At 45.2% G+C, this 550,941-nt stretch overlaps 6 protein-coding genes across 14 annotated transcripts; 4 read left to right on the plus strand and 2 right to left on the minus strand.

The window, feature by feature from the left end:
* The first annotated feature begins 6,064 nt into the window (after positions 1 to 6,064).
* F5 (coagulation factor V) lies at positions 6,065 to 60,896 on the plus strand. Its single transcript, XM_006112215.3, has 25 exons — positions 6,065 to 6,321; positions 11,894 to 11,985; positions 15,606 to 15,728; positions 18,545 to 18,757; positions 21,696 to 21,839; positions 23,434 to 23,655; positions 25,295 to 25,460; positions 26,934 to 27,111; positions 28,432 to 28,534; positions 31,997 to 32,208; positions 33,232 to 33,382; positions 35,300 to 35,512; positions 38,367 to 40,404; positions 42,357 to 42,531; positions 44,327 to 44,563; positions 46,110 to 46,308; positions 49,302 to 49,481; positions 50,432 to 50,548; positions 51,040 to 51,111; positions 52,100 to 52,194; positions 55,116 to 55,271; positions 56,511 to 56,655; positions 57,462 to 57,610; positions 58,505 to 58,687; positions 59,557 to 60,896. Exons 1-25 carry the CDS (start codon positions 6,161 to 6,163, stop codon positions 59,701 to 59,703), a joined length of 5,871 nt encoding a protein of 1,956 aa, XP_006112277.2. The 5' UTR covers positions 6,065 to 6,160; the 3' UTR covers positions 59,704 to 60,896.
* Positions 60,897 to 79,607: 18,711 nt separating this feature from the next.
* Positions 79,608 to 116,300, plus strand: SLC19A2 (solute carrier family 19 member 2). Of its 2 annotated transcripts, XM_075906960.1 has the most exons (7): positions 79,608 to 79,930; positions 85,216 to 85,824; positions 90,516 to 90,566; positions 93,629 to 93,851; positions 110,062 to 110,254; positions 111,908 to 112,049; positions 113,941 to 116,300. In XM_075906960.1, the coding sequence occupies exons 1-7, from the start codon at positions 79,745 to 79,747 to the stop codon at positions 114,064 to 114,066; spliced, it is 1,530 nt and encodes a 509-aa protein (XP_075763075.1). In that variant the 5' UTR covers positions 79,608 to 79,744; the 3' UTR covers positions 114,067 to 116,300. The 2 variants fall into 2 exon arrangements, with proteins under 2 accessions (XP_075763075.1, XP_075763086.1); XM_075906971.1 differs by lacking the exon at positions 90,516 to 90,566.
* An 8,200-nt stretch (positions 116,301 to 124,500) lies between these two features.
* CCDC181 (coiled-coil domain containing 181) lies at positions 124,501 to 148,722 on the plus strand. 3 transcript variants are annotated; one of them, XM_075906982.1, is made up of 7 exons: positions 124,501 to 125,604; positions 126,319 to 126,428; positions 131,018 to 131,176; positions 133,316 to 134,251; positions 136,440 to 136,586; positions 143,420 to 143,574; positions 148,282 to 148,722. In XM_075906982.1, the coding sequence occupies exons 3-7, from the start codon at positions 131,039 to 131,041 to the stop codon at positions 148,442 to 148,444; spliced, it is 1,539 nt and encodes a 512-aa protein (XP_075763097.1). In that variant the 5' UTR covers positions 124,501 to 125,604; positions 126,319 to 126,428; positions 131,018 to 131,038; the 3' UTR covers positions 148,445 to 148,722. The 3 variants fall into 3 exon arrangements, with proteins under 3 accessions (XP_075763097.1, XP_006112275.1, XP_075763110.1); XM_006112213.4 differs by lacking the exon at positions 124,501 to 125,604 and adding an exon at positions 125,620 to 126,161; XM_075906995.1 differs by lacking the exons at positions 124,501 to 125,604; positions 126,319 to 126,428 and adding an exon at positions 125,620 to 126,161.
* BLZF1 (basic leucine zipper nuclear factor 1) lies at positions 136,782 to 162,663 on the minus strand. 2 transcript variants are annotated; one of them, XM_075907024.1, is made up of 9 exons: positions 162,545 to 162,663; positions 161,963 to 162,030; positions 159,187 to 159,629; positions 157,848 to 158,047; positions 155,578 to 155,706; positions 154,808 to 155,027; positions 149,122 to 153,107; positions 141,197 to 141,329; positions 136,782 to 137,101 (listed from the first exon to the last, which is right to left on the minus strand). In XM_075907024.1, exons 2-7 carry the CDS (start codon positions 161,982 to 161,984, stop codon positions 152,922 to 152,924), a joined length of 1,200 nt encoding a protein of 399 aa, XP_075763139.1. In that variant the 5' UTR covers positions 161,985 to 162,030; positions 162,545 to 162,663; the 3' UTR covers positions 136,782 to 137,101; positions 141,197 to 141,329; positions 149,122 to 152,921. The 2 variants fall into 2 exon arrangements, with proteins under 2 accessions (XP_075763139.1, XP_075763146.1); XM_075907031.1 differs by lacking the exon at positions 162,545 to 162,663 and adding an exon at positions 162,215 to 162,461.
* NME7 (NME/NM23 family member 7) lies at positions 162,648 to 338,383 on the plus strand. 3 transcript variants are annotated; one of them, XM_075907002.1, is made up of 13 exons: positions 162,648 to 162,804; positions 202,135 to 202,242; positions 212,025 to 212,191; positions 224,039 to 224,149; positions 231,111 to 231,161; positions 235,796 to 236,003; positions 243,963 to 244,068; positions 268,118 to 268,182; positions 271,914 to 271,982; positions 273,689 to 273,790; positions 306,979 to 307,086; positions 311,903 to 311,975; positions 337,827 to 338,383. In XM_075907002.1, exons 1-13 carry the CDS (start codon positions 162,802 to 162,804, stop codon positions 337,943 to 337,945), a joined length of 1,290 nt encoding a protein of 429 aa, XP_075763117.1. In that variant the 5' UTR covers positions 162,648 to 162,801; the 3' UTR covers positions 337,946 to 338,383. The 3 variants fall into 3 exon arrangements, with proteins under 3 accessions (XP_075763117.1, XP_075763122.1, XP_075763131.1); XM_075907007.1 differs by lacking the exon at positions 311,903 to 311,975; XM_075907016.1 differs by lacking the exons at positions 311,903 to 311,975; positions 337,827 to 338,383 and adding an exon at positions 310,308 to 311,876.
* ATP1B1 (ATPase Na+/K+ transporting subunit beta 1) lies at positions 337,909 to 445,465 on the minus strand. 3 transcript variants are annotated; one of them, XM_075907047.1, is made up of 7 exons: positions 445,423 to 445,465; positions 421,739 to 421,830; positions 358,707 to 358,835; positions 345,366 to 345,521; positions 343,354 to 343,538; positions 341,353 to 341,433; positions 337,909 to 339,237 (listed from the first exon to the last, which is right to left on the minus strand). In XM_075907047.1, exons 3-7 carry the CDS (start codon positions 358,762 to 358,764, stop codon positions 338,971 to 338,973), a joined length of 747 nt encoding a protein of 248 aa, XP_075763162.1. In that variant the 5' UTR covers positions 358,765 to 358,835; positions 421,739 to 421,830; positions 445,423 to 445,465; the 3' UTR covers positions 337,909 to 338,970. The 3 variants fall into 3 exon arrangements, with proteins under 3 accessions (XP_075763162.1, XP_075763155.1, XP_025044815.2); XM_075907040.1 differs by lacking the exons at positions 421,739 to 421,830; positions 445,423 to 445,465 and adding an exon at positions 362,951 to 363,360; XM_025189030.2 differs by lacking the exons at positions 421,739 to 421,830; positions 445,423 to 445,465 and adding an exon at positions 360,068 to 360,155.
* Positions 445,466 to 550,941: the final 105,476 nt, after the last annotated feature.

Here is a 550,941-nt window from a genome sequence, read left to right on the forward strand (position 1 = left end):
TGAGCTCTTCAAAGACATGCATATGTTTATCTTCACAGTGTCCCTATTGAAGATGTCATTGTCATGATAATCTGGCTAGCAGCACCACTGTCCTGTCTCTGGGTTTGAGTCCTTTCCCTGCAGTTGCCTTTCCTGGGGTGAAACCCTTCAGTTGGCTCACTCTCCGATCCCAGGGACTAGGTTATAACCCTGTAGGCAACAGCCAGGATTAATTCAGCAAGTCCAACTGTGCTTGGCACTTGCAGATTGTTTTTGTCTGGGAGCAAGTGATAGCGTAAATTTGCAGTGAGACAGAAATTATTTCTTTAAAACAAAGCATAATTTATTCTTTCACTCAAAGGTACAAAGCATGCAGATCCAGGATATAAAGCAAACAATCTTGCATGCATGTTTCCTTACCTAAGCTTCACCCCTCTAGCTATAGCTCAGATAGGTCTGGCTTATTCTCCATCTTGGAATCGGACGAACAGCGTACACTGTTTGTAGCATGCTCTCTCTATGACACTGAAAGTCTTCCAGCCAGTCTGCTTTTTCATTGACATGCTGAGTCGCCCCTCCTAGCTCAACCAACCCCACTCGCTTTTTTATAGTCTCTTCAGGTTTTATGCCTTTGAGCTCAGTCTTCACTTTGAGAAGTGTAAAGCATGGAGCTATAGAGGTGGAATCTCCCCTCATTGATAGCCCAGCCATTGTTACCTTAGCTGCTTTGAAGGTGGCTGACTCATCTTTGTCCTTTTCGACCCCCTGCCCTGAGCCCCATCATGCCATTCTGTAGCGGTCAGAGTTCACTGGCATGGTGTCCTGACAGGTCTCCTGCTCCATCAGTGGTGATACCCAGTTGCCTATGTTGTGCATTCATACGTTTGCTCCCCTGTGTACTGTGTTGATCATGCAATTAGTCAACACAGCAGGCTCCAAGAGAACCCCCCAAAGACCACAAAATCAGAAGGCACCCGGCCGGGTGTATTGTTAAATGAAGTATAATAATAGTTGACAGTACACTTTACTGAACCACTACACCTGTGTATCCCATAACACCGGAGAAGCTCAGTCACTGGGAGATCCCACTGCCCCCCAGGCTAGACAAAGATTGCTCTTTGGGGTACACTTTTATACACAGGTGCAAACAAGTTATGCATTGCTCCCAGCATATCAGGTTGCCACCCTCTGATATTACCCAGATCCACCCATTACCTTATACATGGTGGTTCGATCACTATTGGTCATGCTGTCAGTTTAGACCCAGCTCTGAACCTAGGTCAGTATGTCTGTTATTTGTGGAGACTCTACCAAGATGTTTCTTAACAAGGTGTTCTGTTAGGAACCCTCTGGAATGTGCTTGCCTCTTGCATCTGATTGTTTTTGTAATATAAGCCCAGTTCTTCTGTGAGCGGGGCCTTCCTCTTGCTCACAGCTTAACACTGTTTTATATTAGCAAAGTCTTCATCATTGCTGTCTGTTACTCAGGCCTGTGATACATGGGCTTATGTTTCAGGGCCTCATCTTACTACATTCCTAAAAGCACAATACATGGACTGAAGGTGACCCAGTAGGCTAAACGATGCTATGTGGACACCTTACGTTACAGTTCACACATTAATGCCCCATCTGTCCCTTAGTCTGCACATCGTACAACTGATGGACAGATTTATTTGTCAACGGTCTTTAGTCCCAGGGGCAGATGACCGTCTTGTGGGGCCCAGGGCAGCATAATCTTGCGGGGTCCCCCTTTGCCACGGCGCATGCGCGGGGCTTTTTGAAGCGCGGGGCCCGGGGCGGCCGCCCCACTCGCCCTGCTGTATATCCGCCCCTGTTTAGTCCCATATGGTTGACCTGGAAATGTGAGGCCCATGACTGAGGAATGTATTTCACGATTAGCCTTAGAAGCATTCCCAAATTAATTAATATCTATAAATAATGAATATGGTGTATATATTTGTAGTGTATATGGGAATATATGTATAGTGTGTATGTGTACATATGACATAACCTTATAATAATTTGGTATTATGATTTGGTGTTGTGATTAGGGATGTTAAGGACTAGTCGATTTTCCCCCCCACCCTCCCGCTCCCCTTGATGCCTTTATCAGACAGAGGCAGCAAAAAGGGGGGAAGAGGGTACTTCAAGGGGCAGCACTGCACAGCTGAGCCGGGGATCAGATGTGCGGCACTGTCCCTTTGAAATGCTGCCTTGGCATTTCAAAGCGGCAGCGCCACACAGCTGATCCCAGGATTAGCTGTGCAGCGCTGCCATGCATTCTGGGGAAATGCTGAGCCCGGGATTAGCTGTGCAGCACTGACCCTGAGTTCTGGGGAAATGCCTGGCTCCATATGGTATTTCAAATTGGCAGCGCAGCATGGAGCCCGGGTTCAGCAGGGGATTCTGAGTTTCCTGCTGACCCCCCCAGGCTCCATGCTGCGCTGCCACATTGGACTCTTGTGCATTTCAAAGCTGGCATGCTGCATGCAGCCTGCTGTCAGCGGGACTTCCCACTGGCCCCAGGCTGCACGTAGAGTTGTGCATTCCTCCTTTGAAATGTACAAGAGCCCCAGTGGAATGCAAAAGTGCCTATCAACTGGTTGAGTAATCAATGGAAATTCCAGCGACTACTTGACTAGTAAAATAACCGATAGTTAACATCCCTAGTTGTGATACAGTAGATAGTAACACGCTCTTATTAAGCCAATTATAATTATCTGTACTATTATTATTAATAGTAGGCTGATTGTTTTGAAATATTGGGTTAGGCCTTGTTATAGGGTGTCTAACAGAATGATGTGTAACAGAAATTTGGAGTAGTGACATTACAAATAAGGCCTTTCTATATAAATGTCTTGTAACTAGTTACTAGGTAACACTGTCCATTCATGTTACAGGTTACCCTTACTGCTGGTTTTTACCCACTGGGATAAGGTTTGCTGTCCAGGAAGCAAGAATGGCAAGCTTCTCTGTTCCATGGGTTGCAGTGCTCTGTGGTACACCAGTAGCTGACATGGATCCAGTAATTTCCTATGAATGCTACTTGCCAGATAACCTACAGAATGAACAGTGACCAAGGTATTAATTATTGCGGTGTCAGGATTTAGTGTTGGTACCCAGGCACTGAACAAAATTGTTTTTAATAACATGTGCCTCATTTAGGGTGGAACATCACTGATCCAAATTATGAGTAGTATTGACAGGGAATTTGTTTACACGCACAGACATACACACACGTTGATTTTTACCAGTGTGTTGGTTAAACAGTTTAGCAATGTTATACAGATTGTAAATGGTGTACAGCAGTAATACAGCAATATTACACTTATGCTGCAATCAACGGTTGGTTTTACACAGTCACAAAGTTTAAACTAATAGTGATTTCTAGCTAATTGCCAACTTAATTGTCCACATATGGGAGACTGAAGTGAACAGTGCCTTATTTGTAAAGCACGTCTTTTTTTCTGTTCTTGATGCTTAGGCATATTATCTTCTGGTGTATTTGTGATGTGTTATCTTCTTTGGTCTATAGGATGAAACCTTAAACTGCTTAAATTAGTTAACACAATAAAGGGTTTACATTTATCTTGCTTGTTTACATTTATCTTGTTTTTAGTAATCTAAATTTTAATAAAAACAAATAGTCTTGCAGCACTTTAAAGACTAACAAAATATGTAGATGGTATCATGAGCTTTCGTTTGTTTTTTTCTAGTTACAGACTAACTCAGCTCCCCCTTTGAACCAAATTTAATAAACAAATTAATTTAATTTAGTTTGTTTATAATGTAATAGGGACTAAGTATTTTAAAATACAAGCTAAACTTTTGCAATTGCTGCATAGACATTCATTTTTACTTGAGGTGCTTTATTTATATGTTATACTAAATATAATGCTTAACTGTTGAAATAGATACTTACAGTCTTCCCTGAAGATGTATTTCTTTTCCCTGCCTTACACTTTGTTTGAGCAAAAGAGTTAGTAACACAATTTTTACCAAGCTTTTTAGAGTTACTTTGCTTGTGATACTAACTCTACTTTTGTTAACTCTTTAGAAGCACAAATGTTAACAGGTACTACTTTCCTTTAACATAATATAAAATTTAAATCCAAATGAATTTTAAAAACAGGTGTATGTAAATATTTTGAAGGTATTAAGCTTTCATGATTCTTTATTGTGTTTGGAAGTCCTAGGTGCAAATCTGTTGAAAAAGTTTGGTTAGCTTTATTCATAAATTGTTATTTTTAAAACATTATTGCTATGCCATTCTTATAACTATATTTAAAAGTGAAAAACAGTTTATAAAAAACCCAAAGAATAAATTGACATTTTGTTAATATTATTTAACAAAATAATTATGTTGTGGTTTCCCCTTACATTTTTTCTTTGAATTAAAAAAGAAAATAAAAATTGTGATTAATAAAAGAAAATTCTTTTTGTTTGCAGTTGCAGAGTCTGCATGTTTGTTGCTTAGCAACCATAACTTCAAGAAAATTAGGAGTAATTCCAGCTGTAGATTCCCAAAGTCTTAAAATAATTAATTTACTGCATTTATTTAAAGTACATTTTTACCTTATTTTTTCTTTATTTCTTGTTTTTTTTATTTACTTAATCTTTAGGAGGTTTCTATACAAATTATAAATGTTAACACAGAGAAGAAGAGTCAAAGTGAGGAGAGGTGGGAAGGGGGCAGAGAGGGATGTACAGCAAGTTAGGGAGGTAGCGAGACTTGAGCCAAGAGAAATTAATTCTTAAAGGGACAGGCAGCAGCAGCAAGTTTAGCAAAGTGAGAGAGGCTATAAAGGAAAACATACTGGTATGTAAGAATATTTAAGAAAGAAGGATATATTTTTAGCTGAGTGTGGAGTATGCTTAGTTGGTCAGGACAGTTGAGAACCCGAACCCCAGGTTTTATTTGTGGTGATTTTTATTGTTGATATTTTTAGCAAAGGTACAATCAGAAAGATTACTGACACTTTGCAGATACCAAAAACCTAAATCAAATATTTTTTCTTTACCACAAGAAAAACAAGAGGCATTGGGAGAAAACAAGTCAATAACCATTTGGATAACATTTGATTTGATTTAATGTAAATAAAACAAAAGCATCCAAAAAGCATGAAAATGCTGATGACAAACTTCAGAATGTTGACAGATTTTCTCACAAGAAAAAATGTTTTAGAAAAATAGTTTTAAAGGAAAACGTTAAAAAAAATCAACCACTCTATTCAAAGCTGAGTTCATTCTGGACAAAACTGAGTCAATCCTTCTTTCTCTTTCAGGTTTGGCATATTACCTATTAATAAGGGGGTAGTTTAACATCAATTATTTGATTATGTGGACACTTTCTATCAGGAGCTAGATTTGTACAGGCCACCACAGACCTGCTCCTACTGACTTGAACTGGATTTGAACTAGTACAAGTCTCTGGAGTAGGGATGTTATTTACCATTTTAAAAGTTAACTGGTTAAATGCTACCTTAACTTGTTAACCCTGGAGCAGCCCCACGCCCACACTGCGCTGCGAGTGGGGGCTGCTCCAACTAGGCCAGACCACCGGTTACCTGGTAAGGCTCATGCTTTCCAAGTAACTGATTAATCCTTTATAGCCCTGCTCTGGAGACAGTTGTCAGTCCCCAGTCCCTGAACTATTTCCTTGCTGTAACACCCAGCATGCTGGGTTTGCAGGATCTTTCTCAAAATTGAAATCCTAGGAAATGTGGTGCCCTTAACTAGCTTCCTGCTCCCCAGTGCCAGCACTGCTTCTGGGGAGAACATGTCCCTATGCTTCATCATTCTGCAAGTCAGCCACATGAACAGTTTCTATTTGGGTTGCTGCCCCTTATACTCTGCTGCCCTCGTAGGCAACAACCTAGCCAGCCACCTTTGCCTTGAGGCTGCTGTTTCACTGTTCTTGGCACTCTGCAGGGAAGGTGGGGAGGGGGGGGGGAGAAGGCAGAGGGCCAGGCAGCCTGAGCAGCTGTTTATCTCCCCTATGATCCCTGTCAGCAGCAGGAGGTGAAGAGCAATGACCTGGACGTCACTAACACCACCATCACCTCTTGCATCACTAACCACAATGAAAACATTTCACTGGGGAAGTTCCCAGCAGCAGGAGCAAAAGCGGCAGCCGCTGCCTCATGTGTCTCCCAGTGCAGCATCAGCAGGGGCTTGCACCATGGCGCTCTCCTTGCTGCGCCTCCTTCTCTTGATGCTGTTTGGCGTGTGGTGGCCAGGCCTGGAGCGACATCGGGTGGGAGCAGCTCAGGTGCGGGAGCACTACATAGCTGCAGAGAGCACCAACTGGAGATACAGACCCTTGTCCAAAGGACAATCCGGGTAAGTGTAGCAGGATGTGGAGGCAACCAGTCCACTTTGGGAATGAGTCTCCTTAAAAGCTTCAGGGGGTAGCCGAGTTAGTCTGTAAAGGATAAACTTAAAAAACAACCAAGGGTCTGGTAGCACTTTATAGACTAACAAAATATGTAGATGGTATCATGAGCTTTCATGGGCACAGCCTGCTTCTTCAGATGACCAGAGCTATGAGTTTAGGCTGTGCAGACCTCACCCCCTTTCATTTTTTCCCCTTCCCTCCTCTTCCTTCTCCCCTATTTATTTTGGGTCTGCCCAGCCTAAACTCAAAACCAGGGTCATCTGAAGAAGTGGGTTTTGCCCATGAAGCTCATGATACCATCTATATGTTCTGTTAGTCTATAAAATGCTACCAGACCATTTGTTGTTTTTTAAGTTTCTTCTTAAAAGGTTGAGCATAGTGCATGGATTCAGCCCCCGGAAATCAATCAGAGCCTTTACATTGATTCCACTTGGATTAAGCCATTAATTTAGTTCAGTGTGATTTAGCTAAATTGAGTTTTGACAAAAGCAAGCTTGGACTTGCTCCCGCATCCTCTGTGTCCTCCAAACTCCCACTGGGGTCAACCCTGCATAGTGCTCTGAGCTCTGAGGATTTTTGCATGAGATTTGGTGTTTTTCTCACAGCCTCAGCTCGTACTGTGAGGTGAAAACATCAGACCCTCCACTTTCATTTCAACAATTAAAAAAAAAAAGGCTTCTGGTCCTCAGAGTTTTGGAGAAAAGCTCAAAAGCCCATGAGGTAAATAAAAAGAAGCTCAACATTACTGTCTGTTTAAAATCTCAGCAGTTCGAGTAGGGGAACTCGCATGATTTATTACATACTCTGGTTTGGCAATACCAGTTGCACCTCTGTGGCCTGGAAGGACTATGGATGTTGCTGGATTTAATAGCCCCAGCACTGAGGTTGCCGGTGTCTGGGAACAGAGCTCACGGGGCAGCAGAACCTGAAGCTGGGAGGGAAAGAGGAGTGCTGGAACCTGCAGGGCAAAGGGCAGCAGAGCTCACAGCCAGCAAGGCCAGGAAAGGTGAGGGGAGCTGCAGAGGTAACAGCTGACGGGGCCCAAGCACCAGTAGAGCTGCCATCTGAGCTCACGGTGCCTGCAGGGCTGCTGCAACTAGGGTGCTGAGGACAGTGGTGCCAGGTAGCTGGGGAGAGGAGCCCAGCAGAGAGACTAGTGCTCACTTGCTCCTCCCTCAACACCCCTCCCCTGACCACTCACCCGGAAAACAACCTTGTCCGGGACCGGTCAGTTCCATAGGGAGCTGGACCAGGGAGGTCCAACCTGTACTGCCTGCTAAGGGTGTAAGGGTGTAGCCATTTAAATGGGTAACTGATAAGCTCGTTACCCAAACGATTACACGTAGCTCGCAGTCTAGCTCCCCGGGAGCAGGCAAGAGCTGGTACTCTCTGGAAGCCAGCTTAAAAGTTGGCTTCTGGTACACGTCGGCTCCCAGAGAGCCAACTGCCAGCCAGTGCTGCTGCCTCTGTATCATGCACTATCTGCCAGGGAGCTGGCTGCTGCCTTGCACTACTGCCTCTGATAAGCTGTCTCCCAGCACACACCAGCTTCCAGGGAGCTGGCTGCTACCCCACGCTGCACGTGCATGTAACCACTGAAATTTTTCAACCGTTAGCCAATTTCCTGCATTTTAACATCCCTGCTGCCTGCATCCGATCATTCCTATGAATAAAGCTGGGTAAATTGAAAGGATTGTGAAATCACTCTGGGCCTGGGAATTACTGATTGTACACAGAGCCCTTCACTTTTGTATTGCCACTTCATAGCCAGCCTACTTTAAGACATGATCCCAAAACCATTTAAGTGCATGAAAAAATTACCATGGGCTTCACTGGGCTTTGGATCAAGCCCTTAGTGAATGAAAGCAGTTGTTGGTTCTAGATGGCTGTTTGTTGGCCTTTGTGAAGTGTTTTTCCAGTGAATTTGGTTGTGCAAAGATTGCTTGCTACACTGGGGGCCTGAATTTGCTGCTTTTTGAGTATATGTAATTTGTGTGATTTTTATTCCTTCTAGATTGAATTACAAAATGACTCTCACACGTGTAAATAAATTGTGAAAACCAGAACAGATAGTGTCCTGTATTAGTAGGATGTAGATTATTATAGCTTCTCTGGGGCCCAGTGTTACAGTCATTGCTTGGGCAAAACTCCCCTGGATTTCAGCTGAGTTTGCCTGGGGAGTTAGGTTTGCAGGGTTGTTCTGTTCTCTATTCACTGCAGTGTTCTGCAGAATCTGAACTCTTTCCATTAGTGCATCAAGTGATGTAACTCACACCTGTTATGTTTTGCTTCTTTTCTGATATGCTCCCTATCGGGAAATGTGTATTGTTTGAATAGCATGTTAAATATAGGCTGCGCCCTGTAATTCCAGAAAGCATTAACAGACACTAAGGTTTTATATGTTTTTGCAAGACCAGTAGAAATATTTCCATATTTTGTAAAATTCCACTTAGAGATTTTAGTACAAATAATGTCTGCAAATGTAGAATTATGGTAGGAGGGAGAGAGTTATGATTAAACTGTAGTGAGCAGAACTACGTTTGAAAAGCTCTGGACCCTGGGTCTGCCATTCACTTACAGTGAAACTTTGTGAAAGTCATTTCACCTCTGTTTCAAATCTCTCCAGTCATATAAAGGCCTCAGTAGTTACCATATACAGGTGTTGTACAGATGTTTGTAAAGCACTTTGGGCTTATTAGATGCAAGGTGCAAAAGAAATGCAAACTTTTACTATTTTGGCATGCCCCAAAAGGTTCAAAAATTGAAGTCGGATCCTCTAAAATCGTTGAGACTGGCTTTAAATTACTGAGATTAAAAAAATGCAGAGTTATTGGACCTATGGGGTTGGAGCCTTTAATAATATTTTCAAGCTTTTATTTGCATCTATGGTGGCTAGAAACTTAACTTTCATTTTTCTTTTAAAAGTGAGATTCTGGGATAGTCACATGTTCAGGAGCTGGGGATTTAAGAAAACCACCCCAAACATCATAGATCTCAGGATAAATGGCCTGAAAATTGTCAATGCAGCAATAGCAATCTGAAAGTGAAACAGAGCGGAAAGCTTGAACACAGTGAAACTAACTACCATGTATTGGATAAACTTAAAATGGGCCGGGGGGGACAAAAGGAGGCAGTGGGTATATAAATATAAAAAGGAAAACTGAGCTGGTATGTGTATTGGTTACCCCAGCTCAAGAAATGCACTTAGTACACAACCATAAAGAAAGTAAACTATATTGTTTATTTTTGTTTTTAAAATCTTTTTTTATAAGGACTTTTTTATTTTGTGTGTGTGTTCTGCCACATTTGACATTTCTCTTAAACTCACAGCCACTTGAATCATGAGATTGCATGAGAACTTCAGTTTTATTAAACAAAACACAGTAATTTTCTAGTAGTTTCAGAAAACTTGAAAATGTGAAATTAGAGCTCCAAAAAAAAACCCGCAAAAGAATTCCTAATTTTTTGTAATTAGTTTTTTTTTTTATTTAAAAGAAAATGTACTAAAAGATAAATGACCTATAGCTCATATATGCCACAGAATACTGCAGGCTTCGTGTCCTATGCAATATAACTATGCAATTTTACAACTCTTAAAGCTGTAAGACCAGCCAATATAAAACCAGACAGTACTACATGGGCATAGCGTATAAGAGTTGAATTTACAATAATAAAATTAGACCTACATGAATAAAGAGAGAAGGGAAGGACCCAGGAGGAGTGAAAAGGTGGAGGAATTATGTGAATGGAGGTCTGACATTCTTGGAGCAGTTTCAACTTTTTTTTATTCAAATGTATCTAGAAACAGGGTCCAAAGTTTCTTCTGAATGCTTTTAATCGATCACTGAGGTGATAAGCTTTTCTTTCTGTAGCTGCTAACTCAGAAAGAAGTTGGTCCAGTAAAAAAAACCCTGACAGATCTGAATACCACTTCTCTTCCTGGGCATAAGCTTACTCTTCCATTTTGTTTAACCAAAAAAAAAAAATCTCATGTTTTTGGGCCCATGAGACTGGCAATACTTCATATGAAATAACCAGGTGTCATTTTTCTAGCTTCCCCTGCCCTGTGAACATATGCTGTTTGGATTTGCTTGCCACATGTCTATTACCTTTCCAAAATGCTCTTTGGTTTCTGTTGTGCTACATCACATGTATGTGTCTCACTCATCTCTGTGTGTGGAAACCAAGCTAGCTAAAGGCTTATCTCTGTTTAAACACGCTGGCCAGAGGTTTTCTGGCAGTACATGATTATTAATCCTGTTAGAAATGTTTCAGAATTTTTGAAACTTCAATTAATATTTTCGTGAAAAATGTCAGTATTTTTCTAATGATTCTATTCCTTTTGTAATAACTTCTTTGTTTTCCTGTGCCCCAGAGTGGGTCAGGCATGTTCCATCTGACATCATAACATTAGGTCACATGTCACCTTTGTGAGAACTACTGCAGGGAAAAACATGGCGGGGAGCACCATAGATCAGAGCCTTCTCTTGCTGAAGTCAATGACAAAAATTCCTGTTAACTCCCAGGACCCTGTTTCTGCTCGCCATGGATCAGAAACTTGAGGCATTTCTGCCTGATTATTTTTTCCTTGTGGGAGCATAGTTTAGGGTAATCCGCAACCTTGCAGGCTAACAGATCTGCTCTCAACTCAGAGGCTGGACCCTAAGCCATCGTCATGGGCTGACCTCTCCTTAATCCTGCTGCCCCATTTCCCTGTTTGCATGCTGTCCTCAGCTTTCCCCCACCAAGTCTGTGCCTTACCTTCCAGAAAGGAGGATGGAAGATCTGAAGGGGAATTGTTGGTGAACCCACCTGCAGTAGCTAGTGATGCATAACACAAAATGTAGCTGCTCCTGCAACCTTTGGTTGAGCTCAACACACATCATCCAAAAGCCATGAGTTCTCTTTCTTCTGCTTGCTTGGGTTTTTTCTACATCACATAGCATGTGAACTATTGTGCATATACTTTTATATATTGAAAGGTAGACAGTTGCCAATTTCCTTGAATTGCTTTGACCCTGTGGTTACTTATAAGAGGCAAGTTTGCTCTTTCAAATGGGAATGAATCACATTTTCTGTTGTACCTGTCACAGTTGTTACAGGTAATTGCCACTCTGAATGATCACTCTGCTCCTGCACCGTACCTCACACCAAGACCCTGCACCCCCACCACACTTCCTGGCAGCCCCTTTCTGCATACTGAGCCCTTGAGGCTGGCAATACTTTCTGACCCCATCCCAGAGCCTAGGGGGTCCCACAAAACTACTAGCCCTGGCCTTCCAGAAAAGTTAATCCAACCCTGGGTAAGCCCGGAGCCTCAGCACAGCCTCCTGCCCCCTGGGGCAAGGGAAATGAGATGTCTTGTCTCCTTTTTTGCTTCTCACTTGTGTGTGGCCCCCACCCAAAAAAGTTTCCCTAGCCCAGGTCTAAACAAACACGAGGGTGGAAGGGTCCCCAGGGTCCCACTGGCCCACACTGTATAGCTTTACATTTATTTTTTGAAATTCTCTATTTCAGATCAGAAGATTCAGTGCCTGTATTTAAGAAAATTGCCTATCGAGAGTATGAAGCAGATTTTCAGAAAGCAAAACCAACAGATACTTTCTCAGGTAAGCAGAAAAAAACTTTTATTTCTGAAGCCAGTGTCTTATATGTGCAGGAAAATGTGCCTGTATGTGTATGCCTGTCATTAGCCACTCTCAGTATATACTACAAGCCAGCAAATATATAGGGAATTTGGGTAGCTCTTCTCTATAGCACAGTAGCCAAAAGCCCAATAGCTTGAAAATATTGGCCTCAATTATCAGTACTGATGAAATCGGAGAGGATTTGGAGAAATGCCCCATGAATGACTGTAGAGGATTAGAAAATGTGCTATCTAGTGGTAGACTAAATTCTGAGTATTTACCTTAATAAAGAAAAAGCTAAGGAGTGACCTGGTTAAATATCTACAAGCGGTACAAATATTTTAATAGTGGGCTCTTCAATCTAGCAGAGAAACGTATTAGACCTCCAATGCTAGAAGACAAATTCTGACTGGAAATAAGGTGTACATTTTTGACAGTGAGGGTAAATAACCATTGGAACAATTTACCAAGGGTCATGGTGGAGTCTCTGTCGCTGACAATTTTTGAATCCGTATTGGATGTTTTTTCTAAAATCTGCTCTGGGAATTATTGTGGGGAAAATCTATGCGCTGTGTTAGGAGATCAGTCTAGATGACAGTGGTTCCTCCTGGCCTTGGAATTTATGGATCAAAAGTGACTAGTAATTGGGATGTTCCCACTTTAGAGTCACTGATTTCAGATGGCTTAAGAGGGACTGATTTACTGAGTGTGGGGGCTCAGCACTTCCTGCAAATCAGGTCCCTTCACAGTATCAAACTGGGCACCTAAAATCACTAGCCATCTTTTGAAGATGTAAGTCATTGACTGTTTGCAGCTTCATGGACTAGGACAGTGGTTCCCAAACTTTTCAGCATCACGCCCCCCCCCTTTCTGATTTTTGAAAAACCCTCATGCCCCTCCCCCCCCAAAAAAAAACTTGTTGAGCAAAAAAAGGAACTGAGTGGGGCAGCACAAGTTGTTAAGGGAGGGGAAAAAGGAACTGAACAGAGCAGCAAAACTTGATAGGGGGGTCTGGGTCGCCTCATGCCCCCCCCCTGGAATTTCTTCACGCTCCCCCAGGAGGGCACGCCCTCCAGTTTGGGAACCCATGGACTAGGAGATCCACTGACTTCCCTATTCAGTGTTTCAAATACATGGTTGTTATGATCATACTGTTGCACAAGCATGAATGATCCCACAGAAGGGGTGACTCTGCAAGGCCATCTGTGTGATGAGTCTCAGTGGTGCCATTGCTGGCCAGAATACAGATCTACACCCGTTGCAACATTTGCAAAACATATGGGCACCCATATTTGGATGCAGTTTTATGTGTTTCCAGAATTTGAAAAATTGGGAGTTGGTCCTTTCACTTCCACTGTTGTTGGTCTCCCTGGAGAAGTAGAGCTGTGAAAAACAGGCACACTGATCTCACTTCATCCTCAGACTCAGGCTCTGTTGGATGCTGTTTGCCAACCTCTTCCTGGGCTGATGATGGATCAGTGGAAATGGGTGGAGGCTCTTTGCCCAACTGCAGAGGCTTCCTGTTAGTCAAACCCAACATGATGCCATGACCCCTCCTGCGAGGTATCTAGGTTCTGGTGCCGATTAGCAGGCAGGGTGGGTTGTTGTAGGGGTTAGAAGTGGTGTAGCGGGTTGGTGGTATTGTTCCCTTTAACATGGATTTTCAAGCGAACCAGCAGGGGGTCACTGGGATCCGGTTGTCATGACCCAGCCTGCAGGGGCTGGTTTGCAATTAGATCCCTACTGGGTTGATGCAGCAGTCATCTCTGGGAACTCCTCTCCCCTTCTCCTTCGGAGTCACTGACTCATTTCCTATTTCTGTCACGCCGCACAAAAGGAAGTGAGTAACTGGCTGGTTGCTCAGGGACCTATCTGGCCACCTGTGATCAAGAGGGGAGGGATACCCACTCTGGAAAGCAATCTGTAACACGGTAAGAAGAACGTAGCAGATCTGGTGGGGCACCCCGTGCTGGCCACCTACTAGACGGCTGAGAGGGGAATTCAAGCTGTGGGTCCCTGAGTGTGTTAAGCCTCTGGGGCTTGAAGACAGTTTAGCCACTGCTCCGATCTGGAAGTCCCTAGAGACACATTCAGGACACAGGCTTTCTATCTGGCACCTCTTTGAGAGCTGGAACCCACTCTTGAGCTGCCAAGCCCCTGGTCAAAATGGTGACCCTTCACACTCTGCTGTACTTTAACATCCCCGCTGCCTGCACGCCACTCCAAGGTGAAAAGCTTCTGGTTTATGGGTTAACAGGAGCAGGGCCGGCCCGAGCCATTCGTGCACCCCGGGCCCCGGGAGTGCAGCACATGCACGGCCCCAGGCCTGGGCGCCCAGCTCATGCGCGGCAGCTCTGCGCCTATAATGGAGCACCCCGGGCGGTAGCCCAGTCAGCCCGTAACTTGGGCCGGCTCTGAACAGGAGGCACATGATAATTGTGATACAGATCACTTTGCACAGCGCCTAACGTAATTACTCTTTCCTTTAATCACATAAAGCACAAGACAATACAGATCACCCCTAGAACAAAACAAAAACAATCCCAAACATAGTGCCCCTCACAAGCTCACTCTTCCCTTGGGTCTGTTTCCTGGAAGGTAGGCAGTCAGGGTTTCCCCTGCTTCATGCAGGCTGGCTTATCTCACATGAAGTTCACTGTCCCCAACCCCCATGACCATGATGGGTATAACTGGCTTTCCCCTAGGACGCAGTCATTCTCTAGCATAACTTTTGTGTGTTCAAAGCATTGTCATTAGCATGACAGTAATTTCGTGATCTAATTTCAGAATATTGTCCAAAATTCATAAATTGTGCAGACAGAACCCCCAGTTCATCACGCAAGGAAACATAAACAGAACTGCATTTCCCTTTAGCCCAATCGCTGCTGGCAGCTGATGCTGATTTTGTGGAGGTGATCTTGGGCATATATCTAGGTACAAGGCTGCCTGATCTTCCTAGGTATTTACTTATCCTGTTACCCTGCACCAAGGTCTGTGCCACTGCATCTTTGTTATTTTTAGCTGCTCTATCCTAGATTTAAGCTAGGATGGGAATGCATTGCCGAGCTGCAATTTCATGTCCCATTGCAGTGGAGACATATCTTGTGTTGTGGAGGCTGTTGCGCTGAGAGGGGAATACAGAGGTCTTATTAAACACTCCCAAAGATTTCTGCCTGCTTTCCTAAAACTATGCTAGTACTGATGAGTCATTTGTAAGGGGTAAAATCCCCTTCCCAGCCTTCAAACTCTCAGTTGACTAAACTTTCCGTAGCCAAGAAATAGCTTTTTCTCTTCATGTGCAGAGTTTTCTTATAATTTTCAGTGTCATTTGCTGAATATATAATTCACGGCTCCATTTAAATGGGGCCACAGCTGTTAAATTCTTGTGTGCCTTTCCACCACCTAGGTATTTCACAGTTAAATCCCAGGTATAGGCTAATCCTCATTGCACTGGCATTGAATTGCCTGTGTCTTTAGTTTGTGCAGCTTGTCCTTCAACAGGAGTTAACATTCTCACTCAGGAGAAGTGACTCTCTCCCTTTACATAAAATGCATAATCTGATACTTATCACCTCTTTTTTTTTAACACTGAATTTCTGCAGGGCTTCTGGGACCAACTCTGCGTGCTGAAGTGGGAGACACTTTAATAGTTCACTTCAAGAACATGGCCAACAAACCGCTGAGCATTCATCCACAAGGCATAGCTTACAGCAAACTGTCAGAAGGTATGTGCTATAAACCACCATCTGTTCTTTTTCTACTCTAGACTATATAATCCTAAAGCCAGTCACCTGAAGAATTGGGCTGTGCCCACGAAAGCTCATGATACCATCTACATGTTTTGTTAGTCTATAAGGTGCTGCAAGACTATTCATTGTGTTTTAAGTTACAATCCAAGGCAGAGAACTCAAAACCAAGTTGAGGGTGTGAGGGAAGAATTCATCCATTGACCTAATTACTACCTCTCAAAGGGGAGTGGGCTAACTATATCCATGGAAATCCCCTAATGGCAATTACAAAGCATTTATGCTTCAGCAGAACAGCTGCTGCACCATAGCTGTGCTGCTGCAGTGCAGAGGTACCCAGAAGAGATCTGGGACAGCAAACAGGCTGTAATGTGGTCCCCAAGAAAATGTGGGCATCGAGACTAAGTGATGCCTATCTAGGGGAATGCCAAGTATAAGACAGACCAGAGGTGTATAGTTCTTATTTTCAATCAGTTTCTCTATGTGGTGTGCACCTGTTGGCAAACAAGTCGTGTTTTGTTTTGAAGAAGCTGCTTCTGTGGCACTGTGGATGGCTGTTGTCCATTGGCTCCCGGTGAGAAACTCTTGCAAGGGCCAGGCCCTTTGGGCCTGCTAAGTATCATAGTTGGCAACCAAGGAGGTGTGAACCAGAGATCAAGCCAGGAAGTGGTTGGATCAGGAGATCTCACCCCAAATCGAAGTGGGGGCACAGCCCAGCTGCTTGAAAGGAATGCACTCGGAAGACTCAAACAGGGTCTGAGAAGGGATGGCCTACCCAGGGACTATGACAAAGGGTACTTAGCATCTCCTAGTAGGGGCTCAGCTGTTTCTTTGAGTGATTGCTCATGTCTGTTCCACATTAGGTGTGCGAGCTTGCCTCATGCACCAGTGCTGGAAGTTTTCCCTCAGCAGTACCCATAGAAGAGTGGCAGTACCCATAGGAGAGGGATGCCCACATGGCGTGGTATGAGGGGCACTGTCTGCTTTTCCCACCCTCAGTTCCTTCTTTTCGCCAGTGATAGTACACTGAATGTTCACTGCCCTAATTAGCATTGCTTAGCCTTTGTTCATAGAATCTTTAGTTCTTGTAAAGGTTCTGAAGATAGTTAATAGAGAGACTTTTTGTTAGTCCTGTCTGGGACCCAGCTGGTGGATGGGGCATGTCCCAAAGATTTATGTACAAAACAGATTTAGTTTGTGCACTAAATGAACTGCACTGCATTGCCCTGCCTCCTCTCACACTGTTTACACCATTATCAGTTTAGACTTGAATAAGGATCTCAGCTGGTTAACAGGGCATCTTCCCCTCTCTGGTTATTCACATACCCACATCAAATGCTGTGAATGAGCCACTTCCATCCTGACTTGATTAGCTTCATTAATACAAGCAACTTCTTTATATATATCCCTGTCTCTGTTACTTCCACTCAAATTCATCAGATGAAGTGGCTTTTTATGTCCCAATAAATCTGTTAACCTGTAAGGTACCACCACTAGACTCCTCATTGTTTTTACAGTGTTTTCAGAAAGGTTGCAAACTCCTTCCCATACAGCAAATGTTTTAAATGTGTGTGTTAAAGAAAAGGTGTTTATATTCTTTCAGTTCCCATACAGCAGTGTGGACAAGTGTTCAAGGCATTTGCCTCCATTGATAATGAGTTATTTTACTGAATATGTATCTAATTTTCACTTTGTGTCATCATTTTCACCAGTGCAAAGTGAATGTAAAACACTTTCACATCAGAATGGTAGCATTTTACACTCCCTGTTCACTGATGCCAACAGCTGCATATGGGGCAGAGCTGTCAGCTTTTGCAAATATTTTATTGCATTAGAGTTGCTGATGTCATAGGTATTTGAAATGTTTTGAATGTCGAAATAGTACTTGGAAAAAATGTTCTCTTTCAGCTTAACTATACAGCGGGTTGGGATTGTTTTCAGATTTTGAAATTTTATTGAAAATTCAATTTGTGTGAATAAATATTTACAAAAATGTCCTTGATGTTCCTTCCCTCCAGCTCTAGTTGATCTTGTTCCTTCCTATTAATCAGCTGGTCAGGAGAGTTTTGAGGTTTACTTTAATGCCTTGTTCAAACTGTGAAACCAATAGTTTTGCTTCCAGCTGAGTGAAAGCAGTGTCAAGCTCTGTGAGAAACTATGACATGTCCCTGAAAATCTCTGATTCTGTTGGATGGTGCAGGTTGTTGTTTCACTAATTTCTCCTCCTGTTTGTAGCTAGAGTTTTAATAACCTCCGCCAAGTATTTGTTAAGTTGAAACTTTTTATTAGGTATAGACAATGCAAACAAATTAAATGCAGTGTTTCCAGATTAATAATGCACAAAAGTTGGAAGGCTACAGTAACTCCTACAGAGCCAGTGTTACAGAAAGAGATGAGACCAGGATCAGCTGGTGAACTGGGCAAGTACCTTCTAGACTTCTGCTGGATTCAGACAAGGAGAGGCTGAGAAGTTCTACCAGGCTCCCCCAGTCTGATACCTGAGTATGACGCTCCTTCCCTTGGGAGTGAGAACAGCCCAGACAACTTGATCCTAATACCTGAAATAAAAGTACTGCTCTTGATTCTGCTCTCAGAGCACCTATGAGGATCAGAAGTAACTCTGTTGACATTCATGGAGTTACACCATTGAAAAGCTAAGCTGCTGTAGGTGAGAGGAGACTCAAGTGCTCTGTGTAGATGGCAATGGTAAAAACAAACAAACAAAACCTGTGCATTCATTCATTAATCCCTCAATGCCACCTCTTTCTCTCCTCTCTCGACTTCTAACTATGCAGGTTATCTGTATGCTGACAGAACATCCTCCTTCGAAAAACTGGATGATGCTGTGCCTCCAGGCCAGGTGTATAAATATACATGGGAAATCACTTCTGAAATTGGGCCAAAAGAAGCTGACCCTTCCTGTCTCACCCGTGTCTATTATTCACATGAAAACATGGTGACGGACTTTAACTCTGGTCTGATTGGAGCATTGCTTGTGTGTAAAAAAGGTAACCAAACTGCTTGGGATAGACCAACTGCTATAAAATGTCAGCTGGGCTACTGTTTTCAGTGGTCTAGCACATTCTGATACAATATGGCTTTCTGGTAATAATAAAAACTAAAAAACCCATAAAGCACTCTGGAGATTCTCATAATGCAAGAAGGCATTTCATTTTCCTCTTCCCTTCTTGTGCGTTTATGCGGGCAGTTTAGAGGAAACTGAGTTTTGTTTCTTCTGCCTTTATAGGACTTCAGCGTTGCTGTGTTTCTGGATTTTCTGTACTAGTTTCTCAGATAATTCTAATTATTGTCAGGGCTAATAAGACATTGTTCAACTTGACTGACATTTCCCATTATGAGACCCTGTCTTCAATTGTTTATAACTTTAACAAGTTTGAATTGTTTGGGAGGGGAGGAGGGTGAAATTTACCATTCCTGCTGTCTGCCTCTGATTTGAATTCTTTTGAAAACTTACAGCCAAAACTGTTCAACTGCTTCCAAGAATGAGACAAGGGCTGTGTCTAGATTACATCCCTCTTTCGACAGAGGGATGTAAATTAGGCACTTTGAAATTGCAAATGAAGCCGGGATTTGAATTTTTCACGCTTCATTTGCATAATCACGTAATGGCTCTCTTTCGAAAAAGCACTGTTTCGTAAGTAAAACCACGGTCTAGACGTGGTTCTTTCGAAAAGGGAAGGCTTTTTCGAAAGATCCTGTAAACCTCCTGAGAGGCTTCTAGACACAGCTTAGGAAAAAAGGCCTTGTTTTGCTCATATTAAAAAAACAACAGTAAGACTGGTTGAGAAGCTCCAGCTTCTTCATGTTTGGAGCAGGACGATGAAATTTGAGGAAGCGGGGGGAGGTGGCCTTTGTGTCAAGGGTGTGCTTTTTGCTGTTCATGTGGAAAGTCTGGACATTTTATAAGACTTAGAAAAATTTCAGTTTGTACTTGCTCAATAGTGTCATAGAGTTTAGTGGCTAATAGCGCCAAAGATTCTGTCATTACTGAGCATGTTCTGTCTCTTCATTGATACCAATTGCTATTATATAAACCCCCAAACATACATGAGCTACTCGCTGCAAATCTGAGATAAATATGAATCGGTGAGCTAGAGGACAATTTCCTTAGCACACTGCCAGTCCCCCAGCTATCCAATCCACAGGATTATATATTCTTTCTTTGCTAACGGCTGGTAAATCAGTTACTTAGTTTAGTTCTCTCCTTCCCAGAGAAAAGTTTGTGGCATGGAACAACTTGTGTAGAGCACACTGATTAAATGGCTTTGTATATTTAGTCCTTCCCATAAATAAACAAACTCCGAGCCTGCAATGCAATGCACTCAACTATGCTTCCTTACACATTGAATTCAACAGGCTTTGTGGGGGGCTGTACACACTCTGCATAGCAGGATTGGCACCATAGTCAATAATGGTATTTTGGAATATTAGTGCTCTTGTATTATAAATTATCTGTTATAGTCTCTTCCTCCCCTCAGAGCTCTTTCCTTTTTTGTTTCATTGTGATCCTTGCTGGAACGTTCTGAGGATGTAGCTAATTGTGCGCATGAATATTTTGGAGATGGTTATTTTCCTTCCTCATGTCAAGCTTCTCCTAATTTCTGAATATCAATTTTAGTTCTGGGTACGGTGCTTAATTTGGGAGTTCATAGTCCAGGCAGCTCTGGGTTTACTGCACTTAGTTACAAAAGTTTAAAAAAAATGCTTGAGCCCTGCCACTTCTTTCATTACACATTTGTTACTGCCTGGGTGACATGAATTAATTAAATTAGCATTATACTAAAGTTTGCATTTCTGACGTTTATAATCTGTCAGAAGAAATAAGGAGATGACCCGTGTTCCATGTAAGCTGAGCACTTGGGCGGCCGTCCAGGAGAGATTCAGGTGCCATCCAGTTGATTGGCAGAGTGCCCGCAGCTGGCTGCCTGTGTTTCTACTGGTGGTGCACATGCACACATGCCTCAGTGCACATAATAAAATTTATTCTGCACATGGATAGAAATATTAGAGGGAACATTGGAGATGACACCAGGTTTTTGGGTGGGATGACAATACATATTTGTGTACAAAATAAATACATGCCAATTTCTAGGTCATCAATCCTATTCTCTCCCATGTTCAGTAGTATAGAATCTTCCCAGGGCTGTTATGACTAAAAATCCTTACAGGCTGCTCTGTATGAAATGATTTGGGGACCTCAGTCCAGAATCAAGCAGGCAGCTGTCTACTTTGCAAGAAACTCTGCCATAGCTAGCTTGAATCTGGTGGTCCCAGAAGAAAAGCAGAGACTGACTAGGACCTCAAGACCTATTTCCTCTCCTGCTCTCAGAGATGGTCCTTGTGGCACATTGCCAGAGTAGTTTGGAGGGAGCATGTGCACCTTGATGCTTCCTGTGCTGGACCTGGTCTGTGGATGCTCGATGCCTTCAGTCTCCACAATTGCCAATCCAGAACCTTATCCAGAACTAAGTTCACCTCAGACACCTTTTGAAAAGATGCCCTTGTGGCCAGATGCAGCAGGCATGGGCAGCAAGCTCATGAAGTATATCTGGATGCCTTTTACTTGATGGCTGTGTCTAGACTGGCAAGTTTTTCCGCAAAATCAGCTGCTTTTCCGGAAAAACTTGCCAGCTGTCTACACTGGCCGCTTGAATTTCCGCAAAAGCACTGACGATCTCATGTAGGATTGTCAGTGCTTTTGCGGAAATACTATGCTGCTCCCATTCGGGCAAAAGTCTTTTTCCGGAAAAAAAAATGCTTTTGCAGAAAAGTGTCCTTCCAACCTAGACGCGCTTTTCCGAAAATGCTTTTAACGGAAAACTTTTCCGTTAAAAGCATTTCCGGAAAATCATGCCAGTGTAGACGTAGCCGATGTGAGCTGCATTTTTTTTTCCTTCAGATGATACCCCTTGTTTCCTTCCACAGGAAGCCTGAACGAAGATGGGACGCAGAAACTGTTTGACAGAGAATACGTGTTGATGTTTGCTGTCTTTGATGAAAGCAAAAGCTGGCAAAAATCAGCCTCTCTCCTATACACCATTAATGGTTATGCTAATGGGACATTGCCAGGTACTGTACTGTACTCGCGGTATCTAGCCAGAGTCCCCAAGCTGTGTGTGGCTGCTCACTGCAGCGTACACGAGTGAGCTGTACGAAGTGAATGGAAGTAGAGCGACACAGCCCATATATAACCTTGCAATGAGTATCTCGTTCCACCAGGGGGCGTGTGTGTGTGTGTGCTCCCAACCACCCCAACTTTCTCGTGCAATCTGACCTTGGTACTGAGAGCATGTGGCTACCAACCATGTGGCTGTTTGTTCAGAGAGAATAAAATCTCTTCCTGTCACCTGCTGGATAGGGAGTGAGATTTTCAAAAGCATCTAAGTCAGTGGTCACCAACCAGTATATCAGGATTTACCGGTTGATCTTGGAGCCTCTGACGGGATCCTGACTGGTTTGGCCAGGAAGCTATCAAATGCTGGCACTTCAGTTGCCCTTCCACCCACTGTCCAGCTGCTCCTGCCCTCTGCCTTGGAGCTGCCCCCCTGGCAGCCTCCTGCTTGTTGTGCAAGGTATGGGAGGGAGAAGTGAGGGAATGCTGATGTCAGGGTGTCCCTCCTCCCCCCACTCCTGTATCATATCTCCACACAGAGAGCCTGCCTTAACCCACTGCTCCACCACCCGGAAGCCATCTCAGTTAAACAGTGCCCAGCCAGAGTCTGCTTCCTGAATCTCTGTCTCAGCCCTGAACCTCCTCCTGCACCCAACCCTCTGCCTTAGACATGAGTCCCCCTGCACCCAAACTCCTTCCTAGAGCTTGCACCCTGAACCCCCTCCTGGGACCCCAATCCCCTGCCCTGGGCTAAGCCCGGAGCCCTTCCCACACTCTAAACCCCTTGGCCCAAGACCAGAGCCTGCACCCCAACCCCCTACCCCAGCCTGGTGAAAGTGAGTGAGGATGGGGAAGGGAGATGGAGTGAGCAGGGGAGGCCTCGGAGGAGGGGTAGAGCAGGGGCAGGGCCTCAAAGAAGGGGCAGGAAGGAAGTGGGGCAAGGGTATTTGGGTTTGAGGTAGATCTTACATTGCACTTAAATTGAAAAAGTGGTTAAAAAGGTTGGAGACCACGGATCTAAGTATGAGTTAGGCACTCTTAATTCTACTGAAAATCAACTGGAGTTGAGTCCTAACTCACTTAGGCTGTGTCTAAACTACAGATCTTTTCTCGAAAAAGGGATGTAAATTAGACACTTCGAAATTGCAAATGAAGCTGGGATTTAAATTTCTCGAGCTTCATTTGCATAATAGTGACCGCAGGTTTTTTGAAAAGGGGCTTTTCGAAAGAAGAATGGCTGCTTAGACGAGGATCGTTCGAAAATAAAGCCCTTTTTCAAAAGATCCTGTACTCCTCATTTTTTCGAAGTGTCTAATTTACATCCCTTTTTCAAGAAAAGGGATGTAGTTTAGACACAGCCTTAGATACTCTTGAAAATCCCATCTATGACCTATACACTACCCATCCTAGACATGGCCATCATAGTATCCGAGAGGCTTTATTAAAATGTGTTGGGTGGCTATTACTTTTGGACTAACAGTGGGATTTAATAAACCATTCTCCGATTCTGGGAGGATTCACCTGTGTTCTGACCCCGTTGTCCTATTTCAGACCTAGAAGCCTGCACATATGATAACATTAGCTGGCATTTGATCGGAATGAGCTCCAAACCAGAGATTTTCTCCATCCATTTCAACGGGCAAGTCCTGGAGCAAAATCATCACAAAGTCTCGACTGTCAGCCTTGTGGGAGGTGCCTCAACCACAGCAAACATGACCGTGAGCCAGAATGGAAGGTGGCTGATATCGTCTCTTGTCCAGAAGCATCTGCAAGGCAAGGGGGCATCTGTTCAGAAGGCAGTAGTTCAGTTACAGAGTGTCATTCTGGGCTCTTCCTCCTTATCTCCTATCTAGGCTTTTTTCCCACTCTGGCACGATGAATGCAGAAGTGGGATCCTGCAAAAGTACCCCAAAACCTTATCTTTCCAGGCTTTGGTATAAAACTTCTCCCCAAAATCTTAAAAGCCTAGATTTTGGGGATAAATATCAGCTGCTACCACCCAAGTAATGATAAGAACCCAGGGAAGAGATCACTTGGGAAATCTCAGCCCTAAAGTAAAACCAGGACACAAAAATTAACCAATACCAGGTTAATAAAAAGAAAAGAGAAAGAACTTTTATTATCACCACAATACTCTTGTTGCAAGCATAATGACTAGATGAAAAAGTCATAAATTAATATACTCATGGGGGAAACCCCACCGGGGGCCCAGAGCTTAGTTGCAAAAGAGAGAAAAACCCATTTCTAAATGCACAGACATCAGATTCCCATTCCCAAATGGTAAAACAGTAAAACCTAGCGGACTTATCTAAACTTTACCCTACTTACAGATAGTGAGGTCTTCTTGGAGGGAGACATAGTGTCTGTCCCCCTCAGTAGCTGGAGAGTAACTGCCCAGGGACAAAGGAGGGAAAAAACCAAAAATTCCTTTGTCCCAATTTGAAATTCCTACCTGCATTCCTATTGGCCGACTCGACCTGGCTTAAGTATAGTTAACCCCTTAGTCCCCAGGCTGCTGGCCATCTCTCATGATCATGACATCTCCTAAAGCAGGGGAGGGGAACTTTGGGGGGAGAGTTGGAGGCTGCTGACCCACAGAAAAATCAGTTGGGGGCCACACACAAGTGAGAATCTGTGGGGAACTGGAGCACCAGCATGGGCTCCCCAATGCTGGGGGGGAGGGGAGCCCTGAGCCTCAGGGGCCTGATCCAGGCAAGCCAGGGGCTGCATATGGCCCTCGGGCCTTAGGTTCCCCACCCCTGTCCTAAAGTGCTGCTAACTTTGTTGAATGTGGTAGCAAATGCACTTGGGATCATGCCAGGAAATCAGTGGATGCAGGGTATTTTCTTTGAATTAGTGTTGTGGGGTGGGGCTTATTAGGACTACTGCTGCAAAGGGGCTTCAGAACAACAATGAATCTGACTCTAGTTTATAACTGTTTGGGAGGTGCTCAGATGAGCCTCACTAGAAAAAACTGGAGCCCTAAGAGATGCTGACCAACTATTTCAGAAGAAGAGGAATGTTTGCAGTTCTGTGGGCAAACGAATCTTTTCTGCTGCTCTTTTAACAGAGAATGTTAGTTTTCCCCTAGACTAAACAGATCTCTCTTGGAACAGAGCAGTGGATTCTCTCTTGTGAAGGGTTGGAAGGCTAGTTTAACAGAAAAGGGGAAGTTCTTGCTGACAGTTTAGGCTGGTATTTTCAAAGGAGGCTATTGAAGTTAGTTGCTGAGTTCTCATTGACTTCCACTGGCTCCTTTGAAAATACCATTCTTAATATCAGCACCCTTTTTTTTTTAACCTGAATAGACTTTGACCAGTGAATTGTTTGCATGTGTCCTCAGCTGATGGGCTGTAGGAACGCAGTGTTCCTAGGTCTAGCAGTAGCCATTGTATTGTGTCTTTCCAAACAGCTGGAATGCATGGGTACCTCAATATAGAAGAATGTGAGGAGAAAGATGTGTTCAAGAAGAAAATATCCTTTAAGGAACTGCGCATGATTAAGGACTGGGAATATTTCATTGCTGCAGAAGAAATCACCTGGGATTATGCTCCAAATGTTCCAGAGACCATTGATAGGTAAAATGGTGTCATGTACCGTATTGATTAAATGTTAATTTGAGGCAGCCTATGTGCTACTACAGTGTACAGTCCTAGCTCTTAAGAACTTCTGCACTGCACCAAGAATTCCATTGAAACAATTGAACATACAACTCAATCTTGTAGGACAGGAAACATATTAAAGGGGGCAGGGTGGCATGGTATTTATGGACTGCGCTATAAAGAGGTCTTAGTCAATGGCTCCTGCAGGGCTGAATAAGTGAGTGTGTCAGGCTCTAGGTTCCAGGTGGTCTAGTCTGGTGATTGGTGCAGTGGTCAAAGCTGGACTGAGGGCAGTGCTGAAACTAGGGATGTTAAGAAGAGGGTATTTAACTAATCGTGTAGTCGATTTCTATCAACTACATGAGTAGTCAATAGGGGAAGGCACTCAGTCCCAGCTCACACTGGGTCCGCAAGCTACCCCTGCTGCAGCTCTGCATTTTAAATGTAGTGAGAGCTTGGCTTTTAAGTCAGCTCTCCCAAGCAAGGGGAGGGAGGGAGGAAAGAAATGCGACTAGTCGACTTGACTACCTGATAAGCCTAAGTTTATCCGGTAATCGACTAGTTGACTACATGCTTACATCCCTAGCTAAAACTGGGATCTGGGGGCAGGTTGTGGGTCAGAACCAAGTTCAGAGTCCATAGATGAGCCCAATCAGGATCACAGTATGAGAGAGCTTCTGGCTTCTTTTTTCTATTTGTAAAACGAGAGATGTAATGCTTCCTCCCTCCCATCCTTTGTTTGTCTTGCATATTTTAGATTGGGAGCTCTCTGAGGCAGAGGCTCTCTCATACTAAGTGGCTGTGTCTACACTGGGCCACTTATTCCGGAAAATCAGCCACTTTTCCGGAATAAGCTGCAAGCTGTCTACACTGGCCCTTGAATTTCCGGAAAAGCAACGACGCTCTACTGTACAAAATCAGCCTCTATTCCGGAAAAACTATTCTGCTCCCGCTCAGGCATAAGTCCTTATTCCGGAACACTGTTCCGGAAAAGGGCCAGTGTAGACAGCCCAGTAGTCTTTTCCGGAAAAAAGCCCTGATCTCGAAAATGGCGACCGGGGCTCTTTTCCAGAAAAGCGCGTCTACATTGGCCACAGACGCTTTTCCGGAAAAAGGGCTTTTCCGGAAAAGCAGCCTGCCAATGTAGACGCTCCTTTTCCGGAAATGAAAATGGAATAGTATTCCGTTTTAAGCAGTTCCGGAAATTCATGCCAGTGTAGACACAGCCAGTGTGTGGATGGTGTCTAGCAATGAGAACCCTGACCCTGACCTCACTGCTGCTGTAGCACAAATAATAATCTGTTTTATAGAGACTGTGTCTCATCTAAGTCTGTTTTTCTCATGGCCTCTGCCATTTCCCGTGGGAGAGTATTCTGCAATCTATTGGATCTCACCATTAAGAAGATTTTACTGATACTTTTTCTTTTCTCTTTTCTCTTCTTTTTAAAGGCACTATAAAACTCAGTATTTGGACAACTTCTCAAATCTCATTGGGAAGAAGTATAAAAAGGCTGTTTTCAGGCAATATACAGATGCCAACTTTAACAAGCGTCTAGAGAATCCCCGGCCCCAGGAAACAGGAATTTTGGGTCCTATTATCAGAGCTCAAGTCCGAGACAGAATCAAGGCAAGTGGTGAGAGCCCAATGCAAAGGCTGTATGTACTGTGAATGATGTAATTTACTATAAGTGAGGCTTATTTACAACTTATTTTGCATTCTTTGTCAATTATGTAATATCGAGGGCAGCAGTATCTGAAGGTGTGAGCACCAGGGGGCATACTTAAGTTTGTTTGTGATCTCTACCATTCTTGGGTTGGAGTGATTGGTTTATCAATTCTTAACTTCACGTGGACACTTGCTTTTTGTAAAGAATATTTAGAATGGTTGGTCCATAACACCTACTCCAAATACACCTGAACTTTTGGGAAGTTCAGATCTGTGTTGTAACTTTGTGAACCCATAATCTCTAGTTCTCTTAGGGTATGTCTACACTGCAACACTGTTTTGAAATAACTAGCGCTATACCAAAGTTATTTCAAAATACTGTCCAGCTGGAGGCCTTTTTACTCGGACTCCTGTAACCCTCATTGTACAAGGAGTAACAGAAGTCGGAGGAAGAGTGATCTATTTTGAAATAAGTGCTATGTAGATGCTCCCAATTTCGAAATAAGCTGTTTTAAAATAACATATGCAATTGATGTAGCTCAATTTGCGTAGCTTATTTCGAGTTAAATCCTGCTGTGTAGACGCGCCCTAAGATGGGTGCTCACCCTTGAAAGCTGAAGAGCGACATCTGAGGGGAGTCCTCAGATGAAGCTAGAAATCCATATCGTACAGCCCCACATGATGTTGAGATGTTCTGTGGTATCATAGTGGCGTGTCTCCTGGACTTGCCGCCATCCCAGATAGATACATCCCAAAGCCACACAATCCTTAAAGGATGGTTTTGTAGCTCTGCAGTTGTGTTCAGTGAAAAGCTCCCTTTCTCTCCACCCGGCTCCATGCGACTCTCTCTCCCCTCACCCCCGTCCCCGGCCCGGTTCCTGGAAGCTGGTAAAGGGAGTGGGTGGGGGTGGGGGTGGTTATCTTGCCTGTCCAGTTTTCACTGCTGGGATCACTCAAGGCTCCTAGTGATTCCAGTCCATCACTCAGCACTCCCTATGGCTCCCTGTGCCTGGTAACGTGGGACTTCACTTGAGGATGGCATTCTCATCAGCCTCCAGAGACCAGGCAGCGCATGAGGAACCCCAATCAGCGGGCTCCCGTTGCAATAGAGTTTCTGGATGGATATCCCCAGATTTTCTTTTCAAAACTGTCTCTTTCACTCAGCTCTTCCAGTGCTGAAACCCTGCAAGTTCCACACTCACTAGGACTTGTAGCAATGTTCCCAGACCAGGAGTCACTGAAAGCTGAACTTATATTTTCTGCATCTCCATATCTCTCTAGATCGTGTTCAAAAATATGGCCAGTCGACCCTACAGCATTTACCTCCATGGAGTGACGCTTTCAAAGGCTGCAGAAGGAGCCACTGATCCCCTGAATTCCACAGGTCAAAAACTGGTCACATTTGCACAATATCAAAAGTGTTAATTTGTGCAGGGTCTCTGCGCTTTTAGGAGACCATGTAATTAAGGGCACAAGAATGGGATACCTGGGTTCCATTCCCAGCCCTGTCACTGACTGGCTGTGTGCTTTTGGTCAAGTTGCGTCGCTTCTCTGTGCCTCAGTTCCCCATCTGTAGTATGGGGATTATAAGTGCCCGCTTTTGTAAAGTGCTTTGAGATCTATAGAGGGCAAGTGTAAATATGCTAAGTGGCACTTCTGTTTTAAAAATAGTGTGTGAGCTTGGTCCTCAAGTTTAACGAGTTTAATGTCCATTTTCACCAGCCAACAACTCACTCAGCATAATGTAAGAACAGTCATGATAGGTCAAACAAATGATTCATTTACTCAGTATCCTGTCTGACAGTGGCTGGTACCAGATGATTCAGGGGGAATGAACAGAATAGACCTACTGTCTCTGATCTGTTCCCTGTCCTATAGTTCCAACTTTTGTTAGTTGGAGCCCAGTTACACTTTTGGCTTTCTCAGTTTCCCCAGGTTGGTGCATTGGGCAAAGGAGTACTTTGCTCTTTTTGTTTTTAAAACTGCTGCCTATTAATCTGATGAGGTGACCATTAGTTCTTGTGTTACGTGAAGTGGTATTTAACACTTCCCTATTCGCTTCCTTCACACTATTTTCTAGACTTCAGTCATATTCCTTCCCTTAGCTATCCCTTTTATAAGCTGGGCAGTTGCAGTCTTCTTAATTTCTGCTAATCCAGAAGTTGTTCCATGCTCCTGATCATTTTTGTTGCTATTCTCTACACCTTTTCCACCTCTAATATATCTTTTTGGAGACCAAAATTCCACAGTTCAATGTATGGGTGCATCATGAATTTATATAGTGGCCATATGATATTCTGTTTTTAATATCTATCCCTTTTTTTAATGGTTCCTAACATTGTTAGATTTTTTTTTATTCCTGCTGCACATTGAGCAGATGTTTTCAGATAATAAGAACATAAGAATGGCCGTACTGGGTCAGACCAAAGGTCCATCTAGCCCAGTAGCCTGTCTGCCGACAGTGGCCAGCACCAGGTGCCCCAGAGAGGGTGGACCGAAGACAATGATCAAGCAATTTGTCTCCTGCCATCCTTCTCCAGCCTCTGACAAACAGATGCCAGGGACACCATTTCTATCCCCTGGCTAATAGTCTTTTATGGACCTAACCTCCATGAAATTATTTAGCTTCTCTTTAAACTCTATTATAGTCCTAGCCTTCACAGCCTCCTTTGGCAAGGAGTTCCACAGGTTGACTACACGCCGTGTGAAGAAGAACTTTCTTTTATTAGTTTTAAACCTGCTACCCATTAATTTCATTTGGTGTCCTCTAGTTCTTCTATTATGGGAACTAGTAAATAACTTTTCTTTATCCGCCCTCTCCACACCACTCATGATTTTATAGACCTCTATCATATCCTCCCTCAGTCTCCTCTTTTCTAAACTGAAAAGTCCCAGTTGCTTTAACCTCTCCTCATATGGGACCCATTCCAAACCCCTAATCATTTTAGTTGCTCTTTTCTGAACCCTTTCCAAGGCCAAAATATCTTTTTTGAGGTGAGGAGACCACATCTGTACACAGTATTCAAGATGTGGGCGTACCATAGTTTTATACAGGGGCAGTAAGATATTCTGTGTCTTATTTTCTATCCCTTTCTTAATAATTTCTAATATCCTATTTGCCTTTTTGACCGCCGCTGCACACTGTGGAAGTTTTCAGAGAACTATCCACGATATCTCCAAGATCTCTTTTCTGATTTGTCATAGCCAAATTAGCCCCCATCATACTGTATCTATAGTTGGGGTTATTTTTCCCAATGTGCATTACTTTACACTTATCCACATTAAATTTCATTTGCCATTTTGTTGCCCAATCACTCAGTTTGGTGAGATCTTTTTGGAGTCCCTCATAGTCTGCTTCTGTCTCGACTATCCTAAACAGTTTGGTATCATCCGCAAACTTTACCACCTCACTGCTTACCCCTTTCTGCAGATCATTTATGAATAAGTTGAAAAGGATTGGTCCCAGGACTGACCCTTGGGGGACACCACTAGTTATCCCTCTCCATTCTGAAAATTTACCATTTATTCCTACCCTTTGTTTCCTATCTTTTAACCAGTTCTCAATCTAAGAAAGGACCTTCCCTCTTATCCCATGGCCATGTAATTTACACAAGAGCCTTTGGTGAGGGACCTTGTCAAAGTCTTTCTGAAAATCTAAGTATACTATATCTACTGGATCCCCCTTGACTCCATATTGACTCTTAAGATCTTTCTTGAGCCATAACAGCTAATATAGACCCGCATCATTTTATATGAATAGTTGGTGTGATGGGTTTGGTCACCGAGATCCCCTTGTGACTGTCACTCGAGGTGCTGAAATATGACTGAGCCTGTCTGCCTGTCCTTTTGGGCTCCCTCCTGCCCTGTCCTGCTGGGCCTTCCTCCAGCACTGACACAGAGGTAGCATTTAAGTGATCATAATGTATAGCAGACAGAACAATGTAGGTTACTAAGCAAAATAAAACAAAGCATGCCAGCTAAGCTCAATACGCTAAGAAGCTTGTAACATGTGATATCTTACCCTAGAGCTACATCTACGCTGCAGGCTTTTTGCGCAAGAACTGTGCTTTTGCGCAAGAGCGTCCATGGCAGTGTGGACATGCTCTTGTGCCTGAAAGCTCTGACAGCCATTTTAGCCAGAGGGGTTTCTTGTGCAAGAAACCCCTGTTGCCCATCCACCCTGCCTTCTTGCGCAAGAGGGATTATTCCCCGTGGGGGAGAGGAATAACTCTTGCACAAGAAGCCCTCTGTTCGGACACTTTACTATAAATTTACTTGCACAAGAACGCGCATGCAGTGTAGACGCTCTGCAAATTTTTGCACAAGAAGAAGGCTGCAGTGTAGATGTAGCCTAACAGTAGTTCTAATCATCTTTTCTCACTGGCTGGAGAGTTTCCCTGCCTAGGCCTGATCCTTCTCTCCGTTCAGTGTTAAATGATTCTTGTAGTTTCCATGACGGCAGAAAGAGAAGCACCCTGGGGTCAGGGCACATTGCTTCCTGCTGCAGGTGAGAAGCCAAGCACGGTGAGCTAGATGGGCGGTGAGGCAGAGCAGGCCAAGGTGCCATCGCTGCCAAGGTGGCTGCAAGGTGTGGGGGGGATGACCCCTTCTGCCCTACACCAGGCTCCCTGGATCCTGTCCATAGGATGGTTGGCAGTGGCCACCGTAGGGTCCCCCAAAAGTGCAGGGCCTGGGATAGCCACCCCGAACTGTCCTATGGACGGGATGACTGATCCACTGCTGTCAGCTGGTGAACGTGCACTGACTTCATTGGCATGATGCCCATTTACACTGGCCACAGATGGAATGCCTGTTCATGCTTCGCTCTCATTTGTTTCTCCTTCAGACAACAGCACCCAGAGTAAAGCAGTTCAACCAGGAGACACCTACACGTACAACTGGAGCGTCATGGAAACCGATCAGCCCACCGCACAGGATGCCCAGTGTATAACACGATTATATCACAGTGCCGTAGATGTAACCAGGGATATAGCCTCTGGGCTGATTGGCCCACTTCTCATTTGTAAAAGCGAAGCGCTGAACAAGAGGGGTGTGCAGGTATGATCATGTTCTACAAATTCTAAGAGACAGGCTCCCTGCCCAGGGGTTGTGTTTGAACTACAGGGGAATTTGGTTTCATTGATTGTTCCCCTAGTGAAAAGGCCTCTAGAGCTGAAGTGGAATTGGATCAGTAGGCCCCTGTAGAAGTCACTCCCTCTAAAAACCTATAGAATGTAATAAGGCATGGGATGCTTGGCATCAGTTCTTTGAATTACCCTACAAAACTCACTTGTCGGGACATCATTCTCCATCACATTCTGTAGGAGGAGTCAAAAACACGTAAATTAAGGAAGGGGCTTGATTTCTTTTGAATTCCACGGGGCGTTTCTAGAAGGGCTGCTTGCAGTGATAGTTTTTAGCTCTGTGCTGTCCATTTATGACTCCAGATTTAGATTGCTCACTGGGGCTTTCAGTTAGAAAGATCAAGCTGCAAGAGATTTCTGTGACTGTGCTTTGTTTGCCAAGACAGGCAAGAATTGCAATATCCTGATTCTGGACTCCACCCAAAGCTTCCTCTCTGTGTACCTTCAAACTCTGGGGAGGTTCTGATTCAGGCTAAGATAGGTTCTGACCTGGCTTCTTGATAGGTTTAACCTAGGTCTGACAACCACGAACTTTGGGGATCCAGAAGCATTGGAAGGGAAAATTCTTCTTGTGCTTCCTCTCTGTGGGGTGAAAGAATTTACTTTGACAGTGGCTCAGGCACCATCCAGGAGCAAGTGGAAACAGTGACTCAGGTGCCTGTGTAGACAGCAACAAGTGGGTCACGAGGGGGAGTCTATCTCATAGCAGCAGTGCTAGTAGCTGGTCAGGTGTGTCACACAGTGTGAGAGATGCAGTGGTAGGAATGGAATCCAGGAGTCTGGAACCCTGGTCGTTACTCTTACCACCGGACTGTGCTGCTGTTCACTTGAATGGAACTGTGGTCTCTGGAGGGATGGTGACGTCACACCCTTAATATGCCCCCCTATGTATCTGTTAGCTGCTCACAAAGTTCACTCTGCCATGTCTGTCTTTCAGAACAAAGCGGATGTGGAGCAGCAGGCTGTGTTCGCCGTGTTTGATGAAAACAAGAGTTGGTACCTGGAGGATAACATCAAGCAGTACTGCAGCAACCCCTCCAGCGTTAAAAGGGATGATCCCAAGTTCTACAAGTCTAACGTAATGCACAGTGAGTGGCAAACTGGCCCCAGCTTGGCAAAAGCTCACGTGAGCACAAGTTCTCTAATGGGTGCTTACTTTGAGGTGCAAGGCAGTGCGAGTGGCAGAAAATGGCCCATGGTAGATAGGAAAGCATACATGAGCAGGGTTCTGGTCCTGGTTTGGCATGATTAGGGCAACTTAGGCACAAACATGATCATCATGAGCCGAGAAAAAGTCAGCTGAGCAAGGGAAGTGACAATGATCTCAGAAGCTCTGACTGGGCTTCTGGGCCACCAACTGCAATCCATTGAGGCAGCACCTAGAGGTGGGGGGCAGAGGTACCAGTGACGGTGGGAGACAGAGAGGTAGACTATGGGATGTGGGGAGTAGGAGGGTCTGGCAACTGTTTGGGTCGAGACTGGCAGAAGGGAGGATTTCTGGGGGTGAGGGGTTTATAGTGGGCAGCACTACAGGTTCCTGGGTTGGTGGCTAGGAACGGTCTGTGATGTTGCACCTGTTTGCCCTGGAGTCAGTGGATAGGGGAAGGAAGTAGGAGGGACGTTGGGAAGAATCCAGAACAGGAGCGGTCCGAGGCCAGCTGCGGCAGCTGGTGCCCCAGGCGAAAGACGCGATAGGCGCCCCCGCCTGCACGGCCATCAATGGCTGTGACGTCATCATCAGGTACCCGGGCACCCCATGACATCATCAGCTGGGACCTGGGCTGGTGGCACCCTAAGCGACTGCCTAGTCTGCCTAGGCTCACCGGGCCATCCCTGATCCAGAAGCTACCCAAGCAGCTGCATGCCTCTTACTGCGTGCTTTTGGGTTTGGTGCAAGCTGCAACCATTAGCTTGGCACTAAGCAACATGTAAGGCAGGAGTGAGGAATCTTTTTTGGGTCAGGGGCCATTGACCCACAATAAAATGAGACATGGGCTGCACACAAGTGAGAAGCAAAAAACAAAACCCCTCACTGGCGTAGAACTGAGGGGAAAGACACTTTCCACATTCCTCTTGTACACCAGAGCCTAGGGGGACCAAGCCTCACAGTTGGGCAGCAGGGGGATGAAGTGCCAGCATGGAATCCCCAACACTGGGGAAGGCCCTGAGACTCAGAGACCACATCCAGGCAAGCAGGGGGCCTCATTCAGCCCCTGGGCCTGAGGTTCCCCACTCCTGTTGTAAGGGTTAATGAATCTTAACAGATGGGGGTGGGGGGCATGGCTGCACAGAGAACATGTGTAGGGCCTTTGTGCAAATTAGTGGTGAAAAGCTGCCTCCTCATGGCCATAGCACAAGGGAATCAGGAGGGAGCATGTGGACCAGTAATGCACAGTATAGCAGAGCAGCCAGAGAAACTGCTGATGCAAGGCTAGTCTCTGAGGTTTTGTCCAGGGCTCGACTCTAGCCTGTGAATCTGAGCACATGTCCTGAAGACACGTCTTCCCACAGTAGAGGGTAACTCTTACTGCAGAAGCACTGGTAGCCCATTTCTCGTCCTTCCCAGCATGCATGGCTCATGGTCCCCACAGGCCTGTATTCTATAGTGAGGAATGCAGAACCTAAAAGTGAAAAGTAAACACAAGTGAAATTGACTAGTAGTTGGTTTTCACTGCTAGCTAGCTGAGAGACATGCACAAAACAAGTAATTAAAAAATGTGTTAGAATTCTTTCACTGTGAATCCAATATAGGGTGACTGGGAAAAGAGTAAAGATGTTTTTATTTTAATATATAATTTTGGAGGGCTTTATGGTGTCCCTTCAGATGAAGCTGGCTAGATCGCACCCTGTTTCATTAGGGTGTCAGTCTTTCTCTCTCTGGAGATAAAGATGTCCGTTCCATCCCTGATCTCATTCCAATGAAGGCATGAATTTGCCTCACCATCTTGCATGTTGATAAAGGCTTTAAGGTGCAGTAATAGCATATTCTATGCTTTTTTTTTAAGCAATCAATGGATATATGTCTGACAGCACTGAAATCCTGGGATTCTGTCAAGATGCAATTGTACAGTGGCATGTCTCCAGTATTGGCTCCCAGGATGAGATTGTGTCCATACGCCTTTCTGGTCACTCTTTTTTGACTCAAGGGAAGTATGAAGATGTACTGAATCTTTTCCCCATGAACGGAGAATCCGTCACTGTAGAAATGGACAACATTGGTAAGTAGCAGGGCTGGTGTGTTTGCTTAATGATCTGCTAATACATTTTGTATCTAGAGTACATAAGGGCTCTTAAAAATAGAAAACCTTTCTGTAAAGTGAACACATAATTTCAGCCTATCTAAATTTTCCTTAATTTATAGCAAGCGTGATTGATACACATATGATGCTGGTTCCACATGATATAGCAATGCTGTTATATATACTATTCTTATTGATAATTCTGTTTTGCTTTTGAGCAATCCCAAAAATCCTTTCTGTGGCATTAGTTGTATAACTGTTATTTGAAGCACAGTATTAAAGTTCTCTGTAATAATCTACAGAAAAGAAAAAGTCCACTTGTAAATCAGCAGGCCAAACCCTAAAAGCTATATATTGGGACTCTGTTTATCCTTCTGCATTTAGAAAGAAATATCTTCACATTCTTTTCTCTGTAGTAAGCTGCTTTTCCCTCTGACTCTGGCAACAGAAAAAGTATGTGGTACAGGGACCCTCTGGTCTGCTCTATTCTGTTGTGAAATATGTAGTTAACCACCATAGGCTGTTTAAAATGGGCTTCTGGCCAAATTTTACTGGTGTCACTGAACGAAATGGCTTCATGACACATCATGATCTGACATTCTTTCACTCCTAAATGACTAGTGGTCCAGAACTATCAAACTGGATCAAACCAGTGGTCCATCTAGTTCTAGTATCCTGTCTCTAGAGTAACTGGTACCAGATGCTTCAAAGGAAGGTGGAAGGAATCCCATAATGTGCACAATTCTGAAATAACATGCCTGAGAAGGAAGATTCTTCCTAATTCCAGACTGTGATTGATTGGTTTATGCCTTAAAGTAGAAGGGTTTAGATTCCTTATTTTTTAAAAATTCTGTTTAAAGTACTTGTGAATGTTTTCTTTATCCCTATAAATGACTATTTCTCTTGATCCTACTAATTTCTTGGTTCTAGTGATACCTTCTGGCAGTGAGTTTCACAGGGTAACTATGCATTTTAAAAAAAATTTAAAAAAGAAGAAATGTTTAATTGAAGCTGGAAACCTCCATCAAACTTGACAGAAATGTCCAAAGTCAACCTTTTGTACTTTTCCACCATTATTGTTTTGTTTTAATATGTGATCACCTCCTCTCCTCTCTCCACTGTCCTTTCCACTTCTTGTAAAACATGTTCATTATTGTTGCCTTTGGAAATACTTTAAAGAACACAATGCAATTCTATGCCACTTCAAAAATAGAGAAGGTCGAAAATTATATCTGGCACCTTTTTCAGGTAAAAGACATTTTTTCTCTATCAGTGCCATGTTTTATTCTAGGACATGCTGTAAAAAGTGTAGAACCTGAGACAGTAGCATTTCAGTGAATAGTATTCTAGAATTAAAATTCTATTCCTGTATCAGTATTCCCAGTTTCATAGGGAGACAGCTTTTCAAACCAGGGAGCCATCACAGATCATCCAAAATCTAGTCTTCAGATGCTCAGTTTGGCATTTTTGGTGCACTGTGCCCATTTATTCTCATATAGGCCAATCTGGAGGTCCAAATGTGGAATTCCTCTGTCCTATTAAAGACCTTCACTCATTCAGAGGGTTTTTAAAGTATTGTAACATACCTGGTTTTGAAATGGTTAAAAATTCCTGTGAGGATTTTATTCATGGTCAGTATTCTCTCATGCATAGGTTTATACACATAATATAAGAGATAGACCCAAACCCAAATTCCCTGTTCAAATTTTGAAAAGTTTGGGTGCCTATCTAAACTTCACAGTTGACCTCTTTTTTTTTTCCATCTACTTTTGGTCTTATCTCTTCTTGGATTGTACAAAAAATCAGAATCCCTTAATTTTAGGGAAGTTGAGATCTAGATCTCTCAATTTTATGTGTCAGTTGTATTCTCAATTTTTTACTACGTAGTGTCTAGAAACCGCAGTCAAGGACAAGAGTAATATTGTGGTAGGTGCTGTAGTGACTAATACGGGGTGGGCAAGAAATGGCCAGTGGGCCGGATTTGGCCCACCAATCTGCTGGATTCGGCCTGCGGCCGCCTTTCCACAATCCTTAGGCACAGGGCAGCTGCAGCCGATTTAAAGGTTGGCTGCTCTTTGCTCTGGACCCTGGGGAGGGAGGCTTCACATGCTGCCCCAGCTCCCAGCAAAATTTCTCAGCTCCTATTAGCTGTTTCTAGCCAATAGGAGCTGAGAAATTTTGCTGGGGGCAGGGGCAATGGGTGAAGCCGCTCTCCCCGATCTCCATTCCTGGAGCAGAGCCACAAGGAGCAGCCAACCAACCAGCCTGGGACTGCTGCAGACAGGCTGCCTCAGGTTCCTGCAGGGCTGCTGGCTGGGAGCCGCCTAGGTAAGCACCTCCCAGCCAGAGCCTGCCTCTGTCCCCGAACTACCTGCCTTAAGCCACCACCCAAACCCTCTGTACCCCCTTCTCTGAGGTCACAACTCCCTTCCAGACCCTACATCCCCTCCTAAAGCCCCTTCCTCAGGCCAGAATTCTCTCCTGCACCCATATCCCCACCTGGACCCTGCACCCCAAATCCCTACCCCAGATCATAACCCCCTCCTTCACCCAAACTTCCTCTCAGATCCCACACCCCCTCCTGCATCCCAGTCCCCTAGCCCAAGCTCCCTTCTGCACCCAACCTCCAACCCAGACTCTGTACCACCTCCACAGAAATGCAGCCCTTGATGATTTGCCAAAATCTTTAATGGCCTCCCCATTAAAAATTATTGCTCGCCGTTGGCCTAATACATAAAAGATGGCCCCTGATCTAGAGAGTATACAGTCTAAGGTCATAACAGATGGGGTCAAACTCTACAAATATGTACCATACTTTTTTTTTGAACTGCAGGTACCTGGCTCTTTGCATCCTGGGGCTCTCCTGAGATGAACCATGGCATGAGGCTGAGGTTTAGGGATGCCAAATGTCAAAAAGATGTAGATGATTATGAGGATGTCCCAGATTTATTCTTAGATTTCTCCTCTGAGAAGATTCTTAAAAGTGTGCCTGAAACTTCTCCCCAAACTGAAGAGGAAATGGAAGAAACATTAGATGGAAACCAGGAACCTTCTGATGATTCTGATTACCAAGATAATCTGGCCTCATTTTTGGGACTTCGGACATTTAGGAATACATCAATGGTCCAGGAAGAAATACAGAATCTTACTGCTTTGGCCATAGATGAAAACTTTGGCACCAGCACTAGGAGTGATGATGGGGCTTCTGGGTCAGCGCTCCCATTCATGGAGAATAGCAATACCAGGGACACAGGTGAGTTCTTGGAAACTCAAAGCACTCTTCTTCTCCCAACTGAGACTGAGTCCCTCTACACTAATTACACAGTGGCAACAAGAGAACATGAATTTCCGGTTACCACAACAGCAGTAAGTCCTGACTTGGCATTTGAAGCTGGAAATCAAAGTGACTATGAAGCAAATCGCAATCAGATGTCAGGAAATCATGATGAAACACTTATGGGACAACTAGTGAGAGCCAGGGAAGAAGCCCAAACCAAAGATGCAGCAGATCTGTTATCTGACAGAGGCACCAGCATAACGCCATCATTTGCAATACTCTCTTCAGGGGAACTGCAAGAAGAGGACAGCTCAAGAGGAGAATATAATGTTAGTAGAAAGCGGGAAAGGCGAGATGTGTTTCAGACTAAGCTGTATGCTGTTAAAAAGATGCAAGCCCTCTTAAGTCATGTACAGCAAAATGAAAGCCTTTCCTTTTTTGGCAACACCAGTTCAGAACAACTACCTCTTTCTGCTCATGCAGAGAATACCTCCAGTTCAGATATGTTAGGAACTGATCAACTTCCAAATAAATATGTTGAGGACCAGGATGTGAAGGAGGAAGAGTGGGAGGAAGAAACCAGTACAGAAAAAACTGAATTTCCCAAACATGCAGATAACGTCACTTTTGCTGAGGGACACAGAGCAGAAAACAATGAATTAAATTTGTTCGGTCTTTCTGAATTAGAATTACCCAAAGACAAGCGAGATAGAAATTTTACTCTAGATAATGCATCGGATATTTTAACTCCTGGTCACAGCTCAGTAGCAGCAAAGGACAAGTTGGGAAAGCTAATACCAAGGGGCGTGAAGTATCCATCTAAAATTATGGATGAAAAGTGGAATATGGCCTCTGTGAAGGAGAATTCTAGGATGGAGACAAATTCAGGTCAGGCTACTGATAAGTTACAGAATCCTTCCAGAAATGCTACAATGCCTACAGGAGACATCATATCCCTGAATAAGAAGCAAGGAAAATTCAAAGGCAATGCACACTTTACCAAGGGCAAATTGAATGTAAGCCACAAGCATCCGAATTTGAAAGGAGAAGAGAGAAATGTAAATGGCACCTTGAGTAAATCTGTGGCTCTTATCAAGACCCGTAGGAGGAAAAAGAATGATCAAAAGTACAGTAGTCTCTCAATGACACCTAGAGGTTTGAGACCCCCAAAGGTGCAGAGAGAGCTCAATTGCACGCTGTTGTCCAGTGAGGCCAACCACACCCTACCCCTTTGTCAGGGCAACAATACAGCATTGTCTAATGAGGCCAATCACACAGTTTTGCTGAGCAGGACTAACGACACACTAACCCCAAGGCAATTTAAGCCAATTGTCATAGGGCTTCCCAATGGAAATGGGGACTACAAGGAGTATGTTCCAGGAGGCTCTGACAGCGAGGAAATTGAAGATAACCTATATGAATATGAATATGTAGAATTTGATGACCTGTACATGAAGGACCCCAGATTCAACATAAAAAATATTCGTAATCCTGATGACATTGCTGTGCACTATCTACGCAGCAGGGGGCACATGAGGAGGTACTACATCGCAGCAGAAGAGGTCATCTGGGACTACGCAGGATTAAAGAAAAGGTTGGGCTAAATTTTTACTCTTTGTTCCCTCACATCCTGTTGTTGAATATGAAGCCATTGATTCAGAGAGCTGCCCCTCAGCAAAGCTACTGAGTTAGGGGATTTCTTAATCGCACAAGTGCTGTTTAGTTTCAGTCCATAATGCAGAAGAGGAAGTAAGGAGCAGTGCTTTAGAGCAGTGTTTCTCAACCAGTGGTACAAGTTCCCTTGGGGTTAATCGAGGTACGTCTGGGGGAGGGGTACATCAACATAACTGAAATTTGGAGAAAACTGAATCTTTGTTCTAAGTTTTACAACGCTTTATTATTTTTGTACTTTTTACACCCAAAATTTCATCACCCGCCCAGCTACGATTAAGTTGTTTATACAAATGTGTTGCCGTGGTAGAAAAAAATTGTGTGTGTCTGAAAACTGTAGGTACTGAGGGTACTTATAATTTTTTTTAAAAGGGGTACTTTATAAAAAATAAATTTAAAAAAAAGTTGAGAAACACTGCTTTAGACACTAGCCTGAAATTCAGGAGACTTGGGTTTTATTCCCTGCTCTACCACAGACGTTCAAGCCATTTATTCTCTGTGCCTCAGCTCACCTTCTCTGAGGTAGGGAACTGCTTTATCTTAATTTTAGAGACGTTTTGTGGGGATAAAGGCATTAAAGATTGGGAGGCACTTAGACACTACGTTAATGAAGCCCACCTCAGAACCTCAGCTAGGTATCTAAATATATGTGGATGGGATGTTTGGGGCTCAGTCAAGAGAGAACTCTTAGGTAGCCCGTTTTAATCCAGTTTGGGTGGGTAGGGATTTAGGAGGAGATTTTTCAAAGTGACTAAGGGCGTTTCAACAGAGCTGGGTGCCCTTAGACCCCACTGCGAATTCCAGCTTTATCGTTCCTACCATCTGAAGTTTTATTCAATTGTCAATACAGAATGAAGGGTTTGGTTCTCAGTCCAATTCCCAGCAGGCGAGTGTCCACATCATGCAAACTGCCACCAACAGATGATTCAAATTAACCCCCTTGTTGCTAGTCTTAGTCGAGATCAAGAACTGATGGGACTATTGTGCATGAACCCCAAATCTGAGATGTTTACATTTTGCTTTGATTTTGAAAAAGTGGCTTTATTTCCCACCAATGGAAATTTGTAATCCATCTTTTCTGAGAGAAATTCAACCTCTTAGAAATTTGAAATGTTGGCACAAAAAGCAGTTCTCACATCAAACCATGCAAAATGACCAGTGATTGCATATGTCTGTGCAAAATCTACCTTTTTTTTCTCTCTCTCTAAAATTGTTACTCTCAAAAATAATTGCATGGCCTAAATCTTCATTGTCAAGGAGAAGGGCAGAAACAGTTTCATTACAGCAAACTCAGTCTCTGAATTGTGTATTTTTAAATTGACTCTTTGGGCCACTTGACAAACATGTCTAATTCCCCCTTCCCACCTTTTCCTATGTAGACCCCTGCTTTAGCTCCACCTTCATTATTTGTATTTGCAAGTGTCAGAGAGCTCTGTAGTTTCTCCACATGTAAAAATCCTGAAGCTCAAATACTGAAATGATTTGCAATGTGTGAGGCAGATACTCAGCTAATATAAATGATCATAGCACCACTCAAGTCCGTGGGACTGAGACAACTTTTTCGAGATGTGTTGTTCACGTCCATTCAACCTTTCATCCTCCTCCCCTCTGTTGGTGTTCCAGCAAGAAGGAACTGGGATAGGATGCCCCTAGGCACCTCCCTATATAGTGCAGCATGCGTGCACCACTCCAGGGGGCACTGGAAATCCCAGCCTCTACAGGTACTACTTGGGGGAAAACTTCTGACACTGGTGCATGTGGCAGGCACGCATTGAATGGATATGAGCAACATATCTCAAAGAACACCAATTACAGAACAGGTAACTGTCTTTTTTCTAATTCCATTATGTTCTTTCATGGGTCATTTCACCTCAGCACAACGAGGAATAGCCGAACCAGACGTGATGGGGGCAACACCATATATAAAAAAGTGATTTTCCGAAGCTACGTGGATAGTACCTTTACAGTTCGGGAGGCTGAAGGGGAGTATGAAGAACACTTGGGTATCCTGGGTCCCGTTATCAGGGCTGAGGTGGATGATGTCATTCAAGTAAGTCACAGGATCAGGTATTTGGTGTATTTTATGAGGAGCTGAAGGGCCTGAGCTAAAAGTGGTTGAAAAATGCCAGTCTTTTTTAGTAGGACATTTTGTAAAAAATATTTTTTCTAAACTTCCTGCCGAAAAGTGGAAAGAGGCAAGATTTTTCAGACTATATTTAGTTCTCAAAATATTTTGGTTTTTGAACATCAATTTTTTATTAAAAAAAAAAACTCAGGTAAAACATGATTTTTTTTCTGAATTTGTTTTCAATAAAAACCTGAGATTTCAGACAAAACTAGAAATGCTTGCATTTGTCTGAAAATACTTTGTAAAAATGTTGGCCAGTTCTAGTTTAAACGTGACTTATTGGTCAATTTGTGTTACAGGTCCTCAGTGCTACAGGCCTCCCTCTGAGGACCTGTAACACACAAATTCTTTGCTGTGTTGTTTTAGCGCCCCACCCCCTTCTCCCACCCATGCCCACACCCTGCTATAAAACTTTAGCTCAAGCTGTAGCCATTCATGCTTTTAGCTCTGGAGATTCTGACTTCAGTCCCTGCATGGTAGCCAAGGTACTTACTGGCCATCACATAAATGCTAAGGAAGAAGTGGAAGCAATACAAATAATAAATACAAGCAATTATAGCTAGATGTACCAGGGGAATGTTACAAATGGAAACAGTTCCTATACATGAGATCTTTGAGGCAGTGGAGAAGCTGTCTCGGTCTCTTGGGACTGAAACCTAGGCAGCTTATTAGAATATTTACCATAAGGAATGTGTTGACCTTCCAGCGGAATGGACTGAATGGAACATGGTAGATCTCACTGCACTCCCACTTCTTTGACAAGGCTTTCTAGTCCATAAAGATGAGTTGTATAAAAATCACAAATAAAACAGGAGACAGAAGTCAATCCCAGGCTTGGAACTCCCTCCTCTTGACTGGAGGGGAGAAAAGACAAACTCCCTGCCCTGACAGCCTGGGCAGATTCCACTGACTTCAGTGGGAATAACGTACACGGGGATCTAGTAGTATTGTAGAATTAGCTTGCGCCCCCGTCTAACACAGCCACCAATGGGGTAGGAAGGAATAAAGATTCCCTGTCCCCTTTAGCGCTCTATGTGAGGCCTGCCTAGAATTGGGGTACTCACAGGAATCAAGGGATTGGCACCAAGTTGCTTCCTCTTGGGAACTATTCTGGAAAGGGGGGAAGGAGCAGGCAGAACCAATACCCTGCTTCCCATATACTACTAGCTGAGTACAGGAGAAACTACTGAACCCCACAAAGAGGTATCTGGAGCAATGCTCCCCATCTCCAGCCAGGCACAGTTTATCCCATAATCCCGTGGTCACCAACCAGTAGATCGCGATCTACCGGTAGATCTCGGAGGCTCTAAGAGTAGCTCTTGAGCCCTCTCTGAACTGCACACCTGCGCAGTACATTTACATTAGATTTCCTCATTTGAGGAGCAGCTACTCACCGAGCAACAGCACAGGTGAGTAGCTGCGAGGAATGGTGGGAATTTTTTTTTTAAAGTAGCAGTATAAGGACTGGGGATAGCAAGAGATGGAGAGGAGAAGAATAGAGAGGGCGGGGCTTCAAGGAAGAGGTGGGGCGGTAGATCTTGGCTTGGTCTGTCATTTAAAAAGTGATTTTGGGTGTAAAAAGGTTGGAGACCACTGCCATAATCAGTAGAGAAATCTGAATCCTAAATTTGTGCCTTACACAGTTCGTGCGTGTGTTATGCCTGAGGTTTGCTATAGGCCCAAAGCTGCTAATCAGGAGTCTGCCTCTATTTTCTAGGTTCATTTTAAAAATATGGCATCTAGGCCATATTCCCTCCATTCCCATGGGCTTTTCTATGAGAAATCCTCTGAGGGAAGCAGTTATGAAGATGAGTCTCCAGACTGGTTCAAAAAGGATGATGCAGTTCAGCCAAATGACACCTATACCTATGTATGGTTTGCAACCAAGCGGTCTGGACCCATACAACCTGGACCAGCCTGTAGGTCCTGGACCTATTATTCTGATGTAAACCCGGTAAGGAAATCTAAGCAAAAGGGTACTAGAATCTGTTAAATAATAGGTACTATGTCTTGTTGAAATACTGGCTTCACACTATTCTTTTATTGCTTCCTGTTCTTTTTTAATCTGATTCATCACTCTCTTGTTCCTCATGTAATCATTTATGTCAGTGTAATGTGAATAGATTGGCATGAGGAGGTGGAGAATTCTGATTTAGTAGCATTTCCGAATCACTTTGCATGAAATTTAGTAAATGCACAAGCCAATGGGGCAATCAGGCGCTCTATTCCAAGTGTAGCTCTTGATCCAAAGTCATTCTGCTGAGTTTCAATAGACTTTTTGTTCAGTCCCAAAGTTAGATTCTCTCAGCCCTCAATGTGATGTGCAAATACATCTTGGGTCTGGGTTCGTTGGTAAAATGGGACCTTTGCCCAGCCTTTATTAATTAATAAAGCCTTACTTCTGTACCTGGTAAGTTGCTTGCAATAATCATTAAAAATAGAAGAATAAAAGATTTGTAAGATGATTGTATGATAGGGTCTATCCAGCATGGCTTCTGTAAAAGAAAGTTGTATCACTGATCTGTTAGCATCTTTTGACTATGTCAGTAAAATAGTGGATAAAGCAAAATCAAATGGCATGTTTTATTTAGACTTCCAAAAGGTTCTTGACACAGTCTCGCACAAGAGGCTATCGAAGAAAGAAACTAATCATACAATGCAAGGCCCAGTATTGTCAATTACTGGTTACAAGAGTTAACAAACACTAGAATTAAATGGTCAATTTTCATGATGGCAAAAGGCTAACAGCAAGGGGTACTTGGTCAAGTGGTGTTCAATACATTTTTAATGACGTGGAAAGGGGATGAATAGTGAGGTAGCAATATCCACTGGTGATCTTTATTTTAGGATAGTTAAAACCAGAGAAGACTGTGAGGAATTTCAGAGGGACTTAACCAAGCTAGTTAAATGGGCAACATGATGATGGTAGATTAAATCAGTGTTGAGAAATACAAAATAATGCCTATTGGACAGAAAATGCTTACACTTTATATGGTTCTAAATTAACCATATCAATTCAGGAAAAGTATCTGCGCATCACTGGAGATAGGTCAATAAAAACCTCTGCTCAATGTGCAGCTGTGATCGAAAAAAAGCACACAACATGTTATGCATATGGAATAGGATGGGGAACAACACAAAGTGATTATAACACTGTTATGTAAATCAGTGGTACAGTCTCCTCTGGAATACTGTATATGCAGAACTAACCACTCATCTCAAAAAAGATATTGCAGAACTAGAAGGGGATCAGAGACTGACAGCATAAAGTTTTCCCCACATTTTAAAAATGTGGGGGGAAAAAATCTGGCATTGGCCACTGTTGGAGACAGAACTGCATGGGCTTTGGGTCTGATCCAATCTGGCAATTCCTATGTGCTACTGTTAACATTTGTAAGGGAAAATCATGAAATGAAAGCCCCTGTGAACATGCAAATTGTTAATTATATGTTTTGGAAAACACTAATTCTTACTTGTAATTTGTATTTATTGCCTTCCAGGAGAAAGATATTCACTCAGGCTTGATTGGACCAATCTTGATCTGTCAAAAGGGAACCCTCAGTGCAATTAACAGGCCAGTAGATACCCGAGAGTTTGTCCTGCTTTTTATGGTCTTTGATGAAGAGAAAAGCTGGTATTTTGATAAGTCTTCCAAAAGGACTGGCACCGAGAAGACCTCAGAAGTGCATAAATTCCCTGGTACTGATGTTTCCTTTTGTTAGTTATTGTTATCCATGTTGGGAGAGAGGTGTTCAAAAGACCTCACCCTGGCTTCTGTTGGTGCACTTGCAATTTTGTGTGCACCAATCATCTGCCTGCACTTTCTTTTTACTGTTGATTATGCATATAAAAATAGAGTTTGCATATACAGACGAGAGCTGTTGGAAAATTTTGACAAAAGCAGAAATAATGTTTTTGTTAAAAATGTCCAGAGAAAATGAAATTTTCAAGTTTTTAGATGGGAAGTTTTCAGTTGTAGGGTAAAAACTCCCTGGTTCTTCAGTTTTTCAACAACAAAAAAAGTTGAAGTTTTCTGTTTTCTGTGAGAATATTTCATTTTAAAAAGTAAATTTTCCATCAAAAAGCAGTTTCAAAGGAAAATTTTTAGCCAGGCCTAGCATAGTCCTCATCAGCTCTCCTTTGGTAATAGAGCTGCTAGGAAAATTCCAATGAAACAGTTTCCTGTTAGAAAACACCGTTCCTATTACAATAAATGTTCAAAAATTGCATCAGTTTTAATTAAATTTTCCCTTAAAATACAGTTTTGTGTGTTCCGACATACTCTGAAATTCCCCATGAAACTGCTCAGTCAGCTCTAATTGACACAGATCGGAACTTCTGCATACGGGGTGGATTTTCAGACATTTTAGCACCCACAGCTGAAACTGGCTTTTCAAAGGACTTTAGTTCCCATTTAGATATCAAAAGAAGTGGCCAATTATTCCAAAATGCTCAGGACCCAGCGGCTCCCATTCCCAACAATGAGAGCATTTGGGTGCTGCATACGTTTAAAAACTTGATCACTTCATTTGGGTGAGCTCTTTTGGAAGCTTGGCCCATAAGTGCTATAATTCATATGAACAAGTGATCATATCCAAAAAAATCTCATCAGCAAAAATGGAAACCAGGTTTTAAAAGTTTGGTCCTCAAGGTTAGGTATAGGTCAGATCTGTCTTATTATATAACACCAACACCTGTATTGTACAGCAAGCTGTGCTTAAATCCTGTGGCCTGGTCTCTGAATTTTCTAGTATTCTGGTGCTGCAGGTTATGAATTCTGTGGCACTTCCATGTAAATGTGAAAAACGGAGTTTTTCTGAATTTAATATGATGGATATTACCATCAATACAATAACCTTTGTTAGTTTATTTTAATATTAAATCCCCTAAGTGAGGAGAGGCAGTTTGGGATTGAGATGAGTACATTTGCTGGATATTTCCACTAAAATGATCAGTAATGAAATAATTAACAAAGGTGACATTTTAAATCATCACCTTTACATTTCAGAATCAATATACTATTGATGTGAAGTAGATAGTTCACACGTCTCAGAGCTATTGCTTTAGGCTGTCTGCAATCTCATGCAGACATTTGGGTATTGCTTAACCCTTGATTCATATCTCCCTCCCCCCCCCCTCTCTCTCTCTCTATGTGTATGTATATATATATATATATATACATATATATATATATATATACACACACACACACACACACACACACACACACACACACACACAATTTTTCCTGCAGGATGACAGTGATGTCATCATGTCACTCTATCTTGCCCCGCCCCCTCCCTCCACAGACTCAGAAGGGGAAGCGGTGGCCATGGCTTGGTGTCATCTTGCCCCCCCCCCCCCCCGGGCTCTCCTTGGAGGGCACCCTGGGTTCCCCGCTAGCCCCTGCCTCCCCTGCAGGAGGACTAGGTGGCAACAGTGGCAGCCGCCTCCAGCCCCACTTCTACTTCCGGGTCCGGAGCCCCAACACTAACTGCCACCTGCCTCGGGCAAGCCCCTCGGGCCACCACTTACCTGAAGCTTCAGCCTCACAGCTCCCCCACCTCTGCAAGATTAGAGCACCAGCACGGGCTGTCTGAGGGTGGGGGAGTGGAAGGAGGCTCCGTGCTGGATCTGGCTTGTGGGGAAGCGTGCACACTGTTGCGGGGAGGGGAGCAGTGTGTGCACGTGCTTCCCCACAAGCCGAATCCAGTGCAGAGTCTTGGGGCTTTCTCCTTCCCCCGCCCAGGAAGCTGGTGCTCTAATCCTGCAGGGGGGGAGGGACCATGAGGCTGGAGTGCCAGGCAGGTGATGGCCCGAGTTCCTGGCTCCAAGGCTGGCAGCAGCTTCCCCATTGGAGCAGCAGGGAAAGCCTCTGGTGCCTGGGAGCAACATGCTGTACAAAAAGAACTAAGTTCCCCCCAGACCCTGGCACACCCAACGCCTCACACATTCCCTCCCCTGCTGCACCCCTAGCCCACTCCTGCCCCTTCCCTCCTGGACTGACACCCTGCCCCCAGCCCACTCCTGCACCCTCCCCTTAGGCCAGACACCCTGTCCAAACGGGGCCCAGCCCCCATCTGGCCACAGGAAAGGCTGGAGGCAGCCCTCTTCCTGCTGTGGCATTTGTAGGAAGGGAGGCCATGATCTGGCTGTGGTGGACAGATGAGGAGTTGGCAAGCATAGTAAGCAGGAGGTGCAGCCTCCTAGTGTGTTCTACATTTTCTAATACCCTACTTAGGGTTTTTCCTTGAAATTTTCAAAGCCACATTATCAACTTGCTAATGACTCTTTAAGAGGAATCAACTTAATTTAGGCCCTCTCATATAGGCTTTATGGGGGGCTAGTGTAACTCACAAACCTAATATTGAATCAAGCTGACTTCGTGTTGGACTCAATCAACCAGATATGGCTAAATAGTGCTGGAATTCAACTGCTGAATGGGCTTTTGTTAATTCTATTTCTACCAGAAAAGTAGAGAGTATTTTCACTTATTTAAATGACCATCAACCACACTTGTAATGGCGCTTAATTCATTAACTGAGAAGGTCATTATTATATGTTGACACTAGGGATTGGCATGGACAAGAATTTAGATCCAACTGTATCCTCTGGTCCAACTCACATTGACATCTTTTAGTGTCTTTCAACTGGAGTATGTTTGTAATTGCCTTTGTCTTTTTTCTTTTCAGCCATTAATGGGATCATATACCACTTGCAAGGACTGAGAATGTATAAAGATGAATTTGTTCGATGGTATTTGTTGAATATGGGCGGATCAAAAGATATTCATGTGGTTCATTTTCATGGTCAGACCTTCACAGAACTTGGAGTCCCTGGGCATCGGCTGAGTGTCTACCCTCTCCTTCCAGGTACATAGCAGATCAGTGTCTTGTCAATTATACTCCATGGCTATGTCTACACTGGCATGAATTTCCGAAAATGCTTTTAACGGAAAACTTTTCCGAAAAGCATCCGTGGCCAATCTTGACGCGGTTTTTCGCAAAAAAGCCCCGATCGCCATTTTCGCGATCGGGGCTTTTTTGCAGAAAACACTACCGGGCTGTCTACACTGGCCCTTTCGGGCAAAAGTCTTTCGGAAAAGTGTGGACCAATCCCTATTGCGAGACTCGTGATAAAACCCAAGACTTGGCAGCACTGTAGCACTGAAAGCCACCAACAAAACAAAAAAGCCTGTGGAAAAGCCTTGTTCAGGCTGAGATTTGCAGTGTGTAAGTCAGGACATCGGGGCAGATTCTGAGCTGTGCCTTCTGATTTTGACCATGAGCATGCCCACTATGCTGGGGCTTTTAAGGATGGTGGGAGCAGCATGAGGCTGGACTCTCAGAGAATTCCCCTAGTGCATAGTCTGTTGCAGCTTCTTTCCAGTGTTTACACACTGTCTAAGACATGGCTGGAACAGGGCCCAGCATCAGCCCTTCAGTTACTGTTGCCACAGCATGAATCCGTATAAAAGGTTAGGTCAGTCACTGCATGATCACACAGCACATACTGTGTATGTCCTATTGTACAATACGTGCATGTGTTCAAGGTTATGTGAAAGAGCAAATTTTAAAGCAGAGAAGCTCAGATTCAGATCTGAACTTTTGACTCCAGCATATTTCTTATTAGACCCTGTTTATTAAAAAGGAGAAAGATGTTAATGGTATTAACTACTCTTTCCAATGGGTGCAAAATATCTGACTCTCACCTTGTCAAGCCACCAGAGACTGGTCTGTTCAACCTCACTGTTCTGTGCCAGCCAATCTCCTGCAAATGTTTCAAAAGATTACCTGTGGTTATTTTTCTTTCTCTTTTAAAGGCTCATTTCGAACTATTGAAATGATACCATCAAGAGCTGGTGTATGGTTTTTAGACACCGAAGTGGGGGAATACCAACAAGCTGGAATGCAGGCATTCTTTATCGTTGTAGAAAAAGGTACTGAATCTAAACATCATCATTCTAACCTACAGGATTTTAGTTATAACATTCTCTCCTCCTTTCAGGGAGAATTTAAAGTTATTGGGCATGGGACAATAATGACAGAATAGAATCTGAACCAAGGAAATGGCTATTTTATAAAGGGGGAGCTCATGGAATGCTTATCATATATTGAGTGTAAAAGAAGAGCTGCACAGAATTCAGAGAGCTACCTGTACATTAGTTGTTTCCTTAAAAATGACCTATGATTCCTTAACTGATGGTATTGGCTGCGGAAATGAATTTGGTCCTGTGGGCATACAGCTCTTTCTCCCCTCTTGGCCCCTGGGATGAAGTCCCAAACATGTTCTTTTGGGAGCTGGGGCAAAGGGTGACCTCACCAGAAGGGCCCAGACAGCCCTCAAACATGACTCTAAATGCCCCTTTTTTTCCTGATAAGGTATGAAATGCAGCTCATCAGTAATCAAACATTTTTATGCTCTCTCTAGAGTGCAAGTTACCAATGGGCCTAATGAATGGATTAATACTTGATTCACAGATCAACGCGTCTCATCACATAAGTGAGTTTAAACACGTGGTTGAAGAACACTTCATTATTTGAGAAGGTCAGACGTGGTCTTTAGTAATATGACTTCCGAGCAGTGTTGGGCGTCTTCAATTCCTCACGCTTATTCCCATCGTAAAGAGGAGCTTTTGATGGGGAGCTTAGTAACATTCCAGATACCTATGAATGGATAATTTTTTTCCAAATAGTGTTTCCTCCCTGAAGTGATACACAAATGGCTTAGTTTGGAGACTTCAAACTTCCTGTGGGTTTAGCCCTCAATAAAATGCCTCTCGAGGCATTTGCTTTAAATGTAGTCAAGTCACACACATTTGAAAATTATATGTCAGACAAGGGTAACAATTGATTTTTAACACAGTACCCTTCACAAGGGGTTACTTTCTACAGTGGATGTAAAACATGCTTTAACTCTGCCTCCACTGCTTGTAACCAATGTAGCCTAGCTATGGCAGATGCGTATTGTAATGTGACTCTAAGTCCTAATGCTGTCAGAGCCATAGGAGTTAAGAAAGAGGATGCTCTGGGAAGTGGGGTTGCTGAGTGGTTAGAATACAGGACTGGGACCCAGGAGATCTGGGTTTTATTCCTGGCTCTTCCACTGGTGTACTGGGTGACAGTGGGGAAATTACTTCACAGCTCTGTGCCTGTTTCCCCATCTGTAAAATAAGGAGACTGATACTGACTCCCTTTTGTAAAGTGCTTTGAGATCTGCTGCTGAAAAGTGCTCGCTAAGCACTAGGTGTTGTGTTGTTTTCAAAGCCACTTCTCTGACTATAACCACATTTTCAAAGATGCAATCAATTTTTAATTGCTGGTAACATCAAATGTCTCTGAAACTTTTGTCTGCACTACAGCTTTTCAGGTGTTTGTACTGGAGTCTCTCTCCAAGACACAGCAATAAAAGAGCTGACGTATGCATGCTGAGAAGTGTTCTAGTTGTCCTTGATTTGTACCATACCTCTTTGTTCTTTTTTCTCACGTAGGCTATTGGGAACCTAAATTAGCCAGATTAAACAACGCTGGAACATATAATGCTTGGAGCACTGACTTGGAGCCAAGTGAATTTCCATGGATCCAGGTATGGTGGTTGGTGCAATACTGCTAGGTCCACACAGGAGAGCTGAGGCCTGCAGCTACATAACTGCACACATGCTGGGATCATCTTGGGTCTCAGGCATTAAACAGGGTAAAGCAATACCTAGACCTTCCCAAAGAGACTGCCAAGGAAAGCTCAGGTGTTGCAGGAAGTGGCACTGGTGAGTCAGTAGGTCTCATGCTCCACTTCAAATGGGCACTGAGCGAGTGCCCTAGTGTTATCTGGATTGCAGCCTGTTGTAGGGTGGAATTAGGAGGCAGTTTGCCCTGTTGCTGCCCAGAGTATAACCATATTGATAAGCAGCCTTTTGCTGTCCCCTTCCTCTTCATATGTATAGGCATTCACCCCTTGCTGTGTGACCAGCTAACTCTCCAGTCTAGTCATGGATTGGACATTTGCTTTCTACTTCTCTACTCAAACTGTTACATGGGGGCAAGGGGGGGTTAATTCATTAAGTTTTGTACTTTTAAACACTTCCTGTTCAGCTTCTCGTGGCTTTACAGGTACCCCAGAACAAGTGGCCATGTTCTCAGAGGAGCTCAGCGAGCTGTTAGGCCTCTGAAGATGTTCAAGAGTGGAGACTCTTGGGTGCGGAGTACTTCTGAGTATCCGTCCGCTTCATTTTGGTGCCTTAACAGGTAGCTGAGCTGCTTTGAAAATCAGCCCCCACTGACTATTCCCTTAGAACTGGCTGCAGCACTATAAGATTTTGCAAGACTTGCCTGTTGTGTCTCTGCTCTCTAGATTGACCGACAGTACATCCTGCATGTCACTGCAGCTCGTGCTCTTAATTAGGACACAGTAATCTCTAGGCAGCTGCGTTACTGGTGAGGTAGATGGGAGACTGCCAGACTCCTTGTTCAGCAGTCAGTGCTGTGCTAAGCCAATCTCCTTTAAAAATTGCCTCTTCGCTCATCCTACTGGATCAAAGAGAATCATTCTATAAGCAACTGCAGGTTAATATTGATGTTCAATTAAAACTGCTGCTCAGGAGGAACCCGGCCAGTTCAGGGGCTAGATAACAGGACGTGCAGCCTTTCTCTGAATCCAGCCTGGTTTTGCTGGAGCCAGAAAATCACAGCAGTATGATCCTCTGTCAGAGACCAGTGTAATGAGCTGCTATTCTCACACCACATCACAAACCTACCCCCTTTGCTGCTGCAACTGGTATGAACTAACCCTTGCGGGAGTGGAGGGGGACAGGTGGCAGGTCTCAGAAGAATGGCCAAGGACTGGATGAGCCAGGGAGACGGAACACCCCTCTGACCAGTGGGGATGGGACCTGCAGCTCAGGGAGGGGGCCTGGTGGTGGCAGCGGTGGGGAAAGCTTGCAGTGTCACTGCCCATTCTGTGTGGATAAATAGAATGCTTCACTTTCTCCTGAGCTATCAGCCAAGGATGCCATTTTGGGAGAGCTAGAGGGGCAGAGTACTGGGCATAATGGGATGCTGCTTGCTTTTCTTCCTGTTCCCTTGATTATCAGGGAGCCAAGGGGAAAGTACACAGATTTCGTGAATTACTCCTCTGCCCCCAACTTCACCAGTCAGGAATGAGAGGCATGCACATAAGCCATGTTCTCTCCCCTCACTCCCTAATAATCAGGGGAATGGGAAGAAAAGCAAGCAGCATCTCAGTACACACAGCTGCTGCCCCCTGGCCTGCCAAAATGGCACCCTTGTTATCAGCCCAACACTTTTCTCTCCTCTGTCTTCCTCCAAACACATTTGAGGGTGATTATAGTCAACATAATTGTTCATTAAAAATACACACAAGCAGTCTAGCAGTTGGGAAGGCATTAATGGCTCTCTTGACGGTTCTCATGTGACTTGCTCTCTAGAAACCAGGGTCTGTAGTTACAGGTGCCTTCCAAAACCCCCTGCAATCCATGAACAGAATTGTTTTTCTTTTGGAAGGGCAGAAACCTTGGAGAGAGAAATAATCCTTTTGTGCTTGATGAAGAAGGGCTGAAAATTCCCTTAAAATAATTGTAGGGATTTTTCCTTCTCATTTGCGGCATAAAGAGCATCATTCTCTTCCTGCACGGCTTTGCTGGTAAACAACATAACTGACCTTTTCACTGTCTGCATGAAAAGGCCTCTGGCGGTGGGGGGACTGAGGCACTCACTCCCATGGATCAGGAGACCTTGGCTCTATTCCCTGCACTGCATGATCTTGTGCAAAATCTTTCAAATGTTGCCTCTGGTTTGGGTTTTTTTTAGGGTGCTTCTGTGCCCAGATTCAGCACTCATGGCCCCTAGTGGCGTCATTTGGCCTTGAGGGTGCTCAACATCTCCAGAAAACAAGCCCTGTGTATCTCTGGCTGGTTGCTCAAAACCAGAGGCTGCTTTCGAAACATAGGCCTTCTCCATTCTGTGCCGCGCTCCCCTCATCTGTACAGTGGAGATCAGATAGTGACCCTCTGCTGCTTCTCCCAAGGAGCTATGTGGATGGATTTGTTAGTGATTGTCCAGGTAGAGTTACCAGGTGTCCGGTTTTGAACCGGACAGTCCAGTATTTGAGCTTTCTGTTCGGGAAACAAATTGAGAAAATATAAATGTCGGGTATTTTCTAAATAAGATATAATGTAGATTGTGATGTCATGTCAAGTGTGTCCAGTATTTTTGTTGAAACCATCTGGCAACCTATGTCCAGTGCCCAGACTGTGGTGACGGGCACCACAAAAATTGCCTGTATGTAAATCCACGCGTACATACAGTAGGTTAGGACACAACTCGTCTGGACTCTTGCATCAGTGCTCAGGCACCTCATTACCCATCTCAAGCATGAAAGTGTCATTCTGAGTGCCTAAAAGCAGGCCTGGCACCACACCTGTGGTGCCAGAGGATGAAAATGGGCTCACGGTGCAGCTTTTCTTAGTTTGTGTATCTTGCTATTGTATACAGGTGGACCTGCAAAGGCAAGTTCTGATCACGGGGATACAGACGCAAGGAGCCAAGCAGTTCCCGAAGTCCTTGTACGTGAAAGAGTTCTTTCTGACTTACAGCAAGGACAAACGGAAGTGGATCACCTTCAAAGGAAACAGCACTAGGGAACAGAAGGTCTGCCTGCTCATTAATCCCCACAGCCTTCCCTGGCTTTATGTAGTTGTTAAGAGGGTGGAATGGCCCAGCAGAAAGTAACACACAGGCAGCTTCCAGGGGCTTTTCTCAAGGAATAAAGGGTGGGTTTTTAAAGGTATTCATTTGCATGAAGATGCAGATTGGAAAATCTGAGAAATTCCAAGGATTAAAGTGTCTCACGGTGATTTTGAAACTCCGCTAGATGCCTCTCTGCATCGTGAGGCACCTAAATCACTTCACACATCTGGCCAGATGTGGTAGCAAAGAAGAATGCAGGATGGTAATAAGACATGAGGAATCTGCCCAGCTGGGCTACAACCTAGCTCTGTACCCTTGGTTGTGTCGCCCCGCTTTCCCACAGGCCTCCGTCCTCACCTCTGTCACATGGCTCTTACCATGAGCACAAGTGCAAGGGGAGTGAGAAACAGGGCTGACATCATGCCCCTGTTCAGTGGAACCAGCCTTTGCACCCTATCACAATAGTTTGCTAAGCAATATTAGCAGCAGCTACCTATGGCATATGTAACCCAGGTGTTCGTGTGTGTGAAACCCCTGGAAGGGCAGGTGCTATCTATCCAAACCCCTTCCCCTGCCAGCTGAAGCTCAACTCTGAGGCCCAGTCTCCACTTAAAAATGAAATTGACCTACCTAGATTGCTCAGGTCTGTGGAAAATACTACACCCTGTGCAATGTAGTTAGGTTGGCCTAACTGCCCCTCCCCCCCGCCCACACACACACACACACCATTCCCCCCCTCCCCCTCCCCAGTGTAGATGCAGCTAGGTTAATGGAAAAATTCTTCCGTGGAGCTCTTGGACAGGAGATTGAATTACACTGATGGAAAAAAACAATTCCATCAACAAAGGAAGCTGCTATGCTATGACACAGCTCCAGCACACTGTACCTGCAATACTGTAGACATACCCACAATGTCATGATGTTTATCTGCTAGGTTTCTTTCTTTCTAGTTGTCTGTCTACTAATAGCCTCATAAGGATCTGTACTGCGCCTAATACAATGGGCTCTGATTTGGCCTCTGAATGTGTAGTAATGCAAAGATATGGATGATATGTGTTAGCTTTTGCTAAAATGTGAGTACCCCCATTGAAATGGCATAAGAAAAGACTTAATTGCATGACATAGGGTATGACGGACCAAGCTTGCAGTTGCTTTTAATTAATAATATCTCTTGTGAATTCTTAATTTTGTTTTTACCAGTTGTTCGAAGGTAATTCAGATGCCAGTGGGATAAAAGACAATCACATTGATCCGCCTATCATTGCAAGATATATTAGGGTCTATCCAACTGTCTCCTACAACAGGCCTACTCTTCGCATGGAGCTCCTGGGCTGTGAAATCGAAGGTAAGCAATAGCACTCATTGGTACTTGTTTCCCCTCTACCTCTTGACAAATAAGCTCAGGAGTTTGGTTTTTTTTTACGTGGAACAAGATTTTCAAAAACAGTTGTGTGATTTTCAGTGCTAAACGTGACACCCCTCAAAAGGGCCCAATTTTCAGACAGAGCTCTGCCAACACCCCCTGAAACCTGGCTTTCTCAAGTTGGGTATCCAAAAATCATAAGACACTTCTCAAATCCTTGTCCTTAATGAATGTAGGGAGAGCTGCAGCTTCCTCTGGGAGTGAGAGAAGAGTTGACTCTTCCTGTCTCAATCAGTTGTTAGCCTCTCTGTGGAAGGGAACAGCGAAGAGGCCAGTTAGTGCGATGACAGTTAGCTCATGTGAGCTCCTGGCCAGCAGGAATGGTTCCTTAAAACTCATTTCACACAGGCCATTGCCTGGGCATCTTTCAGTTGTGACTGCCCTCCCTAGGCTGGATCAAACCTACAACTTGGAAACGAGAAGCTGTGGATCTCTTTCCACATCTCTGGACATCCAAACCTTTGTTTATTTGAGTGGCAATATAGGAATATAGAGTAGGACGTTCAAAAGTACTCAGATTGGTCTAACACTTGGTGCTTATGACAGTTTCACCCCTTTTAAACATGCAGAAACTGAGGCACAAAAGAGGTTACACTGACTTAAGCAATGCCACACGGCAAGTTGGTGGCAGAATGGGACTACTACTCAGGTGTTCCTACCCTGTTCATTCCTCTAGTCTGCTGCTACTCAAGAGACAAAATGGCAACCTACTGCTATTCTCTTAACAGGTTGCTCTATGCCACTGGGAATGGAAAATGGGGAGATCAAGAATACTCAGATTACAGCTTCTTCCTATAAGCAATCCTGGTATAACTCATGGGTACCTTCCCTTGCACGTCTCAATCAGCAAGGGAGAGTGAATGCCTGGCAAGCAAAGGTAACAAACAAAAAAGAAAAAAATGCAAAGTCAAAGTTGCTGTTGTTAGCAAATATGCCGCTGGTCTGGTGTGTGTCTGTGCTCGCTCTGTATTCCCCACCCATGCTGTGCACACTAGTTTATTTTCATTTTTCCTGTGAGAAGCCTGTGGGAGGTCTGTGACAAGTGCATCTCCTTGAAGGAAAAGAGATTTTTTTATTTACAAAAAATAATGCTTTCTAATTTTATAACGTGAAGTGGGAAGCAACAAAACCACATATGGAGAGTGGAGGCAGTGGCGTGCTTAGCTTGATGGGCCTGATCCTGTAGCCCCTACTCATGGGAGCAGTCTCTTTGGGCTCAGTGGATGAGTACACACTGAATGTTGGTGTTGAGAGCCAAATTCACTGGCTGTAATTCTGCTGGCTTTATCGTTGATCAGCAGCACTGCCTAGTGCCAGGAGCATTGGAGTGAGATTCAGGAGGCTTGGGATCTATGGCCAGCTGTGTCACTGGCTTGCTGGGTGACCCTGAGCAAGTCAGGTCCATCTGTGCCTCAGTTTCCCTACCAGTAAAATGGAGGTGATGACACTTTATAAAGCGCTTTGAGGTCTACTGATGAGAAGTGCTTTGTGAAGAGCTACGCTCATTTGCCAGGGGTGTATTTGTATTGCTTTTCATTCTGTGTTGGTGATGGAAATGAATGCTGGACCGAGGGGTCAGTGTGTTATATCCGCTTAATCACTGCAGATGAGTGGTCAGCAGAAAATGCTGATAGTGCTGCCGTATGTTTAAGGTTCTGGGTGGGCAGATGCCTTCACACAACTTTAACTGTCATTAAGCAAAGTTTCTGGTTGTGCTAACGTAGGCACAAATACACATTTGCTTACACATGACTCTTTGTATTGATTGTAGTCAAACAACAACCAGCAGTGGCTGCAGATTGATCTCCTCAAAGCTAAGAAGATAACTGCTGTCGCAACCCAGGGTTGCAAGTCCATGACTACTGAACAGTTTGTGAAAACCTATGCCATCCTTTACAGTGATGAAGGCACAGAATGGGGCACTTATATGGATGACTCCACTTGTGTGGGAAAGGTACCTTTTTAAACCTAAGAAAATTTTGTCCCAATCTCAATCTCAGAGCACTTTGTGTCCCTCCTTTGGGCCTTGGGAGGGATAACAATGTGAGAGGCAGCCCGGGAATGAGGGGCACAAAAAATTGTCCCTGCAGTTGACTTTAAAATGCTGGGGGAGTGATGGTTCTATTACAGATGACGAGAACTTCCCTTTCATGGCTGTTTATTTCTGATGTAACTAATTTTCAATGCTAAAAGGGAGGGAATGCTAAATTTTTGTGCAGTGCCATTGAACCTGGTATGAAATCAGTTGGCGTGCCTTTTAAAGAGGAACATTTCAAAGGAATGCATAGAATATGTATGCTGAAGCTTCCACCAAAGGTCACTGCACACTATTTTTCGCTTTAATTTTTTAAGTGAATTTAGTGCTGGTGGCAGGTTCCAGATTGACAGAGCTGAGACCTCCCTACAACACAGCTGGTACAGCACTTAATTCTACAAGATGCCCCAAGTTGTCCTGACAGACGTGCTTCAATCCCAACTTGCAGAGACCACATCTAGTGACTAGAGGGGAGATTTGTTAGTCCCCAGCCAACATAGGGAGCAGTTAGCACCAACTGTAGTGATAGTTTTTGTGAGAGAGAGACAGAAATGGAGACCATGAAATCATTTCACACAGACCACAAAACAGACAAATTTTAGCTGTTCTCAATATGGACAGGATATGTACCAGTGTCCTAGATGAGGAAGACTGTATATACATTGCTTGCGTGAGCCAGTCCATCTCTCCCTCAACATAGCAACTCTGAAGCCTTTAGATATCCCCAAAATGCTGCTGCTTTTAATTTTTTTCCCCCCACTAATTCATTGTTTTCTATTTACTTTCAGGTGTTTGTGGGGAATGAGAACAGCAGTGGACAGGTCAAGCATTTCTTAAATCCACCCATATTTTCCAGGTTCATTCGCATAATTCCTAAAACCTGGAATCAAAACATTGCTCTTCGTGTTGAACTGTTTGGCTGTGATCTTTCCTAGGGGCTGGACACTTGAGTATACATGAACAAAGGATTGCCAGATCTGGGAGCCATGTGTTTTTCAGCAGTGCAGAACTGTATTTAAAAAAAAATCTTAGCTTTGGTTATATTTAGTCCTTCTGAAGTGCCTTTCTTCCAAGGATCTTAGTGGTTTGCCAACATCAACTAAGAGATTTCATTGGCAGATATTTCATTCATTCACAACAGCTGGGAGGGCACTTCCCAGAGTGGGTAGGTAGGCAAGTGTTTGCTTTGCTCAAGCATGGGTGCTAAAAATAGCAGTCTGACTGCAGCTACACGGGTGGCAGCTTAGGCACATGGGTGAAGAGATCAGGTGGGATTGTTCTCAGATGCCTAGCCTGTGCTGCTATGGTCACAATGCTATTTTTAGCACACAAGCTCGAGCAGAGCTAGCACATGTCTGGCTACCTGCTCTGGGAAGCGCCAGCCCAGATGTAGACCCACCCTTAAAAAGAAAACAACAAATAAAAAACCACAAAGAATGCAGCTGTGACATGCCTCTTTCCATGGCAATCTGTGCACCAAATGCATTCCCTCCATTTCTCTACCACTGTCTTCTCCTTCCCCAATTCACTCACAATGGTCTGTTCTCCTTTTGTCCTGGTCCTCACCTAATTTTAGATTCTCTCTCCTGAGGGCAGGGACCTTAGGCATAATCCTGAGCTCAGATTTGCTCCCTTTGTAGCTCACTCACTGTGGAAAGCTATGAGATGTCCCTTCCTAGGCATTCCCCTTGGCTGTTGAAGAGAGAGAACCTGCTGGCAATAATACAGGGTTAGATAACAGGATGGTGAAGACACCTATATCTTGTCTATACTATACCATTTGCCAACATAATCACTGGGGAGGTTGCTATGATGCAAAAAACATATAGAATTTCCCAGGATGGATGCATTCAGAGACTATATTCACGGACCCTGAATATACTTTTTCAGCAGAGTTTTAGCTTAAGCTTTCAGTACTGTAGTAGCCTCCAGTCTTATCAGCAGAGGACCCCCTCTGTTCACATGGTTCCTCATAGCCTGGGCCAGAATATCATCAAGAACCCTGGACCTTGTTTTGGTCCATAACCTTCTAACGTATTGTCTGATGCTGCTTCCAGAGAATTAGAATTCTTATATAAAAACATGTACACGTTTACAAATAAAAATGTATAAAACCAGTTAAATGAAACTTTAAAACTTCTTTTCACATTTGATTCTGCTTTTTTAAAAATACATTTCATATGGTCACTGTTTTCCATTTGAAAGTACAGGAAGTCCCCGGGTTACGTACAAGATAGGGACTGTAGGTTTGTTCTTAAGTTGAATTTGTATGTAAGTCGGAACTAGTACATATTGTAGGGGAAACTCTAGCCTAACATTTCTCCAGAGCTCAGTTTTATTCTCCCACACCTCACTTCCCTCAGTCCTGCAGACCAGGGAGACGCGGAGCGGCTTTTCTTGCCGCGGAGGACGCAGGCAGCGGGACCACGGCGCGTCTCGATGGTCTGCTGGGGGGAAGCAGCTAGTGCGGGGTAGCCTCACCCCATTTGTAAGTAGGGATCCGATGTAAGTCGGATCCATGTAACCCGGGGACTGCCTGTACAGCGAAATTTCTGGCGCGAACAGCAAAATGTTAACACTTCTGATTTTCCATATTTTCAAAGGCAACTTTGACAATTTGGCAAAAACCATAATCAAATATGAATTTTTTGCATCACCAAAGGGCAGGAACAAAATTACCAAACTGTTAATATGAAAATTTTCAGGTGGAGTGCAGCGAAAATTTCCTAATTCAAGACCCTTTCATTTTGTGAGTTTTAATAATTGCATGATTGTTAAATGATCAGTTGTTAAAACATTTTATAATGGTCATGGTCAAGGGGCGGACTTCCCCCTCGATGATACACGTGTCTCTAATGACTCAGGCTGGCCCAGTCTGTAAACTGGCGTAACATCAGTGCCCCTCTACTGGGTTATTTTCAGCCCTGAGGCCTGGTCAAATGTTCCTGCTCTCCTACTGGGGTGATTACAGCCCTGAGGCCTGCTCAGAAGTCTCTTCCCCTCTACTGAGGTATTTACGGCTCTGCAGCTTAGTCACAAGTATGCTGCCCTCTCTCAGGGTGCAGACAGCAGCCTTCCGGCCCCATGCGCAGCTAAGCCACTCCCCAAAGTCTGGGGAGATTAGGGTTGCCAGGTGTCCAGTATTGGCCCAGACAGTCCGGTATTTTCGCCTCCTGTCCGGTAAAAAAAATCAGAAAATACCAGACACCTAAAATGTCCAGTGATTTTTTGTTTTTGTTTTCCCCTGCCAGGAGGCGAAAATATCGGACAACTGCCAACCCTACAACACACTAGGCAACTAGGCCTGGCTCCCGACACCCCCCGCCCTCGGACCTCCTCCTTACCTGGTTCCGCAGGGAAGCTGTGTTCTGGCTTGATCAAGAAAACAAAATCGCCACCTGCAAAAAGCCTAAAGACCAAGGGAAAGCAATGCCTACCCTGGGTCTTAGTGCTCAACTGCTCCCCTGTTCCTATCCCTATTCTGACTGTACACACTGAGGCTGTGTCTACACTGGCAAGGTGTTTCCGGAAAATCATCTGATTTTCCGGGAAAACTTGCCAGCTGTCTACACTGGCCACTTGAATTTCCGGAAAAGCACTGACGATCTAATATAAAATCATCAGTGCTTTTCCGGAAAAACTATGCTGCTCCCGTTCGGGCAAAAGTCTTTTTCCGAAAGACTTTTGCCCGAAAGGGCCAGTGTAGACAGCCAGGTAGTGTTTTCTGCAAAAAAGCCCCGATGGCGAAAATGGCGATCGGGGCTTTTTTGCGAAAAACCGTGTCTAGATTGGCCACGGACGCTTTTCTGCAAAAAGTGCTTTTGCGGAAAAGCATCCTGCCAATCTAGACACGCTTTTCCGAAAATGCTTTTAACGGAAAACTTTTCCGTTAAAAGCAGTTTCGGAAATTCATGCCAGTGTAGACATAGCCTGAAAGTGCCATGATGTTTTAATGCTAACAACTTTGGTCTCCCCCTTTTTTTCCCTCCCTCAACAGATTTTTTTCCCCGGTGTTTTGTTTTGTTTTGTTTTGGGGGGTGGTGTCGGTATTTTTGGGTAAACTATCTGGCAACCCCAAGGGAGATGGATTGTGGAGGGTTGAGGAGGGAGGGAGACACAGGCCCTCCCACTCCACCGGGTCCCATCCCAGGGCCCTGGAGGCAGTGGCTTGGCGGGGTTTCCTATCGCTATGCGCTGGGCCCCCGGAGGACAATCCCCGCCCTGGGCCACTTCCTACCCCTCTGAGGTTGCTGCCCCGTTCTCGGGGTGTTACAATATATGATGGTTCCCTCTGGACTGTCTCCCTAGCTGGAGCGGCCACAGCTGCTGAGGTGGCACCTGCATCAGGGGGTGTGCGGTTGCTGAGGCAGCGTCTGGAGTGGCTGCGGCTGCTGGAGGGGCGGGTTGTTAGGAGCTCTTGCCCGGGCTCCTTCCCCTCTTGTGGCCAGCCCAGACAGCCTCTCTCCGAGCTTTTATAGCTAGGGTTGCCAGGTGTCCAGTTTTGAACTGGACAGTCTGGTATTTGAGCTTTCTGTCCAAGAAATAAATTGAGAAAATATAAATGTCCGGTATTTGCTAATTAAGTGTTATTATTATCATGAGTATCAGTACATAGTTGTGTACTGCCTGGCTGGTAGACGCGCTCACACTGTGTGAGTGTGTCTACCAGCCAGGCAGTACACAACTACCCAGTAGAGTGGAGGAAGGCGGGGGTGGGGTGGGGGGCAATGGAATCCCCGGGGCCGGACTTTCCCATGTGCTCTGCTGGGACCGTGCGCAGGACTGGCAGCACCCCGGGATCTGCTTGCGCCCAGGCCAGCCCCGCTTCTTGCTGGCCGGTTCCCCCCTGCTCTTCGCCCCCCAGCCAGTCCCGCTGCCCCCAACCTCCTCTTGGCCGATCCCCCCCACCATCCCATCCCTTCCCATCCCATTCTGAGATCTCATGTGTCCGGTATTTTTCTGAAACCCATCTGGTAACCCTATTTATAGCTGGGCAGCAATCTGAGCATAGCTGTCAGGGCTGCCAGGGCAGGACTGGTACGCTCCGCCACAGTCCTTAATAAAGTTGTATATTTAACCCAGCCCTGACTTCCCAGATAAAACCACTTTTGTTTAAATGAACAAAAGTCCTGGGGTATAGTTGTGGTTCCTCTGCCATCAATGGCAAAAATTCTGACTTCGGTGGGGCCAGGATGTCACAGTGTGTCTCAAACCATTCCCAAATGTAGGTAGATTTTGCTGGCATGTCCTGAAGAAGAATCGATCTAAATTCATGTGGGAAATAGGAATAGTCAGTTCCAGAACTAAGGGGTCTTTCTCTTGCTGTCAGTAGCCTCTTTCCCTAGAAATCTGAAGGATGCACCCCTTCTGTTGTCTGTTGATACATCAGAGCCCCAATGTTACACTTTACAGAGCCCCAGGTGACCATGGCATGGATCATTGTGTAGCAAGGGCCACACTTTTCTTGCCAGGCACTGGTGTCATGGAGAAACACTTTTGGTCACATAGCTGTTACCTGAGTATCCTACCTGAGCAGCCTTAGATTTAAAAACTTTGCTATATAAGGAACCTGTCTCCTGAACACAAGAACGGCCATACTTGGTCAGACCAAACATTCGTTCAGTATCCTGTCTTTCAACAGTGCAGAGGCAATGAACTGAACAGGTAATCAATAAATGATCTATCCCCTTTGCCCATTCCTAGCTTCTGGCAAACAGAGGCGAGGGGCACCATCCCTGCCCATCCTGGCTAATGATGGACCGATCCTCCAAGAAAATCTCTCTATTTTTTTGAACCCTTGTGTAATCTTGGCCTTCATAACATCCTCTAGTAAGGAGTTCCACAGGTTGAGTGTGTTGTGTGAAGAAATACTCCCTTTTGTTTTTCAAACCTGCTGCTATTAATCCCATGTAATACACCTCATACAATGCAACAAATGCCTCAGTAATAGCCATGTGGGTAGAACTAGACAATCACTTTGTCCTCAGATGAACTCACCCAGAACTATAATAAAAGACCCATACACCACATATCACCTGTGGCCGAACGCTTTTCAGGAAGTGATCATTCAGAGCTGATCTTTCAATATGTGTCCTCAAAGGAAAGTTGCACAACACCTTCAGATTTGGAACTTTGCTAGAGCCTAGGCTTAACAGAGATGCTAGTGTTCTGGCTCACTGCAACAACTTGGGACACTCCCCATAGCCTACTATCCTTAATTCCCAACTTCAAACCCTTTATACATAACCAGGGCTCGCCGAGCTGCGGCAAGCCCCGCTCGCCAGCTGCGTTGTCCGGATCTTCCGGGTTGTAATCTACTTGCCACGGGCGAGTAGATTACAAAGATTGTCGAGCCTTGTGCATCACAATCTAGCCCCCAAATGCTCACTTCTTTTTTCAAGTGACCATCTTGAAGTTTCTCTTTCTGGACACTTGACTGTAAAAATGACTGATGGTTGCTTAAATACCACTTTATACTGAAAACCTATTGACTTGCTATACTTACATGCCTTCAGCTTTCATCCAAAACACATCATATGATCCACTGTGTACAGCCAAGCCCTAAGATTTGTTCCGATCTCTGACAGAGACAAACACCTACAGGATCTCTGTTAAGCATTCTTAAAACTACAATATTCACCTAGAGAAGTGAAGAAACAGACTAACAAAACCAGGTGGATATCCAGAAGTCACCTACTACAGGACTGACCCAACAAAGAAAGCAACAGAAGGCCACTAGCTATTACTTACAGCCCCCAGCTAAACCTCTCCTACATATCATCAAGGATCTATAACTTATCTTGGATGATGATCCCTCACTTGCAGACCTTGGGAGGCTGGCCAGTCCTTGTTTACGGACAGTCCACAACCTGAGGCAAATACCACCAACTTTACAACAGAAACACTAATCCAGAACCTATCCCTGCAGCAAACCCCGTGGCCAAATCTGTCTGCACATCTACACTACTGACACCATCACAGGATCTAAACACATCAGCTATGTCATCAAAGGCTCATTCATGTGTACATCTACTAATGTGATCTATACCACCATGTGCCAACAATGCCCCTCTGCCATGTACTCAAATAATCTGGTCTGTTTCTACACAAAAGAATAAATGGACACAAATCAGACATTAAGAATGGCTACATCCAAAAGCCAGTGGGGGAGCACTTTAACTTCCTTAGATAGGAAGTAGACACACAGTTCTGGACTTGCAAATTGCCGTTCTCAGACTGAAAACCTTCAACAACAGACTGCATAGAGAAACTGCTGAGCTGGAATTCATATGCAAATTTGACACCCTGAACCAAAATTCAAATAAACACATGGAGTGGTTCCCTCCTTACAATAGGTAATTTCCCATTCAGGTATGCTCACCTTCTCATCACTGTTGGAGATGAGCCACATCCACTCTGATTTAATTAGCATTGTTGTCACAATCCCATCTCTGTATCTTTTTTTTCTATCTTTCTTTTTCTCTTCAGCATCTGAGGAAGTGAGTCATAGCTCATGAAAGCTTCTGCTCTAATACCCTAATAAATGTATTGGTCTTTAAAATGCCACCAGACTCCTTGTTGTTTTTCCTCCAATATGTTGTCCTTTCTGCTTAACAATCTGTTCCAACTTGTATTTAGCTCAGACCCTCTGCTCCTTGCCTCAACCTGACAAGGAGCTTATTTCCACCCTGGGCCATCCTTATCGTTCCCAATGCCCTATGCAGTCCAAATACGGTCCAAAAACCAGCAGAAGTTGGTTTGGTAAGAGCTAGAACCTCACCCACATTGTTTTTCTGTTTATACTGTAGTATGTTTCACTTTTCAGCTGAGTTTTGTTGTATACTGGTTTAAAGGATTATTTAAACACAGAAATGCTCTTTCCATTGACAGTGTATATAGGGATAGTTCAAGAGAACTTTTTTGCACCTGTGCAATTTTTGTAAACCCTTGTTCTAAACAACAGACCTAAACTCCTTAACAGGATGCCCTTTTAGTGTGCGTCTAAGTGAACCCAGAAGCAGTTCATGAACCAGGCAAGATGTAAGCTACAAAGATGTTCTTGTTGTCCCTCTGGCAAAGTTGTGGTTTCATGTGTGTTACTCAAGTCTGATGCTAACAACATCCATTAGTTGTCAGGCAAGAAATACTGCTTAACCCTAGACCAGACTCATGCTGGATGAGCTGATGTGATTTTTGCCTTCCAATATGCCTGCAGCAATTTCTGACACTGTGTTTTTAAAACCATGTGAGTTCTGAAAAAGCTCAGCCAAGCTCTGGGCTGACTTAGTTCAACAACTCACGCGGCAAACACTTGAGATGAAATTCACCCTTCTGTGCAGGGTCAGAAGAAGGCCCTCTGGAACATTGAAGCCCTGTGTCAAGGTGCTGGTGAAGTAACATTGGAAAGTTTTGGCAGCCCCTGAACTGGAGAGGGGTGTGTTTTTCTCTGTGCAGATACATACCCCAACACAGAGATGAACTGCAGAGGAAGCCATGGGCTCCACATCTATGTGGATCCACTTGTGAGGGCCTGGGATAATAGCAAGTGGAGGAGGGCAATGCTGTATTCAGCAGGCTTCAGGTTGATTTTTGCCTCTTAAGTCTTCACTTCACCCAATTATTTGCACTATATGTCAAAGGGAATTTCACATTTAACAAGACAATGTAGTCAATGCTTGGTCCTGTCAGGAGGGTAGGTGTCTAGACTTGATGACCTCTCGTGGTCTCTTCCAGTTCTAGTATTCTATAATTCTAAGAAAATTCAAGGATCTGACTATGCTTTCAAATATATGCACTGAACTCCTCATGGTGTGAACTACATAGGTGCAACTTGAGATTAGAACTGAGCCCTATACTCTTAGGCTGTGTCTAGAGGGATAAGGGATCTTTTGGAAAAGGCTTTATTTTTTCCGAGCTCCGAGCCGGAAAAAAGCGGCAGCCATTTTTATGCTAATGAAGCGGGGGAGATTTAAATCCCCACTTCATTTGCAATTGCGATATGTCTAATTTGCATCCTTTTTATGAAAAAGGGATGCAGTCTAGACACAGCCTTAAAGGTTATTGCCAGGATCTTTATACTTGGAAACTGAATATCCTTGGATTTCCACCTGTACTTAAGATCTTGTCTTGAAAAATCGTATTCATTTACACATGGAAATTTTCCTCCCATTTTCATGTTGAACTAGGTGAGGTACCCTGTCATCTTTTTTTTAGGTTTTATGATGTATCTATGTATATAAAACATTACTCGCAAAGAGATGATCTGGAGATTACATGCATAAATTTTAAGTGGATCCCAACAGACAACATCACACATTCCATACACTGGCTCGGTGCCACAGCTAGGATTCGTATCTTATCGTTTAGAAACAGCCTCCCTCGTAAACTTCATGCTGCGTGGTACTACCTTTTGTAAGGATTCGTTTTTACAGAGCTAATACCTCCATAGAAAGGATGGTTAGTTACCTTTGTAACTGTTGTTCTTTGAGATGTGTTTCTCATCTCCATTCCAATATGTGTGTGCATGATTGTTGGAAGACTTTTCCCTAGTGGTACTCGTCAGGTCAGCTATAGCGTCCCCTGAGGTAATGCCTCACAATGTCATAAATATACCCCTGCCAACCGGACTCCGGCTTCTCTTCCTTTTTTCTGCTTCAGAGGGGTAGCCAAGTTAGTCTGTAACTAGAAAAACTTAAGTCTAGCAGCACCTTAAAGACTAACAAAACATGTAGATGGTATCATGAACTTTCCTGGGCACAACCCAGTTCTTCAGTTTCATCTGAAGAAGTGGGTTGTGCCCAGGAAAGCTCATGATACCATCTACATGTTTTGTTAGTCTTTAAGGTGCTTCTAGACTATTCATTGTTTAAGTTTTTCCTTTTTTCTGCCAGTGATGGTTGTTGATGATTTAGACTTTTTGACAGCACACAGTTCTTCCCTAGTGTGTAGTTAGAATTCTTTGCTGTGTACACAGAGTTAGTTAGATTGTTAGTGTTTGGAGGGGGCTTTCTGCAAATCCTGTGGGACATGCAGTGGCCGTGAGGGTTTAAACAATGTGTTAAGTGTGGGAAGCGGAAGCGTATGCCTATGGGCGACCCACGTGCTGAATATTTGCAGTGTCTTTTAGAAGGCCATCTTCAAGACAAGTGTAACAGTAGGGGTTTCAAGTCTTGTACTAAAGGTGAGAGAGACCAGAGACTTAAGTTGCTCCTAACAGAGCTAGCAATCTGCCCCCATGACACAGCTTCAAATCCCTCGGGATGTAGCACGCTGTCATTGGTACGGGACACTTTGGCACTGAGACAGGAGGAGCAATGATTTGAAGTAGTAACAGGATTCAGTGCTTGTAATCTGATTAACTAATAGAGCAAATTTGACTGGAAAATTAAACAAAATCTTGTGGAAATGGAGGAAAATCCCACTTCTCACAGTTTACTATTTTCCAACTGGAAAAAATATAAATATTGTGTTTCTCTACTTTCAGACACTTTTTAATCTTTACCCTCTTTTTCCAGTGGAAGGAAGAAGGGGGGGAGAATGTGGTGGAAACTAAATTCCAAAAAATTGATGTCAGCTACGTGGTGGATAAACCTGTAACCAAACTAGAGTGGTTTGATAGGTGGAGTTTCAGTACACACAGCCAAAATGGGGATTCATAGTCTCACCTGCCTGCTCATGTGGTTTCAGCTACCCTTCTGGATTCATCACCTTACTTCTAATAAAACCAGTTGTAATTTTTCTTTGAACTTTTTAATACAGTATATTGTTACTCCACACATAATAGACTTAAAAGCATTGAAATGTGGGGGCATTTGAGAATGGGCAGCAAAACTGATGTAAAGCAATGTGGGGCTAGAAGGGATCATCAGAAGTAACCATGTATAGTCCTCTGCAGTGTGGCAGAACGAAGTAAACCGAGACCATCCCTGAGAGGTGTTCCTCCTAGACCACCCTATTTTTTAAAACCTCCCATGGTAAGGGAATCCCACAACCTTCTTGAAGGCCTATATTTCAGGTGTCAACTATCTTTACGGTTGGAATGCTTCTCCTAATATCTAACAAATCATTGTTGCAGATCAGGTTCATTGTTTGTCCTACCTTCAGTGAACATGGAGAACAATTGATCCTTGACCTCTTTATAACAACCCTTAACATAACCTTCAGCTATCAGGTTCCCCTCAGTTTTCTTTTCTCAAGATTACACATGCCCAGGATGTTTAATCTTTTCTCAGAGGTCAGATTTTCTAAAACTTTTACCTTTTGGACCCTTTCCAATGTGCCCACATCTTTCCTAATGCGTGGGACCCAGAAATGGACACAGTATTCTCCAGCTGAGGCTTCACCAGTATATAACAGGACAATTAACTTACGGTGGCTGGTTTGAGTGTTAGGGTCACAGAGGATCTTCCTTGTAATTCACTTCCTATGAGCATAGAAGGTCTCAGCTGTGTCTACTGCACTATTCCCTACCATCTTGGAACTCCCAGAGGCCCCTTCAGAGGGAAAGGGAACCCCAGCTATGGAGGGGCAGGAAAAGGGGAAGACACATGTAGTTCCCTTTAAAAACCTGCAGAAAGCTAGCAACATGGGGCTTAATGAACTCTTCAACAGGCCCCTTTGCTCTGGTCAAACCCTTTTAGGGGATAGGGCTAGGAACAGTAACTGAGGGGACCCCTAGCAGCAGGGCTCCAATTAAGTGACTGGGGGTATGTCTACACTACCCCGCTAGTTCGAACTAGCGGGGTAATGTATGCATACCGCACTTGCTAATGAAGCCCGGGATTTGAATTTCCCGGGCTTCATTAGCATAAGCGGGGAGCCGCCATTTTTAAATCCCCGCTGCTTCGAACCCCGTGTAGCGCGGCTACACGGGGCTCGAACTAGGTAGTTCGGACTAGGGTCCTATTCCGAACTACCGGTACTCCTCGTGAAACGAGGAGTACCGGTAGTTCGGAATAGGCACCCTAGTCCGAACTACCTAGTTCGAGCCCCGTGTAGCCGCGCTACACGGGGTTCGAAGCAGCGGGGATTTAAAAATGGCGGCTCCCCGCTTATGCTAATGAAGCCCGGGAAATTCAAATCCCGGGCTTCATTAGCAAGTGCGGTATGCATACATTACCCTCCTAGTTCGAACTAGGAGGGTAGTGTAGACATACCCTTGGTGAGGGAGCAGTGGAGAGCAGCAGGACTCCTAGGGTACGTCTATACTACATGGCTCCGTCGACGGAGCCATGTAGATTTGTTTTTTTTGGCAAAGGGAAATGAAGCTGCAATTTAAATAGTCGCGGCTTCATTTAAATTTACATGGCTGCCGCACTGAGCCGACAAACAGCTGATCAGCTGTTTGTCGGCTCAGCGCGCTAGTCTGGATGTTCCCCTGCCGACATGAAAGCCTTTTATTGACATCCCCTGTAAACCTCATCCTACGAGGCATAAGGAGGATGTCGATAAAGGGCTTTCAGGTTGGCGCGGAGCGTCCAGACTAGCGCGCTGAGCCGACAAACAGCTGATCAGCTGTTTGTCGGCTCAGCGTGGCAGCCATGGAAATTTAAATGAAGCCGCGATTATTTAAATCGTGGCTTCATTTCCCTTTGCCGATCAGCCTAATCTACATGCCTCCATCAACGGAGGCATGTAGTCTAGACACACCCCTATTGTGGCACAAGTGCTGGAGGGATCCGTGTGCCATTTGTGGTAGAATTGCTACTCACTTGCTGGCTAGAGGGGTGGCGGTTCACAAAATACAAACTCCTACCTCTGCTGAGTTCTGTAGGAGGAGGTGAGCCACCCTCCAGGACAAGATGTAGATCCTCAACCCTTCTTCATTCCAGCAGGCTGTGCCTCTATATATGTTTAAGGGGCAGCAGAGGGGATGTTTATGGGTTTGTGGCAGTCGGGACACATTTCTGTTCATTTCTCATATTACAGCTCATGCTTCAGTCACAATTTCAGTTTGCTTCCCACTGATGAGGCTTCTTAAGAGATCAAAGATTTCTCGAAAGTTCCAATTTTAACAGGCCAGGGAGCTCATTTAATCTGTTTGGGGCTTCTGTATGTAGCCCTTCTGCCGGATAGGCCTGGCAGGAACCAGGGCTGGGTTCAATATCTTGGGGTCAATCTCACAAAGAACCGGCTCGAGCCCCCACCCAGTGATCTGGGAAATTCACGCACCCCTGGACGCCTCTGAGAGGCAATGCTTCCCCACTCGCAAGCACTGAGTCTGAGTGTAGGAAAAGAACATTTAATGAAACAGAGGAAGAATTGATACGGCATTAGCTTGGGGGAAAACACCACAAACAGAGTTCATAACCCAAACATGAGCCCCCACCCCGGCCAAGATTCGCTCGAAGTCCACCGACTCCCCAAAAGTCTCTGTCCCCACAAGTCTCTGTGCCACCCAGAGTCCCAAAGTTCACCCACAGGGTTTCACCTCCCAACCTGGGTAGAAATGGGGGTGGGGAGATAGGTAGGGGGCACCTTATACGAAACTCCGCTACGCTTCACCAGCTGTCTCGTCCCACACCTCTGGACGCTCCGCTGGGCACCTGTCGCCGCTTCTCGCCTGCTGCCGCTCCACGCCACGCCACTGGTCGCCGCTCCTCACCTGCCACCGCTCCATGCCACGCCGCTAATGGCCGCTCCTCGCCTGCCGCCGCTCCACGCCACGCTGCTAATGGCCGCTCCTCGCCTGCCGCCGCTCCACGCCACGCCGCTGATGGCCGCTCCTCACCTGCCGCCGCTCCACGCCATGCCGCTAGTCGCCGCTCCTTGCCTGCTGCCACTCTACTGGCTGCAGTAGGTCTGGCTGTCAGCCAAACCAGTGATTTCAGCTTAGTGATTTCAACTCTCAGCCAAACTAGTGATTTCAGCTCTCAAATGAATCCAGCTTTCACTGGACTAGCAAACAAAAAGGCTCCTCAGGGAGTCTGCTTTAGGTCTGTCCTTAAAACAAAGGGGGAAAGGTGCAGGCTGGGCCAGTCTTATAGCTCACACCTGGTAGGTGTGAAGCAGGCTGACTCAAGTTCTTTAACCCTTTCCCCCAGCTCTGTTCACTCAACTCTGGAAGGGGGGAGGCTTGTTCTTCCGAGACCTCTTACCATGATGGTGGTGTCTCTCCTGCAAGCACTGGTGGCATGTTTGACAGTTCCCACATTTAGGGGTAGCATGATTAGTGACCCCCACAACAGTCCCAAATTATATACAATTCTCCACATTCCATTCCAACACTGACCCTCCATCAGCCCTGGCTGAATGGGATTTACATAGCCACACCTTGGATTCTCTCCTGAGCAGTATTTACATGTCAACAGTTAACAGTTAACAACCTTGTAGAGCTAAACAACTGTAGTGGGCACACCCACCCCTCCTTTCAGTTGGCTGACAGCAAGCAGCAGTTCAGCCCCTGCTTACATGTACAGTAACTGCCTAACATGTTCTTTGTGTAATTAGTGCACAACATGGCTGTTGTAGAATGGTGTTATGCTGACAACTCGCCAATGTACCTCTTTGCCCCTTCCTTACGTGTCATCTTCTATCCCACAGCGTTTGTGTCTCTGACATCTCGTGGATGTCCAAACAGAACTCTTAATTATTCTGCACCCCTACACACACACCTCCACTGCCCCCACCACTCCCTCTGCCCTCCTTTCTTGATCATTGTGGACAACACCACTGGCCTCTGTCACTCAGGCCCATAAGCTGGGTGTTATTTTTGACTCAGCCCTTTCTCTAGATCAGTGGTTTTCCACCTACTTATCATTGTGGGTTGTACATGCAGGCCACAAAGTGTTTCCTGAGCTGCAGGTTGAGATCCACAGTGCTCCCCACCAAACCTCCTCCAAACTCCCAGGCCCAGTGCTCCCTGCCCAGAGACCCCTCCACAGAGTGGAGCCAGGAGCAGAGTGCTGAGTACCGGGTAGATGACAGGGATCTTGACTCTGGACCCCACAGCACAGGGAACCCCATTCTTGTACCCCACCATGACCCTATACCTATTGTGTGGGTTCAAGCAGCAGCTGAGACCCTGACTCTGATGTGCAGAGGTGGGTGGCAGCTGGCAGCTCAGAGACCAGCCTTGCCATGCAGAGCTGGTTGGCAGCCAGCAGCCTGTTCTGTGAGACTGGGTAGCAGCTGGCAGCTCAGCCCTCGGAGCCTGCTGTGCAGCTGAACATGTGGAGCTAGGTGACAGCCAACAGTTTGGACTGGGAGCCTACTGCGCAGGGCCAGGAAGCAGCTGGAAGCCGGACCCAGAGCTTGAGGTGGGGGGATGGACACAGCCTTGTGTGCAAATTGAGATGCATGAGGCTTGTGGCTGAGGATCGCATCGCTGCTCCAGATTGTTACATCCAGACTGTTTCAAAATGTGCTGATCAAACTAGCCTCTCCTATTTGTCCACACAATTAAAACTCTCATCGCCGTTCTAGGCTCTCATCATCTCTCTCTTCGATTACATCTTTTTTGACCTTGACAAATATAGCCTTGCCCTGCTTATATCCATTCAAAAATGCTGCGGCAGCAAAGAGGGCGGTGACCCTCCCTCAGGCTACATCTACACTGCGGGTGTTTTGCAGAAGAGGAAATGCAAATGGGTGCTCATTTGCATATCTCCTTCCAATCCTTTTTGTGGAAGAGGTTTTTGCAATAAAAAGCCCTGCACAGACGGGGTCATTTGTCAGAAAAAAAACCCTTTTGTGCAAGAGCCTGTAAACCTCATTTTTTGAGGAATAAGGGCTCTTGAGCAAAAGTTTTTTTTCCCAACAAATGGCCCCATCTACACAGGGCTTTTTATTGCAAAAACCTCTTACACAAAAAGGATTGGAAGAAGATATGCAAATGAGCGCTCATTTGGGCTGGGTTAAGTCTACACCTGGGCTATGTCTACACTGGTGCGATCTTGCACCAGAGATATGCAAATGAGGCTAAGTGTGAAATATCGCTGAGCCTCATTTGCATCTCTAACGAGCAGCCATTTTGCGGAATTGGCTCTTGTGCCAGAAGGAGCGTCTACACTGCCCCTTCTTGCGCAAGAAAAGCCTTCTTGCGCAATGCCATAATGCTGATTATTTTCAGGAATAACGGCATTGTGCAAGAGGGTTTTTCTTGTGCAAGAAGGGGCAGTGTAGACAGCTTCTTCTGGCGCAAGGGCCTCTTCTACAAAAATAGCGGCTCATTAGATATGCAAATGAGGCTCTGCAATATTCCATGCTTAGCCTCATTTGCATACTTCTGGTGCAAGATTGCGCCAGTGTAGACATAGTTCTGCAGTGTAGATGTAGCCTCAGTCTCATCTCTTTCTTTGCAGCCCGCCACTGCCTCCTCCTTTTCTATTGAACTGTAAGTTGCTTGTCTTCACTTTCAAGGACTTTCATGCTCTACCCTCACCTATCATGCCTCTGTGACAAGAGCACTGGGGTGCAGCCTGGGGCTGTAGCACCACTGTGTCCCCTTAACCCACCCAGCCTGCTTTAACGGTGCTTTACTAGTTGCAAGCAGCAAACCCCTCCAACACAACAGCATGTTGAGCCCTACACCCAGCTGCCAGAGCCACTCATGAATCACTCAGAGAGAAGCACCTGCCAAATCCCTCCAGTTCCCAGCCTTGTAAGTAAAGAATATGATGTCTTGCACTGCTCAAGACATGCAGTGCTACTTTGTTGATGGGTTCACCAATCATAGAATCATAGAATCACAACCTCTTCAGCAATGGAAAGTGGATATTCACCAGCTTTTGTAATATTTGAGCAAACTTACCAAAGCCTTCGGGCAAACTCACTGGTAAAGATTAAACAGTAAAACAAGTACAGTATATTGCTTACAAAAGATAGATATTAAGTGACTAGAAATTATAGGCAAAAGCCAGAGTTAGTTGCCAAATGAAATAAAATATAAGCAGTCTAAAATCTCAACCTTGTGGGACTGGGCAGCAACTAATCAGTTTTTTTTCCTCACCCCAGTGGGTATTGGAGTGCATAGTACAGAAATTTCACCCTTGAAACCTGGGCCAGTCTCCCTTATTGGAGTCCACAGTCTTCTGAGTGTCCTGTTTCCTTGTAGCACAGGTGTGAGCAGAAGAAAGGGCAAACATGTAGCTACTTGTTCAGTTTTATACTTTGGGTCCATGCACTTGGAGAACACAAATCCAGACATGTCTGGTGCACACTGCTTTGTCCCCAGGCAAGGCTGAGCAATTCCCCTGATGTGGTTTACGCAGGTGAGTCATTGAATTGTAGCTCCCTTGATGGACAATAGCTGTTGATGGTGGTTTAACCTGAAGGAGAGGGTATGCAAACAGTTTATCTCATTGTTCCCTTGTGTTCTATTGTCACTTGTCTTATACAGTACTGAATTTGTAGTTTCTTAGGATTATTTTTTTGTTTTCTGTTTATAGTGCCCCTTGCACAATAGGGTCATGGCCCAGCCCTGGGTCTTGTAGGTACTACCACAATATAAAGAATAAACAATAATGTAAGTATATTTTGCCAGGCACAGTACTGGTGGTACTGTATATACTGTATGCTGCGAGTGAATGAGGCATATGGCATGTAATTGCACAGCTCATTGTTAGCAAATGGTGATAATGCAGTGAGTGCTGCTAGGATCTAGGCACTTCACTGCCGGTTGCTACTGGTGCAGCTAGTAATCCTGGTTTATAATGAGCAGCCGCCCCCTTTTTGTCTGGGTTTGTGCCCTGTTGGCTACGAAGACAAAACTAGGTGTGTCTTTGTCTGGTATTGGACCGGGATGTCATCTTGAACAGTGCTCTGCTCAGGTCCTGCTGCCATGATCTTGCAATCATACACATGAGGTCACGCTGACAGGGACATGGAGAAATGCTCTTGAAAATGGCATCCTCTATGGGCTGCATAACCAAACTACTCAGTTGACCCCACTCCACTCCCCAGTCAGTGCAGCTCCCTCAGCCTCCTGGGGCTGCCTGGCTTCAGCTCTGCCAAGGCTGGAGTCATGCCTTCAGCCCTCCCTATGCTCCTGGAGCGGGGCTGTTGGCCACTCATGTTCGGGGGGAAGGTGGCAGGGCCGGCTTTAGGCCAATTTGACCCATTCCCCGGAATCGGGCCCTCCGCCTAAGAGGCCTCTGTGCTGGCTGCTCCTCTCCCACAGCTCTTTGGTGTGCTGGGCGTGCTGCGGGAGGGGGTATTGGCCCTGGAGGAGCACGGCAGCTTCCCTGGATTTAAAGGGGCTGTGACTTTAAAGGGGCTGTGACTCTTTTTGTGTGTGTGTTTTTTTTTTTTCTCAACAAAAAATCCTGGCTGCCGGGGCCCTGTCGAAACTGTTCGAATTGGGCCCCACATTTCCTAAAGCCGGCCCTGGAAGGCGGAGAGGCTCAGGAAGGCTGCAGACTGGGTTCAAAGGTGTGGGGTGCTGGCTGCCAGTACTCTGGGTATTGGGGAGGACTGTGGGCTGCCCATGCTTGGAGGACAGGGGGCCACAGGACACCTATGCTTGGCAGCAAGAGGGGTGTGTGTGGGCCACTCATGGTCTGGGGACTGGAGAAGGCTACATGCCACCCATGCTCGGGAGGCCTGCCCATAAAGTGGGGGGCTTGGCTCCCACAGGGGTCATGGATGGCAGGGGCAGGTTTCGATGGGATGGGGCTGTGGGCTTGTGCCTTGCCTGTGACAGCCCTAGTTCACCCACTACCTAGGCCTGGAGGATTGCCATTACAAGGTCATGCTGGCAGAGGAAGGGGAGCATCATGTAGGTTGAGGTGGGCCCATGCTGTTACCAGCAGTGCTGGAATGTCTGGTGTTACGGGAACAAATGAATGGCCATTCTATGGTAATTACAAGATGTACTGCAGGCTATGTGACACGCTAGTGATCCCAGTGGGTATGTGATATCGTGCAGGCTGGTGGTGATGTGCAGGAAATAGGTCGCAGAATGTCTCCTGTGTCAGATGGAGGGTATACAACATTGCCAACTCTTGTGATTTTATTGTGAACTTATGATGATCTGCTCAAAGCTCCAGCCTTGAAATCATCTGACTGTGAAAGAAGTTAAGCTTGTGCTATTTAAGAACATCAAGTTTCTAGCACTTGAGGCTACAGAGGACAATAAACTCGGAAAATATGACCTCTTCGAGGCTTAAACTAGAGAGATATTTTTTAAACTGACCTAGTATTTATGTTTACTATCATGGGACTGTTAGGTCAAATTTCCTCATAGCCTGATTCCTGAACATCTATCTATTTATGGCTATTTTAAAGTCTGTTCAAGAATTCCTTATAAATGGTAAGAGCTAGGATCACCACACTTGGAATGCAGCTTCCTCTTTCCTCACTTAAAGCAAGGTCAGGATTTGATTGTGCGAGGAAAACGGGAAGTGTGGGGAATGGGACTGTCTTCCAGAACATGGAAAGAGAGGGGGTAGAAAGAGAAGAGACAGCTATACTGCGGTTACCGCTGGGGCAGCTGTACCACAAAGGGCTGGAGCTTGCCATACTGCCTGCCACCCAACCGGCTAAGTGAGGGTCCCCCCTTCCTGGGAGATGCTCCTGGTGGCCTGGAAGGGGGGAGGGGGAAAGCCCCCACTGGTCCCCTCTTGCCCTGGAAAGGGATGGAGGGAAGCAAAAGCCTCCATTGATCCCACACTAAGGGTACATCTAGACTACAGGCTTTTGTCGACAGAAGTTTTGTCGACAGATTCTGTCGACAAAGCTTCTGTCGTCAAAGAGCGTCTAGACTACATTCAGTTCTGTCGACAAAGCAAGCTGCTTTGTTGACAAAACCCTGTAGTTTAGACACAACCTTTGGGTATGTCTAGACTACATGCCTCTGTCGCCAGAGGCATGTAGATTAGGCTACCCGACATAGGAAAATGAAGCGGCGATTTAAATAATCGCAGCTTCATTTAAATTTACATGGCTGCCGCGCTGAGCCGACAAACAGCTGATCAGCTGTTTGTCGGCTCAGCGCGATAGTCTGGACGCGCGGGTGTCGACATCAAAGGTATTGGCTTACCTGAGTGGTCGACAAATACCTTTGATGTCGACACCCGCGCGTCCAGACTATCGCGCTGAGCCGACAAACAGCTCATCAGCTATTTGTCGGCTCAGCGCGGCAGCCATGTAAATTTAAATGAAGCGGCGATTATTTAAATCGCCGCTTCATTTTCCTATGTCGGGTAGCCTAATCTACATGCCTCTAGCGACAGAGGCATGTAGTCTAGACATACCCCTAGATGCAATAACACCTTCTGTCGACAGAACTGTCGACAAAAGGCGTTATTCCTTGTAAAATGAGGTTTACCAGCATCGACAAAACTGCTGAGTTCTGTCGACGTTATGTCGACAGAACTCAGCGGTAGTGTAGACGCAGGTTTAGTTTTGTCGACAAAAGTCCACTTTTGTTCACAAAACTCTGTAGTCTAGACACACCCTAAGAGTCCCCTGTCCTGAGCGCCCCGAGCCCTCCACGCACAGTGAAATTTCGTATAGGTGCTGTCCTATCCCACCCCCCAGGGAAGCTGACAGGGCAGGGCCTGTAAGAAATGTAAGTTACTTCCCCTGTCACCTGACCTCTGCAGACAGCAACACGGAGTAGGTCAATGACGTCGCGGGGGGGGGGGCGCTACTGGAGCCTGGGGCTGTGCAGCCAAGGGCGGACGCGAGCGCAGTGTCCGTCCCATGTTGCCCTTGGGAGAGACTAGACACGTGCTGCTCTCTCCCCGCCCCCGCCCTCTTCGTACCCTGGGGCGAACGTTTAGCGTGACGGCATTCTAGCCACCGCCATTGGCCGGTCTCTAGGGGCGCGGGGACGCGCTGTCCAATCCGGAGGCGCGTTAGCGGCCCGCCCTGCCCCCGCTCCCCGCCGAGGGTAAGTTCGATCGGCGGCGGGGCCGGCTGGAGGAGCCGGTGGTGGCGCGTGCGGGAGGATGGCGGTTACCCTGCGCGCGGGCCGTTTGGGCGCATTGCGCTGAGTCACGAGCCTCTCCCCCCCCCCCCGCAAGTCCCCGCTGGATGGAAGCTCCGGGCGGGCTCCGGGTCCGGGCGCTGCGTCGCTCCGCGCGGGCTCCGCGGGGCCGCTACTGGGCGCTGCCCACCGCGCTGCTCTGCCTGTACGGCTTCTTCGCCAGCCTGCGGCCCTCCGAGCCCTTCCTCACCCGCTTCCTGCTCGGGCCCGACAAGAACCTCACCGAGAGCCAGGTACCGCGCGGCCGGGGAGGCTGAAGCGGGGATCGGGCGGGGCCGGCTCGCTGCGCACCCCCCAGGGGTTCCCCAGGCTGCAGTCACCCAGCGCCGCACTGCGCCCCCCCTTCCTGCAGTGCTGCTCCCCCTCCAGAGGGTGGGGGGTGTTAGGGCTTCCGTGCCCGGCCGGTGGCCCAGGGCCGGGGACTGCCTGCCTGGTGCAGAGGGAGCTGGGGGTCGGGAGACAAAATGGGCTCGCCCTTGGCCGTGTCCCCTGCTGAAATGTGACGTTGTGTTAGGTCTGTTGGTTTTTGTTGTTCGGCTGCTGAGCGTGGCTTAAGGCAGGCGGGGGCGCCTGCGTGTTAGTGCAGGGTAGCAATGAGTCAGGGCAGCCGCGCTGCCACTGATTCTGTCTGTGAACCTGGGGAAAGTCACTGAAACTCATGCTTCATCTTCCCTTTCTGTGTATTGGGGTGATAGGTTTTGTAAAGAGCTGGAGATCATCCAGTTATGAGTTCATCAGTGCACTGCAGGACAGGGGGTTAGTACTGTAAGCTTGTCCTGTGTTGCCATACTAAGGTGCTTCAGTGCAAAACAGGAGGGAGTATGGCTAGATCAGGGGTGGACAATAATTTGTGATGGTGGTGGGCACTGTAAGAATTTGGTAAGTAATTGAGGGCCACACTCGCCCATGATCTTAATGGAGGTCTGGGCTGGAGGCTGAGTGTAGAAGGGAGCTAAGGGGTTGGGGCTGTAGGGCTTGGGAGGGGATATGAGTACAGGAGAGGATTATGACCTGGAAGAGAGAGGAGCAAGGGGGTGCTGGGTCTGGCAGGGGGTTGTGACCTGGGGCAAAGGATTGGGGTGCAGAGTGTGGGAGGGAGTATGAGTGCAGAAGTGGGGATACAGAGGATTTGGGTTGTAACCTGGGGAAGTGGTGCAGGAGGGGAAGCAGAAGATTGAGACACAGACGGTCTGGGATGGCAGGTGCAGGCTCTGGTTAGGAAGTCTTTACCTAGGCTTCTCCTGGCCAGCATCCCAGCTGGATTTTCAGGCAAGCTTCCTGCCTTTCACATACACTGCCGTCCCACATGCCTGCTCAGAGGGGCTAGTTGTGGGGGCCATGTGTTCTCTGCATGCTGCGAGTCCCAGGATTGGGTTCTTCAGCCCAGGCAGCTCCTTTTGGATGATTTCTAGCATGCAGCGTGTAGAGACCACATGGCTCCCACATCTGGGCCTCTTTTCTGCATGGGGAGTGCAGAAAGCCTGTCCGAAGTAGTTACCAGTCCCTAGGCTAGATCTTTGCCCCCTCCTAAAAAAAGCGTGGGGAGTGGACAGGAGGAGGAATTTGTAACTGATGAGAGCATGAAGTCATGTTAGCTATCTTACTATAAATTAGGGGCAGTGAGCCTTTTTGGGTGGGGGGAGCACTGACTAGGGATGTTAAATTGCGGTTAATTGAGTAGTGGATTGAATTTCCATTGACTAGTCAATAGGCACTTCTGCATTTCTCCTTTTAAAATATACAAGTAAAATGTACATTTCAAAGGAGGAATGCAGAACTTTGCTTGCAGCCTGGGCCAGCAGGAAATCCCGCTGACTCCAGGCTGCACATGGGTACCAGCTTTGAAATGTACAAGAGTCCCCAGCGGGGGCTCTTGTGCTTTTCAAAGCCATGGAGCCCGGGATCAGTAGGGGACTCAGAGTCCCCTGCTGACCATAGGCTCCATGCTGCACTGCATGCTGTGCGGAGCCCGGGATCAGCTGGGCAGTCCCCAACTGACCCCGGGCTCCACAGCGCTGCCATGGAGCTCGGGGTCAGCTGGGGACTCCCCACCTGATTCTGGGCTTTGCGCCACAGTGGAACCTGGGGTCAGCTAGGGATTCCCCAGCTGACCCCGCGTTCCATGCCACCTTGAAGTACCCTTTCTCTCTTCCCCTCCCCCCCACTCTTTGCTGCCTCTGATAGAGGCAGCAAGGGGGGTGGGGGGGAATCGACTAGTCACCTGACTATCTAATAAGCATTTGCTTATTGGATAGTCAACTAGTCTTTAACATCCCTATAACTGACCCACAGAAAAATCAGCCGGAGGCTGCACAAAAGTGAGAAGCACTGACTGAGAAGGAGAAAGGCACTCCCCACATTCTCCTCACGCACCAGAGCCTATGGGGGCCCAGGGTAGTAGATTTTGTGTGCTCTAGCCCTGCGAGTAGATGCCTGGGTGGCTGGAGCACCAACGGAGGCTCCCCAATGCTGAACCTCACGGGCTGGATCCAGTCAAATCAGGGGCTGCATCCAGCCCTTGGGCCTGAGACATCCCACCCCTGATATGAATCCTAGTGGAGAGAAGGCATGGACATTTTTTACCCTCTGTACCTAGGTAAGGTGCGAGGAAATGTGCCTAGCCACATTTTGTTAAAAAGGACTTGTGCCTCATCTCCAGTAGAATTTTTATAGCCAGATCACTAAAATATGCCTTAGTGACTTTTCTGTTAATTTTTTTTTTTTTTTAATTTTTTTTTTGAGGGAAGGGGGTAATCTAGTGAAGACATTACCTTCTTGCTATTAGAGGCTCAAATCTCTGGCCTGTTTTTGGCCTAGCTGACCTAGGTGTATGGAGGGGTTTAAAAATTAAAAAATGTGAGGTCTCTGAGGGTCTTCATATCAGTAAATTTCAGTATAATGACTCTCAGTCATGGGTGACTGAATTCAGATTGGTGGTATGGAGCAAAAATATTTTTTTTTGTTTGCGCACTGCGCTGCCTCTCTCTCTCCCCGTCTCCTTCTCCCCCCCCCCCCCCCGCATGTTAACTACTTTCGTGATATTCCATACCTGTAAATGTCTCAGAAATATGTACCAGGAATTTAAAAATAACTGTTGTGTTGAGACAGCAGTTTTCAGTGTGTATAAAACAGCACCCTCTCCTGATAAATACTTTCAAATAGCACACAGTGCTTGTGGGACCACTCTTATTTAGCTCTGCAAAAGCAAGCTTGAATCCAAAAGCCTTCTAGTCCACAGATTTATTTTTTTTACTTTAAAAAAACAAAGCAACAGGAACATCAGATTTCTGTTTGAAATGCATTTGTACACGATTTAGTGGCAGCAGGAGTTGGTTGGTGTGGCATTGGACATTCCTGCCTGTGTTTCTTACAAGATGATGGAAGTGTTAGTCAATAATTGGCCCTGTCATGCAGACAGCATGTAAATTAAGAGCATCTTTGGGGCTTGAGCTCTGCAGTTCAGAGTGGAGTGAGTATGAGGGATGTAAAATGTTAACTGATTAACTAATATAAATCAGACTTACTGCTAATGTATTCAGTTAATGCTTACATATCTCTGGGGGAAGGCAGATCTGTACGGAGGTAAAAGGACTGGGACTAGCAATGTAAAATCCTGGTTAATCAGTTAAACATTAGAGAGACCTAACATTTAGCCAGTTAACTGATTAAGCAGGATCTGGGCAGGATCCTGCTGCTCCTTGCTCGCAGCAGGTGGGAAGCTACTCCAGCCCTTACCAGTTAACCTTTCACAAACCTATGTGGGACCTCAAGTAAAATGTGGTGCTGCAGCACCTGCCGCAGGCTTGCTTCTCGCACCCATGTTGTGAACTGGTTAATGGTTAAGTGTTTGATCAGTATAGTTTTAATTGTTTAGGTTTTTATTTTTTTAAATGCTATTTACATGTCTAGTGTATGCAGCAGTGAATTAGATATAGAACAATGAAGGTGCTTCACTTTTGAGAGCACATGTGATCAGGGCTATTTGCTTAGGGTGGGAAGAACAGTGTGGAAATCTGACTGGAAGAGAGAACTCTGGAGTTAATTGGAAGCTTTGGAGGAGGATCAAGGCAAAGTCTATCTGAGGTTATTGAAGACATTTCTCACCCTTCTTCCCACCGCCCCACCCCAAAAATTCTACACTGCTGATTTGTAGGGAGTGACTGTTCCTTTGGTGGGCTTCAGTTTTTATCTAATCTTGGTCTGTGGGATGTGGAGCAGCCTTTGTCCATGGGGAGGATGGTAGCGGGTGTGGCAGGGCAAGTGGCACTGAGGAGCTAGTGCTGGGGGGAACCAGCTGTAAGCTAGCTCTCTCCAGCACAGGCTCCTGCCATTCCCCTCCCCCCCCCCGCTGCCTCTATAGAAACAGCAAAGCGGGAGGAGAGACAGGCAGGTCCACGGGAGCCGATACGTGCAGGGAGCTGGCTTGAAAGCTGGCTCCCACTTGTATCTGCTCCAGTCTGTCACCCTCACCTTCCATGATGCTGCCTCTCTATCAGAGGCAGCAGTGTGGGGATGGGGAGGAGGAAGGCAGATCTGGTGCTTGTGGGGAGCCTGCTTAAAGCCAGCTCATTGTGGGCACCGGCTCTTCCCCCCCCCCCCCCCCCTCGCTGTCTCTAATACAGAGTCAGTTTGGGAGGGGGGGAGGAGGGGTTTGTAGTTGATAGGATTAACCAATAAGTACAGGCTTATTGCTTAATCATTGACTGTACCCAATGTCCCTAATTCTTAGACCATCCCTCTTGAATTTGCTCCTAAAAAATTCCAATGACAGGGATTCCACAAAAAATTAGAGGGAAAACTGGTTATGTCCACGTGTAGAATGACCTTTTATGTGCAACAATATGGAGGTGATGTATGACATGACATAAGTAATTCCACACAGACCGTGTGTGTGGCCGTGGTGCTGACAGGTTGGAGTGCGGGAGAGGGCAGACGGTTAGGGGTGCAGGGTGAGAGCAGTGGCTCCCAGTATGGACTCTGGGCTGGGGCTGGGAATGCGGGATTGGAGGTGTAGGCAGCTCTACGGAGACAGGACTGCCTTCAGACCTCTCACCCCAGCAGCTTGGGGCCAGGTGACAGGTGCCTCTCCACAGCAGCTACAGCTCCACTGGGCACAGCAGAGAGAGAGGTGCCTGTTCTCTCTTCTGTCCCCCACCCCTCCCAGCTGGGTCAGGTCTATGCTAGGCTGGGTGGGGACTACGGATGTTAGCAGCCACCTGGCTAACTGTTTAACAGGTAAGTGATTGCTTATTGGTTAATGGTCCCAGTTCTTTTTTCTAAGTATCAAATCTTAAGGCTACTGTTACCTTTAGTTCTCTATACAGCACTAATTAGAGTTATGGGGGAGGAATGTTGTATTCAGTATATTGTTGTAGAGATCACTTGTTGGCATTACTGGGAAATGGTTTTGCTAGCTGCTCCTTCAATGTCTGTGTAGAGGAATTTTTTTTTCCAACCTTGAAATAAACAGAGTTTACTTGCCCAGGTGTTTGTTAATGCTTTGCTTTTCTTCTCATAGGTTTTCAATGAAATTTATCCAGTATGGACTTACTCTTATTTGGTGTTGCTGTTTCCTGTGTTCCTTGCAACAGACTATCTCAGGTACAAACCTGTAATCCTTCTCCAGGGACTGAGCCTTATAGTGACATGGTTCATGCTGCTCTACGCCCAAGGATTGCTAGCTATTCAGTTCCTCGAGTTCTTCTATGGATTAGTGACTGCTACGGAGATTGCCTATTATTCCTACATCTATAGCATTGTGGACTTGAACATGTACCAGAAAGTCACCAGCTACTGCCGAAGTGCCACCCTGGTGGGTTTTACTGTGGGTTCTATCTGTGGACAGGTTCTGGTGTCAGTTGCCAGTTGGTCACTGTTCAGCTTGAACGTCATCTCTTTGACCTGCGTGTCTGTGGCTTTTGCTACAGCCTGGTTTCTGCCAATGCCACAGAAAAGTCTTTTCTTTCATCACACCTTGAGCAGCCAGGTCATTAGGGAAATGAAAATTATAGACTGTAAAAATGGAGCTGTTGTCCAAGATGATTCTGCCTTAAAGAGGGTCCCTGGGTGGGAAGACATTGAATCAAAAGTTCTCTTAAACAAAGAGGAGCATTCTGCAGAGACACAGGTAAGCTGTGCCGTTGTCTTCCATTTCCTTGGAACATGCTTATTATGGCCATCTTGTATATGTAGAGAACTGTGTGTTTCAATTACCTGATAGTAAAAGGAATCTCTCTTCATCTCCTCACCTATTTGTGGCATGGGAGAGTGCTTTCCTGACTTCCTTTTCATCACTCAGTATTGTCATGTAGTATTCTTGCAGGTATCTGCTCGCTTTAAAATTATCTATAGTACCAAACTTTTTTATAGAGGAAATTCATACATTCTCATTAGGTTATTTCAGAAATGAGGGTATGTCTACACTAGAAAGTTAGTTCGAACTAACAGACGTTAGTTCGAACTAACTTTCCTATGCGCTACACTAGCGCTCCGCTAGTTCGAATTTGAATCGAACTAGCGGAGCGCTTAGTTCGAACTAGGTAAACCTCATTTTACGAGGACTAACGCCTAGTTCGAACTAGCTAGTTCGAACTAAGGGCTGTGTAGCCCTTTAGTTCGAACTAGTGGGAGGCTAGCCCTCCCCAGGTTTCCCTGGTGGCCACTCTGGCCAACACCAGGGAAACTCTATGCCCCCCTCCCGGCCCCGGACCCCTTAAAGGGCACGGGCTGGCTACGGTGCCCGTGCCAGGTGCAAGCCTGCCAGCACCCAGCTAGCAGACCCTGCACCTGGCACGGCACAGAGCCACCCACCCGATGCCCCCCAGCCCACCCCCTCTTGCCGGGACCAGGCTGGCGGCTCCCGGGAGCTTGCCCTGGACCGCAAGAGGCGGGCACCTTCCTGGGCTAGTGCGGACATCGTGGACCTTGTCCACGATCTCCGCACTAGGCACAGGAAAGTGGCCGTCTAGGGCAGGAGAGCTGCCAGCCTGGCCACCCAGGACCAGGTGTGCATGAAAATCAAGGGGGTCCACTGAGACCCCCGACACTGAGCCCTGAGCTTACAATGGCCGTCCTGGGTCAGACCAAAGGTCCATCTAGCCCAGTAGCCTGTCTGCCCACAGCGGCCAACCCTAGGGACCCTGGAGGGGATGGACCGAAGACAATGACCAAGCCATTTGTCTCGTGCCATCCCTCTCCAGCCTTCCACAAACTTTGGGCAGGGACACCACTCCTACCCTCTGGCTAATAGGACTCCATGGACCCAACCTCCATGACTTGATCTCACTTCCCTTTCAACTCTGTTCTAGTTGTAGCCTTCACAGCCTCCTGCAGCAAGGAGTTCCACAGGTTAACTATTTGCTTTGTCAAGAACAACAACTTTCTCTTACTAGTTTCAAGCCTGCTACCCATTCCTTTCCTTTGGTGTCCTCTAGTCCTTCTTTAGGGGATCTCAGGAAGAACTTTTCTGAATGCACCCTCTCCACCCAACCCCTGCTTTTACAGACTTCTATCCTGTCCCCCCTCCGTCTCCTCTTGTCTAAGCTGAACAGTCCCAGTCTCTGTAGCCTCTCTTCATCTGGGACCTGTTCCCAACCCCTGATCATGTTAGTTGCCCTCCCCTCTCCCAGCCTTTCTCTTCCCCTCTCCCACCTCCTTTTCCCAGTCTCCCCCAGTTTTTTTCAATAAAGACAGAGTCAATGTTGGAAGAAACGTTATCTTTATTTTGTACATCAATAAGAAGGGGGGCTAGGGAAGGGCAAGTGGAAGGAGGTGAGGGAGGAATGGGGTACGAGCCCCCGATGGGGAGGACTGGGCTGGCTCTGCGGGCTTCTGGGGGTGGAAGCTCTCCTGCAGCCCCCCAATTACTCCCTCTCCCCAGATGGCAGCCTGCGGCAAGTGCAGCCGGGCTGATGGCCGAGTGGTGTGATGTGCCCAGTGTGGGCACTCAGGGCACTCCAAGCCAGAACTTCTTTGCAAGCGGGGCACCCCTTAGAACTGTGTGTCCGGGGTGGGGGTCGGGACCCTTTAAGCGCAGCCCTCGGCTAGCCTGAGACAGTATCTCCATGCTCTAAGTCCTCCTTTTATGCCCTGCCGGCACTGCTTCCGGCCATCCTTAAGCCCTGTTCAGAGTCCACTCAATGTGGACTTACTAGTTCGAACTAGCAAAACGCTAGTTCGAACTAGTTTTTAGTTCTAGATGCGTTAGTTCGAACTAGCTTAGTTCGAATTAACTAATTCGAACTAAGTTAGTTCGAACTAGCGCTGTAGTGTAGACGTACCCTGGAATACTCTGCAGGAGGAGGAGGCAGTGAAAACCTAATGGGTGTCCATAGTACAGTGAATGCACCCAATGATATCACACTATAAAGCTTTTAATCACCAGCTCAATAACTGGGTGAAAACAAAACTGAAGATCTAAGAATTGTATTGCAACATGAACTTCCTAAACATTTCATCTGGCCAGGAAGAGATTGTAACAGTGCAAGAAGTTAGTGGTGTGCCCTAAGTTCTGATGCAAATTTGTAGGAATATTTTAAATACAGTTTGAACCTCCTAAATCTGGGACTCTCTTGTCCAGCAACTGCTAGGTTCCAGTAGGATCATGGATATTGCTGGACCAGAGAGCCCCGGTGTCCGGGTGTGTGAGCTGATCAGGAGTCCAGCTGTAGGAGCTCCATCCTGGGGAGCCCCAGTTGGTCATGGCCCAGCGGGGCAGTTGCAGGGCAGGCAGCTATGGAGTCCCGTCCATAGGAAGCCCTGGCTGGGTGTGGCAGTGGCTGGGCAGGCATGGAGCTCCAACTAAGTGGGGCAGCCATAGAGCCCCATCCCTGGGAAGCCCCAACCAGGTGGGACAGAAGCAGGGCTGTGGCACCTAGGGAACTCCATCCCTGGAGAGCCCAAGCGAGCTGGTAGAAGTAGGCCAGAGCCAAGCCCCAATCCCAGTAGCAGCAAGGATGGTGCAGAGCCAGCTGAAATTCTTTATAATGAGTAACTATCGATTACAGCAGACACTTGTGTGGGGCAGATATAAGATCAGTAAATGGGAGAGGACTCCTACATAAAGAAGTCTTCAGGAGGAGCTTGAAATGTGATGGAGAGTCAGCACAAGGAAAAGATGTTGGGAGCTACAGAAGAGAGAGCTTTTGCACTGTTACTGGTGATCTTTGTACCACATTCCAGATCCATATCCAGATGAATGAGAGGCTGTGACACTGCTCGCCTTTCAACCTTGGGTGCCTCACAGTGCTTTGCTGTTATAGTACCCAACTTGGGTCACTCACAATCCGTCTGACACCATGCTGGTCATGCCCTGAGTGTCTGTGTACAGCCACAGCCCAGATCCAGCAGATGCCAGTTTGCATAGGGATCTGGCCTTTTAATTGGCTCCCCTTGTAGACGAGTTCCTGCATGCCACCCTGTGCTACTGCCTAGCAGCATGAGGTGGAAAGGGGCTCCCCGGGAATGGGGCCAGACCACACTGGCTGCTGATCCCACCCACGGGGGCTATCGATCAGTCATGTAACCACTGAAATGTGATGTGGTTAAATGGCATGACTATTCAGTTGCACGATATCTTAACATCCTTAGCAGGAAGCAGAGCACCGTGGCCCTGGTTTGCTCCACTCCCTCGAGTGATGCCAATTTTGGGGGAGCTGAGCGCAGCAAGCTGGAGCTGACCTGTTCTGCCACCCTGCGCTAGACCCCTGGTAATCCTCTGGGTCACATAGCTCAGGGGAAAGGGCAGAGATGGGGTGGGGGTGGAGCAGAGGCAGGGCTTAGAGAAGGAGTGGATTGGAGTGTAAGGGGCTGAGCTGGGTCCAGGGGATGTTGACCTGGTCCCATGTTCCTTTAGGGATAGTCCTGTCCCCTAGCAATGACTGGAGAGAGGGCAACAATGTTGGGCTACATTTTTGCTAGAAAGATTTATCCTTTCATAGGCTAATACTGTGAATGAAACCTATTAACATTCCAGGGAATTAATCTTACCCAGTCTGATAGTTTTGCAAGGCCTCTTTACTGAGAGAGCTGGAGAACCCACTGAGCATAGATGCATGGAAGTCTTTTGTTCCTTTTGCTGATTTTTAGTGAGATGGCGTGGGGGAATTCTCAAATGACTCAGATATATAATGGATTGTTAAACAAGTGATTTTTGATTAAGTGTTCCCTGCCTTCTCACTCTCTGGTCTTCAGCCCAAAAATGTGTTAGCATAGTTCTACCTGTATCTGGAGTATTTTTTGACAGTGGCATCAACAATAGGATAGCACTTTCCTTGTCAGCTTCACTGACCATTTCATCTAGCACAGCGGTCCCCAACGTGGTGCCTGCGGGTGCTATGGCGCCCGCCGGGGCATTTATGTTCGCCTGCTAAATGATCTGGGCCGGCCCCTACCCCAGGCGCGTGGGCGGCTGCAGCCCCACCCCCGGGCGCCTGACAACCCCGAAAAGTTGGGGACCACTGATTTAGCAATAGCTGTAAGCAGGGCTCGCTGAACTGCGGCGAGCCCCACTCGCCAGCCATGGTGTCTGGCGATCTGCGCATGTACGGCTCTTCCGGGTTGCAATCTACTTGCTACAGGCAAGTAGATTGTATAATTTGTCGAGCCCTGGCTGTAAGCACCTTCGAATTCTTGTACTTGGGAGGAAAGAATATATTGAAGCAGTCAAGTGTGAGTGACCTGAGGCAAGGATCCTTTCTTTCACTGCAGTACACTTAACATGCTGAAAATACCCAGTAATAAAAATGTCATTCCATGCCATTCGATTGAAGAGTTTACTGAAAAAACCAGGTTTTTTGTTTTGTTTTTGTTTTTAACAAGTGCCCTGTAATACAAGAACAAGGAGGCCTTGTTGGAGAATCTGAAATAAAGGTAATTTTCTATTAGATCAATCTCCATCATTTATGGAGTTGAATTACACCAAATATTCTGTGGCTCCATTATTAAAAAAATAAAGCTGAATAACATTGCTCTATTTGCAGTGTTAGGATAATGATTTTGCATGTTAGGATAATGGTAATTGAATCTTAGGCACATAACTTGTTGGCTACAAGGTTCAAGGAAGAATTTTATCTCTCCGTATGTAGCATTACACACTATATGTATGTGGTGGCTTTTTTTTTTAACTTCAAGGTTTCTAGCTTCTGAATGAAAGATGTTAAGAGGAGGGTAATACAATTTGTATCGACTACACAATTAGTCAAAAAGGGGAGGTGCTTAGTAGGAGAGACCCTTGCTGCAGCTTAAATGTAGTAGGAGTTGGGCATGCAGGCAGCCTGGCTCCTCCTACATTTAAACCACAGAGGTGCAGTGGAGGTATGTTCTGGACTGGTGCCAACCAGGACTGAGCCAGGATCTCTGTGGCTTTGTGTTTAAAATGCAGAGCTGCAGTGGTCCCAGACTGGTGTGAGCTGGGCTTTCTCAGTACTGGTGTGATGGCGTGTTGGGGGTTCCCCGTCTCCTGCACCCCGAAATGGCACAAACAGACTGCACCAGCTAGTGGAATTGAGGGTGGTTTATTGCTCCTCCAGCACAGCGCAGCACAGGTGTAATCTGGTTACAGGAACTGGGCTAGGATGCCTCAGGCCCCCTTGAGATGGGGGAGACTGGGCCCCTAAACTCCAGCCCCTTCCCCTAGGCTCTCCTCCATGCCCTCCGACAGCCAGCAACCAACTCCCTCACTTCCAGCCCTGCCCCCCAGCCAGGGCAGCATCCACCTTCCTTTGTTCCTCTCCATGGGGGGTGTCTGGCCACTGGTTCAACAAGTTTGGCATTACCTCTGCCTAGTGAGGTTTTCCCTGCTGGGTCTTGCTCCAGACAGCAGGGGTCACCACAGCCCAGCAAGTACCCCCACTACGTCACAACTGGCTTGCTCTGGGTTCAGCAGCCCCTGTCTGTTGCCAGCCTTGGCTGCTGCAGGCAGAAGCTGCTTCTCTGCAGACAGAGGCTGCTGCTAATGAGTCTTTTAAGCCAACTCCCCCCACCACTGGCTCTTGTTCTCCTCACCCCTTGTTGCCTCTGATAGAGGCAGCAAAGGTGTGGGGGACGCGAGTAGCCATCTTGACTACCCGACAAGCTTTAGGCTTATCAGGTACTTGACTACTCGCTTACATCCCTATTCTGATGCATCTAGTGTCTACCACTATGGACTTGAAGAATCAATGACTGCTTCCTATATATCCAATCGGTTCCCTAGCCATTCTGTACCTAAATCTATGCTATATCTGTAATTCTCTGTTCAGAGAAAGTATAGAAAAAGCTTCTCCTTCTCCTTGTGTTAGAAAATTGTTTGTTTGCACCCATGCAGAGAACAAAGATCTAGGCAATTACTGAACTCACTGCAACCGGCAGAGCACCGTGAAATCATTGCAGAGAGAGTATCTAGTTACTGGAGCTGAGCAGAAACTAGATTGCCCAAGTAGTCTGAAATCTTGCATCTGTATTAGGGATGTTAAGGACTAGTGGACTATCCTGTAAGCAAATGCTTATCGGATAGTCTGTCGACTAGTCGATTTCCTCCCTCCCTCCCCTTACTGCCTCTGATATAGAGGCAGAAAAGGGGAGGAGGAAAGGGTACTTTAAAGTGGCAGCACCATGCAGCTGAGCCAGCGATCAGATGTGCGGTACTGCTGCTTTGAAACCCCAAGGTGGCGTTTCAGAGGGGTAGCTATTGCACAGCTCTACATGGCTCAGCTGTGTGGCCGCTGCCCCTTTAAAATGCTGAAGCACCATGGAGCTTGAGGTCAGCTGGGGACTAATTTTTATGCTGCTATTCACATAAAGCAGTAGGAAGTATAATTCCACTTTAGATACTAATCAGCCTTTGTGATGGATAGTTATAATTTAATCTTTTCCCTCCCTCCCTCAGACAAACACTTACAAAAAATCTCTTTGAAACTTCTCCACCCAACCTGCTTGGGAAAACTTCTGTGGTTGCTCCACAGATTTTAAACTCTTACTTGGTCTCTGGCACAAATCTAGGTAAAATGATTTGAAGCTGTTTTGTTCTCTGGCCTATGTGAAATAATTTGGCCTCTACTAAGTTCTTAGAGAATAGGCTGGAGAAATCCATCTCTTTGCCACCACAGGAAGCAGTAAATTAGCCCTTTTGAATAGCAGTTCCTAACTGCCAGTCTGCAGCCCAGTGCCAGGCTACAAACCCGCTGGGCTATGGTGGCTCTGGGGTTGGGGCTGGGTACACTACCCAGTGCCTCCCCTCCTGCCGCAGCTGTTGGGAGAGGTGTGTCCTGTCCTGCCTCTCAGCCAACCAGCACTGGGCAGAGGCAGGTGTCCTGGATGCAGAAGAGCGGTTCGCTGCACAGCAGGAGGGCCGCGCAGACCCTGGCATGGTAGTCTTACTGTGACCCAGGCAGCAGCGCTCAGCTGGCGGCTGGGAAGCAGGATAGGGATTGGTGAGGGAGGCAAGGTGGGCACAGGAGGCTCCAGAGTTGGGAGTAGTGCTAGGGGGTTCTGAGGGTGGGGGACTTTTAAGAGGCAGAGGGCTGACACTGGAGGGGGCTCTGGGGCCCCGGGCTTTTGGCAGACTGGTAACGTTATATTTGCATATTCATTATTTACTTAGTGAATATGCAAATATACAAAAAATCTTACCACTCTGCCAAAAGCTTGTGAATTGGTTTGCTGGTCTGATATAAAAAAGATTGGGGACCACTGCTTTAGAGCACAGAGGCAGAGATTTGCATACATCACAGCAAAATAACTGTTTCTTCCCCTGGGCATAGTTAGGGTGAGAAGGCATGTTGCTTGGGCAGCCTGGAGGGGGTGCCTTGTTTCCTACTCTGACAGAGTTGTGATGTGTTCATGGCTATTGCTCTGGCACTTCTTGCCAGTGGTAAGTGCATTTATGGAGCAAGGTGAATCATGTAGATGTGGGATTTTGACTTTTTTTGTTGTTCATTTTTACATTGGTTTAGGAGCAGAAAGTGGGTATCTCAAAGGTGCTTAAGGAACTGTGGCGGGACTTCCTGCAGTGCTATTCCTCCCGTCCTATGATCTGCTGGTCTGTGTGGTGGGCATTCTCAACTTGTGGCTACTTCCAAGTAATAAACTACATACAAGGCTTGTGGGAAATGGTGCTGCCTTCTCAGAGCTTTGAGATCTATAATGGTGGTGTGGAGGCAGTTTCTACACTACTAGGTAAGTTACCTACTTCAATTTCAGAGGGTATGTGTTACAAGGCATCTAAACATAATCCAGAACACTTGCTTGATATGTCCTTTACGCTCTGTATTGCCAAAACAGAGGTCTGATGTTGCTGTGCTTCCTATCATGTACAGGATAGTGGCACTGAATCAAATTTTCATTGGCTAAGTTTCATGCAAAATGTCTAAGGGTGACTCAGCTGCACTGATTTTTGTAATCCGAGGTAGGTATAGAAATGTTTATATACCTCGTCTTTCTACCTGCAGTGTGCATTGTTACAAGGACCCTCCCCAAGCAGTCACAGCTCAGGAATGTTTAACAAAACTCTCCAGATACATGAGACTCCTGTGTACTGATAGGTGTTAACTTGAAATGCAGTTGAGGTTGTGTGGCTTTTTCTCAACAGACTGAGCAACTCTGATTTTCAGCTGGAGGTATTGGAAGACACTTGTGAGCCTCAAAGTAATCTGCACTGTAACCATAGTTGCCTTGCTTGACTGAAGGGGTCAAGGCATAAATTAAAAGCTTTTTGTGTAATAGACTGTCCAGTTGACATCTCCATTGTCACTGCCATAAGGATTAGGACTGTCAATTGACCTGCGTTAACTCAGGACAAGATTAACACTTTAAAAAGATGTGTTAATTGCAGGCATTAATGCTGCATTGCCTCTGGCACTTCAAAGGGGCAGCACATTAGGAGCTGGGGACTCCAGCGGATCACTGATTCTGGTTGCGCTGCCCCTTTGAAGTGCCATTTTGGTGCTTTAAAGGGGCAGCACTGCATGGAGCTCGGGGTCAGCTGGGGAGTCCAGCTAACTCCGGGCTCTGTCTTGTGCTGCCCCTTGGAAATGCTGCCACAGTTAATAGTGATTAAAATTTTTAATTGCTTGACAGCCCTAGTGAGGGTATCTTTAATACTGCTCTAACATGTTCATTCAGAGGAGCACTAAATGATACTGCATTAGGCTCCATAGCTTGCATTAGTAATTGGGGAATCCGAGGCAATATATATTAATGGTCTTTCCTTTCCTTTCCTTTCTCCTTCTCTTCCCCCCCCCCCGAGGTACTGACCACTTGTGTTGAGTTCAGTAGGAACAGGTTGTGCTGTACCTCTGAGGACTAGATCATAGTAGAGTTGTCCTTGACCAGTTCTAGAGACACAACCCAGCAGGTTTAATTCTCACCTCTCTGCCTTAACCATTAAACCATCTGCCTCCATAGTACTTGGCCAAGCTTAAATAAGTAACAGAACAAACCTGACTACTACAGAACAGTGCCTTCTGATGATAAAGGGGTCAGAATAGCTTCCACCTGTCAGAGCCAGAAAATTGTATGAGTTAAGGGCCTACACTGGGGTTAATTTTGGGAGTCACTGTGTTTCTTTGTTAGTGAAAATATTTTAATATCATAATTCATCTTGATACAAAAGGAAAAAGTCATGCCAGAATTTTGGTAACAAACTATGACTGGAAAGAAAATAAGGAGGGGAGAATAGATGATATGCCTATGGGACAAAATTTTACGTTGGCAATTTGAAAGCACAGTTTCTTTAGATATTTGGCTTCAATATGGGAAACTTCTCCTTGATCAGCCCTTAAAAAAAAAAAAAAAAAGCGTGTATTGGTGGTACATAAAAAGAGATTTCCTTATTCCTTGGATGATACAAGTCAGTTTATATACAAACTTTCAGGCCGTTTTCTAGGCCCTTGCTTTCTGGTAAAAAGTCCAGTCCAGGTGATCTGCTGGCAGTGTAGGTTGATTGAAATAACAACTTTATTGTGTGTTGCATTTGTACTTGAATTATTTTCGTAAAGAGTGGTTCTTCAGTGTTGATAAACTATTAAACAACAAATGGTCTGGTAGCACTTTGTAGACTAACAAAACATGTAGATGGTATCATGAGCTTTCGTGGGCACAGCCCATTTCTTCATATGAAAAACTCCAGTCATCTGAAGAAGTGGGCTGTGTGTACAAAAGCTCATGATACCATCTACATGTTTTATTAGTTTGTACTGGATAAACTTAAACAACAAATGGTCTGGTAGCATTTTGTAAACTAACTCGGCTACCCCCTGAAGCTATTAAAATATTGATTTACAACTAAATATCATCTTTAAGCTACAGGTGGTGCTACTTACCACTAACAAAGAGGTTACACTATCTGTACACATTTAATTACACAATTATATGGGTTAATTTGTTCAGAATCATAATTAGTTATAAAATGGTGAATGATAAATTTTTTATGATTTTTTGTTTGTGATTTGCATCAAGCTCTGTTTGGATGGAAAAAACAATTTAAATTGTGCAAGTTAGCTACATAAGAAATAATCAAAAATTGTTTTGCATTTAAAACTAATTGGCTTATTAAATAAGTATTATCTGTAGTCAGTAGCTTGAGCTCATTGTTTCTGCTTACCGTGTCCTTCTAGGTTTTTAGAAGTAGTAGAACTCATTATTTGTTTCATTGTGTTAGAGAAAAACCTAATTTTTCTCTCTTACTCTTGTTAATAAAAACGAGCATTCCTGACTTTCACATCCCATTGGTTTCTTAACTTTGAATGATCTAGTCATTGAATTTGAACAAGTTGAATAAGGCGAAATCAAGAGAATATTTTTTTGCACTGGTAGAATAGGCTGCTGTTATTAAAAGGTGATTTAGCACTGCAACAAACTCTGGCTCCAGGTGCTTAGTCAGTGACCTTCTTGTTGGGTGGTGTGACTTGTTTTTGAAAACTCTCAGCATGCATCCACACCTTTTTGTTTTTTGTTTTTTGTTTAATTGAAATAGGTTATAGTAAGCTTTGATTTGAACATAGGGGTTCAATTTCAAATTTAATTTTACAAACCCTGTATCTTATTTAATTTTTTTAATTAAAAATATCTGATTTTTTTTTTTAAATTGGATTTTTATTCACCTTGCCAATTAGCATAAAGCTCCTCCATCTCTGATTTAAAAAAAAAAAAAAAAAAAAAGTACTCATGGAGAAATCACATTCTAAGTGTCTCAAATTAGGAGTACCAGTTCCAGCTATTTGCACTGTTCCTGTGGGCTTGTGGGGCCTAGGACATCTGCCTCAGGCCCCATGTCTTCCCACTCCTATTGCACCCCAAACAGCCTTCCCTGAGAAAAGCGGCATAGGGGACACCTGGTGGGGCTTGGCATTGGCAACAAGAGTTGGTCTGTCCCTGCACTCACCACAGTGGTGGGAAGCAGAGTGACTCAGCCCCAGCCCAGGATGCTCCCATGAGCCTGACTCCTAATTGTGTCACTTAAGAGAGTGAATCGGGCTGGGGCCAGGATGTTGTGCTTTCCACCACCCCGATGAACTGGCTAGGAGATGGTAGGGCAGAGCAGGCTGCTGGCTTTCTGTGTTTCCCACAGCTCCCACCACCATTGGTGAGTGTGTGGGTGTGGGCAACCCCTGCTGCCAATGCCAGGCTACCCTGGGCCCTACTGGGCCCAACAAAGCATGGGGCCTGGAGCAGCTGCCCTGAAACATCCGTCCTGTTGATGGGATGGCTCTGCTACCTATAATTATGGCATCATTATACACAGGGCTTTTTACTTTAGATTTTAACTAATAAATACTGATAACACCTATAAACACTTTGGTGCATACCTAACAAAAATCAGAAAAATCCCAGAAATGGTTACTTGTATCTAAGGGCTATTCTACAGTAGTTTGAACTATGGGAGCATAAGATCTAAAGCAGGCAAACATTGCGCGTTATTTGGTCTATTTAAACCCTGCTGGTGCATATTAAATGTTCCCTAGAGCACTTTAATATAATTCTGTTTAGAACTGTATATTATAGGACGCTAGGGAATGTGAGAGGTAATTGTTACAGTATATACTACTACTGTTACTATAAGTAATAATCAGTGAGCCCCAAATCCCCCTGATTCTTGGACAGCTAAATAAAACACAAATTGCTAAGTGACATTATTGAAAAGTGACTAACTGCTGCCCTTCACTGCCCCCAACCCTTCCCCCCCATAAATCTTAATTATAAACTACATAGGGGGTCTGTGTAAAACAAATGCTACCTTTGGTTTGAATAAGCTCACCATGTGACTAACAGCAAGCAACTAAATGGAGCTAGCTGCCTGATTGAAACGGGGCAGCTCCAAGAGCAGAGAGTAAGTGGGTTGGGGGGAGGGAAGAGAAGGATTAAGTAAGTAATTGGCTGAGGAGGAGTTAGAGGGGAGTGGAGTTTGGAGAGTCCCCTTTGTGAGGAGAGAGAGAGGCAGAAACTCAAGCCTTCTGGGGAAGGGGAGGTAAGGGGTAGGTGGGGTGAGGGGAAAGAGGGGAGTGGATGGGTGTTGTCATCTGCGCAGTGCGGTCAGGGCCGGCTCTAAGTTTTTTGCTGCCCCAAGCAAAAAAAATTGACACCCCGCCCCCCTTGGCCTTCTGCTGCAGGGCAGGCACTGAGAAGGAAAGTGCCCACCCTTTCACCTTGCTGCTCTTTGACTCCCATGCCCTCCAGCCAAACCCAGCCTACATCCTGTCTCCTCTCCACACACATCCCAACCACCCACTGAACCTAGTTTCCACCTTCTCTCCCCTCCCAGGCAAACCTGACCCCTCAGTGACTGGACCCAGTCCACCCCTCCTTCCCTCCCCCACCTAATCCACCCTGTACCCTCTTCCCTCCCAGCCAAACCCAATCCCATCCCCCACCCCTACCAAACCCAGTCCGCTCTCCTCTCCCACCTCCCCCCCACTGACTGAACTCCGTCTCCTTTCCCTCTCCCCGCCAAACCCTCGTGTCCCCTCCCCACAGCACGTGCAGAAACATAGTCACCCTGGCCCCCACAGAAGAACAGGAAGGTGGCATGTAAGCAGAAGAGGATGGCCAGGAAGGCCAGCACTTTGTAACTGAGCAGCCCGTGGGGCCAAGCGCCCGCCCTCCTGTGCACTGACAGCATGATGAAGGGGAAGCAGGCCAGCAAATACAGCGTGTCAGCCAGACACCGGTCTGACAGCAGGCAGTAGGGGGCGCGGTGCAAGTGCCAGTCCTTCAGGATGAGCCAGGCAAAGAGCACTTTGATGGCCAGGCTGACGCACAGGATGAAGCCCAGTGTGGCCAGCTTGAGACTGGAGGCGCTGAGCAAGCCGCCGGGGCTGGGCAGGTGCGGGCTGCTGCTGCTGCTGAGCTCGCTGGCGTTCACCATCGGGGGGGTGGGGGGGGGGCGGCGGAGAGGTAGGTGCGGGGCATGCCTGCTTCTCCCGCGGGCTCGACTCACAAGCGGTGGGGCTCAGCATTCGCCTGCCTCCCGGTTGGGGTACTCACAACAACACCCCCTGGTGGTGCCCCCATGCCGGCTTGCAGCCCCCTGCCTGTGCCGCCTCTCCCACCTGCTGCCAGGATCCTGTTGCCCAGGGCGGCGGCAGCTGCATCGGGCACCCCGCAAACTGCATCTGGTGGGGGGAGGCTGCAGGGGGTGGGGCTAGCTGGGTTCCAGCATCCTGCCACAAGGCCCCGCTCCCTCCCCGCCTTAGTCTCCCCACTGCCTGCGCCTTCCCTGCTGCGCTCCCCTCTGCTGCCCCGCCCATTACCTTCTGCGGCCACAGGCAGGCCTGTGTCGGGTGGTAAGGCTGGCTGGAATGCTGCCCCTGGCAATGTGCCTCCCCAAGCATCTACTTGTTTTGCTGGTGTGTAGAGCTAGCCCTGAGTGGGGTAGAGGCAGAGGGGAGTTTATTTGGGGTATCTGATTCACTGCAGTCCTCTGTCTGGCTGAGGTGGGTGGGGAGAAGCAGGCTGCTGGAGGGGGAGGGGTTGGGGGTGGGTGGGTGGGGGTGTGTGTGGGGGGGGAGGACATTTGCATGATGACATTTCAAACAAAGTTTACATAGGTTTTAATGGCTTTTGGATTGTTGCAGATACCTAAAACTATGCTGCTCCTGATTTTTTTTTTTTTTTTTTTAAATCTTGTTTTACTAATTAGTACATGGTAAATTGTATTGCATTAAGGCCAGATCTTTGATATGTGGTAGAGTTCTGGCTCTTATGAGTCAGAAGTGGGAAGAACTAGCTCAGGTGTTGGTAACCTTTTCAAACAAAAGAGCCAAAGTACATCAAAAGTCAAATTTGTTGACCAAATTTGTGGTCCACAAAGAGCCAGTATAAGAGAGTCCATTTGCATGACTGAAAATATATAACTTAATATTGATAATTGACATGATGATTAATAGTATGAATGAAACCTTGTACTCACAGACTTGACTTAATGTGACTTCTGCTGCTGCATCTTTTCACACATTTCTTTGATGTTTACCTCAACTGGTCAAATTCAGGTTCATGCGTGCACTTAAGCTACATGAGTAATTACGTGTTTTTTAAATTTTGAATGATTTTTCATTTTAATTTAATAATTTATGTGTATTTTGGGTATGACAAGAGCCATATTTGGTTCCATACTGAGCCATAGGTTGCAGACCCCTGCACTAGCTTGAGCTGTTAGAAAAGTTGATGATACTTGTACTCCAAGGGTAGTGTTAATTTTTTTGATTTAATTTCATATTAAATATTATAAGCATTGCTCCTTTTAAAATATCCCTTGTTTTAATATATTTTCTTCCACACACATGAACTGCTTAAAAAGATATATAAAATATTGTGTGTATATTTGGTTTTGTTTGTGTTGGTGGTGCACATAAGAAATTTCAACCTGCCCAAGGATAGAAAATGTTAGAGGGGACACTGCTGGTAAAAGCTCCTTAATATGGGTGATCTGCAGGGGATTATAAAAAAAGACTCAACATTGACTGTAAAATTCCACAAGTGTGAACATGAGCTCATTTTTCAGAATGTTAATAAATATTCCTTTATCAGCATGCCAGTTACCTATGTAGAACAACATAGTTAGTGATTCAGAAGGAGAACCGTGTTAGTCTGTTTCAGCAAAAACAACAGGGAGTCTGGTGGCACTTGGCAGACTAACACATTTTGTGAGATAAAGCTCACTTCCTCAGATGAAGAGGGGAAAAAAAAAACAGGAAGGAATACAGAGATGGGAATGTGACCTCAGTGCTAATTAGATCAGAGTGAATGTGGCTTATCTCCAATAGTGGTGAGAGTACCTGAACAGGAAATTACCTATTGTAATGTGAAAACTACTTCATGTTTAAATAGATACTTTGACATTGGAAGTAGTTCAGAGAAGGGCAACAAAAATGATTAGAAGTAAGAGACCGCTTTCATCTGAGGAGCGGTTAATAAGACAGACTTCTCAGCTTGGAAAAGAGACTACGAAGTTGGATATGGTAGAGGTCTAAAAATCATGACTAGTGTGGAAAAAGGAAATAAAGAAGAGTTATTTAATCCTTCCCATAACAATTTCGCTTAGGGACCCCTAGTTCTTGTATTAGATAGCAGGTTTTAAACAAAAGGAAATACTACTACTTCTTCGAGTGGTTGCTCATGTCCATTCGAAGTAGGTGTGCGTGCCGCGTGCACCACGTCTTCCGGAGCGTTTTCCCTAGCGGTACCCGTAGCGCCAGCGGGGCGCCCCCTAGAGTGGCGCCGCCATAGCGGGGCATAAGTACCCCCGCCGGCGCTGCCCCACCTCAGTTCCTTTTTACCGCCATGTCGGTCGTTGGAGCGTCTCTCTATCTGTTAGGCTTGGATAGTTAATGGTTCCCGTTTCTCACATTGTAAATAATTTGTGTAGTTAGATAGTTAGGTTTTTTGTTTTTTGTTCCTTCCCTCCTTGGGGGTAAGGAATGCTAGGGCCGCAAGGCTTCAAGGCGTGCGCTGACTGCGGGAAGTTTATGCCCAGGGGCGACCCACATGACAGCTGCCTTAAGTTTCTGGGTGAGGCTCATTTGGCAATTGCCTGCAAAATCTGCAAGTCTTTCAAGCCCCGTACGAGGAAAAAAAGAGTTTCCCGCTTGAAGCTTCTCCTCATGGAGACGGCGCTTCAACCGGTACCGCCGGACCAGCCTGCGGTGCACAGCGCACCGGCCTCCACGCACGAGGCCTCACACCGGCACCGGGCACTGACGTCAAGATCCCGGCACCGGTCTCACTCTCCACCATCTAAGAGGGTGAAGAAGTCCCGGGGCAGGTCTCCGTCTAAGAAGCCAACGTCGGCTGGACACCGCACTGGCAGTACCAGTGCGTGTTTCCCCTCCGGTGCACTGTCGGCACCGAGGGGGTCTAGTGAGCCCTGGTCGCCTGCCCTCTCATCATCCGTCTATGCCGGACACCTTTGAAGCGGTGCAGGACCTAATAAGTCTTACAACCTCCCCGCCGTCGTCGGTCGACTCAGACGGGTCAAGGCCGCCCCCGTTGGAAGTTCGGAGGGCACCGCCGTCGCCCATGCATGGCCCGGGTAGGCATGCTATGGTGGTTTATGCGTCAGGACCAACCCCGGTGGGGTCGGCTCCCACTACTACTATGGCACCCTTCACGACGCCGAACCGTCATTCTCAGGGTGCTTCGAGCCATGGCAAGTCGTTGCTCTCCACATTGCCAGAGCCCCGCTTGGCCGTACCAGTGCCATACCCCCATGGCCATGTGGCCTCCGTGCCATCATCGGCACCGGCATTGACCCAGTGGTCTACCCCGGCACCGGGCCTGGGCACCCCGGTACCGTTTCAGTTGGGCACGACTCAGTCGGCAACGAGCCTGAGCACCTCGGTGCCGCAGCTGCTGGCCACACAATCGGCACCGGGCCTGAGCACCCCAGTGCCGCAACTGCTGACCACACTATTGGCACTGGGCCTGAGCTTCCTGTGCCGCAGCTCCAGTCGATGTAATCGGCACCGGGCATGGGCACCCCGGTACCTCAGCTTATCACGTCGCACTTGGCACCGGGCCTAGACACCCCGGTGCCGCAACTCCAGGCATCGCAACCGACACCGAGCCTGAGCACCTCAGTGCCGCAGTTACTGGCGATGCAGCCAGCACCGGGCCTAGGCACCCCGGTGCCGCAACTCCAGGCATCGCAGCCAGCACCGACCCTGAACACCTCGGTGCCGCAGATGGTGGTGTCGCAAATGGCACCGGGCTTGGGTACCCCAGTGCCGCAGTTACTGACGGTGCAACTGGCACTGGGCCTGGGTACCCCGGTGCCACAGTTGACTGCTTCACACTCGGCGGAGTTCGCCGCACCGGGTCTGGGTCCCCCGGTGCTGCAGCTATCAGCGGCCCTTACGGCACCGGGCATGGGTCCCCCGGTACCGCAGACGGCACGTCCTCGCTGCGCCCATGCGGGCAAACCAGAGTCGATGGCCAAGTTTGCACCGCGCTCCTCGTTGGCTCCCCCTTGGCTGGAATCCGATTACTCTTCGGACTCGGACGTGGTGTCGGTGCGGTCGGGGTCTTCAGGAGCATCCTCGACTCACAGGTCCAGGTCCAGATCCAGGCACTGGAGGGACCACAATCAGCAGATGTGGCCCCCTCATCCGCAGTGGCCCTTTTGGACTCTCTGGGCCTATCATCAGTGGCAGGGCCAACTACCACCATCTATAGGGTCGGAGGCGTCAGGGCACCGTTCCCGCCCCTCTGCGTCCCTGTCTAGGGCGCCCCCCTCCCTCCTTTGAGTGCCGCAACAAGTTTCTGCGGCACCGCAACCACCGGTACTGGAGACAGGCCCTCCGGAAGCTCAGACCGTCCAACCGGCCCCTCAGTTGGTCACGACCGCTCCCCTGTCGGTTCAGGAGTCGTCGTCGTCGTCCTCCCTCGATGAGGCACTGGTAGACCCAGTGCCTGGGCTACCGTCAATGGATGCCAGAGCACATCAGGACCTCCTGCGGCGCATGGCTTCCAACCTGGCTGTTCCGGTTGAGCCCATAATTGAGGATACCGATCCAATGGTAGACATCCTCACTGAGGACACACCTGCGCATTTCGCTCTACCGCTCAATAAAACTGTTTCAAAGATTACTAATGCCCTGTGGCAAACGCCAGCAACTCTGACTCCTACCCAAAAAGGGGTAGAAAGGCGTTATTTCATCCCGCAGTCGGGTCACGAATTTCTTTACTCCGAGCCCATCCCGGGATCATTGGTCGTACAGGCTGAGGCCCAAAAAGAAAGGCTTCCCCAGCCTGGGCCTTCTCCAAAGGCAAGGGACCCTAAGAAGCTGGACTTGTTGGGCCGCAAGGTCTACGCTACGGGTGCTCTGCAGCTTCGTATCGCTAACCAACAGGCAATGCTGAGCAGGTATGCTTTCAACACCTGGCAGGCGGTCAAAAAATTTAGAGATGGACTCCCGATGGAGGACCGCCAGGAGTTTGCAGCTATGGTTTCCGAGGGTAAAGTCATTACACGAACTGCACTCCAAGCGGCATTGGACACCGTGGACTCGGCAGCCCGCACCATGGCGACTTATGTGCCGTGGGGCGTGGCTCCACATCTTGGGGATTCCCTTGGACGTGCAGCATACCATCCAGGACTTGCCCTCTGAAGGGAAGGCCTTGTTCTCGGAGCACACCGATCCCAGGCTCCATACCCTAAAGGACACTAGGTCAACTTTGAAGTCCTTAGGCATACATACGCCAGCCATGCAGCGGCGACAACTGCTGTATAGGCAGCAGGGTAGAGCGCAGCCCCAGATCCCCCGTGGGGATTTCTGAAGGCGCTGCTCCCAGGCCTCCGGTGGAGGTTCCAGGGCGGCTGCGCACCCTCAAGAGCCTAGGGGTTGACGTCGTCGCCCCAGGTCAGATTCCAAGCGGGCAGGTCCCCACGGCCCTTCCAATCAGGGCAAGCCTCAGTTTTGACATGATAATTGAGAGTCCCGTACCAGTCTGCCACCCTGGCCCCCCGTTTGGGGCCTGACTTTCCCGTTTTGCCCAGGCATGGGCCCAGATAACATCAGATGCCTGGGTCCTGAACATTGTACATACAGGCTATTCTATCCCGTTCCTGGGCCCATAGCCTTCAAAACCCTCTACCCTGTCCCTAATAAGGGACACCCCTCATGAACACATCCTGTTTTAGGAAGTGGGGGCGCTCCTCGAAAAAGGAGCAATAGAAAGGGTACCCCCGCATCTGCAGGGCAAGGGGTTCTACTCCCATTATTTTGTCATCCCAAAACCAAAAGGGGGAGTTCGTCCTATCCTGGACCTTCGATACTTAAACAAGGCGGTTGTAAAACACAAGTTCAGAATGGTGACTTTAGCCTCGGTCATCCCAGTGCTACAACTGGGCGACTGATACACGACTCTCGATCTAAAGGACGCCTACTTCCATGTGGCTATCAGGCCCGGTCACAGGAGGTTCCTCCGGTTTATGATGGGTCGTTACCATTTTCAGTTTACGGTACTCCCCTTTGGGTTATGTACTGCACCAAGGGTATTCACAAAATGTATGGCTGTGGTTGTCGCCTTTCTGCGCAATCGAGGGGTACACATGTTCCTGTACCTCGATGATTGGTTAATGAGAGGTCGTTCGTATGAGCAGGTAGAAGCTCACGTATCACTCATAAGAGCTCTCTTCCTAAGGTTAGGGCTCATGATAAATGTCAAAAAGTCATCCCTGACCCCCTCCCAGAGCATAGAGTTCGTGGGAGCCCTCCTCGATGCGAAGGTGGCAAGAGCGTTCCTGCCCCACAGCAGGTTCCTCTCCATAGTGGAGCTGATCTCAGAGCTAACTCGGTCCCCCATCACGACACCTCGGGTCTGCTCCAGGCTCCTGGGCCATATGGCAGCATGCACTTACACGGTGCGACATGCCAGGATGAGGATGAGACCTCTGCAGGCGTGGTTGGCGAAGGCCTTCTGCCAGTCCAAGGGTCTATGGGACTCCATAGTATCAGTGCCCCTGGACATTCTGGACTCCCTACTCTGGTGGACCCAGGAATCCATGGTGCGCAGCGGGGTTCCCTTCAACGCCCCTCCCCCCTCGCTGACGCTGGTCACCGATGCGTCCGACCTGGGATGGGGTGCACACCTCGGGTGCCACAGAACTCAGGGCCTCTGGTCCCTTTCCGAACGGTCCCTGCACATCAACGTCCGGGAACTGCGGGCGGTGAGGAGGGCCTGCGAAGCATTCCTGCCAAGGCTCTCCCACCGCTCCATCCTGGTACGTATGGACAACACTGCAGCGGTTTTCTACCTCAACAAGCAGGGTGGGGCGCATTCACCACCCCTATGCAAGGAGTCCCTGCGTCTATGGCATCTGTGTGTCACACACAATATCACGCCTCAAGCGGAGTACCTCCCTGGGTGCAAAAACCTACTTGCAGACACACTGAGCAGATCCTTTGGAGCCCACGAGTGGTCGCTCAAGGACTCTGTCCTCAGCCAGGTTTTCCGCAGGTGGGGCTATCCCCACCTAGACCTGTTTGCCTCGGCACGCAATGCCAAGTGCAGGAACTACTGTTCCCTGCTGGGGCTGGGGAAATATTCCCTGGGGGATGCCCTGACGACCGTGTGGCCAAAGGGCTTTCTCTATGCTTTTCCCCCATTTCCACTAATTTCCAGGGTTTTGACCAGAGCGAGAACTTTCAGGTCCTCGATCATCCTCATAGCCCCCAGGTGGCCCAGGCAGTTCTGGTTCCCCATTCTGGTGGACATGCTGACCCAAGACCCTATAGCACTCCCTCCAGTTCGGGATCTGCTAACCCAACCTTGGGACGGGGGGTAATGGTTCACTCGGATCTCCGGTCTCTTCACCTAACGGCCTGGTTTATCCGTGGTTGAACCAACCAGAAAGGGAATGTTCCCGACAAGTACAGATGGTGCTCCTTAGCAGCAGGAAGCCCTCTACTAGATGGTCGTACGCTGCCAAGTGACGGCGCTTCTCGTCTTGGGCGTCCTGGAGAGGAGTACAACCGTCTTCGGCTCCTATTCCAACTATTCTCGACTATCTCTTTCAACTCCGTTCTACTGGCCTGTCCTTTTCTTCTATTAAAGTCCATGTGGCATCTCTCTCCGCCTTCCATGTTAGTACGGCAGGAATCTCTCTTTTTTTTCTAACCAGGTGGTTAAGAGGTTTCTTACTGGTTTGGAGAAATTGTACCCCTCGGTGAGGGCTCCATACCCTGAATGGAACCTCAACCTGGTCCTTCACAGGCTTATGTCCCCTCCTTTCGAGCCTTTGGCTACATGCTCACTGAAGCACCTTTCATTGAAGGTTGCTTTCATAGTAGCCATTACGTCTGCTAGAAGGGTATCAGAGCTAAGGGCACTGACTATAGATCCACCCTACCTTGTTTTTTCACATAACGTGAGGCTACGGCCTCATCCGACCTTCCTTCCGAAGGTGGTTACTCCTTTTCACCTGTCTCAGGAGATTTATCTACCAGTGTTCTTCCCTAAACCACACGCCTCCCCTAAGGAGCGTGTTCGACACTCCCTGGATGCCAAGCGAGCGCTGGTTTTTTATATTGACCGAACCAAGCCCTTCCGTAAATCCCAACAATTGTTCTTTGCATTTGGGGATAAGGAGAAAGGTTCACCTATTTCTATGCAAAGGTTATCAAGATGGGTGGCGCAATGTATAGCGGAGTGTTATCAAATGGCTGGTAAAACCCCACCCAGGGTGAAGGCACACTCTACCAGGGCGCAGACGTCCTCGGTAGCCTTTGGTGCCCAGGTACCTATCACAGAAATTTGCAGGGCAGCCACCTGGTCTTCCCTTCACACATTTGCAACACATTATGCGCTACCTCAACAGGCCAGGGAGGATGCAAGGGTGGGCTCTGCAATACTCGAATCTGTGATGTAAATATATAGATCTGGTTGTCTTTGTTCTGGGTTGGTGACTTGTCACTGTTTAATTGTTCAAATAAATCTGTTTATTGTTCACCTTCCTTTATGACTCTGGTGCTATGACTGTTCCAACCCCTCCTCCATGGGGTTAGTGTGGTAGTCACCTACTTCGAATGGACATGAGCAACCACTTGAAGAAGAAAAGAACGGTTACTTACCTGTAACTGTTGTTCTTCGAGATGTGTTGCTCATGTCCATTTGACTCCCACCCTACCTCCCCTTCGTCGGAGTATCCGGCAAGAAGGAACTGAGGTGGGGCAGCGCCAGCGGGGGTACTTATGCCCCGCCATGGTGGCGCCACTCCAGGGGGCACCTCGCCGGCGCTACAGGTACCGCTAGGGAAAACGCTCCGGAAGACATGGTGCACACAGCGCGCACACCTACTTCGAATGGACATGAGCAACACATCTTGAACAACAGTTACAGGTAAGTAACCGTTCTTTTCCACAGGTTTACTGTGCATTATATGAACTCCTTGCCAGAAGATGTTGGTAAGTCCAAGACTACAGCAAGGTTCAAAAAGGGCCTAGATAAATTCATTGAGAATAGATCCACCAAGATGGGTTGCCGGTTTCCAATTCTGTTTTACAAGGCCTAAGATTGGTTCCAGCGTCACACGTCTTTGTAACACTCCAGAGTCCATGAGTCAGTAGAAAGACGGTTCTTTTCCCACATAGTTGTCTGTAGTTAATGGGCTCTGTGTCTGGCTTCTTCATTTTGTTGTTCCTTATGATCTGCTAATAGGCTTTTCCCAGAATGAACACATTTATAATAAATCTACGGTCAATATTCCTAACTTCAGATAGAGAAATGTCATATTCATAAAAATAGTGTGTACACATTCAGCAGATTACAACATTTCAAATGATACCTCACATGGAGTATTTTGCATAAAGCATTTTCCAGTTATGCATATTCTTCAGCATATTTCCATAAAATATGAAATGCACTATCATAGTGGGTGTACATCTGTTTCAAAGACCATACTCAAAATAATTATCATTGGTTCATTGTCAAACTGAGTGTGTTGCATGGGGGCCAATTGTGAGTTTGGTGCCACTTTAATTAATGACGGCTCATGGAGTGGGGAGAGTCTTATAAAATTAGCAGATAAAGACCTAACTGGGGGAGTGCCAAGAACTTCACTTAAAAAGGGTCAAAACTCAAATGCACAGCTACAAAATAAGGACTTACTGGGTAGGATGGTAGTACAGCTGAAAAGGACCTGGAGTTAATAGCGAACCTCAAATGGAATATGCATCGAAGTGATTCATTTGTCCAAAAAAAAAAAAAAAAATCTAAAACTGGCGTGTATTAATAGGAGTGTCATGTAAAACCTGGGAGGTAATTGTCCCACTCTAATTGACAAAGATGGGGCCTCTGCTAGAATACTGCATCCAGTTCTAGGCACTGTACTTCAGGAAAGATGTGGACAAACTGAAAGAGTGAAGAGGAGAGCAAAAAAATGATAGTTTATAAAAACCTGACCTCTGAGGAAAGGTTAAACAAACTGGACATGCTGCTTCTTGAGAGAAGCTGTAGGGGGAGCCTGATCAAACGTTAAATATATTAAGAGCTGTTATAAAGAGAACAGTGGCCAGTTGTTTTCCATGTCCATTGAAGATGAGGCAAGAAATTGGCATAGTCCGCAGTAAGGGGGATTTAAGTTAAATTTTTAGGAAACATTTTCTTACTCGGTAGTTAAACTCTGGGGGTATGGCTACACTACCCCGCTAGTTCGAACTAGGAGGGTAATGTAGGCATACCGCACTTGCAAATGAAGCCCGGGATTTGAATTTCCCGGGCTTCATTTGCATAAGCGGGGAGCCGCCATTTTTAAAACCCCGCTGGTTCGAACCCCGTGCAGCGCGGCTACACGGGGCACGAGCTAGGTAGTTCGAACTAGGCTTCCTAGTTCGAACTACCGTTATTCCTCATTTCACGAGGAGTAACGGTAGTTCGAACTAGGAAGCCTAGTTCGAACTACCTAGCTCGTGCCCCGTGTAGCCGCGCTGCACGGGGTTCGAACCAGCGGGGTTTTAAAAATGGCGGCTCCCCGCTTATGCAAATGAAGCCCGGGAAATTCAAATCCCGGGCTTCATTTGCAAGTGCGGTATGCCTACATTACCCTCCTAGTTCGAACTAGGAGGGTAGTGTAGACATACCCTGGGATAGGCTTTCAGTGAAGCCTGTGGAATACTCATCATTGGGGGTTTTTTAGGAACTGATTAGACAAACATCTGTCAGGGATGCTTCAAGCAGGGAGTTGGATTTGATGGCATCTGGAGGTCTTTTGCAGCTTTACATTTCTGTGACTTCTATGCACCCCCCCCCCCCTCAAAAAAAAACAGTGGAGCTCCCCTCCTTCATCTCTCCTGTTTTGACATTGATTACTCTTAATTTAATGCACAGAAGGCTACAGATGAGTGTCTGAGAACCTATCAAGTTTTTCCCCCCCCTTCCCTCTTTCTGCTTATAGGAGCGGTTGCTGTATTTGCTGTGGGTTACATAAAAGTATCCTGGGCTACCTGGGGTGAGCTGACTCTAGCCCTGTTCTCCCTCCTTATTGCTGCTGCTGTGTATGTCATGGACACCATTCGTAACATCTGGGTGTGCTACGCCTCCTATGTAATTTTCAGGATTGTCTACATGCTGCTCATCACAATAGCAACGTAGGTATTTTAATTAAAAAAAAATCATAAGATTATTTACATGTTTTGTTAGTCTTTAAGGTACTGCTAGACTATTTGTTGTTGTTTAAATTTTTCTGGTTACAGACTAACATGGCTAGACCTCTGAAGTTTATAGCTGTCTGTCTCAAAACTGACTTAATGTTTTGCATGTAGGCAGTGCCTTTCACATAAGAGTCTTGAAATGAAGGGGCCTAGGGTGAGGTATCCTTTATAATGCAGACGGGAACACTGAGGCACAAAGACACTTGAGCTTTGACAAATTGCTTGCAATTCAGTGTCAGACCTGTGAAGAGAACAGAGGCCTTCAGATACTCAAGTAATTGTTTGTAAATACTGGATCCTGTCCATGAAATATCTTTCAATAAATATTGAGTGAAGCCACAGAGAGGGGAAGAGGGGCAAGTGCTATGTCAGTAATATATGACCAAAGTCTAGATGTACAAGAAGAAAAATGAAGTTGTATTGGGTCACTTGCAGAGTGAAATGCAGCAATTGTTTCATCAAACACTACAGCACCACAGAACAGGTTAACTAGGAAGTGAAGGTAATACTATAATACACTGCACAGAGAGGGTATGTCTAAACTACACTCCTGTCGGCAGAGGGATATAAATTAGACGTATCAAAAGCGCTTCATTTGCATAATGGCGGCCGCCGCTTTTTTCTGAAATGGGGCTTTTCGGGAGGGGAGGGGAAGGGCAGTTTAGATGGGGCATTTTTGACAGAAATGCCCCATTTTGAAAGATCCTGTACTCCTCAAAAAATGAGGCATTTCAAAAAAGTGGCGGCTGCAATTATGCAAATGAAGTGCGGGATATTTAAATTCCCACTTCATTTGCACTTTCGATACGTCTAATTTACATCCCTCTGCCGACAGAGGGGTGTAGTTTAAACTTACCCAGAGAGTTTTAGTCAGTAGGATAAACTGGAATCTGGCCAAGACAACAGGTAGTAAGTCTCCTCCTTAAATTGCCAAAAGAATTGCTAATGATCACAGGAGGGTCAATACAAGGGTTCTCCTTTCTTGCCAAGCAGGGTGCTGTCTCAGCTTAGCAAGACTGTTAGTCTGTTTGTGGTGCCCAGGAATCTTGAAAACTTTCTTTGATCTCAGGTCCCTTGGGGGGTGGTTCCTTTATCACTTGCTTGGGTATGGCTAGCTCTTTAGCTGTTTGCTAACAGGAGCTCCTTTCTCCAGCTTGTGGAAAGCTATTGTTCCTATTGCTTCCCAGCCCTTGTAATTCTCAGTGGCTGGCAGTACCTGTATTAATCCTTGAGTTAATAAGCAAGTATGGAGTACATACTCCCCTTGACAGTGAGCCTTTTGTATCTCTTCCGAAAGATGGTGTTTTCCTACAGCACAGTGTTGCACAAGTTTGAGGAGAGAGTATTTCAATACTGACTCAGAGAACAACTTGGTGAACTTCTGAAACTGGTTTCTGCAGCACTTTAGATTTCCCTGAGATCTTCCCCAGTGCCAGCCAGCTTGTGACCTTGCTTAGCTTGTGATATATATAAGATCACAGCTCTAGAATATATGACTCCAGAAACATATAGCCAGTTAATTCATTAACTTTTCAATTTACATAGCTTGCTTATCTAAACATTATTCTCTCTCCCTCTTTTTCTGCTCAGGTTCCAGATTGCTACAAATCTAAGCATGGAGCGATACGCCCTGGTGTTTGGTGTCAATACTTTCATTGCCTTGGCTCTGCAGACTTTGCTCACTTTGATTGTTGTTGACTCCAGTGGCCTTGGGCTAAACATATTCACACAGGTACAATCCTTGCTTTATCTTTACTAATTGGGGGAGAAGGAAGGGATGTGAAGTCTCTTTCTTGCCTCTTATTTGTGTGTGATTTCTGGTCCAGGTTGTTAGGAGAGCGTTCTGTCTAGGGATGTGACCGAGTAGTCGACTAATTGATTAACCAATAAGTCTAGCCTAGTTGCCCCTCAGCACTGGCTCCATGGTGCTGCCTTTTCTCACTCCCCGGGCTGCTGGCTCTGAGAGATGGCAGGGGAAGCTGCTGCGAAGCAGCCCTTGCCCATGGTGAGCCCTGGTTCACCGTGGGCAGCCCCTGCCTGCATCAGGCTGAGACTGCTGCAGGAGCAGCCTCAGTCCATGGCCAGCAGCAGCCCCTGTTCATGGCTTGGGGGGGTGGGGGGTGGTTCTCAGTCTTATGTTTATAAGAAGCACACAGGATCTTTTCCAGGGGAAAAGGCAATACACCATGTCTAATGAGAAGACAGTAGAAAAGCAGTTGGCATATGCTTCATAAAGACAAGCCTACGCACACAGGTCCTGCAGATGATGTAGTTACCAGTTTGTTGTGGCTAACGTCTGTCTTGTAGGCCAGGCAAGGCTGGCTGAGTGAGGAGTGGGGGTTCCTGTGAGGCTTGGCTTGCAGGGCTGAGCCCAGAGTCTTATTGGCCAGAGCTCCCCTTCTTATACATATGTAAGTTCCTATTGAAGTCTATGGATATTGCAGTGCCATGCTGCAATCATTCATCCTTAAAAGGTGTTAATTTCAGAGTTTTTTTCCAAAGTTATCCTTTGGTGTCTGTCATCAGGGTTCCTTATATTTTGTTTGTCTCTCACTCGTGGGGGTGTCTGCCTGTCTCCATGGCTCAGTTATTCTGCTAATTTCTTCAGCCTTCATCTAGCCTCTCATCATCTCCAAGTGTCTCAAGTCTTTTTGACCATCTGGACCTTCCCGATGACTTTCGCACACATTCTTCACTCACATCAAACAATTTACAGAGCATTCCAGATAAAGATTACATAGTTACTAGAAAACACAACTTAGTTTATGATGCAGACATTGTCTAAGCATGAGAAACAAGATGAAATAGAATGTCATAAGGAAATTATTATACATCACACGTGTTTATATACTGATTTAAAATATAACAATTTTGCTATACTAGCCCCCTCACAAACAGGGGCTGCTGCCACCTCATGCTGTTGCCTCTGGTTTTTAAACTGGCTCATCTCGTGGACCGGCTCCCACCTGGCTGCAGCATTGGGTGGCAGAGGGCACTGGCTGCCAGCTGTGCCCTCAGGGACTATCGAATAGTTGAGTAACTGCTAACAATTCATGTGGTTAGTTGACTATTCAATTAACTGATAGCTAACATCCCTAGTTTGTCACCTTGTGTGTCGAGGGGGAAGAAATAATGTCTGTCCTGTTGCAAACCGAGATTTATGTCCATGTTACAGAACCACAGCCACACTTAATACCAGTTGACTGCCTTCTTAATTTTATGTAAGAAATCAAGGCTGGAGGCCGAGCTCCCATCTCTCCCCATTGGGGGACAGAGTTTGAGGCCCAAGTATATGGGAGGGTTAGGCTGCCACTGTTCATTTTGGACATGTCCCTGAAGCCCTGTGCAAGTGAAGCTACTGTTTAGTTCAGTGGAAGGATTCCCTGTGTGTGCGCTGTGGCATTGGTCTCTCTTGTGTAAGCAGCCTTGGAGCCTAAACTCTTATCTGGAATCTTTCATCAGTTCCAATAAAAGTAGTGATAAATCCAGATAATGGACTAGGTGCAGCACACTTCATTCACCAATCCTATTAGAAAAACCTGAATGTTTTCCTTTCATATAAGGGGGAAGAGGGAGTCGATTTGCTAATCTTTAACTTATGAGCGTTCTCTCCCTCTCTACAGTTCATGATCTACGCCAGTTACTTTGCAGCCATATCAGTGGTGTTCTTGATCAGTGGCACATACAGTGTTATGAAGAAGTACAGAAGACGGAAAGAGATGCTAAGTAGATCTACAGCAAGTCCTTAGTGCCGCGAATGAGGATCTGTTGCATTGTGATGTATGAAGATGAACTTTTAGTGTCTTTGCCACTTATTTTCCAAGGCAATTGTCTGAAGTGTAATTTATACTATATTAGTAGCACACACCAGAAGGAAAATTTTATGTAATTAGATCTTATATAAGTAAGAATAGACCTTCCTTCTCAAATGCCTTTTTTATTGTTTAATTGCATGTGTGGGAAAGGGCACTAGCGTACCACAGGATGGCTCAAAAGTGGTAAGTCTTGAAACCTGGGGCTTTCAAGATCATTTCTGCAAATAAGGTTTTATGGGTATAAGACACCCTCCATCTGTCGGTCTTTGAGCACAAAAAACTTGGGAGTTGCTGGAAGTCACTTTTGAGATGCACTGACAGCTGTGTGAGGATGCTAGGACTGGAATAGCAGTGGATATGCTGTAGGTCAGAGCTGAGGTACATTGGCAGAGCAGTATTATAATCTGCATTGTGCCTTACCCATGCTGATAGACGCACACTTCTGAGTACTGAATATGCTTTAAATTAGAAGTTTGTATGTTTACATATTTTTTCATGTCACTTGAACTGGTTCTACCTAGTCTGCCAGAGTATCAGACATAGCTCTTCTTGGCTCTCTCCCCGAGAGCTTAAATGTGTTTTGGATTAGCCCTCTGACACCAGTGAGTTGGCTGTTGGAAAATGCATGTTGTTCTGGGAAAGTCGTGCCACTGCTTGCTTCAAAAGGACTATAATGATATAGAGAACTGAGGATGCTATCTAATGGTACCGAATACTGGTCTGAGAGCATGGATGTCCATTAGGATTCTTGACTCCTGTGATGCAAAAGTCGCTGACCCTGAATGCTCCACTGTAGCTTTCTATAGACAGCTATACTAGTATTGGGAATGAAGTTGACTTACTGCACTACTTTCCTCTAAACTTCATGTCTTTGGCATTTTTTAAAACACTTGATAACATCCTATTTTGATCAAATCTGTCCATTCCCAAAGCCCTTCCCCCTTTTCTAACTGAATGGAAAAACTCAAATCATCTTGAAACCTGCCTTTATTTTGCAGTCTGGACAGTTTGGGACTCATGTAAATAATTTGGAAAAGGAAAAACACACAGCGGTGCAATATTTGTATCTGAATGGGTTCTTTAGAAAGAGTTGCTGGACAGTGAGGCTGTATCATCCCCGCCACTGTGCAATGCAGAGTGGCATTAAAGAACAGGAGAAATTGATGGCAAGGGACAGTTGCTATGCTGTATGCTTGCCCAGAACTGAGGGGGTTGGGGGTGTTGAGAAGGGAGGTAAATCCATGAGAGAATCCTTTTCTTACAAAGTGATCCACAGAACTGTGTGTAAAAGCTAATTCTCCTGCTGATTTGACCCATTTCAGGTTTGAGTTACTTTAAAGAGCCCAACAAATATAAATGGGCTTGAGGGAAAATCCAGGATCTGGACTTCTGCACTTCCAAATGCTTGAAATCTGGTTTCTCATGTTTCCTGGGATAACTTTTGCTGACATCCATTTGTCTGTAATTTAGCTGCCTTATCCTGAAAAAGAAATTTGAAAGGAATACTTACAAGTGTTACCTTTTTTAAAATAAGAAACTTCGCACACAGTGTTAAAGGATAGGTTTTAGGCAAGGTGAAATGGTGATGAAATAAAATTTTGTAATTGTTGTTGGAAAACACATGGCTATTTCTCATGCTGCTCCTTGTGCTATAATTTCAGCCTGGTTGCAGATGATATAGAAGTATGGGGATGAATAAGTAGAGGAAGCTCAACCTCTAATCAAATTTTGAGAGAGAAAAAAACCTTCTTATTCCTTTGGGAAACTATTCACTGAAGTCAAACATTTTATGCATCTAGACTGATGTTACTAATGGATTGTGGCAAGATCAAAATGTCTATGGTACCGTATTTAATGCTTTGTGGTTGTTTTAAAAAGATGGTAATTTTACACTGTATTTATTTAAGTCAATTAATGTAGATATCTTAAGCCTGGAAGTCCTGTTCAGGTTCTAAAGCTATGCCTCACCGTGGTGTCTGAATGCTGCAGTGATCGGAGTAGTCTAAGAACCTAGATGGTGTAGAATATTTGTGGCATGAATCATATTTGTTATCTATTCACCTGTGCTTCTACAAACAAGTCATAATCACATATGGGATCTTTTTATTCAGTTTTGTTCAGATGGTACAGCAATTTTTATCAAATAAAATATTTTACGAATTCCTAAATGATCTTAATTATCTGTATCTCAACACCTTTATCTTGATCATTGCCATTGCAGTTGACATGGGTCTGTCTTATTCAACAAGAAATTGGAGGTAGGGAGAGAGAGCACCATAAATTAAAAAGGAATCGCAGCTAAAACTTATCTTCATGGATGATTATTAACTACTTCACTACTTTCGTTAGCTTTGTAGATGTCAGTCCAGGAAAAATCTTGTGGCCTGAGAAGAGGTCTCTACTCTGACTTCTTTGGACTGCTTAGTAATCTTGTTTTTAATGAACATTTATTAGGCAAGGATGAAATTCATGTATAGGTGGAGGAACTACAAAAAAGGAGGCTCCAGGAAGGAATACTGGTAAAGATGCCACAGATATCTGCTGCATGGGAGGGGAGAGACCACTGGAAAGCAGTATGGGAGACCACTGGAGAGGCAGGCTGAAGGAAGAGTCACTTAATGGATGCTTGTGACCAGGAACCTTCACGTGAGGAGTGCTGCCATTGCCCAATAAACTCTATGAAATAACCTTCCTTAGAGGGGTTGTGCTTCAGTCCCAGGATGGGGATGGCTTGGCTTTTTGCTAAACATGATCCAGCCGTGTGAGGTTTGAGGGAGGATGTGGGAACTTGAAGATTAGCTGTTGCTCTTTGTGACCATTGCTGTATAGTTGCCATATAAAATACACTTGCATAGACATGACAGTGAGTACTGAAGACGTGAACCACCAGCCTTCTGAGTGCCAAGAAGCAAGTATTCCAGGTAAGAAGTAGCATCAGCCATGAAGGGAAAATACTTAAAATAGGTTTGTTGGGCTCCCAGCTGAAAATTGTTAAAGGGTGGGGGAGAGAATGCTGCTGCTATGGCTGCCACTACATCCACCAGCAAGAAAAAAGCAGTAGTACAATCATGGTGTCTTTGTATCTGACTCTTAAATGTAATTGCCTTGGAATCTAGACAGGTTTTTAATTACTTTTATGTACTACACTTCCCCCTGCCAAGTCTTCTGGCTTTATAGATACTATCTTATTTCAAAAAGTCTCCTTTCTCATATTTACTGGGAGAGCTGCACAAATAAGGCAAATCTTCATTATAGAAGCAAAATGATGAAACTGACAGAGCACACAGTGCCATTGCAAGCAAAAACTTGAAATAATGTAGAGTTGTATTTTTTTTTTAAGAGGGTAGATGTTTTGCCCCAAACTGGTAATGTCCCTCTATTTTGGGAAAGAGTTGCTTTGGTCTGGGACTACATTGATTTGTTGTATCCTAGTGTCACCTAGGGTCCAGCTAAAGTATTGAGATATATAGAACACTTTGCAACTGTCCACAAAGTGCAAAAAAAGTGATCCTGGAACACTTGATTGCTATAGGAATGCCCATGGAAGGGGGCAATATGCATGATAGCAAGTAAATGCAGATTTGGGACAATAATAAGGGAAAAGTTGAAATACATTTTCTAGTACTTAGCTTTTCCAAAGCACTTCCTTTCTTACCACTAAAGCGTGATGTACTTTACAAAGGAGGTCAGTATCATTACTCCCCTTTTACAAAGGGGGAAACGGAGACCCGGATGAAGTGAGGTGCTCAGGATCACCCAGCAGGCTCGTGACAGAACTTGATTCCTTTAATTTGTAAATGATCGATTTACCCTCCTGCTTGGATGACTCGATGAACTGACTGTCATGGGTTTTCAGGTAATCTAGAAGATTAAAACCTGATGCTTAAGTTAGTGATTATATTAGTTCAGAAGTAGCTTTTCTTCCCACAGAAGGATTTGATCTCTTTTTTTCTGTTGGAATGTGATGTACGAAGAACCCTGGCACTGAAAGAATCTCACAGCTCATCTCCTGCCTCTTTCCTGTGCATGCTTTGACACTAACTGGCAGGAGCCAATCTAAGGGCAGAAAAGAGCTTGATTGCCATAGCAGCTTCTCCTTCGAATGCTGTGGTGTCCAGTAACAATACAGTAAATAATGTGTCATAATAGCCACTATCACAAAGCAAAATCAGGATGTTGCCTAGTGATTGGCTGTGTGTGTATACATTTCCAAATACCATTTAATGTCAGAGCTCTTCAAAATCTGATTTGGATGTGGACTCATAGGCATGAAGGAGCCAGCACAGAGGATGGACACGACCCAGAGTTTTCCCCAAGCGCCAGGACCACAATGGCAGATGCTACCATGAGTGCGGGGGACAATGGTCTTCCTGGACTCCATGGGCAAATCACCAGTCTCAGGGATCTATCTTCATATGATCTTTCTCTGTTGCATCTGAGGATCTAGCTATGTCCTGGAGCTGGGTCCCTTCCCATACCTCAGCCACCAATGTAAGCACTGATGCTGCATCCCAACACTGTTCACATTGCTACAGTCAACACTGTGCCTGGAACTGCTGCTGACACTAATTCAACTCAATGAGTCAAGGAACTGGACAGATAAGAGGGACAACACTGGCCAAGGCATCCTTGCCATTCTCACCTGATGAAGTAGTTGTGGCAGAGATCCTGAAGAGGTCCCATAAGACAGCAGAGCCCACCTTAAGTGTCCAAAATCACTGAGCTGGTTCCTGCAGCGTCTCAGGCTGAGTTACGCAATGCTGTTACACCAATTATTTTCAGGAATAATGGCATTGCACAAGAGGGGTTTTCTTGCGTAAAAAGGGGCAGTGTAGACAGCTTCCCCTGGTGCAAGAGCCTCTTCTGCAAAAATGGTGGTTCATTAGGTATGCAAATGAGGCTCGGTGATATTCCATGCTTAGCCTCATTTGCATACTTCTGCCGCAAGTGTAGACATAGCCCAGGAGGCCCCACAGCCAACCTAAGGGTGCACTGTTAGGGGAAAATCCTTCTGGTGAGTAGTCACATACCTAATGGAAATGGATATGAGAAACATTTCTTGAAGAAAAACAGTTAGGGTATGTCTACACTACAGCGCTAATTCGAACTAAGCTAATTCAAACTAACGGATCCAGACTAAAAAACTAGTTGGAATTAGCGTTTTGCTAATTCGAACTAGCATGTCCACATTAAGTGGACCCTGAACCAGGCTTAAGGATGGCCGGAAGCAGTGCCGGCAGGGCATCAGAGGAGGACTTAGAGGGTGGAGATGCTGTCTCAGGCTAGCCGAGGGCTGTGCTTAAAGGGTCCCGACCCCCACCCCGGACAGACAGTTCTCAGGGGTGCTCCGCTTGCAAAGCAGTCCTGGCTTGGAGTGCCCGGACTACCCACACTGGGCACATCGCACCACTCAGCCATCAGCCTGGCTGCACTTGCCGCAGGCTGCCATCTGGGGAGAGGGGGTAATTGGGGAGCCGCAGGAGAGCTTTCACCCCCAGAAGCCCGCAGAGCCAGCCCAGTCCTCCCCATCGGGGGCTCGTACCCCATTCCTCCCTCACCACCTTCTACTTACCCTTCCCTAGCCCCCCTTCCTGATGTACAAAATAAAGATAACATGTCTTCCAAAATGGAATCTGTCTTTATTGAACAAAACTGGGGGAGACTGGGAAAAGGAGGCGGGAGAGGGGAAGAGAGAGGCTGGGAGAGGGGAAGGCAACTAAAATGATCAGGGGTTGGGAACAGGTCCCATATGAAGAGAGGCTAAAGAGACTGGGACTTTTCAGCTTAGAAAAGAGGAGACGGAGGGGGGACAAGATAGAGGTCTCTAAAAGCAGGAGTTGGGTGGAGAGAGTGCATACAGAAAAGTTCTTCATTAGTTCCCATAAAGTACTAGAGGACACCAAAGGAAAGGAATGGGTAGCAGGCTTCAAACTAGTAACAGAAAGTTCTTCTTCACAAAGCAAAGAGTCAACCTGTGGAACTCCTTGCTGCAGGAGGCTGTGAAGAATAGAACTAGAACAGAGTTTAAAGGGAAGTGAGATCAAGTCATGGAGGTTGGGTCCATGGAGTGGTGTCCCTGCCCAAGGTTTGTGGAAGACTGGAGAGGGATGGCATGAGACAAATGGCTTGGTCACTGTCTTCGGTCCATCCCCTCCGCGGTCCCTAGGGTTGGCCGCTATCGGCAGACAGGCTACTGGGCTAGAGGGACCTTTGGTCTGACCCAGTATGGCCATTGTAAGCTCAGGGCTCAGGGTTGGGGGTCTCAGTGGACCCCCTTGATTCTCTTGCACACCTGCTCCTGGGTGGGCAGGCTGGCAGCTCTCCTGCCCTAGACGGCCACTTTCCTGTGCCTAGTGCGGAGATCATGGACGAGGTCCACGATGTCTGCACTAGCCCAGGGGGGTGCCCGCCTCTTGTGGTCCCAGGCAAGCTCCTGGGAGCTGCCAGGCTGGTCCCGGGAAGAGGGGGTGGGCTGGGGGGCATCGGGTGGGTGGCTCGATCCATGCCAGGTGCAGGGTCTGCTGGCTGGGTGCTGGCAGGCTTGCACCTGGCACGGGCACCGTAGCCAGCCCGTGCCCCTTTAAGGGGTCCGGGGCCAGGAGGGGGGCAGAAGAGTTTCCCTGGTGTTGGCCAGAGTGGCCACCAGGGAAACCTGGGGAGGGCTAGCCTCCCACTAGTTCGAATTAAGGGGCTACACCCCCCTTAATTCGAACTAGCTAGTTCGAACTAGGCTTAATCCTCGTAAAATGAGGTTTTCCTAGTTCGAACTAAGTGCTCCGCTAGTTTGAATTAAGTTCGAACTAGCGGAGCGCTAGTGTAGTGCCTATTAAAGTTAATTCGAACTAACGTCTGTTAGTTTGAATTAACTTTGTAGTGTAGACATACCCTTACAGAGAAGGTAGGTAACAGTTTTTTGTGAATGAGGGTGGCAGAATCAATGAGCCAGCAGCCAGTGAGGGCATTTGCTAGAAGCCCCCAACAAAAGGCAGAGATCTTCCCCCTTGGAACAACCCTGTTGGGCCAAGGTGTGGAGTGTAAACACCTTCCATGAGATAAACCAGTACAACATGAACTTCCCTGCACCAGCCATACCATCTATTATTTGTTATGGATTCTTTGCTAAAGCCTTATGGTCAAAGCATTGCCTTGCTTAATTGGTAGATCTGATACTGCCTGTGGAAATTTGAGCAGGCTTCATGCAGAGTCTGTAATGTGAGTTATTTGAAAACAGTCAATAAGTATCTATTGCAGCATAGCTAAAGGTGACACCTATCCAATGATTGAGTTGTCATCACTTGCCTATTGATAGAACCTTAGAGCTGGAAGAGACCTCAGAAGGTCATCAAGTCCAGCCACCTGCTCTAGGCAGGACCAATTCCAACTAAATCAACCCGGCCAGGGCTTTGTCAAGACGAGACTTAAACACCTCTAGGGATGGAGACTCCACTACTTCCCTAGATAACCCATTCCAGTGCTTCACCACCCTCCTAGGGAAATAGTTTTTCCTAATATCCAACCTGGACCTCTCCCACCACAACTTGATACCATTGCTCCTTGTTCTGCCATCTGGCACTAGTGAGAACAGCCTCTCTTCATTCTCTTTGGAACCTCCCTTCAGGAAGTTGAAGGCTGCTATCAAATCCCCCCTCACTCTTTGCTGCTGCAGACTAAACAGACCCAAGTCCCTCAGCCTCTCATAAGTCATATGTTCCAGCCCCCTAATCATTTTGGTTGCCCTCCGCTGGACCCTCTCCAATGCGTCCACATCCTTTTTGTAGTGGGGGGGCCCAGAACTGGACACACTACTCTAAGTGTGGCCTGACCAAAGCTGAATAAAGGCTATTAAAACTGTGGTGTTGGTTGTTGTCTTTTTAAATCAGTGTTGTGTTTACCGTAAGTGGTAGAAGACTTTCAAAAAAGGTGATGCAGCAAGTTAAATCAGCTATTTAATGTTACTACAATACTTAAAAGTAAGCAGTGCAGCTGCCCTACATTATTTGTGAGGTGGTGACAGGTGCTTAGTGACACTGATGCTGGCCCTTAGTCACCTAAGAATGCTGCTGATAGCTACTACTTTAAACAGAAGGATTTCTAGTTAATCTGTTTCTATTTGTACATTTTTATAGCTGCAGTTACAAGACCCTACTGCTCACCAAGATACATTGTGCTACAATCTACAGCAGGGGTAGGGGCTGCCATTTATTTTCAGTATGCTTTTGTGCCCTGTTTTAGTACCTTCCATCTCATGATCTCAAAAACCTTTGCAAATATTGAGATGCTCTGCCCCTGCACAGACTTTCTGAAACAAATGAGCTGCAAAGTTCCCCTACTTTGAAGCTGGGGGGAAAAGCAGAGGGGAAGGAACTTGCTTGAGATAACATGGTGAGTTGGTGTTGTCTAACCAAACACCCTTGTTGTGCTCCTTTCCCAGAGGCCATGCCCTGCTCGTTCAGTCTGTTTTCCCCCACCCCCTCCTCACTTTCATGGGTTTGTAGCAAGGATTTAGGGTGAAATAGGTGTGAGATGCCAGCTCTAGGTGAGTGTTTGGGTGTTGGAGGGGACTCAGGACTGGGGTAGATTTGATGGTGTAGGAGGGCGCAATCTCCAAGCTTTAGGGCTGGGCGAGGGGAAGGGGTTGAGGTGTATGAGGGGGTATGTACTACAGACTCTGAGGCGGCAGTGCTTATCTTAAGTGCTTCCAGGTCTGCCTCTGCCCCATTCCTGAAAGTGACTAGCACATCCCTGCAGCTCAGGGGGGAGTGAGGCTCCATGTCCTTCCCCATGCAGTTCCCATTGGCTGCAGTTGCTAGCCTGGTGTCAGGGCAGGCAGGAGCCTGCTCTAGCCCTGCTGTGCTGCCAGACTTTTATCAGTCTAAAATCTCCCAGTTTGGCTCTAATAGCCTCTGGGAAAAGAGAGAGCCTGGTTCCAGATGCCTAGTGAAAGTGGGAGGGCTGGCAATCCTAGATCCCAGGGTTAGAACTCAGGAGCTCCAGGCTCCCAAAGGCACATGCAGTTTTATAGATAAGTACTACTCAAGTTAGATTGTGACCTAGAAGAAAATTGGAAGAGGGTGGTTGCTAGAACACACACATTGCAGTGGACAAGAAAGCAGCAAAATCTTCTAGTGCCTAGAGAGAACCTGCATAAGGGAGGGAAGGTATAGCTCTTCATCCTTCTGTTCCTGTAGTTTCTACAGACTTTCTCTTATGCAGATTTTTGCACCTCTCTCTTCACACCTGTAACATATCTTGTCCAGAGCAATGGAAATAGCACACCAGTGCTTATAGAAATAATCCTACCACCTTCTGGAGTGATCCTATCCAGAGTGGAGGGCTGTGTAAGCATAGGAGGAGGGGGTGGGGAGAGGAGAGGCACTTCTCTCAAAACCCTAGCCACCTGCAGCACCCAGTTGCTCCTTCATATGAATCCCAAATGGTTGTAGGGTGAGAGTTGTGGGATGCTTTCTGGGCCATTGTCTGAGTGATTGAATGATATACACTGCAACAGGATCCCTGATCTGTGAAGCAGGCTGCTAAAATGTATTTTGAAAATATTCTGTGGTAACTTTTCATGTAGATAGATGTAAAGTGATCTGATTCATATATAAGGAAGCAAGTATGTAGGTGGTAGAAATATTTCATGAAACTTCTCCATGGTTGTCCTTTAAGCTCCATCCAATATTTGCTTGTATGTTAAATTAAACTGCTGTTTGAGGCATTGTTGCCAAATAGGTTCAAGAATCTGAGAGCAACAAGGTAGATGAGAATCTTTTATTTGACCAACTTCTGCAAGCTTTTGCATCCCCTAGAACAATGTTTCTCAACCTTTTTTTTTTTAAATGGTACTTTTTAAACAAGTACCCCCAGTTTTCAGACTTTTTCTACCATTGTAACACTTATTAAAACAGCTTCATCAGACCCAGCTGGACAATGACATTTGGGGTGTAAAAAGTACAAAAATAATAGTGCTGTAAAAGTTAAAACAAATTCAATTTTCTCCAAATTCCAGTGGTTGATGTACCCTAACGGTACTCGTACCGCTGATTGAGGAACACTGCCCTAAGAACTCTTCTTCAGGATAATTAAAACTCTGCAGTGTGGGGGTCTGAAAAAAGGGGTCCAGCAGCAGAGAGAAGGCTGCTTGGCTAGCTATCAACTTGCAGGATTTTATTGCCAGTCATGTGACATTTTAAATTTCCTTGAAGCCCAAGTTAGGGTTGCTAAAATTGCACAAAAGTGAACTCTTACTTATCTGAACCCCTCCCCCAGCCTCTCTCCATCCTCAGTCAGTGGCTGTGGCTTGCAGCCTAGGGTTGGTGTGCAAGAGGGTGAAGAAGGGGCTCGGGGTTGGTGTGTAGGTTGGGACTAAGGGAATTGGAGTGCAGAACTGGGCTCAGGGCTTCAGGGTCCAGAAGGGGCTGTGAGGTCGGGATGAGGGCTTGGTGTGCAGTAGGAGGCTTTGGCTTGGGATGGAGGGGTGTGGGAGTGGGCTCAGCAATGGTGCAAGGTGTAGGCTCTAGGCTATGCCAGAGGTTGGGATTTGGGCTCTGCAAAGGAATTAGGGTAGGAGAGTAGGTTCCAACTAGGGGCTTGGGCTGCAGCGAGTTGGCACTTACCTCAGGTGGGTCCCAGTTGGCAGCATAGGGAGGCTCCCTGTTTGCTCTGGCTCTTAATAGCTGGAACCGGCTAGCGTGTCTGGTTCCCAGGCAGAAGGGTAACCAAGAGCCTCTGTGCAGTGCACGCTGCCTGTGCACCCTCCCTTACCGCTCCTATCAGCTTGTGGGAGGTGTAGGGCAAGTGCTATGGGCAGTGTGCAGCGCTGTCCCGATCACAGAGGCGGCAGGGCCCTATGCTGGGAGCTTGCCTAAGTTCCACTGTGCTGCCGACTGGTGTAATGGAGAAGCCTGCTCAGCCGCGCTGACTAGAGCACCCAGGAGCTCTTATTCACTGGGCGTTCCTCCTGGAAACCAGAAACCTGCAGCCCTAACCCAGCTCCGGCACGCGCGCTGCTAGGGGAGACGCAACTTGCTGTGCAGCGACCGACACACTATACACCGGCGCGGGCCAGGCAGGACGCTGGCCACAAGCGAGCAATGGGGATGCAGCAGCTCGTGCCCGCAGGAGGGACTCGCGCGCCACGCGGCGTGAGACCTTGGGGAGGCGGGGCCGGGGTAGAGGGCGCAGGCGCAGCCTGAGGGAGGTCGCCGACTCTCCGCGCGAGCGCTCAGCCACTTGCTTTGGCGGGCCTTGGCCAGCTTCCAAGATGGCGGCGGTCCAGCCTCTGCCCGGGTCAATAGCTAGCTTGGTCCCCATGGAAACCGGGGCGCGCGGAACTCTCGTGCTACCAGACCATTTGCTTGCTCTTATTTTTCTCACGAGACTTCACACCCCCCCCCCGTTGCTTAGGCAACGGAACACACAGCGAGAAGTTTGTCCCTTTTGAACCGCCGTCAGCCAGGCTGGACTCTACAGGTGAGTGAGGGGAGCTGCTGGGGCTGGCCGCTGCTACCATGGCAACCACGCCAGCCCGGAGGGCTCCCGCCTGTGGGGCGGGGAAGCAGGGACCGGAACCCGAGCACGGGGATGGGGCAGCCGGCGGGTGCTTGAAGCCGGGCGCGGAACCCAGGAGTCCTGGCTCTCCCCGCCCCCTCCCTCGGTCCCTTGTGCGCGTAGCAGCCCCCCCCCCCAGCTGACACGAGGAACCGCCTCGCTGCGCCCCCTCCTTACCCGCAGCCACGGGTCTGCCCCGGGGGGGATGATCGGGGGCCGCGCCAGGCCCGCGGGCGTGACCGGGCTGCGCTGTGCGGCCCCTGGCGCCAGCCGCTAAGGCGCTTAGCCGCGGGGCGGAACCAGGCGGCTTGTCGCCGGCGGGGCGCTGGGGCGAGAGCGACCAGACGGCGGAGGATCAGCAATCGGAGATCCCCGCCGCTCCCTGCGGGGTGGGACGCCTGGGGTCTCTGCTTGGCTTTGCATTGCACCTCACGGGCTGGGCAAGCCACTCTCAGCGCTCCGTGCCTGCTTCCCCAGAGGTAACATGGAGTTGGTAGTACTCGTCTGCTTCAGCCTAGGGGGATAATTGGTCTTAAGTTAATACATCTCTCCTACAGTGCAACAGCTTGAGAGGAAGGTGTTACAAACATAGGGTGGCTTGTGATTTTGTGTAACCGGTGTGATTTTTCTTACTAGGAGCAAGGGAAAAAATGATTGAAGCAGATTGGGAACGTTCTTAAAACTAGCTGAAGCATTCCAGACTTTATTGCTGCTGTCTATTAGTGAGGCAAATAACTTACCGAAAGGTTAGTCTCATGAACTGAATGCAACATTATGCTAATGATTGCTCTCTCCTCTGTTCCATTGTGCCTGAATATCAGTAGCGTTGTTTGTTTTGTGTACTTCGTGTGCAATGTGACAGTTTAGGTTGTGCTTAGAACTTTGTAATGTTATGAATTTCTTACTGTTTTGTGCATTTCAAAATATTGATTTTTATTTTTATTTCTTGTTTGTGTTATGCTGTTAAGTGCTGTACAAACATATAACAAAGACAGCCAGTGCTTTGAAAACCTTGCCATTAAGCCCTGTATATACACGAAGCCTTGCCAATATGTCTATATTGGCAAGAAGAATACTCTATACTGGCCAAAGGATACTTTTGCTAGCATAGCTGTCATTTAAAAAATCACACTGTAACAAGCAAAACTAAGCTGGAAAAACTTTTCAGTATAAGGCCCGGCCTAAGTAAAGGGTTTTTATAACTTAATGAGGTTGTTTGTGTGTGGATTTTTTGTGTTTTTAAATGAATATTATCTATCTAAATAAAAACAGTTCTAGGTACTCTGGTTTTTTTTTTTTTTTTTAAAAAGGTTGAGAAACACTGCAATAAAGCACCCTTTTTTTAAATATACACATACCCCCCATTACCTACTACAGTTTTTAAACTCACATAATTTTTTTTCTACCATTGCAACACATTTATTTAAACAACTTAATCATATCCAGGTGGATGATGAAACTTTTGGGTGTAAAAAGTGTAAAAATAATAAAACGCTGTAAAACTTAAAACAGAAATTCAGTTTTCTCCATATTTCAGTTGTACCTAAGGGTACTCGTACGACTGGTTGAGAAACACTGTTCTTTTGCGCCGATTGAGGATTCCAATATAATGGAGATGGGAAAGCCTCACTAGGCAATCCAGTTCACCTCACTGCAAGGGCCAGGGGCTAGCTAACCACTCTTGACAATATGTTTCAGGGGGTAGCTGAGTGAGTCTGTACGGGGTAAAGTTAAAAAATGACAAATAGTCTGGTAGCACTTTAAAGACTAACAAAACATGTAGATGGTGAGCTTTAATGGGCACAGCCCACTTCTTAAATCCGCCTAGAGTAGGCATGGACAAATATGCGTCCATGGGCTGGTTCCAGTCTGCCAGAGAGAGCTCCTGGTGCACCCCCACTGCTATATCTACCTACATGGTGGTGATATTCCTATATTTAAAGTGGGGATACAGGCCTGTAAGCAGGGGTGTGCGTGAATGCACCCTCCCCATGGTCCTCCAAGTAAGCATTAGGCTGAGGTGTCATGTTGCCCCAGCCTCCATGCTCAGGCCAGCGGAGGGAAGACTGGGGCTGATTTCCTCCCTTCCCCCAGGAGTGGAGTGGAGCTGGGCTGTAGGGGCAGAGCAGCCACCAGCCTCTCCCATGGCTCGCACTCCACATCCACAGAAATTCCTGTGCATGGGCCTGAAATAGATAAATACTTTTTAAACGTTATTCACTCAAAAATGAAGAATGAATATTGAACTCCAGACTTACAACTTTAAGAAAGCTGCGCCAATATACCACGATAGCATGTGAAAGGACTATTATAGCTATGTAGAATTTTATGAGAAGAATAAACATCAGCAAAATAAATAACTTTAAATGTATTCTGTTGACGAGTCAGTAACTTAAGAAATGATTGAAAGACTTTTGCCGGACAGCAGCAAGGGATGTAAAATCTCATTTAACTAGTTAATTTTTATGTTTGACTTGTTAATCACTTAAATGGGGGCAGAAGGAGGGGTTGTTCCAACCTAGATCCCCCACTTACCTTGGCCAAGCTGGAGAGCTCTCCCAATCCTGCCATGTGCAGAAACTGCTCAGGCCCCTCTGAGCTGGGGCAGCACCTTCCCTAGGGTGGGTGAGAGGCTGTACAGTCCTTCCGGTACCCAGTTATCTATTCACATTCCTACCACAGTGCCCTCTCCTGGGCACATATAAACAGAGCAGCTTTTCCTGATGTGTCATTGACAGGACAGATTTCCAACAATGTGATCAGCAGGTTACTACCCCCCTATTCCTCCTAACTTGCAACTGTTCAGTGACAGTGAAATATCAGATCTTACTGTTTTGTTGGATAGGAACCACCTCCATTTATATATTTCAATGGGAAACAATACCTGTAAAATAATTGCATGTATGCCAGCCAAAGGGTAGCTATAACTGTAGCAGCAAGGGTACCATCTGCCTACCAATTATCAATGCTACTACTATGAAGAAGCTATATTGAGCCCTGATCACATGAACTATTGTCACTTCTAGCTGAAATGGGTCACCGTAGTGTACATCTAATATTTTGTCTCCCGACAATTGAGTTCTTCATAGATAATGTCTTTGGGAAATATTTGGTCCCAGGCCTAAATTCCTATCAGAAGCAAGCATTAGAAAGGAGAAACAAGCATTAGGAAGGAGGTTGCATTCCTAATGAAATAGAGACATCATGAAAATCCATCAAGAGCCATCAGTCTCCAAATCGAATTGTGCTGCTTCAGTATAAAGATTAGGATAGTCGCTGTTTTTCCCTTAGCAAACTCATAGTCAAACTTTGTGTTCTGAAGAAAGATCAGAAGTTCTTTCAGCATGGGAGGGGGAAATAACTATATTGCTTTCCCATATAAATTATTTGGACCACATTCCTGTGTTGTATAATTTCAGGCTTAAAACTTCTATCGGAATATTGCCAAAATATTCTGTTCCAAATAAATGAAAGACAGATAGTGAATAAGGCCAAAGAAGAAGCAGCTTATTTCAGTCAGCATGATAGAAACCTAAATTCCTTTTCATGATAACAGACAAAAATTATGTTATTAGAATTGTGAGAAATAAGTTTTGCTCTAGCACCTAAAGCACTGTTCTAACTAGCACTGTATTTCAGCACAGATACTGTTGTATTTTTATGCTTTAAGGCTGATTTAATCATTACCCAGACTTCTTGAAAGATATGTTGGCTACTCTTTAAAGATGTTAACCAAATGCCTATAATTTCACCTTATGTGCTATATGGTTTAAACTGAGACTTCACTAGTTTGTTACTAGCCTGCAGCTTGTTATTACAGTTTAAGCTGCTTTAAAGGCTTAATTTCTTAAACCTCTACTCTGCCTGCTTTTCTTTCTATTTCCCTTTCATGCCTATGTCTGTGAGAGCGAGAAAATGACAGGTAACTTCTGTTTCACCCTCCTACGTCAAAACCTACCGTTCATGATATTTTGTGTGCAGAGAAAATAATTTTCTATATTCTGCATTTCATTTCAGCTATAGTGTACTCTGAAACTGTTTGGTCTGCCCTACACATATCTTGCTTGAAAATGTTCCTAACTCTCAGGATTAGTTCTAAAGTGTATGGAAAACCTACCAATTACTGACTTTCCTTCATTTTGAGAGAAACCTCCGACTGTGAATGAAATTGCTTTTTCTAACTTAATCTCTGTGAGCAAATTTAATTTTAGTAATTCTTTTGCATCTTAAATATCCACCACTCACGTTAGACTGTTTCTTCTATTTTGTATTGAAATATCTTGTGAAACATATAGTAGTAATTATGCATATAGTTATACAGTACTAAACATTAGTATTGAGCTTACAGTCGTTACATCATTTGAAGTTACAGGCTGAGCCTCTCTAGTACAGCACTTTCTGGTCCAGCAACATTCATGATCCAGCATGATTTTAGTTAGCTGGATGTCCACTTATCATGGGTGTGGCCAAGTTTCCTGCAGTCCCATAGGCTGTGTCTACATTGGCATGATTTTGCACAAAAGTGGCTGCTTTTGCGCAAAATCTTGCCACCTGTCTACACTGGCTGCGAGTACTTGTGCAAGAACACTGACGTTCTAATGTATAAAATCAGTGCTTCTTGCGCAAATACTCTGACGCTCCCGCTCAGGGATAAGCCCTCTTGCGCAACTATTCTTGCACAAGAGGCCAGTGTAGACAGGCAACATCAATTTCTTGCACAAGAAAGCCCAATGTTTAAAATGGCCATCAGAGCTTTCTTGTGCAAGAGAGCGTCTACACTGGCACGGATGCTCTTGCGCAAAGGCACATCTTTTGCGCAAAGGCATATGCCAGTGTAGACGCTCTCTTACTCAAATACTCTAACTCAAAAACTCTTGCATTAAAGAGTATTTGCACAAAATCTTGCCAATGTAGACGTAGCCATAAAGTTTGTTTATACCTCAATATTCTCTGCTGCCATTTAGTTCTAATTTACCCCTAAATGTCTTCTAAGAGCCCAGTGTGGCTAAAGAATAGGGACTAGTTGTCCTGGGTTCTCTTCCTACCTCTGCCAATAACTTTCTTTAGGAAAGATCATAGATGAATCAACTTGCTTCTCAGTGCCTCAGATCTGCTTTTTATAGGCTGGAATGAAACTATCTTTCTTACCTAGGGTTTGAAAGGCTAAATCCATTCATGATTCTCAATCTCATTTAGATCCTTTCTTGTAAGGTATTATAGAAATATGTAGGTGGTTGTATTGTCCATCATTTTACCTATGTACCACAGGTATCAACAGTGTATTTTTTTTTGTGTCAGTAAAAGTATTATTGAAAACATTTTTTTCCTCTTGTAGCATTGCTGTAACAGAGCCAAAATGGATGACAAGAAAGACACTAATGACTTAAAAGAGGCTGGTGACTCAACAGAAAGTGCAGAATATGAGGATGATTTTGAAAAGGATCTTGAGTGGCTAATTAATGAAGAAAAAGAAGACAATTTTGGGGAAACAGAGGTATTTGATTAGGTCAATGCTAATGATTATACTGTACATTTGAGATCTTACCAACTTGAACTACACATCAATTGAGTTTGAATTCAAATATGTATCTAATTGTAAACGTGTTGCTATTTAATTAGGAAAAGGATATTTGTGATTCTAATAAAAAGCGATGCAGTGTCCAGTGGCTTTTCAGTATTCCCTATAGGCACAAAGAGAATGTGCTTGGATCAAATGTACTTTCATTTCCAAGGTGGTATCTTGAAGCATTTGTGCAAGTCTCGTGATTTTTTTTTTTATGTTGCGTCTGTCACTTTGCTACTCAAGCTTTGGTTCATTCCAAATTACGTGAAGATGGAAATATAGAGAGATGCAGTAAGAGAGGAGCTAGTGCCAAAATAGAAGCTGGTTATGAAATTCAGTATTTCATAGCCTGGATATGTTTGATACTGTTCGCCTACCACTCCGGCTATTCTGTTCGTCCTTTTGCCATGTTTCTGGCCTCTGTTGGGAGGAGGGACTGAAAGAGCCTCCCTAATGCGATTGTGACAACAGAAACAAGAGCCACATATTCCTATTTAAGTGTAAGACCATATGGGATAGAACACCAAGTTCTACTACGGCTGGGCTTTTGGGAGACCACGACTCTTTCACATCATCACCTCTGGAGGCATGGCCATCAGTTCTACTGGAAAGCTGCACTCATAAGAGGAAGGCCTGTTCCTGTAGCTTGCATTTTAGCAGTGTGATTATTTTCTATATATTGCACCTTTCTATCTGTAATGATGGCTATTTTGTATTTAGTTCAATGCAGACTCTATAATAAATGGGGGAGACAACTCACTGTGTTCTCTCATATAGTGATTTTACTTTTGTTCTTGTTTTAACCAAACAGATCAGACTGAGAGTAAATGATTGCTCTTTGTGTATGAAAAACATGTTTGTGTTGCCCTCCTCTTGGCCCTTTGTAAGATAGCTATGTTTACAATCATCCCCTGTAAACGGTGTGACCACGAAACCCTGCATCCACTGCCCATATCAAATGGCTGGGAGCACAACTAGCAGCTGTGGATGTGGCTGGTGTAATGGCACAAATTGTCTTCTGGCCCAATTTGCTACTTTTGTTTAATGGAACAAAAAGGAAGCAGTATTTATGACTGCTTTCTATAAATACATTGGATGGATAAATACCAGAGAAGAAGAGTTATTTAAGTTAAGCACCAGTGATAGCACAAGAACAAATGGCTATGAACTGGCCATTAAGAAGTTTAGGCATAACATTAGACAGTTTTCTAACCATGAGAGGAGTGGAACTGCCTTCCAAGGATAATAGTGAGGGCAAAAAACCTAACTTTTATCTAGACTGAACTTGATACGTTTATGGAGGGGCTGATATGACAAAACTGCCTACAATGGTATGTAACCAATCTGTGACTGCCAGCAGCCAATATCTCCAAAGACTGGTGATGGAAAACTATTGGGTAGAGGGCTCATAATTACAACAGAGCAGGGGTGGAGAACCTTTTTGGAGCAGGGGCCACTGACTCACAGAAAAATCAATCGGGGCCACACACAAGTGGCCCCTAGCTGAGAAGGAGAAAGACACTCTCCACGTTCCTTTTACACACCAGAGCCTAGTAGATTTTGTGTGCTACAAACCTGTGGTGGTGTGGGCAGAGGGCTATATTTGGGGTGGGAAAACTTATCCCTCAAGTCAGCTGGGCAGAGATCCTCAGAGTTTTTCACCTTTCACTGCATGATGGGGCTTGGGTCACTTGCAGACTTCAGCTAGTGTAAATGGTGGATTCTCTTAAGTTGAAACCTTAATCATGTTTTGAGGACTTTAGAAACTCTTGAGTTTATTGGTCGTTTACAGGACTAGGTGTGGTCTGCAATATTCAGGATTCCAAACTAGCTGATCATGATGGTCCCTTGTGGTCTTAAAGCCTAAGTAATATGCTCTACAGGGCATATTCAGTTGTTTGCTGTGGGAGCCTAAACAGTACATTTCCTGAGTTCTGTGGTTTTAAAATCCCAATCTTAATGATGCGCTATGTATGTATAAACTACTCTAAGTTAACTTCTCTAACAAGTTAAAAAACTATTTCTTATACAACTTTAAAGGAAGAACTTTGTTTTTATAATCCTTATCAGAATGAAGACGATATTGAAACAAAAACTGATAGCAACTTGGAAGACAATGAGGAAAAAAAAGAATGTGTAGATGCTGATCTAGAGGAGAGTCTATCAAATGGAGAAAAACTTGTATCCATACCCAACTTAAAACCATTGGATCATACATCTGATACGGACAGTGAAAGCTCTGTCCAGGAATCCAAGCTGGAAAACCGTCAGGACCTGGATGACGAAGATGATGAAGAAATAAAGCGCTATATTTTGGAAAAGATTGAAGAAGCTAACAAGCTGCTGCAGAACCAGGAGCCTCTTAATGAGAACAGAGAAAGGAAACTAAAATTCAAAGATAAATTGGTAGATTTGGAAGTTCCTCCACTAGAAGATACAGAAACTTATAAAAATGATCCTGAAAGTGAAGAGGATGTTTCAAGTAGGCTGTCTCAACTGCATATTTCTAATGAGCCAGGCCTGCAAAGTATGACTTTTTCACTTAATGGTGGCAAAGATGAGGAACAAAAGGATGGCAAGATCCTAGTAGAGAAAGATGGGAAATTTGAACTCTTGAGTTTACGTGATATTGAAAGCCATGGCTTTTTTCCTCCAATAAGTGTTTCTTTCACTGACATTGAAACTCAGTCTATTTCTCCTAAATTTTCCCATTCCATAATTTTTGGCACTCCCAGTCTAACAAAGGAAGAGCCTCTAGTGCAGCCAGGGGTAAATTCTTGCTTTCCCATTGGAGAAGAGTTTATCTGTTTCCCTAAGCCTCCCTCTAACCCTAAGTATCGCCCAACCTCAGCCATCAACACTGCAAGAAGTATGGGAATGGGAAGAACTCCCCGCCGAGTGCAGTCTGCAATTGCGCCTTGGAGAAACTCCACCTACAGTCTTTCACCCAGACAAAAAGAGTTGCAAAAACAGATGCAAAAAAGGAAAGAGAAACTAAGGAAAGAGGTGAGAGTACAAAGGAAATAACCAGAACATAGTGATTACCAGACCCTCTGTTTCTCAAACTTAATGGGAAATAGTGCTTCTCAAAGCCATTCATTTGATCATTTATTCCATTTCCTCAGTTGGAATAATAATAATAATTTGAACTTATAAACCAAATCCACAAAAACATTCTCTTTCATTAAAAACTGTTAAGGAAATGCTCATGGATGGAAAGCAAGGAAATGTCTGTTTAATGTGGTAAAACCTTATAAAATGTGGTAGTAGTGTTCCTGGAAAACCATGTGCTATATAAAAACCTGGCAGAGGTGCAGCTAAATGGCTCCATGTACTGCCCTGTCCCTCCCTGAGTGCTGACTTAGGGAGTGGTGCCCGTGGGTGGAGGCAGTGTGCAGAGCCGCCTGAGCATGCCTCTGCCAACAACAGCAAGCACAGGATACTGCTTGCCGGGAGCTGCCTGATGTGTCCATCCCCTCCCTTTCCCCAGCTGTATGCAGCACCCTGAGTCCCTTCCCATGTTCCGATCCCTTGCCCTGAGCACCCTCTCACACCCAAACTCCCTTCTGTGAGCACACTATAGAAAAATAGTGTGCAACCTAAAAATGGCCCCTAAAGGAAAGCCATACTATGTCAAAAACACACTGTATAAATCTGCATTACATAAGGGTTTACTGTATATTCATAAATATGGCTCCCCCATCACATTCACCTCTTTCACTGATGGATTCTTCCTATTTGTGAGTCCCATACTCCTCCAACATAGACAGTAACTTTGTGTGGGTGAGTGTTGCCCTCCAGCAACTTCAAAGCTTTTCCTTGTAGGAATTATCTTGTTTTTGTATGGAAGTGTTAAAGGGAAAAAAACCTCAAGAACCCAACTGTCCAGGCTATTACGTAGAACAGCAATTTAAAACAAGACTTGGGGCTTGTCTGCACTTGAAACACTGAAGTGACACTGCTGCAGGAGTGCTTTTTTGAAGATACTACCTACACTGATAGGAGAGCTTCTCCTATTGTTCTTGTTAATGCATCTCACTGAGAAGTGGTAGCTAATTCTCTGGTAGACCTAGTGCTAGCTTAGCTGGTGGTTAGATCAGTTTAACTGCATCTTTTGGGGGTGTGGATTTTTCACATCCCTGAGTAACGTAATTCTGTTGATCTAATTTCATCATGTAGACCAGGCCTATTTTAGAAGGCTAGACCAGTGAGTTTCTGAAATATTAAATGTATAGCAACGACTTTAAAAATGTGCAACAATTGTCAGTTTTTCAAGACAAGTGCTAAAAGATTCAGGGAAAAATATATTTGGACTTCAAAGGAGGTGCATATTGATCTGCGTGAATTTTAAATTTTATGGGTGCATAGCTTTAGTGCCGAAGAAGAACAGAATTTCATGAGACAGCATTTCTGAATAGTGTGACTTATTGGAAGGCTTGGCATTGATCAAAGTATCTTCAAATATTCACAAACCTGACACACACTATTTCCCACTTTTTTACAAAAAGCATTTCACCATGTTTGCTTCAGAGATGTTATGCTATCAGTGCCTGCATAACTAAATGACATTCTCCTCACCTCCAGTGCATGGTCATGCTCTAGAACTCTTTGATAGGCCAGTGCCTGCAGTCACTAATCATTTTGATTTTGTTAGGGCCTGTTTAGTCAGGAGAAGTCTTGTAAACAGTTTTTAAACCAGGTCAGTTAAACTTATTTTAAACTACTTGGAGCTGTGAGGTAGGTCTGGTTTAAGGTGCAGTGATTTGAGAAAAAACAGAAAGGTAGCCATGTTAGTCTGATCTTGGTAAAACAAAAAAAAAAAGCAGTCATATAGGTCTTTAAAGACTAACAAGATGGTTTATTAGGTGATGAGCTTTCGTGGGGCAGACCCACTTCAGATCATCATGTGCTACATGACTGCTTTTTTTTTTATTTGAGAAAGGCATAAAAAACTTTTGGATTAAAATTAAAGCCTCCAAATATAATCTTAATCACAAAGGTGCTCAATGGCAGTTTCCTCCTCAATATAGTATTGACTTGATGTGTCTATTGATTATTCCCATTTCCCTCAATATGTTTGAGGTCAAGGCAGATAAATAATTCAGGTAACGTGTATTGGTTTGTTTGCTCCTTTGCATGTCTCAGACTAACACCTTTCTTGTGAGATATTATTCAGTCCTTAATTTCACACAAGGAAGAAGCACAGAAAAGACAACAGGAAGAGGAAAAGAAGAGAGAGAATGACATGGTCTTTAGAGCTTGGTTGCAGAAGAAGAAAGAACAAGTACAAGAAGAGAAGCGAATTCAGCGTGCAAAGGAACTAGAAGGCTCAAATAGTAGAGTAAGTTAAGACTTCTCCATCCCATACATGTTAAGGATGCCCTGGGTACTCAGAAAATTGAAATTTACACCCATTTTGTCAGTTCATCATAAAAAATGAACATAGCAAGGAATAGTCCATTTTTACTATACAAGAACTGCACATATATTGGGAATTTTCCAATTTTAACAGGATGAACTTGCATCACACAAGAAGCTGTGTTCATGTGACCTTTATGATCCTAGGATAACTTGAGAGAGGTTACTATTTGGCATCTTAGTAGGATGATGATTTGGCTGTGCCCTACTGTGAATCACAATCAGGAATTAATGTTCTTTTTCAAGTGATGTCCCCAGGAATGCTCCATTGTAGGTGTCAGATCCGTCCTGGTGCCACAGATCAGAAACTTTTAACAGCCGTAGTCAGCCGGACTGAGCATACATGGTCAGCATCTCGCAATGTTCGTGCCCTTTGCCAGTTCCTGTCAACTGCCCTCGGTTGCAGACGGAGCTCTCTCTCTTTCTCTCCAACTTCATCTAGTCAGAGAAATAAATATAGTAATTAGTTAGTTGTTGTTAGTATTACTCAGTTTATAGTTAATAGTTACAGTTTATAGTTAATAGTTCAAAAAAAACCAAAAAAAAATTCTTTGTTCCACTGGCCTTTAGGCCACTGACAAAAAACCAACAACTTTCCCTCCCCCCAAACCAAAAAAAACCCCACCTTTGAACAGATGATGCTGGGTTCTCCGGGCTTTAAAAATTGTGACGTTTGTTGCGAGCCCGGAGACAGATGGGCCATTGCTGGCATCAGATGGCCATTCATCATGAGCCTTGCCCAAACAGCAGATGCATGTGCCTCAGAAATGCGCCTATTGCTCAAAGTTAACAGTGAGAGCCCGGCAAGATAGGGAAATGCGCTTTCAGATTATCTTGTTTGATAAGGCGCTTTAGCCATTGGACTCGTCATCCGTGGCTATACCAGACTGTGCTGCTACACAGAAACGGAGAGTGTCCTCTCCAGGGGTGGCTCCAGCAAAAAAGATGCTGGCTTCCCGGTACATTCTCTGCCACTAGTCCTGCTGAGCAGAGTGAGCACGGGTAGCCTGGAATGTCCGGTACCGCTTCTTTGCATGCAAGGGTGGTTCCAGGCACAAGACCTAAAAAGACGGCAGCTTCGGTGCCAACTGAGCAAGCACCGACGGAACCAAGATCAACATTGGCACCACTGGCCTCATTGTCTAAGGCAGAGGTGCTCAACCTTTTTTCATTCGCAACCCCCAGAGCTAGGAAAAGTTTTGTTGAGCAAAGCAAAAAAACACACACACAAAAAAAAAAGCCCCGCCAGGAACATTTTATTACGGCCCCTTTATTTTAAAGCACTGGTCTGCTTCTCTGCCACGTCCCTCCGCCGCGTGTCTGTTGGGCACTGAGCCGGCAAAACAAAATGCCAGCTGGCTTGGATTACAGCACGGAGACCCCCCAGGAAGACGGCAGTGACCCTCTTGGGGGTCACGACCCACGGGTTGCGTACCGCTGGTCTAAAGCACTGACACCAGTATCGACGCTGACTTCAGCGGCACCATCATCACCGGCTGTTATGGAACCTGTGCTGCAATCCAATCCGGCACCTGAAAGGCCTGATGCTTTCTTGGAACAAACGTCAGAGTCAGACCCCCATTTCTGTCTTCCTGACATTCTTTCCGGCACCTTCTCCACCGGCACCATCCCCATACCTTGTGGCACCGCGGAGAGATTCTTGATACCACGTCAGGCACCTTTCTCTCTCTACACCCCCCTCATTGAGAGGCTCTGGAATCTTTCTTCACTCACCTGCACTGTCACCACATGCAGCATACTAGGAGAGCATACGAGTGCTTTTTCTTCTAGGCATTACTTACCTGGACAATCGCATCATTAGCACTAGCACAACTACCATCATGACCACACACCTTACTACTACTCCTATCATCATCACCATCAGTCACATTCCAGGAGATGGTCCCTGTGTTGTCATAGGTCGCCCAAATACCCACCTGCCTCCATAAGTCTACGGGAGTGACATCCCCCGCTGCCACCACCACAGAGCCCAACACTGCAAGCACATCGTTCCGAATCCAAGGAGGGGTGATTATTCAAGGCTGAAGAGCAACAACCTGACACTTCCCCTTCTGACCAGTCATCATCCTTTCCTGATGAGGTCATAATCCCAGGTGATATATTGCCTCCTAGCAATCTTAAGCAGTTCCCAAGACTTGTTTAAGAGAGTCGTGTCAAGCCAGGAGGTCCAGTTGGCGGAGGTGCAGGATAACCAGTACCACCTCCTTAAAAATCTCCAGCCCCCGTACCGGGCCAAAATAGCACTCCTGCTAGACGAGGCAATCATGGAGGCTGTGGAGGAGATTTGGCAGACCCCTCTCTCTGTCCCACTGACAAACAAAAGGGCAGATAAGAAATACTTTGTGCCATCGAAGGGGATGGAATTTTTATTCACCCATCCCCAACCAAATTCGCTCATTGTAGACGCCGCGCAGCACAGGTCTAAGGCCCCTCAGTATTAGAATGTTGCAACAGAGAAGTACAGCAAAAGAATAGACCTATTTGTCAGGAAGGTGTACTCCTCGGTGACACTACTACTTCGCATTGCCAACTATTCCACGCTCTTGTCAAATCAAATTTAGACAATTATACGAAACTTACAATGTTGATGGAGCATCTCCCTGATTCCAAGAAACCTATTCTAAAATCCATTGTCTAGGAAGGCTATGCTGTCACTAAGACAGGTGTCCAGATCGTGCTGGATGTCGCGGACACAGCTGCGCATTCCAAGGCTACTGCAATTGTGATGAGGAGGTCTTCATGGTTGCAAACCGCGGGAGTTCCGAGAGACTTCAAGAGCAAGGTAGAGGACCTCCCCTTTGACAAACAAAAACTCTTTGCCGAGAAAACAGATGAGGTTCTCCATTCTGGCAAAGATTCACCTACCACCTTCCAGACTCTTGGTATATACACGCCTCCATACTGGTGCAAACGTTATTTACTTTAGCAGAGGCACCACAATTACCCGTATAATAGGCAACAGCAACGTGATTTCAACCAGCCATGATCAAGGCAGTGACCTCAAACAAGGTGCAGTCAGACCAACCACACCCCTAACTAATCAGCCAACAAGCAGCAGATTTGACTCCTCGATCAGGGGCTTCCAAACACTTCCCATTGTCAAACTGAAATCACGCCTCACCCCTATTTCAGCACTGTCTGAGGCCATTTTATCACCAACAGGCCACCATTATGTTTGTTGGGTTTTGGAGATCGTGTCATCTGGTTTCACCATCCCCTTCCTTTCACTGCCCCCAACTACCCCACCCACCCCATCCCTCTTCAGGGATCCTTATCACGAGAACTTGTTGAAACAAGAGGTCCATCATCTCCCCTCCCTTGGAGCTGTAGAGAAGGTACCAGACGAGTTCAGGGGAAAAGGGTTCTATTCTCACTATTTCCTCATTCAGAAGAAAACTGGAAGCTGGAGACCCATACTTGATCTTTGAAAACTCAATCATCATCTCCAAAAACTACGGTTCAAAATGGTAACCCTTGTGTCCATAATACCAGCCTTAGTCAATGGGGATTGGTTTGCAGCTTTTGACCTTCAAGATGCCTACTTCCACATCACCATCCATCCAACACACAGGTGATTTCTTTGTTTTACAGTAGGTGGGGAACATTTCCAGTATCAGGTGCTTCCCTTCAGCCTTTCCTCTGCTCCGAGGGTATTCTCAAAAACCCTTGTGATAGTGGCAGCTCATCTACATCGAAGGGATGTTATAATTTTCCCCTACCTTGACGACTGCCTTCTAAAAGGCCGCTCCTCGGTGGAGACATAGCATATGGTAGCTATCGCCAGACAGACTTTTGATTCTCTTGGCCTAATTATCAACTAACAGAAGTCCATGATTGAACCCTCTCAAACTTTGGATTTCATGGGCGCTCGACTTGACTCTACCACAGCACGAGCCTACTTACCCATCCAAAGGTTCTAGTCCATCCAAGGGCTGCTTTCAGTCACCAGCCCTACTCTCTCAATATTCACTTGCCTACAGTAAATGGGCCATATGGCTGGAACAACTCATGTAGACAATCACACAAGGCTACACATCCACTGCCTTCACCACTGGAGGGCGTCCATTTATACCCCTACAAAACACCCCATCCACAGAACAGTGGCTCCTCCGCCCAGTATTCGCACGGCCCTCAAATGGTGGACCTACCCGCGCAACCTCTTGTTAGGCGTTCCATTCCACCAGCCTCAGCCTTCGGCCCAGATTACCACAGACGCCTCCCTCATCGACTGGGGTGCCCATATGAACGACATGCCTATGCAGGGCTGGTGGTCATCAGGAGAGACAGCTCTCCACATAAACTTTCTCGAGCTCAGGGCAGTCTTCAACACTTGCAGACACTTCTAGGACTACATGTATGGTTCAACTACCAGAATACTCAGTGACAGTATCGCCACAATCTATTACATAAATCACCAGAGTGAGGCATGGTCTTGATCCCTCTGTGCAGAGGCAGTCTGCCTCTGGTATTGGTGTATTCACAACAAGTTCATTTTAATAGCAGCCTACTTACCTGGTGCCAATAATGCTGTTGCAGACTCTCTGAGCAGTCATTTTGCACCCGACCACGAGTGGGAAATCTGGACCAATATACTTGAACGTATCTTTTGTCGTTGGGGTTTCCCTCTAATAGACCTCTTTGCCACCTACAAGAATGTGAAATGCCAATATTACTGCTCCAGGGCAGACATCGGGTGGGGATCTCTACGGGACACCTTTCTCCTCAATTGGGGGGGGGGGATCTCTCCTGTATGCATTTCCCCCCCGTTGTGCTTATACCCAGGATCCTCGGGGAAAATCAACATGGATGGAGCCAGGTTGATTCTCATAGCCCCCACTTGGGCAAGCTAGCCTTGGTTCCCCTTTCCCCACCGAATGTCTCTTTTGCCACCATACACCCTACCTGACTTGCTGACCTAGGACTGCGGCTCCCTCTTGCACCCACAGCCCCAGACCCTGCACCTAACTACCTGGTTCCTAGCTGGTTCTGTGCATCTGAGGATCTTTGCTCGGAGGAGGTCAAAGATGTTTTGATGCACAGCAGGAGGGACACTTCTCAAGCTACTTACCTCTCTAAATGGCTGAAATTCAATTCTTGGTGTTCTGCTAACCGGATCGACCCACATTAATCACCTCTGCACCAGAACCTTGAGTACATTCTTTCCTGAAGCAAACAGGCCTAGCCGTTGCTTCCTTGAAAGTACATCTCGCAGCAATTACCGCCTTCCAACACTCGATAGATGGCACTTTGGTGTTTGCCCACCCAACTAAGAAGAGATTTCTAAAGGGGTTGACAAACTTTAACCCACCTCACAGACCCTCACTTCCACCCTGGAACCTGGACCTAGTGTTGGACACTCCTACTCGACCACCCTTTGAACCCTTGGCCACTACGTCACTCCAGATGTTGACGCTGAAGGTGGTGGACTTGCTTGCTATAACATCTGTTTGCAGAGTCAGTGAGTTTGTGGCCCTGATGTCAGTACTGCTGTACACCACCTTCAACAAGGATAGTGTGGTATTACGACCTCACCCAGCCTTTATTCCCAAAGTCTGCTCCGAATTCCATATTAATGAGCCAATCATATGCCCTTTCTTTTATCCTAAGCCACACACCTCACCAAAGGAGGCGATCCTCCACAGTCTTGATGTGTGCAAGGTGCTCGCCTTCTATATTGATAGGACCCAATATTTGCATAAAACAGACTGTTTGATAGTCTCTCTCTCGCTGATTGATCCAAGGGCGAGCCCAGCATATCGCCAAGCTCATAGTTTCTTGCTTCACCACTTTATACTCCATCCACAATAGACCGCTCCCATCCCAACCAAAGGCTCATTCTACAAGTGCTGTGGCCATATCCACGGCCTTTCTACGGGGAGTTCCCCTTCATGACATTTGTTGGGCAGCCACATAGTCATCCAATGCTACGTTCATAAAGCACTATGCAATCGTGCAATGTTTGGTTGCACACTCCTCGTTGACCTCGGCAGTACTTTGAACTTCAAACAAACCTTGATTCCGGAGCCCACCATCCGGACATTTCTGAGTACTGCTACACAGTTACGTACAGTGGAGCACCCACGGGGACATCACTCGAAGAAGTTACTCACCTTGGTGCAATAACAATGGTTCTTCGAGAGGTGTGTCCCCGTGGTTGCTCCACTACCCGCCCTCCTCCCCGCTCCAGAGTCTTGGTTAGTAAATTTCTCGTTTCAGATACTTGAGTGGGTGAGAGGAACTGGCGGGAGCTGGACTGCATGCATGAGGCAAAGGGTGTGAATGCTGTGAGATGCTGACCGCGTATGCCCGGTCCGGCTGTTAAAATTTTCTGATCTGCGGTGCCAGGATGGGCCCGACACCTACAGTAGAGCACTCACAGGAGTGCACACACATCTTGAAGAACCGTCGTTACTGCACCCAGGTGTATAACTTCCTCTTTCTGAAGTGTATCCATTCATATTTATTTACACGTGATAGCAAGCAATTTCCATGTGTTACAATGAAGCCTAAAACTCAAGACTTTGAACCTAGGCTTTGTGTCTCAAGTTCTCTAATAGGAGCAATAATACTATTAATAAAATATCATGCGATTCTGAGGCTAGATTCAGCATTGTTTATAAAGCGTGTTTTATAATCTGGGGTGGAAGGTGCCAGTGAAGTTCAAAGTAGTATTGATATATGAATTTTAAAGACAAACAGAATATTTATAATTATGTATGTGTACACTTTAAATAGCAGGAGAACAGAGATCCAGAGGAAGCTTTCAGGTTATGGCTTAAAAAAAAGCACCAAGAACAAATGAAAGAAAAACAAATGGAAATCCTTAGACGCCAGGAAGAGTGCCTGTACTTTCTTCCAAGAACAGAGGAACGTGACAGAGCCTTTAAACAGTAAGCCTATGGCTGTTATTTTCTAGGGAATTAAGAGTATCTGAACGTTGTCTCGTTCAGCAACTTAATACAATTGATTTTATAATGTAGCTTTATTTGTAAAGCATCTATTATAAAAGTTATATTGCAAAATGGAGGAAACATAAAGCAACGTATAGTGGGTAAGGAAAGAATAGAAGAGGAGGTTTTCAGCAGAAATTTGAAAACCAGCCTCCATTAATGCACTCACACATATGAGTGTATGTTGTTTCTAATATACGGTACAGCCTTACTCTTTCTGCCTCTGCACAATCTTCTTCCAAATTTCTGCTTTAAAACCTCTCAGTTTCTCTTACATTATTTAATGCACATTTTTGGGATAAGAACATAAGAATGGCCATACTGGGTCAGACCAAAGGTCCATCCAGCCCAGCACCCTGTCTGCTGACAGTGGCCAATGCCAGGTGTCCCAGAGAAAGTGAAGCGAACAGGTAATGATCAAGCGATCTCTCTCCTGCCATCCATCGCCATCCTTTGACAAACAGAAGCTAGGGACACCATTCCTTACGCATACTGGCTAATAGCCATTTATGGACTTAACATCCATGAATGTATCTAGTTCTCTTTTAAACCCTGTTATAGTCCTAGCCTTCACAACCTCCTCAGGCAAGGAGTTCCACAGATTGACTATGCGCTGTGTGAAGAACTTCTTTTTATTTGCTTTAAACCTGCTGCCCATTAGTTTCATTTGGTGGCCCCTAGTTCTTAAATTATGGGAACAAGTAAAAAACTATTCCTTATTCACTTTCTCCCCATCACTCATGATTTTTATATACCTCTATCATATCCCCCCTTAGTCTCCTCTTTTCCAAGCTGAAAAGTCCCAGTCTCTTTAATCTCTCCTCATATGGGACCCATTCCAAACCCCTAATCATTTTAGTTGCCCTTCTCTGAACCTTTTCTAATGCTAGTATATCTTTTTTGAGATGAGGAGACCACATCTGTATGCAGTATTCCAGATTTGGACGTACCATAGATTTATATAAGGGCAATAAGATATTCTCCGTCTTATTCTCTATCCCTTTTTTAATGATTCCTAACATCCTGTTTGATTTTTTGACTGCCCACAATGACTCCAAGATCTCTTTCCTGATTAGTTGTAGCTAAATTAGCCCCCATAATCATATATATAGTAGCCCAATGTCTGAGAGTCTGTAACGCTGAAATGCTGGCTGTTCCCTCTGGGCGGCGCTGTTGCCTGAAATGCTGGCTGTTCCCTCTGGGTGGCCTGTGCTGCATGGGGAGTGCGGAGCCCGAACAGCCGCTTGCGCCGAGGTGGCCCGGCTGAGCGGCACAGAAGTCAGCCGAGTGCCTGACGGGAGAGGAAGAGGGGCAGGGTGGTGACGTACATGGCCGGGGGCGGGGCCTGGCTGTGAACGTCACCACCCCGCCCCCCTTCGCCTCCTGCCGTGGTACTCGGCTGACTTCTGCGCCGCTCAGCCATGCTGCTGCGGGGGAGCAAGTGTCCATTTGGGCTCCCCCGCGACGGCCCAGCTGAGCGGCGCAGAAGTCAGCCGAGCACCACAGCGGGAGGCGAAGGGGGGGCGGGGTGGTGACCATTTTGGCTCTGTGTTCCCCTGAGTGAGAGGCAGAAGGGGGAGGAGAAGAGAGAGAGGGAGAGAGGCAGGAGGCTGAGGAGAGCTGAAAGAGAGACACGGGAGGCAGGAGGAGGAGGAGGGAAAGGGAAGGAGAGAGAGAGACTGGAGGCTCAGGAGAGAAGACCAACGTGGAGGAGAGACCTGAAAATCTTGTCTTATGACGGGCTAATTGGCTAGTCCTATTATATGTATGCTTGGGATTATTTTTTTCAATGTGCATTACTTTACATGTATCCACATTAAATTACATTTGCCATTTTGTTGCCCAGTCATTTACTTTGGTGAGATCTTTTTGAAGTTCTTCACAGTATGCTTTGGTCTTATCTACCTTGAGCAGTTTAGTATTGTTTGCAGACTTTGCCACCTCGCTGTTTACCCCTTCCTCCAGATCATTTATGAATATGATTAATAGGATTGGTCCTAGGACTGACCCTTGGGGAACACCATTAGTTACCCCTCTCCATTCTGAAAATTTACCATTTATTCCTACCCTTTGTTTCCTGTCTTTTAACTAGTTCTCAGTCCATGAAAGGATCTTCCTTCTTATCCCATGACAACTTAATTTATGTAAGAACCTTTGGTGAGAGACCTTGTCAAAGGCTTTCTGGAAATCTAAGTACACTATATCTACTGGATCCCCCTTGTTCATGTTTGTTGACCCCTTCAAAGAACTTTAATAGATTAGTAAGACATGATTTCCCTTTACAAAAACCATGTTGACTTTTGCCCAACAAATTATGTTCTTCTATGCGTCTGACAATTTTATTCTTTACTATTGTTTCAACTAATCTGCCCGGTACTGATGTTAGATGTACCGGTCTGTAATTTCTGGGATCGCCTCTAGAGCCCTTTTTAAATATTGGTGTTACATTAGCTATCTTCCAGTCATTGGGTACAGAAGCTGATTTAAAGGATAGGTTACAAACCATAGTTAATAGTTCTGCAATTTCACATTTGAGTTCTTTCAGAACTCTTGGGTGAATGCCATATGGTCCCAGTGATTTGTTACTGTTAAGTTTATCAGTTAATTCCAAAACCTCCTCTAATGACACTTTCAGATTTGTCACCTACAAAGGACAGGTCAGGTTTGGAAATCTCCCTATCATCTTCATCCATGAAGACTGAAGCAAATAATTCATTTAGTTTCTCCTCTATGACTTTATCGTCTTTAAGTGCTCCTTTTGTATCTCGATCCTCCGGGGTCCCACTAGTTGTTTAGCAGGCTTCCTGCTTCTGTTGTACTTAAAAAAACATTTTATTACCACCCTTTGGCTACGTCTAGACTGGCATGATTTTCCGCAAATGCTTTTAATGGAAAAGTTTTTCCGTTAAAAGCATTTGTGGAAAAGAGCGTCTAGATTGGCACGGACGCTTTTCTGCAAAGCACTTTTAGCAGAAAAGCGTCCGTGCCAATCTAGACGCGGTTTTGCGCAAGAAAGCCCCGATCGCCATTTTCGCCATCGGGGCTTTTTTGCGCTTCACGGTTCTCAGCTGTCTACACTGGCCCTCTTGTGCAAAAGCATTTGCGCAAGAGGGCTTTTTCCTGAACGGCAGAGTCATTGTATTTGCGGAAGAACACTGACAATCTTACATTAGATCGTCAGTGTTCTTGCGCAAATTCAAAGCGGCCAGTGTAGACAGCTGGCAAGTTTTTCCACAAAAGCGTCTGCTTTTGCGGAAAAACTTGCCAGTCTAGATGCAGCCTTTGAGTTTTTGGCTAGCTGTTCATCAAACTCCTCTTAGGCTTTTCTTATTACATTTTTACACTTAATTTGACAGAGTTTATGCTCCTTTCTATTTACCTCACTAGGATTTGACTTCCACTTTTTAAAAGATGTCTTTTTATCTCTCACTGCTTCTTTTATATGGTTAAGCCATGCTGGCTCTTTTTTAGTTCTTCTATGTTTTTTAATTTGGGGTATACATTTAAGTTGGGCCTCTGTTATGGATGCTGTTTGTATGAAAAATAACAGTATAAAATAAGGTTGTTATATACTACATGCGTCCAGCTAAGGTGCACAATCCAGTGTTGAGTGATTTTCACTGACAAAAGAAAGTCCAATTAATGATTAAAACCTTAGCTCTGATGCTGGCTGAAAATTCCTTTACTATTTGTTTTTCTAAACCAGAAGGGAAATGGCATGAAATAACTTACTAATTTTACCTTTATAAAACCTGTGCAAAACAATTCGTTAGCACTCAAGGTGGAACTGGCTTGATGTCAGATGTGCTATCATTTGAACACAGAAATGGGGTCCTTCACATTTTTTACAGATGGTGAAAACTGAATCCTTTTTAAGCCTTGATTTTTTGGGGGGAGGGGCCTGGCAGTCTGAAGATCCATAGGTGTCTAGGGCTAACTGTGACTAGAGTCTGGTGAACTCACTTTCAGTTCCTCTGATCCTCGTCCCAACTAGGGATGTTAAAATCCTGTTAAATTGGCTAACTGATTAAAAGGCGATGAGCTGGGCTGGAACGTCCCCATTCCAGCGCAGCCAGATCAACCCCTGCCTGTGGCAGGCCAGGGCATCTCGGTCAGAGTAGCCCATGCTTCTAGGGCACCCTGTCCATTAAGGGTAAGGCTTACTGGTTAAACCTTCACATCCCTACTCCCAACCTCCTTGCATTCATCCAACTGAAGCTTTCAGCCAGTGCCCTCCCTAGCTCCCTTCCAACATCACCAACTCTTGCTAGTTTCCAGACTGTTGATTATGGAGCTGCACCTTGATAGGAAGTTGTATTGGGAACATAGGCTGTAGATCAGTTAAGGTTTCTGGAAAAGAGACTATATTTGCTTCAGGGAAATGTCCTACTCTTCCTTCTCACTGCTGACCCTCTTGTAGATCTATCCCACTAGTTTCACTCCATGTATTTGTACCCTAGAAAACAATTAATTCCTGGATGTAGCCTGCTTGCTAAGTGATGGAGGGGCTTTAATTAACTAATTAGATTGTCAGGTAAGAGAACAGTTGTTTGCTTTGAGTACAACCAAAAGTGATGACTGGTGATTAAAGAAAGTGTTTTTCACCTCTCACCATCAGTGCTTCTAAAGTTGGTTGTTTCTCCACAGATGGCTAAAAAGAAAGAGAGAGGAAAAGCGAGCAGAGGAACTGGCTGCCAAAGAGAGATCGAGGCAACTTAGGCTAGAAGCCAGAAGAGCAAAACAAATCCAGAATATCCTCTGCACCATTTCTGAACCTAAATCCTTCCGCTTCACCGACCATTACAGCTGAAGGTTTGATGCATCTCAAATAATAGTGTCAGCTGCCATACTTTATATGGCTTGAGCTGCAGCTCTTTACAGTTGCTGCCTTTTTGTGGTATTTTAAAATCTTTAAATAATGGTTTAAATTTTTCTCATAACTGACAGTATGTTTAATATTTACCTTTTATTTATGTATTTATTTATTTATAATTTGAAATGACAAAACCTGATTCTGTTGTGTGTATGACTTAGTGCTGCTCAGTCCCACTGAGCCAAAGTGAAAATAAATGTCCATATAACTGGCAAGTTTAAATCCCTTTTTTGAGGGGGGGAAAGAAAACCCTAATGTTGACCAAAGTCTAAAGTAGATTTTCCAGAGTGCACATTTACTTTTCCTCATTTCCTTTAACTGTTTGCAGATGCTTTGATTTAGTTGTGTTTAGCATATGCATTCAGGGGCCTGTGTAATGTATATTTATCTTTGAAGATGCTGTAGTGGACAAAGTGACATCTCACAGAAGGCTCACTATTTCATTCTTTCATTTCTGGGCTGACTACTTTCTGAGCTGAGTATAGGGTTGCCAGATGGTTTAACCGAAAATACCGAACCTCTCCTCCCCTCCAAAATAAAACCCAGGGAAAACATTTTGTTGGAAAAAAAAAGGGTGGGGGGAGGAGACTAAAGTTGTTGAGCAAAGTCCCTACCTGCTCCAGGCCAGACAGCTCCCTTGCAGAACCAGGTAAGCGGCGTGTGTGGGGGAAGGGACTGGGCCTGTTTGCTCTCTCTCTCTCTCTCTCTCTCTCTCTCTCTCTCTGTGGAATAGTGATAGAAATGTAGCCGTGTTAGTTTGTTCTCTCTCTCTCTGTGTGTGTGTTCGGTCGGACGGACGGACAGTCTGGTATTTTTGCCCCCTGGCCGGGGAAAAAAAAATCAGAAAATACCAGACATTAAGTGTCCGGTATTTTTTAATTTTATTTTATTTTTTTTACCAGACCGGAGCTGAAAATACCGGACTCTCCAGGTCAATAGTGGACACCTGGCAACCCTAGCTCAGTGAGGTGTTCAAAGTGCAAAATGTTTAAAGTGCAAAATGGTTCATATTTACACTAACAGTTGCAGCTGGTTCCCTGCCCACACCTGCAGGGAGCACATAAGCATTCATGCTCACATGTGATACTGGCATTGTACTACTTCAGTCTAGTCTACACTATACTATTAACTGGCTGACTCTAAACATGGTGGCTATGTCTAGACTGGCATGATTTTCTGCAAATGCTTTTAATGGAAAAGTTTTTCCGTTAAAAGCATTTGTGGAAAAGAGTGTCTAGATTGGCACGGACGCTTTTCTGCAAAGCACTTTTAGTGGAAAGCGTCCGTGCCAATCTAGATGCGGTTTTGCGCAAGAAAGCCCCGATCACCATTTTCGCGATTGGAGCTTTTTTGCGCAAAACAATACTGCGTTGTCTACACTGGCCCTCTTGTGCAAAAGCATTTGCGCAAGAGGGCTTTTGCCCAAACAGGAGCAGCATAGTATTTCTGCAAGAACACTGACAATCTTACATGAGATCGTTAGTGTTCTTGCAGAAATTCAAGCGGCCAGTGTAGACAGCTGGCAAGTTTTTCCGCAAAAGCAGGTGCTTTTGCGGAAAAACTTGCCAGTCTAGACGCAGCCGGTGTGTATTGGTACCCAATATAACTAAATCTTACTAACAGCGTATGCCTTTGTAACTTGTTTCACTGATCTTTCAGCCACCAAGAGTGCAGCTGAGTGCTCTTACTGAGGCATTATGGGATAATAATCTAGATTTCCAAAAATGCACTGCAAGTATAGCAAGGAAGTGTGGTAGGTTTCAGACAGTTGTGTTGGAAAAGACCTGCTTAGTAGATGTAGCTGAACTGTATGTTAAAGTCCCATCAGTTTCAAGTTAGTTTTAAAAACAATCCAAACCACAACCCCATTATTGTTAAAACCTTTAGGTATCTGTTGTAGTACAGAAAAAATCCTGAAGTGCAATTTAGCTAGTGTAGCAAACTAAGGATACATCTAGCTTGCAGAGTATGATTTGCGTAGCTTTTTCCCCAAAAAAAGCTATAGTGTAGACCTAGCCTATGACTTAGTGGGAGTTCTTATTCCATTGAAAAATAATATTAGGCTTATCATATTCCTGCTTAAAATGTGAGGCTTCAAAGTATAAATGACATGCAGCTTTATAATTGTTTAAGTGGTAGGGGAAGAGTTATTCTAACATCTTGTTTAATAATGGTAAAAAAATGCCATCATTGACTGTTTTACTTTCACAAAAATAACTGAGATGGCTGCAGCCCATTCATTCTTCTGTCTACTTTACTGTCTCTGACAATGACAAATTTGGACTTGAGGAGATGGTGGAAAGAATTGAGGCAGTCTGCATGCTAGGCTTCTTCTTGGGTGCAAGAGGAGAACAGGGCACAAGAACATTCCAATGGGCACTTCTGTTAGATGGTTCTGCTTTCCGAACTGCACCACTGGCACATCATAAAAGCATGACTGTGCGGAAGTGATCTTGAACTCTGCTTACAGGTAATCAGCTTACTTATTTCCCAGTGTAATATGCTGACAAATCTGTGGATTTAACATGTTTGTTTTCTTAGACTGCAAAGCCTGATGAGGAATCTGTTCCTATGAGGTACACCATAGCACAAAAACTAATACCCATCAGCTTCAGGGAATAGCAGAGTTAGTCTATAAAGTGCTACCAGACCATTTATTGTTTAAGTTTATCCTGTACAAACTAACAAACTCTGGTCATCTGAAGAATTGGGCTGTGCTCACGAAAACTCATGATACCATCTACATGTTTTGTTAAAACCATTTAATATATGAAGATATACCTATCTCATAGAACTGGAAGGGACCTTGAGAGGTCATTGAGTCCAGTCCACTGCCCTCATGGCAGGACCAAGTACCATTTGTTGTTTTTTTAAGTTTAATATCCATCAGTTAGCTTTCTTGTAACTCGGATGGAGTTCAATCTTGTATTTCTTGGATTCTGCAAAGAACGCATGGAATTCAAGATTGTCAAGTGTACAAATGCCCAATCTTCATTTGTGATAAAAGTAGAGAATGTTTATTGTAACATTAATTGTACAGGCCAAAACATGACCAAGTGTAGCAGTCAAAAACTTATACCTTTTATACCCTGTATACAGTACTAGATTTACCAAACAAAAGTGTTACAGCAACTGGTTTAGAGACCTTTTCCTTAATTACATGCCAAGGCTATGTATACTGTGCTTGTTGGGGGATGGAGGATAATGAAGTGCTGCAAGGCATCAGCATGATTGTTATGAATAGGACTTTTGTTCAAAAAGATTTTATAAGCTCCCTAATAACAGATGGAAGACTCATATCCTGTCTACGTGCAAATAAGCAAGAAGAGAACTCTGCAACCTGTCTTCTCAGACTGTTTGGCAGACTAGTTACAAGTACATTCTTTGAACTTTGTCTCATTAACCTAATAAAGCAAATGAGTAAAAATATAGTATTTTGTGTCTGCCTATACATACCAAGTATTTGATGATGCTGGCCCCTCCTGTGAGCATAATACCAGTTAAAGTTTCATTTGTAATAACCTGCTGCTAAGTCTAGGGTAAGCTTCCGTTTTTTAAACTAACCACTAGCGGAGGTATATCTATCTTTGCTGAGTATCAGCTATGCAGCAACTTGGTTCCACAAGTTAAAATGCTTCCATTCACTTGTTTCAACAACATGTACACACAAAAATAACTTCAGTGTGTGCACACAGCTTCCAGAATCCATTCTGCACCAACTCATACTTAATGCCTTTCAGTTTCATTAAAGTTTCTTCTTGAGGCTTCTCTGCTAGAGAAGGGTAAAGGAAGAATTCTGAACAGGGCCTTGCCATCCCCTTCTGCACTTGTAAGGACCCATACTGTTAATTGCACCAGATCTTGTAACGTACTAGGATTATAAAAATCTGATCATAGCACCACAGCAAATTGAGTAACACTATAAATGAATAGCATGGAACTGACTGTGTATTCCAATGCCCCTTTAAATGAAAATACTTATCTCAATGTTTCTCCCAGTATCATTTATCTCAGCTCCTTTTAAAGTAAGCACTATTCAGAGATTAAGCACTTGTCTATATTCTTAAATAGTTTCATGCTTTTGTCTTCCCCTGAGCAGAAATCCATTAAAGATTTCATAATATAATTACAAATCCTGCATATATAAGGGGCTATTTACACTATAAATTGTACTATCATTAACATCCTGGACTTGCATTTGTAGATTTAAGCGTTAACCATGGTCCCACAACAAGGTCACTAAGTATGGAAGTTATAGGAAGTAAAAAGTACATTGGTGCCAGCATAGCCCCCTTATCCCTGGAAGATAAAAGCAAAGAGGGAAATCAGAATGGATAAATGACTAGTGTCTCTTAAGGAAAAGTTGTTATATCCACAGACAGCCTGAATTTATTTTGTTTTTAGCACAGTGATTTTAAAGAGCTATCAGTTCTCCCTGGCAATGATTGCAGCAATTGAAAGTTATATTTTCATATCTGGTATATGGGTGAAACCGACCGATGTTCTTCTTTGTGGAAAGAAAAGAAGGTGAGGAAGGCTCAGAAAAGGAAACTTCTGGTGACGCTTCATTACTGGCAGTTGGATCCAACACTCGCAAGACCTAAAACAAAATTTTAAAACCACGCATGAATTGGATGGTTAATCTAAGATACTTTATCCCTGACTAACTTACATAAAGCAGCTGATGGCTGCTGTTCAGGTGAATGGTACAATTTATCAGTCTTCATATCTTGGTCAGTATTTATCTTGAATTGTAATTCTTAACATTTAATGATTTCACATTGCAGAGAAGAGAGTCACAAATTTGGAATTGCTTAAATCAGAACTAAGGCAATTTTTCAAGAATACAATCACATTCATTGCAAAAAGGGAAGACTAGAGTTGAGTGAACTTTGGTCTAATTAAAGGTATTTTCAAAAATGCTTGAGTCCAACAATGTGCCACAACTACATACAATGCTTTGTGTCTTCAGTTGCTTGATAAGTATACTGATAGCCAACCAGTACACACCCAGAGATGGCTCACGTCTATTAGGAAAGCATGTTTTAAAATACTTTTTTTGGGAAGTGTTATGCATAGGATCCTCCTCCTATGGAAAAAGATCATACTCCAACGATAACAAAACACAAAGGGAAATGTTACTTTCTCCCCTACTTTTATTTTTAATCTTCCCCAATATTTTTCCATCTGTATTAAACTTTATATTTTAGGTGTGGGTTCTTACTTTGAACATAGTACCGATTTTGACTCCTGCCCCACCTCCCTCCTTTTCCTCTTCCTTACCCCTCTCAGTTCTCAAGGTAAGACCAGGTTAGTTCCCTAGCCTACAATTAAACACTGCGCCAATCATTTCAGCAATTTGACAGCTACACGTGAAGGGGAAACAATACTTTCCATTTTAAGTCTTCCTGTTTGTTATTCCAGCCCAACTACACATAGTCTCTAGATAACTTGCTCATTTACATAGTCACTACAACTGAGCATTTAAATCCTTGTTTCAGACTTACTGTTCTAATCTCCTTGCACCAAATATAAAACCATTTATTTTGAAATTGAATTCCCAGTCCTCAGGTATGCGCCAGTATCAAAGCTGGCAAGGACAGTCTTAAACCCAGTTTATACATTAGATTTCTCTTAGACTTTGGCTAACCTGAAGAAGGCAAAGAACAGAATTTTCTATAGGTGATCACCATGCACATCTAAATTAGTGGTACAGAGATTAGATGCTACAGTAAAGGGTGCTACTGAAAAACGATACAAGTTGGACCTCCCTGGTCTGCCAGCCTCGGGACTGGACCACTCCTGAATGAGGGAATTTGCCTGACCAAGGGATACCAATTCCATCCCTCTGCTGACAAATTCTGGGGTCTAGCAGAAGAAGGCTCCACAGGCCCTTGGGCTGCCAAAGCCACTAGGGGCAGCAGCCGCCAGGGTGGAGGGGCTTTGCTGCCCAGGGGAGTTACCCAGGCTGCTGTGCTCCTAGTGCTCTTTGGGCCAACAACACCTGTGGCCTTGCCAGATCACGGATGTTGCTGGACCAGAGAGTCCTAGATGAGAGGTTCAACCTCTATAATGGTGTTATACTTGCTGGTGCTCTGGGGAAAGTGTAGAGAAGGGACAATTTTTCCAGCTTAAGTATTTGCTTAAAAAAACCCAATGTATTGCTTCTGCACTCTGCTCTCAGTAGATTGTAATCAATTTTCATTCACCAGAAAATTTCTGGAAGTGAACTGGAAGCTTCACCCACACCCATGCAGTGCTGAAAGGGGCACAAATTGAGTGCTACAGTAAGGGTTTTACCATTTCAGCCATTTTCTCAGCAGGAGTGTTGCAGAACTCTGTTGATGGGGGAGTCTTTTTTGGAGTGTTAGTGCCAACATTTCCAAGAAGGTGGGATTTCACTGCTTTAGCCAGCTTATGGTTCACTGCTGCTAGCTCTGCTGTACTGTGAGGTTGAGCACTAGGATAATAAGTCTGCTGCCTCCCCCACTGTAGTGAAACCAGCAGCTCTTCTAACAATCTGTTCAAGAAAAAATTGAATTGTTGTATTAATGATGAGTAAATCATGACACAAATATAATAGGCATGGTGCTGTACAAAAAGGCCATCTTGTCCTAAGGAACTTACAATCTAACTAACAAAAAATAAACAGAAGGAAACAAACAAATAAGTAAATATTTAAACAAGATTAGGACATATGGCCATTCACCAAACACTAGCATGGTAATAAACTGCAAATCCTGAGGAGCCCATCATAATGAGGGTTTGGTGGCAAGCGGTGGACTAAGTCAGGAAGACTGAGGTCCCCATACATTATCTTTTGCTGAATGATTGATCTCAGTCTTCACACAGGGCTAACAATTCTTAATGGGTATTACTCCCTCAATCTTTCTGCTGAAAGACTGCCAACAAGAGGGTTCCATGCATAGCAATCACATGTTTATTCCTAGTAGACAAGTATTTATAGTGTTGAGAATTGATTCTAGGCCAGAAGACTACCAGAATGGAGGGCCCTGTAATAGATGCACAGAGTAACAGGGGAAAAAAACGTGTGTAAAGAGTAATCATACTTCTGTGTATCGATCATTTCTTGACGGAACTGGTCACGTTCACTTAACATATCCTGAATTGCACTTTGTGCATCCCTGGTTTGGCGCTGAAGAGTTGCTCTGGCATTGGTTAGTTCATCAGCCATGACTCTGCAAAGGAGGAAATCTCTAATAAATCAGCTACTTTTAAACAAGCAATTTAGAATTCTGTTTGTTCTGTTGTGGACATGGTTTTAACATATCAAGCATTTCAAGGATTAACAGAAGTCAAAACCGGTGTTTGCCTGTTTTTTTAAATTGAGGAATAGTAAATGTCTTGTAATCAGGCTGCCTTTTCAGGTTTGTAGGGGAAGCCACATGACCCAACAGACGATATGAGCAAAGTTATAAAGACCAAACCAACGCAAGTATCAGGAGTTTTTTGGAGGAAGTGGGTTTTACCTATGAAAGCTTATGCCTCAATAAATGTTAGTTGTTAAGATGCCATAGGACTCCTTATTTTTATAAATTCACTTATTTTTGGTTGACTATGCATTTGATTGTTGCATGAAGACGGTATTTCAAGGAGCTGAAACTTCATTTTATCAGAGTTTGCTACAGATTGAATAAATATAATCCAGTAATAGGGATCCTTGTGTGCAGACTGTTTTCCAATTTCGATTTGTTTGGCACAAACCTTGGGTCTCTTACCCGTGTCTACTACAATTTATCCAGATTCACAGTAACACTGTTTAAACTCAAAACCGCAAGCCACCCAATATCAAGTTGATTAAAAAAAAAACCCCACAGGAGTCTCTATTAAAATTATAAAAAGTGCTAGGGGACAAGTTAATGCAGTCAAATGTCATAAGTAACAGCACTGGAGAATAAAGTTTTTTAGAAAGAAGGTAAACAAGGAGTAGGGACTATATAACAGGAATGTAAAATCCCATTTCAAATGTTAACCGGTTAAACTATATTTAACTATGCAGTAAGGGTGTTAAGAGGCAGGTAATTTGGTACAATTTATAATGACTACACTATTAGTCGATAAGGGAAGGTACTCAGAAGGAGCTAACCCTGCTGTGGCTCTGCACTTTAAATGCTGTAAGAGCTAGGTGTATAGGCAGCCCAGCTCCTATTTACATTTAAACTGCAGAGCCACACCAAGGGTAGCTCTTGGACCTGGCACAGGCCAGGACTGAGCTCCTGCGGGGAGCTGGGTCACCTGTGGACAGGGGCTCTTGCCAGAGCAGCCTCTGTTTGTGGCAAGCCCAGGAAGGAGAGCAAGTGGCACTGTGGAGATGGTGCTGAAGGAACTGGCTTTTAAGCTGGCTCCTCCTGGCACCTGCTCCAGCTTCTCCTTCCCTTGTTGCTTCTGATAAGAGGTAGCTAGGGTGAGTGTGTGAGAAATGCAAGCAGTCAGCTCAACTGACTGGTAAGTCTAGGCTTTTAAACAACTACTCTTTTACATCTCTACTGTGCAGCAGGCCCAGCTGGAATGGAACACCCCACCAGTCAAGCAGTTACCTCATTAAGCATGTCGATAAAGCAATGCCTACCAGTTACCCATTTACATCTCTACTAGATAGGCTGCTCCACCAGTGTGCCTCAAGCATGGCCTATGGAAGTAAGTCAAAGGGGGCTAACAAGTGAATTCAGTCTCATGCTTATGTACTTGCCTCTCTCCTGAGACTAAAAGCTGTGGTTAGATGATCTAGACATGAATCTTTTAGAAACAAATTAATAGCCAGCAGATATCTGCAAATGTGCAGAGTTCTAGATACAAAATTTGTATCAGCAGCAACATGTGTAAAAAATGAACCACAGCTATCTGCATCCACATCTGCAGATGCAGGAATAGCCATGGATTTGAAGGGCTAATAGTTACTAATACTGCCAACTACCATTTTAGAGGAAAAAGGCTGGCCTCTCTAATCCCTCACACAGCTGATTCCATTGGAAATTTTCCTTCAAAGTAGGAGATACAACATGCACATATACACATCTCAAAATATCACCCACAAAAGCTCATGATGCTATATATATTTTTGTTAGTCTCTAAGGTGACACAGGACTACTCATTTTTCAGTAATTATTCAAAACTGTATGAATAGTGACTGGAAACTGAAAGCAGAGCTATGGTAGTTCAAGTTTTCTTAGCTCTCAAGGTAGATTTATAGTTCAGAGAAGGGATTCCTATGGCTGTTGTAACAGTTCCCTTGCATATATTTATTTCAAAAGGGTATTTTGTTATAATTTACCAGGGGAGTCCTCAGACAATAGTGATACAGACTACTGTAAAACCATACCTGCTTGCCAGAAATTTGCTGCGCCACACATCACACTGTATAGACATGCGCTCTAACTGTTCAGACAGCTGACACACATTCCGGCCTAAGGCCTCATTTTCTAGGATCAACTGATTTTTCTCACGAGCCATGCGTTCAAAGTGATATTGCAGATCATCCCCAACAGAAGCAATAAGTAACTTCTTCAGCTCTCGATTCACCTAGAATAGGCCAAGAATAGAACAGCTAGTGTAACAGTAATGTTACTAATGACAGCGTCTTTCTAAAAGGCACGCAATTAGCTAACAAAGATTCAGACTGATTTCCCAGTACATCAGGCCTTTTTATAGAAATAGAAAACAGTTCAAGAACTACAACCAGGGCAGATGTGTCCTTTTGGGAATTTGAAAGGTAAAATGTTTTAAGCCTCATGATTACTAAGGTGTTCAAGACATGCAACTATATCCTGTAACTGTAGTTGCTTAAATAAGCCTGTATAACGGATGTCTGAAAGAATAAGCATATTTATCTACTGAAAAGTGAACATAAGCAAGCATGCAAGATTAATTTACAGAGGGAGTAATCATTTAGATAGGACATACTCTTCTGTGTCATGGCATAACCCAACTATTAACTAAAAGGGATTATGAAGAAACTTGTCTTATGGGTAATTTATCTGATAGTTGTCCAATATGGGGTTTCTTTAGTCTTCTGAAGCATTTGGTAGATGCATCAGGCCATTGTCTTAGAAAAGATACTAGACTAGATACACCACTGGTATTCTATGTATAGCAATTTGTGTTCAGTAGGAAAAAAGAATTGGAACTTGCTTTTATAGTGTTGCCCTCTAAGAATACATTATACAGTGCACCAGGTCAATTTCCCCCTCCCCCCATTTGCATGTTCCCACTGTTTTTGTTTGTGATGTCAAAAAGACTCCCTTTGTGATTATATTTTTAAAATGTTTAAAATAGTTTATAATGTTTCTGCTGTCATAACAGAGCAGAAATAAAACGTAGTTGGTTTTAGTAAGAACAATAATTGGAAGCTAAAACTAGACAGATTCAGAAAAAAGGTAAATATTTTAAGTGAGTGTAACTAACCAGTGGAACAGTTTACATAGGGAAGTGATGGATTCTTCATCATCTGAAGTCTTTAAAGCAAGACTAGAGATCTTTCTTTGATCAAGATATATTATATAGCTCAAACAGAAGTTATGGATTTGACACAGAGATTATTTGGCAAACTTCTTTGGCCTGTTTTATGCAGAAGGCCAGACTATCCCATCATCCCCTCAACCTTCCCAAACAAAATAAAACTATGAATCTATTGTCACAAAAAACATTCCTCAATGTCTTACCTCTGTCTGTACATGCAGCTGGTTGGAAAGACCTTCTTTGTCCTGTAACAATCTCCTTTCTGAATTCTTGAGCTTTTCTACTGCATTTTTTAGCTCAAAAAATTCTTTATTGGATTCTGTAACTCCACCTGACTTGCTGAAGTCCTCTCCTTTATGGTGTCCCAGAGATTTAGCCACTTTAGCATTTTTGGTAGGAACAACATGAGTTATAGCAGCTTTGGGAACTAGTATTCGCACAGCTTCAATCTCAACTGACTTATTATTGTGTATTTTCCCTAGTTGGAGAACTCCAGGACTCAGGGAAGAGATAGCTTTCTTGTGTGGACTGTGACGGGCGTGACGGTTTGTAGTGTGGACTTCAGCAATTACTTCCACAGTTTTAGCTGGCTGCTCAGTTTCCATGCCATCTCCAGGTCCACGGATTGGTGATGAGGCATAGTTGGCTAATTTGGAGACATGGGGAAGATAATATATTATCTTAATTTTTTTATGCCATTGGAAATTGCATACATGTAAAGAGCATGGCAACAACCCTGGAAGGACTTTGGATTTACAGTGAATCTGCAAAGCAGTGCATTAGGACTCAAAAGGGAAAGAGCGCACCAACTCAAATAAGCATGTTTGTGAATCAGTAAAGTCAGCAATACAAAACCTAATAACTTGTCTGATCAGGAGGGCCCCCCCCTTTTTAAAGTTTTACTTATATTTACATGCTCATTGCACACACAAGACTATAAAAATGTCAACAGCAGCCCTTTTGCAGGACATCTATATGAACTGTGAATCTTGACTTCAAAGCCAAGAGAATGTCACTTTTTCACTGCTGAAAAGTATTAGGCCAGGTCTACATTTAAGGCATGTCTACACTGGGGAGTTATTTTGAAATATCCCTCTTTATTTTGAAACAAGGTGAGAGTTCATTCTACCAAGCCTGTTATTTTGAAATAATGGGCTTGTTATTTTGAAATAACTCCTCCTTGTGAAGAGGAATAAGATTATTTTGAAATAGTTATTTTGAAGTAACTTTTTTTTTAAATAACCTGGTAGTATAGACATAGCCACAAGGAGAAATTCAACCTAAGATACACAACTCCACCTATGTGAATAATGTAGCTGGAGTTAAAATACAATAGATCGAATTTCTGTGGGAAACATTTTAAAATAATAAAATCCTTAAGGATCTAGAGTATTCCCAGTAAACCATGTCCATTAAGGAGCAAAAGAGATTGATTTCTTAGCATTGTTGCCCCATAAGTAATTCCAAAGATCATATGCATTTTGCTTTGCCTCACTACTCCCGTGTGACGTAAGGACAGAGTGAGAATCCTTCATTTTCAATTTCCTAGTTTTTGCAGTTAGGTACATGGCCTGCAAAATGCGAGCACAAAAATGTACTTTTGCAGGTCTGTTTGCAGAAGGGGAGAGGGAGGGGGAGTGTCTTAATGCAGGTTGTACTCAGGTTGTTAAATTTAGATTAATTAATCGAATAGTTGATGGGATTTTCATCAACTATTTGATTAGTCTATAAGGGTGCCTCTACCTTTGAACTGTACCAAGAGCCTTGTTGGGTTCTTGCTATAATTCAAAAGCAGAAGTCAGCAGGGAGCGTGGGGCCAGCGGGGGAAGTCCTCCCCCCTCCAGCAGGGCTCTCATACATTTCAAAATCAGAATCGCAGCAGAAGCAGCATGAGCGGAGACTGCTTTAGCCCTCACTTGCGCTGTTTCCCGTTGTGCCTCTACCTCCCCGCCCCCCAGCACTGGCTCCTACTCCAGTCCCAACCCTCCCGCCTTGCTGCCTCTCTCTGATAGAGCTTATGCTTATCAGATAGTTGACTAGTCAATTACAGCCCTAGGCTGTATCTCCCTAAATGGGGACTCTCTGGTCCAACAGGACCATGGATGTACCTGGACCACAGAGCACAGGAACAGGGCGGTCTGGCAGCAAGCAAGGAACATAGTGCAAGGGGTGCAGCGACTCAACTGCAAGCCCTGTGTTAGGGGTGGGGACAAGGTGAGCAGTGCAGCACAGAGCTCCAGATTGGCAGCAGCACTAGATTTTTGGCCCCACCAGCAGCAAGGGAGCTCTGGCTTTGATCCCCCAGCCCTGGTTTGGAGTTCCAGCTCCTATTGAAGAGCCAGGTGGCTGTGCCAGCTCTGGTGGCAGCTAGGGAGCTCTGGCCCTGGCCCCAGCTGCGGTGCTCCGGTGATTGTGCTCCAGTCCTGGCAGCAGGGAGGTGGGCAGCAGCTAGAGAGCCCCAAGGGGCGGGAGCACAGCAGGGGCCAGGCTGGAGTCTTGGCCTGTGCTGCCCCTGGGCTATGAAGAGAGGAACCTCCCCTCATTTGTACAGGTCAGGTCCCAAAGTTACTGGACCAAGGAGGTCCAACCTGTACTTAATTCATTATTCTATGTAATAAAAACAAGGGAGCCAAGTAAATGCTAGACATCTATCTGGTAGGAACTAGATGAAGACCATCATCTCAAGCCATGAAAGAGTAGTAACTTTTAATCAGCTACACCAGACTAACACGGCTACATCTCTATAACTTTTAATTGTTACTGTTCTAGTTTGATCTGAACTAGATTCAAAGGCAAAAGAAAACTTATTGGGTGGAAGTTGTATCTCTGCAACAATAAACCCCCCCACAATTCTCCCCTCCCCCCCGGAACTATTCCATTACATCTAGCATACACTGCTGCTCTGCACCTTAACACCTCCAAAGTGAATACAGAATTGCCAGCATGCACATCGTTTTGAGTAAAGGAAAAACAACTCACCTCTCTTCTCGAGAGATGTCATGTTTCCTTTGACTGATGGAGCTCTAAGGGAGAGTCAATGACCACGTCTAAAAAAGGGAAAACGTTCAGGGAGAAGCAATGAGGAGTTCTCCGCCTGCTAACTTTGCCAATATTTTTTCTGAACTCTCTGTTCTGTCCCCACGGCGCAGTGCGCGCAGGGGCAGGGCCGGAGGCGCGTGGGGGTGCCCGGGAAGGGCCTGGCACATTTCGGGAGCTGTCACTCTGACTCACCCCCGCAGCCGCAGGCGGAGGCTTCGCTCTGTCAAGGGGAGTTTGTTTCTTTGGAAGAACCCAGCGCGCGCCTGCGCCGAGCACGAGCGGGGGGCCCGGCCAAGGCTCCCTCCTCCGGGAGGTGGCCGGTAACTGCGCCCGCCCTACCCCGGAGCGGAGCCCGCGGCGCTGCGGGGGGGGGGGGCGGCAAGTCCCGAGCCCCCCGCGCTGGGGGCGGAAGGGGAGAGACCGGCCGCACACGCAGAGCCCCGGCGTTGCCCAGCAACCGCTGGGACGATGCGAACCCGCAGAGCGACCGGCCCTGCCCGCGAGGGGGCGCGACACACTCACCGAGCTGCCACGCGCCGGGTTTACCCGCTCGTCGCCCCCCGACCTACGCTCGCTCGCTGGCTCCCTTCCTTTCCCTCCCCCCCTCCCCACCCTCGCTTGCACACTTCCGCCGCCGCCGCCTCTACCGCTTCCGGGTTACGCGCGCGCGCACGCGAAGGGGTGGGGCTTCGGTTGCCTGGAAGCGGCTTGTGTGGAGGCGGCGTCTGGCGAAGCGGACGCTGCGGCTGCTCCGGAGGTTGGGGGCGCAGGACGGTACCATGGTGAGTGTGGGGAGGAGCAGGGCCCGCGGGCGGGCGGGTCGATTCGGCCCGGGCGCCCTATCCCCGTGGGGCGGGGAGCTCCCTGGCACGGCGGGGCGGGGCCTCTGCCCTGGGGAGCCGCCGGGCTCCAGGGAACGGTTGGCCGAGGGGGGAGGCGCTGCGGCTGCCGCTGCGGTCCTGACGCGAGGCGCTGCACGAGCCCAGGGCACGCGCCGGTGGGAGACCGCTCGTGCGTCGGGTTGCCTCTTGGACGCTTCTCCAGCGCCCTCCTGCAAGGCAGAAGAGTGTGCGCGTGCGCGCGGGGAAAGTTAGTACTTGTCCTGCACCAATTGCCAGCCCCCGGGGCAGCTGCCCCAGAGCCAGCCTGCTGCCTGCACGGCAAGGGAGTCACCTGCTCCAGCCCTTTCGACAGCAGAGCTGAGGCTGTTGTGACCGCTATGGCGCTTGCTCTTTGGGTGACACTGGTGTTCCCCGTGTTGACAAAGCTTTTGAGCCTGTGGAATGCATCATGTGGGGTGTACGACAACATGAAGAAAAGGAAAGCAAGCAGTAATGTGGCTTTCATGGGCCACTTTAATCCTGGTGCATCTCCACTGAGATCTGCTATTTCTGTTGCTAATCATGGATTGGATCGGTTACAAGGCCAGGAGGGAGCATTGTCATAATCTAGTCAGACCTTCTGTGTATCTTGCTCCTTGACCTTAGACAAACTGCTTTCGTTTCTCTGTGACTTAGTTTCTCCATTGGTCTTGCTTATCTCCCACATTTGTTGTGAGGTTTACTCTATTAATGGGTATAAATTATGTTCAAACTGTCCAATAAATGGTTCTAGGAAATTGCAAAGTATTATTGGGTGTCTAACTGGATAAGTTTATTGGCATTGTGAGCAGACCTTTTATTAATGCTTAATAGGAGGTGTTAATGCAGGGCTGACTTTAAGCACAAGTAATTGGAGTTCTGTATAGATTAGAAACTCAAGAGACAGTGCAAACTTCTGCACCACCACCCTCCTCTTCTCCCCAGCCAGTGGAGACAATTAGTGGATTAAAAAAAAATCTATTCCACTTTGATTCCATTAATGTCTGGTTCATGTTTAATAATGCAAAACGCTAGAGTATGTTTTTTGAAGGATTTCATGAACAAGTATTTGAGGATTATAAAATGCTGAATTTCATTGTCTAAAATGGAACACAGGACTGGTACTGTTAAGAAACTTTAAGACCCAATTTTGTTCTCACTATATGTAAAAATCCTATTTATGTCAGTGAGAACCCTGCTTATATATCCCAAGGCATAATTTGGTATTTAACACCTACTTAAACAATTCCAATTTCTCCTGTGATCCCTCCATCCTAGTCAGAAGCTTTGTTTAGAAACTAATACCTGGTCTGCAGGTCAGTTAATTATTCCTGCTTTTCATGAGGAGTAACGCTAAAATCGACCTTGCATAGTCTACTTTAAAGTAGCACAGATGCAACTCTGTGAAGTTGACATTCTTTGCCTCTGGGAGGTGTCCCACAGTGTCCCATTGTGACCACTCTGGGACTTTCAACTCTACTGCTCTCCAGGTGAATAGGGAAAGACCCAGGAACATTTGAATTTCATTTCCTGTGTGGCCAGTGAGGTGAGCAGACCTCAAAGCAGGTAGCACAAATGACCATGAATGTCCCAGTCACAAATGAGCATAGCATGAAATGTGCAGGAGATTCTGGACCTCATTGCTGTGTGGGGAGAGTAATCTGCTCTTGCAGAACTATGAACCAGAAAAATAAGCGCAGATATCTATGTCAAGATTGCAAAGGGCATGGAGGAGAAAAGGATACATTGGAGAGACCTAGCAGTGCTTCATGAAAATAAGAGCTGAGACAATTGTACCAGAAAACAAAGGAGTCAAAAGAACAGTCTGGATCATTGCTGCAAACATGCTACTTCTATGAGCAGCTGCATGTGATCCAAAGGGAGGACCTGATTAGTTTCTCTAGCCAGTCCATGGATTCTTCCTAAGACATTCCTCTGGCAACCTCTGGTAGCAATTTGGAGGACAGTGTGGAGAAGGAGTTGGAGAATGGTCAGCAGGTGAGCGGGGCAACCGATCTCACCAACAGCCAGGACCTTTTTATAACTTTGGAGATAATCCCCTCCCCCCAGGATGTCTCCCAGCCAGATCCTGATGTCAAGGAGGGCACTTCTGGTGAGTTCACATTTTTTATCATGCTACAAGTGGGTTAAGGCAATTGGGTGTGATCTCTGGTGGCCACTCTGTCTACACAGTGGGGGGCTTCCCGGAATAGCTTGTTAATGTGTCTGGAGACAGAGCAGGAGTCCCCTGCACATCTCCATAAAGCTCTCAAAGAGGAATTCTAATCCTTTTCAGAAGGTTTCTGGGGAAGCCTGACTTATTTCATCCTCCAGAGTAGGACACCTTTCCATGCCAAGCCAGCAGTAAGTGGTCTGGCATCCTAACAGCATTAAACATTGCAGCATAAGGTGCAGGTTTCTGGCCACATTGTCAGCATCTGTGTGATTCAGGGGAGACTGGTATCTTTCATGGCAACGTGGATGAAACGGGACGCTATTAGCTGATGCCTCTGCAGTAAACCTCCATTTACTCATCCCCAGTGAAGCATGGCTTGAACCTCCGCTCTCCTGCCATGCCTGGGCTCCCTCCCTTCCTCCCTCCCTCCTGCCTGTATGCTCTTGCAGGAAAGGCAAGTTGCACCTCTGGTAAATGTGAGGGGGAGAGGGAGAGGTACCAAACACATGGTCACTGTGTGAGTTCCTGCCCTGCCCTGCCTGCCTTGCTGCCACATCTGGACCTCCTCTCTCCCTCAGGCTCAAGACCTGTCCTGTCCCTTACCATACCTGAATCCAGCTGTTCCCCATAGATCTCTATGGTATATCTGCTGCATAATAGGAACTTAAAAGCATACCTGTGACATTGTATACACTACATCCCTATTATCATTAGACAGATCTTCCTTCTATGCAAAAAGATTAGATTATATTCTTGACAGTAAAACTCCTGTAAAGTCTGCCTTTCACTTTTTGTTACAGTAGGTACAGCAATGAACATGTTACACACTCCCCTGGCTACCTCAGCTGTCCAGATAGCACCAATTTGCAGGGATGTACTAGGGATGTCGTGTTCAAGGAGCAAATGCAATCCACCCACTTGGACAGAGAGTGATTGAGTGGAGGAATATGCTGCTATGGGAGATGCGAGTGGAAGTGAGAGGACGGAAGAATGTGCAGGGAGCTGGAAGTGAAGAACCAGATGAAGGTCTTGATGGCCATGGTGGATGTGATGAACTGCATGGCGATTTTCCAGGACAAATACATGCACAGGCACCCACTCCAGCCCTTGTGGATTCTCATTCCCTCTTCATTGAGTTCCATAGCCTCTGCTCCCGGGGCCCTACAACACAGGGGAAAGAGGAGAGGAAGTCTGGTTCAGCCTCACATTCAACCCCGAGGGATGCACTCTGAAGCAAAAGACTGTTTTTCTCTCACCTGTGATCACCACCCTCCCCCCCTGTGCTTCCACCAGAACTCCTTTTCTGTCCTTGCTGTGTTCCCTAAATAAAAACTCATGATTTCTGAGCAACAGTGTTTTGATTGCTTGTGTTGAAAGGGTGGGACTGGGGGAGGGGAGAGGGAAGAGTTACAGGCAAGCTGACTTAATGCAGGGGCACCTTATTAAGAGCAACATGCATGACTCTCAGATTGCTGTCTGGCCATTCATAAAGCTGTTTTTCAAAAATTTAATTAATGGAGATTGTCTATCTCCTAGAACTGGAAAGGACCTTAAAAGGTCATCAAGTCTAGTCCCCTACCTTCATAGCAGGACCAAGTACCATCCCTGACAAATTTTTGCCCCAAATCCCTAAACAGACTCCGCAAGGATTGAATTCACAACCCTGGGTTTAGCAGGCCAATGCTCAAACCACTGAGCTATCCCTCCCCCTGTATAATGCCTCTCTTAATTGCATTGCCCTTTGCTATGCTATCCTTAGTCCCCTAGTGTCTGGCTACTCATAGTTGCTGGCTAAGTGCTTTGCCTTGACCCCTTGCCCTGCCATATAACTTTCCCCTTACTCTGTTAGCTATCATGGAGCGCATAGCAGGCTACCACAACAATGGGAATGTTGCTTTCATTGAGGTCTAACCTAGTCAGTAGACTGTGAAACCCCCTTTAAACATTCAAAAGCACATTCTACCACCATTCTGCACTTGCTCAGCCTGTAGTTGAACTGCTCCTTACTAGGAATATAAGCGACTAATCGACTAAGCTGGTTCCCCCCAGCTGGTTAAAAGCCGGTTCCCATCAGCTCCGTGGGAGGGGACAAGGGTGCAGCGGTGGCCAACTTTGAAATGTACAAAAGACCCCACCTCTTGTACATTTCAAAGCAGAGGGGTCAACGGGACTCCGCACTGGCCCCCTGCTTCACGCAGCATGCCAACTTTGAAATATTCAAGAGTCCCCAGTGGGGGTTCTTGTACATTTCAAAGGCGGAACATGGTGGATCTTATCGACTAATCAAATAGTCAATGGAAATCCCATTGACTATTCAATTAGTTAATAGAAATTTAACATCCCTAATCCTCACTGTGGTCCAGGTTGCCTGTGTATGGCTTCATGAGCCACGGAACCAAGGGGTAAGCTAGGTCGTAAAGGAGCACTGTTGGCTTTTCTATACCTCCAATGTTAATTTTCTGCTCTGGGAAGGAAGTTCCAGCTTGCAGTGAATGGCCCTTGTGATCCTCCATCAGCGCCTGCATCAACATTGACAAGTACCCCTTGTGATTGATGTCAAGGTGGTTGGGGGCCAAGATGGAGATGTGCATTTCATATATAGCCCCACCACAGTTAGGGAAGCCCGTTGCGGCAAAGCCATCCACAAGAGTGTCCACATTTCCCAGAGTCAAAGCCCTCCATAGCAAAATATTGGTCGCCTTGGCTTCTTGTATAACAGCAGCCCCCACTATAGATTTCCGAATTGATTCGCCACTGACTGGTAGCTCTCTGGCATTGCAAGCTTCCACAAAGCTATTGCCACTCACTTCTCCACTATCAGATGGGGGTCTCATTCTGGTATTCTTGTGCTTCAAGGTGGGGAAAAGCTATTTACAAACTTCCATGAAAGTGGCTTTACGCATGCAAAAGTTTTGCAGCCACTGCTTATTGTCCAATAGCTGCATTTCTATGCTGTCCCAGCAGTCCGTGCTTGTCCGACAGCACCAGAACCAGTGTTCCACTGAGTCCAGATGATCGAATGCTGGCAGCACTTGCCAGTCACTCAAATCAAGTGCTTCGCTGAATAGTATGTTCATGGCCTCCCAAGATTCTTCCTCGTTCCAGTGGACCCTGGATTAGGTTTGTAAACGGTAAACTGGTTATCTAGTAAACATCACCCTTAACTGGCTGTTTCAGTCCCATGGGGCTGCTGGCTCCCAGTCCATGTGGACTGGGAGTCAGCAGCCCTTTCCCCTATGCCCCCACAATCTCTTGCTGCTGCTTTCAGCCCCACACAAAGCTGCCGACTCCCAGCCTAAATGGACTGGGAGCTGGCAGCCAAGAATGTGGTCAGAAGCAGCCAGACTGGAGCAGCCCCTGCCCGCCCCTGTTTCATCAGTTAAATGGCTAAACTTAATGTTTAACTGGTTAAATAATTACATGGGATTTTACAGTCCTACCCTGGATATGCTCTGGATATACTCTAGCATTAAGAGCACCATAGTTAATATAATTGTCATGATGCTTTGCTGCTGAAGAGGTTCCATGATGGCTCTGTTACAGTGTCTGCATGGATAACCAGAGGAAAAATGGGCATGAAAAGTGTGTACCATTGCTTTCAAGCAAGGAGGTGGGAGAAAAATGAATCCAATATGAGGCTGCAATGTTAATGGCTTCTCCTGCAGAGGTCTTGAAATAATTGAGGACTAGTTAGGAAATTAGATGAGAATAGCCATTTTAGGAACGTTTCTGCACGATCTGAAATTCATGCGGCATTTTGGCAGGTAAATTGTGGGTGTTGCTAACTCATGTCTGGTCCCCTTTAAAAAGTGAGTGTTTCTGTTTGAACATCAAAAGGATGTTAATAACTGCAACTTTGAATTCAAAACCAGCTTGTCTCAAGAATGTTGAATTAAAAATAAAATCCTCCTTCCTGTAGATTCATACATTATACTCTAAATTCATCTGAAGGCAATTGTATCCTGAAAATCTGATCATGGATCTGTTGACTTTATACTACAGCATTGCTCCTGTGTATGGATTTTTCCATCCATGAGCGGAATAATATTTTACGGGCACTGAGACGTGTGAATGTGCACCATCAATAGAAACACAAAACCTAGCTGGGCTTCCTGTTAATCAGCTGGGCAGCATTTGATTTTCTCCTGAGCTGTTGCTCAAGTGCGTAGCTTACAGGGACACTGTGTGTAACCTGTACCATCTAGGGCTGAATCCCTTGGGCTTCTGCTGTCACCCTGGGCTGGGGCTCAGGCTTTGGCCCCAGACAGTTGAGCTTCAGCTTTGGGCCTGGGCCTGAGCAAGTCTAATACCTGCCCTGGCAACCCCATTAATACGGGGCCACAACCAGTGTTCCCTCTAATATTTTCTATCCATATGCAGATTTTTTCCATCCATGTGTGGAATATTTTTTAACATGCATCAAGACCTGTCCAAATGTGCACCACCAGCAGAAACAAAAAACAAACAAACTAGGTGTGGGTGCTCTGTTAATTAGCTGGGTGCCTTTGAGTCTCTTTTGAGTGGCCACAGAAGCACACAGCTTACCATGAACACTGGTCATTACTTATGTTGCTTGTAAGCGGCGTACTTGTGTTGCCACGCAGGAGAGATTCACATAACATCCAACTGATTAACAGAGTGGGCACAGCTGGTAGCATGTGTTCAGGTGTCTCTCCTCCCAGGTTGCTTTGTTGTGCAGCTGCTCCTGGGAGGGAGGGAAACTCCTGCTAGCTGTGCAGAGGGGCTGGGGGGAGTGGAGTATTGTCAGGGTGTCTTCTTGTCCTGTACCCCATCTCTGCAGAGTTGGGAGTGGAGACAGCCTGGCTCAAGAGAACTCTAAGCTGCTGCGGTCTGAATGGTGAGTGACTGCCTGGTTTCTTAAAGAGGCAGTGAAGTGTTAACTTGAGATTTCCCCACTAGCTATCTCTCACAGTCTCTCTTATACTCACAAGTGCACATACACACACACAGACTCTCTCCCCCCCCCCCCCCCCCCCCCCCCCCCGAACTCAATCTCTGCAGAGTCAGGTTGTGGAGGCAGCAGGGCTCAAGAACAGAGCAGGAGAGCTTTCAGTGTCTTAAAGGAACAGCTCGTGGGGGTTTCTCAGAAACTTACACAGCAGTAGTCAGCACACACCCTGTCTTTGTAGCACACACCCTGTCTCTGTGTTACACATACTGTGTCATCTACCCACCCACACATCATCTGTGTGTGTCTCTCTCTTTCTCATATGGTTGTGACTATTTCCTTCCACTATTTGATCTGAGGAAGTGGGTCTGGCCCACGAAAGCTCATCATCTAATAAACCATCTTGTTAGTCTTTAAAGTGCTACATAGTCCTGTATTTTGTTTCTTTCTCACACACACTCTTATATGAGTCTCTAGGTCACACTCACAGTCTCTTTCACATTCACCTTCCAAATCATGCATGTGTTGTTGTTACTACTTGGTATATTCCTGTAAATATATTCTCTCTAATTTTATTTTTTCAGAGTGTGTTATTTTAGTGTTTTGACTGGTTTATGCATTTCATATTATTTATTTCCCCTGCACATACATTTAAAATTCTTTGAGAAGCAAGTTCTAAAATATCTAACTGGAGTAACTATCCATATGGTAACTTTAATTGTGTGTGTGTGTGTGTGTGTGTGTATAAAAATGCATATAACATTTGTTTTTTTGTTGTTGGTCATGTACAACAGCACTATGCCAGTGCACATACCATGTATTCTGAACATAGTCCTGGATGGAAAAAAATATTTGGCAACACCCCTGACCCAAGTTTGAGAACTACTAGTTTAAAGATCATCTAATACCATGGTCACCAACCCATCGATCATGAGGGCTTGACCAGTCGATGCGAGGCATTTGGGACCCCCTTTCCTCCCACCAGCAAGAAACCCCACTACCTACCTCCAGCAACAATGGAGGTAGTGCCGGCTTCCTGTGGGGTGGACGGAAGTCCTGCAGCTGCGCGCCAGTTCCAGGGGTTCCGGAAGTGCGCTGGCTGCTCCCCTCCCCCAGGTCTGTGGTGTGCTAGGAACTTGCAGGGGCAAGGGAGAGTCCCTAGAGGAGGTGTGTGCCAGGGCTTCCCTGCTCTGCAGGAGTGGGGAGTCGCCCCAACGCACGCCTCCTCTGGGGACTTCCCTGCTCTGCAGGGGGGAAGCAGGGGAGAATCGGTCCCAGCCGGGGCTTCCCTGCTCTGTGGGAGGGGGGAGTCGTCACCAGAGGAGGTGCGTGCCAGGGTTTCCCTCCGCTGTGGGGGGGAGGGAGGAGGAGGCAGGTGCGGGGGACTCCTTGTCTCCTCTGGCCCCCACTGGCACCCTGCCCTCTGCACCCACTGGCACTCTGTCCTCACCCCAGCACCCTGTCCTCAGAACCCACTGGCACCTTTCCCCAGTACCATGTCCCCTGCTCCCACCAGTACAGTTGGGATCACATTAGTGAGGCTTGGGGTTTTTTTGGAGGAGTTATTTTTTGCATCTCACTTGTGTGGCCCCCAAATGACTCTTCTGTGGGTCAGTGACCCCTGACTCAAAACAGGTTGCCTGCCCTTCTCAGAAATAAAGACAACGCAGAAACTTTTTGTGTTTGACATAGTATTTTATTTAAAAATGAACCTGGCCAACAAACCCCCAATTGGGGCCAAGCCCCCATCTGGCCGCAGCATTATAACACTCTGGCACCCCCCCCTCCCGGGCCCTAGATATGAGCCTATCATACACTGGGTCCCCTTCCCTGAGCCCCTCACATACCCCAACCCAAATTCCTGCACCCTCACATCCACAAGCCTGTGGCTTGCTTAGTATCCCAACACTCCCCAGCCTGGAGCCCCCTCCCCTAACCAGCGTCCCCTTCTCCACCTCCTCCTGCATTCAAATTCTCTCTCAGAGCTTGCACCTCTCACCCCTTCCCACACTCATTCCCACCCCTGAGCCCACACATCCTGTGAGGGTACGACTAGACTGCAGGAGTTTTTCCAGGATTCCAAAGATATCCTGGAAAAACTCTTCCGCGTCCAGGGACACGTTTGTTCTTCCACTTTTTTTAGTGGAAGAGCAAACATGCTCTTTCGGTAACACCTGTATTCCTTGTTCCATGAGGAATAAGGGAAAGGGGCTTCCGAAAGAAGGGGTTTTTCTGACATTTTGTCCAGTCTAGACAGGCCAAATGTTGGCAGAACCTCTACCTTCAGAAGAATGGGGGGGGAAAAGCGGCAGTGTAGAGTGTATAAGGGCTGGGGATAGCAAGTGATGGAGAAGAGGAGAATAGAGAGGGCGGGACTTCAAGGAAGGGATGCGGTCTTGGGGGAAGAATGGGGCAGTAGATCTTGGCTTGTTCTGACATTTAAAAAGTGATCTTGGGTATAAAAAGGTTGAAGACCACTGATCTAATTTATAAACAGTTTGAAACCTAGCCATCAAGTGGTAAAGAGAAGTAACTCAATTACATTTAGGGTTTTCATTGTCTAAACGTGTTATGTGCACCTGTTGTAGATTGTTCAGTGGTGAACACTAAAATAATCTTGTGTGTCAGCAGGTGTTGCGTGCTGTATTTACTTGACTGTTTTAAATGTTTTTCATAAAGTATATGTTTTGATATAATCTCATACAAGGATGGGTAGAAATGTTAAATGCCTCTTAAAATATAAACTCATTTTTAGCAATCTTTCTCTCTCTGTCTGTGAGGCTTTAGAAAACAAATCCACATGCAATAGCATTCCATTCAATAGGAGCAATTGGTTTACTTCCGGATCTTTTATGTGACTGAATACAAAAGCTCTGGTGTATACAACAAAGTCCTCTGGGGTGAAATCGTGTGCTTACATGCACTCACTTGTAGGATTGGGGCCTTCATTTTACTTTATCCTTAAAATAATCGTTATTAATGCTTGTCAGTTTCAAAGTTCATTGCAAACTATCTTTGCTATATTCAGGTAGGCAGATATATTGCCCATTTGATAAGGGAGGAAACTGAGGCAGAGTGACTTATCTGATATTGCACAGCAAACCCTCCATCCTACAAATGCTTAGTCACATTCTTAATAGTGTAATTAACCTCAGTTAAAGTTGGGTACCTATTTCCTTAGGTTCCTTTAAATATCATAACCTAGTTTTATGTGACAGTGTAGAGATATCACAGATTATGGTCTTGTTATTATGATTACTATCTTGCTTTTCACCATTGCAATTCTGACGGATTTTAACTGCAGTGATCTTGAAAAATGAATAATTGATATTGTTTAAAATCCCAAAGTTGGTTGGTGAATATTAGTAATAAAATTCCTAGTGTTTGGCTCATACAATGAAATTGAAGGTGAGATACATTAAAACAAGCTTGATTTGCTCATGACAAAATCCGTCAGATATAGGATCTTGGGAAAAGGAATGCAAAACATTTTGGACAGCATCTCCAAATAGTGTGAATTTGCATCGTTTTACTGAGGATCTGGCCATTTGTTTGCATCTTAAAAAGTGGTAAATGTTATTTTCATTGTACAGAACATGTGAAAACTCTGTGTGGCAAGAGGTAATTTTTCTATTACATCAACTGTGTGCGCTTTTATTGTGGAGCAGCCAGCTGTAATTTAAAAGGATGGCATTCATTTTTCAAAGAGGCTTCTTCAAAAAGGTATACAAAGGAAAGGTTTGCATTCATGGGCTCAGCAGGACTGATGTACCAGAGAGGATCCCAATGCTAAAAGTAATATAGATACGTGAGTCATGTCACCTCTGACTCCCCCAGTTCTCAGTTGGAAACTCCTGTGAATAAATGAGCCAAAAAGGAGTTTCCTAGATCAATGGCTTTGCGACTACTCCTATCTGCAGCTTTTCCGTGCAATTGAAAATAAAGTGATACGTGCAATATGCCAAAAAAGCCATTACAGACAAAAAAGTGGTGTAATTGTGGGTCTTAATTAGCTCATTGGCTAGTAAATCTTTAGGTGAACAATTAGGATAGTTTATTTGGGTACTCACTGAACTATTATTGCACCCCAATATTGCTACTTTACCCATTGGGTAGATGGGCCTTGTACTCTCTAGAAAGACATGGCTGATAATATTCTGGAATTTTTGGGCAGGGTAATTAGAAAATCTATATATAGATTTTAAAGATTTGAGCATCTGTCTGCGAGTCCATTTGTTCAGGTATTCCACTTAAACGGTAAGAGCTAGGACCACCAAATTTGCTATGCAGGTTCCTCTTCTCCTGACTTAAAGCAAGGTCAGGGTTTGGTTGTGCCAGGAAAATGGGATGTGCCTGGAATTTGATTGTTTTCCATAATATGGAAAGGGAAGGGGTTGAGAGGAGAGACACTATATTGAGGGTAGTAAACTAGGGGACAGCTTCACTGTAGAGTGACCACTGGGAGCAGCCACATCACCACAGGAGTGGCCAGCTGGAGACAGGGTTCACCATCTTGACTACCAGCAGCAGCCCAGGTAAGTGGCCACTCTGCCCCAAGCTTCTTCTCCCTGGCCTTCAGTCCCAGTGTTGGACCGAGGTGAGGAGTGAGCCCCACTGCCATGTTCCCCTTCCCCCAGGAGCACAGCCCCTTTGCTCCCAGGCTAGAGCTGGGCAATACTGGGTAAGTCTTCTAGTACATTTATACCAAGATACAGACTTCTGCCCTTGGCATCCATTTTTGTAAAAATACAGGTACAGGAATGCAAATAACCCCACCACTTTCCGACTGTTTGTCTTATTGATTTACAGAGAACATGTTTCAATTAAAATGCAGGACAATGTAGCACTTTAAAGACTAACAAGATGGTTTATTAGATGATGAGCTTTCGTGGGCCAGACCCACTTCCTCAGATCAAATAGTGGAAGACACTATTTGATCTGAGGAAGTGGGTCTGGCCCACGAAAGCTCATCATCTAATAAACCATCTTGTTAGTCTTTAAAGTGCTACATTGTCCTGCATTTTGCTTCAACTACCCAAGACTAACACGGCTACATTTCTATCACTATGTTTCAATTACACATTTTTAGTCAATACTGCCACCTTATGGTAGTATAGTGTTTGTCAAGTAAAGTACTACAGGCAGTCCCTGGGTTACGTACAAGATAGGGACTGTAGGTTTGTTCTTAAGTTGAATTTGTACGTAAGTCGGAACTGGCGTCCAGATTCAGCCGCTGCTGAAACTGACCAGCGGCTGACTACAGGAAGCCCAAGGCAGAATTTCTCTGCCCCGGGCTTCCTGGAATCAGCCGCTGATCAGTTTCAACAGCGGCTGAATCTGGACGCCTGGGACAGAGCAGCTGGGGCGCTGCCTGGTAGGTCCCCGCAGCGCCACACCTCAGCGCTGCGGGGACTAACCCAGCAGCACCCCAGCTGCTCTACCCCAGTGTCCCCAAGTCAGCTGCTGCTGAAACTGATCAGCGGCTGATTCCAGGAAGCCTGGGGCAGAGCAACTCTGCGTCAGGCTTCCTGTAGTCAGCCGCTGGTCAGTTTCAGCAGCGGCTGACTTGGGGACGCCTGGGGCAGAGCAGCTGGGGTGCTGCTGGGTTGGTCCAGTAGCACTGCTCCTCGGCGCTACTGGACCAACCCAGCAGCACCTCAGCTGCTCTGCCCCAGGCGTCCTGATTCAGCCACTGCTGAAACTGACCAGCAGCGGCTGAATCAGGACACCTGGGGCAGAGCAGCTGGGATACTTCCGGGTTGGTCCAGTAGCGCCGAGGAGCGCCCCAGCTGCTCTACCACAGGTGTCCGCGAGAAAAGCCTGGTCTGCTGAGGAGGTGGGGGGGCCCACTAGCTGCACCCCCCACCCCAGCAGACCAGGGGGACGCGGGCAACGGGACCGCCCAGACGCGCCGCAGTCCCGCCGCCCGCATCCTCCATGGCTTTGCTCCCCGTCTCCCTGTTCTGCTGGCCCGCGGTGCATCTGGGCGGTCTCGCCGCCCGCGTCCTCCGCGGCTTTGCTCCGCGTCTCCCTGGCCTGCTGGGGGGGGGCCCCCCAGCAGACCAGGGAGACATGGAGCCGCTTTTCTAGCCCCGGAGGACGCGGTCGTCCTCCGGGGCGAGGAAAGCCCCGTTCGTAAGTACGGATCCGACATAAATCAGATCCGTGTAACTCAGGGACTGCCTATACTGTAAAGTTGGCAAAATCAGGACCCTATGTGATATGCAAATAGAATATGGCTCAAACAGTAAGCTATCTCAGCTTTGCAGACATTATTGCCCTCAAAAATAATACATCTAAATATATCATGTGAGTGATGTGGGTAATTGCCAGCAGGGGCGGATATACGGCAGGGCGAACGGGGCGGCCGCCCCGGGCCCCGCGCATGCGCCGTGGCAAAGGGGGGCCCCGCGGAATTATGCTGCCCAGGGCCCCGCAAAACGGTCATCTGCCCCTGATTGCCAGCACAGGAGACACCTTATATCATTAAATCTATATTAATAAATTCCCTGTGCATCACCTATAAGCTGTCTTTTGGGAGTGTTCAATCTGTGATGGAATTCTTTATTGCTAACAACTTGGAGAGATCATTTTTATTACTTCAGATCCATTTCAAGTGTTGTGATAAAATGAAAGAAATCCAGGATTTATTGGGTGAGCCATGGCTGAAAGTAAAAGAAGTGTATGGAGTTTGTTAATTGGTAGTGCAAACTATAGGCTGAGTACTTATTTTAACCTAAGATCTGATGCCAAAGCCAGTACTTTTACAGAGGAATTGTCCCAGCAGACTGTGTGGGTAATGTTTGTACTTAAAGATGTCTTATCACAGAACTATTTTTTGTTTGGCAAAAGCAGGATCTGGATATTGCAGTTGTATAGGTTTCAATAAATCTGCAGTCAGCTTTGAAGAAAGGAAGACAATCAATTACCTTTGGGCGAAGGGCAGTCTACTGGTAAAGACTGGTGAAATAATAGTTGGAAGGCATCCAATTTTATGCAGGGAAGAAATATATTGATTCCATAAAAAGTTGTTAGTTGCCAAAGAATAACAGTACAGGTTGGACCTCCCTGGTCCAGCATCCTTGGGACCTAAGCCGTCTCGGACCAGGGGAGGTCAAGGCTCCCCTCTCAGTTGTCTGCTTTGCTCCCAGGTGCCAGCGCCGACCCGACCACTGGGCTCTGCTGCTGCATTCCCTGCCATTGGCCCTGGCTGGTGCTCTGCTTCCCACGCTGGCCCTGCTGACCCTGGTCAGCTGGGGCTCGCTGGTCCAGCAATATCCATTGTCCTGCTGGACTATAGATATTGCTGGATCACAGAGTGCCGGATTTTAGAGGTTTAACCTGTTCTGTACTGTATGCAGGTGGTGTATTTGAAAGGAGTTCGCTATCCTGTTAACCCCTAAGTCAGTGGTCCCCAACGCGGTGCCCGCGGGCGCCATGGCAGCCGCTGGGGCATTTGTAGGCGCCCGCCGACAACCCGGGCTGGCCCCGCCCCCCGGCGCGCGGCGCTCTGGAAGTGTAGGCCCCAGGCGTGCGACACTCACCGGCGCCTGGTGCGCGGCGCTCGGGCGGCCCCAGCCCCGGGGCACATGCGGGTGCGCGGCGCCAGTGCCGGCCCCAGGCACGCAGCTCGGGCGGCGGCGCCAGCCCCGGGCACAAGGAGCTCGGGCGGCCCCGGCCCTGGCATGCCCCAGGACGCGCGGCCCCGCCCCCGGGCGCCCGGCGCGTGAGTGGCCCCGCCCCCGGGCGCCTGGGAGCCCGTAGAGGTTGGGGACCACTGCCCTAAGTGATATTACACAGTGGGGTAAAAGGCAGCTAACAATACTAGTTAGCCGCTATAGGAATGAAGAGAGAGCACAAACATGGTTTGAGGCCTGATACTGAGGTACTCAGGAGCCTTGTGCAATGTGCCATGGACATAAATTGAGGATATAAAGAGCCTCACAAGAACAGACCATTGAGACAAAATGTTTATTACTAGCAGTGATATTGGGTGCCTTAATTTTTGTGTTTCTAAGATATCTCAGGTTGGGTATATGAAAACTGGGGACCTCAATCACTAGTCTTTTGAAAGTGTGGATCATGTCTGTCACGAACTTAGTTCATAGCTCCAGCCACTATAGTGATTGACTTTTCCTTTCTTTTCATTTTTATTTGTGGTAAAATGTGGTGTGTGTTTTTGCAAGGTGCTAGGTTGATAGCCTAAGCCTCTATTCACAGAACAGGTGTTGTGTGGGCTGTCTGAGTGCACTCTTCCAGCTGCAATGAACAATCCCTGCCCTTGCTTCTTCAAGGTTGACCTAGGTAAGAGAAGAAGAGAGAGTTCAGTCTCCATAGTCTATTCAGTTCTTAGACTTTCTGCTGAGCATGCTAAGGAGAGGGCCAATTTTTATCAGTTGTCATGGTGAAACTTGTCCATGAGGGATTGGAGTGAGACCATTAATTTATTTTATGATGTATGCTCCAAATGACAGTCCGGTGGTAATAACTTTTAAATTACTGCTCTGTACTCTGAAATTATCAAACCCCTGAGTAATCCACTCTCTTGGATACTTTCCTGCTTAAGATCTGGTTATCTGTACACAAAAATCAACTTTCCCAAAGCAATCTGGTCACATGCTGCCTCCCTAAAAGCCTTGCACACAATTTTTATTGTGCTGAAAGTGACTTATCTCTCCATCCATTTCTGAAGGATTATACAAACCCTGAGCCTCCTTAGGAGGTGCTTACTTAAATTTGTTTAATGTGGCTACTTTTGTACAAATGTACATACTCATAGAAATAAGCACCATGCCTGATGATATATTCAGGAGCTGCTTCTGTGATTGTCTGTGCTTTTGTTTTAGTGACCACAGTCTGTGGGATCCAAACACTGCAGTACTTAGGGATGCAATTTGTGATATACTAATTTGAGTTTTGAGACTTGAGTCCACTTCTACATTTTACACAACTGCTTTCCCCATCTGCCCCCCATCTCCAAAATGTCTCAATTGCTCTAGCCATCCCTTCTTATCTCCGTCTTAATGTATGATGTATAAAATAATGGTGGGTTGCATTCTTTCTCGGATGACAGATCTTCAGAAATAGCAATCACACGGCTACATCTCTATCACTATTCCAGTTGCATGTATGGTATGAAGATTTAAAAAACCATAGTGGGATGCCACAAATCAAAGGGAAAGAGCAATTTTATCCTAATGTAATGCCGTCTGTTATGCACTTTGCCTGTCAATTCTGAAGATGCTTACAACCTTTAAAATCATATGCACATAATTGGACGTGTAGCTAAAATGGAATTTGGAAATAAAACAACCATCAGCTACATAAAGTGTAATCCCTTATGGTTCCCAGGTAAACTAACTAAAGTCCTTTGAATGGCAGCACTAGAAAAGCCCTGCTGAAAGTGATCCTTTTGTTCACTGACTGGTCCCGGATGAAGGGATTTTCTGGGTTAGGGGAGTCACTTTAGACCCTCTGTTGCCCCCCCCCCCCCTCCTGGGTTTCCTGGTTTCCCCTGCAGTCCAGCTTAACTGCCTGCCAGCTCCCAGGCCCCCATCCCTCTGCAGTTCGCTTGGACTCTCTGATCCTGGAATATCCGTGGTCATGCCAGACCACAGATGTTGCCTGACCAGAGAATCACAGATTTTAGAAGTGCAACCTGTAATTTTAAAAGGAAGTATAATTGACCCACAGCCTAGGGTTGCCAGGTGTCCGGTATTCACCCGGGCAATCCAGTATTTTCGGCTCCTGTCCGGTAAAAAAAAATTCAGTGAATACCGGACACCTAAAATGTCTGGTATTCCTGAATTTTTCCCTGGCCGGGAGGCGAAAATACCAGGCAGCTGGCAACCCTACAGACGTTCAGCAACCGCCCCCCCCTCCCCTCCCCAATACCCCCAGCTCCCTGACCCCAGCCCTCATGCTTACCTGGTTCCCCAAGGCTGCCGGCACAAAATGGCTGCCGGCCAAAAGACCTAGGGGAAGCAATGCTCAACAACTTTGGTACTCCCCCTCCTTTTTTCCCCTTCAACAGAATTTTTTCCCGGTGTTTTTTGGGGGGAAGGGGGGAGGGAGTTCACTATTTTTGTTTCAACCACCTGGCAACCCTACCCACAGGACTCAGGGTGACATGACATAATTAAGGATGGGAGCTTAGTAGATAACATTATAGCTAATAACATCCATAGTTTCATTACACAGGACAAATGTATACAAAAAGGTCAAAATCCCTGTATTCCAGAACTCATGACAGTTACGTGCCTGGAATAAGAAAGAAATTTCCCTTTATTGGTTGATAAATCATAGGGATTCTTGCAATTTCTTCTGAAACCTGTGGTACTGGCACTTTAGGTGACTGGATATAAGGACTCAAACCTATCTCTGTGTTTCAAATACTTGCTGAGTAAAAAGGATTTAACTGCCAGTTCACGTAACTTAAAATTTCTAGAATATTTGTGTATATTGAATGTCTAAATGTTGACTTTCAAAAGCCTTCATCTTTGGCTTTCTCCTAGTAATGCATTATTTTTCTTAGTAGCAAATGTATTTGTAAACTATACTACCCACATGCTAAATATAATATCTTAAATAAATTAAAGAGAAATTGGATAGATAACAAATTTAATCTGACAGTATTTAAATGAAGCACTCAGCCCCACTATGAACACTAGATGGCACTCCTTTATTTGCAGAGATCTGCTTTGATAAGCTTTGTTCAAGATTCAGTTCTGTTGCTCAGTTGTGTATTATGAGTTCTGTGTACAGTGTCTTTATTAATTTGTACCACTCATTTTGCAAGAATCCATTTTCCACTATGACATTGAGTAAAAATATACTAGGTGCAACCTTATTAACAGGGCAAATTAGTTGCTGTTAATCAAAAGTGAGGGAGAAATCTTTTTCTAAAGAGATTGGAAACAAAAAATGGTGGCCGAAAGCTGAAAAACTTGGTTGCAGAGCCCTAGAGTTTGGGGGTGGTTATATATGGGGTTTTATTTTAAAGCAATACAGGAGTTCAAATCTGTGTCCCACTGCCCTCTCCTTCTGTGATTTTGAGAAGTGGGACTGAGATCAGATTTGGGTGAGAGAGCTTTTATTATTATGTTTTGGGTTTTTTTGAATCTGACAAATTCAGGGGAAATTAAATTAATCATGATTTCACTGATTTCATGATTTCACCCCCCCCCACCCCCCCGTCCAGCTGTATAAGCGGTTAAGTGGCCTGGGCTTTAACCGACGAGACGGGACCAGACACAATTGTTAGCCATTGGGACGAGAGGGGCGCGCCCAGAGGAGGCGGGGGTCGGGGAGGGCCCCCCCCCGCTACCGACTGGGGCGTCTTACACTCTTCATTCTGATTAATAGACTGAACCAATTCTCCCAGTTGGAACATCCTGAAACTATGTGGAAGTTTGGTTGTGTAGTTGATCTTTGCTGCTTGAATACATTTTGATTCTCAAATCAGTCTTTCCTCAACTAAGTCCTAGAACTGTAGTCTTCAAGTTCTGGTCCATCGAGTGCATGCTGATCATATAGTTCTGTTTTTTCCTCTGTTTGTAGCTGCTTTTACAGATATCTAGTTCTGTCACTAGAAAGAAGAACATAGGGACTTGTAAACAACACCTGAAAATGAGCCAGTCTAGCAGCTTCTATTATTATTATTAATAATAATAATTATTATTTTAGTATTTGTATTACTGTAGTACCTAGGAACCCCAGGCATGGACCAGGCACAGTATATGTTGTGCTAGGCACTGTACAAAACACAGATCAAAAAAGATGGTCCCTTGCCCCAAAGAGAATACTGTCTAAATACAAGAGACGAGACTTCAGAGGAATACAGGTGGGAGTACAAAGGAACAGAGCCATCTTGTCCATGGCCCCACATTTTGTAGGTCCCCATGGCAGCCACCTCAACTGCTCTGCCCTGCCGCCCTCTCCCAGCCTCCACTATGCTCTTCTTCTCTGTGGCAGCAGAAAGCAGAGCACCAGAGCCCCAGCCCTAAAGCACTTTGCTTTCTCCCACCATGGTGAAGCAGAGTGCAGTGGGCTGGGAGAGGGTGGCAAGTCAGTGCGGAGAAGGTTTCCAGTTGCTTTGGCTCCCGTCTCTGCTGTGAGCATGTGGGGGGGGATCTTTGTGGCTGTCCCACACCAAGTCCCCCAGTAATCCCCTGGCTTGCATTTCTTGGGGGAGCGGGCTTCAGGCAAGGGAACAGGAGCAGGTTTTGGGGAAGTGGTGGAGTGGGGCTGCTGGTGGGGGTGGGACCTTCAGCCCTGCACCTGGAGCTTTGGCAGGGGGGTTTGCCCCAAGCCCTGTTCCCTAGGAATTGCCCTGCAAAAGAGTTAGTACCAGTCAGCGTGATGGGCAGTAGTCTATCATGGTAAAAGAGAGTCTTAAGCAGATAATTGAAGGAGAACCATGTAGAGGGGGGTTCTTCCCAAATATGAGGCAGCATAGGAGAAAACTGTTAGAATAAACCTAACAAGTAGATCATGGTGGCTAGTGTCATGCACTGGTTTGAGACAGAAATCAGGAAGTCAGCAGCTAATGAAAGATAATAGTAGAGTGGGGATAGACTCTGAAGGACCTTAAAAAAAGAAGACAGTTTGTTTTAGATGTGAACACATTGGGGGGGGGGTGACACAGTTCTGGGGAATGGGCTAGGACAGTGTTTCTCAACCAGTGATACGAGTACCTTTAGGGCAGTGGTCTCCAACCTGTTTACACCCAAGATCACTTTTTAAATGACAGAACAAGCCAAGATCTATCACCCCGCCCCTTCCTTGAAGCTCCACCCTCTCTATTCTCCTCCTCTCCATCACTTATACTGCTGCTTTTCCCCCCAATTCTTCTGTAGGAGAAGTTTTTCCAACATTTGGCCTGTCTAGACTGGACCAAATGTCAGAAAAAACCCTTCTTTTGGAAGCCCCCTTATTCCTTGTGGAAAGAGGAATATAGGGGTTACTGAAAGATCATGTTTGCTCTTCCACTAAAAGAAGTGGAAGAACAAACACATCCCTGGATGCAGAAGAGTTTTTCTGGGATATCTCCAGAATCCTGAAAAACTCCTGCAGTCTAGCTGTACCCTCGCTGGATTGAAACAGGATGTGTAGGCTCCGGGGTGGGAATGAGGAATTTGGATGTGGGAAGTGGTGAGAGGTGCAAGCTCTGGGAGGAAATCTGGATGCAGGAGGAGGTGGATAAGGGAATGCTGGCTCAGGGAAGGGCCTCCAGGCTAGGCAGTGTTGGGGTCAGATGTAGGGTTAGCCACAGTAAGTAAGCCACAGACTTCTAGATGTGAGGGTTCAGGAATTTGGGTTGGGGTATGTGAGGGGCTCAGGGCAGGGGGTTCCAGTGTATGATAGGCTCAGATGTAGGGTCTGGGGGAAAGGGGAGTGCCGGAGTGCTATGATGCTGTGGCCAGATGGGGGCTTGGCCCCAACTGGGGGTTTGTTGGCCAGGCTTCATTTTTAAATAAAAATACTATGTCAAACACAAAAAGTTTCTGCATTGTCTTTATTTCTGAGAAGGGCAGGCAACCTGTTTTGAGTCAGGGGTCACTGACCCACAGAAAGTCAGTTGGGGCCACACAAGTGAGATGCAAAAAAACCCTCCTCCAATCCCCCCCCCAAAAGCTTCACTAATGTCGCCCCAACTGGGTTGGTGGGAGATGGGGACATAGTACTGGGGAACGGTGCTAGTGGTGCTTTGACAGGGGACAGAGTTCTGTGGCTGGGGACAGGAGAGGGGACAGGGTGCTGGGAGGGCAGGGGACAGGGTGCCAGTGGGGACAGGTTTCTGAGGCTGGGGAGTGGGGAGAGGAAACAGGGGGCTGGGGAGAGGGAACAGGGGGGCAGTGGGGGCAGAGAGTCCCCTGCACCTGCCTCCTCCCAGGATTCCCCCCCGAGGGAAGCCAGCACGTGCCTCCTCTGGGGCTGGTGCATGCCTCCTGCGGTGCAGCCAAACCCCCATGGGCGCCTGCCCCGGGGCCAAACCTCCCCTCCTGCAGCGCAGCCAAACCCCCGCACATGCCTCCCCCGGGGCCGACCCCCGCTCCCATGGCACAGGGAAGCCCTGCTCTCAACTCACCCCTCGTGTGGTGCAGGGAAGCCACTGCACTCCTTCTCTGGGGCCGACGCCCCCTCCCACAGTATGGCACAGAGCTGTGGGAGGGGAGCAGCCAGCTCACTTCTGGAACCCCCAAAAGTGGCACGAAGCTGCAGGTAGGACTTCCATCCACCCCGCGGGAAGCCGGCACTACACTGGAGGTAGGTAGTGGGGCTTCTCGGGAGTGGGAGGGTGGGGGGCCTAAATGCCTCGTGATCGACTGGTCGATCGCGATTGACCGGTTGGTGACCACGGCTTTAGGAACACTTGAAAGAAGTCTGGGGGTACGTCAACACAACTGAAATTTGCAGAAAACTGAATTTTTGTTTTAAGTTTTACAGCGCTTTATTATTTTTTATTTTTTACACCCAAAAATTTCACCATCTGCCCAGCTATGATTAAGTTATTTAAATAAATGTGTTGCAATGGTAGAAAAAAATTGTGTCTGAAAACTGTAGGTACTGGTGGTATTTATAATTTTTGTTAAAAAAGGTACATTATAAAAAAAGTTGAGAAAAACTGGGCTAAGAGAATGATCTTTGGAGCAACGTTGTGAGCAGATATGAATAAGGCATGATGGCATTTGTCAAGGCCAGAGAGAAAGATGTTCAGTAATTGAGAAATGAGATAGTGAGGGGCAGGATGAAGGTTTTAACTGTGGATGAATAGGAAACACTGTATCTTAGAAATGTTATGCAGAAGGAATTGGCAACATTTAAACATTGACTCAGTGTGAGACTCTTGAGAGGTCTGAGTCAAATATGAAGCTCAGATGATGGGCCTGAGTGACTGACAGAATGGTGATCTCTGCCTGAGTGACTGAAGCCAGGCCTACAGTAGGGAGCAAAGTTGAAGTAAGATATGCAACTCTCACTGTGTGACTAGCATAGCTGGAGTCAGCATACCTTAGTTTGACTTATTTTGACACGTCTACTGTGGGGGTTGATGGGAGAAACTCCTGTCAACTCACCGTACTCCTAATGACCTGGTAGAGTACTGGAGTCAAGGGCAGGGCGGTCAATTTAGCGAGAGATCTCTGTGCTGATCTCCTGGAAAGTGTAGACAAGGTGTGAGCAAGGAGGTTGTAGGGAGGGTTTGGAGAGAATTTGTGTATGGCCACAGCAGGATCTAGAATCTCTAAGTATTTAATAAATATTCACTAATTAAGCCTTACAAGCCCACTGAAGTAGGTCAATATTAGTAGTCCTATTTTACACATTGAGACACTGAGGTACATAGCCATACTTTTTTCAGTAGCACTGAACATTGAATCTCTGTTTGAATTTGTGGGGAGCAGTGGCTGCTCAGTTGTTGGGAAAATAACCTTTGGCTACTTGCTCAAGGTCACCCAGGAAGTTAATGGCAGAGGTTCTGTTGCCTGCTCCCTTCTGGTAATCATGAGAAAATACCCCTCCTTAATTGAGAGAGAAAACAGTCTAGTACTGTATAAACTATCTTGTGTTCTTGGACGCAAGTGAATTTATTAAATCATTTAAAAATAAATCTTAATAAAATTAGACTTTGAGCTGATTAGGATTAGCAAGGTTTAATAGTGTTTTTCTAATTCCATTTTGCTTCTTTTTTCCCCTGAAGTAATTTACTTATCTAACTACTTGATAATGAGAAAATGCTGAACAGGTTTCATCATAAGAAATGCAATTCAAATTTAGCTTGTCTGTCTGTCTCTGTCTGTCTTTATAATAGAACAATGTTTCTCAAGATGAGGATTGTGACCTTCGGGGAACCATGTGATCGGGCAAGTGGGGTTGCTAGTGCAAGGGTGTCACTGGGGATGACAAACAGAGCAGTTTCCCAGAGCACCACACTAGAGAGGGCTCTTGAAGCTAAATTACATGCTTGAGCTCCAGGTGGTGGGACTCAGGCTTGAGCTTGGGTGGCATGGCTTGAGGCTGAAGCATGCAAGTTAGCTTTGTGGGACCCTTGTGGTGTGGGACCTGGGCAGTTGCCCTGCTTGCCATTCCTGGGTATTATTCATAATTTACTGAAAGATATTTTAGGTAGGGGTCCCAATTTTCTCAGTTCTTAGTAGGGGTGAGTTCCAATTACTTATATCCAGCACAAAAAGGTTGAGAAATACTGTAATAGAATTTATGGCTGCAGAGTAGTCTACATAATATGGTCTTTGCTAGCTAAAATCTGGATTTAGTTAAACTACACTTGAGTTAATGTTTGACACTACTCGAGGTAAAAGGCATATTTTTAACTTTAACACAAGTTTCAGGAGGAGCCCATTTGGTTAAGCAGTAGTGCAGAGTAAGTGCTTGCTCAAAATGCCCATAGCGGTGAATAAGAGAAGTGTTGGCAGCGTTGTCTGGGCAATAAATAGGGTAATAAATCTTTAATAGGCCATTATATACTCAGAATGTTCAAGGTAAATACAGGATGTGTGCTCTTTGGAACCTTCATGCAAACTACTTGGTGGTAGCACTCTCTGGAATCAGCTGGCTGAAGGTCACTTGATTGTGTTTCCAAGCAGGGTTATTCTTGCTAAAATATCTCTTGGAAGATTATTAAGAGTTGAGATAAGTTGAAGAAACTTTAAATATCATATTAGACTTTAACTAATATGGAGCACCATTGACAGCTATAGTTCAGGTTTCTTGAATGTTTTCTTTCAAAAACTCTGTTTTCAGTTGGTGAGATTCTGAAATTTTCCACACTTTCGCTCTACTGGAAAAGGGAGTATTTAGTGGAACATCTGAGTAAAAATAATGCTGTTACTCTTGAAAGTAAGAACAGTAGGGAAAAATACACATTTCCCTGCAGTAAAAAGATTTTTTCCTTTTTCAATGTTGTTTTGAACAGCATTAGTTCTGACATGGCTGGAGGCTGAAAGTGGAATTTTCACAGAGAATGTATAGGAGTCCCTTTGATGGTTACTCTGAACACTGGTTTTGATTTGACCAACTTTTGAATTTTGGAAATAGTTACATGCATAGTAAGCTCCCTATGTGAAATGCAGGCAGCAACATCCTGTGCGCCATTCGCTGAATACCATAGAGGCTCTTGGGTGTGCCTGCAAGCACCATATTTCAGGGTCGGGCCTAAATATTTAATAGCAAATAACCCTGCCCCCTTGGCTGTGGGTTTACAAAGTGTGTAAGCCTCGTGCTCAACTTTTATTCACATGAGTAGCCCAAGTCATGGGATCACTCATGTTAAAACACATGCTTACATTTAAAGTGCTTTACTGGATCAGAGCTTAGCTCTGCTTCTGCTGAAATTAATGGCAAAATTCTGCTTGACTTCAGTGGGAGTAGAGTTAAGCCAATACTGAGGACTTTTGAAAATTTCCTTGTAGTCTTTAATTATGTCATCAAATTTAATTTTTCAAATGTTACAATATAATGTAACTTTTTCTACAGCCTTGTAAGATGCATCTTGTAATGTGTGCAGCAAATTGGGGTAGGGTTCCTATGAAGACCTTTCGTCAGTCATTGGTGTACACAGGACAGTGCACTATAGTATAAGATCAATCATAGAATTGTAGGACTAGAAGGGACCTGTAAAGGTCATCTAGTCCAGTGCCTTGCCTTCAAGGCAGGATTAAATAGTATCTAGATCATCCCTGACAGGTGATTGTCTAACCTGCTCTTAAAAATCTCTGATGTTGGAGATTCCATAACCTCCCTAAGTAATATTTTCCAGTGCTTCTCCGTCCTGACAGGAAGCTTTTTGTAATGTCCAACTGAAATCTTTCTTGCTGCAATTTAAGCCCATTGCTCCTCCAATGGTTAAGGAGAACAATTTTTTTTCACTCCTCCTTGTAATAACCTTTTAGGTATTTGAAAACTGTTATGTCCTCTTTTTGTCTTTTCTTTTCCATATTAAACAAACCCAATTCTTTCAATCTTCCCTCATAAGTCATGTTTTCTATACCTTTAATCTTTTTTTGTTGCTTTTCTCTGAACTGTCTCCAGTTTGTCCCCATCTTTTCTGAAATGTGACACCCGGAACTGGACACAATACTCCTGCTGAGGCCTAATCAGCATGGAGTAGAATGGAAGAATTATTTCTCATATCTGCTTTATAACACTCCCGTTAAAATACACCCCAGAATAATTTTTTTTGCAACAGCGTTACACTATTGACTCTTACTTAGCTTGACAAACAGATTCTTTTCTGCAGTACTCCTTCCTAGGCAGTCACTTCCCATTTTGTATGTGTGCAACTGATAGTTCCTTCATAGAAGGAGTACTTTGCCTTTGGCCTCATTGAAGTCTTGGGAAAATATTACATGATATTGTTTGTGAACTAGTTTGTGATCTTGTAACTAGATTTCATTGTAATGCATGTGTACAAAGGGGAAAAGAGAAGGTATGCATATAACTTTTAGGTTTCCTCACCTCTGTTTGTCTATCTACACAAACTGAATGTGCTCTTAAAATTAGATTTTTTAAAAAAAAGAAAATAATGTATTGTGTAAAGACTGTTTATAAATACTTCATGGGGAGTTCTGTTAGACTTTACCTCACCTTTAACTTTCTATTAGCAGTGCATTAACTTAGGACAATTATAATCATACAAATAGACTTTGATTAATGAGAATGAAAGGTAAGTGGCACCTAGAAACTGCAGTGACTGGTGTATTGTAAAATAAGGTGGCAGTCATTTTATTCTATGACAACATGATGCCATCTGTTTCCTAACCTTTCTAAATAATGGCCTCCATTGTCCAATGTGCATCTCTGAGGAAGGCCAGATATACTTAATACAAAGAAATATAAACACTATTTTTTATAGATTAAAGTTGTATGAGAACTGCAATAATGTCATTGCCCTTCTTATTTAGTAATACAGAAAGTTCAGTAGGTACCATGCAAACACAGAAAGACGCAGTCCTTATTCAGAAGAGCCCTTTTCTTTCTTTTTTATGCAACAAGCAGCTGAGTGTTTTATTATGAGAAACTTACTGGCCTTGAAGGCAGGAATGTTTTTGACCATTGGCAATTTCACAATATATAAATGTTTTTTATTTTCTCTGAGACTTTACTTTCTCCTTTCTCCCTCAGGCAAAGAGAGCACAAATATGGTTTTAAAAATGCTTGAACAGTGAACGGATGTAATACATTTTGGGCTTTACACATCTGCAGTGCCTTTTATCTCAGGGTTCCATTGAGCTAGCATAAGTATTGGTACCTGTTCTGCTGGGATATTGTACAATCTCTAATTTTAGATGGGGAAATTGTGGCACAGGGATGTTAAATGACCATAAAATAGTGAATCAGTGAAATAGCTGAAAACTGACCTTAGGAGTCCTGGCCCCTGTCTTTGACTAATCATTTTATTTAGCAAACAAACCAGGATGTTTAACAGAAGATTAATATAATTTTCTTTTCTGTCTTTGCTGAAAATTTATTACAGGAGTAGAAAAGGAACACTTATTCCCATGTGGTGCTTTGACATTTTCTAATGTAGCTTAACTTGACATGTTCTGTTTCCATTCTTTGCTTTATTATTTTTCATACCATTTTGTAAAGATTCCAAGTGCTACTATTTTATATAATTTTGCTGTCTCTTCTGCTTTGTAGCATATCTACCTGGGATTCTTAATGCCTCTTTTATTACAACTTTTTATTATAATTTGCATTACTGCAGTTCCTAGGATCCCTAGTCAAAGACCAAGATTTCATTGTGCTAGATAATGTACAAACACAGGCCAGAAAGACTGTCCCTGTTCCAAAGAGCTTGCAATTTAAGGACATGTTTGTATGGAGACTTAATGCATGGCAAGCTTACCTATAAACTTTAGCTCTCTAGCCTGCCATGACTAAGTTTCCATGTGCTATAATATTTGAAACAGCAGTAGATCAAATCATGCTATGGAACTTACAATGTATGTTAGTAGGGCCAGTTGCTGTACAGGAAGCTAGTGTGCTATGTATTTCCACCCCAGCTTGTACTAAGTCTGTATAGACAAGTGCTTAGCATAAGATGAGACAACAGATATATACAAACAGACAGGGGGAGTACAAGGAAACAATGGAACAATCTAACAAGTCGGTGATGGAGGCTGGCATCCAAGTCTGACTGGAGGCAAAAGTCAACAGTTCAGTAGCAAATAAAAGATGCTAGGTTGAGTGGGGATAGACTGTGAAAGTGAACATATGCAGCTTGTTTTTGATACAAAAGGAAAGGAGCTGCCAGGGATCAGATTTAAATAGGGGGTGACATGCTCAAAGCACTGAGTTAGGAGAACATTCTTTGCAGCAACACTGTGAATGGGTGTGAGCAGAGCAAGATTGTGTGTGTCAAGACCAGAGAGAAGGATGTTGCAGTAGTTGAGTTGTGAGATGATGAGCTGTGTAGATGGATAAGGCAGGTAGCATCTTAGAAATGTTATGCAGAAATAATTGACAATACACCTTGAACACAAAGCTCTAGAGCCAGGTTGGGGAATCTTTTCTGGGTTGGGGGTCACTGACCCACAGAAAAATCAATTGGGGGCCACACACAAGTGAGAAGCAAAAAAAAAAAAACCCCTCACTGACATGGCCCCCAATGCTCCCCGCATTCCCGCTGCACACGACACACTGGGGGGCCCAGCCTAGTAGATTCTGTGTGCTTAGCCCCATGATGGGATGGTGGGGGAGCTGGAGCCCCAGCACGGGTTCTCCAATGCTGTGGGGAGCCTTGAGCATTGCGGGCTGGATTCAGGTAAGCCAGGGGCCACATCCAGCCCCCAGGCCTTAGGTTTCCCATCCCTACTCTGGAAAAAGGTATGAATCAAAGCTGATACCCAGGTTGTAGGCCTGTCTTCTTCTTAACATATGCACAGCATGCCTCAGGTGACGTGTGACCAGGATTCATCACCTAATTTGGTCCACTGATTGGATCATTAGCTTCCCCATCTTGGCTGGGTGAGATAGATGAAAAGGTGATATCCACAGTGATTAAGAAAAAAGACAGTGAGTTGGTTTACGGGAATGAATTAGCTCTGTTTATAGACATGTTGAGCATGCAGTAATGGATAGATATCATGAGATACGGAGACTGATTGTGACTTTGGTTTGGACCCAGAAAGACAGGTCTTGAAAAGGCCTTGGTAGATCTGTAAATCTTTAGCATAAAGATGGGGGTCGACTTTGTGTTTCTGTATGAGATTACCCAGAAACAAAGTGTAAAGTGAGTAAAGAAGGGGATCAAGGGTGGAGTCCTGAGGAACTCCAGAGAAAGTTGGAGGATGGCTGAGGACAATCTGTCAAAGCACAGGCTGAAGGGACTATTAGAGAAGTAGGAGAATCCGGAAAGTACAGAGTCACAAAAACCAATGGAAGAGGGCATTTCAAGAAGAGTATGTTCAGTGGTGTCAAAAGCAGACGACAAGTTAAGGAAGTTGAAAATAGAATACTGGGTGTGAGCTTTAGCTATGTAAAAGACATAAAAGACTTTGGCAAGTGTGGTTTCAGTGGAGTGCAATGTGTGAGAAGCTTGATTGGAAAAGATCTAGGATGGAATTGGAGGAGAGGAGCTCCCTCCCAGTATGTTTAATGAACTTAGAGATAAAAAGGAGGTGGGATCTGGGGTGATAATCTGAGAAGAAATTGGGGTGGATATTTTTTAGATGAGAGAGATTAAAGCAGGGCTACTCAACTTTGGAAGCCCCAGGGAGTCACAATGATACTCACAGCACATGCCGAGGGCCGCAACTTAAGTATGGTTGCATATATATGCAAATAGCTTATTTCACGCTGATGAGCATGAATACAAAACTAAGGCAAGACTACACAATATATAGGCTCCATTTAAGTCAGTTCTGCTGATATTAATAAAATGCAGTATTTACCTAATTTCCACCTATATGACAGTACTTTTAATGAGCAGTGATAGTCCAGGAATTTAACTGCTAACATGCATATCAATAGAAGATCATTATATTGACTACTTTTTTGTTTTAGCTCCCACTCGTGGGCTGCAAACAAACAGGCCATGAGCTGCATGTTGAGTAGCTCTGGATTAAAGCATGGTTCTGTTATGAAGGGAAGGAGTTAGAAGAGCTAGGGAAGGAATGAATGTGGGTGCCAGAGATCTCAGGAGATGGGATGTAATCATTGGCACATGTGGGAGATTAGAGGAGGAGAACAAATGAGAAGCTTTTGCATCTGTGATGGGAGGAGGCAATGAGAATTGTAAGAAGTGAAGGGAGAAGATAAGCTGAGCAGAGGAAGATGTTCATGTCCTGTTGTCAATTGCCATTAAACAGAGGGGCAGTGCTCTTGTACCTATGTTTAAATGTGACCACCTCTAATAACCAATTAAAGTCCTATATTTTAATCCAGTGTTCTAAATCCTCTCATGCACAACAAAATCCTGAAAGCAACATGGGGCCTGCAATATCCCCCAGCAGAGAAATGGTGTTTATGATGGCCTAATGGGCTGCTCTGAAAGTTACCAGAATGTCAGAGATCTGAGTTTAGGCTTTGCAGCGAGAACTAGAGATGTGACTATTTTATTCATATTTCTTTTGTATGTACATAGAGTCAGTGCAGTCTAGCAGTGAGGGCAGGGGAATAGAGAACTAGAACTCATGGATTATATTCCTTTGATTTCCCACTGACTTGCTGCACATCTCCTTTGAATTCACTTCACTTGTCAGCAGGAGGGGAGAAGAGTTGTGCTTACTGTTGCTGGGACTGTGGGACTTACTGCTCAACAGGCAGAGGCATTACTAAAAGGCATGGCAGATGGCACTCTGCTGGAGAAGAGCCTCGGAGAAAGGTTAATACATCTGCTTCCAGGAGTTCAAGAAAGCTATTACTTGTGGACCTTACTAGAAGGATAGTCATGGACCATGTGGGGAAAAGATGAGCTTTATTTCTGGGGTGAGCTTAGGAAGAGTATGCATGAATGCTTTTGCGTATGGAGTAAGGTTTTAGCTTTCTTTGGAGTCATCATGAGCATCTTTCAGGAGGCTGTCAGCAGTCTGTCAGCCATCTTCTCTTTTCAGGTGCACCTTGGTAGCAGAGGCCTTATCTGAATTGGTTGTTGACTCATGGAGGTTTCCTTAAGTGATGTCATTTCAGTTGATTAATATTGATTTCAGTTGGTTGTTGGGAAGGCCAAGACTATAACAGGGTTAAAAAAAGAACTAGTTAAATTCATGGCACATAGGTCTATCAGTGGCTATTGGTCAAGATGGGCCTCTGTTTGCCAGAAATTAGCAGTGGCCAACATGGGATAGAACACTTGATGAATATCTGTTCTGTTCATTCCCCTGGGGCACCTGACACTGGCCGCTGTAAGAAGACAGGATACTGGGCTAAATGCAAGGATGCCGTTTATGGGGGGCTAAGGGGACAGTAGCCCCCCCTCCCTGGATTTCATACTTGAGGTCATCTTAAAACCCAGAGGCAGTTTTTAAACATAACAAAGTTTGAGCACCTTGCAGCTTTGTGTTGGGGGTAGGGAATTTGTTATAAAAAGAGGGAGGCAGGTGATTAAGAGTAACAAATAGTATGCTCAGTCTAAAGCATCTGTTTAAAACATCAACATACTCTTTCTATTGTTTTATTTTGAAGTGGTTATGTTCTCTGTTTTGATCTGTTGTAAGCAGGCTTGGCAGCATTTGATTTTTAATTTTAATTTTGATGTAGAATACCAATTTTTTACTTTACACATTTTCTATTTTTTTTCTATAAATTTTCTGTTGCTGGGAATGATGGGGGCGGGTTAGAAAATTATTAAAGGACAGTAGACACTAAGACTTAAAACACTAATGCTACATAACCCATTCAAATAGAAATTATTAACATCACGTGTCAAACTATACAAAATAGATAATCTTAAAAAAATCATACCTTGTTTCACTGTTCATTTGCTAGTCCATTTGTAACCAGCCTAATTCAAAAGTATAAATTATTGGATTTTCTTTAGTCTTAGTTCTCCAGCAGCTTGATTTTTTTTTAACTGTGCCTATCTGTAAATTTAACTTCTTATTGATGGGAATAGTTTTTTGCTGATTTGTCTATGTGCAGTGAAATCAATGTTTACTGACATCAATGCAATACTTCCAAGCCTGATATAGGATCTAATCTTGTAGAGAGAAGTAATGAAGACCTAAGGAATCTATTAATTTATTATCCTATGTAGACAAATACCCTTTAGCCAATGAAGGAGACACATGGTACATTTATTTATATATAAATACATTTATTTATATTTATTTTTATTTATTTGTTCCTGAAATATACACCAAGTATATATTGGTAGTGTATGATTCTTACTTTGTGTGAGTTGAGGAGGAAGTGAGTGGAGATCTTTTAGGGGAACCTAGGAGTATTTTCTCCTGAGAAATTAAAGGGAGAAGAAAAGTATCTTTGCCTTTTGATACAATCTCATCAATTTCAAAGGCAACAGTATTGCTTTTCTGAAGTATTTTTTATTGTGCCTCAAGAATAATTTCTCTGGTAAAGCTTGGGGACTTGAGTAGGAATTCTGTTAGAGGTGGGGAAACCTTCCCTTCAATTTGTTGAAAGAATTTTAACAAGGGAATTCAAAGAGGTCCTCATAAGCAGTTTTTTTCCTCTATATATTTGCCATGTTCCAAGATCTGTCAAGATTGAATATTAACAATAACAGCAACTGTGAATGAGCAACTTGAGATTGCATGTGTCAGTGCCAGATACTACTTTGTTTTAAAAAATTTATATATATATATTGCTTGGGTTTGCTACAGGCAAAATTATATATATACAGGCAGTCCCCGGGTTACGTACAAGATAGGGACTGTAGGTTTGTTCTTAAGTTGAATTTGTATGTAAGTCGGAACTGGTACATATTGTAGGGGAAACTCTAGTCAAACATTTCTCCAGAGCTCAGTTTTATTCTCCCACACCTCACTTCCCTCAATCCTTTATTCTCAAGCTGAGGTGTCTGCTGAGAAAAGCCGCTCTGCGTCTCCCTGGTCTGCTGGGAGGGGGGGCGCTAGCTTCGTGTCTCCCTGGTCTGCTGGGGGGAAACAGCTAGTGCGGGGTTGCCTCACCCCGTTTGTAAATAGGGATCCGATGTAAGTCGAATCCATTTAACCCGGGGACTGCCTGTATATATATATATATATTGCTTGGGTTTGCTACAGGCAAAATTCTACATCCTGGCTGCTTCTCATCTCATCACATATTTTCAGTCTACATTATGAAAAGATCAGGCTCCACTGACATATTATTCAAGTTGCGTTTGAAATATTGTATTGATGATTTTATTCACTATAAGGTAATTCCAGAATGGAGCATAATTTTCATTGATAATAGTTTATATTACTTAGAAAGCTAAAAACTTTGCATTTGGAAATTGGATTTCTCTTCATTAAAAAATAAAACATCTCTACAGCGGGAGACTTGCTGCTGCACATAGCAATTTCCAGTAAGCATCTGATATCTGGCTGAGTTTTTATGAACAGGGCTTTCCCACAGCAGAGAGTTTAAAAAACAAAACAAAAACCCAACCCCACAGAAATCAAAACTTTAAAATAGAGATTTTTGGACCTGATTAGGGATGTAAAACTCCTTTAAAAAAGTTAACTCTGCCCGCTTGTTAGGCTCCATTTAACTGATTAAGCACAGGGCTGTGAACTGTTGGCTGCCAGGCCGCAGTGGCTTTGGGGGCCAGAGCCTGGGGTACGCTGCTCAGCTGCCCAGGCTGCAGTGGCTTTGGGGGCCAGAGCCTGGGGTACGCTGCCCAGCACCTCTCCTCCCACTGCAGCTGTTGGGAGAGGCGTGTCCTGCCCTGCCTCTCAGCCAGCTAGCATCAGGTAGGGTCAGGGTCTCCTTCTGGCTGCAGAAGAGCAGTTCACTGCATGGAGGGAGCCCAGCATGACAGCCTTAGAGCAGCCGTAACCTGGGCAGCAGTGCTCAGCTGGTGGCTTGGAGGCAGTGCAGGGCTAGGTGAGGAGGGCAGGGCTAGTGCTGGGGGGCTCTGAAGGTGTGGGGCCCTAAGAGGCAGGGGGCTTGTACTGAGGGGTTTTGGGGTGAAACTAATACTGGGGAGCTCTGGGAGCGGGGCTAGCACTGGGGGGCTCTAAAGGATGGGGTGCTGACACTGGGGGATTGTTGGGGCGGGGCTAGTAGTGAGGAAACCATGGGGGGCAGGACTGGCACTTGGGGGGCTCTCAGGATTGGGCTAATTGGGAACTGGGGGCTGTCACGGGGGTCTGGTGGTGGAGGAGTTCTAAGGGGTGGGGGGCTGGCACTGGGGCATTTGGGAGGGGGGCTCTGAGTGTGGGAGGATGGCACTGAGGGGGTTGGGTGCAGGGGACCCTAGGGTTAGTGGCTGGTGCTGGGGGATAGTGGAAGGGAATGGGGGGGGGGTCTAGGTGTTAGGGCTGGCACTGGAGAGCTGCTCCCAGAGCTGCCGCAAACAGCTGGCTTCAGTTGCAGCCATCGCCTGCCATGTGGCAACTGTCATAGCTGAAGCTGGCTGTTTGTGGCAGCTCTGAGGGCTGGGCTTTTGGAGGATTGGCACTATTTTATTGGCACATTCGCATATTCATTATTTACTATGCAAATAAAATGTTGTCGGTTCGCTGACAGTTTGTGAATGGGTTTGCCAGTCTGCAGTATAAAATGGTTTGGAACCACTGAACTAATTAAATGGGATTTTACATCCCTACTGCATGCTTTTCCAGTGTTGAGAAACCTTCTGATAGTGCCCCACATGAGATTGTCTAAGCTAGAATTGAAGGGATCATAGTACATGGAGACTGATAAGAAGTGAAAGTAGAGATAATTGTTCCTTTTAATGCAGTTGTACATCACAAAGGTTACTGCACAAAGCATTAAATTTTGTGAGATCTATAAATGTTGAGGACAGGAAACAGTAACCTTATATTTGCGGATGGGGTAGAGTTGTCTATTTAATGGACAAAGAGCAAGGGACATAAAAGATAAGGACTTAGAAGCAGTGATGTTGTCAATATTATGAAAGGGGATTGTGGACATTTTTCTTCTGTTAGCTTGTGATAAGGCCAGGAATACATATGCCTTCAGGAAACAAGGATCAGGGACTTAGGGCATTGTGGTGCATTCCAAAGGCAAAAAAATGTTCTTCATCAGTGGGTTTGTGATCTCCAGGGAGGAGAAATTCCTCCCAGAGATGATTTAACACTAGTCTGAGAGCAATCCATTCCATCACACATTGAAGAATCTCACCTTCTCCCCTTTATTCAGTTTGGAGGTGGAATTTTAATAAGAAGCTCCAAGGAATGCAAATTATGAATCAGGAGATCTGATTTCTATTCCCAGCTCTACCACTGACTTGCTACTGTGGACGGGTCACTTAAATCCTGATACTATTCCCAGTGGACCAAACACTTAACCTCGTCATGCCTCAGTTTCTCTATCTATAAACTGGGTAGAATACATCCCAGATGTGTTGCATGGGATAATTTGTTAATGCCATAAATCTTGAGAGCCTCGTTTTTCAAATTTTATAGATGGAGGAAGTATAATAAAAATGACATTCAATGGTAATGAATTTGGTAACACTGTTGCAAAGGCAAAGTAATACCTGTTGGGCTAATGGAGTTATTCTATTTTTGCATGTATCTTAGACCAAAATCTTTCCTATGCAATGATAGGGTACAAGATAAATGTTAATATGGTATAATACAGAGGGTCCTTTGGGACACTCCTGAGAGTGTCAATTCAGGGCAAATTTCTTAGAGACCGGGTTACTTACAGCATAAGGCTGGGGGGTTCTCCACTATCAGGCACCCAATCCAGTGACAAAGATCACAGCTATTCACCACAACTGGCTAGCAAGAAACCATACAAACAATTCTCTAAGACAACTCAGTTCAGTCACCACCATAGTACTCCTTATACAAATGAGAGGTTATGAAAACCAGTCTCACCAAATGAAAAGGTTCCTCTGATTCCAAAGGAAGAGCTACGTTCCCAGGTTTAATTTATAATTCAAATCTTACACCAAAAGCATACTGTTAGCCAATCCTTTAGAATCTAAAATCTAGAGATTTATTTATAAGAGAAAAGAAAGAATGACAGAGAAATAATTAAATAAATTAAATACACCAACTGCATAGTTCTTAGTACAGGCTTGTAGCAGAGGTGGAATAATCTGCCATCTTAAATCGAGTCTCTGGAATACGTCTGCTGTTAGGATGGGTCATCAGTCCTTTGTTTCAAGCTTCGTATCATAGCAAAGATCCTCCAGAGGTGAGAATCCAGACTGAAGACAAAATGGAGGAATCTCCAATGCCCTTTTTATATTCTCGACCATGTGGAGGGACTCCTATTGTTCTTCCTGTGTAAAAGTACATCCCAAGATGGAGTTTGTTACATGAGCAAATCACTTGTCCATGCATGACTCAGTTCTTTACAGATGGACTCCATTGCTTCTATTCCAGTCTGAACGTTTACAAAAAAGTTCATCAGATGTCAGTCAAGTATTTCTGTTCATGTGACTGTTAGTTCTTTCATAATAGGCTGGCCAAACTTCCTGCTGATGTTTCCCAGAAGCAAACGTTTGAAATATAAATACATAGCCACTACTCATAACTTAAAAAAAAAAAAAAAAGATACATGTATACGGATAGTATAAACAGAACCAGCGAATAATAAGCTTTTTATAGACCTCTTAGTTGGCCCACTTTGTACAAGATTTTGTGCAAACATATAACAGTGGTTGCAGCAATGAACTTGTATTGTTGTAGTTTAATCTGATGTCATATAGGGTCTGCAAAATAGCATTACTCCTAAAGATGAACCCAAGTAATACTGAGTTGATGCTCGTGTGAAGAATAAAGTGCTTTGTGCGCTCCTGGAGTAAAACAACAATCCACAGCTGTGGCATCACTTTGGACACACCAATGCTGCTGGACACCCAAATGACGACAAGGAGCATGTCTTTCCCTCTGGCTACTGTTTACTCATATTTAGTTTGTGATTCATTATGACTCCCATATTCCTTTTTGCAGTACTTCTTTCTAGGCAGTCATTTCCCATTTTGTGTGTGTGCATCAGACTGTTCCTTCCTAAGTGGGGTACTTTGTCTTTATCCTTATTCAATTTCATTCTGTTTACCTGAGGCCATTTCTCTAGTTTGTCCAAATAATTTTGAATTTTACAGACTTGCAGCAATAAAACAAAACAGTTGTGTAGGAAAGATACAAGGAAGGTCCACGTGACTTCACTATTCTTATTCATAGATCGTTATTCCATTCTTAAAACTGCCACTGTCTAAGAATTAAAAAAACATGGTAAAGCAGGGGTGGCCAACCAGTTAGACACGAAGAGCCAAAAGAGGTGTGGATAGTAGAGCAAAGAGCCACACATCCGTCCTCCAGAGCCAGGCACTCCCAGGTCCCTCCCATTCTAACCCAATGCCTGGGTCTCACCGGAGCTGCCACCGCCACAGCCACGCATTTCTCCCTCCAGGCACTGGGGCGCGTGCTCAAAGAGGGCATGTGGCTCCAAACAAGCCATAACCCTGAGAGCTGCATTTTTGTGAGCAAAGAGCCTAATGTGGCTCAAAAGCCACAGGTTGGCCACCCCTGTGGTGGTAAAGGATATTCAAAGAAGGCCACAGGGAAATTCACTGCAACCTAAACAACAACATGACTTGTCGTGCTCTGCAATATTAGTCACTACTAAGCAAATAACTCAAGCAAATTCCTCAAGCAGTTTCATTCTTTTTCATTTCAGCATCACTAGAATATTAAAGTGTTAATAAATAATACATAGCTCTTACATAGCACTTTTCATCAGTTAGAGCACAGAGTAAAGTAGAGCAATACAACAAAGGAGGTCAATATCATTAACCCCATTTTCCAGATGAAGAAACTAAGCCATAGAGGGTGAGATGAGTGCCATGGTCAAAGCTGGGGACAGAATTCAGGTCTCCTGAGTCTGAATCAAGGGCTCTGTCTGTTAGACAAGACTAAAATTTTACACTCCTTGCATGGTTTTGGAAGCAAAGCTGCAAAGCTTAATAATGTACAGTGAAACCTTTGTTATCTGGCACTCTGTTAACCAGAAAACTTTAATTGGCATTGTCCCCAGCCACAATACTGTCACATCTTCAGATGCACAGGCCTGGCTTGGTTTACCATGATTGGCTTAACAATTTTTTATTTAAGAAGTACTAATCATCTTTAACTCAAAATAGAAATGTGAGACCAACTGCCTCAAACTACAAAACTACCAATATTAAAAACTTGAGTTTTACTATTATTGTCCTTGGTTTTTCCTAGGTTGATGGGACCCTCAGATAACCGGAATTTTTAGATAATCGGAACACCCTAATCCCCTAGTGTGCCGGATAACACAGGTTTTATTGTATTTAAATTGAGAATTTATTCTTTATTATCTCACTGTTTCCAATTTGCTACTCATATTAGGACCTGATTCAGTAAAGAGCTTAGATTTGTCCTTGAAACCCATTGAATTCCATGGGATTTAAGACTGCTTAAATGGCTTGCTGAATTGGAGCCTTTAATTCTAATAATATTTTTTGTGTCTAGCTCTAAATGTGCTGCCAGCTTTTAAAGTGATAGCTTTGACTAAATAGTATTTTCCGTATCTAACGTTTAGTAACATAAGTTGTTATGCTGTTTTGTGAGTAGGAAGGGAAAAGGATAATGCAGCAAATTGCCTTCAGTAGCCGTCTTATTACATGCTAATAGTTTCTGCCCATGTGCACCGGTCTAATGACCTTCCTCTTTCTGCCACTAATGTGAACGATAATTTATCCTTGACTTACATAGGAGCAGGACCAGACCCTTCATATTTCTGCACTGCTCTAGAAGTCGATGTGCACTTGTTCTGTTCCACTGCTTAGCGGGCAATGTTTGACATGGCTGATGTGCCCGTTTTCCAAAATTTGAATGTCAATAAGTCCTACTTAGTGCCAACTTGAAAATCTTCAACTTTTATATAATCTATATGTATATTAGAACAGCTCTTGTGCAAAAGGAGGTTTTTGTGCAAAAAGGTGCCATCTACACAGCACTTTTTTCACAAAAACTTCTTGCTTAAAAGGGAAATGAAGAGGAAATGCAAATGAGAGCATGACATATGCAAATGAGCGCTCCATTTGCATTTGCTCTTCAGGAAGAGGCTCGTAGTATAGACGTAGCCTAAGAGTTACAGAGAAGTAGGATTATTGTCTTTTCTACTGAAAATGCAAATGATGGAGACAGTTAGTGTATGTGTGTCAACATGAAACCAGAAAGACTGCCAATTTATTTCACAGGGCCTACTGATACACCTCAAATGATGATGAGATCCTCTTATGTTGACAACCTAGCACACTTGTTTTTGTTAAACCAGTTAACTATAAGCAGTATGTCATCTGAGACAAAATGACACCATGCATAATATATTCCGCAGTACTGGGAAATGATTTGCACCACGCTACTTTCATACCCCACCATCTCATAGGAAATTATTTGTAGATGAGGCTGAGATGCACAGATTTCTTAGTAAGATTTTAAGTTATAGATCTCACTAATATTGCCACAGCCTGAGTGAATTTATCTCTATAGTAAAATAAATTGTTCTCTGTCACCATCAACAAGAGAGGGATGTATTTTCCTTTGGGCTGTGTTGTAAATATTGGGAAGGTTCTATGGTTAGCTGTGAGCAGATAAACATTTTATAGCAATTGAAAGTGGGCAAGGTAGCAGGTCCATATGAGTTCAACCTTAGAAAGTTGACAGGCTGAAGCTGCTTCCATATTGGTTCCATTATGCATAGTAGGTGGGGTTGACCTGAATTTAAACAGTAGCTGCATTGTAAATGGACCCCTCAATGCGATTGACTTTTTTTCTAGTATAGTCAAAATTAGAACAATGTGTTTTGATCATACTTCTTTAAATGGTCAACTCCACATTTCTAAGAGGCTTTCTTTGCGATCAGAATTGATTCAGAAGTTAAACGATATTGTCATTCTTAATGAGCGGATAGAAGTTATCTTCTTAGAAATGCTGAAGCGTGTTTGCTAATGTTTTCAGTTGGGAAATAACAAATTGAATGCAGTGTTTCTGTGTGCTATTGCTATCATAGTCCTCTACCCTTTCTTTTTCAGAGCCAAGACGACAGATTTGCTTTCATTGCAGAATGGTATGATCCGAATGCTTCACTCTTTCGACGTTATGAACTCTTGTATTATCCGAAAGATGGGTCAGTTGAAATGGTAAAAACTTTTTGTATTTTCCTAAGCATACTTTTCAGCTACACATGTTGGAAGTTGGTAGGCCACACAATGATTATAATTTATCTTTGTTTATATGTATATGTAAAAGTAAAACATGGTGTCTAATATTGTAGTTGCCCTTGCTATACATTTAAAAAAAAAAGAAGAAAAGACATTAACAGAACACACACCCCTCCTTTCCTATTCTGTCCCTCACAAAACCCCTTTCTTGGGAGCAGCCCATGCAAGTAGATGAGCCTTGCAGCGTGCCCTATAAGTTAATGATGAATAATTTTAAAGGAACTCTGCTTACAACAGTATTTGTTTAAAGCTATATTGTCATAGGCTGTCTGTATGCTGCACTGCTGCCAACATTTGAAAACGTTTCCAGGGAGATTTCTAATAAGCCAGTGGTGGCAGCTTTTTCTGCACAGCTGTGAATGCTGGTAACAGGTTAATTGTATAGAAATATTTAGTCTCTAAAATGCTTATTTCCAATGTGTTCTTGAACCATCTTAGAACACCCAGCAGCCACTCAGTTCTGTACTCTGCTCTGCTCAGCTCCATTGTGCTACATTTTGCCAGAGTATCACTATGTGGTGATAACTTAACACAGACACAAATGTCAGAGTGGGTGTCCACCTTGCTCTCCATATTGGAGCTGGGGAAGCAAAAATGCCCATAAATAACGTATGGTGGGAGAAGCCCTACAGTTGAGATTTTGGGATCTGTTTGGACAGGTATTAGGATAGGATGTATGGACCTTACACTGGGGAGGAAAGTGCCAGAGAGGCCCTGGGGGCAGGACTGTCCCCTCTGGCTTTGTCAATTATGTATGATAAGCAGGAGGCCTGAAAAAAAGGGATGAAACTACAGTCAGGTGAGGGGAAAGGACTTGTGGGGTTGTCAAGCAGGAGACTGCTGGTGTGACTCCTGGAGCCTCAGGAGGAACTCTTGTCCTAAAGATCTTCACTGCTCCCTAAAGGGAATGCTGCGAACTGCCAGGGAGAGACTCATAGGCGTGCGCACGGGGTGTGCCCAGGCACACCCTAATGTTTCAATGAGCCTCCCTGGTGCGCTGGGGAAGGAGGGTGTGGTCAGGGGCAGCGCGGCTGGTCTGGGGGGCGGGGCGGGGGCAGTGCAGCTGGCCCCTGCACCCCCAGAGCTGCTTCCCAGTCTCCCTCTTCCTCCCTGCCAACCCCGTGTTCCTCAAACCCCCCCCCCCCCCGGATCTGCTTCCTGCACCTCCTTCCTCCTGGACAGCCCTGTAGCCCCTGCCCCCCCCCCCCCCCCGCCAACTCTGCTTCCCACCCTCCCTTCCTCCTGGCCAGTCCCCTCCCCCCCACCAGAGGCTCCCAGTGCCGATTGCGCCCCACCTTCCAGTCATTCCCACTGCCAGGCTTCAGTCTGGCACCCAGCTGGAAAACCAGGAAGTATCAGACATTGCATATGTCCGGTATTTTCTGGATTTTTCTTTTTTTTACCAGACAGAGTGCCCAAAAACCGGACATCTGGCAACCCTATGAGTCAGACCCGGTGCAGGTACCAAGTGATGGGGAGACTGCCTGAACTTTGGGAACCAGAGACTGCGGGGTAAGGGTTTGTGGCCCAAAGGGGGGCTGAGAAACCTAAGAGACAGAGTAGGGGGAGCACCAGAAGGGTGACAGTCAGGGCAACCCTAGAACTCTGTTACAGACCAGCTGGTGGCTGCTGGAGAAGGAGGGAAAAATAGGGGGAAAGGGTCAGAGAGGAAGGGGCTTGTGCTGAGGGAAGAGGGGCAGGTCAGGAGAAGAAAGGAGAAGGCACCAAGGGACAGAGTGGAGGAGAGACACAAATGCCAGGGGGCCAAGTGGAGACAATGAGGAAAAGGGCAGGTGGGGAAGTGTCAGTGAGAGGGGGACAAGATGGTGCTAGGAGAGGAGAGGGGAAGGGCTTTGGAGGACTAGAGGGGAGAAGGGGAGATGCTGGGAGAAGGCTTGAAAGAAGGGGTGGGCATGAGGAAGGCAGGGATGGAGAAAGGCATGTGTTAGGGCACAGAGGAATGAGGGGAATGGAGGCAGAGGGTGGTGAGGGGGTGGGCATCAGGGAAAAAGAGGGCAAAGGGGGCAGGGGCAGTGAGGGAAGGGGGAGGCACCAGGAAGGTGCAGGGGTAAGGGAAGGTGCAGGTGCCAGGAGATTCTGGGGTGAAGCACAAGGACAGACACCTGCAGGGGAGGGACCAGCACCAGTGGAGAGAGGCAGGGCAGGTGTGTAGTGGGAGGTGTTAGGAGAGGGGATGAGGAGGAGTAGCTCATATGATCAGAGTGGGGCTAATGGAGGAGTGGGCACAGGGGGGAGAGAAGGGCTGGTGGAGGGGGGCAGGTCTCAGGATGGCTGAAGGCAGTGAGAAGGGCAGGAGTCAGGACAGCAGCGGTGGGTGAGGGTGGGGGGGGGGGGACAGCAGGCACCAGGGGAGCTGATGGAGCAAGGGGAGAAGATATGGCAGCAGACAGAAAGGGTAGAGGTTTATAAGATACTTGGGTGCCACAGTGGCACATCCAAACAAGCCACAAACTCAGTACTGGTGCACAACACAAAATGTATTGTTCTCATGGGAGGAAACTCTTAGAGGGAACACTACCCCCAGCCTCTCCACCCCCTGAGATAATGTCACAGACATTGGGTTAAAGGAATTGCAGGATAGTTGCCTGGGAGTGTGGGGGAAGGTTGGTGAGGGCCAAACTAATCCCTGTTGGTAAGAGGATGGTGGGAAAAGTCCTTGGGGGGAGGGGTGTGAAATGATACCTTTTATTTCTGGTCATGTGTCCATATCGCCCCAAAAGTATTACCCCCCAGAGGCTTGGCTAATGGAGGTCGGGGGGTGTGGTTAATGGGGGTCAAAGAGTACATTTTAAAAAAATTCTTTGGGTGCACACCCTAATGAAATGTGCTGCGCACGCCTACAGAGAGACTTAAGAAGGCTGCAGGGGGCGAGAGGCCCCTTTTAAGAGGCAAGGAGCTAAGGTCTGTGCTGGAGCCACCCAGTATAAGTAACTTGGTATGACAGGTTCTCCTATCATTAAGGAAACTAACCTCAAAAGACTCCTTTACAAGTGTCTTAAAATTCGTCTTCTCTTCTGAATTTATATATGCCCACTAACCATTACCACGGAATCAAGCAGTGGACGTGGTATACTTAGACTTTAGTAAGGCGTTTGATACAGTCTCGCATGATATTCTTATCAATAAACTAGGCAAATACAACTTAGATGGGGCTGCTCCCTGTGACCGGCTGGAGTTCTTTTACCTGGTGCTTGGTTTTGTTACAGCAATTGAAGGAGTCAGGTTAAAGCTTAAACAGTGACAGGTTTATTAAAGAAGCTTAAAATCATATGGTTACAATGGCTATTGCTCTATTTCTTAACTGATAGCAAATATAGATCTTAAAAAAAAAATAGTTACAAAGGAAAAAAAAGATAGAAAATAGAAATAATGGTACCAAGTGACAGCTTAATCTTTAAAGAGATCTAAGTCTATGTGTACACTTAAGACAAAGGACACATCCAGGTACAATTTTTACCCTCTTCTGTGCCTCTCGACTCCAGCGTATCAGGCCGGGGCCAGTCCCTTAATTCCTAGGAAAGGCGAATACGAGGTGGGCATCCCCATGGAACCTCGGGAGGCCAATCACCTAACCCGACCAGCAGATAATGATAGATTGACGCTTAGAGTAAGTGTGCTGCTGGGCCCATATTTTATGCCCATAGGGGCCCGTATTCTCTTTCTTATCTAAGATGCCAAATTGTGTAGGTCCGTCTTTGTGATGCCAGTTCTTACAAGGGAGTTTCAACTTAATTTACACTTGTAAGAGAGATAACTAAATTGTGAGTACTGGACATTCTTTACTGGGCGGGAGATTCCTCCCCCTGGACGAGTGTGTGTTTGTATCAATATAGGTGCCAGCCAAGGCAGTTCTCACAACCTCAAGGTCAACAATTGGCGTATCTCTGTTTACAGCCATCCAGGATCACTGCGAGCTAGCATATCCGGGCCTCCTGTCAAGGCTTCAAAGACTATGCTGATTTTACTGCTCTGTGTGTGCTCTGTATGCTCTAGGCAAGCAAGATGGATGTTACAGGTGGGGGTTCCTGTCTGGCTACTTGGTCTGAGGTAAACAGGATGAAGTTTAATAAAGACAAATGCAAAGTGCTCCACTTAGGAAGGAACAATCAGTTTCACACATACAGAATGGGAAGCGACTGTCAAAGGAGGAGTACAGCAGAAACGGATCTAGGGGTTATAGTGGACCACGAGCTGAATATGAGTCAGCAGTGTGATGCTGTTGCAAAAAATGCAAACATGATTCTGGAATGCATTAACAGGTGTGTTGTGAGCAAGACACGAGAAGTCATTCTTCCGCTCTGCTCTGCACTAGTTAGGCCTCAGTTGGAGTATTGTGTCCAATTCTGTGCACCACATTTCAAGAAAGATGTGGAGAAATTGGAGCGGGTCCAGAGAAGAGCAACAAGAATGAATAAAGGTCTAGAGAACATGACCTATGAAGGAAGGCTGAAAGAACTGGGTTTGTTTAGTTTAGAAAAGAGAAGATTGAGGGGGGACATGATAGTTTTCAGGTATCTAAAAGGGTGTCATGAGGAGGGAGAAATCTTGTTCATCTTGGCCTCTGAGGATAGAACAAGAAGCAATGGGCTTAAACTGCAGCAAGGGAGGTTTAGGTTGGACATTAGGAAAAAGTTCCTAACTGTCATGGTAATCAACCTCCCTGGGAAATTTATTCCAGTGTTTATGGAATCCCCATCTCTGGAGATATTTAAGAGTAGGTCTATCAGGAATGGTCTAGACTGTATTTGGTCCTGCCATGAGGGCAGGGGACTTGACTCGAAGATCTCTTGAGTTCCCTTCTAAGTGTTCTATGATTCTATTCTATGATTCTATCAAATGACCAAAGATGGGGACCAGGACAGCTATAACTCTATTGGGCCAGCAGTGGACAGGAATGGAATAAGGAACAGCAGTCTACTATATGTTTTAGAGCAGTGGTCCCCAACCTTTTGGGGCTGCCGGGCGCCCAGGGGCGGGGCCACTCACACGCTGGGCACCCGGGGGCAGGGCCACACATGCGCCCGGGGCGGGGCTGCGCACGTGCCTGGAGGCGGAGCTACCCATACGCTGTGTGCCCGGAGCTGGTGCCACCCATGCGCTGCACTCCCGGGGCTGGTGCCACAACTGTGCTGCATACCCAGGGGTGGGGCTGCCCATACGCCACATGCCCGGGGCCAGAACAGCCCATGTCCTGTGCTCCTGGGGACGGGGCCGCCACCGCCCAAGTGCTGCGTGTCCGGAGCCGGAGCCAGTGCCTGTGCCACGTGCCCAGGAGCTGGCAGCACCCATGCACCGCGTGCCCAGTGACAGGGCCGCCAATGTGCTGTGCGCCCGTGGCCGGCACCGCCGCTATGCCGCGCGCCCGGGGCGGTGACGCCCATTCGCTGCAAGTCCGGGGCTAGCACAGCCCTCGCACCGCTCACCCGGGGGCGGGGCCGCCCATGTGCTGCACACCCTGGGCCAGCGCAGACCTCGCGCCGCGCACCCTTGAGTTGGACTGCCTAACCGCCGTGCGCCCGGGGCTGGCCCCAATCACTCAGCGGGCACACAGAAATAGCCTGGCAGGCTCCATGGTGCCCACGGGCACCACGTTGGGGACCACTGTTTTAGAGCATTTGTCTGTTTTTGTGTCCATGTGTCTTTCTGACCCTCAGCTGGGAGATATCCACCACTCCCCCAGCTGCAGCATGCATGGATGGGCACTTCTCACCTGGCCCCAAGCTGCTGCAGTTACAGAGGGCTGGGTTTATCCTCTCTCCCTGGGGCAGTCTGCATACTGAACCTCTCTGCCACACCCCAGGGCAATGATTTAAATTAAGAAAAACAAAACTTATTTGAGTTAAGGACCCAAGCAACTCTGGGTACATTCCCTAATTTCAGATACAGAAATAGTACATGCACACAAATGGGAAAATCATATTCAGTAGATTACAACTTTTCCAATGATACCTTACAAGTAGTTTTTTGCATAAAGCATATGTGCATAAAGCATATGTTCATAAAGCATATGGATAGCCCCACGACACTGTGTAAGTGAGGCTTTCTAATTCTCAGCTTTCCTTTCCTCCTTTTCCTTGCTATACTATGCTTCCTGGCAGTTCCTGGTGGAAAAAAAGGGGAAGCAGAGAAATCAGTGAAAATATTGGAGAGGCAGATTTAGTTATATATAGAGAGGAATGGCCTCTGTTGGCTGTGAGAGAGTTTGACAGTGTTTTTTGTTTCTTATCCCAATAGCTCACAACAGAATAGGGTACCAGGAAGTGCTATGAGCAAATCAGATCTGTTAGCAAATATTCTTTCTTGATTCTCAGAATTTGACATAATTCGAAATTTTACAGGTTAATCCTTAATAATGTATTGCTTGGCATAGAAGTTATGTAGATGATTTATTTAATAAGAGAAGGCTTATAAAAAAATTTTTAAACACACAAAACCAAGATTGTTAGCAGACATTACATCACTTTCACTAAACTTGCTTCTTCAAGCAAAATGTGAGAGACAGAGGGAGAAAGAAAACTGCAAGCTGTATTTACCAAATCTATGTAACATTGATCTATTGTTTACCCACTTTGAGGCTAATTATGTTTTAAATATATCCAGGCATCCATGCCAAAAAATAAACCTCAAACAGGTGGATGAGGAAATATCATCTTTAGGCTTTTTTTATCCATGTCACTTCTACTACTTGGTTATGAGTGCAAAATAACCAGGACTCGTTTTTTCTCACTAGGGTTGAACTGGGCTAGGAAACATGCCCAGTGTTAGGGGGTTTGAAGATTATTGACTTAGTTACATCTGAAAATACGACTCATGAATAAGTCCAGGCAATAATATACAGCCGAATTCAAGGTACTATTTTATCATTTTACCATCTCATCAACTATCAGAATATAGGATGTCAGTTAGTGCAAGACAAAGAGGGGTTTCATTCTGAATAGTCATGAGGAACCTCAAAAGGTTCAGAGTGAAGTAGCCCATCCAATCCTCCCCAAAATGTGTGCTTATCAAAACTATTCTGAGCTTTTCATTATGCAGAATTGGACTGTGAATTTCAGGAGAGCAAAGCTCTGTGAGACTCCTATTGGTTCCTATCAGAATCTGGAAATGGGAGAGAAAAATATCCAAACAATCCAGAATATCAAAAAGATTCACTTTGTTTCTAAAAATGGGCAAAATTTTTGTATTTTCACAAAATCTGATGGTTGGCTTAGCTTTGTAGTGGAAGGTGACACATGGTATATAAGGGCGGGAAGGGGAAGTTTTGGGTGAGAATGGCAGGCCAGACCCCTTTTTGTTACAGAAGTGCCTTGGGATATTTAACATGTATATGCAGCTGAAAGGAAGCTAATTGTTTTCAAGATCTCTGATACTTTGACAGCCCACCTGCAAACTGCATGGAACTTCCTGTGTTTTTCTCAGCAGTCACAATGTTTCAAATCCAGTTCGTAGGCCCTTCGTCCCTCCTCTCCTGCATTTGAGTCATCTTATGCTAATGGTTTGTAGTATACCTCACTGAGATGAAGCTCTGAAGATACCTGTTACAGCATGTGACAATGAGCTGTTCTGGTTTGGGTTATAGAACTGTGGCACAGTGTAGTTCTGCTAGGCAAACTGTCAGTGAGGCTCCCTATAATTCAGACTGGACAGATTACACACAGGGTACCAGAGCCCTTACCACAACACAAACTAACACAAAAGTTACAAATTGGAAAATTCTAAGATATGTCTTTCCTGTGTACTGAGTGATATCTTGCTTGGGGAACCCAGAACTGTGAGCTACTGTCCTACCCCTCTCAAACTCAGCAAAGGTGTGTCTAGATTACAGGTTTTTTTTGTTTTTTTTTTAAGTGGCCTTTTTTCGAAAAAGCCTCTTTTGAAAGAGTCTCGTAGTCTAGATGTAGCCCAAGTGAGAGTTTTGCTTCTGCTTAACTGTGTGGTCAGTTCCTTGATATACAGGCATGTCTGCTTTGCTAGCAAACTTTTCAGGATTCTGCCATTCTAAACCTTACCTTACAGAGATGTTCCTCTCACTGGATGCTCATGGATGTTCAGTTCACTACCTCCACAGAAACAGAATGCACACCAACCTGTCAGTTTAGCTGAAGATTCACACATAGCATTCGTAGATTTTTTTTGTAATAAAACAAGAATAATTTTATTAATAAAGAACAAAAATCTACATGATCATGAGAGAATAAATAATCATGGTTATAAGTAAAAACAAAATATGTTTTCTATTGACTAAAACCAAATTTATCTTTGTCTAAGTTGGTTTCTCGCCTATAGTCAATTTCCAAGTACTCTTGCCTTCTGGGCCAAGAGGATGCAGCTTGCATAGGCTACTGAATCCCCTTGATGGATAACAAAAATGGCTTTTTGCTTGTCTTTATATTCATCAACGTTTCTATACACTGTTTCGAGGACCTGGAAGACTTCATATCATGTCTGTTGTGATTATAAGTGGTCTGCTCCCCTACTAATTAGCTTGATTGAAGGTCTCAGAGGGGTAGCTGTGTTAGTCCATAACTTACAAAAACTTAAAAGAAGACGAGTGATCCCGTAGCACCTTAGAGACTAACATAAAAATATATATGGTGGTATGAACTTTTATGGGTACAACCCACTTCTTCTGATGGTGTTCATTCATCTGAAGAAGTGGGTTGTACCCATGAAAGTACATGATTCCATGTATAATTTTGTTAGTCTCTAAAGTGCTACAGGATCATTCGCCTTTTTAGTTTTGTTAGCTTGAGGTCTTTATTTACTTTATATGTAAATGTGCAATACCCTCTCCCTATTATCAAGCTGATTAGACAAATAAATTCCCATTCCTTTATCTAGGATAGGCTGGGCTTATATGCTGCCTACCAAACACATTTTAAGAATGTTTCTAGGACACATTTACAACTTTTTGTAAACACCCTATACACACACCACATGATGATTTTGGGGACCAGTACTTGTTTGTACGTGACAGCAGCATGTTGGGGCAGTGACTCTCTCAAGCCTGATGTGAGTTGCAGAATGTTGCACTAACTGGTATTGAGGGGCTCCTGGTATCACTGGCTGACAGTTAAAATGGAACAAATTTCTAATACATAGGTGGACCGCCCTAGTCTGGAACCCTTGGGGCCTGAGGGGTCCCTGTATGAAGGAGTTTGCCAGACCAGTGGTAGTCAATGCCAGCCTCTCTTCAGCCAGCCTCTGAACTTGTTTGGAGGGCACCAGGCTTCCTTCCTGGCCACCAGCCCTGGCTTCCAAGTTCCTCTCCTGGTTGCTGACCCCATTTTTGGCCTGTGCCACTGGCCCTGCTTGTGCCCCTGCCCCAGGCCCCAGCCAGGCTCCTGGCTGCCAGCCCTCCTGCCATTGTCCCAACTGCACTCCCAGTATTGCTGCACTCCCTGCTCCACTCCGGATGCCAACTGCTGATCTGGCTGTGCCCCCGGCCCCGGCCAACCCTTCTGCCACTGGCCCCTCTGCCATGAGACTACCAGCCGGCCCCTACTCTTAACTGCTAGGGCGCTTAGGTCCAGCAACATCCATGGTCCTGCCAGAGAGGTTCAACTGTAGTTGGCTTTATACTTTTGAGGCTGTTCTAAAATGGAATAGAATTTATTTTGAATTTGCTCCTAGTTTAATCACCTTCTTTAACTGCTTGGTGATCTTCTTTCTGTCTGCAGTATGATGTGAAGAACCATCGAACCTTTCTCAAACGCACAAAATATGATGACTTACACCTGGAAGATTTGTTTGTAGGCAACAAAATTACTGTCTTTTCACGTCATCTTTCCTTAGTAGACTATGGGGATCAATACACAGCCCGCAAGTTGGGTAGCCACAAAGAAAGGTAAGAGGATGTGATCTCTGAAATTCCTTTGGTATTTCCTATTCACATATCTGTTTGTGCAAGTGAGTTTGTTAAGCTAAGTTTCTTTCTCAGGAGAGACCAGAGAGGGTTTCTGCAGATGAGGAGAGGATATATCTGCTCATTTACATCTTAGGTGAGGGGATTTGATGGTGTGATCTCTGGAAGCAAGATAGAGTAGTTTATACCCCGTCATCAAATCTATGATCTTTTTTGTTTGTTGTTGCACCCTCCACATTACACCTCCCCCAAGATGTAAACTGCTTCTCACTCCAATTCTGGAGCCTAATTCAGTTTTGTTAGAGCTGTGTAACCCTACCATTGTTCACTAATGTTAATTTTATTGGGGTTGAATGGGTGTAGCTTAGGGCAGAATTTCAACTTTGATATGTGCTAGGCTTAAAGGGAATGAATCTTGCAAAAATTGACTGTGTCTTGCAGGGACAAAACATAGGCCTTATGATCCAATGGCATTTCTTTACCAGGTGATATGTTTTATACATCAGCTTGTAGTAGCAGTTAACAACAATAAAAAGAGGGAGATACTTGTGTCCTTCCTCCACTGCTCTTCCCGCAGTAAAGGAAATCCTAAAACATTTCAAAGAAAAATTCCCCAGCTGGGTTGTAGTGTGGCCAAGAAAACTTCTAGGGACAGGCACTCAGCTGATGAAAATTGGAGCTATGCTAATTACACTAGATCAGGCTCATAAGCTCATTCCAACTGAGGCTGCATGATATGTTTGCTTTGGAGAATATGCCTGGAAAAAGTTAATGGATCAAATTCTGCTCTTTGTTGTGCTGTGCTGGATTGACTTCAGTGGAGTTACTCTCTGAATGTGCATCAGTATCAGAGATCAGATTTTAGCTCAATATCTTTAAGAAAAACACTCAGTGTCCTTTCTAGATTGCTGTTCTTAACACCAGTAAGCTCGCTTCTCCTGACTCCTTAGCTCCAAAGCAGCCTGGTTTTTGTGTGTCGTTATTTTAAAACTTAAATTTTAATCAAAACAACACTGATAAGGTTTCAAAGTTGAACATTTACAATTCCCTCACCCCCTAAAAATATTGCCCCTGAGATGACTATAGGAGCAGCCTTCCAAAATAATGTCTCCAGTCATATTGCCTACTGGTTGGAACTGGAGTAGAGGGAGAGAAGGTATGAAAGAGGGAGACTGTGTTTCAGGGCTCTTGGATTACATTTAGAGTCCTGTCAACTTCCTTTTTTGTTTTATTTTTCAGGAAGTTTGTTATTTTGTTTTATCAATTTTATCCGCTCGGGGGGTGGGAAGATCCTTCCCCGGTGCAGGGAGAAAGCTCTGGTCGGGGAGGTCCTCCCATTGGTGTGGGAATCCCCCCCCCCCCCCCCCCACATTCACTCTGTAGAGACAGCTGTTTTCCTATAGGGCTGGATGCCCAGGTGCAGGTGTGCGACCTGGCACATGGGGTCATAGCTTTATTCAGGCATATCCAGTTATCTCTCTATCATCATGATGGAGGGGTGGCTGGGCCAGAGCTAAGTGAGTGGCACTTCATTTAATTTCATATTGCTTTTGGTTTTATTTTTTGTTTGTTTTGCATTTGCAAAAAAATTAGCTCTAGTTATGTTCTTGATTCTGTCAGCCAACTCTGTGTGCTCTTGAGCAAGTCACTTAGGCCTGGCCTACATATAGTTTTCATGCCAGTATAACCTTTTTGGTTAGAGGTGTAAATATTTACTGATGTACTTTACCTGAATAAGCCTTAGTGTGAACGCAATAGCAGCAAAGTAAAGGTGCCTTACATGGGATTTGTTTATTCCCTTTCTCATTTGGGAATAGCTACACTGGCATACAATACCTTTAGACCGGTGTGCATGCATTTTATATTGAGAGGAATGCGTGGCTTTATATTCTCATTTTAAAACAGTACAAATTGTGTGTCTGGATAAGCCCTTGATCTCTCATTTTCTCCATCTGTATTATGGTGTTAATAATACTCACCATGCCCATCTTTAGCCACAGAAGAGACAGTGCTTAATTTATTCAGAATGATTAAATGATGGCCATTGATATATATCTTATTCAATATCAAAGGGATCAGGAAAATCCTGTTTCCTAGAAGAAATTGGCTTTCAATAGTTAAAGAAGATTATGTTGCTTGGGGGGGAAGTAACTGCTTATGGGGAATTGCCTATTAGGGACTATCCTTAATGCAGTGACTGAAGGGGAAAGAGGAGTTTTGCAAGAGAGGATGAAATGAGCATCACCAAAGATAAAGAACGTGCAGCTGGGCAATTTTGCTGTAGCTGCACATGGCAGAATAATCTCCTCCTTGTTCTGTAATAGTTCTACATGATCCATACAGCTAGTAGATGGAAATAATTAGTCTCAGGTTTGGAAAACTTTACATGCTCTTTATTTTCTAGAGAAGCATGTGCAAAATGCTCAATGAGTACTCCAGGCTAGACAGTATCTGCACATCAAGCATCTTATACTTTCTGAAATTGGGCCCTTTGTTTTTGTCAGACCAATTTTTATGTGGTCCCTTTTCTGATTTATAATTGCACTTTGTCCATACAAGGAAAGTTATAACTCTCAACTTAAAATCTATTTAGTTTCAAGTAATGACTTTAAAGTAATTTCAAGTTCTACACTTACCTCTGAGTCTCCCTGGTACTTTGTTTATAGGCTTTAAAATCATGCTTGTCTGTTTAAATGCTCCACTCCACACACTCTTGCTATCCTAAAGACCCACAGAAACAAGAAGACTAAGGAACTTAAGTTAACACACAATGCTGTCCAATGAATAAAGTAAATACAATAGATCAAACAGAGAATTTCCCTCTTTAATCTTTCACTTATAGAGATGTAAGGATTGCACTTATAACACTAATTTACATTTTTCAGATCTGTATTTTTAAGAGGACTATGTGCCTTTAATGTATTCAGTTACTATAACCGTATTGAAAAATTATTAGAATGCTCATGGCGAACCAAAAATAGCAGAATATTTTATTGATTTGTCAAGTCACTAACATGCTTCTAGTCATTTATCATATTTCCTCCCCTCCCCAACGTAAGAGTTATTTCTTGTAATAGTCCTTCTACTAAAATTAAATAAACCACATAGCCATAGACATATTTTATGCAGCAGATACCCTTCTTATGATCACCAGCTATACCTCTCTGGTCTGGGACTCTCTGATCCAGCAACAACCATGGATGTTGCTGGACCAGAGAGCCCCAGCCACAGAGGTTGCCAGCAGTTGGGAACTCTACTGATGTGGCAGAAGGGAGCCCACAGGGCCAGTGGCCTGGAGGCAGGGAGCCTGGTCAATGGGCCAAGGTTGTGTGTCAGCCGATGGTCAGGGCAGTGCTTGGTGTGTGTTATACACCCGAGTCTTCAACTGCTAGAACTCAAGGTTCCTTTGCTGACGGGCAACCCAAAAGTTTTACGTCTGTGTCTTTGGCTGCTAGGACCGGGGTCCCCTTGCAGCGGGCAGCCAACAGGCTGACAGATGCCCCAAAAGTTTGCAGGAGAGCTTATTACACTTGAGACTTTAACTGCTAGGGCACACAGTCCCTTTCGCAGCGGGCAGCCAAGGGAAGGCTGACAGGCGCCCCATGGATCTGTCCCCTGGAGGCGACACGATCCAAATGCCCAGCTTTGCCTGTGTCTGCTCCCTATGACTGGCTGGAGTTCTTTTAAATTGTGCTTGGTTTTGTTACAGCAACTGAAGGAGTCAGGCTAAAGCTTAAACAGTGACAGGTTTATTAAAGAAGCTTATAAATCATATGGTTACAATGGCTATTGCTTTATTTCTTAACTGCTAGCAAATATAGATCTTAAAAATGGTAGGTCCCAGACCCGTTTCATGCCAGGACTGAGCTGGGCTACTGGCCAGCCTGCTAAAGAATTTACTGTCAAGGCTGGGGGAGGGAAATGCATGTAGTCTATAGCATTAACCTACAAGCTTTTGGTTAATCGATTACACTATTATATCCTTAGTTCTACTCCCTAATGCACTAGTGTGGACTGACATGTCAGAACCCTAAAATACATTTGTGATGGGTTGGATCACAGATCTCCCCTTGTGACTGTCACCCAAAGTACTGCTCATACCACTGAGCACATCTGCCTGTTTTCTGGGGTGCCCCACCATCCTGTCCTGCTGGGTCAGAAGCTCTGGTCTCTCCCAGTGAAGGCACAAAGTTGGGGTAACAGCCCCATAGCAGAGTTACACAAACACTGAATCAGCTCAGGGAGAGCTCAGTTACAGTGACTTGACGGCATCCAGGAATACAACCTCCAGAAGACTCCATCTCACTTTGTATAAAAGTTTTACACAGCAAGTTCATAAAGTGCACTCTCTTTATCAGAAATAAGCACAGCTATGTCACAGCTTCAAGACACGATAAGTCATTTTTCCGTTCTACTCTGTGCTGATTAGGCCTCAATTGGAGTATTGTGTCCAGTTCTGGGCACCACATTTCAAGAAAGATGTGGAAAAATTGGATAATGTCCAGAGAAGAGCAACAAAAATTATTAAAGGTCTAGAGAACTTGATCTATAAAGGAAGACTGAAATAATTGGGCTTGTTTAGTTTGGAAAGGAGAAGACTGAGAGCGGACATGATAATGGCCTTCAGGTATCTAAAAGGGTGTCGTGAGGAGGAGGAAGAAAAATTGTTTTCCTTGGCCTCTGAGGATAGGACAAGAAAGAATGGGCTTAAACTGCAGCATGGGAGGTTTAGGTTGGACATTAGGAAAAATTTCCTAACTGCCAGAGTGGGTAAACACTGGCCTAATTGGCCTTGGGAGGTTGTGCAATCTCCATCTCAAGAGATATTTAAGAGCAGTTTCTTAGATAGACCATCCCTGATAGATGTCTAGATGGTATTGGGTCGGACTTGACTTGATGACCTCTCGAGGTCCTTTCCAGTTCTAGTGTTCTATGATTCTATTGTCCCGTCCAGGTAATAATTATTTACATTCTACTTGATACCAAACAAAAGTGATTTTATTAAGTATAGTATAAAAAGTAGGATTTAAGTTATTGCAATTGACGACCGGCAGATCAAAGCAAATTAGTAAGCTAAAATAAACAAAACGCATCAGTTAAGACTAATACACTAAGGGCATGTCTACACAGAAAGGTTAAACTTGAAATAAGCTATGCAAATTGAGCTATGCTAATTGCATAGTTTAAGTCGAAATATCTTTTTTAAACTTTGGTGCTGTCTGTTGTGACAGCAGGTTAATGGGCTTGATGGAAGGGGAGAGAGGCAGCTCTTACAGAGGGAACAGCAGCAATCCTGGCTAATTAGGGGCAGCTGAGACAGGGCAGCTGCAAATCAATTAAGGGTCAGGTGAAGCTGATTCAGGCTGCCAGGAGGTCTCTTAAAAAACCCTCCCTGTGTGTGTGGAGAGTTGAGAGAGAGTTTGGAGAGTGAAGGAGGAGTTTGGAGATAAAGACAACTGATAAGGAGACCGGAGGAGCCAAGCAGAACAGCATCAGCCCTGCTAAAGGCTGCAGGGAGACGACAGAGGGACAAACACCAAAACAAGGTGAGTGAGTCTGATACTGTGACTCCTAAACTGTGGGACAGTGGGCTGAATGGGGTCAGGGGCCCAGGAGTGGGACTGATCCTGCGCCCCTATATAGCAGTTATTTTGAGAGAATACTCTTCTCCTGATTTCCCTTACTCTTCATACAATGAGGATTACAGGAGTCAGAATAAGTAGTCCTACAGCTCAATATTATTTTGACATTATGTCGAAATAACTGCTTGTGTGTAGACACGGACTGTGTTATTTTGGAATAATGTCGGTTATTCCAAAATAACGCTGCTCTGTAGACATAGTCCAAGAGAAGCTGTTACAGACCATAACTTCTCACTTTAGTCCTTATTTCAGGAGAAGTCCTTCAGGCAAGAGGTGATCTTTTTTCCAACCTGGGTCCAGCTGCATCTCTTCTCTTCCTCTTGTTAGAGCTTTGTTTCCAGGTCTCTTCATGTGCCCTCTTGTGATAGGATGTAGTCCTGTGAAGCCAGCTGAAGACAATCTATTGCTTCCCATCCCTTAAACAGAATTTCCTCAGGATGAGAATTCTGTTCCATTCTACCCCTCTCCCTCAGTTGAAGAATTCAGAATTAAAGATGATTTCTAGCACCAGATGGTATGGTCACCTGTCTTTATAGGGCCAACCACAGTCCAGGCTTACCAGAAAAATAAGGCCATTCACAGTTCATTGCCTTGAACACTGGGCCATTAAGTTCCTTAAGTAGCACTAATTGCTTTCATTAGAAGACCCAGATTAATATATGGGCTTGCACTTCATATTTCTAACTTGACATGCAAGAAAGATACATGGACTCAAATAGAATATACACATTCAGGTGATTACAAGCTCCTGAATGATAGGTTAGTTGCCCTGTTTTACAGTATATACTGTTTTGTAGTATATTTGAGTTATGCATATTCACATTCAAAATATATTTCCATTAAAATATGGGAAATGTCATAATTTTACTACTTAAAACTACAAATGTATCACATGAACTAAAATCCAATCTCAGGAGTAGTACTCATCTTGCTGGGGATCATAACACTTTTTACCCTGCATTTCTCCATGAAACACATACTTACCGTTATCAGGTAATGTTCTATCTATCAGGGATGTTCTAGACCAGTGGTCTCCAACCTTTCTGGGTGGTGGGTGCTGCGCGGGGCTGCTGGGCCAACCAGGGATTCGGTCTGGGCCGCCTGGGGACAGGGCCACCCGGGGCAGAGGCTGCACATGTGCCGCGTGCCTGGGGGTGGGGCCAGAGGCAGCTCTGGGTTTTTTGCTGCACAAGCAAAACATTTTTTGGCCGTCCCCCCAGGACAGGCACTGAGGAGGACAGCGCCCCTTTCTCTTTGACTCCCACCACACACTCTGGCCAAACCCAGCCTACATCCTGTCTCCCCTCCATACACATCCCTGTCCACACACATCCCGACTCCCCCCCCCTCCCTCCCCCCCCCCATGCACTCACGGAACCCAGTTTCCACCTTCTCTCCCCTCCCAGGCAAACCCGACCCCTCAGTGACTGGACCCAGTCCACCCCTCTTCTCTCCCCCACCTGATGCACCCTGTACCCTCTTCCCTCCCAGCCTAACCCGACTCCTCTCCCACCTCCCCACACTGACCGAATTCCGTCTCCTTTCTCTCTCCCCACCAAATCCTTGTGTCCCCTCCCCACAGCATGCGCGGAAATGTCGGAGCGCCCTGGGGGAGGGGTGAAAGTATCACGGGTCCCCCTACTTCCCTTTCTCTGCAGCTGTACACACCTATCCCTGATGTGAAGCGGGGCTGTGACGGACCGGGCCGTGTCTGGGCACAGCTGAGGGCGTCCGCTCAGGGCGAATTGCTCGAATCCGGGGCTCCTTACAGCCCCCGACTGGTGACCTCTCCACACAGGCCACAAACCAGTCCCACAGAGCGCTTCAGCAACCTGCCTGAAGCCTCCCGAGCAAAACCCCTCCGACACCCCAGCAATATCCGTGCCCCAGATGGCCCCGGGCCTATACACAGGTGGGGGGTCCTATCACCCAATCCCACCTACCCCGAACAAGTTCTGTCCGGTTCCAAGAAACCAGCCACAGATCCCTGGTCAATTTACCCTCTGGACCTTACCCACAAATCACGCTGGGCCAATCCTTTAGAATATATATCTAAAGGTTTATTATCACAATAAAGAAAAGTATGAGAGTAAGGTTATTAAAGTACAGTACGTTACATGCACCGAATCTCCCAGTTCTCGATGCAGGCTCTAGCAGAGATGTTGCAGCTGCTGGTTTAAAAGTTCTTATTGCACATCCTAAGATCAGGATGGGTTCACAGGTCTTCCGGGCTCTTCAATCCCTGCAGTGCTGCCTCTGGGATGAAGTGCTGAGCTGAGAACAAAATGGCATCGACCACATGGCCTCTTTATACCCCCTTCCTGGCCTCTTCTGGTCTCAGCCGGTCACCTGGTCCTCAGCCTCTCTCTGCTGGCCGCTCTTAGGTGTCCGCCCTCATGCTTTAGGTGTGTCTTTGGGCCATCAAGTGCCATTGTTCCACAGGGCTTCACTACTCAGCCTGTCCATAGCAATGCTTAACCACATTCAGAGAAATATTCATCTTCCACACAGATTACAGATCTACACACACAGACATTATATACTCACATAAATAGTGTACACAGGATGAGAAAACAACAAGCTCCCATTCAATACCCCATATGGCTCCCTTTTGTACCAATTTCTGGGGCCAACACCCCCACCTAGGGGTGCAGCAGTGATCTGGCTGCTTCCCTCCAATTCAGTAATGTGACAGGGGCGCCGCAGGCATCCCTCCCCTGCAAGAGGAGAGAGAGGAGCCGCCAGGCCAGGGCTCACCTGCAGCCACTGCAAGGGACTCTGCGGCCGGCAGCTCCCGGGGGTGCTGTGGAAGTGCGGAGGGGCCGGCGTGGTAGTGCAGCTGGCTGGCAGCCCCGGACAAACACCTGGGAGCAGGAGTGAGGCAGAGCACTAGGTGGGGCGCTGCCTGCGCCAGGGTCCAAGCTCCTCGTGGAGCAGGCGGAGGGTCTCCTGAGCTCTCCTGGCGCTGATTAGACAAGAGGCCGGAGGGAAGCGGATAGATGGGGGGAGGGGCTGAAATCAACAACAACGATCAGCGCAGCAGCAGTGCGAGCGGGGACGGTGGCAGATGACTCAGACCATGGGGCACAGCTGCCCCCCCCTGCCTGCTGCTGAGCTCACTGGAGTTCGCCATCGAGGTGGGTAGGTGCGGGGCGCACCCGCTCCTCCCAAGGACTCAGCTCAACATGGTGGGGCTCAGCGCTCGCCCGCCTCCTGGCCGGGCTGCCCACCATGGCGCCCCCCTAGGACACTGACAGTGGCTAGCAGAGCGTGCTGTACCTGCCTTCATGCCAGCCCCAGCCCGGTCGCCTCTCCCCGTCGGCTGCCGCTCCACAGATGCTCGGCTGCTTCATGCCCAGCCCTGCCTGGGCATGTGCGGAGCGTGGCGGCGGTGCCCCCATGCCGGCTTGTGGCCTGCTGCTGGGACCCCGCTGCTCAGGGGGACAGTAGCAGCATTGGGCACCCTGCAAACTTCAATTGTTGCCTAGCGCAGCCGCCGGGGAGTGGGGGGAGGCAGCGGGAGGCAGGGGTGGCTGGGCTCTGGAATCCTGCTGCATGGCCCTGCTCCCCTCTCCCTTCCCTCCTTTGTCTCCCTGCTGCCCGGTGCCTTCCCTGCCACTCTCCCCTCCGCCGCCCCGCCCATTGTCTTGGGCAGGCACAGGCAGGCCTGCATCTGGCGGTAAGGCTGGCTGGAATGCCGCCCCTGAAAATGTGTCGCCCCAAGCACATGATTGGTTTGCTGGTGCCTAGAGCCGGCCTTGGGCAGCATCGTGCATGCACCGAGCTCCCGGGGGCAGCGCTACGCGGGTGCACAAATGCCCTGGCGGGCACCATGACCCCCACGGGCATCGTGTTGGGGACCACTGCTCTAGACAGTACTGGGTTCTGACATGAGTGCTGGGAACTGGACTTGACCTCTCGAGGTCCCTTCCGATTCTAGTGTTCTATGATTCTATGAAAAATACTATTATAAACAAGTGCTGGAAAAAAATCTTTCTGACAGATGTTTATTTCAGAAAGTGCTGCAGTTAATTGCTTCACCCTAAAGTATTTCACTGCATGTTTCTAGTAATTAAGGATCTGCTATCGGAGTCTGAAATCAGCAAAGTAAACAACAGATTATTCTAGGATTAAACACCTTTTCTCTAATAGTTTATATAACTATAATAAAACAAAAAAAACCAACCCCTAAACAAGCATTTTGAAGGAAAACACTAGCTTCAAATTGAGTTGAAATTCCCAGTCAAACAACTTGACCCTTTCCAGTCTTCAGTCAATCTTGCTTGCATCATTGCACTGTTTCCATAGACATGTACTTAATCATATCCACAGATCTGAGCATCCTGATGTTTGGAGAAGTTCACATTTGGCTCTGAATTTTGCAGTTTAGATCTTTCCCTTCCTCTGCCCCATCAGGAGTATCAGATTAAATTCTGCCTCCTTTCTAACATTTCCTGTGTCCATTCACTGTAAAAGCCTTGGGTGTGGCTAGTGTTGTTTATTCCCACAACATCTTTGATATCTATTAGTGATCAGAGCTAATGCAATGGCACTTTGTCAATTTCCCCTCATTTTATCATGTTATTTCCAGTTAGAACAAATTGTAGTGAGAAATAAAGTGAGCAAACTGGCAGCATCTACCTTCTCTAGATAAATGCATTGAAAGAAAAGAAACATTCAGTCTTGAATATTCTCCAGTGCTGAAGATGGTATAAAAGATAGAAAGAAACTCATTGGATTTTCAGATTCCAGGCAGAGTTTGTGATACACGCAGTTAGATAAATCATCTGTTGATTTGTAAGATAAGCATATTGGATGCTGACTCATTGGGAGAATAAATAATGGGAGCACACGGTGTTATTTTACATAATTCATGTTATGCCACTTATTATTTATGATTAATAGGGAATTTTGTATTGACAGTGCTTTGAGTATAAAAGATAATTGCAGAGGAGATGGGATGAACTGGATAGCTTAGAGATTTTTGTTTTGCTCTCATAATATAGATTTTATCCATAAAATAGGATAATAGTTCCAAAGAGCTATTGGTCTAAATAGTCAGGATAAAGGAAGCGATTATAATTCATGTTTGTACAGCACCTCGCATGATGAGACCATTCCGCATTGCTCTAGTACAGATAATAAATATGGACTCGCTTTCTTTTACAAGCACTGTGGAAGAAGCACAATTTTTATGGAAGGATTTGAATAGGAAGAGAGTAGAGGCTTGTTGATCAGGAGGTCATTCTGTGCATAAAGAGCTGTGTGAATAAACAGGCATAAATGGAAGAGAGAAAAAGAATAAATAGGATGTTAAAGCTTGCATGTGCGGGTGGGAGGACCTGATGGAAAAATCTCTCAATCTCCAGCATGAAACAGCTTCGCTTTATAAATCAAATATATATAGTCTTTGTATTTCTATAGCCCCTTCTATCTGTGCATCTCAAAATGCTGTGCATTCACCAGCAAATTCGGCTTTTACATCTCATTAGTAACCCCATTCATTACAGCCTCCCAAAGATACCTGGAATTTTTGTTATAAAATGATTGTCCTGTTGTAAGACTTAGCATAGGTACACGCTACCATATCTGGAGTTACAGACATCTTAGATGGCACAAAGGTCTCCTACTTACTGCTGACTGTGCCACAGGCAAATATTATTTTAAGGTTTTAGTGCCTCCATCATACATGAAAGATATACATGTGCGTGACGGAAGGTCAATAAAGGTCTGAGGCAAAATTGTTGCATGACTGTAATTCTGCATTTCTGTATTTCCTTATGTGAAGCTTCCCCCCCCCCCTTAGGCTGTGTCCAGACTCAGGGTTTTTTCCGAAAAAAGTAGCCTTTTTTCGAAAAAACTTCACCTGTGTCTAGACTGCAGCCGCGTTCTTTTGAAATTAAATCGAAAGAACGCGGCTTTTCTTTCGATGGCGGTAAACCTAATTTCACGAGGAAGAAAGCCTTTTTTCTGCCTGGGTGCTCTCTTTCGAAAAAGCAGCTTGCTTTTTTGAAAGTTCCACTTGCAGTCTAGACGCTCTTTTTCGAAAGAGGCTTTTTCGAAAGTATCTTTCGAAAAAGCCTCTTTCGAAAGAGGCTTGCAGTCTAGACATAGCCTTAGAGTTTTATTTACACTTTTGTCTTTTCCTCAAATAATGAAAATTCCAAATTCTTTTCTGCTTTTTCAGAACACTGGCTTTGGTTAAACCTGATGCAATACCCAAGGTTGGAGAACTAATTGATATCATCATTAATGCTGGGTTTACAATAACTAAAGCCAAAATGATGTCACTTTCACGGTAAGGCTTTGTTAACGTTCCCTATAGGATGTAATTATATTGTTCTATAGTGTATCCTCTCATCTACTCCATGTTATTCAGAACATTAGATCTGTTCCACTAAGTAGCAAAGAAGGGGATCTGTTTCATAATTCAGGATGTTTGCGAGGGGCCTTTCCTGCAGCAGAGTCAGGCTTCTGGCACTCAAGTGAGTGTAGCCGGCTCTGATAGAAGCTGTCTGTCTGACTGAAGGAGTGAGCAGTCTGATACTTATGCTCAGTAGTAGTTCACTTGCTGTGCAACGTATTCTTAGCCCATAGCTGTTTCTGATCCTGTCTTCGCCTCCACTTTCTCTAGCCTTGCTCCTGCTCCAGCCCCAGGCTGCTTTGGTTCCATGGCTCACTCCTTCTTGTCTTCTGACTCACAGCTCAGGTCCTCAACTCTACCTTTTGTCTGTGACTGGTTGACTGTTGGGCTTAGGTTTTGATCTCTGATGCGTAGCTGTGATTCTTGGCTTCACTCCTGGAACTGCCCTCTCTAGATTCAGCTCTAACTGGTATGCCAGACTCAACCTTAAACCACTAGGACTGATGATCATTCACAAAACTCTGGTCATCTGAAGAAGTGGGCTGTGCCCACAAAAGCTCATGATACCATCTACATGTTTTGTTAGTCTATAAAGTGCTACCAGACCATTTTTTAAAGTTTATTCTGCACAGACTAATTCAGCTATCCCCTGAAGCAAACTCAATCACTGACAGTTTGAGGAACCCAAAAGATTGAAGAAGGGCAGATAAGTAGCTGGGCTGCCCCCCTCAGATTCATCAGAGGCAGCTGTGCAGGACATTTGGGGAATCTTGCAGATGCTATGGTTGCAGGTTCTGGTTTTGCAGTGAAAACTGCCATGTTACACGCTCAAGTTCTCACCCGTATCTGCTATTCTAGCTTCTAGGGAGTTGGAGATTTTATGGCAGGTTAAATGTGACAGAGCCCACAACAGGTTCTATGCTTTCATAAACCAGTGCTGGCTCCTGTTCATGCTTTGGCTCCAGTTATTCTCCATTGGCCAGACCTGATTAGGACTGGAGGATTACAGAATCTTTCAAAAAAGAGGTTTTTTTTTGTTTTGTTTTGTTTTTTTTAAGAATCATCTAGACAGCAGTTTCGCTTTCGAAAAGTCCTTTTTCGAAAGAACGCGTGGCCTCCATTATGGAAATGAAGCACAGGAAATTCAAAACCCAGCTTCATTTGCAATTTTGATCTTTCTAATTTACATCCCTCTTTTGAAAGAGGGATGTAGTCTAGACATATCCCTAGTCCAGAATTTTGCACTTATGACAGGACTAAGTATTATTCAGACCATCTCTGACAGCTGTTTTGAGGTTTTTAAGAGCGGGTTAGACAATGATGGAGCGTCCACAACTTCACTAGGCAGTTTATTCCAGAGGTTAACCACCCTGACAGTTCAGAAATGTTTTCTCATGTCCAGCTAAACCTCCCTGCCTGCCATTTAAGACAATTGCTTCTTGTCTTGTCTTCAGATGTTAAGGAGAATAATTTTTCTCCCTTCTCCTTACAGCAACCTTTTATGTATTTGAAAACTATTATCATGTCCCCTCTGTCTTCCTTTCTCTACACTGAACAAACCCACTTTTTTCAATCTTTCCTTACCGGTAATGTTTTCTAGACCTTTAATCATTTTTGTTGCTATTCTTTGGGCAGTCTCCATTTTGTCTACATCTTTCCTAAAATTTAGTGGAGTTGAGGCACAGAACCATAGTGACGGGCTAATCAACTTGGGGTGTATCTAGACTACTGAGTTTTGTCGACAAAAGTGAACTTTTGTCGACAAAACTATACCTGCGTCTACACTACCGCTGAGTTCTTTCGACATAACGTCGACAGAACTCAGCAGTTTTGTCGACGCTGGTAAACCTCGTTTTACGAGGCATAACACCTTCTGTTGACAGAGTTCTGTCGACAGAAGGTGTTATTGCCTGTAGGGTTGCATCTAGACTACAGGGTTTTGTCGACAAAGCAGCTTGCTTTGTCGACAGAACTGAATGTGTCTAGACGCTCTATGTTGACAGAAGTTTTGTCGACAGTATCTGTCGACACAACTTCCGTCGACAAAACCCTGTAGTCTAGACGTACCCCTGGAGTCGAGTGGAAGAAGTACTTTTCATATCTTGATTACAACCCTCCTGCTAATCTCAGAATTAGGTTTCCTTTTTTTTCAGCAGTATTAGACTATTCATTTATATTTAGTTTGTGATCTACTATGACCTCAGATGCCTTTCTATAGCACTCTTTCCTAAGCAGTCACTTCCCAGTCTGTATATGTACAACTAAGTAGAATACTTTGCATTTATTCTTACTGCATTTCATCCTGTTTACTTCAGACCATTTCTCCGGTTTGTCTAGATCACTTTGAATATTAATCATATGCCCTAAATGACTTGCAGCCATTACTAGCTTGGTATTTGTCCACAAACTTTAGATAATGGCATAGAGAAATAATTTCTAAATTACTGAAGAAGAAATTGAACAGAACCAGACCCAGAACTAATCCCCGTGACACCCCACTTGCTATGCTTTTCCAGCTTGACTGTAAACCACTCTCTGGGAATGGTTTTCCAACCAGTTAGGCACCCACTTTGTTCCATCTAGGTTGTATTTTCCTAGTGTGTTTGAGATGGTCATGCAAGACAGTATCAAAAGCCTTACTAAAATCAAGATTCATCTTCAGGAAGACAGAACCTTTCGCCTACCAGGAGAGCCAACAGCAACACCAAGTCCCTGGGAAAGGCAGGGAGGCCTCTTGGCTCTGTGATTCTGGAAGGGGTGGAGCATTGGGTAGAAGGAGCAGGGCTGGGGGCAGCCAGCTCTCAGTCCTTAGAGCCGTCTGGAGCACGTGGCATGGCATTCCAGCAGCGATTTAAAGGGCTTGGGGCTCTGGGCATTGCCATTGCCACTGCCGCAGCAGCGGCGGCTGGGTGCCCATGGCCTTTTAGAATTGCCAAATCCCAAGGCAATTGCTCCCTTTGTCCCTCCCCATTGGCAGGCCTGTGTGTGCCTTGGCTATGGGGCACAAGTCAGGACAAGGCTAGCCTGTTCCTGGATTCTGAAATTCTTTCTGGTGTCCTCTCTGTTCTTGAGCAGCAAAATTTGGAGAGAGAGTATATTGGGGAAAGAATAAAGTTAGATTTGGGGAATCTACAATGAAGGAATTTTACAAAGTCCATATACTATTTCTCGGCTGTGACTGTGTCGTACCTCCCTACTCAATATCTTTGAGGAGAAAAATCAATCTCATGGGATTTTTACTCTTGAATGTTGAGCTCCATTACAAGATGAGGAGGAATTTCCTTGTATTTTCTGCCCTCTGAAGTAGTGGTACGACAGTACTGGACCACCCCTCCAATAGTCACATATTGCTATGTGAAACTATTCCGGTCCCTAGAACCTGCACCACAATTCCAGTTCTTGAGTGCAGACCTCTCAATCCTCCATTCGTCTCTTAATAAATATAAACCATTTTGCAGCCCAACTTTCCTTCTGCTGTCTGGGAATCTTGTTTCCTGGAGTGCTAGGCACTTCTTTGTTTTTATATGTCTGTTTCTTTAGTGGTAACTGAATCTCCATTGAACCACTTTATATATTTTGGATTTTGCTTATCTTGAAGGAAAGAAATCCAAGCAGTTTAGATTACATTTACATTTTTATTACGGATCATGATGAATGATCTAAAATGGTGACTTGGTATTTGCAGCTTTCATAAGACCCTGAACTTCTGTCTATTGGGCTTGCACCATATTCCTAGTGATGGCATGTAGTAATGTCAAAATTCTAATCCCAGATATCCCTTTCGGTTGATTTGTCCAGATCAGCTTCAGCTTCTGCTATTTTTAGTTTTGAGGGTTTTTTTGATGGGATGCCATTGCAGACATGTGCCTGGCTGACCCCCATTATCTTGATTGACACCTTTTGTAAAACTCATGGCTTAGATATGAAAGGAAGGGCAAATGCCTGTTTTGATAGGTCAATTCTCCATTCTCTTCAGCTAATCACTTCTCTCATCTGCTCACTGTCCAAAATGAATTCAACTTTCTATGCTCTACAAGTGGGGATCTGCTGAGAGAGAATGGGAAATAATGATACAGCTAGCAGCTTTGGTTTGGAATTTAATGCCACAGGAGGGTTTTGTTTTTTGTTTGAATAAGCAATAGAGCTGAGCAAATGCTTTGAAAAAAATCCACAGATACTTGTTCAAATTTTTATATGATTTAGCTTAGATTGGATTAATGCCAACTTTCTATATACTTTCCATGAAAATTCTAGTGAATTAGCTTACTGGTAGTAATTATTGCCAAAATAGTGAATTTTAGGAAAATATTTAGAATATTTGTAGAAAATAGTTTTTGATTTGGCATAATGAGAAACTTCCTTCTAAAAGCATTACACCTCCAATAAATAAACAAGAAACATACTGAGAGACATATCCAATAAAATGCCTCAAATTTTGAATGTCAGGTACTTGCAGTGATTTATAAACTACAGATCTGGAATTTGAGTAATGAATAAATTTGAGAAGATCATGTTCTATGAAGCATAGCAAATCAAATTCTTTAGCTAAATTATTCATTAGAAGTTATTCACCCACTTGGAGTAAGGACTTCAGAATTGGTCCCAGTGACTTTTACTAGATTTCTTCACACTCACATTTCTCATTATTCCTTCCTTGTCTTCATAGAAGTTAGTTGATACACTGATGGACTGAAGACTGAGTGAACATGGCCAAGTTATTTTATAGATATGACCATACTATGCATTTTGGCATGCTTGGAATCTGCCTTTTAAAAATTGTGCTGATGACTGCGTCCAGTTCTGAGCAATGAGTGGAATCAGAGACCAAAAGTTTCACAGAACTGTACTTGTAACCAAAAATAACTTTCTAAGATGGGAAGTTAATAGGAAAGTATACAAATTCCCTCTAATGGTACTTTAGACTCCTGTCTCCCACTCCTCATGAGCTCCTGACTTACCCTGTGGTCTGAGCACTGTTGCTTTGCCATTGCCTGTCTTCAGCTAACTCTAATTCCTAAAAGAATTTGGATTTCACCATGTCCCCAGACTGTGGGTTGCATTCTCCTAGAGGGTGTGGACAAATGTCTAAAAGGATGTGGTGGGGCCGGGGCCTGGGCTTTGCCCCACAGGGGGAGGACTCAGGGAGAGAGCACCTCCCGCATTCTGCTGTGCCCCCAGCTCTGCTCCGGTACCACCCTCAACCGTGTCTCCATTCCCAGCATTGGCACAGCTCTGTGTCTGGCCCCACAGCCCTCCGCTTCAGCTCTGCTCCTGGCCTCAGTCTTGGCCCATGGCCCACCATCAACTGCAAGCCCTGCCTTAACTCCTCTCCGTGGGTCACCCTGACTCCAGGGCGAGTGTGTGTGAGGATGTTTACAGGAGTAAGGCTGTAGGCTAACCCACAAAAGTTTGGGGAGTGCTTTCATAGCATTGGTGCTCTCCAGAATTCGGAGCAAACAAAGATCCGTTGTGAGATAGAGCCGGGGTGAGGAACCTTTTTGGGGTGAGGGGCCACTGACCCACAGAAAAATCAGTCGGGAGCCACACACAAGTGAGAAGCGGAAAAAATTTCACTGTGACCCCCATTTGAGAAGGAGAAAGAAATTCCCCATATTCCCTTTGCACACCAAAGCTTGGGGGGCCCAGCCTAGTAGATTTGTGCACTCCAGACCCTGGGGGCAGCAGAGAGATTGGAGCACCAGCACAGTCTCCCCAATGCTGGAGGGCACCCTGAGCCTTGGGGGTTGGATTCAGGCAAGTCAAAGGCCACATCTCCCCATCTCCCCCGTGTTAGAGAATACACTTTTGAATTGGAGCTGAGAAGCCACCCAGTGTCCAAACTGAACTTAGAGACCCTGCATGAATTCTCTAGGCACTCCACTTGCAGATATCCCAGTGGAGCCAACAGGAGTTACACACATGGAACTGCTATGGACTAAAGCCCTAAAGTAGTGAGGAAAAGAGGTTGATAACCACAGGTTAAGGTGTGATGAGAAAATCACTAGTTGATTTAACTGAGATCTTAGTAAACTGGTTCAATTGCATGACAGTGTTGGAAATAATTGTATTACAGCACCTCAGGCCAGTGGTGTGGAAGCAATGTGTGGCAATTGGCATGTACCTACAGGAAAGCACAAGGCTGAAATGTGTTTCCAAAAGTGGTGAAGTACTGGGGGGGAAAACACTTTCTCTGATTTAAAACAAAAAAGCGAAACAGATGACAACCCTCTTCCTGAAATCTACAGAACACTATGATATTTTTGTGCCTTGGAAAATCTGCAAACCTTAGGTAGAAACCAGGCTGTGAAAAATCCTATTGTCTGGCATCCCAGGACAAACAAAAATATAGTTTAGGCAAGTAAACCAATTACAGCAAAGCAGATGAGCTGCTGCTCTGCAATTAAAAAATGTGGCTTCATTGATTTGACAGGCTTGTTCAATCTGAGGATGAATATGAAAACTGTGAAATAGCAAATGGTACATGGAAGGTGTCTATAGTGCTCCCATTTGCTCTTAGTCATAACACAAAAATATAGGAAAGGTTTGTGAGTTTGAAAAGCAATGCACTTAGAACTAGTGAAAGGAAGTACTCTTATACAACATGTAATTTATCTGTGGAACTAAATTCTACAAGATACCATATAAGCCAAGAGCTGAGTAGAATCCAAAGGAGGATGCAGAGGATTATCAGTTTTTCTGTGTAAAAGGAATATAAAGAGTTACACTTGTTATGATAAAAACATATGAGGTATATTAACCCTCATGATTTACAGCATAGGCCACCCACAAACTATCTGGTATCGGGAAGAGACTTCCCACGTTACAGGCATGTTAATGGATAATTGTTCATTAATGGTTCATGCGGGGTTTGTTTTCTTTTTTACATCTTTTCTAGGAAAGAAGCAATGGATCTCTATTTAGATCATCAATCAAGGCCTTTTTACAAGTAAGTGCATACTTTGGAGGTATTATTCATTTACTGTACAGGAAAAGATTGACCAAGAGAACTTTCATTTCATGTGCTTGTAATACTAAAAGAATCTGGCAAAATCAAAACTGTGCTCAAGTTACAAGGGCCCGTAGGTAAAACTTTGTGTGAATCCCTTCCAGCCTCCTAAGATGGACCTAGTTCCACAATCCCATGTCACATCAAGTGCCAATGAATGCATCCACCCTTTGAGAAGTGAAAATGACCCTCGTGAAAAAAGAAATGGGAAAAGGGAAATTTACAGTTATAGAATATGACTTGCAATCAGTGAAAATTGCAGAGTACATCCAGGGTACCTGATACTCTTCAGCCAGCAAATATGCAAAAGCACAAGTATCTCAAAATGTGGCATCTATATGGTCCTGAACAAAATACTCTGTGTGGCTCTTGCTGTTTCACATTACATGTAACTATGAAATATTTAATCTCTCCACAAACATGGGATAAAAATATTTATATATTTGTGCGCATGTAGCTTTCTAAAATATTTTCAGTTTTGTGATATTCTATCAAGTTTAATTAGAGTGCATAATGAATAAATGCTATTTGTTATTTACACCTGGGCTTTATCTGATTAGCAAAGAAGGCATGGGTAGCTAATGTATTCCTGAGTCTGGGCCCAGGTTAACCACTCGGGTATGTCTACACAGCAAAGTTATTTTGAAATAACTTTACTAGTGTCTACATAGCCAAACTGCTATTTCAAAATTAAATTGAAATAGCAGAGGGCTTATTTCAAAATTGGTAAACCTCATTCCATGAGGAATAACACCAATTTCTAAATTGCTATTTCGAAATAAGGGCTGTGTAGACACTTATTTCGACATAGGGGTCCTCCAGCCCTTCCCAGGGTGCCCTGGTGGCCACTCTGGCCTCAACCAAGAACACTCCTCTCCCGCTCCCTGGAGCCCTTAAAGGGGTAGACTCTGGCTACAGTGCCTGTGCCAGCTCCAAATCTGCCAGCCCAGAGCCAGCAGTCATTGCCTCTGACCCAGTGGCCCCAAAACATGAGCCAGCAAGCCACTGGCAGCCAGCCCTCCACCACTCCCCAGGAGCAGTCTGCCAGCTCCCTGGAGCCTGACAGGGCCCGGAGAAGGCGGGCGCCTTCCTGGTCCAGAGTGGAGATGGTGGACCTTACTCAGGTTTGGGGGGGATGCCCCCCAACGTCCATGATCTCCGCACTTGACAGAGAAACGCAGCCGTCTATGGCAGGAGAGCTGCCAACCTGGCCACCAAAGGCCACATGAGAACCCAGGAGCAGGTTTGCATGACAATCAAGTTGGTCTGGCGAGACCCCCAACCCTGAGCCCTGAACTTCCCTTCCCCCTTCTTCCCCTTGCTTCCTCCTTCCAGCTCCCTCCTCTCAGGTTTCCTCCTCCCCTCTCCCACCTCCTTTCCCCAGTCTCACCAGAGTTTCATTCCCTCACCCCAGTTTTGTTAAATGAAGAGAGTTTGTATTCATGAAAATACATGTATTTTATTTTGCATCAGGAAGGTGGGTTAGAGAGGGGTAAGTGGAAGGATGTGAGGGAGGAATGAGGCATAAGCCCCCAGTGGGGCAGACCAGGGAGGCTCTTAATGCTCCTCAAGGTCGAAGCTCTCCCACAGGACCTCCTGGATACTGACAGCCCCCCAATGAACCTCCCAGATGGCAGCCTGCAGAAAGCGCAGCCAGGCTCACAGCAATGCGTCCATGAGAAGCACCAGAGTGCTCAGGGGCAGCTCTGGCTCCATGTTGCAGAGTGCTGTGATGTCCCGAGTGAGGGCAACCAGAACACGCAGAGACAAAATGCTTTGCTGTCCCTCATGGAGTTTCTTAAATATTTCTATTCATTTCTATTCATAGGTGAGCAAGCAGGGAAACCTGAGAACTTTCCGTCTAGGGGAGGTCTCTTTAAGCATAGGCCTCAGCCTCAGGCAGCAGCCACACAAAGTAACTCCTGACCTGATGCCCTGCTGGACCTGGTTCCGGCTGGCCTTAAATGCGATTCAGCATCCTCTCAGCGTGAACGCACTATTTCAAAATAGCAAAAAGCTATTTCGAAATGCATTTTGTGTGTTGATGCGTTATTTCGAAATAACGCTGTAGTGTAGACATACCCTCACAGTGTAGTTGGTCAAGGTCAGCCCTGTTTGGGAAACTTATATTTCTGGTCATGCAGAACAAAAAATTGCAACTGACAGATAACCAAGTGCAGCACTGTCAAGATTTTCCTGAGCAGTGGGAATATCATAATTGCCACCTAATTCCAGAAGCAGCATTTGGTTTGCGTAGGAGCAGATTTATTTCTGTGCATTGTAGAGAAATGGCCCTAGGAAATGCCAGACTATAATAAAGCTCTTAGGAAAACAGAGCTATCATTTTTACTTTGCTGAGTATGTCTGCTTGAATAAGTTTGTAAATGAATGAGAATGTCTGTAGTGTTGTTTCATGGATTTCTAAACTAACTGCAAGCTGAGAAACTGTAAACCCTCAATTCACTATAATGTACTCTGTCGGCCATCCAGCAATACTTGATATCTGTTCTATGAGATTTTGCTACAGTTGGGGAACTGAAGAAGTGTCCTCACACTTACAAAATTTAAATTCTCACATCCATTTACATAGAGCATTTTATTAGAGATTTATTAGTATTTCATAAACAGGACTTCCTAATTTAATTAGCAAAATTGGTAGCTAATGAAAGTTTGCTGAATAGTGGGGGAAAAATAGCAATTAACTTCTTGGTGATTAAATGTTAATGTTAAATTGTGTTTTGCAACATGCATTAACATAAATAAGTGAACAAGATTTGTTTTTTTAAAAGAAATAATGAGCTGTTCAGAAATTTTCTCTTGTGCATCTGTGTCGATAAGCCATAAAATGTAACTTTAAGAATAATTGAATAAAAAACCTTCATGTAACTTTTTCATTCATTGTGCAATGTCCAGCTTTCAAACTGAATGAGATGGATTGCTGCAGAGATGGTAGTATGTGACTGTGTAACTGACAGTTATCTAATGATGCGTATGCTCAAGGGAGCAGAATTAAGGTTACATATATTCAAACTTAACTTTTGGATTTTTGGGTTTTTGAGTCTTTACCCATGTATTGTTTGTTTTCCTTACCTCGCCACCTCTTTAGTCATATCTTCCCCTCAATATCTTATGATTTCCACGATTCCAAGAAATTATGAGTTTGTAACACAAAAAGCAACAACTTTCATTTTCCTCCGTATGTTGATTTCTCAGTCTGATTCAGTGCAGAGAAACTTCAAGGAAAAATTTATCTGTATCTCTGTGGCTTGTACAGCACTGAGCACATTGCCTGTGCTAAGCAAATTAGAAATAAAAATTATAAAAATATGCTGTAATTTTCTAACCTTACTTTTTCCCTTAATCAAACTTTATTTTAGATTATTATGTTCAAATCAGAGGAAGGCTAATAGGGACCATTTTCACTAGAATTCAGTTTTCCATTTTAGTGTGATGCAGAGATTACAATCTACTCCATATCTCATAGGGGGAGAAGCACATGGTGGAGTGGGTAATTGAAGTAAAACATTTTTAGTGCAGGGCCTCCCTAGTTGTGAGAGCATGCTTGTTACCACAATGAGAAAAAATGTACAGGCTGAATAGTCTCTCTAGATGGACACCACGAGTCTACAAGGTGGAAGGAGCACTACTAGAAGGAAAGAATGGCTCACCAGTGGTCTTTTGTCTCCGCTGTCCTTGCCTTATCCCATCCAGTATTCCTCCATTCCTTGCAGTGGTTCTCAAACTGCAGTCCGAGATCCACAGCTGCCTTTTGGGTGGTTGGTCTGTGGCTTGAGTTCAGTTCCCTTCCTTTCCCTTGCAGCAGGGAGCCCACGCTGGCACTCCAGTCTTGCCCTCCCTCACCCCCGCTTGTGCCTTTCCTCCCGCCCAGACCTTGCACCTTCACCCCCTCCTGCATTCCACCTCTTGCCCAGTTCCTGCACCCCTGTTCCTCTTGCTGGCAGCCCTGTCCCACACACTAAATCCCTCCATTTTTGTCCCAACCCCAGAGCCTAGTATATTATTTTTGGTGGGTTTTTTTGCTTCTCACTTGTGTGGTCTTCAACTTATTTTTCTGTGGGTCAGTGTCTCTGGACCCAAAAAAGGTTCCCCACCCCGCCACAAATAAAGAAAACATGGGAACCTTTTGTGTTGTACATAAATTAATATTTTACTTAATCAAAATTCATTTTAAATAAACATGAGAAAGTTAAAGTACGTAGTCTGTTTAATAATTTAAATTAATATTTCAATTAATATTTCCTTTCTCATTGGTTAAATTAAACTGCTCTCCCTAACTATAGCGCTAGCAAAATGGCTTGGGTGCAGTTATGTAATTAATGGTGAGTTTCCATTAGCGACTGGTCTATAAAAAGTTTGCATTGAGCCATGTTGGCCATGGGGCAAAATGTTTGAGAACCGCTGCTCCAGAGCCTTGTGCTACATACCACTGTGTGATTACTTGTGCCATGCATGGACTGTTATCCTTTCCTGTAATACTAGTGAGAGTTGAGAACCAGTGCATAGATTTTGTTTTCTGTACAGTGAATTCTGTGCCTGCTATGTCTCTTTTGCAGTGAGCTGCTCCAGTTTATTACAAGTGGCCCCACTGTTGTCATGGAGATTTTAGGAGATGATGCTGTGTCGGAGTGGCAAAAGTTACTGGGACCTGCGAACTCTGGTGTGGCTCGTTCTGAGGCTCCGGGCAGCATTAGAGCAATGTTTGGAACAGACGGCATAAGAAATGCAGCTCATGGACCTGACTCTTTTGCTTCTGCTGCTCGAGTAAGTTTTCTAAATATATTTATTCATTATGTTCATTTATAAAGCTGTATTTTTACTTAATCTTATGATGAGGCTGCAGTAAGTATGGAAATCCAATTTTTTTTTCATTTGCACGTAGTGCTGATTTAAATGTTCCACAGTGACACAGTTGTAGACAATCTGATCCACTGTGCAGATAGCATCTATGCAAAGTATGCTGCCTACATATTCCCACCCTGGCACAGAGGGACTAACCTTAGAAAATTTGTCCTAGGACACTGATGCCAACTCATCTATCACATTCTAGGAGGAATTCAATTATTTCTTTGTATGAGTTCAGCAGATATTGATGTCTGTACATACTTGGTTTTAGATTTGTATTGATTTAGTAGAATCATAGAATTATAGACTCATAGAGTTGGAAGAGACCTCAGGAGGTCATCAAGTCTAGTCCCCTTGCCAAAGCAGAATCAACCCCAACTAACTTATCCCAGCCAGGGCTTTGTCAAGTCAGGACATAAAAACCTCTAGGGATGGCAATTCCGCAACCTCCCTAGGTAACCCATTCCAGTGCTTCACCACCCTTCTAGGGAAATAGTTTTTCCTAATATCCAACCTAGACCTTCTCCACCCACTGCAACTTGATTTAAGTGTTCACAGTTGAGGGAATTTATGGGGAGGCAGTCAGGAAATTCTTTAATGACAGTAGACATTGAGTTTGAAAAGGCTAAAGCTTTATAAACTGTAAAAACTGAAATGATCCACATCACACCTCAAAATAGAATAAAATATCCTTAAATGAATGAAGTGCAGGATCATAAGCTTTTGTGGGCAAAGACCCACTTCGTCAGATGAATGACATGACATGCATCTGATGAAGTGGGTCTTTGCCCACAAAAGCTTATGCTCCTACACTTCAGTTAGTCTATAAGGTGCCACAGGACTCCTCACCGCTTTTGCAGATTCAGACTAACACAGCTACCCCTCTGATACTTAAATGAATGAATACCCACTCTTATTGTTGTTTGTTAGTCCATTTGTAACAATTACAATTATTTAGATTTTTGATTTGATCCAGGAACTCTTATTTTGCGTATGTGTACATTTTGATTGTTATAAAAGAAGAAAATGTTGGTTTGTGTGTGTATGCTAAAATCAACATTTTCCTATTTGAAATCTAATCCTTCCAAGGGTATATATGTGTATATATACAGAATACACAGGAGAAGCTTCAACTTTGTGTTAATTATGCAGACTATATGGCTTAGCAATGTAAATTCTAAAAAGCAAGGAAATAAGTAGCGAAATCATTCAACATCCCATTTATGTTCCACTCATACTTTCCCAATCATAGTTACTTCCCTTCTGCCACTCACAGCCCACATATCTCAACTGTCATCTTCAGCACTGTCCCTAGAGAGGTGCAGGGCCTGGGACACCGCCCTCTCCATTCCAGAGCTCTGATAATTGACATGTTGGGAGCCCTGGGTCCTTTGATGGGAGCGTGTGGGGGGGGGGGGGGGGAGGAGGATCTGGATTAGAATTTGGGGGTGGGTGCATGGAGAAAATCTGTGGGATAATGGCACTGTAAGGAGTCATGGTATGTCAGCAAGACTTGAGGACACAGAGGAACCTGGGTTGCATGTAATGGGTACGGATGAGAAGTGGAATTTGGGCTTGGAGGAGCCTAGGAAATGGAGTAGTGAAGGTGCTGGTTACATTCTGGGATATAATCCAGACCAATCAGGAGTTATGGCACCCCCTGCCTTCTAAACCAGGGGCCTTAATTGCTGTGCTGCTATGGCTCCCAGCCTGAACACCAGCAGACAGCCATGCACCTTGTTTCTCTTTGGTAAGGTAGCTCTTATTCATCAATTTGATTTCAGCAGCCTGCTTTTTACTCTCCAGTCATGCTCTGTTATACACCATCCATGATAACTACTAGCCAAGTAATCCCCAGCACACTCCCAGTCCCGAATTTTCCCAAAATTTTGTGCTCTGTAGCATCCCACTCTTTCCTGGAACCTTCAGAGGAATACAGGCAGTCCCCGGGTTACGTACAAGATAGGGACTGTAGGTTTGTTCTTAAGTTGAATTTGTATGTAAGTCGGAACTGGTACATATTGTAGGGGAAACTCTAGCCAAACATTTTTTTTAGTTTTGGATAGCATAGGGAAAGGTTAACTCCCCTCTAATGTTTGTTTTGCTGTCTGTTCCCCAGTTCAGAAGATTTCACATCTATTTCTGTCCCTGTGACAAACTCAGGACTAAAGGAGTAACTCATCAAATACCAAACAGCTCTGCACCATGCTTTGAGCTAATAGCTTTATTTCCACACACCACCCAGGGTCCTAGGAGGAGGGTCCTTTTTTTGCTAACACAATGAGGCCAGCACTTTGTTTGTTTTGGTGGAGTCTTTGTTTGCCCAGGGAGCCCAGCATGTATAGGGGGAGGAGGGGCGGAGAGGCTGCTTTTGTCTGCTGTTCGGCAGCCTGTTGCTCAGGGGAGGGGGCAGCCTGTTGCTGGCAGGGGAGGCGGGGAGGCTGCGAGGCCGCGGGGGGGGGGGGCACTTTTCCTCTGCCCGGCAGCTCTGCGGGATCCCTGTCCCTGTGGCCAGCTGCTGCAGGCAGAGGCCAGTTGGAGCCGGCCGAAGAGGAGGAGGAGGTGGATTCTAGGACCCAGGTGAGCGAGCCCCGGGGACGCTGCTGCGCTCCGGGAGCCTGGCATGTATAGAGGGGAGGAGGGGCAGAGAGGCTGCTTTTGTCTGTTCGGCAGCCTGTTGCTCAGGGGAGGGGGCAGCCTGTTGCTGGCAGGGGGGTGGGGGGGGGCAGCGGGCGTGGGGAGGCACTTTTCCTCTGCCCGGCAGCTCTGCGGGACCCCAGTCGGAGCCGGCCCGAGGAGGAGGAGGATCCTAGGACCCAGGTGAGCGAGCCCCGGGAATGCTGCTGCGCATGTGCGGGAGTTGCCTCACCCCGTTCGTATCTAGGGATCCGACGTAAGTCGGATCCACGTAAGTCGGGGACTGCCTGTAATAAGATTTAGAGTTCAAAGTTTATTACTTTAACTGGGGTTAACAATCACTTCCATTCACACACAGCACTGGGATGCTTTAAATTAAAAATAAAACAAGTTGATTAACAAAATGAGATAGGGTTTTAAGTGAGTTCAGGTCTGAAGGAGAGAATTTGAAATGGTTATAAGCAAATCAAAGTGAAAAACACTTTCTAGAGGCCAAGGGCTTGTCTGCACTGGCAAGTTACTGTGCTGTAACTTTCTCACTCAGGGGTGTGAAAAAATATCCCCTGAGCATAGCAAGTTACAGGGCTAGAAAGTGCCAGTGTAAACAGACTCCCAGTGCTGTACGTTACTCCCCTCGTGGAAGTGGTTTACCTAGAGCTCTGGCAGATCTCTCTCCCAGTGCTCTTGCCATTACCACATTGCTGAGTTAAAGAGCTACCAAGGCAACACTTTAAACTTGGATGTGTAGTTAAAGTCTATGACTTAAAAAACCTGTGGTCTTGGTTCAAGGTCAGATTCTTATCACACTTCCTTCTGACAAGATGGCTGATCACCTTGATAATCAGGATCTCCCACAAAGACAAAAGTGCTCAGTTTCTTTGTCAGCTTAGGTGGAAGATCTCTTGTGGATCTCAGCCCCTCTCTTTTATTGAAGTTTTGAAAATGAATCTTTCTTAAAGTTAATAGCCCCAGCTGTGAGAGAAAGTGTCATGGAGTCTGATGAAGGTCTTGAGTGGTTGTTTCTATAATGGAAACTGATTGGTTTCCTGCAGTTTCTTTTCTGTGCTGTGATGCTGAATGGTTATCTTCTCCCCTTGTGGCATTGATGCTTTTGTTCACCTCTTATGTAAATATGTTCCCATTGATTCTTATTGTAACCTGGAAGTACTTCTAAAGGAGCAGAACCACATTTCTTTGTCTAGGGTGGAGGTAGCTTCAACCCTGCCTAGCAGACACATTTTAAGAACGTAACTTCCAATATGTTTGTAATTTTGCATTAGTCCACCATACATACACCACACAATAATATTAATTATCATTGTGTTGTTAGTGTTCTTTTGATATCTTACATGACATCTTTTAAGTACAGCTTTATATTAGTGAGATGTGTACATTGAATTGGTCAAGCCAGGTGAAACTCACTACCATTGGAATGCTATTAAGATCACAGTGGTTATTCATGCTTGTGATCTGAGTCTGTAAGACTGAAAGATCCGGGTAACTTCACTTGGAAAGATAGGAGTCAAAGTGTGGTCTGGTCTCCACCTAAAATGTTGATTAACATAGCTGTCTCACTTGGTGGTGTGAAAAATTCACACTCCTAAAAGATGTAATTAAGTCAGCCAAAGCCATCGGTATAGACACTGCTAGGTCCATGGAAGAATTTATCGCTGTGACAGGAAAAACCCTATGTAGCAAGTGTCTATTGTAATGGCAAAGCTGCAGTGCTGCTTCTGTAACCTTTGTAGTGTAGCTATATCTTGTATTTCAGCTCTGGCATACTGCTAGTTGAATAGCAGCCTCTGAAGAAAGAGGCTGTAGGAAAGATTATATTTTAACACAAGATTTTAGTTAGAGAAATAAGTGTTATGTTTTCTGTTGATAAGATTGTTGCTTTACTTTTCTTGCATTTAATTATGTTAGAAATGCTGCTTTTTGTCATATTATAGTAACTATTTTTAAAAGGCTAGCTAATTTTTACTCTTCCTGTGACTAAATGCTTAGCTTGCTATTTTGGTAGACTTGCATATATCTTTATATATGTCGTCGTGGGTTTTTTCCTCTTTACCTTGTGAATACTGGAGTTTATCTCTGAAGCAATTGGGATTATGAATTTAATGGGCAGGTGCCATACAGTGTTAGGTAACTGCATACCAGATGTCCAAAAAATTAGTAGGGTTCAGATTTTAGACACTTGCCTGGGAAGAAAGAGAGTCAATTAAAGCATACTGGAAAAAAAATCTTTTGAAAGGAAAACAAACCTAAGCTCATTTGAGGATGGTTCAATTGTTTTGATTCACAGACTGAATTGCATATCAAGTTGAAGGTTTGTCAGCTAGGCTATCCAGGGATAACATCTCCATTTCTACAGGCCGTATTTGGGGTAACGTCCTATGACCAGCTCCATCCTTTGGCTCCCCTCCACCTCCTGCAGGCTGTACCCAGTCACCAGGAGACAGTGAGCACAGGTTGGAGGATTCGGGGGAGGGGGGAAGCTGTGGACTAGAAGTTGGAGAGAAGTAGCAATTTCCCTTTCAGAGCACTGCTTCTCTCTAGCCACTGGCTGTGGGGCTGCCCTTTGCTCCTCCAGAGTCCCCCGTCAGCATTTGCACTGATCACCATTACCCCAAGGTTGCAGGTGAGCATTTATATGTATGTGCAGATGTTTGTAGCTCAGGGATGCTTGTATAGCAGTTAAAAGTGTTACACTTGTAATTATTTTATCTTATTTTGTTTTTTCCTGATGTTGTGGCCTATGGGGATTGCTTTATTTATTTAAAGTTAATAATAGTCAGTGGCGACAGACCAGAATAGAGTCTTTGAGACATGCTCTTCATTATTTATAAAAGGATCCAGGAAGTTGACTCTTTGCCTCAGATAGGTGTAAATATTAAAAACAAAGGTACATTTGGTAGTAGCAAAAAACAGAAGTTATTTCTTCTTTTCTTTTAAAGAATTGGAAAATTGCATTGTTTGGCTCTTTATTTAGATAAGGATCACAACCATTACAGGAACAAGAGGGTATGGAATGGGAAAATCCTAAATTCAGCTTAATTCCTTCTGAAACATAGTCAGAGGGAACTCAAGGACATAAGCTTTAGCCATGAGACTGTTATACAAGAAAGAATCAGATGAATTTAGTGGTAACATCTCTAGATTTGTTGTTGTTTCCTTTAAAAGGAAATTAATCAAATTCCCTTTGATAAGTTGACTAACCCATCTTTTTGGAGGCTACATTCAGACCAGTTGGATAATGTTAATTGAAAGGTTGTTCTGAGCACAGTGGATGAATTACATGGAAGGAAGACATGGAGTTGGCAGCGAGCAAAGGAAACAAAAGGAGCAGTTGGAAAAGAGGCATGATCAGAACATGTGCAATAGGATGTCATGTTATAGGGTACTGCATCCTCTGCAGAGCTATTTTGCTCTGGCAGCCAGAGCATATGGGTCTCATTAGCCCACATTCAGGAACATAAAAAGTAGATAGTCCTGAAGGCAAGAAAAGGTGTTAGAGAAGGCAGATAAAAAATTCAGGCTAAAGTTTCTTCTTTGTCTCAAGGATGATATGAAGATGAGGGGGAAGGAGGTTAGTATCGACTCTAGTCTGTGTGTGCCATATTGAGAATTGAGTGGGGGATTCCCACCATTCCTACAGGCAAAGGGTGTGGCAGGAGGGATGAGATCAGAAATGTAGATGTGGGGAGGATTTGTGGAGCAATGTTAAAGTGAGAATCAATAAGCTTGAGTTGAATGCAGAAAACTGGAAACAGCTAATGTTGGGAAAGGAAATTATGGCAGCAACTTTTTGCACAGATTGAAGTGGGAAAGTGAAGAAGAAATGCTCACAGCAGCCAGGGCATGGCTAATCATATCAATGGAACTAGAGAGAAAAGTATAAATGAAGCTGTTATGGGATAAGAGGGAAGGTCCTCTCATGGACTGGGAATTGGTTTAAAGATGGGAAACAAAGGGTAGGTATAAGTGAACAGTTATCAGAATGGAGAAATAAAGGTAACTAGTGGTGTCTCCCAAGGGTCTATACAGGATCAGTTCTATTCAAATCTGCAAAAAGAGCGAGTGAAGCGCTAAAATTTGCAGATGATACAGAACTTTTTAAGATACTAAGTCCCAAGCAGACTGCAAAGAGCTATAAAAAGATCTCTCAAAACTGCTTGACTGAGCAACAAAATGGCGCATGAAATTTCATATCAATAAGTGCAAAGCAACGTACATTGGAAAACATCATTCCAACTATATATATATATATATATATACACACATACACATATATGGTGATGGCGTCTAAATTAGCTGTTACTGCTTAAGAGAGAGATCTTGGAGTCACTGTGGATAGCTCTCTCAACATCCACTCAGTGTGCAACAGCACTCAAAAAAAGCAAACAAAATTGGGAATCATTAAGAAAGAATAGAGAATAAAACAAAGTATCATATTGCCTTTATACAAATTTGTGGTTCGTCCATATTTTGAATACTGCATGTAAATGTGGTCGCCGCATGTCAAAAAAGATAGGTTGGAACTGGAAAAGGTTCAGACAGTGGCAACAAAAATGATTAGGGTTATGGAACAGATTCTGTATGAGGAGAGGTTAGTAAGAGTGGATCTTTTCAGCTTAGAAAAGAGAGAACTAGGGGGGGCGGAAATGGTTGAGGGCCATAAAATCCTATCTGGTGTGGAAAATATAGATAAGGGAAGGAGTAAATATCACTCTTAACACAAGAAGTGGGAGGGAGTTTTACCAAATGATATTAATAGGCAGCGGGTCTAAAACAAAAGGAAATATTTCTTCACACACCACACAGTCAACCTATGGAACTCCTTGCTAGAGGATGTTGTGAAGGCCAAGATTAACAGGGTTAAAAAAAAAAAAAGCTAGATAAATTAATGGAGGCTAGATCCATCAATGGCTATTAGATAGGATGGGCAGGGATGGTGTTTCTAGCTTCTGTTTGCCAGAAGGTGGGAGTGAGTGACTGGATCACTTTATGATTACCTGTTCTGGTCACTCCCTCTGGGCCACTGTCAGAAGACAGAATACTGGGCAAGATGGACATTTGGTCTGATCCAGTATGGTCATTATTATGTACTTAAATATAGTGCTATAAGAACAACGATATAAACCAATGAGGCTGCGGATATCACAAAACTATATTGTGTGTTCTGAAGATCTGAGTCATGCAATTGTGTAATACTAAAATATTTTCAATTTCAATTACACCCAGGAGCTGGAGTTGTTCTTTCCCTCAAGTGGCGGTCGTGGTCCAGCCAATAGTGCGAAATTTACAAACTGTACTTGCTGCATTATTAAGCCTCATGCAATTAATGAAGGTAAGTAACATGGACCTGATCACACTGACAGTACTAATTTTGAGGGAGTAAAAGTTTTCAGGGTCAGGAGCACTTCACTACTGACTCAGAAGTGCTGTGTATCACAATCACTGCCTTTTACATGGTTTATTGTGCTGATTTTCATCTTCAAAGAGCAATTTGTGTGCTTTGGATAAGTTGCATTTTAGAATAAAGAAAACAAAAAGCAAATGCAAATTTCCATGAAAGGATGTCACTTAGTCTGTAAAAGCTTTCTCAAATTGCCATCTTCACTAGAGGAGAAGGGTGCATTACACAGGAAACAGACTTACAACATTTCTCCTATATCTGCTTAGCTGCATACAACATAGTTATGTCTTCAGTTCTTCCACATTTTGTTTTTATACTTAATGGCAGTAGTTAGGAAATTTGAATCCTATAGCAGAAGACGTAGCTCCTGTTGAACTAAAATTACTTAAAGCTATCGTTCTTTGTAGCTCACTGAAAGCACATTGTCATCTGTATTGGGGAATGCTATGTCCTTTTGTCATATGCTTATTAGAAAAGCTTGATGTCCATGCATAACCACGGATAAACAATTACATTTCTTTCCCTAGCCTTCAGATGCAGGAGTACAAATATTATACTACAAACATTGTTTCTATTAGTGTTTTGGCTCTTTAGAGCTAAAGATATTTGTATGAAGACATAATATGTTGGATATAGCAGAGATTTTTCCTAAGCAGCTTGTAGGGCACTGCAGCATTTTCGTGCCTCCTTTGTGGAAGTGGAAGTGGAAGTGGAAGTGGAAGTGGAAGCAGAAGCAGAGGAGGGGGTAGTAGTGGTCTCCAGATTTCTCACTTTCAGATGGGATAGCTGGAGAGCTTGCTGCAAACAATGGTTTTCCCAACAAAGGATCTTGAACTTGCTGCTGACTTGCCCTTTCTGTCAGTGAGGGCTTTCATAGTATCTGCTACTGAAAACTATGCTGTGCAGCCAGAGCTGGAACGATTTAGCACCAGCAGCAGCCCTGGGCTTTGATCGTAGACAGATTGGCATATTTATCTGTTTGATTAAAGTGGAAAAAGCAGATGGCAAAATTGTCAGGCACCTGAAAGTGAGTTGTAAATTACAAAATGAAGGGCCTGAGCTGGGCTTTTTTAACTTTCATGCATAATTATTATTACCCGATGAAACATCAGGAATCTCTTCCCTTTTTAGTCCTCATCCTACCCTCTGTATGTTGCCTATGGCTGAGCAATTGCTGGGGAGCAGATTTAATTCCTGAAGGCCTGTCCTCTTATAGGCCTTCTTCCTCCCTCTTCATCCAACCTTTCTTAGATACTTTCTAGTCTTGGGTCTCTTACAAATTATACCAATACTACCGTGGCATCTTATATGCACATATGTAGTGTTTTATGTTACCTGGTATCCTGTGATGAAAGAGCCTATTGTAAATGTACCTGTTGCAATGTACCAGCATTAAAGTTGCTGTTGAGAGCCTTGTCTCTGACTTCCTTTTGCAATTAAACTCTCAGCTTTAAAGTCACATAAACTTAGCCTTTGACTCCTATTAATTTTGTTGCTGTTAGAGTTTAGCACATTATAGTGCTTTGTGATACCCCACTATCCCTTCAGTGTCTAAACCAAGGGTGGGCAAAAGGACCTCTGCGGGCCAGATCTGGCCCTCCAAGCAGGTGGATCCAGCCTGCAGAGGTCCTGCTGTTCCCCCACCTCCAAGTCAATTAGGGCCTGGGCACGGGGGAGTGTGCAAAGTCTCCTTCTGCGCTGCCAGGAGCATGTGATGATTTGAAGCACCATGCGCTGCTCACAGGAATGGGGAGAGTGGAGGAGGTTTTGTACGTTCCCCTGCTCCCAGGCCATATTTGGCTGAGGGGTAGGGTAGCGTGGGAAGTCTCTTCCCATGCCAGGAGCATGAGTACCTAGGAAAACGTTGGGGGGTGGTGGCAAAGGCACTCTGTCAGCCCCAGACCAATCATTGTCTGGGGGAGGGGGGCCTGGAAGTATCTTGGTCCCGCCCCTTCCACTTGATGCCCCGCCCCTTCAAAACTTTCCGAAGTGATCTCCGGCAAAAAATTATTGCCCACCCCTGGTCTAAACACTTCTCCTCATGCACAACCACAGCCATAGGCTGACGCAGAAGGAGATAAGCAAACCACTGAAAGGGTTACCAGCAGTAGTTATGTTAGAGTAGATGACCCACTTAGACCTGGTCTACACTTAGACCAGGCAGGTCAGCTTAAGGTTACACCATCCAGCTATGCAAAATTTGTTGTTGGAATTGACTTACCTTAAGCTGAGCCGCTGTGGTCTATGCTGCAGGAGGCGGATGGGAGCACGTACTCCCATCAGCTTCCCTTACTCCTCGCTAAATGAGGAGCACCACACTAGCAGGAGCTATCCTCAGTGTTTGATTTGGGGGGAGGGGTTCTACACTAGACCCGCTAAATTCAACACTAAAAAGGAACCTCCAGAGGTTCGATCTTTTCTGTAGTGTAGACATTACTTTAGAGAGCCCCAGTTCCAGTGGGATGAACAGAGGTTGGGGAACAAGCAGGTGAACCCTGGCTCTGGCCTGAGTAGTAGGTGCAGTAGTTGCAGGGGGTAGAGAGCAGGAGGATTGTAGAGGAGCAGACAGGCCTAATCAGGAATTGTATTTGCAGGCAGGGAGAGTTGGAGAGAAATGGATGAGTTATTTAGTTTCAAGGAGACACCAGGAAGAGAAAGTGTCAGGAGATATACCCCTTCCTCATTTACCCACTGAGACATTGAGTTGGCCAATAGCATCTCTCATCGTATTATAGTGGAAGCAAATAACATGGGAACTAAATAGAATGTGGTCTGATTGGTGAAGTTGCATGTGTGAGAGGGTGAGACACTTTGCAAGTGAACGGTTCACTTTCTTGTATGAAATATCAATGCTTCTAAGTTATACCTGTCAAACCCCCAACATTTCTAATGGGTCAGGGAGAGCGAGAGGAGAAATGTGTGCCATTAGAAAAAAATGAAATATTGTAGAGCCTTCAATCAGTGTGAGAGGTGGCATGGACAAAGGAGCAGGAAGAGGTATTGATGCGGTATCTGAGAAGCAGAAGCTTTCAGAAGAAGTGAAAGATTGGATTTTGAGTTGTACAAGTTTTTAATCTAGAGCAACTAAAAATAAACCTTTCCAATTTCCAGGATTTGAACATGATTATCTAATTTACATGAACATAATCAGCTCATTACATGTGTACAATTATGTGCAGTTGTACTAAAACACTTAAGTGCTTGAGCTTACAGCTTTCCGTCTTCCCTTCCTCTTCAGTCTTTGATTGAGTTTATGATTTAAGATCTGCTTTCTGATCCTATTTCTAATTGATTTTTCCCCTGCAGACTCTATATCATAACATATTGCAGAAAGGTGGCACATTTAGCCCTGTGTTGGAAGACACAGTCCAGTTTAACTATAACTGATCCAAGGAGCTTTTCTGTGAGCTGACTGGCTATCAGAGTCCAGAATCTAATCTCTAGTTTGCACCCAGTTAATTTTAGGACAGAGTCCTTTTTTAGAAGCTGACTTTGATTACAGCAGATGATTTATAGGGCTCCTATTCAATGACAAAGCAGTGGAAAATCACTGTTGCTTTTATCTCTGGACTCTCTGATCCACTCCTGACTGGAATAAAGAAACATCTGTTGCTAGGCAGCCAAAACACCAGAACTTAGCAACCATAGTACCTGCAGCAGGAACGTGAAGCAGTGATCAAAGGCATGTGATACTTGGTGTGAGTGAGAGCTCTGTAAATGTCTGCCAGGATGCAGAGAAATCCCAAGGCCAGATAAAGGGATGACTGGGAACTAGAAGAAGTTTAACTTCAGCTGCTGAGAGTGATAGTGACATGTAATACTTGGAATGGGGGTGGAGATGTGGGTGCTGGGGATAATATCACGATCCACAGAAAAATGAGTGAATCGTGTGATGTCTTTTAAAAAAGCAAAGTACTCACTAGTTTGTCAGTCTGCTGTCAGTGTGATACTCTGCCTGATAGGGGAACAGAGCTCGGGTCCGTGGCTCCCTGTTTGGGAGTGCCATGCAGGCAATGTATTCTGGCCTGGGAGGAGGAGAGGAGAGTTGATCATTCTAGCAACTCCTCTACCCCTGGATGAAGCAAAGAACTGCTTTGGCTAATGGGGTGAACTGGAGGGTTGGAAAGAATGTGGCTGCGAGTCAGTGTTCTGAGAGAGGTGGTGAAGTGTTTGTGCTTTTGGATTCTGCCAAGGACTTATAGAAGCATCCCATTTCCTCTTCGTGGAAGTTTGGCTGGAGGCAGGACAGAGTGCATGGTATGTTTATAGGAAGCTGTATTGTTTATGTAACTGTACCAACATAGCAAATAACCTTTTCAGTGGGGAAATAGGGAGTCGGAGAGATTCACCTTTCTATAAGAGTCCCAAAAATGTCTCCATTCTTTTTCAGGCTGTTAAAAGGCAGGTAATTGACTAATTATGTAGTTGATAAAAATTGTATTTGGCTGCAGAGCTTGGTCCTGCCATGGGGGCAGGTAGACTGGACTTGATAACCTTTCAAGGTCCCTTCCAGTTCTATGATTCTATGACTAATCACTAAGTGAAGGTGCTCTGTCCCGGCTTGCACCAGTCCAAGAACTATCCCCCCTGTGTGTCTGCAGTTTAAATGTAGTAGGTGCCAGGCGCAAAGGCATTTAAACTGGAGAGGTGCAGCAGGAGTAGGACCCGGACTGTTGCAAGCTAGGACAGAGCTGGGACCACCTGGCTCTTACTACATTTAAAATGCAGAGCCACAGCAGTCCAAGATAGGTGTGAGCTGCGACTGAGCCAAGCTTGTTCAGTCCCAGTTCACGCCAGGTCCAGCAGCCCCGGCCACCACAAGCAGAAGCTGTTTCATGGCAACAGCCTCTGTCTGCAGTGAGCCTGCCCACTGTGGGCAGAGGCTGCTTCACGGCAGCCTCCCCTAACCCCCAACCTCCCTCTGCTGCCTCTGGTAGAGGCAGCGGGGAGCGGAGGGAAGGCAGCACTGCAGAGACGGTGCTGGGGGGAACTGGCTTTTAAGTAGTAGTTCTGCAGAAAAGGACCTGGAGGTTACAGTGGATGAGAAGCTAGATATGAGTCAACAGTGTGCCCTTGTAGCCAAGAAGGCTAATGGCATATTAGGTTGCATTAAGAGGAGCATTGCCAGCAGATCCAGAGATGTCATCATTCCCCTTTATTCGGCTTTGGTGAGGCCACATCTGGAGTATTGTGTTCAGTTCTGGGTCCCCCACTTCAAAAAGGATGTGGACGCATTGGAGAGGATCCAGCGGAGGGCAACAAAAATGATTAGGGGGCTGGAGCATATGACTTATGCGGAGAGGCTGAGGACTTGGGTCTGTTTAGTCTGCACAAGCAAAGAGTGAGGGGGGATTTGATAGCAGCCTTCAACTTCCTGAAGGGAGGTTCCAAAGAGGATGGAGAGAGGCTGTTCTCAGTAGTGACAGATGGCAGAACAAGGAGCAATGGTCTCAAGTTGTGGTGGGAGAGGTCCAGGTTGGATATTAGGAAAAACTATTTCACTAGGAGGGTGGTGAAGCACTGGAATGGGTTACCTAGGGAAGTAGTGGAGTCTCCATCCCTAGAGGTGTTTAAGTCTCGGCTTGACAAAGCCCTGGCCGGGTTGATTTAGTTGGAATTGGTCCTGCCTAGAGCAGGGGGCTGGACTTGATGACCTTCTGAGGTCTCTTCCAGTTCTATGATTCTATGATTCACTGGCTCCTGCCTCCCCCTCCTCCCCGCTGCCTCTGATACTCCACTACTTGCTTACATCCCTAGTTCTTTTCATTATTTTAAATTTGTCCCTCCTTCTCCCCAGGGCTTCTTTCATCCAGTAGGATGGTAATTAGTTCTTCGGTCTCCTGGTTAGGATCAGGGAGCACTGTTTAATTATAAGATATCTAGTCCACATGTCTTTCTCCTGTTCCCACTGTGTGTAGTTCCTGCCAGTTCGGGCATGAGAGAACAAGTGACAAACACTACTCCAAGTTTCTCCTTTCCAGAAACTTCCCAGTGTCATGTGCTGATAATATGGTCCTGACAAAGTTGATGAAAGTTCTTTTTGAGCCACTGGATGTCCTGAGTGAGCTCAGATTTCTTATATGAAATATCATTGCCTGGTGGTTGATTTTTCTTTCACAATTTCAGATTCTAGCAATTGGTCCACCATCTACCAGCTTTTCTTATATGATTTATTATATCACAGGCTTGGCTAAGTTTCTTTCCAAAGATAATGGCAGTTTTCCACCTTAACAAGATACACGTCCCGCCAACACTTTTTTCTCATGCCTCCTGGCCATTCCTTTTCTTCACATTAGAGATGTGAAGGACTAGTCAACAGGTTAGTTAACTAGTCACTTCCTCCTCTCTCCCTCTCCCCTCCACTTGTTGCCTCTATCAAAAAGTGGCAGCAAGGAGGGAGCAAGGGGGTATTTCAAAGCGGCAGCGCTGTGTGGAACCTGGGGCCAGACTGCAGGCTCCACGTGGCATTTCAAAGCGGCAATGCAGCCTGGGGCCAGCTGGAGTGGCAGCTCCATGTGGAGCCTGGCATCAGCTGGAGACTCCCCACACTGATCCCGGGCTCCGTGCAGTGCTACCGCTTTGAAACTCTGCACAGAGCCTGGGGTCAGCAGGGGAATCCCCAGCTGACTCCTGGCTCCACGCTGTGCTGCTGCTTTTAAACGCCGCGTGCAGCCTGATGCCAGGCTCCCCACAGTGTTTCAAAGTTGCAGTGCCACATGAATTCTGGAGTCAGTGGGGGAATCCCCAGCTTATCCCAGGCTCCACGCAGCCCTATTCATTAATCGAATAGTTGATGCAAAATGCATTGACTATTTGATTAGTCAATTATTTAATATTTAATATCCCTACTTCACACTTCATATGGAAAGGGTTTCATGTGGAAGGTACTAATGCTCCTTAGAGGCTATCTACTCTCTGAGGGTATGTCTACACTACCCTCCTAATGAGGAGTAACGGTAGTTCGGACTAGGAAGCCTACCTACCTAGTCCGTGCTGCGTGTAGCCGCGCGGCACGGGGTTCGAATGAGCCGGGATTTAAAAATGGCGGCGCCCGGCTTATGCAAATGAAGCCCGGGAAATTCAATTCCCGGGCTTCATTTGCAAGTGCGGTATGCCTACATTACCCTCCTAGTTCGAATTAGGAGGGTAGTGTAGACATACCCTGATAGATTCTAGTTCTGGCTTCAGACACAGTGGCAGGAGATAGTGTATGGGAAGATACACTATTACTGGCCATGCTGTACTTCAACAATGGTGAAAGAGACCTTCTATTTCCATGGCTGTTGATGCATCAGCTTCTATCCTCACACTGGAAAATTAAAAATGAAAAGCTCATAAAGGTAAGCGACCAAATTTGTACAATGTCTTCTACAGTTAAAGAAAAAGTTACTAAGAAATACAAAATTTTATCAACAGTCATTCATGGAAGCATGGGAAAAATATTGTGTTGAAAATAATTTCTCTGTTCTGCAGCATAGTGCACAAATAACAATCTATAATATAGGGATCCACCAGAGAGTTTATTAGACAGGAACTGTGGTAGTATCATTAATCACCATTTAATTAGAAGCCAAGACAATTGGGATCAAAGTCTGGGCATGTTGCATAAATGATAGCTATTTCATGAAGTTCAAGGAGCAGAACTGGATGAAAATGCATGGCCAAGTTGTTTAAAGAATTTTTAAATTTGATTATGATTGCAGTAAGGTTGTTTTATTAATACTTAATGGATGGTATGATAAGTAAATACAACATCCTAAGCACTTTCCAAATATCCAAGAAGGATGGTCCTTCTTTCAACAAGCTCTCAAACTAAGCACTGATCAAATAGAAAAAGGGGGAGAGCAAAGAAACACCCATAGAAAAGTCAATTAATACCCCCAACTAACAGCTTTGGCCTTTGTAATGCAATCTTTTAGACTTTCAGGGAAGTATATAGTTCTGAACCTTTGCCAGAAAGTTGTAACAGCAGCACCTAAGCCAGTTCAATCAGTAAAAAGCAGGATCCTCAGTGTTGCTGTTCTGAATGGGGTGGAGGGAGGAGTGAATTGAAAGATCATGGTTTTATAGCTTCAGGAGATCCTTGTGATTTGTGGAAACACAATTCATGATTTCATGTATCCGTGGGTCTCTCCCATCCCCCGGCCTGGGGGGTGAATGCTGTCTGAAGGGGGCTGTGCTGAATGATAGCAGCAGTCAGAGTCCTTCTGCACTCACTGTGGTGGCCAGGAGCCTCAGGGAGCTCACCACTGGGGCCAGGAGCCATATGGAGCGCTCATGGCCCCTGTGTAGAGCTCTCTGCAACTCATGGCCTGAGGTGAGTTCTGGAGCTGCGGGGTGCTCATCGCAGGGCTGGGCGTCACGAGGAGCTCAACCTGAAGCCCCCAGTATTCACAGATTTTGTCATTCATGATGTTGCCAGGAATGTATCCACCATGAATGGCGTGGGTCTACTGTACTGTAATTTGTCCATATTTCTCATAGGAAAAGTGTCTTCTTGTTGATCACTGTATTATAATAAGGCTGACTTGAATTTCTTCATGAACTTGTGCAATGTGTCCTAATTATATTTTTCTGTAAGAACCAGAATTTGGAATTTTTTGAATGTCCTTCTTAATGAAATAGCAAGCATAAGATTTTAACACATGATTTTTCATCTGATTTCTTTGCAAGAGGACAAGAATACTTTTTTAAAAAGAGAGAGAAAATCAAGACTTCAATTTGGTGGTTAAAAAGTATTTTATTTGACTATGTAAGTCAGTTCAAGTTTTGCATACTAAAGGCTGGCCTATACCAATGCTGTAAGTGAGACTAAGTTACGTGACTTTGGTTATGTAAATTATGTAACTGAAGTCGACGTAACTTAGGTCAATTTTTAAGTGTGTACACAATACTCTCCCATCAACACAGCTTCCCCCTCTCAGGGAGGTGGAGTACAGACGTTGAAGGGAAAGTGCTTGCCCATTGACTTAGTGTGTCTTCAACAGACCTGCTAAATTGACACCACTGCATTGATCACAGCAGTACCAGTTTAGCCACTAGTATAGACATGACCTTAGATTCCAAGACCAGCAGGAACCACTTGGGTGATGCTTCAGATTGCAGTGTGTAACAGGCACCAGAGAGAAATTCTCATCCACTAAAGTCAAACCATGGTTCCATTGAAGTCAATGATTGTTTTGTCTTTTACTTCTTTGGGGTTAGAATTTCAGCCCAGGCTGTCTAGAGCTTTCTCAGGAAGCCTCACCTGATAGGGGAATAATCTTTTAAGGTACATTGTTTTTTCTAATGGCCCACTACCTTCAATAGGCCCTTCACAACCTGCTATCTAGACTGGAAGCATTTTGTCTAGCGGAAATCATCCTGGTGTGACTACATGTTAAATACAGATATAGTCAATATTCATAAATTCAGATACAAAAATGATACATGACCCACTGTCAGCAGGCTAGATACTGAATAGTGCTAGACTCGCAGGCTAAATACTGAATAGTGCTAGACTCGAAGAGCTCTATCTATTTAATTTAACAAAAAGACTGTTAATAGGTGACTTGATCAATCTAAAAGTGTCTAAATATAGAACAAAAAATGCATAATAAAGGACTGTTTAGACAAAGGTCTAAAGATCCAATGGTTAGAAGTTGAACCTAAACTTATTCAGACTAGAAACAAAGTGCAAATTTTTAACAGTGAGGATAAAAAAATCATGGGAACAATTTATAAGAAGTGGTGGATTCTCCATCAGTGGCACTTTTTAAAATCAAGATTGGCTGTTTTTCAAACAGATACACTTTAGTTCAACAACAGCTATTAGGGTTGAAGCAATAATTAATTTAGGGATGTCTATGTCCTGTGTAGTAGAGGAGATCAGACTAGATTATCACAATGATTCCTGCTGACCTTATAATTTATGAGGTAGTCTTCATCTGAGAATGCAATTAAATAGAAAACAAAGGGAGCAGAATCGCTCTCACATACACATCACAAAGCATCTTCTGCAACAAGGTGACATCAGTTCACCTTGGCCTGTTTTGAATAGATGATAAATCATAACAGGGACATCAGCAAAGCCTTCTTTCCTATTTTTTTATTAAATAATTTAAAGCTTTACACATTTATAACACTGTACATTAAGTAATCTTCCTGACACAGTGAAGCAGATAAGCATCAGTATTATTTTACTTAGTAGATGGAGAAACTTTAAAATAAAATACCCTTTCTGCTTATTTTGTTTTGAGTAGTTCCCTGCTACAAAGACAAATCTAACTTAGGGTGTGTCTAGACTACCTAGTTTTGTCGACAAAAGTGGACTTTTGTCGACAAAACAATACCAGCGTCTACACTACCGCGGAGTTCTGTCGACATAACGTCGACAGAACTCCGCAGTTTTGTCGACGCTGGTATACCTCATTTTACGAGGCAAAACACCTTCTGTCGACAGAGTTCTGTCGACAGAAGGTGTTATTGCCTGTAACGTTGCGTCCAGACTACGGAGTTCTGTCGACAAAGCGGCTTGCTTTGTCGACAGAACTCCATGTGTCTGGACGCAAATTGTCGACGGAAGTTTTGTCGACAGTATCTGTCGACAAAACTTCCATCGACAAAACGCGGTAGTCTAGACGTACCCCCAGACACAAACAATGCAGAGAACAACAATTGACTCTCAAGAATGTGCAGAAATATGATCTGGGGAGGAATTATAGAGAGGGGTTTGCAAATGAAGTCGGCGTTTAAAGAGGACTTTGGAGGATGAGAGGGGGGGTACTTAATCTGTTGCAGTGCTATATCAGAATGAGAGCAAGATTGTACACTTGACTGCAAGCAAATATTTAGTAATCCTTGGCATATCATATAGGAAGTCATACTGAAAAAGAGAGAAGCCACTACTGAGAAAATATGCTATTTTCATTGCTTTATGACAGTTCTTCTATTAACTTAATTAAAATAAAATGGCTTACATAACTGGGCAAAAGAAAATGGAAATGCAATTAGGATGGGCATTTCTATGACTGTACAGAGACCCAAACCTCTGTCTGTTTTTGCTGAAGGAAGAAACTCTGCAATAATGTGACAATACTGTATGCCATTTCAAAACTGTTTTTCCTCTAAGAAAGAAAACCATGCAGTCCTCATGAAGGACTGGGTACATACCAAATTTAAAAAAGCTTCTTGAGTTCTCAGAAAATGTATAGAAAATATTTTCAGATAGGTGCTTTAAAAAAAAATAGATAACTCAAAACTGGCTGAATGGATCGTTCTGAATTTTTTCCTCCCAAGTGTGATACTGCAGGGCCAGATGGCAACAGGAGAGTGATAGATGAGAGATACATCGACTGCGGGAAGATCAGAGCCTTATTCTTTGTGTACTGAGGAGATGTTACAAGAGGTTAATTAGAGCATCTGGAGCAAGTTAAAGCCCTGCCAGGCACCTAATAAAAAACCCTTCTTCAGTCAGACAGAGGAGGAAAGGATTGCTGACCATAGTTTGGAGGAGTGCTATTGTTAACCACATGATCAGACTACCAAGGAAAGAAAAACCCTACTCAAGCAAAACCTACCCTTCTCTATCCCACCAGGACACTAGCGAAGTCCTCCATGCCCAAGAATGGGGCAAGAGGTGGCACTATGACCTATAACAAGGGGAAACTGCAAGACCCATCATAATTGTTCTGGCAGTTTGCCACACAAGAAAAAAAAATCATTTCTGGATGGGGAAGTGCGAGAGAGAGATTTTACACAAATGTTAAGTGTACATTATAAATAGGTCAGTAGCAACTCCATTGTGAACTGATCTGATCCTAGAAACCTAGGTGTTACAATAATATAATAATAATAGATTCTTCTTCGAGTGGTGTCCCCGTGGGTGCTCCACAGTTGGTGTCAGATTTGTCCTGGCACCATAGATCGGAGACTTTGAGAGCAGTGATCGGAAGGGCTGCGCATGCACGAACGGAGAGCAGCGCTCCCACCTTTGAAGTAGCGCATGCAGCCCGCTTCTCCTCTGTTCCTTCTTCGCCACCCTCGGCCACAAACAGAGCTCAGTTCTCTCCTCCTCAGCGTGCTCTACAGGACAAAGCAGAACTACCTTATCAGTTTAGACTACCTTCTTTTTATACGGAAAACAAACAAATATACGAAAAAACCCACCAGCGCCAGTTTTTACCGCCGCACAGCGGCAAGCCTCAGCAAACAAAACAAAAAAAACAGAAACCAGTGACCCACAAACAGTCTCAGCTGCTTGTACAGCTCATATAGCTTCTGGGAGACACACCAGACTTCCCTAAGGAGAAAAGATGCAGCAAATGCCGACAAATTGTTAGCCCCTGATGCCCACAGCGAATGTATACACTGTTTGGGGAGGACACATATACCTCAGAAATGTGTCCATTGCTGTAGCCTCACAACGAGAGCTCGCAAAGAAAGGGAGCCCACAGTGTGCATGCAGTCCATGGATAGAGCCCTGGACCCCCATAATTATCAAGGAGGCAATGGGGGCTCGAATGCAACTTCTCAGGGAAAACATCTAAGCCCTTCTCCTCAGAGAACACGCTCAGAACCTACTTCAGGTACAGCAAAGTCTAGAGCCTCCTCAATAATGGGCTCAAAGCTGCACTTGAAACAGCCATCAAAATGAGCTACCACAAAAAGGGCACTTAGCAAAGGCCCTGTGGTGACAGAAGCACCACTGGCATTAAGGGCACCTGGCTTGCCGTGGGCACGTTCACGATCCCCGGCACGTTGCCAACCTCTGGTACAACTTTCGCCTATGGCACAGAAAACCGATAGGGCTAGCTTTAGCCGCCCCCTAGTACCGCCCATGAACTCTAGATCTTCTGGGGTCACGGCTACACCCATGCCACCATCACAGGGGCCAACTTGTGTGGCAATGGGTTACAAGCCTGCATTCCATCGCCAATCCTCAGGTTGCAAAACACAATTGCCACCAGGACATGACAGGGGGTCTAGGACCCTGTCCGCCCCTGAGCCTTCACCACGACACCGTTCATGATCCCCACTATGAACAAGGGGCTCACCACATTCACCGTCCTTATCACAATTCAGTGCCTACCACTGGGATACAGGGAGCATGTTCTCCTCACAGCACTCCTCCCCAGATAAGGCACACGCACATGATGAGGCATACAGATCACTGCATTACCAACATCCCCTGTGGCACACTGATTGTCATTACTATGACACTCATTGTAGCCAGTGGTCCCCCTACAATTATTGGGCACCACGACACACCTCCACTGCACCACCTACATGTACACCAAGGTCACTGCCCTTCATGCACAAAGATGCATCACAATCCCCATCTAAGGGCTCAGATCTAAAGGAAGGACAGATTGAGGATGACCCAACCATCCACCAATCTGATATAGCATCAAATGATAATTCATCCTCTGTTCCTGATGAAGCAGTTATTCCAAATGACCCTACACCCACTGATGATATCAAACAATTTAACTGCTTTGCTGAAAAAAAATGGACTTAAATGTGTGTTTAACACTAAGCATCTGCTTTAAATGACATTTCCTAATCTGGGCCAAAACGACAGGGTGAAAGGTAAAGTATTGGATCAGAAATTGATTGAGACAGAAAGCAAAGCCTGTGAATAAATTGTCAGTTTTTACTGTAGCAAAAGATGAACAGGGGCTGTCACAGAATCTCTACTAAGATCAATGTTTATAATGCATTTATTAATATCCAGAAAAGTTCATGAACAAGGAGATGGCAAAATTTGCAGAGGATATCAAAGTATGTAGGGCAGCAAAGGCTAGAGAAAACAGTGAGGAACTTCAGTGAGCTCTAGTAAAGCTAGGTCAGTTGACAGCTCAGAGGCTGATGAGATTCGTTATTAACAATTGCAAGGTAATACATTTAATAAAGTAAGGTGAATGAATAATTGTGTACTCATTCCAATGTGTAACGACTGTGGGAAGATATGTGGGTATCATTTTGTGCATAGCTCAGTGAAGTTCTCTGTTCAGTGTTCAGTAGCATTCAAATGAGAAAATAACATGTTAGGAAGCTTAAAGAATCGGATGAAACTCTGTGTGTGTAAATGGGCTCCCTGGCCAGAGTGAGGAATGCAGCAAACTGCACTTTCCCCTCCCTCACTAACAAAGGAGAACAGCCAGCAATGTACCTATATGAATTGTGGGGAGAAAGCTTCAATACCTCTGCCTTCGCTAAAAGGTGTCTGGGGAGTGGGAGACTCAGTGCTGGAGCAGTCCCGAATGATTTGGGTGGCACCACTAGCCAGCCCCTTTCACCTTCTGTCTCTCTTCTGTATGGTTTTATGAGAAGTAATCGCTGACCTTTCTTTAAGTTATGATAAGAGGAAGCTGCACACCAAATTTGATGGTCTTAGCTCTTACTGTTTAAGAGAAGTTCTTAAACAAGTAAACAGACAAACTCTCAAACATATAGTAGATTAGAAGACTTAACTGACATTCCCCAGATTCGGCCTGGGGTAAGGGTGGGGCTGGGCACCCTGACTGCTGATTTTTCCCTGGGTTGGCCCGGAGTTTGGGCAGGGGGGAGGGCGAGAGGTGCATGCCAGATTCTGGATTCATCCCGGTACTGACCAGAGGGGGTGAACACCCTGGCCACTGGCTTCGCTCAGAGGCCAGCCCAGGGACAGGGGAGGCCACCTGCCAGCATTCTCCAGGGGCCACACAAGCCTCCCATCAGTGTTCCCTGGGGCTGTCTCAAGGGTGGTGAGGCTGCACAGCAGGTGGCAGCTGTTCCTTGGGGAAGGCCAAGGTGTTGGCTGCTGCCAGCCAGTGGGAAGCCACTGGGGTACTTGCTGCCCCTCTGTTGTCATTTCACAGTATAATTCCCTCTTACCGTACCACTCCATTTCCATTTTATGAGAAACATTCGAAATCCAGGCACATCCCATTGTTCTGGCACAACCAAAGCCTGACCTGCATACCAAATTTGATTATCCTAGTTCTTATTGTTTAGGAGTTCATAGAAAGACAAACAGTCTGAATATATTAGAATACCATTTTATATATACTAATTTTGTACCCTCACCTTGAATACTTGTTCAGTTCTGTTTACTCTATCTCAAAAAAGTTATCACAAAAGAGATTTAAAAGATTGGGACTATTCACTTCAGAGAGGAGTAAGAAGGAATGCGATAAAATCACACATAATAATGAATAGCACAAAGAAGGTAAGCCAGGGTTTTCTGTTCCACTTTTTCCTAACACAAGAACCCAGGACTTGTTTGATGAAAATGAAATAGAATTGTCAGCTCATCTCTCTGACATTTTCTTTCGGGTTTCTATAGTTGTCAGCTCAAGTTCAATGTGGTTAAAACACAGCTTGTTTTCCCACTTAAGTGCTCCTTCCCAAATCCTCTCAGTATGGACAACATCACAGTCCTGTCATGCAGGTCCATTACCTAGTCGTTATCCTTGACTTAACCTTTTACACATGCATCTGTAAAGCTTCCTCATTATCTTCCTTCAGATCTCACCTCAAAACTTTTATTTTCCAAAAAAACTTGACAGTGTGTAGACCACTGATGTTTTGAGATGACTGGCACGCATCCTGACCAGTATTGTCACTGTTTCCTAGTACTCCACCATCAGTAAGTCTGTATCCATCTGTTGTCTGTCGTCTTGTAGACTGCAAGCTCTTTGGTCAGAGACAATCCTTGTTTTGTGTTTGCACGCTGCTTAGTATAGTGGAATCCTCACCCGTAGGTGGGGCTTCTAGGTGCTACAGCAATATAAATAAAGGAAATACTTTCTTACAATATACAATTAGCCTGTGGAATTCTTAGCCTCAGGTAAGCATTGAGGCCAAATTCTTAACAAGAATAAGAAAAGAGTATCTATTTCTATAAATAGAAAAGGCAGTTATATTAGGAGACCGAAAACCAGACTTCTCTGTGTGACTCTGCCCTCTTGTCAGGTCACTCAGCATTCCTCCCTTCTGGGGTATAGTCCATCAGAGTTTCTGTTACACACACACACACAGTTGGTGTCACTTCCTCAGTGGTAAGTAGGGAAACCTGGGTGTGACATGGATAGGGAGAAGACACCAGCAAGTGCGGGGTGAGGATGCCTGTCTCACTTCTGGCACTCTTTAATTCTCTGCCTTTGCTCCTCTATAACTCCACCCACAATTCTACGCCTGATTGGCCTTTGCCCCCCAAAGTCAGTAAATCTCCCCCCCCCCCCAGTTCACGGGGCAGGGTGACCCAGTGGTCAGAGTCTGTAACTTGCCACTGCTTTTGGGGTAGTGTGACCCAGTGGCTACAGTCAGTGACTCACTCCTATTCACAGAGCAGTGCAGTTCAATAGTCCCAAGTCAGTAACTTGCCCCCACTTGTGGTGTAATGTGGTCCCCTCTCAAGGGACAGGAGATAGGGGATGGATTTATATTCCCCAACACAGGGGTCCAGGGCCCTGTTAGTGGCTTTTTTTAGCCATTGAGTCAGCAGGGAAAAGCTCTAACTGAAGCACCCTGACTCCCTGTTATTGGCACACTCATCATGTAGCTGGCACTTTCCCTGGACTGCTCTCTGCTACTATTGCCTCAGGTCCGTTATGAATCTCTGTCTCCCCTCCTTTATCTGGGCTCTGTCTTCTCCTCCTTGCTTCTGGAACCTGTGAAATCCCTGAGGGTATGACTGTACAGCGAAGTTATTTCAAAATAATTTTACCAGCATCTACACAGCCAAACCGCTATTTTGACATTAAATCGAAATAGTGGAGGGCTTATTTTGAAATTGGTAAACCTCATTCCGTGAGGAATAGCACCTATTTTGAAATAAGCACTGTGTAGACGCTTATTTCGAAATAGGGGGCCTCCAGCCCTTCCCAGGGGCCCTGGTGGCTACTCTGGGCACAACCAAGAACACTCCTCTTCCTCCCTCTTCCCCCCCCCCCCCGCCGGAGCTCTTAAAGGGGTAGACTCTTGCCACAGTGCCTGTGCCAACTCCAAGCCTGCCAGCCCAGAGCCAGCAGTTGCTGCACTTGACCCAGTGGCCCCAGCATGAGCCAGGCAGCCAGTGCCAGCCAGCCCTCCACCACTCTCCAGGACCAGTCTGCCAGCTCCTAGGAGCCTGCCAGGGGCCAGAAAAGGCGGGTGCCTGCTTGGTCCAGTGCAGAGATCAGGGACCTAATTCAGGTTTGGGGGAATGCCTGCAATGCCCATGATCTCTGCAGTAAATGGAGGAATGCAACCGTCTACAGGCGAATGGCTGCCAGCCTGTCCACCAAAGGCCACATGCGAACCTAGGAGCAGGTTTGCATCGAAATCAAGGAGCTGCGGCAGGCATATGCCAGGGCCATAGGGGGCAGCTCCCAACCAGGGGCAGACCGAGACCCCTACCCCTATTTTGATGCAATGGACCGCATCCTGGGGGACAGACTGGTCCATGCCCCCCAGGTGGTCATCGACCCTGCGACAGAGCTTGCTGCCTCCCCAGCTACCACTCCTCCTCCCACTCCTTCTCCCTCTCCTGTTTCTTCTTCCCCACACTCCCAGGGATGCCGATGCCCCTACAACCATGCTGCTGGGAGACAGTTGGACTGGCAAGACCCCCAACCCTGAGCTTCTCCTTCCCCTTCCCCTTGCCTCCCCCAGCCAGCTCCCTCCTCCCAGGTTACCCCCTCCCCTCTTTCACCCTTCCTCCTCCCTTCTCCCACCTTCTTTCCCCAGTCTCACCTCAGTTTCATTCCCCCTCCCCCCCCCCCCCCCGGTTTTGTTCAATAAAGAGGCTTTGTTGTAATGAACACGTGTCTTTTATTGTGCATCAGGAAGGGAGGTTAGGGAGGGGTAAGTGGAAGGACGTGAGGGAGGAATGAGGCACAAGTCCCCAGTGGGGCATACCAGGGAGACTGTTACTGCCTGCAGAACGTTCTGCCAGGCTTGCAGCAGTGCGTCCAGGAGAAGCACCAGAGTGCCTAGGGGCAGCTCCGGTTCCATGCTGCAGAGTGCTGTGGTGTCATGAGTGAGGGCAACCAGAGCACGCAGAGAAAAAAATGCTTTGTTGTCCCTCAGTGAGGTAGGCAAGCAAGCAGGGAAGCCTTAGAACCAGCTGTCGGGGGGGGGGGGGGGGGGACGGTCCCTTTAAGCACAGGTCTCAGATACCTTGTGTGGCTGCTGCCTAAGGCTAACTCCTGACCTGATGCCCTGCCAGAATCGGTTCCGGCTGGCCTTAAATGCGATTCAGAGTCTTGTCAGTGTGGATGCGCTATTTCAAAAGAGCAAAACGCTATTTCGAAATGCATTTTGTGTCTAGATGCATTACTTCAAAATAACTATTTTGAAATAATGCTGTAGCGTAGACATAACCTGAGAGCGTTGGGACTCCGGCCTGTGTGGTAGCACCTCAGCGTTTGGGTAGTCACTGCAATTTGCCTGGAGCTGGCAATGCGTGTCCTCTTCTTCCAGCCTTCAGCCCCATCTGAGCTGAGCTGCTCCTTTTTATAGGTGTGCGACTTGAGCATGCCCAATTAGGCAAAGAAAGGGGGGGTAGCTTTCTCAGCCCCTAGGGCTGGATTAACCCCCTCCTGCTCAGTATGGGGAGAGTGTAGCCCGTCACACTGGGCCTGACCTTTACTCCAGGTTTCAGCACAAGGACTGTACAACACTGTCCGCGTCTGTGGGGGTCCCAACCTTGGTGTTTATTCTCTGGTTTGCTTCCTATCCCATGTGCCATAGGCTTTCTTCTCCACCCTGCTCTCTTCAGGGTATACCCTTTCCTTTGGTCAGGCCCCAGAGTTCTATGCTTTTCCCAGGTTTATTTCCCACTCTACTAAACAGAGGGTGAACACAAACTTCTTTCTGGCCACTCATGCGATGCCTGCTTCCTGGGTTTATACTAGCCCAGACCACCTTAGCTCAGGTGAGCTTTCTTCTAATGAGGGAGCTGGGATGAAAAGTGCTGTGCTGAATCACGTAACAGCAGGCGCTTGAACCTGGGTGTCTCAGCCCAGGTGAGCACCTAAACTGCAGACAAAAGAAGACAGATGCATACCCCAACACAATTCCATTTTTGCAAAAACATTCAAAAGGGATTGATTTCATTCCACTGGTGAATGAGAACAAAACATGCGAAACCTCAAAAGTTGCAGTGGAATGGAATTGTCATCCTCCAGTCCTTTCTGTTGAGACCTCTGGCTCTGAAGATTGGACTAGATGAAAATTGCCAATTGGCTGATACTGTGATCCATGTTCCTTTGCAGAAACTATTTTTCCCTTTAAAAGAGACACCGCACAAGTGAAATGTGTTACACTGAGAGCATAGCATTAGACAAGTGAACGAAGGGAGGAGGGAGAAGAGAAGACTATTCTGATTTATCTAGATGACACTCTCCCTAACAAATGACTGGTATTCTGTGAGAAGCTGAAGTTGGATGGCAAATCTAAGACGAAGTGAAGGGCACACAGCATCACTACCTGTGACTGCCCAGAGTTGGGCTACTGGCTAGTAGACCAGAGAATTGACAATTCAATTATTAGATTAATATGTGGTGCCTGTAAGCCAGACAAGTTGTTCCAATTGTTTTGCAAGCATTTATATCACCTTATGAAATCTGATGTTCTCCGCTTCTCCTGTATTATATATGATTGAAAAATGATCCTTGTATATTACAGGGTAGCAATTGTTGAAAACCACCGCAACCAATGAGATCTAAGGCCTCATCTGTTCATCTGATTAAAATGTGCTGCAAGATTATCTGTCCACTGTTAGTGCCTAGTAACCTAATGCTGTCTAGGAGACAAAGCTTTCCCTCAGTTTTTATGCTGAAGGTTATTTGTTATGCATATTTGCTAGGATTAGTGTTAAATTCCTCCCGTTGTATTTAGTAATGCCCATGATTTCTTTTGTACGTTGTCACTGAAAATTAATCCTGACTAGCCCCTAATCTGCAGGTTTGATGTGATTTGGCTGCTTACTGCACTTAAATATGTACTGTCCCTATTTGGAGAGTCTTTAAGAAGTAGCTCATTTCACTATTCACCTGGATTTTAAAGTGTTATTCTTTTTTTTTTAAAAAGTCTTAAAAGTAAGCTGCAGAAATGACTTAATTCTTCCTTCCCACCTGCATACACTCAGAAATGTGAGCACATAACCCCTTCCTCTGTGCTTGTTGGCTGAAACCCTGGACCTGAACTGTAAGGCTACGTCTACACTGGCCCCTTTTCCGAAAGGGGCACGCTAATTTCACAGGTCATAATAGGGAAATCCACGGGGGATTTAAATATCCCCCGCGGCATTTAAATAAAAATGTCCGCCGCTTTTTTCTGGCTTTTAGAAAAGCCGGAAAAGAGCGTCTACACTGGCCCCGATCCTCCGGAAAAAAGCTACTTCAAAGTAGGAATAAGAGATCCTCCGGAAAAGGGCTTTTTTCCGGAGGATCGGGGCCAGTGTAGACGCTCTTTTCCGGCTTTTCTAAAAGCTGGAAAAAAGCGGCGGACATTTTTATTTAAATGCCGCGGGGGATATTTAAATCCCCCGCGGATTTCCCTATTACGACCTGTGAAATTAGCATGCCCCTTTCGGAAAAGGGGCCAGTGTAGACGTAGCCTAAGAGTTTGCCACTCTATTGCTCTAGGGTTGCTATCTATTTGAGTTTTTTTTCCTTGAATTTATATTCTGTAAGTGTACTGTTATAAGGAAAAGGGCATAGTTAAAGCAGGGAAGTAGGAGCTGGGTTCTAGTCCCTACTCTGCCACTAATCTGCTGTCAGGCTTTCAGGAAATCACTATCCTCTTTGAGCCTCAGTTTCCACTACGTGGAGATGTCTCCCTTCAGAGAAGTGATCAGCTTGATATCTGTGAAGTGCTCTGAAGACATAAGATGCTATATAAGCATAGTGGTGGTGTGAACCCGCTGGCCATGTTCATGGTGTATGTGAGATCATGGAAGCAGGGATGGAGCAGCGAAACTTTCAAAACAGCATCCTCTGTTCTGTACACCAAATCATCAGACAAAACCATGGCCAGTTTTATATCTGTGCTGGACAGGAAAAACCTTGAAAAAAACAGGAATATCCAGTTTAAAACTGGTTAAATGATCTGCCTTGTCAGATTTATAAGTTTGCCCTGTGGCTGGCAATCCTAACCCTCTTACTCTGAGTGAATAGTTGAAGGATTATCATGAACAGATTTTTCGGGGGAAATTCTTCCTGACGGTATACTATAGGAGAGGATGCCATGGCCCAGTAAAACTAATTCTATCAGTTCAACATTTGAAATGCTGTAGTAATGAGTGATCCTTCTGTAAGCACAAGAAATTCTGCAGCTAGGATGAAATCAGGAAGTGCCATGGGGGGGAAGTACACATTAGTAACTCCTTCACATTTCGTTATTTAAAGAACTTTGTGCCAAATTAACTGTGTTCAAGTGTTCCGAACACATCTGATCCCCTCTCACTAAGTAGATGGTCTTCTCTTCCCCAGATGAGCAAAATGTTGATAACCTTAGTAAAGAAACAACACAAAGTTGAATGGTAGGACATGGATTTTACTAACTGCATTTAAAACCAGTAAGGATACAAGTCTATGTAACTGACGGGCCCAGATATGTGATAAATATTTTAATCAAACAGTGTGAGAGTCAACCAGATAGTCTAGTGAATAGCTAACCATTATTTATTGGTAAAATGTAAAAGATCTTCAGCCAATGTATAGCAGCTATATCATAACAAGTAGCTCCACCTTTGCTGTTTCTCTCCTCCTTGCCTTTCTTTCCTGGCTGCCTCCCAAAAATGTGACTGTTGGTTGCAGGAATTTAGGGGATGGAGGATTCCTTGCTCTTTTCCCTCTGTAGATGTCCTGTAATCCCTTAATTGCTGGATGTGAAATGATGACAATTCCCTACACTGTCTCAGATTTTCTGAGTGACATTGGGCGAGTAATTTAGCCTGAATTTTCACTGCAAAGTAGTAAGGTTCATTCCCTGGGTCTGGTCTTGACTTGGTCTTGTAGCTTCCACCTCCACGGTATTCTGGGATCCTAGGTCTGAGACCAAGTCTGAGAGATGCGTTTGTGGATGGATATGGAGTTTGAGATCAAGCCTGAATCTGAGCCCTGGGTTTACATTGCAGTGTAGACATACCAATTACATGTCTGTGCCTCAGTTCTCCATCTGTATAATGTGGATAAAATGCACCTACTTACAGTGGTGTTGTGAGATTAAATACATTAAAAATTAGGAGGTGCTTAGATACTATGGTAAAGGAGGGGCCATAATCAGAAATCTAGGTTCTTTTTCTGATTCTGCCACCAGTTTCCTGTGTGACATTGGGCACATTCATCCTTGTGTATCTCAGTTTCCATAGGGTAGATGTTATCCCAATTTTACAAATCTCACAGGAGTGTTGTTGTGATACATTTATTAATGTTTGTGAGGCACCGTATTAAAATATACCGTAATGCCCAAAACTTGGTCTCCACTAATTTCTAAATGCCGAAATTCCAATCCGCTGCCCCGTAGCCAGAAGCCAAAACCTCCAGTTTTCCTTCAAAAATAAAAATAGGTTGCATTTTGAAAATGGGAAATTTGGGGGGAAAACATAAATTGAACAACTTCCCCCAAATTGTCCATGGCAGGCCCGATTGCCCTGCAGGCAGGGGCTGCTGCAGTGTCTGGAAACTCTTAGAACTATGTGAAGTGCTCCAGAGATATAGGAGGTTCTAGAGCACCATTTGAGTTCATTCTGTGGGCACAGTGTTTCTACTGAGTTCTGCCTTCTGTTGCATTGCGTGTTAGACTGACGTAATTTATCAGAGGGTATGATCTTGTGAGCACAGGTCCCATCTCATCCCTTTTCAGTGGGTTTATTCATGGTAGGTATCCTCAGTAGTCAGTGTATGCAAGAATGAGCTCCAAAATGTGTTGGACTTTATTTTTCTCTGTTGTAATTCTGTGATAGTACCCTTGTGAACTTGGGATGTGACCAGGTAACCAATTACCCGGTCCCCTATGAGCAGCCCCCACCTGCAGCTTGCCAAGGCCAGAGGGCTGCTCCAGCCAAGCTGGGAGCCAGCCCCAGCAGACAGTCCTGTGAAGAGCTGAGAGTGGGAACCTGAGATCCCATTTTTGTCTGTTAACCAGTTAAACATTCGGTTAACCTCACATTTAACTGGTTAACTAAGTGATTGGAATTTTACATCCCTAAAAGGTGCATCAGGATACACATTAACTAATCATGTTTATTACAGTAGAGTCTACAGACTAACAAAGAAAGGGCCCCATCGTGCTGTACTCACACACCCTAGTAGATAGTCCCTATCCTGAAGAGCTTGCAATCTGAATAATATTGTAAATGGATGTTTATATAAATGAAGTTTTCTGTGCAAATAAAGGGTGAAGCCAACAGGAGTTTTACCATTAACTTCAGTTTGGCCAGGAGTTCACCAATCACATTATTCACACATTTCTGCAAAAGGTTATGTCCACGACTGAGGCTACGTCTAGACTGCAGCACTTTTCCGGGATACCAGAGATATCCCGGAAGAGCAATGCCGCATCCAAGGAACACAGCTGCTTTTCTGAGGAAAAAAAAATCGGAAAAGCGGATGCATTCTTTCACCATTCCTGTAAACCTTGTTGTACAAGTAAGAAGGGATGGCACGAAAGAGCAGGTTTTTCCAAAATTTGGCACCATGTAGATGCGCCAAATTTCAGAAAAGCCCCTTTCGGAAGAAAAGCGGAAAAAGATACGCTAATTGTGATTTGCAATTTGTATATCTTTTTCCAACTTTTCTTTGTAGTCTAGACATAGCCTGAATGAATAGTCACTTGGAGAATCCCCTCCAAAGGATGGTTTCACAAAGGTTAGGAAGTCTGAATTCTGCTCTGCTGCATACTTCAGTTTTACAGAGATGAAAATATGCCATATTTTGACAAGAAAACAGATAGTATGTGCAGTAACAGCTAGATCTATATACTGTGAATTTCATTATTTGATTGAATGTGTGTGTTTGTATCTCCATAGGGCTAACTGGAAAGATCATAAAAACCATCTTTGATGCGGGATTTGAAATCTCGGCTTTGCAGTTGGTAAGTATCCTCGTACATTTCATATGTTTCTATTTCCTATTTTAACTGGATCTAGAACAGTGTCGCATGATTACCATTTTATTTAATTAAAAAAGAAATCTCAATTTAGGAACATGGACTGTCAAATTAAAGACTGTATTGGGAAGAATGTTGGAAGCCTGACAGGTTGGACCTCCCTGGTCTGGCATCCTCGGGACCTGACCGATCCTGAGCAAGAGAGTTTGCCAGAGCAAGGGAAGTCAATTCCAGTCCCTCTGCTGCTAGCCTCCCGGCTCTCCCGGGGGCTGCCAGCCTTTAGGCTGGGCTCCTCTCCGGCCACCAAGCTCTACTGCTGGTCCTGACTGCTGGCCTGGCTCCACTTCCAGCCCTGATCGCTGGGCTCCTTCCTCCTGGGCTGCTGGTCCAGTGCTGCTGCCAGTCTCAATCACCAGGCTCTCGGCTGCCATGCTGCCAGTTTGGTTCCTCTCCTGACCGCTGGCCCAGCTCCTCTGATGGACCCAGCCATCGGACTCCCAGACATCCCCCACTCCTAGCCACTGTCACTCTCTGGCCCAGCAACATCCGTGGTCCTGCCGGACCATGAATGTTGCTGGACCAGAGAGATTCAACCTGTACATCTTGTGATGCAAATGAGTTTCTGTCTTAAGGTTTTATACTGCAGCTTTTTACCATAAAATGTGAGTCCCTTCCACATAAAATCAACAGAAATAACAGAGAACCTAGTGAACTTCATGGAGTCTCTGGTCCCTCTACCTGTTTTAGGATGAGAACTGCTTGGGGATATTGGGTTTTTTATTTGCTTGAGTGATATGGTTGTTGCAAGGTTTTTGGGAAAGGTTGTTTTCATTTTGTGTTTAGTTGGGGGGGGCAGGTGTTTTTGTAGATAGGATATTAGTGTTATCCACATTAAGATATTTTTTCTTTTAAATTTATGGCTGGTGTATCCTTGATGGACAAACTTGGACATGTTCAAGTCACTTTATGGCTCAGTGCCCCTATCTGTAAAAAAGCAATAATGATATTAACCTCTTTTAAAAAGCACTTCGATAGCTGCTAATGAAAAGTGCTAGGTTTTAATAATAATATTCTGCTTAGAATTTTTTAAATAAAACATGTAGTATGAATATAAGGGTTGGATTTTCAAAACTGCCTCTTAATATTTGTGAGCTGCTGTTTCAGCTGGGAAAGAAGCAAAGCAAATGTTTCCCCCACATAACTTCCATTAATATACCTGAATACCGAACTTGAAGAGTAGACTCTAGAATTCAGACAGTAGTTTAACTTCCAGGGCCTGCTTACTTGTTCATTAACTCCCAAACCCTATCAGAAGGGTGGCCAGGAGGGCCATTTGGTCTGGGCCTCAGGAAACAAAGGGGCCTCAAATTTTGACATTTTTCTACCAAGTCATTTCCATTTATTATACATCTTGCAGTTATAACAGAGACAACAAAAGAAGCTAAATATACCTGTAGAAAATTGATTTATAACATTGTGGGACCTCAGGCCATCGCCAATTTTTCGGTCAAATCCGAGTTTTCATATGCATAATTGGTGTAGCTTCTGTGACTAGTAATCCTATGTTATGAAACACTATTTACAGTCTTTGCATAGTTTAGAGGTTTTGAAAGTTGTAATTCTATTTTTGAAAAGTGATTTTGCTTGGTCTGAGGGTGAGTTTAACCTTTAAATTAGATGTTTATCTCTGCATAGGAGATTTTTGTATTTCTGTGTGTGTGTGTGTGTGTGTGTGTGTCCGTCCGTCCGTCCGTCCGTCCTCGTATACAATAACCATATCAGGCTTAGCTGTAAGCTACCTCTTTGTCTAGTTTTAGATTCACCTTTAAAGACTTTTTTGTGATAATAAAGGAAATTGCCACTCATGTATTAGAAATTCTGGAATATTTCAAATTAAATTTTCAAGTCTGCATTAGCCAAGCCTATGACAGTGGATCCAATATGTACAGTGGAGTACAAGCAGTCCTTGAGCAAAATCCAAACTGTATTTTCTCCAGTTGTAGCAACCATACATTAAATCTTATCGGCATTGATTGCACTGAATCACGCAAGTAAGCAATCACATACTTTGGAACAATCCAGCAACTGTACAACCTCTTCAGTAGCAGTCCTCAAAAGTGGGAAATTCTGAAGCAGTATCTGCCTGTTTCCCTTTACGGCATGTCAACAATGAGCTGGTCAGCATGAATTGATGGCATTAAACCAGTTGCACAGTATTTGGACTCTGAGATGCTTTGTGAGCTTGAATCTCTTACTCTCACAGCACAGGCTCACACTGAACTCAAGTCAATTCAGAATTTTACATCCAAATTTGAATGCATTTTAATGTCATCCATGTGGATGAAACTGCTAAAAATAATCCATGAAACTAATCTTGTAATTGAAGCACATAATGCTACTTTAGATGTTGAGAGGGATAACATTGAACAACGACTTAAAGATAGTCAAAAGACTGATGATCAATGAGATGCAATCCTTTCTGAGTCCAAATCAGTAGCATAGGGTATTGATATTTCAACTGGGTTTTCCATCAATCGCAGCCTAACATCTCAATCTGATGCAGTAAGGCACTATCAAGTCTTTTGTTGTTGTTGTTGTTGTTTGTTGTTATTGACTCCATCAAATCGGGTCTTACACGTCGATTTGAGTCACTATGACAAATTTGTACCCTTTTTGGATTCTTTTGGGAGTTCAGTGAACTAAGTGATGAAGATCTATATTCAGAGGCTGAACAGTTTCAACAAAGGTACAACGAAATTTCAAGAGCTCTCTGTGACGGCATCATCTTCCTGAAACGTATACATTCCACCAATGTTAAATCAGACTACAAGACAAAAGAACTGCTTCAAGAAATATTTGATCTCGGCCTATCAATTGCACAATTGCATTATGTATTTTTGTCAGTCTCCCTGCATGGGTGGCTTCAGGTGAATGCACATTCAGACTGTTAAAACAAGTAAAGAACTATCATCGTTCTGCAATGGGACAAGAGCATTTGAATGGGCTCGCAATGCCTAACATTAACAGTGATGTTGCATATAAATTAAATTTTTGTTCAATTATAAATGAGTTACACACAGCAAAGCCAGAAAAGCATTCCTAAAATGAAGAGTTTTGCTTGCAGTGGAAACTCACAATTAAAGTTACATTTTTAATATACATGCGATTGGTATAATGACTTAATTGTTAATAAATAAATGTCTCATGTTCATTTTCATATATTCTTTTGGTTTTGTATGGCCCTGTGGATGAGAAGTTAGATATGTTGGAGGCCTAAGGCTGGACTGGGGCCTCTAAACTCAAAGTGGCCCGGGCCTTTGTTATTCTCTGCGAAGGCCTGTTAACTCCACTAACAGAATCAATTAGTGCAAGCTGAACTGTTGGGCTTTCTCATTGAATTTGGTACTTAGAGTACAGTTTTGCGCAGAAAAGCAACTGTGTAAAAATGGTCTTATTGAACACATCCTGCATTTGCCAACTTTATGGAGAAAATGCATTTACTGTTTAGCTGTATGGACTTGTTGAGCTATTGAAGAATAATCCGAAATCTATCTGCACTGTGCAGCAAAAGAGGTCTTCAAAGCCTTCCTTCCTTCCTATTACAGGGGAAAAAACATACTGTATAGGGTAAATAAAGAGTATGCTAAATGTCTGCTGGATTGTTTTAGTCTCTTGAGGCTGTTTGACAAACATTTTCACCCTTTTCTTTTGCATAGTTCAACATGGAACGTGCGAATGTGGAAGAGTTCTATGAGATTTACAGAGGTGTTGTTGCTGAATACCCTGTAAGTATCAACTAGAAAATAATCTGCTAAAAAAAAAAAGACAAATTAAGGACAGCAGGTCATCTCTCTTAAGGATTGTGACTAACATTGTATTGGGAGTCTGAATTTGAACACTCCCTGAGTTGGTCCAGAATGAACCAATTCACCCAAAATTCCACATGTATACACTGGGACAGGATAATTTTTTGTGGAGAAAGTAGGATCATTGGACCAAAATATTTATGTAATAGAGCAGTTTGAAAAAAACAGAATTGAGCTATTTCACTTTGGTAGAAATGATGTAATGTCCAGTTTTATGTTATTGTTGAATGTCCTACTTCAGAACTGAGTTGGCCTAGAAACTGTATGTATTTATACTTTTGTCCTTAATGAGTGCTGGGGCATCAGAGTATTTTATGATTGTTTGGTGGTTAATGTCATATATAAGTTGATTTGTGAATTGCTGTGCAATTGGTGAGGTCCAGTAGACCTCAATATACATTCGAATGCCTTTGAGCAGTGGCACTGAAGGCTCTCCGAGTACTGGTGGACCAATGGGAATATATTTAAGTGACTTTGTATTTCTGCAACTGACTCCATTTGAGGATTTCAGTGCACTGTGCAAATAATGATAAGAGACTTACAATGTCCCTGTGAAGTATGAGAATTATCCCTATTTTAATGATGGATTAAGGTACTGTACCAGTATTCTATGCCTCTGGGAGTGCAACAAGTATGTAAGGTTACCTCAGGTTGATCCCTTTGGAAGATCTGGATTGTAGTGACAGAGGAGGTCATTGGAAAAATGGAGAATGTGTACCAGGTTTCATCTTCCAGCTTTGAGCCTTTGGCACTAGGTCAAAGGGAGGATCTGACAAGTTAGGAGAACTGAGTGTAGCATTGCTTAAATGTGAGCATATCTGTATCGTCTGATGCAGGTATCATATGCCTTGCCATCGTTTTGATCTCCATAGACATTCCTGTGGTGAATCAAATGGCAATTGTTATTCCATCTCCTGTACCTCTTTCATACCAACTGTAATAGGGATGTAAAATCCTGTTTAATTATTTAACCAGTTAACCGATTAAAGGGGGTGGGGGTCCATGGTGTGTGGGGAGCTGCACCAGTCCTCACCAGTTAAGCAGAAGCAGTAAGCATCACCTGTTAAGGGTGATGCTTACCAATAAACCAGTTAATATTTCACATCCCTAAACTGTACCCCCAAATATTTTGCATTGTTAAATAATTCAATTTGAGAGTTGACCAAGAGAGAGAGGGAAATTTGAGTGAGCAGAACAAGAAAGAAGAGGGGGGTTATTTAGAGAATAAACCTAAATGCTCTTCAGGTTTAAACCCAAGTACAGCATGTTACAGGAGCTTAAGGTGACAAACGTATAGTTCTCTGTAGCAAGATCCATCTGAGTAATGAAGAGGTTTCAACCTCAAATGCAGAGGATATAAGTACTTTGGCAACTGCTAGGAGTTGAGAATCCTGAAGAAGCTGGAGATCCATCTTATCCCCCATATTCTGAACCTGAATAACAAACTTTGGGTAAATTCTCTCAATAAGCATACTGATTGTGCCCTCTAACATTTCTTTTTGCTGTTTCCCCCAACAGTTCCTAATAATTTCTTCTTGTTTATGTTTGGATCCAACTCTGATGTGAAGTACAACTTTAATAACACACTTGAAACTTAAATTTGTTTTCCTCTTTTCCTCTTCCAGGAGATGGTTACAGAACTGTGCTCGGGTCCTTGTATAGCACTAGAGATTAGGCAGTTTGATCCTCAAAAATTATTCAGAGACTTCTGTGGGCCTTCTGATCCTGTAAGTTACTCGTTTAAAGAGAAATATTTGAAAGATGATACGGTATGTGTCATACTTAAACATTACAGCATTGTTTGGTTACTGTATGCGTTTTTCACTTTCCTTGAAATGGTTAGCCATTGACCATTCCATGAGGCCAGATACTAAACTAGGTTGATCAGTGGTCTGAACCTGTAGGTAATGCCACCAATCCTAGGTACATAAAGTATTATCAGAAGAATACAGCATCAAGACAAAAGGCGTCTTGGTAATTGTTTTAATCAATTGTCACTGGACTGCAAAGCACTAGAAGAGTTAAGGACAACAAAAGGGCTGATTTTCCTTTCAGGCCAGAGATCAGTGTGACGATCTGATATCCAACGAGTGAAAGAAGACTGTTAGGGTATGGTGTACCATAAGCCCATGCTTGATCTTGGGCTGATGCCTAATTCCCCTTGGGTCTACACTGCAATTGTGCTAATCTAGGACTTGGGCCCAGAGTCCCAGGACTCTGCTGGGCTGGAGGACCCAAGATCGAGTTAAGTCAGGACCCGAGTCTGAGCCCTTTTGTTTTGCATTGTCGATGCATCCCTGCTTGTTTTGGGTCCCAGGTGTCAGCCAGTAGGATCCCACAGTTCCATGGAAAACGTCTTTGGTCCTCTATCCCAACAATCTGCAATCCTCTCTATTTGAAATCACTGCTCTGCAAGCACACTACCAGAGAGTCTCCTAGTTTTGCAGTGCTAAGCAAACCAATCAAGCCTTTTGCAAAGAGAACTGCTTCCTGGTAATGTGTAAGGCAGACAGTAAAGACAGTGCACCATGATCGTAGGGCTACAGCAGCCACATTTTGGATGGAGGGAGACTCTGGGATGTGGTTACTTTGACTTGGATCTGTGCACAAGGTTATAGTACGTTATTAGAAAAGTCTTAATACAGGGTTAAATACAATGTAATCAGTCAAGGTCCAGAGTTCTGTATTATAGGCCAGCTTATATTGAGTCCCATTAACCCTGGGCTTACATTGCAATATAGTCCTCAGTGTTCATTGTAGGAAACAAAAAGCTTGCATTCTGTAGCTTGCTTTGTTTGTTTGTTTGTTTGAGTGCCATCATCAAAAATCATGGAAGACTGGAGAGATTCCAGAAGACTGGAAAAGTGCAAATATAGTGCCCATCTGTAAAAAGGGAAATAAGAACAACCCAGGAAACTGCAGACCAGTCAGTTTAACTTCTATGCCAGAGAAGATAATGAATTAAGTAATTAAGGAATTCATCTGCAAACACCTGGAAGATAATAAGGTGACGGATAACAGCCAGCATGGATTTATAAAGAACAAATCATGTCAAACCAATCTGATATCCTTTTTGATAAAATAACGAGTGTTGTGGATAAGGAAGAAGCGGTGGATGTGCTATACCTATACTTGAGTAAGATATTTCACACAGTTTCACATTATCAATAAACTAAGCAAATGCAACCTAGATGGAGCTACTGTAAGGTGGATGCATAACTGTCTGTATATCCGTTCTTAGAGAGTAGTTACTAGCAATTCACAATCATACTGGAAGGGCATAACAAGTGGAGTTCCTCAGGGTCTGTTTTGGGACCAGCTGTGTTCAATATCTTCATCAACTATTTAGATATTGGCATAGAGAGTACACTGCTTATTTTGCAGATGATACCAAGCTGGGAGGGGTTGCAAATGGAGGATACGGTCATAGTTCAAAATGATTTGGACAAACTGGAGAAATGGTCTGAGGTAAATAGGATAAAGTTTAATAAGGACAAATGCAAAGTACTCCACTTAGGAAGGAACAATCAGTTTCACACATACAAAATGGGAAGTGATTGCCTAGGAAGGAGTACTGCAGAAAAGGATTTAGGGGTCATAGTAGACTAGAAGCTAAATATGAGTCAACAGTGTGATACTGTTGCCAAAAAAAAAAAAAAAAAGGCAAACATGATTCTGGGATGCATTTATTTAATTTATTTATTTATTTATTTAAATATTTTTACCCCACCTCTCTATTTAAAATATTCAAGGTGGCTTACAAGAACAAACAAATAAAATATTTTAAAAATTTAAAATATGAGTCCTCAGAAGGACGTAACCAACTAAAAACATATAGGCTGTGTCCAGACTCAGGGGTTTTTTCGAAAAAAGTAGCCTTTTTTCGAAAAAACTTCACCTGTGTCTAGACTGCAGCCGCGTTCTTTCGAAATTAAATCGAAAGAACGTGGCTTTTCTTTCGACGGCGGTAAACCTAATTCCACGAGGAAGAACGCCTTTTTTCGAAAGTGCTCTTTCGAAAAAAGGCGTTCTTGAAAGCAAATAGGGCTTTTTAGAAAGAGAGCATCCAGACTCACTTGCTGCTTTCTTTCGAAAAAGCGGCTTGCTTTTTCAAAAGTTCCGCGTGCAGTCTAGATGCTCTCTTTTGAAAGAGGCTTTTTCGAAAGTATCTTTCGAAAAAGCCTCTTTCGAAAGAGGTTTGCAGTCTAGACATAGCCATAGAGAGGAGGAACAAACACATACAGACTCAAACATTAATAAAAGCACGAGTAAAAAGGGTGGCTTTAGCCTGACGCCAGAACAACGCTAGCATTGACGCCATGTGAATATCCCGAGGAAGAGAATTCCACAGCTTGGGAGCAAAAGCTGAGAATGCCCTGTTCCGCCTAGATGTTAATCTTATCTCCGCAAGTGGGGGAACACGAAGCAAAACCTCCCCAGCTGACCTCAATCCCCGGGCAGGTTCGTATGGGAGAAGACGGTCCTTCAGATACCCTGGACCCAACTCATTTAAGGCTTTATAGGTCATAACTAAAACCTTAAATTGTGCCTGGAAACATACCGGAAGCCAGTGCAGCTGCCGAAGCATTGGCATAATGTGCTCCGTATAACTAGTGTTGGTTAAAACTCAAGCAGCCACATTCTGGACCAGTTGAAGTTTCCGAAGGCTCTTTAGAGGCAGCCCTACATAAAGTGCATTACAGTAATCCAGTCGGGATGTAACAAGAGCATGGATCACTGTGGCCAAGTCATGTTTGTTCAGTAAGGGTCGCAGCTGGCAGATTAAACGAAGTTGTCCAAAGGCACTCCTGGCTACCGAAGAAATCTGATTTTCAAATGTTAAAAAAGGGTCCAGGAGGACTCCCAAGCTGTGTACCTGTTCTTTCAGGGGGAGAGTAACCCCGTCTAGAACAGGTGCCATGCCACATTCACCACAGATGGCCTCCTGAGCCACAGGACCTCAGTCTTATCTGGGTTCAACTTCAGCTTATTTGACTTCATCCAAACAATCACTGCCTCCAGACGCCGATTTAGATCAGACATTGCCACACCTGGTTCTAATGTCACAGGGAAATAGAGTTGGTTGTCATCTGCATATTGGTGGCACCATCCTCCAAAACTCCTTTCCTCTCCCAGCGGCTTCATGTAGATATTAAACAGCATAGGGGACAAGATGGAACCTTGCGGGACCTCATAGCACAATCGCCATGGGGTCGAATAGCAGCCCCTAGCTCCACCTTCTGAAAGCTTCCTGACAGGTAGGACCAGAACCATTGCAAAACAGTGCCTCCAATACCCAACTCCACCCGGCATCCCAGAAAGATATCATGGTCAATGGTATCAAAAGCCGCTGAGAGGTCTAGGAGAATCAACAGGGATGCACTTCCCTTGTCTATCTCCTGGCGTAAATTGTCTACCAGGGCGACCAAGGCTGTTTCAGTTCCAAAACCAGGCCTAACACCAGACTGAAATGGATCTAAGTAGTCTGTTTCATCCAAGAAAGTTTGGAGTTGCAATGCCACGCCCTTTCGAGTACCTTGCCCAGGAAGGGAATATAGCAATTGGGCGATAGTTATTTAAGTCATGTGGGTCCAAGGAAGTGGTCTTGAGTAACGATTTTATCACTGCATTAACAGGAATGTTGTGAGCAAGATACCAGAAGTCATTCTTCTGCTCTACTGTGCGCTGATTAGACCTCAATTGGAGTATTGTGTCCAGTTCTAGGCACCACATTTCAAGAAAGATTTAAAGAAATTGGAGAGGGTCCAGAGAAGAGCGACAAGAATGATTAAAGGTTTAGAGAAAATGACCCGTGAAAGAAGACTGATAGAATTGGTCTTGTTTAGTTTGGAAAGGAGAAGACTGAAAGGGGACTTGATAGCAGTTTTCAAGTATCTGAAAGGGTGTCATGAGGAGGGAGAAAAATTGTTCTCTTTGGCCTCTGAGGATAGGACAAGAAGCAATGGGCTTAAACTGCAGTAAGGGACATTTAGGTCGGGCATTAGGAAAAACTTCCGAACTGTCAGGGTAGTTAAACACTGGAATAAGTTGCCTAGGGAGGTTGTGGAATCTCCATCTCTGGAGATATTTAAGAGCAGTTTAGTTAGACATCTAGAAGGGATGGTCTAGATCAGTGGTCCCCAACCTTTTGGGGCTGCCGGGCGCTTGGGGGAGGGGCTGCTCACGCGCTGTGCATAAGGGGGCGGGGCCGCTCACCGGCCACGTGACTGGGGCGGGGCGAAGCATGTGCTGCAATCCCTGGCAGGGGCCTCCCAGGTTCCGCGTGGCCGGGGCCTCCCAGCTTCCGCGTGGCCGGGGCCTCCCAGGTTCCGCGTGGCCGGGGCCTCCCAGGTTCCGCGTGGCCAGGGCCGGTGCGGGCATGCGCGGCGCCCCCAGGGCCGGGGGCCGGCAAGGGCACCCGCGGCCGGGGGCCGGCAAGGGCGCGCGCGGCCGGGGCCGGGGCCGGGCCCAGGACACGCGCAGAGTACCTGGGGGCAGGACCAGGGCCGGCAAGGGCACGCGTGGCGCACCCGGGGCCGGGGCCGGCCATGTGCCTGAGGCTGGCACCTGCCGCACGCCCGGGGGCGGGGCCAGCCCAGATTGCTCCGCGGGCGCACGTAAAGGGCCCGGCGGGCGCCATGGCGCCCGCGGGCACCGGGTTGGGGACCACGGGTCTAGATGGTACTGGGTCTTGCTGTGATGATAGGAACTGGACTCAAGGACCTCTTGAGGTCCCTTCCCATTCTAGTGTTCTCTGATTTAAGATCTTGCCATTTTTGATTTGGACAAACTGGAGAAATATGGTGCCAACAAAATGCACCAGATAGCATCTAGAAGACAGAATAATAGTTCCAAGGCAATGCAGTCAAGGATTTGTATTTTAATATTATGATAAAATGTTTTAGTTTTGATTTGGCAATTTCCAGTGCCCAGTAATTTATAGAGTTACACTTGAAGGAGAGAACAAGTTCTTTACAGTGTAATGCTTTTTAGATTCACATTTCAGTATTAGAAAAGGCAAATATTTGGTGAATTAGTCAAATATTTGGTGAATTAGTCAAATATTTGGAGAATTAGTCAAATATTTTTGCCAATTTCTAATTACTTTTCCATTTGGCCATGTTCTATATAACTCTACTGTGAGCAAATTGTAAACCCAATTATCTGACCTATGTTTAAATGAAGGGCAGTAATCTCTTTCAATAGCCAGAGCCGTCCCATTCATAAGACAGTCCGGACAGATGCCCCAGACTGTTCACTTTTGGGAGTCGCGCAGCAGCCACCCCAGCTGTCCTGTGGACAGGAACCAGGGGATTACCTGGGGCTAAAGTCCAAGTGCAGGCCTGCAACAAAGATTGCTCCCCTGCACTGACCACAGCAATGGAAGCTGGAGCAGCCCCACAGCCTACTTTACTCCACTGCATAGCACTCTGTCAGACCGCTGCACTTCTTTGCAGCAGCAGGAAGCAGAGTGCCCCAGGACCAGGGCACACTTCTTCCTGTCACTACGGTGAAATGGAGAGCAACGGACCGGGAGACAACAGCAGGACAGCAATGAAGTAGGTGAGTGTGGGAGGACCCCTGCTACTACTGCACCAGAGCCCCCCAGTAATGTCCTAGGCTGCGCTGCTCAGGGAAGGGGACAGAACAGGGGCAGGGCTTAGGGAAGGGAAGGGATGGTGCGGGCCAGGGCCTGTGTTGGGGGGACAGTGCCCCAGGCCCACGTGCCTTTGGGATGGGCCCGTCAATAGCAATATGAGTATTGCTCCTGTGGTTTTCCCAAATTTCTTTAATGAAGGGTTTGTAACTGCCACAGGATTGCTTGCTGTTTTTAAAGTTACCGACTAACACAACTTTTCCACATTTAATTATTATGTTTCTGATCAATAAGGTTTTTTATGTTTAAGCTTACTGTGACAACTTTCAATCAGCATTGCTCTCCAGGAAATAAAATCCTGGAGCAATTCTAAAATCCTGGGACAGACTCTGGGCTGGGAGGACCTAAACTGACTGATTTATGAAGTCTAGTATGTGAAGCCTTACTGAGTGTGAAGAAGTTTGGTGTATAAATATCAAAGCCATTTGAGAACAGCCAATCAAGCATTTTATGCAGCATGTTTTTAACTACTAATGTTAACAGTGCATTGTGACATATTGTGCATGCATGTTCATATCTGATGCCTTCCCTCCTGATATAAAAGTACAACCTGCTATAAACCAAGACAAGGGCAAAGTCTGGAATTATGGCACAAAACCAAAAGGGTCAGATTGTGCCACGCTTGCTCATGTTAAATAATCACTTACTCCACTAGTAGTCTCATTTGACGTCATTGGGACTGCTCTTGAAGTAAGGTGCTTCTCAAGGTGAGCAAAGGAACTGGAGTCTGGCCCATACAGATGTTATATTACTTTACAGGTGGCAAATAGTCTCTTTGATATGTAACAAATGGAATAATTATTAGAAATGTGGCAATTCACATTTTTAAAGTGGGTCTTATAGACCCTAATGATAACATTTCCCTGAGTTTAGCATAGGCATCCAGTCACACACATTCTTTGCCTATTTCATATAATAATCCCGTCTTCGGAGGACTGTAATATTTAGATCTCGTTTCAGTTGCTGGGTTTAGCATGCAGGTGCTGGCCGGAGTTGGTGGCCTGTGATATCAGGAGGTTAGACTACTGGCTTTGAGTTCTGTCATGTCAGTATTGATGGATAAAAATAGAGGTAACCTGAGTTTCACAAAATCAAGATGGGATTGTTGGTTGGACCTCACTCTTATTTTGTCAGACTCTTGGGATGTGGAAGAGTAAATACAAGTGGCTAACTTTCTTTGGTCTGCAAAATGGAAAAGGTAGAATAGCTCTAAATGCACAAAATCAGTATTTAGTGCACAGAGCTACAACTGGAATGTACTGTGTACCATTTATTGTGACTGGGTTATCTTTGGTAGTACAAGTGAGTGAACTGCTCTGCAAAGGAAAAACTCTTTCATTTTAAAGGAACTTGTTGCCATAGGGGAAGATTTCAGGCAGAAAGCTTGCTCTTTTACGCAGTTTTGTGGTTGTATAGTCTCTATGCTGGGATAGCATTGCCAAAGATTTTAGTGGATTTTGTGATATAGGTATTTGCCCACAAGGAACTGGGCTAAAACCAACCCAAAGTTAAAAATATTGTAACTTATCTGACTGTAGGGCTCACTGGGAGTGCTGCAGTACAACAGTTCTCTGTAAATATTTGGTAGTGTGGAGGGAAGTGCAGTTAGCATTTCATGCACTAGGTTCTGCAGATTTTTGCCCTGCGTTGGATTTTTATTAAAGACCCACACATATCTAGTCAGTAACCACTGAGCTGTCATTAGAGATGGCAGAGGGGAAAAGGTTCAGCTAGCCTTGTTACAATGTCTTAGCCAAATAATTAAAAATTATCACATTAGTTTGTAAATCCATCTGTAGGAGGCAATCAAGTAGAAGGGCACACAGATATCCTCTCCCACCTCCTATTTTGATGCTCCTGCTAGCCTATTCTTCTATTAAAGGGCAATTAATTGGCTTGTGGTACCCACTGGCCAGGGTTCAGTTCCCTCATCAGTGGTCTCCTTAGAGGTCTTTCCTTGTTTTGCTGTCATCCAGCTAACACGGTTGCCTCTCTTACACTGCTCTGCTTTGGATTTTTCCTTTGCAGCCAATTTCTGAGCTATTACCTGCAACCAGCTGCTGACTCAGTCCAATCCTCTGTCTCCTTGAGCCTGATCTTCTCTCACTTCTTGGTCACACTAGGTAACAGGTTGCCCTCTATGATCACTGCAATTTGTTTCTACACCTCCTATAATGATGGATAGCCCAATTTTTTCCCTTCTGCTCCACTGATACCAATAGAATACATTAATTATATGGGCATGGCATGTGTCTGCATCTTGTTTCTATTATATCAGGAGTGGACAATAAGCAGCCCATAGGCCAGATGCAGTTCACCAGGGTTAACCTCTGATGGCTGCCAGTTGCTTTATTTACCTGCCTGTCTGCAGGTATAGTTGCTCGCAGCTCCCATTGTCTATGATTTACCATTCTACTAGGAGCTGCAGGAAGTGATGTGGGCCGGGCTCCTGTTTCCAACAGCTCCCATTGGCTGAGAAAAGCAAACTATGACCAGTGGGAGCTGTGAATGGACGTACCTGCAATATACAGGTAAATAAAGCATCTGGCGGTCTGCCATGGGCTCACCCTGACGAACTGTGTCTGGCTCATGGGCTATTTATTGCCCACCCTGCATTTGATAATAGTATACAGTATCTCTGATATGCTGTATAAAGTGAATTAACTAATCAGGTCTCAGACTGTAATTACTGGTTTGCAAAAGGAAAACAGAATTGAACAGTTGGTTTACAGAACATTTTCTCTTTGCAAGTCACTGTCAAACACTACTATAATTTTGCAGTTTATATTGAACTGGTCAGCCACTGTAAAAAAAATTTTGCCCCCAAGTCTATTTGCATCCCTCATTTTCTCCTCCCTGATTACTCTGTCTTACAACCACACTATACAGTGACTTCAAAGGCCCTACATAGATTCCCCAAGTCAGCTGGGAGACCTATGGAGGCAGCATGCAGGATTCTTCTGTAAAAACCCTTTGGCTTCTATAGATCTAGAAAGCTCTAACACAAAACAGGGGTGACTGATGCCTGTGGGGGAGTGGGTGTAGAGAGGGCAACCCAGGTGACTGGGAGGGGGCATGAGGGAGCACCCCATTTAGCAATTAACGTTTTGGCAGGGGCATAGGGGGGGCGGTGCATCTCCTGAGTGCTAACATGCGTGACCTATGTTATAAAAAAAGAAAAAAAACTTAAACATAGACTAGTCCTGCAGCACCTTAGAGACTAACAAAAAATGTATGTGGTATCATGAGCTTTCATGGGAACAACTCACTTCTTCAGATGAATGGAGCAAGGGGTCTAGAGGTAACAAATAAATAGCAGAAAAAGAAGGGATGTCGAGGGAAAGAGAAAGGGGGAGAAAACTTGTTAGAGTGTCTGTGCTAAATGAGGCTAGTAGAGTAAGCTGTAAGTGCCTAATACTTAGCTTTCGATGTAATTATGGTGTTGAATGTAGCAGCCCATCCAGTTCATGTCTTTGTTCAAACCTTGATTAAAAGGTTCAAACCTTGATTAAAAAACCAGCTGGAGAGAGAAACTGTGAAACTTGCCTTCATTTGCAAATTTGACACTTTTAATCAAGGTTTGAACAAAGACGTGAACTAGATGGGCTGCTGTATTCAACACCTTAATGACTTTGACTGAGGGAGGCTGCTCCAGCCCCAGAATGTACACAATAGCTGAGGATCTCTGTAATCCTGAGTCTGGGAGTGGAATGCAACCAGGTGACACCTTTTGCCCAGGAGACTGGACAAAGGAGGAGGCGGGACTGCTTGCAAGTCAAGGGGCCAGTTGCTGAATGTGTGCTAGTCTTGGCTGGCTTAGGATACAGGGTTTTGGATCCCACTCTCCCCAAGATTGATTGTACTGACTGCTTCTGGTTATTGTGCTAACAATTTTGTTCTACGCTATATCCCTGTGGACTAATAAACCTTCTGTGCTATCTGCTGGCTGAGAGTTCCATTTGGCTGCAGATGGGGGTGCAGGACCCGGTGACTCCCCCACACCTTGGTCACAGGGCTTTGGAGACCAGAGTGTCTGAACTGGAGGAGCTAAAGAAGAGAGAGAGAAGTACATAGATGAGACTTTCCAGGACACTATAGAATAGTCCTACCTCTGGTCTTACAGCCTTTGTGCTGTTGAGGAGAGTTGACAATCTCAGGGAAGTAGAACATTCAACTGGAACAAAGGGAAATGATCCCATAATTGGGACCCTCCAAGATGTTGTGGCATCTTCTCGCACTGAGGATACGTCTGCAGGTGAGGGAACTCCAGTTATTAGGAAGAGACAGGTAATAGTGGGGTTTTTGATGACTGCGAGAACCACATTGTGACTTATCTGCTTGATATGAAGGTTGATCATCTCTCAAAATGGATGAACTAAATGCTCTAATAAAAAGAATATAGCAGCAGGGATATATTAACGACAACTCAGCTAGGATGGTTACAGTGACTGAAATGCTCAGGGAGATAAGAGAGGCTATTTTTCAAAAACCCTCAGTAATAATGGGAGATTTCAGCTATCCCCATATTGACTGGATATATGTCATCTCAGGATGGAATGAAGAAAGAAAGTTTTTTGACCCCTTACATAACTGCTTCTTGGAGTAACTAGTCTTGGAACCCACAAGAGGAGAGGCAATTCTTGATTTAGTCCTAAGCAGCACCTAGAATGTGGTCCAAGAGGTGAATATAGTTGGACCACTTTGTAATAGTGACAAAAATATAATTACATTTAAAAACACCACAGCAGCCCAACACTGTAATGTTTAATTTCAAAAAGGGGAACTACACAAAAATGAGGTTAATTAACAAAAATGGAACAGTACAGTGCCAAAAGTATAATCCCTGCAAGCTGTGTGGAAACTTTTTAAAGACGCGATAATAGTCTCAACTTAAATGTAAATCCCAAATTAAAAAACATTAAAAGAAAACCAAAAAAGTGTCACTGTTGCTAAACAATAAAGTAAAAGATGCAGTCAGAGATGTTGTCAGACATATAGATGAACATAATTTGTTGAGGAAGTCAACATGGTTTTTGTAAAGGGAAATAATGCCTCACAAATCTACTTAGAATTCTTTGAGGATTAATAAGCATGTGGACAAGGAGGATTCAGTGGATATGGTGAACTTGGCCTTTGATAAGTTCCCTCACAAAAGGCTCTTTTGTCAAAATGAGTTGCCATGAGATAGGAGGGACTGGTAACTGGTTAAAATATAGGAAACAAAGGATAGGCATAAACAGTCAGCTTTCAGAATGCAGAGGGGCAAATAGTGTGTTTCCCCAGGGTCTGTTCTGGGACCAGTCCTATTCAACATATTCATAAATTACCTGGAAAAAGGGGTAAACAGTGAGGTGCCAAAGTTTGCAGATGATACAAAACTACCTAAAATAGTTAAGTCCCAGGCAGACTGAAGAGTTACAAAAGGGTGACTGGGCATCAAAATTGTATTTAACATGGATAAATGGAAAGTAATGCATGTTGAAAAACATAATCCCAACTATGCATATAAAATGATGGGGTCTAAATTAGCTGTTACCAGTCAAGACAGAGATCTTGGAGTTATAATGGATAGTTCTCTGAAAACATCCACTCAATGTGCAGTGGCAGTGATTGAGAAAGGGATAGATTATAAAGCATAAAATATATTGGCTCTACATAAATCCATGGTATGTTCACATCTTGAATACTGCATGCAGATGTGGTCACCCCATATAAAAAATATATTAGAATTGGAAAAGTTTCAGAAAAGGGTAACAAAAATGATTAGGGTATGGAACAGCTTCTGTATGAGGAGAGATTAAGAAGTGTGGGACTTTTCATCTTGGAAAAGATATGACTGTGGTGGGATATGATTGAGGTCCATTAAAAACATGACAGGTCTGGAGGAAGTAGATAAGGAATTGCTGTTTACTCCTCATAACACAAGAACTAGGGGTCATCAAATGAAATTAATAGGCAGGAGGTTTAAAACAAAGGAAAGGAAGTATTTTTTTCATACAATGCACTGTCAACTTGAGGAACTTTTTGCCAAAAGATGTTGAAAAGGCCAAGACTATAATAGGGTTCCTAAAAAAAACTAGATAAATTAATGGAGCATTTATTAGCCAGGATGGGCAGGGATAGTGTCTCTAGCCTCTGTTTGCCAGAGGCTGGGAATTAGCAACAGGAAATGGATCAGTTGATGATTGCCTGTCCTATTCATTCGCTCTGGGGCACCTGGCATTGGTCACAATCAAAAGACAGGATACTGGGCAAGGTAGACCTTTGGTCTGAACCAACATGACTGTTCTTATACTATAGAATCAGAGAAGTGTAGAGGTGCAAGGGATCTCAAGAGATCACTTAGTCCAGTCTCCTGTACTGAAACAGGACAAAATATGCCTAGACGATCCTTGACAGGTGTTTGTCCAACTTGTTCTTAAAACACTCCTATGTTGTGGATTCTACAACCTCTCTTGCAGTCTATTTCAGTGCTTATCTACCCATATAGTTAGGTTAGATACTAGAAAAAATCTTGCTGCATATTAAACCCATTACTTCTTGTCCTGCCTTTAGTGGACATGGAGAACATTTGATCACAGTCCTGTTTATAACAGTTTTTAACATATCTGAAGTTTATTGGGGTCCCTCCTTATTTATCCTTTCTCTAGTTAAACATGCCCAGATTTTTAACTTTTCCACATTAGTAAGAACATTCATAATTATTGTCGATCTCTTCTGGACTTTTTTCAATTTGTCCACGTTTCCTTAAGCATGGCACCCAGAACTGAATGCTCCAGCTAAGGCCTTACCAGTCCTGAGTAGAGAGGGTCAGGTACCTCACATACCTTACATGCGATATTCTTTTATTGATGCATCCAAGAATGATATTACCCTTTTTTGCAACCACATCACATTGGTGACTCATAATTACTTTGTGATCCACTGTAGCCCACAGATCCTTTTTAGTAGTACTACCAACTAGCCAGTTGTGCCCCTATTTAGTCTGTGTATTTGATTTTTCCTTCCTAAATGAAGCACTCTGCACTTGTCTTTATTGAATTCCATTTTGTTGATTTCAGACCAATTCTCCAATTTGTCAGGGTCATTTTAAATTCAAATACAAATCACAATGCCCCCCACTTGCTGAAATTTGGCCTGGCTGTTCCCCTGGCATGCCAAGAGGCAAACCATCCCCCTTTAAAAAGTAGAAAGGAAATGATCTTTTGGCCCACCCCCTGTCTCCAGAATCTATAGCAGTAGATGCTCAAAGTACTCTACAAATAAGAGCAGGTTTTGTGATTGTGGTGCATATAACTGTGTAACTTGTGATTTGGTTTCCCGTGTACTGCAGCATGAAATATTTGTCATTTATCTCCCTGCAAGGCATCTGCCATTTTAGGAAACTGAATTTTTGCAACATGTTATACCAAAAATACAAACCAGACTTTCATGGAGGCTTTTATTTTTCCCTTCCCCCCACTGTTTTTCTTAAGCTAATATAAGGCATTTGTAATGCAGGTACCATATATATAGCTGTCCTGTATGTATGGAAAAATATAAATATCCGCGCTTCAAGAAGAAAGACAGTAAAACACAGAGGAGTTAAGTGACAGCAAGTCCACAACAGATCTGGGAGTATAACCTCAGATGACCTAACTCATTTCCTTGCTTTAATAGCATGAAAATTCCTCCAAACTGAGAATAAATAACCTCGGAACCTAATGGTGGAACTTTAACAGGAAACAGTTACGAGACAGTGCCAACAACAGGAATTTGAAATACTTAGTTCTTGATTTCTGTTGGTCGTGAAGTCCCAGGGATTGGTCTGTCCCCCAGTCTATAACCAATCTCCTGGGAATGACCCAGGCCCCATGGACCAGTGTTTCTTAAACTTTTTAAGACCAAGAAGCACCAAACAATATTTTTTTTATGAGGAACACCAAGGATTTTTTTGTTGAGCAAAATCCTTGGGGGGGTGGGAGTGGGGGAGGAAGGAGGGGAAGGGTTGGGGGGAAGTTATTGAGGGGGGAAAAAGTTGCCTGCCCTTTTAAGAGTTGCCATTTTGAATTCTGTTGTTCTCCATGGCACACCTCCGACTGCTTCGCGGCACACCGGTGTGCCATAGAACACAGTTTAAGAAACACTGCCATGGACTTACTTACTGGAGCAGGCCTATGGCCTCCAAGACTCTGGCCCCAGCAATCCCTGTTTCTCACTATGGCTCCCTGCAGTGAATCCAGCTGAATCAGCCTGCAGGAGGCTAGAACTGTACCCTTTCAGTGCGCAATGTTCTCATCGAGTGTTTGCAATGACACGGGTAGTCTTTTCAGAGCAAGGTAATAATATATTAGTCACCTGGGTACAGAATCTGAAAGCCCTTAGGTTAGGTACAGAGAGGCAGAAATTAAACCATAGGGCATCCTGGTCAGGTTTTGATGGGCTCCAACTTCAGCTGTCTCCTGCTGTCCCCTTTTGGCTCCTCTGGTCCCTCCAAAAAATACCACTTCTTTCAGTCACTCTCCACCTTGTTCTCCAGCTGAGTTCACAAATCCCAGCTTCCTGCTGTTAGGTGTTGATTGTTCAGTAGTTGGGGCATCTCTTTGTCTTGCTGGGCCCTGTTTTTAGCCAGCTTTTAAATGACTCTACTCATTCCCCTACACACAGCCCTGTGGCAGTTACCAAAGCTCTGGTCTCCTTCCCTGTTCCTTGAAAACCACATGGAAGCTTCAGCTTGTGCAGGATGCTGCTGCCCATTTAAGCATGCTAGGTCACCGGACATGTGGTTTCTCTGTGCAATTCAAGATATTAGTCATGTTCTGTAAAGCCCTAAATGGTCTGAGAGACAGCATCTCCTATTACTTCCCATCATTAATGATTAAGAATGGCTAGGACACTCTTGCTTTTGGCCCCTGGGTATAAACTCTAAAGGATAGCTGCAATGCTTAGTTGAATGCCCACATCTGTGAAACTTGCTGCCCTTTTTCAGTGCCTGAGGTTGGAAGACATCAGGGCACACTACAAAGATGCAAAAGCACTCATGTACCCAATCCTATTGTGCCTAAAGAAGTCAGTGTGGAGGATTTGATTTGATGCTGGGTGGCCAATGGACCTATGGTCCAGTGTAGGGTTTTTTATTATTATTATTATTTTGGTCTGCTTTGTTCAACTGAGTCATAATGGAAGAGAATCAGAATGTATAATCATGGTACAGCAATGCCTTTCTAAAAGGATATTTGTGAAATGATTAGGTCTCATTGTCTACAAGAAGAAAACATGCAGCAGACTGGCTATACCAGAAAGGAGGAAAAAAGACAATTAAATGTATTCAAACACTTTCCAAAAGCAGGAAGTGCAGTTACTTCTCAAAAAAGCTCAACAATATAATGTTAGTTGCTTGTTACCATTTCCAAAGCAAAAGATATTTTTTAAAAATAAGTTCCATATAAAAATATTTATAATATCATTTCAGAAAACCCTATGTGTTAGGAAAATATTCATAAATTGAGTGAAGTTTTAAAAAGAAATTGAGCACTCATATTCAGAAAGGTAGGAAGAGGCCCATGACTGTTGAACAAGGCATGATATCGGTTTTCAGATAGCAAAAAGGGTGTCACAAGGAGGAAGGGTGAAATTGTTCTCCTTGGTCTCTGATGATAGGACAAGAAGCTTAAACTGCCAAAAGGGAGTTTTAGGTTGGACATTAAGAAAAACTTCCTAACTGTCAGGTAGTTAAACACTGGAATAAATTGCCTAGGGAGGTTGTGGAATCTCCATCACTAGCGGTATTGAAGAGCAGGTTAAACAGACATCTATCAGGGATGATCTAGATAGTGCATGGTCCTTATGTGAGGGCAGGGGACTAGACTTGATGATCTCTCGAGCTCCCTTCCAGTTCTAGTATTCTATGATGAAAAGATTAGAAAGCATGCCTTATACTGATAGACTCAAAGAGCTCAGTCTATTTAGTTTAACAAAGAGGGTCACTTGATTACATTTTATAAGTCTCTACAGAGTGAACAGAAATTTAATACCGAGGTCTTCAATCTAACAGAGAAAGGTATAACATGATTTAATGACTAGAAATTGAAGCTAGACAAATTCAGAATGGGAAAAAAATGCATAAATGTTTAATATTGAGAGTATTAACTGTTCTTCATAACTGACACATTTTTTAATCAAGATAGAGTGCTTTTCTACAGGATAGGGTCTGAGAATTATTTGGGGAAAGTTCTATGAGCTATGTTTCACAAAGATGGCAGAGAAAAGAACAACAATGCCTATTATTTCTGTAGCATTTTACATCTTTAAAATGTTGTAAAACTATTGGTCACCACAATGCCTCTGTGTGAGCAGTAACTCTTTTACAGATGGGAAAACTCAGGCATAGAGGTAAAAATGAAGCAATAGCCTTAGGTCCAGCTAGCAACAAAAGGCCTTACTTTTATAGAGGCCATATACACACAGTCAAACATCCAGCAGCTAAATCTAACTCCACTCTTCTAGTCCCAGCTTCTGCAGAGTTCAGATTCCCTAAGTGCCATCCAGAAGCTCCAAAACTGAGGTTTTAGTCTAGCCCCTTGCTTTCATGCTCACTCTACGAGACGGCAAATTACACAGCACCATTAAAAACAATGAGCAGTCCTGTGGTGCCAAAGGCATGGTCTACACTGGGACCTTAGTCCAAAATAACCACTTAAGATTGATTTTGTTAGTGGTGCATCCACACTACTAAGCCCATTATTCCAAAATAAGAAACCACAGAATTCGAACTCTGTACTCCTGCTTTTCTTGAAGAATAACACTAATTCCAAACTTGCAAGTCTGAAATAACAGTATGGACTCTCCGGTGCCACTAATTCTAACTAACTGACCTCTGGGAGGCCTCCTGCAACTCCCCAAGTGCTTCCTGGGGCTCTGAGTCAGAGGTAGCGCATCCACATTAATGGAGCCTGCCTCAGACTAATTTTGATGCTTCCCCATAGTGAGGACACAGAAGTTTGAATATGTTAAATTGGGAGTCCATAAGTCAAATTTAGTAAATTTGAAATAATTTTCTAGTGTAGATATTGCCTAGTGTAGACTAACAAATGTATTAGGTCATGGGCTTTTGTGGGTAAAACCCATTTCATCTGATGAGTTGGAGTGGAAATTACAGAATTCAGGGCATATATATAACCCCAATCTTTTGCAGTTATATATACCACAGATTCTGAAATTTCCACTCCAGCTCATCTGAGGAAGTGGATTTTACTCATGTAAGCTCATTACCTAATACATTTGTTAGTCTTTAAGGTGCCACAGGACTACTCATTGTTTTAAAAATTACATACTAACATGGCTACCCTTCTGAGACAGCATAGTTGAAAACTTCCTTTTTGCCCTCACCCTAGCTCCTTTCTCCTCCCCAGACTCTTGTGAAAAGGTTTTGTGGATTTATCCGATTGTACTTAAAGGCTTTGTCTACACTGTGAGTTTTTGTGGCAGAAAATATGCTAATGAGGGACTCGTGATATCATAGCATATTTTCTGCCGTTTCTTTTTGCGCAAGGGATTTTTGGGGTCAGAATATTATACAGGAAAATCTGGATGACCTCAAAGACCTGAGTGACAAATCAAGTGAAATTTAACATTACTAAGTGTGTAAGGTTATGTACTTAATATGACAATAAGAATTTCTGCCACAAGCTGAGAACTCATCAGTTGGAAGTGACAGAGGAGAGAGAGAGACCTGGATGTGTGGGTTAATCACAGGATGACTATGAACCATCAATGTGACGTAGCTGCAAAAAGGACGAATGTGATCCTAGAATGGGTAAGGTGAGGCAATACCAATAGAGACAACCTTGTACATTGCCCTTGTACAAGGCAGTGTTAATATCTTATTTGGAATACTGTGTGCCAGTGGATCTCAACCAGGGATATGTGTGTCCCTGGGGTTTCACAGAGGTGTTCCATGGCTGCATCAGTTGATCTAGATGTTTGCCTAGTTTTACAGCAGGCTACATAAAATGCACTAGTGAAGTCAGTACAAGCTAAAATGCCATTCAATGACTTGTTTATACTGCTCTATAAACTATACACAAAAATGTGAGTACAATATTTATATTCCAATAAACTTATTTTATGACTATGTAGTAAAAATGAGAAAGTGACCCATTTTTCAGTAACAGCATGCTGAGACACATTTGTATTTTTATGTCTGATTTTGTAAGCAAGCGAGGTGAAACTTGTGCACACAAGACAAATCAGACTTTTGAAAAGGGTACAGAACTCTGGAAAGGTTGAGAACCACTGCTAGATGCAATTTCTATATTCAAAAAAGATTAACTGTAACCAACAGAGCCAACAGCTTCTGCATGCCTCTGGGCAAGGTGTAGGGAGCGGGCTGGATTCGAGCTTCCAGAAGGGGTGGTGCCAAAGGCTGCTGGGCCTCAGGGCTGCCTGGAGTGTGTCATGTCCTCCATTCTCTCTTAGTGTTGCCCAGAGTGGTTTGAATCACAAAGCCTTGAGACAGTTGCTCCCTTTGCCTCCCTTCTCCTGCAAATGGGCCTGACTGAAACTGAATTAGGAGCACCACAGCCATGGGCAGCAGGTATAATAGGCAGGAGAAGGCAATGCCTTCCCAAATGGCCAGGTATGGCCCTGCCCATACCACGCACTAAGAATGCCTACTGCTTCAGCAGGGCTTCTGCTGGGAGCCCTGCTGAAGCAATAGTCATTCTGGCGGTGGAGAGTTGCTGCCCCCAGTCTTCAACCACACCGAGGCCGCAGACGCTGGAGATTTGCGCCGCCCACCCTCCCTCCCTGGGCACTGGACCTCAGCCCTCCCCAGGGGCCTCCCTGGCCCCAGAGCACCACCATGGAGGCTTGAACCACATGTCACCCTCCCTCCCCGTGGTGCTCCAGGGCGAAGGAGGCCCCTGGGGAGGGCTGAAGGCGTTCCCCTGTGGTGATGTGGGAATTTTGCTTCTGTGGGGGGAGGCTTGGGCACAAGGGGTGGGGTTAGAGTCTTGCCTTGCTCAGGCCTATGTTCATCCACCACCCATGACCACAGCACCACTACCTACTAGAATGATCAGGGAAATAGAGGGCCTATTTTATGAGCAGAGATTGGAAGAGTTTGACTTTAGTCTTGCAAAAAGAAGACTGACCAGTATGTGATTGCTTTCTGTAAATAAATTAGGGAGGTTCATACTAGGGAGGGTGAAAAGTATTTAAGTTAATGGATACTGTTTTCTCAAGAACAAATGGATGCAAACTGTCTATGAATAAATTCAGTCTGGAAATTAGAATGTTTCTAACCATCAGATGGGTGAGATTCTGCAACAGACACCCTGTCAGAGTTGTGGGGGAAAATAACATCCATTAGTGCATGCTAGTGGAAATGAGGTGGATTTAGAAGTTAAAATTAAAAAAGAAAAAGTTAAAAATTGCTTAGAAAAGTTAGATGTCTTCAAGTGACCAGGACCTGATGAAATGCATCCTAGAATACCCAAGGAGCTAATAGAGGAGGTATCTGAGCCTTTAGCTATCATCTTTGAAAAATCATGGAAGTAAGGAGAGATTCCAGAAGACTGGAGAAGAGCAAATATAGTGCCCATCTATAAAAAGGGAAAAAACAACCACCCAGGAAAGTATAGACTTGTTAGTTTAACTTTCATGCCAGGGAAGCTAATGGAGCAAGTAATTAAGAAACTTATATGCAAACATCTGGAAGATGATAAGGTGATAGGTAACAGCCAGCATGGATTTGTAAAGAACAAATCATGTAAAGCCAATCTGAAAGCTTTCTTTGATAGGATAACAAGTTTTGTGGATAAGGGAGAAGCAGTGGACGTGGGATACCTAGACTTTAGTAAGGCATTTGACACGGTCTCGCATTATCAATAAACTAGGGAAATGCAACCTAGATGGGGCTACTATAAGGTGGGGGCGTAACTGGCTATATAACCGTTCTCAGAGATTAGTTACTAGCAATTCACAATCATGCTGGAAGGGCATAACAAGTGGGGTTCCACAGGGGTCTGTTTTGGGACCAGTTCTGTTCAATATCTTCATCAACAATTTAGATGATATGATAGAGAGTCCGATTATTAAGTTTGCAGATGATTCCAAATTGGGATGAGTTGCAAGTGCTTTTGAGGATAGAGTCTTAATTCAAAATGATCTGGATAAACTAGAGAAATGGTCTGAGGTAAATAGGATGAAGTTTAAGAAGGACAAATGCAAAGTACTCCACTTAGGAAGGAACAATCCGTTTCACACATACAGAATGGGAAGTGATTGTCTGGGAAGGAATACTGCAGAAAAGGATATAGGGATCTGTGAAAGGACTCACTAGTCTGGTCCTTGAGTTACAGGCCTTGCAGGGCCGCCCTCTCGGCCACTGCCAAAAACACTGCTCCAGTTGACTGGGGTGGTAGATGGTAGTGAAGGGGAAGGGGGACTCGGGCCCGCCCTCTCTCTGAGTCCTGACCCAGGGCCCTAAGGTCGAGGGGCAACCTTTCCTCCCCCTCCGACCTGACTGATGGGGCATCACCCTTAACTCATCAGTCCGCAGGCTTAACTCCCTAGCCCTGCCCTGGGTTGCTTTCTCCCCCTCCTGTCTTGGCCGGCTCCCCATCCTCCTATCGTTCTCTCCCGGCATCCTTGCCACGCAACGTCTTTTCCTCCGTAGCCTCCCGTGACGCTGATCTTTCTTTCCAGCACCCCCCTTCGGCTCCTTCATCCCTTACTTGTCTACTCCTCACCTCCCCTTCTGTACCTTCGTTTCTTCCTGGTATCTCCTCTGACCTCCTCCTGTCTCCTCTGACCTTCCTCCCTTTATATCCTGGGCTTCTGCCTTGGTCCAATCCCCTACACCCCCGCTCACGTTGCCCCAACCACCTGTGGGGACACGTCACGCTGCCTGGCCATGCCTCCCCAGCCGACCCTGTGTGTGCCGGTGTTTCCATCTGGGGCAGCGTCCAGTTCTCCGTTCAGGCCAGCCTCTCATGTGTCACCGCTGCTGCATGCGCCAGAACCCGCTGTCCTGCGCTCCCCGAGCACCCACAGCTGTGCTGGCTTTGAGGCAATCTGCTGCCTCATCTCGGCTGTGCAGGGTGGCGGCTTCTGCCCCGTACCGTCCCGCCACCTATTCCCCCTGGCAGGAGAGGGGCTGCAAGTGGGGGGCTCTGCTGCCTTGTCACAGGTCATAGTGGACCACATATTAAACATGAGTCAACAGTGTGACACTGTTACAAAAAAAGCAAACATGATTCTGGGATGCATTAACTGGAGCGTTGTGAGCAAGACACGAGAAGTCATTCTTCTGTTCTACTCTGTGCTGATTAGGCCTCAGTTGGAGTATTGTGTCCAGTTCTGGGCACCACATTTCAAGAAAGATGTGCAGAAATTGGAGAAGGTCCAGAGAAGAGCAGCAAAAATGATTAACGGTCTAGAAAACATGAGCTATGAGGCAAGGCTGAAATAATTGGGCTTGTTTAGTTTAAAAGGAGAAGACTGAGAGGGGACAAAATAGTGATTTTTAAGTACCTAGAAGGGTGCTACAATGATGAGGGAGAAAAATTGTTTTCCTTGGCCTCTGATGATAGGACAAGAAGCAATGGGCTTAAATTGCACCAAGGGAGGTTTATGTTGGACTTTAGGAAAAACTTCCTGTGTCAGGGAGGTTAAACACTGGAATAAATTGCCTTAAGGAGGTTGTAGAATCTCCATCACTAGAGATATTTAAGAGCAGGTTGAATAGACCTCTATCAGGGATGGTGCTTGGTCCTGCCGTGAGGGTAGGGGACTGGATTCGATGACCTCTCAAGATCCCTTCCAGTTCTAGGATTCTGTGATTCTAACTTAATCAGTTTTAAGAGAGAGCTGGACAAATATGAGTGCAGTTGTATGATGGAATTGCTTGTGCTGGGCTGGGGAGGGACCAGGGCTCACTTCTAGATTGTTTCTGAAGCTCATGCTTCAGGGTTTCAGCCATCCTGTGGCAGAGGTCAAGAAGGGAATTCTCCCCCCCCCCCCCCCCCCCCACACACACACTATGTATTGGGGGAAAGCCTTTTTTCCCCCTCTTCTTTCAAGCATCAGGAATGGCCACAACTAGAATTGGGACGATGGGCAGTGTGGCACCCAGCGTTCTCTCTCTCGAGTATTTGACTGGCTAGTTCTTGCTCACATGCTCAGAGTTTGATTGCTATGTGGGTTTGGGAAGGAAATCTCCCTCAAATCAGAGAGGGACAGGGGTTCTTTGCCTTCCCCTGAAGTATGTGGGTGCCAATCACTTGGCAGAGTTATCTGGGTGTATCCCAATCATTTCCCTGCTATTGCAGGAGTCTCTGGCACTAGGGCACCTTGATCCTTCTTCTCTACCTGTGACACATGTTCTTGTTTCCTGGGGTCTCATTTTGGTCATTGGATTTAGTGTGTGGGTGTTGGATGGTGTTGGTAGCCTGGGATATACAGGAAAGCAGGGTAGATGATATACTGGTCTCTTCTGCCCTTAAACTCTGTAACTCTAACAACGGAAAGGAAGGATAGTCCTTATGCTTGACAAAACACAGGGTTGGGAGATCTGAGTTCTGTTTTCAGTTCTGTCACTGTGACATGGGGCAAATTGCTCTGGGCCTCAGTTTCCACATCTATTATATGGGCATAAAGACATGACCCCTCTCCTTCCTGGGTTGGGAGATTCTCTGTGGCAGATATTATGAAAGCAAAAAGAGTTAGTCAATATATTTGAAGGCTGAATACTTACGTATATTACTACTGTTTTATAACTGCATCGGCTATGTGACATTTTTATTTGATATGAAAGATGACCATATACAAATTTGTGTGTGTGTGTGTGAGTAAAATCATAAGATATGACTGTTTCAAGCAACCAAGCTTGTTGTCTCCCTTGTCTGGTATTGATTTTATGTGAATGTGGATTTCTCCAGTAGATTGATAGCTGCTTACACCTCTGCAGAAAGACACATTAACATGTATGAAAAGGAATTATAATTTTTATTTACCTAACTCTTTGATTAAGTAGAAATTTATATAATCAGTTACCCCTTCAAATAGCACAAGTTACATTTAAAAAAATTCATTCAGCCACAGACCATTGTCAGCTAGAGTAGCAAACAGATCAATAACAGGCAGCAGTTACTATGTCATGCTGTCTGTGGAGGCTTGTAATGGAAAGGACATGATTGAATTGCTTAAATGTTATTTAGGGTCAAACATCTGACTCTGTCCTTTTGGTTTTAATTGTGCATATCAGCTATTAGAGATCTAATGAAAAAGCTAATACAGATTGTGCCAAGGCCTGCTAGCTAGGAGGTTTAATGACTTCCTTATAAAGATAAGCTTCCAGTGTCAGATTCTTCTTTACGATATGGCTTCTTTGTGGTGATCTGGTAATACAACAGACCAACAAAGCCAAGAGATCTAGTAGGTTCAGGATTCCATTCTTTAACACAATCTTATGGCCCCTACCGTGTGACCCTGAGAGAGCAAGCATTTTACCAGAACAAAGTTTCTTGTGCCCTCAGTCCCACCTCAGAGAAAGGGAGCAGTGTTTCTCAGAAGATAAGGGAAATACTGAGGTCACAGTGTCTGGAAGGTGAAAAGATATTGCAATAGCAATGTCTGCTGTCTCCTATCTTCAGTTCCTCAGGATAGATGGCTAGTCACAGTGGCCTTGCATTTACATAGCAACTTTCATCTTAATAGGTTACAAAACATCTCTCAATCTTCTGATTCTGTAATTTGTTTACAAACAGAAATGGCTTTATCCATCAACAAAATGCTCCATGCTCTGGGCTGAACAAAACAGTTGTGCAATGTTGTTGTGTTGTTTGGGCAGGAAATGGAGAGATATATCAAGGTGAAACTGCAAGGAGAAAGTAAAGAAGCAGAATGTAATTAACTCAACTGGCGCTTTGTCAGGACACATGGGCTTAACTCCCTTACTCTTTCTAGAGGAGCCACAAGAAATCAGTAGTAAGGGTCAGAAATTCTGGGGGTAAGAGTCAATTATTATTGCTCCAAAAAGTTTCATGCAGGAAGCTTGCAGTGATTTATCTCCAAGAGTCACTAATAATAATTTGTTCTTATAGAGCTTATTCCTGTAATGTATTGAGCATTTTCCAGCATCCTTGAAATCAGTGGAAGTAGAAGGTAGCATGAACAGGTGTATATAGCACCTTTCATGTTTGTCATTTGTGTTGCTCAGAATCTGTTGGGGCGTTTTCCTGTACAGGGCTTGGTACTGTAAGATGCTGAGTTGTCTTTAATACTGAAAATGTTGGTTGCCATGTCAGTTAGGAAGACTTTGCTTAGTGACAACTGATGTTATTTATTATGTGTATTACTGAAGTGCAGTGAAGGAGCCCCAACCAATGACTAGGATCCCATTGTACTAGATGTTGTACAAACACAGAACAAAAAGGTGGTCTCTGCCCCCAAAGAGCTTAACCAAACAATTAACGTCTAAGCAAGAGACAGCAGATGGATACAGACAACAAGCAAGAGTACAAGTAAACAATGAGACTGTATTGGTCAGCGTGATAGGCAGTCATCTCTAGAACCAGCAACCTAACTGTTGTCAATTTTTGGCAAGCATCGTGGAAAAGAAGAGTTGTACATAGGAATTTGAAGGTAGGATAATGAGGTAGTTTTGCAGAGTTTCTGTAGAGCACCACACAACTATGAGGGGCTATATGGGAAAAAGAAAATGTAATGAATGGGGGTATGTCTACACTACCCCGCTAGTTCAAACTAGCGGGGTAATGTAGGCATACCGCACTTGCAAATGAAGCCCGGGATTTGAATTTCCCGGGCTTCATTTGCATAAGCGGGGAGCCGCCATTTTTAAAACCCCGCTGGTTCGAACCCCGTGCAGCACGGCTACATGGGGCTCGAACTAGGTAGTTCGAACTAGGCTTCCTATTCCAAACTACTGGTACACCTCGTACCTCGTTCCTGTAGTCAGCGCTGGTCAGTTTTCAACACCGAGGTGTACCAGTAGTTCGGAATAGGAAGCCTAGTCCGAACTACCTAGTTCGAGCCCCGTGTAGCCGCACTGCACGGGGTTCGAACCAGCGGGGTTTTAAAAATGGCAGCTCCCCGCTTATGCAAATGAAGCCCGGGAAATTCAAATCCCGGGCTTCATTTGCAAGTGCGGTATGCCTACATTACCCTGCTAGTTCGAACTAGCGGGGTAGTGTAGACATACCCAGGGTGATAGAACAGAAGAGGGGGTTGCAGATCACAGCCTTCTTCATATATCCTTTATTAGTATGGAGTTGAAGTATCTTGGGGTATGTCTACACTACAGCACTAATTCGAACTAGTTAATTCAAACTAAGCTAATTTGAACTACAGGCAGTCCTCGAGTTACACGGATCTGACTTATGTCGGATCCGCAGTTACGAACAGGGTTTGCTCCGCGTCTCCCTGGTCAGCTGGAGACCAGCAGACCAGGGAGACGGGGAGCAAAGCCTCTGAGGACGCCGGCAGCGGGACAGCCACGGCGCGTCTGGGCTGTCCCGCTGCCCACGTGCTCCTCGGCTTTTCTCTGCGTCTCCCTGGTCTGCTGGTCTTCAGCAGACCAAGGAGACGCGGAGCAAAGCTGTGGAGGACCTGGGCGGCAGGACCGTGGTGTGTCTCGGTCCGCCGCCCGCATCTCCCTGGTCTGCTGGGGGGGAGTGCAGCTAGTATGCCTTCCTCCCCCCCCCCCCCCCCAGCAGACCAGGCTTTTCTCCAGACGCCTGTGGTGGAGCAGCTGGGGCGCTGCCAGTTGGTGCCGCAGCGCCGCTCTGGGCGCTACTGGACCAACCCGGCAGCACCCCAGCTGCTCTGCCCCAGGCGTCCTGATTCAGCTGCTGCTGGTCAGTTTCAGCAGGAGCGGCGCTACTGGAGCAACACAGCAGCACCCCAGCTGCTCTGCTCCAGGCGTCCCCAAGTCAGCCGGTGCTGAAACTGACCAGCGCTGACTACAGGAAGCCCGAGGCAGAGTTGCTCTGCCCCCGGCTTCCTGGAATCAGCCGCTGATCAGTTTCAGCAGCAGCTGTCTTGGGGACGCCTGGGGTTCTTAAGTTGAATCTGTATGCAAGTCGGAACTGGCGTCCAGATTCAGCCTGTTGAAACTGATCAGCGGCTGATTCCAGGAAGCCCAGGGCAGAGCAACTCTGCCTCGGGCTTCCTGTAGTCAGCTGCTGGTCAGTTTCAGCAGCGGCTGAATCTGGATGCCAGTTCCGACTTACATACAGATTCAACTTAAGAACAAACCTACAGTCCCTATCTTGTACGTAACCCAGGGACTGCTTGTAGTGCATCTAGACCTAAAAACTAGTTCAAATTAGCGTTTTGCTAATTCGAACTAGCATGTCCACACTGAGTGGACCCTGAACCGAGGTTAAGGCTGGCCGGAAGCAGTGCCGGCAGGGCATCAGGTTAGGACTTAGAGCATGGAGCTGCTGTCTCAGGCTAGCTGAGGGCTGTGCTTAAAGGGACCCGACCCCCATCCCGGACAGACAGTTCTCAGGGTTCCCCGCTTGCTAGTCTACCTCGATGAGGGACAGCAAAGCAGTCCTGTCTTGGAGTGCCCTGAGTGCCCGCACTCGGCACATCACAGCACTCGGCCATCAGGCCGGCTGCACTTGCCGCAGGCTGCCATCCGGGGGGGGGGGTCAATCGGGGGACTGCAGGAGAGCTTCCACCCCGAGGAGCCCGCAGAGCCAGCCCAGTCCTCCCCATTGGGGGCTCGTACCCCATTCCTCCCTCACCTCCTTCCACTTACCCCTCCCTAGCCCCCCTTCCTGATGTACAAAATAAAGGAAACGTGTGTTCAAAAATAGAAACTCTCTTTATTTAACAAAACCGGGGGGGGGGGGATGAACCTCTGGGGAGACTGGGAAAAGGAGGTAGGAGAGGGGAAGAGACCTGGGAAACCTGGGAGGAGGGAGCAAGAAGTGGGAAGCCAGGGGAAGAAGGAGGAGAGGAAGTATCAAACTATAGTACGCCATATCTTCAGTACTGTGTACTGATGTGGTCTCCTCACCTCAAAAGAGATGTTTTGGCCTTGGAAAGGGTTCAGAAAAGGGCAACTAAAATGATTAGGGGTTTGGAACAGGTCCCATACGAAGAGAGGCTAAAAAGACTGGGACTTTTCAGCTTAGAAAAGAGGAGACAGAGGAGGGATATGATAGAGGTCTATAAAATCATGAGTGGTGTGGAGAGGGTGCATAAAGAAAAGTTCTTCATTAGTTCCCATAATAGAAGGACTAGAAGACACCAAATGAAATGAATGGGTAGCAGGCTTCAAACTAATAATAGAAAGTTCTTCTTCACAAAGCAAATAGTCAACCTGTGGAACTCCTTGCCACAGGATGCTGTGAAGGCTAGAACTATAACCGAGTTTAAAGAGAAATTAGATAAATTCATGGAGGTTGGGTCCATGGAGTGCTATTAGCCAGGGGGTAGAAACGGTGTCCCTGGCTTCTGTTTGTGGAAGTCTGGAGATGGATGGCACAAGACAAATGGCTTGGTCATTGTCTTCGGTCCATCCCCTCCAGGGTCCCTAGTGTTGGCCGCTGTCGGCAGACAGGCTACTGGGCTAGATGGACCTTTGGTCTGCCCCAGTACGGCCGTTCTTATGTTCTAAGCTCAGGGCTCAGGGTCGGGGGTCTCACTGGACCACCTTGATTTTCATGCAAACCTGCTCCTGGGTTTGCATGTGGCCTTTGGTGGCCAGGCTGGCAGCTATCCTGCCTTAGACAGCCACTTTCCTGTGCCTAGTGCGGAGGTCGTGGATGAGGTCCACGATTTCCGCACTAGACCAGGCGGGCACCTGCCTCTTGCGGCCCCAGACAGGCTCCTGGGAGCCGCCAGCCTGGTCCCGGGAAGAGGGGGAGGGCTGGGTGGCAGTGGGTGGCTGGCTTGTGCCGTGCCAGGTGCAGGGTCTGCTGGCTGGGTGCTGGCAGGCTTGCACCTGGTACGGGCACCGTAGCCAGACCGTGCCCCTTTAAGGTCTCCGGGGACGGAAGGGGAGCAGATGAGTTTCCCTGGTTGTGCCCAGAGTGGCCACCAGGGCAAGCTGGGAAGGGCTAGCCTCCCACTAGTTTGAATTAAGTGGCTACACAGCCCTTAATTCAAACTACTTAATTCGAACTAGGCGTTAGTCCTTGTAGAATCAGGTTTACCTAGTTCAAATTAAGCGCTCCGCTAGTTTGAATTAAGTTCGAACTAGCAGTTTGCCTGTGTAGCGCCTATGAAAGTTAATTCGAACTAACGGCTGTTAGTTCAAATTAACTTTGTAGTGTAGACATACCCTTGAAGAGTTGAAGTATCTTGAAGAAGAATATCTGTGAGGATTTGTCACTTGTACGGTAGACTGCTTTCGAGGGAACTTTGCCCATTCTATATAGGACTCCCAGCAGCACAAGAATTGGCTAGGATATGGACTGCAATTTAAAACCAGTTTACACAGGTTCCTTGGAAGCTGCAGCTGGCTTCTTAGGCAACTGCTTGTGACCTGACTCTATGCTTGCACCATTGAAAGGCACGATTGGGATTGTCTCCAGGGAGAAATGGGCACAGTAAACATATGATATGGGCTCAGAGTTTCCCTAGCAGAGCTTGCATATGATGTCACACATTGCTCCATTGTAATTGAAACACAAGAAATACATACTACTGCAGTCAGAGAATCTTTCAAGGGTTTTCTGCTCAGAGTACGTTGTCAGTATGTTCCAACCTGAGCCAGTTATCCTTCTGTATCAGAAAGAAGGAGGTAATCTCTGTTTTTCCATCCTTCACCTCTGCTGCATCTGAGAGCAGCAAACGTGCGCAGCTGCAGTATGAGGTTTTTTTCACTCTATGGCATCAGTCTCATTAGCTCTGAAACCATCAATTAAACAAAGACATTTAAAAAACTGGACAGAAAACAATTAACTCAATAAACATGCTATGGATGAATAATTTAGGGTGTTTCTCACTGTTCTGCTCAGTATATGTTGGCTTTCTCCTTTCTGCTGCAAGGTAACCTGAGCAGAATTTTTAGCAGTTTCTTTTTCTTGTAGTCTGAGAAAATGCACAGTAATCAAACACTGGACAGTTTTTGAAAACTGATATAATTGAATGCAAGGGAACAGTGTTGCAAGCAAGGGAAAGAAAGCCCATACAAATCTACTTTCTGCAGACTCTGGATGGAATGGTTTGGGCTCTTTGTAGGGGATGTGAAGGAGAAACTGGGCAGATACCTAACTTGAATTCTGTTTAGGAATTAAAGCAACATTAATGCAAACAGCAAGGATGGTTGAGAAACTGGGTGAGGATTTAGGAGCTCTGTGGTCATTTTCCAGCTTTGTCACAAGTTCCTGTGTAACCTTGGGCAAGTTAAATCTCCTGATGCTTCAGTTCTTGCTCTGAAAATGGAGATACTTTTTTCTCCCATCCTTTGTCTATTGTGTCTACTTGGGATTGTAAACTCTTAGGCCAAGGAATGTCTCTTAATATTCATGTACATTACCTTATATAAGGGGTATTAGAGAGATAAGGTGGGTGAGGTAATATATTTTATGTTGGTGAGAGAGAAGCTTTCGAGCCAACAGAGCTTTCTTCAGATCTCAGGATCCAGACCTGAAGAAGAGCTCTGTGTAAGTTTATCTCTGTCACCTACAGAATAAAATATATTACCTCACCTACTTTGTCTTCCTTGAAGTCATTCATTAAACCAAGACAGATTTGAAATGGAACTCAGAGCAACTAATAGTCTATTTTAAAGACTGTGAGCATCTTCTTTTTCTTATACCGTCTTATTTATTTCTCTTTGCTGCTCATTCCCCTTCCACTTGCCAGTGTGTAATTTACCCACATTTTGCAGACCTACTGAATTTCAAATTGAGTTATTTTACCATTTATATCCATTTTTCTGACCAACTTATACCTCTTCTGTAACTTACCATTTACTCCATCACTGAATCTAACCCAGAAACTTGGACAAGTATTACTCCTGTTTCCTCCATATCTGAATTTGGCCCATTGTTTGTTAGAGCACGCTTAAATAATACAGTGAATTAACTTTCTTTTAAAAGTCACTTAGGCACCAGCATTGGAATCAGAAAAGAACAGGACAAGTAGAAATGCTATCTGGGCTAGTAAGTGTGTCAATTTTTTTGCCCACAGAATAGGAAGTCTGTGGGTAGATTGAGTGATAGCAGACCTGCAGCACCATTAGACTGCCAGTCAGAGGGAAGGATGGCTGGAAGGAATGAGTGGGAGTAAAGCAAAGAGAATTTAATTGCCTCACGAAAGAGGAAAGAGAAAAAATCTGAGCTGAACAGAATAGCCTGTGTAGCAATTTTTTTGTAGACCTGCCTGCCATCTAAAACAGGTGCTGCTGCAGGTACAATACAGAGTGTGGTTTGATTTTAAGCAGGATAAAACAGCTTGCAAAAGGGACAGGCTTCAGTCAGAATTCAAAGGCAATTTTACCAGAAAGGCAAGAAATAGTTGAATTTGTCAACCAAACCAGGGCAGGCTTTGTAGTATTGATTACTTAGTGCTGCTGATGACAAATACAATCTGATACATTTTTTTACAGCCCTGCAGTTGCATTCCTGACTGTCTTTTCCTTGTCCAGGCAATTTAACATGCAAATCAGTCCTTGCGCCCTGTTTTCACACTGATTTTTAAACACACAAGTATGTGCACAGTGTTGATTTAAAAAAATGAAAAATGCGTGGGGACAGAAGATTATACTAAAGAATATAAGGAACTTAGATATAAACTCTCATTCCAGAATTTATGATGATCTACATATCAGTTGGCTGCATGTCAGAAGCATTAAAAGTTTTTCATGAAATTGTCAAAAAGCACAGTAAGTTTTGTGATAAGACTTGGAAGTGAGTGTTCGACCTTTCATATTGATTCCTTCCATGGATTTGACCTCTCTGCTGCTCATGTGGAGTATGTGTAAACAGAAAATGCGTCACTTAGGCAACAAGAAGCTCCTGCTACTAATTACTCCATAAAATAGAACAAGAATACCGTGTGTTTTAACAGTGGAGCCTGACTTCAGTTTTTCAGATTTTTTGAAATACTCTTCAACTAGCAGGCCAGAGTTGAAGCATCTTGGAACAACTATACTAACACCCAATTAAATGAAAGATTTTTATAGAGACAACAAATTAGATTCCTTGAAAGTATCTTAGGAAAACAAACAGAAAGCTTATCACTACAGTTGCTGATGGCTAAATTGACATCAGATTTGTGCAGGTTGGGAAACCTTAGGCTCATCTTGCATAGCACATTTAGATGGTATGACTCTGTGGAATAAAAACCAGGCATTCTAGTGATCATAGTAGAAGATCTCAAAACTAGTTGACTTGGATTTAGAAGGAGCAGAGGTGGATATGGACTACTCAGATGGTGTGCAGGCCAAGTTCAGACAAACTACAGCTTGTAATGTTGTGCACTGCATCAGTTGTAATGATGACCTTGGTATTCTGCTACTAGGAAAGGATTTTCTTAGTCGAAAATGCCTTTGAAAATAAAATCACATTTTAAAAGTTGGTCTATTTAAGTCCCAAAAGATTACTTGAACTTCAAGCTCTATCGTGGATAGATGCCAGAACAGATCACTGTGATCATCTAGTCTGACCTGAAGTATATTACAGTCCATAGACTTACCTGAATTAATTCAATCCCTTGCTAATGCTTTTGAGGCAACAATGAGCGATGTCCATAGTAGTGAAAACCATAGTAAAAAAATTCCGAGGGGTAGCCTGTTGGTGTGTAACTGAAAAAACTTCAACAACAAATAGTCCTTCAACACTCTTAGAAACTAACCAAAAATGTAAATGGTATCATGAGCTTTCGTGGGAACAACCCACTTTTTCAGATTGTGTTGTGCCCAGGAAAGCTCATGATACCATTGACATTTTTGGTTAGTCTCTAAGGGCTCATCTCGACTACTGTAGAGTGTTGAAAGAGGATATGCAAATTCCACAGGAATTTGCATATCTTCTTCTGATCTCACTTTTGAAAGCAGAGTTCGCCGAAAAAGCCACGTCTAAACTACATTCATTTTTGAAAGCTCTGCTTTTGAAAGTGAAATCGGAAGAAGATATGCAAATTCCCATGGAATTTGCATATTCTCTTTCGACACTCTAATGTAGTCTAGATGAACCCTAAGGGTGCTACAGGACTATTCGCTATAGTAAAAAATTATCAAGAATATATTGCAGAAACAACCTCAGAATGTTGTCATGTGAGGTAGGGCCATTCTTAACAAAATCAAGATCATGAGGTTTTTCATGGTGGACTTAATCATCATTGATATTGAATTCTCTTGCTTTTCAAGAAGATGATCTCCTGGGTTTTTAAACTTTACAAAAGTTAGGAAGTCCGGAACTCATGGCAGCGAAAGACCATCGTTGCCATTGTGACATTTTAATGATCTTTGTAGGTGGCAAATTTGAAGGGGCAAACATTTCTATATCATTAGAGGTAAAGCTGTAAAAAAAAAACAATTTTCACTGCTAAAGGCAAGAAGAAAAATGCAAAATTTGTCCTCAGTAATGGCCCATCTTATCCACGAGAAATGAGTCCTTAGAATTTGTAAATTATTCCATTTGGTAAGGTTACTATTATACAGTGAAAATACAATATGAAATATGTAGTTTATGGAGAGAGTATGAAAACAAGCATTTATATATAGCATGTGAAATATAAACTCTGAGAACAGGAATAAATTGAGTGGTTTTTATTTTCTTAATTAAAAATAAAAAGAACCATATTTATTTGTGTGTGTTTGTGCAGAAGCAAAAGAAAAGTATATGTAACAACAAAAATAGAGAGCAACAGGCATATATCTTCAAATTTTTTTTATTTTTTTTTTTTTTTATCAGTGAGAGTAATTCACCATTGGGTCATGGTGGATTCTCATCACTGAGAATTTTTGAATCAAGATTGGATTGTTTTTCTAAAAAGTTGGATTTAGGAATTACTTTGGAAAGTTGTGTTATACCCGGGGTAAGATTCAGGTCTTGGAATCTAGGAATTACACTAGACACATGTAAGAGAGTTTTCACCCTTTGGTTCCCATCCTGGTCATAGCTTTTCAGCCACATGCATACATAAAATCCAAGTTGGAATTTATGTCTTAACTTTCATTTTTGGTATATTGTACATAGAATGTATGCTTTACTTGATACATGTTTGTGTTGTCCATGATGTAACAATACTATGAGTTTCACACCGTGTTAATATTTTTATATTCAATAGGAAATAGCCCGTCATCTTCGACCTGGAACCTTGCGTGCCATCTTTGGTAAAAACAAGATTCAGAATGCTGTCCACTGTACAGATCTACCTGAGGATGGGCTTTTGGAGGTAAGGGTTCAGTAAATACACGCATCTCTTTTGTAGCTGGGTTTTTTAAATTATAAAATAAAACTAGCAATTTTCTGGGGTTATTTAACATGTGTTGTGTTGGGAGAAATAGTGCTGGCATCTAGTGATAAGTTAAAAATAAAACAGCTGGTAAATTTATTAAAATAAATTAATTCAACTACATGATTAAGCCACAGGCAGAATTCTGATTCGTATAGTGGCTTAAGACTTCACCCATGCAAGTTTCTCAGGATGCTATTGAACAAAGTAGTGAACCAATGTCAGAAGCATTATTTCATCAGAACCCTCTCATTCACCTAATCTTCCTGAGGAATATTTAGCAATTTGACAAATGCACAAGATTACAAAAACACCTTTGGTGATCAGCTTTGTTTTTGACATCTATGGGTAATTACAGAAATTCCTCGCTTAACACATGCCCGCTTAACACATTTTTGCAATAGCACGATTTTTGGGGGGGGGGGGAACGTTTTTCGAACAACGCGACCTGTCTGGCCAGAGGGGGTCACCGGGGAACTGTGCGGTGAGCAGAGAACCTCCGCCATTTTTTAAGGAGGCAGACAAAGCCCTGTGTAGCTGCCGGTGACCAGCGAGCTGGGAAAACCCAGCCGCCAGCTGCAGGCGGGGGACAGAGGAGAGGGAACGAGGCATCCAGCCAGAGGAGGTCGCCGGGGAATGGCGTGGCGAGCAGAGAACCTCCGGAGGCAGGGTAATCCCAGCGCAGCTGCCAGTGACCAGCCAGCTGGGGAAACCCAGCCCCCATCTGCAAGCCCCCTCCCCTGTCCTTCCCTTCCCTTCCCTTCCCCAGAGCCAAACACCTCCCCTCCCTGCTATAACGCAGTCCCCTTTCTCCCCCAACCTTATGTCCCGGTCCCAGCTGCTAACAAATGCAGGCTGGAGCTGCAAGCGCACATGCGCTTGAAACGCAACCCCCACCTTTTCCATTATTGTCAATGGGAAAATTGACCCTGCATAACACGTTTTCGCTTAGCACGATCATTTTCTGAAACGTTTCTACCGTGTTAAATGAGGAATTACTCTGTCTATCAGTAGGTCTAATCTATGCTTTGTTAATTCTGTAATTAGTGCCTGTTTTTGGCTTTTAACATTTTCATTAAAATTCAATAAAAATTAAGCTAGAATTAAAGCTCATTTCAGACAAAATACTATTGATAATATATGGAACAAAAAACATTATAAAACACCAACCTATACAACCAAGCATAGCAGGAGAATTAAAGCTTTCCCTTTGTGTACATGAAACTTTTGCTGGATTTGTTTTTTTAGTGAGTTTTACTTTATACAGGAAATAGCAAAGTACTTATTCTAATAGAGCTTACTCTTGGCTAGCTGACACAATTTTAAACACCATTTGTTCTTGTCTACACGGATTACAAAGTCATGATTTAAAATGACCTCATTTTTTTTTTTTTTTAGTGAAGGCTAGTTCCAGGGGTGAGAGGACAGTTCAATCTCTGATTCATTCTATCGTTATAGTGTTGGTTTAGTGATTTCAACATTTTTCCACTGAGAGCTGATTTAAGGCATTGTTCTAATCAGATCTACACTTCAGCGTTTTGTCAGGGGAGCTCTGTCAGTCAAGGCAGGTGAAAAACCACACACCTCAGCCAGCATAGCTATGCTGGCAAACCCCACAGTGTAGACACAGCTATACTGGAAGAGTGCTTCTCTCAGCATAGCTAGTGTCATTCAGGGAGGTAGTAATGGAATGATAATGGAAAAATGCCTTCGTTGCAAAAGTTGCATCTACATTAGAAGGCTTTGCTGGTATAGCTATACTGACAAAGCATGTGTAGTACAGGCAAGGCCTGGAAAATTAACTCTACCAGTAGAGTTAAAATGTTATCTACACATAAATATATATGCACACCAGCGTGATATAGTTATACTGGCATAAATGTGCTTTCTTTCGCTGGTAGACCTCTTCCTGTGGATGGGAAAGGGAATAACTACACTGCTGTAACTATGTCCTATCTTGAAATAACTGCTAAATAAATAAATGCTAATCAAACCTATAAATGACAGCTATTCTGCTATAATTTTCAAGTATATACCAGCTCTTAGCAAACTAATTTGGCATATAACACCAGACTGTCATCAAATGGTATCTATTGGTCATTGCTTGCTTGGGCTGGATTTGAACTAGTGACTAGAAATGAAAGTCGCCATTATAGTAGTAATGATCTGGACCATGCAGTCATACATCAGTGAATATTTTAACAAGCAGAGAGTGAGTAGGATGTCATCACCCACTAAGATTAGAAGCCTTTTGTAGAGCAGGAGAGAAAGGGTTTAACCACTAAAAATAAACCATCCAGTGTTGACTGGCATTTCAGTATATCTAGCAGACTTCCATGTAAACAACCTGGGCCATGTTGAGTAATGCACCATGGTTGCTTTTCATGAAAGAAGTGGCATAAAGCAACTGGAGTGTACAAGTGAATCTTGCCCTGCTTCTCCCCAATTAATTTGAAGTCTGAAGTTCCATCTCAGTATTCTGATTGCATGAACTCTAACACTACTGTCATGGGTCATGATGTTCTCTGAATCCCGCAAGCGTTATCAAACTTATGCACACTATTTCATAGCATGTTAATTAATATTTTGAGCATGTGCTTTGCAGTCCATAAACATTTCTCTTTTTTTAATTGCTTTTTTATCATTATGCTCTTGCAGCCATATGACTTTTCATCTGTCACTCATTTCTCCTTTGACAATTAGGGCACCTCTACACAGCAGGGCTAAAGCTGAAATAAGCTACACAACTTGAGCTACGTCAATTGTGTAGTTTAAGTCAAAATATCTTATTTTGGCTTTTGGCACTGTCTACACAACAGAAAGTCTGAGTTAGAGCATTCTTCCTCCGACTTCCCTTACTCCTTGTAAAGTGAGGGTTACAGAAGTTGGAGTAAGAAGTCCTCCAGCTCGACAATATTTCAACATTATGTCAAAATAAATGTTTGCTATGTAGACGTGAACTATGTTATGTTAGGTTGTGCAGACATAGCCTAAGAGCTATAGCAGCAATAATGAAGACCATCCACCAATGTTGCATTATTAATGTAATGAAACAGTGAATAGTACATTCTGAGTCCTTAGCAAACAGACCTTGTTATATAAATTACCAGAGCTTTTTGATTCCTAGAATTCATGTACTACTTCTAACTCTTCTTTTTAAGGTCAGTTTTGAAATTAATACGATTGACTGAAAATCCAGCTAAGCAGAAAAAAAAGAACTTCTTGGTGGTTTTATGGTCTTGGCATGTACAACCAACTTTGCTTAGTGTACCTGCTGAAATAGTAGTGAGATAATACACATTCACTTGATCTGAGGGAAGGACTGCATTGAAAAGCTTATTGAGAATGAGATGGAGAGAGTCAGTATAAATTCCCCAAGTCTGTCATTGAGTAGTTCATCTAGACCTGTATTGCTTTAATAATAGTAATATACCACCTTTCATCTCAAAGTGCTTTTTTAGCTCTCTGTACACTGTACAGTTGCGTCGAAGTGCAGCCAGCAAGATGACACCAAACGCAAGCAAGGGTGGATTTTGTTCAAAGACTGTGAAGACAAACCACTGATATTACAAAAACAGTTATGGTGATATATTTTGATGAATGATTTAGCATTTTAATAATAGATTGAATTCAAAATATAAATTTTTGGGGCCTCCGACAATGTGAATTCACTCCCTAGTAGAAAGACAGACTTGTGAGTCCCATTCATGGCTCTCCATCACTACATAATGGAGCTGACAGGGTCTAATCCATTTCATATGTTTCAATGGAAATTTGGTTACAGTCTGCCATGGTTATGATGCTGCAGTTGTTCCCATGAGACTGGACTAAATTACTCACTGGCATAACGCCATTGACTTTTATGAAGTTATGCTGGAGATAAATGTGTTCTCAGGCTAATGTGGAAAAAACCCTGACCCTTGTAATGCCCAAAGGGAGGAGAAACTTGACCCAAGAAACTTGACCCTTGGCCCACACCTTTTTGGAGTGGAATTATTAATGCACTACATCACCTCACTGTGATACTTTTTTCAACAATGAACTCCTCAAATGCATGCCCCTCTACTCTGACTACCAGTAAGGCCCTGGCTTCAATAACCTGACCGTATACAAATCCCGGCATTCCTTCCAGCCAAGAAAGCAGCGCTGTAATGATTGGGTACTGACATGACACGGGAACTCCTGAGGCCATGTCTACACCATCACAGTAAGCTGACCTGAGTTACACCATTCCAGCTACTTGAATAATGTAACTGAAGTCAACATAGCTAAGGTCAACTTACCTCAGTGTCTCCACTGCTCTGTGCTGAAGCAAGACACTCTCCAATTCACATACTTACTCTTCTCATTCTGGTGCAGTACAAGAGTCAATCATACAGGTCTCTGCTATCAATTTAGCAGGTCTTCATTAGCCCCACTATATTGACCCCGCTGCATTGATCACAGCAGTATCGATCTCTGATAAGTGTAGACATGGCCTAAGTCAGCTCTGACATGAGACGTGCACCCATGCTCTCTCCCTCCTGCACCCCTCAGTTTGGCCGAGTCACTTCCAAAAATTTCATATCAAAATGTGAAAACCTTGTAGCAAAATTTTTGCTGCATTTTTGGCAAAAAGTGAAATGTTAAGTGCAACGAATACTTTGCAAAACAAAACACAAAATTAGTGTTAAACATAATGGTGGGAAAATGTGTGAGCATTTATTTATTTTGCCCTGCTCTACTATATAACTGCATTTTGTTTTCTGCTGAATAGGACATGGACTCATTTCACCTCCTGGGTCCTGCCAGATTTTGCTCTCGGAACATAAACTGTAAGCCTAGAGGCCGTAAGTCTGCCTGGAGTGAGTTGCCTGTAGCCCTTGGTCTGTCAGAGGGGTGGGTAGGTAATCTGGAGCCAGTTGTTGCTGCCCCAAAAAGAAGGTTGGGCCAGACCGAGAACATATGTGCTCATTCATTGGATAGCCCAGGTAGCCTCTAACCCAGCAGTTCTTGGCAGTCATAACCAGTTGTTACATCTCACTTGCTCTTCCCTGAAGAGACTCTCAGAGTAGCCTTCTGCTTCAGGAAGAGAGTGTGGCCCACTATGTTTGTAAAAGGACAATTTTAATCCAGAGCAGGAGAAGAATTATTTATTGGTTGTATTACTGTGATATCTAGAGGTTCCAATCAAGATTGGAGTCACTTCATGCTAGGCTTTGGACAATCCGTGCCCCAAAAAACATAAATTCTAAATAGACAAGAAAGTCAGAGAGAGGATTATTCCCATTTTGCAGCTGGGAAACTGAAGATGGGGCAGTTTCCTAATACTAATACAGACTTGACTTTTGCCCTTGTCAGACTGAGAGAGAGAAGGGATATCTGCTTAACCTGTCACCTTTTCCTTAGAGATACTTCAATAGGCTGTGAGGGGGAGTGCGAATTTTCCACTTTGTGACAGGTTCTTCAACTGATATTTGAGCACTGTTTAGTAGTAGGGTACCAGTGATTGCCATAGGATTTGTTTAGGTATTCCTTGTTCTGTGTATTGGTTATTTTAAGCTCTCTCTTTCTTTCTCTCCATCTGCAAAATTACCAATAAACTCTGATTAAAGATCAGCCTGAACTGGATTTGGAGAGTGTTATTTCGGGCAATTGCTGTTCAGCTGGCCCAGAGATTAGAACAAAATACTTCAACCTCTTAAAAGAGAGAGACAGTAAGAGGTATTTTTAGTTCTTTTAGGTACTTTTAATTCTGCACGCCGACTTTTCAGAGCTTGGTGGTAGTACTCTATCTGTGGGGCTGAAAAATGAGGAAGCAGCTTTTTTAAAAAATCAGTTCATTGTCACTAGCTCTCTGTAGTTTGACCCTGACCTCTTGGCTTTGTTCTGCAAACTACTTCACATTTTAGCCAGTCACAAAGCAAGTCAAAGTTAATGAATAACTCTGGTAACTGATTTGAGGCAGGAGGGAGGAGATGGAATTTAGCCTGAAACATTGCCGTAATTAGAGTCAGCATATGTTCATTCATGAAATTATAACTTCTGTTTTTATTTTTGGTATAATTTGGATGATGGGAGTACAGTTAAATCTATTTAGTGCTCTTCACCTAGCTGCATAGGGCCCTTAATTATTTCATCTCTGTGTGTATCCTTGCATGTCTTTGTTAATATATACTTACTGGTGATAATGTATAGAAAGGAGTGACTGAAATGATTGATCTAAAAAAACCTAGACACAATTTTACTATCTGTTACCTGTTTGAAGACAAGGGGTAGCTCCAATGTAATTTGAGGGGCAGGGGACATATTTGTGGCAATATGCAAATCAGGCAATTTTTGACAGTTCAAAAAAGCTGAAACTAATACCTTGTTTTCCATACAACAATAATCTAAATTTTCATCTCAATTTGATTGACAAGGTTATGTGATATACAGCTTAGAGGATATTTCCAGAGTTTAAAAGAAAAATCTTTTTTATTTAAAGTTAAGGTTGCTAAGCTGTATAACAAAAAAATACATACCAAGGCTGTAGCATTAATAAAATGTAGGCATTTAAATGTATGTCAATACTCAGTTAAAGTGCCATAGATAGGAATGTAACTTGTATGGTTCAGGCACTGTTAAAGAAACCTATTCAAGCCAAAAATCAAGCATTCAGAAATATCCAACAAACCTTCATTCTGCCCCTTCTTGAGAAGGTGAGAGCTATTTACAAACATATCAAATAACTTTAAGGGCACATCTTCACTCAACCACATTGAAGATTGATGTTCTGGTGTTTGATTTAGTGGGTCTAGTACAGACCCATAAGTCGAACAGTGAAAGCAGCTCCGGCTGACGCCTGTACTCCTTGCGAGGAGTAAGGGAAGCCGACGGCCTCCTGCAGTAGGGATGCTGCTAAGCTTGGCTTAAGGTAAACAGACTCCAGCTATGTATTCTACTTTCCAGGTCTAGTGTAGACCTGGCCTAAGAGTTACATAAAGTTCACAACTTAGGTATTTTAGTTTGAGGTGAGAGTGAAAAGAAGAGTTAGGTTCTAGATTCAGAGCGGCATTGACCTTTGAAAAAATTCAGGGGAAAGTTAGGATCTTACTAACTAATCCTAACATGCTGTAGCAAAATTCTCTAACCAATCATATCCCAGCCATTTTAACGAATATACTTAGTTTCTGTCTGATATATAATTAATTTTGCTATCAAAGAAACAAAGATCATACAGAAAAACAATCGAGAAATGGAAACCATAATGACAAAACTATAAAGAAATGAGGATTTCACAACCACAGCTATTGATACGTGGTTTCTTGCCGGACAAAAGACTATCAGAGTTTTCTTTAAAGTATTAAAGTTTTCTTTAACCATCTTAAGATCTGTTTCTTTATTTGGTGACTGTTACTATTAGGTCAGGATCGCCTTTTAACAGCCCAATATTACATTGTTTTAATGTAAGTAAGATGAAATGTGAGGATGTGACTTCCAGCTTCTTAGCTAATGGCTGCTGCTCTTCTAATATAGCTGCAGAAAAAACCTTAGGCCTTATAACATGGCTACAGGAAAAAGCCTTATCCTTACAATGTTGTTGGTGATTCAAAGCAAGCATTGATACTTATATTAATACTCAACACAGTTGTCATATTCTAGCGTTCAGTCCAGTCACTTGCTCTGTAACCTGGGTTGCCTCTCAGTGTTTTGCTGTTGTAGTTCCACACTGGGCCACACTCAACCAGTCCCCCAATATATGCAGGCACACACCAAGAGTCTGTGTTCTAGGCAGCCCCTAGTCACCAGGTCTAACCCCAGCAGCCTGTCTGCAGCCCCACTGTGGCTTCCACCAGTCTTGGTCATGGTGACCCCAACATACTCCCAGTCCTGAATTACTTCAAAACTGCTTGCCCTGATGTGTCCAGCCCTCTGTGGGACAGCTCACAAGAAGAGTAAAATCTCTTTATTCCTCTAAAGAGACCCAAAAAAATCACAGCTAAAAATCACCTAACTATGGTGAATACACTCCTCCCTTTAATGTGACAGCACAGAGATGATTTGCAGCAAAATAAAACATTTATTAGCAATAGGACATAAGTGATAGTGAAAGGAATAAAGTTAGAAAAGAGTTGCATACAAATAGAAGTGAAAACACACACCTAAAAGACTAAAACTTAATCTCACATGGTATAGGCTTTGGATAAGATGGCTTCTCTCACCAGTCAGTCTTCCCAGCAATGGCTAGCTTTCCTTCAGACAGGACTGTCCCCAAAAGTACAAGGTGCTGGCTTCCCTGGTTGTCTTAGAGGAAAGATCTTTGTGTATATCTCATCTACATTCAGTTCCCAAGACTTCAGCCACCCCTTAGTCGAAGGCCCCATCATTCTTAGCTTGCAAGAGCTCAAGCCTTTTATATCTGTCTAATGATGGGTGCCAAAGATAGCTTCTATCCTTGCCTGTATCTCCCAAAGTTCAGTGACTTTGTTTCAAGAGGCAGGATGGTCTCCTGCTGTTCTTCTCTTCCTGTAGGCTTCCCATCCTTCAGTATAATTTCTGTAAAAATGGGGCTTCCATCATTTCTCATGCCACCAGCCTGCTGGGTGTAGACATGCCATTTCTTTCCCCACTTCTTAGCTTGATAACTTGGTTTATCTGGCATGTCAATGGACCGTCATTGTCTTTGCCTGTTGGCCAAACTGAGCCACACATGCTGACTCGAAACTGCCTTGTGAGCTTTAATAGTTCTTTTTAAATTGCAATCCTGGTGTTTCTGGTGAACCATGTCTCATTTGTATTCAAGACCTGCGCAGACCTTTTTACCAGCTCCCACTGATATGCTTGGCTTGAACACATTTTAGGTATATTTCCAACATAAATCCATAACTCTTAGTATCTATCCCATATAAATATCATGCAAGAGTAATGATCAGTTAGTTATTCATTTTCAAATGATACAAATGGCATAGTTTGTTCAAAGACAGTTACAGTGGTGTGTGGAGTGTGACTACTGGAGCAGGCTCCCCAACTGCAGGGATGGGGTAAAGAGGGCAATTGCACATGGAGCCCAGCATTTCAAAAGGGGTTAGAGCTCCCAGCTTGCCACAACAGCTGGGCTCTCAAAGCCCCTTTTTAAAGGCAGCAGGAGCTCTGCTCCGTGGGGCTCTCGAAGTTGGGGGTGGGGAGCGCCCAGCATGGTGCTCCAGGTTGTGCTAAGGGCTGACTGCCTTCATCCATGCCCCTTTTGCCTGAAGCTCCAACCCTTCCAGAGGCACAGAGCTGCCCCCTCTTTGCCCCCAGGCCTGGAATGGCTGTCGACCCTGCTGTACCAGGGTGTTTAGTGGCAGGGTAGCGTTTGGAGCTGTTGTGCAGCTGAAGATTGCAAGCGATGCATATAATTGTTTGACTAAGTATTTGATGTATTCCACTTGTATTTTTGTAATTGTCTGCTGTCCGTAGGGGCTTCTGCAAAGCTGTGATGCAGAATTGTGACATAGAGTCCAGAGAAGTAACAGAGAGGTAGCCGTGTTAGTCTGATCTTGGTAAAACAAAAAAAGCAGTCATGTAGCACTTTAAAGACTAACATGATGGTTTATTAGGAGATGAGCTTTCATGGGGCAGACCCTGAAGAAGTGGGTCTGCCCCACGAAAGCTCATCACCTTATAAACCATCATGTTAGTCTTTAAAGTGCTACATGACTGCTTTTTTTGTTTTACCAGGGTCCAGAGAGGCACATGTTGTGCATTCTTATAGAGACTTTTCTTCTTTCTTGTTCTGTTGTTTCTCTTAATCTAAAATTAATCATTCAGAGTAACAGTGTGTGCTTGCTCTTTGAGTGTGGAAAAATTCAATGCTCCCATGTCATTAAATGTCTAATGGCAATTTTCACAAGGGGAGGTGCGTTTAATGCAATGTCTTGGTGAGAGCCAACCTGAAATTTCAGTGTGACTCTTCTCTTCCCCTCTTAAATCATCGGGTAGGGATTCTGGTGTGCTGTCAAATGGCTGCCAAATTCCGCGCCAGAGGAGTTTGATTTTAATGTTGGATGGGTCAATTCCTATCTGTGATTTGTGTAACAGTGTGGGGTGAAAGACCTCATATGACTTGTCTTAATTACTTTGATTATTTATAATTTCAGACTATTGTGCAGCAGTACACCTGGCAATAATGAATAATAAAAAACTAGAGTCCTTTGTTAAAAGATACAAATATTGAAAGTAATCTTTTTGTTGCAACAAACTTTGTGTAATAAACTATATGAATGAATAACTCTGGAAAGCATAAAGATGCTAAAAAGTATACAATTTCTTAGTGTGAAATTTCAGTGTGTCACATTCTGAACAAAGGTCTCCTGCATTGTTTGTTACATATTAACTTCTCTGGCATGCAATCAGCCTCTAGCCTCTGAGAACTAACTCTTACTATTCACACGGGGATGCAATTTGTAAAACATTACACAGCAGAAGCGCAGAATATGGCAATGAACCTTTCAATAAGGGTGTTCCATTTGTACAGTATTTCTTTGCAAGAGCATTTAAATTGTTAATAAAGAAGCCATTGTTTCCCAGTCATATGGCAATTGTGCAATGAAGTCTTTTTTTATTAGGCCTGTACTGAGCTGCGTAATCCATAGTAAGATTGTTTTAATAATCTCAAATGAAAAGGGAATTTTTTTGAACTTTTCATGAAAACAGTAGGCATTTTAAAAGACTGAATTTGCATCTGTCACTTTTGTATATATACTAATTTTCAGAGAGATTTGTGAGATGATAAAGATTGTGATATAAGTCTTCTACCACTTTGGTTTTTGAATACCTGCTATCCAGGAGGTATGTGCATAGAAAAGAAAAAATCTGGAATGCAGGAAAATATTTTGTATCTAATTTGGGGGTGGCTATGCACATGTTTGCTAGCACTGGAATTTTGTCTCAAAGTTTCCTTATGCTGTGTACCTTGCTGGTAACAAGAGGTGACTCAGTACAAAGAATGAAGAGGACTTTCTCCATGGAAAAGTAAATGGAAAAGAAAATAGTAGGCCTAAAGTAGATGTATTACTTTTAGTTCTTTTGATGCTTTAGGGAGGAAAGATAAAGCCCTAAGGCACTGTTAGTTCATTGCTAACATAAGAACAGCCATACTGGGTCAGATCAAAGGTCCATTCAGCCCAGTACCCTGTCTGCCAATGGTGGCCAATGCCAGGTGTCCCAGAGGGAGTGAACTGAATAGGTAATGATCAAGCGATCTCTCTCCTGCCATCCATCTCCACCCTCTGACAAACAGAAGCTAGCGACACCATTCCTTACCAATTCTGGCTAATAGCCATTAATGGACTTAACCTCCATGAATTTATCTAGTTCTCTTTTAAACCCTGTTATAGTCCTAGCCTTCACAACCTCCTGAGGCAAGGAGTTCCACAGATTGACTATGCGCTGTGTGAAGAAGAACTTCCTTTTATTTATTTTAAACCTGCTGCTCATTAGTTTCATTTGGTGGCCCCTAGTTCTTATATTATGAGAACAAGTAAATAACTTCCTTGTTCACTTTCTCCATACCACTCATGATTGTATATACCTCTATCATATCCCCCCTTAGTCTCCTTTTCTCCAAGCTGCAAAGTCCTAGTCTCTTTAATCTCTCCTCATATGGGACCCATTCCAAACCCCTAATCATTTGAGTTGCCCTTCTATGAACCTTTCCTAATGCCAGTATATCTTTTGTGAGATGAGACCACATCTGTATGCAGTATTCAAGATGTGGGTGTACCATGGATTTATATAAGGGCAATAAGATCTTCTCCGTCAGTCTTTGAACATGGTGAGTGAAATGGTTATGCCTCCTCTAGATTGGCCAAAGGAACCATGCTGAAACTGTGTTTAAGTGGTGTTTAGAAACATTCAGCTAACATGCTTTAGCTGCCATAGAAGATGAAGCCCATACTCCACCAATTTTGCCAATCTAGGCACTAGAGGAAAGATGTTAACAAGCTGGGAGCGGATCAGACAAGCTATGTTCATTTCATCTTATCTCATAGATATCTGTGTCAGTGGTTCTCCAGCAGGGGTACGCAAGGGTGGTGTTCTGAGAGTACATCAGCTCATCTAGATATTTGCCTAACTTTACAACAGGCTATAAAAAAGCACTATCAAAATCAGTACAAACTAAAATGTCATGCAAGCAAAGACTTGTTTATACTGCTGTGTATACGACACACTGACATGGAAGTACAATATTTATATTCCAATCAATTTGTTTTATGACTGTATAGTAAAAATGAGAAAGTGAGCAATTTTTCTATAATAATGTACCGTGACACTTATGTCTGATTTTGTAAGCAAGTTGTTTTTAAGCAGAGGTGAAACTTGGGGATATGTAAGACGCATCAGACTCCTGAAAGGGATGTAGTAATCTAGAAAAGTTGAGAAACACTTTATATGATAAATGAGATATTCAGATAGATAAATAGATATTATACAGAGAGATAGAGAGAGAATATGCTGAGCTAGAAATTTTAAATGTTTGATGTTAAGACTTCTTAAAAGCCTGTCTAGCCTGCTTGTTTTGGCCTGACTTCTTTCTTAGATTCCATCTGAAACAGGGGCACATTCTCATGGGACTGCTAGATTCTGCTGTTCATGCGCCACAACTACATTTCTATGTTTAGCTCACTAATTCCATCAAAGCTAATGTGGATGTGTCTACTGGAGCTGGAAATTACACCTGCTAGCACCAGTGTAAATGTACCCTGTGTTGTATAGAACTGTGTGACTGTAAGGCTGTTTTCTGTCCACTACTACACATTTAGGAGCCCAAACACAAAGCGGGTATGTGAGCTAAAAAGCTTACAGTCCAGGTAGTACAGAAGAGCCTTGAATGGAATCCTGACCTCATTGAAATCAATAGGAATTTTGCTATTGACATCAGAGAACGTCTTAACATGATTGGTTATTACAGGAAGTTTCATTGACTTGTAGGACTTTGGACAAGTCTCACTGTCTTACTATGTGTTGGTTTCCCCATCTATGTATGTAAATAGTGGTGATAACACTGAGCCATTCCATAGGGGAGTGAAAGTCGTGAGACTTAATTACATTGTTTGAAAGTTCTTTGAGTGCCAAAGTTGTGTAAAACAATCAAAAGGTGAAAGATCACTTGGACTACAGCAAGATGGGGTAGTATTAACACTCAACATTTTGGAGTAAATCCCCTGAAAGAAGAGGTTATTTATGGTTTGTAAAATGTTACCATTTTCTTAGGTGTGAAATAATCTTTGTTGTACCACCAACTGTAGCATATATGGTTCCCTAGTAAGTTACTTTGCATCTGTGCCAGGCTGCTTAGGGATAGCTTGTTAGCTGTACATCTCCCAATGTGCCTCTTGGGCCATATTTACACAACTGCAGTAAGTCAACCTTAGGTCCGCAACTCCAGCAATGTACTTAGGTCAAGTTACCTCAGGGATAACTTTCCTGTCAACTTATCTTACCTTACTCTTTTCATCAGAGGTAGAGTACAGGGGTCATCTGGAGAGCAATCTGCAGTTGACTGGCAGGTCTTCACTAGACCAGCTAAATCGACTACCGGTGGCTCAATCTGAGAGCATCAGTCCCAGCAGAAGTGTAGATGTGGCCTTGGTGCAGTAATTATTTTAACTTCTAATGGGTGTGAGCTCACCTTATTGCCCTTTACTAGCGTCTTCCTTCTCAGGTACTTTAATATAGATATTCACTAGCTATAGCAAACAATACGCAAATCTCTAAATCACTGGTGTAGTGACTTCACTCTGAATAGACTCTCTTGTTCTCCCTTTTGCAGTTGTGCTCCCATTTGCTCCTGTGGTATACTCCTGTGAGTTACACAGTTACAATGTGGAAACCTCACAGGATTTGCCTCTTCCTTTTTCACATGTGTGTCATCTGCAGGGAATTCTGCATCATAGGGACCTGATATTTGGAAGTGTTGAGCACCCAGAACTTCATTTGAAGTCAATGTGAGTGCCCCACCCCTGTGCAAATCAGCCCCCCTGCTTTTTATTGTTAGCCATTTTATAGCTATTTACATTCTTTAAAGCTATTTTTTCCTGTAGCCTGGCGCTATGATTCCTTTAGTACTTGCTCAAACTAGACAGGGAAATACTGGGCGTGGATGAGAGTCATCTTAGATGTTGCAGGAAGTGTGGTTTGAATTGATATCGAACCAATATCCCAGGACAATGTTGGGAACTGCATGCTGTGGTCTTGAAATGTGTTGTGAATGCAGGAGTTACCACATCAAAGGGCTGTGTGGACCAGTATCGTGTCCCTAACAGTGGCCAAGATGAGATGCTTCAGACAGAGGAGTATTGTCCATGCTGGACAATTATGAAATAACATGATCACAGGCAAAGTTTCTTTTAGGGCTGCAAAAAAAATTGTGATGATTAGTTGCTGTTTTAGTCATACCGTTAAACAAAAATGGAATGCCAATTTAAATTTATTATACATATTTTGACGTTTTCCTACATCTACTACATATTTGAGAGAGTTTGTGTCTGTCCGTCCAGCTGAGTGTCTGTTTCTTCAAGAGCTCCTCCTAAACAGTAAGAGCTAGTACCACCAAATTTGGTGTGTAGCTTCATCTTCTCATAACTTAAAGAAAGGTCAGGCTTTGGTTGTGCCAAGACAATAGGTTGTGCCTGGAATCCGATTTTCTCATCAAATGGAAAGGAAGGCACTGATAGCGGAGACATATTATAGAATGGCCACAGGGAGGCCGCAAGCGCCCCAGCCCAGGGGAGCAGCCACCAGCTAGCCAGCACAGCCCCCACCACCTCAGTTGGCCCTGGGGAACAGTTGTCAGCCAACCCCACTCTCTGCCCTGACTCCTGCATCTCCCACACGCTGCCGTGGTCTCCTTCACACACCCAGCTCCCTGCCCTGACTCCTGTATCCCCACATCCTGCCCTGAACCCCCCATACCTACCAAACCCCTGCCATGACTCCTGTATTCCCATATCCCCACCTCCTGTCATGAATCCCCCACACCCAGCCTCCTGCCCTGAATCTGTATTCCACACCCCCTTCCCTGAGCCCCCCATACTGCCCAACCCGTGCCCTGATTCCTGCACCCGTCACATATCCTGCCCTGAGCTCTTCCTCATCCCAGCCCTGCATCCCACCACACACACACCAACCCCCTGCCCTGAGCCCCTCACTCCTCCTTGCCCTGACTCCTGCACCCCTCTCCCCCAACACACACACACACTCACTCAGTCTCTCGCCCCCAGCCCTGAAGGACTGGAGCAACGCTGTGTAAATCTTCTAGTTTTCAAATATATTTGTTTCAATTACAACACAATACAAAGTGTACAGTGCTCACTTTTTATATTTTTATTACAAATATTTGCACTGTAAACAGAATAACCAAAAAAAGATATTTTTTTTCAGTTTACCTTGTACACGTACTTTAGTGCAGTCTCTTTATGGGGAAAACACAATTTACAAATGGCAATTTTTTTATAACTGCATTCAAAAACAATATAAAACTTTAGATCATACAAGTCTAAGCATAAAGGGACATACAAATGTTTAGCATATCTGGCACATGAATACCTTCCAATGCTGGTACAGTAGTATCATGTGAATGTCCTGTTCTCATTTTCAGGTGACGTTTTAAATAAGAAACTGGCAGCATTATCTTCTCTAAATGTAAACAAACTTTTGTCTTATGGATGTGAAAGTGTAACCATTTACATGGTTAACCAACGAGCCTAGGCTCATTGGTTAACATGCACGATTACGCACAGGGGCCCCCTTTGTGCCGCTGCCTCTGACAGAGGCAGCAATGTGGGGGAGGGGCTGCATGCAACCATGTATGTTAATTGATGAGCCCAGGCTCATTAGTTAACTGTGTAAATGGTTACATGCTCGCACTTTTAAGCAACCTCCCTGCACGCTGTGACCCGCACAAATTTCTCTATCCCTCCCACACTATAGGCACACACACCTTTACCCAGTTCCTAGGGCTCAAGGTGCAACCCTATGAATTTACACACCCACCCTTACCCAATTCCTAGGGCTCAGGGTGTAACAACCCGCAGGTTGGCAGGATCTTTAGCCACTGAAAGAGCCTCACACAGTAATGTCCTTATCCTCTTTTTATTGACAATTCGCAAACAAGCAGAATGTAAAATACAGGACTATGTAGCACTTTAAAGACTAACAAGATGGTTTATTAGATGATGCGCTTTCGTGGGCCAGACCCACTTCCTCAGATCAAATAGTGGAAGAAAATAGTCACAACCATATATACCAAAGGACACAATTAAAAAAAATGAACACATATGAAAAGGACAAATCACATTTCAGAACAGAAGGGGGATGCAGGGGGGTGGGGGGAAGGAAGGTAAATGTCTGTGAGTTAATGATATTAGAGGTGGGGAAAGGTAAATGTCTGTGAGCTAATGGTATTAGAGGTGATAATTGGGGAAGCTATCTTTGTAATGGGTAAGGTAGTTGGTGTCTTTGTTGAGCCCCCCCCCCCCCCCACGGAGAGTGTCGAATTTTAGCATGAATTGTCTTAATTGTCCTTCTTTAGATTTTTTTTTTTTTTACACTTTATCTGTAACTTTTTGAGATGGGCTAACCATAACTGAACACATATTTGAAATGAGCATGTGCTCAACTGACAGGTCGGTAGTTTCCTGGGTTATTCTTGTTTCCCTTTTTATAGATGGGCACTATATTTGTCATAACATTTCAGTGTTGTTCTCTGTCGATGAAAGCAGTGTCTCCTCTTGTTTGCTTTACCCATTGTTTCTTTTTTCATTGTGTTCACTGAAAAGATCTGTTCATTGAGCTCTCTGCCATGAAGCCCGGGTCTTTTATGTTATCAAATTAAAGTTAATTTAGAACCTGCCAGAATGTATGAATAGTTCAGATTGGCCCTCCCTGATCAGTTTTGTTCCTTACGGAGGAAAGGGGTGTAACCTTCATGTACTGATCAAAGTCCAACGAGGAACTAAATTCTCTCTGTCTCTTTATTTGGAAGCGCTATACCTTGCTTCTTTGTAGGTTGAGCGGTATTGCTGTAAACTGTTAAATAGCTTCAGAGTCTCACTCTTGAGGTGGATGCATGTCAGTGGTGCATAAAATGACTCCCTTGTTTGTACATCAGTTTGTAAAAGGAAACAAGACATTCTACAAATATATTAGCAAGAAGAAGACCAAGAACAGGGTAGGCCCATTCCTCAGTGCAGAGGGAGAAACAATAACAGGAAACTTGGAAATGGTAGAGGTGCTTAAGAACATCTTTGTTTTGGTTTTCACCAAGAAGTTTGATGGTGACAAGATGCCAAGTGAATGCTAGTGGAAATGAAGTAGGTTTAGAAGTTAAAAATAAAAGAACAAAATAATAATTACTTAGAAAAGTTAGGTGTCTGCAAGTCACCAGGGCCCGATGAAATGAATCCTAGAATACTCAAGGAGCTGATAGAGGAAGTATCTGAGCCTTTGGCTATCATCTTTGAAAATTGTGACAGTCGGGAGAGATTCCAGAAGACTGGAAAAGAGCAAATATAGTGCCTATCTATAAAAAGGGAAACAAGAACAACCCAGGAAACTACAGACCAGTCAGTTTAACAGCTGGGCCACAGAAGATAATGGAGCAAGTAATTAAGGAATTCATCTGCAAACATCTGGAAGATAATAAGATGATAGGTAACAGCTAGCATGGATTTGTAAAGAACAAATCATGTCAAACCAATCTGACAGCTTTCTTTGATAGAATAAAAAGCCTTGTGGATAAGGGAGAAGCAGTGGACACGGTATACCTAGACTTTAGTAAGGGATTAGATATGGTCTCACATGACTTTCTTATCAATAAACTAGGGAAATGCAACCTAAAACGGGCTTCTATAAGGCAGGGGCATAATTGGTTGGATGACTGTTCTCAGAGAGTAGTTATTAGCAGTTCACAATCATGCTGGAAGGACATAACAAGTGGGGTTCTACAGGGATCTGTTTTGGGACCAGTTCTGTTCAATGTCTTCATCAACAATTTAGATATTGTCATAGAGAGTATGATTATAAAGGATACCAAGCTGGGAGGGGTTGCAAGTTCTTGGAGGATAGGGTCATAATCAGAGCTTGACAAACGGCGGTGAATGCCGCTCGCCAGCCCCACACTGCACATGCGCAAGAACCACATTGTGCATGCGCATACCGCCAGTAAACGGGTGCATGGCGGAAATCTGTTCGCCACAGGCGAGTAGATTCTATAGTTTGTCAAGCCCTGGTCATAATTCAAAATGATCTGGACAAATTAGAGAAATGGTCTGGGATAAATTTAATAAGGACAAATGCAAAGTACTCCACTTAGGAAGAAATAATCAGCTTCGCACATACAAATGGGAAATGACTGTCTAGGAAGGAGTACTGCAGAAAAGGAGCTAGGGGTCATAGTAGACCACAAGCTAAATATGAGTCAACAGTAAGACACTGTTGCAAAAAAAGTAAACATGATTCTGGGAGTGTTGTGAGCAAGATATGAGAAGTCTTTCTTCTGTACTACTCTGTACTGATTATGCCACAGTTGGAGTATTGTGTACAGTTCTGAGCACCACATTTCAAAAAAGATGTGGAGAAATTGGAGAAGGTCCGGAGAAGAGCAAGAAAAATGATTAAAGGTTTAGAGAACATGATCTATCAGGGAAGATTGAAAGAATTGGGCTTGTTTAGTTTGGGAAAGAGAAGACTGGGACTTGATAGCAGTTTTCAAATATCTAAAAGTGTGTTTCGAGGAGGAGGGAGGAAAAAATTGTTCTCCTTGGCCTCTGATGTTAGGACAAGAAGCAATGGGCTTGAATTGCAGCAAGGGAGGTTTAGGTTGGACATTAGTAAAAACTTCCTAACTGTGTGTCAGTGGTTAAATACTGGAATAAATTGCCTCAGAGAGGTTGTGGAATCTCCATCACTGGAGATATTGAAGAGCAGGTTGGATAGACATCTATTAGGGATGGTCTAGACCAGTATTTCTCAACCAGTGGCACAAGTACCTTTAGAGGTACTTGAGAGAAGTCGAGGGATGGGGGGGTGGGGGCGGTATGTCAACACAACTGAAATTTGGAGAAAACTAAATTTTTGTTTTAAGTTTTACAGCACTTTATTATTTTTGTACTTTTTACATCCAAAAATTTCAGCACCCACCCATCTACAATTACGTTGTTTAAACAAATGTGTTGCAATGGTAGAAAACAAGTTTTCTGAAAACTGTAGGTACTTACAATTTTTTTTTTTAAAAAAGGGGGTACTTATAGTTGTTTTTAAAGGTGGGTACTTTATTAAAAAAAAGGGAGGGGTTGAGAAACACTGGTCTAGACAGTGCTTGGTCCTGGCATGAGGGCAGGGGCCTGGACTTGATGACCTCTCGAGTCCCTTCCAGTTCTAATGTTCTATGATTCCTAAAACCCTTTGGGATGGGAAGTGTTGGAAAAATGCAAGAGTTTTTGAGTGTTTTTTAATCCATGCTACAGTATTAATACTGCACTGAATCAACAGCATCTGAAACAGAACTCAGTGTTAGCCATCACAAAGCGCAGCCAAGTCTCAGCAGATGTAGAGCAGCTTTAATGGCCAAAATGGTATTTGAGTTCCCATTAGTCATTTCAAATTGAGATATTCCTAAGGAGTTATAAGACCTCAGTGCCATGCTTCAGTAAATGTCACATGGATCACATTATTATCTGGACCACATTCCTGGAGCTGTGCCACTGGTTCAGTATGGGTACAGTGTCAAAATTGTTTCAGAGATAGCTTTGATGAATTGCATGCATTTCTCTCAGCCTGTTGGAGGGGCACTGCCTGGCTCTGAATTAATAATAGACTACGGAGCCTTCCATCCTTTGGTTGATGATTCTAAGTCAGCTGTGCTCAGGTTAGAAACAACTGGAAATTGCTATACAGGCAGTCCCTGGGTTACGTACAAGATAGGAACTGTAGGTTTGTTCAGCTGCTGAATCTGGACACCAGTTCTGACTTACATACAGATTCAACTTAAGAACCCCAGGCGTCCCCAAGTCAGCTGCTGCTGAAACTGATCAGCAGCTGATTCCAGGAAGCCTGGGGCAGAGCAACTCTTCTCTGCTGCAAAGTGTAGTCCTTCCACCATAACACACCTGCCTCAAGCTACTATTTCCACGTTAAAAAGAAGGGGGGCTGTGGCTTCTCTGGCCTGCCTGGTTTCAGTGCCCCAAGGCGCGTGGGGCCCAAATTTTCTTTGTGCCCAGGGCCCCAATAAGTCTTAATCTGCCTGTGTACCAAGGTATGCTACTACTGCTTGTTCTGTACCTATTTCATGTTTAAACACAGAATATTAGTCTCTAAGGCTATCTAGCTACCTGGCACCTTGCATTAGCATTAAATTCCCCTTTATTTTTTTAAGGGGGAGTTTCCATTTCTTGGGAATATTCTTCTCCCTTGTGAATTTCTCTGTGTTTTCCCTATTAAATTCTTTGCTGTTTCCTACACTTAAGAGACCTATTTCCTTGGTATGCTTGCTTGCTTGCTTGCTTTGCTTTCCTTTTTAATTTCCTGTCTGACCTTTCCTTGTTCTCAGGATGCACACGGTTGAAAAGCTTCAGAGGGGTAGCCGAGTTAGTCTGTAACAGGAAAAACTTAAAAACCAATAAATAGTCTAGCAGCACCTTAAAGACTAACAAACATAAATGGTATCATTAGCTTTCGTGGGCACAGCTCACTTCTTTAGATGACTGTTGAAGAGAAGTGTTTGCATGAGTGATACAGTCAGTGTGTTGTTGGATTTCATTATTGCCAGCACAACTGTGTAAACTCCTGAAACAGCTAGGGTAGAAAGTTTGGAAAAGAGTATTTACAATGCACTTTGGAAGCTTAAGGAAGGAATTATCTTCTTTAGTCCTAGGATTGCAGCAAGTTTGTGTCCACTGTGGAATGCAGCAGATTTAGAGCTCTCTCTCATGGGTCTTGCTAGAGTCAGAGCGTATCATGGTTCTTTTCCCATGTTACATAGGAGAAGGAAGCAGTGGCCTTATCTGCGTGTTATAAACCAGCTTTCCTTAGTGGTTAGATGGCTGCTAGGATTAGTAATGGGATAGGGAACCATTTGTCTTCTGCTTCAAACTTATTTCGGGGGAGTGAATGAGTGTGCCTGAAAGTTACCACCATTTAAGGACATGAGTAGTATGAGTTTGGTTGGTTTCACTGTTGTTCCTGATGAAATAAATGTCCCCAGAGAAAACTCACCGTGTTTGCCACTGATTGGCCTGGTTGTTGATAGCAAAGAGGCCAAAGTTTTGAGTAGACCATACAGTCTATATTGCCCTTTCCAGGTAAAGGTTGACACATGTTAGTGTTGTGTGGAGGAAGTTTTCTTTCCTCCTGTTTGTGCTGTACCTGGATTCTAAGTAGGGTGACTACAGGCTCAGATTTTTCAAAGTGACTAGCAATCTGTCTGCCTCCATTTTTGATACCCCACAAGCGGTATCATAAAGGGGCCTGTTTCTATAGTGGCATGAGTCAGCACTTTCTGAAAACTGGGCCACCTCAAAGGGACTTAGAATAGATGCACCCAAAATCACTAGTTACTTTTGACAACCTTGGCCTTGTTCTAAAGCTAACAATGCATCACCTTTCACAAGCGCTAATTCGCTAAATAGATCATGATAACAGGGGAAGTAGATGGGCACTGTTGGCTACAGATTAGTCACATTTATGACAGCATTTACCCAGCAACACACAGCTCCTGAGAATAAGTCCTTAGAAAAACAAATCCTTCCTCCATACCATATATATGTAAATTGTTAACAGCTTTTAGTGTGAATCTGTGGCAGCTAATCCACATAATTGTATTTGGAAAGAACATAATGACACACTGTTTGTACATTATACCGTACTTATTGTGCTTGTTCTGCCTTTTGAAGATTGTCAGTACATTCTGTATGAGTGTCAGACAATGCAATAAAAGCTGTCTTAAAAGAGATTTTCTAGACATCGAGTGAGCCATTAGTGTGAGCGAGTTCCCTTTCAGCAAAGCCATGCAGGTGGGGGCCCAAGCCATAATAAATAGGGCACTTCTTAGAACTAAGACACCTATAGTTAACACTGTTATTACTAGTTGTATAGATTTTAAGTGCGACATTCATCTAGATGTACCAAAGCATTTTATAATCATTAATGAAGTATTATTCCCATGTAGTGAATTGGGAAATTGATGATCACAGGGATTAAGTGACTTTGTCCAAGGTTTCACAGCAAGTTGGTGGCAGAGCTATAGATCTCAAAATCCTCAAATCATCTACATTAGGGATTTTAGATATTGTATAATTAAATAGTCGTGTAACCACATGATATCTTAGCAGTTACACGACAACCAGTGTGCTCCCAGCCAGGAGCCCCCTGCCATCCAGCACTGCTGCCTCTCTCTCAGAGGCAGCAGCAAGGGGTGGCAGCAGCCCCTGTCTGTGAAGGGTCTGAGCTGACTTTAATAGAGGCAGCAGCGCAGAGGTGGAGAGGAGGCGGCGGCACTGGGGAGCCGGTGTTAGGGGGAACTGGCTTTTAAGCCGGCTATGACCAGCACTGGCTTCTCCCTCTTCCCCTCCCCCCGCTGCCTCCGTAGGGGGCATCAAGTGGGTCCGCAGAGCCACCTCCTCACAGGCACTGGCTTCCACTCTCCCCCTTCCCCCTCGCCCGCCTCTGATACAAAGGCAGCAAGGGGTGGGGGGAGTGCATGTAGTCAGCAAGATTAACCGATAAGCCCAGGCTAGGTTGACATCCATAATCTACATTCCACATATATTTGGTGTCTCCTTCCATTTAGTGCTGTAAATTAGTTAAATCAGAAATGCATAATTATGTTTGACCAAGGTTACACAGAGTTTTTTCCACCTAAGAAATGGATTTTAACTTTCCTATGTGAATACTTTTTGTACCCTTAATTTTGGGTCTCTGACACACCTTGTGTTTCACATTTGGACTTTAGCAGGTTGAAAGGGTTGGGGAGAGGTGGGAAAAGAACTCTACATTTCTAAGGCTTAAACCTCTGGTTTACAAAACGTTATTGATGTTATATATATGCATGTTATTGCTTGTTCTCAAATTCAGCTATTATGGGAGTTTGTCTTTAAATCTCTCTCTCTATTTCTTAGGTGTTTTAATGTGCCTGTCACTCTGGAAATTCAGGTGATTTTATCACCAAGTGCAGAGACAGAATTAATTTTAATGTAGAAAATTATAGCTGAGTCAATCTGTCCACATGGACAAGTGTTCATATATTACAGTTGATAATATACCATGTAAGCAATAAAGTAGTAGCAGCTCTACTGAGTGCAATGGAAGCTTTTACATAGTCACTACTGTACAAAGAAACCACCAAGAAATTTGAGGTTCATGGCAGATAGGCCTTGCCATAAGTCAAGCTGAATTCAAAATTATATATTAGTGTGCCAAGTTATGCAATGCTGCCAGACACTGAAAAAGACAGAAACCGTAGGTACTTGTGAAAAATAGCTCTAGTACATTAGCATTCTAATACTCATAGAGCTATTGGGCACTGCACAAACATGCAATAGTAAGATGGCTCCTGCTCTCAAAGAGCTTGGAGATAGCTCCAAGTTTCCTTTTTAAACATGCAGCTTTGTCAACATCAAAACATTTCATGGAAAACTGCAGATTTTTAATAATTTTTCGATGGAAAATAGTGTAAGTATGGAAATGTATTTTTTTGCTTATACACAGATGATCAAATACACAGTTATGATATTAGTGTTAATTTAATACTATTTAATAAAAGTCAAAATGAAATCAGTCCAAACAGGAGACAAAATGAGTACCTTTTGAAATGCTTTGACACTACTGAATTGAAATGCTTCAGTGGACACAAATCAAAACAATTTGGAATCTTAATATTGTGGGACATTTCAAAATGTTGGCTGTTTGTTCTGAATTGGGACCTTATTTGTAAATGTCAGAATTTCCCATGGAACAGAAATTCCAGTTCCCAAACAGCTCTGCTACAATCTAAGCATTCAATTTCCCTTCAGACTTCATAGTAATGTTTTGGGATTTTGTCTATGCTATGAGCTAGGGGTGTGATTCCCCTGTTCACATATACATGCTTGCATTACCCTGATACTCAGCAGTGTCTGGTGGGTTTGGATTTTGCACATCTCAGCTATGCTTACACTGCCACTGCCACCAGAGATACACGGCTATTTATAATCTCACTAGTTCAACAAGAGCTAGCACAAGTTTGTGTATCTGAGATGAGGGGGAATCACACCCCTAATTCATAGTGTAGCCATAATGTCAGGGACACATTTCTTCTAATGTGATGCTATCTCTGTCCTTTGTTTTTCTTGGTTATTTTTTCCTCAAGATTTTTTAATAGAAAGTTTCTATCAGGTTCTGTAGATTGGAGGGCTTATATTTCACAACGCCCTTGTACTTCTGACAGTGGAGCAGCAAATGTCTCTCCAACTCTGTCTCCTTTGCAAAACTGGTTGCACAAGTCTTACATCTAGGCAGGGTCTCCCAGTTTCTTCCTTTAATTTATGGTCACTGATTCTGTTTTACACAGCTGTACTCTTGTGTATCTACTGGTGGGAAGGTTCCATGTTGGATTCTCCAAAGTCTGGATGGCTTTGGTCTTGTTTCCTCAGTGACTCTCATATGCATCCAACATAGATTTTGGTGCAGTGTTTTGGGGTACCATTTAGTTTTTAGGGGTAGTGTTTCTTCCAATGGGAGGAATTAGTTTTGATGAGGGTTGTTTATGAGTGTTTTTAATTTCTGATCCTCTCTTGATCTAAGGTTGGGGAAGCATTTACTGCTTTGATTGAGACGGCACCAAAAACTGAATGCTTTTAGTAGTTTTTATTTTTAAATTAGACACTTGAATTGTCTTAGTTCTGCTCTGCACCCATTGCTGCTGGAGTTCCTGTGTAGATGAAGTATTTGCAAAATAGCAGTGTAGGATTTCTGTAATGGGCTTTTGTCCCAGTTCCAGTAGTTAGTATAATTTCAACCCACTCTACCATACATTGGATGGCTTGTTTAGTGACAGTATAAAATCCTCTGAATTTACTATCGGACCTAGATTTATACAACTTAGTATTTTCCATTGCTATGCCTATAAAATAAAATTGTAATTTACTGCTCTTTTGGGGGGGAGGGAAATGAATTTTTGTTTGCTTGTTTGTAAATTAACATATAGAACCTGTGACTGAAATCTTAACCCTTTGAAGTCAATGGCCAAAGTTCCCTTAAGTTTGGTGGGGCCAGCCTTTCACCCTGTGGCTTGTAGCAAGATCCTAATCAATGTAGTTTTGGCAAGAGTCTGATCAGATACAGACATTTTATCTCAGTTACTTAGTGGGACTCCTGTTTGGGGTCTTGGTCCATACTTATAGCTGGACAGTGCAGGGCCTGCCTCTGGTATACAGGCCCAACACAATGGAGCTCCAGTCATGACTAGAGCCTTTGTGTGTCAATGCACCTACTTGTTAATACTAAATGTGACATACTGAAAAGAGAGGGCTGAAGTTTTGACTCTCTCATGCTTTCTTGGAGTATTTTTTCAGTGACATGGTACATGGGTAAATGCCTTCCCGTCCATTTTCTTTAGCGTTGTTGTTTTTTCATTTTATGCTAGTCTTTCTAAAGAGAATCAAACTGAGGGTCATATTAGAAGCATTATTATTTGATTGATCAAAGTGAGGACTGTTTGGCCTTTAGACACGACAGTTTGAGGCAACAGTAGGTTTGGTGAGCAAAACAGGTTTCCCAAGGGTCTTGTTTTTAAAGACGTGTCATGTTGTATTGGATGTCTGACTCACGGGTCACTTGCAAGTTTAAACTAATGTAAATGGTGGATCTGTAAATTGAAGTCTTTCACCCATGATTTGAGGACTCGAGTAACTCAGCCAGGTGGTTAGGGCTTGTTACAGGAGTGAGTGGTGAGGTCCTGTAGCCTGTGATGTGGATCTCAGACTAGATGATCATGATGGTCCCTTCTGATCTTTGTCTGAGTCTATAAGTGACAGCATAAAAAAGCTGGACTGTTCTACTGAAGAATGCACTTTTCCTTTCTAATACCTTTGCCTTGTGGCTGAATTCCTGGCCTTACTAAAGTCAGTGACAAAATTCATTAACTTCACTGGGACTAGGACTTTACCCAGTGACTCTAAGCAGTGTCTCTGACAAGTATCCTCTTGTTGCGCTGGGTGTGTAGCAGTATCACTGTCATTCTAAGTAGCAGATCATATTATGCACAATGAGGGCCTGTCACTAGTTGCAAGTCCAGGCTTTCCAGACTTATTAGGGATGACTAGAGGACTGTTCCCCCTGCTTACTGCACTGGCCAACCCCTCATCTCTCCGCTGCAGCCAGATCATGGCCTCCACTCCTACCTGTGCTGCAGCAAGAAGGGAGCTGCCACCAGCCCTTCCTGTGGCCAGATGGGGGGAGAGTTTCCAGGTAGACCCCGCTAAATAACCAGACATGCTTGTCCAGGGGGCGGGGGGGAAGCGGGAAGCAGAGCTGGGGGCTGCGGGGCTAGACAGGAGAAGGGGGGCCGGGAAGCAGAGCTGGGGGGGATCGGGGGCTAGAGGGGAGGAAGGGGGGGCAGGAAGCAGAGCTGGCGGGGGGGGGGAAGAGGAGGGGGGGCAGCCAGTGGCTGCAGCCAGAGTCCTTCCAGCTGCACCCTTGGCAGGTGCTCCCTTTACTTGCCAGCAGAAGCTGGGCGGGGCTGGGAGCCACTCCCCCTGTCTGGCTTCTGCTCACATCCAGAGGCTCCCAGCTGGGAGGTGGGGCTGTGTTGGGAGCCTCTGATCATGTGCAAAAACTGGGTGGCAGGGGGTGTGGCTGGGAGTCCCAGCCCCGCCCCGCTCCACCTGGCTTTTGCGCTTGACCACAGGGCTCCCAAAGCCAATCGTGGCCCGCCTCCCAGTTGCTCCCCCGCCCTTGCCAAGCTTCCACCTGGCACCCTGCCAGGAAATCACAAAATACCGGACATTGCATGTGTCCAGTATTTTTCTACCGAACAAATGGTGCAAATACTGGACTTTCTGGAAGAAAACTGGACACCTGGCAACCCTAGCATGGGGGCTGGACTGCAGGGTCTGCCCCAGGATCGGGGCTAGGGACAGGACATTTGTGGCTAGATGGGAACTGGGCCCTGATTGAATCGGGAGGGTGTGGCTGGGGGAAGGCCAGAGGAGCGGGCAGGGGGAGAGAGGGTGCAGGAGAATGGGCTGGAGGCAGGGTGTCTGGTGGTGGGAGGGGGCAGGAGTGGACTGGGGGTGTAGTGGGGGGGGGTTAGGTGCTGGGAGTGCAGGGGGGCGGGTACTCCTTTTCGCACCTCTCCTTGGCACCAGAGGCTTTCTCCACTGGGGAAGCTGCCTCCAGCCCTACTTCTACTTCTGGGTCTGGGATCCTGATGCTCTGCGACCCAGCAGTGAATCACCATGGCTTTCTTGCCTTGGCAGGCTGCCACCTGCATGGTGCTCCAGCCTTATGTCCTCACTCCCTCCACAAGATGAGAGCACACTGCTGTGCCGAGGGGCGTAGTAGCGTAAGCTGGATCTTGCGCACAGCCTTGGGGCTTTCTCCTCTCTCCGCCACCCCGTGCAGGAAGCCATGGCTGGTGCTCCAATCTTGTGGGGTGGGAGCACAAGGCTGGCATACTAGGCAGGTGGCGATGGCAGTTTCCCACTGAGTTGTGGAGTGTTGGGACCCTAGACCTGGAAGTGGAAGTGGGACCATAGGCAGCTGTGGGTAGCCAGGGCACCCCTTGAGGAAGAGGGGCCGGAGGTACCCTGAGCCATGACCACGGGTTCCTCTTCTGACTCTGCAAAGGCTGAGAGGGGCAATGCAGAATGAGGTGATTGTCACTGTCAGCCTGCACAAAAAATGTTAGGTATAAATATTTGTTGTGATGCAGAACTACCTCCTGCCAGTTTTAGATGAGGTATAACTCTTAAATGCTTTCTGGAAAATTTCAGTCTCCTCAGTGGTGACTTTTCAAAAGAACCACATTTTGCTATGCAGCACATGATACTTTTCCAGTCATGAAAGTCTTAATTCAATCCATTAGACGCTGGCAGTTGGAATTACTTTATATTGTGGTGGTAACTTGAGTTTGGAAAATCAGTGCTGCCCAGGTTTGAGAAGCTCCAAATTTGAATTCACTGGGGCATCAAGGCAAGTAGTATAGCACAGTAAATCAGTCTGGGAGTTACACCTGGATTCTTTTCCTACTTCTGATGTGATTAGAGGGGCTTTTTTTTTTTAACTAATACTTTCCACATGTCCCTTCTCTCCCCTCTTCCCCCTTCCCCCCCCCATTCTTTGTGTGTAGAATACCTGTGACACTTATAACAGACTTTTGATCCAATTATCTTTGGCTTAGGGAAACAGGAGAGATGGAGCAGTTGTGTGAGGATGCAGTTTTAACACTCCTTAAAAGTTACCTTTTAAAGTCACGAACAACAAAATGAAATACAGACAATCTAAATTTGGCCTTGGGGTGGTATGCGCTCAGTTTTTCCTACAGTAAAAATTCAAGCAGGGCCATAGATGTTCATACAGGAAGTTAAAGACAGGGTTTCCATTCTCATGCTGGTCATGGCAGCATTGTGAGATTTAGCCTTTAACTTACTCTAAGAAGCTGTAGCAATTTTAATACTGGGACCAAGACCTAGGCTATGTCTACACTTGCAGCTTCTTGCATGAGAGCTATGCAAATGAGACTAAGTGTGGAATATTGCTGAGCCTCATTTTATATCTAATGCACCACTATTTTTGCAGAAGAGGCTCTTGCATCAGAAGGAGCAGTCTACATTGCCCCTTCTTACGCAAGAAAAACCCTCTTGTGCAATGCAGTTATTCCTGAAAATAGTCTGCATAGTGGCTTTGTGCAAGGGAGGGGTTTATTGCGTAAGAAGGGGCAGTGTAGACACCTCCTTCTGGTGCAAGAGCCTCATCTGCAAAAATGGTGGCTCATTAGGTATGCAAATGAGGCTTGGTGATAGTCCATGCTTAGCCTCATTTGCATATTTCTCAAACAAGAAGCAGAGTGTAGACATAGCCCTAGTGTTTCAACACTGTGGGGTGCGTGCCCATCCAATTCCGCTCCTCCCCCCCACCCCCCACCAAAAACAAAGCCAGTTTGGGTTGCATTTTTTTCAAACTGCCACTGTGTACATTGCATATGGCTCTTTCCCTATTATCTCATTTAAAATTAATGGCTGTGCCAGCCTCTTCTCTCCACACATGGTGGACGGAAGTGACAGTCACTAAGCTAATTGGTTACCTGTCTGCCTACAGCCCCTTTGTAAGTATTGTTCCAACTATTAAGGGTTATTCACTTAAATCCACGAGGGAATGAAAATATTGTTACTATGGTCTTTGAAGTACACTCAGAGTAGCATGCAGATTATTACACATTTGTATAAGTTTGGTTAGAATGTGAATTAGTTTGTCTGCTGCTAGTGTCTGAGCTGAAGTTGAAAGATGACCAATTTGGCCTTAAACAATAAAAGGTGCTAAGGAAGTTGAGGCAACAAGCATGTTTTAATAACCTCAGGACTAGCTTAAATGAAAAAACTGCTTAACACAGCAGCAATGGTTGTATAACGTGTGAATTTGCCAGACTAAGGAAGGTGTCCTCTGCCACCAGTCCCCCTCCTCAACTAGGCTTCTTTAGCCCTGGCTAGGTTGCTGGCCCACCTGCTATTAGGCTCTCTGGTCCAGATCCTACTGGACCATGGATGTTGCTAGATCAGAAAGTGCCTGGTTTCCAGAGGTGCAACCTGTACTGTCAAACACTTGACAACATGCAAGGTGTAGCAGCCCTTTCCTAAGTGCAAAAGGTTGATGACTGGTTTGGGGAGGAACCTTAAGGCCTTTACCTAATTACAATCTAGGCCTAGTTTGAAATGTAACTTTTACTGATACTTTGGTTTAAAATGGCAATGAAATCTCATGTAAATGATGAATTTATAATAATTTACAGGTAAATGCTGCATCTGAACTGTTTTGATTTAAGGATATTTACTTTGTATATATATATATATATATATACACACTGCTGTTGACATTGAAACACTAATCCAATGTTATCATATGCATGTCACTGTCTGACCTTCCTATAATTCTCTAACAGTAAAAACTCAGCATGCTGAAAAGATTTCTGCTTTGCCCAAAACTATCAAATATATCTCCAGCAAAGTCACACTCAGGAAATGTTCCCTTTAATCTTTTCCATCCATCTATAGAATTTCATTTTTTGCACATGCCTCAGTACACAACCAGCAGTAGAAACAAAAACCCAAGCTTTGAGCATTCTGCTGAGCAGCCTCACAGGTGCACTGCTTACAGGGAACACTGCACTGACATGTTAGGTATGAACTTTAAGGGGTTTCCCCCTCCCTAAAAGCAGATGGATTCCTATTAGGATGTTACATTTAATCTAATCAATTAGTCAATAAGCAGGAGAGCCACGGCAGGGGGGCAGCAACTAGACTATCCAATAAGCTTTTGGATATCAGCTAGTCAACAAGTCACTTACACATACCTAATCTCCATACAATCAGTTCATAGACAGCCAAGATTTCTCTTTACAAATCACAGTCAATTTGTTTCAGAGGTATCCAGCTAGGCAATGGATCAAATACCTAGAAGAGGCACTGTAACATGGATATCTTTTGCAGGTCCAGTACTTTTTCAAGATTCTGGACAACTGACAGAGCATGCTTTTTCCAGTTCCTACCAAAAGACAGACACCAGGAGAGATGTGTTCATTCGTTTATTGTCCAATGTTTTAACCTGACTGAAATACAAGAGCAAGAGCACTGTGCTCCTGGCTATTGATTACATGTTAGAACATGAGTTTTGCACTTTAGACAACATTTAACACCATTCTATGGGGTACTGCATTGCTTTTATAAAGTTCAAAATAAAGATTTATTTTCAAACAAGTGACTTTGGTTTTTCATACATTACACTTTTTCTTGCAGAAAAAATAAAATTGTACAACTGCATAAATATAAAATCTTCCACCATGAAAATGGTTAAAACATTCAGTAAAGACATTAGCACCACACAATGTGATGCTGCCAGCGGAAAAATAAAATATACACAGCAAATAATTCACTCATCAGTGGTGGGATAGTCTGACTCAGATCTCACACAACATACTGGAGGATGAGGGTGGAGAGAGAGAGAGAGAGCAAGCAAGCATTCACTACAAAGCACAGTACACAATCACCTTTATTTATTCATGAACTCAAGTTAGTTGCCCCAGCCACCCCTCCAAATAAAATACCCTTACACCACAGGAAAATAAAGAGGTTCTATGGAGTGCTGTTTAGTCTCAAAGGTGGGCCTTTATCTTTAAAAGGAAAAAAGAACCATGCCAGTTCTACTCCCATTGAGTATTTACACCTCGGAGAGCAAAATCTTTGCTCACAGAAAGTAGAAAACAGATACAATACATGGCTTGAAAAATGACCAGAGTATGTACCTATAGTACTGTACACTAAATAAAATACACAAGGCAGCAATACTTGGGGGCCAGAAACACTGCTTACTACAAGTCAGTTATGGAATCATAATTTACAGTAAAAATGGGCATGTCCCAAGGCTCAATTTTGTTTGTCATTTACAGTAGAATAAATATTGTCACTATTGCTACACTTTAGGTTTACATTCTAATCTAGTAATGCAGAAAGCTAGTGTAAAGCATATAGATTACGTGTAGGTCCCATACGTATGACAGTTTGTTCAAGACTAGTAGGTTTTTGTTTTTTTACTTTTTAAATGGCTAGGAGGGGAAAAAGAAAATTGTGCTTATGATCAGCTGCTCTTTATGTCAAATTTCACTTCAAAACGTCCCTGAAAACGGTCTTTGTCACTGTAACCTATGTTTTCACCGTAGAGCTTGCACTCCACACGCACTTCTGTGTCGTAGGTCAGGTTAGTGAACTGCACTGCTAGGAGAGGCTGGAGATATTTTGGCTGGAGCAGCTTGCCATAGTACGGGTAATATTGCAGTGGAAAGCCAGCATAGCCAGCCATCCCATAATATTCAACAGGGCCAACTTTGTCAGCATCTTCCTCTTTCTAAAGAAGAAAAGAAAAAAAAATCACTTGTCCACACCCTATTTTGTAAGTATTCCCTTCACTGAATGCCCATTCAAATTGCTTATTACCATGTGACTTGGGTGCTGAATAGTGCAATGCAGTTTTTCAAACCCTTCCATGTCCCTCAGGACTGGTACATAGTAGGCCAATTTGTACAATGTAGGCAATTACATACTCAATTGATATCAGCCAGGATCATTTTCCTATTTACCTTTCATGAGGGAATTAATTTAACCAAAAAACCTCACATTACATCATCAGCGCTTCAAGTTGTTTTTGCACCTGTTTTGTAAGATCAGCACTATTGTTCCCTGGCTACTCATTTTTATCCAGAGCAGTGGATCAAGGAACACTCTGAATTTAATAATTATTCCCTCTTCATGCTTGTCCAAAATCCTGACAAAACTTCCTATGTGTCTGGCACCTTACATTTGTTAAAACTCCAAATTAAGCAAAAAATAATCTCTCTCTTTCAGTTAATATCATTCTCTAACAAGTTTCGCATTTGAATAAGTGAAATAACTGGAGGAAAGGATATTGCTACAGTAAAACCTGTGTTATCTGGCACGCCCAGGGATTAGGGCATGCCAGTAACATAAAAATGCTAGTTATCTTGGGGGGAAGTGAGGGGAGGAGACAGGAGCCATGCAGGGGCCAGGATGTGGCCTGCTGGGGGGGGGGGGGGGGGGGGGGGGGGAAGGTATGGAAGTCGTGGGGAGTGGGAGGCAGAGATGGCAGAGGCAGCCTGCCAGGGGACTGGCCTGCCTGGGATGCCAGGGAGCCATGGCCATTCGCCCTCCCCCAGGTACATGCTGCACATTCATCTGATGAGTGTCCCAGAACTTAAAGGGCCAGTTTCCTACAGTTTTCCAGATAGCACAGGTTTTACTGTACTTGGAAGAGACCTTCAAAGGACAGCTGAAACAAATTGCAGGGAAATGCCTTATTGCTAGGTCACCTCTCTGAGCTTGGATCAATGACAACATACAGTTGTCATTTAATTTGTCATTTTTCAGTAACCTTTGTGAAATGAGTTGCTTCAAATTCAGTTCCTAATGGTAGGGTAGTCTTACTAAAAGAGTAGGGCTATGTCTACACTTGCAGCTTCTTGCACAAGTATGGCCATTCTTGTGCAAGAATCTGCAGAGCATCTACACTGCCCGCCCGCTCTTGTGCAAGGAAATTTAGAGTATAGCGTGGTAAGAGGGCTTCTTGTGCAAGAGAGCAGTGTGGATGCTCAGCAGGGATTTCTTGTGCAAGAAAGCCCTATGGCTAAAATGGCCGTCGGAGCTTTCTTGCGCAAGGGAGCGTCCACACTGTCACGGGAGCTCTTGCGCAAAAGCACAGCACGCACATGGCAGTGTGGACGTTTTCTTGCGCAAGAACCCTTGCACGAGATGCTCTTGCGCAAGAAGCCGCGAGTGTAGACATAGCCTATGTGTGTGTGCATTTATCAGCAGAAATGTCAAGGAGTGAATGGGTACCCAGACTTGATTCCTGTCTCAAGCCTTGAAGCAGACTCACTTTTTTAAATCCATTTGCACCAATCTAAGATCCAGAGCCAGAAAAAAAAAGCTCCTGGATAATAAACAGAAGAACTGAATGAGGATGGAGCCACATCCCTAGCTTAGAAGTACAAGTCTCTGCTTATGCAGAGCTGGTATGTGTTACGGGTTTTTGCTTTCTCTGCCCTTGATGGCACAAGACTGAGATCATGAGTTAGGAAAGACATGGAAATCTTTTCTCACTACAGGCAGTCCCCGGGTTACATGGATCCGACTTACATCGGATCCCTACTTACAAACGGGGTGAGGCAACCCCACACTAGCTGCTTCCCCCCAGCAGACCAGGGAGACGCGGAGCAGCTTTTCTCAGCAGACACCTCAGCTTGAGAATAAAGGACTGAGGGAAGTGAGGTGTGGGAGAATAAAACTGAGCTCTGGAGAAATGTTTGGCTAGAGTTTCCCCTACAATATGTACCAGTTCTGACTTTCATACAAATTCAACTTAAGAACAAACCTACAGTCCCTATCTTGTACGTAACCCAAGGACTGCCTGTATTTTTAAGGCCACTTCACGTTCTTTCCATCTTACCTTGGCACTGCAATGAACAGGCATGACGTATTGATTGTATTTTCCCATCACCTCAGCAGGGAGGCTCTCGTTTAATGGAGGCTAGAAGAAACCCGAAACAAGCAAGTGTTAATGTCATGCTGGATAATCTCTGCTCTTCAGATAAACTCCATTAGCAACATGCACACACAGATTAGTTTCTAGCATGTCATCCTGGTGCACAGAACTGCACCAACAAGGCCCCATCTTTGTGTGTCAAAGTCCTAGGGGGTGGGCAGAGGGAGGACAACTACTGGCACATTCTTTGTTCTAGGTCAGTTTCAAAGCCAGCTCAGTTTGACAATGATTTTCAGTCATAACTTCAAGCAAGCAGCCATGGAAGCCACTAATTCACCAGCAGTAATCTAAATCTGCCAACAAGAGAAGCTCTACAGACAACTTCTTGCAGGGAGGGGAAGTAAATACAGTTCAGGAAAGGTAATTACAAAATCCTGTTAGTGAATTCACTAGTAGGGAAGGCCTGACAGCCTGAGAGAACACCTCCCCCCCCCGCTACTAAATGCTTGTTGTCAAAGGGCAAAGCAAGCCTCCTAAAGATATTATGGAGCAGCTTGTGTCACATGACAGTAAAGTCACAAAGCTCAAATGGGAGTTTGCTCTCAAGGTACAGTGCCAGAGAATCAGCTTGGAATTAGACTGGTTGAAGTAGGAGCAGAAACTGGAAGTCCTGACCAAAGTGATTATCCAGGTTCCCAAACTGGTCCAGGGAAAGCAGGGGAATCACATAACACTGGCCGCCTCTTGTTTACATCTGCTACATTAATATGAGGCTACTCGTCTGCCGGAGTAATGCTAGTAACAGGAAGCACATTCTGGGGAAGTTACATACCAGAATATTATAGGCTGTGTCTACATTGGCAAGATTTTGCACAAAAGCAGCTGCTTTTGTGCAAAATCTTGCCGCCTGTCTACACTGGCTGTGAGTATTTGCGCAAGAACACTGACGTTGTAATGTACAAAATCAGTGCTTCTTGCGCAAATACTCTGACACTCCCGCTCAGGGATAAGTCCTCTTGTGTAAGTGTTTTTGTGCAAGAGGCCAGTGTAGACAGGTAACCTCAATTTCTTGCACAAGAAAGCCCGATGGCTAAAATGGCTATCGGAGCTTTCTTGCGCAAGAATGTGTCTACACTGGCAAGGATGCTTTTGCACAAAAGAAAATCTTTTGCGCAAAGGCACATGCCAGTATAGATGCTCTCTTGCGCAAATACTTTTAACAGAAAAAGTCTTCCGTTAAAAGTATTTGCGCAAAATCATGCCAGTGTAGACATGTCTACTAAAAGAGGGAGATTGCCCTAAACCAGTTCTTACAATGACATACCTAGGGAGATCTATGGGCTATGGGAAATAATGTACTCAAAAAGGCAGCTAGAAAGACCTGTTTTTCGGATATTACTTTCCCCCGTAAACAATTTCTGAAAATGCCCTAAGGATATTATGCAGTGGAGACTAGGAGATGTAGATAAAATGTTTGCAAATCTCTGCTCTGCAGCTTTAGAGAATATACTTCATTGGACATATGCTTGACTGTCAAGATCTGGCATGTTAGCACCTAACTCCAAGTTTATGTGGTTCCAATAAATGAGCTGCACTTTGACCTGTCTAAAATAGCACAGAATTCTACATGGCTCCAGATCACAGAAGGGCAGGAAAGGTGGGCTCCAGTGTACCTATACCAGCATATTTACATATCATGCTTATACCATTTTCTCTGTGGTGCCAGGTGGGACTGATAACAGCAAGCACAATTAAGAGGATGTGTTTGACCAGTTTTTCTGTAGGAGAACATTAAGTGGAGGATAGGTTTTTACAGGCCTTTCTAGCAATTATTTAAGCCTCACATATACCTTCCAAGGAAGATATTACTAGCTCCATTTTGCAGATGGCTTTTCCTAAGACCAGTCTTCTGTTCCTAGTAGGAAACTACTTGCTCATTACCAGGAAGAGAAAAGAAGCACTTGCCTTTGGTTTGAAGCCTAGAACTCTGTTGAGCTTGACAACGACACATGGTTTTCCATCTCTGTATCCATAGCTGGAATCTGCTATTCCGGAGCAGTTTTCTAGCCATTCACGTTTGAACCGGCAGACTTTCTTCTGACCTTGGGCATTATTAAATGCTCCTCGCATTATGTAGTCATCGGGTTTGTCTAGGATGGAAGGTGGGACAAGGAGAAAAAAGTTTACATGCAGCATGAACTGACATTTGCAGGCTTTGACAGAAAAGCAACAGTTTTTCCTGGGACTGGAATCCTTTGTTTCAGGCCTAGTAGTAATCAACACAGAAACAGAAAGCACCTTCTACCAACTGACCTTATGGACCTGCATCAAGCCACTCAGTAACAGGTTCACTACTGATCTTGGCAAGTCTGTTTTCTACTGGGTGTTTCCACAAATTAAGAACATGTGTGGGCTGCTTCTCTGATCTCTGTGTTTGGGTCACAGGAGGGATTCTGACAAACATATCCTCTCCCCAATGCACCTTCCCCTTCCTTCGAGTTACCACTACATGCAGTCCATTTTAGGTGCTTTGCTGCATTACATTAGGAGGAGAAAAGCTTCTCCATGACCCCACCACCCCTTTCTAAGTGGCCAGGATCAGAGGTGAGGGCTCTCCCCTACAACAGTTGATATCCCACCTAAATCAGGAGATGCATTCAGAGCAGTGCTGTAGGTATTAGCCAAAGCCATCAACTGCAGACGGGAAGGACATCACCGTCCATATCACAAACTCATTCTTGTCAAGCGAGTTAAAGAAAAAAAAAAAAAGAGAGAAAGAGAGAGAGAGAGAGAGATATGACTGACCCGAAGGACAGCTCATCAGCAGGTGTAAACTGATGTAGTGCCACTGAAAGTCCATGGGGCTATACAGATTTACACCAGCTGAATTAGATGGCCAGAGACATGGAAGTGTGCATTCTGCAACTGAGATGTTCTGTCATGGATGGAGATTGGAAACTACTTACAAGCATTTCAAGCCCATTTTAAAAACAAACCTGTTGGCTCATCTGAGATCTACTGGCCACTGTACTTACAGAAAAAAAAAAAACCATTTGGCTATTGTTACTGGAAAGGCTACTTGCTCTGAATTTGAGCCCAGTCACCTGGTTTGGGTCAACATCTACAACAGCCAACATACTGTCCAGTTAGGTACCTATCTCTGCTGGAGTCACAATTTAAATGGCTTCCAGATAACAAGCCCGCCTCTTCTCAGTCTGGCTATTGGAGCAGAGACGGAGCAAGTCAAGAAGAAACGCTTCAGCTACAGATTTCCCTTCAGCCCATGCAGGGTAGGAAAGGCAGTTCAAAGAGACCCAGCAGGGCTGTCAGCATGTCTCAGACACCACAGTGGCCAGGGAAAGGCACACTTCCTCTCACTAACCACTTTTGGACACAGATTTAAATTCTTAACTCAAATTTGGGCACATAGGTGTGGAGCTGTCATATGAGCTCAGCAACAGCCTAACTATTCAGTAGCAGCAGAGAACAGGAAAACCCCTATTGTCTTTGAGGGGAAGAGAGAAGGACCAATGCCCAGTGCTTTTCACAACCCCACCCACGATCTTGTCAGCATTCACCAGTGAAGCTCCCCATCTCATGCATCCTACCTGGACAATGAGCCAGCCACGAGCAACTCTAGGACCAGCTCATTCATCTGAGAGGCTAACGATAATCATCATGCTGCTGGTCACTATGAAATAGGGATGTGAACTGGTAACCGGTTACCTGGCAAGCATCACCCTTACTGGCAGATCCTACTGGGTAATCGTTAACTGATCTCCTCTCCTCCCCTGCAGGGGGCTGGGAGCCGGCCCCAGAAGCCTGCCTCATGCTACGAAAGAGATGCTTTACCGGGCTTACAGCAACAGCATCAACAGTGGCCAATATTATCTTGATGGATGCATTTAGGAGAGGATGGTTAACAGCCTCCTGCAATGTGACAACAATAGGAAATTCATATCTAGGAGTCTACTTACCAGCACAAGTGTCAAATATCATATCGCTGGCTTGTTGATCACTGTCATAGTTCTTCAAGAATTTGTTAAGGCCCTCCACATACTGTCCATAACTTTGGGGATCAGAAATAGAAAAGGAAATTTCTGTTTTTAGTACCTGCGGGATCAGTGTTAGTCCTAAGGAAAAAGAAAAATAGGAAATGAGATTAAATACCCAAAAGTCTCATGGCCTCAAGGCAACATTATATGTACATGAAATAGTCCGTTCTTGTATACACTTAACTCAGATTTCAGAGCCTGCACAACCCATTCCTACTAAGTTCCTTCAGATTTTAGCTCATTTGGAGGGGATAGGTTTACCCAATGTAGCCACTGCTTTCATTGTTGGCCCAGAATGCTGTCAACATTAGTGCAAGGGGCAGCATTTTGGGTCACTGCACATGTGTGGTTTTTAACTACACTTTCAACATTTGTATCCAGCACTGTTGCTCTCTACCAGTTGTGCACACGCTAATCCAACCCAGACCTGGCTCAGCTGCACAAGATGTAAGCTGAAAGCAGCCTGCTGTCGATGAGTGTACAGCAGCACAAGAGCCCATGGTGCAGGGCCCAAGCAAGCTGGCTCGAGATACCTCCCAAACACTCCAACACATTCCAATCGTGTGCTATCCTGAATGGGACCTTAAGATAGGTAAGGAAGAGCACAGACTTGTCCTAAGCCAGAGGTGGGCAATAGTAGTTGATGGGGGTATGCCAAGATTTTGGAAAATGGTTGAAGGCTGCACTCTTCCATGATATTAATGGAAGAGGTGCGGGATCTGGGATGGAGGCTGGGTGAAGAAGGGAGCTTGGGGTAAGGGGTATAAGTGCAGGAGGGAGTGTAGAGTCTGGGAGGGAGTTTGGGTGAAGGACCTGGTTGTGACCTGGGGCACTGGACTGGTGTGCAGGGGTTTAGGCTGTGACCTAGGACAGGAAGGGGTTGTGATCTAGGGTTCAGGAGTTTGGGCTGTGACCTGAGGCAGGGGACTGGGATATGGGAGGAGGTACAGGGGTTTGGTTTGGGACCTGAAGCAGGGGATTGGGGTACAGGGGTTTGGGATGTAACCTAGGACAGGAGGGGGTTGTGACCTGCGACAGTTTTGGGGTGCAAGGTCTGGGAGGGGGATGGAGGATTTGGGTTATATGGAGTAAGGGAGCAGGAGTGTGGCGGCGGAGAGAGGGAGGGGCTGAAGTGCCAGAGGCAGGCTCTGGCCAGGAGACTTACCTGGGTGACTCCCAGCCAGCAGCCCAAAATGTTTGAGGCAGCCTCCCTGTCTGCCCCACCCCATGAACAGGCTGCAGGGGCCACTTGCATGTGTGAATAAGTACTAGCTGGGGGGAGGGGGGGGGGAAGAGAAGAGAAGGAGGAAAGCATGGTGCTTTGTGTGCTGCCTGTTATTCAAACAGGCAGCTCCCATTGGCCAGAAACTGGCCAATGGGATTGTCCGAGGAGGTGGAGGCAGCTCATGAAGCCTTCTTCCCCTCCCCCTCCAGGCTCACAGGTGTGCAAGAAAAATAGCCCAGCAGCTGCATTTCTGAGCAGCATGCAGGTGGGGCTCCCCACTGTGTCCATGGGCTGGATCCAGTGGCTTGGCAGGCCACATCCAGCCCACAGGTTGTATTTTGCCCAGCTCTGGCCTAAGCTCTGAGATGCCTCAGAGAGATTCTAGTTTCTAGAAGTGCCTAAATGAGCAAGAAGCCTAAATCCCACTGAGTTCCAATACCATTTAGGTGCTTGAAACTTTTACTTAATTCCTTGGAGGCAACCCGCCTTCTGACTGGCCACTTTTGCAGCCAGAGATCCTGTTAATCTTGCACTGAGCCCAGCTGAGCACTCCATCGTCCCAAGTCACTTGCACCCTTCTCCACTCTCACCCCAGGATGGGCCCCTCTATGTCAACGCTCTCGGCCCATTCCACCTACTCAAGCCCTCCACCAGCAAGTCCCCCCTGCCTGCACTCCTGCCCCACCCACCAATAAAATAGTCCAGCCCCTTCCTTCCATCCCTAGCCCCACTTCTGTCCCCCATTCCTACCCCCGCCCATCCTCCCTAACCCCTCCTCTTCCCCACCCCACACTGGGTATGAGGCTAGTTAATCTAAATTTAACATATCGAACAGTTGATGGGATTTCCTCCCCTCCCCCACTGCCCCTGTGGGGCTTCTGCTTTGGATATTCTATGGGGCTCTTGTACATTTAAAAAACAGAATTGCAGCAGAACTGGTATCTGCTTCAGTCCCCACTCGTGCCATTTCCCGCTGTGCTTCTACCTCCCCTGCCCTCCATGGAGATGGTACTGGGGGGGGGGGGGGGGGGGAACGGGATTTTAGGCAGGCCTCCCCCCCCTCCATTGCTTCCTCTCTATGATAGAGGCAGCAAGGGGGGAGGAGAGTAACTAGTCGTATTACTAGTCGACTATCAGATAAGCCTTTGCTAATCGGATAGTCGACTGGTTACTTGCATCCTACTGCTGATCCCTACACCCACCTCTTTCCTCCATATTCCTATACCCCCATCCTTCCCTAACCCCTCCCCTCTGTACACGCAACCGCCTGTCCCCCTGCCTCCATTCTTATATCCCTCTCACAATCCCCCCACCCATTCCCACACACATCCTTATCCCTTTTCCTCCCTCCCTATGCTCACCCTGCTCCCTCCCACCAACAGGCAACCTAACCAGTGAAGAAACAGCACCAGGCCCATATGCAGGAATTTCAGAAGGGCTGGGGCTGCTACAGGTGCTGTGACAGCAGGATCAGGGCAGCTGCCTGGAGAGAAGGGGCAGCAAAGAGGCCATTTCTAGGGTGCTGTGATGTGGGGAAGGGGTATGTCTGTGGGCAAAGGAAATGGAAAGGAGGCAGAGGGAGAAGCTGGAGGAAGGGGCAGAGACCAGGGGGTTCCTTTGGGATGCCAGGGTGAGAAGGGGGGATGGGAGTCTGAAGGGCTGAGGACACACATGGAGGATGGAAAGAGGGCCAGGGAGCCATGCAGTGAGGGGGGTCTCCACGCACCACCATGCAGACACACCCCTCCCACCCCCTGCATCCACCTGGCTACCCTGCCCCCACTGGGTCAGGTTGGCAGCTGCTCCAACACTGCTGAGCCTCCCCTCTGTGATGCCTCAGGGATTGCCGGCTTGCAGCTGCAAGTTCCACCAGGATGGCTCAGCGCTAGTGCAGCCACTCGGGGTGTGGAGGAGGACAGGGTGGTGGGCAGCTGGGGACATGGAGCCTACCTCCGTTCCTGGTGTAAGTGGGCTGCGCCCCAGGCCTCACACTAGCTGAAGGGGGGGCAGAGAGCTTGGGAGGAGCATGGGCTTTGTGGCCCCCATCCCCAGGCAGCAAGCCAAAGCTTAGCCCATCCCATGCACACAGTAGCACACCACAGGCAGCCACCAGAAGGGGACATGGCACAGTGGTTGCTTCCCCCGAGCAGGGGGCCAGCCCAGCGCACAGCCAGCACCTTCCCTTAGCCACCAGGCCCCACATCATAGAATCAGAGCTGGAAAAGACCTCACAAGGTCATCAAGTCCAGCCCCCTGCTCAAGGCAGGGCCAGTCCCAATGTTACTTCCCCATGGGCCTGCTCTCACGTGGCGCCGCTGGGAAAGCCTCCAATGTCCCCAGGTCCAGCTGCCCCGAGCCTCTACCTGGAGTTTCCCCCTCTGAGCAATGGGAGCAGCGGTGCTGCAGCCCCATTCTCTTGCAGCGGGCTGATCCGGAGCAGTGACCAGGCTATGGATGGAATCGCTCCCTGCCCCGGACACTGTTCAGGGACCGGCAAATCCGCCTGGTAGCCCAGTCTGGGCAGATCCTGCCTCCAAATAGTCCTGCCTGCTCAGCTCTGGCTTGCAGCCTTTCGAGAGGCACAGTCTGCCCAGGTCGGGCTGCCAGGTGGCTTTTGCCGATTCCCGAACAGTGTCTGCGGCAGGAAGGCTAAGAGACGCAGAGTGATGTGATCACGTCACTCTGTCGTCCTGCAGGAAAAAAAAATATTATGAATAATAGGGGGGGGGGGGGGGGGGGAGATTATGCAGATAGAACAACTCAAGGTTGGAAGAGTGAGATGGTTTCTAAGAATATGCCTAAAATCCACTAGGGGAAGACGTGGATTTAGGAAGCAACACAGGCAATGTTTCCTCTAATCTTTTGCATCCATGTGCAGAATAATGTTATGTGCACCACCAGCAGAAACAAAACCCTACCTGTGGGCACTCTGCTAATAAGCTGGGTGGCCTCTGAATCTCTCAAGTGGCTGCACAAATGCCATTTACAGGGAACACTGAAGTTAGCAATCCAGGATCTAGTTATTTAGAGGCGCCTCTAAGCCAACAGCAAGAGACTTAGTATCTGAACTTTAGCTCATCTAAGGGAACTGAAGAACCCTCCTCCACTGCTTCTGCTCTGCTAGAACAGCTCCAAACCTGGAGACAGAGGGACACACACTTGGCTTTTTCATTACAGCCTTCTAAAAATCTGAGCCAGAAGGGGTGGTAGAGAAAAAAAATTGATTGTTGTCCTCTCACATTTAGCAAGGAAAATTGGTCTTGGTGTAACACTGCTCTCAAACTTCAGCTCAAAATGCAATTAAGATGTTTCGCTTCCCTGCCACTCTCTTAACTGAGGAAGAAGAATGCATGTGGACAGCAGCCTTGGATTAAACCAAACTGGGAAGATCTATTCTGACAGCAGGACAAAATTCCCTCCCATGGTGAATGATGGAACACAGGAGGAAAATCAGAACCAGAGAACGCTCCATTCTTCAGTGAACTAGCCGTTTCATTTTTACAAGCCTTAAATGGTGAAGTTTCACTGCTAAGCATTGGTTTGCTCTTACAAGTTAGACTGACCTGGCTACACCAATGAAGGCTTTGACGTTTTTGCACCCTCGGGGCCAACGTCAGGTTGAACTAATCCCCAGCGGAGATGCAGCAGGGTTGATGGATCTATACCGCAGTGCTGCAGCATTGATACTGTGGCACTGGAGGTGGAAGTTGTGCTACGTCACACTGCTCATCTGCTGCGATCCGAGCAACATGAGGCTGTCCAGGCAGATCACTAAAGTCACACATGCAGGATCAGAAGGCTGACAGCTACATGGAAGTGGGGGGCAGAACTGAATGTCAGCCAGGCATCCTGAACACTACTCCAGCCCCATGTAGCCTCTGCACTTTACAAGCAAAATTTACTTGCATGAGCTCAGAGCACAGGCAAACCATTACCTGTGCACTCTAGAAAGTACTATACATCCTCCCCCCTCCTACTGATCTCCTCTGGGCTCTGTGCACAGAAACAGTACTGACTGCCTCCGTTTGATCGGTGTAAATGGGAACATCATCCCTTGAGTAGAACACTGCCTTTGAGTCCAGAACTCGGGGTTCCTTGATCTCTATTACCCCAGAGGCAAGGATTTGAGGCAGGAGGGAGAAGGCTGAGGTAAAGGGGAATAAACAGACGTTACATGTACAAAGGGAAAACAATTCCCTTAGTCATTATAAAAAAATTTATTAAATATTTGCACTCACATGAGGCCTGGGTTACATTAATTTAATGCTTTGATGCTGAAGTTTAAAATAATGGGAACCACAGTTCCTGCTGCTTTTGCAGCAGCCTCTGCCACAAACTGTAGGATCACTCGGGACCTGGTTACTTTCAGCCCGTCGCCTTTGCTTTTCAAGCACAAGCAGAGTGGCATTTGCTTTGACAACTTTCACACAAGTGTTTTGCCAACAATATTTTCTCCAATACAGGCTGAAGCTACTCAGCTGCCTACACAGGATCACAATTCCAGCAGGTCTTTTCAAAGCCAGTTGAGTATTTTTGCTTATCCCCCACTTCTTCCCTCCTCCCCCACCTCCTCCCAAAGTTGGAATTTGTAACCTAGGAGACAAAGATTGGCTTTTGTGTCCCCCCCCCCCCCCCCCCCCCCCCCCGCCCTGCAGGCAGCCCCCAGGAGCCAAAGATAGCTAGACGGCCAATCAGCAGAGCTTCTGGTTTCAAGTTTTATTCCAGGAAGCAATTCTAGCCTTCTCTTAGTTCTCCCTTTCATGTATTTTGGCCTGGCTGGTTATTACAAATTGGGAACTAAGTTACCTTCTCCACTAGCAGAATTAAATCCTATCAAAATTACAATTCTTTGTACAGTCTGACAATCATTTCTTTTCTAGAAAATGTCAGCTTTGCTAGCTACACAAAACCCTTTTTGATAAATATAGCATGTTAGCAAAGTAGCTTTTAACCCCTTCCCTCCCACTCAGCTTGTGAATATTAACACACTAGTATCAGAGAGGAAGCCGTGTTAATTGTTGTTTATGCAGATTCAGACTAACATACTAGTCATTTGACATCAGCATGTGAGCTTCGGGCAACACCATTAATTTCAACTGATGTAAGCTTGTAGGAAAGTCTCATGCCCCATTCTTCTCCCTGTCCTGGCAACTGAGAACACAAATGAAGCCTAGCAGAATATCATATAGAAGCTGTAAAGTGCTCACTACAGTGTCAGACAATTCAAGCTTTGTACTTGGTTTGGTGCACACAGACACACAGGGCTGGCCCACATCATTGTGGCACCTGAGGCAGGGAGCTCAAATGACACCTCCATACCCCCTCGCTTGGGCCAAAACTTTGAAAGGTCTCAGCCAGCCAGCCCAGGATCTTGTTCAGGCAGTTAACTGGTTAAATGCTAGGCAAATCTAGCATTTAACCGGTTAACTGATTAACCGGGATTTAATATCCTAATTTATATTCCAATGGATTTTATTTATATATGCAATTTTGCAGTAATAGTGTGCTGTGACACATTTGTATTATGTCTAATTTTGTGAGTCAGTAATCTCTTAAATGAGGTGAAACTTGGAGTTACACAAGACAAATCAGACTCCTGAAAGGGATACAGTAGAGAGGAAAGGTTGAGAGCTACTGCCCTATATCAGAAAGGCACTATTGGCTCTTCTGTCCAACTCCCAAAATTTAATAGGAGCCTAGCAGCTAGTGCACTACAGAATAGTCTCTGGTTTCCCATCCTCCCAAGGGCTCATCCCATGGCCCCAGGCAAACCACTTAGGCCCAGTCAGCAAAGCACTTGAACATATTCCTTAATTATATTCCCTTCAATAGCGCTGATGTGTGTGCTTAAGAAAAAGCATGTGCTTATGGTGCTTTTGAGACTTGGGACCTTAATCTCTCCTATCAGAGAGGTGGCCATCTATAACAACGAGGAATCCTGTGGCACTGTAAAGTCTAGCCGACCTATTTGGGCATAAACTTTCATGGGCAAAAGCCAACTGTGTCAGACACTGCATCTGACAAAGTGGGCAAACCCACATAAGCTTCTGCCCAAATAAACTGGACAGTCTTTACAGTGCCACAGGACTCGGTTGTTCTTAATCTCACCTGTGCCTCATCTTACCTATTGGAGGATAGGAATACAAGTGTTAAGTAATCCTCACAGCATCCCTGTGAAATCAAATCACTGGTTTTCCCTTCCCCATCTCACCCATGTTACTAACAATAGTGAGAGGGCCTAACTTACACTTATTATATCCCACCGTGTGCCCAGCCTTCTAATTTTTGCCAACAAACATTCAGCCACCCAAAAGAAATGCTTTTCAATACTCTTAAGAGAGGCAACAGCTCAGCCCACAAGAACATTCCCACAAGAGAGCAGTGTGAGCACATTTAATGGGAAGCAAAATGTTTAAATGGCAAGAGAAGAAACTTGTATAAAGTGCTGGGCTTTTCCCCATAGAAAGAGTTGACAGGGAAATACTGTAGTTTGGGGGAAGACATTAAATGAGGAACTTGGCTGTAACTATAGCGAGTAGTGTTGCTTCATAACACTGTGGTCATTGCCAGTTAAAGACAATTGTGGACTTAAGAGGGCACACTAAGTGCAGATGAATCTGGCATACACAGATCTACAACAGTCATGGGTAATGGGTAATGTAGACAACTTCCTGGGGCTGTGACATAGCTGCCCAGCTTTCTGGCCTCCAGGCATTCCAGCCAAGAAGGGTGGGGCCACACTAACCACTGGAACGGGGGAGACTAAGGGGCATGGGGACGTTCAGGGCAGTACCTTGTGGGAGAGGGCGGGTGAAGTGGTTGCGAAAGGGGCAGTGCATCCGCTTGCCTTTCCCAGCTGGGCGCTACAGTTATTCTTAGCAAGCTACTGCCCTCAAGATCTTGTGAGGTTTAGTAAGCTTAGGAAAAACCCACACTAAGACAGAACAAATTTAAAACTCTGATATACTGGGGCCACTCCTATTTTCTAGATGCCCCCTCTAGGAAAACATGTGCTCACTTTCTCAACGCGGCTGAGCAACCAGGTTCCCGCTGCAGTTTATGCTGCACAGATTCCCCTCTTAAGAGGTGAGACACAGAAGATGATGTAACATGCTGCCTGCAGAGAACTCTCTCCAGGATGGTTGCAAACTCACCAGCTAAAATACAGAGACCTCTATTTCATGTACTGCTGCTATGTAAGCTAAGTGAGCCAATCAGGCACTATGTACCAGAACAGCCTTTTCCATTACACCACTTCACAGGCAAAGAAGGGAGTGGTTTAAAGTGCCAGGAACCCTTTTTAAGGACTATGATCTGACAGAAGTCTTTTCTGCCACAGTTTCTGAAGGGAGCCTCTTCTTGTGAGGTGTGGAGTGGCCTGCCCCTCCCCGGAGCCAGTGGAGGGTATGCACAATACTTCATAGGATCAAACAGCAAGAACAGAAATACACAGATAAACTGATACTATTTTTACGGTGTGCTACACCAACGTTTAAAACAAAATGTTCTATTCCATCACACATCAGCACTTTAACCAAATACTGCACTTAAATAGGGTTTAGAATTCTATATGCATTTTCCTCTTGTACTTTTAAAAGAGGGTCAGTTTGCTGTAGTCACAATGTTGGACATTCATTCCATCACAATCCCCTGGAAAAGCAATGTTTTATGGATAGATACAAAATTTTAGTTTGGTCTCTGTGTGAGCATAGTCTCTCTAGTGTGTTAAATGCACACAGTAATTAGCATAGTAATACCATCTGGTATAGAAATGGCACTTTCTATCTCTGAATGGTATACCCACGTCAATATCACCCAGTAAAGAGCAGCACAATTCTGATTTCATGACAGCAATAGCATTTTTACAGAGCAGTGAAGCGAACTCACAGCATTTATATAACATTATCTTCCGCAGATCTTAAAACTTGTCCTTCTAAAGCATTTATTTCCCCTTTCTCCAATTTGCAAAATGGTACAAAGGAGTCACAGCCAGAGACGGCAACAAAAGTCAGATTTTCTATCTCCTAGTCCTGTAACCCTGTGATTTCTGTATTTATTGCTAGTACATTTAGTGATTAAAGTTGCCCGTTACTTTATTCCACTGCCCCCACATAGATCATTAAAATTCCTGGGCACATGCTATTTACTGGGTAATATTGATTTGTATTTTATGTGGTCAATAATATCCAGTGAAACAAAATTTATGTTTTATATATTCTCCCTCTAACAAAAAAGTTCTACTTGACCATTTTCCAGTAGGATAGTAAATTTTATTCATCACCACTGTGATCGATAAGAGTCCAGTGAGATTTTGTAGCTCGGCTGGTCAATTCATCACCATTTTGCAAAGTTGATGTAATATTAACTCATACTTCCATAACTGAGAAAGATATATTCAGAGGTCAAACAAACAGCAACTGCACCATTGTATATGATGAGCACTACACTTTATTTCTGGGCTTGCAAGAGGATGCAAGGCTTATGTACACTTACTCCCTGCTAATGTGCAAGTGACCTCTACTGTCCAGTCAAGGAAGAGCAAATACCAACTTGTTCCAGGAGCCAGAAGGATGCTTGCCCCAATTTAGGGTCTTTTAACCCATTCAGTGCACTAATGTTAAAGTCTTGGGGCTTAAAACATCCGTAATAGGAAACAGGAAGGAAGGACATACATATTAAAGGACAGTCTGTTCTTGACTGTGAAATGGAATGTTGTCATGTTGGTACCATTTGCATACACAGACTCTGTATGCTCAAAATTCCCAAGTCTTCAGAAAAATCAATGCCTGCGACCTTTGCTTAAAAATGAAGCCACTTTGATTTGTACAGTGACATGGATTAATGTCATGAAACCAACCCACCTTCCAATTGTTTTGTTTAAAGGTTTTTTGTACAACATTTAAGAACTAGTCAGTGCTGTACAGATTAAAGTTTTATAAAAAAAACCAACCCTTTCAACTCTCAATCTCAAATTAGTAGTCGTTTTGAAAGTCTACCACTAAAGTGGAAACACTGATAAATTTAGATAGTGCAAGCAGACCATGTGACGTCAGACTGTCCAGCAGGTCAATATGGACATGACAATCTAACTCCCGGCTCTTCAAATTTCTTCATCTTGTGTATTTCCAGAGAGTGTAGTTTTCTGGGGCAATTTTTTTTCCCCATCAAAAGCAAATTGTTCCTCCAAAACTAATACATATGAGGTGCAGTGCTTGCTCTCATTATCCTAATAGCCACGATTAATGCTATAGTATATTATCCATTTTTCCCTCTGGTGCCCCATCAAAAAAAAATTCTGCTGATTGTTGACCTAAGTAATGAGTTTTCTCTTGCAAATCATAGAATCATAGAATACTAGGACTGGAAAGGATCTCGAGAGGTCATCGAGTCCAGTCCCCTGCCCTCATGGCAGGACCAAGTACTCTCTAGACCATCCCTGATAGACATTTATCTAACCTACTCTTAAATATCCCCACAGATGGAGATTCCACAACCTCCCTGAGCAATTTATTCCAGAGTTTAACCACCCTGACAGTTAGGAACTTTTTCCTAACGTCCAACCTAAACCTCCCTTGCTACAGTTTAAGCCCATTGCTTCTTGTTCTATCCTCAGAGGCCAAGATGAACAAGTTTTCTCCCTCCTCCTTATGATACCCTTTTAGAGAACTGAAAACTGCTATCATGTCCCCCCTCAATCTTCTCTTTTCCAAACTAAAACCCAATTCTTTCAGCCTTCCTTCATAGGTCATGTTCTCTAGACCTTTAATCATTCTTGTTGCTCTTCTCTGGACCCTCTCCATTTTCTCCACATCTTTCTTGAAATGCGGTGCCCAGAACTGGACACAATACTCCAACTGAAGCCTAACCAGCGCAGAGTAGAGCGGAAGAATAACTTCTCATGTCTTGCTCACAATACACCTGTTAATGCATCCCAGAATCATGTTTGCTTTTTTTGCAACAGCATCACACTGCTGACTCATTCAGTTTGTGGTCCACAATAACCCCTAGATCCCTTTCTGCCGTACTCTTTCCTAGACAGTTGCTACCCATTCTGTATGTGTGAAACTGATTGTTCCTTCCCAAGTGGAGCACTTTGCATTTTTCTTTATTAAATTTCATTCTGTTTACCTCAGGCCATTTCTCCAATTTGTCCAGATCATTTTGAATTATGACCCTATCCTGCAAAGCAGTTGCAACCCCTCCCAGCTTGCTATCATCTGCAAACTTAATAAGCGTACTTTCTATGCCAAAGTCTAAATCATTGATGAAGATATTGGAGAGCCGGTCCCAAAACAGACCCCTGCGGAACCCCACTTGTTATACCTTTCCAGCAGGATTGAGAACCATTAACTACTCTCTGAGTACGGTTATCCAGCCAGTTATGCACCCACCTCATAGTAGCCCCATCTAAGTTGTATTTGCCTAGTTTATTGATAAGAATATCATGTGAGACTGTATCAAATGCCTTAATAAAGTCTAGGTATACCACATCCACTGCTTCTCCCTTATCCACAAGACTCGTTATTCTATCAAAGATGTCAAAGCCAGATGTTGGGATGGGGTGAGGCAAATGTTTCAGCACCTGGGGTGACATTTACTCCTTCTGAGGCATCACAAAAACCCAGTCTGAGTTTCATCCTTCGGAAACAGCTTCCTTTAAAAAAATGTTGATGGTGAAGCTTCTGGAGGATATGCACCTTTTGATTTTTGCTTCGAGTGATTATATAGGCTAGACCAGTGGTGCTCAATTTTTCCAGGCTACTGTACCTTTTTTCCCCCAGGAGTCTGATTTCTTATATATCACCAAGTCTCACCTCATTTAAAAACTACTTCTTTACAATAATCAGAAATAAAAATACAAAATGTCACAGCACATTGTTACTGAAATATGGCTTGCTTTCTCACTTTTACCATGTAATTAATAAAACAAATCCAATAGGAATATAAATATTGTAATTTATATTCCAGTGCACAGAGCAGTATAAACAAGTTGGTGTGACATTTTAGTTTGTGCAGATACTACCAGTGCTTTTTACATAGCCTGTTGTAGAACTAGGCAAATATCTTCAGGTGTTAAGTACTCTTGGAAACGCATGTACCCCTGGTTGAAAGCTGCTGGGCTAGAAAAATATCCTTGCTTAGCTAGAATATAGCTTGCTGCAGCAGGTTCTCCTGCACAAGAGCCTTGCCTGCAGCCTCACAATTGTCCCTTAAATACCCACTGTTATTAAAAGCTTCTGAACTGTTACACAGCAAGCGGTGAGAGACAGAGACAAATCGTTACCATCCCCAATGCCAAGCAGCCTCAAGGTCATTTGTAATGTGGGAAAGCAGCAGTTGCAAGACTCCTCCCTCTACACACTCATGTCCTACCAGTCACTGACTTTTAGTAAGAGCCAGACGGCATAACAGACTGGATCTGACAAAGCGGGGAATCTGCTGCACTGCCAAGGCATTCTCTCTGCTTTGACCTAAAGCAAACTGTTCAGAGATGCTGCCTAATTGATCGCTCTCTTTTTAAACTGATGCTGTATTTCACCCAGTAGCGACAGGCTGTTCATTCGCTACCGTTCATTCAAACAAAAGAACACTAAATCCGTGTGTGTGTGTGTGTCACTTCCTCCCCCCCTCCAAATGTCCAAGACACTATAAGCATGAGGTTATTTAAGCCTCTAAAAACCCTGAGATATTGATATTGTTTCCCTCATGTCACCAATGCATTAAACAAGAGAAAGAGTGGAGCAAATCATCCATGATCACCACTCGATATAAAGGGGCAGACATGAAAATAGGAACCCATGAATCCTGACAGCCTCACTTCTACCCATTGCAAACACTTTTCCCTTAAGAGCAAAATACAATGCTGCGAACATAGGTTGAGAAGAGACACAGACCTGCTTGATATTTGTGAAAAGGCTGACCTGCATTCTACAGCAATGGAATAATATTCCATTATCACTCCCAAGTGAGCAATAAAATGATCCTGCTTGAAGTGACTTGCACAGTCAAGCAGAGGCCTGCTTTATATTTAAAATTACCTGGTGGTGCCACTCGATCCTGATATTTAGGTTCAAATTCACTGATCGTGAACAACATCACTTGAATGGTCCCAATGAATATGCCAGCCAGGCAGCCATAGAAGATCAGGTAGAAGAGAAGGATCTTAACTGCAAGAGAACAGAGAGAATAATCAAGCCCTTGGTGCAACCATGTGTCAGACAGCGAGAAACGTATTTGTGTGGTACCCGTGACTAGGAGCCCTCGTCATAGACCAGGGCCCTGTACAAGCAGAACTATTTTCACATTTTATACATGTCACATTCTAACGTATTAAAGATTACAAGCCAACTTTTTTTGTTAAAAACATACGAAGGTTAGAAGTTCTTTAAAATTGTAAGAGATACTTGTTTCCTAGTTGCTTTATGAGGGGCTGGTTTTCAGCAAAGCAAGCCCCTGTGATAGTAAAAGACATCTTGGAAGTGCCTGTCCTTTAGATGTTCAGCACTGCCACAACCTCACTGACATCAGCTCCTTGTTAGCATTGAATCTTGGTGCTGGAAATTCCAAATGAATTAGCATTTCAAACTCAAATGAATTCCATAGGGATTTGGGTGCCTAATTCTTTTAGGATTCCTTGAGAAATCCCCACTTCAACTATGGGCCTAATCCCACACCCATTACAGCCAATGAGAGATTACTAGAAGCAGAATTAGGCCTCATTTTATGTATTGTCTAGTTGACTCCAGGTGCAGAGAAGGCACCATAGCATTGCTGTAGTTTGACAATTTCTTATAATGCAGCCAGGGTTTTATTTATCACACCATCCAGCTGAAACAGCTAATTATACAACCCGATTAAATCATGTTGAGTCTAAAGAAAAGGGAGGGTCTAAATCAAACACACAAGACAATAAAAAGGAACACACCGCTACTTGGAATCTGGGTATCAGTTACTGGTTTACAAGGATTATCTCATCTGATTAACTGCATAGTAACATGCTGTACTAGGCATCACCAGGCAGCCTACAGGAAGGATAAAGCAGTCCATGCCAAGCAACTATATGCTAATCAAGAGACCAGTAACAGCAAATGCAAATACAGTCAGAGGCAACAGATGATTTGAGAGGAAACCTATCTGACTTCAGAATGCCCTAGGTCTGACTGTCACTCTAAAACAAAGACTCCTCTGAATGGAGTGAAAATAGATGTGGGGGAGGGAAGCACAAGAGTTCTGGGAGAAGAAAGCTTTCCTCCAGTGCTCAATCACAGAAAAGCAGCCCAGTTCAAAATACAATTCCCTTCTCTGGTGGCTTTTAATTATTTTCAGACTTTGAAAGTAACAATAGCAGGAATGGGCAAGACAGAATGGGAAAAAAAATCTAAGATAGCGGAGCCCTGACCTTCAACTTCCTCCTTCCACACTGGGGCAGGGCAGCAGGAAATTAATGAAATTCCAACTGTCCTCGGCAGCATTATGTTCTGGCACACTCAGAGTTAATCACACTCTTTCGTATCCAGGAAGCTCTAGGCAAACGGTTGTGATGTCAGAGATTTGGTAATTTTTTCCAGACCAGTCAAAGGAGTGCTGTTGCAATACACCAAACAAGAGCACTGCTGTCTCATGTGCTTGCTGCCTTTGATTTTTTTTTAAATCACATCAAATGTCTAATACCAGGAGGTAGCATTAACATCTCTCCCAACCAAAATACTGTCAAACAGCATACCAGGACACCTACATGAGCCTGATTTATAGAAAATATACAGTGAATCGAGCAACAAAACACAAGGGTTTACAGAGAAACAAGTGCCTGCTACAGATTGGTGTATAATAGATAGGCCAGATTCTCACCTAATGTACACTGTCATAGCTCTGCTAACTTCAATAGAGCTACACCAATTTACCCCTGAGGATCCAGCCCTAGATATTTAGGTGATAATGACAAAGACCATATATTCGGCACATCTGAAAAGTCTCTCAAGCTCAGAGTGGGATAAAAGCCAGTAAACGTACTTCCAAGCGCTTACAAATACTCTGCTCACAGAAATATATAGTGAGAACTTCCTCTAGTCGATCCTACTGCTGCTGCCGCCTGCCAAATCTAAAGATGGCAACTCCGGATGTCCGGTTGATCAGTCAACAGGGGCTGACTTTAACAATGAGGGTGGCAGGCCAGCTTTGACTGGCAGCAACTAACTGACTAAGCCTTTCAAAATTAATATGCAAATAGACAACTCTCCAAGTAGTATTTGTAATAATACCACATGCATCATGAACATTACATTAGATGTGACACTTCTTGCTTATAGAGCTATGTTAAGGTAAAAACATTTGTTTCCCAGGTTCTGAAGTAAACTCTCCTAGCTGGCTTTAACCATCACTCCTCCCCAGCTCCCCCCAAAAAAGGAAGAATGGAAAGGAGAGATAAAAAGTCTACAATGTCACAATTCAAATCAGGGGCCTGGCTGTGCTGATTAAAACCCAGTTAGGTAAAAAGGAGCCCAAGGGCAGAACGCCCTCTCCCCAAGGACAACCATGCCTAGGGGAGAGATACATTCCTTGTTTTTAAGGACAAAAGAATGTATGATCACCACTATCCTTGATGCCTGGTTGTTTAAAATGAAGAAAAAAAAAATCAATGGACTGAAATATTTTAACGGTATCTTCTGTAACTTTCACTGGGGGCAGAGGAGAAATACAGCAGTGACTCACAGCCACATGCTAGGTTAAGCTAGTGAACTGGAGCCAGATCACTTGCTATTTCAGGTTTGTTTTATTCTACAGAACTGGAGCTTTCCTCTGGAGTCAACTCAAAATGAACTAGAGCTTTCAAACTATTAGAATCCAAAGCAAACAGATATGGTTGTAATAGAGAACAGAGAGGCACAAAAGAGCCAAAAAAGATGGAGAAGAAAAAACTGGGAGATGATGCCCTAGAATGGATCTTCACAATGGCCTTTGTATCTATCTGGCTACTTCAATGCAAGCTGAGATGATGCATCTTCTTGCCTCTGACTTAGGAGGAGTGGGAAGAACCAGACCAGAGAGAAGGGAAGGAGGTGGAAACAAATTTGAGCCATTGTGCACCTCATGGGCTCACTCAAGTTACATTTAGTTGCTAGGAGACTGGCTCCAAGGACTTGCTCATTCTCCCCACCCAGCCCTTTCCTCTCTACCCGAGCTCAGAGGCAGGTTATTCCTCCAAATGGAGACAGAGGGAAAAATAAATAAAACTCAAGAGGCCCATGCACAGAGCCAGGAAGCCAAACGCCAATGCCCTACTACAGGATGGCCTGGCCCGAGAGCCCAGTGCCTGGTTACCTCCAGCTTTGAGGTGTCACCTTGAGACTAACCTTGAGCTCTGATGCATTATTAACCCTTCACTTGCCCAGCCAAGCAGCCCACCGAGCTAGCTGCTGGATTCCAGGGGGTCGCAGTAACACTAAAGCCCCTCGCCTCAATTTCAGGGCCGATCCCTCCCACACCTTTGAGCAGAGCCCCGTCTCCTGCCACGCTGCTGGCTCTCTCCGCAGTTTGCTGGGATTCAAAGCCCCCAGTGCCAGCCGCATTGGCTCCTCTACAAAGGCTTTGATGCAGAGGAGGATGGTGGGAAACTGCTAGAGGTATGTGTAGGGCTGCTCGCCCCCACACGCTAGCGCCCACCCCACCCCTACCGCAGTCACGACTCAGATTTAACTACATCGGTGCCCTTCAGCATGACCTTTCGGAGGCAAAAAAAAAAAAAGAGACACACACCGCGGCAGGTTTGCGCAGGGGGGAGGCGCTCAGCCCGGCAGGTTTCAAGGATCGCTGACAAAGCCAGAGCACGGCGAACGGGCAAGCCCCGAAGCGGAGGCAGGGCTCCCCCGCCACATCAGACCATTCCGCCTGCAACAATAAGCCATGCGTCTCCCCCAGCGCTGCCGCAGCGCTTCCAGAAAGGAAGGCAACCCGCCGGCCACCAGCCGAGGGAGCGCAGCAAGGAGCCCAGCACACCGGCGCGAGCGTCAATCCCCAGCGCCGGCATGTACGGTCAGCCGCAGAAAGCCGGGGATGCAACGTTTGTTCTAAATCCTGATGCGGGAGGGAGCCGATCTCACTGCACCCGGCAAGCGTCCCCACCCCCCCCCTCCGCCACCTCTCCCTCGAGTCCGCAGGAGCCTTAGCCGGCAGCAGGGGAGGGTGGCTGCCTTCCCCGCACCCCCAGCCCACAGGGGGAGGCGGCGGCGGCTGCCCCTGCGGCAGAGGCTGGCGCGCCAGGGGAGGGGAACGGGGAAGCACTTACACCAGCTGCCGCCGGTCCTGCCCAGAAACTCCTTCTTCTCCGAGTTCCAGATGAATTTCTTCCAGTTGCCATCGCCTTCCTTGGCCTTCCCGCGAGCCATGAGGGAGGGAGCGGCCCCGCCGGGTGACACGAGCAAGTCCTCGTCCCCTTAGAGCAGAGCGCGGCTGCCCTGCCAGCAGCTTCCCCGGCTCCCGGCGGCAGCTGTTGCAGGCGAGAGGGGCTGCGCGTATCCCGCCCTGCTCGGGGGCTGCGGGCCGGCCCTGGCCGCTGGGAGGGGGGGAGGGCACAGACGGGGCGCGCTTGCAGCAGGCGGCGACTCCCGCTGGCCCAGGCGCAGCGAGGGGGGCTGCTGGCAGGCGCGCGCCGGGCAGGGACCAGAGCTCGGCTGGGGCCGAGCGTCGCGCGGTGCTATATCGCCCGGCTCCCGGGGGCTGGCTCCGCCCCCCGAACGCCCCCCCAGCCAATGAACGCGGGCGCTGGGCTGGGGAGAGGCACGTGGCTGAGCTGCAAGGCGGGTCTGGTGGTAGCGTGTCCCCCCCCTTCTCCCCGCCTCCAGCGCACCTGCAAGGGAGCCCGGGCGCGGGGGAGCCCCCACCTGTAAGGGCGGGGCGGGGCCCTGGGAGGGGGGGTGCTCCAAGCCCGAGCCTCGCAGACCCAGGGGGAGCGGTGGCTCCAGTAGAGCCAGGCTGAGCCCTGCGGGCGGGGAGAAAGCGGCCCAGAGGAGGTGGGGTCAAGGGGCCCTGCAGCGCGGCGGGGTGTGGCTGCAGCCCTGCGGCCGGGGAGTGGGCGAGACAAGCTGCTAGACAAAGGGAGGCAGAGGCCTGGCGCCAGCCGCACACCTGAGCCCCCGCACGTAAAGGGGGAGCTAAGCAGTCAAGGGCGTGTCCGGCCGCAGCCCGCAGCAGGAGCATCCTGGTGACCTGGGCAACAGCTGCCCCTCCCATGCCCTAGCAGCACCTGGCCCTGCGGTTCTGGCCCCCACTCGCCCCCAAGGCTTTCTCGCAGCCAGGGGGCTCCCAGCGGCGAAGTCCCTACCTTGCAGCTGCCTTTGGCCACAGTTTCCCTCCCCAGCCCCGGGATTCCCACTTCCCCATGACCTTGCATACAGGGACTCCAGCCCACTCAGCTGGAATGAAAGAAGGGTACCACCAGCCCCGACTCATCTCTGCCAGGAACTCCTAGGCTTAGATTTTTGCATAGCAATGACTCATCAGAGGGAGGGGGAGACACATATGGTGGGCATCGGCTCTCCTTTCCTCTCTGGCAGCTGCTGCAGACTGGCCTAGGTTTAAAAGGCTGAAAGTTATCTGCTGCCAGCAGGAAGAGAGATGCCTCACACTTTAAAATCATTTTATCCTCACTTTGCAGCCTCCCTCCTCTCTCTGTATTTGCTTCTACTACTTGCTACTGAGCAAAGTGCAGTGGAGCTAGTGTACACTGTTCCCTGGGTCTCCTCCTATCAGTCTTTCCTCTGGTCTAAGTCAGACTGCCCTCCAACTCACTCAAGGGTAAAACACAGCCATTGAATATTTAATGCAAATAGCATGCCCCATGCTGTGTTTGTGCTAAGAACACCTGTTAGGGGGAGGAGAGAAAGAGACAGAGCCTGCCCATGCAAGGGTGGGGATGGATCCCTGCTTTGGGGGAAGAGGGAGGGGAGAGGGAAGACAGGTGCTATGCCATCCATACTGTCTGCAACAGGATGGTAGGGGCAGATTAGAGCCTGCAGTGAAGAGACCAGTCCAATGGGTGGTAGTGATCAGAAAGAGATCAGGGAGGACATGCAGCTAGAAGGGGCAGGACAAAAGGATGCCCTGGGAGAGGGTGGGAGCAAGCATGCACTAAGGACCAGGCTAGAGTATTTTCTGCTGTTTGACCTTAAGGCACACACATACGATTTGACTCTTAGTTCCCCATCAGGAGCACTGGAGAGCACATGGTCAAACTCAGCACACCCAGAGAAGGATGAGCTGCCCACAGCTACTGACTGATTAGATTTTTTTTTGTTTTTTCAAAGCCACCTCTCAGCCTGCTAGGTACCTGAAATCTGAGACTGGCTCAATACTGCAGAGATATCACTATGGAGCAGGCAGGGGGTAAAGTGACCAAATGTCCCAATTTTATAGGGACAGTCCAGATATTTGGGACTTTTTCTTACACAAGTGCCTATTACACCCTCTCCACCATCCCAGTTTTTCACACTTGCTATCTGGTCACCCATGCTGAGGGGCCAGCAATTGCTGCCCATACCCCAGTGCTGGGTCAATCTGTAGCCATGCTTGGTGGTAACTACTCTCTGCCACCTACCTCTGCCTGTCTTTCCTGGGTAATTGACCCCGTACTCAATACTGCCAAGCCAACCGCCAAAACTAGGCATTAATTTCTGGCCCATCACTCTTGAATACTCACTCTTTACTATAGTACCAACAACTAACACTGTGGCCTTTTGGTATACAAGAGCTTTTCTTCCTCAAAATGTTTTACAGAGGAGGTCATGATCGTTGTGGCTATTTTATAGAGGGGGAAATAGAGGCACTAAAAGGTGAAGTGATTCCCCCAATGGCCGAGCCAAAAACATGATACAGGAGGTCCCCAGAGTCTCAAGCCAATACTCTGTGCTTTCTATCATGTAACCTCACTACCCTAGCACCCACCCCTGCTTCAGCCAGGTTTAACTCTGCTCTCCAGTGAGCCCATGGAGGGGAGCATAATACAAATGTGCCATTAAAATCAATTTAATCTTATTAGGGGACCACAATACTAACAGACCTTATTTATAAATATGATTATTGCATGGTGTCAGTGTGGGGCAGAGTTAAGGTGGTTTAGGTGCCTTACATGTACATTTCATGTTTAATTTTCTTTTAAATAACCATAATGCTGAATTTCCTGTATTTGTAATGCCCATTACCAAGTTTGGATAATTACAGCATCCCTGTACGTATCTTGCCTGCTGGTTCGAGCCCTGGATGAGGAATCAGAAGACTTATTTGCTATTCCTGGCTCAAACCACTGGCCTTCTGGGTGACCCTGGACAAGTCATTCACTTCCCCATACCTCAGTTTCCCTTCCTGTAAAGCATTTTGAAATCTGCTGATGAAAAATGCTATACAAGAGCAAGGCCTTATTACATGGGAAAGCTCTATTGGTTTAACAGCATCAAGTAGGGCTGTACAAACCATCACCACAAATCCCAAACCTAGACCCAGAGGGAAACAAAACTACCCAGACCGCATTTCAAAAGGCAGGATGGATGAGGTATCTTGTATTGGACCAACTTCTGCTGAGAGACAAGCAGAACCGAAGAACTGTGTGGCTAAAAAGTTCATCTTTCGCTGAATCCTGGGACTAAAACTGCATTATTTCAAAAGGCACACATGTAACTTTCACTCCAGCCCTGCAAACACTTCAGCACATGCCTAAATATACCATGAATGGTTCCAACAGAATCAGTGGCACCATTGTGTAAAGCTAAGGGGCTGCTTCCATCTTTGCAAATGCTGAGAACGAAACATCCTGTGTCTACCAGATTAGCTGCAGGAAGAAGGAGTTTTGGAGGCATCTTCCACACTACCTAGGGAAAAATTATTTATCATGATGGGATTGTATCAGGATTTGCTCTCAGTTCCATGAGGACTTGTTTCTTATGTGAATGGGGTGAAAGCAGAGGGCTGAGGTGTCAGGCATCTTCTTGCCACAGGAAAGGAGAGATTCAAGAATTGTTCTCACTAGAGGAGATGATACAGGTTGTCCTGTGGTAGGAGTGGGGAGAAGCGCAGTTTTGCCCATAGAGGTGATTATCTTTCCCCTTGGCCTTGCTCTCAGTGAGGGAGCAGGAATGGCTCAGGAGCAGTGAGGATTTTGGGGCTGGGAGGAATGGGAGTAATGTTCCTACCTGGCTGACTCCTGCCCACAGAAACCCAAGTATTACAGTAACTTGCTCTAAGACAAGGCAGGTGAGGTAATCTCTTTGGACCAATTTCTGTTGGTTAGAGAGACAAGCTTTAGAGCTTACACAGAGCTCTTCTTCAGGTCTGCAAATACCTTACATTACACTTTGGCTGTGTCTAGACTGGCCAGTTTTTCTGGAAAATCAGCCGCTTTTCCGGAAAAACTTGCCAGCTGTCTTCACTGGCCGCTTGAATTTCCGCAAAAGCACTGACGATCTCATGTAAGATTGTCAGTGTTCTTACAGAAATACTATGCTGCTCCCATTCGGGCAAAAGTCCTTTTGCACAAAACTTTTGTGCAAAAGGGCCAGTGTAGATAGCTCAGATTTGTTTTCCGCAAAAAAGCCCTGATTGCGAAAATGGCGATCGGGGCTTTTTTGCAGAAAAGCGTGTCTAGATTGGCACAGACGCTTTGCAGAAAAGCGTCCGTGCCAATCTAGATGCTCTGTTCCGAAAATGCTTTTAACGGAAAACTTTTCCATTAAAAGCATTTCCGGAAAATCATGCCAGTCTAGACGTAGCCTTTGAGACTGACAGGGCAGGAAGTCAGGGGCAGTGGCGGGGGGGAAGCTAGCGTGGAACCTCAGACTGCTAGACCAGGTACTAGAAGATGAAAGTGCACAAAATACCCTTAAGTGGTTACTTTTCATGGGTTGCTGCTGCAGACAGGCAGGCTGGGTTTCATCTGTCTGGCAGGCCTGGAGCGAGAAGGGGCAGCTGTTCAGTAACTAAGTAGCCTGGCATCCTGCCCACACCATACAAAGCAGGTGAGAGAAAGAAACAAAAGGGGCCAGACAGAGCCACCACAGTGCCCAAGCCCCATGTGCAGTCTCCCAGGAAAAAGTAGGGAGACACAGGGCAGGGTTCTCAGTGACACCGGCATTTTACACCATTCCCACAGGGGCAAGTGGCTAGAAATGGCCCCTGGAAATGTTCATTGCATCCCGGTCAGCGTAAAGGTGGCACACGGGCCAGGCTCTGCATCAGTCTTGCATATAGGAAACGTATCTGGAAGGCGGTGACAGCTCCCTGAGTTTCTGCCTCTGGGACCCATGAGGAAGACAGCATACACTTTAGATCAATTTAGACCAGCGTCTGTGCTGCTCCAAAGTCTGCATAGCCCCAGAACACAGAGTGCAAAAATGGCTGAGGAGATAATGCTTGCTCCCCATTCCTGTCCCAAGCATAGGAACGCTGGATGTGAGAACCAGGCCCGCAGGTGTATGCATTTGGTCCTCTCCACACGAGTTTTTGTTTCTGTAGATTTAGAAGCACCCATCTAAGCTCCAGGCATCTAAGCAGGGAGGTGGTAACATGGGAGTTCTCAGAAAATATCATCAAAGAATCCAGTTCTCGCACCAATTTACACCTGTGGAACACCACTGAGTGTAACTGAGTTACTCCCAGTTTATACCAGTCTCAGCAGTCAGATGTATTGGCTGCTCTGTGCTGAATTGGAAACAGAAACCTGAGCAGTTCTGTGCAGGATTCGCATCTGTGGAATATATGTGTGCGCCATAGGGTAGGTGGGCAGGCAGGATATGGGGATGCATGTAACAGGAGAAATATTAGAGGAGCCCAAACAGGAGGGTGTGGGGGCTCATGGACTTCCCACTTTATTCTAGCTGTAAAGGCAAGCCATGGGGGAAAACTAGGCTCCAGGTTCACTCTGAATGGAGTGCAGTGGGGAGGCACACCAGCAGCAGAAAGAGCGTAGGAGGAAGCTTGCAATACCAATGCCTATGCTGCTATGTATAGAGGACTCCAGGGACCATCAGTTTGATTCCTTTCACCAGCCCCCAAACCACTTACATTTGGGAACAAAAACTAAACTAATAAAGCTCTGAAATCTGACCTAACAGATTTTAGAAAATGGTTTGTCCTTAGCCATGCGGTGCTGACTTGTTCAAGCAACCCACACAGAAGCTGGGTATGGGAAGAGTACACTTGTCTCTAAACCTCTTGTACTTGTTCGGTCAGAAGCACAGCAGGATGGCAAAGTGACTTACAAACCCTTTCAGAGACTTTCCTCCTCCCAACCCACTGGACAGCAGCAGCAGGAGGTTAAAAAAAGAATGCCAATTAGAGCTAGAAAGCTTTATTTTCAGTTCTAGTCCTGGTAAGAATTGCTCCTAGTTCTTACCTTTCTGAGCTCTGAGAACGCTACAGAACAGAAGCAAAATGCAGGACAATGTAGCACTTTAAGACTAACAAGATGGTTTATTAGATGATGAGCTTTCGTGGGCCAGACCCACTTCCTCAGATCAAATAGTGGAAGAAAGTAGTCACAACCATATATACCAAAGGATACAATTAAAAAAATGAACAAATATGAAAAGGACAAATCACATTGCAGAACAGGAGGAGGATGCAGGGCGGGGGGGGGGGGGGGGGAGGAGGAAGGAAGGTAAGTGTCTGTGAATTGATGGTATTAGAGGTAGGGAGAGTGGGAAGTTTGTGAGTTAATGGTATTAGAGGTGATAATTGGGGAAACTGTCTTGGTAATGGGTGAGATAGTTCAAATGTTTGTTAAGTCCTTTTTGTAAAGTGTCGAATTTTAACATGAATGACAGTTCAGAGGATTCCCTTTCAAGTGCAGATGTAAAAGGTCTTTGTAGCAGAATGCAGGTGGTTAAGTCATTGAGAGAGTGTCCTTTCTGGTTAAAATGGCAAGAAACTGTTTTCTCTTTGTGATCTTGTCTGATATCTGTTTTGTGGGCATTAATCCTTTGGCGAAGTGTCTGAGGTGTTTATCCAATGTACATAGCACAAACATCTCAGACACTTCGCCAAAGGATTAATGCCCACAAAACAGATATCAGACAAGATCACAAAGAGAAAACAGTTTCTTGCCATTTTAACCAGAAAGGACACTCTCTAAATGACTCAACCACCTGCATTCTGCTACAAAGACCTTTTACATCTGCACTTGAAAGGGAATCCTCTGAACTGTCATTCATGTTAAAATTCGACACTTTACAAAAAGGACTTAAACATTTGAACTATCTCACCCATTACCAAGACAGTTTCCCCAATTATCACTTCTAATACCATTAACTCACAAACATCCCACTCTCCCTACCTCTAATACCATCAATTCACAGACACTTACCTTCCTTCCTCCCCCCCCCCCCCCCGCCCTGCATCCTCCTCCTGTTCTGCAATGTGATTTGTCCTTTTCATATTTGTTCATTTTTTTTAATTGTATCCTTTGGTATATATGGTTGTGACTACTTTCTTCCACTATTTGATCTGAGGAAGTGGGTCTGGCCCACGAAAGCTCATCATCTAATAAACCATCTTGTTAGTCTTTAAAGTGCTACATTGTCCTGCATTTTGCTTCAGCTACCCCAGACTAACACGGCTACATCTCTATCACAGAACAGAAGGCTGGCTTTAACTCTGTTTGTTTGTCTCTTTAGCCTGATTCCCATGCCAATCTTTAATGATCTGTATTGCTGGAGGAGTAGGAGAGAGGGTAGGCAGTGAGATCCGATTGGGCTACCTGCCTCTTGAGACCTCATCATCTAGTTCCCACATGGCAACACATCTGATATCATCTCATGCTGCTATGAAGAGGATTCTGTCCTGGAGCATATTCAGATTGCATGCCTGGTGCATGACTGCCGTTCATGTAGACACACCTGATTCAACTTTATATTATGCTACCTCAGGCTACGTCTACACTGTGTGTTTTGTGCGTAAGAGGAAATGCAAATGAGTACTCGTTTGCATATCTTGGGGTCTCATTTGCATTTCTTATTCTGATCCTTTTTTTGAAAGAGGTTTTTGTGATAAAAAGCCCTGTGTAGACGGGGCCATTTGTCAGAAGAAAAACCTTTTGCACACGAGCCCGTAAACCTCATTTTTTGAGGAATAAGGGCTCTTGCGCAAAAGGGTTTTTTTTCCGACAAATGGCCCCATGTACACGGGGCTTTTTATCGCAAAAACCTCTTCCAAAAAAAGGATCAGAATAAGAAATGCAAATGAGACCCCAAGATATGCAAACGAGTACTCATTTGCATTTCCTCTTACGCACAAAACACACAGTGTAGACATAGCCTCAGGATCCTCAGTGGTGAAGCCACAGCAGTGTGCACTTCAGATCAACTAAGGCCCACAGGTATTTATCCAGGTTCTGGATGAGTGTGGACAATCTGTGTTGAAGCATGTGTTGCTGCAGCTTCACTACTGGGGGACTTGAGCTAACAAGCTTAAAGCTAGCTCTGGTACCTCTGCTTGAACGGCTGCTGCAACCCTGTGGCCTTGGCTACATTTCTCTGAAGGAGATTTGGGGTTGATGAAAAGTGCTACATTGACAGACCTGGGGACTGATATTCTCTATCCACTATGGCCGAGGCAGCAGTAGTTTCCCCATTCACAGCCCCCCCGGTCAAATGGCCTCATCTCAGGTCTGAAGGAGCTATTTGCATGGGATGAGCACATAGGGCCACGTTTTCAAAGATACTGAGGCACCTAGAGATACAGCTTGGCAGGATTTTCAAAAGCACTGCCGGAGGTTATGTACTTAATCCCACTTGGCAGCCATCTATGCCTTTACGTGCTTCAATAGCTTTGAAAACCTGTACCATAGTCTCTGTGGTCCATTCATTTCTTCCTTGGCCTCTCTGTTGAGTCAGCCAGCAACAGAGCCGATTACTGTCGGTGGCGTGGTGGTGGGCTTTCCTTTCCTTGGAAAGGATCCTTCATCTGCCCACTATGAATTGAACTGAGACCATTTCACTGGGCTCCCCATGTGGCCATGGTGAGAACTTTCAGGCACTAGAACCTGGTAGCAGAAAGATCCATATCCTATTAGCCCTTTAGCCATGAGTTTAATGAGGATACAGCAGAGGAAAACCAAGCAAAGGGTTTGTACCTGCTGCTGTCATTTACATGGGACATGCCCTGCAGTCATTTAAACATCATTTATATTGCAGTGGCCTCAGCCAATTCAGGGTCCTGTTGTGCTAGGCAAAGTCTGTTCTTGCATTTAATGTTTTCCATTTGAAACTTGGCTCCTTACATTTGTGCAAGGGAGGGTGTAGTGTGTGAACCAGGCAGGCCCTGGATTGAACTAAACGAGCATTCTGCATATTATTTTGTTTTCAGGCAGGAGGCTGGGGGCGAACTACCAGATGCAAATCAGTTCTGCATGTTGAAGCAGAGCCTGGGCAGTTGAAATTGAGGTCCTGCTCAACTTCATGCAGGGGGATTTGAGAGAGTCCCTGCTTTTTTCTAAATCCCTTTAGGGAAAGCAGCAGTTATCTGAAATCAAATACTATTTGTCCTGACAAAGCTACTGCTACCTGAAGCTTAGAGCATTTTAAACAAATAACTTCAAAACATTCCTGGCTAACCATTATTATACTACTAGGCTATGTCTATACTCGCGGCTTCTTGCGTGAGTAATATGCAAATGAGGCTAAGCATGGAATATCACTGAGCCTCATTTGCATACCTAGTGAGCCACCATTTTTTTCAGGAGAGGCTCTTGCGCCAGAAGGAGCATCTACACTGCCCCTTCTTGCGCAAGAAAAACCTGAAAAGTAATAGGTGTAACGGCGTTGCACAAGAAAAACCCTCTTGAGCAAGAAGGGGCAGTGTAGACGCTCCTTCTGGCGCAAGAGCCTCTCCTGAAAAAAATGGTGGCTCATTAGATATGCAAATGAGGCTCGGCGATATTCCACGCTTAGCCTCATTTGCGTATTACTCATGCAAGAAGCCGCGAGTGTAGACATAGCCCTAATGTTGTACTTAATAAACTGAAGCTCTGAACGATTAAGTAGGTTTTCCCAAGGCTACCTAGATGTGAATAGGATGTGGTAAAGCCACTAACAAGAATATGTTAAATGAGCACTAAGTTCGATGTCTATGTGAAGGAAAGGAAGCATTGTCGAGATATACAAGACATAAGCAAAAAACCAAAATGTAATTGGATGATGTACAAAAAACCCCGCTTTAGGGGAAAGAAACGTAAAACTGACCACAGACCAGAAAAGGTGAAAAACAAGTCCAAATAAAGACAAAGAGACCAACGTCAGCATAGCCAGGTGAGTGGAGAATTACCAAAAAAGGTATATAAGGTTAAACAGATCAGATCAAGAGCGGAAGGGTTGCGAATCCAAAAAGCCAGGTCTGATCAACCAAATGGCTCCCTCCCCGGCACTGAATCTCGTTGCCATTCGTAAGTTCCGAAAGGGGAACATCGGTCGTAAGTTGCAACAAACAAAACATCTGACAGGGAAGATAAAGAAAAGAAATCTCCTGAATCTCAACAATGTTTCTATACGTCTTAATGTGAGTATTAAATAGGTATGACAGATAACTCCACAAACTGTTCAAGGGTCAATCTGGAGGGTATAGCTGTAGGGGGAGTTATCATATTTGTTTTAATTGTTTTATTTTTTGTATTCTTTCTTTGTATGTTATGCTGTCTTAGAAGAATTAAAGACAGAGTATTGATTTAAGAGAGAAATCTATTAAAAAGTGAATAGAAAATAAAAATCTTTGTTTAACCCTAAAAAGAAATATTCCTCTGTCTGTGGCTTCAAATCCTTTGAAGAGCCAAACACCGGTTACTAAAACTAGCAAGTCAGTGGCAGAGCACATTGTCTGACTACGTTCTACACTCATGCAATACCTTTGCCTGCATTTTCTGTCTGAATCTATTCTTTGACCCATGATTCTCCATCAGTGCAGCTCTACTAAGCTACGTGTTCACTGCCAGTTCTTCCGGCAGAAAATATGCTAATGAGGGACTCATTAGTATAAGTCACAATCTCATTAGCATATTTTCTGCCGTTCCTTTTTGCGCAAGGAGTTTTTGTGCAAAAAGCAGTTTGGATAGGGGGATTGCGCAAAACCCCCATTTTGCGCAAGATCCTTATGCCTATCCCGGAGAGGCGTAAGGATCTTGTGTAAAACGGGGTTTTTGTGCAAAAAAAAAAAAAAAAAAAAAAAAAAAAAAGGTCCAGACTGCTTTTTGCGCAAAAACCCCTTGTGCAAAAAAGAAACAGCAGAAAATATGCTAATGAGATAGCGACTTATGCTAATTAGTCCCTCATTAGCTTATTTTCTGCCGGAAGAACTGGCAGTGAAAATGAAGCCCTAGTGATAGCAGTGTAGGCAGGGCTTAGATATTTTTTATCACCATGCAATCAGATGAGAGTGTCAAAAACCCTGACATGTGGTCTACACTATAGCTTTCACTTTTCTTTCTAGCAGAGCTATGCTACTAGTGACTGATTCAATACCCAATGCAACATGTATCCCACCTTTATGAGTGCCAGCACTCATCCAGAATGTTACCATCTCCATTTTGGCAGCCAGGAGCACATAGCTGGGATACCTTATTGGATGGGTGTGGTACCTAGGTAGGCTTTTGTACCACACCTATCTCTATCACCATGGTATTTGCACTTCCCCAATGTTAAAAGCTACATTAAATAATGCATACAAAGCAATGTAACATTAGATAGGTACTACAGACTGTGGCACATAAATGCCACCTTGCATGGCACAGAAGGGACCCTTTTGGTACCAGGCTGGTGTGATCCATAGAGAGTTCAATGAAATCCAATTACTAGAACTTTCCTCAGACCTGTTAGTGAGAGAATACCGAGAAATTAAGACGCATTTCTTTTCTTTGAGGGAAGACTTAAGATCTGGTAAACGTTTTGGCCACTTGGACGGTTTTGGATGCTGCATTCCTGTGACAAATACAGCTTGCCATATTTCTTATATTAATTACAGTTAAGCATTTTCAAGTGGTTCTCTCAACTAACTTTAGTTAGTCTCCTGGAAAACACATATTCAGCAGGTCTCCCTCTTTTTTGACTCTACTCTGTCTAGTTATTTAAAAGAGCTTCTTCTTCCAGCCCCACCTCAGGGCTACTGGGTGTGTATGACTTAAAATAAATATGTTTATGCTAAAAGATTTGCACCATGTAGGGGCAAGGGAGCCTGACCAGCTCTGACAGAAAAAAAGCAACAACTCAAGCACTGGGAAAAATCACTGCTAGTTCACTTCTCTGCTTATCTCTCACAGATCAAGTTCCCAAGTATCCGCCAAAACTTGCTTCAGTTCCTATTACACCCAGAGGTTGTACTGACATCAGAAAACCACCCAGATCTGTTCTTCACAATATGGGTAGACATTTAAAAGTGCTTTTAAAAGGTGGAGAAAGACTATTGTCCCCTTTGAGCAGATATGGGAATGGAGACACACAGTGAGATGGTGGGAGTGATGGGAACAGAAACCACAAGTTCCTGGTTCACAGGATAAAAATTGCCACATGATCCCTGGGAGGCAGACGATGCCTGAAAACAGAGCTTCAGCCAGTGCCAAACACAAGCTAACTGCAGCTGACTGAATGGTGCTATTTCAAGACCCAGAAAGGAGAAGGGGAAAGTTTACTATATAGTTTTAACCAACTTTAGTGCCTGCCATCCAAAGCACTTAAACAATGTTCATTAATTCAGCCTCCCAATCCTAGCACCATAAAGTAGGGTGGTATTATCTCCACATTATCAGGAAGAGAACCGAGACCGAGAAAAGGGATGTGATTTAAGTAAGGTCATACAACAAGTTTATAGAATGTAGCTCTCGAATGGAACTTAAAAGGTCAAGTCCAGCCCCCAGTGCTGAACCAGGATCAGGTAAACCTAAACTCTCCCTGACAGGTATTTGTCCAACCTGTTCTGAAAAGCCTCCAAGCATGAGGATTGCACAGACTCCATGGAAGCCTATTTGAGAGCTAAACTACCCTTCAGAGTTAGAAAGATTTTCCTAATATCTTACCTAAAATCTCTCCTCCTGCAGCTTAAGTCCATTGCACAAAGAGAAGTTTTTCTTCACTCAGTGCACAGTCAACCTCTGGAACTCCTTGCCAGACTTTGCCATTGTTAACTTGTATTCAATTTGTGATCCACTATAGCCTCCCAGATTCTTTTCTGCCGTACTGCCAGCTGGCCAGTCATTCTCCATTTCGTAGTTTGGGCATTTGATTTTTCCTTTCTATGCACAGACTTGCGCTTAACTCAATTTCATCTTGCTGATTCCAGACCAATTCTCCAACTGGCCAAGATTATTTTGAATCTCCCCAGTACCCGCAACCTTTCCCAGAAACTCTCCCGTCAATTCCCCTTACTTATTTCCTTTTGGTGGAGTACCAGAGTCAACCTCCAAGCAATTGCTGGTCAATTTAGTGGGTATTCAGAGCTGAAGACTTTCTTTGTTCCATAGTGGTAGACTGTTTTTTGTAGCTGCTGCCCCACTATAATCTTCATCTGCCCTGTCCCAGCATGCTTTGCAACAGACACAATAAGAACATTGTTCAAGGGGATGAAAATAAGTATCGGCTGTTGACCAAACAGCACAACTTGGAAGTTAATGATAAACCCTATCGTTCCAGCTTGCCTGCCATGCACTCCCCACCCCATAATAGGGATTTGCCTGCCTCAGTATCCCAGAATGGTTATCTAAGTGACAGGATCCCCCAATCGGAGGAGGGAAAAAATCCTGTCTAGACCACCCCTTTGACCAGTGCTGGATTGTACCCAACATTCTAGTCACCATTTTCTCAAAATCACTCCCGTGAACACCTGTGTGCCAGGGAAAAGAAGAAAATCTGAAAAACAGAGGCAGGGTAAGAAGGGAAGGGGAGTGGGTGTCTTGCCCATTGCAAATACAGTTCCACACAAAGCCAGAAGGGACCATTAGATCATCTAGTCCAGTGTTTCCCAATTTTATTTGGCCATGGATCCCCTTTAGTTGCCTTAAAAAAAAAAAAAAAGGCCCCTGCCACATTTTGTTGAGCAAAAAAAAAAAAAGACCTTGCCATGGCTCTGTCTCTTTAACAGGGGGCGGGGGAGTGCCGGCTCTTCACTGAACCCTTGCTTTCGCTTCACGGATCCCCAGGGTTTCCCGGAGCACCAATTAGGAAACACTGATGTAGTCTGACCGGTGTAATACAGGCCACAGAATTTCTGCCAGTTACTCCTGCAGCAAGTTCAGTAATTCGTGTTGGGTCTAAAACATATAATCAAGTGTTTGTTGCAACCTTATTGCTCTTTCACATGGTATTGGTTTGAATTTTCTATACCCTCTAAGCTTTCATTTGATAAAATGACCTTTTCTACCCTTTTCCCCCTTGCACAGGCAGACTGCTGTTTAAACAGAGGCACTGCTGCCTTGTGAACCTAGCTTTGGAGATGTTCATCATCAGCACCTAGAAACAAAGCAAAGGGAGCAAAGCAAAGCAAATCTCCACTCCTCTCCATTGGATTTTAGCATATCAGTCCCAATGCAAATACAAAAACTCTCCTAGACACAGACACTTTGATCCCCTATCGCAATGTATCTAGGCGCTTGATATGTTAACCGAGACATGGCTTGTCTACCTTGCCCTGCAAATAATGTTTTGAAACTGAAACTTCAGAGCCCCTGAATATTACGGAGGAATCAGAGAAACAAGCACTGGACTGGAAATAAAACAATGAACTCATGGACATCTTCATTGCTGTTGTATCAGTAATGAATCAGGCCACTTTCCCCCAGGCTGGGAAGTCCTGAGAATTTCAAATAACAAAATGGAATTAGGTGTAAAAACCAGCCAACCCAAAGATTTAAAAATAACCCTTATTTGATTTATCTAGCAGCAGCTGTTTAACAGCTGCACACAAAGAATGGGTTGAGTGCCCTGTCTTATAAATGTTTTACTCCTTTATCTGAGAGCACTTAGCACTTTGCATCTTCACAGCTCTTTATGAACACCAGCAACATCTAGAATTTAGCGTGTTTTTTCCAAATGTAGATCTCAAAACAATGGAGAAAAATGTTATTTGTTGCGTTTTACCAATGCAGAACCCAAGTCCCAGAGAAGAAATAACATTCAAGGTCATGTGGAGGGGGAGAAGGGGTGAATTTTTTTAAAACACCCACCTTGTATTAGCTAATAATGTGTTAAAATTCTAGTGTGGACAAGGTAGATGTGGTCTGAACATGTGTCAGCAGGTCAAAGTCAGAGTCAATGGCAGAAAAAGGATTAGAATCCAAATCTCCTGATTCCCCTCCCAGTGTGCCTCTCACAACCAGCTGAGACACAAATAATTATTATTGGTCTAAACGTAAAAAACAACAAATAGTCTGGTAGCATTTTAAAAACTAACAAAACATGTTGATGGTATCATGAGCTTTCATGGGCACAGCACACTTCTTCAAATGACTGCCTCAGTTTATTGATCTAAGAGCCCTGGTCTACACTGGGGAATTATTGCGAAATAACAACCAGAGAGTGTCCACACTACCAAGCCTGTTATTTCAAAATTAGGGGATGGTTATTTTGAAATAATAACTCCTGCTGTCCATGAGGAATAACGCTTGTTTCAAAATCGTTATTTCGAAATAGCATAGTATGGATGCTCCACAGCTGCTATTTCAAAATACCTACTCCCCAGAATCATTCAGAGTAATTACTCCCCAGTGTTTCCTGGGGCTAAGTCGAGGTAGCCCATGCACATTAAAGGAGCCTGCCTCAGACTAATTTTGAGGCTTCCCTGTAGTGTGGACATGCTATTTATTTTGAAATAGTTATTTCAAGAGTTATTATTTCAAAATAAGTTATTCCAAAATAATTTCCTAGTGTAGACATGCCCAAAGAGAAGTTAAGGCTATAAAACAGTGAGGGGCAACCTAGGCTAATGAGTGGACCACTCGGGCCCTTGTTCATGTCAGTGAGCTGCAAGATTGTTGTAACCAAGATGGTCTCCCGAGAGGATATTTTTGCTAACGGCACTTGGATACCTACAATTTGCAGGGTGTACCCATTGAGAACCATAACAGCGCTTTGATTGGCTGAAGAGTGGGTGCCTAGTACTCACAGGGTGTGTCTAGACTGGCAAGATTTTGTGCAAAAGCGCTTGCTTTTGCGCAAAATCTTGCCGCCTGTCTACACTGGCCGCGAGTATTTGCGCAAAAACATGGACTATGTACTGTACAAAATCAGTGCTTCTTGCGCAAATATTCCAATGCTCCCACTCAGGGATAAGCCCTCTTGCGCAAGTGTTATTGCGCAAGAGGGCTAGTGTAGATAGCCAAGTTAATTTCTTGCGCAAGAAAGCCCGATGGCTAAAATGGCCATCGGAGCTTTCTTGCGCAAGAGAGCGTCTACACTGGCACGGATGTAAAAGTTTAACGGAAAAACTTTTCAATTAAAAGTATTTGCGCGAAATCATGCCAGTCTAGACGCAGCCACAATGTGTGTAATCCAGTGCTTTTTTGTAATGGTATGGCCCAGAATGGTGTACCATCACCTATTTTCCCAACCCACAGAAAAGGAACGGGATTTCCCCCGCGTGTACTGGCACCTGTTTTCCTGGGACCACTTGGCTCCTGACGGAAGCCTGCTCGGGACGTACAGCGTTTTTTTTCCCCAGCTCCCAGCATGGTGCTTTGGCTCTTAAAGGAGCCACAACGACATTTCTGCTCCCAGCATAGGTTTTTTTTTTTCTCAACAGGTTTTCCTTTTTTTGCTCAACAAGTTTGCCCCAGAGTACTGGAACCTTTTTTCTTACAAAAAAAGCACTGGTGTAATCAACATGCATCTCACTTCACATGCTCTTGCTTTACATGCATGTTACTTTCGTAATATCGGGAGGAAAAAAAAAATCTCCATGGACAAAAACCAGCAGAATCTGGCAACCCTGCATGTGGGCAACAGTAAACAAAATGTCTCATGGGCCACACATAGAACCTCAAAGGGCCGCATGCAGCCCTTCAGCTGCAGGTTGCCCACCAATGCTATAAATTGTGGGTCTGGGTGCTATAAATTGTGGGTCAGAGTTTAGAATTATTTGGATCTAGTGTCTGTGACACAGATTGGAGCCATTTAGGATATTTGAATCCAAATCTTGGACTCTAGAGTCTGTGGATGTTCATATAAAGCCTCTGGATTTGGACTCCTATCAATTTAAATTCCCAACTTTAAAGATGGGAGGACTCGGACAAAGACCCAGGCTAACATTTTTAAAAAAAAAGGACTCTGATTTTGGCTGCCTTCATTTGTCAATGTCTAAATCGAGACCTGTAGGACTTGATTGCCCAAGGTGCTGAGCGCGCATGACTCCTGATGCCATTCCCTGGCTGGAGCTGTTTCCACTCAGCATTGTTGAAAATCAAGCTCAAGATCAGCACCCAGAATATGCAGATTCTTTTAACCTCAGACCACAGTCAGTAACAGAGCTGGATGATTGTAACAATCTTGTGAGCAGCCTTGAATCAGACACGTGATATAATTGTGAAGATTACTGGCATGTACACAAGGCTTCATATCAACACCAGGAATATAGACTTTGTCCTGCAAAACTTTCTTCAAACGATGGTATATATGTACATTACAGAACAGCCATCTAGCCCCCACACACTATTACTTTATTCCCCTCTGAGCCTCAGAGAGCCACTCTAGAGCATTAGACATAGCATGGATGTTTAGTTTCCTATTACAGTTTAGGAACTAAAAAGTCACTAACTCCAGACTATTTATAAGAGTGATGGCTGAAATTCTAATTGTGCAGTTTGACCGGGCTTTAATAAAACTCCCCCCATTGTTCCATTTGTATTCAGCCAATCATTCGCAGCAACTTTGCAAATATGAATAAGCAATCAATATGCTTTTAATATAAAAACACCCGTAGCTCTACTTTTATTTGAATTATATGAGCTGAAGGGAGGTAGTGGAGAAGCATCAACACCTTAGTGGAAAGGGTGAGGAGCTTCCAATAATTAATCGCTGTGCAGATAAATGTAAGTCTGAATAATACAAACTCACTGAAGAAGAAAAAAATGAACACCAAGATGAGCTGAAGTAAACAACCAGCTGGCTGGCTCTTTGAGAGTCAAATCCATTAGCTCTGAAAGAAAAGGGCTTAAGAAAGGTACATCTTGAAACAGGAATGAAATCCAGACCAACTGGTACAGTACAACACAGCAAAGCTTCCTCTTCATTTGCATTGCATGAACAGGCGCCTTCTCTCAAGGGGATGTCCCTCCAGCTGGCAATTTAAAAACATGGGCTTCACTGCCTGGAATTTAAAAAAAACCCTAAATTCTACCCTAATCAAAACCTAGTGGGCACTTCCTCTCCAAAAAGAATCCTGTCAAGACAGCACAGGACTTTTCAAGGTGAGTTGTCACAGGGCACTGTTGTTTGGGCCATTTTGCTTACAAATGTGTGCAGATCTGCTGATGCTACAGTAAGGTAAGCAGAGAGCAAATCACCTTGGCTTTGGGGGGAGTGGAGAGGAGAGTAGATAAGGGAATAGTGTGTTTGGACTCCTTATAAGCAAGAAGTAGTTCCTTCCCCCTCTTCCCCGCACCCCTGCACATGAAGGTGAAGATTCAGCCCATCTCTCTAGTATTGGGCTAAGCTGGATTTCCCAAGGCATCTAAAAGATTTAGGCTCTCAGATTTCAGCGGGAGTTGTGCGCCTAATCTGGTTAGAGTTTGTCTACACTGAAAAGGATTTGCTGATACAGAGGCCCCCGTAGAGCTACATTGGCAAACCCTCACAAATTATGTCTGCATGCGTGCTTTTGTTAACAGAACTTAAACCAGTCCCCCAAATGGAATAAATTACCAGCAAAAGGACTTTTTTTGCCAGTCTAATGCCATGTACACTAGGGCTTTTGCTGGCATATCTACAGCAGTTAGGGATAGGATATTTTTCATACTTCTAACCAATATGGCGATCCCAGTAAATTAATTAGCATAGGCCAGGTTTTAAGCCCCTTAAAAATGCCAGCCTCAATCCTCAGAAGTTTCCTAAGGCAAAAAAAATCAAATTCAGTCTGGGTGTAAGGAGGCACAATTCTACTGAAGTCAGTTGAGTTACTCCAATGCTGAATTTGATTTTCTCTTGTAAGTCACTAAAGCTGTCAATCACATTTAAATATACCCAGTCGGTATAACAACAACAACAAAAGTTTGTAGTGTAAACAAGCCAGAAGATACAGGGAGGTCAAGTGATTTGCTAAGGAATTCAAGTGATTCTTTCCCTAAAATTCAAATGTATTTACTCCCTGCCCCCTATTCTAAGTGTTATAAAGCAGCATCTTCAACCAGTCAACTGCTTCTCTAGCGTTGTGAGTTTTATTTAGTGCAGCATTACAAGAGTAACTTTGTTAAGAGGTGGTCTCTCCTCTCTCTTTGCTCCCATAAAATCAGCCATGTCAGGATCTGGTTTTAACATGGTCAATCCCCCAACATATGAGCATGCTGCATTGGAGTACAGGATACCCTTGCTACAAGAAAGCTTACTCATCAGTATAAGGTACGCCAAGGAAGACAAAAACAAGATTAAATATTTAGACATATAGATCAATGGTTCACAGGCATAAGAAGTGGGGTTCCGCAGGGATCAGTTTTGGGACCAGTTCTGTTCAATATCTTCCTCAACGATTTAGATAATGGCATAGAGAGTACACTGATAAAGTTTGCGGACAACACCAAGCTGGGAGGGGTTGCAAGTGCGTTGGAGGGCAGGATTATAATTCAAAATGATCTAGACAAACTGAAGAAATGATCTGAGGTAAATAGGATGAAATTCAATAAGGACAAATGCAAAGTACACCACTTAGAAAGGATCAATCAGTTGCACACATACAAAATGGGAAATGACTGCCTAGGAAGGAGTACTGCAGAAAGGGATCCAGGGGGTCATAGTGGACCACAGGCTAAATATGTGGGATGCTGTTTCAAAAAAAGAAAACATCATTCTGAGATGTATTAACGGGAACATTGTAAGCAAGACATAAGAAGCAATTCTTCCACTCTGCACCGATGAAACCTCAGTTGGGTGCCACATTTCAGAAAGATGTTGAGGAAAGAGAAATTGGAGAAGGTCCAGAGAAGAGAAAAAAAAAAAAAAGATTAATGGTCTAGAAAACATGAGCTATGAGGGAACACTGAAAGAATAGGGGTTGTTTAGTTTAAAAGGAGAAGACTGAGAGAGGACAAAATAGCAATTTTTAAGTACCTAGAAGGGTGTTACAAGGAGGAGGGAGAAAAATTATTCTCCTTGATTTCTGAGGTTAGGACAAGAAGCAATGGGCTTAAATTGCAGCAAAGGAGGTTTAGGCTGGACATTAGGAAAAACTTCAACTGTTAGGGTGGTTAAACACTGGACTAAATTGCCTCAGGGAGGTTGTGGAATCTCCATCACTGAAGATATTTAAGAGCAGGTTAGATAAACACCTGTCAGGGATGATCCCAGAGCAGGGGTCGACAACCTTTTCAAACCAAAGAGCCAAACTACGTCAAAATTCAGAACAAGTGGTCAACAAAGATCTGTGTAAGAATGCCCATTTGCATGACTGAAAATATACAACTTAATATTACTAATAATTGACATAATGATTAATAGTAGCATAAATGAAACATTGTACTCCAGGATTTTATTTAATGGAACTTCTGCTGCTGCGTCTTTCCGCACATTTCTGTGGAGTTTACATCATAACTGGTCAAATACAGCTTCATGCACACATCCAGGCTTTCTTCTGTCAATCTTGAGTGCAAGATTTGTGATTCAAATGAGAGGAATGCCTGCTTACACATATAGGTGGAGCCAAACATTGGCAATAAGGCCAAGATGACATTCTGCATGGTGTATGTGTCAGGAAGTTCTTTCCAAGTGTATAGAATCAGATTATCATTGTGCTCCAAATTTCTTCATGTCAGTCCATTTGTGCAGTTTTGCCAATTCTGCATGTTGTTGAGCAAGGCATTTTAAATCAGAATTTAGCCTGACAAATTTTTCCACCCAGATAGCCGACTCCTTGAAATCTGCTATTTCCATTTCAAAATCACTGACTGGGATGCCTGGAATGACTGTCATATCCAATTCTTCAAGAGATGATTTATGTGGATGAGCCATAAACTCAAACAGAGCACTGTATTTGTAAAAGTCAACAAAACAAGACTTGAATGCCATCAGGAGCTCAGAAACAAACCTGGCAAGCTGCTGCATGATACAAATCATGAAACATTCGTAGTCTTTCAAAATGTGCCACTTTGTCCGTCTCGATATCTTTGATGAAGACAGTCAATTTTGACTCAAATCAAAACACTGCCTGCTGCAGGATCAGGACTGTATTTCCTTGCCCTTGTAGCTTAAGGTTCAACTCATTCAAATGACCGGTAATGTCGATGAGATAGTAAAACTTGAACAACCAGTCAGTCTGAAAGCTCAGTGTGTTTGAAACCCTTCATATACAAAAATGATTTAATCTCATTAATGCAGGTGGCAAAACGAGACAAAACTTTGCCATGAGATAACCAGCGAACATTGTGCATTAGTAGATCGAGGTATTCAGAATCAACTTCCTCGAGCAGTGACTGAAATTGACTGTGATTAAGGGGTTGGGCAAGAATCTAATTCACAATGGAACGACCAGTCCCATTACATTTCCGAATTCAGTTCCACAAGATTGTGCACCAAGTACCTCCTGATGCACAACGCAATGAAAGTTCAAAAGTAGGTGGTTGCACTTCTGACAAGAGTAAGGAATCCCCCGTATTTGTCGACCATGCAAGGTGCACTGTCTGTACACACACACACTCAAGATTATCCAATGGTATTTTTTTCTCATTTACAAAGTTCATTACAGTTTTAAGGATGTTTTCCCCCCTTCTTTGATTTTTCATTGGTAATAGCTCAATCATTTCTTTGTGCACAACATTTCCACAAATATATCATCCCAGAATATACAACTGATTAACGTCACATATGTCGATTGTCTTGTCTTGTCCACAGCAAACAAAAAATAAGTAGCTATACTCACATTTTGCATTTGTTCCTTGTCAATTTGATGGGCCGTTTTCACAGCTCTATCATGGACTGTTTTTGCTGATAATGGCATGTCTTGAATTTTCTATAAGATTTTGTCCTTGTTGAGAAACTCGTCAAACAGTTCATGACTAATTTTTAGCATGCATCTCTTTGCGTAATCCCCATCAGTAAAAGGCTTCCCCTCTCGAATAATGATGTATGAGCCCACAAAACTTGCGGAATTTAAGATCCCACCTTTTTTTGACCATGCCAGCAGGCTATTGTATCTGATGTTCATTTTTCGCTGCAGCTCCTCACAAGCCTTTTTTCACACGCCACTCTCGGGGTATTTTGTAGCAAATGCTGCATGTTTTGTCATGCGAGTTGTTTTGCTTGTTTCTTTCTTTGTTTGAGAACAGTCTCTCACTACAAATGAGATAGTGTGGAAATTCAGACCTATCCACAAATGCATAGAAGTCTGTCCATTCCTTTTGAAAATGTTTGTACTTGTCATCGCTCTTTCTCTTTGCTCATTTTTACTGTTAGGGGGTTACAGTGCTCACTATCATATATGATGATGGAAAGATTTCTTGACCAATCAAATAAAAAGAGAATATGCACAACCCCCAATGACTGGAGAGGATGGATGGTTGTTAAAATGAACAGTTAAAGGTGAAATGGACAAAAAAATCATCTTGACATGAGTAATTATGAGTTTTTAAAATTTTGAATTAATGTTTCAAAATTTTAATTTAAAAAGTTGTGTGTGTTTTGGGAATGAAAAAAGAGCCATATTTGGTTCCATACTGAGCCATATTTAGCTCAAGAGCCATAGGTTGCAGACCTCTGATCTAGATGGCGTCTGGTCCTGCCACGAGCGCTGGGGACTGGACTTGATGACCTCTTAAGGTTCCTTCCAGTTCTAGGATTCCTTGATTTTGTGCCTTGTATCATATATATAGTAGCCCAGCGTCTGTAACGCTGACGTACACGGCCACGCCCCCTGTCTGTGTACGTCAGCGCCCCGCCCCCGTCTCCCTCCCGCTGTGGCACTCAGCTGAGTGCTGTGCCTCTCAGCCGGGCCACTGGGGGAGCCAGCAGTGCAAGGGGCCATTTGGGCTCCCCCGTGGTGGGAAGGGAAGGGGCGCGGGGCAGTGATGTACATGGCCCCGCACCCTGGCCGTGTACGTCACCGCCCCACCCCTCTCCCTCGCGACAGCCCAGCTGAGCAGGCAGCACTCAGCTGAGCTCCGTGGCGGGAGGGAAAGGGAAGGAGAAGGGAAAGAGGGGCAGGGAGAGACGGAGGGGAGAGAGAGGCAGGAGGAGGAGGAGAAGAGAAAGGGAAAGTGAGAGGCAGGAGAAGGAGAAGAGAGAGAAAGAGATGGAGGGAGAGGCAGGGGGCCGAGGAGAGCTGAGAGAAAGCGGGGGAGGCAGTAGGAGGACAGAGAGAGAGAGAGAGAGAGAGAGAGAGAGCGCTCAGGAGAGAAGACCTGAAAATCCCATCTTATGACGGGGCTAATTGGCTAGTTATATATATTTAGACAAGGAAAATTCAATAGGAACCAAAAGCTAGGTTGCCCTTTGAATACTGAGGATAAACTAAGGTTTTTATTGGATTATCTTAAATGGGAAATAAACTAGAAATATATGAAAAAGATCTGTCTTGCATATTTTATTTTTTTAAAGAAAGAAATGTGCCAGGAAAAAAAAAACACCTCACTTAACACAATGGGGCCCAAATCCATTCCTGGAGCTCCTACGTGCTATCACACTGTAAATGAGTAATAACAACAACAACAAAAAACCTTCTCATTTTAAAGTAAGAATTATTTTAAAATACTTCTTGCTATGGCACCTAAACAAGTATTTATGAGGTCATCTAGCAACCACAATGTGATGAGGGGTCTGTTGGCGCCTCCAGTACAAAATGTTTTATTCTGGGTTTTAGACTTAATAAAGCCCATAAAACATACTTTGGTCTTAACTGGTCAAATTCACATCTCGGCAGTAGTGATTTGTGCGCCATTATTTGCTGCTAACGTTATACCAAGTGTATCATTTCTGGTGTGGTAACTTAAAATTAATTTTAAAATTGACAGTTTGATTTTGTAGCACAGACGTGACTGAACTTTGTTTTAACCATGTCCCTTGGAAATGTGCTGCAGAGCTGCTCTTTAGCCCAAGCCAAGCCTGTGTTTAATACAAAGCTTGGGCTCTTCTAAGGTGCAAGACAGACCCATTTTTTGTTTGCTTGCTTGCTTGGCACTTGGCAGGGTTGTTAAGCGTGTGTTGCAACCAGCTGCCTGTACATGGTTGATGCCATAGTACAGCTGGGACACCTGAAGCAACATTCTCTTTGAAAGCACACGGTGCTAAGGAGCTCACAGGCAGGATAAATGGAAAATTACAGGCATGTAGTACTGCAAGTGGATAGAGTCCCATACAGCAGGAGAGCTGTGCCAAGCAAGTAAAACTCTCCCTGCCTCAAAGGGCTTCCTCCCCACAGGTACAGGGCAGGATAGAAGACAATGCAGTACAAAGAGGCAGCAGCCCTGCTGGGAATGTATCATGGAAAAGACAGAGTTTGTGGAATGCTTTGTCTTTCGAGGAGGTATGGGGGAAGGGGGCTCCCCGAGGTGCAAAGGCAGCAGAGGAACAAACACAATGTTGGAGTTTGAGGACAGCATTTGTGTGGTCTGGATCTTTTCTGAAGGAAAATGGAGCTTCTGTGTTTCCCCCCTTGTGCAGACTAGTCAGCAATGTAATCGCAGCCCACTAATCTGGCCCTGCAGCAAATGGTCTCCAGCCAAACAGCAGCAACAAAAGCCTGCCCACTTACCTTATCGACCATGATGAGGAGCCGTCCACAAGGCCTAGCTGGAACCACTAACTATGTATCTTTAACTGACCCGTTGAGCTAGACAGACAAGGACAATTAAATAAAGCTAGGAGTCCAGGTTTCACTTCTGACATTGTCTTTGTCCAGACGTTTCCCATCCAATTTCCCTTTGCTTAGTCCTTGCCTTCAGAGCAGGAATCCCATTAGCCAGTCGTGACTGGAAGGATATTGGGGCCTTTTCCTGTCCATTTATCCCCTTGTGGAAATTTTCTTCTTGGTAAGAAATGAAAAGGTCACTTCATTCTTCTCTGTCTCGGCATTTCCCTCCCCACCATTACTTTTCCATCTCTGGATAACCAGGTTCACAAATCGTCCCTTTCCAGCCCCAAAAGACCCCTGGCTCCCTAACCCTGCCTGCATCAGCTTCAGAGCCATTGGCAGAGCAGAGGAATGAGGGGGAAGGAACAAAGGCCATGCCCCAAAGACCTCTGGCCTCCAGCATGGCGGAACTAGGCCTCCATCCTAGGTACACATTACTGCCACTTGCATGAACACAGAACAGAAGGGTGGTCACTAGTATTTGGGCAGCAGGAGAAGAGAGATAGGACGGTTTCCTTCTCCCTCACTGAACCTGTCACCGAATGGATTTTTCTCTGAGTGGAGAGAGTGCCGGCTCTAGGATTTGTAAAGAGAGGCAGCTCCAGACTAGGAGGCTGTGTTGGGGTGGAGAATGACAACATGCAAAAGTCAGGCGGGACAGGGCAGGGCAGGGGAGAGGGGCAGTGGCTGGGACTCCCAGCCACTCTCCCTGCCCAGCTTCTGCACACCAGAGGCTCCCGGTGCCAATCACAGCCCGCCTCCCAGTTGGGAGCCTCTGGTTGTGTGCAGAAGCTGGGCGGGGGGAGCGGCTCCCAGCCCCACCCCTGCCCCCACCCGGCTTCTACTAGCACTAGTGAGAGTGCCTGCCGGGGGCGCGTCCTGTTGGACTCCGGCTGTGGCCAGTCGCTGCACCGACCCCCCCCCACCAGCTCTGCTTCCCGCCCCCCCTCCTCCCATCCAGCCCCCCCCAACCCCCGACAGCACTGCTTCCCACCCCTCTTTCCTCCTGGCAACCCTGAGTAACTGAAGACTGGAAATGAGGCACATGGGCAGAAACAAGGTAAGAGGCAAGGATCAGGCATGGAGCAGGCACATGGTGGGAAACAGGAGCAGAGAAGGACTCGGGAACATGGTTGGCTGCAAGTCCAATCAGCATCCAATACAGCTGCAATAGGAAATCACCCGGGTCTCTTTCTGGCCTAAAAACCAAGATTGGACCAATCAATGGGGTCGGACGATCCTCAAATTAGAGCTTCCAGGGTGGTGCATTGGCTGAATTCTACTAAATCCTTGTTCTATCAGTTTTCTCAGCAGACATTTGTCTGGAACCGGGTCACCACATATTGCTAATGATGGCCGAGCTGCAGGAGTGGTGGAAAGGGGTCACTAAAACCTGAGTGCAGCAGGCACCATTGGCGCTCACAGGACACGCATAGATCAGCACGGGGAAATGCGTCTGAAATGTTCTACCATGCTCAGACCAGGGCTGGATTTACAATTAGGCACAGCAGGGCCAGGGGTGCTGGCTCTCTAGGGGTGCCTAAACATTAAATGTGGGGGTTTTTTTACGGAAAACGTGAAGGTCAGCTGTAGATAGGGGATCACTGAAGATGCTGTATCCAAGGGTGTATAAGGTATAAATCCAGCCATGAATCAGACCAATCAAGCCTGTTACACAGGCATGATTGTGGAGGTCCTGTCAGTCTCAGCAACTGCACTGAAGTGTACAGGGAGATAACCATGTGCCAGGGTAGGCTCTGGCAAGGGTGAGAGAGAGTCCCCGCACTAGCTGCCATGGTTACCAAGGTACAGACAAAAGCTTCGTTTAGAGTCAGCTATACCAGCAACTGGTTAAAAACTAAGCTTATTAAAGTTACAGAGTAGACAGGCCCCTAGAATGTTGGCATGCTACTGAATAATTAGCATAATTAAGCACAGGCAATCTAAGAAACCAGAGCTAGGTCTCTTTATAGAGGGTCTGATCTCTTTATGCTTCATCCGCCCCCCTTTCCCAAGATGAGCCTTTTGTTCACAACAGCAGTGAGACTTAGCAATTCTCAGCTTCCAAATGCTTTCCACAGGCTCGTTAATTCAGCCTTTCCCAACCTGGCTTTGTCAGAAGTTTTATGTCCCTCCATTTTCTCTCCCTGGTCCCTTTTCTCCATATTTCACTTTCTCTTTTCTGTATATTTTCCTCCACGGCACTTTTTCTTGCTTCCCCTGTGCATCTCAGAAATATTGCTGAGAAGTGCTCAGGGAATCTCAATCCAGGTGACAAAGGCTGGCACAGATTCACTTTCCTAGGAAGAAGTGAACAAAGTAACAAGCTGACATTGTCTAGGCTTCAGCCCAGTGCAAGACGGTACAGTTCTGGGCCGTATGGTTGGAGCAGGGGCAATCTGGCTGGGGCCTTCTATTGATGGTTCACAAGTCGCTGGGAAGTGTAACTTGGTTGGGTGTCAAGAGAGACAGCCCAGGCTGGTGGGTTTGGAGGGCTCAGTGATGCCACAGTCCAGGTTACCCCCGAGGGACTCCATCTCAGTGGGGAAGAGGGTATTTTGTTTAAGGCACGTCTAGACTACGGGTTGTTGGTTTTTTTTTTGGAAAGGAGATATGCAAATTTGGTGCTAATTTTCATATCTTCTTCCAATTGCTTTTTCGAAAGCCGGTTTTTTGAAAGTGAAAGTAGTCTGGACGTGGGTTTTTTGAAAAAAAAAATCCTTTTTCAAAAAATGCTTTTCCTAAAAAAAGGTTTATGCGGTTTTTCGAAAAAGGGTTTTTCCCCGCCCCCAAAAAACCACATCCAGACTACTTCCAAATCTACAGACGTGGAGCATAAATACTGCCACCAATGCTGCTAGAGAGTCTGGGGCAGCCAACTCTGCATTGACAAATGGTGCTGCACAAACACTGCAGCTGCAATGCATTCCTCCTCAGCATAAGCCTAGAGCCATGGTCCCATGTTGTGAGACCCATGAGATGGGATACCACCATGTTTACCAGGCAGAATGGAGGGCAGGGCAATAGCAGCTTTTCTCACATCAAGCTGATAGGACAAATGGGTGGTTCTGGGGTCATGGGAGTAGGCTACAGAGTCTGTCCCCTTCTAGGATCTGCGTTTGTTGACCTGGGGTGTAACAAGGTTGACATTCAAATCAAACACGGTTGTTAACACCTGGCTGGCGTTAGCATCTGATGGTCAGATTGGTGATCTAACTGAAGTGAGTTTTCAGTCTCAAATGTTCACATCACAATAGCCACCCTCACTACTGGTCCCTAAGCATTTTGTCATAAAAGCCAAGGTGTGAACAGGCTGCTGAACTGGACTGTCTTTCAAGGGAGCATGGCCCAGTGGTTAAGGTGCTAGCCTAGGACTAGCAAAACTAGGGTCCTGGTCCCTTCTCTACCACAAATGACCTGTGGGCAAGCTACTTAGCCACTCTGTGCCTCAGTGGCCCCGCTGAGAAATGGGGTTAATAGCCCTTCCCTAGCCATGCTCTGGGATCCCAGGAGGGGGAGGGTCCCAGAGATTGGGCTCAAGGCTGAATGTCTACACCATAATTGTAAAACCCAGCAGCCTGAGCGCAGGTCAGCTGCCACTGGCCAGCAGCAATGGATGTTTAAGTGCAGTGTAGACAAACCAACCCTTAGAGGGCTCAGACATTGTGGTAATGGGGCCTATGGATTACTTCTGACACTGGCAGGTAGGCATTTCCCACACATCACAGCTTACAGCAGTAGCTAGCATCCTAATGCGGACAAGCCTCAGGTTTCTCAAGAACAGGGTGGGGACAATAGCAAGGCAGCCTGAAGGATGCTTGCTCCACAGCTACCTATGTTACATGGATAAACAAAGTCTTCAGAGCTGCAAACATGTCACTTTCACCAGTACTAAATCCCCATTAATATGTGCCTGCTCCGGTCTTTTTCCTCCCTAGTGATTGAAGTATCCAAGAATCCACCAATTGTGACCAACTGAAGGATATCTTGGTTAAGAGAAGACTGCCTTTGTTAAGCTAACACTGATCATATCTCCTTTTATAATGACCTATGTATTTTATACTGTATGTTCTTTATAGACAGAGGGTAATAGACTAATAGAAAAGGACACTGAGAAATCAAGGATACATTAAAAAAAACAACCTCAGAGCCCGTTATTTTAGGACTGTCATGCTTTTTACAGAATTGCAGAACTGGAAGGGACCTTGAGCAGTCATCAAGTCTATCCCCAACAGTTGTGGCAGGACCAGGCACCATAATCATCACTGACAGGTGTCTATCTAACCTGCTCTTAAATATCTACAGTGATGGAGATTCCACAACCTCCCTAGCCAATTTATTCCAGTGTTTAACCACCCTGACAAGTAGGAACTTTTTCCTAATATCCAACCTAAACCTCTCTTGCTGCAATTTAAGCCCATTGCTTCTTGTCCTATCATCAGAGGTTAAGGAGAATTATTTTTCTCCTTCCTCCTTGTAACAAACTTTTAGGTACTTGAAAGCTGTTATGTCCCCTCTCGGTCTTCTCTTTTTCAGACTAAACCAAATCCAGTTGTTTTCATCTTCCTTTATAGCTCCTGTTTTCTAGACTTTTAATAATTTTTGTTGCTTTTCTCTGGACCTTCTCCAAATCTTTCCTAAAATGTGGCTCTCAGAACTGGACACAGTACTCCAACTGAGGCCTAATCAGCACAGAGTAGAGTAGAAAACACTTCTCATATCTTGCTTACAACACTCTTGTTAATACATCCCATGCCAGAATGATGTTTGCTTTTTTTCTAACAGTGTCACACTGTTAATTCATATTTAGCTTGTGGTCCACTATGACCCCTAGATTCCTTTCTAGGCTACCTTTTCTAGCAGTACTCCTTCCAAAGCAATTATTTGTAGGTGTGCCACTGATTCTTCCTAAGTGGAGTACTTTTCACTTGTCCTTGTTGAATTTCATCCTATGTACCTGAGACCATTTCTCCAATTTGTCCAGATCATTTTGAAATATAACCTTATCCTCCAGAGCATTTGCAACCCTTCTCAGCTTGGTATCAGCTGCAAATCATTGAATATACAGACAGAATCCACAATGCCCATAATAACATTGTGAGTCTAGTGTGCATCTTTCATCCAAGGGTCTCACTTGACAAAATAATTAAAATTAAACTTCACAACCCTTTTGCAAGACTCAAATGCTATTCTCTCCTTATTCAAATGGGATAAGTTAAGCAGCTTGTTCATGGTCACATGGTACTAGGTAGTTCTGCCAAGTAGGCTTTCTGGGGAAAATCTCCTGCAGTTACAGTATCACCAGTGCAGCTCCACCTGTGCTAGTACGGATGGAGGTGCTAGTGTAGACGGGGCTCTGGTGGCCACCAATGTTCCCTCCAGTGTTCCCTCTAATATTTTCCATCCATGTGCAGAATAAATTTTGTTATGTGCATCAAGGCATGTGTGGATGTGCACCACCAGTAGAAACACGTAATGTGGGTGGCGGGGGACTGAGGGTGCTCTGCAAATCAGCTGGGAGGCATTTAAATCTCTTCTGGGCCCAAGCGCTCAGCTTACTGGAAACACCAAAGCCCACCTAGGACCCTATGTACTTGAGCAGCTAGCTTGTGCTGCAGTCGCCTTTTCATTGCAGTGTAGACATCAGAGGGATGTCTAGACAACATGACTCTGCCGGCAGAGGCATGTAAATTAGACTACCCGACATAGCCAAAGAAGTGGGGATTTAAATATCCGCTGCTTCATTAAAATAAAAATGGCCACCGCGCTGTGCTGGCTCAGCTGATCATCGGCACAGCACGGCAGTCAAGACGCAGATCGGTTGGCAAAGGCATTCCCTGTCGACCAATCCGTGTCTTGACTGCCATACGGTGCCGACAATCAGCTGAGCCGGCACAGCGCAGCGGCCATTTTTATTTTAATTAAGTGGGGGATATTTAAATCCCCGCTTCTTTGACTATGTCGGGTAGCAGAGGCATGTAGTCTAGACAGGGGCGGCCAGTCCATATAGGCGAACTAGGCGGTTGCCTAGGGTGCCAAGTTAAATGGGGAGCCAAATGGTGGCACAATATCACTGAGGGGTTTGGAGGTGGGGGCACCGATTGGATAGTTTACCCTAGGGCGCCAGTTGCTGGTCTAGGGCTGCCCCTGAGTCTAGACATACCCAGAGTGGTTAATAACAGCCGTGCTATTTCTACATTAACGCTTTCAACCATAGGTGACTGGTGCCTATGGCGGAGGGGATATAGAGGGCCACCCAGAAGGATGGGGAAGTACAAGGGACATCCCACTTAAGCAATTACATTTTTGGTGGGGACACTGGTGGGGGGAGTGGGGATGGTGCACCTCCCAACTGCTACCATAAGTCACCTAGGCTTCCCTAGTGGTGCTAGTGAAATCTTAGGAGACTTCCCCCCAAAATCTGCATAGATCAGGGGTGTCCAAACTTTTTTCAAAGAGGGCCAGATTTGATGAAGTGAACATGCGTGAGGGCCGACCATTTTGCCTGACATTCTTTGAACCATTAAAATTAAATGCAAATTAACTATCTTATGCAAAGTTTATTGCAAACGGCATACTTTTCATTTCGTCACATGGATGACAAATCTAAACAGGTGTTAAATCACTCTGCCTTTCCTATCTGAAGGCCAGATGAAAAAAAAATCCAGGAAGCTGACACATATGTCAGGAACATTGTAAAGTACATTACATATTATTGGTAATAAAGGCTGTCTGTCAACTTTTAAGTTCAAAAGATATGAACAGGAACATAACACCAAGTATACATGTTGTGTCCAAATATATTTATAACTGATTTAGACCAACGGACATTAACTGAGATTTTACAATGTATTCATCTCAATACATATGGATTCGTTGGGGGCCATAAAAGATAGATATTGCCAAATTACCTGTGGGGCCGTATTAAACCGGACCACGGTCCGCAATTGGCCCGCGGGCCGGACTTTGGACATGCCTGGCCTAGATGTAGCAAATCAACAGGAGATCTGGTAAGAGGAGTCACAATTCCCAGCTCTTGATCACAGGCTGTAGTTCCTAGCACCTCGCTTCACTCCCTTTGCTCTATTCTTTACTTCCTTTCCATTTACAATCAAAGCCCAGGGCGTCTGCTACATTTTCAATGTAAACTAAAGGAAAGTTAATTTTCTCTTTGGTCTCCTGCAAACAGCTTTGAGATTGCAGCTGCCAGGCTGCTGTTCCCCCGCCCCTCAGTTACTCACCCAGCCATGGAAAACAGCAGCACTAAACTGTGATCCTAGACCCGCGCACAGCCTCCAATCACTGCAATGGGGTGTTTGCTTCAGAGACCTAACTTGGGCCATTACACTCAGCTATCAAAAAATAAACAACCCAAAGGAATCAAGGCACTTAATTTAAACAAACAATGTTTTCTGCTCCTTTCCCACCCCTGCCCAGTACCGACCTCAGCCTGGCCTTTTTATTACCAGTCTCTGTCTAGTTTAGTCCGTACATACCAGCTTGTTCTTCTGTAGCTGATATGAGTCACAGGGCCAGATTAATCTGAATTCTAGCTCCAATTTAACACATCTCCACAGAAGAAGAAGGAGCAAAAATACTGGCATTTAGTCTCTCCAAACGATCGTGCCTTACAGATTTCAAAACTTATTGTCTCCTTTAAACGCTGCCTTTAGACACCGGCACACTGGCTTGTTCCACAACAAGGTGTTCTCCTTCCTCCAGAAGCAATAGCTAAAGGAAGCTTGGTGTTGAACTAGGATTTCAGTCATCTGTGTCGCTGCACCATCTGTGCGAGCTGAAATATGGCAGGTATGATTTATATCTGTGCAGCTATACTGGTGGCTGAAATCCTAGTGCAGGCAAAGGCTGCTGTCTAGTCACTGTGTGGCTGGGAATGGCGATCTATGGCCAATGGGAGCTGTGATCACCTGTATCTGTGGAGGGGCAGATAAATATAGTGTCAGGGCCCAGGTGGACTGGATCTGGCCCAAGGGCTGGTATTTTCCCACCTCTGCCCTACAGGTAGGCCCAGGTAGACTGCACACTTCCCAAGAGAGCCTGCAACCAAGATCAGGGCCTCTTAAAGTGATAGCTTGCAATTCCAGCATAGCCCTCAACACAACACAATCAATACAATGGGGGAAACTCAGGGCTTACCTGATCTCCAGCAGTGGGAACCAAACCATGAGTATGGGAAAAAGAAAGCAACATGCCGCCTCCAGTGTGCTCACCCTCTGTTACTGTTAGTAAGATTAGTTCACTCCCTGCTCTACCGCTCCATGGTACACCTGCTCTCTGCGCAGCCTCTTCCATGCTCCAGCAGCCTGGAGGTGCGATGGAAACTACCTACACTGGCCAGCTTAGTATAATGAAAAGCTGGTGCTGTCTCCTCTCCTAGAGGGGACAAATGGGGCCTGAATAACTCTACCAGCCCGCCATTCCTTTCTGCAAGGCCTGCCTGAGGTCCCCTCTGCTCAGTTCCGAATGGCAGATGCAGGGAATGATAATTAGTGGCTTACCTTTGCACAGCCTCTTCCATCCCACCCACAGCAGCTGCCAGACACAGTGCAGCAATGCTGCACTTCCAGCTGCATGCCATTAGGAAGCACTGAGAATGCTCTAAATCCAAGGAGAACTGCAGGGGGAATTTTAGCAAGGGGTAATGGATTTAGGATTCAGCCAGGATACTAGGTTACCATACCTTCCAAAAATTCCATGAGGTATTTACAAAAACACCAGTGATCGGGTCCCCAGATTTACATATCACTTGGATGATGGCTCCTCCAACCATACAAGGCCCCTAGCAACATACTGGGGTTTTACTGATTCACATATGAGATTGCCACTTACTGATCAAGCAGCCCTATTCTGTCCAGCACCCTCGATTTTCGTGCTTGGACTCTCATCCAATTACTGATAAGGTTCCACTTTAGTTGATGAGATGTGATACAATCACAGCCAAGGGCAGTATGACCATTAAGTGCCTACTCATTTCTACCAGAAGAAAGCAGTCCCATTATTAATAAGGCCCCATTAGTCTCAAGGCTAACGTCTTCTACCTTTGGGATTTCCTTGAGCTGGGTAGTAAAAGCAATGAAAACCTAACCTGCCTTCAAGACAGTTTGCACTGGGGAGATCTGGCTGTGGCAAGTATTTCCAGATCTGCATTGCTTAACACTGACGGGAAACATGCAGCCAGTAGCCAAGTTCATATGCGGGCTAGATTTAAGCATGTGGTTTTGGTTCATGGTGCCTTGTTCCCAGCAGCTAACTGCAAAACACGCTTCTTTAATATTCTGTCATCTTGCATGCCCATGGATCACCCTGTCATTGAAAATATCTCAGTGAAACAGTTATGCATGTTCTGGAAGACAAACCTATGCCCACTTGATAATCCAAAACACTGACCTTGGATGGGTTAATATACAAAATGTCCAAAATATCCAAAAATATCAGATAATACCAAGTCAAAAGGACATGTAACACCTGTGCTCTGTTTTCTACCAAGCCCTGTCTGCGTTCACAAAGAGAATGGGTTCCTATAGAAAGCAGACAGTACTGCAGGGTTTGGTGGCAGGCATTTCTGTGACGCTACTTGAACAAACAACACTGAATTTTATTGAACTCAAATTGATCATCTGTTCTTACTTCCTTTTCCTGTCACTTATTCAGCTTCTAAGCCAGGACGATATTTTATCTCTACCCCATAACTACTTAATTTCCCTAATAGCCTCAGATGATGGATTTAGTTAACGCTTTTTTAAAGTTCAGATAAATTGCACCCATTAGTTGTTGTTTAGCCACACTTTCACAGAGATGATCTAACTCATTAATGAAGCACAGTTCTCCTTAACAAGAAGTTTATTCCTGACATAACCATGGCACTCTGGATGTTTCTTTTACATTTCAACCAATGAGACTACTGTACTAAGAAGCTGGGACGATGCACTGGATGGGATAGTGGTGCTCCGAGGAGAGAAAATAAAACACTGAAAAGCATACATATCCACGTGGGATGAGAGCTCTGTGCTGCATGCTGCTTAGGCCATGTCATATCACCATTCAGCCACACAGTCGAGGTTGAACACAGCTACTGAAAAGCAGGCATGCAATAACATGTACGATGAGATAGAGTTACCACTCTTAATGATTTAGCACCTTTCAGGCAAGGATCATGCCGCTACATTTGAATTCTGCCCATTTTACTGATTATATAATCAAGGCACCTAGAACTGAAGTGAAAACATGTCTCCCAAACCCCAATCCTTTGCTCTAACTACCACAGAATACCGCATTGCATTGTGAAGAAGTTTCAGAGGGGTAACTGTGTTAGTTTGTAACCAGAAAAACATAAAACAACAAATAGTCTTGCAGCACCTTAGAGACTAACAAAAACACGTAAACGTTATCATGAGCTTGTGGGCACAGCCCACTTCTTCAGATGACTGGAGATTAAGGGGTTGGTCCAGTTTTCAAATAAATCACACAGAGAGGGTATGAGGGTGGGGGAAGAGGAGGAAAAAGTAGAAGAAAAAAAAGGGGAAAGAAATTGTTAATTAGCGTGACCATGCTAAATGAAGCTGATAAGAATACTTAGTACCTGCTCTAAGTACCCTTTGCTTGGTTTTTCATGTCATTAGGATGGGGAATGTATCGGGCCATCCAGCCAATGTCTTTGTTTAGATTTCTGTTGTAGGAATCAAACTTGTAAATGAAATCAAGTTCTGTAGCTTCCCTGCTGAGCTAGCTTTTGAAGTTGGTTTGAAATAATACAACGAAGGCCATTCTAAAGAAAGAAGGAACTAGGGCCCAGCTGTAAGTCTTCCCAGGGAATATCCTCCACTAACAGAAGGCCCCTACATCAGTAAAGAGCCAGTGCTGATACCCCAGCAGCTGATCTGGGTGCAGGGACATTCCAGAACAAGAACAGGGCATGGGCTGGGCCCAGTGAGGTTTGTGTGCCCAGCTGGGGCCAACCAGGTGATTCCATGTGGTGTCTAGCGACTGCTGAAGCCCTCAAAACTGTTCTAGTTTGTTCCGGTGCTGAACTGGCTCCCTTGGCCCCTTCGTAGCATCTGCATAGAGGAGGCACAAGGTGCAGGACCTCAATCCCTGAACTGCCCCCGTGAGACAATCTAGCTGCAAGACAAGATAAAGCGATTGCAGGGAAGGTGCACGGGGGAGATAAGGGGATGGATGGCAGATGTCTGCTAATTGAGAGTAATGCTTTGTTTGCTTCCCTTTGAAGGGTGGTATTAAAGGGAAGTCAAGCAGGGATTGCTGCAAATCGTTAACGATTTGAAAGTGGCACCAGGCTAACTCTGTGTGCTTTCAGGAGTCCTGCTGGAGTTTAGGGGGACTGATCATGAGATGTGTGAACACTCTCACTTGCGGAAAATTCAGTTCAGGTGAATAGTGACACAAAGTCGTTCCCATCTAATGACTGTGGCCAATGAGGCATGAGTTGGTGGGACACTGCATTTGGTGTCAGTCCCAGCTAAGAGGTCAAGAGCTGATTGGGCCACAGAGGGTGTGTCTACACATCAATTAAACACCCTCTGCACGCATGGGTCAGCTGACTCAGGCTCACAGGGCTCAGACAGAGAGGCTAAAAATTGCTTTGTAGACACTTGGGCTTGGGCGGGAGCTCTTGGTCTGGGAACCTTCTCCCTTATGGGGTCCGAGAGCTTCAACTTGAGACCAAGCCTCAATGTCTGCACAGCAAATTTACCACCCTACAGTCTGAACCCTTTGCACACGAATCAGCTGACTTAGGCTAGCTGTGAGTGTTTAATGGATGTGAAGACATACCCAGAGACTGAATGACCCTCTCACCCTTCTAGCTGCTGCCTCCACAGCAGGAGCAAGGCCTTAAGTCTCTCAGTCTAAGAAAATGGGGATAAAACCCCAGACACCTGAGGAGAATGAAATGTGAGAATTCATTAATGTTCCTCCAACACATGGGCCACAGATAAAAAGTTCAAAACATTGACTAGTGCTTTCCCACAACGTGCCTAACTCATCTTCTGTGATTTTTGCCTGTGCTGATGAGCTGCCATTTTTAAAACAGCCCTTTCCCTAGCCTCACTGATTGGATATTCTAGCTCTAGGTAATCTAATTTGGCTTTGTCTACACTGAGAAGGGTTTGCCAGCATAGATGTAGCAGTAGAGTTACACTGGCAACCTCCCCTAGCAGAGACACAGCTTACATTAGCAAAATAACTGTTTTTGTTGGTATATAGTTGAAGGACAACAACTGGGGTGCTCCTGGAGTCAGCTAGAAGTTTTGTCTCAAGATAGAGTGAAGTGGAGGAGACTTGTAGATGACCTATGCTCCACTTGGAGTACAAGGGTTTAAGAAGACGATATAAGCCAGTTCTTAAAATAGTTATGTCTGCACTCGGCCTTTTTCTAGTAAAGCTGTGTCAACTGGGGTGGGTTTTTTTCCCATACTCCCTAAGGATATAAAACTTTCTAGCGTGGACCTGATGTACGTGACCTCACTGAATTCTATCTCCCTGGAAATTCCAGGGTACATAGGAGGCAAGAACAGTTTAGTCATCACATGGACCAGCAATCAATCGCTGTGACAAGAACCAGCAGAATAGCACTGTTTGTCAGAGGCTGGAGACGGATGCATTAGACAAATCGCTTGATCATTGTCTTCGGTCCACCCCTTCCGGGGCACCTGGCACTGGCCACTGTCAACAGACAGGCTACTAGGCTAGATGGACCTTTGGTCTGACCCAGTATGGCCGTTCTTATGTAAGGGACAAACCTACACGAAGCTGATGTTTTCCCCATTGTTTTTAACATCAGGGTGCTCATAATGCCTAAACAAAGCTGTTGGAAGCAACCCAGCTTCTTCCAATTCCACTCGGCCATCGGAGGTGTGAGTGCAGCAAGTGCAGACATACCCATGTTCATGTTAATCTAGCTAGCACAAGCACCAGTAGCAGTGAAAGTTTGGGCGGAGGGGAGCCACAGATTCAAGTGCAGGGTGGCTGCACAAGTAGGTATCCACTGTGCTAGGCAGGTTTGTGCTGACAGTGCTGATGCCTGTGCTATGAGAGCTTCACTTCTATTGGTGCCTGAGCTAATTAGATTCATGTCACTCACCTGCCCGATTGCAGTGTAGACATGCTTTAAAATCTCAGAGAATTCTCATTCCACATTGGCCTCCGGCCAAACAAGACTATCTGCCTGATTCTTTTAAGATACAAAGCAAGCAGAGAAAAGCAAGCAGGAAAAACAAAACAAAACAAAACAAAACAAGCCCCCTATAGGTCCTCTTGCTAAGTCATAAAATAAGGCTAAGATTTTGTCCGAGCTATTTGTAGTAAAAGTCATGGGCAGGACATGGGCAATAAACAATAAATCATGGAAGCCTGTACACCGTGGTGTAGGGCTAAAGCAGGAGCTCCACCACCTGGGGCTGACATCATGGAGGTCATGTAAAATCAGGGAATCCGTGACCAGCTCGTAGCCCTAAGCAACCAAACGAGGTAACAGGCCCAATTTTCTCTCCATCTCAGAATACGCATACCTTGTACTTTAGAACCCTCAGAGGCTGGCTTGGGTTAGAATTGTGGGTGCTCAGAGAAGCTCCTGGTTTGAATTTACAAGCTCTCCAGGTTAACCACGAAAGCCCACCCCTGAAGGGGGAAGTGACAGTTTGTATTGTCACTGCTAGGTGAGCTGGTGGGGTTTGTATTATGGTTCCAAATATTAGTTCTCTTGATACTGCGCCCTAAACATGCCCAGGACAGACAGCTATCCCTGTAAGCCTTGCTCAGGGCTTTCCAGGGGGCTATTACTTACACAAGCATGCAGGTTTAAAATGAGCTTTTCACGATAGCAAATTGAGGCTGCTGTCTGTAGAATAAGCTGGGCAACAGCAGTTCAATGCTTCACACACTTTCCCCCCACATGGAGGAATGTGGGTTCTCCTGCAGCTGAGTAGGTATTTCACTCTCTGTGCCTTATAATCCGTACTTGACTTCCCTACTGAGAGCATCAACACTGGTGCAAAATATGTGGGCAGTTTAAAAGACAGGTACACTTGGCCAACGGGAGCTCTACTGAGACAAGGCGCCCACCAGCTGTTGGCTGGTAACCGTTTTCAATCACTGGCATCTTGAACGGGATTCCAATCAGCAGTCTGGTTCCCACGGGCAGTCCAGGGCTAACTCAGTCCCATAAAGATATTCAAGTTCTGACATTGTTTCTAATGTCAGTGTTTGTCAAGGAAATAGTTGAGGTTTTTGGAGTTTTTTTCTCTCTGATAAATTAAGAAAGGAGTGGAGGTAGGGAATCAAATTATTAACACTTTAGAAACTATATAGTGTTGCCAAATCTCATGATTTTAATCGCGAGTCAGGTGCTAGTCAATATTTCTTTAAAGTCCCAACTGCTGGAGTCGCATGATTCTCTGCTTTCATTTAAAACAAAACAGAACAAAAATCATCCTGTAAAAGTCTAGCTTTTATCATTGTGGAGGAAAGCTTGAAAATGTGCCCTAAACATATCCAAAAGGCTCCTAAGCAGAAACCAATATTTATTACTACTTTTTCAAATCCTGTGTTTAAGCCAACCTCATGATCTTGGGGTGGACCTAGCATGTCTGAGGCTGGCAATATTGAATCCATACTACACTCCCTGTGCATATTCCTAGGCATTCATTTATATGATATAGACAACTGAGAGCATGTCTACACTAGGAAATTAATTTTCAAATACGTTATTTCAAAATAATAACTCCTGAAATAACTATTTCAAAATAGCGAATCCACACTACAGGGAAGCCTCGAAATTAGTCCAAGGCAGGCTCCTCTAATGTGAATGCGCTACCTTGACTTAGAGCCCCAGGAAGCACTGGGGAGTAATTACTCTGAATGACTCTGGGGAGTAGTTATTTTGAAATAGCAGCAGCCAAGCATCCACACTACCATTATTTTGAAATAACTATTTTGAAATAAGTGTTATTCCTTGTGGCAAGCAGGAGTTATTATTTCAAAATAACCAGCCCCTTATTTCAAAATAACAGGCTTGGTAGTGTGGATGCTCCGCTTGTTATTTCGAAATAACTTCTAGCATAGATGGGGACTGGGTGACCATCCCAGGACAGTTTCACTCAAGTTTTCAGGAGGTGCCCACCCCTTACAGCACCCCTTGACTTCAGTTAGACTTGTGAGTGCTCATCCCATTTTATAAATTGGGCACTCAAGGGTGAGGCACTCAAAAGAAGTGGCCACACTTGAAAAATGGAGCAAATGTACCTACAAAGAATACTGCAGATAGTACATGGAAGGTAAACACTGCTGTGCAGTAGAGGCCTCTTTAAATAGCAGTCACTGTACCTTAGATAGTTAAATAAATATTAAGTGTGGGTAGATATATACATAAATATACCAGGAGATGATATTTAGGTGATATATTGGTTTACTCATGTGCCTTTGACCTGCATTCTGGTCCAAATATTCAAAAGGGCTCTAGACACCTATTTCAATGGACATTTAGGCACCTACATGTCTTTGATCTAGCAAGGACTAACATTAAGCCACTTAGCTGTTGCAAAAGAAAATCAACCTGCTAGAGACATTGTTCCTTTATTCTCAAATTACACTGACTAGCAACATTTGATCCAGTGCCAGTAACAGGTTTAAGTACCATTATCTCATAATATATAGAGAGACTAGCAAGCACAGCTTTAGTCCATTAGGAAAGGATAGTTCCCAGCATCCCAATGGAATATACAATGCTTGGTTCTAGCTTTGGAAGTCCCAAGATTGTAAACCATAGAGATGCCAGACAGATATGGTAAAAGCAATTTTAGAGGGCTTTTAGTGGGAGGAGAAAAATTATTGCTCGTCTAATTTCTGTAGAAGTGAACTCATCCCAGACAGTCTAGCTGTACAAAAAATTAGTTCAAATAAAATATTTGATGGCCCTCTCAAACATTTCTAAAATAAAATATGTAATTTATGCAAAATACATATATGGTGTAGTTTACATGTTTTATTGTCACTCCTTTGAGATGATCTGTGCACGAGTTACAGCTTTGAGATTTGTGAATAATATGGCCATACACGCAATTTCATATCAGTTTTTAGAAGAACGGCAGATAAACGCCCAAAAGTGTAACGACTTTTCTGAACATCTTAAGGTGTGCATATTGGACTGCAAGCATAAACCTTTTCATGAGTTTTCTAGCCAGTACTTCCTACTCTGGTCAGAGTACAGGCAGTCCCCGGGTTACGTACAAGATAAGAACAAACAGTCCCTAAGTTGAATTTGTATGTAAGTCAGAACTGGCGTCCAGATTCAGCCGCTGTTGAAACTGACCAGCGGCTGACTACAGGAAGCCCGAGGTAGAGCTGCTCTGCCCTGGGCTACCTGGAATCAGCCGCTGATCAGTTTCAACAGCGGCTGAATCTGGACACCTGAGACAGAGCAGCTGGGGCGCTGCCGGGTAGGTCCCCGCAGTGCTGCACCTCGGCGCTGCGGGGACCAACCCAGCAGCACCCCAGCTGCTCTACCCCAGGTGTTCTCAAGTCAGCGGCTGCTGAAACTGACCAGTGGCTGACTACAGGAAGCCCAAGGCAGAGCAGCTCTGCCTCCAGCTTCCTGTAGTCAGCCGCTGGTCAGTTTCAGCAGCGGCTGACTTGGGGACGCCTGGGGCAGAGCAGCTGGAGCGCTGCCGGCTTGGTCCCGCAGCGCCACTTCTCGGAGCTACTGGATCAACCCGGCAGCGCCCCAGCTGCTCTGCCCCAGGCGTCCTGATTCAGCCACTGCTGAAACTGACCAGCAGCGGCTGAATCAGGATGCCTGGGACAGAGCAGCTGGGGTGCTGCCGGGTTGGTCCAGTAGTGCAGAGGAGCGGCGCTGTGGGACCAACCCGGCAGCGCCCCAGCTGCTCTACCCCAAGCGTCGGCAAGAAAAGCCTGGCCTGCGGGGGGTGGGTGGGACGCACTAGCTGCGCCCCCCCCCCCCCCCCAGCAGACCAGGGAGACGCGGAGCAGCTTTTCTCACTGCGGAGGACGCGGGCGGCGGGACCGCAGCGCATCTCGGTGGTCCCGCCCCCCGCGTCCTCGCTCCACATCTCCCTCGTCTGCTGGGGGCCTCCCCCCAGCAGACCAGGGAGATGCGGAGTGGCTTTTCTCGCCGCGGAGGACGTGGGCGGCAGGACCACCCATGTCCTCCGCGGTGAGAAAAACCTGGTCTGCTGGGGGGGGGGTGCACTAGGTGCGCCCCTCCCCCCCCCAGAAGACCAGGGAGACGCGGAGCAGCTTTTCTCACCGCAGAGGACGCGGGCGGCGGGACCGCGGCACGTCTGGGCGGTCCTGCCGCCCACGTCGTCCACGGCGAGAAAAGCCTCATTCGTATAGGGATCCGACATAAGTTGGATCCACGTAACCCGGGGACTGCCTGTACTGGGAAATCAAGCCCTTTTTGAAACCCATAAGTGCAGATGGGCATGAAATTGACAAGTAGTGAGAAGTTAATAGAATTCTCAAACCTTAAAAATGTTTATTTCAGTTTGAATTTTTGGTGATGGTTTACAGTAGTTTACTTCACTTGTACGTCTGGAACTGTGACTTCCTCTTCCAAAGCATATTTAAAATAAAAGACTTTTCCCTTAAGTCTGTGGTTTTAAATTCCAATGCTAATATGTTTTCTGTATTCTGAACTTTTTACCTTTCTGATTCACTCCCTGACCCTTACTCTTTAGAGTTGCCTGTGTATAATGTGATTCACATGCATAAGTGTGCAGAATCAGGGATGAGAGCAAAGCAAAAGTGACAGTTATTCTAGTATTAAATTTTGTAAGTACATATTCACAACTGTGTTCCAGGAAAGCTTGAAAAATAATCGGCTTGCCTTGAAGCAAGAGGAACATCATGTGCGGGACTGAAAAAAACCTGATCATTGTGAACTTTGGACATTAGTTTTTAAGCAAGGAGTCTGCAAATTTTGTGCCTACAAACTGGCCAGGAAATGAAAAAACAAAAACGAAAAAAAAAATCCCTCATATTTCATTCTGAATGTTTTACATATCCTCTAATAAAGTCAATAGTACCCTTAATTATTCACAAAGAAGAATTTAAAACGAAGAGGCTAATCTTCTGACTGGTTGTTTAGAGTTTCAACTCCATTCAAGTCAGTATTTACTACAATGTGCATCTCCTGGAAACTACAATGACTTTGTAATAATAATAGGTGCAGTGACTTTAAGTTACAAGACTATGAATATGCCATGCTCTGACATAATAAATCACAAGTGAAGAGCTCTCTTGATTCATGACATCAGCATTTGAAGTTCTATTTATAAGCTACTCTACTATATACAGTAAGAGATTTCCCAGATTAGAACTGACTGCCTATGTAGAATTTTAATTTTAGACATCTGGTCTCTTTCAGATGCACTAGTCTATTTATAGCAAAATGATTGCAATACATATGTATTGATAGAGTCCCAGTTACGATGTAGGGGGCACATACTTAGTCCACTGAAATCAACTGGAATCTTTCCATTTGGCCCATAATGTCTCACTTTTTCCCCTAAAAAGTTTTCTTCGTGCATTCATAAAATGTGGCCTGATATTTTGGATTGGAAATATACGTGTGCAAATGAAAGGCTCTGATGAGTAAGAGCACAGTGAGGATGGAGATTTGGTGAAAAGAAGGGAACTTAAAATTAAAATCCCGTGGGATGTAATTTTGCAAGTCTCAAGAGACAACGCTGGAACCACTTGTTATCTAAAGTGAATGATCAGGAAAAGCAGACCCAACCCAGAAGAATTCTGGTCCTTAGATACCAGACAGACAGCAGGGTATGGGCAGCAACACAAAGTGATTGTACTGGCAGATATAATAAGATCAGGGCTGATCTTTATTTTCTGATGAAAATCATTTACAACAATAATGCACGTGAAGAAGGCACCAAGTTTATCGAGAGTGTAGGTAAACTTGGGAGGCTGTCACGAGGGTCATACGTAAAGTGCACCAGTTGGAATTTGTTGCCAACATTCCCTCGTATATTCAAGGCGCCAGAGAGCAAGACCTCACAAATACCGTTAATCCTATTGAAGACAGACCTTGCAAAATCCTCAGGCAGGAAGATTTTAGCGAGAAAGAAAAAGGAGACCCCCTGAGGTTTACTACTATTTAATTCAATCAGAGAAAAGTAACAGATGTTTAGTTAAAACCAAATTCCCATCATAATTAGCTTAATTATTGCAAAATACATTATTTTGTTTACATTCCTTTTTAAACAATGGTCGACACGCTTATAGTGTTTAAAAACACACACCTCTCCCCGCTATCCATTCCATTAGCTCAGTCAGTCCCTTGCACACAGTGCTTAATATTGGAATCGATCTACACCAGCAGTTTGCTGAATGGCAGTCAAGCCATGATAGCTGGCAAAAGCAGGACTGAGAGGTCTAATTCCCCTACAGGTCAGAGAAGCCAGCCCATCAAGCCTATCCACGATATACTGTTAGGCTACTTTGTTCACATCACATGCCCATTGGAATTGTGGGTACACAGCTGCCACAGGGGTCAAAAGATGTTGCAGTTACACAGCAACCAGACACTAACGAAATCAACTTATAATTAAAGCCAAAATGCAGGACAGCAACCACGGCGCTTCCATTTCTTTACAAGATCAAGGCGGTTACCAGTTGAATTGTTGGAGTGACCCATTTCTTAAAGGGGACATGGAAAGGACTTTTTAAAAACTGTTTTGAAACTTTCATGCTTTCCTTATACATTAACATTCTCCCCCGTCCTAACCTCTCCCAAGGATTGATTGTCTTTTGCCTTATAAGTATCAGGACTGGCCAGGCTAGTCTTCACTGGATTTACTAGGGGACCTGTGGCAGGCCCCTCTTGCCCGTCCCCTTTAAGCCTAAGGCCCCCCGGCCTGAGTCCACAATGCAGTCTGCAGGGTAGTCGCGGGGATACAACCCCAGGTAGGGGGACCCGGGCCCACCCCACTCCACCGGGTCCCGGCCCAGGGCCCTGTGAGCGACCGGGTAGCGGGTCACTCCCTCGGCGGGGCAATCCAACCAAAACGCGCCAAGGTTCTCGGGGCGGCTCCCGCTCCTGCCCTGGGCCACTTCCTACCTGGGTCCCCGGGGCTTCTTCCCCTGTACTTGCCCGGCTTGCAGCAGCCTCCAGGCTGGCGTCTCCTCAGCAGGCAGTCCCTGGGTCGCACCAGCTCGCCTCGGCGTCCCCTCCGGCCTCTCCTGGAGGCCTTCGCCACCACTGTACAGGAGCCTCCTTCCTAGCCCCTTCACCTCCGGCTATCTCCCCTGGCTTTTATAGTAGGGCTACAGCCTGGGCATGCCCGGTAGGCAGAGGCAGATATTGGGCAGAGCGAGTGGGGCGGCCATCCCGGGCCCCGCGCTTCAAAAAGCCCCGCTCATGCATGTTGCGTCACCACGCATGCGCCGTGGCAAAGGGGGGCCCTGCGAAATTATGCTGCCCTGGGCCCCGCAAAACGGTCATCTGCCCCCGCCGGTAGGGCTGCAGGGGAGGGGCCTCTGTAGCTAGGTAACCCTAGCTGGGCCTTGCTAGTTCAGTGCGGGGCTGCCTTGCCCTGTCACAGGACCACATAGGTGTGTTCAAGCATGCCTACTTCATGTTTGTACAGTGCTTAACACAAAGGAGACAGGAGTTTTGCTTTCCCTCCGGGCACCACCTTCATAAAAATAATAATATTGGGAGTCTCCTTAACTGAAAGGGAAAGGGGTTGGGACCAAAGACATCTATCAAAAGCTGAACTTCCTGCAAGCCTACAGCTCAGCAGGCTGTAGGCACGTCAGTGTCAGAATCGCTCATATATGAGGGCATGGGGTGGTTAGAATCATGTCCAACCACCTTCAACTGCTCTGATTTGGTGGAGCAGATACAGGGGGGCTGGAATGATTTGTGTAATGGGGTTGCTGACAGCCATTGAACCAAACTGTAAACCCTGTATACAATGGAAATGACTTCAAGTCAGGGATGCTGCAGCACCCCAGCACCTATCAATGTTCCCTCTAATTTTTTCCATCAATGTACAAAATAAATGTTGTCATGTGCACCGAGGCATGTGTGGATGTGCACCACAAACAGAAACACATGCTGTGGGCGCCCTACTAATCAGCTGGGTGGCTCCTGAATTGCTCCTGGGCAGCTGCCCAAGTGCTCAGTTTACAGGGAACACAGGCACCTACGATCAGATACCTCATTTTGCCCAGGGGTGAACTGGATGTGGCCTTTCTGCATGAAATGGAGCGACACTCAAACCTACAAAGCTCAGGATTGAAAGCTGACTGCCTTAATCTTTCTGCTACTGCATCCCTTCACCTCGTCCAGTTGCTAACTGGTAAATAAAGTTACATAGCTATTAACATACAGGCTACGTCTACACTGGCCCCTTTTCCGAAAGGGGCATGCTAATTTAAAACTTCGTAATAGGGAAATCCGCGGGGGATATTTAAATCCCCCGCGGATTTCCCTATTATGAAGTTTAAAATTAGCATGCCCCTTTCGGAAAAGGGGCCAATGTAGACGTAGCCACAGCATTTTAAACAGCCCGGGGGGGGGGGGGGGGAAAGTCTCTTCCGTGCTCAGTTGCTTAATGTTCCCTCCCTTGCCTTGTGATGTCATCAGTGCACTAGCTCTCCAGTCATCAGAGTCTCCTTTCTGCATAGCTCAATTAGTTAGACGTAGGAAAGATCAGCGTGCGCTTTTGGCTGCACATTTGCTCCTGTTCCACAGAAAGAATGAAGTTATACTTGGCAAGGTTGCCAACACTCCAGTAATTCTAAAAGCAGCAGCCCTATAATGTAGCTTGGAAGCATCACTGGAAACTTGGATAACTGCAGATGGGCAGGTGCCATAGAATATTGTCCTGCTCTCGTCTCTAGGATGGAGGAGCTCTCTCGAGGAGAGTGAGCAGGGAGTTGACATGAATCCAGAAGCAATCCATACTGAGAACTCTCTTTGGGTAGTGGCAGGAAAGGCCGAGTGGACTCAGTTGTCCCTCCTGGTCTTTTTGGGACAAGTAGACCTCAGGCTTCCTCAATGCACTTCACTGAATACCCCAGAAGGTTGGCAACTGAGCATGGCGACGGGCCGTTGTCTGAGCCACACCTTTGCTCAGACGGCTCAGATCAGGCATCATTGCTCTCACTAGAGTTCAGAACTTATTACTCCTCACCTTTAAGAATAAATTGCAGTGAGTTTCCCCCAAAGCAGTTCAGGACTAATACAAATGATCTAACATGAAGAAAAAGGGTTATTCAAAAACGGAGAGGAAAAAAACAAAAAGATAAAGTGTGTGAAACATTCTTAGGTCGCCTACCCAGCCCCACTTAGGCAAGCCCCAAACATTTGAGAAGTAGTAAGCTGGAGAACTGAATGTTCATATCATTCAAAGACCTGGATTTGTTCTTCAAACTGATCAAGTGCCATCCTTCTCTTGTCAGCCTGCATCTCCGAGCTTCTGATGACAGCACACATACCTCTGTCTCAGGCCATGTGTTCACTACATGGAAGATCAATGCTGCTGTGATCAACCTTCCAGAGTTCCATTTAGCGGGTCTAGTAAAGACCCACTAAATTGAATTCAGATGATGCCCTTGTTGGTGCTGGTACTCCCACTCCTTGCAAGGAGTATGAGAAGCCAATGGGAGTCTTTGCTCCCATCAACCTTCTGCTGTAGAGACCACGTGGAAACTCAAATTAAGTTAGGTTGACTCCAGCTATATAATTAATGTATCTCAATTCAACCTTCCCATGTAGTGAAGACCTGGCCCTAATTACCTCCTCCTCTCAGGAGGTGCCTCCCACTACACTCTTTGGTCACTTTAAAGCAGTGATCGCCAACCTTCTTAAGCACAAGATCACTTTTTGAATTTAAGTGCAATCCAGGATCTACCTCAAAACCAAACACACTTGCCCCGCCTCCTTCGCGTCCCTTCTCTGAGGCCCCGCCCCTGTTCACCTCATCCTCCCTCCCTCTCCCCTCCCCCCACCATCCTCACTCACTTTTATCAGGCTGGGGGCAGAGGGTTGGATGGCAGGGAAGGCGGATTCAGGCTCTGGTCTGGGCTAAAGGATTTGAAGTTTGGGAGGGGCTCTGAGCTGAGCCTGGGGCAGGGAGTTGAGGTACAGGAGTGGGTGCAGGCTCTGGGAGGGAGTGTGGGTGCAGGGGGACTCCGGGCTAGAGCAGGGGTATGGGGTACAGGAAGGGTTCAGGACTGGGGCCGGGGTTCGGAGTGTGGGCTCCAGCTGGCCACCGCTTACCACAGGTGGCTTCTGGGTGGTGGTGCAGTGAGGTGAAGGCAGGCTCACCCCTGCTCTGGCCCTTGCACCACTCCCCAAAGCAGCCAGCAAACTCTCCATCTCTGTCCCTCCCCCCCCCGCTCTGTGGAGACGGGATACAGGGTTGGGGGAGGGGTACCCTGACATCAGCACCTCCCTGCCTCTTCTTCCCATGCCCTGCACAGCAAGCAGGAGGCTCCCAGAGGGATGGCAGCTCCAAGGCAGAAGGCAGAGCAGCACGGCAGTGCTGAGAGGGGCAGATGAAATGCCGGCACTAGACAGCCTCCCGGCCAAACCTGTCAGGATCACCAGTCAAAGGCTCCAAGATCTACCAGTAGATCCTGATCTACTTGTTGGTGACCACTGCATTAAAGCATAATCTGTGATTCTACATTACCAATCGGGCCAGAGTATCTCACTCTGTATTTGCCAAGGAACAATAATGTTTGCTCAGGTGCAGTGGTTTGGATATTTGCTAGGTTGAGGCCATCCTGTACAGTATTTAATGCAAGAGTCACTCTAGCTCTTCAATCTGTGTGTTTCCAGTTTGCGCTCATGTACCTTAGCCTCTCAAGAGACTCCCTGCTTATGCATGTTAATGGTCTAACACCAACTAGGAGGTTATTTGCTCTCACTGCAAGATGCAAGGCTATTCTCCTTCAATGGCAGTTTTAAAGGTAACAGTTTCATTCCCTGTCTTCTCAATAATCCTGATTTATAGCAAAGATGGCTTGACAAGTGGAATCCCATCTGTTAAAATGACAGACAACCGAGAGCATCTTTCAGATGCTGGTAAGAATTTTTAACTTCCCGAGTCCCTGTTTCAAAGCAAGTTGTGTTTGCCTTCCTGCATGAAAAGGATTGGCATGCACACATGGATTACGCACTCCATTAAAACTGGGATGAAGACTCTCGCAGGCAACATGCAGAATGAATTTGCCACTGGACGTTGAGACTGACACTTTGCTGTGCCTGGAGTTTGTATTAATAGTTGTCACGAAGAAATGTCAATTCACTGTGCACAGGGTCAGAACTCATGTAAATAAAACGAGAATCTGTTTCAGCAGTCTCTTGGCTACAACTGTCTTTCAACATATAGGAAGAAACATCTTTGCCCTTCCGATATAAAAGGTTAGTGACCCAGTATAAAAGCATTTGAAATAAGAATATAAGATTGGCCATCCTGGGTCAGACCAAAGGTCCATTTAGCCCAGTATCCTGTCTTCCAACAGTGGCCAATGCCAGATGCCCCTGAAAGTATGACCAGAACAGGTAATCAACTGATCCATTGCCCCTCTCCCCATCATCTATTCCAAGCTTCTTGCAAAGAGAGACTAGTGTCACCATCCCTGCCCCTCCTGGCTAATAGCCATTGATGGACCTATTCTTCATGAATGTATCTAGTTCTTTTTTAACCCTGTTATGGTCTTGGCTTTCACAACATCCTCTAGCAAGGAGTTCCACAGGTTGACTGTGCATTGTGTGAAAGTATTCCTTTTGTTTATTTTAAACCCGCTGCCTATTAATTTCATTTGGTGACCCTTAGTGCTGCTGCTGTGAGAAGGAGTAATTAACAAAGATATGCACTTCGATAGCATACCATAGGAGACTTAAAATGGTGTCGAAAGAACAACAACAAAGATTTTGGAAGGAAAGGACTTACTCAGTATTTTGTCTACAACACTTACAGCTGCAAGTAGGGAAGCATCAACCAACAAAGGTTTTATTTATATGTTTGGCTTGTTTGTTTAAAAGTCAAGAATAATGCTGATAATTTCATATAGTTCTATGTAATTGGGGCAGAGGTAGAAGCTGCCTTGCTATCTAAATGCTAGACCCAATGATGAAGTAACAAATGTGTCCAGAACAATGACCTTTCTTCCTACCTTCTGAGTTAGAGAGATGTTCAAATATGTTTCGCGGACCTGATTCACTATTGCATTATTTTAGTTTTCCACCTGCGTAATTCCTCAATTTTAATGGAGTAATGCTGCTGTGAAAAACAACGACGAATCAGACATAGTGTCTTGGCAGTTCTGCTAGCTAGAGGACATTACCTGCAATCTTTATGCACAAGCAAAGATGCATCTTAGGTTTGAGTTTTAACACAGTCTAGTTAAGGCTCCATTAGAGTCCCAGAGTAGATCAAATGCTTTGCTCTCCGTCCCTGAGAGTCTAAACTTGGCTCTTCCTAGGTGCATTGTCCCTGTGGAGCAGACAATAGGGCTACGTCTACATTGGCAAGATTTTGCACAAACGCACACGCTTTCGCGCAAAAACTTACCACCTGTCTACACTGGCCGCGAGTTCTTGTGCAAGAACACTGACGTTCTAATGTAAGAAATCAGTGCTTCCTGCGCAAGAACTATGACGCTCCTGCTCAGGAATAAGCCCTCTTGCGCAAGTGTTCTTACGCAAGAGGCCAGTGTAGACAGGCAACATGAATTTCTTGTGCAAGAAAACCCAATGGCTAAAATGGCCATCAGAGCTTTCTTGCGCAGGAGAGCGTCTACACTGGCTCGGATGCTTTTGCACAAAAGCACATCTCTTGCGCAAAAGCACATGCCAGTGTAGACGCTCTCTTACGCAAATACTTTAATGCAAAAACTCCTGAGTTAAAAGTATTTGTGCAAAATCTTGCCAATGTAGATGTAGCCTAGGTGGCTTGCATGCACATGATGGGAGAGAAGGTCTGAGAGAGAGTCAGTCCTTTGCAAGGTGGTTGTAAATTAGGACCTGTAATTTACTAGCACCAATCAAGAGATGGTTGTTATATATTGATAGTTACCAGAAGTGGTTACTGACACATGTTCAGCACCCTGGGTGAAGTGAGTCAGTTATTTCTGTCCCGGCCAGGTGCTTTCAATACAACCAGCACTATGAGAATGGACAATTTCAGCAGATGAGCCACAGGAAGACTTTGTTAGCAAAGATTCAGCTATTCATTTTGCCCTCTAGGTGTTGTCTCTTCATGTGATTCCTAAAGCCTGCTGCTGTCTATGCCCCGCCCGTGAGCATGGAGAGAGGGGACTGTAATTTTCAGGGCTATCTGAAAAGTGTAATATGCATTAAAGAAAGGCAAAAGCACAAATCTGCACTACATGTCTGCTCTCCTCACCCTCACTTGCATGTGATTCAGCTAGAGATTTCTGAACCAGAACACTGGATCTCAACACCCCTACAATGTGGCTCCCAGTGGAGAGCCCTGTACATGCTATGGACGTAGCTGGTGTAAAAGAGCATAGCTCTCTTGAAATAAGTGGTGTTACACCCCATGAGGGTCTGGCTCTGAGTCACTATCACAGGGTGAACAAAAAGTCCTGGATCTGAACTATGGACCAGTCTCCAATTTCAAACAGGCATAATATAATTCCTGTACTCTTATTCCTCTGAGATACAAGATGCCACACCCTGGAAATTTCCAAGTCAAGACCAGAAAAGGTAGTATTTTAATGAAGTAACCTGATATTTAAAGCAGTCTACTCTGAAACAGCTTTGAAGGAACTAAAACAAAGCTACACAAAGATAGAGTAGTGCAAAGAACTATTCCAATTAATGAAAGTATGTAACAATAGATGAATTAATCAATAACTATGCAGTTGCTAGTGGAACAGTTGCCAACCAGCCTGGAAAATTTCTTTCTTGCGTAACAGAGTCAAATTCTAAGTGCTTTATTGCTCAACAGAGCAATTTTCTTCTTAAGTCTTAAGCTTTGCATTTTGCCTGTAATTACTGACTTTTCAAAAATGTGGGCTCTTTTGTTTGCTTCTTGCTTTCTTCTTTAGATGAAAGAGAGGCGAAAATGGCAAATGAAACTGGATTAAAAAGCAAGTTGTGGGTGCCCTACATTGAAATACCTGTAAATGGCAAAGAAAAGAATATGTAATGGGACCTATTTTGAAATCTGAACTGCTAGTTGTTACCTAAAAAATTCCCTCTGGAGACTACCAGGGTTACACTAGTAGGATTTATTTAGGGTTTATTGATTGAGAAATTAACACTCCACTTCTAGCTCAGGCGGAGGCTTTTATGCAACACTAGTAGAGGTGAACATGCTCCTACTGGATTTATGAACTGGCGCTTGTGAACACACATGAGTAAGTGCACCAGAAATGTATTATTTATATTACGATGACCAGCCCCATTGTGCTCAGTGCTGTATGCGCACATAGGTCTACACTTTGACCTGGGAGGCGTGATTCCCCATATGAGACATATCTGCACTAGCTCTGATCAAGCCCCAGGCGTGTCGCTTGGAGCTGGGAATTGCACCCCTAGCTCAAAGTGCAGAGTCACAGTCCCTGCTCCACAGAGTTTATACAGTCTAAATAGACATGGTGACAAAGGAAACAGAGGGAAATAACCTCAGTGCCAGCTGGGAACAGAACCTAGAGCCTAAGTCTCCGGGCTCCTAGTCAAGTGCAGCATTCCCTCTAAGATTTATCCATCTGGGAGCAGAGTGAGTTTTGTCTTGTGCATCAATATGGAGGTCACGTGCAAATGTGTGGCTCCCACCAGTGGTGTTGCTCCCTGAGGGTATGTCTACACATTAAAGTTATTTCAAAATTACAGCTGTTATTTCAAAATGACTTTCCTAGCATCTACACAAGCCTGCCCTTTAAGCATAGACCTCAGATAGCCTCAGGCAGCAGCCACACAAAGTAACACAAAGTCACTCCTGACCTGGTGCCCTGCCGAACCTGATTTCGGCCAGCCTTAAATGTGATTCAGAGTCCACTCAGTGTAGACATGTTATTTCGAAATATCTTATTTCGAATTAACTATTTTGAAATTAGATATTTCAAAATAGCGCTGTAGTGTAGACATACCCTGAGAGAATCTTCCAATGCAGAGACCTCAGCTTGGCCCACTCTTGCTGAGACCCTGAGCCCTGCTCCCAGGCAGCCTGTATGCAGGCAGGGGGGGCCCAGGTTGCTCCCTGTGGAACTGGCTGTGAGTCCCCGCCTGGGGCAGAGGGAAGCTGCTGCCAGCGCCCAGGGTATGCAACGAGTGGGCTGTTGGGGGTGGGGCAATGACATGTGGTGAACCAGAGGGGGGAGAGTCGGGAGGGGACAGGAGGCTCTGAGAGGTGGAGGGCAGTGAGGTGGGGGAAGAGGGCTGCAGGGAGCCCTGTCCCCAGGAGCAACCACACCTCAGTCTGCTCCAGCTTTGGCACCTGCCTGCCATGTGGCCCTGGCCACAGTTCCAGCCCTTCTGCCCCCCCTCCAGCCTCCCAGCTCCCAGCCCAGCCACTCCACACTGCTGGGCCCCGGCCCCCAGCGCAGCTGTGGTTGCAGCCCCCCAGAGTGGCCCCGGATCCAACAGCAGCCATTCCACACCACTGGCCCAGCCCCCAGAGCAGCCAGGCAGCTACCATGCAGCCCTGGCCCTGCACTCTGCTGCCAAGCCCACCTCCACCAGCAGCAGCTCACCGTCCCCAGGCAGGAAAGGTGAGGGCATGGCTCTCTTGAGGAGGTGGATAGGATTAGAATTCCTTGTGCGTGCCTGCGTGGGCGTGCACCCTAGAGGGCATTTAGGGCCGGTGTCTCCCCCCCCCACACCATGCTGCGCCTGGGGCTGTCGGTGGGCCCGCTCATTTGTCATGAGTAAGCACAGGAGAGTCATTTGTCATGTAAGTTACCCATAAATTGGTCAGAAAAGCAGGTGCTGGTGGGTGTCTGAGCCTAGAACAGTAGAACCTGAACCAATTCAGCATTTTGATGTCTAGAAAGACTTTTGATATACACAGAGACTGATTCCCCTTCTGACTCGCATGTCAATCAGGGGTAAAAAGAGTGAGAGGAAACATACTGAAAACATTTTGTTATATGCCGTGTTCTGCTGCATTTCCCCATTCCAATCCGATCATTCCATCACCAGACAATTTGCATCCTCTTAGCATCATACCTAAATACTCAGTCATCGCAACTCTGCTTTATCACAGACACCTATTCAGGCAAGCAAGCTGAGCAATTGACACTTGATCGGTAAGTCATGATTCTGTTGAGTTTGGCCCAGAGATTTAAGTTGCAGATGGTTCACGTGTTACAACTACTTGCTGTTCAGAGCTACTCAGAGCCGGCCCAAGGTACGGGCCAACCAAGCTATCGCCCGGGGCACCCCATTGTAGGGGGTGCCATGCATGCTCCGCGCACTCGGGGTGGTGCCACGCATGTGTCGTGCTCCCGGGGGTGGCGCCGCGTTCCTGGGACCCGGGGAGCACGAATGGCTCGGGCCAGCCCTGGAACTACCTCACATATGAAGAACTCAAGAACACCAACTATTGTATAGCAAACTGGCCATTGACTAGCCCAGGGCTACTCAACTTGGGAAGTCCCGGGGGCCACAATGATACTCTCAGCACGTGCCGAGGGCCACAACTTAAGTGTGGTTGCATATACATGCAAATATATGCAAACAGCTTCTTTCACATAATGCCCCAGCACCTCCTCTCTGGGACCTAGAAACACTGACACACTGTACCCGTCTGTTCCCGCCAGCCCGTCCACTTGCGTCTTTCAGTGCTCACCCTGCCTGGGAGACACCTCGTCACTGTGGAGCGTGTTCCCAGTGGAGGCCATGTTCAAAGGGGCTGTATGAGTCCCGTGGAAACCCAAACCACACCATGGGCTGCAAACAAAAGGGCCGTGTACCACATGTAGCCCACGGGCTGTGTGTTGAGTAGTCCTGGACTAGGCTGTCAGAAAAATATATCCACCTCCCAAATTAATCCACCTTCCAAATATATCCACCTCCCAAGCTTCATAAATAATACTCGTAGAAGAGTTATCAGGTGAAAAATAAAGGTGCTTTGGATTCTGAAATGCCTTTAGAGACAAGGTAGGTGAGGCAATAGCTTTTGTTGAACTAACTTCTGTGGGTGAGAGAGAGACAATCTCTCTCCCTTAGCCTGAAGAAAGTGCGCTGGGTGTTAAAAGGCACACTAACCTCCTCCAAAGAGTTTGATGGCTGTCAGGCAGAATAACAGGAAAGGGAAATGTACAGGCTAAAGAAGATGCTAGTAGGTGCTCCGACTGGCTTTTAAAGTGGATTAGTTAAACCGCATTAACCCCACTGTGTGGAGCCTCCTATACAGAATTAAAGTGACCTTACTTCAGTTTAATTTAAAATCACTTCCAAAAGGATTTAAACTAAAGGAAATTAAAGCCACTTGAATTCTGAATGAATGTGCCATGGTAGAATAGCATTGCTGGTCTATTCTGCATTGTTGATAAGCCCATTGATAGGATGGTGTATAGAAACGCACACTGGCAATGCCTCTGCTTTGCCCGGTCTGCTGAGGAACAGAATTCGTGTACCCCAAGGACTGCCAGTGTGGCACCTCTTAGGAAGACGCGGGATAGCTATTTCGAGATACTCCGGTATCCCAAAAGAGAGTTGCAGTGTAGACATACCCTTAATGAGCAAGGCCAGTACATACAGAGGCTAGGTCTACACATAGCAACAGCGTTATTTTGGAATAACGTCAGTTATTCTGAAATAAAGTGCACGTCTGCACAACATGCTATTATTTTGAGCTGGAGGACTTCTTACTCCAGTAACCCTCATTTCATGAGGAGCAAGGGAAGCGGGAGGAAGAGTGTCCTTCCTCAACTTCCTGCTGTGAAGACAGAGCCAAAAGCCGAATTACGCTATACAACTGACATAGCTGAAGTTGCATATCTTAATTCGACTTTTGCTCTGCTGTGTAGACATGCCCAGAGGGGCCTTATTTTTTCCCCTACATGGATGTAGCCCCAGTCTTCAGTAGAGTTACTCCTGATTTTCACCAGCATAAGGCAGAGAAGAATCAGGCCCACGGTGTGTGTGTGCACCTTAGAACAGTGCTTGCCAACCTTTTCCATACCAATACCCCTTGTTACAACCGGATAGAATTTTGGAACCTCCCTTCCATCTAGCCATAAAGAAATGGAGAATGGACATCACCTTGAACTTTACTTGCAACCTCCAGTCCGAGAATATCTGCATTAAAATCGGAGCCTGCCTGCACTAGCTTTTAGCAACCTAAGCAAGAGCAGCTTTACCAAGACTCGGCATGAATCTGAATCAATAGCTTGAACCTGGGACACTTCATACTCCGTTTCCAAGCTCTTGAGCTCTCTACCACCCTTGCTCATTTCTCCTCCAACCTGTTGTTATTTCCCACTGCTTTATCACACAACCACAAAACTTCTTCAATGGAACTTTGCAAGCCTTAAATCATTGGATCAGATTTGTGTGTGTGGTTTTTTTTTTTTTAAATCTCAGATCACTTTTCCTTCCTCCTCCTCCCAACCTTGACAACTCTCCCACACACATTATTTAAACAATACAAGGAAAATCCCACCTGCAAGTAAGCAGGCACCTTGTTTGTCAGAGGAACTCTCCAGTTTAACCCAGAAGAGATGTTAATCACTGTTCGCATTATAATCACTCCACTTTTTTTTTAAAAAAAAAAGAGCTTGCACCAATTTCAAAAGCAATGCCAGTGCCATTGAGAGTCATGCATTGAACAAGTCAAGGACCACAAGAGAGTCTGGATAGTGGAAAAACAACAAGCATGAAGAGGCAGGAGCACGTGAAAGAGTAAGTGCCCTGCCCATTAAGATTGATATTGCCCTACCTCACATGCTCATATTAGTGGATTTTCCTGCTATGCCTCCCTTCTGATGTATCACTTCTACCTGCTTCCCAACTTGTAATAATCACCACTGAGGTCACTTCTGATTGCGGCCCACAGTCACAACAAAATGTTATGTCCTGTTTTTTTTTAAAGAGGTTCAGGCACTACAGGAAGCTGCTATCTGGACAGGCTGACGGAGATGGGGCCCAGGAAATGCAGCTTAGCATCTGACTACACGGGAGAGGCAAGATACAGAAGACTGGGCCCTTTTCTGGATCAAAACATCTGGCCTTGCTTTAAGGCTTCATTTCAATATTTCCTTTTTGTTTCACCAACAGTTTAATGTGTGAAAGGGGTGAAGATAGATGCAAGATGAATGATCTTTAGCAAATGCCAGATGTGCAGTGTGTTATGGGGGAGCCTCTGCTAGCCCTTTTAACCCAAAGGAAGATACTTTCTGGGACCACGTGATTCGACTGCTCTTTTCCTTCCTTTGGATTCTATGACCTCAGCGAGCAAGGCTGGTAACAGCTGAGGAATCACATCAAAAAGGATTTTTGTATGCCATTCAAGTTCTCTGCTCAGTACAGGACAAGTGCAACTGAAGCTTTCCCATGCAAATGTGGTGCATTGCTACGCTAAAACTGCCTCTAAAACCAGGGTGTCCAACCAGTTCTAAAGCAGTAGCCACATTGGCCGGTTAAGTGGGGCTAGTTGGCTTGAACAAATAGTCACATGTGTCTAGCATTTTGGACACCACTGCTCTAAAAGATAGTACAGCTTCTATAGCTCACTCAGTTCTTGGTCTTCTCTGGGATGCCCACCAACAAGTGCCAATTGTGAGATGGCTAAATATTTGTTGTGAAGTGGATTGAGACCCACCAAAGCTATATCAAGCTAGACAGCCGGTCGTTCCCAGCCTTTCACAACAGAAGTGCTACTGAGCCAGGTTATTTCACCCTCGTCAATGTCAGTCACAAAGAGCATAACCGGAAGAGCTAGATTAACTTCATTTTGTCAAAGCAAAGATAGGAATTTGTATGCTGCGCACACTGTTCACTGCAATACACTGGTGGCCAAGTATCAGCTATTCATTGAATTGCTGTTATCCCATATGAGTGGGAAATTACTCTCCTGGCTAGAGTCTAAAGTGAGAGCTGACTTCATGACCTGTGTCACGTGTATGTGTGTAAATCAGAGCAACTCCCCTCAAGTCAATGGAGTTAAAACTGTTATGAACAAGATCAGAATCGGACTGGCTTTCTCTCCTCTCTGATTTAGCAAATCTCTCTGTGTGCGCTTCGCTTTACACATGCAAGCAATCCACGACTGAAGTCAAGTGGGTGTACCTGAAGGGCATGCCTGGCCTGTGTCTCACATGCTCAGCACTGAGTCCCACGTCCTTGGAGTTAAAGAGGTGACCTCAAATGTTTTGTTGGAGCAGGGTCGCAATCTTCTCCATCTCTGTTTATGAATCTGAACCATGGGTGGGCAATGAAATGGTGGTGATTCGCTAGGGTTAGCCCCTGGCAGGCCACCATTGCTATATTTACCTGTGCCTCTGCAGGTGCAGGTGCTTGTAGCTCCCATTGGCTGTGGATCACGGTTCCCAGCCAATGGGATCTGCGGGAAGTGGTGCAGACCAGGACACCGCTTCCCACAGCTCCCATTGGCCGGGAAGGGCAATCTGCAACCAACAGGAGCTGTGGTCACCTGTACGTGCAGAGGAGCAGATAAACAGAGAGGTGACAGCCCACCAGAGGCTAAACCTGGCAAACAGGATCCAGCCTGCAGGCTGGTATTTGTCCACTCCTGATCTGAACCCAGATCCTAACATCGTTGCTTTATTTTTTTAAGGCATCGGCACACAGAAATACAAACCCAGTCGGCAACTAGCTTCAGAAGGAGAAAAACCAAAGGGACTCAGTGACAGACAGGCAATAGATCAAAACAAACACACACTGGGCTCTTTTTTACATTGGTGTAACTTGAAATAACTGCACTAGGTCAATGCTGTTTATACAGCAGCAAAACCAATAGGAGAGCAGAGCCAGGCCCACAAGGTACATATTTAGAAAAAATCCATATGCATGATATTAATACTTTAGGCAATTAAGAAGAGCCTAACTTACCTACACGCTGTTTGTCTTTTTTGTTCCTCACTCACCCTGGACTGTTAACAGAGGTAAGTCAGTTTCACTTATTTCTAGTTGGTTTCATTTTCCTGTAGACAGACAGACAGAGAAAAAAAAAGAAAAAAGAAAAAAAGATTTAAACATTTGTTATTGAAATGCCAAGAACAGAAGACTTCTATGCTTATCAGGGTGTTTACTTCAGCTGCTATGTACATTGGACAAATGTCTCAGACACTTCGCCAAAGGATCAATGCCCACAAAACAGATATAAAGCAGGATCACAAAGAAAAAAGAGTTTCTTGCCATTTCAGCCAGAAAGGACATTGTCTCAATGACTTGATTACCTGCATCCTGCTTCAAAAGCCTTTTAAGACTTCACTTGAAAGAGAACCCTCTGTACTGCCATTCATGCTTAAATTCAACACTTTACACTCAAATTTGAATAAAGATGCTAATTATCTTACCCATTACAAAGATAGCTTCCCCAATTATCACCTCTAATATCATTAGCTCACAGACATTTACCTCCCCCCCCCATCCCCTTTCTGTTCTGCAATGTGATTTGTCCTTTTCATATGTGTTCATTTTTTTAATTGTATCCTTTGGTATATATGGTTGTGACAATTTTCTTCCACTATTTGATCTGAGGAAGTGGGTCTGGCCCACGAAAGCTCATCACCTAATAAACCATCTTGTTAGTCTTTAAAGTGCTACATAGTCCTGTTTTTTGTTTTTACTTCCAGCAGAGAGAGCGAGAGAGAGAGAGTGTGTGTGTGTGTGTGTGTGTGTGCGCGCATGAACAGTAACTGAGAGGGGTGCTGGACTGGAAGTGCTGGAGGCTGAAGTTCTCTGCTTAATTTACAGAGCTGTTACAGCAGCATTGCAAAAGTCTCTCACACATGCCCAAACCATGTGGAGAGCTGCTACTTCCTGGCCCATCAATCCATACATCTCTTCACAGATTATCCCTCAGAGGGAACAAATTACTCTCAAATGCAAAGGTGGTTTTTAAGATATTGGTTTCTTTAAGCCTCCTTCCCCATATTATTTAAGGATTTAAGGATTTTCCAGGAGCCTAAGGGAGGTAGGTGCTCATATTTCACTGCAATTCAAAGACAAGTGGGTACCAAATTTTCATAGGCTTCCTTGAAAAGTCCCAACCTAAGGCCTTATTTGACACAAACCTTATGGCAGTGTCCTTTAAACTGAGGGGGAATGTTTTTTCTCTTCCTGCCAAGCCCATTTCTTTCAAGGCTTTGATTTGCTTTTGCAAGAGTCTCAGATGGATAAACTGAACTCATAAGTCCTTATTTATCTGTTCTTCACTAGCGGCACTACACAAACATCAAAGGAATACATTTTAATTGACAAATTTTCACAGATAAGACTGATCATATTCAGACAGCACTGGTTATCTACAGGGGAAGAAAGCCATGTCATTTCTGGCTGAGTTACAAACCATTTCACTCACTGCAAGATGGAATGGGGAAAAAGATGTATTTGGGGAGCTTCTGGGTCCTGTGCGTTAGTTAGATCCAGGATCCTCCTGACTTGGAAAAAAACAAAAACAGTGGATCCAGCATCATCCCACTTGATAGAATCATTATTGCCTTCCTTAAAGTTAGCAAGTTTAAACTGTTGGTTTTAAAGTTTTGTTTCAAAGCTAGTAACGCCTTGAATTTTAGGTGATCTCAATTTCTGGGCCACTGACACTGAACATTCATAACTTTGAAAACACTGACCCAGTTGTCTTCAAACTTGGCCCTTTTTGCAGCTCTCGAGTTTAATCCAGCCCAATATGGAACTGGACTCGAGTGTACGTACAGTTGTATAAGGAATTTCAAGTTGTATCAATTGACAAATCATTTAATGCACATTCAGCCAGCACAGGCACAAAGGGCAGAGTTACTGAAAGATTATGTCTTCACTATTTCTTGACTTCCAAGTGGTTGCTTTCTGAACTTAAATGCTGCATTGATGTTAGATTTTTTTGCACAGAAAAAGTCCCCCATAAACAAACAACAACAACAAAGAAAGAATCCCCAGGGTAGAACATGGCAGCTGTTAAGAACACTACATAACAGTTTAGTGTACTAAATGAAGAATATGGCTAGCAATGAAACTGCAAGAAGAATTTAGGTCTACAGAATTCAATTACTCAAACTGGAATTTGGCCAAGAGACTGGAGTTTAGTTAGAAATCTGGAGGGGATAGTCCCAGAACCTGACACACAGTGCAGCAAGCTGAAACAGACTTACCACTATTTTGGGGAGAAGCATGGGCTACCTTCAGAGACTTGCATATTGAATAATTAAGAGTATTTTCTCTTCTCTACTTGTAGTACTCTATGGGCAATTCCCATGCTGTTCCATCTCCCCTCCCCCAGCAATAAGCACTGGCTGTTAAGCCCAACGAGCCCTCTTAATGAAAAACGAAATCATGTTAGCAACGCTCAGCAAGCCAGTGTGTTGGTTTTATTATTGCTTTCCTCTGAAGCCATCAACAAGAAAAAAACCAAACTCTACGACTGAAAAGTTTGGAGTGTCTCCATAGCATCAGTAAATGTGCACCATAATGGACAATCACTATCAACTCTATGATGACATCCAACTACTTACAGCACATAGATGGATCTGTGATGCTCCAAGGAGTGGAAGAATATGTCTGTCATCCAAGCTGCAAAGTCCTTAAGAATTAAAATGTAGGAGAAGTATATAGAAAAAGCCTGGCTGCCATTTGGCTTTAAGAATTGCATATATCGGATTGTCTTGGTTGCCTTGTCTCACGCCCCTCATTCCAGTCTGCTTGTTTGCCCACCTAATAATGTCTTTACACTATAAATTCCTTTTGGGCAAGACTATCATGCATTGGGTGTTTTCATAAGACCGACAGCAGAACTGAACCTGGGACCCCTGGATCTTCCTGAATGAACGAAAAGCCAGCTGCTCTTTGCTAAGGGTGTAGCGCACCCTTGTTCTTTACTCTGTTAGTGGTCTTGGTGCCACTAGGTGGGACTGTACACCCTACCCAGCCCGTTGCATTTGTACAGAATCCAACCAGTCCTAGGCACAACTAGGGCTGGGTGGATTCAAAAAATTACTGCAATATACGTGTTACTAATACTGGATTGGATGGAGCCTAATGTAATGTGGGTGACAAGCTCCCAAGGATGTTAATGAAGCATTAGCTGGGCTGACAAATGAGGACAGGATGGGAAAGAGAACCGCCCTGTCATGGCAATTTCTTTTGTCCACTGGCACACAACTCCTGGGAAGGGAGGGTTGAGTTTAGATGCTCATATGCTACAGTGAGGCATACAGTTCTGGGCACAGGGGGAAGGAAGAGCGGACACATGCCAGCCTCTTGGCAGAACTGGTTTAGGACTTGGTTTCTCATTGAACCTCATTGTTTGACAGTCAGAGAAGAACAATGTGGTTCTGTTTCTCCCCATGAATGTAACTCCTTGTGGGTAACTCTTTTGTTTTGTTGACTCTTTATGTAACCCTTTGAGACAGGGTGGGATTTTTTTCCTGGACTGGGGGTCATAGCACACTTGTTTGTGATTGTCTGCCAGTTCTCACAAACAGCTGAGGTTGTCAGGTAGCATCTGCATTGTAACCACACCGTATAGCGAGGGTAAACTAAAGTAGGGCTGTGAAATAAGTGTGCTATTGTTGAAGTAAGAATGGTGCAACACAGGACAGCTATTTAAGTTCTCAGTTCACCTCTGCAGGGATGCAAACTGCAGCATTCATTGGTTTATCAGCACAAAATCACACATTATAGCAACTGGAGGCTGGCTTTGGGTTTAACTACTCAAGCTTTTACAAACAGCCACTAAATGAAATGCATAGAGGAGATCACTGTGTTTTTGTTTCAGAGATGACATGTCATTACACACAAATGGCACAATATGGTTCCTCGTAGCTGTGAGTGCCCCCTTTCACTGAAATAAGACAGCTTGGAAGAATAGATAAAAATGCACAACATGAGCATTTCTTTTGTGGGAAGAGACGTGGAGGCAGGGGACCCTGCTATCTGGTCTAACATGCCTGCCCCTTTAAAAGTTTGCCTCTAGCTTAATCCTTCTGTCTCACTTTTTCTATCAGAATCTTAATCCCCTCTATCTCCAGAAGCCATCCTTGCTGCCTCCTGATCTCCTTTATTACATCTCGGATACTTTCCCTCTTGTTCCAAATGTTTATTACCCTTTGACTGGAGCAGATCTGCCCCCGAGTCCCTGCTTCATGCTGAGTTTTCTAATTGGTGTCCCTCATTATGGTTCAGTTCCTTCACCTCTGAGGAGGTTTGCAAATACTGTAGTAATTTCTAAACTAATCAGAGACATGGAGGGGGAAGGAAATAACCACACTGAAGGTGCCCCTGCAGAAGCTTTTAACCTCCATCATAATGTTGACTTCAGTCTCAGGAAAGATCAGTAACTTGGAGCCACTAACCATTGTGCCAAACTGCTTCCCAACAAACGAGAGAGAAAATAGTACTAAGTTGAAGGGCTTCCTGAAACCATTCACTACTATATATGGTGCTTACTACAGGTCAAACCTCTCTGGTCCAGGACACTCTGTTTGGGCCATGGATGCTGCTGGACCAGAGAGCCCCTGGACCAGAGATCCCGAGGAACCTAGGGACACAGGGAGTGGATCTGGGAGCCCAGTGGCAGGGGAGTCCTGTGGCTGAGATGGGAGTCCTTCTGGGTTTGCTAACGGACCCTGGGAGAACCCAGAGTCCACCAGCATAGGGGTGGAATTGATCTCCGCTGGTCTGGCAAACTCCCTCGTTCAGGATCAGTCAGGTCCTGAGGGTGCTGGACCAAGGATGTCCAACCTGTACTGTAGGTAGGTTCACTGACTTGAACAGTGTACCCACATGTAGGTTTTTATTGCTAGGGAATTCAGCAAAACAGCAATTTCTATCTAGTACGGCCTCCCTGAGCCTACTCACAGTAATAGTTAGAGCTGCTCAAAAATTTTCTTTCGTGGAATTGTGTGTCCAAAAAAGCCACTTTACTGAAATAAAAACTTTCAGTGGGACTATGTTTTTGAGGAAAATGTCTTTGGAAAAAACTGAACTGAAGATAAAGTCAAAACTGGACTCAATTGCTATGATTTGGTCAAAATAGAATGCTCCAACAAAACCACATTTTTTTGAAAATTCCATGTTGTGGAAAGCAGAATTGTGTGTTTATATTAGTTTGGAATGAAAATGCTAAAATCACAAATATTTTTGCAGAAGTTGAGTTCTACTTTTCAACCAGCTCTGCTACTGGCACCCTGCCTTGGGAATGGGTTTTTTTGTGGTCTGTCCCATAATTCAGTTTGGCTTTCCAAGAGCAGTATGGAGAGGTTACCTGTGGGGTGCATTTAGGGATTCCACAGGATGTGCCTTGGGCACCTGTGGTTGGTGACAAGCACCTTCCGAGTGTATCCAGGATGTTTAGCACAACAGGTATATTTTTTTCCAGTTTAATCTTTTATGTCTATCTGAATAAGTCAATATGCAGAGAAAGGAACACATAAACCAAGGCCACTAGTCAGGCAGTTTCGAGATGCAAAGGCAGATTTAGGAAATCTGAAAACTCTGCAGCTGAACAGCTTTTCTCTTATTAGGATGATGTATCAGGACACATTTGTTCCAGTCATAACATTTAAAATGAACAGATTATGGTCACCAGCACAGTGCAGTGACCTCTTGAATGCATTTATGACATTGTTTTTATGGCTGTCCAGTTCCTCCACTGTCAATAACTTTCCACTGCTTAGCCCAAAGCGGTGCCTGCTACTGAAAATGGGGTTGAAGGCATTTGTAAGAACGCTTCTTCAGAAATTCTGTTAGGTCTTAACCCTTGATGCCACTGCAAAACGCACCCATGGCTAGACTTGCAGTGGATCTATGTTACCCTATATCTTGTGCAGGCATTTACACCCCCAGGCAAATGGGGTAGCAGAGCACAATGTGGACAAGTAAATGGCTTCCATATTTGATCCCTGCTTAATGGCACACAAAAGACACCAAATAGACCCCTAAATAGTAACTGGTGGTGTATTATGAGACAGTATCGGGAGGGAGAAAAGCTGGGTCAGGACACTTGCTAGGAACGTGAGAAATGTGGCTTCGCTTCTGTGCTTCCCCATAATCTGGCCACATGACCTTGAGCACGTCTCCACAAAGGGTACATGGACACAACAACTAGACACCTGGGCTGGGACCCTGCAAAGTGGGTGTGTCCTAAAAATCAGGCTGCAGCCAGAGCCTGGAAGTCTACACAGTTGTGAAATAGCCACACAGCCTGAGCCCAAGTTGGCTGGCATGGGTCAGCTGCAGGTGTTTAGTTGCTGCATAAACATACCCAAAAGGCAGCTTATAGCTATGCCGGGGAAACAAACATGTCATATTTCACTAGAGTCTTTATAAAAGAAGGCTGCTTGCCTTTCTTGGCAAGCAGTTAATGAAAGGTGCCGGAGAAGAGCTAAGTATTTTCTATGGGCTAGAAAGCCTCTCAACTGAGAAGAAAAACAGTAGAACTGGTTTTACTCATCACCTCACATAGCAATTTCTTGACTATATGGTTCTGCACAAGCCAGTTGCTTTGTATGCTTGTAGGTTTGCCCCCAGTCTACACAATCTGTAGGGTTGGTTTCAAGGCTCTGACGGGAGGAGATTGCTCTATAATGTGTTTTCAAGACAAGAAATAATTTTACCCCTTTTCTGTAAGAGCTGCTCAGCTGCAGATAGTGTATGTTTACAGCTCCAGGGAGCACTGATGAGAACTCATTAGGTGCCAGACAGAAGTTGCTCTGTCCTTTTGGGCTGAAGATTTTGTTTCTGTATGTTTCTGATTCAGTCATCATTGCAGGGATAAATATAAAGTCATTTTTCGGGTACACACTCTTATCTCCAAATCATTCCTTCTGACAGGTGCGCTGTAGTAGACATGTTGCAATGCAAATGCTAGTGAGGATTTACAGATAAAGCCAAGCCAGGTAAAATAGCAACAAGAACAACAAAACATACAGAACAATGCTTACTAAATAATTCAAAAGTTTCAGAGGGGTATCCAAGTTAGTCTGTAACAGGAAAAACTTTAAAAAACAACAAATCATTCAGTAGCACTTTATAGACTAACAAAACATGTAGATGGTATCATGAGCTTTCCTGGGCATCGTTTTGTGGGTATCATTTCTTCAGATGACTGGTATCATGAGTTTTCGTGGGCATAGCCCACTTCTTCAGATGACTAGCCCACGAAAACTCATGATACCGTCTACATATTTTGTTAGTCTATAAAGTGCTACTAAACGATTTGTTGTTTTTATTAAATAGTTGTTGGCGTGGGACAGAGATAAGTGGGTGGGTGGGCCTTGCAAGAAACTCAGCAACATCCTCCTAATGTTTAACAGCTCTGCTAGCTTCCTATTCAGTGCAGGATCAAGGCGCTCTCTTGGAGCATAATTCTCCAGTGCCTTGTACCTAGTATTAATTCCACCTGTATAATTTGTATTGGTTACACCTGTGCAAATGGAGTGTAAAAGCTATATGACACCATCTAGCCTTCTCTTGTGCGTAAGAATTACTACTATGTTCTGCAGTCACTTCTGCCAGATGGCATAGCTGAGAAGAATGTTATTGCAGGCTTCCACAACGTTCCTGTAGAATAAGGTTGCATTTTTGTAAAAGAATCCTGGATTTAGGAACAGCACTTTAACTGATGGAATAAAAAGATGACTCTGCTCTAAACTGAGAAATGGATTTCCTACAGATCTTGGTCATGAGTCCCAGGAAACTGAAATGATGATGACTAATAAACCATCTTGTTAGTCTTTAAAGTGCTACATTGTCCTGCATTTTGCTTCAACTACCCCAGACTAACACGGCTACATTTCTATCACTAATAATGGTACTGAGTTTGTACTTAAAGGAAGAGACCATCCTTCTGTTTGCAAAGCACCTAACCCAATGGGGTCCTGGTACAGAACTAGGGCTTTTTGGCATTACTGTAATATAAATAATCATAATCCAACTGGCTGAACTTTATACCAGTGTAAAAGACTACAAAGAGTGCAGGACAATGGAAAATCCATGTTGTGCCAGTCTCATTTATGGATCTTCCCTGTCGCTCACCATTGCTCACAGCTGCTAATTGTCTCCCCCATACTCCCTTGCTATTTCTCCAACACACATATTGGGCCAACTCAGTCCTGGCTTAAGCTTTCACAGACCCTGCAAGGAAAGTTGTATCCACTTTACACCAAGGCTAAATTCAGTCTGATGTGTCTAATATAGTCCAGTGGAGTTAAAGGAACAGCCCTATTGTTTCCTCCCCAGCTATCCTTATTTATAGCTTTAATGTTGTCGGATACGAGATGCCACATCCACTCATTCAGCCTCTGCCTGGCCCATCTCCCTTGATATAAATCTCTAGTCTCTGTCGCTGATTTGTAAGCGCTTTTTTCTGAAGTGCCTGTTAACGAGAATGACTGTCCTGTATCTCACTGGCTCATCCAGTCACCCTCTCCTTTCTTTTCTTCTTTGACTATTTCCCTCTCATCATGAATGGTAGGAGATTTTACTCTGCTCAAGGATATAGTTTATGCAAAAGGGGCTATAATAGGGATGTAATAGTATAGTCAAGTAATTGATAAGCAAAAGTTTATAGGTTAATGCTATAGACTATACACATTTCCTCTCCCGCCTCCGCCTCCGCCCCCGCCAGTAAATATTTTAACAGGATGGCCAGCAGCCCAGCTCAGTCCCAGCTTGCACCAGGTCAGGGACCTACCCCTGCTGTGGCTCTGCATTTAAAGTGTATTAGGAGCCAGGCCGGCAGGCAGTTGTATGGGGTGGCAGCTGGTTTGCACTGGCTGTGGGCTCTGCCCCTTGGGGTCTATAGAATAGTCAACTAACCGATAGTCGAATTCATGAATTCCTATTCAATTAACTGATATTTAACATCCCTGTGCTGTACACCGGTTAAGCTTCATATGGCATGGTTTCTACTTTAGAAAACATCCCCCTCCCTCCATTCTTGTCTTGCTGAATACAATTTTTCTCTATGTGCCTTACAGTAACACTTACCCTGTACTACACCACTGGTTACAACCTTGAGACAAGGCACAAAAGGAACTCAGATAAGTGAACTTTGCAGTCATGGAGACAAAATAGAAGATTAAAAAAAACCAAGCAAAACTTTCTCCAACATGTAGATACAGCCACAATACAAAATTATAAAGGACTTCTACAGATCTGGGCTAGCAAAAAGCCTAGGGGGAGGACAGTGAGGATAATACACCAACTTGACTTTAAGCAAATGCAGAGCTGTGAAATAAAGGAACATTTCTGTACAGTCTGATTGTTTAATTACTCTCATCCCAAAGGATCCCTTGGGGTTTTACAGGATGTATGTACACAGGACTTGTTAGTGCCTGACGGAAGTGCAGCCACCTCTGCAGCGGAACATGGTTGCATCTTAACAGTGCCTAGCAATTTAGGGGTAGATCTACACTGCAAATAAAACACATGGTCTTAATGATGATTGGCCAAAATGAGTTAGCTAAATTTGGCTTAAAATAGCAGTGAAGATGTGGCAACTCAGCTTTTAATTAGGGTTAGCGGCTCAACAGCAAGCCCAGACTCCCTTATAGGCTTCTTCCTGATCCACTGGCCTAAGTTAAAAGCTGAGATCCCATTTTTTCATTGCCATTAAGATGACATGTCTCCGCCCCCAGTAAAGATAAAGGCTGGAGTTGCTCCAGTTCTTTTTCAGATTTACTGACAGTTGTCTTAAAGAAACAGCGTGATATTTTAATATTTTGACAGCAAAACAATCATCTCCCACACTTGTGCAGAGGAGATACCTCCTTTTGGGACCACTGGAACTTTTGCAGAGCCCTTTCCTCTGTTCCAGGTGAGCGTGGGGAAGCAGGCAATCAGTTCTGGGAAGAGCCAGCCTCAGGGCTCAATGAAATTGAAGCTAACAAGAGCAAGCACCAAAGCTGTCTTAGCAGAGACTAGCCAACACTGGATAATGTTTTCAGAGCAGGGGTTTTCAGATTCTGGGTCACGGCTTGTAAGGGCAAGCCACTTGCTAGCCACAAGGTGCATTGTTTACCTGTGCCTCCACAAGTATGGGCAATCATAGCTCCCATTGGCTACAGATCACCATTCCCAGCCAACGGGAGTTGCAGTCACTCGTCCCTGCGGAGGCGCAGGTGAACAAAGCATCTCACAGGCAGCTGGAGGCTTGCCCTTACAAGTTGCAACCCGGAGTTTGAACACACATTTCATCCACAAAAGAGTGCTTAAAATCTAGTTTTAGGTACCTAAATCCTAGTTGTAGGCACCAAAGTGGCCCACAAAACCCTCACTCGGCTGTAGCCTAAAATTAGAAGTGCCTAAACTCATTTATTGCCTAAAATTTTCACTATAGAAGAGTCCCTTAAGTACTTACATTTCTGCCTCTGTGACTATATACAAAGTGCCAGGATGCTTACATACTGCCTAAACCTCGTCTCCAAAGTGATCCATAAACCAGAAATAAATAAATAAATAAATAGTTGTTTTCCCTACCACATGAGATCTGCTTTGCCAGGCATGCTCTGTGAATCCAGGTCTCTGATCTGTGTCACGTGGCTGTCTGCTCCAACTCCCTTGGTGATCTTTTCACCTCAGCCTCACGCCACACCTGTTGGTTATAACTTCCTCTTCTTCCCTGTTGCCCTTCATTGTTGTCCTCCCTCCCCCTTCCTTTTTCTAGCTACACAGGTGATCATTCTTAACTAAACCCATCCAAAACAACAATGACAACAACTCATCCATGGCACTAATGTACTGTCATCACACGGCTTTCGCTCATATGCAATACCTCTTTTCCCCACCCCCGGTCTTCCTTGTCTAATCAGATTGCAGATTCCTCAGGGCAGGGACTCTGTACTACCCTGTACCAGTGCCTAGCAAAAAGGCCCTCCTTCTCACTAGATACTACCTACACCAAAAGAAGAAAGTTTCCATATGGTTGTGATCATTCTTATTATACAAGCACTCCATGGGCAATAATGCTGAATGTATTCATTCATACGCTCACCTCTGTACCTTCCCCACTATGAGCTGGGGGAAACTTGTGGTTCCTGATCACGCCATTGCTAGCCCTTCCCAGAGGCAAACAAACCCTGGAACAGCAGGCAGTTAAGGAAGTAATTGAAAGAGGGCTGTGTTTATTCCTTACCATATAAAATGAAAACACATTTTTGTGAGATAGGATGTTTTACAGGATGTTTTTGCTCTTCCCTGTCCATCCCTAATGCATTACTCCCAGCCTCTCTCTGGCCAGGCTCTAATTAGCTGTCAAATCTTCTCTTTTGGTCTTTCTTTTTTTAAATGCATTAGGGCCCAAGATTTCCAAGAGCACTACAATGAGGGCTCACATTTCCCTTACTATCAACATAAGAGGCTTATCTGATAATGGAGATGGGTATCCTGGGTACAGAGATGTTTGGAAACGCAGACCATAGGGTTGGCATCAGGAGCAGCTGAGAACTTACATCAGGCTTCATTTGCAGGCAATGAATGCTTGAAATTCTGACCCATGTATGGATCACCTGTCCACATCAGTTACACTGGGCAGCTGGGAAGTAGCACCCAAGCACTCGCTGCCAAAGCATGAGATTCTAGGAGGGAGGAGGGTGGTCTCTTCACAGTGTGGCTTAGGTTAGCAGCAAGGGCAGAGAGTGACTTGCTTATTATCGGATAAGATTTCCACTTAAAACAGGAACAACAGCGAGGAGAATGGTTAATTCTTTGCACTTATCCCAAGGAGCTCCACAAGCCCCTTTCACGCATTATTTTGTGAAGCTTTGCAGCACTCCCTGGCATCCCTTTGGCAGACAGATGCATGGAGCAACAAAAGATGCTTAGGCATTTAACTCTCCCTTTTAGGTTCCACAGCAGCTCACAGTCGGCTGGCACTTAACCCTGTAGGTGCCTAAACTCACTTGGGGCCTAAATTTCTGCTGTAGATGTTTCCTTTGTGCCCGCCTCTGTCTCCGAGCACGTGCACTAGTGCCTTAGTCTAGTTCACCAGGATCCCTGGACCATCCAATCCACAGACCAGGGGAAGGCAGGTGGGCAGACACCCCTCTTTCCTCCCTCAATCTGGTAGGCATGCTTACGTCAGGCCCCCGGTTCAGATGTCATAGGGTGCAGCCGATCACTTTGTGGTCTGCAGCCCAGAGGTTAGAGCATTCAGCTAGAAGATCAGCAATGCAGGTTCAGTTCCCTCTGTGATGAGAAGAAAGGATTTCAGAAGTCTCCCCTCTCTCAAGTGTGTGCTTTAGCCACAGAGCTGCACGGATTACTTCACTAGTCGTTAGGCCGGAGAACGTGAGGGAGAATGAACAGAACGTGGAGGTTAGGGCTGCCCCATCACCCCAGGCAGCGAGACACCTAAGGTTCAGTGGTCTCTGCTCTTTGGATTATTTATTGACAACGGAACAGCGTCAATAGGGGAGACTGAGGGAACCCCTACATTGGAATATCCCAGAGCTCACTGGCTAGAGCTTTCTCCTGGGAGTGGGGAGACCCATGTGCAAATCTTTTCTCCCCTCAGGCAGAGGCGGTAGAATTGTATCTGTCTCCAACATCCCAGCTGAGTGCTCCATCCATGGGGCTTAGCGTTAGAACATGGGCACACCCCCGCTTGCTGCCCCCGTGTTATGTGGAGTCAGGCAGGCTCCTACCAGTCCCTCAAGAAACAAATGAGGCACCTCCCTCCAGAGTGCAGGTTCCCGGCTCTGGATTGCAAACAGGGAGAGATATTGAAGTCTAGGGTGACCATATTTCCCAAAGGGAAAATGGGACAGCATGTGGGGCTGATCCAAGGCCCACTCCCCCATAGAGCTGGCCAGTCACCTGAAGCTGCTCTGAGATTGCCACTGGTCACTCAAACACGGTCAGCCCCCTGCTTGAGCTAGGGTTGCCAACTTTCTAATCGCACAAAACTGAAAGCCCTGGCCCCGCCCCTTCCCTAAGGCCCCGCCCCCACTCACTCCGCCCCCCCCCCCCACTCACTTTCAAGGGCCTGGGGCAGGAGGTTGGGGAGGAAGCTCCAGCAAGGGCTGCGGGCTCCTGCTAAGGTCATGGGGTTTGCAGTGCAGAAGGGGTCTCCGGGCTGGGGTAGGGAGGTAGGATGTGGCCTCCAGGAGAATGTTTGGGTGTGGGAGGGGGCTCAGGGCTGAGGCAGTAGTGTGGGCTCTGGGAGGGAGCTAAAGTGTGTGTAGGGGGGAAGGGGGGTTTCTGACCTGGGCAGGAGGGGCTCTGAGGTGCAGGCTCTGGCCAGGCAGTGCTTTCTGCTTCTTGGGGGGGGACATGATAGCAGTTTTCAAGTATCTAAAAGGGTGTCTGTCATAAGGAGGAGGGAGAAATCTTGTTCATCTTGGCCTCTGAGGATAGAACAAGAAGCAATGGGCTTAAACTGCAGCAAGGGAGGTTTAGGTTGGACATTGGAAAAAAGTTCCTGTCAGGATGGTCAAACACTGGAATAAATTCCCCAGGGAGGTTGTGGAATCCCCATCTGTGGAGATATTTAAGAGTAGGTTAGATAAATGTCTATCAGGGATGGTCTAGACAGTATTTGGTCCTGCCATGAGGGCAGGGGACTGGACTCGACCTTTCGAGGTCCCTTCCAGTCCTAGTATTCTATGATCCTATGATTCTACCTCAGGCAGCTCCTGATCCGTGAGGCTAAAGCAGGAGCCCTGGAAGGTAGGTATTGGCACGTCCCGCCCCTAGGTGTACAGGTAGCTAAGCAACTATTGCCAGTGGGAGTTCATGTTGAGGGCAGGGGCAGCACATGGCAATTCTCTGATTGCCCCACTGACATGCCAGCTGCTTCCGGGAGCTGTACGGTGCTTAGGCAGGCAAGGAGCCTGCTCTAGCTCTGCTGCACTGACTTGACTTTTAACAGCCTGGTCATTGGTGCCTTCTGAGGCCACCAAGGTCCCTTTTTCAACTGGGTGTTCTGGTTGAAAACAAGACACCTGGCAACCCGTGTTGTCCCTAGAGCCGTTTCTCCCCTCTCTTCACCCCACCCACCAGTCCAGCCTCCCCCCTGCACGGGGCTGGCATCTTTGCTTACCACCTCCCTCCCTGACATGTTCGTTACGCTTCACCTCACTTTTTGACAAAAGTGGGCATTTGTCCCATTTGCTTTTGCCAATCAATTAGCAAAAAGGACAAGCGGCGTCTTTTGCTAAAAGTCTTGGGACGACTGGGACAGGGCTTAGAAAAGGGAAGGCCACGGTTAAAACAGGTCATCTTACACAGGTCAGGTGTGTCCCTGCAGACTAATCTCCAGTGCTTAGGACACCCCCTTATCACCAGCATCTCCAAAGTATGACGACCTTTGCAGATGGTGTTCAAAGACATCTTTCTCTCCCCATTCATTGTAGAGGAAGCTTCAGTACCTAAGTGGGGACCACTGGAGAACAGGTGGAATATGACAGCCAAGAAATCAAGAAAGGTCTAAGTGTGATGGAAATTAATTTTGATTTAAACAATGTAAGTCACTGGTTTTGTTAGTAAGCCCTAACTCAAACACCCCAGACACAGTTGGAAGAAAATATATTGGTGTTAACGTTCTATAATCCTTTCCTTTCAATTAAATTATTAAAAAACCCTCAGTAGATATTTCTGAGACAGCATTGCTAACTCTAAGAATTCAAAAGCATCAGCCTTCTCAAAAATCATGATTGGTTTTTAAAAATCCCACAATGTAGAAAAATAATAGTTTGAATTCTTGTTTATTTACTTTCTGGTTTTTGAGCCTTTACTGTTCGGCTGCGTCTACATTGGCATCCCTTTCCGGAAAAGGGATGCTAATGAGACACTTCGGAATTGCAAATCCGCGGGGGATTTAAATATCCCCCATGGCATTTGCATTTACATGGCTGCCGCTTTTTTCCGGCTCGGGGTTTTTGCCAGAGAAAAGTGCCAGTGCAGATGCGATTTTCCGGAAAATAAGCCCTTTTCTGGAAGATCCCTTATTCCTACTTGGAATAAGGGATCGTCCGGAAAAGGGCTTATTTTCCGGAAAATCGCGTCTACTCTGGCGCTTTTCTCCGGCAAAAACCCCGAGCAAAAACCCCAAGCCGGAAAAAAGCGGCAGCCATGTAAATGCAAATGCCGTGGGGGATATTTAAATCCTCCGCGGATTTGCAATTCCAAAGTGTCTCATTAGCATCCCTTTTCTGGAAAGGGATGCCAATGTAGACATAGCCTTCATGTTTTCAGGCTTTGATCCTCAACCATGAGGATCAAAAGATTTTCTTTTTTAATGAAATATTAGTCATGTAGTTATAGGACTCCAGGAGCTGGGGCTTTAAAAAAGATCCTGGCTTCCCTGTTTTACTGTTGATTTCAGTGATGGCAGGATTTCACTCCAAATACCTGAGAGTTGGCTATACTGCCAGACACGTTCTCTTCCCCTCCCACAGAAAATCACCCAGCAAAGCCAGGTGCGGCAGGGCACCTCCTTTATTTTCCCAGATTCAGCATTTTCCCCTCAGGCAACAGGGGCCTGGAGCAAGTCACTCCCACTCCAGAGCGTTTTTATTACTCCCCACATGGGTAATATTTATTGGCCTTTACAAGGTGGGCCTCAGGGTAGGCCTAAGCCCAAGCAGGATTCTTCAGCCAAACAAACAAAAAAGCAAAGTCATAACAGTAGAAGAGAATACTTCTCCAAGCATTGCCTTGTTATTCTGGCCTCTGGATGCCAGTCCTTCCCCAGTCAGTCAGTCCGTCTGGCCAGTTGCTTCTTCTAGAGAGCAGCGTAGCCTTCTATCCCCCCAGCAGATGGGTCTTCTCTCTGGCAGCCCTCAAATGTCCCAGCCTGACTTGAGGTAAGTGCTTTTCAGCTCATGGAGAAACAGGCCTTTAGCATTTTAGGGCTAATTGACTGGCCTGCCACAGCTCTCTAGTAGCTGCCAAACTGGACTTTGTCACACAGGAAAGATCTCTGGTATTTCTAAGGTAACAAAACTTCCTTTTATAAAAACCAGACAAGCCTGGTGTGTTTTCTTCGTACAGCACGAGGAAACACAAGAGAACACGAAGCCAGAATCTTTTTCCTCTTTGCAGGTCACCTTCAAGAGCAAGGCCTGGCAAGTCTGTAAATAACACTAAGTGCCATTATACAGTTAAAAAGCCACCTTGATTTACTGATCATAATCCTAGAGTTGGCTGAGCTTCCACACTTTATCTCAATGGAGCCTGGCAAAGCTTAGACTCCTTTAACCCTGTGACGACCCAGGGGCTTGGAGACGCCAGTCAGTGTCCTGATATCCTGTTCTCCAGGGAGATGGTCCAAATCACTTTCCACCCACCTCCAATATCTCCCCTTCCAGCTGCCAGGTCTCTCCTGCTTCACTTCTCTCTCTGCTCAGCTTCCCTCTCTTCCTGAGGCAACTTTACCTCAGCAGGCCCCCCCAGGAGAGCCTCAGTGGCCCTGCCTCCAAGTTCTCATGACACAGTGAGCCAGATGCAATCCCGCGCTATGGCTAGGGTGCTGGGGGAGCCTGTTTACTTTTCTTCTATTCCACTGCTGCCACCAGTGGCGCAGAACATTTTTAAAAGCGGGGGTGCTGGGCCTCTTGTCCCTGTCTGCCCCCACTCCCAGCTGAGGCCGAGAGCAAAGCCCCAGCATGAGGGGCCAGCAGCCGGAACCCAGGGTGCTGAGTTCTTACTGTCCCGCCATGCACTGGGGCCTGTGCTGCCCCTGGGTGCACAGAGTTCTAACCAGGATCCCAGCATGTGGTGCTTGCTGCAGAACTCCTGGCATGCGGGGCAGCAGCCATGCTGGTGTATGGGGTGGCAGCTGGGACCACATGCGCGAGGCCGGGAGCCCAGGGGTGCTGCAGCACCTATACATGGCTTCTGCTGAGGGACCAGGCATGGCCCAACCTTATGCTTGGCACTGCCATACAGAGAAATCACCGAGCCTGCTCTGGCAACACCCAAACATTTCCTGCGTTTTGCCCACCCTAGAACAATTCCTGCGCTGGAGCGCCTGCAGGGAGCCAGCTTTGCACTGGAAGGAATTCATTATCGAGGGCTCTGGGAGTCCATTTGTGACAGCTGTGCTGACGGCACCATGGGCACATTCCCCTTTCCGATTCTAAATGTCAGTCCCAAGGGGACACTCAGAATCAGGCCTGGTTCAGATTTTGGGGGCCAAAGGTCAGAGTAACTACACCCATGCTGCTCCCCCAAGGTGCAGACAAGGATATGCAGGGATTTGAACTGACTGAGCTGAGGTTTACCCCCTGCTGGCAATCAGTGCAAACTCTGGCTTCCCTTGTCTATGCTTAGGCCATGGCTACACTTGAGAAAGGGTTTGTTTTTAATTAAGCATGATGTGAAATATGACTTAGCATCTTTTATAGACGGGGCAAGGTGTGTTTTACAACATCCCTTTTAACATATTTTTACATGCAACTGTCCTGTCCTTTCCTGAAGGTAACACTGTGTTAGATGCTAACAAGGTGCATTTTCCCAGTGCAGCGACGCTGTGAGGTGCACCCCTGGCACAACTACAATAGACAACTACCCATGTCTACACTGGGAAGGTTGGGCGACAAAATTGTTGACAACAAGCAAAAGTGAAAAATGGTCAGACTGGGTTTTTTGCCTTCATGGCTAAATTGCTAGCTTTCCCGTCAACAGATAGAGCATAACTCATAGAATAGAATACTAGGACCGGAAGGCACCTTGAGAGATCATCAACTCCAGTCCCCTGCCCTCATGGCAGGAAAAAGAAACAGGTTGAACCAGTCTTACAGCTCACACCTGGAGGGCATGCAGTCTGCTGAACCACCTCTCTCCCCACAAAGCAATGTGGGTAAGCATCCCACAGTGCAGTGTTGTGGGAAGGCAGAGATGATCCAGGTGCTTCTTGGGATTTTCTCTGAGTTCTCCCACAGCATTCTCAGCTGCTGGGAGCAGCCTCATGAGTAGCTCTGTGAGCTCTCCATGCTGAGGAACGTCAAAGCAGCACAGCAGTCTCTCCAGCCCTCCCCCTTGCAGCAGCAGTCTGCCTGCTGTTGTGTTTCTAGCAGGGAAGAACGGGAGCATTCCAATGATTTGCTCTTTTTATTGGTTCCCCATATGGAACAGCTCTGTGCACACTGGCTCTTTAATTCCAACATTTAGTCTCAGTACTGTAGATGCTTAAATAGTCATGTCTTAGGCTGCTTTGTTTTACAGCAAAACTGATCACTAAAGCCCTCTAGGATGGACCGCCACCTTGTCGTGGTTGGAGGGCTTGCGTGTCTCAAGGACCCCTAGAACTATGCTGGCTGGAGCTTTGTGCTCCTGGTAGGGTTTCCCATGCCAGACAGGTCGAAGGGTAGAGACCAGACGAAGTGTGGTCCCTGGTCCTCCAGGTTGGGGGTTTGGCACAGGGCTAACCACCCTGTCCTAGGAAACATTTGGGGTTACGGAAACAGCAACAAAGAAAACTTTCACGAACAGGTGTGATGGACCTTTAGGGTCTCCTCAAGGGGTGAATGTCAGTGGTGAAGCCACTTTGTGGAAGCCACTGACAGGCAAGAATTCAAAGACCATCATCACACTTGGGGAACAATAGGTGCTTTGGCCTGTGACCGACAGAAGTGGAAGGACTTTGTTGCTACCCTATGCGCCATTGGCGTAACGGGCAGTAAGTAAGTAAGTAAGTGATCACTAAAGATACTTCCCAGAGCTTTGAAGGGGGGGGGGGGGTGTACATGCCTGCAGGGCAGCAGAGATCACAAAACCCTGAGCACAGCCATCAGGGCAAGTATTGTGGGATACTAGCGGAAGTCAGTTCTCTCAACAAAGCAAACAGCAGAGTCCACACTGAAGGAAGGGAAAAAGACTAAAAGTCTCTTGCAGGGGTAGAAGTTTTTGTTGCCAAATCTGGGTGTTTTTCCCAGCAAAAGTCACATTGTAGCATGAGCGCTCTTACTGTTTTGTCAACAAAAGTCAGTTTTTCGTGACAAATGTGCCAGTGTAGACAAGAAGGTTTAACATCACTTCCGAAAGGAATACTTCTTTCCCATGCCTACCATGATGTGTGTTCAGCCCCAGTTCTATAACCCCAAACAACCTAGCCCAGGACTTCCTGCAGCTTGGCTCTGACTGCACACCTCCCGGCAGGTTGGCATTTAATACAGCACAAATCTTGAAATCTCATGTCAGTAGAAAACCACTCTGAAGTTCAAATGCACAATGGGCTCCTACTGCTGCTGATTATTAATTTGTTGATTGACAAAAAGAATTGCCAGGGATGCAGAGGACAGAAGTAATAAAGGGAGCACTTTATTTTAAAGGATTTAAAAGAAAGATATGGGATTTCAGCAATTTCCAGTAGAAATACTTCACAAAAGAGGCTCTGTGCACACTGGCTCTTCAATGCCAACATTTAGTCTCATTACTGCAGATGCTTAAATAGTCATGTCTTAGGCTGCTTTGTTTTATAGCAAAACTGATCACTAAAGATAACAAAATAGAACAGTAACAGCAATTATGGCAAGGAAATTACAGAAGCATGCAGTTAATAAAATTACAGACATAACATAAAATAGAGAGAAAGAAAATGCCCAGTAAAGTAGAAAGATTGTATTTCCTAATAGTAAAAGAAAATTAAGATTGCAAAGTCAAATACTCAGAAGTGAGGAAATGCCAGCATTAAGGTTGCTTGCGCAATCTTAATTTGTCCGGTTGAGCATATGCTTTATGAGCCAGACTTCAATTGAATGATCACGTTATATTTTTTCAGACAGCACCCTGCCTCGTTCTGTACACAGGATGGATGGCGCTCACTGGATGGGTAGTTTATTCAATATATTTCTTATCCTCCTCATTCAGTGTGTGGCTCCAGGCCTTATTTACTGCGCACCATCCACACCCTGCTCCGACTGCATTCTTATTAATAACCTTGTGGGCATTTCTACCATATCTTAGTTTTTTTTCTTTACAACATCCCTGTGTGGTGGGGGGAGCAAGGAGAAAGAGGTGGTATTGTCTCCCTTTAGCACACATGGAACAGAGATTAAGGTGAAAACAGTTAAAAATATCAATTAATTTTGGTTGCCCAATTTAAGATATTTAGCACCCCATTTTTCAGAGTACTTAACATTATATAAAAACTTCAGGGGTAGCTGAGTTAGTCTGTAAGGGTACATCTAGATTACCTTCTTCTTTCTAAAAGGAGATATGCAAATTTGGTGCTAATTTGCATATCTTCTTCTGATTGCTTTTTCGAAAGTGTCTTTTTTTTAAAGTGAACAGTTTAGACAGGAGTTTTTCAAAAGAACCCCCCTTTTTTGAAAGAACCCTTCTTCCTTAAAAAAGGAGGCGTACAGCGTTCTTTCGATAAAACTCCGTCTGAACTGTTTTCTCTTTAGAAAAAAAATGGTATTGAAAAAGTGATCAGAAGAAGATATGCAAATTAGCACCAAATTCGCATATCTCCTTTTGAAAGAAGAGCGTAGTCTAGCTGTACCCTAACAAGAAAAACTTAAAAATCAACAAATAGTCTAGTAGCACCTTAAAGACTAAGGGTATGTCTACGCTTGCCCCCTAGTTCGGACTAGGGAGGCAAATGAAGCATACCAAAGTTGCTAATGAAGTGCGGGATTTAAATATCACGTGCTTGATTAGCATATTCGGGGCCGGTCGCCATTTTAAAATGCTGGTCGCCCTATTTAACATGCCGCATGTAGACGCGGTAGTCCAATCCAAAACCCTTCCCTCGAATTAACTGTTACTCCTCATTGCACGAGGAGTAACAGTTAATTCAAGGGAAGGGTTTTGGATCGGACTACCACGTCGACACGCGGCAAGTTAAATCGGGCGACCGGAATTTTAAAATGGTGACAGGCCCCGAATATGCTAATCAAGCGTGGTATATTTAAATCCCGCGCTTCATTAGCAACTTCGGTATGCTTCATTTGCCTCCCTAGTCCAAACTAGGGGGCAAGCGTAGACATACCCTAACAAAACATGTAGATGGTATCATGAGCTTTCGTGGGCACAGCCCACTTCTTCAGATGACAGGAGTGGGTTGTTAACATTATATAGTACTCTATGGGTGTGTCTACAGCGTGACAAAAGACCCTTGACTGGCCTGGGCCAGCTGACTCAGACTTGCGAGGGTCACACTGTGGGGCTCTAAAATTGTGTGGATGGCTCAGTTTGGCACTGAGACACTGACCCTGGTAGAAGGTCTCAGGGCTTGGGCTTGAGTCCAAGTGTCTACAATGCACATTTTAGCCTCCTAGCCTGAACCCTGGAAGTCCCAGTCTGCTGACCAGGGCTCTGAAACTTGGCGCCATAGGGGTTTTTTGTGACAGTGTAGACACACCTTGTATGTCCTGCGCACAGGTCCAATGGCCTTCAGCAGTGGCCCTGAAGGGCCTAGCAGTGCTGCAGCTCAGATGCCAGGGTCCCATGCTGGGCACCCAGGCAATGAAGACTGCGTGGTGGCTGCAGTGGGAAGTCTGGTAATGTGACTTTCCCAGGGTCATGCCTGTAAATCAAGAAGTCAGAAATTGGGGAATACAGGTTGTACCTCCCTGGGTCTAAACCAGGGAATTTGCAGGACCAGAGAAGGTCAGTCCCGACCCCTCTGCTGATGGTGCTTCACTCTGGGGGCAACAGAGGGGCCAGCTCCTAGGGCTGCTGGACCCTCCCAGCCCCTGCCAATGGTTGCTGAGCTGTGCTCCTGGCCCTTAGCCATGGTACTCTGCAGCCAGCCTGCCTCTTCCCCCAAGCAGCCCCCTCCCTCCCTGTACTTGAATGCCATAAATCCGCTTCTTGCAGCACTTGGGAAGCTCTGGAAGGATGGGGGAGGAATTGCTGAATGTGGGGCCCCTGGTTTTCCCCCTTGAGTGCTCTGGCCCTGGAACACCCACGGGGATGTCGGACCCTAGATGTTGCTGGACGAAAGAAGTCTGGACTAGAGAGGTCGAGCGGGTACAGATTTAAGGTGGAAAGCTCAGTTTTAACTTTGCCCCCTCTTGCTCAGGCCTTAAAATGAGGCCTCTCCTTGTCCCGTTTGCAGCGATCGATGACGTAAATGAAGTTTATGGTTCCCTGCAAAGTGGAATTTCTTAAAGAACCCAAAGCAGTGAGTTATGGCTTCCCCTATGTACTTAGCGCTCATCAATGGGAGAAATCTGCCTCGCCTCCCGGACTGATCCACCCCTGCAACTCGGTGCTGTGACTCTGCAAAGGAGGGGAATAATCAGGACAGCTGGCTGATTCGTGGGGGGGAGGGGCAGTGTTCTTTCCTTTCCGAGCAGTTGGACTGTGGTCCCCCGGGAAGGACAGAGCCCGGAAGCATTTGAGATCACACACTGACGTCCAGCTTGAAAGTGGAATTGGTTTGTGTTTGCCCAGCTACCTCTCTTCCCCTTCACTGCTCTGCCACTGGGCATTAAGCCAGGATGTCGGTCGGGACAAAGAGTTCCCCTGCTGTGACCTGGACATGACAGGGCAAGAGGCTTTGCAGTGCACAGGTGAGCCGTGCCCCAGCCACTTGCTCTGAGTGACCAGGCACTGCTGTCTATCCCTGTTCCTCTCCGAATGTTGACCTGTTGGTATGGGAGGGACAGTGGCTGCTCGAGGATGAACCCTGCCACCAAAAGTCCGCTCCTGTTAGCCCTAGGAAATGGGAAGGGGGGTTACCCCAGAGAAATCAGCCCCTGCCCCTCTCGTGTGATCTGCAGTCATGCTGAGGTTAGGTTTGAGAGGCCGTGGGGGAGCTCAATGATTCCAGTATCCACTGGTTCCGGTAAAAATGTTGTTTTTCCAGCTTCCATTGATTTCACCCTCGCTGCTGGGATTTTCATGGCATTGTTGTCAAATGCTCCTTTGGGCTTGTACTTTCCCTGGGTCCATCCCTTCGCTTCCACACCCATCTCCCACCCCTACCTCCTGGATCTTCACCTCAGGGCGTTGGGTGGGCAGAACATAGCTTCTGTCAGGTGGAAGATACCCTCCTTTGATTCCCTGCTTTGGGGGCTCAGGCAAATCAGTCAGTCAAGCCCCAGACACACAAACTGCAGCAAACTCCAGACTCTGTGGGGCCCATGCTCCCTTTTGCATGAGTCCCTTCCAGTCAGATTCCCTGAGGCACTTAAAGCTCCTGTTCTCCCTTTGAAATGGATCAGATGGAACATAGGTGTTATCTTTATAAGCCTTTTATTATAGTATCTCCAAACCATCTTTCCCAATCTGCTCCTCTCCCCCTCTCAACCCCCCCCCTCGCCCCCAGAAAAACCATCAGTAAGGCTCCACCGTTGCAGGCTAAATGTCCCTTCTCCGCAAGAAAAGATGCCAGATCCACACCCTTGTCTCTTACAAGTCCAGGCCTCTGGTAGCACAACCTCATTCCTGGCTTTCCTAGCCAGGGCAATTGAGAAATAATTCCAGAATTCACATTCCCAGCACGTCAGGCTCCATGCAGCACCCAGCATTTGGTCCCGCAGCACTCAGCCGTGGGACAAATCTTCATGGCCTCACTGGGCTAAGGATTTTCCTTGGGTTATCCCCCTGTTCACTTCCCAACTTCCCACTCTCCTCTTTCACTCCCCACTCACCCAGACTGGTACCCACAAAGCACTTACCTGGCTGGAGGAACTCTTCTGAATTCCTGTCCCTTTCTTGTTTCCCACACTGCCATTTTACTCTCTCTTCATCAGTTTTCTCTCTCTTTTCTGTCTCCCTCACTCTCTTCCATGTGGCCTCTCGAGGAGCACTGGGTACCCAGCTGCTGTGCTGAAGTCTCAGAGCCCTTCTGGGATGGGAAGCCAAGTTTTATGTCTCACTCAGATGCAGTGCTGACCTCACAGGGCGGGGGTGCGACATCACAACCCAGAGCTGAGATGCTGTCTTTGCCACCTCCTTCTGTTGTCAGGCATTTTATTCACTCAGGTTTGGCTATAGACTGACTGACTTCTTCCCTCACACCTTGTTGGCTTGGATGGTGGAGCAGAAAATGTCTCTGAGCTTTGGTTTCCCTTCTTTCAAATCACTGGCATGGCCATTATCTCTGGGTTCATTGTGGGCCTGGCACGTGCCACTTTCTCCTTCTAGTTTGTGACTCCAGATTCCATAGTGTGTTCGGCTTCCTTTTATTTTCTGCTGCACTGAGGGATCTTTGCAAGTAGGAAGGTTCTGGTTAGGAACTAGTAGAATTCTGGCCCGTTTTAATTTCTGATTTCCCCTTCCCCCACTCAGTGGTAAATATATTGTCTTTATGTCTGTTCAGTGTTTTGAGTATTATTTCGTTCGGAGGTTGGGTGTTTGCTCTATAATTCTGGAGGCCAGCAGGGTTAAGTGCTGCAGCATCCATTTCATCCATTCAATCACAGCATCCTGTCATCCAGGCAAGAGATCTCCCTTTCCATTTTGGGGTCTCTGATGGGATTCATGGGGCCTCCTGTCAAACCCATGGTTATTCTCCCCCACCCCCCTAGAGATCCTTCCCATGTTTCCTTTCTGCTCTGGTCCTTAAATAACTCCTCTTTCCTGTCACCCCATCTGCTCTGCTAGGGTTGCCAGATGTCCGGTTTTCAACCACAAAGCCAGGAACGCCCGGTTGAATAGAGACCCTGGCAGCTCTGGTTAGCGACTATTGAAAGTCCAGTCAGTGGCACAGCGGGGACCTGGGGCTAAGACAAGCTCTCTACCCGCCTTGGCTTTGTGCAGCTTTCGGAAGTGGCTGCCAAGTTCCAATGGTCCCTAGGTGTAGGGAGGTTCTGCCAGTGTGCTGCTTCCCTATGGCAGGCGCAGGAAACAGGGCAATGGTGTTTGGCATTGTGCGATTAGAAAGTTGGCTACCCTATGCTCTGCCTTACGGTCAGGAGCTTCTTTCTCCTTCTCACTGTCTGGGCACAGTAGAAGATCACTGAGAGCCCAGGAGAGACAGGCTCCATGGTGTCTGTTTTGGTGTCTAGTGCCATAGTGGCTCCTAGTAGCTGAAAGCAGCATTTTCAGGGCAAGTCCTTCTTAGCCCTTGCATTCCCAGGATGGCGCATGCTCAGTCGTTCTGTGGGGATGGCGCATGTACCTTCCAGTCGGCAGGTACGTGCTCTGTGGGGCCAGAGCACATTCAATGCAGACTGAAACTTTGGAGAATTTAGCTCCCAAAATGTAACACATCTCTACTGAGCATGTGCAAACAGATTTTTTTTTTTTTAGGCTTTTAACATGTCCACATTTGAGCATGATTTGACGGGGTTGCCAAAAGGCACACCCTCTTTGCAGGGTGATACCCTTTGGTCACAAAACCTGGAGGTGCTGGACTTTCTGAAGTAAATGGCTATAAGAATTTTTCAAACATGGGCAAAGCAACATATTTTTTTCTCTCACTTCCTTCTGAGAAATGGCTGATTGTTTCTGCTGAGTTTTTAAATAAAATAAAAATAAATCAGAATTTATCCTCAGGCATGGAAAATTTCAACCTGAACAGTTAAAGGTTAGTAAAGTTTATGAACAACTGAAAATAGGGCCTTATAATGGAAAATGTTGGGCAATCTTAATGATAGGTTAAGGCAGGTCATGCTGTCTATAGTATGTATGTATTTGAAAAGGCCCTAGTGATAGGTGTCTCAGAAGAAACTCAGAGATGGTGTCAGCGTTAACTATAATAGAACAGTGTTTAAATACTGAAAGTGAAGGCCCAATTTAGTAAGCTAAAGAATTTTAAAAAGTAGATAAAAAGTAAAACAAAATAGGAGGAGACAAAAGGCTTAGAGAGTTAGTTCCTTCCATCTGTCTTTGCTGTTTACAGCAAGTCATTTGAATATAATTACTTTCAGCGGTGGAACCACTTAGTACTCAGGGCAGGACTTGTTTGCTCTTTTCTGCTTTCAGCTAAGATATGGCTATTTGCTGTCTGGCTCCAAAGGCATTTTTATTACTTCTTTCTCCCTTTTCCTTCCTTTAAAAGGCAATAAATATATAGCTGTATTTTTTTTTTTTTTTTTTGCCATTCATGTAGTGTTGTTTTTTAAATCAGTGGACCAGCTTTTTAGCCGGAATAAGTTGGAGTAGCTTCATTTACATAAACTGAGGAGCAGTGGGCAAAAACTGGCCTGCAGGCTGTTTGCGGTTTGCCAGGGTTAGTCTCTGGTGGGCTGCCGACACTATGTTTACCTGTGCCTTCATGGGTACGGGCACTTGTAGCTCCTGTTGGCTGTAGATTGCTTTTCCCAGCCAATGGGAGCTGCGGGAAGTGGTGTCCTGTCCGCTTTCTGCAACTCCCATTGGCCAGAAACGGTGATCCATAGCCAATGGGAGCTGCAAGCACCCGTACCTGTGGAAGCGCAGGGAAATAAAGCGGTGGTGGCCTGCCAGAGGCTAACTGTAGCAAACTACTTTTGTCTTATTGCCCACCCCTGACCTAACTCAAACAATGGATTTATTTTATCTTGGAAATTTACAAATAAAAATCTGGAGATTAGGATAGCTGTTATACAACCTTCACCCAGTCTCCCATAATTGGACAATTATAGCGAAGGACACTCCACGCCAGCTTAGTTTATCAATACATTATATTTGAATGAGGCTATTTAGATACATTGTTCGTTGCACTTATTTGTTTTACAGTGTATGACTTGGCTGATATCAGTTTGTCTATGTTTAGATTTTTTAAAAAGTCCATTCCAGCAATGATTGGAGGGTCATTGTAACAATACAGATTGGACCTCCCTGGTCCAGCACCCTCAGGACCTGAGCTTTCCTGGACCAGGGAGTTTGCCAGACCAGGGGAGGTCAGTGCTCTCCTGCGGGCTGCCCTGCTCCCAGGCTTCTCTCCCTGAGGCTCCCTACCCTGCCCTGCTGCTGGCCCCCTAACACTGGCCCAGCACAGCTCTCCACCCTGCTGCCTGCCCACTGCCCCAGCATCTCCCATGGTTCCCGGTGGGGACCGCTTGGCCACTGCTGGCCACATCACCTCAGGGTGTTCCCTGGGGTTCCCATCTGAGGCCACCTGGCTGCTGCTGCTGAGGTTTCCCCAGCCAGGGTGCCCAGCCATCCCACTCCACTGCTAGGGCTGCTGCTGGGGATTATTGCTGCCGCCTGCCTCCACCACACCACTTCAGGTAGGGGTTTCTCCAGCAAAGGCTGCCCAGTCACCCCAGCCCCACTGTCACCAGGGGTTTGCCGGGATTCCTGGTTGGGGCTGCCCAGCTGCCAACAGCTCCACTGTGACTGGGAGCTCCTGGTTGCCTAATGGCCCCACTGACACCCTGGGTTCCCTGACCAGGGTGGGGGCTCCTCAGATGCCTCCTGGCCCAGCCGAGGCTCCTCAGCCCCTGTGTTGCTCCTGCATCCAGAGCTCTTTGGTCCAGCAACATCCATGGCCCTGCCGGACCACAGATGTTGCCGGACCAGAGAGTCCCAGATTTGGAAAGTTCAGCCTGTAACCGGTTGGCTAAGATTTTTATAGAAGGCAAACCAATGCTATTCCTAACTTCAAGGCCAATGGGTCATACAAAATGTGATCACTTTCTACATATGTCAAGATGTGGTAGCATCTTACATGCGTTTTACAGAGTTTCCAGTTATTATATTTTCTGAGACATACAGTGCACTCACAGAAATAATTGAAGAATTAATTCCTCTCCAAAGATCGGATCTGAATATAAACGCTGACTTGCTGTATGTGATTTTGTAGCTTTTGTGAGGGGAAAAGAACACGCTCTTGAAAATGTCATCTCAAAGGATGCAGCTACTTCTGTAAAATTCAGGACCTTCACTCTGGTTTTAATGTTGCTAATTCAGGGCTTGATCCTGCCGGGCTTACTCAAGCAAAACTCCTATTCCACTTGTGGGGCCAGACTCCTAGATAGGCTGGTGTGAGGAGGCCAGGGTTCAGTTGTAAACCTTCCTGGGGGCAGGGACTCCTCTTCAGTGCTGATTCCAGAGGAGAGGCAGTGAACAGTGTAGGAAGGGGCAGGTTGGTGGGATGGGGGGGAGATATGGGGGAGGGGGGGAATTCCCATCTGTACAGTTGCCCAGCCTCCCCTGCCTGGGCATACTCCCACTGTCACATGAGGGACCGTGTTGGCAAAGGCCTATGCTTATAGCAGAGCCTATTGCCATGAGTTTGTGTCCTTTGTCCAGAGATCGGGATAGTCAGCTATTAAGTCTCAAACGTTGGTGTGTGTCCTAAGTGAACTGCCAAGCTTGACTATTGCTGATTATATCTGAGACTACTCACTTAACTCTGGAAACCTCCCCCCCACCACCACCACCACCTTCTTCTCAGCTGTGACATGAGATAGTTGGATGGTCTTTTTGCTCCAAAATGTTTAAAGTCATGTTTTGACTTGAGCACCTGCCAAGATTTGGGTCCTTTATTGGTGTATCCGCCAGGGGGCGAAAATGATGTTGGAGCCAGTTGTATCTTTCAGTCTCTCTTGTGTGTTTACAAAGGGTGGATCCATTGATCCTGTCTCCCTGAGCACAAGAGGAAGCAAAGAGCAGGAAAAAGTTTATTTGCTCATAATTCTAAGCCCCTTTCCAGTCAGTGCTTTGCTCTAGATCCGGGGTTTTCAAAGCTGGATCACAGGCCAGCCCGGGTAAGCTGCTGGCAAGTTGCAAGATGCTGTGTTACTCTAAGCGTCCATAGACACGGAGACTCGCAGCTCCCACTGGCTGCTGTTCCCAGCCAAGGGGAGCTATGGGAAGTGGCCGCCCAGCCCATGTAGCTTCCCATGATTCTCCTGGGCTGGAAACGGTGAACCGCAGCCAATGGGAGCTGCAAGGCTAGCCTAAGGTAATAACTACTTTAAATGTATATTGGGCCTATTCATGACTTTGAGGTGCTGAGCATCTTGCAAGGTCAGATCTTAGTTGTTAAAATTCCAGTTCATGTGACTCATCATTCATTGTCTAGATCAGTGCATATGAGGCCTGAATATTAAAAGGATTCTGCTTTCCTCCAAGCACCTGCATTTTCCTCTTACTGACAGAGCTTTTCTCGTGGCTTATTATTGTGATTATATCTGACAAGGTGTATTAGAATGATGGTTTAGACTAATGAGAAATTATGTAAGGTCACGCTACTATTTTTAAATGGAACACAGATGATGTGACTCTGAACAGACTGACATAAAAGGAAAAACTAAGTCTCAGCAGTTCAAATGTGTTTTTACTTGGGAAAAACAAGATGCAAACTCTGTTGTGATTCTGCTCAGCCACTCCTGTACATGAGAGTGTGTCTGGCTAAATCCTGCATAGCTTTGGCAATTGTACTTTGAAGAGTATGTTTCTGTATGGAGACAGCCAGTCACTATCTCTCCTTCCCACTTTATACATTTTGGAAATGCTGTAAGGGAATTTGCTATGCTGGGGAGTCTTCTTTATACCCACCGAGCTGGCAAGCTTCCCCATTCTGCCCCACCTCATGCACCTCAAAGGGTTAGAGAGGAGTTTAATCTCTAGCTCGGATAATTGCCCCTAGTGCTCAAAGCTAGTTATGTGTGGGGGTGCAGAGAGGGTTGCTGGAGACTTTGGGTATGTCTATAGTGCAGAGTTGTTTTGGAAAAACGGCCGTTTTTCGGGAAAAAACTTCACTTATGTCCACACATACAGTCGCAATTGCGTTCTTTCAAAACAGAATCGAAAGAACAGAGGGGACTTTCCGACTTGGTAAATCTCTTTCTATGAGGAAGAAGACTTTTTCCGGAAGAGCTCTTTCACAAAAAGGCATGCGTGGATGGGGAAGAGGGAGTTCTTTCAGAAGAAGAGGAAAGCGGAAAAAGCACAGATGCCCTGGTGACCACTCTGTCCATAGTAATCACAGCTTACATATGAGAGAGCGTCCATTCAGTGTGGACACTATCTTTCGAAAAAGCAGATCACTTTTTCTATGTGCTTTTGCTGTGTGGGCGCTCTCTTTCAGAAGAAGTTTTTTCGGAAGCTCTCTTCCAGAAAAGCTTCTTCCGAAAGAAGCCTGCAGTCTAGACATAGCCTCTGTGACCAGGGAAAGGCTTGGTAGCATAGTTCCAAGGGTGCTGCTTGCATTCAAAGCCTGAATCCAGGGAACCTTTAAGGAGAAGTAGCCTCCAAGAGGAGTAGACTCCTTCTCTCCTTCACCCTTCATTTTAATATCACCGGTTTTCATCTGCTATTAGGCTTGTCTGTATTGGCTGTAATTGACAGGAGTCAGCTATCCCAATATAGCTCCACATCAGGAGCAGGGAACCTTTTTTGGGTCGGGGGCCACTGACCCACAGAAAAATCAGTCAGAGGCCGCATGCAAGTGTGAAGCAAAAAAAGAAAACAAAATGAAAAACAACCTTCACCGTCATGGCCCCCAGTGGAGAAGCAGAGAGACACTCCCCATACTCCCCTCACACACCAGAGCTTAAGGGGGCTCAGACTAGTAGATTTTGTGTGCTCCAGCTCTGTGATGGGGTGGCCGAGGGGGGAGCTGGTGTGCCAGTGCAGCACCAATGCTGTGGGGAAGCTATGAGCCTTGGGGGCTGGATCCAGGCAAGCCAATGGCCGCACAAGGCCCCTGGGCCTGAGGCTCCCCACTCCTAATCTACATGGTACCCATGCTAAGGGGCTGCACTATATTGGTTTTAAACCACTTGAGTGATAGAAAAGCTCTGTGCAGACCCATTGTTCCTGACCAGCCTGGTCACAAATCTCTGTGGCTATGTGTGGTTTGGTGTCCTAATCTGAACAAAAGCCTGCAGTGTGCTTATGTTGAATGGTGGGGGGCAAACTATCACCCAGAGAAGAGCCAGCTTAGATGACATAAAAATCCCTCACCCTGAATCCAAATTGGAGTCAAACTATTTTGGCAAGGTGTAAGGCAACGGTGGGGAACCTACGGCCCAGGGGCTGGATGCGGTCCCAAGCTTGCCCGAGGCTTGGGGCTCCTCTCCCAGCCCACTCCTTTGCTCTTCCTCCTGCTCAGATCCCACACCTGAAGCCTACTCCTGGCAGCTCCTCCCACACACTGAAACCCTAATTTTTGGCCCCACAAAATCTGTTAGGCTGGGCTCCCCTAGGCTCTGGTGTGTGAGAGGAATGTGGAGAGTGCCTTTCTCCTTCTCAGTCGGGGGGCCATGTCAGTGAGGGGTTGGGGTTTTTTTGCTTCTCACTTTTGTATGGCCTCCAATTGATTTTTCTGTGGGTCAGTGGCCTCCAACCCAATAAAGGTTCCCCACACCTGGCTTAAGGTTTAATTACAGCGCTATCTTCAGAGTTCTCCCTCAGTTCTCTTTACAGCTCTCTGTCTAGAACTGAGCTGGGGGGGGGAGGGGGGCATTTGCAGAAACCAGCTCAGTGCAGCTCCTTTTTCTGTCTCCCCCGCCCCCCCACTGCTTATCTGCTAACAGACTTCAGTGTTCACAGCTGAGTTCATTATTTAAAATTAATTGACAATTGGCTTATTTCTGGGAACATATTTGCAAGTGGGAGCTAACCACATAAGAGCGAGGTTTTTAAACTGATCTACATGAAGTTTGTTTCAAATCACAGCAATAGGAGATCAGTGAAATTTCATGTGTAGAACAGGCCTCAGAACTTATTTGCATGCTATGGGATTGATACACATTCAATGCAGGAGAGCTAATGGGCCATATTTTCAAAGGTATATAGGTGTCTAAGAGGTAGGTGCCTAGTTGCATCTTTAGGCATCAAAGTACCTTTGAAAACCTAGCCTCATGCCTTTTTTGTTTTAAATTGCTGTAACATGCCAGGCAAGCTGGCCGTGGTTCCTGAACAGATGAAAAATTGGTGGAAAGCAAATAAAAAGGGGTTGTAAATAAAGAAGCAAACATTTCCCAAAACGTTTTTTCATTATTCACCCAGCTCTAGCTTAGAGTTCTCCACTTCCAAAATCCCTTTTAAACCCTCAAACCTCGACCATTTGAGCACTTCTTAATGCCACAGAGAGGATATACAATTGGCGATTCTGATCGGCTGCTATAAAAGGTTCTGCTAACGTCCCTTGATAGTCCTTTTGCTGAGAATTCACAGTTGCTTCCACAAAATGTCAACTTCAACCTACTGACATTTTCAGGAAATCAAGGGGGCAATGCTATGTCACACCATTTCACAACATGGAGAAGTGCAAATCAAAGCTCCCAGCAAGTTACAAAACTTTCTTGTCATGTGAAAAAATTTCAGGTTTTTCATTATTTTTCTCATGCATATGTGAATTGAGAGCTAGGGAAAGCTACTAGGAATGCAGCCCTGGAGAATGAAGTTCAGGCAGGCTCAGCAGCGAGGTCTAGGAACAAATGTACCAGTGAAACTGACTTTCTTGTAATACTGCCCCCAGTCACAATTCTCCAGTCTCTCTTTGTACCTTTGATTATTCTTCCCTATGTGAAACATTTAACATTTATTCTTGCTGAGAGATATTTTATTTGTTCCAGCCCATTTTTCTTACCTTTTGGGATCAGCTATACTTTAAGCTTGGTCTTCTAAAGAGTTTTCCCACTGATTCTTCTAGGGTTGTTAATTAATATATTAAATCACAGTTAACCCATCAATGAAACACGTGGCTCAATCCATTTGTCATTTCTTCCCAGCCAGAAAACTGTTGTTGCATAAATGATTTCTCCGTGTCCATTTTCTGTTAGTCTGATGGATACCCATTGCACAGTAATACTGCCCACCTATACCATACATACATATTGAAATAGTCCACTTCTGCTTGTACTGCTGGCAGGGCAATATAGTCTACCGATGGAGTGTGAAAATGAATGGTTCTCTGGGCTGAAGGAGAGCCCTCCCTCAGCTTAGACTGTGTTCCTGTCAGCTCACATAAAGTAAACATGTTCAGTCTTGCTCAGGATGGCATATCTCAGAGGAAACCCCAGGAGGAGCTATGGATTCCACAGAGGGAGATCTCATTGAGTTGGGAGTGATTCATATAATTGAAGGACTGGAAGGGACCTCAAGAGGTCATCAAGTCCAGTCACCTGCCCTCACGGCAGGACTAAGTACCATCCCTGACAGGTGTTTGTTTAACCTACGTGCCAGTGATGGAGCTTCCACAACTCCTTCTCCCCCCAGGTAATTTATTCCAGTGTTTAACCACCCTGCCAGAAAGTTTTTCCTCATGTCCAACCTAAACTGCTCTTGCTTCAATTTAAACCCACTGCTTCTTGTCTTGTCCTCAGAGGTTAAGGAGAACAATTTTCCTCACTCCTCCTTGAAAACTTATATCATGTCCCCTCTCAGTCTTCTCTTCTCCAGACTAGAACAAACCCGTTTTTTTCAATCTTCCTTCATGGGTCATGTTTTCTAGACCTTTAATCATGTTTGTTGCTCATCTCTGGACTTTCTTCAATTTGTCCACATCTTTCATGAAATATGGTGTCCAGAACTCCAGCTGAGACCTCATCAATGCAGAGTAGAGCAGAAGAATGACTTATTGTGTCTTGCTTGTAACACTCCTGCTGTTATATCCACAGAGTTTGTTACCCTGTCAAAAAAAGCTATTAGGTTGATTTGACATGATTTGTTCTTGACAAATCCATGATGACTGTTACTTATCTCTTTATTATCTTCTAGGTATCTGCAAATTGATTGCTTAATTATTATCTTTCCGGATACTGAACTGGTCTGTAATTCCTCAAGATGTCCTTATTTCTCCTTTGTATAGAGTAGCACTATATTTGCCCTTTTCCCATTCTCTGGAAAAGGGCAAATATTATTCTGGGTGGAAAACAATAGCAGAAAATATGGAAATGGCAGAAATGCTAAATGACTTTTTTGTTTCATTTTTCACCTAAATGTTTAGTGGCAATTGGACATCTAACTTAATGAATGCCAATGAAAATGAGGTAAGATCAGAGGCTAAAATAGAGAAAAACAAGTTAAAAATTACTTAGAAAAGTTGGATGCCTTCAAGGCCCCAAGGCCTGCTGAAATCCATCCTAAAATATTCAAGGAGCTGACTAAAGAGCAGGGCCGATGAGAGACTTTGGTGGGCTTTGGGCCCCCTGGAAGGGGTGGGGCCTTGAAGCTAGTTCCTCTGTTTCTTGGACCCCCAGAAAAGGCTAGCCTGCCCCAGCCAGCCCTTCAGTGTTGTTGGGGCTACAAGGTGTATGCTGCTGGGAGCTCCGGCGGTGATTTAAAGGGCCTGGAGTGCCATCCACTGCCACTACCTCCGCAGCAGCTGGGAGCCCCAGACCCTTTTAAATCACTGGGTCCTGGAGCATCTAATCCCTCTTTGCCCCCCTCCTCCGCAGCCTTGCTGTGGAGCTATCTAAGCCATTAGCGGTTATCTTTGAAAGTCATAGCAGATGGGAGAAATTCAATAACTTTACAGGGAGAACAGTGGCCCTGTCTGCCGAGTGAGATGTCAGACAGAGGGCCCGTTCATTTGTGGTCATTGAAGTTCTCATCCCACTTTTCCAAGAGCGGGAGAGTTTATCCACAGGAGATTTTTGGCAAGGACATAGGCTACCCAGATTTTCCCCTGCAGTTTCAACTGGATAAAGTCATCCTCACTTCTTGCCATAAATGTCTTTGTAGTGTTGCTGTGCACTGTTAGAGAGTGACTATGTTTCACTCCAGGAGTGGTTCCATTTCAAGGGAGATTAAGTAAACACTTCATATAGTACTTTGGAGTTTGTACAATATATCAGATAAGCACAATAAAACACTTTGGGACCATTCTTGATGACTGACTGACTATCTGTTTGGTTTATGACATACTGAAATAATGTCCATTGTGAGTAGGTTGTTTGGTACTTGCATAGTGCAAGATGATTGAAGTAAAGAGCTTGCTAACACATTTAATAAAGGATCTTGAGTAAGAACAGCATTTACTTTTACAGTAGCTTAGACACTAGCTAAACTGGTCATCAGCTGGGGTCAGGAAGACATTTCCCTGGAGGATACAATAATTAAGGGGATGGTTTCCTCTGAATGCAGCACTGATCATTGTTGGAGACACATTCTTATATCAACTGGACAGTTTGTTTGTCCCTGTATGGCAATTCCTGCATCCTTAGAATATTGACATTTTAGAATGCAGGCATTCCAACATTGGAATGTTCTGTAACCAGTCATTGTTGCAATTTCTCAGAAGCCAGGCAAATATAAAAGAAAAAACAATCTGGGAATGCCACCTTAATGAGGCAATCTGAACATTTGGTATTCTGCATGAAAGACGATTATAGGATAAATAATATTTAGGTAGCATCATGTGGCTCATTAAAAATGGAATAAACTTAATTCTGTGAAGAATGTGTTTGTTTACAAGGTTGAATCAACTTCTGAAGTGAGAGAAGAAAATCTACTCTTAAAAGTTTTGTAATCTCAGTTGTTTTGTGAACAAGTGATGTAGAGCTGAAAAGCTGTCATATCCACACTTTTCTATGATAGCACCATGAAAGGGATAAGATGCAATAGACATTCTTCTGTCAGAGAATTTGCATGTAATGTTTTTGAAGTGAAGTTCTATTTTGAAAAAAATAGCTATGTAAAAATGACATCTTGGTCCCATGGAATTAAATTTATTGAGTTTAATCACAGTAGGGGTTATTTTCATCTCATTTTTAGCTATAAAGTATGAAGAGAATGCACTGGATTCTACTACTTTTTGGGCATCACCACATGTAATGGACTTATTAGATTTCTACCAGCTACACCTGTACAAACTCCCTGACGACGAAATGAGAGAAGAATTTCTCCTGCAAAACTTTAAAACTGGGTGTTGATGTGCAAGAAGTAAAGAACACAGCTTGATTTTCAGATCCACTGGGGATTTTACAGGGCTAGCAGCAGGTGAAAAAAAAACACACATCTTTCTACATCTAAACTAAGTACATTTGATCACAGCACCCCATGATTCCCTTTTTACACAATTGGCACTTTCCCTTGGAAGTGAATTTAGTGCTGGTGGAAGGTTAAGGATAAACAGTCTTGGAAAAAGAAACCCAGTTTGCTCACAGAATAGGTACTCATGGTCAGAAGAAACTTCTCCCCTATTTGTCATGTATGCTCACTGCACAACAATTTAGGGAGGAAAGATGGCTTAGTAGTTAGGATGTTTACTTGAGAGACCTGGGTTTGATTCCCTGCTCTGGTAGATTTGCTCTGGGTAAGTCAATCAGTCTCTTAGTGCCTTATCAGTAAAACAGGAATAAAACTGCTTTGCTCTCTCACAGGATTTTTGTGCTGATAAATATATTAAGAAGATTGTGAGGCACTCCCATACAATCGACAAGTAACTACCTTAGATCTTGTCTACATAGGGATTTTAGATCACTCAAACTGTAAGTTAGTTCACCTGACAGTGCTGTGTGTCCATCCAAAATCTGTTATCAAAGAAACTTATTTATCATATTAAGTCACAGTAAGTAACTAGTAAGATACAACTTCACTTTCTAGGGAGTTTGCTCATGCTCAGGTTCAGGTACCAATTCCTAACCTCTTCACCGCAAGCAGTCCAGTTAGTATCCTACAGTGCATTGCTTCACACTTGGATTGATCTGTCTTGCTACCTGCATGCATTTCAATGCTCCATGGTGATCTAGACCCAAAGTAACTTCTCTTTTGAAACACTGCATGGTGCTGCAGAGAATGTAGCTTACCCTCAGCAAGTCAGTGGTCTGTACGTGTGCGTGTGTGTATATATGAACTGTATCTGTATGTATTATGTGCTGTTTCACAGAATAGATGCATAGGGGATTTCAATTACTTTTTCCAGGTATGGGCTGTCTGGTGCCCTGTAGAGCAGAGCTATGAACCTCTCTCTGGCTGCTCAGCATTAAACCTCTTCTTGCCCAGCAAGCTGTACACAGTGTCCACACCAGAGACTTAACGTTTTTATATCTCTGCAGAGTCTATTCCCAGAAACCACACAATCTCCAGAAACCCTTTCCATGTCCAAATCACGCCCCAGCCGCTGATTCTGGGCTGCTCCCTACTTGCTGTCCATCCCTGCTCCAGCCACCACAGTGAGCCCCCTTCCTCAGTCAGGGTATGTCTACGCTACTGAGTTTTTTCGGAAAAAAAGTTGTTTTTCTGAAAAAAATGGAGGAACGTCCACAATGCAATGGCGTTCTTCTGAAAGTAAATCGAAAGAACAGAGGGTTTTTTCCGACATTGGTAATCCTCATTCTACGAGGAAGATGCCTTTTTGTGAAAGAGCTCTTTTGAAAAAAGGTATGTGTGGATGGGGAAGAGGGAGTTCTTTCAACAGAAGAGGAAAGAGGAAAAAGCACAGGTGCCCTGGTGGCCATTACGTCCATAGCTTACATGTGAGAGAGCGTCCATTCAGTGTGGATGCTCTCTTTCGAAAAGCAGATCACTTTTTCAATGTGCTTTGGCAGCGTGGACACTCTCTTCTGGAAGAAGTTTTTTCGGACACTGTCTTCCGGGAAAGCTTCTTCTGAAAGAAACCTGCAGTCTAGACATAGCCTCAGAAAGGCATCCAGGCCAGACAATTGAATATTTTTCTACAGAGTGAACTCACACAACTACTGACCACCATTTCCACATCTTCCCTCCCCTCCCCACATGAGCTACTTTCTGCTCACGCTCCCTCACTTTCCCCGTGCACTCAGGGTGAATTCTCCCCCAACCCCAATCTCCTTTGTTCAGGTTGCCGGCATCCTGGGAGTTGACAAATGAAACCTGCAGCATATAAGACTTCATTTAATCCCTGATATCGAAAGATTAAAAACTAAGAAAAGGCACGTCGGCTTTCAATTTCATTTGTGCACTCAGTTAAAAAAGAAAATTCTCACAAACAGAACATCCCAAAACATTTTAGTCTCAGTGGGGTAGCCGTGTTAGTCTGTAAATTTAAAAACGACAAGTGGTCCTGCAGCATCATAGAGACTAACAAAAACACAGAGGATCCTGTGTTTCATGGGCAAAACCCACTTCTTAGTTTTAGTGGGAGGTGGTTACCAGAATGAAAAAGCCTAGCAGCTGCTGAGTGAAAATGACACTCCTGGAGAGGAGTCATTGCACAGTGATGAACAACACAACACAAATCTGGAACTGTGCTGAGAAAGTGTCTGAAGATTCAGAGTAGTGGCAGTGGGGGGGAGGCACAGCTCCCTGCAGCACAGTTCCCTGCAGAGAACACAATGCGGCACTGGAACTATACAGAACTGACCAATCCTTTCTCCCTCTCCTCCTCCCTATTTTCGCCTATTACCATGAAGCAGAAGATGTCCCTGACAGGATATTTTTTTTAATGCTTTTTCTTTCCACAAAAGGTTGGCAAGCTGAAGAGTTTCAAAGCCATTTTTATGAGGCATGGTCTAAACATCCTGTTTCCCAGCTTTTAAGTCCATTTACACCATAATTAGCATAAACAAACTAAAACTAGCTGCAGCTCTCTGCCCTTTGATTGGCGGGAACCTCACTGTTGAGCTAGGGCCTGATCCATTACAGTAAAAATTCCAATTGACTTCAATGGGCTGTGGATCAGGCCAAACTTCTGCACTGCTGCAGCAGAGCTGGGAAATACAAGCGTCCCGATCTGGCAGGGTTTTGCATACACCAATGAAAAGCGAGTGCAGTGAGTAAGTAGCTAAGCATGGGGGAGCACAACAATGAATCTCCCTCCTTGAGTTTTGCGAAGGGTTGGAAATAGTGGCTGGGTTTCATTTGGTTTTGGGGATGGGCAGGCTGGTGCAGGAAAAGGAGCATCTGACCCATACCCTCCTCTAAACTACTTTTATATCTCTGCAGTATCAAATCCCATAAACCACACAATCATCAACCACCCTTTCCATGTCTGAATCCTCCCCCACTGCCATCCTCACCCCCCAGATTCTGAGCTATTTTCTGCTTCATCTCCATCCTCACAGGGCCCCTCACTCAAAAAAGGCACCTGGGCTGGACAATTAATATTTGTTTGCAGCGTGAACTCTCACAACCCCTGGCCAGCCTTGCCATGGGTTCAAAGTCATTTAGTCACTTTTCTTTTAAAATGGCTTCATTGTTGTACATCTTTGCACTCTGCGCTCAAGTCTAGAAGTGTTCAAATCCCATGGAAGAGGCCTGGCCTTATTGAATTTCTGGCCAAATTTTGCAGAGCCCAGAGGGATGAAGCGGTGCACGGCTCGCAGGGCCCCCAGGTGCTGGTCCCAGTACACCTGCTCCGTGCTGGCTGGCGGTCCGGAGCAGGCCGCAGGTGCGGGAGCATGCCCAGGTCAGGGCCCTCCGGTCCCCGCTCGCTGTCCCCAGGGCTGGCACGGACTGCCCCGCCCCCCAAGAGTCGGTTGAGGGCAGGGAAGTAGGGGCAGGTGGCAGACCCTGCTGTGGCGCCACCCCTGGTGGCCCTGGCGTATGCCTGACACAGCTGCTTGACTTTCAGGCGCACCTGCTCCTGGGTGCGCCTGTGTCCCTTTCGGGCCATGGCGGCTGCTATGCGGCCGTAGACAGCCGCGTTCCTCCTCCTAGTGCGGAGATCATTGAGATTGGGGGCCTGCCCCCAAATCTCAATGAGGTCCATGACCTCCGCACTAGACCAGGAGGGTGCGCGCCGTCTACGGCCCCTGGCTGACTCCTGGGTGCTGAGGGACTGGGTGGGGGACACGTCACTGCCACTGGCTGCCTGGCTCATCCTGCGGCCACTGGGTCAGGGGCAGAGACTGCTGGCAGGGCTGTTTCTGCAAAGTGCCGTCCGGCCAGAGTCTACCCCTTTAAGGGGCTGGGGGAGAGGAGAGGAGTTTTCCTGGTTGTGCCCAGAGAGGCCACCAGGGGGAACCTGGGAAGGGCTAGCCTCCAGCTAGTTCGAACTAAAGGGCTACACAGCCCTTAGTTCGAACTAGTAAGTTCGAACTAGGCTTAGTCCTCGTAGAATGAGGTTTTCCTAGTTCGAACTAAGCGCTCCGCTAGTTCGAATTAAGTTCGAACTAGCGGATTGCTAGTGTAGCGCCTATCAAAGTTAATTTGAACTAACGTCTGTTAGTTCGAATTAACTTTGTAGTGTAGACGTACCCTTGGTGACTTCCCCTTTCTTCTCCTGACCTGCCCCCCTCCCCTCAGCACAAGCTCCTTACTACCCCCCCCCCCCGTTCCTCCTATTGCCTCCCCCCACACACCTTCTGCCTTGCAGTTTGCGGGGCTGGAGTCTGTGATCGGGCCCCAGTTGCTTCTGGGACTCCAGACCATGTGCTGGGCCTGAAGCTAGGCCGCATGGTGCAACTCTGGGCTGAGTGCTTTTAAAGTCGCAGGCCGTGACGTCATGCCACACCCGGGCATCTCCCCTCTCACCTGTTGCACGGTGTTTGAGTTCGCCGCGCATGTGCTCCCTTGGCCCCACTGTCGTGGTTTAAAGTAAAAGGAAATGTGGCTAGCCCCAGGGAGGCGCAGAAACAAGCAAACTATTACTAAATATCTTTTAAACTTTTACTAAAGGGCTTCTACGTATAAATTATTATTTTATCAATTTCTTACATACGTAGGCACCAAATAATTATTAGAATGTCCAATAAGCAAAATTCAATACAGTAAAGAAACTTCCTTGAGGTTTCTCTAAATCCCAATAGTTGTTAACAAGGGACCAGGGATTATTAACAGTTACATTTACATCAGTCTTACTTATAAGACTAATCATTTATCTAAAACTTTTAACACTACTACTTAACAATACCTCTAAACAATTTCAGATAACAATACTTACATTTAACAGACACACAAACTATAACAACAACAACATATTTGGTATTCGTTATGTTTGGTATATGTTACGCTCTACAGGAACTCATTTGGTTCGGTGAGCGGGAGGTGGCCCTCGGGTGATCAGTCCTTGGACCTGGCTCATATTCTGACATCCAATGTTTATTCGGGATTCCTCAATTTGATACAGGATGGGAAGCTGTTTTATAGAGAAAGCTTTTGCATGCTTTTTGTGATAGGCTAGCAGACCCTGTCTGTTAAGTGACAGGAGTAAGGAGGTGAGATGGTTTCCTGTTTTTCCTTTTCTGCCTTATCAGGCATGGCACTGTCAGCACAACCAGCATGAACTTTACATGAACTTTTTAGGTCTGGTTTTGGTTCCTGTTCGTCGCTGATCTTTAGGTTACATAGTGTAAGGGCTTTTCATCAAGGGGAAGTTTTTTTTTGCTTGGATGGCAATACGCGCGAGAGGCCTGGCCAGCAAAGAGCCTGCTTTCATAACTGTGTTCTGTACATGGCTGGTGCGCGGTGCTGGGGAATTTAAAGTGAGGGGCTGCAGTGCCCCATCACAATCCCTCTTCTCCTCCAGCAGCCACCAGCAAGCCCTTCGGAGGACGATCCACCAGGAAATTCCTGGTGTCCCACTGGGCCAGTCCGCCTCTGACACCCCCCATTTCAAAATAATAAGTGGAGTGTCCACACCACCAAGCTATTTTGAAATAAGGGCCTTCTTATTTCAAAATCTGTACTCCTCCTTTCCTCAGGGAATAATGCTTGTTTTGAAATAGCAGTAATGTGGATGCTCCGGTGCGCGTCCACATTAAGGGACCCAGCCTCACACTACTTTTGAGTCTCCCCCGTAGTGAGGACATGCTATTTTGATTTTGTTATTTGGGGAGTTATTATTTCAAATTTAGTTACTTTGAAATAATTTCCTATGGTAGACATGCCCATCTGAAGAAGTGGGTTGTGCTCATGATACCATCTACATGTTTTGTTAGTCTCTAAGGGTACGTCTACACTACAACATTATTTCGAAATATCTAATTTAGAAATAGTTAATTCGAAATAGCTTATTTTGAAATAACATGTCTACATAGAAAATGCATTTCAAAATAGCATTTTTCTATTTCGAAATAGCGTGTCCACACTGAGTGCACGTTGAATTGCATTTAAGACTGGTTGGAACCAGTTCCAGCAGGGCATCAGGTCAAAAGTTACCTTGTGGCCCTGGCCACCTGCAGGGCACCCTGGGAAGGGCTGGAGGCCCCCTATTTCGAAATAAGCGTCTACACAGTGCTTATTTCGAAATAGCAATTTTGAAATTGGCACTATTCCTCGTGGAATGAGGTCTACCAATTTTGAAATAAGCCCTCCGCTATTTAGAATTAATTTCGAAATAACGGAATGGCTGTGTAGACACTAGGAAAGTTATTTCAAAATAACTGCTGTTATTTCAAAATAACTTTGCTGTGTAGACGTACCCTTAGGTGCTACTAGACTCTTTGTTGTTTCTTTAGAGGAAGACTACCATATTGCACATGGACAATTACAACGCTAAACATTCCTTTATCACCATCAGCTACCACTCTGAATTTGTTACTTTCAGCTCCCTGTATCCATCCCTCCTCGTGGTTTTCAGCTTTTGCTCATACTCCTTACCAATTCAATGCAATGTTTAGTGACACCTATGGTCTACCACCTTCAGGGACATGCCCTAGACCCGGTTACCTCTGTCTTCACCTCTCCCACCTATTTCTGTCTCTCAGCGGAGAAGGAGGTTGGTTTTCATCAGCTCAGTGAATGCACTGGAGTGCTTTTTTCCTTCAAAGAGACCAAAACCCAAGCATGTCGTTAATCATATGAAATTCAGTCAAAAATATCCAGACATCAAAAATAAAATAAAAGATAAATGGTACCAGATAATACACCTATGTCTAAGCCTCCCTAAATTCACCCAGCTAGGCCCACGCCTTGAAATTAGAGAAGCAAAATCTGAAACTAGCTTGGCTCAATTTCTCAAGTGCTGGTCCTCTCTTGGAAAGTCAGAAGTTTGCAGCAACTAGCTGTAGGTTTAATGAGTTGCTAGAAGCCTCCCGGGGTGCAGTGGAAGTTTGTCAATCATGCCCTTCAGGCAACTTTCTAGTCAGATGTGAACTTGCTCAGTAGGCTTTCCTTGCATAACACTTGGACAGTAAGTAACATTTGCTCCTACCACAGATAGCATCTTTGCTCTGGTCCAATAGAGAGTGAATGTTCTATTTTCATCCAAGACTCCATTTGTTTTCCTGGGTAAAGAATTTTAGTTCCTTTCCCCATAAGTCAGTGCAGGTTCCCTCCTCTCCCCTTTCCCCGCTCCCCCTTTCATTCTATTCATTACAATTCACAGTCTTTCTTTCTTTACACTTGGGTCAGAACAAGTGGTTAACATTTTGTTCTGTGTTTGGACTGCATCCAGTACAAATTGCTGCTCCATGGGGACTGCGGCTTCTGTGTGCTATGATAAGACAAATCATGAATAATAATGTAATTTATATATCTCTTCTCATCCCGAGTATAAGTAGCATTTATGAATCCCAAGAATGGCTGTCTCCCCCTGACTGTGGATTCTTTTGTGGAACTTCCACTCCCCTGGCTTTGTGTCACCAAAGCAATTTGTCAGTTTCTCTCTTCTGCAAAACAATAGTTTCAATAAATGTGTAATTCCCCATGACACCTAGGATTCAAATATAAATAGGATTTGTCAACAGACAGTAATATCTGGTCTGCTGCAAAGTACAATGCTCAGAAATTTCTTGGCAATCACATGTTGCTTTTCATAGGGTATGTCTACATAGCAGGGCTAATGTTGGAATAAGCTATGCAACTTCAGCTATGTCAATTGCGTAGCTGAATTGGAATGAATAGAATGAACACTCTTCCTCCGACTTTCCTTACTCCTCGTAAAAAGAGGGTTACCATGAGTCGGCGTAAGAAGTCCTCCAGCTCGATATTATTTCAAAATAAAGGCTTGTAGTATACACACAAATTTTGTTATTTTGGAATAACATCAATTATTAACGAAATAACACTGCTGTGTAGACATACCCATACTGCATGAAGAAATAAACAGCTGGCCTTTTATTCAGGTAAGAAACAAAGTAAAGCCTGGCTTGTTTGGATCAGAGTATTATGAATGGCTACATAGTTTCTGTCAAATCTCTGCTGAGATTGGTGATAGGAATAATCAGTTCTTTTCTCATTGCATCTGCCAAATGGGGTCTTTTAAATTTATACAATTCTGCTTGAGCGAAATTCACTAGTGTACAAATGCCAATGGGCTCCTTAAATCCAATTTCAACTTTCAAAATAGGGTTGAAGTGGTGCACAAGCCTTGCAAAAGGCTGAATTTCATTTGTGATGAGAGTGATGTGGAGTGGGCAAACCAGATTTATGAAGAATATGAAGCTATGAAGGAACACAAAGAATCTGGTGCCCTTAGAATGTAGCAACAAGTGAAAGTGCTAAGAAACATATTGCCACAGAGGCGCAGCTATTGAAATCAATTGGAGTGTTTCTGGAATTCATACCCTGGGCCATTTATTTTCTGCTGGATTAGTCCGACACAGTTGGGTTGCAGTGGGAGTGGAGAATATAATATAAGGAGCCTACAGCAGAGATGGGCATAGGAATCACAGAACAATGAATATAATTGGAATAAATGAATGAACACTAGACAGGGAACTGGTTGCTACCATGTTTTATTTACTTTCTCATTCACAAAATTGGTGTGCAGACACTCTGCCGTGGCTCAGTCATGAAGGTTATCTCTAATAAAAAGCGCATAGGTTTTCCCCTCTTTTAAAGCATAGTGTAATGCACTAGCTGGTATGATGAGCATGACTGCCCTCTACTGAAGAGAATCAAAGCAGCTGAAGAGTCTGTGATGGTAGGATGAGTTGCAAAGGGGATCCAAGTACACTTACGGCAATTCAGCGTTCGCTCAAGTGACAGAGCTCTGCTCTGCAGAAAGAAAAGGTCCTTGTGCCCACATATGTGTGGTATCTGTAAGTGCATGACTATGGCTTTCCTACAAAAGTGCCAGGCTGCCCATCCGTCTCCTCTTGTTTTTAAAACAGGACGTCTTGTATTAATTGTGGCTAACATGGTACATGATAAAAAGGAGATGGGGGACGTCGGTCCAAGAAATGTGAAAAATGATGCTGGGAGTGGACACTACCTGTTTCTGGGCAAGAAGCTCTTAATATCAGCTGTGTCTATCAGAAATGTTTGGGTTAGTTTCTGGTGCAGCCAGCGGTGAAAGTAGGGGGGTGCGCCCTGGTGCACAGCTCCAGCAAGAGCTGGCTGAGCTGCAGCAAAAGCCCACAGGGAGCAATTTAAAGAGCTGTCAGGGACCTGGGTTGCAATAGGACAGTACCTGTAAGAAATGTTAAGTTGCTTGCACTTCTGGGTACAGCAGTAACTGAACCAGTGGATCAGTTCCTCAGGAGGCATAAATCAGTCTAGTTCCATGGTGTCCAACACGCTAGCCCACTAGTCACATGTGGCTGTTGAGCCAGTTGAATGTGGCTAGTTCTCTATAGCAGTAACTACTATAGAGAACTATAGTGGCTACTGCTTCAGACCTGGTTGGATACCATGGGTCTAGCTCAACACAATTCACTAGCATTACATTGATTTCCCCCAGCTGAAGATCTAGTTCTACTCCTCTTTTCTCCTATATGGCAGTGTTTAAAGGGAGCAGTGACTCCCAATCTGTTCCATACTCTGACCTCATAGAATCATAGAGATATAGCATTGGAAGGGACCTTAATAGGCCATCTAGTCCAGTCCCCTGCACTCAGGCAGGACTAAATGTTACCCAGACCATCCCTGACATGTGTCAGTCTAACCTGCTCTTAAAAACCTCCCATAGTAGAAATTCTATAACCTCCCTAGGTACTTTGTTCCAGTGCTTAACTATCCTCACAGTTAAGAAGTTTTTCCTTAGGTCCAACCCAAATCTCCCTTGCTGCAAATTAAGCTCATTACTTCTTGTCCTGCCCTCAGTGGATAAGGATAACAATTTATCACCTTCCTTTTTTAATAGCCTTTTACATTCTTGAAGACTGTTATCATGTCTCCATCCCATCAATCTTCTCTTCTCCAGTTTTAAACAAACCAGTTTTTTCAATCTGTGCCTTTAAGTCATGTTTTCTAGATCTTTAATCATTTTTGTTGCTCCCCTCTGAACTTTCTCCAATTTGTTCACATCTTCACATGTGCGACGCCAGAACTGGACAAAGTATTCTTGTTGAGGCCTTGTCAGTGCTGATTATAATAGAATTGCTTCTTGTGTCTTGCTTACAATGTTCCTGCTAATACGTTCCAGAATGATGTTTGTGTTTTGCAACAATATTACATTGTTAATGCATATTCATAAACGTCATATTCTTTTCTGCAGTACTCCTTCCAAGGCAGTCATTTCCCATTTCCCAAACCATGTCAGTTACAAAATCAAGAACACGTATTCTTGTTCATCCAGAAATATAATTTATGCCATCATATGCCAACAGTGTCCATCTGCTATGTATATTGGACAAACTTCTCAGATGCTTCGCCAAAGAATCAATGCACACAAAACAGACATCAGACAGTTTCACAAAGAAAAAACAATTTCTTGCCATTTCAACCAGACTGGGCGTTGTCTCAATGACCTTATTACATGCATCCTGCTTCAAAGAGACTTTAACACCAGACTGCAAAGGGAAGCCTCAGAACTGTCATTCACGCTTAAATTTGACACTTTACGAATGGGCCTTAACAAAGATGCTAATTATCTTACCCATTACAAAGATAGCTTCCCCAATTATCACCCCTAATATCATTATCTCATACACACTAACCTCCCCCCCTCACTTCACCTCTGTTCTAAAATCTGATTTGTCAATTTTATATGTGTTCACTTTTTTTGATTGTATCCCTTTGGTATATATGGTCATGCCAATTTTCTTCCACAATCTGATCTGAGGAAGTGGGTCTGGCCCACGAAAGCTCATCACCTAATAAACCATCCTTTTAGTCTTTAAAGTGCTGCATAGTTCTGTCTTTTATTTCCCAGAGTGTAGAAAATTGTGTCTGCTGCTGATGCAGATGTATTCTCTCTGCTCTAGATGCACAGAGATGGTGGATTGCCATGAGAGGAGTAGAACAGGAAGAAGGCAGAATTGAGGCCTTTCAAAGTTTTGGCCCAAGCGAGGGAGCATGGGGGTGTCATTTGAGCTCCCCGCCTCAGGTGCCAAAATGTTGTGGGCTGGCCCTGATTGAATTTCATCTTATGTGTTTCATGCCCTTTATGTCCCTATCTAGCTGAACCTTAATTTTGTGTGTTGGCCTTTTAATTTGGTCCCTACGTGCTTCTGTTATTTTTTGTATATTAATCTTTCATAATTTTACCGAGTTTTCACCTTTTGGATGACTCTTTTTTGAATTTCAGGTTGCTGAAGATCTCCTGGGTAAGCCAAGGTGGTATCTTACCATACTTCCTATCTTTCCTATGTGCTGGAATAGTTTGTTCTTGTGAACTTAATACAAATTTATTTAAAACACTGCCAACTCTCCTGAGCTATTTCCCCCCACTGACTTCCCTTCCCCATGCTATAAGAGCAAAAGTTTTGGAGATCCCTTTTCTATAATAAAAGGGGGGGCAGTCCCAACCCTTCAAACCTGATTGGGGTCTCCAGGCTGAAAGTTTATGGACCACAGAATATTCTGTTCAATGCCAGAAAGTTGTAGAGAGGGTGTTAAACAAACTAGTTTAGGTTTGATTCCAGACGTTAAAAGGCACTTAAAGAAATGAAAATAGGGCGGTCTATTCATTAGACACAAAATTCCCACAATCAGATGGAGTGGAATTAAATTACGTGTCACTGGATAGAGAAGATTTAATTATGGTGGTTCCACTTGGACATCTGACCTATTTACTTCCTTCTGCATAGCTGGTATGCTCCATTTGAATGTTTCTTATCTGAAGCAGTATTTGGTACTTGAGGATTTGCCTGATGGACAATTTGCTGTTGAAGTGAGGAACTGTGAAGAAATGCTACATTTTTGAAGTTCAGAAGACTGGGTTGGCTCCAAAGAATAGTAATGAGACATGGAGCCTCTCCTTCATCTGTGGATAGCTTAGGGTATGTCTACACTACCATCCTAGTTCAAACTAGGGTGGTAATGTAGGCAACCGGAGTTGCAAATGAACCCCGGGATTTGAATTTCCCGGGCTTCATTTGCATAAAGCCGGGCGCCGCCATTTTTAAATGTCCGCTAGTGCGGACTCCGTGCCGCGTGTAGTCGCGCGGCACGGAGTCCGCACTAGCGGACATTTAAAAATGGCGGCGCCCGGCTTTATGCAAATGAAGCCCGGGAAATAAAAATCCCGGGGTTCATTTGCAACTCCGGTTGCCTACATTACCACTCTAGTTTGAACTAGGGTGGTAGTGTAGACATACCCTTACATAGCAACAGGAACTGCCAAACTAGAACAAACCTGAGTTCCCTTTAGCCCATTATACTGTCTCCAACAATGACCAGTACCAGATGCTTCAGAGGGAGGTGCAAGATACCCCACAGTAGGCAAAATGTGGGATAATCTGCCTTTTTGATGTTCTCATCCTGATTCCTAACAGTTGGAGATTGTCTTAAAACCTGAAGTATGAGCCTTTTATCTTGTTTGCATTAACATTAAAACTCTGGATAGTCTTGTTATCTGTATGAATGTCCAAGCCTTCTTTGAATCTTGCTAAATTTGTGGCTTCAAAAATCCTGTGGTGGTGAGTTCCGCTGTCTCATTTTGCATTAAACGAAAAAAGGTATTCTGCTTATTAGTTTTGAAATTGCTATCTTTCCGCTTTGTTGAATGTTCCTTTGTTGTGAAACAGGGAGAACAGAAACTCCCAACCCACCTTGTCTAGATTTGTCATTATTTTATTTGCTTGTATCATGCCCTCTCTTATTTCCCTTTAAAATAATACAGTCCAAATCATTTCAATCTTTCTTCATAAGAGCTTTTCCATGACCCTAATCTACATGTCACCCCTCTCTAAATCCCTTCTATTTCTGCAATTTCCTTTTTTGAGATGCAGACATTCTATATTATTCTCCCCCTGGCTCCTTATGCGTTCTAAATGGAATCCTTCAGTGAGCTGTCCACAGTGGTGACCATGTCTCTTTCCTCAGCTGCTACAGTTAATTTAGACCCGTGTAAGGTGTATGAATAATTTACATTTTCCTCTCCAATGTCCAATGCTTGTGCATTGTAAGACCCTGGTGGCAGGGGCTGTTGCTTTGTTCTGTGCTGGTTCAGTGCCTGCTCTATCACTGGGCTCCTGCATGCTAGGCTAGTGCAAATAATAAATCATTGTAAATTATTGAAATTCATCTGCCATCACATTGTCCATTCCTCTTGCTTGGTTAAGCCCCTGTGACATTCCTCACAGTCTTCTCTGTGTTTGACTTTGAGCTACTTTGAGTTTTCTGCACATTTTGCCACTGATTTCTGGATCTTGGCCTTAGTTTGTTCTCTGGACTTGGGATTTGTCTTCCAGACTTGGCTCTCACCCCTGGTTCCCAATTTCTGGCCCCAGCTCAGTCTCACTCAATGGACTTGGAAACATGGTTCCTGGTTTGGGCTCCAGCCACTAGGCCTGGGGACCACTGTTCCAACTAGTAGGCCAGCCTTCCTAGCCATGAGACAAGACTGAGTTCACTAGAGTTGGCTCTCCTGCCCATCAAAGTGATCTGGCTGCACCATGAATCAAAAGTAACTAGAGCAGCCACATGCCATTCATGGGCATTGCACCTTCCCTTGGCCACAATGATTGTACCAAAGAAGTGTTGGTGTTTTGGTTTTACAGATGAGGAAACAAAGGTGCACAGGGATGCACCGACTTGCCTAGCACCACATAAGTCAGTGGCAGATCTGGGGACACCTTCAAGGCTTCTAATGATATTCTGCTCTAACCATGACATGGCATAGCCTCCTACATCACTGAAGACATTACCTGTGACACCAGCAAGCAAACAAGTAAGTAGGTAACCCCTCCTAATTGAGGTAGATTCCTCTCCTTGAGCTGCAAGGAGCTGAGAGTGTAATGCAAACCTCCAGTCTGAAATTTCTCAAAGGTCAATATTTATTGTGCTAGGCAAGCCAGAAACTTAATTACCAGTAGCCTGATCCACAGAACACTCTGTGTGGGTGTAGAGTTGAAGGGCAAACAAACCAGAGCATTTTCAGAGAGCTAAGTCTCCTGAAAACCTTTGTGTGGTCTAATCAAACACTGGCAGTATGGGTCTGGAGAACTAGGCAGCACAAACTTCCATTAAAACAGTAGTACCAAGTTCGACTTAACTTCCTTCCTTCCTTTAAATGGAAAAACTGTCAGTAACTGACGTGATCCAATGTATTTTTTTTCTGAGAATTCTTGTTCTTTGCTCACCAATGAGGAGCCCTTTAAAGACATGCTCAGCCTGATTTTGCTTTTTCTGCCATGGTTTAAAGGAAAGACACCTTGCAGCATACAGGGAACACTGTGTGTGTAGGTTTTTACACTGTATTATACAGTGGCTGTAAGTACACCCTAATTATACTGCAGTTGCATTGCAATTATGCTGTGATTACACTGTTCAAAATCTCAAATACCCACTAATTCATGTACAGTAAACTTCCGATAATCCGGCACCTTTAGGACCCAGGTGTGCCGGATTATCAGATATGCCGGACTATCAGAAGGGGGGGCTATGAGAGGTCTGGAGTGGGGTGGGAGGGGATGCCACCCCAGAGCCCTCATAGCCCCCCCTTACGATAATCCGGCTCTGCCCCAGGCGTCCCTGATTCAGCCGCTGCTGGTCAGTTTCAGCAGCGGCTGAATCGGGATGCCTGCAATAGAGAAGCTGGGGTGCTGTTGGGTTGGTCCTGCAGCGCCGAGGGACAGCGCTACGGCACCAACCCAGCACCACTCCAGCTGCTCTTGGGGACGCCTGAGACAGACCAGCTGGGGTTCCTGCTGGGTAGACAGCACCAAAAGCCGAGTTAAGCTATTTCAACTTAAGCTACGCAACTGACCTGCCCTAAAAAATTAGGTCAGTTTTAACTACATTGTTCAGGGGTGTGAAGTATTCATATCCCTGAGCGGCATTGTTAATCTGACCTAAATTGCCAGTGTGGACAATGCTGGGTCAATCGAAGAATTCTTCTGTCCACCTAGCTACCTCTTCTTAAGGAGGTGGGTTACTTCAGGTGAATGGAGAATCCCCTGGCCCACTTATGTAGGCAATAGTTATACTGAAGTGTAACAACAACACAGCTGTGCTGCTGTATAGTTTTAAGTGTAGACAAGACGTGAAATACTTAAATTGCTGCACTCTAAGTACTCTCATATTAACCTTCCTGCAAAGTTTTATGATTAAAAATCAAACTACTTGCACCTACTGCAAGAGTTCGGTAATTAATATATATATATTGGGAATCCAGGTACATTCAAATACGTTGCAGTTTACGTTAATTAGAGGGTATCTTTATTTTCAGAAACATGCAACCCTCAAGTGCAAGAATGATAGCTTTGTTGTAATTGCAGTGTAGTTAATTTATCTGTGTTCTTAAAAAAGGTATTAAGCACAAACTTAATGGAATAATAAAGTAATTTAGCCATGTAGTGGCATTAATTATGGTCGGCAGGCTTATACAGGCAGTGCCCGACTTACGCGGATCCGACTTATGTCAGATCCGCAGTTACGAACGGGGCTGCCCCGGAGTACACGGACTGCGGGACCTCGGGTCCCGCCGCCCGTGTACTCCGGGCGAGAAAAGCTGCTCCGCGTCTCCCTGGTCTGCAGACCAGGAAGACGTGGAGCAAAGCCGCTGCCCGAGTCCCCCCGCCCCCCCGTGGCTTTGCAAAGCCTCGGGGAAGCCGGCAGCGATGCAGCCCAGGCGCTCCTGGGCTGCCTCGCTGCCCGAGCCCCCCCGCGGCTTTGCAAAGCCTCGGGGGGCTCGGGCAGCAAGGCAGCCCAGGCGTGCCTGGGCTGCTTCGCTGCCGGCTTCCCCGCGGCTTTGCAAAGCCGCGGGGGGGGGGGGGGGGGGCTCGGGCAGAGAGGCAGCCCAGGCGCGCCTGGGCTGCATCGCTGCCGGCTTCCCCAGACTTTGACCAACCCAGCAGCACCCCAGCTGCTCTGCCCCAGGCGTCCTGATTTAGCCGCTGCTGAAACTGACCAGCGCTGACTACAGGAAGCCCGAGGCAGAATTGCTCTGCCTCGGGCTTCCTGGAATCAGCTGCTGATCAGTTTCAGCAGCAGCTGACTTGGGGGCGCTTGGGGTTCTTAAGTTGATTCTGTATGTAAGTCAGAACTGGCGGTCAGTTTCAGCAGTGGCTGAATCTGGACGCCAGTTCCGACTTACATACAGATTCAACTTAAGAACAAACCTACAGTCCCTATCTTGTACGTAACCCGGGGACTGCCTGTACTACAATTACAGTGTACCCAAAAAGTAAAAATAGTCACCACACGGTCAATCTTTTTTTTTCCCGTTTTCTTTTTATTGTCCCAGGAAAATTTTAGTTATTAGGGAAGTTTTTCATGACGAGTGAGTCTTACAACTTCCTGAGTGCAGTCCAATAGGCAGAAAAAGTGTTCCTTAACTTCAGTATTTTGATATCCTTCCACCCCCTAGGTACAAATAGTCCTGTAATGGTAGCTCCTGCATGTTTGTTATAAGAGAATGCCTCTGGCAGAACTGGGAACTGAAACTGGATCTCTGGGTCCCAGGCTAGTACCTGAAGCACAAGATCTTTCTTTCTCTTTCAGACTTTGCTTAGCTTCCTGAGCACACATCTGGGCATACAGATATGTATACCTGGATTGGAGAACACAGGACAGTCGATGTTGTGTTCAGCTGAGTTTCTTGAATGCAAAAACCTCTGGTTTAAATGAGTGGAGGCTGTTGACAGAGTGATCACAAAGAGAGGTCTTTGACGGTGGATCTCACTTCCCCTTTGTCCTGTAAAGCTCTGGGTTTGATGAGCATCAGAATGTGCAGCAAGGCTAACCCGCTTTCCCAGGGGAAGGAGTGTTGAACAGGGCTGGAAGATAAGTAGGCTATTGGCTTTTGGAGGTGGTGTGTGTAATTATGGCTTTGCACTCGGATCAAACGGGTAGGAGTTTTTAGCGCAATGAGTACATTCTTTAGCCAGCAATTTATCTTGGTGCCATATGCTTCTAACTATGTGGACTTTCACATTGTTGGTGTGAACAAGGCAAATAGGTTCCATGAACAATAATTAGTAGCATTTGTCAGCCATAGGTCTGCAATTACTTTACGTAGGCAGGTATCAATAAATCCCATTGCAGAAGGAGAAATATAGGCACATACAGATGACAGTCAAACACAAGAGAGTCAGAACTAGAATCTACGGTTATAGATTCCTTGTTCACTGCTCAGTCCATTGGATCAGTGGTTCCCAACCTTTTTTATACTGCAGATTGGCAAACTCATTAAAAAACCTTAGGCAGACCGGCAGAGAAACATTTGCATATTCATTACAGTAATCTTTTTGCATATTTGCATATTAATTGTGGTAATTAGTTTTGAGTGCTCATACAACCAATACATGTCATTCATTGGCTTTAACCTGTGTGCTGATTCCTGTGCACTTAATAATGTAGTTTAATTTAAAGAAGTAAATACATATTTATTTTTGTATGAGATTATTTTAAAATAATCTCATTTTTATATAGCATTTAATCTAATGTAACAAAATATTCAGTATTATCATGTACTGTGACTTCTCTTCACCACCAAAAGGTTTGTTTAATTTAAAAAAAACCTTTAGGAGGACTATAGCTATTTCTGTCATACCACTTACAAAATGTGGATGGCTTTGTTCTCTTAGGTTATATGAATTTATGCAAAGGACCTTCCCCTGTAAAAGCATTTTAATTTTTGTGACAAATGCTTACACACATTTATTCTTGGATGTCAGATTTTATAATTGAGTAGGACATGGAGTTTGCAGTTACAAAGTCTGCATATTTCAATTTAAAGCCATTCTCTTGGGGACTGTGCAAAAAAGTTAGGACAAGCTATTGCTATGCTATGAAGAAGGTACTAACACAACTGCTGTAAAACCTTGATGTGACGATATAAATCTTAAGACAAGACACCAAACAACTTAACTTAGAAGATTTCCTCTAAACAACATGTACACATCTTTCTTATGTGCACAAGCACTACTTTAAAAGATCCTCCATGCTTCCATCCACAGAAGCCAAGAAGGTAGTAAAACAACACATGGTTTGGCGCAGAATGGGCCAAATTCCATGTTGAGATACATTTAATACAGTCTATCTTTCCAGGGCCAAACTGAAAACTTTGCAACATGCAAGAGTGTATCAGAAGACTTCTTAGTAAAGTAAATAATACATTTACTTGTAAATCGTCTGCACTCTAAGACTATACGCTAACCCCAATTGAAGCCAGATATACTTTATTCTTCATTTTTTAAAAAAAAGAGGTTTAATTTCTTCCTTCAATGCAAATTCCAGCACTGCCTTAACTGAGGAGCTGCTATATCACCTCCAAAACTTCATATACTTTGAAAGGTTCAAATTTTGTTGGCCAATTCAAAATGTTAATATCAACTACAGTTATAAAACTGGTATGCTCCCCTTTTGCAGATGTCAGTTGCACACACAAACACAAAAAATCATCAAATCAAAGAACAAAAAAATCAAAAAGACCCAAATCTACTTCAAACTCTCTCAACATTTCCAAAGCTCCCCACTGGGACAGTTTCACCTCGCCCCGGCTCCAGCCGAAGCAAAGGGAGGTAGCTGCCTGCCGCCAGGTGGCCTGCCCACCCAGCTATGGTGTTCCACTCACCGAGGCTGCCGCAGCAGGGACAACCAACTCACGTGGCATCTGCTGGAGCTGGCACCAGAGCCGGTGAGGCTATCCCAGTGGGAACAGCCTCACAGCGCCCAGGCTCCAGTGAGAACACAACTAGGGCAGGACAGCTGCCTGCCGCGTGGCCCAGCAGGCTGTCACCACCAGGTGGGCAGGCCTAAAATTTTTTGTGCCTGACCAGGGGCATAGCCTGGCAGAGTGCTATGGCCCGGCAGACAGGAGGTCACGGCCCACCACTGAACCGTAGGCCAACAGTTGGGAACCGCTACTTTTAGTATATAGCACAAATAGAAGGAGACATTGTCATCTGTTTCTAGTACTGCAACACAGACTACTCAACACAATCCATCAATATTATATAGGGTGGAGGAGGGTGTTTTGAGATAAACCTGGTTGCATTATTATAAGTTGACTGAAGCTCTGGTACAGTCATGTGAGTTTAGGGAAGACTAAACATATGGATCATTAATGAGTTTATGTAAGTATATGTTTCATGAAAGGAAAACATTGAGAGACTGGTGGCTGAAATCTGCCATTGATCCACTATGCAGTCGATGGGACCTGGAAATCAGTCAGGTAAAGTTTCCTTTTCATCATATCAGCAAACACCGGCTACAATGGGTAACCTATGCACTACAAGGCCTTTTACATTCCAGCCATTACTATTGCAGGATTCAATTCATATAATTTTCTTCCTTTTCCACTTTGTCCCCCCTCACACCCTTGAGTTTACACAATTGAGGTTACCAGCTCCGCATAATTTCCCCACAGTGCCTTTCAGTGCGGTTCATTAGTAGACTAGAAGGGAGTGCTATTTAGCAAAATGAGATACAGTCTAGTCCCTTTCCCGTCCCACAGAAGCTGGAGTACAAATGCTCCTTGCTGGTGCTACTGACAAGCTAGATTTCTCAATCAATGGACTGTGGCAAGTGGAAGCCATTTCAAGACAATTGAGCAGAGGGGAACTAAGTTGGATTACAACTCCCACACTAGGTAAGAGGTTCTCCCTTACAGAGCTATGTTACAAAAAACAGAACAAAGAACCCCCAGCTGTTTCAACTCCCACAGATTCATGAGAATCCAGACTGTGCCCAGATTTGCTTGACATACCAGGGAACCTGAGCAAAAATGTTGACAAACCTACCCCAATTTTTAGCGAGGCAAGTTCAACCAAATGAGCTCTACCACCATCTGCATGTCGGCAGCAATTGTATGTCTAGGTGTGGGGTGGTTTTGTTTTGTTTTTGCAGCTGGCTGGTGCAAATTCAGTATCAGGGTCAGCATGGAGTGTGTGCAGTCAGTTCTCCCATACATGGCCCCACACTTTATTAATGGCCCCACTCTAGGCTCTATTCTCATGTACTGGAGATTTAGACAATTAATTTGATTATTAAAATGATAATGCTCAAAAATTCAAATTATATAAAAAATAACTAAATACATACATTTGTTTTCTAGAAGTAAAATGTTCCTTAAGACATAAACAATTAAGGTTGAAATGCGTACGTCCATTTTAAACCAAGCACCATAACAAAGTCTGTGACGCACGCTGCAGTGTAAAATATAGAGAGGCGCTCATGCGTCATGCACAGTGGGCCAATGGCCGTTTTGACAATTTTGAGTGTGTTAATGACATTAGTGAGATGGAATGTGGTTTTAGTTCAAGTTTTATAGTGAATTTGGATTTTTGTTTTTGTTTTTTGCTGAACCAGCTGGCATATATATAATATACATACACAGAAATATGCCCCACTTTGGCTCCCTATATTCAAACTAGGCCCCACAAATAATCACGCTGGCCCTGGTATGTATCTAGTCTATGCACAGTTTTAGTACTAGTATTACTACGTTACTTCAGAGGGAGTGTGCATGCATCTTGTTTACCAGCTTACTGGTACAGCTATACCAGTGTAGTCCCTTTACTAAAGGTGCCTCTGCTTATTTTCTGGGAAGACCCTGTGTGCTGCAATCCAGCCTCACAGACTACAATTCCCATGAGCCCTTGGGAAAAACAGGAAGGAAGTGACTCTTCTTGGAAGATTGGGGGTGTCTCCACATGCATGAGAAGAGAGGCCTAGCAGTCTGGGACTCTGCCCTTGGATTTTGGAAGAGAAGGGGAGCCAGGCTGCTGTGGAGGAGTTTGATCCAGTCCAGGGGCTATTAGAGTGCAGCTACAGACTGGGACTAGATGCCTTTGGAACTGGGATCTAGCAGACTGCTTCTGATAGGCACACCATGGGACTGTAAGTAATTGGGCCTTTTTGGGAAAGTGCTGCTTGGGACAGAGCTGCTGCCTAGCTTGGATCCTCATACACACTTTCTACGGAGAATCTCCACTACAGCTGCAGCTCTTCAAGTGCACCCATGCAAGCAAGAGTCTGGGACTCTGAGTCCAGGGGTGTGCGCACTCTGGGCTGGGATCAATATTGGCAGTGCAAATGGCAGCTTGATAAGTTCCTTTTCCTTCTGTGTACTTTGTTAATTGATGTTATTCACTGTTAATTTGTTAAATCCTGTTTCCTTAAATAAAGTAAAGGTTGTTCATGCTAATGCAATCTATTAGATGTATATTATTTATGATTTGTAATTGTTGTTCTGGAGTTAGATCCAGTTTATTGTTGTAATAAGTTTATTCCTGGAGGCTCTCAAGGCACACCAGTAAGTGTGTACACGACCAGCCAGGTGGAGGCACCGCCATTGTACATTCTTTATGAGCAAGGGACTGCAGCAAGGGGGTGGATAGGTTTTCCCCAACCGAACAACATCACCACTGGGGTACTCAGGATCTCCTTTTATGTCAAGACCATCAGGCGCCCCGGCACACCTGTGAGTGTGACCTGCTCCCGAGTAACCTGGGGAGGAAAAAGGGGGTTACATCAGTAAAAGGCATCTTCCTATTAATATTTCTGCATCGAAGTTAGGGAGGCTGCACTGTTTTAACCATACTGGGGTAGCTACAGCAATACAACTTTTGTTTATGGACAAGCCCTAAGTATCTATCGCCTAGGGTAGCCAGGTGTCTGGTATTCACCTGGACAGTCCGGTATTTTCGGCTCCTGTCCAGTTAAAAAAAATTCAGAGAATACCGGACACCTAAAATGTCTGGTATTTTCTGAATTTTTCCCTGGCCAGGAGGCGAAAATGCCAGGTACCTGGCAACCCTATAAACACTCAGCGCCCGGCTTCCCACCCTCCCCCCAAGCCCTCCTCCGGCCCTCAGCCCCCCGACACCATCCCCCATGCTTACCTGGTTCCCCAAGGCTGTCGGCACAAAATGGCTGTTGGCCAAAAGACCTAGGGGAAGCAATGTTTCCTCTGGGTCTTAATGCTCAACTGTTCCCCTATTCCTATCCCTGCACTAACTCCTAAAGGGAACATGCTTTTAATGCTGCTTTATTTTAATTTTTTTTGGCTTACTTGGAATCCTTTTTTTTTTTTTCTCAACAACTTTGGTCTCCCCACCTTTTTTTCTCCCCCTCAAGAGAATTTTTTCACTTTTTTTGGGGGGGGGGGAGGTATTTTTGTTTCAACCATCTGGCAACCCTATACCTAGCCCAGCTGTGGGAACTTTTCCCACAGCTGAGCTAGGTAGAGTCAAAGTGATATATACGTTGGGCTGTGTTTTGGTGCCAGCTCATAAAACAGGCAGAATCCAACCTATGAGTTGCCAGACTGCAAAGTGTGCTTGTCTTTCATTTCTTTGTTGTAGAGTTGACCTTGAAAATGTACTTGCTGCAATTTCTCTCTCTCTTTGCTATGTCTTGTCACTGATGGTTGAAAATCTCACTCTGGACTGTACATGTTACCTGTGTTCCGGAGCCATTGTCTGAATTGCACTGGTTACCTGGGACTGTGTCAGGCAACAATGCAATAGATGGTCTAAAGATCAAAAACAAAAAGACTAAATCTAAAGAGCACCTTTTAATGCAAAGGATCCCAGACTTTGCCCTATGTTGATTCCCTTTCTGATTGCCCAAATCACATTTATCTATAATGAGCTGTAGTAATACACTGGGCCAAATTCAAAGACGCTGACAATAGATTGAGTATATTTGCATGTTTTCAGAGTAGAGGGGAGAATGCAACCTGCTCAGACTCCCATTGACTTAACTGCGAGCTATTTTGTATCTGGAAGTTGAAGAATCATGCCTCAGTAGCTCAAATGCCTCTTGACTGATGAATATATTGTGGCCAGTGTTCCCTGTAAGCATCCGCTCAGGGGAGATTCAAATGCTGCCCAGCTGATTAACAGCTAGGCTTTTTTGTTTGGACTTATGGTGCACTTTGACACATGCCTCAGTGCACATAAAAATTATTCTGCACATGTATGGAGAAGATCCACACATGGTTGGAAAAGATTAGAGGGAACACTGATTGTGCCCATTTTGAAGGAAGTATTTTTTTTCCAAAGCACTTATGTGACTTTGAAGCCTACCTCTCATTGAAAGTAATTAAGAGGTAGGATCGTTCATATCATGAGTCTCAAGCTTCTAAAGGTATGTTTACACTAGCACCCTCTTTCAAGAGAAGGATGCAAATGTAGACATTCGAAATTGTAAATGAAGCCAGGATTTAAATAGCCCGTGTTTCATTTGCATATTCATGTTATGCCACTATTTCGAAATAGCACTATTTCAAAAAAAGAAACGCTGTCTAGACACGGTTATTTCTAAAGAAAACCCTTCTTCTGAAATAACCCTTATTCCTCCTACAAGGAGGTTTACCAGTTATTTCGGAAGAAGAGTTTTCTTTCAAAATGACCATGTCTAGACAGTGTTTCTTTTTTCAAAATAGTGCTATTTTGAAATAGCATCCAGATGTGATTATTGAAATGAAGCGTGGGAAATTCAAATCCGTGCTTCATTTGCAATTTCGCTCAGCTGCATTTGCATCCTTCTCTCGAAAGAGGGTACAAGTGTAGACATACCCTATTTTGGTTTGGGCTCGTCTCTAGAAATAATGTGGTTAGAATCCCAGGCCAGAAGGGACCACTAGATCATCTAATCTGATCTCCTGTGTATCATGTAACCAGGGCTGGTGACAGACTTCACTGGGCCCAGAGCAATGTGGGGCTGGAGCCTCAGCTCCTGGATGGGGCTTCGGACACAAGGGGCAGGGCTAGGTGCAGTTATCCCTCAGCGCCACCCAGACCATACTGCACCCTTTTAAATCCCTGGGCCTGGAGATAACTGCTTTTTGCTCCTCCTCTCTCCCCATCAGCAACTCTGCTAAACACCACATGGCCACCTTCACACCAAGTCCAACCACCAGAGTTAGACAAAAGGATCACAGCCCTCAGGAGACTAAATTGTTGTGTGCCACAGGCAGAGAATAGACAGGACAGAGGTGTACCAAATGTGGGTACTGCAGCTATGTCAAGAGTTTGATTGTGATCTCAGACTGGTTTTATGCTAGCATAAATTCATCGGTTCCTGTGAAGTTATTCCTGATTTTTTTCCCCCTGCAAGTGAGAGAAGAATCAGACTCCCAGAGAGTTGCTTTATCTGTGAGATCGGTGCATGCAAACTTGGCAGAACTGACAGTATGTCGTGCATGACGACATTAGGTCTCATGCCCCAGTCTGTGCCTCCTACGCATGAGAGACAAGTCTTGAAAGGAAAGACTCAAAGACACTCCAGCTTCAGCCTACATTACAGAGCAACATGAAACCTTTGGGGTTTTGTTCAGGTTGCCAAATTAACAGAAATGCTGATCAAAATCCCTCTTGGCAGTGTCTAATAACAGGCTTTTGAGAGGCCTATGTTTTTCCAAGCTGCTGCTCTTCAAAAAATTTAATGCTTTGTTTTGACTTAACTAAAGGTTTGGGTGGGTGGGTGGTCTGAAAATCCATATGGGCCACTTTAATTACTTTAGTCACACTACTGCTTCACGTTACCACAGCATCCTCTGTCTCCCCTCCATCCCCACCTCCAGTAATGACAGAATGTTAAAAATGAATTAGTTCTTCCAGCTAAATTAGTTATAAACCATTTTTACTCCACGTCTCTTTCCAGAGATCCATAGTTAATGGGTCCTTGCTGCCTGGTTGAATTGAATTGTTTGACTAAGTTAATAATGAAGTAGTTAGAAATGAAGAGGGCTAGATTTTCAAAAGAGCTCAGTATGTTATAGCTAGTCACACTCTCACTGACGTTAAATGTGTTTTCTGCTCTAATGCCTGCATGGAGTCGTGCCACTTTACTCTGTGATCTTGTTTGATCTCACCCGCTAAACATATTTACTCTTGATCAGCTCTTGGATTGGACTCAAAGGAAAGCCACTCCCAGAAGTGGTATAGGTGTTGGAGTACTGAGTCCAGGTTGAACTAGCCTGCTTAGATGGTGTTGATGTGGTGCTGTACATAGGTTCTGGAACTCAGGGTGATGGGGGTGTGGCTGCACCCCCTGGCTTGAAGTGGTTCCCATCCTACGCAGAGTTTACAGCTTGGTTCAATGGATCTCAGCTCTCCCACTATACAAACTGTTTTAATGCCCTGGTGCTGTGTTCTTGAAAATGCCCCCTATGTGATGTTTTTAAAAATCCCTAGGCATTTTTTTCACAAGGATGTTACCCATATATCCTGGCTAAAATTCATATGGCTAATTACATCCTCCCTGTGTAAATTTCTCCTAGCAGCATCAGTCAGATTCATCATTTCTTATCTTGAATTTTTGCATCGGGGTGTTGAAGATTTTCAAAAGAGCTCAACTGCTGCTTTCCTAGCCATAAGTAGGTACATTTCAGTATTAGGTGAAATAATTTTGTACAGTCCAGGAATCTCCAAATTCCTCCAGTCCTTCAGAGCGTTTTGTGTGTGTGTGTGTGTGTGTGTGTGTGTGTGTGTGTGTGTATGTATATGTGTGTAATTATATATATATATATATTATACAGTCACACACACAAGTCTATTGCTAACAGGGCTCTCAGTCATTTAGGGTGTGTCTTCACTGTGGCACTAGTTCAAAATAAACTACACAATTTGAGCTACGCAAATTGCATAACTTATTTCAAGCTTATTTTAAGATAGTCTGTTTTGAAATTTGGTGCTGTCTACACAGCTCCACATTTTGAAATGGAGCGCTAGTCTGACAAATCCCTTAATCCTCGTGGAAAAAGGTTTACTGGGACATTGGCATAGCACACCCATTATTTCGATTGCATTTTGAAATAACAGGCGTACTGTAAAGACATAGAAAACACTATGACGGAATACCTGACATATCCCGAAAGAGCGCCGCAGACTAGATGTAAGCGGGGGAATGGTCATTATTGTGGGGAACTTTCCTGGCTTCTATACCACCCCGGTGAAATGGACCAATGAAAGGATCTGAGTCCCCGCTCCCACTTCCTTTACCCAACGGCCTCCCTGACCCTGAGGGCTCCTTCCACTCTCCTGAGTAGCAGAGTCCTCGAAATCCCAACAAGACTGGGCCCAGGTTTCCTGGGGCTTAATCCCCGACCTTGTAGTCACTTGTGGCAGGGGCTAGGGTGTCCCCACTCCGGGGTGCTCTCTGCACACTGCATGCTTTCTTGGCCCAGTGATCATTTCATACAGTTCAAAGCAAATACAATTTATTAAACATCAACTGATTAAAGAGAAAAGAATAAGGAGAAAATGAGAATGGTTAAATGAGAACACACAGTCCTGCTCTGTGGCATGGGGACATCAAAAACAGCAGTCTGCAGAGTGTAAAGACAGTTCACAGTCTGTTCCTTATATGTCCTGGGGCTCTCTCTCAGGCCCTGGCTGCGCTGCAGGGGGGCTGCAGGCTGGACATGCTTGCTCTGACAGTGACCACATGGCCTCAGGCTCTAGGTGGCACGACCCCTCTCCCAGTCTGGCCTGCAGGGCCTCTTGGCTGGTGGCGTGTCCCTGCCCAGAGCCTCTCCCCCCACTTTGTTGGTCTCAGCTGCTCACCACACCCAGCTGCAGACTGTGCTGCTTTGCCAGTCTCCAGCTCCTTGTGTTGCTTCTCTGTCCCCTTTGGCTCTCTGATCACTGCAAGTCTGCTGCTCAACACAGGGTCTGTGCTCTTTGGGCTGTGTGTGCCTGGCTCTGTTGCTGCAGGTCTGCCCCTCAGCACAGGGTCTGGGCTTCTTGGGCACTGCAGGTTTGTCTTTCCACGCTGCTTGCTCTTCTTGCTGCTCTTCTTAGCAGAGAGACCCAGAAAATTCCAGCTCACACGGAGGACGGGACCTGGCCTCTTAATTTCCACACTAGCCTGCCCAACCTGTCAGTCAGTCTGAACTGGAGTGTTGGCTGCTTTCCATTGTCTCTGGGGTCTGTCCGTCTCATGGACCCTTCCCTTTTTGATTCTGGGAACTGGCCAATCAAAAACTCCCACTGAGTTTTAAAGAGGGGCTAACAGTCCCCTTACATAGACATACCTTAAGATACAATCGACTTAGGAGTAGCTAAAACCAGAACAGAGTCCAACTTGCCTTTTCCACACACAGCATGCCACCAGTGTCCCGCTTGTGTTCCAGCTGCTCCAGCCAGGTATTCATTGCTGTCAGTTTCTGTATACAGACGGGTTGCTACTTTGTCTCTCTTCCCTGGGCCTTCTCTCTCCTCCCCAACCACTACTGCTAGTGGCTGCCTATCCCGTCTCATTAAACTACACCCTCCACCTCAGAATCAGCCCTGATGACTGTGGGTTGCTGATTGTTTGGCTGCTGAGTCATCTTCTTGGTTCCCTAGTTCAGCCTTACCTCATTGATGCAGTCACCTACCCATCCTGTCCTCCACTGGTCAGGCCCACCAACAGGGGAAAGGGGAGCAAGGAGGGCCATTGCCCTGGAGCCCTACGCTCGTTTCCAACACTGGAACTGCGACAGCAGCAGTGGCCAGAGCCAGGGGCCATTTAAATTGCCACTGGAGTGCTGCATGGATACGGAGAGCTCTGGGTGGTTTGGGGGTTGGCGGGGAGAGGTATGGTGTATGGCCTAGGCAGCATTGAGGGCTGACTGCCTCAGCCCCGCCCCTTCCAGCTGAGGCCACGCCCCTTCCCAGAGTGCTGAGCCAGCCCCCTCCCATACCTAGCCCAGTGGCTTGCGGAGGCTGTAGACTTCCCTGCCACTGGAGATTCTTCCACTGAGGCTGGGGAAAATATGACAGGAAAGGGGCCCTGTTTATATTATTATGCTTCCTTCTGTACATGCCTGTTCTGTAGTGTAATGAAGTTCACAGTTCATTGTCTAGTCCAAACCTAGACTTGGGGAGCTCCCATGGTGATGGGCACCACAGGCTATGCTAGCTAGGCTGGGAGGAAGTTAGAGGTCTGTGGGAGAAGTACTCAGATCCCCGTTTGTACTCAGCAGGCTCAAAACAGTGACCGTAGGATTCAGCACAGTGGAGTCTTGTCATTTTTGTGCACTGCCAGTGAGAACATCACACCAAGGAGACCATCAATCAATCAGCTCATTAAACAAAGAGACAAATAGACAGAATGATGCACTGAGATACAAGGAGAAGACAGAGGAGGAAGTGAGCCTGGATCCGCCTGTTTCTGAGGAAGATGCTTTACCCCTTGGGCTGAGGCAGGAGGACAGCTGTATGTGCCGGTGTGGCTTTGAGGATGTGGCCAGATGTGAGTCTGTGTGCAGATGCCTGCTTGTTCGAGTGGATAAATGTGTTTGTGGCACATGGAAGTGCTTGTGCACATGAGCACATTTGCACATGACACATGTATGTGTGAATGTTTGCATATGGGTATGTCTCTGTGGATATATACCATGGACTTCTATTTCAGTTCTGGTTCGGTGAATAATTCTCTCTGTGGGCTAACCTGGGAAGACTGCTTTTTCAGTAATGCTGGTGACAGTCTTGCATCTGAGTCAGTAGTGAAGAGATGTGTTAATATGGTGCTGGGGGTGGAGAGAGGCCACCAGCACCACCCTGCACACCCACACTAAACCCAGCAACTGACATTGATCAAGATATTACAGCCCTCAAAAGACTAAACCATTATGTGTTACAGACAGAGAAGAGGGATCAACATTGTTACTTAAAATATGTTATAAAGCCATTAGATTGTTCTGGGGGCTATTTAGAATACCAGAAAGTGGTCCCTGATAAACAAAGGAGACAAAACTAGAACTCAAGCTTTTTGGAAACTTGTAATTTTTTTCTGTATTTGTATTTGTTTGTTTTTAATACCTTCTGTTTAAGATAGACTGTGTTGCCACATGTCATCACACTGATCACTAGCAGTTAGTAAACCTTTCTTGGAACTTTTTGTAAAGGTAGATTTATTATTCCTGCTTTGTGGCTAAATTCCAAGTCACATAGTTCCTCTGCTAGAATCAGCTGGATACAATGTCTCACTTCATTGCCTGGTATAAACTGTTGGGCAGTAAACTACTAAACACTTTCCTTGTTCTATCCTAGTAGTGGCTATATTTTGAGTTTTTTATATATGTATATATAGTCTGTAATGTTTATTTAGATGATTTGAGATGAAAGTCTGTAAAGAGACATTACTAGATATTATTATGCCAAAGGTATAAATTGAAGCTTTTTATTCAAGGAAATAATCCATTTTAGGATAAGGTTCTCTAAGCACCACAGCCAAGGATTTAGTTGAGGATACTTGTGTCCGTTTGATTCCTGCTTTTCCTCTGGATGGAGATTTCCAGACAATTTGACTGCACTGGTGCCAAAGTATGGTCAGTAGAAAGAACAAGAGGCCACAAAGTGTGGAGAGGTGTTGGTTTAAGTTGGGGTGGGGGAGTCTAAAGTGGAGGGACAAGAGTGGTGAAGGTAGGCCCCAGGATGGTCAATAGGACAGTAAGCAGCAGTGTTTTAGGACTTATCTGGATTAGGGAAACTTACTTGTGTAAAACCAATTGTTGAAATATTGCTCCAACCTGACTCATCTCCCAGTAACTTATTGCAGTTTCACGCGTGCAAATTCGCCCAGTACAAATGAGCCCTCGCCTGCAGTTCTACTAATAGAATGGGCTGTGTGAAACTTTTCGGTTGTGATTGCCACCTCACTTCAGTGTGAATGGGGTTTGGGAATAAAACAGGTTGGAAGCTATAGACCAGCAAGTCCAAATATTGCCAACCCAAAATGTTCAGACATCATCACTCAGCCCCCAAATATTCATGAAATTGTCTTAAAATCTTGAGAAGTTTTTTTTTTTTAAATATATATCTTGGTTCTTTTTGTGTGCCTCCTGATTTTTGACCCTTTTAGGGTTCATGTTTTCAAGCTTTTCTCCGCAACCACGGGGCTCTAGAAATGTCCTTTTATTAAACATTGAAAGCGGAGAGTTGCAAATAACCACATGATGACAAGAGATGGGACCGAGAGAGAAAAACACCAAATATCATGACAGTTGACAACACTGGGGAGTCAGTGAATGGCTTTCTGGGCTTCAGCCTTCTCCCCAGACTAGCATGAGACAAGATGGCACACAAGCAACAACTGAGCCTGAAACTGGGGCCTAATGATGACACGAAGCAGGGTTTTAGGCTTGTCTAGATTAGTGGAAAATAGCAGGAAGATTGTGTAAAGATATTTCTTTATGAAACAGGATCTTCCTTTTGCACCTCTAGGGCATCTCTGTGAAACTATCTTGTTTCCTGGCTCTGTCCTTGCTAAAGGACATGCCTGAAAACAGGCAGCTCGCTGAGGCTCTCTAAAGCAGACGGGGACGTTTAGGAATTCCAGACATTGAAAAAATGTCCTTATTTGTTAAGTGTTTTTGCAAAATGTCTTTGTTTTAGCTTGTCCTGCAGTCGTGGGATCTTTATACAGGTCAAGAGAGAGATACCTGGTGTGTTCTTAGAAACAGCAATGATCTTCCCTGGCCAGAGGGAATAATGAGAAGTATTTCTACTGTCATAGGGCCGAAGGCCCCCAGCGAGGATTGAGACAGACCCCATTATTCTAGGTGCTGCCTAGTCAGATAGGAAGTCACAGGCCTGATCTAAAACTAGTCAATAATAGTTTAATAAATGCTTTCACCAAAGAGCCGCCCTCTCTCCATCCTTCTCTACTTTCAATCTATTCTCTGTCACCTCTGCCTTCCTCTCACAACCTCTCCTATCCTCACACAGTCCACCTCCTCTTTCGGTCCTTTGCCTTGTTCTCTCCAAACACCCCCTTACTGCTGTTGGCACTTTCAGTCCCTCTCTTCTTTTCAGCCTCATCTTTTCCTTCCCCCTGAGCCCAACTTCTCCCTCTCACCCACCCCTCTTGTGGACCAGCCCAGCTTCCTCTTTCCCATCAGTCCCCTCTCTCACAAGCCTCCTCCGCTTCTGTACATATAGTCAAGTTTTTCCTTGACATTAGTTGGCTTTTAGATTGAAAGAGAATCTGAGAGGGCCCTCTCCTCTTTCCCAGGATACCTGGAGCCCGTCATTTCAAAGCCTTGGGCAAAGATACGTGCAGGGCCGTCCTTACCATATGCAGAATATGCAGCTGGGTAGGGCACCCGAAATTTTGGGGCACCACTGAGTCTTAATGTCCGCCCACCTGCCTCTTCCTATCCCTGGGTATGTCTACACTACCACCCTAGTTTGAACTAGGGTGGTAATGTAGTCAACCGTAGTTGCAAATGAAGGCCGAGATTTGAATTTCCTGGGCTTCATTTGCATGTTGCCAGGCGCTGCCATTTTTAAATGTCCGCTAGTTCGGACTCCGTACCCCGCGGCTACACGCGGTACGAACTAGGTAGTTCCACGAGGAGTAACGGTAGTTTGGAATAGGAAGCCTAGTCCGAACTACCTAGTCCGTGCTGCGTGTAGCCGCGGGACATGGAGTCCGCACTAGCGGACGTTTAAAAATGGCGGCACCCGGCAAGATGCAAATGAAGCTCGGGAAATTCAAATCCCGGGCTTCATTTGCAACTCCGGTTGACTACATTACCACCCTAGTTCGAACTAGGGTGGTAGTGTAGACATACCCCCTGTTCCTTGGCTTTGCTTCCTCCCAAGAGGATCTAGTTGACTTAAAAGTGAAGAAGCCTACCTGACCAATTAGCAGAGCACTGAACCTGTGAAAGCCATTCAAGTGGTGGTGAAACTGTTTGACAGGCTTTTGCTAACCCCAGGTATAGCCTGTCAGCTTCCTTCTGAATGTACTGTGTTAGTCTGTGACACCTAAGTTTAAAGTTTGCTTTAAAATCTTTCATTGGTGTGTTTCTGAAGATTATAAAATCACATTTCTAAAAAATCGTCATCTCCCCCCAGCTGCCACTGGGCACAGGGGCATCTGTTTAATAGAACTGTGTAGGGCTCCATAAATCCCCAGGATGGCCCTGGATCTCTGGATAAGGTCTCCTGCACAGAATGATGCCACTTTCTCCTCATTTTTTCAGGAGAACATGGCCCAGGGACACAGCCAGTCGAAAAGGTGGGATATACTGGGGAAGTACATGCTTCCCTCTAACAGGATGGGACTAACATTTAGTTTCCCCCCTACAGTAGGTACTTCTGCTTTGCTGTTCATTTCTGATGCAGGTGGCTCCTCGGCTGATGTCATGTCACAAAGGGGGGTACAAGCCTCAGAGGAGTACTTGACATTTATACCCTCGCCCTTCAAATTATCACACACAAAGCCTGTGCCACGAGTGCTTCACAGCCTGATTTAGCTACTCTCATCAAGTCTGTGTCAGCAGAGCTGAAATCAGAGCTTGACAGCCTGGATGAGGCAGCCAAAGTGGGATAACTAGCTGCCTTCACCTACAATGCAGCATTTGACAGTGACTACTTCGCCGCCTGCACGTGTCCACTGGAAGCGGTTGCTGGACTAATGGGCTAAGTGGCGGATGTGACCTTTACAGAGTCAAAATGGCCCAAAGACTACCAGGCCCCCAAGGAGTTAACAGAACCGAAGCATGGCTATTTCCCCAATTATTGCCTAATATTTGTATTTATCCTAGTGCCATGAGACTCCATCCAAGAGGGGGGCTTTGCTGTGTGAGACATTGCACAAATGCATAGTGAGAGAAGGTGCCTGCCCTAAAAAATTTACCACTGAAATAGGTCAGATGGGAGAAGGTGGTAGAAAGGAGAGGAAAATCCTTCCTATCTGTAGGCAGGGAACTGAAACACGGGGTGACCATGGCCTGCCCAAGGTCACACAAGAAGCAGAGATGGGAACTGAATCAATATTTTCTAAGTCACAGGCCAGTGCTTTAGTCAAAAGTTCTTTCTTCATCTCTAGTGTTTTTAACCCCACAGAAGAGTTCTGAAATTTCCATTTGCTCACCTAGCTGGGCTCCTATCCAAGGGCTGGCCACCCTACAAAGCATGCTGGGAGTCAATCAGAGCACAGCCTGAAGCTATCTGGAAACACAAGACTTTCTCTAATGAAAGCACATGATAAAACTGAAGTTTATTAGAGAGGCTTCTTGATTACTACAGAGCCCTTGGAGTCTGCATCTCATGATGTCAGCGGACAGAAGTAGAATTCTCAGTCAGATCCTCCATCAGGTTAGGTTTCTAAACATTTACTGGATGGAATGTGACAGGATTTGAAGGAGAGCTCAACAGCACGGATATCTTGTGGGCAGGTGGTCCTAGAATAAGCATGCTGGCTTGAGAATAAGCACTATGAGCTGACTGCGTTGCTAAATTGTGACTTTTAGGGCAATAGCCAGGATGTCTCGTCTTATGCCTACTGTTGTACTGGAATCACTTCATATTTCAAGATGCCCGGGAGGGAAAAACAAAGTGAAAGTGACCTCCCAAAGCAAAACTGAGCTGCAAAAAATGGTTCTGGTGACTCAGCAGAATTAGAAACTGCAATTCTGGTGGGTTGCTATTGTTTTTACAGTATCTGGAAAGATCTGACCCTGACGCACATAGAATCTAATGTTCAGATGTGATACAACAAATGGGTAACAAATCTGCCAGGTGGAAAGGTTTGCAGAAGGAGGACAGTGATTACAATAATATTTCCCTAATTATGTAGCCAAGGCTTGTGCACAGCATTCCTGAACCATTAAAATATTTGAATAAACATGTCTAAATTATAGAATCCCTAGGACTGGAAGAAACCTTAATTGGTTATCAAGTCCAGCCCCTTACACTCCTGGCAAGCACCATCTAGATCAGTGGTCCCCAACACAGTGCCTGCAGGTGCCATGGTGCCCACCGGGGCATTTATGTGCGACCGCCGAGTGACCAGGGCCGGCCCAAGACATTTGTGCACCCCGGACTCTGGGTGCGCGGCGCATGCACGGTGCCAGCCCTGGGCACGTGGCGCATGCGTGCCCCCCCCCCCCTCCCGGACTCGCGGCGCATGCGTGGCCCCGCCCCTGGACGCGTGGCGCATGCATGGCCCCGCCCCGGGCACCCGGCAGCCCCAAAAGGTTGGGGACCACTGATCTAGATCATCCCTGACAGCTATTTGTCTAACTTGCTCTTAGAAATCTTCAGTGATGGAGATTCCACAATCTCATAGATTCCACAGTGTTTCACAGAAGAACCCCAATGATCTAGATTGACTTTGTGTGGGCATCTTGGGAGAGGGATTTGAATGTGAAGAGGGTAGTGGCTTGGAAAACAGTTTGGGGATGTCACAGCAGGCCTAAAGAACATTACAGCGAAGCAATGAAGGTGATGCAAAGAGAAACAGACTGTGTGAGTGTGAGTGAGAGAGAAATATCCTGGCCCTATTCAAGTCAAAGGCAAAGCTCCCACTAAACTTACTGATGACATTTGGATGATGCATGAAAAAGAAATCCAGTTCCTCTCTTCCTGTGAGCATTAAAGATCTAATGTCACTGCGGGTTTATAAACAAGGGCTTCTGCAGCTTCTTTAGCTTCAAGCCTTTGTGCCAAAGTAGTACAGCCCACGTAATGTATGCTCCTGTATCACAATGCCTATAGCCTGGAGTGATGGTAACGCTTACTCAGGAAAATAGTTACTAACTGGTGCTGTGCAAAACCTTAGCTCCATAATCCCAAACATCGTGAACTGGAGAGTTTTGGTCATAGCTTAGAAATTAATCAAGTAAAAATGTATCTGAACCTTTTTCCAGTCCTGGGACACTTGTATTAGCTCTTGAAACCAAAGCTATTTGATATCTGGAGACAGGCACAGACCTTTCAAGACTGAGTTGTGTGATTTGCTGTTTGTTTCACAATGAAGTTTTATGTGTCACATGTACAGTATTTATTGTGGATCCCATAGAGACACATGAACTGATACAGGCAACACATTTTGCTGAATGGAACTCTGTGGTTTCATTAGGCTTTGCTATGTGGGTTCAAATGAAATTTTAACTCAGTGGATCCAAGTCCATGAGAACTGTCACTGGAAAGGTTTAAATATAGCTTTATGCGGTGAAATCCTACCTTTACTAGTAGGGTGAGGGGAAATGACTAGCACAAGGTGAGTGTCCAGAAACCTGCAATTGGCATACAGAGGGGATGGGAGAGATGCACAGCACAAGTGTGTTCACTCCTGTATAGCATAGACTGCAGATGACAGTAGGCATACTAGCCACCTGAGGACATGGACACGCTTAGCATGAACATGCCTCCTTGGGACCTGACTGGAGAAGAAGCCAGACCCTTTCCCTAGGATACTAGTTTAAAATCCTACTCTGATTCATGAGACTGTGGGTGAAGAAAATCCCCATTAGAATCATTCAAAATTATTTCCTCCCCATGGAAAATTTCAACTCTAGAGTGAAAAATCAAGAGTTTGGCGAAAAGACGAAAAAATTGCCACCCAAAATATAATGTTTTAATTGAAAACTCTTTCCATTTGGAAATGCATCTGTGATGGCTCATGGTCCCATTTTTGTCTGTTGACCAGGTTACCTGGACACAGGCCTCCTTTTGCTGAGCTTCTACAGTGCATCGTGGGAATTCCTGACCACAATGCATCATGGGAGATGTAAGTGAGGGAAGAAGAGACACTCATCCCATAAAGAAGGATGAATATATGAAGCAACTGAACTGTAACTCCTATGTGGCACAGCATGGCATTTCCAAATGGAATCTTTTGTAGTTTGGGGCTGAAATTTTTGGACTTTTGGCTAATTTTTTTTGTGTCGGCATGTTTGGGGTTTTTTTTAGGAAAAAGTTCCCCCACTTTCCATGGAAAATGGAGACATTCAAGAAACAAAAACAAAAACCAACCATCTTCCATAAAGGTTTTGTCCACTCCCACTCCTTCCACCAGCTTTCTTCACTAGTGCATCCAGGCATCACAGTTGAGGGCATAGTCCACATTACATGTGTGAACAGATATCCGTTCTTTCAGGCTCAGTTTGACAAGCTGTGTAACAGAGACCCACATTTGACTTATGACACATTTCTCATTGGAGCCTTTGAAATAAGGTTTTGTAGTTTATCTCAGAAGCAGCAGAGTGAAGGTGATCTGTGGAGGCTCAATGTCTTTTTTTTTTTTAACTTAAGTTTTTTGTGCAGTGGTGCACTGCATCTTATCATGATTATGCCTTTTCTTGCGTATATAGTTTGTGTAAGACCCACTCCAAGAGACGAGCATAAAACATGTACAGGAGTGGCCTGCTGCACTTGCGTCAGATAGCTTGTCGACAACACCATACTTTAAAAAGTAGCATTTTTTTCCTGAGCTGTGAGAATGTGTAAAAAATTATGGGCAGTGTGTGCAATGATAGCAGTCCCCAATGAAGGATACATTCATGTTTCCATTCTGTGGGGTCATTTTCTGTTGCTTTGCAACCTTTCAGTCTCTTATTCAGGTTTTCATCAGAGTGAAAAATAGCAGATATACCTGAAATACCACAAGGCAATCCATAGTGCTTCTACTTTCCTGGGTAGCTATTTAAAGTCATGTTCTCCTTGGAGGGCCAATCTAGTTCCAGTTGCCCAACACGATTTAACACAGCAAATTGCAAAAATATGTCTCCTTTGTTAGGGGGTAAAATAAATCTTCCCTGCTGGCCAAAAACTAAGTCTGAGAGCCCGTGTTGCATTAGCTGTGACCTTAAACTCACTCTTCATTCGAATGGTTGTGTCTAATTTTAATACAGATCTTGGTGCTGTTCATTTGCTTCCTTCCATAAACCTCATCCCAGGAGGCATACCTGGGTGGTCAACAAATGCCTTTGATGTTGACACCCGCACGTCCAGACTATCGCGCTGAGCCGACAAACAGCTGATCGGCTCAGCGCGGCAGCCATGTAAATTTAAATTAAGCGGCGATTATTTAAATTGCTGCTTCATTTTCCTGTGCCTGGTAGCCTAATCTACATGCCTATGTTGCCAGAGGCATGTAGTCTAGACGTACCCTCAGTCTTTCCCAGACTGCCTGCTGCGAAGGGAACCTGTGTCCTAGCAGCTAAAATCTGAGGTGTAATAAGCTCTTTCTATAAACTCGGGGGGTCTGAGAGCCTGTTGGCTGCCCTCTGTGACGGGACCCCAGTCCTAGCAGTAAAGTCACAGATGTTAAACTATTTTTCGGGGCGCCCTCCAGCTTCCTAGGCTGCCCATTGCAACAAGATTTTGCATCTCAGCAGTTAAAGACTTGGGTGTAACACACACGCACACACTGCCCTGACCATTTCGGCTGACACCCTCCAAACCCAGTGCTCTCAGCCTTGTCCCTCCTTCTCAGCTCAGTAATACCTGAACCTGCACATGTAGGTGCAGGAAATCCCTCAGGCGAGTAGTAGTGACTGGTGTTTATTTTGGCACGATCCAAATCCTGTGCTCAATTACACCAAGAAAGTTTCCGTTTGTAGAGTCACCGATACGTTGACTAGAACCAAACAAAGCCAATCCCTGTTCAGAAAGAAAAAGAATGACGTTCAATATGCACTCAAGGAGTTTTTCCAAATATCAGTTTCTGTGTTTATTTCACTCAGGAGTAAGTTTTCAATTGAATTGTCAGCTAGTGCTGCTTTACTAGCGGATTTCCATGTAACATAGCTATCTTTATGTGATACTGATGTTTCATGTTCATGTATTCGGTCTTTTAACTTCCTCAACCTCTACAGTTGCTCCAGCTGGATGGATCAGACAGTACTGATGCATTTGAAGTAGTACTGTTAAAAATGAAACTGGGTACACAGTACAGAGCCTGCTTTTCCATTCTCTAGCAGAGCCAGTCTCTTGTGTAGATCTCTCCATTTAGAAGATTTTTTGTCAGTAGATGAGTGGGAAAAGCATGATTTTCAGCATTTTTTGGTATACTACTTGGAATCTGAAAACAACTAACTTTGAGAAACGACTGCATTTGAGCAACATTGTTCTTATCAAGTGGTCCAATATCAGGTTCTGCTGCTAGTCATAAGTTCTTGCTCTTGCTGTGCAGCATCTCCAAGGTCTTCACTTTCTGCCAGCACAGTCTCTAAATTGAGCGTAGATTCTGTATCTATCGCTACTGTTGACATTTCTGTGTCTTGATTAATGACCTCATTCTGAGGCAGTAGCATTGAAATGTCATTTGTGGGTACAAAGTTTCCATCATCAGAACTGGAAGTGCCGCTATCAGTCAGAATGGCCACTGCCGAATAGCTGAGGCATCTTTTCTACAAGAAATGAGGTTATTGGCTTTAAACTCTTCACTGTTGCTTCATTCTGTTGCTTTCGCCGTCTCTTACTTGCCTCACTTTCAAATCTTTGCTTCATTTTTATAAAGAGGTTCTTTTAAAACACAGTAACACACAATAAATTAATTTGCTAAAGGCTATTGGTATATATTTCACAATGAATATTACATAATAATGGTTTGGGGGTGTTATTTACTGCAGCCCTTATAGCCTTATTTCCAAGTCTGCTAACATGTTCCTGTTATTAAATTCCTTTAATAACTGACGTTTTGTTATGATTATGAACTTAAGGCTATTGCCAGATTAGATATAACATTTATTAAACAGCTAGAATTAAAAGTTTATTATACAAAAAAAGCCTTTAAAGATGGATCTAAAACTGGGCAAAGAGAGAGCTTACAGCTGAGCCTGATGTGGTTATTCTATACCTGTGGTCACCAACCCATTGATTGCGATCGACTGGTCGATCAGGAGGGTTTGACCAGTTGATTGCGAGGTGTTTGGGGCCCCCGCATTTTCCCTCACCCCCAAGAAGCCCCACTACCTATCTCCAGCGACCATGGGGGTAGAGCCAGCTTCTTGCGCTGGCTGCTCCCCTCCCCCCCAAACAGCTGGCGTGGTACCACAACCCAGGTCTGTGGCGTGCCAGGGACTTGCTGCGTGGGGGTGGGGAGAGGGGTAGGAGTCCCCGGAGGAGGTGCATGCCGGGGACTCCCTGTCCCCTGCTCCCACTGGCACCCTGTTCCCTGCCGCAGAACCCTGTCACCTGTCCCCATTGGCACCCTGCCCCCACTGGCACCCTGCCCCAGTACCATTTCCCCTGCTCCCACCAGCACAATTGGGGCCACATTAGTGAGGCTTGGGTATTTTTTGGAGGAGTTATTTTTTTGCATCTCACTTGTGCAGCCCCAACTGACTCAAAACAGGTTCCCCGCCCTTCTCATAAATAAAGATGCTGAAACTTTTTGTTTGACATAATATTTTATTTAAAAATGAAGCCTGGCCAACAAACCCCCAATTGGGGCCAAGCCCCCATTTGGCCACAGCATCGTAACACTCCTGCACGCGCACACACACACCCAACCCCAAACCTGATCCTATCATACACTGGAACCCCCTGTCCTGAGCCTCTCCCATCCCCAAACTCTTGCACCCCCACATCCTCAGTCTTCTGCCACAACACTTCTGCACCAACCATACTTTGCAAATCTGTGTCCTGAGCCCATCATACTCCCAACCTCCCTGCCCTGAGCCCCTCACATACCCCAACCCAAACTCCTGCACCCTCACATCCACAAGCCTGTGGCTTGCTCAGTACCCCAACCCTCCACTTGAGCACAATACTCTCCAGGCTGGATCCCCCTCCCCGAGCCAGCATCCCCTTCTCCTCCTCCTCCTGCATCCAAACTTCCTCCCAGAGCTTGCACCTCTCACCCCTTCCCACACCCAAATCCCTCATTCCCACCCCAGAGCCCACACATCCTGTCTCAACCCAGTGAGGGTACGGCTAGACTGCAGGAGTTTTTCTGGGATTCCAGAGGCATCCTGGAAAAACTCTTCCACATCCAGGGACGAGTTTGTTCTTCCGTTTTTTTTAGCAGAAGAGCAAACAATCTCTTTCAGTAACCCCTGTATTCCTTGTTCCATGAGGAATAAGGGGGCTTCCGAAAGAAGGTGTTTTTCTGACATTTGGTCCTGTCTAAATAGGCCAAATGTTGGAAAAACCTCTTCCTACAGAAGAATTGAAAGAAAAAAAAAAGCGGCAGTGTAGCTGTACCCTGAGGGTACGTCTACACTACATGGCTCTGTCGACGGAGCCATGTAGATTTGTTTATTGGGCAAAGGGAAATGAAGCGGCGATTTAAATAATCGCCACTTCATTTAAATTTACATGGCTGCCGCACTGAGCCGACAAACATGTTATCCCGGTAAACCTCATCCCACGAGGAATAACGGGGCTGCCGACAAAGGGCTTTGATGTCGGCAGGGGAGCGTCCAGACTAGCGCGCTGAGCCGACAAACAGCTGATCATTTCCCTTTGCCTACAACCCTCGTCTACATGGCTCCGTCGATGGAGCCATGTAGTCTAGACACAGCCTGAGTGTGTATAAGGGGCTAGCAAGTGATGGAGAGGAGAACAGAAGGCGGGACTTCAAGGAAGGGGCAGGATCTTGGGGGAAGGATGGGGTGGTAGATCTTGGCTTGTTCTGACATTTAAAAAGTGATCTTGGGTATAAAAAGGTTGAAGACCATTGTTCTATACAAAGACACATAATAAAAAAGCAGGAATAAAAAATATCTTATGCAGCGATAAAAATCTAATTTAAAGGTTAAACTCACCCTCGGACGAAGCAAAATCACTTTGCAGTAACAGAATTAATTACGACTTTAAAAACCTCTAACCTGTTCAAAGACGGTAAACAGCATTTCGTAACATAGACTCATAGACTTTAAGGTCAGAAGGGACCATATGATCATCTAGTCTGACCCCCTGCACAGTGCAGGCCACAGAATCTCACCCACCCCTCCTAGAATAATCCTCTCACCTATATCTCAGATATTGAAGCCTTCAAATACTTTGAAGACCCCAAGATGCAGAGACTCCTCCAGCTGTGATCTGTACCCCATGCTACAGAGGAAGGCGAAAAACCTCCAGGGCTTCTGCCAATCTATCCTGGAGGAAAATTCCTTCCCGACCCCAAATATGGCGATCAGCTAAACCCTGAGCACGTGGGCAAGACTCACCAGCCAGACACCCAGAAAGTTCTCTATAGTAACTCCTATCATCCCTCCATTGTCCTATTTCCCACTGATAATGAATGGTCAGTTAGTTACCAAAATCATGTTATCTCATCAAACCATCCCCTTCATAAATCCATCTAGTTTAATCTTGAAACCAGATAGATCTTTTGTCCCCACTACTTCCCTTGGAAGGCCGTTCCAGAACCTCACTCCTCTAATGGTTAGAAACCTTCGTCTAATCTCAAGTCTAAACTTCCTACTAGCCAGCTTATTTCCATTTGGTATGTCTACACTACCACCCTAGTTCGAACTAGGGTGGTTAATGTAGGTAACCAGAGTTGCAAATGAAGCCCGGGATTTGAATTTCCCGGGCTTCATTTGCATCTTGCCGGGCGCCACCATTTTTAAATGTCCTCTAGTTCGGACTCCGTGCCCGCGGCTACACGCGGCACGAACTAGGTAGTTCGGATTAGGCTTCCTATTCCGAACTATCGGTACACCTCGTTCCACAGAGTCCGAACTAGAGGACATTTAAAAATGGCGGCGCCCGGCAAGATGCAAATGAAGCCCGGGAAATTCAAATCCCGGGCTTCATTTGCAATTCCGGTTGCCTACATTAACCACCCTAGTTCGAACTAGGGTGGTAGTGTGGACATACCCTTTGTTCTTGTGTCCACATTGGTATTAAGCTTAAATAATTCCTCTCCCTCCCTGGTATTTATCCCTCTGGGGGTATGTCTATACTACCACCCTAGTTCGAACTAGGGTGGTTAATGTAGTAAATCGAAGTTGCAAATGAAGCCCGGGATTTAAATATCCCGGGCCTCATTTGCATCTTGCCGGGCGCCGCCATTTTTAAATCCCTGGTAGTTCGTGGAACGAGGTGTAACGGTAGTTCGAATTAGCCTAATTCGAACTACCTACTCCGTGCCGCGTGTAGCCGCGGGCATGGAGTCCGAAGTACCGGGGATTTAAAAATGGCGGTGCCCGGCAAGATGCAAATGAAGCCCGGGATATTTAAATCCCGGGCTTCATTTGCAACTTCGATTGACTACATTAACCACCCTAGTTCGAACTAGGGTGGTAGTGTAGACATACCCTAATATTTAAAGAGTGCAATCATGTCCCCCCTCAGCCTTCTTTTGGTTAAGGTAAACAAGCCAAGCTCCCTGAGTCTCCTTTCATAAGACAGGTTTTCCATTCCTCGGATCATCCTAGTGGCCCTTCTTTGTACCTGTTCCAGTTTGAATTCATCCTTCTTAAACATGGGAGACCAGAACTGCACACAGTATTCCAACTGGGGTCTCACCAATGCCTTGTATAATGGCACTAACACCTCCTTATCCCTACTGGAAATACCTCGCCTAATACATCCCAAGACCATATTAGCCTTTTTCACGGCCATGTCACAATGGCGGCTCATAGTCATCCTATAATCAACCAGGACTCCGAGGTCCTTCTCCTCCTCCGTTACTTCCAACTGATGTGTCCCCAGCTTATAACTAAAATTCTTGTTAATAGAATCACTAATCACAGAATCTACTCCAGTCTCCAGTCATGCAGATGAGAACTCAGATATTCTTCACCAAAAAACGGGTGAAGGTCCGAGATCCCACAATGATTTAAATAATTTTTTGCAGGTATATCTAGGTTCTTTCATTGTCTCTGTTATAACTGCTGGGTGTATAATAAATGGAAATGACTTGGTAGAAAAATGTCAAAATTTGAGGCCCCTTTGTCTCCTGAGACCCGGGACAAATACAATAATGACTTCCAAACCTGCTGAGCTCTCTCACCCTTCATAACCTACTTGAATCACTGTTCAGGGGTGAACAGTGAAATGAATCATGCACCTGGGCTTCCTTTCTAGAGATGGGAACATGGCAGCTAGACACTGTGTCTGGGGAATGAGACGAACCAGGTGGAAGAGAAGCACTTCCTAGGCTATGTCTACACTCATGGCTTCTTGCGCAAGAACAGCCATTCTTTCGCAGAGCATCCATACTGCCCGCCTGCTCTTGCGCAAGAAAATTTACAGTACGGCGTGGTAAGAGAGAGCTTCTTGCGCAAGAGCTATGCTCTTTTCTAACAGGTGTAAGCTCTCTTGCACAAGAGGGCAGTGTGGGCGTGTGGCAGGGATTTATTGTGCAAAAAAGCCCCATGGCTAAAATGGCAGTGTGGATGTTTTCTTGCGCAAGATGTTCTTGTGCAAGAAGCCACCTGTGTAGACATAGCCTTATAGGGGAGCAAAGGGGAGAGAGAAAGAGGGGAAAAGGGAGAGAATGGGACAGATTTTTGCCCCTAGTTCTGCATGGTGACTCAGCAGGAGAAAGCAGGGAGAAAGTTACCCTGAAGGGAAAGCTAAGGATTCCCAGTGGAGAATTCTCAGGTGGTATAGAACACCTAACTTTTTGCCACTTGCTTTTCCTGCTGAGTGGAGCCAGAGATTGGGGGCTTCAGAGGGTGGAGGAAGAGGCAGCAGAACACAGAGTACGTCTGCCCTTCCCCACTGCACCAAATATGAAATTGACAGAGCTGAAAATCTGCAGCAGCAGGATTAATACTTTCCAAAGGGACAAAAACACGGGGTATAAACCACAATTACAAATTGTGGTTCCCTACAATTGCAACAGAGATGTTGCATGACCATCCATACACCCCGAATGGTTTTGAGACTTTCTGCTCTAAAGGATACAGATGTGATGAATGCAGCTGTCTGCAATAATTCTGTCTGAAAAATGAATGAGTTGTACTGTGCCCATTTTAGGAAGGATGTATGCATGTCCCTGCTGAAACCATCAGCACTTCACGGGCCTGCACTGAGTGTCACTTTGTAATGGAATTGCTCATGCAGAACCCTGCTAGACTGTGCATTGGAAACCTGTTTCTTTGGATAGAATAATTACAGTTCAGCTTACAAATGTACAAAAGAGCACATGCAGCAATGAAGCTACAGCTCAGTGTCCTTGGAGAGGGATATGCGCGAGTTTCTATGTTTTAGACACCCATTGATAGAGAGAGCCCTTCAAATCTTGCTCTGGGGCAAGGAGGGTAGTTGTAGATGCAGATATCCACAGCTCACTTTTGCAGATTTGGATGAGGATACAAATGTTGTATGTAGAACCCTGCAAATTTGCAGATATCTGTGGGACTCCGCATCTGCAGCTGCCAATATATATATCCCCGGCTCATTTTTGAAGATACAGATATGGATACAAATTTTGTATGCAGGGAGGGCTCTATCCGTAACACCATCCTCAGTGAAAGTACTTTCGGATTGTTTCAACAATCTTGCTGCCGTTACAACATTACATTCAACGGGGTAAGTGAAGTCAGTGGCCCAAGGGCTCTTCCAAAACTCTCGGCATCCCGGCATCCCATTTCTGGTCCCAGAGCTCAAGTCTCAATAATTAACTGCCTTCCAGTACTGTACACCCAACAGTGAGCTTCAGATACAGTAGGTAAGTGCTCCGACTACACCCGTGGAACTTTGTGGTTGTGATCACGTGGGCTGTGTAAGAGTTAACAATGGAGCAAACAGAGAAATCAAGTGGTATGTGCAGAGGAGCCAGGCAGCCGGGCAGCGTGAGCAGGGGGAAAGGAGGACAGAGTTGGCCTAAATGACACCAAGAGAGAATAGTGTCATTGAGAGAGGATGGTCACATGGTTAAGACTTTGGCTAAGGCCTTGGGAGCAGGGGCTTCATTTGCTATGGAGGAAAGAGGGTTGTTGTCCCCCTCAGACTTTTGCTCCTCTCATGACTTTTCTCATAGGTCAGACTTTGCAGGATCAATAATAAACCCATATAATGTTCATTATGGTGAAATCCTTTGCCCCTTCCCCCTGTGCACTGATTTTTCTGGAATGACAGCTCGGCTTGGGATGTTCTTATACTGATTTAAATCTGGCATATGTTGCTGTGAATTTACCGGTGCAAGCTAAACTGATAGGACCTGTTCTGAACTCAGACAAGAGGGCCTATATAGGGGTTTGCGCCAATTTAATTTAAATCAGAATTTAAATTGATTTAAACTAAACGGGTGGGACGTCAGTGTGCAGACAGTGTTCTAAGTCCTCTACTGAGATCTCCATTAATGGGCTTTGAGCAACCAGGAATCTGCTCTGGATTGGGACCAGGGAAGCATTTTCTCCTGCAGCCTGTTTTACATGCTCTTTTATTTTGAAGATTGTCTCTTTTGTATTTTTAGAAGTGGATGTTGCCAAGGCAACTGAACTTGCTGAACATTTTGTTTCCCTAAGAACAATACGTGTTTAAATATTCAGGCAATTTTCCATTGTTCAGAGGAACAGCGAGATCAGGCGGATTATGCAGACCAGATGAGGGAAGTTTAGGTTGGCCCTTTTAGTGTATTTTAAAAACCTTCCCTGTGCTGACAGCCATTCAACAGCTCTCTCCAAGGAGGACAAATGTATAGCAGAGGTGTAGCAATTCCTTTAGAAGAAGAGAATGAAATGTGTTTGGTTTTGCTCCCTTCTGTTGCATGCTCCTGCAATAATAGCACATTTCAAAACTAGCTAATGTTAAACTTATGTGACAGGGCCTTATTCATCCCTTTGCTGCTCACGCCTAGGCAGAGGGCTCGCCAAAGCTGCTTAAGTTCAATAGGTGCAAAGTTGAATAATAATCCTGTCGTACAGGTGAGCGATGGAGAATAGGACTATTTGATCTATCAAGTCCCTACCTCTGCAAGCATGTGGATGCTCTGGGTGAGCTCAGTGCAAAGGGAGCCCAGACATCTTGAGTTCCAAGCCTACTTGTGATACTAGCTTCTCTGCCTCATTTTCCCTGTTGGTAATGTGGAGTGGATAATACTGTGTCCTAAGGCTGCTCTGAGACTTTGCTGGTTAATGTTTGCCAAGCACTTTGAGGATCAGTGCCAAGTATAATTAAGTCCTGAGAAAGAGCAAAGGGAGAAATGAATTAAGGAGACAAAAGGAAAAAATATTGTCAGCAGATGAGTTAGGAAAAGTTGTGGCATGTGTATAGAGTGGAAGTGTGATGGCAGGAGATGCAGCCAAGAAAGGGCTCACGTGAATAGGGGCCAGCTTGTGAACTGGCAGGGAGGAGACAAGGTAGGTACTGGAGCCATGGAGTGAAGGAAGTGGTGGGAGGGCAGTGTATACTGATATTCAGCATACTCTACATTCTAACAATGCTCTCTAGGAAAATAATACGTCACTTGTTAACTTTCAATGGTGGGTTGCAAACTAACCAGATTGGGAACAGAACTTTAAATTTTCCTCTGTGTTCCTCTCTTGTCTGTGTGGCTGTCTACGTGTGTATGTGTAACCCACACGGCTGTTGGGTGCGGTGTACTGTCCCACCTAGTGGCACGGAGACCACTTACAGAGAGAATAGTGAGTCTGCTCTAGAGACTTAGCTGAGAGCCAGCTGGGTTTTAGCTCATGCAGTAGAGGCTCATGCACTAAGCACTAGAAGTCCCAGATTCAGTTCCACATATTGGCACAATGCTTCCACTCTCCTTGAGAGCTGAAGGCACCTTAGCTTGAGTGGGTATATTTTACTCTAACGTCTAATTAATTAAAAAACGCCTGAGCTCCTCAAATAGCAAAAACAAATTCTCCTAATTTATCTAGGCCAAGGCCATGCATACCAGACAGACATAAATATCACAGGGAAGCCAGAAATAGTGGCTTGAAAAGTCAGTGAATTTAGAGGGTATTAACCCTTAGAAAACTGGTCAGTTTCCAATAGAGACCGGGGCACAAGGTAAAGCTCCAGTTTTGAGAGTCCCTGAATTCTGGAGTGGTCAAAATCTGAATCAGAATTCTGTGTCTTGGTCCCATCTCTATTTGCCAGGCACGTGGCACCTGGGCACAAGTTATCCAGGGGGGTAATTTTTCAGGGGATCTGGGAGTATTTCCTGTAGTTGCATATGAGGGTAACTCCAGTCCTGAGTGATTTTCAACTTGGTACGCTGGACAACCTCACTAGTCCCCAGGAATGCACTTCCCACATGACCCCCTGCCCCCAACTCCTCACCACACATGCCTGACCTTCCTTGGAGCCTGGGAACAGGCAACTTGATAGTGAATCAACAAAGATCATGTTTGTGTGGAGGGTTTGGTGAGAGAAAGGGTCAGAGGCTGGAGCAGCAGGGAGATGGGGAAAGAGAGGGAACTAGCAGAGGGAATGGTGATTTTCAGTGGGGGTCCTGGGAGAAGAATGGGAGCACGCAGCACTTGAACTACATCTCCCATGAGGCACCATGGTGGCATGTCCAAATAGACATTTTTGGTTTCTTGTGGGCAGGGCAGAAAAGGATAACGTCAGAGATCAGGGGAGAGGCCAGAGGGCTGAAGTGGGGATTTTGGCCTAGGGAGAGGGAATAGAGAGATGAACTGGGGAGGAACTTATCCTCAATGCTGCTTACACTGTGAGCGTTAAGGGATAACAAGATGCCTGTGTCATCAACAACTGAATCTCTTCAAATGTCAGTGTCTCTGCTCCTGCCAGGTGGCATCTATGAATTATTTAGCCATGCAACACTACAATGTGTGTTGAAAGAGAGAGGGTTGTGCCCAATGCCAACACTGCCCAGAGAGAATTATTTTAATGTAAGGAAGATGTGTTGTGAAAAGAATTAACTCCCCCCACTTGACTTCCTCTGGAAGAAAAAAGGAGACAGTCCCACATTGAGAAATGTTAGATCAAAGGGCAATTTTCTTGTAGAACCCTGACACCAACTGATCAATAGGGTTTCCAGATGGTTTAACTAAAAGTACCAAACACTCCCCCCCTCCAAAAAAACCACTGGGGAAAAAATTCTGTTGGGGGGGGGGGTGAGACCAAAGTTGTTGAGCAAAAAAAAGACTCTGAGAGTTATTAAGCAAATAAATAAATAAGAAAACAACACGCAGAGTCAGAATAGGGACAGGAACAGCGGTTGAGCACTAAGACCCAGGGAAGGCATTGCTTCCCTTTGGTCTTTATGCTTTTTGCCGGTGGCCATTTTGTGTTATTGATCAAGTCAAAATGCAGCTTCCCTGTGGAACCAGGTAAGCAGCGGGTCCAGGAGCAGTGGGTGTTGGATGCAAGGGGGGAGGGGCTGGGGGCTGGGCCCAGTTGCTGAGTGTGTCCAGTATTTTTGCCTCCTGGCTGGGAAAAAAATCAGAAAATACCAGACATTTTAGGTGTCTGGTCTTTTCTGAATTATTTACTGGACAAGAGGCGAAAATACCGGATTGTCCAGGTCAATACTGGACTGTCCAGGTCAATACCGGACACCTGGCAACCCAGTGATCAAACTACCTTAAACTGTGTTGCCCAAACTACCTTAAACTGATCAAATTGTAGTAATACCAGGCAGTTCCCCAAGGCAGCACCATGGTCTAGTGATGAGCACACATAACTGGCCCTCCAATAGATTCTAGTCCTTGCTTTGATATCATATTTGGTCAGAGCAAGCATGAACCTTCCATTCTCTACCTCAGTTTCCTTGTACGGTGCTTTGAGAATGTCTCAGGTTGCTAATGGTTTGCAGGGGTCCTCTTAGTTTGTACAGTATTGAACATAAAAGGGTGAAAAATCCTAGATGAATATTTATGTATCTATTGCCAATATTGAGTGTTAGAACCTTTGTGCATTTCAGGTTTGAGTAACATAGAGATTAAAATGTTATTTATTAATGTTAATTCCTTAATATTATGAATGGGTGAATTATAGACTATCATAGAAAGAGTCCCCCTCAACTTCTTAATGAGGACTTTCTAGCAGCTGAAAAAGGGGCCTCCCTTACAGAATCCATGCCAGATTTTACTCAGGGACTAGTGCTACTGGGATGGGACTTTGAGAGGCTTAGTCAGCTGTGCAGATGAGTTGAATATGTCTAGCAAAGTTCACCATGTCTTTGATTCTGAGTCTTAACTCCCTGGTGCTTGTAACTAGGCTGGGAAGGATTAGATTTTTATCAATAAATGTTGTCAAACATCAATTTCTCTGTGCAAACATAATCTAAGGAAAAATATTTGCATCAATAATAATTGAAATTTACATATAGGCAAAGTAAGAAAAATGCTGCTTGAGAACTTATTGCTGATTGAGTTTAAGGGTATTCACTTTGGTTATTGTGACCTGTGAGGCTGACAATTAACCATTAACTTTTTGAATCATAGTGTCTTCTGCCATTTAATTATTATTGTCTGACCTGCTCTCCTCCCCCCATAATTTCACGCAGCTGTGAACATTTAAACTGATAACAATTGGAGAAAAATGCTTAAAAATAAACACTGATATTATCTATCGAAATTATAACAATAAAAAAAAAAAGAATTCTGCCCAGCCAAATTATGACATGCAGAGCTTCCTTTTTGCGAGGCAGAACCCTTCTCTGTGCTGGATTGCTCTTTTCTGGTGCTTTGCCAGCGCCAAACAATGGAAACTTAAGCACCTTGATTCCAGTATAACTGTGTCCACACTTGGGCTGGTACTGCTTTCATTATACTGCTTTCAAACTGGTAAAGTTACAATGGTAGAATAGTAGTGTGTAGACTAGCCCTGTGGCATTTCAGATCAAAACAACATCTTATTTTTGATTGTGGTGCCTAATGCCAACATTTTCAAACTCGGCTGCTCGAAGGGCCCCTCAATCCATATTTAGGCATCGAAATAAACAGGCTGATTTTCAGAGGGGCTGAACACCTGCCTTCACATCCAAAGTCAAAGACTCCCCATAACTACTGAAATTTTATTAGATTGAAATAAAAGCATCATTATTGAAATCAATGGAATCTGAAGCTGGTTCAGCAGCTTTAAAAAACAGACTACTGACTGAGTAACCTTGACATAGACTGAGGCCTACATGTTGGCTCTTTTCTTCAGCTGTCACTGGTACAAAAAAGAGAATGTGCTATTTCATTGCTGAATGCAGTCTTCTGTGTGAACGGTGAATTGCAGGTTAATGCTTCTATGTTTTCTGCAGAGTGATGATTACCTTATTTGGGAAAATGACTGATCATATATTTATTTATACAATATAAAATATGCATCCTATATCTATCTGTTCCTGTATTCTAGAGTTGCGTGCAGCAAACCTTCTCTGCTTCTCCTTAACCACTTACAGTGGGTTAAATAACAATAATTAATCAGTAATACCTAGCTTGTATCTAATGCTTTTTATCTATAGATCTCAAAGCACTTTACAAAGGAAGTCAGTGCCATTATCCCCATTTTACAGATGAGGGAAACTGAGGTACTGGGTAGTGAAATGTGTTGCCCAAGGTAGGCTGGGTTAGGGCCAGGGCACCAGTTCCCAGTCCAATGTGCTGTCCATTAAGTTGCACTAGTGGAGATAAAAAGCCTTGCTTTACAATTTAATGTCTGAAAAAGTGATTATAAAACTGGACTTGACTGTGGCTAACATGCAATTTTATCACAAGTCTTGCAGTATTTGGTGTTTTACCCTAAGTCCCAGCTCCTGGAGTCAGGTGATTATTTGAGAACCTCAGCTTTCACTAAAAAACAAGGAAATGTATAGCTCTTACAGTTGCAGAAAAACTCCTAAAAACCTAATCTGAGTGTAAGCAGAAGGACTCAGAAAGACGGCAAATACACAGATCCCAACAATTAATATATTTTAAAGTTCATTTTTTAAGCCAATCTCTTTTGGGCAGCCTCACTAATAGTCTTCAAATGTTTGTGGAGACTTTTCTTGCTTGTGCATCATCAACAGACCATTGTATGTTCCGTATTGTTGATGATGGCAAGAGCAGATCAAACCTACATTTTTCCATTGAAGATTTGTTTGTTTGTTTGTTTTTTGGTACTGAAAATGCTTCAGTTAAAATTTGTATGGGAAATGTTCATGCTGATCAATAGTGGGGGAACACCACTCATGTTCGTGTCCTTATTTTTTTTTAAAACTTTTCCTCTCCTTTTTCTTATGGAAAAGAGGGTTTTATGAAAGGGCATGGGGCGGGGAGGAGGCTTCAGCTAAAATGAAATTTTTCAAAGTTCAAAAAATTCCCCCTCAATTTTTTTGTGTCTGAAAATTTCAAACAAAAATGATTTTGAAATTTTTCATGAAAGAGTATACTCTTTTTTTTTTTTTTTCTGTTGTTGACCTGTGGTCGGGAATGAACCCAAAATTGATTTTGCTGAGGAAAAAAACATTGTTTGTTTACTTGTAAACTGAATACATTTTATTTGAATTCGGGGCAGAAAACATAGAATTTCCCCATGTGATTTTTACAGGCACTTTTCAGAGTTCAGTTAGCTAAACTCTGAACTAGCTCCTTGCCGGGAGTTACCCTTCTGACAGAAGGATTGGATTCCAAACCACTTTGATTAAATCCTGTTCTATTTACACTCTTGCCTTCCAATGACTGTCCTCAAGAAGGGCTTGGGGAGAGAAAATGAGAAGGCCAGGTTGAAAATGGATATTTCTGTTAAGCTTGTGGAACATCTAATTAGATACTCATTTAATATGCTATTTGTTTAACTTTTGAAATGTGAAGGTGACGAACTAAAAATAAAACAAGAACCTGAGTTATTGCTGCTAAAGGGGGACATTGTTGGTGAATTTAGGCTATAAATGGAAGGTATGTTAAAATAGAAGTTAATGTGACTGGAAATGTTTTCATGATTTAAACAAAATGCAGGGCTCGATTCTGCTGTCTCTAGCATAGTTTTACACATTATTGTCTTCTGAATTGCGTGGAATTTCTTGTATTAGTGAGAGTGTGTGGGATCATGTCTTTTGTATTGATTTCTCTGCGGATTGTGTAAAATACCGTAGGTGAGAAGGAAAACTCTTTTTGTGATTATGATACTAGGAAAATGTGGGCTTAATTCCTAGCTCTGTAATTGATTAATTAGCTTGTCAGTCAGTAGGATTGGCCAAAAATGAATAGTTCAGTCTGATTTTCACTTGTAAATTGGGTTTTTGTTTAAATTACATTTTTGATGAAAAGTGTTTGCTTTCTGCAGAAAATTTTGATATTTTTTGGAAAACTAGTTTCTGGTTAAAATACTTTGCTGCAAATTTGATGGCAATAAAGAAGAAAATGTTGTTGACAATTTCTTCGGGAAGAACTCCCTATATTCTAAAAAAAAATTAAAAAACAGCTGTTCCTATATTCTGTCTGGCTCTAATAGTAAGTTATTTGGGCCAGGTATTGTGTCTCACTCTGTCTGTGACACCCAGTACAATGGGGCACTGATCTCATTTGGGACCTCTAGTTGCTACTGTGATAATAGAAGGTGATTTCAAAATACCATGTTAATTTCTGCTCTTCCTTCTCAGGTCTAGGACTAAATTGAACCCTGAGTTGATTGTAGCAAATTTGCCTCTTATTGTCTAACCAGGCTGCAATGCCTGTATGGTAAGCACAGGGCTGATGGAGTAGAGATGGGGTAGGATGTCTTTTCACACAGGGAGCCCCAGCCTGGCTTGTGAGAGCAACACTTGCTCTGATTTTCAAAGCAGTAATAATTTTCACTGCTGGCCCTTGTCAAAATTACAGCTTGGAGCTTAGCTGCCTGTTGTAGAATCAAATTGCTAAAAAGGTCAGCGTCATTAACATGCAGTTTAAAATGAGTGAAAATGCCAATGAGAAACCTGTTAAGCTTTCAGTGCCACAAGATGCAAACTGAAGTGGCAGAGTCCAGCCTCTGTTTTGTCATGTTTTAAATGGGAAAGGATGTCTTCTCACTGAGGCTACGTCTAGACTACAGGCTTCTTTCCGAAGAAGCTTTTTTTGGAAGAGATCTTCTGAAAAACCTTCTTCCGAAAGAGAGCGCCCACACTGCAAAAGTGCATCAAAAAAGCAATCTGCTTTTTCGAAAGAGAGAGTCCAGACTGAATGGACGCTCTCTTGCATGTAAGCTGTGATTGCTATGGACGGAATGGCCACCAGGGCACCTGTGCTTTTTCCTCTTTCCTTTTCTTCCAAAAGAACTCCCTCTTCCCCGTCTACACATGCCTGTTTGCAAAAGAGCTCTTTTGGAAAAAGGTTTCTTCCTCGTAGAATGAGGATTACCAATGCCAGAAAACCCCCTCCATTCTTTCGATTTTCTTGCGGAAGAACGCAATTGCAGTGTGGACGTTCCTCAAGTTTTGTCGGAAAAGCAGCTGTTTTTCCAACAAAACTCTGTAGTGTAGACGTACCTTTAGGGAGAGGAAAAATATAACTGTATGCATGGAGCTCTCGCACACATGCATAAGGTACAAGGGGACATACTATAAGGCTATGTCTACACTGGTGGCTTCTTGCGCAAGTACAGCCGTTCTTTCACAAGACTCCGCAGAGCATCCACACTGCCCGCCTGCTCTTGTGCAAGGAAATTTACAGTACGGCATGGTAAGAGAGGGCTTCTTGCGCAAGAGCTATGCTCTTTTTTAACAGGTGTAAGCCCTCTTGCTCAGGAGCTCTTGCACAAGAGGGCAGTGTGGACGCTTGGCAGGGATTTCTTGCACAAGAAACGCCTATGGCTAAAATGGCCATCAGAGCTTACTTGCACAAGAGAGCATCCACACTGCCATGGGTGCTCTTGCGCAAAAGCACAGCTCGCACATGGCAGTGTGGACATTTTCTTGCGCAAGACTTCTTGCACAAGAACCCTTGCGCAAGAAGCCGCCAGTGTAGACATAGCCTAAGTGTCTGCATTGGTGCGGCACTAATTTGCATCCCAGCTGTAAAAGCTCTATAGAGTATTGCAGTACCTGCGAACAACATGAGTGTGGGAATAACTTGGCCAAAACACTCCCCTGCCCCTGAACTTGCATGAAGAGTTCCAGACCTGTAACCTGAAGTGCATAGAACTAGCTATGTTAATTCTGTATCTACTGCAAAAGTGCTTTGTGCCATGATTTTTCCTCAAGTCATGATTCATGGAATCACATTCTTCCTTCAATGCAAGATGTAATGTGAGAACTATAGACAGACAGGCTTCTACATTGCTTGAGTTGCAGCTTTGTCTCCCTTTTTTACCAAGAGCCATATTTTACTTGGAAATCTGTACAGCACATAGAGCATCTACTGACCGAATACTATACAACTAGCAAATATACAATTTCTAGATCTGGTCAGAAAATACTCACTCCCCCCACAAAGGAAAATTTAGATTTATTCTTTCTTGTGAAAAATCAGTTTTCATTAAAACCCCAAAACATTCTGTTTGGAAATGTTTAGTCTTGAGAAGAGAAGACTGAGGGGAGACTTGCTGAGTATTCAGATATGTTAACGGTTGTTATTGAAGAGGACTATGATTAATTGTTCTCCATGTCCACTGAAGGTAGGCCAAAAATTAATGGGCTTAACCTCAGCAAGTGAGATTTAAGTTAGATATTAGGGAAAAAAATTCTAACTATAAGTGTATTTAGGCTCTGTAATATGCTTCCAACTGAGGTGGAATCTCCATCATTAGAGATTTTAAGAACAGATTGAAGAAACACCTGTCAGGGAAAAATGAACCACTTCCACCCTGACTTGATTCCTCATTTACACAAGTACCCTATTTCTATTGTTGTCCTTCCATATACCCAGACCTCTGTAACTTCCACTCCAATTCATCTGATGAAGAGAGTTTTACTCACAAAAGCTTAAGCCCTAATAAATCTATTGGTTTCTAAGGTAACATAGAACTCCTCGTTGTTTACTTGGTCCTGCATCAGCACAGTGGTTTGGACTCTTGAGGTTTCTTCCCGCCCTACATTTGTACAATTCTATGGCGAATTTACACATTTTACAGACCAATGTGAATTGTGATTTATTTCACTAGGCACCAATTGGCTACACCAGCAGGGTGGGGGACATGTACAACAACGCTTTCCTCCCCCATGAAATTATATATTTTGTTAAACTTTATGTCCTAATGTTGCTCTTGCTTTGCTGGGTGAGTACAGAATGGATATTGGGATTCACCCTGATGTGACAGAGACTATCTCTGGGTATGTCTACACTACCCTCCTAGTTCGAACTAGGAGGGTAATGTATGCATACCGCACTTGCTAATGAAGCCCGGGATTTGAATTTCCCGGGCTTCATTAGCATAAGCGGGGAGCCGCCATTTTTAAATCCCCGCTGCTTCGAACCCCGTGCAGCGCGGCTACACGGGGCTCGAACTAGGTAGTTCGGACTAGGGTGCCTATTCCGAACTACCGGTACACTTCGTTTCACGAGGAGTAACGGTAGTTCGGAATAGGAACCTAGTCCGAACTACCTAGTTCGAGCCCCGTGTAGCCGCGCTGCACGGGGTTCGAAGCAGCGGGGATTTAAAAATGGCGGCTCCCCGCTTATGCTAATGAAGCCCGGGAAATTCAAATCCCGGGCTTCATTAGCAAGTGCGGTATGCATACATTACCCCGCTAGTTCGAACTAGCGGGGTAGTGTAGACATACCCTCTTTGATGCTGTCTAGCCAGCAAAATGCTTCCTAATGCTTCAAAATGTCATGTGCACTAGCCACAGCCTTCATAGTATGGATTCTCCTAAGTGTGTTCAGTATCACGTATGTAGTGAGTCCTAGCACCAAGAGAACATTCTAGACCAGGATCTCATATGCTCTTGGCTTATTGTTCTTCAGAGTGGTGTGCCTGGCATTGCTTTGCCATGAGGCTCCACTCTTATGACTTCTAGCTGCTACAATTTTTTCCTTTGTTTTCTTCACAAGGAGTTCGGTCAGAGTTCTTAGTCCTTCCTTTCTAGCAATCTTAGACTCTGCTCCTATGTCCATTTTAAGTGGGGCTGGCCTGTCTTTAAGGAAGAATATCTACGTTGGTGTTTCGTGACTGTCTGCTGTGGTCTTTCTTGCCAGAGAACCAAGAATGACTTGATCTCTGATGCCCTTGATGACAAAGCACTGTCGTAGTCAATTTCTCTGTTTCTTACATGGGCAGCACGTTACTTCACTTTTCACAATTAGGCCACAATTAGGGGCAAAGGGGCTGTTAGCCCAGGGTCTGGCGATTCAAAGGGACCCGTGGCTCCTGGCCACCACCACTGCTACTGCAGCAGCTGGAGCCTTGGGTCCTTTAAATTGCCCTCGGAGTGCCACAGTGGGTGCTCCATGCGGCTCTGAGGGCTGCGGGGAGGGGCATGCCGCAGTCCCGGCGGTGTAGAGGGCTGGCTGCTCTGGCCCTGCCTCTTCCACATGAGATCCCGCCCCTTCTGGGGGTGCAGAGCTGCCCCCCCACATCTTGCCCTAGGGCCTGCAGCAACTGTTAGCCCCACTGCAGTTAGGACTTGTCTTCACTGCAAAATTAACTCAACATCTCACTTAGGGGTTGCCCTTACCTGCTCCCACACAAGACCTGTGTTTGGGTGGTGCTTTCAGCATGGGCTAGCTGGCCTATCTGCATCTAGAGGCTAGAGCTTAGGTGCTGCTTACACTTGACCTGGTAATCTGCCCGCACAGAAGCCTGGATGCAGACTAACCAACTTGGGGGCTGCTTGTCCTCTTGCGTCTTCTCATAATTTACTTGGGCCATATATTTATTTTGGCATCTACCTGGTTCTCTGTTTTAAGTCACCTACTAGTTCCTACACATGAGGTTGGCGTTTAAACCGCACTTTGCAAGCGGCTTGCTGCACTGGCAACATTTCCACTTCCTCATAGGCATGAGTTCAAAGCCAGTGTGGACCCAGTCGAATGGACACTCGTTCAAGGGGTGGTGGCCGCATCCAAGTTAGGCAAATCGGAGGGCTCACCCCTGGTGGCTGACGATCTATGTTAACTCCACAGTGAAGACGTATGCTCAGCATCTTCTGTTTTTGCATATGCTAAACATTGCTGTATGCCTTGAATATTATTCATTGTGCTGTTTTCACACAACTGTTCTGCTCAGCTCAAGTCCCTGCAACGTGTACCAGCTTTTGTACTTGGCCTCATTTGGTTATGATGGCTGCTTGGCAGTGCAGTGCACTGGCTTCCACACTGTCATCCTGAGCAAGTGTGTTGATTGTGTGTCCAGTGCCTCAACGCGGCGGTGTTGTGTTTAATAGCTAGCTAGCTATAAAACACACAAACACATAACATGCAACGAAGAAATGAATGGTAGCTCAGAGATGATCGCAAGTGATCTCTGAGGAAAATAACTGACAATATTAGAGAGAGGAAGGATGGTCGGGCGGATACGGCACATGCCTAGGACGTGGGAGTACCTGGGTTTGCAGCTCTTGCTCTGCCCTTCAAGCAAGTCACTTACCCTCTCTGTACCTTATCTGTAGCATGTTCTAAGGGTGGCTATATTACATGAGAGTGTGAGGTGCTCAGATACTAAAGTAATGGAGGCTATGTACATTCCTTAGATAAGAACACTAGGATGGAGCAAGGACTGCATTCCCCTTACAGGATTCTGACTGGTCCTTCTGCAGAGCACAGTGGACTGTGGTAGAAGGAAATTCCTTGGACTCTCTCTCCCCTTCGTACAGCCCCACAGTGGCTGGCCTACAACTTTTACGCAGAATTTCCCCTAGAAAACTCGAGAGGCAGAAAGGGTTCACACCACAATACTGACATTTCAGCCTCTAGGGTCCTTCACTTGTTCAGGCAAACTCGAAGGAGCCTGAAAGTGAAATGAGTTTATGGATGGGCCGGCTTTTGTCCCTGAAGGGATTAACAGTAACATCACAACATTCTCCTGAAGCAAAGTCATCCTGGCATTTTGAGCAGCCCTGCTTCTGAGCCTGAAGTTTGCTTCATCCAGCTTCAGGGAAGGTGGTTTTCGGGGAAAGGGCAGGATCCTATTTTGTTTGTAGATTTGGGAGCTGGGGAGGTGGGATGGAGAGGAGGGTAGGGGATGGGAAGGGGGAGGGAGGAAGGACTAGCAGTCCCCTGATGGCTGGGTAACAAAAGCAATATCTGGCCATTGCTTTCCTCATGTCTGCCCTGATGACATTGAGACTTACCCACTTGGGGCGGCACACCTTAGAAATACCCTTTTTCCCAGACTCACATTTTCAGCTGTGTCAGAGAAGGAGCCTAGCGAACATTCATCAGGGGCTGGATTTTTCCTCTCCTGATTGTTAATAGCCTGAGAGATTTCCTTTTTAGCCTTGGCCTTCTGAGTTATCTAATGATGCTGATAACAACCGGCTGCTGCCCGGCAGAGAGAAAAGAAAAGCCCTTTGCCAGCAGGAAAACCTGTGAGTAATGCACGCACTGCTGGACAGCAGCCAGATCACTCCAGCAACCTCTGTTAGCTCCTCCTTCTACCAAGAAACGATCACAGAGTAAGAGGAGACGGTACTAACAGCTGCAGTGGAGCATTAGAAATGCTGAGTCGGAGTGGAAAAGTGCTGCATCCAGTGGAAATTTACCCAGGTCAGGGACCTGAGCATGTAGGAGATGAGGGCTGTGGGTTTTCAGGGACATTGCAGGCTCATCTCCCACCCTGCTGTGCCACCTCAATGTTGCTGCACAGAAGGGGCACACACAGCATTTGGGACTGGCACTGGTTCAACTCAGGAAGTGTGTGTGAGAGAGACTGCAGAGTAGGCTGGTCGTTTCCTGCAGAACACGTGGATGCTGCTCACCGGAGGAGTAGGGCAATAAACCCAGTGTCCTGGCGCAATTGCACTTGGACGATTGTTTCTGCCTGCCTCGCTTGGATGCAACCTGTGGATACTGTGACTCTGACCTTGGCTCCACTTGGGCTGTGTTTGAACAGGGAAAAGGCAGCTAAATTAGGACAGACTCAGTGTGACCTATGCCTGGTGGCCACACTCCCAAGGGACTGTTTCAGCAGCTCAAAATAGCCATTTTGCAGGGATGGACCAGCCTCTTTCATTTAGCCACTCCTTCTAAGCTGGGGCTGTTGTGTGGAATGCCACTCACGTCGGCCCCCACCACTGAAAATTGCCTGATGGCCAGCTCTGCAGGGTTACAATACTTCCTTGAGCTAGGAAGAAAGCGTGTTTTATTAACAGAGGACACAGGATGTTATGCAGTAAACAAGGGACATACCTGAAAGTACAGGACAGGTAGCCACCCTAAGCTGAAAGGATATAGGTGTGGTGATTGGATGTCTAGCTAGATGGCGCTAGAGCATATGTCTATGTCTTTGCCAGAGCTGCATTGGGTAGGCGGGAGGATACAAATCTTCCTTTGGTTAGAGTGGCTTTTGTTTGGGTGCCTGGCTCTTAAGAACTGGATTCAGTTCTTTATAAGGGTGCAAACTGAAACATCGCCTTGCCCCTAAAATAGTGTTTCTGTTAGGCTGATAAGCTGCAATAGTAATTTGGAGAGCTGCGTTTCCAAAACCGGCTGAATTAAATGCACAGGTTTGGCTGCATGGGACAGTGCAATAATTTGCAAGTTACAGAAATTGTGTTTGGACTGTTAGTTTGCAAGCGGTGTTTTTAATACAACTACAAGTGGCTCACACACTCACATTGTTGTTCATTGAGTATTTGTATTACTGCAGGAGCCCACATCATGGACCAAGTACCCCATTGTGCTAAATGCTGTACAAATACTAAGTATAAAGAAGGTCCCTGTCCCCCTGCCCCTAAAGATATCCTCTTCTTACAGGGAAGAGTGCCACCTTCTCCACCATCCATACTGCTTCCACAGAACCCAGGACTTCCTCGGAAGGCCTCCCATTCACATTCTGACCTCGTGCCACCCTGGTTTAGGGTTGCCAGGTCTAGGAAAACCCAGTCAAAAAGGGACCCTGGTAGCTCTGGTGAGCACAGCTGATTGGGCTGTTAAAAGTCCAATTGGCAGTGCAGTGTCGGGACAGGCTCTCTGCCTGGTGCTGCAGGACTCGCTGGAAGTGCCTGGCATGTCTAGCTCCTCGGCAGTGGGGTAGCCAGGATGGCTCTATGCACTGTCCCTGCCCTGGGTACTGGCTCTGCAGCCCTCATTGGCTGGGACCTGGCAGCGTCTGCATGTGGGGGCAGTGTGTGGAGCTCCTTGGCTGCACCGCCTCCTAGGAAGTGGACATGTTGGCCTCTTTCAAGAGAGGAGAAATGGGTGCCCATATATTCCCCCCCCCCCCCGATTTGGAGGCTAAAGCCCTCTGTTTATCTGTGTAATAGCTTCAAAACAGGCATTCGAATATGCTACCTCAACACTGCTCCCTGCTATATGACTCATGCCTGTGCTATATTCACTTCTGCCTAGTTTAATTCTTGATACATCTCATTTATGGTCTGTGTGGAAAACTAAAAACTGACTTCGAAAGAATCTCTCTGCTATTTGTGTGCAAAAATAAGACACATGTAATGATTCTTCCATTCTTCTTAGCACTGAGGAGGCCTTAGCTGGAATTACTGTGTCCAGATCTGGGCAGCACACTTTGGGAAAGGTGCAAACAAGGGACGTACCTTAAAATATAAGACAGATCGCCACGCCAAGCTGAAAGAAAAAGCATATAGGAGAAAGGCCAGAGGAAAGCAAGAAAAGTGAGTAGAAGTTTAGCAAATGTGACCTCTGAGGAAAGATTGGAAAAATGGGGTTTGTTTAGGGTGAAGGCTGGAGAGTGGGGGACAAGATTACTGTCACCTATGTCAGTGGTTCCCAACTTTTTTAACACCGCAGACCGGCAAACCCATTCACAAATGTTTGGTGGACTGGCAACATTTTATTTGAATATGTGCATATCCATTATGTAAATAATAAATATGCAAATAAAATGTTACCAGTCCACCAAAAGCCCCGGCCTGTGAACAGCTGGGTTCAGCTCCACCAGCCTCCCACCCCATAGAGCCCTCCCCACCAGACTCCTCCCCCCCAGCTCCCAGATGTTTGCTGCTGCCTTTCCACACAGCGCTAATACCAGGGAGGTGAGAAGGGGGCATGTCTAAGCGGGCATGACTCAAGCTGTTCAGGGAGGTGTGCACCTTTTAAACTGTGCCACTCCCCACTCCCCACAGACCCCAGTGGTCTCTGGCAGAAGACCACCCCACTCCTATCACAGTGCAGAAGCCCTGAGCTCCCCTCCGCCAGTCTGGTAAACAGAGAATGAGCAGCACCTAGGGGGCTCTACGAGTCACACTTTTAAGTATAAAAATGCCACATGCAGCTCATGAGCCTTGGTTTGGCTCCCCTGTTACAGAGAAGGAGCATGATATATTGTTCTTCTGAGGCCCTGAGGACAGGATAAGAAGTAAGGGACTTAAATTGCAGGTTTAGGTTAGCCATTAGAAAAACTTCCCAACTGTCAGGGTAGCTAAACATGGAGCAAAAATACCTAGGGGTGCTGTGGAATCTCCATCACTGGAAGTTTTAAAGAACAGGTTGGACAAATACCAGGTGCGGATGGTCTAGATAATACTTAGACCTGACTCTGTGCAGGGGACTGGATTCGACTTGTTAAGGCCCCTTCCAGACCTATATTTCAAGAATTTCCCGAGTAACCTGAGGCTGGAAATTGGGACTCCAAAGAACTCTGCAGTAGCTCAGAGCTCATTTAGTTTCATTATCTTCATGTCCCTAAACACCCTTCCAAACTCCGATCAGCCATAGTTTTTTTTCCCCCTGCAGAAGCTCACTCTCAACTCTGCATTGACATTTGTCAGCTTTAATTAGTTCTTGACCCCATGTTCTGTTATTTCAGCAAGCACCGGCCTGTGTAGCGTAGAATGGACAGTTCCTGGTGAGGTCAACTGGGGTGTCTTAAATTCTTGTCGGTGTTACTGTCACCCAGAAACCGCATTCAGTGGAGGAGAACTTGCAGTGAAGAAAAAATTGTAGATCCACAGCACTGAGATTAGCTGATTTCTTTGAATCTTTTCTCCTCTTCCTTTGAAGGAAAAGGAAAATGTAGGGGTCAAATCCAGACATGCTGTGGATGGGGACAACCACACTGAAGTCAATGGCATTGCAAACTGTGCCCCAGAGATGTTAGAGATCAGGGTGGATAGGTGGTCTTAAAGTGCTTTTGCTCTTCCCCCATCTTTGGGCCCAATCTGGCTGCTCACGCTGTCTGACAAACACATGGTTGCTTTTGCTTCCAGTCTCATGCACCTGGTTTCACTCCCCAACACTCTCACTCACTCTTTAGGTATGTCTACATAGCAAAACCTGTGCACAGACCAGCCCCTCTGGTAACAAGGGCAGTGGAGACAGCATAGTGCTGGCTCCAGAGACTGTCTCCAGAGAGAGCTAGGAAGCTGAAGACCTTCTCAGGCTCCAGGCTGGGCTTATACTACCTTCCCTGAAGCTCACACCACACTGCCCTGTTTCCTCTGCAGTTGTTACCTGTACTAGCTGGATTCCAGTAGCAGGCAGGCAGGCAAAGCCAGGCACAGCTCATGCCGTGCAGAGATTTCCTTTCACTCTCACACCCAGACACACTTGGACACCCCCTCATTGTCATTCCCCTGAACATGCACACTCGCTCGCTCACGGACATACCCCCAGCAGGCGCCCACAGGCCAACACTGACTCACTCCCTTGTTGCAAATCCTACCCACGCAGTGGCCAATTGTCTGAGCACTTCTCCAAGGTTCCCCTTTGGCTCAGTGGGAGGTTGTGGGAAGGGGAGGAATGCAGGACGATTTCATCAGGTGTTAGTTTTGTTCCCAGGGAGATGAGCTGGGCCTGCTTGCGACTCAGAGGCCAAGAGGTCGATTTCTCAAATGATACTTACTGTTCTGAGCGAGATGAACTGGGAGGAAAGCAGACTCTTCTGCACAGAAGCCCGTTTTCGGTTTGCCAAGATGTGGCTGTGCCAGATTTCATCCCTTTGCTGTTTCCACTGCTGAAAAGTCAGCCTTTGCCTGGAGCACTGACAGTCTCCATGGGTCTCTGGGCAAGCTGTGTGGGTGTGGGTTTGGGGGGGAGGGGTGGCTCTGGACTCCTAGAAGGTGCGGGTCCTCAAGAGGAAGGGGCAGGGCCAAGGCAGCCAGCCCTCAGAGCTACCTGGAGCGCGGTATGCCCTCGCCTCTCCCAGCCCTCAGATTTGCCCGGAACACATGGCATGGTGCTCCGGCAGCGATTGGCCAGGGACCCCAGGACCATTTGAATCACTGGGCTCCAGGGCAATTGCCCTCTTTGCCCTCCTCCCGTCAGTGGGCCTAGACTTTGCCATCAGAGCATGAAATTCTGGTCCCAAAGAAATCAGTGGGAGTTCTGCCATTGAGTTCAAAGCATAATCTGCCATTGAGTTTCACCCATAATCTCTTACTCTAAGATACACTTTAACAATGTAACCCAAAGCACTGTATATGCTCCACACACAAAGGAGTTGTCTAATCTTCCAGGGAATCATCTAACATTCCAGGGAAATGCAGCCATCTCTGGGGTGCAGATTGGCATTCACCAGAGACATTTGGCCAAGGACATTGGGCATGTCCCTATTCTTATAAAATTGCCATTGCATGACCTTATTTTTTAACTTTTTGTTCTGATGAGCCATAAGCAATCCAGAACTCATTTTACTTACCCTAAAGGGGCTGAGTCAAACCTGGAATCAGATGTCTGGCTTTAAGGAGCCAATTATTCCTCCTCATTTATGCAGACAATTATATGGCCCTTCTCCTGCTGTGGTACCTGAGCATCTGACAGTCATTAATGGATTTTGGCCTTGCATCATCCCTGTGAAGTGATATCCTGATTATTGGCAGGTGGAAAAATGAGGCATAGGATGGCTTAAGTGACTCATCCATGGTGACGCAGGAAATCTATGTGTGGTACAATTGCAAATTGAAACCAGTTCTCCTGAGGCCCAGTCCAGGCCCCCATCTATCAGAACATCCTTCCTGCCCTAGTTGAAACTTGATGGTGAGACCATATTCCATGCCTACCCCTAGACACTACAACTCAAGGAAACTCTGGACTCCACTCAAGAAGAGAAGGAGTTAACCCATCATGCCACCCCTTCTTAGTTAGCCTTCAGTAGGGACTGGAATAAATTGCTTAGGAAGGCTGTGGAATCTCCATCATTGGATGAGTTTTAAGAGCAAGTGAGAGAAGCACCTGCCAGGAATGGCCTAGATAACAATCCTGCCATGAGTGCAGGGGACTGGAGTAGATGACCTCTCGAGGTCCCTTCCAAGGACTCCATGATTCAACTGTATGTTGCAGGTGAGTCCAAGGTCTGTGACACTGAAGGCCTCACTGGCAACTTGCCAGGAGCAAAGGGCCTCCCTACTAAGTGGCATGTGGTAGGTATTTGTAGTGCACTCATCAGCAGGGTATTTTAGAGCCTAATTTAGCTCACAAATCTATAGGATGTTGTTTGAGTAAAACACAACAAAACCCACAAAGTCCTGTGTGCTTATCTTCCTGCACTAAGGACTAGGACCTGCTAGTTGGCTGAATCCTCCAGCAATAAGCACTGCAGTGAGACAGTTTTACTCTCACTCTGAGGCTACAGGAAGAATGCTTCTGCAGGCTGCATGGTAGGACCCTATGGACCGCATTTGACCTGAGGGCACTCCGGGGCTCAGACACCCTAGACCATTGACTAACAGGCATCCGTTAAAAGCCTGGAAAGTAGGACGTCGGAGGGCAGTGGAGGAGAGTCCTCTAGGGATAACCCATGAGGCAGGCAGAAAAAAGTTACATCTGTGCAGTGAGCCAGTTTCCTTCCCAACTTTAAATAACAGACCCTGTCACCTCTGCAAACGAGCCGTCTTTGCAAACAGGCGCCAGGGTGAGGTTTGGCCAAGTGGAAAAACTGCCTTCTCGAGCAGGAGGCACCAAGTGCAAAGGGCAATGCTGGCTCAAAGCACAGGGCAGAGTTTGAATGCCAACTTAAGTGAACCACATTTTCCATGTTCCTAGTGCAACAAGCAAAGTAGCTAATATCTCGAAAGTGGCGGTAATCCAGGGGAAGAAGCAAGCCAAAGCAAATCCAGGCAGTTCTCCAGCAGGATGGTTTACATTCAAAAATTGAACTAATTCTTTAAGGGGGAACAAGAGACTAATCTGAGGAACTGCTCTGCAAACATCGATGGAGCTCCAACGGGGATAGTAGGATTTTTCTCCTCATATATATTTGCATCTAATAGCTTCATTGAAGGATGAGGTTCCCATTGAAGTAACATCATTTTGACAAGCACCTGCCACTATATCATTTCTCTCCTCCTTGTCTACTTTGCTAGGTATATGCAGAGCACTCTTCTCCTACCACTGAAATGCAGCCACCTCTGGAGTGGAAGCTGGTAGCACAACAGTTGAGGGCAGGAAGTGAGGAAGTGTGGTGTGTGAAACAAAAAGTTCAGCTGGAGTTCTGAGAGAGGCAGAATGTAATCCCGGCTGCAGTGGTGGTGCCTAAGAGAAGCATAGGCAGATAATAGCTACCTGTGAATATGGCTATGACATGGGGCTGACATCTCTACTATTGGAAAAAGTGCCAAGGCCAGGAGCTCAGTTTTCTCTCTCCTCTAAAACATGGCACCGCCGCCAGCACAGTAATATCTAACATGAGGCTGCTGGTATATTGGATCAGGACTGCCGGGACAGAACAGCAACTCCTACATCATTGGCACCATCTTCTGCAACACTTACTGTATTATACATATTCACTTGAACCTTCCCATCCAAGCTCTGACCAAATTCACTGATGCTTGTTTGGACAGATCTGATCTGAGCTCCGGATGATACCAGTACAGCCCCTACCTGTAGTTAGTGGCTTCTTTTCATGAGGAAAGGGAAAGGTTATCTCTTTTGCCCCACTTGGATCACTGGCGGTTCACTCCTGGTAAGAGACGCTCTAGGCCTTTCAAGTCATAGCCTAGCCGCATCCAGCCCAAAGACACCACCCGGCAAGAGACTTCCCCAGTGATATCCACAAGGCTGAGAGAGGAGTTTTACTTTTGTTGTGTTTAGGAGAGGTTGGTCAGGGAAATATATTGATAGTCTCAGTTCAACGGAGAGGTAACCACAACCCTAACCCCTTCCCCCAGGTTGTAACATATTGCTTGGCTAGCAACCTCAGCAGTGAGATCAAGAAGTGAATCTGGTGGAAGAGGGCGCTCCAGTCTTGCCCCCGTGCATTCCTGTGGGGGATGAGAGAGAATCTGAGGGCAGGGAAGAGGGTCAATGGGTCTCCGCATTTCTGCTAAAATCAGAAAGAAGCTTCCCTGTCTTTCCTGGGCTGATCTAAGCAGTGCTTCCCACACAGTGCTGCCTCCTTGGCAGGTGTGGGGGGAGCTGTCTTACCTGTTTCCAAAAGCAGGACATTAACCATATCCTGGCAATGTAATTAGTCTTCACTCAAGGAAGTGTCTATATCAATGAAAATAGCCTGCATAGTGTATTTTCTGAATAAGGTACTCCCATTTCACAGGGGGTACTGAAGCGGGATCTTTTTAAGTATTCAGACACTGGTTATTTCCATGGATGATGGTTTCCCATTACAGGCTGCTGTAGCATATATAAAGGACGGCCTGCTCTGTGGTGTTTTGCCAAGGCTAATGTTGACGTGTTCAACTATGCAGCGATCTCCTTCTTTAATGTAGAGCTGGTCGGGTGAGTAATGGAAAGAAAAACTGCAGAGCTCTGGTTACTGCTTCGAGGCAGAGCAGGGTGTGTGTGAAAGTGAGTGTGTGTGTGTATGTGTGTACACCGAACTGGATAAATTACACTGAGGGAGAGCAGGGACACACTGGGGAGGGAAAATACTGAGGAAGAGGAACAGGGTGAGAAGAAAAGCCTAGACAGTGGGCAAAGAAGTCAGTAGTGGTGGGGAGAAAAGCAAATGGGGTAGAGATTGGGCCCAAGAGAGGAGAAAGGGCAAGAGAAAACTGAGTTGATACTCATGGCTCATGGAAAGCAGGCTCATGGAAGGATTAGGAGGCAGGTGAGCCGGAGTCTACTTTTAGCTCTGCTACTGACTGGCTGTGTGACATTGGGGGCAAGTTATTTCACCTCTCCATGCTGCAGTTTTCCCCCTTTGTAAGATTCTTGGGGGGTAGGTGCTGTACAAAGACAAAATATGAATGTGAATACAATATTGATCAGAGACAGGGGGAGAGGCTGATTCAGAAAGAAAAGGCCCTCACCTCTGTGAAACATGTCATGCAAGGAGCTATGCAGAACTTGGCAGCTCTGCTTCAGTGGGTAGGGGTTGTTGGTAAGGGCAGTGGCAGCGCTCCCCAACCAAAGAACAGGCATTCAGTGATCGTCAGTAAGGTCTACTGTGACAACAGTGGTTTTTTATGGTAGGGCCGAGACACGCCACTCAAAGAGCACGGTCCCCATCTCTCTCTCTCTCACACATGCGCACACACACACGCAGACAATGGCTATACAAGGGAATAGTGAAGCCATTTCCTAATTCAGGGGTGGGGAACCTTTTTTGGGTTGGGGGTCACTTATCCACAGCAAAGTCAGCTGTGGGCCGCACATAAGTGAGAAGCAAAACAAACAAACCAACCCTCGCTGATGTGGCCCCCGACTGAGAAGGAGAAAGACACTCCTCACATTCAGAGCTTAGGGCAGCCCAGACGAGTAGATTGTGTGTGCTCCAGCCCCATGAGGAGACTGTAGGGGGACTAGAGCACCAGTGCAGGCTCCCCAATGCTGGGAGGGAACCCGAATCTTGGGGGCTGGATCCAGGCAAGCCAGGGGCCACATCTGGTCCCTGGGCCTCGGGTTCCCCACCTCTGTCCTAATTGGATTTCCACTTATTGTATGACGATGTTCTGCTGTGTTTATAGGGAAACAATGTCTCTGTATCATATGTATGGAGATTACTAACAACCCTGTGACACTGAGGCGCGAGATCATATTTGTGTCCTCTATGTGCTCTACACAAATTCCTTCCACGATGACGATGGAATCCTGCGCTGAGGATTTGCCTTTTGTCTGGTTCATCTCCCGGGCACTTCTCAGAAACTATGGTTCCTCGGTCTCTATTGGTGCAGCCTGGCTCTGAACCTGCCTTCTATATTTTGCCAGCCATCTCATTTAACTTTTTCAGCAAAGCATGGAGGAACGAAATCACTGCAGCAGAACAGCTGATTGTATTACAGTCCTGGGAAAGAGCTTTTCACATGCACTTCACGGAGCTGCATATTACAACAGTGGAAATTAATTCCCCGTAGTGGCAGACACAGGGCAAGGAAGTCCCACTGACCCCATCTTTTCCTATGTGCCTTATTCTCCTCACTGCCCATGCCTGTAATGCAATTACTGCCAATGGCATTAACCCCTTAGGGTACCTCTACACAACAGCGTTATTTCGGAATAGCTGATGTTATTTTGAAATAACAGAGTGCGCGTCTATATAGCAAGCCTCTATTTTGAAATAATGTTGAGTTGGAGGACTTCTTACTCCGACTCCTGTAACCCTCATTGCACGAGGAATAAGGGACGTGAGAGGAAGAGTGCTCTTCCTTCAACTTCCTGCTGTGTAGACAGCGCCTAAAGCTATTTTGATTTCAGCTACACAACTGACATCGCTGAAGTTGTGGATCTTAATTTGACTTTTACCCTGCTGTGTAGATATGTGTTCAGTTGCTAAGTGCCCAGACAGACTCTTAGCTCCAAGACTGTGGTTTCAGGGATGGCAGTTAGGAAAGCCCTTTTATAGCACTGCGCTCCAGAGCCCAGCACAGTCAGAGACAGTCTGTTTTGTGCAACGTGTGAATTTGGCAGGTGACACAGTGAGCATGGAACCCCCCTGCGTGCCAATGGTACAGCCAGTCTTCCCAGCAGAGCAGTGCAGAAGGTGGGAAAAAAAGAGAGACAGTTGCTAGAGAGGAAAGCTGCTGTCATCCTCAGATTTATTCAATGTCAGAGAAATTGCTGTGTCTTGCGACTCATCGCCCAGAGTTGTTACCATCTACTCGCTTGCCAGAGGCTCATATGAAAAAACGATCTGCTGGGTGTCAGTCCAGCTCCTGGTGAACAGAAGTCAGCGTCACAGAATTCACTGCAAGTGTCATTCATTTGTTCTTTTGTGTTCAGGTCTGGCAAAAGTTCCCAGGTGTGCATGGGCTGCATGGGCTACAAAGTGTGATCGATACCCTTGCCCCTAGAGGTGGTCCCTTCACCCGTGTGCTGAGGCATGCTGACAGCTGACAGAGGAGGGGTAAAGCTCCCACTCCACCCAATCTCATTATTTATATTACAAGAGCACCCATCAGCCCCAGCTGAGAGGAGAGTTTCATTGTGCTAGATGTAATAAGAGATAGAACCTGCCCTGAAGAGTTTATGCTCTGAGTAGACAGGAATAGGTGGGGAAAGCAGAGATCTATAGAGGTGAAGTGACTTGCCTATGGTCATATAGCAGATTGGTGGCAGAGTTGTTATGTTTTAAGCACGAGCCAAGCCACAGATCAAGGGATCCAGTGTCAGTCTACAGGGCTTATTAATATCACACTTATCACCTGCACTAAAATTGTCTGAAAAAGTATTTTAAAAGAATGACCCGGGGGCAGTGCCCCCTGCTCGCTACGCTCATCAACCTCCCCAGCTCTCTTCCCTTGGCCTCTGAGAGGAGTAGGAGGGGCCCCTCCAAGACCTCACCAGGCCCCGCACTCTCCCCCTGCACCAGTGAAGGCTGGGCTGTGGCCCCTCCCTCCCTCCCTCACCTCCTGCTGCACCAGACTAGGCCCTTTCTCTCCCCCCCGTCCCATCGTGGCCTAATCTTAATCCCCACCTCTCCCAGCCAAGGCTGCGTCAGGCCCCACTCTGTCCCCAGTAACCACGAGCATCACTCCGAGGCCTCGAATGCCTGTGCTCTCTTCCTGGCTGCCAAGCACAGGGGAGGAGAGTGGCGTGGCGTGGCGTGGCGTGGCGTGGCGTGGCGTGGCGTGGCGTGGCGTGGCAGCCAGCCCAGGGGAAAGGAGAGGGAGGGGCTGCGAGATGCCAGTGTGACGTGATGACGTCATTCTGTTGTCCCGCAGGAAAAACTTTTTTATAGGTATAGTAAGATACAAAAATATGTAGGAGAGAAAGCGAGAAGAACACTTTTCAAACGATTTGCGCAGTTCCTTGCTAAGATGCAAGTGTGTGCAGGGCTGATTTACAGGTAGGGCCAAAGATTGGACATTCTGAAGAGAAATTCCGAGTCTGGGCCAGAGAGTATGTGCCGTTCGAGTGAAAACTGGTGTAATGTGGTGTTCACAAAAAAGAACATTTTTAAACCACAGGTTTGCTGCCAGACTTGCCAGTTACATCCAGGTGAAATGCAGAAGACGTACCGGCATGTGCCATGTATGTTCTGGTAGAAGTTATTTCCATGTAAAATGAACCTTCTGTGCTGCTAAAATCTAGGGACATCCACCTGGAAAACTCATGCTCAGTTGTTGAATGTACAGTACCAGGTAGTCCACTGAAGCCATGGTGAAGCAAAATGATAACACTGGATTCTGTAATAGCACTGGACTCTGTAACCTACACCTCATATGAAACCACAAAGGTATTACCTAGCCATGCATTGGACCAGAGGTGGGCAATAATTTTTTGCTGGGGGCCACTTCAGAAATTTTTGAAGTGGCCTCAGGCCGCACCAGAAGGGGTGGGACCTCAAGCGGAAGGGACGGGGCCAGAATACTTCCCTGCTTCCCCACCCACAGACATTGGTTTGGGGGTGGGGGAGTGTGTGAAGTATTTGCCCCCCCCCTCCCCCAGAGGTTTCCCCTAGGTGCACATGCCCCTGGGGTGGGAGGAGAGTTCACACACTCTCCCTTCTGCCCCCAGGCCAATCAGGGTTTGGGGATAGAGGGAGTGCGTGACGTTTCCTCCTCCCTGCCCCTCACCCTGCCAGGAGCGCGGGGCACTTAGAAGCACCGCATGCTCCTGGTAGGGCAGAGGAAACTTCATGCACTTCCCCCCACCCCCAAGCCCTAACTGGCCTGGAGGCGGGGGAGCGCAGGGCCTCCATGGGCTGGATCTGGCCCACGGAGGCCCTTTTGCCCATCCCTGTGTTAGACCTTTCCTTTTTCCTCTCTGTGTACGGTCAGAAAAGTGATTTGTAACACAATGTATCTGCTCCACCCGTGTTTTGTCCCCCTCCAGATCAGAAGGGCGAGTTGCTATGGTGAGCGATTAACAACAAGGGGTGCTTCTTCTCCCCACTCTTACCAACTGGTGCTGGAAACTGGTTAACTGCTAGTTTAGAACGGCCAAGCCCATTTCCAACCCTGTTACAGAAAGTGCGACTGAGACCGTGTTCCCAGAGGTTTCAGTCAGGCTTGCTGTGATGGAGATGAGAAGGGCTTTGCCCAGTCTACACTAGCCAGCAAACTGAATGACTGATGCAAATTCTTTCCATTGAATAGTAGTTTGAATTATGAATAATGAGATTGTTGTTGTCATGGTAGCACCTAAGCCCCCCACTCATGCAGGGACCAAGCATAATTTTTTCAGGCTCAGTGCAAACGTATAATGGGCTCCCTCCCACACACATGCCACGATTTGCAGCTTGGGCTGCGCCCTCCAATGCCTCTGGGCCCCAGTAAAGTATGCCCTTCTCCCCTACGTGGGGGCCTGTGCTCATGCGTCAGGACTCCTTTGTGCTAGGAATGGAGTAACACCCTTAGTTACCATTTGGGATTCTTATGATTGACCAGATTTGTATTGCCGCAGTGCTCACGGGTCCCAGTGTACATCGGAGCTCCACTTATTACATAGTTTAGACATCTAATGCCAGTTGCCTAGTGTCACTTGCATAAGTGAACGGCAGATGTGGTTGCAGAGCCCACCAGCCCTGACACCTTACCCCGCTCCTCTGATCATTAAACCCTGCTTGTCTCCTTGCTAATACTCTAATGCAGTGGTCCCCAACCTTTAGAGGCTCCCGGGCGCCCAGGGGCGGGGCCACTCACACGCCGGGCGCCCGGGGGCGGGGCCGCGCATCCTGGGGCATGCCAGGGTCGGGGATGCCCTTGCACCTGGCGCCGGCATGTGCCCCAGGGCTGGGGCCGCCCGAGCGCCTTGTGCCGTGGGCCCAGGGCCGGCGCCGCCGCCCAAGCCGCACGCCTGGTGCCGGCACCGGCACCGCGTGCCCACATGTTCCCCAGGGCTGGGGCCGCCCGAGCGCCGCGCACCAGGCGCCTGTGTGTGTCGCGCGCCTGGGTCCGGCGCCTCCAGTGCGCCGCGCGCCGGGGGCGGGGCCGGCCCAGGTTGTTGGCGGGCGCCCACAAATGCCCCGGCGGGCGTCATGGCGCCCGCGGGCACCGCGTTGGGGACCACTGCTCTAATGAGCAAGGCTTGGAGTGAATAAATCAGGATGTGGTAACTATGTTATTCTCTCCTGAATCACACTGCTGGGCCAATGTGATTGTATAAGCTCTTCTGGGTAGGTTTTGGCCTTGGTATTTATAGCTAGAGTATGTTACTTAGGCTGAGAGGATAATTGGGGACCTGCAAAACCGAATAGCACGACTGAAATTGAGGGAGCTATGTTGATTTGTCCCAGGCACGGGCCTGGTGGCCTGTGTTTCCCTTTGAGTCAGCACCAAATAGAGCGACGTAAAACAGTCGCACGCAAAACCCATCTGGTTTGGAATTTCACTAAAAAGGAGACGCTCACACCAGGCTCGCAAATTGTGTCTGTGACTCTGAGCCCCAAACTCACTGTGGTGTTACCTATTCCTTCCCTAAAAACTAAGAGATTCCCTGTGAAATGAAACTACTGAGTCTCACACAGGCCCAGTGTGGAATCAAAGCCTCAGCATGGTGCTAAGGGGCCTCCTGTGCCCCGAGGTGATGACATGTTTTAAGCATGGTGTGAATCCAAGCCCCTGCTTATCCCTGCCTACTGAGTATCCCAGGACACTTTAACTCCCGTGTCCTGCTCCAGTTCCAGTCTTGGTAATTCTGCCTACACAACTCCCCCCGCCAGTATCAAATGGAGCACAATTTGTCTTCACCTCCGGGCCTGAAGTGCTCAGTGGAATTCTTGTGTGCTGTTAAACAGCTGCTCCGTTACGCCTGTGAGGGGGCTGCATTACAGCACTGGCTGACACGACGCCTGTGCCTTCTGACTTAAAGCACCTTGGCATCACTCATGAAATAGATGATCATTAAAAGTATCCCAATGGGCTCAACACAGTACAAGATAAGATGAAGGTAACCCTAGGAACTGTAGTGGTGGAGCAAGACCCAATTGTGCTAAGTGTGGTGCAACAGGGGCCTTGCGGGTCGGAGCTGGGACCAGTCACAGATAGTACATGGGCTCTGGGTAGCAAATCAATCAAACAGCCTGGGTCCTTGGGACCTCCTGCTGGGGCAGCAGTAGCTCTTAACAGCAATCAAACTGCAGCCCTGAGTGGGCCACAGCAAACAGTCATTGGCCGTGCAGCTTCTGGGCTGGGGTGGGCAGCTGCACAGGAGAATTACCCCCCTGTGAGAGGCAAAACAGTAAGGAGACTGCAGCCCCTGCACAGGGCAAAGCAAACAAAAGTCTGTAGGGTCATGCGCAGCTGGTATGCTAGGTGGGGGCCTTCCCAAACCGCCAGCCTGGCCCCGCTCACACTCCGGCCCCAGAACACCTGCTGTAGGTGCACTGGGGTGGAGTGTTGCTGCCTCCAAGCGCCCGCCCTCCCCGTGCTGTGGGGCCAGAGAGACTCAGGCCATGTGCCCTTCTCCCTCCCTGTGCTCCGGGACTGGGGAGGCTCCGGCTGTGCACCCTCCTCCCTCTCCGTGATGGGAGCAGGGCCTGGCAGAAGGGGCAGGGCTGGGGGCAGGGGTGGAGGCTTGTTTTCCCCAGCCCTACCTTCACCAGCTGCCCATGGGTATGGCCCTGCAGCTTTCAGGCAATTTCACTGGGGGGAATTAGCTGGATGGGTCGGGCAAAATTCCGTCTATGGCCCCTTGGTGGAGCAAAGCAAGCAAACAAACAAAACAGTCTACTGGCCTTTCTTTCCCCTGGGCCAGGACATAGAATAGGCAGCAGCTTCCTCAGTAGATGGTGGCTTGGCTTTCCTGGCAGTGTCCACAGCCAGCGAGCCTGGAGCATAATCCAGGTCTTCACACAGTCCAGGAACAGCACTGGGACCAGCAGGGTACATCCTTCCTCCTCTGTCACCCTCCCCAACTGAGCTGGGTTGCCTCCTTTGATCCAGGTCCCCCACTTGGAGCATGTGTAGCAGGAAAGAAGGGATGTGGCCTCCTGGGCCCACAGCGATCAGTCTGCCCCTAGTGACGCAGTGTGGGATTGATACACCCACTCACATGCTGTACAGTCACGGGGGGGAAAGACAGTCACTGCCCCCCAAAGGGTTTATAATCTAGAAAGGAGGCGTGGCCAGAGCCACGAAGGCATGTCGATGCCTGTGTTGATCTGGGTCTAGCTGACATTCCTTGCCTATATAGCCTGCAGCCCAAGTGAGCCTAACATGAGGACCTGAGGTGTAAGGGTAAGCTGCAGTGATCCCCTTGCCCTGGTAGGATGACTGTGATTCACTCTCCCTCCCTGTGTAGGGAAGATTTATGTCTGCTCATCGCATGTTAGCAATGTAAATAAGTGTAGCTGCATAAAGACTGGGGAAACGCGCACATGCATAAATCCACAGGGGAGGAGAGGAGGAGCAGACATAGACACACAGAGGCAGAGAGACACATGCACAGAATGAGCAACAGGGCCTTTTCCGAGCTTCGGCAGATGGACCTAATTTGGCACAGGCTTGCAGAGCCACATTTGCCATCCGCCCACACAAGCTCCAGGATTGTGGGCTAGCTCAGGCTCATTCGTTATTCTCCATCTCACAGAAGGCACACAGGCAGCTGGGAGGGATTGGCACAGGGAACAGCAGCAGGAGCAGAGAGGATGCAGAGAGAACAAAACAGGAAGGATGAAAGTGGTAGGCTGCAGCAAAAGAAGTGTGGGCTCATCTGATGCCAGCTACTGAAAAGCAGCCGCTACTGAAAAGCAGCCACTCCTGGTGCTGGGCAGGCCAGGCAGGCTTTTATGAGCCAGAGGGAACAGTGGCTACGTCTACACTGGCCCCTTTTCCGAAAGGGGCATGCTAATTTTCCAGGTCGTAATAGGGAAATCCGCGGGGGATTTAAATATCCCCCGCGGCATTTAAATAAAAATGTCCGCCGCTTTTTTCCGGCTTTTAGAAAAGTAGGAATCATTAAAAGTAGGAATCCTACTTCAAAGTAGGAATAAGAGATCCTCTGGAAAAGGGCTTTTTTCCGGAGGATCGGGGCCAGTGTAGATGCTCTTTTCCGGCTTTTCTAAAAGCCGGAAAAAAGCGGCGGACATTTTTATTTAAATGCCGCGGGAGATATTTAAATCTCCCACGGATTTCCCTATTACGACCTGGAAAATTAGCATGCCCCTTTCGGAAAAGGGGCCAGTGTAGACGTAGCCAATGAGTTAGAGCAGGAGCGAGAGAAGAATCCATTTGGAGCAGGTGCAATTTTAGGTTGGCAAGAAGATACCTGGAGGTTGAGACTTCAACTGGCAAGTGTCATGCCAGGTCTTTACTCGGGGGCAAAGTTGAACTAAACTATGCAACTCCAGCCACGTGAATGGTGTAGCTGGAGTCGATGTACCTTATTTCGACTTACTGTGGCTCTGGTTGACAGGAGAATCCGTTGACTCCCCTTTCTCCTCGCAACCCAGTGGAGTACTGGAATTGACAGGAACACGACCAGCAGTCGACTTAGTGGGTCCTTGCTAGACCCGCTAAATCGACCCCCGGGAGATCGATTTCTGCAGCATCAATCTCCTGGTAAATGTAGACAAAGCCTTAGTGGGTAGTGCCGTGTTGGTTACAAGACCATGCTAGAGTCCCCCAAGGAACTAGGATCATTGATCAGGGATGAGGACCCAGAGGATCAGACACAATGATTTGCAGAGGCTCCTGCAGCAATGGGAACGCTAACCTTCAGTCAGTGCAGCATGGCCCCAATCCTGCAAGGTATTCAGGTCCTTGCCACTTTTGTAATCAGTGGGAGTTATGCACTGAAACACCTTTGAAGATCTGGGCCACGGTGACCAAATCCAGCAGAGAGATTTTCAAATTCTTTTTGTTTCACCAACAGCAGAGAGAAAAAGTGCAGCTGACTAGAATGGACGTGAGAGAACAGGTGGCCAGGGGAGGGGTTTTACTGCATTTCTTGTCAATTTTAATTGATAGAGTCATAGATTTTTAAGGGCAGAAGGGACTGGAGAACATCTAGTCTGAGGGCAGGTCAACACTACAGAATTTCTTTGGTATAACTTGCTCAGACCCCTGAGCGCCAGTTATTCCCACTGACATAGCTACCTTCTCTTGGGGAGGTCGATTACTTATACCGACAGGAGAGGTCTCCCACTGGGGTAGAGCATCTTCATTAAAGCGCGGTAGCCGTGCAGCTGGACCGATGCAGCGTGTTAAGTGTAGACCCGCCCTGACTTTTTGTATAATGTGGGCTACAGAATTCAAGGTAGTCTTGAGCCTGCTTTACACTACAGAGTTACGTCAATGCAAGGCAGCTTACATCACCCTAACTCTGTTTACACTACAATGGTGCTCCCGCTGATGTAAGTCACCTACTACAGCAGCGTAATAACTCCCCCTGCGAGAGGCGTACTGCTTGGGTTGATGCAATTAGTGCAAGGAAGTGTCTGTGCCGACACTGCGTTACTTGCATCGCCTGTTGGCTGTCAGCCCTGCACTGGGCTCACAGCTGGAGCCCGGCTGCTACCATGACTCGGGCTGTCAGTCCCACATGGGGGGCAGGGCAATGGGGCTCCAGCAGTCAGTCCCAGTGATGGGGCCTCAGGAATCAGCCCCCCACAATGCCCCGCGTAAGTCAGTGCATTCGCTTCAGAGGACGTGCACCACTGGCAGAAGGCGGATAAGATGGACGTGAGAAACTGCAGTACTTGCTACCATTGCTGTATGTCAGTATAACAGGGAGATTTAACTATTCATCACAGTGATGGCAAGAGGTTTGGGGCCTGGCCCACTGCAGTCCATCATTTCTGCCAATGCAAACTGAGCACAAATTGGGTGTGGTAAGAAGAGAAGCACAATTCACTCACTCAGCATGCACTTTGCACTGGGCCCAAAAGGCTGCTAGGAGAGCGCTTGGAATATTTTCTAAAACTGAGCCTCTTATTTACAAGCTCATGTTTCCCTCTACAGCACTCCGTGGAACTCGGTTTTGACTCAGTTTCGTTCCCAGGCCTGGTCTGAGAATTACAACTACCGTTGCTATTAAACTTCAAAGAGCATGCCAGCCCTGACCTCCAATTTACCCCTGTGGCTCTGTGCAGAGTCATTAAGAGGGATTTGTTCCGAATTAATACCCCCCCCCCCCCAGCATTTTGCAGTGATACTTTGATTCTTATGAGCTGTAGCTCACAGGAGATGCTAGGGAGAGCGGTGTGAAAATTTTGAAATGAAAGGCTAATTCTAGAAAAAAGGCAAGACCCCTGCTCACCATCCTTCTAATCATGCTTCCTTGAGAAGCTTAAGAGCTTAAGGCTCTTCAGTTTGATGATTTGCCCAGGACCCCAGAGATGCCCAGCATTCAAAGAGAAATCCCAGCACTAGCTCTGATTTAGTTAGTGTGCTAAAAATAGAGCATCGTTTTGGTGGCCTCAGGGTCTAGCCACCTGGGTCTGCACCCATCCAGGATGCTTGGACAGTACTTGTGCCAACAGAGTTACACTCTGTCAGGCAAATAAAGGTGTGTCTCCTTGAGCTAGGAATTCCACCCCCAGCACAAAGCGTAGACATACTCTCAGAGGGAAGTCCCTGCCCTCCATTGAATCACCAGCACTTTTTGCAGAATATCCTGGCTTTCTTTGGATGTCGCCCAGTGACCTAGATCGGTGGATCTAGCTGATGGTGTGGTGTACACTGGTCTCTCTGAGGGGGTGGTGGTGCAGAAATAGACCTTTCCTCATTAGTGGTGAATATCCTGTAAAGTGATGAATATCCCTGCCTGTTATGGAGGAGACTAGGATTCAATTCCCAGATTAGGAGGTTGACAACCTCTTGCATGGAGAGAAAGAAAGGCTACCTACCTAGCCAGCAGGTTTCACACCTTTGATTGCCCCCTCACCCCATAGTGACCTGCATTCCTGCCCTACAGGATTGATTTTTCAACTCTACGGACAATGACCCTGCAAGGCTACCCCCACCAGCTTACCCTAAGAAAAGCCTCTATAGCGCTTTCTGCCACTGGGCCCAGCTGCAAGACATGCCTGTTGTCAAGCGCACGTGGCAGAGGGAAAGACTCTGGCCGAGGGCATGAGGACAACGGCCCAGCCGAAGGGGGTGGCGAGGGAGAGAGAAACGCGGAGCGGCAGCAGGCCGGCCTCCGCTCCTTTTTCCTTTGAGAATGATGTTGAGGGGGAGCGTCACGGGAAGGCCTGCGAACTCTTCCCCGGGCTGAGTGAGGGAGGCGGCCTTTGTGTGAGCGCAGAGCTGAGGCTCTCTCGCTCAGCTGCCGGGGGGTGCACAGGCGAGGGCCGTGATGGTACGCCGGTTACTACTCTGTGCTGTGGCCGCGGCAGCCTCGGCTCGACTCCGAGTCACGGCAAGGGCTTTTTTGGCGATGGATCTTGAGTGCGGCGGGCCCCGGCTCGGCCTGCTGGCCCCGGTGTGCACGGCGAGCCAGCAGCTGTCCCTGTCTCGGGCGTGGGAAGGGACAGGGAGTGGAGTAGATCCTCGGGAAGGAGAGCCAGGGGCCTTCTGGCTGTTGCCAGAGTCCGTGAGCAGCTCCTTCCCTCCCGGAAAGCGCTGTGCTTGGACTGGGCGCGGAAGGAAAGGCCGTGCGGGCCTGAGGATCTGTAGCCCTGAGGAAGGGCTTGGAACGGCAAGGGCTCCCGTGGCCGAGTGTGGGATGGCGTGAGTTTGAGGAGCGTGGGATGTGAGGAAGGGGGAGAGCAGAAAGCAAGGGTTGGGCGAGGAGGAGGAAGGTGCCGATGAGGCTGTGGGTGTCCCAGGGCCTGGCTTTTACCTCAAGAGCCTGGGTGAGCAAAAGGGCTTCTTCACAGAGGCTGTGTCTACGCTGCCGGCTTTTGCCTGCACAGAGTATGCAAATGAAGTGCTGATTAGCATTTTGTCACACTTCATTTGCATAATCTATTCAAACTGTTTTTGTGCCAGGGGTTTATGCGCAAAAACAAGCAGTGTGGACATTTCCTTTTTGCGCCAAAGCCCCCTTTTGCGCAAGATCTTTATGCATCCCCTGGGAGGACATAAAACCCCTTGCACAAAAACGGCTTGAATAGATTATGCAAATGAAGCACGGCGAAATGCTAATCAGTGCTTTATTTGCATACTCTCTGCCAGCAAAAGCCAGCAGTATAGACAAAGCCGCAGTCTTCTAATCAGTTCTTATTGCAGAACAGGTGACCCACTCGGCAGTTCGGCTTGTGTCTGCCCTGCTCAGTGCTCCTTTGCAGACTTCCCAGAGTCAGCACTTCTCCCAGAACTGCTTCTGCTCTCTTACAAGGAACCAGCTGCTTGAAGGTTCTCTCCCTACACCAGGAGTCTCTGGTTGGCTCTTTTCACAAGCTTGCTCCAGGCTTCAAACCAGGCAGCTGTCTCACGCCTCTGCTTTCTCACTCAATCCAATTGACCTTTCTTCATTATCGTAACTCTGGCAGATTCACTGTCATTGCAACAGTCTTCTGAGTTAGATGCAGGTTTAGCCGGATATGAATGCCAGGTGCTACCGGAATGCAGAGAGTCTTCCTTGGGGTCCCTCATGCTGCTGCTCAGACAAAAGAGTTCATTGCCATTACAGCCAGGCCTGGCATGGCTCAGAGTGGGATAATCTAACTGCTTCATGGCCACTGGAGCTGAGCAAGTAAAGCTTGGGGCACATCTCCACTGCTGTGATGACAGCTGCATAGCTAGAGTATTGCAGCTGTGCCCGTGTAGTGCCAGAGCTTAGATGCCTTCCTGCATTGATGGAAGGTGTTTTTCATTGAAGTAGGTAACGCACCTCTCCAAGGGTTGGTAGCTAGGCCAGGCCTACCAACACGGAGGGAGGTGGGGAGAAACAGGGCAGTTGCCCCGTGGACCAGTGATTCCAAAGGGCTCAGGGCTCCTGGCCACCTCCACTGCTACTGTCAGCGGAGCCAGGAACCCTGGGCTCTTTAAATTGCTACCGGAGCACCACATGGCATGCTCCAGCTGGCTCTAAGGCTGTTGGGGAGGAGGATAGTGTGACATACTTTGGGTGGCACTGAGAGCTGGTTGCTCTGGCCCTGCCCTGCTTCTTTCACCTAAGGCTATGTCCCTTCCAAGAGTGCAGACCCACGCTCCCACCCTGCCTGAGTCTGGTGTGGCTGTCAGCAACCCTAACCTAGGCCAATGGCAGAATTCCTCTGTCAACCTAGCTATGGCTACAGTGGGGATTAGGTTGACCTATCTGCTTCTCAAAGGCCATGACATTTTCCCACAATACTGAGCAATGTAGCTCGGCCGATCTCATTGTATGTGGAGATCCGGCCTCAGTGAATCATGTAGCTTCTTTTTCCATGTTTTGTGTCTTCTCTGCTATTTTAATCATCTGAAGCTTTGCCTACACTAGCACCTTTGTCAGTAAAACTTTTGTCGGTCGGGGGTGTGAACTGAGAGTGCCCCTCTCAGTTTGAATTAGCTGTCTTAAATAGACCTGCTAATTTGAACCCTGGAAGATCAACAGTGGCACCTTTTGATCTTCTCTGTAGTGTAGACATCCCCCAGAGGGGTAGCTGTGTTAGTCTGTAACTTTAAAAAACAACTGCTCATCTGAAGAAGTGGGTTGTGCCCAAGAAAGCTCATGATACTGTCTATATATTTTTGTTAGTCTCTAAGGGTATGTCTACACTACCACCCTAGTTCGAACTAGGGTGGTAATGTAGGCAACCGGAGTTGCAAATGAAGCCTGGGAAATTCAAATCCCGGGCTTCATTTGCAACTCCGGTTGCCTACATTACCACCCTAGTTCAAACTAGGGAGGTAGTGTAGACATACCCTAAGGGTACATCTAGACTACAGGCTTTTGTTGACAGAGGCTTTGTTGACAGATACTGTCGACAAAGCTTCTGTCGACAAAGAGCGTCTAGACTACATCCAGTTCTGTCAACAAAACAAGCCGCTTTGTCGACATGAGAGTGTAGACACAAAGGACAGTGTAGATGCAATAATGCCTTCTGTCGATAGAACTCTCTCGACAAAAGGCGTTATTCCTCATAGAATGAGGTTTACCACCATCGACAAAACTGCTGAGTTCCGTCGACATTATGTCGACAGAATTCGGCGAAAGTGTAGACGCAGATATAGTTTTGTCGACAAAAGGCCACTTTTGTTGACAAAACCCTGTAGCCTAGACAAACCCTAAGGGGCTACAGGACTACTCAGTGCTATGTTAGGTGGGAGATGCTCTCCTATCAACATAGCTCCCCGAAGCTCCCTCCCATCAGCATGCAATGGCTATGTGGGAGACCTTACACTGAGGCAGCTGCCACAGTACAGCTGTGTTGCTCTAAGGTCTGCATCGCAGATACGGCCTTAGTTAGCTAACCCGAGTTAAGCTCATTCCTTTCTTTGCAGCTTAGACATACTCTGTAGACTCAGCTAGGTCGAGGGAAGGGGTGGATTTACAATAGTGATGCTTCAGCCCCTTCCATTGCAGTGGTAAATGTCTATGCTACGGCACGACAGATGGGTAGTTGCTGCGCTGCAGTTGTGCTGCTATAAGTGCTTGCCATGTACACGTAGCCTTAATGTGTGACGCTGGGTGCTTCACCCTCTTCTAGTCTGTACAACAAGGATCACAATACTTCCTTACCTCCCAGTGAAAATGTGAGCCTTGATCAAAATGGTCTGAGAGCTTCAAGTCATGTCTGCTGCCAGCAGGCAAAGGAGGCAGTTACCTTGGAACACAGTGATTCAGAGAAGGCCAGGGCATCTGACTGTGACCGTTCCTACTATGGCACTGGCGGCTGCTGGAGTCCCAGGTCCTTTAAGTTGCTGCCAGAGCCTCGGGTGGCAAGTTCTGGGTGGTGCTGAAGAGCTGGTGGGTGAAGGCCAACCCCCAGTCCCACCCCTTCTGCCTAAGGCCCCGCACCTTCCTGGAATATAAAACTATCTCCCCACCTTGTCTAGCGGGCAATTCCATCAGCCCCCCTGCTTCAGGTGAAAGGCATGAGACCAGTGCTCTGTTATTAAGATGATGAAGCCCTGACAAATGTCTCCAATCCATTTTGCTGAGCAAAGCCCTTAATATAATCTAACACCAGGTAATGAGGCCCAGCTAAAATCTGACAATGATGTGTATGAGGTGAGACATACACGTTCCTTTTGGAAGATGGCTGGCTAGCAGCTTCGTCTGTCTCCTCGTTACTGAGGCCTTTACAGTCTCATCTCCCAGAAACAGCAATGCTCCTTAAATCCTCACACTGTTATGAGAAGTGGCAGTCCTAGAACCTTGTAAAAACGTCATGGATACAAGCGGCCAGGAAAGCGCAGTCGGCAATCAGGTTCCAGTTAGAACTCCCAGGTCACCTGGCAGCAGTTCCTGACTCATGTGAAAAATCTCTGCTCCATCAGACCCAACAAATTGTCCCGAGACAGCACACAACAATTACATGTGGGGAAAATGTCCAAAATGTGTGACCTTACTGCAGTGAGTAACTGACCAAGAAAACAGATTGATCCCATCACTCTGAGAGGCTATGTCATGGCTGCAGTAGATTGGAAAGGAATAGCGTGGGGGTTGGGGAGAGAAGGGGAGGTGAGAGTTTGCCTCACCAGTGGCTTGATCAGGGGACTTCAGTCTCCAGTGTTATCAGTTTGGCTATCTTCACCAGAACGACATTCAAAACTTTACTCATGGGAATAGTCCTGATTCACATGGAGTAAAATTCTCTTCTATGCTGCTCCCATGGCTGTGTCCCATTTATACCCTCCAAATGGGTCTTGAAGAGGATTTAAGTGCTGAATAAAAAGATTGGCTCTGGTCATCTTACAGAAGAGATGACTGTGGCTGAATGCACCCCTCTCTTCACACCCTATACAGTACATTATTTCAGTAGTCTTTGTACAAAATATGCCTTTTAAAGTATCATTTGAAAACTTACAGCTTGCTGGTGAATAATCTGAGGGTGAGGTATGTGTGGCAACATTATATGTAAAGTTAGGAATGTCCCCTCTGTGATGCTGGCACCATGTATTCAAGCCCCCAGTTAGGCAGGAGTGGGTAAGCAGGACAAAGGATTATGTGTTTACTACAGTTTACAAGTAAGTAGTAGACCTTGAGACAGCAAGAGGGAGACCAGGCATTTCAGTGAACACAGAAAAGAGGAAAGAGCATGGGAACACCTTCAGTCCCAGACTCCAGCCAATACTATTTGAATAAACTTTACTTTGAGGGTAAATTCTCAGAAGAATCCACTGCAAAGCGAGGGACAAAAACACAAGTGTCGACCCTACGCTCGATCAGAGAGGATGAAGACTTCCTCGATAGAAGGCAGCATTTAATCCTTCAAGCACGGCAGGCAGAGGAGCCAGAGAGGGCAGTACGCGACCAAGAAGAGAACTGGCAGCATGTAACTTCTAGAAGGGGAAAAAGGCCAACACGGGAATCCCCCAATGCTATAGAGGTAAGTAATCGCTTTCAAGCTCTCTCCACAGGCTCTGCAGTGCTGAAAGCTCTGGAAGGGACCTCACAAGGAAGAAACCAGAAGGGAACACCATCTACTGGAAGGCATGGGATGCGTAGTCCTAGGGATGGGGGTTCCACGGCCACCACCCCTAAAAGAAAACGATGGGTGGTGGTGATTGGGGACTCCCTCCTAATAGGGACTGAGCCATCCCTCTGCCGTCCGGACATGGAATCTTGAGAGGTGTGCTGCTTACCGGGAGCTCGCATTCAGGATGTCACTGAGAGGCTTACCAAGCTGATCAAACCTTAAAATCGCTACCCCTTCCTGTTTCTCCACGTGGGAACTAATGATACGGCCAAGAATGACCTTGAGCGGGTTACTGCGGTTATGTAGCGCTGGGAAGAAGGATCCAAGAATTCAGAGCACAAGTGGTGTTCTCGTCCATCCTCCTTGTTGAAGGGAAAGGACTGGGCAGGGATCGTTGAATTGAGGACGTAAATGCGTGGTTGCGCTGGTGGTGTCGCAGAGAGGGCTTTGGTTTCTTCGACCATGGGACTCTGTTCCGGGCACAAGGATTGTTAGGAAGAGATGGGATCCACCTAACGAAGGGAGGAAGGAGCATCTTCGCGGGCAGGCTTGCAAACCTAGTGAGGAGGGCTTTAAACTAGGTTCATCGGGGGACGGTGACCAAAACCCTGAGGGGAGTGGGAAAGTCGGATACCGGGAAGAAATGCAGAGAGGAAGGAGCAAGAAAGGAGGACCCCTGTTTCGAATGGAGAAGATAGGGCAATCAACTGGTTACCTGAAGTGTTTGTACACTAATGCAAGAAGCCTGGGCAACAAACAGGAAGAACTGGAGGCCCTGGCCCAGTCCAAGAAATATGATTTAATTGGGATAAAAGAGACATGTGGGATGACTCGCATGACTGGAGCGCTGTCATGGAAGGGTATAGACTGTTCAGGAAGAACAGGCAGGGGAGAAAAGAAGGAGGAGTTGCACTATATGTAAGAGAGCACTACGATTGCTCTGAACTCCAGTATAAAGAGGGAGAAAAACCTGTTGAAAGTCTAGGGGTTAGGTTTAAAGGAGCAAACAACAGCAGTGATGTTATGGTTGGTGTCTGCTACAGGCCACCGAATCAGGTGGATGAGGTAGATGAGGCTTTCTTCGGACAACTGAGCAAAGCTTCCAGATTGCAGGCCCTGGTTCTCGTGGGGGACTTTAATCACCCTGACATCTGTTGGGAAACCAATACGGCAGTACACAGGCAATCCAGGAAGTTTTTGGAGAATGTTGGGGATAACTTCTTGACACAAGTGCTGAAGGATCCGACCAGGGGCCATGCGCAGCTTGACCTTCTGCTCACAAACAGGGAGGAACTAATAGGCAAAGTGGAGGTGGGTGACAACCTGGGAAGCAGTGATCATGAGATGGTAGATTTCAGGATCCTGACCAAAGGAAGAAAAGAGAGTAGTAAAATACACACCTTGGACTTCAAAAAAGCAGATTTTGACTCCCTCAGAGATCTGATGGGCAGAATCCCCTGGGATGCTAACATGAAGGGGAAAGGAGTCCAGGACAGCTGGCAGTATTTTAAAGAAGCCTTATTGAAGGCACAGAAAGAAACCATCCCGACGCGTAGCAAGAGAGGAAAACATGGTAGGAGATCGGATTGGCTTACAGGGGAAATCCTTGGTGAACTTAAACACAAAAAGGAAGCTTACAAAAAGTGGAAACTTGGACAAATGACCAGGGAGGAGTTTAAATGTATAGCTCGAGAATGCCGCGGGGTTATCAGGAAGGCGAAAGCGCAAATGGAATTGAGACTGGCTAAGGATGTGAAGGATAACAAGAAAGGTTTCTACAGGCATGTTAACAAGAAGAAGGTGATCAGAGAGGGTGTGCGGCCCCTACTGGATGAAGGAGGTAACCTAGTGACAGATGATGTGGGGAAAGCTGAAGTACTCAATGCTTTCTTTGCCTCTGTATTCACGGACAAGGTCGGCTCCTGGACTTCAGACCTAAGTGACTCAAGATGGGATGAAGATGGACAGCCCTTCTTGGATAAAGAACAGGTTAGGAACTATTTAGAAAAGCTAAACATACATAAATCCATGGGTCCGGACTTAGTGCATCCGCGGGTACTGAGGGATTTGGCAAATGCCATTGAGGAGCCTTTGGCTATTATCTTTGAAAAGTCGTGGAGATCGGGAGAAATCCCGGATGATTGGAAAAAGGCAAATGTAGTGCCCATCTTCAAAAAAGGGAAGAAGGACGATCCAGGGAACTATAGGCCGGTCAGTCTTACCTCGGTTCCTGGAAAAATCATGGAAGGGATCCTTAAGGAATCCATTTTGAGGCACTTGGATGAGAGGAAAGTGATTAGGAATAGTCAGCATGGATTCACAAAGGGCAAGTCATGCCTGACCAATCTGATTAGCTTCTATGATGAGGTAACTGGCTCGGTGGACATGGGAAAGTGAGTGGATGTTATATACTTCGACTTTAGCAAGGCTTTTGATACGGTCTCCCACAATATTCTTGCCAGCAAGTTAAGGGAATGTGGATTAGATAAATGGACGGTAAGATGGATAGAAAGCTGGCTAGAAGACCGGGCCCAGCGGGTAGTGATCAATGGCTCGATGTCAGGATGGCGGTCGGTTTCTAGCGGAGTGCCCCAAGGTTTGGTTCTAGGACCGGTTTTGTTCAATATCTTTATTAATGACCTAGATGAGGGGATGGATTGCACCCTCAGCAAATTTGCGGATGACACTAAGCTGGGGGGAGAGGTAGATATGCTTAAGGGCAGAGATAGGGTCCAGAATGACTTAGACAAATTGGAGGATTGGGCCACAAGAAATCTGATGAGGTTCAACAAGGACAAGTGTAGAGTCCTGCACTTGGGACGGAAGAATCCCAGGCATAGTTACAAACTGGGGACCAACCAGTTAAGTAGTAGTTCTGCAGAAAGGGATCTGGGGGTTACAGTGGATGAGAAGCTGGATATGAGTCAACAGTGTGCCCTTGTAGCCAAGAAGGCTAATGGCATATTAGGTTGCATTAAGAGGAGCATTGCCAGCAGATCCAGAGATGTCATTATTCCCCTTTATTCAGCTTTGGTGAGGCCACATCTGGAGTATTGTGTCCAGTTCTGGGCCACCCACTACAAAAAGGATGTGGAGAGGGTCCAGCGGAGGGCAACCAAAATGATTAGGGGGCTGGAGCATATGATTTATGAGGAGAGGCTGAGGGACTTGGGTCTGTTTAGTCTGCAGAAGCGAAGAGTGAGGGGGGATTTGATAGCAGCCTTCAACTTCCTGAAGGGAGGTTCCAAAGAGGATGGAGAGAGGCTGTTCTCAGTAGTGACAGATGGCAGAACAAGGAGCAATGGTCTCAAGTTGTGGTGGGAGAGGTCCAGGTTGGATATTAGGAAAAACTATTTCACTAGGAGGGTGGTGAAGCACTGGAATGGGTTACCTAAGGAAGTAGTGGAGTCTCCATCCCTAGAGGTGTTTAAGTCTCGGCTTGACAAAGCCCTGGCCGGGTTGATTTAGTTGGAATTGGTCCTGCCTAGAGCAGGGGGCTGGACTTGATGACCTTCTGAGGTCTCTTCCAGTTCTATGGTTCTATGATTCTATGACATCAAATCTCTCTTTCTCTTTCTCTCTCATCTAAGATGACACAGGCCAAGTTTACACTGCATTGCTCTTCCAGAAAAAGCTATGCAAATTGCTTTTGGAAGAGTCTTTTCTGACATTTGGCCCATCTACACTGGGCCAAATGTTGGAAAAAAATCCTTTTTCAGAACATCCCTTCTTCATCATAAAACAAGGTTTATAAGGTTGCCAAAAAAGCACGTCTGCTCTTCCGAAAAAAATTAAGAAGAGCAGATGCGTTCCCTGGACGTGGCAGAGTTTTTCTGGGATACCAGAGGTATCCCAGAAAAACGCTGCAGTGAAGACATACCCAAAGGGACTAGCCTTGGGTCTTTGGGAAAGATCCTGACTTGAAAATTTGGTCAGCAGTGTTGCAGGATTTTCACCTTGAACCAAGTCTAGTTTGTTAAGTTTTCATTACTAGAACACATTTTATCTTCATTTCTCTTGTAATCATTTCTGACTTTAATGCCTTATACTTGAACCACTTAGAATCTCTCTCTTTGTAGTTAAATCTGGTGTTATTCTTTAATCAAAACTATCCCAGTGTTATGTTTAAACTGAATTGTTTGGTAACTCCAATTAGAATATTTAGCTATTGATCCCTCAGGGTGTGTCTAGACTACATGGCTCCATTGACGGGGTTTACAGGAGCAGTTGACAAAGGCTTCCCTTGTCGACCGATCTGCGTCTAGACTGCCGCGCTGTGCCGGATCAGCTGATTGTTGGCACAGCATGGTGGCCATTTTTACTTTAATGAAGCGGGGATTATTTAAATCCCCGCTTCATTGACTATGTCGGGTAAACTACTTTACATGGCTCCATTGATGGAGCCATGTAGTCTAGACACACCCTCACATGGAGCTACTCCCATGAGTAATGGTTTGCAGAATCAGGCCCTAATTGAACAAGTTTGCATTTCTGATAGTCCTGTTACTGCTCTCTCATCCTTTTTATGTTCACCAAGCTGTAAATAAAGCTCTTATATCCACCCAACTCTTTGCTGGAAAAAAAAACATAAGTCATGTTCCTTAGAAAAAGTAGTACTGGATCCATAGCAGTGATTCTACACACTAAAAATATCCTATAGTATTTTAAAGCAGTGATTCAAAACAATGCATTTTACAGACAGGAGTGTTATTGTAGTTGCCAGATAGTACAACTGTGAAAGATGGTATGTGGTTTAGATGGATTAAGCGGCAACATTTTTAAATACTGATAAAAAGTGTTACGAGTTGTTGAGTGTTTACAGTAAGGCAGGTTTTACAACAGGGAGGTTTTAGATTCTTCTGTCTCCTACCATACTGTTTTCTGCTTTGCTGCTTTATGTGTAAGAGTGTGAGGGTGACAAACCGCAAGGCAGGCAACTGACTTTTCCAAAGCCAAATTACAGGACAAGGTATTTCAGAAAGAGCCAGGTCCTGAGATTTTTCTCCCAAGGAAACTCCAGCTGAACTCAATGAAAGAACTCAGATTTGTCTGATAATGCTGGCCACATCATGTCATTTGGTCAGTCAAGTTGCCTGAACTTCAGCTCTGCTAGAGCCTGTTTCAAGATCTTTAAACACTGGTTCTTTTAACCACTGTGTCATCTAGACTGCTTTGAGCAGGGTTAGATATCAGGGTGATTTTCAAACCTTGGCAGTGTTCACCTGGTGGAAGGCTGATGGGAGCACACGCTTCTGTTGGCTTCCCTTATTCCTCGCAGAAGGACGAGTATTGGATGCTGGCAGGGGCTGCCCTAAGCATTCGATTTATGGGTCTATACTAGACCCGCTAAATCAAATGCCTGAAGATTGACCTTTAAAGTGACAATATTTAAGTATAGATGTGCCCTATATGTTAGCAACTCTCAGTGCTGCTGCCGCTAACAGAACTGCCTTCATCACAGCGGTAGTGGAACGCCTCGAGGAAAAAAGCCAGGTGTACACACAGCCTAAGTTTCACCCTATGAACCAGGCAGCTGTGAACTTCAGAGCTGAGTGAACTTCGGTGTTACTCAGAAGGAAAGTTCACACATGTAGGCTTTGCTTTATAACCCATCACAAGGGTTCTCATCCTACAGCTGACAGAGAAACGGAATTTCCCTCCCAAGAGAAATTCTGATACTTCAACATTTGTTTTCATCCCCAAATCACCATGAAAATGTAAAATACCAAAACTCTCTATTGAACAAAGAGTTCATAAAAAATTTATTTGGAAATTCTGAAACATATTGTTTTGGGTTGACGTTAATCTGTGCATCTGCTTGAACGGCTGTAGTGCCTCATGGGAATTGTATTTCCAGATCTTTCATGGCTCCATTCTCCCCTCTAGACCCTGCTCCTTTTCTTTTCTTTTCTTTTCTTTTCTTTTCTTTTCTTTTCTTTTCTTTTCTTTTCTTTTCTTTTCTTTTCTTTTCTTTTCTTTTCTTTTCTTTTCTGGGCACCTACTAGTTTTTACCATTTGCTGGCCTATCCAGGTTTCTGGGGGTCCTGCGGATATATTTGGCTTCTTTTTCACATTTCAGAATCTCATTTTCATTACTAATCTGGCCTTGAGCAAGGGACTTTTCAACACGTGGCTTCATTATGGGTTTGATTAATGCCCGTTATATTTTTCACATGTCGCTGATCTCCTGGTTCCTGGCACGCCTGCTGGCCCGGGCGCTGGTGGCTGTTGCAGGCGGGGTGGTGCACCCTGCAGTCCCAGGTGCTGCGGCTGTGGTGAAATAAGAGCAGCGGTCAATTCTCCCTGGGGACAAGGTGGGTGAAACCCAGCCCCCCTCTGCAAGGCCAAGGCCCCTGCATGACACCCAGCTGCTGCTCCATGGTGGGCAAGGCCCAGGCGCATGGTCCCTGGGCTCCCTCTCCTCCCCACCCCCCCGTACACATAAGGGGAGCATGATGGTACTCACATGTGGAGCCCTCCCCGGCCTCGGACGACACAGGTGATGTGGTCTGTGGGGTTCCTCAGGGGTCCTGGGTCCTGGGCAGGCTCCTGGCTCTCGGCGTCCTCCGGCTCCTCCTCCTTGGTGTCCAGGACGTGTCCCTCTGCCCTGGGGTCGATGACCACCTGGGGGGCATGGACAGCGTGAGCCCCCAGGATGCGGTCCAGGGCCTGAAAGTGGGCGCAGGCCTCCGGGTCGGCCCCTGGAGGGCAGGCCCGGGAGTAGGACTGCCGCAGGTCCTTGATTTTACAGCGGACCAGCTCCCGGGTCCGCTGGTGGCCTCTGGCAGCCAGGCTGGTAACCATGTGGCTGTACATGGTCGCGTTCCGTGGCTAGTGCGGAGATCGTGAACATTGGAGGCTTCCCCCCAAACCTCAATGAGGTCCACAATCTCCGCACCTGACCAAGCGGGCTCCCGCCTCTTGCGGCCCCGGGCAGGCTCCTGGGAGCCGCCAGGCTGGTCCCGGGAAGAGGGGGAGGGCTGGGTGGCATCGGGTGGCTGGCTCATGTTGTGCCAGGTGCAGGGTCTGCTGGCTGGGTGCTGGCAGGCTTGCAACTGGCACAAACACTGTAGCCAGCCCGTGGCCCTTTAAGGGCTCCGGGGCCGGGAGGGGGGCAGACGAGTTTCCCTGGTTTTGGCCAGAGTGGCCCACCAGGGCAAGCTGGGGAGGACTAGCCTCCCACTAGTTCGAATTTAGTGGCTACACAGCCCTTAATTCAAACTAGTTAATTCGAACTAGGCGTTAGTTCTCGTAAAATGAGGTTTACCTAGTTCAAATTAAGCGCTCCGCTAGTTCGAATTAAGTTCGAACTAGTGGATCGCTAGTGTAGTGCCTATCAAAGTTAATTTGAACTAACGTCTGTTAGTTCGAATTAACTTTGTAGTGTAGACATACCCTAATTGGTGCTGTCCACTTGTGGACACTCCCCTGACCGCCACCTGGAGGATGCTGTTGATAGCTTCAAATGTTGCAAGAGTCCCAGCTTTGTATTTCTCATATTGATAACTGGAAGCAGGGGTAGAGAAAAGGAATGGGTAGATCCTTGAGAAGTCCTGCTGTGGAAAATGTTGAGATCTACTGGCTTGGAACATAAGAACAGCCATACTGGGTCAGAACAAAGGTCCATCTTGCCCCATATCCTATCTTCCAGCAGAGGGCAATGCCAGATGTTCCAGAGAGACTGAACAGAAATAATCATCAAGTGATTCATGCCTTGTCACTCATTCCCAGCTTCTGACAAACAGAGACTTGGGGGATCCACACTGTATCGTTTCCACATGATAGACACTTGGGAACTGCGTGAGAGGATCAGATGGGAAGCAGGTAAGACTGGACTTTGAGTTGATTGCATAAGGAAAGCTAACATTAGGAATGGAGTTAGATCACAGGTTTACTCCAGGGAAAACATCTAATGATGGCTTCCTGATTTCATAGAATCATAGAATAATAGGACTGGAAGGGACCTCAAGAGGTCATCGAGTCCAGCCCCCCGCCCTCAAGGCAGGACCAAGCTCCATCTACACCATCCCTGACAGATGTCTATCTAACCTGTTCTTAAATATCTCCAGAGAGGGAGATTCCACCACCTCCCTTGGCAATTTATTCCAATATTTGACCACCCTGACGGTTAGGAATTTTTTCCTAATGTCCAATCTAAACCTCCCCTGCTGCACTTTAAGCCTATTACTCCTTGTCCTGTCCTCAGAAACCAAGAGGAACAAATTTTCTCCTTCCTCCTTGTGACACCCTTTTAGATATTTGAAAACCGCTATCATGTCCCCCCTTAATCTTCTTTTTTCCAAACTTGTGTATTTGATAGTGTATTCATAGCAAGATTCATTCATAACTCCCCTCTTCCCCCCATTCATACATTGAAATAAGTCCCACCCTCAGAGGTGTACTTTTTTGCTGCTGTTCTGTGATGTATGTCCTGGGCTGTATCTTCAAGTGGGGAAATTCAGCCTCGCTCTGCTGAAGTCAGTGGTGTTTCATTCATGTTCACCCGTGTTCACCATCTGAGAGTTGAGCTTGGTATGTTGTATACGTGCGGTGTACTATGTACTTCTATAGATTATTTTTTTCTGTCAGGCAGATACAGAGTAGTGCACAGCCCTACAAGATGTTGAACACATGTGTCTGCGGGTGCAATCACGTGCCATTGTAAAACTGTTTTGTTTGAGAAATAGGATGAGATCATGTAGTTAAAGATGACTGTAATGCATAGACGCAAGGGGGCACGTTGTCTTCTTTATCCCCAGGATTCTTCACCACTCTTCCAAGACCCTGGCCATCCATGTCCCCTACTGCTGCAAAAGGTCTAAGATCCCGAGGATGGAAGCAGGAAGAAGATTCTTATGTTCTTATTCTATTCACGGGGAACTTCTCAGAGCTTGGGCTCCCTGACGAGCACTCCTGCCCTGTGGAGGAGCACCATCTGAGCAGTCACCCTGCCATCATGGAGCTTGGGTCTCTGTAAGGTAGTTGCCTTTTCCAGCATGTCCAGCCCACTCACATTAGCAGGTCTGCTTCATTGTGAATTCTGGGGATAGCAGCAACTGAGGGATGGGGCTGCTCCGGAGCGGCATAAGAATCTTGCGGAAAAAGGGGGGTTTGCACAAAATGGAAGTGGCTACACTGCTTTTTTGCACAAAAACCCCTTGCACAAAAAGAAATGGCAAAAAATATGCTAATGAAGTCACAACTCATGCTAATGAGCCCCTCATTAGCATATTTTCTGTGGCAAAAACGTGTAGTGTAGACAAAGCCTAAGAGTCTTAAGCACAGACTTAAAGTAAAACAGGTGGTCCAGCGGTTTCCTATAAAGGGATGGTTTCCTGAATCAGGGTCTAGGAGTGCACTTAATAACTTCAGTGACAATATCTGCTTCATGTGTGGCATATGTAGCTTTCAAATGCTCTTAACTCAGTAACAGCAAAATCACTTTCCTCTGGAAACAGCTTGAGCTCTGCTCTTCAATGAGAACTATTCCCATGATAGATCAGAACAATCAACAGTCAGCCATTTGAACTCCAAAAAGTCTAAAAGATATTTTTATAATGGGAAAAGTATATTTTCCCCCACTGTCTTCTCACTCAAAAATAATAGAACTGTTTTGGTTCAAGTTTAAAAACAACAGCAACCAAAAAAAAAAAAAAAAAAACACTTGGGCAAGTGCCAAGAATGGTAAATTGCAACCCAAAATTCACTGTATCATCAAGTTCTGTCCATTATAAAAGAGATTTAATTTTGAATGAAACTGTTTTGCAACCTTAACTACTGCATGGCGGTTTGCTGCAGCACGTGTAT

Source organism: Pelodiscus sinensis, chromosome 1, assembly GCF_049634645.1.
Source record: "Pelodiscus sinensis isolate JC-2024 chromosome 1, ASM4963464v1, whole genome shotgun sequence".
Lineage (NCBI taxonomy): Eukaryota > Metazoa > Chordata > Testudines > Trionychidae > Pelodiscus > Pelodiscus sinensis.

Excerpts from the sequence above, each read along its gene's own strand:
- SLC19A2 (XM_075906960.1), top strand. The coding sequence starts at position 79,745 with ATGGAAGCTCCGGGCGGGCTCCGGGTCCGGGCGCTGCGTCGCTCCGCG. Across the intron at positions 79,931-85,215 it reads AGAACCTCACCGAGAGCCAG|GTTTTCAATGAAATTTATCC; the intron begins GTACCGCGCGGC and ends TTCTTCTCATAG. Across the intron at positions 90,567-93,628 it reads TTGGAGAATCTGAAATAAAG|GAGCAGAAAGTGGGTATCTC; the intron begins GTAATTTTCTAT and ends ACATTGGTTTAG.
- CCDC181 (XM_075906982.1), top strand. The coding sequence starts at position 131,039 with ATGGATGACAAGAAAGACACTAATGACTTAAAAGAGGCTGGTGACTCA. Across the intron at positions 136,587-143,419 it reads TAGAAGGCTCAAATAGTAGA|CAGGAGAACAGAGATCCAGA; the intron begins GTAAGTTAAGAC and ends CACTTTAAATAG. Across the intron at positions 143,575-148,281 it reads CGTGACAGAGCCTTTAAACA|ATGGCTAAAAAGAAAGAGAG; the intron begins GTAAGCCTATGG and ends GTTTCTCCACAG.
- ATP1B1 (XM_075907040.1), bottom strand. The coding sequence starts at position 363,050 with ATGGCTCGCGGGAAGGCCAAGGAAGGCGATGGCAACTGGAAGAAATTC. Across the intron at positions 345,522-358,706 it reads GGATCGAGTGGCACCACCAG|GACTAACACTGATCCCGCAG; the intron begins GTAATTTTAAAT and ends CTTTTTCCTTAG. Across the intron at positions 341,434-343,353 it reads TTCTAGGCTTCAAACCAAAG|CCTCCATTAAACGAGAGCCT; the intron begins GCAAGTGCTTCT and ends GGTTTCTTCTAG.
- BLZF1 (XM_075907024.1), bottom strand. The coding sequence starts at position 161,984 with ATGACATCTCTCGAGAAGAGAG. Across the intron at positions 155,707-157,847 it reads AGCAAATTTCTGGCAAGCAG|AGTCATGGCTGATGAACTAA; the intron begins GTATGGTTTTAC and ends CCTCCTTTGCAG. Across the intron at positions 153,108-154,807 it reads CTGAGAAAATGGCTGAAATG|GTCTTGCGAGTGTTGGATCC; the intron begins GTAAAACCCTTA and ends ATTTTGTTTTAG.
- NME7 (XM_075907002.1), top strand. Across the intron at positions 202,243-212,024 it reads AAGATGGGTCAGTTGAAATG|TATGATGTGAAGAACCATCG; the intron begins GTAAAAACTTTT and ends TTCTGTCTGCAG. Across the intron at positions 212,192-224,038 it reads TTGGGTAGCCACAAAGAAAG|AACACTGGCTTTGGTTAAAC; the intron begins GTAAGAGGATGT and ends CTGCTTTTTCAG.
- F5 (XM_006112215.3), top strand. The coding sequence starts at position 6,161 with ATGGCGCTCTCCTTGCTGCGCCTCCTTCTCTTGATGCTGTTTGGCGTG. Across the intron at positions 42,532-44,326 it reads AGGTGGATGATGTCATTCAA|GTTCATTTTAAAAATATGGC; the intron begins GTAAGTCACAGG and ends TCTATTTTCTAG. Across the intron at positions 55,272-56,510 it reads ACAGCACTAGGGAACAGAAG|TTGTTCGAAGGTAATTCAGA; the intron begins GTCTGCCTGCTC and ends TGTTTTTACCAG.